The following is a 533686-nucleotide window of genomic DNA, read 5'->3' on the forward strand; positions in this document are numbered from 1 at the left end:
ATCATGACCCGAGCTGAAATAAAGAGTTGGAAGCTTACTGACTGAGCCACCCAGGGACCTCTAAAAATATGTATTTTTAAAAATCTAGCAATATAGGAAAAACCAAGTAAATATGAAATAATGCTTAGGTTTACAACAAAACTACTTTATGCCTATCAGAGGGGCAAAATTGAAAAATGTGACACATCAAGTGTTGGTGATAATACAGAGACATGGGAATTCAAATGTTGCTTGTGGTCTTTTGGTCTTTTGCAGGGTGACTTAGCAATAACTAGGAACCTCAAAGATGTATGTATCCTTTGACCAGTAACTGGAACTTAAAGGTCCATACTTTATACAAGCCATAGCACACATACACAAGAAGAAAAGTTTGGAAATAATTCCTGCAGCTATGTACAATAGCAAAAACATGTAAACAACATGAATGTTCAATAGGGAAAGAGAAGAAATTCTGGATAGGTGTTTCCTCTGGGAAGAAAAGGAGGAGAATAACATTAGGGAAATTATTTGTATTATTTCATTCAAGACAAACTATAATTAAGGGGCTTAATGACTTTGCCAAGTTATACCAATTAGCCAGACCTCTAATAGCATAAAACAGTAGAAATAGATGGTAAAATTGGGGCTCAAATATCAAAAAATAAAAATGTGTCTTTGGGAGGGATAAGGATCAAAACAAACTCAGTGCCTTATGTAATTGTGGGTGGGTACATAAACAACTTTCATTTTAGCCAATTCAGAAAGACCTGTCTTGACTCTATCAGAGAAGTGTTGAAAACATTGCCTACTCTGACTTTCTGGATATGCTCTACTTTAGTGGTGCCATGTAAACAACCTCACTGGCATTTTCAAGGGGGTTTGTAATATGAAGGCATCATGTGATGGAACGTCTGTTATGTTTCCTTGCTAGTCCATTCCTTTTCTACCTGACCTTTAAATGTTTTATTTTGTCATGACTCCATCCCTTAACGCTCTATGTTCTTTCTCTAAGTGATCACATCTATTTCTACATTTAAATGTCAAGTTCAGATAGCTCATCTAAGCTCTAGACCTCAAATAGCCAACTACTCCCTCAATATCCCACTGGGAGTCTTATAGACAACTCAAAGTCCAAATCTAAGACTGAATTCATTCTCTTCACCCACCTCCCCCAAACACATTCCTGCTGTGTTTCCTTCCCCAAATATGGTTTTGTCGTCTACCCAACTGCACCTGCCAGGAAACTAGGAGTCATTTTTGACATCTCCCTTTCTCTTATCCTTTATATCCAGTCCATCACAAAGTTCTGTAGATCCTATTTTATAAATATACCTCAAATACATTGACTTTTCTACAAATTCTTTACTACTCACAGTTTTTCCTGGCTTTTGCATTCTCACTGGTCCACTTACATGTGTCAGCATGCCCCCTCCCATATTTGATGAGCCTCCACCCCAAGAAGTCATTCTTCACACTGTATCCAGAGTGATCTCTTTAAAATGCAAATCTTAATGTATCATTCTTGCCTAAAATAGTTTCGCATTGTTTTGGGGGGGCCATCCTAGAATCCTTTACCAGCTCTACTGGACTGGGTCTCTCATGTTGGAAACTCATCTCGCTGTAGTTTTCTCTTCTCACTCTTTTCAAATATAGCTTCCACTCATACTGCCTCTCTTTTGATTCCTAAAGTGGTCAAGCTCCTTCCCAGTTAACAGCTTGGTCCCATTCTGCTCTCTCTGCTATAAAACTGACCCCAGCCACTACTTCCCAATTCCTCTACCTAAGAGATGCTCCTTCATTCTTCAGCTGTTAGTGCAAACATTACTTTCCCAGGAAGCCTTCCATGACCACCATAGAAGGGATTATTAGTTCTATAATTACCCAGCACTGTGCTTGTTAATAACATTTAACCAAAAAGTAATTCAACACTCAATTGCTTAGTTGTCTACCTGCCACACTAGATAGTAAGTTTCACAGGAGCAGTACAGTACTTACTGTTCTGTTGTGTTCCCAGTTTATAGCCCAGTACACCCCCAAGTAATGCCTGAGTGAAAGGCATGGCTTCTGGAATTCTACAGAGAGAAGGAACCACAGAGAACTACACAATATTTGGAAATCAGTTATTTTTATTAGTATAGAAAGCCAGTCCGGAATAATAGTTTTAAAGGTTTTTAAACTTATATGGAATTAAATATATAGCTATGTCTTCATCTGTATTTGAGTGTTTTCCTAAGCTCAAGTGCATTTCCTTGGAAAAAGTGATAAATCACTTTGCATATTAGATAGGCTGTAGTGTTTGTGCATTAGAACACTCTCTAGAGTGAACCCTCAAATAATCCTTAGCCATAGAGTATTAATTGTGGGCTAGTGAGTGAGGAGAAGAAGAAAGAATGAGGTTTCCCATGAATGGCATCTTATCTGGTATTGAAAGAGAATGGATTTTGGATTTAGATCTGAGTCAGAATCTCAATTCTTTCACTTAAAATATGGCTAAAATTTTTAACCGCCCCCAGCTTTAGTTTCTTAATTTATGTAATTGATTCTTTGTCACCTTCATGTGAACATTTATGTAAATACTATATAGCTTTATTGAGATAACATAAATCAAGCTCTTTGCACAGGGCTTGCTCCTGGTAGAGACTCACACAAACTAGTTCATCTGTCCTTGAATTGGCATCCAGGGCCTCAGTTAATTGAAATCAGAGTTTGAACACTTGAGATTCTCCCCTTCCTCAAGCTTATTCTAAGAACCCATTCTGATAGGCTGAATGAAAGATCGTATGATCATAGTAACATAACAGTCAAGATACTTTCATGCATTTGGACAAATAGGTAATGAAGCAAGGAAGAAAGATTTCTAGCAAGATGGTGCTTTATTGTAAGAAGGCAATGAAGCAAGTCTGCCTCACCAGGGCTGGATGTCATTTAGTTGTGACCTTCCTAGAATGTAGTAGTAGGTGTGTTGTGAAGAGTAGCTGGAAGGACTAACATGTATCTTCCTGCCCAGGAGAGTGATTCATCCAGCCCTCAGCCCACTTATCTCATAAATATCTGAGTGCTCAGGATACGGCAGGCCCTGTGCCTACAGCAGAACTCCAACAGTAAACAAGACACAGTTCTGCTCTAGGGTAGGGCAGAGAGAAGGAAAAGTAAAAGATAATAAGCAAATATATATGATATCAGGGGGTGACAAATGGAATAACACATACAAAAGGACAAAAGGGGTAAAGAGAGTGTGTGTGTGTGTGTGCGCATGCACAGTCTTTAATACAAGATGGTCTCCAAAAGCATCTAAAAGGCAGATTAGAACAGAGGCTTGAAGATACAGAGGGAAGGGGTCTTGTGGGCCCCTCAGGGGACAGATTTCCAAGCAGGGGTGACAGCAAGAATGAAGGTTGGAAGCAGTATGCCCGGTGGATCTAAAACATGACAAGGGAGCTAGGGCCAGAGTAAGCGGGAGTGAGTGGGAGGGGGTCTGAGGTGGTAGGGCTGAGCAATACCGCACTGAGCTTTGGGCTTTGAATCCTAGAGAGCTGAGAAGCGATGGAGGTGTGGGGTTTGAGCATGATCTTATTTACCTTTTAACAGGATTATTAGGGCTGTTGGGAGGCATAGGCAGAAGGAAGGCGACTGTTTAGGAGAGTGTTACCAACTCTAGATGAGAAGGATGTTCCCCTCCGTACTAGCTGTAAAGTTGTATTAATAAAATATGCGTCCATATGGCATTCTTTCATAAAAAATTCTTTCTACTGTCTACTGGCTACCACAATAAACTCAGCCTGATTTTCCTTTATTATTTCCTTCTATATACTATCCCTCAGATATTTAAACTAGAGCAATAATAAAAGGGCTGGTGAAGAATTGTTGGATTTTGGATATACATCAAGGTAGAGCTGATAGGATTTGTTGATGGATGAGCTGAAAGGAATACAAGAAAGAGGAATCGGGGATGGCACTTAAAACTTGAGTCTAAGTAACTAGAAAAGATGGGGATGACTAAGAGAGGAACAGATGCAGGGGATGCTTTAAGGTCTTTTTTATTGTCTAAGAATCTTCTATTCCAACACGGTTTCTGGAATCCCGTCATCTGCCTGTAGCTTTATTGACTGCTGAGGGCTGAATTCTGTGGGATACAAGAGACTTGTCTGGCATGAAGGGTATTCCATAAAGGAAGTTGGGAGGAGTGTAAAACAAGGATTGCACCTATTTGCTGCTTAGCCAAGGGCTAGCCCTGTTTATTAAAAAACATTCCAACTGTCTCCCCAGAGGGCCAAAGCTGGAGTAACAGCTGGAGGTGATTCCCAGCTTGGCAGAGGTTACAACAGCCATTAAGTCTCCAAACAATGAATCTTGAACTTTTCCAAGTTTTAGTCAGTGAAAGCCTAGAGCTAGAGGAGGGAAGACTCAAAGAAGGTTGCTGCTGGATGGGATGTCAGCTAGAGTCCAAGTCGAGACTCAGGGAGGCATGAGACTCTGTGAGGTTACACAACTTCTGAGGGGATGTGACAGTGGTGGAGGTAGGGCCAGAACCTGGGTGTCTGACTCCCAGGGCAGCACTTTTCTTGCTGTACTATGCCGGAGGGAACATGGCAGTCCCAGCTGTGTGCTGACGTGGAGCAAATCATCCTTTACTCTAGGGAAGCTGGAGCTCATGAAGCCTTCATCATGCTACTCCAAATCCCAAGGCTAAACCTGACATGGAAACTGGAGCTGGCTGGGTTTTCTGGCCTGGGCAAGTGAAGAATAGTCATAACAATCCTTGCTTTCTTCTGGGGATACTATAGTATAGACACAGCGGATTGTAAGAATAATGATGAGAAACATATAGCGGTGTGATGAATAATGTAGTAAACCATGTGTGTGGATAATTAAAATTTATTTACATATGACTACCATAAAAATAAGCGTAAAGTATTTCGATTTCCTTGCCTTATCACACTAGTAGGTGAAGGCAAAGTGGCTTGATTTGAATTTCAGCCATCTGTTTTAGAATATCAAAGAACTGATAAGGGGTTGGAAAGGTTCAAAGTAGACTATTTTGGCAAGAAAGAAGGGTGATCTGAGTAGTTAGCCCCTGAGGAACAGAGATTGATTTGTTTCTCTCTATTCAAATACTTTGAAAACTCAGGTGGAAGTTTGTGAGTATGTCCTCACTGGGGCCAGGATCATCTCTGATTACTATGAAGTAATTACACCCCCATGTCAACAGTGGTCAGTGTTCATACAAACTGCAGTCACATTCTCAGCTTCTGTGCGTGTGTGTGTGTGTGTGTGTGTGTGTGTATTTAGAAAATCAAGTAGAATGGGATAGTCCAGCCTTTTGGTAAAAGTTCGTCATTGTTTTAGTTATTATGCTTGTTATCTAAGCATAACATCCAACTTGATTTCCGAGTTCAATGAATCTAACCTTACGAGGATTTAGGGATCCACTCAGTTCTAAACCCATTGATTAATCTGATGTTTCTCATTTTTTTAAAGGGAAAAATCTTTCATAACTATATTTCTCTGCATAACTATATTTCTCTGGTGTGTTCTAAAATGGAATATTTCTTTTATTCCATCCTATGTCATTCCCCTGAGGTCTTCTGTCTCTGGTTTCTGAGACATTGATCCCCAAGGACTCGGGAAGAATATTCCTCTTTGGAAGCTAAATGCTGGATCTCCGATAATCAAAGACATGGAGCTATTTTCCTATGAAGTCACGTAACATTGTTATTTCCCTCCTTAGTCTGGTGGCATCTGTACGAAGGCTTCAGTTAGTTGCATAATTCAATCTACACGTTAAAATTAACGTGATTTTCTTCCCTGCTAAATCTAATTACACTTTATTCTTTCTCTTTTCATATATGTCTACTGTGCTAATTGATTAAGGTCCTGGGAGTACGCAAAACCCCCAATAAGTATGGCACATTTTCCTAATTCTTCAATTTTATTCTAAAATATGGAGGAGGTGGTGGGGTGGGAGGGTGTTGAATTTTTACATTCCTAAAGGTTTTATAAACTACACATAGAGGCAAAATCTGTGAATACCGCCTTTCTCCTTCCCTATGGATATATTACAGACCAAATAGAAAAAAAATATATTAGACTTTAAGATAAAATGCAAAACTAGAAAATTCTGAGTACGTCACAGAGTGCTTCTGGCTAAGGCCAGGCTTCCAGTTCATTATTCTAGGCCTTTAGGTTTTCTTCAGTGAAGTGCGAGGAAAGCTTTACAATGTTTTCTCAGTCTCAATAACCCTTTGTACTGCTCTAAAAATTTATACCCCACATTCTAGCTGCAGAATTTATTGCTTTTATATGCATCTGTTTGCTCATTTGGCCTTGCTCCTTCTCTCCCGTTCGCTACTCCTTTATATGCATTTAGTTGGGAATGAAACATACAGGTATCAATTTTTGGGGCAGTATAAAAGTCATTCCTTCAATTATCCAGGTGGGTGAACTGCCCTATTCACTCCATTCTAAAATAATTTCTTCCGGTGTACTTTTAAAACACTCTGTGTTCTAAAATCAACTGTTGGTAACCCCAATGATCTCCAGCAATATAATAAAAGCAAGTATCAGCATTTTATCCTATGCTGTTGTTCCATCTCTTGTTTATAATGCTCTTTTCAGCAGTGTTGACCAATGATCAACTTTCTAAAGTGAAGACTAGCTTTCTGAAATGAAAAGATAGGCCATACCAGGAACTCATCTTTGAGATCCATGGATTTGGTGGTTCAGTCCATAAATGAAATTGATCCTGTGCCAGCAGAGTGAGCATCCTAAGATAGGCCACAATGACGTTGGCTACAGCGTATAGGACGTGTTAAGAACTAGGCCGATCTTATAGCTGAGACCACCCCCTGCCTCCAGGTTATGGGTCTGTTTCCACGGGAAAGCAGAGAGGAGAAGGTGCCTAATCCAATAATTCGTTTGAAAGCAGACTCCATAGCAGCTAGAGAGAGCTCTTGTGTAGGAGGCAGTTGTTTAGAACCTTTTCCCTAGTCAGAGAGGCATTTGATGCCCCAACAGACTCCCTATTTGCAGTGAGTTTCAGGGAGACTTCAGAGAGGCATTGTCCTGGGTTGTCTGCAGCCCTTCAGTTGTGTTGTAGGTGTTGTTGCAAGCTTTTTTGGTATGGTCTCTTCAGCTTGGAGCAGAGGGGATGGTGTCCAGAGAGAGCTGACTCATGATGCCCAGACTCACACAGGACCGGCTTTTGCTACCAGCAAGTGTGCATGTGATTTAAACACACATGCAGATACACACATATGAAGAAAAAAGACTGAACTAGCCTCATAATTCTATCACTCACTTGACGGAACACAGGAGGAAAAACTACTGAGAATAGAAAATTTCAGTCCGAATGATTCTTGATGAACAGGGGATCCGAGTAAAGGATAAGCTTGGCATCATTGCACTGATGTGGTGACACACTTTCCCCAATCTGGAGACCCCTTCCCTGCAAAGGATTGAATCAACTTTCTGCTGTGAGGACAGGCATGTGGGTCCAACATATTTGTCCACATTCTCATTCACTCCTATTTTGACTATGAGAGACTAAAAAACGGCAACCCGGGTGGCTCAGCGGTTTAGCACTGCCTTCAGCCCAGGGCGTGATCCTGGGGACCCAGGATCGAGTCCCACGTCGGGCTCCCTGCATGGAGCCTGCTTCTTCTTCTGCTTGTGTCTCTGCCTCTCTCTCTCTCTCTGTGTCTCTCATGAATAAATGAATAAAATCTTAAAAAAAAAAAGAGAGAGACTAAAAAATATTTGGTCTTCACCACTTTTTTTTTCTTTCATTTCTACAGTTTTGTAACATGATACTAATTTGTTTCAGACACATTATCTCAGTGATTTGTGTACATATCTAAGGAAGCAACTTCATCTTACTGGCCCATAGTCTCTAGACCAGGAATTCCCTGATCAGAACCTTATGTAAGGGGGCTTGCTATTATTATTGATGGAAGCAATCTCACCCTTAATTGATTAATCTTGAGTTAACACATGTGTTTTCTGCTAGACCTAAGTTTCCAGACTTCACTTTCTGAAGTTTGTCTACATCAATGGTGTTTGCATTAAAATATTTATTATATTAGGCTTATACATACAAAACAATAGGTAACATACATAAATTCTGATGAATTATGAACATTCAAGAACTTACAGTGAAATTATGAATTGGAACATTATAGTATTTTCTCTTGCCTTCCATATATGGTGACTACTATCCTGAAGTTTATGTTTATCAATCTCATCCCTCCTTTTTGGGGGGCAATTTTTATATGTATATAACCCTTAAGAGGGACACCTGAGTGGCTCAGAGGTTGAGCGTCTGCCTTCGGCTCAGGGTGTGATCCCGGGGTCCCGGGATCAAGTCCCACATCAGGCTCCCTGCATGGAGCCTGCTTCTCCCTCTGCCTATGTCTCTTCCTCTCTCTCTCTCTCTCTGTGTCTCTCTTGAATAAATAACTAAAATCTTTAAAAAAGAAAAAAGAACATATTGTTGAGTTTTGTTGCTTGAGCTTTGTTAAAATGCTACCATTTTCAATATATTTTTCAACTTGCTTTTGTCGCTCAACTTTGCAATTCCTTGGTAGTGTTACACATAATTATAATTCACGCAGGTTCCCTGCTTGTATAATATGCCTTTATGAGCCTGTACTAAATGTACCTATTTCCTGTTGCAGAATTTTTTGATTGTTTCTTTTTTTTAAATTATGATTGTGCTACCATGAACATTCTTGCACTTGACTTTGGGGATGGATGCAGAATTGCTAAGTCACAGTGTATGCTAATATTCAACTTGAGAAGATAATGCTCAGTTTTTTTCCCACGTGACTGTTCAATTTCCACATCTCAGCACATATGTAAATTCTTTTTGATCCACATCCTTGCCAGTACTTTTATTTCCAGGCTTTGCAATTTTTGCTTATCTAACGAGTATAAAGTGACATTTTATTAGTAACCAAGACAATGCAAATTAAGATGCCAGAGAAGTTAGGCATTTGTGAGATGTATATTGGCCATTTCTCCTTTCTCTTTGTGAAATAACTGTTCAACACTGGTATCCCCTTTTCTAACGAGTTGTCTTTTCCTGACATATAAGAGTTTTTGTATATTTTAGAACTCGGCTTTTGTCAGTTCTATGTGTTGCTTTTAAAGCCCTTCTAGTATGTGACTTGTGCTATCTTTTGATGAATAGAAGTTCTTAATTTTTAGCATGGATGAATTTGTTAACTTTTTTCCATGCCTAGTGCTCTTTATGTCTTAGGATGACTCCCTTACCCTGAGGCTATATCCTCCCAAATTAAACGTCTTAAAGTTTTGCCATTTATTTGATGTCCTTAATTCATCTAGGATTTCATCTGATTTTGAAATGTGTATGGTCTGATGTGAGAGGTTTAGTTTCATTTTCTTTTCCTGAGGGAGAATCATGTCAGTCAGCACTATTCATTAAGTAGTTTCCTCCTTTCCCCAGTGATCTTCAAAGTGACAAAATATTTCAAGTTTCTACATTCCTATCTATCTACTTTGAGACTCTGTATTCTGTTTGAGAAAAAAATGTGCTTAAAAACAAATGCACAAAATCTTTTGTTATGAATTTGTATTAAATTTTATCAAGTACTTTTTTTTCCTGCTAAGTTGAGATCACATTGTTTTTCTCCAGTAATCTGCTAATGTAGTAAAGGACATCTATAGATTCTCTATTAAACCACCCTTGATTTCCTGGGATAATCTTAACTCAGTCATGATGTTATATGTATTTTTTTAAACTATTGGGTTTGGCTTGTTAAGATTTTGTTTATAATTTTTGCATTTTTGTTTCTGATATATTTGCCTGTAACTTTCATTTTACAAGCTATCCTTTACTAGTTTGGGCATTAAAATTATGTTTGCCTCAGAATGCATTGCCTCAGAATGCTTTTTCTCTTTTTTAGAAGAACTTGAGATGATTTGTACTTTGGAAGTTTCATAGAATTCACCTTAGAAAAATCTTATTTTTTTTTTTTAAACCGGTGAAGTTTTTCAGCTAATAATTGAATTTCTTTCATGGTCATAGTGTAGTTTTAAGTTTTCTTTCTTTTTTTTTTTTTTCCCTAGGAAAAGCTCTCTTTTATAATCTCAGGCTTAATAGGAATCTTAGGTTCAGTTTCCTAGTCTTGTTGCTGCTCCAAGACTTCATCTTATGTTTTCAGAGCTACATCCTCCATAGAAAGCACTTTTAAAAATAATTTTCACAAAGGTACTATCTGGTTTTATATTGTTTTTGTATATCATATTGTTGATATAGGCATTTGACCTTAGGACAATCTCTATGTTATTTTATAAGCCTTAACTCTTGAACTGCTTGCACACACTTTTTTTTTTTTCAGAGATATCTGGGAAGATTCTGTTTTTGGTTTGCCTGATTTGTGTATATCCCCATGGCAGGATTAGCACCCTTCCCAGGGAAAATGTGTCACTTGAGGAACTTTGAAAACTCCTCTCCCTCTCCTATAGTTCCTGGGAAGCTACCCTAACTATAAATACTTCATGAAGTAAGAAGCAGTGTGTGGCATTGTACGTGCATGTGGTTACACAGTGGTTATAAAGAATAAGTTTCCTTCACTATAAACACAATAAATTGATGTTTATTATAAAAAAAGAGCTTATACATTAAATTGGCATTTTATGCATCTGAAATATACCTGTGTTTTCAACTGTTACATGTGCCAACGATAACCATGTGGGGAAACCCTAGCAAACATTTCAAGTGTCACACATCTTTTATGGCTTTGGCCTGCTTCCCATTTTATTTGCAATCTGCTAAAGTTAAAAGGAAGATTTGACCACAAAGTGAGTTCTCACTTTTGAGAAGTTGGAGTAAGGCTGGCAATGATTGGTTTGATTAGCTATTTTCCTCAGAATAGCCACATGGATCTCTGCTCCCAACCATCTCTCCTTGTAAGTTTTAGCAAGTGCCTGAAGCTGAGAAGTGATAGGATCTGCTTGCCTCAAAAGGCATATTAGGCTGTGTTCAGATTATACTGAGTGGAGAGATCTCTAGGGAGGAAATGGTGAGATCTGATGACTAAGCTCTTCTTACCCCACTTCACCTCTCCCACCCCCACCTACTTCTTCCAAGCCCTGAACTTCTCTTTTTAATGATATCTTGCCAGAAAAGCTCATTATTAATTCACAGGAAATACTTTTCCCAGAAGACTAGTTGGACATCCAATTGTTATCCTATGCCTATATTTTCTGTTCTAAAACAGAAACAGTGTGCCAATTGGAAAAAAAAATTTTCTTTCCTATGTACAAGTCATAAGTTGTATACTACATTTTCTGCAATCTTAGGAGTGGAACAGTAGAGGTGTCTTAGAGCAGGAGTTGACAAATTTTTCTGTAAAGAGCCAGAGAGAAAATATTTTAGTTTGTGAGCCATATGGTCTCTGTCTCAACTACTCATCTCTGCTGCAAGGCACCAGGAACAAGACGGCAATGCATAAACAAATATGCATGGCTGTGTGCCAATACAATTTTACTTACAAAAACAGGCAGTGGACCAGATTTGGACCATGGGCCATAGTTTGCCAACCTTATTTTAGAGACACTGTTTTAAAGGGATTTCACTCAATGTTTGTTGCACATAATTTGCTATCATTCATTTATCTAAAGCAGAGTTTCTTAAGGAAGGTACCAGAGACATTTGGGCTGGTGAATTCTTTGATATGAGGGATTCCTCTTTGCATTATAGTATGTATAGCAGCATCTCTGGCCTCTAGCATCTCCTGAATTGATAGCCAAAAATGTCTCCAGACATTGTTAAGTGTCCCTTGAGGATAAAATTACTCCCTGTGGAGAATCACTGATCTGAAGTGATGAGAGTAACATGTCAAAATTGGAGACTAAATTGTTCAACTGTCTGAACCTAGAGCAAAGGAGGGAATATGAGGGATTGAAGCTAAGAGGTAGTCAAAGGGAAATCATTCAGGGCCATTTAGACTTCCCTTTGAAGGCAGTTGGATGCCATTAAAGGGTCTAATGGAGACTGGTGTAGTTTTATGTTTCGTTTTATATTAGAATGGTCATTATTGCACAAGAGAAGAAAATGGGTCAGGGGGAATAAGACTGGAGGCAGGGGGGTCTATAGGAAGACACAGTTCCCAACATTTTGACTGGTACATCTTGACAATGTTGGTCTGGTTGCTGGGCATTATTACATTCTCGTAAAATTCACGGAATGCTAACCAAAATCTACAAAAGACTAATAATTAGTGCCATCAGGTCAATCTATAATTTATTAAAGATGTGCCTGATCTTATAATAAAGCTAAGTTGTATTAGAATACTTGTTTCCTTCTACAAGGAAAATTATCTTAGAAAACTAAACCACCGGGACACTTGGGTAGCTCAGTGGTTGAGCGGCTGCCTTAGGCTCAAGGCGGGATCAAGTCCCTGCATGGAGCCTGTTTCTCCTTCTGCCTGTGTCTCTGCCTCTCTCTGTGTGTCTCTCATGAATAAATAAATAAATAAATCTGAAAGAAAGAAAGAAAGAAAGAAAGAAAGAAAGAAAGAAAGAAAGAAAGAAAGAGAGAAAGAAAGAAGAAAGAAAGAAAGAAAGAAAGAAAGAAAGAAAGAAAGAAAGAAAGAAAGAAAGACCACCTAAAAGCATGCTCAACTCTGACTATAGAGCCAGAACAAGAATGCTGACCGTGATTATGGGATGTACTTACCAAGTTATTGTGGCCAAATGAATAGGCCAACTCTGTTTTAGGAATCAAAATTTAACTCTTAATCTGGAAGGAGACCAAAAATCCGATGTTCACCGAATACATTTACAACATCTCCTCTAATTGTTTATGACACCTCTGTTAAACAATTCTGACGGTGATGTGGCTCCCAGAAAGCTCATGATATTTTGTAGGTTGTAATTATTAGGTAGCTCTTTTTTTTCTGTTTTAACTTCTACAAGATATTAGATGTTTAGTGTTTCTTACCAAAGACCTGGAATGGTTGCACTGATCAGTGTTCTCTTCCCTGGGCAGTCTTAGGAATGTAGACAAATGCTCCTCCTCAAACACTGCTTTGTCACATTTTGCCATTAATTTCAGTTATTCTCATAATTGTGATATCCAATTGTAGTTGTCAAAGGTCTCCAGTCTCCAGGCACTATGGTAGGTTGTGGGGATACAAAGATAAGGAGGCAGTTTCTGTTCACAAAAAGCTTCTAGTTCCATGGGCGATGGAAGATGGACTTCAGTCATTAAAATAATAAGTACAATTGATATAATTCATATAATGTGATATATTCTTCATTATTGAGGGAGGAATGTGAAAACCACTGTCACTCTTCAAAATTAAACTTTCCCCCCTTTTCCCTCAAAACTTGAAGTTTCAACTTTATCTTCAGGAAAACATGATTCCAACTTTACTTCCTTAATGACTATTTTGTTTGAATTAGTTTATCTCTTGCTGGCCAGACTCCAAATCTGACAAAAATGTATGAGGCACAGAGGTGCTTAAGATCTTCATACAGAACAGGGGGCCACTCCAACCATTAGCCACTACCAGAGAAACATCATTTTCCTAATAACTTAAAAGTATGAAGACCCCTAAGTGGGGGAAACCTCAGGAAATTAGGAGGTTTCCCCTAATAGCAAATTAGGAGATGAGCTTAAAGATTAAAGAAAAACCTTAGTTTCATATATAATAGTTTAATTCCTTTAGTGTGGGCTTGGCAGCCTGTCTACCAACCTCATTGCCCATATTTTGAAAATCCAATAAAGCACAAGTTTCTTGAGGTATGCATTAGTGAACATTGGTTTAAGCCCCACTGAGTATCTTCCACTAAAAACAGTAAGTAAAGTACTTTAAGCTGGAAGGTGGATAAGAGTTTTTAGGACATTTTTCTTCTTTTGCTTCTTTTCTCTCACCATCTGCCACATACTTTGCTGATAGTATAACACTTTGGATAAAATTCAGTAAATTTGGTAAACTTAAGGGAAACCAAGGTGAGAATTTCTTCTTTTAAACCGCTATATTTTTCAGCAGTATAGAACCATCATAACTAGTGTTTAATGGAAACATACCCTTGCCTCTAAAAGCACAGAAATGTTATAAGATTTAGTTGTGTAAACTTAAGTACTCTAGGTTTTTTAAGTCTAAAGATGTAGCAGTTCATCTCCTAGGAGGTGTGTTGTTTGACCTTAATGAAACAGAAGGAGAAGTGTGAATTGGAAAAAAAATCACTTAGTTTTGTACATATAAACATGTTCTTCAACTCTAAATTTAAAAAATAATATTTGTTGCATTAAGAAAGGAAAAGCTGCTCTGTTTTTCCTAGTAAGAATTCCAGAAAAAGCAAAAGCAAAAAAAAAAAAAAAAAAAAAAAAAAAACAACTCATTAAGACACTTAATCCTTCTTTTCTATGTGACTCACGGTTTCCTTTTTGCTCCTGACAACATAAGCATCTTTGTATCTGTGCATCGGCCTGCCTAAGGCTTCATCTCCTTCTGTCGCTCAAAGACAGAGCCATGGGGACATGTCTAAGAGTCAGCTAAGGGGAATGCACACACTTAAAACCCACACCTGTTAATCCTTCATCTTTTCCAAAAGAGTTCCTTATTCAGTATTAGACTGAGAGCCTTTGTGAAGGAGTCCAGAATATTTTAACATTTCCTGCTTCATCTACAACTTAGAGCCAAAAGTATAGCCCCAGTTTCTTCCAAGATGTTTTATGAGCAAAGAGTCATGTGCTCTGTAATCATTCTTAGTTTAAGATGCCTCAGGTTTCATGCTTTGGGGAAAGAGAAGGAAAGTACATTTTCTCCTGACACTTCCAGTCCATGGGATATATGTTTTGGAATTCTCTCTTTTTTTTTCCAGCTGGATTGTGATTTCCTGATCACCAGGTTGAGATGCTGCATTAAAATGCATAAGCCTTGGGGCACCTGGATGGCTCAGTCAGTTAATCTTATAGCTCTTGATTTCGGCTCAGATTGTGATCTCAGGTTGTGAGATAGAGCCCCACCCACATTAGGCTCTGCATTGAGCATGGAGCCTGCTTAAGATCCTCTCTCACCCTCTCCGCTCTTCTCCTCACCACTGCCCTCGACTCACACAGATACTTTCTCTAAAAACAAACAAACAAACAAACAAACAAAAGGTGTACATCTTGATTTGGCAAACCAAGATATGTTACTGTGTTTATGAGTATGTTTAAGGCCAGCTACAAGCAAAATAGTGTAATTATGTGACCTTCATTGCCTCTGTTTCCATTTCCCATGTCATTCCTTACCTGGATGCCGCCCTTTCTGTGACTTCCAAGATGTCATCCTTATATTTTCTTTTTGTTTTTCCTTCCTATCCAAATGGGTTGTGAAAAAAATAATGGTTCACTCATACTGAGTAAAAATAGCTTACCAATTCCCTCTCCCAAGTAAATTCACATTTAAATCCCTAAACTAAATAATTATGTTTTCCCAAAGATTGAGATGGAGGCCAGGGTTTCCAGACAGTGGTCTAACTCTGATTCTAATTACATATTTTATGGTCATCACTCGGCTGATTTCACACTGAACAAATTTTTCTTTTTTTATCCATCATTTCTCTCATGCATGAAGTAGAATGGGATGAAAATAATCTGAGGGAAGTCATTATTAGTCTAAAAGTCATAATTTGTTACTTAAGTATATTACATATCCATTATGCAAATGAACATGCAAAAACAAATGACAAATACTTAAACTGGAAAGATAAACTGGAAATACATAGCAGGCACTAAATATTAGTGGTCGGAACAGACAGCAAAACTAAATCAGGGGGAGGAAACAGCGGTCCAGGGCTGTGGGATTTAGGGAATTTTTGCTAGATTTGAGGTGGTAGAGCCAGAAAACTGGCAACAATTTAGAAAATAGCAACAGTGGTGCAAGACTGAAGGGAGGTTACACATACATACTCACACCCATACACCCACACATACCCACACACACACCCATACATACTCATACCCCCCACACCCATACAGACTCACATCCACACACTCACACCCACACGCACACTCATATACACTCATACCCATATCCACAGACACAGAGGTGAGTATAATAGAGAATAGTGCCTCTCCCTTCTCTTTGTTCCTTTCCATGTGACAGTTGGAAGTTGGGGACCACTGAATCCTGTTTCTCAGTAATTGTATTGTGGGCGATGCAACATGACAAAGATGATGATGAATATTGGCAGTGAACTTGGTGCTAGACTTTCCTAGAATGGCCACCATCAGCCCCTCTCTTCTGAATGAGGCCTTCTTAGGCACCACCCCTCAGTGCAGTGTCTGAAGCCCATCATTCTCACCTAAACCTAGGACAGTATAGCAGTTGTGCCTTGGCCTATGTGATTGATGTGGACAATGACTGGTTGGTATTTCCTTTCTTTCTTTTTTTAAAGATTTTATTTATTTACTTGAGAGTAGAGTGAAAGAGAGAGCACACAAGCAGGGGTGGGGAGGGGAAGTGGGAAAAGGAGAAGGAGAAGCAGACTCCCTGCTGAGCATGGAGCCCAGCACAGGGCTCAATCCCAGAACCCTGGGATCATAACCTGAGCCAAAGGCAGATGGGTAACCTACTGAGGCACCCAGGTGCCTCTGGTTGGTGATTTCTTTCATTTTGTTGTGTTGAGTATGTGAATCAACACGATATGTTGTGATGTGCCCTATGTGTTGTGCATAACACACTTGGGCAAGAACCATAGGGGACTGGATTATCTACTGGGTTCACATCTAACCCTCTTAGATCTACCTACTGCTATTGACTATTGGGATGGTTAGAAATAAAAAATTATTTCTAGAACATTTTGTCATTATCTTCGTTCATTCAGGCTGCTGTAACAAAACACCTACGATTGAGTAGCTTATAAACAATAGGAATTTATTTCTTAACAGTTCTGGAGGTTGGAAGTCCAAGATCAAGGTGGCAGTATGATTGGGTGAGGGTTCTCTTCTGGATCACAGACTTCTCATTGTGTCCTCACATGGTAGAAGGAGCTAGGGATCTTTCTGGAACTTCTTTTATAAGGCAGCAAGCCCATTCATAAGAGTTCCATCCTCAGAGCTTACGCACTTCCCAAAGGCTCCAGCTACCAATAACATGATCTTTGGAGGTTAGGATTTCAATATTTGAATTTGGGGGGATACATTCAGACCCTAACAGTAATTTCACAAGAGGTACTTGCTTGTCATGAATAAGTTTTTGAAATTACAAAAAAAAAAAAAATACAAGAAAAAGTATCTCCACAATTACTCCCAGAAGACCTGAATTTCTTAATAATAATTCAAATCCCTGTCAGTATCATCTCATGTGACTGGCATTCTTTGACACAATTAAATGTCTTGCTTGAGCACTGGTGTTGGGAATGAGGTATTTTACAAGTCTAAGGGCACCAGTTTTATGTTCAGGCAGTGACAGCTGATGATACATAGAGTAAGAAGTTGCCACATCTCATCTCATTGACTCTCTATCAGACCCTCCCTGTTGCTTTCTCTGTGTCTTTGTATTTCAAGCCCTTGTTCCTGGAATTAATATCAGATGTTTTTAGTGAATCATATAATTTCAAGGAAGGCTGTTTTCTTTCACTTTAGCAAAGAAAAGTTAAGAAAAAGATGTTCTCAGTATTGGCCTGGGCTTGTAATTGAAAAGAAATTCTTTGAGTGTTCCTGTTCTCTTCCTTCACTAGACCCGAGATCCTGCTTGGTGATGAATGAATAGCCTGTAGCCTAAGAACAACTGATTTCACTATATCATGTGGAACCTTGAAAAGCTGACTTCAGAAAGTTTGTGTTGGTGCACAGGTGTTCTTGAATTGAAGATAACTTAGGGATGCCTAGGTGGTTCCTCACTGCTATTCCTTGGTTCCTTAAGTTCTTGTGTTTGAGACTAGAAGAATATGGAACTAATAACAAGCTAGAAGGAATGGATGGTTCAATAAATGGATGGACTTAAAAGAGAAAGGGGTAGGAAAGCAAGGTCCTTTTTACATTTTAATGACCTTTGGTTCATGTAGGCCTGGATTCCACTCAAGTCCTTAGAATGATTCTGATTTTAACTTCCTGCATACCTTTCCAACTCCTTCTCATTCTTCTCAAGTATCCAGTTTCTCTTTCTCTATCCTCCAATCTGTCCTGAATGTCTACATGAGCTCTAAGATTTAAAGGCTGGTAATATACTATCTCACAAAGTTACCCCTCTAAGGATTCTCAATTTTTTTTCTATCAGCCAAAATAGATCTATAAAATATAATTTCAGATTTAAGATAGTGAATAAGAGAAGAAATTTTATGTTTTAAGCCCTCTGATTTCAACCCCCCTTGAGCTACACCATTGACTCACTCTGTTTCTTGAGCAAGTCTCAAGTCATTTGAGTTATGCCTTCTCCACCTCAAACTTTCACAGAGTTGTTAATGAGAATGAGACAGTGTAAAAAAATGTATGGATTGGGAAATAATTTTAAAATTGAGTACTCCCAGGGGAATGCTAGAGGAATAAGTAGATCATTCAGGGGTTTTGCTTTTGGTTTTTTTTGTTGTTGTTGTTTGTGAATGAATTTTGCAAATGATAATGAAAAAGAGACTAGCTTTTCTAGAAATAAAATAGGAAGAAAAATTTTAGAAAAAAAGCATTGAACATTCAATAAACAATAGCTCCTATTTATCAAAATCACCATCACTATCATCACCATCATTATAATTACACAGATGCTAAATTCTGCTTTCATGAATGAGACCAATACTTTCCTGTTAGCTTCCTACTTGAATTACAACAGATATCCTAGTTATAGGGTATTCCACTGAACAACATCAAAATATATTTTCTTTTCAAGGGCACAAAGATAGACCATATTCTAGACCATAAAACAATTCACAACAAATGCAAGAGAATTCAAGTCATTTAAAGTGTATTCTCAACCACAATAGAACTAAATTAGGATTAAAAACAGAAAGGTTCCTAGAAAAATCCCCCAAATATTGGAAACAAAATAACATATTTCTAAATAACCAATGGGCAAAGAAGAAACAAGTAAAATAGAAATATTTTTAACCGAATGAAAATAAAAATGCAATAGGTTTAAATTTTGTTTGAGTAGGACAGAGAAAACACAAATCAGTAACAGGAATGAGAGGCAAGATCATTGCAGATTCTATAGATATTAAAAGGATAATATGAGAGTATTATGAATAACTTTATGTCAACACATTTGACACTTATGTAAAAGTTCAAATTCTTTGAAAGACATAAACTAACAAACTTCACTCAAGAAAAAAGAGATAATCTGAAAATTTCTGTGTCTATTGAAGGAATTGTAGTTTTAGTAAAGCAAATAAAAAGAATTCCCCCCAAACCCAAAATCTTCCTAAAGGGAAAACTCAAGGTCCAGATGGCTTCACAGGTAAAATAATACTACCTGATTTTAAGACTTAAAAGCTGCAGTATTCAATAAAATGTTTTATTGGTATTAAATAGGACAAATAGAGCAAGGAAACAGAACAAAAACTTCATAATCAACCTCTGTATATATGGACAAATGATTTTGATGACGTAAGGTCAATTCAGTAGAAAAAATTGTCTTTTCAACAAGAGGTACTAGAATAATTGGCTTTCTGTTTTTAAAAATATGAATGTGAATCTATATCATTCATCATATGCAAAAAACTCAAATCGAAATGGATCCTAGATTTTTATTTTATTTTTAAATTTTTATTTGCATTTATTCCATGCAGAATTTACTCCTGGGCCATAAGTTTTTGTTTCTTCAGTTTCTTCTGGGATATCTTTTTCTTCTGTGCAACCTCCTCTTCTGGCTTAGGAACAATCTGCTCTTTTTCAGTAAGAATCATCTCAATGTGGCAGGGAGAACTCATGTATGGATTAATCTGGCCATGAGCCCTGTAGGTTGTACGTCACATCTTGGGGGCTTTGTTCACGTGGATGTGCTCAATGACCAGAGAATCTACATCTAAACCTTTAAGTTCAGTATTACTCTTCGCATTTTTAAGCATGTGCAGTAAAAATTCAACACTCTTCTTGGGCCACCGACCCTGTGTCCAGCCCCACTGTTCGGCCTGCGCACACCTACCAACTCCACCATTGTAGCGACAGAATGGCACACACTGCTTCTGCAAAGTGACATCTTTCAGATACTTGGTGGCTTTTCAAATATCATACCCTTGATGGCCTGGGCAGTTTCACATGTGTTCTTAACGTGAACATGAAGATTTGAACCTCTCAACTTGCATGATTTTGTAGGGTTTTCTGGGTCCAGCGAGTAGCGAACCATCACCTCAGGCCACTCGGGGGAAGAGTGGATCCTAGATTTAAATGTGAAACCTAAGACTATGAAATCTTTATGACCTTTGATTTGGCAAAGGATTTTTAGCAATGATACCAATAATACAATCCTTAACAGAAAATTGTACAAATCAAAAACTTTTGCACTACAAAAGACACCGTTGAAAGAATGAAAAGTCAAGTTACCATTAGGGAGAAAAAATTTGCAAAGCATGTATCTGATAAAGGACTTAAAAGAACTCTCAAAACTCTATAATAAGAAAACAATCCCCACTACTTTTTTAAAAAGATTTTATTTATTTATTCATGAGAGATAGAGAGAGGCAAAGACACAGGCAGAGGGAGAAGCAGGCTCCCTGCAGGGAGCCCGATGTGGGACTTGATCCCAGGACCCCAGGATCATGCCCTGGGCTGAAGGCCGACGTTCAACCACTGAACCACCCAGGTGTTCCTGGTTAAATCTTTCCTATACACTTCACATCTTCTGAATTGATGTCTTTGCTGAAGAGCAGGCCTACATGTGGAATACTCTTCATTAAATGTGTCCATATAATTTCAGCTGCAATAATTATAACAACAACAACCAAAGCACCAATAACCAAAAGTAACTGAAGGCTTGCCCTGGGCCAGGAACTGTTCTAAACATTTTACATATATTAAACCATATACTCCTCACAATAATCCTATGAGGTAGAGGCCTGCTATGCCTATTTATAGAATAAGCACAAAGAGGTGCAAATATCAAATTATCTGACCAGATGTGGCTTAAGTAAATACACTGTTGTTTATCTACTGTATAACTTCTCTATAACAAGTCCATAGATAGAACATTCCAGGTTTGGTCCTAAGGTCAACAGCAAATAGGCCCTAGGTGAATTTTTTCTGTGCCTTTTCAGGTCCTTCTCTTATGGCTACGAGTTGGCTGCCATACCTCTAAGTGTTCCTTTCTTATGTAATAATAATATTAATATTGACAATATTAATCAGGGAAAGGGAGTAGGAAGGAGCCATCTTCTTATAAGTTTCTTTTTATCAGAAAATAAATCTTTGCTACAAGTGCTTTGGCAAAATCCCTTTAAATTTATGGGTCAGAACTGGGGCATCTGGGTGGCTCTGTCAGTGAATATCTGACTTTTAGTTTCTGCTCAGGTCATAATCTCAGAGTTGTGGGATTGAGCCCCGAGTCAGGCTCCCCACTCAGTGGGGAGTGTGTTTGAGGACTCTCCTTCTGCCCTACCCCCTACTTGCACACATGTTCTCTCTCTCTCTCTCTAAAATAAATAAATGACTCTTTAAAAAATTTATGAGCCAGAACTTATTCACATGGGACTCCCAAGGTTTCTTTTATGAGGGAGGCAAGTGCTGTCGGAGAGAAAAAAGGACAAAGAATGGGTTTTGGGTTGGCAACCAACAATGGCTGGGTCACTTTAATATATCCTGCCAGAAACCCAAGATTATGTCCTCTCAGTGATGGTTCCCTGACACTTTAGGAGCTGGAAATTTGTAGATGAAATTCCTTTGTCCTTTGTTACTTTCTCAGTTTGAGAACTTCCTATATTAGTTGAAGTTTAATAACAAAGAATTATAAATGCATATTCTATTTATTTTGAAAAGAGAGACAAAAAAGCAAAAGAGAGTGATTCATTCATTGTATTTCATTCATCGATTAAATGACAATTCAAAATATGAATGTTAATCATTATCCATGAGTAGAAGTTTGATGCTAGCTGACATGCTCAGGATCAATGCCATACTACAGAACTGCAGTGATGGAAATCTTTCACATCTGGGCTATCTGACATGATAACCAGTAACCACATATGACAGCATTTGAAATGTGGCTAGAATGATTGAGGAACTGAGTTTTTACCTTTAATTAATTTAAACTTAAATGGCCACATGTGGCTAACAGCTACCCTACTGAACAGCATAAATGTAGAGCAAGGAAATATTTTTTCACTTTCTTATTTCTGTTTATTCTCTTATTAGGAGACAGTACTATGTGGTGTAATTCTCAACCTCAAATTTTCAATATCCTTAAAGTATTTAATAATCACATCAAATTATTAGTTTTTTCCTTAACCTCAAACACAATTATTTTAAAGCTGGAATAGAGATAGGGATTAGAAAATCAGAGTGTCACAAAGTCAAACACAGAATATCACAAATTAAAATGTTGTGCACTTTTGTCCTTATCAGTGTTTGTTACTTTATATACTCAAGTTCATTTAACTATTAAAAGCTGTCACTTTCTGGGAACAATTTATTATTCTCAGCCTCATTTACTACGTCTTTTCTTTTCGTCTCGGGATTTGTTTTCTAAAATTTTTTTTTAATTTTTATTTATTTATGATAGTCACAGAGAGAGAAAGAGAGAGAGGCAGAGACATAGGCAGAGGGGGAAGCAGGCTCCATGCAGGGAGCCCGATGTGGGATTCGATCCCAGGTCTCCAGGATCGCGCCCTGGGCCAAAGGCAGGCGCCAAACCGCTGCGCCACCCAGGGATCCCTCGGGATTTGTTTTCTAATTGGATTTGAAACATGTCCTTTCCTTCAGATTATTGTTCCGTACTTTATTTCAGTGGGTAGCTATAGGGTTCACAGATGTCTGTCCTGTCAAGGAGAAGTATCTGAAAATTTGCTTCAGAAAGGCCCTTTATAAAAAAATTTCTTTTTATTCTCTCACTAGAGACAGTATTACATAATGTAATTCTCAACCTCAGTTTTATATGACAAAGCATTGGGCGTCCTCTGCTTGCAGCTTGGTTGTCACACCTAAAAACAAGGCAAACAAAGCTGGACAGTGTCCAGAGAAGCTAAAAAGATCTGGAATCTATGGTTTAAGAGATTATGATCATGACTATTTCCTTCCAGCTTTGAAAACACATCAGGCCTTCAATATACCACATACAATAAAGTGTAAAAGTCAGCCTGCTGGCAAAATCTCCTATTGAGGGTATGTTCCCAGGACCAAAATCCTCTGACGTGTCCCATCTGCTGCCTCCTCTCCACATTCCCCATGCTCTCTTAGATTCTTGATACTGTACTCTAACTTTCAGGATCCGCTTTTGGCACATCCTTGGGTTTAAAATTCCTTCTCTGATTTTGGCCATTATCCAAAAGACAGGAGATCAAAAAATGTTGGTGAGAATGTGGAAAAAAGAGAACCCTTGTGTCTTGTTGATGGCAATGTAAATGGATGCAACTAATGAGGGAAACAGTATGGAGGTTCCTCAAAAAATTAAAAATAAAACTTTGATAGGATATGGTAATTCCACTTCTGAGTATTTGCTCCCCATCGCCAAATAAAAAACACTAATTAGAAAAGAATTATGAACCTCCACGTTTATTGCATCATTATTTATAATTGTTAAGACATGGAATCAACCCAAGTGTTCATCGATATTTGAATGGATAAAAAAAGATAGGTATCCATACAACAGAATATTATTCAACCATAAAAAAGAATAAGATCTTGCTATATGTGACATGTATAGACCTAGAGGGTATTATGCTAAGTGAAATAAGTCAAAGAAAGACAAAACCATATGATTTCTTTTATATGTGGAATCTAAAAAACAAATAAACAAACCCAGAGTCTTAAAAACAGAGAAGAGACTAAGGGTTGTCAAAGGGAAGGTGTGTGGGGGGGATGAGTGAAATAGGTGAAGCAGATTAAGAGATACAAACCTCCAGTTATAAAATAAATAAGTCATGGAGATCAAAGTATAGCAGAGGGAATATAGTCCATGATATTGTAATAACATTGTATGTGATAGATGGTGACCACACTTATGGTAGCCCTTGAATAATATACGGAAGAGTCAAATCCCTGTGTTGTGTATCTGAAACTAATATATATCATCTATACTTCAATAATAAAAAAAGGAAGAATTTAAACAAAACAAGAAAGGCAAATCTTACAGCTCAGTTTAATAGAAAGGATTCTTTATATCCTTTTATAAATACAATATAAGTTGCTTATTACCTCAAGGTTGTGAAGCCAAAAATCTAGAGGTCCAGATGCTTTTAGACAGACTGAAAAATGACCTACAAATTCTGGCATTTAAGGGGCAGTACTTCCCTGGGCCATAAAGAGCATCGTGGAAGAGAACTTCATGCTCTGGTCAAATGTACCCCCCAGTGGAGCAGGATATTTGTACAATTGAATCATGAATCTCATTCAGCACAGTAATGACAGAAACAACATTTGGGCTAAAAATATGGAACATTGGGGTACCTCTTTCAAATAAGAGTCCTAATAAAAAATTATTTTTATTAGCAGCCCATAGAAAAACCACAGCATATCTCTGCATAATGCTAATTGTAGATATATAAGCTTTTTAAAATGTCCTAGCATTGAACCTTAACTATGAGAGACTAAAACCCACGAATCGATAGGTAAAACGACTGCACAGAGTTTATGTCCAAGATTAGGAAGATTTATGAGTTTTGGTGGAAGGCTCATTTGAAACAATGGAATTAATATTGAATGCTTCAAAGTCCAAATGTGAAATGACTGAAAAATATGACATGTATTTAGAGTAGTGTTCTGGATTTCCTCCTGTCTTTTGTCTACTTTGCAAAGAGAAAACATATATAAAGAGGTGATGCTATATGATCATTGGGCCAGAATTCCATCGGGGCTTACTATAGTGCAGAAAAGGAAAGCAGAGAACAAGTTCCCAGATTCCCACATCACATATCTTGACACATATTTTTGACACAACTCCTGTGTATCGAGTTTGTGTATGTCTCACTTTGTTCCCAAAAAACAATGAAAGCAATTTATGAAACTACATAAATTAAGACTCCAAGTAAAATAAGTAATAAATAAGGGTGGGATGAAACACAAAGCTAGGAATGATGCCAAAAACATGCACACTCCAAAGACCTATACACTGAGTATGGGTGGGGGACACATTTGGCTCTGGTTTTCTATCAGTCAACACAGAAAGAGAAACCTGGTTACAATATCACAAAATAAATACAGTTGCTCAGGAAAAAAAGTTAGTCTTTTTTTTTTTTCACATAAAGACCAGAACTTTTTTCCATCCAATTTTTATAAAGAGGATACTATCTGACTTGATAAGCGATGACTAACAATGCTCATACTAGGCATGGCAAAGTTTCATTGATTCTTTTTTAAAAGGTTTTATTTATTTATTCATGGGAGACACAGAGAGAGAGAGAGAGAGGGGCAGAGACACAGGCAGAGGGAGAAGCAGGCTCCATACAAGGAGCCTGATGTGGGACTCGATCCCCAGTCTCCAGGATCACACCCTGGGCTGAAGGTGGTGCTAAACCGCTGAGCGCCCTGGGCTGCCCTCCTTGTTGATTCTTATGGTGGACTTGAATGTTGGTGATGGGGTTATACCAAGGTTTATCTAAAAAAATATTTTGGAGTGCGCCTATCCAAAAATTACAAAGGGTTGAGATTTTACCCTATGGGTAAGCTAATGTGCACAGTTCACTAAGGTCGGCAGGAGACACAAGACTCCAGGGTCAAAGACAAAGGACAGTTGATTTACTCACACAACAGCATTAGCCTGAATATCAGCATTTGTTCCCATCCGAAGAGCTCAGATTCCCACAGGGCCACACACACAAAGTGTGTGTGTGTGTGTGTGTGTGTGTGAATATACCTACATGTGCCGTGGAAACCCTGAGCTTAGGGAACTTGACTGTTGGATAATAGGATATGAGCATGTGTTCCCTTTGCCCCAGAGGGAGACATGGCTTTTTATTCTATGGGACAGTAAACAAGCTTCCATCTCCCAAGGCTGGTTCTTAGACAAACATCTTTGAAAAGAGAATCTGGGGCAAGGAAATCAGTACCTCTGCTTATAAGATACGTATTAACATGAGGGTCCCTTGGAGAACCGTCCCCCACCCACTGTGCATTCCAGGTCATAGTCTAGCTTTCTCTAGCTTGAGCCCTTTCGACCATGTGGAGGAATGGAGGGATTTTGGTTCATTTGAGCTTACTCATCATACTGCATCCTAATTATATTCTAGGCATTAGCTACAGCGATAGACAAAGAGGCGTGGTTCATCCCTTCACAGAACATAGAGAAAATACAAATATCTTTCATGTGTTTTTCCAGCCGTTCTTCCTAAATGTCCTCTCGACAGGGATTTTTTGTTTGTTTGTTTTTGGTAATAGATTTTATTTTTGTGGAGCAGTTTTAGGATCACAGCAACATCGAGGGGAATGTGCAGAGACTTCTTATGCCCTTACCCCCTACCCCCACCCATGCAGAGATACACCCCTTTGCCCTCCTCATTGCCAACACCCCCTGCCAGAGTTTGTTACAAATTGGTTATGTTTGTCACAACTGAGGAACTTACGCTGACAGGTCATTACCCTCCGGAGACTGTATTTTACACCAGTGTTTACTCTTGATGTTGTGTATTCTATGGGTTTGACCAAATGTATAAAAAAAGATTTTCCGTGAACACTGGTGACAATTAATTCAATATTATACCATCTCACAAGTAACACAGCTTCACATTTCATATTTTTAGATAAATAGAAACACAAGTGCCTGCAGAGGCAGTTGGACTAGGGCTTCACGTCAACCTTCTCCCATGAAGGAGAAGATATGGCACAGATTGCCCCACAGGTATCATCTCCAATGTACCTGTTGTCAGGGGGTAATTCTTCCTTGAAAATGGCCTTAACTCAAGGAGATGCACAGATTGCCCCACAGGTATCATCTCCAGTGTACCTGTTGTCAGGGGGTAATTCTTCCTTGAAAATGGCCTTAACTCTCCACCCGATGACATGACCATGGCCCTGAAGTCTTACCCTGAAGTCTTAGCAGGCCACTTAGGGTTCTTCTGGAGCATCTGGAATACCTCCTCTTTAGGTGGGAACATGACCAAAACCTTGATGTTGTCTGCGGGGGTGAATTACCTCCTAGGCAAGGCCCGTTTCTCTAGGCTGTTCCTCCTGCCTGGTCCGAGGAGACCTGGAATAGTCGAGCGTCTTCCCTGAATGCTCCCTGTCTTCCCAGCAAGGGTAGCATGGCCAGCTTTCTGTGCCAGAATAATTGCAGATCGCCCTTTATTGAATTAGCCCCCGGGCAGGTCGGAACTGCAAAGACCGATGGCTCACGTCGGGGGACCGGCCTGCGGGCCAAGCAGAGGCTGAGTCTGGAATTCCATTACCTAACCCTGGACGGGCCCCTCCCACTGCTGGAAGAACCAGCCCTCTTTTCAATATTTCTGCTGAGGTTCCCCCCCACCTCCTCTCAGAAAAACCTGTCGTTTCCTGCTAGCACAGTGGCCTCCCTGGCTTAACTTGATGGCACTGGCATCTAGAAGCCGGGACAGCGGTGCCAGCTGGATGAATGTCCAAACTTGGCCTTGCGAGAGCTGCCCATCCAAGTAAAAAATCACAGATGAAAAAGACCTGTTAAATAACCCAATCCCTTCCGTAGCCGGTGCCAGAGCATTCCTATGGGGAGAGCTTAGACCTGGCCGGCTCCAAATGACTTTAACAATGTGCCTTCTCACGCTTTTTTTGGAAGATGGGGCTGTCTCTTCGATTTTTCGTTTGGTACCTTTTTGGACTAGGATTCGATTTGAGCAGCATGATTCTGCTTCCCACTCGGTGTCTTGGTTCAGCTGCAGGGAACCCATGAAACGAGCTATTTTCAGAGTTGGTATAAATGTTTGGATGCCATCTCAAGAGCTTTTTAGCCCAGAGGGGGGTGAGGGAGCGAGGACACGGGGGGGGGTGGGTGGCTTTTTGGGGAGATGGGTGCAGCTCAGATCCTGGTTCTCCTTAACTGGGGGCTTTGTTATCTTCATAATTGGCGCTTCAGTGCCTGTCTTTTGTTAAGTGCTTTCTGTGCGCCAGGTGCTGTGCTGAGTACTGTCCCGAAGTCCAGCTAGCAAACTGATGAACTTGGTACCAGCACGTCTAGTTTAGAATGTAAAGTTCAGCCGTGGAGAGTGGAAGTTCTGGAGCCGGATTGCCAGGCTACGGAGCAGCGTGGTGGCCGACCAGCACGGTGACCTCAGGCCTGTCGCTTAACCTCTCTGTGCCCCATTCTCCCGTCTGGAAAACGGAGGTGATGACATGCCTGGCTGCCAGGTTACTTTGGGGACTACATGTGTTAGTCCATGTGGACTGCTCAGGTCAGTGCCTTGCAAGGGGCAAACCCTGAGGTTTACAAAATGTTGATGAGACAGGAGGTAGGAGATGGAGAGATTTGCTCAGAAGCCCATAGCATCCAAATTTAAACTGCAGACTGTTCTTTTCCAGAGCCCACCCAAGTGACTGGCCATTAGAATACCCCAGCATGGTCGGGAGACCTCACCCCGCCAGCCTCAGTTTTCCTCACTGGTTAAATGGGAATAACACCATATCTCCTAGAGAGCCACTGCGAAGGTTAAAATGCACTCAGATAGGTAAGGACACTATTCCAGAGCCTGGCCCACAGCTGACGGTCGAGGAGTAATAGTGATTTCTCCATTTCTGCGCCGACACCCCTAGAGTACATGCCTGTATCTGTGTGTATGCACACTTACACACACAAGTGTTATGTAGAATGAATTGCTATGTAGCCAATGACTTCCTCTTAAAAATTTCTCATGATATTGAAACTTCGGAATGGTTCAAAGTGTCCTTTTACGAGTTTACTCCCATTTAAAAGAAGAATTGGATTGTTTTACTAGATAATTAAAACCAGTTTCCTTCTTAATAAGGTTTCATTCTGTTCTAATGGTTTTGGGTATGTCTCTTCTGGATTTTTGAAAGTAGTTCATTAAATGGTTAAGAACTGCCTAACTGCTTTTTCTTTCCCCAATATAGATTGGCCAAAATTTCAGTTTTTATAATCACAGGGAAAAGAGACAGTTACAACCTAGCAGAGAGAAATGTGATGAGATGTTTTTGCTGTTGTGCCTTCTTTTTTTTTTTTTTTTTTTTTGGTGTGTGTGTGTGTGTGTGTGTGGGAAAGGGTGTGATGTCATTTTGTCTCCACCCCCTGTGAGTAAGCCCACAGCACAGCTAAGTGCAGCCGCCCGCCTCTGTCACTGGGAGACAGTTCACTTAAATGCAGCTCCAGGGTTGCAGGACACCCACCAGCATCACTCCCCGTGTGAGGTGGCAAATGCAACATGCTCTCCAGCTTGGGGTGTCTACTTCTCTGTGGAAGTATTGCACTATCCCTGGGAAATGCACAGAAATTGCCAAAAGGCAAGTAGCTCTGATGTTTTGTGTTTTCAGAATAATTTTTAAGAGTTTTTAAATGTTGCTATTCAGTGTGATCTACTTTACCAAACTGGGGGAGGTGGTGGTGGAGGGAATACAGTTATGCTGTGGAGAGTCAAAAAGTTCAGCTGTGTGAAGGAGTTGCTTAAACTTTTACTCCCCCCCTTCTGTTACTTACTTTTCAACTGGATCTCTTTAATGCAAAAATGAAGACCAACCTCTTCCATGGAAGAGATATTCATGGTAGCTTGACTCCTACAGATTCAAACTTACAGTATTTGTATTTTTTTGAATCATATGTAGGTGGGAACGAGAGCCTCTTAAAAAGAGTTGTTTGGTGTTTTTATTCCCCTTCCCAGAGACTAAACCAGGACTGGCTTTAGGTCTAAAAAAAAGGCTAATTCTGAAACTCTGCATGGTGTTACCTCACGCGTACTTGCTAACTTAGGGGTTGAGGGACTTGGCAGGGCATGCCAAAGTAGGGTCATGTGCTAATTTGTAGACACTTCTCTCCAGGGCAGTTTGGAAGAGGGTTTGATCTGCTGGACTGGGACACTCCCCCTTTTCCTGGCTAAATTGCTCTCATGTTAGTGTTGGTATTTTGTTTACAAATGGCATCAAAAGAAAATTAAACTTCCTAAATTTAGACCCTAAAAATCTTTTGCGCCTATCAGCACCACCACGAGAGCTAGCCTCTCTCTCTCCTGAACCTAGATGTTGCATGTACTTTTTTTTTTTTTGTTTCTCTGCAGAGGCATTTTCTAAGCCAACTCCAGGTCAGTGAAGGCTTTTTATGGCAGACTGTTGTAGTCAGCAGGATTATGAAAAACAGGCTGAACCTACTATACAGCTGTGATGGAAAATATTGGAGGTAATGCAGAGCCACAGGCTTGTCAAAAACCCGGTGTGTATAGAATCAGAAAGAAAGGTTGTTAGTGTCATAATATCCAGGAGACCCTTCCTAGTTCCTCCCTCTGGATAGTTTGTTCTAAAATCATCTCTTGTCCCAAGTGAAAACTGTTCTCTCCTCAGTGTGGTTAAGTGTAACTTGAATCCAGAATGTGAAGGCTGGAGGGGCTAGCTAGCTAACCTTTCGCTTGGTGAAGTAAAAAGCAAGAAAAAGGGCCAAGTAAACCTTCTTATCTCTGATCAGATCATTATGCAAAAATACATACATGCATACACTATTAGCTCTTTTTTCTTCTATCACGAATTTTGTTTCTTGATCAGAGTGAAAGTGTTTAAGTAAATCAGTCAGGAGGCACAGGCATTTCTAATGAATTGTTCCTCCTGAAATATTTAACAAGGACCCATCACTTGGGTTTTCTCAGGCTCAGTACCTACCAGATGGTTTTATTTTACCTCAGATTCACTGTGTAGGGATGATAGCTATCATTCTGTTCCTGCAGACTTCTGCAAATTCCAAATGCTTTAATTATCATGTTGCAATCACTGGATACAAATCTCTTGACACAGTTTTCCTTTATTTGTTGCGGTTAAAAAAAAAAGAAAAAAAAAAGAAAGAGAAAAGTTGCCCAAAATGGCCACAAAACTTTGTCTAGTTTATTGCACTTTAATTTGAAGAATTTTTATCCAGGTTTCCTTTGTAATCTTAAGAAAATCCATAGTTTTGGTAATTGTTAAAAAGCCCTGTCAAATTAAAATAATTGTATTATATAAAATAATTGGCAGTCCCCTTGTCTCTGGGGTATGTTTTATCTTTATTATGGAAGCTACTGAGGAACTTTCTGTTAGCTGAAGTCACCTTTCTCAAACTGTGTTCCAAGAATAGGTGTACTGCCCTCAAGGGGGGGGGGGTTGGGGTTGGGCATGCATCTGCTTTCCACCGATAACGTAAGGACTGTTCATGCTTTGTCGTCTTTTGGGGAGTCCCAACAGATGTAAGAATTTCACAAGTTCTGAAAATTACTCAGTAAAAAAAAAAAATCTGTCCAACATTTTTAACCTATTGTTGCTTAAACTCGTTTGACTAAGAATCCTTTTTCTAGTGAACAGCTGGAATATCTTGCCAGGGGCTTGCCTTTCACAGAACACACTTGGGGAAATGCTGAGCTAAACAAGAATAAAGGGGTGGGTGGGGAAGGATAAAAGGAAGGGTTTCTCTTCTTTTCCATTCCTCCTTCACAGTTAGTGATATATCATCTGTGATCTAAGAAGAGGATAGAATTTTGAAGCTAGACAGGACATTAGTCATTAATTGAGTGGTTGCTGGACCTTTCAATTTATGAACTGGTAAAAATACAGATACATTTTTACTATCAGGGTTCCATTACAGAGGACATACTTGAGTCGTGTGAGGATGTTCAAAGAGAAAACAAAATCCCCATTGTTCACAAGAGCAAGCCATTTTTAACATATTTATAAATAAATGACTTTGTACGGATAAGTCTATTGTTTTCATTTTTCTCTCTTCATCATAAACTAATGAAAATTTCATCATAGGCCAATATTTGGGAGCCACTGCCCTAGCTTAACTATTTATTTTACAAATGAAGACACCGAAAAGCAGGAGGGCTACTAACTTTTCCCCATCGATGGCAGAACCAGGACTGGATTCAAGTCAGAAATCCATGGTCTGCCTATTTCCTACCTGGTGATCTGGTTTCTCTACCCCAAACCTTAGGAGTTACACTGTGCAGTTGTATGTGTGAATCCTACCCTCCTGGTGAATCCAATGGGTCCTGCAAATATCAGAGCCATTATCTTAATCTTCACATTTTCCCAAGAACATATCCTATAACACAAATACCTATATGTTTTATATGTGTATAGTTGACATATATAGTTGGTCCATATTTATAGTTGGCAATTTGTAAGAAAAATTATTTTTTAACTAAGATATCATTTGTTCCTTGTCTTATGCCTATTTGCATACCTAGCCACACACTTTGTTATAGAAAATACGATATTGGAAGAGTCTTTCTTAGTTTTCAAAAGCTTAGAGTAAAGTTAGAGATTGCTTTGAATGGACCTCTTCTCCCCTCTACCACTCAATGAGTATGTGTTTTGGTAAATCATTTACCTTTGCTAAACCTTGTTTTTCTCATCTGTCAGGGGAATAGTGACAACTGTCTCATAGTGTTTTAGAATTAGATGAGATGAGATAAAATGTTAGTCGGGTCATAGAAAAGTGGATCAATATTTTAAAATATGTAGACTATAATTTGTGATCTTGTGTCCAAATTGTCAGACAAATCTCTTGAAGGGCAGGAAATTTAGGTGTCATGTTCTTGGCAGAAAGGTGGGGCGAGAGACTTAACTGTTGCTCTACAGACAATGAGAGATGACCTCTCCTGGACGCTAGCCTGACCATCATCAACCCAATGTTTGATTGTCAAGATCAAATGTTGCTCTTCTCCATGGAAAGCTGCACTTTTGCCTCAGGATCAACTTTCCCTGGGGATTGGTAAGGCCTCACAGAGCTTCCTGGAGAGATCTCCCTTGAACTTGTTTTTCAAGAAGAGATTTAAACCATAACGTACAGGCCCTGAGAAGAATCACTACATTGTTTTACACTTTTGAAAGCCCCTGTGCTCCAGCTACCTCTTGGAATCTTTATTCTTGGCACCACAGAACTTTTCTTCCCCCCGTTGCATACCAAGCTAAGATAAAAACCACAGGGAACAATAGGTAGTGAAGGCAGCCAACAAAAGCTTATAGTGGGACATGAGGGGCTTGACATACCTCTCTGCAGAAACTCCTGTGTGTGGAAGATTATAATCAGCCAGAAGGTGAAGGCTACTATTTCTAGCTAACTCTATCAGTCCTGAGGCACGTGTGAGGAAAATCACAGAGGAACATTCAAGATACAAGTGTAATCAGATAGCCTGAAGGCATAAGGCTGTTGGGTGCGACTTCTGGCATGTGGCAGAGCAAAGAGGCAGCTGGCTCTTTGCCTCGGGTTCTTACCTGACAGGATAGAAATCGTTGATTCCAAAGACACAAACAGGGGCAGATGGTAATAATAACAATAACTACCATGGCTATTAATAACGCTCATCAACATATTTTGAGCTCAGATTGCCTGTGGTAATTTAGGGCTAAGTATTTCTAATGTGGAAAAATCTAAATTCTCAAAGCTCCCTATTAAGCACCATTCTTTTACAGAGCATAAAATTGTGTCCAGAGTGTTTAAGTGATTTGCCCAAAGTCACACAGTCAGCAAATGGCAAAAGACTATACCCTTAATTTCTGTGTAATATCAGTTCCCTGCTTTACATGAAGATATGCTAATTTATTCAAGTAATAAGTTAGATCCCATGTATATGCCGAGCACTGAGGCCGGAAGACACAGCTCGGCTCCTGTCTTCAAGGAGCTGACAATAGAGTGAGATTATCCTCCAATTTAGGTGAAGCAGAAAGAGCTTTGAGAACAGCCAGAAGGACTCAATCCGGCTTGGAGGGATCAAGAATTAGGAGAGCATAAAGCCCTTAAGTAGTGGCCTGGAAGACAAATATAAGTTGGGGCAAGGAAGGGGATGGCTGAGAGGTGAGGGGGCTTTCCAAAAGAGGCAGCTGCAGGGCCTCTGAGCACTGGTAACCCCCAGGTGCCAGTGCTTGGCAGGTGTTACAAGTACTCAGAGAAGAAGCCAGGACTGGGGAGTCCATACAGGATGCAACTGTGTCTTCTTTGTCTCTATTTGCCCTAACTCCCCAAGATTGATTATAAAGAGGGAATAGAAGCTTGTCTTTAGAGAGGAAGACTCCTATGTCTTGCTCTGTAAACTTTCCTAGACACTTATCTGGGGCCTGGCTCTCACTCTCCATGGATAACTCCCAAGCCCACTTTGAGAAAATTTCATGTGTCCCTTCAATGGCCCAGTCCATTTCCCAAAAAAGGAAATTGATACTTGTGAGGGGCTGGAGAGGATCTCTTTAATTTTAGGGCAGGGATATTGAGGAGGGGTATAGTAGGAAGTGCAAAAGAAGCCTAGTGGGTAGGACTGTCCTTTTAATAAGTGGTATATATTTATGTACTGGCATCACCATCAGAGAACACATTGGAAAAAAATGACTCCCTGCTAAAAGGAAACAAAAAAGTTTGAAAACCATGGGAGAATTATTTTAGCATCTTTGAAAGCTCCAAAGTTTCTTGGCAGTTTTATTGATTTGTTTGTCTATTCGAGCAGTGTTTATTAAGCATCTACTAGGTAAAACTGAATGAGACTTCGCTCTTGCTTTAAAGAAACTTGTACTAGGAATGTAAAAATTGATTAAATTTAATTTGTTTTTACGCTAAGACTATCATGTTTAGGACCCAAGATTTAAAAATAAAGTTCCCCTGGGTTAATTATACATTCACTGGTTTTGTTTCATTTTGTGAGCTGCTATATAGGATTACAAGACACTGAACAGTAAGGAATTTTAGCCTTCCTCCTTCTTTCAAGTTAATGAGGCACAGTGGAACAATTGAGAATAGAAGAATTTATCTATACTGTATTACAGAAAAGACAGCTAAAATGTTTTTGTAGGCTAATATGCATTGACAGAAAATTTGTCTAAGACAAAAGTAAGGTGTTTAATAAAGAGGAGGTCATTCAGGAGATGTGACCCACTGTTCTATCTGGGTCACCATCTTCAGAAAGATTTTCCTTTTGCTTGTTTCCTGAATGTCTTTATAAAAGTAGATATAAAAGAAAGAATGTGGAAATATATGAACTTAATAAAAATAATCTAAGAATAAATGTAAAAGTAAAATATAAATAGGATAGAGTGAGAGATATTAGAATAGTAAAATAAAAATGTAAAAAAAGTATCAGCTAAAGAAAGAATGTGCTAAAAATAGAAAAACAATGGTTTGAATACATACATTCTGTTAAAATCACATTAAAGAATATGATAATGGGGGTACCTGGGTGGCTCACTTGGTTAAGCATCTGACTCTTGGTTTCAGCTCAGGTCATGAGCTCTGGGTCCTCAGAGTCCAATGTGGGGCTCCACGCTTGGTGGGGAGTCTGCTTCCCCACTCTCTCTCCCTCTGCCCCTCACCCCACTTATGCACTCTCTGTCTCTCAAATAAATCAATAAATCTTAAAAAAAACTGTTTAATAAAAAAAGAATAGGATAACAACCATATTACTCTAAAGCAGGCACAGTGTTTAATGCTAAGTGTTTAAATAAATTATCTCATTTTATCCTCATGCCTATGAAAGATATGTTATTATTTCTCCCATTCCACATATGAGAAACTAAGCTTAAAGAGTTTGTTAGTTATCTATTGATGCATAACAAATTACCATAAAATCATCGTCTTAAAACAACCCACATTTATTATCTCACAGTTGCTGTGAGTGAGGAGAGTGTGTCTGGCTTAGCTGAAGCCTCTCCTTGGATGTCTCTCACAGGCTGAACAGAGAGTTGGTCAGGGTTGGGGCTTGACTGGGGAAAGATTGACTTCCAAGTTCTTGAGTTTGTTGGTAGAATCCAGTTCCTTGAGGAACACTGGCTATTGGCCAGATGTCACTTCAGGTCTTTGCACATGGGCCTTTCTATTATGGCTGCTTGTTTCATCAGAGTGTACAAACCCAGACACATCTTCAGGCAAGATGGAAATTATAATCTTATGTAGCCTAATCCTGGAAATGAAAGCCTATCACCTTTTCCATATTCTATTGGTTAGAAGCAACTCATAGATTTTGTCATATAAGGTGATTACACAAGGGAGTGACTACCAGGAGACGGGCATTATTGGGACTAATCTCAGAGCCTACCCACCTCACAATGGTCAATGGTTGTTAGGGTCATCTAGCTAGTAAGTGACATAGTGGAAGTATGAATTTAGGAAATATAACTCCAGAGAATATTGGGGTTTGAGCATTAGCACCCATCCAATTCCCATAGAATTTGGCCTTTAGTGGCAGATGCCCATTAGGCACGCTGCCAATTTGTCTCCCTCCATGGTTGGGGTCAGTTCTAGGAAATCGCTGAGAATAGAGAGAAATATGGTGAGAGTGCAAAGCCTTAAGTCAAATATTGAGGACATAATTTTCTGTATGCAAGAATCCGGTCAATGCCTAGATTCCTCTGCTGATTTCCTCTGTGGCACATCAAATGTGGTTGATCCCATGTGGAGGGATATGCAAAGTAAATTCTCCCCAGATAGAAGCTCCACTTTTCATTGTAAGACTTAGATACCAACATCTCTCAAACAGAAAGAGAAAACACGAGACAAAAATTTTCTCTAAGAAAATAGATAAATATTAAGAAAGTAACCCCTAATGAGTGAATGGTACAGTCCCCATAAAATATGCTTCTGAAACATCAGTGGGTGGGGTCTCCAGTAAATGGAAGAATTGTTGTAAGGTCAAATTAAATTTGGATTTGGAGGAAGAAAGTATACTTCTATTCATGGATGTGATGGAGACAACTGGATGAACCAAAGGAGCTTCTTTTAGATCCTTTTTGCTATTAATAAAATTCTTCCATATGCTCTAGGAATCAAAACAGAATGTAGGTTGTACGCAGGATATATTCTTAACATGATATCCAGAAACTTGTAGAATGTTTAATACTAGAGAATCCTGTGTGTGTGTGTGTGTGTGTGTGTGTGTGTGTGTGTGTGTTTCTCTAGCCCACAGAGATTGGGATTGTTGGGCTTGTTAGGATTGTCCTGGAGGCCTATGAGGTACATTGTAAGAAGGGTAAACTTCATCGTCTCAGTTTACTTTGTTGAGGTCCTGTGGACAGGAAGACTGAATCAGGGCTTACTCTGCTGTACCTCTTAGCTTGGTGTGTCCCCACCAAGAAGCTTCCACAGTGAGAATTTTAGGGTGTGTTGTAGGTTTCCCTGAACTAACAAAACCCTGACTTGTATTCCCAGTGATTTTGGTGGACGTTTAGGGACCTTAAAGTTAGCCTGTGGTTTTTAGGCTTTCTTGGTACAGCAAGCCATGAAGTCAGCTAATCTTCCTCCCTGTGGAATTCTGAAAAGGAGGTAGGAGATGTGACAGCTTCATAGAAGGTTCGTTATTGGTCTCCAGTCACAGACTATATAACGAAAGTCTATTCATTAGAAAAGCAGACCAAGTCCACCCACTCCAAGCACCTACTGGTCAGATTAGAAATTAATTATAGATAAAGCTGAGGTCAAGTTCCAACTTCACTGATGATATAAAAATTCAATGTTTTCTTTTAGAGTAAGTTTAGTTCTTGGGGCACTTGGGTGGCTCAGTCGGTTAAGCGTCTGCCTTCGGCTCAGGTCATGATCCCAGGGCCCTGGGATGGAGCCCAACATAGGGGCTCCCTGCTCCGTGGGGAGCCTGCTGCTTCTTCTACTCTGCCTCTACCCCTGCTTGTGCTCTCTGTTTTGCTCTCTCTCAAAGAAATAAATAAAATATTTTTTAAAAAAGTATCAGCACTGTTGTGCTTCCCTACTTAGTTATGATTCGACTGGCCTGGGATGGGAGAATTTTAAAAATTTCTCTGGTGGTTCCAGTATGACCAGAGTTGAGAATCATCAATCTACAGTTTTGAAAATTTGAATATTCAAGTGCTTGATAAGTCTTTCTGGATGAGTGCAGTGTAAAATTTAAAAGTTAGAAGTGAAGTATTTTGCTATGTAAGTTTTAACATCAATTCACAGATAATTTTTAAAAAATTTTTGCTGCTTTGTTCTAGGACTTTAAAGCCTTATTTGAAAAAATTTTGAGACTCCCTTCTCAAACTACACAGAATAAGGAAATGTTTAAAATTGGGATAAACCTTTGTTTTTGGTGTTAGAACAGAAGTACTAATCTCTTCTTTTATAAAGTCTCAGAAGCTAGATCTGAGAAACTATGGTTGATTATGTTTTTCAGGACAGGACTTAAATTTATTCCTTCTGTCATTCAAGTAGCATTTAAAAAAATTGATATCAGGATTACAAAGATGGGTAAGACATTTCCTGCCTTCAAGGAGTTTGAGAAAGTTGTATCTAAAGCTATTTGGCCGCAGAAAACTAATTTTCTTCTAGATGAAACTGTGTCTCAATTCTTTATCCTTATTTACCAGACAAAATTTGCAAGAGTTATGCTGGTCCACTGTTGCCATGTACTAGCTTTAAGTCATGTATCTAAATAAAAGAAAAAAATAATATATTAAGAAAAACAAAGCACTCCACGATCCCAGTTAATGCAAAATACAGGAGTTAAGCAAATGCACAATTAATTTCCCTACTTAGAAGGCCCAGGTTGTATGAATCATCTTTGGCAATTGTCCCTTTAGTTGTGCACGTTTACCATATACATTCCAGCTCATCTTCTGTCTGTGTTATGTTACGGATAATTTGTGAGCACATAGGATGGCTTCTAATCTGAAACATCTTTGAAATGTATTCCACTGAATTTCGCATAAAATGAAAGGTCTCTCCTTTCTAAGTGGAGAATAAACTCTTGCTAGCAAAGTTTGGGGTATTTCGCTTCGGACAAGATGCCCGAATAGAGTTGCAGGTTTCCTTTCTCCTTAATGCCCTTCTTTGATTTTTCCATTCTGCTAACTGATAAGAAAACATTCTGGTTTTCTAAGGGCCCTGTTGAGAGCCCACTGTGCACACGTGTGCGTGGGCGTGCGAGACCTAACAGGCCTTCCTTTTCTGAGAGCAGCAGATTCTGTCGTTGAAGGAGGAGTTTGGGGCACCTGCCAAAGTCATGCTGGCAGAGAGCTCTGGAATTCAGTCCTGTTACAGATATGCCAGCAGGGGATACGAGACAGAGTTTTCTCCTCCTTTCACTTTCCCAGATGGAGTTAAAGCATCTCTAGGTAGTAAGCGGAGGACAAGGTGTCGGATGATCTGAAGAACAGCCGCTCCTTCCCTCTGCTGGTTCATCCTCTAACACCCCAATGATCCTGTTGTCACAGAATAATTCCCTAGTTACTCATATTTTTGCCAGAATTAGAAGGAAAATGATGCTGCCCATGTTCTTCCACTGCAGATTAGTCTGGAGTTTCATCATGAATTGAAATGGCAAATATTGGAAAATAGCAATAGGGACTAGTGGGCAAGTGACCTGACCTTGCTGAAATTCGATCTGCTTCCCTGAGAAAAGGGTATAATAAAAACAACAGTTCTTTTTTTACCTTCCACTAATGAATAATAGTAGGGTGATTATTTTTTTATTTTTTATTTTTATTTATTTATTTATTATTATTATTTTTCAGTAGGGTGATTTTAACTGGGGTTTTTGTTTTGTTTTGTTTTTTTGGTAGTCACTTTCTTAACCTAAATAAGAGAGGATGTGAAGACCAGACGCAGTTTTGGAAAATCTCTACCTGCCATGCTTTAGTCCCCTGGACCCTTCCTAAAAGGATGCTGAGCTATAAGAATATGCCATTGCTGGATGGCAGTTTCCCGGGCCTTGGCCCATAGTGGGTCAGACTCATGGGAACCCAGGGCCTGAGGAGAGGAACCATGACATTGTGGATTTTTTAAGCATAATTCTTTCCATCAGCATCCTACTCCTGTTTCTTTGTCCAACTCTCTGCAGGGGTTTGGAAGGCCCGACTTAGAGCAGATTTATGTTTTATTATGAGAGATTTGGAAGCGTGAGTTGTGGTTCTTGGTCAGTTCTATCTCCACATATCCTTGGGATGCACTTCTGTGGGACTTGAATTTCCCCTGGATGCCTGCTACCCTCTATCTAGTGACTCTCAGGTACTGTGTTGGTTTGATCAGCCACTGAATGAGAATTTTTTTCTTGCCTTCTCTTTTTGTTCCTAATCTTCCTCTCCTTTCATCCTCCTTCTCCCTCCCTTTTCCTCTTATTTCCCTCCTTTCCTCTTTCTCCCTCTATCAATGCCAAAGGAATCCTCAGAACATTCTCCTGGCTTCCACTCCCAGCCTTCTCTGCAGGCCACTTGGACCCTTTTTACACCTCACAGCTGACACTTTATCTGTTCAGATACAGCAGGAATCATCCCTTCAGAAAACAATGCACGCTTCATAATTTTTTCGAGACAGCACTGGGTGTTTCTATGTCATACTAAATGTTCCACTTGACTGAAAATATGGTTTCCCACTCATTTATCTTAGCATCAGCAAGCTTACAAAAAGCATAAATTTACATTCATCTGATAGGCTCTATGCCTATCAGATTGGACACACTATAACTGTATGTTAACACCACAGTTCATTCTTAAATGGGTTTGAAGATGGCATTAGCTATTATATCTCTTGAATTATGGCAACAACATATGCGCAATAAAAGCCAAACACAATAGTGTTATTTTGCAAGGTCGCTTTTCTATTTGTTCCATTGTAGTTGTTGGAATTTGATGTTTCGAAGAACTTGCAGAGAACTTTGCTGTTTTCCCGAGGCTCATTGAGTTAGGTCTTAAGTTCAAACACCATGTTTCTCTTCATTTCACGGGTAACCAACATTTCCTTGAAACTGAGTTTCTGTATCAAATGTCCCCATGAAATGTGATCCTCAAATTGGCAACTGGATCACAGTTGCAGGCATTTAATACCATTTCAATGTAAAAATCTCCCTCTGTGATCTCTGTTTCTCTAGCTCCGCCCTTGCTTTGCTATACTCAACAGATGACTTCTAAATCTTTTTCTCTTTCCAGCCTCTTCTCTGCTTTCATGTCTTTTTCAAATTCTAACCCTGTGCTTGGGTTAGAATTCTCTGCCACAGAAACTTTATATACTCTATTGGCTTCTAGACCTTTTCAGCTATGACCTACCATAATAATGACTGAAAAGAAAAAAATATATATATATAAAGCTAGGTTTCCAGATCCAGATGTGGGTACTTACACATGTGTGGGACATGCTGCATTATTGTGCTGGTTCCCTTTGAGATGCAAACCAAAAACCAATAAATATGAAATAGGTAAAAGATCTAGAAATGGATTAAACGTGGTGTGATGCACCACTGATTTTTGATTAATCAATTGTACTGATATTACTGTGGTTAAGGGGTTTGCTCTTATATGGAACAATCTAGTTGAAAAATCTTTATAAATAGCCTTTCACCTGGAGCAAGTGATTATTTTTAATATCCTGTTTTGGAAAACAGTAACTCAAATTTTAAATATTGATATTACAACTCAATCACTGGAAAGAGTAATTAAAAATATCCTTGAATCACTTAAAGAAGTAACAATACTTCACCCTCATGGTTAGTCAAAATTCCTTCTCCATATACATACTCTTGGCAAGAAATTTCACTTTAAAAATTTTTCACCAACACCAGCTTTTTCAAATACTTTCAGGTGCCTTTCTCAGCTCTTTACAAAGAACACAATTTAGTTTTATAATCCCCTAAATTTGTCAGCTGAATTGCATTATATAACACTTGTTCTTAATCGGCCATTCATTCCAAGCATCTGTTTTCACTTATGTCAGAAAATTAAGACAACAAGTATTTACTGTTGTAGTGTTTTCCAAAGTCGTCATAACCCATGCTCACATGTCATCTGTAAGGTTTTTGTGGTGTCCCAGAAACATCCATTTCAAACATTCCTTTTCACGGCCAGAGGTTCACAGGCCACAAAGGGACCACAAACGTTAACACTAAATAAACTTCCTGTAAATTATATTATCAAATAATTTAAAAGGCATTAAAGGATAAGCATTAGCAAAATCAAGATCTTTTTAGGTATATTTCTTTCTAGGTACTTTCCTATTTTATGAAAGTGTTTGTTTCTTCCTTATTATTCTTTTTTTAAGGGGAGGAACATGTATCTCCATTTTATCTGCTTTATCTCTCTCCCATCTATCTTTCCTCCTTTATGGCACTTGCATCCTACATCCCTCCACAAGCTCTGGTTGTGGAAGATGGGAATAGGAAAATAAATCTATGAATTTTGTTTTATGAGATACGACTGTTTAATAAACCTGGAGATAATAATTCTCAGACTATATTAGGAGCAAGGACTCACTAAGCACAGTGGTCTTCAAACTTGAGTGAGTATCAGGATCATCTGGAGGGCTTATTAAACCTCAGAGTGCTGGACACCATCCCCAGAGTTTCTGACTCAGTAGATCAGAGATGAGGCAGCCCAGAGAATCTGTATTTCTCACAAGTTTCCAGTTGCCACTGGTCCTGTTGGCCCTGGGACCACATTTTTGCAAGCCATTGACTAAGTATGCAGAGCCCTACCTTTCCCTTAGTACATGCATACCAGATTCTGACTTAGTAGGTCTGGTAATCTGCATGTTTAGCAACTATAACTGCTCATTCCCTACTGTATGTAGAGAAATAATACTGATCTTTTTATCTAATCAGCACCAAGCACTGAGACACTAATTCAAAAAACTGGTTAAGAGGAACTTAGCTAGCTTATTATAGCACTTGAAGAACCCATGGTTTCCATTGTTCAGTATGGCTACATTTCGGCAGAAAAAAATTTAGTTTGCGACAGTAAGTTCATCATTAGTTCTTTTTTTTAATATTTTTTATTTATTTATTTATTTATTTTTAAAGATTTTATTTATTTATTCATGAGAGACACGGGGCGGGGGGGCAGAGACACAGGCAGAGGGAGAAGCAGGCTCCACGCAGGAGCCCGACGTGGGACTCGATCCAGGGTCTTCAGGATCACACCCTGGGCTGCAGGTGGCACTAAACCGCTGTGCCACGGGGGCTGCCCTCATCATTAGTTCTTATGATGAACTTCCATCTGCCTTTATACCTAGAAACCACCTTTTTGCATACCTGGCTGGAGCCCTGAGCAGCATTCACCATTAATATAATCTTGTTTGGTAGTGAATAACGTTTAAAACTGGGGCAGCAAAGTTTTTGGTGATATTATGAGATATTAGTGAGAATCATTCATATATATATTAAAGTTAATGCTTAATATTAGCCTGAAGCATCTGTTAAGTGTAACCCAAACTCAAGAAATCTCACTATAAAATATAAACAGTTTACCAGGTCAGTCAAGAACAATTAATTGTGAAACTGAAGACGAATTTGATGCTTAGCTTAAAAGTTCTTTGTTATTTTGACTTACATAGACTGTGTCCAGTACTAGCCAAGGAGCTGGCTAGTACTGGATATAAACCTATTATTGAGCATTAGCTATGACGTTTGTATTTGGTGGCCAGCTGGAAACACTTGTATGTAGCTTGCAGGTTAGAGTTTCTTAGCTCTAAGAATCCATAAAATTCTTAAAGCCGTATGGAAAGTAGTGCACTTGTATGTACATTTTGGAGGGTATTGGCTCCTAGGTATTGAGATTCTCAAAGATGCCTAGAAACCAATAAAAGTTAAGAGTCGTATGTCTAAGCAGGTGCCTTTTACTGAGTTAGAATTAGGATGTATCAAGTAAGTGGCTAGAAGGATTACCACTATAAGCATGGAACACACAGAAAGGGCTTTGACATGGTTCATGAAAAATCCTCAAACTTCACAACTAAGATGTGAACACATTGTTTTATGCAGTTGATTTTGTCGTGGTGCAGAACATTTAAATGTGGAAGTATAGTATACAAATGACCCTCAATGATTCTCCCCTCCTCGTATTTATGCCTCTTGAATTCCCTCGCACACTGAAACATGCTGGCCTGTATTCCGTTAGCATACAAGGAAGTGAAATGAAGATGTGTGACTTCTGAGACGAGGTAATAAAAGACATTGCAGTTCACACTTTGCTCTTGAACTTGGATCACTCAATCTGGAGAAGTCTTGTGGAGAGGTCCATGTGGTGAGAAACTGTGACTTCCTCCTCCTCTATTCATAGCCATATGAATGCACCATTTTGCGAGTGCACCCTCCAGCCTCAGTCAAGCCTTCAGATAACTGCAGCTCTGGTCAGTTATCTTGACAATATCTCAGGAGAGATTCTGAATTGTTCCTTCCTGCCACAGCAACTGTGTGGATAATAAATGCTTTTTGTTGTTTAAGTCTCTAAGCTTTGGGTTAATTTACTATGTTACAATAGATAATACAGATAGTGCCTTTTTATTATAATTTAAAGGATGATTTAGGTGGAGTGAAAATAGAATGAGAAGCACAGATCGTTTTTTTTTTTTTTTTTTATTGGTATATGGCTTTGGAAATGTAACTTTGCCCATAGCCAAAAAATGAGAGGAAATAAATTCTGGAGGATAATTTTTGGATCCATTATCAAAAAAACTGGGTGTGAATATTGACCAAAGAGTGATTGGAAACAATTTATGAACAAATATCCTTCTAAAGTAATCACAGAAAATGTTTGATAGTTTAGAGCAGTTTAAAGACCAGGTCTTCAGGATGCCTGGGTGGCTTAGTGGTTGAGCATCTGCCTTTGGTTCAGGTTGTGATCCTGGGGTCCTGGGATCAAGTCGCATATCATGTTCCCCACAGGGAGCCTGCTTCTCCCTCTGCCTGTGTCTGCCTTTCTCTCTGTTTCTCTCATGAAAAAATAAATAAAATCTTTAAAAAAAAGAAAAAGGACCAGGTCTTCTGAGGACTTAATAGATATCCTTGACTTTCATTCCAGAGGCCAATTCAGGACTGGCCTAAGGCCAAGGGTGAGTCTGTATTGGTCCTGCTATCATTTAGGAAAGTCGACCTATGCCCAAGATAGCTTAAAGAGAACCATATCAAGATCCACCCCATAGCTGACCTATATCCCTGAATTCCCCTGAGGAACAAATGGGCCTCCTGGGACAAACTTGGATCAGGTCAGGCTGTTATCTCCTTAGCCTTTGGCCTTGGCTTTGACCTCAAGCTAAAGTTTATGTCATAGCATTCCTCGTGTAATTATATTTCCTGGGTAGGCATTTGTGAGATTTCTTATCTCTTACAGAAAAACATTTTATAAGCACCTAACATTATAATAGGAGGAATTAAGATATAAAGAAGAATAATGGTTACCGTTCCTGTGGAATTTATATCCTAGCAAAAGAAACAGATGTACTAAACAGGATGCTACAGTGTAATAAATGCTCTAGCTATAGTTTACCTCTGGAGTGCTTCGTTAATAAATGTGATTAGTGCTTTAAGCTGAACTCATTTGCTCCCTTCAAAAATACCATTGTTTATAAAATGATTACAAAGAAAAATCACAGACACTTATCATCAGTTGCTAAGACCTTATTAACAAAGCAAATAACAAAACATAAAATTGGGTAAGCAGCTTCCATCCAGTTGGCCTGTTCCCCGGCCAGTCAATATCTGGGTCTCTTGGATGATATAGGTCACAAGGGATAAGGAGTCTTTCTGCTCAGTCCCTCTTCCCAGACCAAATCCCAGTCTAGATTCCATGTCTTCTTTTACTAATGTGTATCATTCAAGGAATCACAAGGCTCCATGTGGTTTCTTGCTTTCATGTAGGTTCAAGGCACCATGGGCTTGGTCTTCCCAGAGCATCTTATCATAGTCGCCAAGGAAGGGCTGTTTCAGCAGTAAAAACAGCTCATTTCCTACCACGCCTTTATCCACTGTTGATGAGCACACCTAATTAAGCAAAACATTCAGGCTTTTAAAGCAGACTCTACTTGTGAGGGATGCTATGGCAAAGAAAAAAGTCAGGGAAGGCCAAAAAATTGAGTCAAATCTGGAACCATCATCCCAACAGGCAGCGTGCCACACTAAAAGAGTCACAACTATGACTAGAGATCAACTGTTTTAGAATCCTTTTTCCACTCTGTCCTGGGAAGTGAAGGACCCTTTATCCCCACTGGCTCTTCTCCTCCGAGGCAGTGGCACTCACTCCTAAGTGACTTTGCTCCTTGGACTCATTGTATTGCTTTTAGGTCCCATTTTTGTCATCTTGCTTTACCGTTTTATTACAGTATAACAAAACAGGGAAGCAACTTCCAATGATTAAAGGCTTTTATCTACATTCAAATGTAAACATTTTTACTTTCTCCACATCTTTCTCTTTTTTCTAAGATAACATGATCATAACCATATTTAAGAAATTCTCTATACCATTTTTAATACATCTAATTATTTATCTTCAGATCAATATATTAAAAATACTGACTTCTTATCAAACAGAAGAAATAGTTTGCCTAGGTTGTTTGCCAACAACTTGCCTACTGTATCTTAGAGAAAGAGAATCTCAAATAGCATCTTGGGCAAGTTTGACTTTTCACAGTGCCCCTCGCTTGGAATACCTGTTATTACATGCTGCACTCTAAACCTAAATGTGGCTTATTTTAGCATTACTTTGGCTAGTTAGAAAATATTCTTTGGGCACCTGGATGGCTCAGCTGGTTAAGCATTAGACTTCGGATTTTGGCTCGGGTCATGGTCTCAGGGTTGTGAGGTAGAGCCCTGTGTTGGGTTCTGTGTTCAGCAAGGTCTGCCTAGGATTCTTTCTCTCCCTCTCCCTCCCCCTGCTCACACATACTCATTTACTATCACTCTCTCAAAGAAATAAATAAAATCTTTTTTAAAAAAATAAAATATTATTTTTGGGGGCATTTGGATGGCTCAGTGGTTGAGCATCTGCCTTTGGCTTAGGTCATGATCCAGGGTTCCTGGGATCAAGTCCCACATCAGGCTCCCCACCGGGAGTCTGCTTCTCCCTCTGCCTATGTCTCTGCCTCGCTCTGTGTGTCTCTCATGAATAAAGCTAGTTATAGCTTAATGTAGAGGATAAGCAACTTTCCTCTTTCCTTCAAAATTTAAACACACTATGAAAGATGTCCCTGTTTCCTATTTGTCTACCTTTATTTTATCTAATCTGATAAGCTTTTATATTTTGTCAATTTCAGTCAAGATATAAAACATTTTTATCACCCCAGAAAATTCCATTGTGCCCCTTCGTAGTCAATCTTGTCCACCTATTCCCAGCCTCTGACAAATACTGATCTGAGTTCTGTCTCTATAGTTTTCCCTTTCAGAATGTCCTATAGTAGAAGCATATATTAGATAGACTTTTGTCTGGATTTTTTCCACTTAGCACAGTGCTTTTATGATACATCCATGTTGTTGCAGGTATTAGTAGTTCTTTTCATTGGTTGACTAGGATTCCCCTATGAGGCTATGCCACTATTTACTCACCAATTGATGGACTTCTGGGATGTTTCTAATTTGGGGGCAAGTATGAATAAAACTGGTATAAATGTTTGCTTACAGGTCTTTGTGTGAAGATATACTTTACATATACTTTCATTTCTCTTGGGTAAATATCTAGGAGTAGGATTGCTTTGTCACATATTCAGTATATGTTTAGCTTTATAAGAAATGCCAAACTGTCCTCAAAGTAGCTACATACTTTTTATAGCAAAATATGAAGATTTCAGTTGTTACATATCCTTGCTGTACCTTGGTATTACCAATTTTTGTTTTTGTTTTTTTCTTCTTTAACTTTAGGTATTTTAACAGGAATGAGTCAGATAAATTTTGAATTTATACCTCTCCTCCTTAGAGATTTGTTCATACTGTTAGGCATCTTTAAAAAAATATGAGGTCAATTTTCATAGAAACCACCATCTTTTTTAAAAGATAACAGGTACATATATTTGCTGAACCCACAGATTTCTTATTAGATAAGGTAAAATATGGGAACTGGCTCTATTTGCCTGGCACAGAAGGAACATTCAATAAAGTCAAATCTTATCTCCTTCCTTCCCTATATTTTCTGTTCATGAGTCATCATTACTGAAACATTAAAATTACACCACCTAAGTTGAACTATCGTGTAGTCTTTGCCCCTTTCAAGTTCAAAATTCAATTTCAGCTGTTTTTCATATTTTGTTTAAAGACTGTATGTATTAAAAAAAAAGACTGTATGTATTTATTTATTTTATAGAGAGAGAGAGAGAGAGAGAGAGAAAGAGTGAGTGGGGAGAGAGGCAGTGAGGGAGAGAGAAGAGGGGGGAAAGAATTTCAAGTAGACTCTGCACTGAGTACAGAGCCCAACACAGGGCTCAATCTCACGACCCTGAGATCATGACCAGAGCAGATGATAAGAATAATATGCTTAACCAACTGAGCCAACCAGGCATCCCTTTCATTTTAAAAGACACACTTTGGAAGACAGTGCTCTGGACAGGAAAATGCTGAATCAATCTGCGCATTACAATGTGTAAAGGAAAGCCTTCTCTTTACCCATAACTAATGTATAATTGGAGAAAGGGGGTATTAGGCAAAAAACTGATCACTGAACTTGGAAATAAAACACTTCAATTTTAGTCTTTAACCTGCTTCTAACTAAGTGGGTGACATTGAGGGAAATAATTTAGTCTCTCTGGGTCTTTTTTTTCTCTCCTTAAACCATGGACCACAACACAGTCTATTCTCATTACTCATAGTAGTTATGTTCTGTAAAGTGCTGCAAATGCTTATCAGCAAATACTGAGCTATTTTAGGGGAAATAGAGCATTAGGTCTCTGAGAGTCTCTGATCACATTTTTGTCAACCCATCAATATATAACCTTGTTTTTCATATGTTCCATTGAAAGATAACTTATTTAATATATGTTGTTGATTCATTAGCATTAAAATCAGGCCAAAGGCATTACAGCTCATGCCCAAATAGAACTTATCTAACATTTTATAATAAAATATAATAATAAAATAATATTTTACTCTGGAAGGCCGCAGGACAGCATTTCAGAGCTACACTTGGGGGCCATTTTAAACAGGGAAGTCATCAACAAAAAGTACAAACATGGGAAAAAACATAGCACTAAACAGACTGTGCAAAGGATGCTTGTTTACAGTCTGAGAGCTGACATGAGGCAGAGCATTGCCCTGTCCAGCCTCAGCTGGAAATAGCACATCAAGTAGCTCAAATTTTGGACTATATTCTCTACTCTTGTTCTACAGGGTGGATCAAGGATATTTTTTCAGTGAATGGATATGGTGATGCTGTTATTATGGTTGAGCAAGAGAATTCTCTCCAGCCAAGGCCTAGGAAATCTAACATTTATAAGGAAAAAAAAGGAAGTCTTAATACTTTGTTTCTCACTGGGCCTCAACCACTGTAAACAGATTAGGAAACCATAGAACCTAATGGAACTTAAAAATATGCATTAACATATAAAGATAACATCATGTTGAATAGCCTTGACTGGCAAAAATAATAAACCCATTGTTTGATTCCTTTAAGATGGGTGAAGGCTTGTTGGAACCTGATTGCTTTTGTGCACATTTGCAGGTGCCTTGTACAATAGTTTTTTAAACTATGTGGTCATCCATCATTGGCCCTCTTGGCCCAGAGAGTAGTTTTCACATCTCAGAGGTGCTTTATACATATTTTCAGTCACCAGTTTGTTTGTGGATTCTTCTCAGTACAGCTAGATTTTTTCACACAAAAATTTGATTTTGCTTATTTTAATTTCTATGGTGTTTCATTTTCTAAAATATAATATAGATGTGTTTTTAATGGCAATGCTAGCTCTATTAAATCAAGGAAACTAACTACATGGATGCATTGAGCTACTGAGGTGAAATGATCGGCTTGCAGAAGTGTTTTTGTGGGAATCTGGTGCTTAAGGGGACGACATTCCATTTCCAGTTGCCCTCCTTTCTACTCCTCTTTTGAAAGGCACACCCTTCTGAGCCCACATTTCTTTGATTCTTTTGCTGACAAAGTGCTAACTGATTTGACTGGCAAGAACCCTCACACCTCTTTTCTGTTTTAATTTCCATTTTAAAAAATCTGTTTTTAATGACCTTGCTCTTGATCCATTCATTTAAAAAAAACCTGTGGTTTTGAGAGAACAAAGACAGACAAACAAGTTGATAAATAGATGAATGAAATTCAATTTTTATCAACATGTACTAAACTTCTAACATATATTCAAGCTCTATTCTTGTCAGTTATTTCTATTTTTATTGTGTGATACAATTCTATGTAAGACAGTTTTAAAAACCGGGGTGGGGATCCCTGGGTGGTGCAGCGGTTTGGCGCCTGCCTTTGGCCCAGGGCGTGATCCTGGAGACCCGGGATCGAATCCCACATCGGGCTTCCGGTGCATGGAGCCTGCTTCTCCCTCTGCCTATGTCTCTGCCTCTCTCTCTTTCTCTCTCTGTGACTATCATAAATAAATAAAAATTAAAAAAAAAAAAACGGGGTGAAGGGACACCTGGGTGGCTTAGCGGTTGAGGGTCTGCCTTCAGCTCAGGGAGTGATCCTGGAGTCCTGCATCGGGCTCCCCGAAGAGCCTGCCTCTCCCTCTGCCTAGGTCTCTGCCTCTCTCTTTGTGTCTCTTATGAATAAATAAATAAAATCTTAAAAAACAACTGGGGGTAAAACTCCAGAATGGGTGGTAGGTATCAACATGCCTTTGGGGCCCACCCACATTCTTGGTGTTCTCCTCCCTGGAGCTTAATACCTAAAGACTTCTATTGCCCCACACCAGACTTACCTGCTCTTTACAAATCTTTACAATACTTTCAGCTCCAGACTATCCCATCTGTCAAAACTTCTCTAGCCACTGCCGCATTCCTGCTAGTCTACTCTTTAAAAATAATCTCATATTCTCATTCATAGTAAGGTATTAATGGCTGGTAACAGCTATAGGTCTTAGTTCTCTGAAACATTTTACTTTTATCTAAAGATGCTTGTATGAATAAAGCTTTAATGCAAGAGAATCTATCGTCTCCAACAGGAAGATTTCCACCAAGTAGGATTTGAGGGCAAGAACTTGTTAAAGCAGGAAAGCCCTTCTTACATTTCTCAAATCACGTCAGATAAGTGGCAGCCTATTCTGTTTATATGTCCCATGTGTCCTGGAAAAGGCACCAAGTAAGACCTTCCCTGTGAAAAGTCCTTGGAAACTTGCCAGGCATGTTGGGAAAGGCTGTATATTTCACCCACAAATAACGGTATCAGCAACCACCAAAATTTCTTGCAGTAGGTATAATTACCAAGAAAGCAGCTTTAAGGTCTCTTTGCTTGATGAACTCCTTGGAGTAGCTCACTTTTAAAATTAGGATTCAAAAGGAAAACTCTTGGCCTGGAGCATGTGACATAAAGACCTGTGAGGGGCCACCTCCCAGTGTTTTGTCTGGGTACTGAGATGGAGAATTTCTTAATAACAGGAGGGACTTCACAACCCTCCCAGTCTCTTCTGCCCACTTATATTTTTCCACCTCCCCAATCCCTATGGAGGGGGAGCAGTGCTACAGGTACAGAGGAAAGCTTTCAGCACAAATTGTTCTTGGAAGGTGGGACAACATGCTAAGTGCTCAAGAGCCCTCAGTCCTGAGGAGAGGGGGACAAGAGAGGCCATGTAGCGCCACCTGGATGGCACACATGAGAGAGGTGTAGTCCTGTGAAAGCCTGGGCACTCTCTCTAGAGTGAGCGAGAACAGGTAAATTTAATAAAAGTTGCTGGACTCTAAGTTCTTAGATTCTTCTAAACATTTCAGAGAGGCAATGTAAGACCTGAAATCCCAGCCTAGGTCCATATATCTCTAAATGTGACACTACTCTGCAAGTGGATACCTGAGTAGGGCTTCATGTGCTTGGTCACATTTTTTAGTGGGATCACTTTAGAAGAACTAGAACTACTTCCCCAGAGGTCCAATTGAACATTTCACTTTTGACCGAAGCAAAAACCAACATGTGTCAAAGCCTAACTGATGCTTCTGATTCTGCCACTGAGCATTGTTATGGAATATGAGGCCTAATTTCTGCTTCAGTAAGAATTCATTCAACAAATACTTATTAATAACCTTTTATAGCCTAAGCACTATCAGAGAATGAGTATGGTTAAGAGTGCCCTTTCCTTTTTTTATAACATAGACTACAGAGGCTATAGGCCATCCAGGCATGTGGTGTCAGAGAATTCAGCAAGCCTATAGAGAAATGGACAAGATTTGGATAGATCTGTACTTGACGGAATGCCCCTGCAGGAGGACTCTATTGAAAGAAACGCAGTAACTCCTTAATATGAAGGTTGTAAATAAAGACCAGTTAATAATAAGTTAATTTGAAGCATATTTGTAACACAGTTTTTTTTTTAATTTGAGGCTAACTTTACATGAGTGTGGGGTGTGGGGGTGTGGGAGTACATTTAAAAAAGATGCATTCAAAAAAAATCTTTAAAAAATACTTCCTTTGCTGAGATTATTGGGGATTTCCTCTGACTTTTGGCAAATGGTTTATAAAAATGAGTTAACACCCTCAGATGTTCCTACCCCACCCTGAGTCTATTCCAGCAAAATCCATTCTTCTTTTTCAAAAAAAAGCATGTTTTTTTTTTTCTTCTTGATGACATAGATCTGCTTTTCTGTTTTAAGCTATGCCTTGAGATTTGAAGATCCTAGAGTTTCTCTGCCTTTCTTTTCAAATGCACATTCTTGGAGCAAGTTGCTGTACTGAGTACAGCTTTATTGTTGGAGAATTTTTTAAGTTCAGAATAAAATCCAGCGTCAAGGACCTGCTGCTGGCCATGCTTGTTGAGTGTACCTGTCTCTTTGGTACTCGGCTCTTGTTCTCTCTGCATGGGGGCAGCATGGGGAGTGTGACATGGGGCTGATTAGTAATCAGGAGTGGTCTTGTTCTGGCAGTGCCACTTGAGCCCTACATTAGTCACCTAATCTCACTTGGCCTCGATTATCTCAGAAGAATATGTTCTACAATCTCAAAACTCCTTTCTATCTCTAAAATTCAGGGTGGTGCACTCTATAAGTAAGATTGGGAATTGCCTTTGTGGCTTGTTGTGGCTGAATGTGTGGGCGGTTTGGCCCTCACTTTGGTCTGTCACTTTCTTGCTTCAGGGTTTGCATCACTAAGGCTATGTCTGTCTCTCCCCACCCTTCGTGTCAAACACTGGATCTGCGTAACATGAGGCACGAGTGACTCTGCTGGTGAACTGAGAATAAATAGATTATTCCTCCTACGAGTTTTAAAAAGCTCAGCAAATCCCAAAGGGAATAATTTGCATGAAGCCCTTGTCCGAGAGAAAAATTCACAAAGGATAATCTATATTTCTTTTAGAGTAGCAGATTTAAGATCCTGAAATGGATCATTCAGGATTTGTTTATTTTTTTAATGGGATTCTGTGACTCAAAACTGTATGTTATACAAATAGAATAATAGGCTGGAAATATCTTCTATCATACGAAGAATCTGGGTCACATATGGCCAGACTGTCCTAGTAGAACTCCCTGAGCTTACTCTTGGCACTCTTTGCCCATATCCTCCACTCCAACATAGCCATTTTGATACTAGCCCTGATCATCTGCTATTTAGCCCTTTTCCAAACTCATTCATTTTAGTAGATTTCAAAATAAATTATATGGCTACTAACCTAGATAACTACAGTTTTTTTCTCATGTGTGAATGTACGTATTTTATGAATACTAGGCTACACTGAAAACTATTGGCTGATTTCAGATTAAAATTTTACCTTATTAAATGTTCTTTGAGACATTTATATTCCAAGACTAATATAAATATAATTTTTATTTTTATTTTTTTAATAAATTTATTTTTTATTGGTGTTCAATTTGCCAGCATATAGAATAACACCCAGTGTTCATCCCGTCAAGTGCCCCCCTCAGTGCCCGTCACCCACTCACCCCCACCCCCGCCCTCCTCCCCTTCCACCACCCCTAGTTCGTTTCCCAGAGTTAGCAGTCTTTATGTTCTGTCTCCCTTTCTGATATTTCCCACACATTTCTTCTCCCTTCCCTTCTATTCCCTTTCACTATTATTTATATTCCCCAAATGAATGAGACCATATAATGTTTGTCTTTTTCCGATTGACTTATTTCGCTCAGCATAATACCCTCCAGTTCCATCCACGTCGAAGCAAATGGTGGGTATTCGTCGTTTCTAATGGCTGAGGAATAGTAATATTCCATTGTATACATAGACCACATCTTCTTTATCCATCATCTTTTGTGGACCCCGAGGCTCCTTCCACAGTGTGGCTATTGTGGACACTGCTGCTGTGAACATCGGGGTGCTGGTGTCCCAGCGTTTCACTGCATCTGTATCTTTGGGGTAAATCCCCAGCAGTGCAATTGCTGGGTCGTAGGGCAGGTATATTTTTAACTCTTTGAGGAACCTCCACCCAGTTTTCCAGGTGGCTGCACCAGTTCACATTCCCACCAACAGTGCGGGGGCGGTTCCCCTTTCTCCACATCCTCTCCAACATTTGTTGTTTCCTGCCTATAAATATAATTTAAATGTCAAGCTACTTGTGATCATTCTACCTCACTGAACTGTTTTTGCAGTGATTGAAATCAGAAAATTGCATAGAGGGATCCCTGGGTGGCTCAGCGGTTTGGTGCCTGCCTTTGGCCCAGGGCGCGATCCTGGAGTCCCGAGATCAAGTCCCACCTCAGGCTCCTGGCATGGAGCCTGCTTCTCCTTCCTCCTGTGCCTCTCTCTCTCTCTTTCTCTCTCTCTCTCTATCATAAAATAAATAAATAAATCTTTAAAAAGAAAGAAAGAAAGAAAATCGCATAGAGAGTTGGGTACATCACCATAAAATTAGAATTGATTATTTTTATTGCATATTCACAGGATAAATTGTCCTTTGTCATGTTGGTGCTCCAAGAGGTTAAGAGGCAGTATTAATTTCAAATAATATTTGATTTAATAAAATTCCAATACAACAATAATTTACCCCATCTCTTAAAATTGATAGGAATCAAATGGAATTTACTCCTACTGGTCATAGAGTTTGGAGCCCAAAACCCCAGAAGGTATATGGTTCAAGCCTTTCCTTTCAGAGATGAGAAAATTGGGGTGTAGGAAGATGATTGCTAAGTTTAACTATGATAACACTGCTAGTCAAGAACAGAACTATGTCTGCTAAGGTAACTTTCCCATATCTGAGTAATATTTAGTATTATTTAGGGGAAAAAAAAGCCTTATAAATTCTAGAGCTGTAAAATTCACTGCATATGCAACAACATTTGAGTTCTGTAGTGTAAAGCCTTGTGCTCTTCATGGTAGGGGTAGCGGGACAAAGGCATAGCATATGGTTTTATAGGAAAGTAATTATGAATAAAAGGCATCAAACCTGATGTCCAAAATAATAGTTTATGTCTTGAGAGGAGAACAGCATTCTCAGACCACTCTATTCTACATGTGATAGGTTCAGGGGCTTTTATTTGAGCTTTTCCATTCATGAAATTCCTATAGTTTAATCTGTATTGTAGTTTCATACATTTAACTAAGAAACTGTATTAACAAATTACCAACCTTTCATTTGTAATGCAACTTTGTGATAATGAAGAATCTGCCTACATTGTTTTTGTTATTTGATTATTTCACTTTAGAGCTGGAATCGGCACACTTTTCAGGGAAAGGCCAGCTAGTAAACACTTTCAGCTTTGTGGGCCATATAGTATTTCTCATACTCAATTCTGCTGTTTTCACAAAAACAGGTGGCAAACTGGATTTGGTCCATGGGCCACAGTTTGCCCTTTAGAGCATGAAATTAAGAGATAATGTCGCCTTATTTGCTTCATTTCACCAGAAAGAAGTTGGCAAAGCTATGCTGTTGGATAAAAGTCTTGCCTGGTTTTCTAGATGAAGAAGTTTGAGATACTGGTCTTATTGATAGCAGATCTCTTGCCTGTACTCATAGTCCACACATGAAGTCATGGTTCTCCATTTGTGATAACAGCTGTGCATGATGGAAAAAATTAGTGTTGTGAGTCCAATGTGACCACTTAATGTTGGAGAACAGAAGCATTCTCAGGCTTATAAAGTTGATCCTGCTTTTTTGATGTAGCTCTTTTAGGATTAAATTAGAAGGAATACTAAGCTAGTCACAAAACTAGACTTAGTTCATGGACTTTTTTTGACCCATTTTTGGCCTTGGGTGAAGTCCTCCCTTTACCTAGAGACATGACAGATGCATGTATTCATGCATTTCAGACATCTCGGCAATGATGGTAGCATTTACCATTTGTAAAGATAATTTTGAATACAAAATTGAGCACAATGAGGACAGGGACTTTGTTTCCTACCTGTGGCGTTTGGGCAGTCATGTCACTGATCTAGGCTTCTGCTGGTTTCACCTGTTAGGTACCTAAGGCTCTTCCATCACTAACACATCATGAGTCCATTCTGAAGAGCACCTAGAATAATGCTTGGCACACAGAAATTACTCAATAGATCCCCCTTCCCTTTTAAACGAATAATGTAGAAACTCAGTTTTAAATTTAAAGAACGGCCTTATCATTCATTGTTCTGGTGGTAAATGAAACACTTTCTCTGCTCTTTTGCTTTATTTCATTTAGAGGAAAGGCTTTCTATGTTTTCATGTCATTACTATTGCAACTCTCCTAGAATGTACTCTGGTCCAGAAATAATTGCTTATTTTGAAAGATTTTTGCTAAAATTGTTTCATGAACCCTGCTATTTAAAGAAATTAGGGCATTTAATGGTTTGAACTGCCCAGAATCCTGTCACAATACCCATAAAGGTTTCTGAATACTCTTAGGCCTTGAGGTACAAGACTTCAAGGACTTGAAATGAGTGTTAAAAACCTAGGGTTCTTTGGTTTCACTGTGATAACGCTGCTAGTCAAGAACAGAACTAGCTCTGCTAAAATAATTTTGCCTTACCTGAGTAATCTTTAGTGTTCTTTTTAAACCCTTACAAATTCTAGAGTTTATCTGTTTATCATGGACCATTGTGGACATTTACCTTACACTCATAATTCTGCTAGTTCAGACATCTGAGGTTTGGCTTTATTTTCATACTGAAAAGGGCTGGCTATGTGTGGAAGAGGAGGTAGGTGGGGAAAAGACACTGCAAATGACCAGTAAAAAGCCTCCACTCTCAGATTATCTCTAATCACTTTACTTACACTGCTACAACTTTGACAATGCAGGCTAAATCATGCACTGGGGGGTCAACTACATGACAACTGTTGGTCATCACCTCAAGAGTTGGAAACTTTGAAGTGTTCTATGCACAAATGATATAAGCAGAATTATGTTCTAAGAAGGCATCTCTGTTTGGAGTGTGGAGTTTATTTTAGCAGCTAAAGTAGGAGCTGGTAATAGTTTGGATAGATGTAATAATTTAAGATTGAATAAAAAGGAATGACTTTGTGAAAAGGTGAAAATATACAGATTCGGTAAACAGATATTTGGAGAGAAAGGAAAGCATCAAAAAGAACCCCTAGGTTTCTAGGATATACCTATAGCAAACACAAAAAATGAAATTTGAGAATGTGTATCCTCACTCTGCCTCTCTTCAAATCTCAAGTCTGCCACTTACTAACTAATGGTATGATCTAAAATGACTCTTTATTCCTCTTTCTCATTGTTGAGATGGAGATAATATGGTAGCCACATCATAGAGTTGCAATGAGGGTTATGAGTTAGTGTATTTAAACAACACCTGATCACATCACTAAAAGGTGAGGGTCATTCTTTGGGAGAAGAAATACCAAAAAAGGGTCAGTTATAGGGCTAAAGAATCTGAGTTCAGTCTTAGGCTGAGTCTGAGGTGCCTTTGTGACTTCTTGGTGAACAGTACTGAGTAGGGAGTTTCATATAGAACTAGAATTCAGTGACAAGGTCTGGACTAGAGTTATAAGTCAGGAGACATCAGTGTGTAAGTGACAGCTGAAGTCATAGAATTAAACAAAATCACCATGAAAAGTCTTAAGAATGATCTTCAAGGTCCTCTGATATTTAATGGCCAGGTGGAGGATTATAGACACACAAGGGAGCAGAGAAGCAGGAGAATGTTTGGGGGGTGGTTAGTAGTGTCCAATGATGCCCCAAGGTCAAGTAGGGTGCAAAGTAAGTGTCTACAGAATCCAGTGATCTAGAAAATGCAGTTGCTGCTGACCTTGTGGGGAGCATTTTTATCTGTGTAATTGACACAGAAGCTACATCATATTGGGCTGAATAGTGAGGGAAATAGAGGAAGTAAAGACAAAGTTGAGAAGTTTGGCCATGAAGGAGAGAGAAGGGAGCAGGAACTGGGAGTAAGAGGTCAGCTGAGGACAATGTTTTGTTGCCATTGTCTATTTATAAGACTTAAAAAAAAAAAAAAAAGTAGTTCACAGCAAAACTGAGAGGGAAGTACAGAGATTCCCATATATTCCCTGTATCTACATGTGTTATCAACATCCCCCATCCGAGTGGTGCACTTGTCACAGTTGATGAACTGCACTGACACATCATCATAAGCACCCCAATTCCATAGTTTACTTTACAGTTCACTCTTTGTATTTACACACGATGGGTTCAGGCGAGTGTATAGTGACATGTGCCCATCATTACAGGATCACAAAGAGCATTTTCACTCCCGCACAAATCCCCTGTGCTCTACCTAGTGATCCCTCCAGCTACCCAAACTTTGGCGACTGTTGAACTTTTTACTCTCTCTGTAACCTTTCTGGACTGGCTTCCTTCACTTAGGAATATGCATCTAAAGTTTATCCCTACCTTTTCGATGCTTTATAGTTCATTTATTATTAGCACTGAGTATTATTCCATTGTCTCAATAAACCATAATTTATTCATTCACTTACTTAAGCACATCTTAGTCACTTCCAACCTGACAATTACAAATGAAGCTGCTATAAACATCCACATATGTATTGTATGGATAGAAGTTTTCAACTCCTTTGGGTAAATGCCAAGGAGCTGGATCAAATGAAGAGTATAATTAGTTTGTTAAGAAACCACCACACTGTCTTCAAAGGTGGCTCCACCATTGCACATCCCCACCAGCATTGCACGAGAGTTCCTGTTGTCTCACATTCTTGCCAGCATTTGGTGTCAGCGCTCTGGATGTTTGCCATGCTGATAGGTGTGTGATAATATCTCATTGTTGTTTTAATTTGCATTTTCCTGATAACTTATGATGCATAGCATCTTTCATATGCTTATTTACCATCTGTATATCTTCTTATTGGGTTGCAAATATTTTCTTCTAGTCTGTGACTTGTCATTTCACTCCATTGACATTGTCTTGCACTGAGCGGAGGTTCTTATTTTAATAAAGTGTAGCTTATCAATTGTTTTGGTGGATTGTGACTTTGGTGTTGTATCTAAAAAGCCATCGCTTACCCAAGGTCATCTAGGTTATCTCCTATGTTACCTTCTAGCAGTTTTATACCTTGGCATTTTACATTTCGATCTGTGATTCATTTTGAGTTTTTTTTTTTTTTTTGAGTTTGTTTTCTTTTTTAAGAGTGTAATGTCTACATTTGCTGAAAAGACCATCCTTGCTCTATTGTATTGCTTTTGCTTCTTTGCCAAAGATAAGTTGACACTATGTATGTGGATCTATTTCTGGGCCCCCTATTCTGTTAGGTTGGTCTATTTGTTTACTTGTTTGCCAATACTACACTGTATTGATTACTGTAGCTTTCCTGTAAGTCTTAAAGTCAGGTAGCATCAGTTGTCCAACCTTGTTCTTTTTGTTCAATCTTTTGTTGACTACTCTGGGTCATTAGCTTTTCCATATATCTTTACAGCCAATTTGTTCACATCCAGAAAATAACTTTCTGGGATTTTGATTGGAATTGCATTGAATCTATAAATCAGGTTAAGAACTAACATCTTGACAATATTGATTATTTGTGTGCGTGAGTGTAGACTATCTCTCCATTTATTTAGTTCTTTGATTTTGCTCATCAGAATTGTGTAATTTTCCTCAAATACATCTGATATGTATTTTGTAAAATTTACACCCAAGTATTTCATTTTTGTGGGGAGCTGATATAAATGGCTTTGTGTTTTTAACTTCAAATTTTCGTTTGTTCATTGCTGGTATATAAGAAACTTATTGATTTTTGTGTATTAAACTTGTATCCACCAACCTTGCTATAATTGCTTATTAGTTCTAGGAGTTTATTTGCTCATTCTTTTGGATTCATATCCTCTGTGAACAAAGACAGCTTTATCGCCCCCCCCACCCCTGCCAATCTGTACACCTTTTATTTCCTTTCTTTTTCATTGCATTAGCTAGGACTTCCAGTATCATATTGAAAAGGAGTGGTAAGGGAGACATTCTTGCCTTTTACCTGGTCTTAATGGAAAAGATTCAAGCTTCTCACCATTAATTATGATGTGAGCTCTAGGTTTTTTGGTAGATAGTCTTTATAAAGTTGAGGAAGTTCATTGCATTCTAGTTTTATTGAGGGTGTTTTTTAAAATCATGACTGGGTATTGGATTTTGTCAAATGCTTTTTCTGTATCTATTGATATAATCATGATTTTTCTTTTTCAGTCTGTTGAGTGATGAAATATATTAATTGACTTTCAAACATTGAGCTAGCCTTGCACAGTTGGGATAAATCCCACTTTGTCATGGTGTATGATTTTTTTTATACATTGTTAGATTTTATTTGCCAATAATTTTTGAGGATTTTTGCATCTATGTTCATTAAAGATAATGGTCTGAAACTTTCTTGTCTTTTATGCCTTGTTTTGGTATTAGGTTGAACTGGCCTCATAGAGTGAGTCAGAAAATATTTCCTCTGCTTCTATTCTCCAAAAGAGTTTGCAGAGAATTGGTATAATTTCTTCCTTAAATGTTTGTTAAATTCACTAGTGAGCCCGTTTGGGCCTGGTGCTTTCTGTTTTGAAAGGTTATTAATTACTGATTTAATAGGATTATTCAGATTACTTCTTTCTGTGTGATTTCTGACAAATTGTATCTTTCAGAGAATTGTTCCAATTCATTTATGCTATGAAATTTGTGGGCATAAAGATATTCAGTATTACTTGATTATCATTTTAATAATTCATAGGATCTGTAGTGATGTCCCCTCTTTCATTTCTGATATTATTTATGTATCCATTCTCTTTTTTCCTAATTAACCTGGCTACCAGTTTATCAATTTTATTGATCTTTCCAAAACCAGGTTTTAGTTTTATTGATTTTCACTATTGATTTCCTCTTCTCAATTTCATTGATTCGTGATATAATTCTTATTATTTTTCTTCTTTTTACTTTAGATTTAATAGTCTCTTTTTTCTCTTTTACTAAAGTGAAAATTTAGACTATTAATTTTAGATCTTTCTTCTCTTCTAATATATGCAGTCAATGCCATAGATTTTTCTATAAGCACCACGTTTGCAGCATACCACAAGCTTTGGTAAATTGTGTTTTCATTTCCATTTAGTTAAAAATAGTTTTCAATTTCTTACGAGATTTCTTCTTTGACTTATATTTTGTTTATCAAATAATCTTTCTGTTATTGATTTCAAGTTCAGTTCCGGTGTGGTCTGAGAGACATTGTATATTTCTATTCTTTTAAATTTGTTAATATGTCTTTATAATCTAGAATGTGGTCCATCTTGTTGAATGTTCAATTCAAGCTTGAGAATAATGTGTTTGGACTAGATTATATATGTCAATTATATCCAGTTGATTCATGGAGCTGTTTGACTACTGTCCTCATGGATTTTCTGCCTGCTGGATCTGTTCATTTCTGGTAAAGGGATGTTGAAGTCTCCAACTATGATATTGGATTTACCTGTTTCTCCTTGCCATTCTATCAGCTTTTGCCTTATGTAATCTGAGAAAGTATTTATTTTCCCTTCATTTTTGAAGAATAATTTTGCAGACTAGAGAATTCTAGGTTGGTGGGTTGTCTTTTTTCCCTCTCAATGCTTTAAATATTTTATCTGCTCTCTTCTTGGTGGCATGGTTTCTACAACGTCAGATGTGATTCTTCTCTTTTTTCTTCTATAGGTAAGTTTTATCCTTTGGGTTTTTTTTTCAGGGTTATCTTTATCTTTCATTTTCTATAATTTATAATGATATACTTAAATGTAGGTTTGTTTGTTTGTTGACAGTTATCCCGCATGGTGTTCTCTGAGGTTTCTGAATCTGTAGTTTGCTATCTGACATTAATTTGAGGAAATTCTAAGTCATTATTTTTTCGAATATTTCTTCTGTTCCCTTTTCACTTTCTTCCCATTATGTATATGTTATACCTTTTGTAATTGTTCCATCATCCTTGGATATTCTGTTCTGTTTATTTTTTCAGTCTTTAATCTCTGTTTTTCAGTTTTGGAGGTTTCCATTAGTACATTCTCTAGCTCAGAGATTCTTTCTTCAGCTGTGGCCAATCTATAAGTAAGCCCAATAATAAGTCAGAATTATTCTTCATTTATGTTATCATTTTTAAAAATCTGTTAATTTTTTTTTATCATTGGCATTTCTCTATGTTTCTCCCTCAGGATTTCCAAGTCTCTATATTGCCCATCTGTTCTTACATGCTGTCTGCTTTATGCATTAGATCCCTTGGCATATGAATTATAGTTGTTTTAAATTTCCATTCTGATAATTTCAACATCCCTCCCCTGTCTGGGTCTGATGCTTGTCTGTCTCTTCTGTCTTGTTTTTGTTTTCTTTTAGTATTCTATGTAATTTTTTCTTTATAGAATATGAAACACTAGATGAAAGAAACTGCTGTAAATAGGCCTGTAGTAATGTAGTGGTGAGGTGTGGAGGGAGGAGAAGCATTTTATAGTCTCATGATTAGGACTATAATTTTGTAGTGAGCGTATGGCTCTAGACTGTGAGCTGCAAAGGTGGTTCTCAGTATTTTTCCTCTCCCCTTATGAGGGACAGGATCACTAGTATAGGCTAGGGTTGGGTATTTTCCTTCTACATGTTTGTTAGAGTCTGATAATACCCCTAACTTGTTATGCTCTAGGTAATTAGTTTCCCCTGAGGGCAGGCCTTATTAAGAACAGAATGCTCTGGGGATCCCTGCGTGGTGCAGCAGTTTGGCGCCTGCCTTTGGCCCAGGGCGCGATCCTGGAGACCCGGGATCGAGTCCCACGTTGGGCTCCCGGTGCATGGAGCCTGCTTCTCCCTCTGCCTGTGTCTCTGCCTCTCTCTCTCTCTCTGTGACTATCATAAATTGAAAAAAAAAAAAAAAAAAAAAAGAACAGAATGCTCTGATTTATTTCAAAATGGTGCCTTTTCCCTCTGAAGGATGGGGGTATTTTGCTCTGACATTTTGTGTTAGAACCTGGTTGAGCTTCTAGAGGTAAATCTCATAAAATTTTTAGTGGTGGGGGGGACTGTGACTGGACTTTTTAACTCTCAGAGTTGTCTACACTGAGCCTTCAGCAATATGTCAATTATAACTTTGGTTACTGCAGCAGTTACTTATCATGAGACTCTGTTCAGGTAAGCCATGATTTTCTGTTTTCGCTTGTCTGTCTCTCCAATCTTGAGGACAGCTGTTTGTCTTGTGTCTTCCCCTCTCTGATGTATGCAAGAAGAGCTATTGATTTTTCAGTTTGACAAGATTGTTACTTATTGTTAGAATAAGTCCTGAGCTCCTTACATAGGGAATAGGAAACTATAATTTGCTGTAGTTTTTTTTTTTTTTTTTAAGATTCATTTATTTGAGAGGGAACAAGAGAGTACAAGCAGGAGGAAGTGCATAGGGACAAGCAGACAAGAGCCCATCAAGACACTTTTCCAATGATATCTAAGAAAGGCTGTAGTGGAAGTAGCTTAATAAGCAAAGAGAAACTTTGATATCTGCAATATCTAATTTAAAATTCACTGGATCCTAGAAATAAAGTACTAAAAGAAAAAATAAGGAAAAAAAGTTGTGGTTAGAATCTGGGATTCTTGAATTAGTAATTCTAGAGGTAGACTAGATTCATTGGTGGTAATTTTAAGGCTGATTTATTTGAGAATATTGTGAATAAAAAGCTCTGAGTTTGTAAACACCTTAAATTTTGCAAAAGTAGAGTTTGACCTTTTGCATTGTAACAGGGGCAATAATATTTGGATCTTGCCATACCACTAATTGTGAATTAGGCCAAGTTTTTTTCCCATATATCAATTTTATACTCACTCTGGTAGCTAGGCCTACTGTTGCATCCAAACATTCCTCTCAGACTACATTTCCCTTCTCCTCTGCATCCCTTGAAATAGTGCTTGCTCCTGCCAACCTCACCCATTCTATAGTAAACTATCACTTCATAATATGTGTGATTTATAGCTGAGCCCTGGGGGGGATCATGCCTTCTTTATATCTTATTTGTTAGTAACACAAGTATCTTCTATTGACTCTGTGATTCAAAATTGGAAATTCAAGTGTGATGATGGTCAGCTGGCATAAAGTATATTTCACTGGGTAGAACCTTTCAGTGTTTGAAACTGGGCCTTCATGATTATTTCTTTGCTCCTTATTGTATTGAATAATTGGCAGTTAGGGCTACCTTTGTTGATCTTTGCTTGCTGTTTATGAAGACTGCTTTTGAGTGGACTGATAGAAGGCACTGTATTTATTTTCTATCGCTGCCATAAGAAGTTAAACCACAAACACAGCAGTTTAAAATGACACAAATTTATTATCTTAAAGATCTGTATGTCAAAGTTCAGATGGGTGTGACATAAAGGCATTGGCTAATGTGGGCTGTTACCTGTAGGTTCTGAGAAAGAATCCACTTCAGCCTTATTCAAGTTTTTGGCAGAATTGAGTTCCATGTAGTTGTTGGTCTGAGACTCCTGTTTCCTTGCTGGTTGTTGGTTGAGGGTCATTAGCATCTAGAAGCCACTCATATTCCTTGTCCTGTGGCCTCCTTCCATCATCTTCAAAGCCAGCAATTGTGGGTTGAGTCCTTTGCATGCTTTGAATCCAACGGACTTTTCTTTGTCTCATAATTCCTGCTTCTAGCAAGAGAAAGTTCTCTGCTTTTAACGAGTCATGTGATTAGATTGAGCCCACCCAGATAATACATGACAAAGTCCCTACTTTAAGATCCACTACCTTAATTACATCTACAAATTTCCTTTACCATTTGCTTTATCTTTGCTCTTTTACTTGTAAGTGTCTTCCCTGCTCACCCTTCCCCCTCCCCCCGGGTTGTTTTCTGGTTTTTCTCTTTGGTTCTCAGCAATTTGAAAATGATATGTCTAGCTATTGTTGTTGTTTGTATTTATTCTATTTGGTAGTTTCTGAGCTTCTTGGAATTGTGGATTGGTATCCATCGTTGATTTATAAAAAAATTTCACCAGTTGTCTCTTCAAAAATTTCTTCTGTTCAATTCTTTCTTTAGGAATTCATTAAAATTTTTAATCAGGGGCACCTGGGTGGGTCAGTCAGTCAAACTTCTGACTTTTGATTTCAACTTAAGTCATGATCTCGGCGTCATGAGATTAAGCCCTGTACCAGGCTCTCCATTCAGTGGGGAGTCGGCTTGAGATTCTCTCTCCCCCTCTCTCTGCTCCACTTTCCTCAAATAAAAAAAATAAATACAAATTAAATTTTTTTTCAATCAAATTCTTCTTACTAGTTTCAATGCAATCCGGTGGTATCTCTCTTTGGATGTGCTTATTTTTCTTAGATTTCAGATTTTCCTGCAACTTCAAAGTTTTGATTAGTTTAAGAAAACCTGCAAATTTGAAGATGGTGTGGGGTTCTTTTTTGGTTATTATAGGGTAGGAATGAAGTTTTTTCTACTTTGCTACATTGTTAAGTGGAAATCAGAAGTTAAGTATGTTAGGGGCATCTGAGTAGCTCAGTCAGTTAAGTGTCCCACTCTTGATTTTAGCTCAGGTCATAATCTCAGGATTGTGAAATCAAGCCTGGTACAGGGCTCCAGGCAGGGCATCGAGCCTACTTAAGAGTCTCTCTCTCCCTATCCTTCTCCTCCCTCCCTCCTTCTTTCTCTCTCTTAAAAAAAAATTGCTTTGCAGTAACTGGGTGGCTCTGTCAGTTGAATGACTCTTGGTTTTGGCTCAGGTCATGAGCTCAGTGTCATGAGATCAAACTCTGCATCAGGCTCCCAACTCAATGGAGAGTCTGCTTGAGATTCTTTCCCTCTGCCCCTTCCCCTGCTAGCACTCTCTCTCTCTCTCAAAATAAATCTTTAAAAACTGCTCAATGTGTTAGAGAAATTTTGTAACACTTTTATACTATATTTTTGTTTTTAAAACTATAGGTATGCATACTCCTTTCATTAGTTTTCCAATATAGTACTTTAGGGGATATTGGTCATATAGCAGAATTATCCTGGATAAAAACACTGTATTGCTTATCCCTCTGGTGAAGTTTATCCTCAAATTACATTCTCTCTAATGGAGTGAGGCTGCAAAGAAAATGCTTATTCCAACAGTTGCTTTGTCTTTCCCACTCATATAATCTCTTCTTTGCTCTCTGTTTCATTTCTTAGGCAATTTATTGTTTATGCACCAATCACATGTTTCTCCATTTGGACATTTTTTTTCTTTGCAAGATATTCCATAAAAAAAATAATATGCAGTTACACTGAGTTCTAGCACAGTCTCCATGCGCTATGAGCTGAGCTGTGAACAGTGGAGCCCAAGATCACAGTGAAGGGTTGATTCTCCCTTGGCAAGTAACTTAACACTTCTTGGGGTTAGTTTCCTTTTGTGTCTGGTTTTCCTCTTTTCTCACTGGCTGCTCCTCAGTCTCCTTGGCTGGTTCCTCCTCATTTCACCAATCTCCTAAATTGGAGTGTCCCAGGAGTGAGTCCTTGGATAACTTAACTTCTCTCTTCTATCTCTTCTCCTTCCTTTGGTGATCTCATAGTCTAATGTCTTTAAATACCATCTATACACTAACAAGCTGAAAATTTATACCTCCAGCCCTGACCACAGCCCTCAACTTCAGACCTATTTATTTAAGTCACAACTCAGTAAATCTGCTTGACTTTCTGATAGACACCTAGGTTTTAGCCTATCCAAAATGAAGTTGCTGAGTGCCTTCTGCCTCAAACTTGCTTCTCCTAAAGTCTTTCTTTAGGACTCTGCCAAAGACAACTCCATCTTTTCATTTAGGTTAAAAACAAACAAAACTGGAGACATTTGTAACTCCTTTTCTTTTTTTTTCTTAAAAATCTCACATTTGGTTCATCAGCAAACATTTTCAACTCTACTTTCAAAATTTATGAAGAATTTTCAGGTCTCTATTTTTCTCTCTCACATGCTCTCTCATCCTGATTTAAGCTACTATCATGTCCATTTGAATTGTTGCTCTAGTGTCCTAACTGATCTTCCTTTCACCTCCTAGAATATTCTCAACAAAACACTGAGTCATCCTTTTAAAATAGAAATCAAGTCTTGTCATTCCTCTACTCAAAATCCTCCAATACTTGCTGTCTCAGAGTAAACATCCAAATTCTCCCTCAAAGAGCTTCACTTACCTCCGGCTTCACCTTTTGCTGCTTCCTGTCCGTTCATCTTTCTACAGCCACAATAGCCACAAATGTCCTTTTATCTGGGCCTTTACACTTAGAGTTCCTTAAACTAGTAATAGTCTTTTCTCCAGGTATCTGAACAACTTCCCACCTCCTTTTCTTCAGGTCTTTATCCTAATTGAAAACCTTCTCTGTCCTCTACCTAAGATTGTACCCCTTTCCCACCCTGAAACCTCCAAAGTGCTTCCCTGCTTTATTATCTTCCACAGCATGCATCATCATCTGTATTAGTCAGGGTAGGCTAGATTTTGCTTCACCAACAAACGTATTCCAAATATGAAGGGTTTTAAAATGACAAAAACATACCTCTTGGTCAAGTACATATCTACTGATTATGGCCAGGGCTCTCTGCTCTCTGTAGTTCTTGAGGACCCAGGCTCCATCTGGTTATTTGCTTCCCTGTGGTAGTGGGAGAATAGACTTAGAAGATATTGCACCAACAGTTTAATATGTTGGCCTGAAAGTGGCATATGTCCCTGTTACCCACAGCCTCCTCTGAGAATTAATTACATGATTATGACTAATTTCTATGAGCTGGAAACACACACTTTTTTCATGTGCCCAGAATAGGAAGGGAATTGGATCACCAAGAAACAGCAGCTGTATTTGCCCCATCATCTGATATATCATATATCTTCTTTATGATTTGTCTATCTCTTCTCACTAGAATGTAAGCTCAGTGAAAACCTAACTGTTTGTTTGTTTTGTTCATGGCCATATTTTCAGCTCATAGAAGAGAGCTTGGCATATTCTGGATGTTTAATAGATTTTTTAAATAAATAAATGAATGAGTGAGTTTATACAATGATGTTAAAAAATCTACCACCGCTATAGATATGTCAAAAGATGCAAAAAGATTCCATGTGTGAAATATTGTCAATATTATCAATTATTATTGTATAATTCTAATTAGAGGACATCTGTGAAAAGGAAAATATTGAAAAATGAGGATTCAAACACTAAAAAGTGTAATTTAAAATTATATGAAGAAGAGAAATAACAGATCAAGCATCTGACCAAATATAGCTCCCAATAAGTTGATAAATGTAGTGGAAATCTTCTAATATTATTTATAGGAAGGGTGCAGGTGAGGTCACACAGTGAACATGCTGCAGAGGAGAACGGGATTAGCACATTCATGATAGTAAAGTTTACTTCATTTTTTAAAAAGTCCACTCGTCATCTTCAAGGATGATGTCTCTAGGGCCAGTCCTGTGCCCCACCCTGCTCGGATGATGCCATTGTGACCACTCTGACATACAATGAGTATACTGCTTGGACATTTTCAGGGCTAGAACTTTGTTTCTTTCTTGGGCTGAATCTTGTTTTCCTGGGCAGACAGCAAGTTCTTTGAGCTAGAAATATGCATCAGGGATTCTCCACATCAAAACTGCCACCACTCTCTCCCCAATGACACATGTGTTGATTGCTCTGTGTGCTTATGGAGAACCTTTACTGAGTTTATAAGGGTGACATGTCCTGCTTTCCCTGCCCAGTCACTTGCCAGACAAGGTGAAAATTCTGTAAAAAATAAAACCAAAGTTTAAAAAAAAAATGGAAGGAATGACAAACACATTTTACTTTACCCTGGGCTTGGTGGAAATGTGCTCTTTCTGATTACATTGAGAGCTGCTGATAGGGATTTCCATGTGTGCTGTTGTGCCTCATGAGTTTTTATGGCAATTTGTCTGGTACTTTCATTGGGTCCCAAAAGAGGAAGAGCATTCAAGAGCACTTATGAAGATAAACTAATATTTTTTTGTCCCCTTAACAGATTAAAACTTTCATGCTAAAATGATCCAATGTAGATTATTTACTAAGACTAACTGTAATGTAGAAGCCTGTGGAACTGTGGATTTTGTGTTGTCTCATACGATGTATTTTTGAAGGGAGAGGCTAAAACTTCAATTGAAAAGTATCCGTAATTCCTTACCATGGTCAGTTTATTGACACTTCGTTTATTTCATTGCATAATTCATATTTATAACAGTGAGTGACAGAGGAAGGGAAAAAGAAATGGAGAGGCTCCTAAGCAATGGCCATTCTAAAAATAAATATAATGGAGGGAATTTAGGAAGAGCATGTAAGTGAAAATGATCCTTAAATTGATTAGAAGTGATTCTGTGACTAACAGCTAACCAGTGAAATTCTATCCAAAGGGTAATTCCAACATTTCATGATTCCCAGCTCTTTTCAGCCTTTTTATAATTTTGCCAAAAAATCAGAGTTGTTGCCTTTTTGGCCTGAAGTTAATGCTTCCTGTTTGTATTTGTGGTTCCAAAGTTTGGTTAAATATGTCACAATAGAAAATAACAATAAGTCTTTGAAATAACCACTGCACCATTTCTAAAAGGCAAATATTCCCTGCACATCTTAATACTGTGTTGGAGAGGAAAATATTCTGATGAAAACCAGAAATGCAGTGCCTTGGATCACTGACCCTGGGCCTTTATTACACAAATTAGTGTTTAGGAGCGAGAATGATTCTCGGTTCATATTAAGAGCTAATCTACAGTCTGGCTTTCCTGTATCTGTGTAGTGTCAGAGAGAGAGAGAGAGAAAGAGAGAGAGAGAGAACTGACACAGTTGCTTTTAAGCATTTTCCAACTCTAAGATTCCAAGTAACTATGAACATATCCTTCTCTTTCAACCAAACTGGCCTGTTTGCTTTTTGTAACCATACACAGAATTTGTAGTTTAACATGGGTTTCTGTTTCTATCATTTTCTGCCTGAAATGTTCTTCCAAATTCTGCTTTTCATTTGGCTCTTATTTTTGAGGCTCAGTTGAATCCTCACTTTCCTCATGTACCTTTCCCTAGAGGGTAATCTCTACTTCCTGTAAATTCAGTATGTGGCAAACATTGCTTAGTATAGCAATGGTCTCTCCAACTATCTGGTAATCTCCTCAAGGGCAAAAATAATATTACTTCCTTCAAGATGTGCTCCTAAGTGTCTTCCTCCAGGCCTCAGAAAAGTTTTTTTTTTTTTTTTCGCTTTGCAAATGTAACACTCTAGGCATAGCTTTTATCATGTTTTAGAGTTAGCACTTAGAGACTTGGAGATCAGTATCCCTCGTTACTGAGAATTCCTCATTTTTGAAGTGCAAGGTGTGAAATGTCTTACTCATCTTTGCATGCACGTCATTTGGCTTGTGCCTAGGATGTTACTTTGTTAACATCCTAGGCACATCTTTCCCATTTATTTTTTTAAAGATTTTATTTTATTTATTCATGATAGAGAGAGAGAGAGAGAGAGACAGAGACAGAGACACAAGCAGTCAGAGACACAGTCGGAGACACAGGAGAAGCAGGCTCCATGCCAGGAGCCTGATGTAGAACTCAATCCCAGGACCCCAGGATCACGCCCTGGGCCAAAGGCAGGTGCTGAACCGCTGAGCCACCCAGGGATGCCTCTCTTTCCCATTTATGATGGGAAACCTTTTATTCTGTGAGAATTCAGGAATCATCTACCATTTTGGTGCTAGCAGTAGAAGGGGCGTGGGGTAGCATAACAGAGCAGGATTGTATGATTATTAACCTGGAAATATTAGGAAGAATAGATTGGAGAGGTGATGAATTTGGCAATCACAAAAATGAGTAAGATTTGTGGTGTCTTTAGGCTAACTCTATGAATACAATGGTGAGGCCATCATATGTGTGGGTTTGGGAGAACTATATTTGAAGAGTGGAACAAAAGGTGATGCAGGTGCTTGAGACTATGGCAGAAGAAAGGGAGTAGGAAAGGCAGAGAAGTGAATTGGTTTTTGAAGATTGTGATGGTTGGATTTTGGTGTCATTAATGACATTATTAGTAATTCAGGAAGTCTGGAGGACTAGAGCTGAGTATTGAAGATTTCAGAATAAGCTAAGTTACATGGTAGTTAGTGGCTGTTAATATGGAAGACACTTGGGTGTAAAGGAGTTCTCTGAAGGACCAAAAGGTTAAATCTTAATGAATTGCCAAGTTATAAGGACTAGAAGAAGAAGAAAAGTAAAGGAGAGAGATGGAGAAATGTCTTAGAAAAATCAGATCCAGGATGCCACTATGTCACAGGGTGAAACCAAAGTGGGTGTTGGGTGGCTGGGTGTGCGTACGAGGAGATGCAAATGTGAAAGCACATGCATTGAGGTGCTCAGTGGTGTTAAATGTTACAGAAAAATGTACAGTGGTGTTTCATTAAGAATGGAAACTTAAGTGTCTTAAACCTGGAATTCTCCAATCTGTACCAGATTTGTCTCAGACACTTCTAGAATCTTTGGAACCATTGAAATGGTTCTAATACTACTGTGGGAAATAATAGACTTTTAGCTGCTCTTCTATGAAGAGTTGTTATCACAGGTAAATGTCAAGAGTTAGTCCACCATCGTTCCTTAGAACAGAAGTGCATCTTTTCATTCTTTGTGGATTGAATTTAGGATTTTTTTTTAAAAGGATGTTTTGTTTAGTGTCATGACACCTTGCCATGCTGTCCCAGCTTCATGAAACTGGGTATTACATTACCCTGAATGACTAGTAGTAGGTGCCTGGAATGGGATGGACATGAAAGAAATTAAGTGAATACAGTTTTTGATGTTTGGAACCCTTAAAAATAACTCCCCACTCAGAAGAAAGATATCCATGTGGAAATGATATGAAATGGTGTCAAAGGTTTATGATCTTATATGAATTTTAAATTGGAGGGTGGATGGAAAGACTTTTGAACAGGAGGTTTTGGTAGCACATGACCTACACAATGCCTTGTAGAATAGATTATCACAAACATCAGCACACAAACACATCTCTTTACTTTTTTCTCAGTCTGAAATTCTCTTCCTTCTGTTTTCTGGACAAGTCCTTCTTGACATTCAAGACCCAGTTCAGATGTCACTTGTTCTATGATGCCATTCCTGACCCATCCCTTTGTAATTAGCCAGCATTCCTCTGAATTACCTCAGCTTGAGGCTTATTCCTCTATGTAGAATTTATTGACTGTATTGAGTAATAACTCTTACAAGTTTATATCCTCTAATATAATACATTTTCTTTGAGGAACCTCTTTTGTGTATTGGCATTGATTCCTATCAAGCACGATATTACTCATTTGAGAAAAGTATGTATTTGTTCATTCAAAAAATATTTATTAAATACTCTCTGTGCCAGGGACTGAGTCCTCATATGGTTTACAATCATATGTAAGTTGTGTCTATATTTACAGAATGAATATTTTGTGAAAATGCAAAGAACTTTAAAAATCCAAAGTACAGCCAAATTGAAAGGACCCCTGAATAAGGTCACATCAGTAACAACTGTCACTGAGTTGTACAGTGGTACAAAGAATTTCACTTAATCGTAACAGCAACTCTGAGTGGATGGCTATGTAGGATTAATCCTACTTTATAGAGAAGAATGTGGCATTCAGCCATTAAGTTAACTATTTAAATAACTAGGCAATTTTGGATTTAACTTGGATTAAACCTGAACACAGGTTTTCTGGCTCCAAACCCCATGTCTTCCTACTATGGAGTCTTCTCTCCCTAAAATACCACTCCTTATAGGAATAGGCAAAGAATCTCAAAGACCTAGAAATATCATAACCCTCACAGCCCAAAAATGTTAGCAGTAATCTCATCAACAATACAATGAGTTTATCCAATTGTCAGTGGATTAAATATGACAGGTCCCAAATGTGATTTTAAAAAAACCAGGCTCAAACTAATTATACAAACTTATTACATCAAGTCCTCAGCTCTAAAATGAATACCAGGTTTTGCCAAAATAAAGTCAATTGTAGAATTATTGAAATGATAAACTCTACTCACTCATGGAGGTGAAATGGCATGTTTATTATCAGAGGAAGATTCGTTTGAATAATTAAAAGACCGTGCAGTCAGTAAAAATGAGTATTACAGAAGTATATTCCTGTCAAGGAAAGTTCAGGTTACAAAACAGCACTTAGGAACAAAGGCCTCCAAGGGGGAGGGGCCCCGCGAGGAGCCGGGCTGAGGCCGGGGCGAGGGTCCCCAGGACAGGAGAGCCCCGTCCCGGAGACGCAGGAGCTGCACCGACCTTCCCGGGCGGAAAGGGGCTCGCGGGGAGGTGGAGCAGGACCCAGGAGGGAGGGGATGCCCTCGGGCTCCCGGGGACAGTAACAGCAACTGCGCGCCCAGGAGAGTGCGCCGAGCTCCCTAAGGGCTGCAGCGCGCACGGCGGGACCCGGCGGGACCCGGAGCAGCTGAAGGGGCTCGGGCGGCGGCTCCGCGGAGGGGGCTGCGCGGCCCCGGGAGCAGCTCGGAGGGGCTCGGGCAGAGGAAGAGGCTCCGTGCAGAGGGGGCTGCGCGGTTCCAGGAGCAGCTCGGAGGGGCTCGGGGGCGGCTCCGCGGAGGTGGCTGCGAGGCCCGGGAGCGCGAATCCACCAGCGCAGGCTCCGGAGCACAGGGCGCCGGGACACAGCCCAGGATCCCGCCTCCCCCGGGACAGGCAGAGGCCGGGAGGGCCCAGGACAGCAAGGACGCTCCTGCCCCAGCTGAGCAGATCAGCGGCCCCGCCCGGAGCCTCCAGGCCCTGCAGACGGAGTTCCTGCCGGAGCTGAATCCAGGTTTCCAGAGCTGCCCCGACACTGGGGCTGTTCCTCCTGGGGCCTCACGGGGTAAACAACCCCCACCGAGCCCTGCACCAGGCAGGGGCACAGCAGCTCCCCCAACTGCTAACACCTGAAAATCAGCACAACAGGCCCCTCCCCCAGAACACCAGCTAGACGGACAACTTCCAGGAGAAGCCAAGGGACTTAAAGTACACAGAATCAGAAGATACTCCCCGGTGGTTCTTTTTTTGTTTGTTTGTTTTTGTTTTTGTTTTTGTTTTGTTTTGCTTTTTGATTTGTTTCCTTCCCCCACCCCCTTTTTTTTCTCCATCTTTTTCTTTCTCTTTTTCTTCTTCTTTTTTTTTTTTCGTTTTTTTTTTCTTTTTCTTCCCTTTTTTTTTCTCTTTCTCTTTTCTTTCCTTCTTTCTCTCCTCTCTTTTTCTCTTTTTCCCAATACAACTTGCTTTTGGCCACTCTGCACTGAGCAAAATGACTAGAAGGAAAACCTCACCTCAAAAGAAAGAATCAGAAACAGTCCTCTCTCCCACAGAGTTACAAAATCTGGATTACAATTCAATGTCAGAAAGCCAATTCAGAAGCACTATTATACAGCTACTGGTGGCTCTAGAAAAAAGTATAAAGGACTCAAGAGACTTCATGACTGCAGAATTTAGAGCTAATCAGGCAGAAATTAAAAATCAATTGAATGAGATGCAATCCAAACTAGAAGTCCTAACGACGAGGATTAACGAGGTGGAAGAACGAGTGAGTGACCTAGAAGACAAGTTGATAGCAAAGAGGGAAACTGAGGAAAAAAGAGACAAACAATTAAAAGACCATGAAGATAGATTAAGGGAAATAAACGACAGCCTGAGGAAGAAAAACCTACGTTTAATTGGGGTTCCCGAGGGCGCCGAAAGGGACAGAGGGCCAGAATATGTATTTGAACAAATTCTAGCTGAAAACTTTCCTAATCTGGGAAAGGAAACAGGCATTCAGATCCAGGAAATAGAGAGATCCCCCCCTAAAATCAATAAAAACCGTTCAACACCTCGACATTTAATTGTGAAGCTTGCAAATTCCAAAGATAAGGAGAAGATCCTTAAAGCAGCAAGAGACAAGAAATCCCTGACTTTTATGGGGAGGAGTATTAGGGTAACAGCAGACCTCTCCACAGAGACCTGGCAGGCCAGAAAGGGCTGGCAGGATATATTCAGGGTCCTAAATGAGAAGAACATGCAACCAAGAATACTTTATCCAGCAAGGCTCTCATTCAAAATGGAAGGAGAGATAAAGAGCTTCCAAGACAGGCAGCAACTAAAAGAATATGTGACCTCCAAACCAGCTCTGCAAGAAATTTTAAGGGGGCCTCTTAAAATTCCCCTTTAAGAAGAAGTTCAGTGGAACAGTCCACAAAAACAAAGACTGAATAGATATCATGATGACACTAAACTCATATCTCTCAATAGTAACTCTGAATGTGAACGGGCTTAATGACCCCATCAAAAGGCGCAGGGTTTCAGACTGGATAAAAAAGCAGGACCCATCTATTTGCTGTCTACAAGAGACTCATTTTAGACAGAAGAACACCTACAGCCTGAAAATAAAAGGTTGGAGAACCATTTACCATTCAAATGGTCCTCAAAAGAAAGCAGGGGTAGCCATCCTTATATCAGATAAACTAAAATTTACCCCAAAGACTGTAGTGAGAGATGAAGAGGGACACTATATCATACTTAAAGGATCTATTCAACAAGAGGACTTAACAATCCTCAATATATATGCTCCGAATGTGGGAGCTGCCAAATATATAAATCAATTATTAACCAAAGTGAAGAAATACTTAGATAATAATACACTTATACTTGGTGACTTCAATCTAGCTCTTTCTATACTCGATAGGTCTTCTAAGCACAACATCTCCAAAGAAACGAGAGCTTTAAATGATACACTGGACCAGATGGATTTCACAGATATCTACAGAACTTTACATCCAAACTCAACTGAATACACATTCTTCTCAAGCGCACATGGAACTTTCTCCAGAATAGACCACATATTGGGTCACAAATCGGGTCTGAACCGATACCAAAAGATTGGGATTGTCCCCTGCATATTCTCGGACCATAATGCCTTGAAATTAGAACTAAATCACAACAAGAAGTTTGGAAGGACCTCAAACACATGGAGGTTAAGGACCATCCTGCTAAAAGATAAAAGGGTCAACCAGGAAATTAAGGAAGAATTAAAAAGATTCATGGAAACTAATGAGAATGAAGATACAACCGTTCAAAATCTTTGGGATGCAGCAAAAGCAGTCCTGAGGGGGAAATACATCGCAATACAAGCATCCATTCAAAAACTGGAAAGAACTCAAATACAAAAGCTAACCTTACACATAAAGGAGCTAGAGAAAAAACAGCAAATAGATCCTACACCCAAGAGAAGAAGGGAGTTAATAAAGATCCGAGCAGAACTCAACGAAATCGAGACCAGAAGAACTGTGGAACAGATCAACAGAACCAGGAGTTGGTTCTTTGAAAGAATTAATAAGATAGATAAACCATTAGCCAGCCTTATTAAAAAGAAGAGAGAGAAGACTCAAATTAATAAAATCATGAATGAGAAAGGAGAGATCACTACCAACACCAAGGAAATACAAACGATTTTAAAAACATATTATGAACAGCTATACGCCAATAAATTAGGCAATCTAGAAGAAATGGACGCATTCCTGGAAAGCCACAAACTACCAAAACTGGAACAGGAAGAAATAGAAAACCTGAACAGGCCAATAACCAGGGAGGAAATTGAAGCAGTCATCAAAAACCTCCCAAGACACAAGAGTCCAGGGCCAGATGGCTTCCCAGGAGAATTTTATCAAACGTTTAAAGAAGAAATCATACCTATTCTCCTAAAGCTGTTTGGAAAGATAGAAAGAGATGGAGTACTTCCAAATTCGTTCTATGAAGCCAGCATCACCTTAATTCCAAAGCCAGACAAAGACCCCGCCAAAAAGGAGAATTACAGACCAATATCCCTGATGAACATGGATGCAAAAATTCTCAACAAGATACTGGCCAATAGGATCCAACAGTACATTAAGAAAATTATTCACCATGACCAAGTAGGATTTATCCCTGGGACACAAGGCTGGTTCAACACCCGTAAAACAATCAATGTGATTCATCATATCAGCAAGAGAAAAACCAAGAACCATATGATCCTCTCATTGGATGCAGAGAAAGCATTTGACAAAATACAGCATCCATTCCTGATTAAAACTCTTCAGAGTGTAGGGATAGAGGGAACATTCCTCGACATCTTAAAAGCCATCTATGAAAAGCCCACAGCAAATATCATTCTCAATGGGGAAGCACTGGGAGCCTTTCCCCTAAGATCAGGAACAAGACAGGGATGTCCACTCTCACCACTGCTATTCAACATAGTACTGGAAGTCCTAGCCTCAGCAATCAGACAACAAAAAGACATTAAAGGCATTCAAATTGGCAAAGAAGAAGTCAAACTCTCCCTCTTCGCCGATGACATGATACTCTACATAGAAAACCCAAAAGTCTCCACCCCAAGATTGCTAGAACTCATACAGCAATTCGGTAGCGTGGCAGGATACAAAATCAATGCCCAGAAGTCAGTGGCATTTCTATACACTAACAATGAGACTGAAGAAAGAGAAATTAAGGAGTCAATCCCATTTACAATTGCACCCAGAAGCATAAGATACCTAGGAATAAACCTCACCAAAGATGTAAAGGATCTATACCCTCAAAACTATAGAACACTTCTGAGGGAAATTGAGGAGGACACAAAGAGATGGAAGAATGTTCCATGCTCATGGATTGGCAGAATTAATATTGTGAAAATGTCAATGTTACCCAGGGCAATATACACGTTTAATGCAATCCCTATCAAAATACCATGGACTTTCTTCAGAGAGTTAGAACAAATTATTTTAAGATTTGTGTGGAATCAGAAAAGACCCCGAATAGCCAGGGGAATTTTAAAAAAGAAAACCATATCTGGGGGCATCACAATGCCAGATTTCAGGTTGTACTGCAAAGCTGTGGTCATCAAGACAGTGTGGTACTGGCACAAAAAGAGACACATAGATCAGTGGAACAGAATAGAGAATCCAGAAGTGGACCCTGAACTTTATGGGCAACTAATATTCGATAAAGGAGGAAAGACTATCCATTGGAAGAAAGACAGTCTCTTCAATAAATGGTGCTGGGAAAATTGGACATCCACATGCAGAAGAATGAAACTAGACCACTCTCTTTCACCATACACAAAGATAAACTCAAAATGGATGAAAGATCTAAATGTGAGACAAGATTCCATCAAAATCCTAGAGAAGAACACAGGCAACACCCTTTTTGAACTCGGCCATAGTAACTTCTTGCAAGATACATCCACAAAGGCAAAAGAAACAAAAGCAAAAATGAACTATTGGGACTTCATCAAGATAAGAAGCTTTTGCACAGCAAAGGATACAGTCAACAAAACTCAAAGACAACCTACAGAATGGGAGAAGATATTTGCAAATGACATATCAGATAAAGGGCTAGTTTCCAAGATCTATAAAGAACTTATCAAACTCAACACCAAAGAAACAAACAATCCAATCATGAAATGGGCAAAAGACATGAACAGAAATCTCACAGAGGAAGACATAGACATGGCCAACATGCATATGAGAAAATGCTCTGCATCACTTGCCATCAGGGAAATACAAATCAAAACTACAATGAGATACCACCTCACACCAGTGAGAATGGGGAAAATTAACAAGGCAGGAAACAACAAATGTTGGAGAGGATGCGGAGAAAAGGGAACCCTCTTACACTGTTGGTGGGAATGTGAACTGGTGCAGCCACTCTGGAAAACTGTGTGGAGGTTCCTCAAACAGTTAAAAATATACCTGCCCTACGACCCAGCAATTGCACTGTTGGGGATTTACCCCAAAGATACAAATGCAATGAAACGCCGGGACACCTGCACCCCGATGTTTCTAGCAGCAATGGCCACTATAGCCAAACTGTGGAAGGAGCCTCGGTGTCCAACGAAAGATGAATGGATAAAGAAGATGTGGTTTATGTATACAATGGAATATTACTCAGCTATTAGAAATGACAAATACCCACCATTTGCTTCAACGTGGATGGAACTGGAGGGTATTATGCTGAGTGAAGTAAGTCAGTCGGAGAAGGACAAACATTATATGTTCTCATTCATTTGGGGAATATAAATAATAGTGAAAGGGAAAATAAGGGAAGGGAGAAGAAATGTGTGGGAAATATCAGAAAGGGAGACAGAACGTAAAGACTGCTAACTCTGGGAAACGAACTAGGGGTGGTAGAAGGGGAGGAGGGCGGGGGGTGGGAGTGAATGGGTGACGGGCACTGGGTATTATTCTGTATGTTAGTAAATTGAACACCAATAAAAAAAAAACAAAAAAAAAAAAAAAAAAACAAAACAGCACTTAAGATCTAACTCTATCTTTGTAAACTGGCATACTTATCATACCCAGGAAAAATATCTGGGAAGAGACATTAAAAATCTTTACAGAAGTTGGCACTGTGTATTAGATAACAGGTAATTTTTAAAACAAGTTTTATCTCTTTTTGCAACTTTTAGTTTTGTTAACTAAAACAAATGTGTGTTATTTGTATACTTTTAATGTTAACAAGTCCATGCAGGGATTATTATTGGGGTAGGTGAGAAGGAGGTGAAAATATGCCAGGCAGCGGAATAGTAAATGTGCTAGCAGCCTGGGAGGAAGTGCAATAAAGGAATAATTTGGGAAACAGAACTACAGTAAGTGTAAGCGGCATACTTCTCAGGATGTTCCTGCCAATAGAGTCAATTAGAGCCACTTGCTTTGTTTTCATTTAGCTTTTGGCTAAAGAATAGAATTCATAACAATTGCCTTTTTTGTTTGCTTTTTTAAGAGAAGGAAGCTTTTATATCCTTGTCTCACAAATAAATCTGGCTGAGTTGGTCGCAATAACAATATATTTTAATAACACACCTGATGTTTGCGGGAGGGACCTGTATTAATTGCACTCCATTTAAGCTGTAATCTATTTGTAAAATACCTTCCATTTCTTTTTTTAAAAAACAGCATTTTTTTCCTACTCAAAACAAATTTTGCTCTGAGCATTTTACTTGAGTTGCTAGTCGCTAAGTGCATGTGAAACGAGATTTCTACCATGTGGATATATTTTAGAACCGTCCAAGATTTACATTTTTGCCTTATTCATTTCTCAAAAACTGTGTGTGTGTGTGTGTGTGTGTGTGTGTGTGTGTGTGTAGCTTAGTGGAGGAAAATATTTTAGATTTGCTTTTAAAACAATGATAGATATTTTAATGTGGCCTATAGGGACCCCTTCTGTCCTTCGAAGCATCACTATGCGCCCCTTGCCCCATTACACCCCAGCAGCACTGACCTTCTTTAGTGCCTCTAAATGCATCAATTACTGTTTCTCTGTCCTCACTCCAGATGTACACAGACACTTTGGCTGACTAATTCGTATCCACCCTTTTTATATTTGTCACTTCCTTGGTTCATAGGAGTTGTGGACCTCTGGAAGGGCTAGGCATCTTTGTACTGCCACGCTGGATTTTTATTCTAGTATCCCTTTTGTCTGTTTCTGGTACCAATAAGCTGCCTTGTCAGGTACTTTTTTTCTTTTTTCTCAGCTTCAGAGCTGCTGCTACCTAACAGTTTACTATCTCAACTTCAACTTACTTGGGTCCTTGATTCTGTTTCCTGGCCTCTTTCCTCTACCTCTCTTACAACCAAATGTATTTGTCCCACACTAGGGAATAGTGTGACCAGTGGGAATTGACGTATTCCCATTTTCAGTGTCTAGAGAATAATCTCCTGTGCATAGTACTTGGAATACTCAAAGGACAATCTCAGTTCTTCATCTCCCAATTTAGAATTTGGAATGGAGTGGGAGTAATTCAATACAGCTCTGAAGTTCTAAATACAAGAAAAGAAAAAAAAAGTCACATAAAAAAGAGTTATGAGGAAGACTTTTCTTTTTATTTCTATAATTTTAAGTCAAGAAGATTTTATCCTCAAATAGTTCACTTGGTTAGATTTTATTAACATTTTATAAATATTATAAAACTCTATTTTAAGTGCCTAGACTTAAACTTGAGTAACATCTACCATGCAGACTGGGATATTTTAATAATGTCAGACTGGAATTTTCAAGCCATGTTGTCTTTTTCTCACCTAGAAAATGCTACATGAATCACGAACTAACAGAAAGGTTAACAATGAGACATATTTTAATAGTACTGGAAAACATTTTAGAAATTCAAAATGTTTTAACTCTGAATTTGAATTTACTGAAAAAGAAACAATGACAAATATAAAAATAATGATACATCCAAGTCACTATAGTTTACCGGGTTCTTCTGATTACGTAGAGAAATAGCTGTCACTTGGTTCACAAGGCCAGAGTTTATATCTAATTTCACTTTGATTTTACGTGTAAATAATAATAAAGTCAATTTCTCCAGAACTGGTTTTCTGGTGAACAAATATTTGCAACTTGGTATAGGGTTAAAAAATTTTTTAAATGTAAATGACTAGGGACTGAGAAGACAACTCATTTTATCCTGTATCATAGTCATTGCTAAGAATGTCAATTGACCGTCTTATTATTTTGCAAAAAGCAAAATGCATTTGAGATAAATGGAGTTGCTATATCTTAAATAGTTATTGTAACAAGGTAAGTGGTGTTGTTTCATTAATGACTAAGGATAGAAATCTCAGCTTTATTAAAGTTATTGATTTTATTATATAACATATTTAGTGATAAAGCAATATAGCTCATTTTCTGGATGTTTACAACTTCATGTTGTCCTCAAGCAAGAGTAATAGTTATAATCTTGAAAATTCATAAACTGCTGAATTTATTTTCCATTTTTATATTAAAATTTTAAACATAGTTACCATACCACCCAGCCATTTTACACCTAGGTATTTATCCAAGAAAAATGAAAACATATGTCCACACAAATACTGTAGGATTATTGATAATCACAGTATCATTCATAATAACCCCAAAGTGGAAACAATCCAACTATTCCTCAGCTTAGGAAATAGATAAACGAAACGTGATACACAAAATGAAATGCCATCAGGCAATCAAAAGGAATGAATAAATGATATGCCATGGATGGATGGATAAATCTCATAAACATCATATCACATGAAGGAAGCCAGACACAAAGACCACATGCTGTATAAATCCATTTATATCAAATTACCAGAAAAGCAGAAAGCAGACCAATGGCTGCCTGGAGCTGAGGTGGGAGCTAAGGATATGCCTGTTGACTACAAATGGATACAGGAGAATATTTTAGAGTGATGGAAATGTTCTCAAACTGGATTGTGGTAGATTTAGTAAACTCAAAAAGTTTGCCAAAAATTACTGAATTTTAAAAACTCACCTACAGTAGGTGAATTTTATGGTGTGTGATTCTATATAACTCACAAAAGCTGTTGAAAAAATGTTAATGACAGTCACATACATTCTTTCCTCATGTCTATAAAGTATTTTTCATATTTGAGGTAAATTTTGGTAGTTCTGTAAAAAATATTATCTGGAAATTATTAAGATAGTGTTTCTATAAACAAATTCATTTTCTAATTTTTTTCCTGTATTTGAATAGGAAGATAATGATTCTGTCTGGATGATGTAATAGAGCTATCCTTGAATATGAGATTAAATATGGATTAGGGATTCTCCAATTCATTCTACGGAGGAGAAAAGAGCCTCAGAAAGGACAGGTGACTGAGGTCAAACACAATGAAAGGCTAGGTTGATGCCAGAACCCCTCTGTTTCTTCTAGGATATATTAAAAAGAGAAGAATTAATATGGGGTCATTTAGCAAGTGGCCCTTCCTAGAGCCTTGTAAGTCTCATGACCTACTCTGCCTTGTTCTGAGGACACTGATCAAACTGTCATGATGGTTTAGCCATTTTCATCTAGCTTACGGAAGGCTTTTGATGCATGAAATCTCAAGATAAGCAGCTGTATATCATCAGCACTGGGTATTTATTAACCGAACAAACTACAATTCTTGAAGATTTCAAATGTCTAAACAGTGATGGCGAATGAAACCATTTGTTCTAGCTATCTCTCTTGTTTTTATTTGTCAGACTGCAAAAATAAATGAGTAAAAGCTAGATTTATTTAAGAAAGTTTTGTTAGTGCTTGACAGTTTTTTATAATAAGGGCAAATTTTCATTTTTATCAAGGGTATTTCTGGGACAATGTTTTTACAAATGTAAATATGGAATCTTCTATGTGGAGGATTTCTTATAGTGCTGGTGGAAATTGTGCATTTTCTTCTTTGTCCTATAAAGTAGCACTTTGATAAACTTGATTTCTACTTGGTTAGTGGAATTTAATGTATGTTGAAATTGGAGTTATTGAGAGCAGGAAAAAAAGAGCATTGGTCCTTTTGGAAAATTGAATAATCTAAATGACTGTTTTTTGGTACCAGACCGTTTTGAGATTGTTAGGATGAGCTACTTTTAAATGACACGTTTAAACTTAACACTTTTGTATCAGTGAAAATCACTCTGACACAGGAAAGTCAATATTACACTTTATTGTCAAAGGAGGCTTGTTACTCCCACCTGGTGTTCCATTAGCTAGGAGTAAAAGGGAAAGATATCCAAGATCTTGAGTATCAGTGACCAGTATTTAGCATTCTGGTGAAGATGAAATCATTATATAGTTTTGTCTGCATTTACTATTAATCATTGATCTGAGTCTTAAAAGTTAAACATATATTATAAATGACAGAGTGTATAGTTTTATTTTCCTGGCAAGTGGTAGAAGGTAAATAAATATCTGGAAAGAAAAAATATATTTTCCCTTTGTTCTCAGAGAAAATTTTATTACAACTTAATCAACATTTTAAAATATACTAAATCAAGAGAGGTTGATACTCTGAAGACACAGGAATATGTAAAAATGTTGATTTTAATAATTATCTGAATAGCACTCAGTAAAAATAAGAGCAAAACTACTAATGCATCCAATAAAACTGATAAATCTCCAAAACATTATGGGTGTGCAAGAATCCTTACATAAGTGTGCGTATCATATGATTCAATTTCACTGAGGTCTAGAACAGATAAAAATAATCTATGGTTTAGTAAAAATCAGAACAGAAGTTGTTTCTGGGAGGATGGGGTGGAAATGGACATGAGGTAAAGATAATGTAAATCTTGTCTAGGTTTGGATTTCATACACATGGCATTTGGAAAAATCAGCCTTGTGGAGTTAAAGTTTAGATATTTTCTTATACACAATTTTATCTCAAAAGAAAAATGTACTGAATTCTAGTTAATGATATACTCACTGAAGTGTTGAGGAGTGAAGAATATGGAAATAGATTTTGAAATCCATTTACAAATAAGATGGGCTGATGGATGGGTAGAGAGGTAGATAAATATGATGAAAAAGATACAGTAAGATTTACATTATTGTCTCTGTGGTGGCTCTATGGCTGTGCACTGCACAATTCTTGCAACATTTCTGTTTGAAATTTTTTATAATGAAATGTTAGCTCATCGTAGTTCTAAGTCTTTAAATAGATTTGGGTAAAGGCTTATAACTGATGCTAGAAGTCAGAGAAACTTTCCAAATATTATTAAATATTTTACATTAGGAGTCTCCAGAATTTATGATTCTAGAAAACTCTAATTCACAGTTTGTTCACAGATCAAAATATATGTAAAATTCTCATGATGGGAAATTTAACAGTGTGATAGCTGAGGGTTTTTTTTCTCTGAAACTGTATCTGTAAATCTCTTTCAAAAGAAATTGGGCCCATGAATTATATTTTTTGATGCACTGAATTTTAAAGGGTCATAGTTCTCAAACCTGAGTAATGCGTTGGAATTACTGTTTGGGGTGGAGGCAGCAATCTGTATTTTAGCAAAGTTTCTGATTCAAGATGTAGAGAGTGAAGTCTGAGAATTTGTACTTCTAGCAAGTTCCCAGGTGAGGCTGATGCCGTTTTGGAGGGCCAATTCTTTGAAGCATCCTGGCATGGAGTCTATCCTACCTTTCATCAGAAGCACCAATTGCCATCACTCCTTACTTTACATAGCAAGAAGATGTAAGCAGATCAACTCCAGGCTTTTTGTGGAAAAATCAGAAAAAGAAGAAAAAGAAGAAAAAATGAGTTTTATTAAGTCTCTTAGCCTGTTTGATTTCTTTTTAATTTTATATATATTTAAAATAATAAGAATATATCAATTATCTAAAGTGGTAGGAAAAGTATTACAAAGTAGACTTTGAGATCTACTTCCCTACTTGCATTTGGCATATTTTCATGGAATAAAAACATTTTTTGTGACTAGTTTAGCAAAGCTAAGGGGACACTTTCTTTGTACAGCCTTTATCCCTCTTCCATCAGATTTAGAGTTTCTTTGTTGTAGCCACATTGTACTAACTGTACAAATTTGCTGCACTGAAATCATGGACTTACCCATTTGTTTAATTTACTAGACAGCATAATCTTTGTGATGTGATCATATTTGAATTGGTATCATTAATGCCTAGTATCTAGTAGTGAGTGAATAGATAAAATGAAAAGCAGATGCATGAATATACACATTTCCCGTGGCAGATACAGAATTTATTTAGATGTTGTTTGTCGTAAACCATGTCACTGCCCCCCTTTCCAAATAGCAAATATGTGGCTATTGGTTGCAGGTGGTTGGCCCCTTCAACATGCTTCAGACTTTAAAGGGTGATTTTAGGAGAATTAGATTGAGGGTGTGTATGCAAGTGACAACAGGATGAGATTTTGCCCTAAGAATGAAAGGCTGTTGACTTAAAGGTAGTCTATGAAAAGTAACTTCCCTGCTTGGCTGTTGGTTGGGTTACAAAGTAGGTAAGGATATTGCTCCTTTGGTAAAACTCTTAGTCCTGCCAAGTGGTGCTGAAATGTCAACATTGGCAGGTTTCAATCTGTCTCATTCAGTCATCCAAAGTCACCAGACGGTGAAGTATTGGCCTGAGGAATCAGGGCACTGGGAATTGTGACCAAGGTGGAAACTGTGGTTGTTTTTGCTGAAATGGAACTCACTTATACAAACAGCTGGGCAAACAGATATAAAGTGCTCCATTAAGGAAGAAAACAAGAAAACATTTTCCCTCTCAGATTTCTAGCAAGATGCCATTTCTTTCTAAATTCAGTAGCAAATATTCTCCAGGTATTTGGTGACCATAATAACCTAATAAAAAGTTTACTAGTTGACACCTGGGAGTTAAGGCTCAATGGGAATTGTTTGGGTGTGGCTCTATCAAGGGAGCTCTTCAGGTGAGCTGGGACTTTTTATTTCCTGCACTCTGAAAGTATGTGTTGCATGCAGGAACATGTCTTCCAGTAGCAAATTCCCCACAAGGCATTGGAGAGAGAACAGGCTGTTCTGCTTGCACTGGAGCAGAGATCACGAAATGTTGTAGGTTGAGCTTCCTGTTCACATTGATCATGTATGTGTAAAGTCAAGTTCTGAGTTTCTTTGAAAGTTCCCATTCCCACAGGCTGGCAGCTGTTCATGTAGCTCATGGGACTTTACCACAGCTTTTTTCTGTGCTTTTTAAAAAATGACATTTTTTTTCTGTAGATTTCTAAAAGTTTTGCTTTACCTTATCTAAACTATTTTCATCAGGATTTTCCCCTTACATATTTAGATTTGAGTTAATGAAACACAAGTAGGGATGCCTTCTGTTCATCTCTAAATCTGGGTGCTATTAATTGATTGCCTGAATGCCCTAGATCTCTTCATTTGTTCTTATTTAGATTTCTGATTCATCACCTGACTTGTGAATATTGAGCAAAGTAATTTCATTTGTATATTAGAGAGCAGAATGTCCAAGATGTTTGTGGCTGAGCCCCTGTCCTCCTTACACAAAGCATCCCAACACCCATATCCCTTATTACCAGTGTCAGCAGAATCAAGAGGCAGGGAAGATAGAAAATCTTCTATCTTTTGATAGAAATCAAAAGCATGAAGTAGGAAGAGTGGGAAGGAGCAGCTTGAGGCCTATGGGAAGAGTTTAGAGGCTTTCAAGTTAGTTACCCTTATCAAATCACCCATTTTTGTAAGCAGCAACTATTTCTGCATGGTCTTTGTGAGTGTGGGTAATGTATAGGGCCATAAATAAAAGTTGGTTTGAATAATGCCATTTAGAGATTTGCAATGCACAACACAACTGTCAGTGGCCTCCCTGTTTCTGGAAGACATGTTGTAAAGCTGCTATACGTTGATTGCACACTAGCTCTTTGCAAGCTCTCGTTAATTATCCACTGAGCCTTGGTAAAACTTCATTCCCAAAGAGTTGGGAAGAGAGTGATAGAGAATCTGTGGGTTTTTGAGAAGGAATTCCATTCTGGAAGCCAGAGATTCAGGATACCATGAGATATATGGGATTGATGATAGATGGAATACAATAAATTGAAATCGTAAAAGGATTTGTCTAGTAAGTACTTTGTGAGTGCTTTTAATTATAATTCTGCTTATCCACCACCACCACAAAGCCATTTCATTCCCTCTACCTGTCTTGTCTGGCATGCCATCATGTCACTGCAGAATGGGCGATGCCTTCCTTTATCTTCATAACCACCTTGCACAGATTCTCTTCTAATGGAATATTCTACAAGCATCTTGCTATTATAGCACTGCTGGAAGTAGTTTTTATAATGTCTAATTGTATTTAGTTGATGGAAACAATCTTTATTTTCCTTAAAATATTTAACTAAAACTGTCAAGCTTTTTCGGCTATGGAAAGTTTCCACTCATATCACTGGCTTTCAGTTTGTTGTTTTTGGTAAGAAAAGCCATGCTATAGACGACAGACAACACATTTCTATTTAAGGATCAGAAACAATTGAAGATTATTGTATAATTGACTTTGGCCACTCCCTTCACAGTGTGGCTGCCACAGGAAAATCAATGAAACTCCATATGGGTTTTTTTTTTTTTTCCCTTCTAACATATTTTCTTGGATCATGATACCAGGACAGGGAGTCATTTGAGTACCTTGCCTATTATAGGATCTCTTTTGGGCTCTCTAGGAATTAAAGCAAATGTTAAATTATTGCCAAGTCCTATGTTAAAATTATGGTTTGTATAACTTAGCATTACAGTTCAATTACATATAATCTCTGCCATCAAATATGGTTTTTGGAAGCTTTTGAACGTGTTGTCAGACAGTAATTGCCCTGTTTAATATGTAAACTGAAGATGTGATCATAAAAGCATTGGAATGTTTTCTACTTGCAGTGTATTGTGTAAGAAGAATATAGAATACATTTGAAACTTTGAACTGTCAGTTCTGGGAAGATAATGTCTAAAAAGGACTTGCTGATTTTATATATGAACCATCGGTTGAATGTGTAATAATCTTAGGCACTATTAAAACTCTTGCAAAGTGCTGTAATGGCAAGACAATTGAATGATCTTCCTTTAGAGGAATGTCTTCCATCTCTGAGAAAGGCCTACTACTCAGATGAGGAAAGTCATGCTCATGCTACAGAGGCATGATATCTTGCCAGACGAGAGTTTCAACCATGTTGAATTACATAAGTAATTTGTTTTGTTTTATTGCTGAGTCCTATCCCATTGTATGAATAAACCGTAATGTGTTTATCCATTTGACCATTGATGGCCATTCCGGCTGTTTCCAGTTTGGTGTTGCTTTGAATTATCTGCATACAAGTCTTAGTATAGTGTTATTTTTCCTTTTTTTGCTAAAAAAAAAAAAAAGAAAGAAAAAAAAACTATGAATAAAATTAATAGGTTATTTGGTAGTTGTCCAACAGTTTTCACAAGTGGTTATACCACTTAACATTCACATTCAAAATGTACGAGGGCTCCAGTTTTTCTAAATACTGCCTAACGGTTGTTATTGACTATCTTAATTTTATCCATTTTTGAGTGTGTAGTATCTGTGATTTTTAACTTGCCTTTCCCTAAAGACTAATTATGTTGACCAGGAGATGGTAAACTAGAACCTGGTGAACAAATCCAGCCAACTGACAATTTTTACAAGTAAAGTCGACCTTTGAGCAATATGGGTTTGAACCGCACTGGTCCACTTATAAACAGATCCTTTTGATAAATACAGTAAATGTATCTTATATGTGAATGTATCTTCTCTTCCTTATAATCTTAATGTTTTCTTTTCTCTGGCTAACTTTACTGTAAGAATACAAATACAGAATATACTGTAAGAATATAAATATAGAAAACAAAATATGAGTTAGTTGACTACTTATGTTATCAGTAAAGCTTCCAGTCAGCAGTAGACTTTTAGTGGTTAAGTTTTAGGGAGTCAAAAGTTATATGCATATTTTTTACTGTGTAGTGGGTCAATACCTCTAACCCCCATATTGTTCAAAGGTCAACTATATAGTTTTACTGAAACACAGACATGTCCCTTGGCTTATATAATGTTTGTAGCTACTTTTGTGCTCCAATGGCAGAGTTGAATAGTTGTGGTAGAGAACATCTGGTCTACAAAGCCTAAAATATTTAATATTTGACCCCTTATGGAGAACATCTGATGATACTGCTGTTGAGCATGTGCTTATGGTTATCACATATCTTTTTTAGTGAGGAATCTTTTTAAATCTTTTTCCCTTTTTTAAAAAATATTTTATCTCCTTATTTAGTAGAAAGAATTCTTTTAAACATTCTGAATATAAGTTTTTAAATAGATATATGTGTTGGGAATACTTTCTCCCAATCTGTAGTTTGGCTTTTATCTCTCTTGTTCTTTTCAAGTTCAAAACTTTAAAAAACTTGATCCAATGCGGAGAAAGGGGAACCTTCATGTACTGTTGGGAATGCAAACTGGTGGAGCCACTCTGGAAAACAGTACAAAAATTCCTCAAAAAGTTAAAAATAGAACTACCCTACAACTCAGCAATTGTACTACTAGGTATTTACCCAAAGGATACAAAAATGCAGATTTGAAGGGGTAGGTGTACCCTGAAGTTTATAGAAGCATTATCAACATTAGCCAAACTATGTAAAGAGCCCTAGTATCCATCAACTGATGAATGATAAAGAAGACGTAGTATTTATATATAATGGAATACTACTCAGCCATCAAAAAGAATTGCCATTTGCAGTGACATGGATGGAACTAGAGTATATTATGCTAAGTGAAATAAGTCAGAGAAAGACAAATGCCATATAACTTCACTCATGTAGAATTTAAGAAACAGAACAGATGAGCATAGGGGAAAGGAAAGAAAAATAAAATGAGATAAAAACAGAGAGAGAGGCAAACCATAAGAGACTCTTGACTACAGAGAACAAACTGAGGGTTTCTGAGGAGGAAGTGGGTGGGGGGATGAGCTAAGTGGGTGATGGGCATTAAGGAGGGCACTTACTGTGATGAGCACTGGATGTTAAAGGTAAGTGTTGGAGCATTAAATTCTCCTGAAACCAATATTATACTATATGTTAACTAACTTGAATTTAAATAAAAACTTAAAAATGAATTAGATCAAATTTTAAATTATTTTTTTACCAGTTTTTTTAAATCTATGCTTTATCAGTTTTTAAAATCTATGCTGTCATATCTGAACTGATGGGAATTAATTACTTTGATATCTTAGAAAATTTGACTTTGTATGAAAAAAGTGACTAAGTTTAGGGGATGGCAGTATAAATGGAATGGGTGTTTAAAAAGGGAAACATTACGGATAATAATAATAAGGTTTATTCTTTTAGTCCTGAAAGAATTAAGTCATTATTTTATTGACATCAGTATTATAGCTATTATTTTACTTAATATCTCGTAAATTAATGCTGATCTGGTTTATTCCTAAATTTGCTATTTAGAGTATTTCTGATGTCTTCTTTAGTGTTTTGTACTGAGAGCACATAAACCAATGATTGCTGCTACACAAATAGATACTTTTTACTTTTAAAAAAAGAGCTTTAGTATCAGTTTTCTCTTGAAGCGATTTTATCAACTTGACCAACTACATACCAAACTTTAGGCCACATTCTGAAATATTTTGGAAAGTATAAAAACCTTAGAAAGGTTTTTCACTGATTTTAATGCCACAGGTCATGTATTTACTTTTAAAAATTAAAAGAGAATTAATTCTAATTTGATTCTGAAAGATTTTTTTCTGTTAGTATTTTAGGACACCCTTTTGAACTATTTAGAGATACGCTAGGATATTACAAAAAGAGGATTAGAAACAACTGTCCTAGGTCCAGGGTTCTACTTTACCAATGTGCAATCTTCTTCTCAGCCATAATGGTGGTGTTTTCCTGGAATATTTACATTCTTTGTCTCACAATTGATTGGCATAGACTTTATTTCTCATACGAGATATACAATAAAACGCTTTTCCAATACTCTAATTACTCTGTACTTCTGGGCTATTCTGGGTAACATATCTGCCATTTTACTTATAAATGTTTTCCTAGCTAAGCTCATATCATGTTATATTGTCTTTCTATTAATTCTACCTTATATCATTCACCGGAGGCTTTCACATTAACATTGAAAGGTCACTGCCATCACATGACTAGTGTTCTAAACCATTAAACTAGAATTACTCAGGATGAAGAATAACTAACTTATCAAAAATTAAAAATTTTTATAAGATGCATAGAGATATACCCTACAATATTGGGGGAAATTGTCCAGTAGTATAAAATTGAATACTAGTCCAAACATTCATTTGAACAAATGATTGACAAACTTAATCAGATGAAAGAGCAAAAATTGCTTGAACTTTTTGCTGAGCACTGAAGACCAATGGTGTAATAACTGAGTGGCTGAAGTGGTGTAGAGAAGACAAACCAAAGATAGAGGGAATCCATCCTGAGTGACAATATAAGCATAGGTGAAAGTGCATTGCAGGATGTGAGAAGATTATACTGGCCCAAAAGAAATAAGATATGTTGAGAAGTAACAAAGGAAGTAATGTGTGCCAGGATAATGAAAGGGCTTGAATTTCTAGCTTCAAATAAGGAACTGGGATGAGAGTCTCAAAATAATTAAGTTTGTGATCCTGCTTTGAGTTAAGATTTGTCTGCGTGCATCTCTCTTTCTCAGAAATTTTAAAAGTTTAGCTCCAGAGGGGAGTATGATTTAGGAATTTTGGAGAAAATAGGTCAGCTAAATGCCAACTCATTCAAAAAGTTACAGGATATTGATGTATTTACTGACATAAATTATTAGTCAAAGGGAGAAAGACTGGAGTCATGAAAATTCCCATGCAGAGGAAATGAGAACACTTCCACCTTTGTTGGTCAGTAATTCTGTTTACAGCCTTCCTTTTCCTCACTCGGTACAGCCATCCTTTCCACTTTCCAAGTGGAAGAGTAATGTGGTACATTAGGCCAAAGTCTATGAGCAAAGGTCTAATTTGATGATGCTTAGTCAAATATGAGCACAACCTAAGTACATCAAGATTCCTTATTCTCTGCTTCCTAACAAGGGGTTGGAAACAGGCCAGCTGTGTTTTGATTTACTGTGGGACCTAATAACCATCTAAGGTAGTGGATTATGCCCTTGACCTAAATTTGTTCCATTCCACTGAGCAGGATAGAGTTATTCTAGGGTTAATCTAGGTACATAACTAAGATGGGAAAATTGGCTTGGACAAAAGCTATGTTATAGCTGAAGTATAAATCCCCTCCTCAAAATCTAGTGAAGGTAGGACAAAACATCACTGGTGAGCATCAATTTGAGCATTACTGTCTGGGGGTTAGCCACTCCTTTACTCCACTGGGAAATGATGATGTTCTCTATAAAAACAGAGCGGGAAGTGCAGCTTGGTGAGAAACTGAGATCCAGTTTTGACCTTGCACTTAACTTGCAGAGTGACAAGAAGACTGGGTGCCCTCAAATGCATTGTTTATGCTATGAGAGAATTACACTAGATGAATCTTCCTTGGACTTGGATAAGCCCCCCAGTATCTCTGGGCTTCAATGCTGCCACAAATGTGGGAATAGCAATTTGATAATCTAGAACTTTATAGAAATCTCATCAAATTCTTGAAGTACAAAGATCTATGTACATACCTGGAAATAGTAGTATGGGCTGCTGAGGTAAGAGAGTGCTTCCTACAACCTGGTATCCAAGAAGAGGCTATCTGTATTTCTCTATTTTTGCAAAGGCCTATTGGAATTCATTTATGTAGCTATTTTGAGTAAGTCCAGGATAATTTTAACTGGAATAGTACATTTTAATGTGATAACTTTGGAAGCCATACTGTTCAGAGGTGTTGACTGGTATTAATGCAATATAAGTCTTCATAAGAAATTGAATGTGGATTACTAAAGTAATAAATGCAATCTTTCCGATGGGCAAACTATTTTAAAATTATTAAATCTCTGTGGGATAAAGGAAGAAAATAATTGAGATCTACAATCTTGTATCTAAAGTCCTTGGGGTCAGACATGTTTTAGAATTCAGAAAATCTTTGAATTTTAGAAATGTACTAGGTTGCCTAGACTAGATATTAAGGCGCCTCTTCGGTGGGGCCTTAATTAAACATATTAATGTGTTAATTAATATTAATTATAATCAATTATTAATATGTTAATTAATATTAATATTAATTATGTTAATTAATATTCCTACAATTAAACATGTGAATAGTTACACAAAATAGTTACACTATTCAGTGGGAGTTGAGAAAGATTTAGTGGCCTCATTATGGTTCAGATTGGGTTTTATTACCAAATTAGTTTAATATGAATTTATACAAAATCTTACAAAGCCATTTTGGATTTCTGTATTGTGGCTAAAAGGTTATGAATGGGTTTTACTAAGTAACCAATTATTGAGCAATTACTATGTGCCTGCTTTAAGACCGTGCCATTTGCACTAATCTTTGTAAACAACCCATCAAAGTGGACATCGTTATCTAGTATTCATAACTTACAAATCAAGAAATTCAGGGTTGAATATGTTCAGGGACTCACCAGAGGCCCATTGATGATTAAGTTGCAGAGTTGGCTTTTGAAGTCTGCTCCTTCTGGTCCCAAAGACAAAAGACAATGTTGTTTACTCACTGCTTGCTCAAGACTTCTGGTTGGTGTGGTAATCTGCCGCTGTTGCCTACATAGTTAATTAAATTTTCAAGGCTTTTTTTTTTTTTTTTTTTTTTTTTTTTAAGTTTTCTCTTGTCACGCTGCACAATCTCTCTGGGAAAGTTCATCCAGTGATTATTTAGAAACTGATGACATCCAGATGGATCTGTGTTCTATTTCTGAGCATCACCCTTGATTATTCAACCTCCTGTGGGTCATCTCCATGTAGTTTTCTCACTGACCCTGCAGGACCCAAATAGACCTAAAGATCTTTCTCCTCCAACCATCAACTCTTTCAGAGTTCCCTATTCTCCCTAAAATGACCCCCCCACATCCATGTCCCTTTGTTTCCAGCTCTGTATATAAATTACTAAATCTTGTGGGGATACAGCTGGAGGGCAGCATTGATGAGGCTGGGGGGTTTCAAAGTACAGTAGTTAAATTTACTAATAAGAAATTTCAGATCCTTTGAACATTCACAAACTGTATAAAAGGAAGGTTCTGACTCTTGTGGATAAATAAAAGAGCCTTCAATCCCATCCACCTGCTCAATAATAAACTACCAAATACTAAGCCCTAAGATTTTACTTTTGTGTTCTAGACTGCTTTAGTCTATATTATTTAATTTAGATAGCTTTATTTGATCTATGTTACTTAGTTTGGATTTTTGGATCTCAAAATTACCCGTGTTTTAGCTGTTTGGGTGTATGTGCTGGAAAATCGAGTAGCCAAGTAGGTAGCATGCCTTCTAGTAACAATACCTCTAGCAACTAACCTTCACTTCCAATTTGCCCTGGGATGCTAAAGTGGCAGAATAACAGCCCTGCATTTTTTGTTTCCATCTTTAGGTAAAAGGCCAAGCCTGAAAGTCCACATCAATACCACGAGTGACTCCATCCTCTTGAAGTTCCTACGTCCAAATCCAAATGTAAAACTAGAAGGTTTTCTCCTAGGATATGGTAGCAACTTGTCACCAAATCAGTACTTCCCTCTTCCAGCAGAAGGCAAATTCACAGAGGCTGTGGTCGGTAAGAGGTTTGGGTTTCGGGCATGGGAAGAAAAGAGGTAATGGGTGCCACACGGACTGTAAATCATGAAGGCAAGCACCCTTTCTTCTACATCTTCTACATCTCAGCCAAACCAAATGCCAAAATTACAAACCATCTACATAATTGTTGTGGCCTATAGAGCATAGGTCCTTACATGAAAAAATACAGAATGTGAATTCTTTGTGTGCTGCAGAAATACTCACCTTCATTGCCACTATACCCACAATCCTTGACCATAGAACTTAAATTGCACAAGGGAATAAATAGGCCCAAATGCCTGGTTTAGATCTCTGTAACATTACCTGTTTATTCGGATTAATGTTTCTCCCTGTTTTGTCTTTACGCTCTTCTGGGGGAAAATAACAGCTATAGCTTTCTGGGCATCTCTTCATGAGAAGCTGCCTTTAAAAAAGGGAAGAAAGAGAAGAAAATTTAAATTTTTTTTAATTTAAAAAGATTAAAAAAGATTAAGAGCTTTTACAGGTATCATAAAATTTTACATTTTTTTTGAAAATGTTTTAGTCCCATTAGCAATGTAGTTTGAGGGTGTAAGCATCTTTAAGCCTCATTCAGAAAAATTATTTCCAAATAAAACCTTTTTTTTAAAGCATAACTTTTTTTTAAAAGGGGAATCATGTATTATGAATGCCTTCAAAACTTTCTGAACAGTCTCAGAGGAGATTTGTATTTTGCTCCATTGCTAGGATTATTGCTAAAGGGCCTTGCCATGAGGTTCCCATGTGTAACCCTGTCACATGAACTATCGTAGATCAGATCTGGCATTCATGCATATATGCAGGGAACATTGAAGATAAATATATTTTTCCCTGCAGCCCCTTGTTCCTCAAAGAGAGGTCTGTTATACTTTAAAATCAGACAGGGGAGTGACATTATTAATTATATATGTCTAGACTGGATTTTACCTAAGATAATTGTGTTAAAGCAAACACATAGTTTGTTGCCAAAAAATGTGATAATTAAGCACTTTTGACAAATGTTATAATACTAACCCTGACCATATAAACTGAAAAGAATTTAAAATTTTGCAAATATTCCCCCACCACATTCACTCTTGACTACAAAAAGTACTTGGACGCTGCATACTTGCCCCATGTACCAACAGGCCTATTGCTCCTTTATTGAGCATTAGAAGTAGTATTTTATTTACGATATTTTCTCCCCTTGGTTATTTAGATTATTTGGTCAATTGTAAACTTCCTTTCCCTAAGAGGTGAAAGATGAAATCAGATTGCTAGTAAAACACATGTACAAAAAAGTAAAGAAAATTTCTGATATAAATGGACCAAGCTTATCAGTAGCTGAATGATGAGGGATAATCAAATGGATTCAGTACATGTTTATTTATTTACTGTGGCTGTCCTTTAAACTTTTTTTTTTATTAAGGAAAGTTCAAACATTTAAGGAGAGAAAACATTACAATGACCCTCCTGTTTCATCATGCAACTTGAATATATATCACGGTTTTGCTGATCCTGTTCTATGTACTCTTCACATGTACAATTTTTTTATTAGGGGATTTTTAAAATTTATTTTTATTTTTTTTATTAGGGGATTTTTAAAGCATAACTGGTTATCATATTTTTAAATCTGTGAACCCTTCAGTATGATAAATATTTTGAGTAATGTCATGCCTTTATCATATTATAATAATAATTGTATGATATCATTGAGTACTAAGTCCATATTTAAATTCCTCTGCTGATCTTAAAAATGCCTTCTTGGAGTTCTTTTTTGAATCAGGATCCAAACAAAGTCTACATGTTACATTTGGTTGTTATGTCTCTTAAGTAACTTTTATCCTATAACAATCCTCTCTCTCCTCCCTTTTTAAATGTCACTGATTGTCTCAAGTTCTTGGCTTATACATCCTGGTCTACATTTGCATTTAACTAGTTGTTTGCATTCTGTAATTTTTGACTGGTCCGTCTGTCTTGTATTTTTTCCCATGGAAAAAAAAATAGATTTGGAAGCTGTGTTAAATTTGGATTCAGCTTCTTGGGAGAAAGAAGACTTTATAGGTGGCATTGTGTATTTCCTAACAACTCACAAAAAGAAGCACATAAATGGCTGGTGTCATACTTTGTGATGTTAAGGTTGTTCGGTGTGTTTAGGTGGTCTCACACTCATCCCTCCACTATAAAATTTGCCATCAAATTTTCACTTAATCAGCAATAAATGGGAAAAGTATTGCCCAGATCCATTATTATGGCAATTTTACTTCTAGATACATTCTGGATATAATCTGTCTGAAATTCTACAATAAAGAATTTATTTTTAAAAAATTTTCCTTACAGAGTTTTGGGAAGGACAGGATAGCTTCTCATTGTAATCTATTGGTGTTCTGATAATCTCCAGTGATAACCTATAATAATGTTTTATGATCAATAAGAGTGCATTGACTTTTATATATTTAATGAGGTTTAATCAATATATTATTTATCCAACCTTTATGAGTCTTCTCATTGTCTAGCGTGCATAGGGTTGGCTGTTCACCTTGGTTTACTATTAAACTGTGAATTTCTTGAAGTCAGGGTTTATGTTATTCTTTGGTTAATCATAGCAGAATGATTTACATTGAGTAGATAGGCAGTAAATAATTGTGGCACTGAATTGAATAAACTCAAATCTGTGTCAAATATTTGGGCTGGAGGAGGCCAGGAGAGATTGTCTGGTCTGAGCCCTTGTCATCAGGCAAGAATATATCTTAGCCATCCAGGGTAGGTAAAATATATCACTGTGTATCTTAAAGATCTCTAGGGACAAAGATTCCAAAACTTCTCCTGGAAGGCTATTCCAAGTAGCCTTTTAAAAATTCTTACCTCATCCTTTAGAAAAATGAGTTCTTTTATAATTTCCTTTCTCTTCTAGTATTCTACTGGAAGCGGAAAAAAAATTCCTTTCACATTTTTCCTTTCCATCTTTCTTTATGCCAAAGAATCTGTGTGCTTCTACTTTTATTACTTCAAAATGGACTTACGTTTCCAAATTAAATGTGATTCTTTGGTTGCTTCAGTTTATTATTTGCAGTCTTTCTTAATGACTGTTTTGTATTAAACAGTCCTAAACTCCTATCTGGTTAGTTTTTGGTTGCTGCTATAACAAATTACCACGGATTTGGTGGCTTAAGACATCACACATTTATTATCAAAAAAAAAAAAGACATCACACATTTATTATCTTACAGTTCTGTATGTCAGAAGCCCAGCCTGGCTCTCTCTGGGCTAAAATCAAAGTGTGGGTTCTCTCCTGGAGGCTCTGAGGGAAAAATCTGTTTCCTTGATTTCTGCAGCTTCTAGAGACTGCCACATTCCCCTTCCACCTTCAAGCCAACAACAGTGAGTCAAGTGTTTCTCATTCCACATGTCTTTGAATTCATCTTCTGCTTCCCTCTTCTACTTTGAAAGATCCTCGTGATTATATTGAGGCCAGCTGGATAATCCAGGTTGTTCTCCCTGTTTTAAGTCAACTAATTAGCAACCTTATTTATATCTGTAACCTTAATTCTCTTTGTCATGTACCAAACATATTTACGGGTCCTGGGAATTAGGATTTGGGCAGTCTTGGAGGGACCATTTTTCTGCCTGCTACAAACTATACACACTTGAAATTTGTGTCTCTATTCTTTCTGCCACCAGTTGACTGTATGATTATTCTCAACTCTGTTCATCTGTAACAGCAATAAAGTCTATTTTTCACAGATGTGCTGTGGGTGCATTGTGAATTCATGATTACCAAGTGATGAGTTGAAATCCCTTGAGTGCAAGCAGCTCTACAATAACAAAGAATCATTCCTTTGTGAAAAGAGCATCACTTACAGCCTCTCCTTTTACTCTTTTCTGTAATAAGAAGTTTTAGTAAACTAATAGTTTTCAGTTGCACTGAACTAGACCCAAATGGAGTAACTCATTTTCATCTTCCAGCCACTATTAAGTGCCACAATTGGACACACACTTCACTTGTTTGATGTGTTTCAAAGATTCTACTGTTGAGATGAGAAGCTGTGGATCATTCAGAAATAAGTTAGCATTTAGTGACCAGTGGACTAAAACTCTCATACAGAATAATCTGTTATAAATATTTCTATATTTCTTTTAATACTGGTTTATCTATTATTGAAAGAGGCATTTTCAAAACTTACATACTGGTCTTATATGTAAAACTAAATAATAAAATATTCCCTTTTGCTATTTTGAAAAATATAATTTGTATAGAACTGTAAAAAAATGTATTTCAGCAAAATCTTCTAAGATTTTAGATTAATTGGAACAGTAAAAAAAAAAAAGTATTATCCTAGGTGACTATGAATAGCCATTAACAACCATGAGAGCCTTGCAATGATGTGATAAAACATGATTCATATTTAGTAGATCTAGGATCCTGTATCCTCTTTTTAAAACCCATACCATGAATGTTCTCATTTCTGGTTTACTCATTCAGGCAATGCTTTGTCATTTATAAGTTCAGCTGCTAGTAATTTTGCAAATATTCAATAAAGTAAAACGTGAGATTTTTTTGACATTGAATCTTTATTGACTCCTACTTTATGATGTTCCCTTGACTGCTAAAGCTACTTTAATCGGTATCACCTGGGAGGGAAAGAGTTGTCCACCAATTATGTCGTGCAAGGTAAGGAGTTATTTTAGTATCCTTACTGCAAGAAAAGCTTGAATTCAAAATAAATCATATAGTCATCACTTCCATGGATTCTGACTAAAGAATTAGTCTTCTAACAAGGTGTTAGCACTCAAAGGGATTTAAGAGGACAAATTTCTTGTCCTGTTAGTCACAACTGCTAACCCTTATACTCACTGCGCTTATAGGGCAGACTTCTCACCTGTAGCCAGGGGCTCCTCAGCTGCTCTCCCCAGTTGCCATCTTGCTGCTAGCCCTGGAGAGTGATTTCTGAGCTTGCTAGGAAAGTACTAACAGTACTAACTGCTAGGAAAGTACTAACAGTACTAACTGCTCGGTATATGGTCTACACTGGATGGAGCCTGGCCTAGAATGTTGTTGTGCATTCTAGGACAGATCCACCTCCACCCAGAGAAGCAGTATGATGTGGGGAAACAGCATGTATGTACTTTTGAGCCAAACGGATCTGGGTTCAAATTCCATACAACAATCTATGGTGGAGTAGTTCTAGGTAAGTCCTATAACTTCTCTGTTTCATTTTTTTAATATAAAATACAGAATAATCTTTCATTGGTGTTGTGGAGATTATGCATAAATTATATAAGGCAGCTAATATAAACCCTAGTACAGAACAGTGGGCTTTATAAATTTTGTCAGTTACTTTCTTAACATGCCAAATGGTCTTGGATAATTTTAACCTTCCTGAGCTTTGTCTCAATTGCTAATAGTAACTGGGCTCAATCACCACTAAAGTTCTGGTCTGCTCAGACTTAGTGCAAGGTTGAAAACCTTGGTCTAAGTGGTAGTCCTGTGGTTTTGTTTTCTGTTTTGTTTTATTGGTGGGGTGGGGGGCAGTCAGGAAAATTATAGAAGTATATTGCTTTAGCAAAGCTGTCAGTAACTAAAAGAAGTAACCAAACTCCTCGCTTTGTCGTACCTTACAAATGTTGTCTTAGAAGGGACAACTCCCAAAATAGATTAAGAAACTAAAGAAGCCAGAAACTTTTAAGACTATGACACAGCACCTTTGGTGCACTCACTTCTTGCCTGTAGTTGTGATCACCTTTTAATAATTAAGGGGAATTTCCTGTTTGGTGCCCTCTGCTGAATAGAGCCTTCACGTGACTCCTGGAATTCCATAGCTGTGGCCTTGAAAGCAGAATGGGATGATCCTGAAAAGATACAACTGAAAGGATTTGTCATCACTAAATTTTACTTTTCCACTCTCTTACTCTAGTGAAGCAATTTTTAGCAAGAGCATAGTAAACATTTTGACATATTCTACTCAATATAGGTCAAAATAAAAGCATGACACTCAAGCAGTTACTAGACTGAGGGTAATTTTATCTCAGCAAGTTCAGATCAAAACTTTTAAGATTTCATTTATTCATGAGAGACACAGAAAGAGGCAGAGGCACAGGCAGAGGGAGAAGCAGGCTCCATGCAGGGAGCCCAACATGGGACTCGATCCCAGGTCTCCAGGATCAGGCCCTGGGCTGCAGGCGGCACTAAATCGCTGAGCCACCTGGCTGCCCTCAGATCAAAATTTAATCATCAGTTTTTTATTCTGAAATTTCTCACTGTCTTTTATTTAACAGGGGAAAATCGATTATAAAAATTTGAATAAAGTTAGTTATAATGATCCAGAGCAATATATATAGCATGGTTAAGATACTACTTATATTCCTGTAGATTATGAATACTCCCCTATACGTTTGTGACTTTTTTTAATTTAGGTATAATTAATGTATTAGGTTCAGGTGTAAAACAGTGATTTGGTGTTTTATATAGTGAGAAATTATCACAATAAGTCTAGTTAATATCTGTCATACAGTTACAAAAATATTCTTTTCCTTAGAATTTTTAAGGTCTCTCTCAACAACTTTGAAATATGCAGTACATTGTTAACTATAGTCACCATGCTGTACGGTATATTCCCATGACTTGTTACAACTGGAAGTTTATTGTATCTTTTGATCCCTTTTACTCATTTGGTCTCCCTTGGTCCCCCCAGCAGCCACCAATCCATTCTCTAAATCTATGAGCTTGGTTTTGTTTTTGTTTGCTTTAGATATATCTAAACATATAAATGATACCATTTAGTATTTGTTTTTCCTGTGTTACTTACTTCACTTTGCATAATGCCTTCAAGGTCCATCCAGGTTGCTGCAAATGGCAAAATTTCACTCCTTTTTTTATGGCTGAATAATATTCTTATGAGAGAAGGTGTGTTTCCATTCACTGATGCACATTTAGATTGTTGCCGTGTTTTGGCTATTGTAAATAATGCTGCAGTGAGCATGGGGATGCATATATCTTTTTGAGTTAGTGTTTTCATTTTCTTCAGATAAATATCGAGAAGTGGAATTGTTGGATTACATGGTAGCTCTATTTTTAATGTTTGAGGAATCTCCATCCTATTTTGCATAGCAACTGCATCGATTACATTCTTGCCAACTGTGCATGAGGGTTCTTTTTTCTCCGCATCCTCACCAACACTTATTTCTTGCCCTTTTGATGCCAGCCATCCTGACTGTTGTGAGGTGATTTCTCATTATAGTATGGAATTTCATTCCCCTGATGATTGGTGATACTTAACGTCTATTCATATGTCTCTTGGCCTTCTGTATGTCTTTTTTTGAAAAATATCTATTCAAGTCTTCTATCCATTTTTAAATGGATTGTCTGTTTTTGCTGCTGAGTTATTTATATATTTTGGTTATTAACCCCTTATCAGATACATGACTTACAAATATTTCTCTCATTTAGTAGCTTGTCCTTTCATTTTGTTGACGGTTTCCTCCGCTGTACAGAAGCTTTTTAGTTTGAGGTAGTCCATCTGTTTATTTTTGTTTTTGTTGTCTTTGCTTTTGACATCAAATCCAAAAAATTGTTGCCAAGACAAATGTCAGAGTTTACTGCCTATCTTTACTGCTAGTTGTATGGTTTCAGGGCTCATGTTCAAGTCTTTAATCCATTTGAGTTAATTTTTGTGAGATAGTGATCAAATTTCATCCTTTTGGATGTGGCTATCCCATATCCAAAAACCCAGTTTTCCCAACACCACTTGTTGAAGAAACTGTCCCTTCCCTACTGTGTATTCTTGACTCCCTTGTCATAAATTGTGTATGTGTGGGTTTATTTTGGGGCTGTGATTCTGTTCCACTGATCTTATGTCTGTGTGTTTATGCAAATACCATACCGTTTTGCTTACTATAACTTTGTAATGCAACAAGGGTACATGAAACAAGGGTACATGATACTTCCAGCTTTGTTTTTCTTAAGATTGCTTTAGCTATTTGAGGTCTTCTGTGGTTCTACACAAATTTTACAATTGTTCAACCCCCTCTACACGTTCTACCCTTAATTTTTACATTTGTATAGAAAGAAGAAAGATGCTTTTCTTTTTTCTTTCATCATTGCAAACTTTAGAATTTCAAAGGTTTTTTTTTGTATCTTTTTCATAAAAATGTTTAAGTATGCTCTACTCATTTTTATGGAAGTGGGATGAAATGTAATAGAGAATGCCATTTATTACACTGAAAATAAATATATCACCTTAATGACAAAAACAAGTGAACTTTTATTCTAAGTGTCACAAGGAAAGTGGTGGTGGATTCACTGAAGAAAAATACCTGAAAAGAAAGGTTGAAAATAACGGAAGGAATTATAGAGGGAATTAATTAAGTTGACAAATAGTGAAAAAGGAGCAGGATGAGCTAATGGCAGGAAAAGATAAAGAGCCAGCTATTACAGCCAGCTCAGTCCCTCTCTTTCTTGGCAGGTACTTAAGGATTAGTGACTTTAAACAAGAGGGTATGAGGGGAGACAGCAAAGTAGCAGCCAGCAATGATTTCAAGGTAGTCCTCAAATGCACATTGGGATGCTGATTATGCAGGGGTGGTCAGTCTTATTAGTTCACTTTTACACATAAGGAAGTGAATCTCCGAGTTTTAAGCAAACTTTCTAAACTTACTTACTCAGCTAGTAAATGACAGGTCCAAGATTTGAACCCAGGGAGTCTGGCTCTAGAAACTGAGCTCTGAAACACTCTACTTCCTCTACAACTTTGAGAACTTTATCTGTTCTTCTATAGTAGATCGTCCATAGCCCCTCATACGTTGCTTCTATAATGACTTTCAAACAAATAGGGGGAAAAAAAGCCATATGTTCTAGAAGGAGCCATTGGCTACCTAATGAATTAAGTTAAATGATTTAAATGAGTTAAAGTACATAAAGCACCTGCTGTGCCCTTAAAACTTGTTCTCCCCAACCTATTGGGAGAAAACTTGTTCTCTTCCACCTATTTGTTATGAGCTCCCCATCTGTTAAGTCCTACCTTCTCTGTTCCCTGCTAAGCCATTTCTGGCCATGGCAGTCAACATTTATGTCCCTTTCTATGTATATCCTAGAGGCTAAGTATTTTCTTTTACCATCATTCTTAATAAATGGCTATTTTTATTTTTGGGTATCTTGTCTGCTCCCATGTTCCATCCAGATAGAAAACCCCTAGGAGTTAAGAACCCTAGAGGCTTTCCCTTTTTACCTCCAGTGTCATCACTGGCAGGTAAAAAGGGAATGAATGAATGAATGAATGAATGAATGGCAGAAAGGCAAGGGAAAGGCCCAAAAAGTCTAAAACTGGTGGGTCATATTTAAGATGGATTTTCCTCTTTTGTTTAGAACTATTTTCAGAATGTCATCTAATTCCTACTTAGTTGTTTCTCTGGAAATGGTTTTCCCACTTGGGAAGTATTTGGCTTTGAATCTTCAAGATTAATCCAAAATTTTCATTAAAAAAAAAAAAAAAAGGAATCTCTCAATCACAATCACTTGATTTTCTTCCGAGGTACAAAATTTAGCCGGACTTAAGTAAGCTTCAATTTTAAAGAAATTGAAAAAAAAAAAATTTTAAAGAAATTGGCCTAGCGGGTATCAATTTCTTAATAAATATGAAGCCATCATTTAAGCAATTTGCCATGAGTTGACACCAGAAGTTTCATAATAGATGACCATCTCACCATGTTTTGATACAGATAAAATCTTTTCAAAGTTCTATTTTTCTGTTGGATTCAACTATAATGTTCTCATGGTCTTCCTGACCTCACCAAACAACAGATAAACCGTCTCCAAGTTTCTTTTCTTGGAAATATAATAAGAAGAACTTATAATATTTCAATATAAAGCATGACAATTTTTTTTCAGATGTATCGCACAATTCACTGGGATTGAAATCTAACTTAAAAAAATTAATTCCTGGGACTCCTGGGTGGCTCCGTGGTTTAGCGCCTGCCTTCGGCCCTGGGCATGATCCTGAATTCCCGGGATTGAATCCCATATCAGGCTTCCTGCATGCAGTCTGCTTCTCCCTCTGCCTGTGTCACTACCTCGCTGTGTCTCTCATGAATAAATAAAATCTTTAAAAAAAAAAAAATGAAACCTAATAAAATAAAAAATAAAAAAATAAAAATAAAAAAATTCATTCCTAATTATACCTAAAAGAGTTTCCCCAACCCAAGGTTTATGACCCTTTGGCCACGGACAAAACAAAAGCACGCCCTATCCCAGATTTGTTGCAAGAGACTTGCTGTGAAGATATCTTAAATGGAAAGACAGCTGCTAGTAGAAGGATAAATTGGGAAGTTATGTGGAACAGATATACAAGATCATATGTAGACTTAGAAATCTCCTTTACTTTTAGGAATACATCTCACAATTAAGGAATATAATCAAATCTCGGTCTCCTAATGGCCCACTTATTTCCTTATACATTTTCCTTTCCCTGAGCACAGGATACCTGGTACTTAAGGATCATACTTGAAGTGCTATGTCGTGAAGGCCAACATTTGGTTATATTCTGTTTTGGATTGTTCTGTTTTTTGTTATTTTTGTTTCGTTCTGTTTTCATTTGTGCCCTATCTGACTTGCTAAATAGTGAATTCCTTGTGATCAGAGCTGAGCCTCCCCTTCCCTCATGTACTCCACAATCAGGGTCAATAGATCTTTGGATATAGGAGCTGACTACCCAGAGTTTGATTGGTGGTTTGCTGGAGAGTCTCCCAGTCAACAAGATAAAACCTCTCTCTTTGTTCAAGGTGGTAATCTCTGGGAGGAAAAAAAAAACTATTCAATTAGGTTAATGCCTTGTGACCCTACCCTACTTCTTAGGCACAGTTAGAGCTTATACCTCTTTTCTTGCCACAATTAATACTGCTTCCTTTTGTTTCAAGTGTCCCAATTTAGTTAAAAATTATATGCTTAATATATACTTGAGAGAAAGCCTTGAATTCTTGGCATGGACCCCAAGTCTTTCACCATCTGACTCCAAGCTGGTAGCTTAGCCTCTCCCCCCTGCAACTCGGAACACTCCTCAATGAGAAAAGAGGAACAAAATCAAGAGATTTGCTACAGGTTTGACTTTGATGAATTCCATTCAGAAGCCTGGGCATGTAGAGATTGCTCAAATGCAGGAGTAGAAGTTCTCACCACCCTGTTTACTGATGATGTAATGTTGTTGAGCACCTGTAATGTGCTGGGCCAAGGGATTCACGGAAGTAAAATCCTCTCTCTCCCCTCTACATGGTAACATCGATTAAAGCATTTAGGGCAGCCCGGGTGGCTCAGTGGTTTAGCGCTGCCTTCAGCCCAGGGCGTGATCCTAGAGCCCGGGGTTGAGTCCCACGTGGGGCTCCCTGCATAGAGCCTGCTTCTCCCTCTCCCTGTGTCTTTACCCCTCTCTCTGTGTTTCTCATGAATAAGTAAAATCTTTTTTAAAAAATTAAAAAAAAAAAAAAAAACTGTTGATTTGAAAGCTTTGGCTTTTTACCTGATAGTTAATGTGACCTAGCTTTTATTATTTGAAAGAAAACTACCCAAATGAAGTCCTGATTTTTTTTTTTTATACTACTTCCTATAGAGATAATAATGAAGTGATGAACTCACCGGAAAATGTGTGCGCGCGCATTAAGCCTCCCCTTCAAAAGCAAGCCCTTGCCAAACCTTAGACCAGTTCTAAGACAACAGAGACAACACCCTACACTACAGTTCTCTGTGGGGTGCACATACAAAACACAGGCAAGAAAAAAACCACAGGCAATAAAGTCAACGATTTTAATGTCTACCAGGTCTCCTAAACTAGAAAAGGATGTGGACTGGATGTGGAGGCAAGTGGGTAAGAGAAATAGTTCGTTAAATATTTGTTTCCAGTGTCTGGGAGAGAATTGGTCAGAGCTGGAAAGTAAGGCAGGGTTATCTTGGGACAGTGGCTGAGATGCTCCAGACTGGTGGATGCCAGGACCACAGGAAACTAGAAGCAACCTGGTACATCACGGCTGGGGTGGGTATGCGGGGACTGGGGACGTAGGGTCAGGGCAAGGCGGATTTTGTGGGCACGTGTGACCAGTGCATTCCGGAGGGCCCTGCGTTAGAAGTTTGCTGCTTTGCTGTCGCTGCTGCTTTCTCAATGAGGTCAGATGAGACCAGGTGTCCGTACTGAGGGCTTGTTCCTGGGCTCCTGGGCCCGACCTCCCAGCTCCTCCTCTGGTTTGATTGGATGCCTGGTCCCCTACCGCCCCTCCTGCAAGGCCTTCCACTCCACATGCAGACTTGGTGACTACCACTGACTTTGCCATCAGGAGGGCCTTGGTGACCTCTGGCAGGACGTGGCTCCAGCAGTTGTTGCAGGGGCTAGCGTGGCCGCATGCAACCACCTGTGGGGTTGTGGGGCAGGTGCAGGCCCTCTCCTCCCCCCCCATTCACCTATACAGTCTGTCTCAGTTCAGAGACTGCAATCCTGTGGAGTCGGTGGGTTGGGATGGCAGGCCCACGGGAAGGGGAGATTGACTTTTCAGCCCTGAGGGGGGTGAGGTCAGAGGTAATGGGTTTTGTTCCTGCTGCTGGTGGGAAAAGGTTCCACGCAGTCAGGCAGGGGAAAGGAGAGTCTGCAGGTGCAGACTTGCAGGTGCAGTGTTAAATAACTGCTACGTGCCCTGACAGGTCGAGGCAGAGACTGTGGGAGAAGGGAAGTGTTTTATGCTTTGTCCTTCATGTCACTTCACTCTCTGCTTATAAAAATAGGGGTTTCATCTTTTGATGATGATGATGATTTGCATTGACTAGGCCTGCAGAGAACATAGCTGGCACTGGCTGACGTGTATTACCCACACATTGACTCTCCACTTCTCACTGAAATTAAAATAAAACTCAGAAAAAGTTTCCAGCAATGTCTTCTTCCATGGAATGTATCTTTGAAATGTCCTTCTGGAAAAGATTCATTTTTCCTGTATACAAGACTGTTTCAGGAAAGCTGTGAGGAGCGCAGGGCTGTCGCGGAGCCTCTGGGAGTACCCTGGATTGTGCTGAGGAGGAGCCCTCTTCCCCCTCCCCCTCATTCCGTGCACCCCTCCTTCCCTGGATCCTCTCTTATAACCTCAGCTGCAGGGTCCTTCCCACCATGCTCTGTCCACTGCAGCGTGGGGGTGAGGGGTGCTTCTCCTCACTGCCATCAACTTCCAACAAGTCTGAACAACACATCCCACAGCAAACACACATGCCCGAGAGTTCCCTTCAGAACAAGTCTTCCACTGAACATTCTAGAATCCCCCCAGTGGAGGCTGCTCCTCGTCCCGTTTGCAGTAGCAGTTGCTCTGGGGTACCATTCGGCCCTTTCCAGCATCGCCCCAGGCTGCTTGGCAGGCAGGGCCTGTGGCTGCTCTCAAGGGCTCAGAGCAGCCAGGCCTCTGGGCCTGGGGCAGAGCGGGACATCCGTCAGGGTGAGGATGGGTTCGGTGTTCAACTGAGTTTTGTAATGGTTAGTGGAAATAATTCCTGAACCGTGTAGGATTTGCTTTCAGTTTTGCTTGAAAATTTTCAGGTGAAAGGATAAGTCTTATATGCAAACCACACATTATAAACAAAAACTTCAAAGAAAGGTGTTCTACAGATAGGCTTGTCAAAGAAGAATTCAGCGATTATAGTTTACTACCTTTAAAAAAAAAAAAAAAGATGATTTGCTTTTGCTATATCCCAAACCTCTAATTATTTTTTCCTTTATTCTTGAAAAGATGGAATTTCTTCCATCTTTACTCTCACCCCAGGCAATGAAGGCATGGGGGGGGGGGGGACAGATTCATTCATTCTTTCAGAAAACGTTTGTTGTGCAATTACTGTTTTCAGGTTTTAAGGTCCAGAAATGAACAAAACTTGAGCTGAGTCTGGGCTAGGTTTGACGTCATGCTTAGCCCACCAGGTCACCCTATAGGGCTTAGAGACCTCTAAGGCAGAGGACTTTTATTAGTTTGTGATTCATGATTCTCTAGACTTTCATTTTTTTTGTGCAGCTAAGGGCAAAGTGCTAATAATCTAAGTGATTTATGAAAAATTACTAAACTTTTATGTTCATAGTTAAACCAGTAAATTTTGTGTACTCCTGACACAACTTGCGACTACTCTGCCTTCTGTTTAGATTTCTGGCTGCTACGAAACTTTGCAAAACTACAAGCTTGCACATGCCTAAGCAGACATTGCTCTTTGCCCAATTTTCTAGAAAAATGCCCCATTTTTTTTCCAGAAGGGACACTGAACTTCCCGAAAGGGTATCAGTGATGTTCCTGAGTTGGTTGAGTCTATCAATTGCTGCTGTTCTAGTTTTTATTTTTTTTAAGACTTATTTATTTATTTATGATAGACATAGAGAGGGGCAGAGACACAGGAGGAGGGAGAAGCAGGCCCATGCGGGGAGCCCGACGTGGGTCTCGATCCTGGGTCTCCAGGATCATGCCCTGGGCTGAAGGCAGGTGCTAAACTGAGCCACCCAGGGATCCCCTGTTCTAGCTTTTAAACACCTAATTACTTTAGGGTCACTTCCTGATGGTATCTTGCGGTGAGTTTTTGGATTGCTACTCCCCCCTGGAGGGATGCCTCAATAATATTGGAGTTTTTCCTTTTGTAGTAACTTGGCTTCAGAATGGATACGGACTGCAGTTCAAATATTAATCCTTTATACCTCATTGCTGAAACTGATTTGGTGGAGGGGTATCAATGTGTTATTATTTTATTACTGCAACGTGAGAATGGGTGGAGCAGGTGGGGAGTAAGGTTGGTTACCCCACTGAAATTTAGAAGTAATCCTGTGTGGCCTTTCAAGAAATGAGCAGAGAAGCAGCATTTACTGTCGTCTTATGTTCTAACTCCCCGCCAGCTTGCACACCTCTCTTTCTCAGTGAGGCTCCCCTCTTCCCTTCGTGGGCCATCAGGCCACGGACAGTGTCTGCAAGTCTAGGCAAAGGCACGTGAGGTGGAACTGTGGAGCCCAGGGCCTCAGCTGGATCTCGGTTGGCTTATCCCCTCCATGGCCACACTACGGAGATGCCTTTTTTTTTTTTTTTCTCTTCCAGAACTGACTAGTGGGTAAGTGGAACTCTGTGCCTGGGCTTCAAACACAAGGAGGCTTTTCAAGGGGATTATTTAAACAGACATGACTCAGTGTTCGTGTTGATGAAATAAGGCACAGGATCTGTCTGCCAAACACTAAAAGCTAAAGGGAATACTAAATTTGGAGTGTGCCCCTTTAGGACCGATCACAGCCAAGTGTGGCATGTGGATACTTGGGGATGCAAAGGAGGATTGATGATATTCGTGTGTGGATACTTTCCTGGCCATGATTTTGTTTTATTGGTGACTTTATTCTTAATTTGTTAGTAGTCTTATGATGTAGCACATTGACATGCAGTAAAAGTAGTTCCCTTATTTTATCAAATTCTAAAACCCCTGTAACTATAAATCACACCACTCTTTCATATAAAACTAAAAAACGATAAAGCTGTTGGTTAACAAAACTGCTTTTGCCTCCCCAGGGGCTTTTATTTAATACTTAGTGAAACAACTTCCTTTGCCCTATTGCTACATAAATTTCATATTATCTATTTTTTTTTTTTTGGTAAAGAGATATGATTTTATTTTTTTAAATAAACTGTTAGAATAGCTTTAGATTTACAGGGAAGTTGTTCATACAGTACAGACAATTCTAAACACTTCAACTTCTCCTATTCCTAACATATTAGGCTGATATTATACCCTTGTCACAACTAATGAACCAATATCGGTATGTTATTAACTAAACTCTGTCCTTCATTTGATTTCCTTAGTTTTTATTTAAGGTCCTTTTTTCCTCCTGGATTCTATGCTGGATACTGTGTTATATTTTGTCATGTGTCTTTTGGCTCTGGTGGACAGTGACAGGTTTCTCGACCTGCTCTGTTTTTGGTGAAAGGTTCTGGCTAGATATTTTGTAGAATGTCATTCAATTTAGTTTGATCTGAGGTTTTCCTCATGGTTAGACTGTGATTGGGAGCTTGAGCAAGGAACATAATAATTTAAAAAAATTTTAAAGTAAATACTGAAAAAAAAATTCAGTAACTGCTAAATATTTTTCACCTTGAGATTCTGAACCTTCTGTTTCACCTTTTGACCCTGAGTTCTCAGTAGCCTTGTTTTCTCACGGCACAACACTCACTGTGCCTGCAAGAACACTGGTGATGCAGTAGATGTGAAACCCGTCTCTACTGGGTTTTCTTCCAAATTACTGATGTTCTTCAGCCAGTTTTGAAACTGTCAGTTTCTTGACCTTACTGGGCAAGGTGTCAGGTCACAACTGCTCCTGAACGGTGTAAGAGACCATCAGTTGTAGGCTGCATTTGAGAAATGTCAAAAGCTGGAGGACCGTATGCCCTAGAGCCATTGAACTATGGTATTCTGAATTTTTAATATGCCATTCTTCATAAAATAGCCTTATTTTCAATATTGTTAAATAATCATTTGGAATTCAGGTAAGACTATGTTGCCTTTATGTCTCCAAATCGAATCAAGTAAATTCTCACATGCTAGATTAGAAGGAAGTCAGGTTTCTTCTCTGTAGGACTCCTTCCCCCATCCCCCTCCCCCAGTCTTGCAAACTCTGAAGGGCTGGTAGAGTTCATTTGGAAGCTCATCCAACTTCTGCACAAGAGCCTGGGGCTCAATATTCCATTTACAGCCCCGCCCCTCCCTGCCCCAAGACCCTAGTTCTGAGAGATACTCAACAGGAATGTATGTGTAGGGTGCTTTACAGAAAGTTGGGACAGATGTCTTAAGATCTATTTTGTTAATTAAGAATTAGTGTTGAATTTGGTCAAATGACTTCTAATATCTGTTGAAATAGGCTTCTATTTTTTAATCCATTTCTGGAATAAACTACACTTGGCCATTATATGTTATTGTATTATGTGTCGCCACATTCTGTGTACCAATATGTTTCCTAGGATGTTTTGCATTGATGTGAGTAGTGAGAAGGAAAAGCTCAGTGGCATTTGTTAAAGATGTTGGGAAGATTTTATTTAAGGGCGGCGGGGGGGGCATAGCCTGGGTGGTTCAGCGGTTTAGTGCCAGCTTCAGCCCAGGGCATGATCCTGGAGACCCGGGATCAAGTCCCACATCAGGCTCCCTGCATGAAGCTTGCTTTTCCCTCTGCCTGTGTCTCTGCCTCTCCCCCCCACCCTCTGTTTCTCTCATGAATAAATAAATAAAATATTAAAAAAAAAAGGAGGGAGGGTTATTGTAATAGGTGTAGGGACGACGACAATGGGATATTGCAGTGTGGGAGACAGATTGAGCTTCACTCTGAACATAACAAGGAGATGTGGGAATTTATAGCCAAGGAGCATGGTGGGAATGTGTGGATGGGTAATTACTAAGAAGAAACATGAGGGTAAGGGCCAGGGGAATCTGGTTAAACTAACCTGACAGGATTCTTGCTGAAGCCAGGCCAAGGGTGATGAGGGGATGGTGGAGGATGAGGATCCTCATTTGAGGTCAAGTGTGATCAAATATGGAGGAGAGGGGGGGTTCTAGCTAACCCACTTTAGCAAAACATTTGATAGAATTGGAGGACACGGACATGAACACAAAGGAAGCCCCCATATCAAGACCTTATTGAAAAGGAGCTCAGAAGAGCGGGATTTTAGTTTGGGCAGGACAGAGAATCTTGGTATGGTGTATAATTTTATTTTTATGAAATTTTTGCATTTTGGAGTCTGTGGTGATTGCCTTTAAAAAGGGGGCAGCTTTGAACACTTTCCTTTTTTTCTAAGTCCTTAGGGCCTCTTACGACACAAATATCTGCTTTCAAGAAACCGTCATTATTGTCCTTGTGATAGCTCTCATTAAATTAGCACCTTCTATGTGTTAGGCACTACTACTAAGACCCCTGTGCAGCCAGGTACACCCCATTTTGCAAGTGAGGAAACAGGTGCACATATATTAAGCACTCACTCACCTTGTATAAGCAACTGGCAAGCAGGCTCTAGAGTCCACGCCTTTATGTCTAGAGATTTGGAGTGACGTGAACCCAAATTCTTAAAAAGATGGCAGGGCAAGTTATTTTTGTTCAAGCCCCTTAGATAATTTCCTGTAGGATCATCCTGGCTTATTAAATGTTTACTTTATGGAAGCTTGCATGGCAGAAATGAACCTCATCATGACTTCATTTTTAAGCAGTGTGGCTTGCAATGTGGATGTCCTCTAATAAGAATGTGAGAATTGGGATTTATAGAACATAGCAAATAGGGGAGGATTATTTGCATTTGCAAAAAATCTAGTACGTTATAAAGGATTTCAACAGTAGGTTTCCTTAAACAGCTGTCTGGATCCTTCACCTCAGGGCTTTTAAACTCTTAAGCAAACTCCGTGTAATTAGTCTAGAACATGGTATAGGCTTATTGACTAGCAATGGAAAGTTGGTTAAAGTAACTACATTCCACGCAAATTTGCTTAAGTTGACAATTATATACATTTTCTGAATAAAAAAGTAGTCTATTTTGGCTTGTGTTGGCAAAATTGCTGATCAAACTACAATTGTACATATTTCCAGGCTGCTGCAAATCCGCAAAGAATAGCATAGTACAGAACTGAAGTAGAAATTATGTTTTTTAGTTGTTTTATTTTTCCATGTCTGTGTTCCAAATCGAGTGCAAAGACTGCTGAAATACATGAATGTTGGAAGTTTTTAATGAGTGGTGAGAGGCAGCGTATCTGCACCCAGTTTCTGAAATCTGTTCCAATTTGTAATTGGTTGTTACAGCCTAGGCTTTATGCAAAATGACTGGTCATAACAAAAATTACTTTTAAATTGCTCATATAACCATATGTCTTGGATCATGGCACTGTCATTGGCTTCTGCATATGTTATTTTTCTAGTATTTTAGGCCTTTATTTTTTTTAAACCACTGTGGCATAATTGAATTAATGTGCATCAAGGAAGAAAATGAAAAGCTAGGCCTAAGACACGCTGCCACAGTGAGAATAACTTAAAAATAGAGATGTAGCTTTGTTTTCTACAGGTGCATCCCAGAGATGTATTAAGATGGCATTTTGGGGATGAGATTAAGATAACGCATAATTTGCACGGCCAAGTTCAAAATAAATGCAAGGCCCTTGTTTCAAAAAGCAGGAGAAAATTGTCATTTAAGCTCCTAAAGTATAAAATTTTTCCTTTCTTCCCAGTTTCTCAACTTGTGGTAGCATTATTTTATTATTTAATGTCATTAAACAAATTTTAAATTAACATGAATTTTGCTGTTTATGTTTAGATTGTGCAATGCTAGTTTTAAATGTAAATATGGGCCTTTAACTCTTCAGCAAAATCACAAATCACACCATTTGTACTTTGTAGTTGATGTGTGTATTTCATCCTTAGCAGAAGAGTGGAAATGCCCCAAACTAACCCATCTTTTTTTCCTTCACTTTCTGATATGTGGACATTCTATAACTCTGCCTTTGGCTCACTTACAAGTGATATAGAAATGAGAAGTACGGGCACTAGGGATCGTTCCAGTTTCCCCTTTTCTTCTAGGTCATTCTTTCCCGTATCAGTGGTTGCAAATATGGAGAACTAACAAGAGTAAGAAAGGACCAAGATTGCTTGGTCATTTGCTAGAATGCCATTGCCTTCTGCCTCGAAGCAAGTTTTGGTTTGGTTGAATAGCATGTCCTCACGAGTCCCCTCCATGCCCTCTTAGCCAGAGATGCAATATGCTTGCCTTGTTTGATCTTTGAGTCTTGCTGAACTCCCATGTGTTGTGGGTCCCTTGGAATGCTGTGCTGATAGGGCATTTCAATCGGTGTGTGAATGGAAGAAACTGCAGGTGCGCATATTGTTCCCGTCTCCTCTGCTCGCACACATGGCATACATGCTATATTGTCCCTCCAGACTGCCCTTACAAAACACAGATTCAGAGATAAAACTATTATGGATTTCAAGATGGTGACAGCAGGGCATATTAAACCAAGCCTGACCCCCTTCTGGACATGGGGCCCTGTGCATGTTGCACGCCCATATAGCTGACCCTGCCTCAGGGACCTCCTCTACAAATTGTAGTGATAATAGTATGTGTCGAGTAGGATTGCCAGGAGGAGTAATTAAGTCACAAATGTAAAGTGCTTAATAAGTACTCTACACATAGAAAATACTGAATATAGGTAGTTTCCTAATACTTCCATTGCTTTATATCCCAAATAAATATCAAGAAATGTATTATACTCCCACTAGGGACCGTGATTTAGGTGAAGCATTCCTCGTATAAGCTCCACTAAGCAAGACAGGGTTTCAAACACGAGACTCTGAAATACAGTGAATGCTCCTTTATCTGTGTTGTGGTCATGAGGCAATTGTTATCAGTAAGCAGGTAAAGCTCTGAGGTCAGTTCAAGAGGTTACCTGGTTTACCTTATGCAGTATAATCACTGAAGCAGGTTATAGCAAAGAAGGCTGTGTGAGGTGTCCAGAAAAAGACAAAGACTCACGTCCTTAAAAGTGACTAAATTGCCAGGTTGTCTCTGAGATTGAGGTCAGTTCTGTAAAGCCCCAGGCAGAGAAGCCCTCTCCTTCAAACTCAGAGGGGAGACCTTTAAACTCAGAATGAAAATAAAACAAAGCTATCAGTTCTGTCTGAGACGACTGGGAAGACCTCTTGTTGACGGCAGCATCCAGATGGAATTTGGGTGTAGAGTGAATTTCAGGATCCAGAGTTACTGAAGAACTATTTTAGATAGTATTCATCTATCAGTCCAGTAGAAATGCTTATGAAAAGCTATTTATTACGCCCAATGTGTGTTTGGCTTATTTATGTATATTTAAGTCAACCATCTTGGAAATATCAATTCAGAAAAAGGTTATTTGATAACTTACTAGCTCCTGATTTAGTGCATACTGATTGTTTAAACATCATTTTATTTAGAACCTAAATTTTTTAAAAGATTTTAATTATTTTTAGAGAGAGTATGCACATGTGCACAAGTGGGAGGGGGAGGGAGAGAGAATCTCAAGCAGACGCCACACTGAGCACAGAGCCTGACCCAGGACTGCAGGGCTTGATCTCACGATTCCTGAGTTCTGAAACCAGGAGTTGGATGCTTACCCAACTGTACCACCCACACATCCCTAAAGCCTAAATATTTTTAAAAGCAATTCTCTTTTAATTTATTTTCCATTGATATACTGTAGGTGAAAAGTATCCCAACATAAAATTGTGACTTTGTTGAAACATTGCTCACAAAATGATTGGTTGAATATGATACCAGGCTGAGAAATTATGCAAATAGGATAAAATAAATAGAACATTACAAATACTCACATGACCTTGGAAGTGAGCAGTTTCCGATCCTACAGCAGATGAGATCCTGTTGTGTCTCAAATGTCATATTTTCCTTCCCTGACCCCCTGTGAAGAGAAGGATAACAAAACAGAATAATCTGATTTTTAAAAAATCTCTTTGCAGAGAGAATTGATGAAAATGTGATACAGTATCTGTGTCTAGCAAGTTTCAAGACCTCTCCCCCAACTCCTGTCCATTTGGTCTTGAAAATCTGGCTTTAAATTTCATTTTAAAAGCTTAGTGGACTGGAACCTTCTCAGGAAGTATATAACTTTCCCAGTTCCTGGATCCTCTTATCCACTGGTGCTGTGGTTGCAATGACTAAAGCTGGAGAACGTGGAGTTGGGACGTGCATGTGCTGTTGAGAATGTTGCTCCTTCTCAGAGAATTTTACTGATAAATAATGTTATTATTTCCAGATGCGGAGCCTAAATATCTGATTGTCGTGCGGCCCGCTCCTCCTCCAAGTCAAAAGAAGTCCTGCTCAGGTATATTTTGTTCATTTCTCAGATTTTATTAACTTTCAATCATGCCTTTTTATTTCTATCCTTGGAGACCAAGTACCTTGGGGATAACTTAGGAACGTGGATTAGAATATGTACCATAGCTGGCCCCATGTCAACAAATAACCCCACTTGCAACTTTTATGATCTGGTTGTAGAGACTGCTTGAGAGGGTCATTGTGAGGTTTCAAGGAGTTCATGCATGTGTGGCCTTAGGACGGGGCCTGGCCCATAATAAATGCTCGCTTAGAGTTAGCGCCTGGTAGCCTAGCTCTTCTTTATAGGGTGTGAACTCAGGCCTGCTCTTAGGCTTTCCAGACCTTAAGGGCAAAATCTGATATCTAACCTTGGTTGAAGGAGACTATTTACATTTCAAAAGCATAACTCCTTTATATGCATGATAAATGGGTTGGAACTTGGGTTCCACTTTCCTCCTCATCTCTCCCTTTGGACTCTTGTATGTAGCCCAACAGTAGAGCAAGGACTGCTTTCCTAAAACAGCAGTGCAAGGCTGAAACTCCCAGGGAGAGGAAGACTTGAAACAGGAGAGTAAAGAACATGCGAATAAATGAGTAGAAACACTTTCTGCATGACTAAAAAAAGATTAAAATCTTACGTTGTTCCAATTTCACTATGAAAATTTCTTCTCAGATCAAATAACCAGCCCATGGCTGTAAGAACCCATAGAAGCTAGGAATATGCTTTTACTGTCCAATGTCACATCTCCCTAACCATAATTAGTCGATAAAAATGTTTTGTTTTTCTTTTTCTAATACAAGCTGTTCTTAATATTTCCTAATCATGTTTATCCTCTGTAGTACACTAGATGTCAACCAAAAAAGGATCTCTTTTGTTTGTTCTATCTTTCTAAAGGGATGAAATGGGTTGAGGGAGCATACAGATCTTTAAATACACTGAGCAAACAGGCCCTTTGCAGCTGTGTATTGACTTCTGGATGCATCAGCCAAGCCAGTTACCAGAAATGTGTTGCCATGGTCCCCTCCCCCTCCTTCTGTTGGTTTTCACTTCTTTTAGAGAAGCAGTGAACAGTCAAGCATTTTGAAAAATAAAAATTCCTTTCCCTGGCCTCTTAAGTTATCCCAAAGCATGAGGGAAATTTCAGTGACTCCTTATAACTTATAATGATAATCGTCATTTTCAAGACTTTATTTCAAAATATCTGATAAAGTTAAGAGGCATTAGTAGGATCCATGTGATTCTGGCTTCATATTTATCAAACTATTTCTTAATACAAACGTATAAAAATGTGTAAAGGATGTTAAAAGAGTGATTACACTTTAGTTACACTTTATAACTTCATTTGGTACTTCTATGATACTGGTCTTGAAATTATTTTTCCCTTTGTGATGACCAGCTCAGGAAATTGTTTCATCATGCTCAGGATATAATACCCCACCTTTCCTTTCAGGCAACGGATATAATTTTTTTGTAATCTGCATTTGAGAATGACTCAATGACTACTGCATTAACTTCAATTCATTTTATATTTGCACCCACCACATAACTTTTAATCATTTTTATATTAAGGTCCAAACTTAGTGAAATAATTATTTTATGGTCATGTAGGCCTTAGGTTCCCTTAGAGAAAGGAAAGTGTATCTTTTGTCTCCAAATGGCATAACCTTTACACATTGTGAGCCATGCCAATGATATAGTAGAAAGAAAGAAGGAAAGAAAGAAAAGAAAACTAAATTACAATTCAGAAGATGAAAATCTGATTCTTGTTCTTGCCCTTGGTATGACCCTGGATACCCTTGAAACTTCTCTGGGCCTTGTTCTGCATTTGTAAAATGAGATAGGAGTATTACACTAGTGAAAACCAACTTGGGGGTAAAGAAAGAAATATTAGAATCCCTTCAGGGAATTTTCAAACTACATAAACCCCTTACCCTCACGAGATTCTAATCTACCCTCTTTGGGAGTCAGACTTGGGCTCTTGGAATCACAATCCTACAAGACGGTATTACAGGTAGGGTTGGAAAATTTTATGAAGGAGCATAAAAGCATGTTTACCACCAAAAAAATAACTATCCTTGAGAATTGTTTCAAATATCTTTTTAAAAATTCAGCTATGTTACCATGAAACAGTTAGCCACCACTAGGCTATATAAATCCTTGGCTGAGAAGGTTTTTCACCAGAATAACAACTTCCAGAACTTAAATCTAATAGAAGCAGCAAGGATGGCACAATTTTAAAGGGCATTTGGTTCAGATAACTTTCACTAACCTGTTAGTTCCTACTGCATTAGATCAAAATAGCACAAGTTCTTCCTATAGAAAATATAACAGGCAGGGTCTCATGAAGTGAAAGAGGAAATCCAATGGAAATAAAAAGAATTTTTCTGTCCTGATATCTATCCTTATTAGATATCTTCTCGCATTTTTATGTCATCTACACATTTTTAAATGAACCAATGTTGGTTTCTGTGGAAAAAGGTCTTCATTGCTCTTTATCACCGTCTGCCATTCCTGAAGTTTTGAATATCTTTGAAAATGCAAATACCTGCCCCCCCATATAGTAGAAAAGAATCTAGAGTGGTTTATTTATTTATTTATTTATTTATTTATTTATTTATTTTTATCACCATCACTTGGCATTACCCAAATCCAGTTAGTCCCATCAGAACAACTGTGCTTCTTATATCATCCCTACTGTTCCAGCATTATTAAGAATGTGAAAAAAAGTGTATACATTTTTCATGTAGACACTCATTGCAAAACAGAAAAACCTTATGTTAATAGTATGACAAGGGGTTTTATGCTTCTAAATTGGTTTTAAAAAAATAATACAACTCACAAGCCAGATGTTAAGCCTTCTTTTCTCATCTTTGACGCTCTTTCACACTAATTCAGTCCTAGGAGAAGGGAAACCAACATGCTTTTATTGTATTCATAAAAGAAATGAAGTGAGCAAAGGCATTTGCATTATTTATTTCACTGGTTATAGCCACAATTTTCATATTCATCCCTAACCCATAAGAAAACAAAACCTAGGTATGATTGCATATAGTTTATATGCATACATTACCCACATAATGTATGCATATGTATACACATATACACAAGCAAATAAATCTCAAATGATATTTTGGTTTATGCTTAAATTCATGGGCAAAAAATTGGTTATATTTGTGTACTCTACGAGAAGAAAAGGAATTTTATGCTTTCACGCTCTTAGTCATCTTCTCGTCATTTTTACACACTTTCCCCCAATCATAAAAGTATACTGTTACCAGAATTAACCTGGATGTTACCTCCGTAGGTAAAGCACGCTCTCGCAAACCTCTCCAGCTGGTGGTTGGCACTCTGACACCAAGCTCTGTATTCCTGTCCTGGGGTTTCCTCATTAACCCGCACCATGACTGGACATTGCCGAGTCACTGTCCCAATGACAGGTAATTCACCCTAACAGAAGATATTTTTCTACCTGAAAATTTACTCTTGCTTTAATAGTATCTGTACATGCTTTGGAAGAATGTCTAAATAGGGGCATCAGCACAAAGCAGTCACCCATTAGCCATACAGCCTGTTCTGGGTGTGGGAGGAATGAAGATATGAAGTGAGGGTCCCTACCCTAGAGAGGTATTCTATCTACCTGAATAGAAAACACCTATAAGTGTTTTGTTTTGTTTTGTTTTTCCTTCCCAAAGAATAAAGTACAAGAGAGAATGAGCCAAATGGCAACCTGGGAGTATCCGTGAAAAATAATAATAAAAGCTCAGAGGATGTATGCTTGCTTCGGTAGCACATATGCTAAAAAGCTCAGAGGATGAGGCCCAAGGCAGTTAGGAAAGATGGTTAAAAGTAGGAAATGTTGGTTGGTTGAAAAGGGATGGATCTTTGATTTAACAGTTGAAGTGCTAGAAGCAGTAGTTCTCAAAGTGTGGCCCCAAACCAAGTGACATCGAAATCAGTGGGGTTCGTTTCTTAAGGCCCCCTCCAGATCTACTGAATCAGAAAACTCTGAAGTGGGGCCCAGTAATCTGTATTTTAAAAGCTCTCTGGAAGATTCTGATGCCCACTTAAGTTTGTGAATCACTGGTTTAGAAAACCGTAGGAATACACTCAGGGTGAAGATGTAGATAGAGTAAAAGCACAGGTTTGGAGATGAAGCTCTTATCTTTGTTAGCAGGACAAAATATGAAAATATATTTTTTTAAATGATTGCCATTCATCCACCCAGCAAATATATCTGGCATGGTCTATATGCAGGGCACTGTGCTACATGCTGAAGCTGGGAAATGACATGGTTGTTTATTGTAAATATTTACTGCATAATCTTTAAAATTCAAAACTTTGCATCTGACAAGCATTCCAAAGTCTCAAGCTTCACCCAAGCATTTAATTTTGTTTTTAATTTTTAAAAGACTCAAAGTGATTTTTAAATTATAAAAGTTTGATTTCCTTTCTAAATAAAAAAAAATGTGTTGTTGGAGTATAATTTAAATCCAGTACAAAGCACAGCTTGATCAGTTATGAGAAATGCACATGATCATGTATCCTATGCCCCATTGGGAAATAGGACATTGTCATCCCTCCAGACATTACCTTCAAGAAGCAATCACTGATTTGATTTCTATATTTCCATCATTATAGAATAATTACACATAAATGGAATCCTACAACATGTTTTTTGTGCCCATTTGTTTGCATTCAGCATGTTTTTGAGTTTCATTCATGACCTTGCAAGTATTAACAGTTCATTCCTTTTTTTTTTTTTTTTTTTTTTTTTTTTAAATTTCTGACTGGTATTCCATTATGAGAATATTCCAGCATTTATTATCTACTCGCTTGCTGGTGGGTACCTAATTGTGTCTTGTTTTGGGTTATTTCTGTGTAAGACTTTGTGGCCATATCTTTTAATTTCCCTTAGATAAATACCTAGGAGTGGAATTGCTGGGTCACAGGGAAAGTGTATATTTAACTTTTTTTTTTTTTTGGCTTGACTTTTCAATTCACATTCCAAGCAATATGAGACTTCTGATTGTTGCACATCCTCACCAGCATTTCATGCAGTGAGCATTTTGCATTTTCGCTATTCTAGCATAGCAACATCTTGTTAGAGTTTTAATACACACTTCTCTTGTACTAACAATACTGAGCACTTTTTCATATGCTTTTTGGCTAGATCTCTCTTGTGTGGTGTTTTATTCTTATTTATCTAAATTGAGTTAAAAAGAAGGACCTTTAAAAAGGTTTATAAGTTCTCAAGAGTACCTGTCATATGACTTTGATTAGGAAATCTAGACTAAAAAAAATATATATTAGATTTTCCTTCACATGTTCATAGTTCTGAAGGAAGAAATTATTGGAAAAAGCCATGTGGATGATAGTGCCAAAACCAATTTTTTTGAAAAATAAGCTTGAGATGTTTCAAAGAATCTGAAGTGTTCCTTTATCACCCACCACTAAGTCCATAACTTATTTTGTTTGGAAAATGGACTCTTGAAAGAACCTGCTTTCTTGTGATAATTCCAGCTTTTACTGGATTGGTCCAGGGTGCCAGTGCTGAGAAAATTAACATTTATGGATTGCTTTCTTATTCCTTTTCATTTTCTTTCTTTAGTCTCTAATTTAAAAAGACAGAAGGGGGAAAGAAAGTAAGAAAGGAAATTTGGTGCTCTTGTAGCAAAATGGAGCTGATTTTAATAGTTCCTTAACTTACTTGATAAATTCATGAAATTCAGTGACCTGCAAATTCATAGAGCAAGCTTTATATAAGATTTCTTCCCTGTCCTCAAATTTTTCCTTCAATTTCACTTGGACTTATCCCTCCATGAAAGCATTTATCTGATGCTGACTCTAATTGTAGATACTGTCATAGTTTGATAACACCAGGAAATAATAGGGAGAAGGAGAGGAACAGATGATCTGGTGAAACTAGGGTATTAACCAAGGCAATTGATCAGAAGCCCCAAGCTACTCAGACCACGGGTGCTACTCTCACCCTTTTGCTCACACACCCTGGCTTTGCTCCCCCCATCAAATAGATGGTCTATCACAGGCAGAATCAATACTTAGAAAAAAGTTTTTTAAAAGACTCCATAATAGCATATCAAGATGCTTGTAAACTTTCAAACTTGAATGAGTGGCACAAGCAAGGTATCCTTGACAGAAATAAGGGACTCCTAGGACATGACTAAAAGGGAAGAATTCAATGGTAATGCGTGGAAAAAAAAAAAAAAAAAACAAAACAAAAAAAAACAAACAAACAAAAAAAACAGTTGGAGTACTTGTAGATTTCATTTACATGTGCTTCCTTTCTTCCTACTTAGTTGTGTTAATAAAGAGCTGGCATTTAAAATCTTGGTAGAATCTGAGAAAGTAGTAGTCCTTGTTTGTAACATGCACAGTAGTTCTAGAGCTTCTAAACACCCAAATAAATCCACCAGGATTCTAAGTCAATGTAACAAGAAGCAGACTTGGAGAAATCTACCCCTACATGATGGTGGGTTGAGTGTTGTGTGTTTGTGTGCATGTGTGTGTGTGTGTGCTTTTTTATTTTGTTTTTAGAATTTCAACAAAGGCAGTTAGAATAACAAATATTAGCTACAGGGAATGCTTACTTCTCAAAAACTGGAAGATTAATATCGGGAGTTTTTCTTTCATGACTACCTTCTTAAAAAAAATCCTTAGAATCTTGGGGCACCTGGGTGGCTCAGTGGTTGAGCATCTGCCTTCAGCTCAGGGTGTGATCCTGGAGTCCCCGGATCAAGTCCTGCGTGGGGCTCCCTGCCTGGAGCCTGCTTCTCCCTCTGCCTATGTCTCTGCCTCTCTGTGTGTCTCTCATGAATAAATAAATAAAATCTTAAAAAAAAAATCCTTGGAATCTGAATGCCCTTGGCTTGCTACAGGAACACCTGTAGCAATGGTAGTCATTGTAATCTATCAAATTCTGATACTGGCACCCTGTGTAAAGTCTCTGATTCTTAAAAAAAAAAAAAAAGAAAATCACTTCTCATTGATTCATGTAGCCCCATTTATCCTATGCAAAGCAAATAATTTACTGGAAATTTTTTTTCTTTATGGAAAATTTTTTTCTTTATACTCTGAAATTGGACTTTCTGTATCCAAGTTCTGTGTAGTAAGTTTCCAGGGAGCAAACCTCAATGTTTCATCTTGTTTTAAGTTTGGAAGTATTAATGGAATATCACTTTATCCTTCATGACATGTGGCTCTATTCTTATTGCACAGAGTCCATATGGGTGTCCATGTTTTTAAATCCTTTTCTGATTTCACATTGGAAGATAGATGTGCATAATTTATAGTTTTTATTCTTAATAGGCTCTGAATGGAAGGATGTACACATTTGTCCTCAATATAGCCAAGATCCAAAGAGAGCTTTCCAAATTGGCCCAAATGAAGAATAAAACATGTTTTTAACCAAAATTTATTTCCTCATTAATAGCTTATTTTTTCCTTCCCATGTTTCCAGCTTGTTAAAGTGTTCAAGATTGCCTTAGTTCTCACTCCTTAGCCAACTTATTAAAGCTTTGATTTGTTTAGAAATCCTTTTCACATTTCCTAACTTTTTCATATTATATTTATTTACTGTTAATGTAGAGTGAGGCCCCTCCTTTCTGGCCAATCCAGAGCAGGCCCTCATCTTTCATTTTGTTCCCTCCAAGTTTTTAAGAAGCAAGTATTTTTGATGTCTGTGCATTTTCACTTGATCGAGCCCATTACCTTGTTACCCATTTGTCTTTCCAAGTAAATTTTAAGCTCTATAAGGACAGGGACCATGTGTATCTTAACCAGCTTAATCTTCCCAGTCCCTGAGTCAGTGTCTGGCACATAGTAGTCCTTCGGTAAATCTTGATGCTGAATGAATAAAGAGTAAAATGCCAGCATCTTCTCTTTGATGTCTCACCATTGCTTCAAACTTAACACAAAGTCAAACTCCTACTTTTTCTCTTGATATATCTGCTCCATTTCTCAGTACTTTCTGAAGTTCACTCTAACTTAAAGCTTGATTCATTTATTTTTTTCCTCTCCTCCAGCTAATGAGGCCCCAGGTTTTATTGGTTCTGCCTTTGGGAAGTACTCACATCAGCGTCTTCTATTTCCCCACGTCCATGCCAATAATTCTAATTCAGACACTTGTCACCTTACCCTGGTTCCTGGGAATCGCATCCAGGCTACTTTATCTGGCTTCTTACCTACTCCAATTCATCCTGACTTCTGCAATTTGGAGGAAATTTTAGATTATCCATCATCAGCTCACTTTCTTCACTCCAGGTTTATCTTTCTTCTCTTGTTTCCAAGGAACACATTTCTGACTTCATACAGTGCTCCCCATCTCATCCCTTCCAGGCCCTGTAAGCCTGCACCCTCACATTTGCATCTTTGCTGACACTGGGGCCCTGCCTCCTGCTTGCAAACATGTTGGAGATTTCCCTATCCCAAAACAACATCTTCAATTGATCCTGAAAGCTCTTCCAAGGGATTTTTCAATCTCTTAATTCCACAACTTCTCAAAGTGGTCCTGGTTTCTGTACCCCCCTATACTCTTTATTCCCTTTCAGTGGCTTCCCTTCCCTTTCTATCACTCCACGGAAATATCTCTTTGTGGTTACCAATGATCAATGAATTGCTAAATCCAAAAGAATTTTTGCAGTTCTTAACCCTTTTTAACCTCTCTGTGGAATTGTTGGCCGTCTTCCTTTTTTGATACATAAAAGTATTTTTAAGTAGGCCCCATGCTCACCTTGGAGCCCAATGCGGGGCTCAAATTCACAGCCTTGAGATTAAGACCTGAGCTGAAATTAAGAGTTGGATGCTTAACTGACTGAGCCACCCAGGTGCCCCCTTTTTGACATTTTTACTTAGATTTTCCTCTTAGCCTTTTCTTCTTGTGCCAGTTGTTATCCTACCTCCCCAGAATGGAATAGTTTTAACCTTGGATCTCTCATCTTTGTTTTCCCCTTTAACCCATGGTGCTGTCTTCACTGAGTAGAACAGTGCTTCCCAAATTTTGCATGCAAATACAATGCAGATTGATTGTGTAGGCCTAAGGAAGAGACTGAGATTCTGCATTTCTTTCTTTCTTTCTTTCTTTCTTTCTTTCTTTCTTTCTTTCTTTCTTTCTTTCTTTCTTTCTTTCTTTTTTTTAAGATTTCATTTATTTATTCATGATAGACGTAGAGGGGCAGAGACACAGGCAGAGGAGAAGCAGGCTCCATGCCCAGAGCCCCATCACTGGACCGATCCAGGGACTCCAGGATCACGCCTGGGGTAAAGGCAGGTGCTGAAACGCTGAGCCACCCAGGGATCCCCAGATTCTGCATTTCTAAAAGATCACAGGAAGTGCTGATGTTGCTGTTGCACTGAGAGCAGTGGGAGTGACAAGGATGTAGATGTCGGGTGATGACATCTGACCTTGACTCACTTCCAAAGTTTCTAAGACTATATTTTTAGTTCACGGAATTCTCTCCATTAGAGGGGCCAAATAATGGTGGTTAGTACCTCAAACTCCAACTAAATTCGTATCTTCTACACTACCCAAAGACTTCCTTTCCATTCCCTTAGTTTCCTTCAAGTTTGGAAATTCAGTTTTGATTTGTATTTATTTTTCTTAGCACCCATATCCCATAATGAATTTAGCCTCATCAATTCTTTTGTGGAAATAACTTTGATCTATTTTCTTCATTTTGCTTCTTCTATGGTTCATTCCTTTGTTCTCTCATATCTGGACTACGGTGCATTAATTGAGATTTTTCCCTCCCACTTCTCTCTAATTCTTCCCCTGCTGGTAAGTCTCGCCTCCATCACTGCTCACCAGCTGGAGAATCTCTACCAGCTCCCCACTCCCTGGTCAAAGAAATCCTAGAATCTCCTATACAATCTATCTCCAAGAATGTATGAGTCGTGTTCCTGCCATGAGTTTTAAATCTAGATTACTTTGTTTTCTTGGACCTACGTAGGATGTCCTGCTTTAAATCACACTCTGAGATGGGATCTGTCCATTTCAACAGTTCAGGCTGCCAAGTGCCATACCCAGCCACCTTCAGGACCCTGTGCTTTTCATCCTGACTTCTTTCGTTCTATCCATTTGTACACCTACCCCCTTTCATTCTATCCATTTGTACACCTACCCCTCACTATACTATACTTAACTCATTTTTGAAGTTTTTACAATGTCCTGCTCATTTTCCATTGTATGTGGATCCTAGCATCATGCTTTATGCTATCATTTGGTCAGGCCATCTAGCTCTTGAACCTCTTCTGCAACATCTCCCATCCAGAGTCCACAGTGAGTATCTCCAGCAATGGTAACCACATAGACATTGAGGGTACAAATTCTGGTCAGACTGACCTAAGTTCAAAATCCTGCTCTATTAGCAGAATGGCCTTAGATAAGTTACTTAAATGCTCTAAGCCTTGATTTTTTTTTTAATCTGTAAAATGGAGTAATAATAATACTATCTAATAGAGTTGTCAGAATTTAATGAGATACATGTAAAATGGTTAAGTGGCACATAGCACTCAATAAATGGTACTGTGTTTGCTATTCTTGTTGGTTTGGGTTTTATTTGCTTTATTTTATAACTACCATTTCAGGCAAGCTATTCCATTTTAGATAGTACTAAAATCAATTATTCCTTTTTGCTGGTTTTTAAGCCAGCTACTAGTAAATGATAAAGAAGGATCTTGGAAATTTTTGACCAGCTTGAAAATTATTTTAAGAGTCCAAAGATAATAAAGACCTAATCTGATCCCTTAAGTGCCACATAGAAATAGAGAAGAGACAAGTAAAAGAGGGATCATGCAGGGAAACCTAATTGGGCTTGAGAATGGACTGCACATGAAGGGAGAGGGCACCTGAAGTCAACAGGAATAGGTGCAGATTTGGAGAAGAATATGAGTAGATTTTAAGGTAGTTGGGAAATTCATGGAGGATTAAATCATTAGATTTGATCAAAAGATTTTATTAACAAATCCGATACCAGATTACAAGGATTACAAGGGTTTAGGCGTCATGAGTGGTGAGAAAGTGGGATAAAGTAGATTACTTTGAACAAATTTTTGTGTTGGCAGCATGTGGGTGGCTCAGGCGGTTAAGTGTCTGCCTTCCACTCAGAGCATGATCCCAGGGTCCTGAGTTCAAGCTCCCTGTTGGGCTTCCTGCTCAGCCAAAAGTCTGCTTGTCCCTCTCCCTCTGCCCCTCCTCCTGCTTGTGTGTTTGCATGTGTGCATGTGCTCTCTCTCAAATAAATAGAACCTTTTAGAAAAATGTTTGTGTTAAAAGATAGCAGGGATAAAAGGGAATATTCATTTTATCTTTGTTAGAATGAAAAATATTTAAACAGTTTTTCAGCTCAGTAAGTGAGTGAATGGAATAAGGAAAGGGTATAACATTACCTAGATGCTTATGTGTTAGCTGAAGAGTGAACCCTAGAGTCAGAAGGGGGACAGGAGGGAATGATTGGGAAAGACACTTTGAGAAGAATGGAGTGAGGACCGAATTTATACCAGTAGCACAGTCTCCACAAGGCAAGAAACAAGGGAGTATCAAGGAAGTGTCCTTTGATGGGAAGAGAGCAAAAAATGTGCAGAATAGATGTTTACGAAATATAATAGTTGTTAATTACAAGGAAACAAAAATATTGCTGGAAAAACAGCGCAAATGATGGCCAACCACATGCCTCAAGTCAGGCTCGTTTGTGAAAGGACTAAATGTATCTTGACTAAATTTATCTTGTCAAAAATTACCAATTTCTCCTCTTGATAATTCACTGCCAGTTATTCCATAAATTTCATTTATGGGATTTCTACCTTGTGTTCTGCCTCTGTGTTTTATTGGAATAAAATGTCTAATTTGCAGCTACAGTCATCTTTTGGTTTAGAAAGGACCTCCAAGATTGTCTAGTCCTCCCCCATTCTCTTTTGAGGGAGAGAAGTGATGAATAAGTGGGCGAACACTCCCCTGAAATCAGGCTATTAGTTTGCAGCTGACAAATATCCAAGCCAAGCCACTACCTGCCCACTCCATTACATTTTGAGGGGTTTCTAAAGCTACAATAACCATTATTGCCAATATTCATACTATTAGGGAGATGCAAGCAGAGATAATGTTATTTGAACCAAACACTACCCTCAACAGTTTCTTACCCCATAGGACACAAGATGTTCTTGTTCTTAAGGTCCAAGTTGCTAGAGGCAGGGCTTCCAGAGGTCTGATCTGATGACCTTCACTGACTGCTAGCTATATTTTTAATAGACTTGTTGCATTTGTGTTCAAATTTTTTTTGACTTACTGTTCCTTTTATTCCCTGAGTCTGTAGGAAAGCTAGAGGTACAGTTAGAGAGCTTTGAGGGTCATGATTAACAAGCTTTTACTGAGCCCCACTGTTTGCCTGGTACCGTCATAGCTGAGCTAAAAGAAATAAAGTACATAACCTATATTCTTACTCTCTAGCATGCAACCTTGATGCATGATGATGCAAGATAAGGAGCAAAATTAGAGAACAATGTAAGACTATGTACAGCAAAGTACTAAGTTGAATATAATCATACTTTCCATTAATAATTACAAACTACAAGAAGTCGGGGCAGGGTGGGGGGTGGAGAGGTTGGCTTCCATGTAATGAAATATGCCAAAATTAATTGAAGATGGAATACACAGTATTTCAAGTGGTGCTATGGGGAATTTCATGGTGATATTTTCCCAAAAGATTTTTGAGCTCAAACTTTGCCATATTTTAATTTATTTTTACATTTTTTTTAAATTTAAATTCAATTTGCCTACATATAGTTTAACACTCAGTGCTCATCCCATCTAGGGCCCTCCTCAGTGCCTGTCACCCATCCCCCGCCTCCCACCTCCCCTTCTGCAACCCTTTGTTTCCCAGGGTTAGGAGTCTCTCATGGTTTGTCTCTCTAATTTTTCCCCGCTCAGTCAGTTCCCTTCCTTTCCCTTATAACCCCTTTCACTATTTCTTATATTCCATGTATGAGTGAAACCATATGATGATTGTCCTTAATCATCCACAGAGAAGGGTACAATCAACCTTTGATCCTGAATATCCTCAGACAATAATGGGAAGTTTATGACTCTATGTTATGGTAAATATACAATGAAATAATAAACCTTAAGTAATGTTAAAAGGAATTGGGATTGTCCTCTTCCTTTCTGAGTGATTTTCCCTGTTTTTTTTTTGTTTTGTTTTGTTTTGTTTTTTTAAATCTCCTTTTGCCACTCAAGTAGTTTTACTAGAAAGAAAGCCCAGGGCAGTACTAAGGGAGTCAGAAAACAGTCATTTGCCTGGCTTGGTCACTGATTGTCAGAACTTAAACATTATCATCTCTTTTTTTCTTCTATAATTCTTCAGAGTTTATTGTATGAATAAACTGAAACACACCTTAAAATCTTAAGCCCTCTGTAGATGTTCTGTGTAGACGTTTATCGTATTTTCCTTCAGTTTGCATGGATTCTATAGGAATGTTGCGTTTGGTAAGTGAAATGTTGTGTGATGACATGCTGAAAAGATCATTGTAATCTTGATTGCTTAGATCAGTGTTTCTAGGTGATGGAATTACTGGCCATTTAGAGTAATTATATTCTAATTTTAGAATGACCCCATGAGCACCCAAGTGTCCGTTCTATTCATTCCACAAATATTTATGGAGTACTTTCTGTGTGCTAGATTTGTACAGCACAATTTATTATCATGAGGCCTCGATCTAGCTTTAAAATCAAGGAAATGTGATTTATTACTTTACAACTAAATAGTCTTGTTGACTCTTAACACTTAGAACTTGCCTATATTATATAATTATCAAGCCACTGTTGACAAGGATAACATCCCTGAAGCAGAAACATCGGCTTGCCTGTACATTTATTTTTCCTGATAAACTTGGTATCAGAGAGGGTATTTAGAATGCTTTGTGATCAATATAAAGAAAATTTGCAGGATGGATTTTTTTTTTTAACATGTAAGTTTGTAGAACGTTTTTTATACCATTTCATTCCTAGGAAGATGATGTAAAATCGAGCTTATTGGTAACCATGGAATCTGGCCTTTGATCATTGTGTTAGCAGCACTCCTTACTGACACCCTCCCCCAACCACTATGAGATCACATGAGCAATTGAAGAATTGAGAAATGTATCCAAAGTAGAGCTGCTGCATAATCCTGGCAGCCCATCTGGTCTGATTGTAGCTTCTCTGCACTTCTCTGGCATCTTGTAGTATCCAAGGCAGGGAAAAAACAATAAAAATTCCCATGCAGCATACTTGTCAGTAAATGTTTCATAAATTTCTATTGATGTTTCAACCCACAGGACACAGAGGATTAGTATTCTATAATGTTTGTGCCCAGTAGCAGTTAGTATTTTTGGCTGAACAGCCTCCTTCACTCATTCTGTCTTTTGCTCCTTTGAAATTGGGGACTGGAGCCCTGACAGTAGTTTTACTAGAAAGCAGCAAGCTAATGAATGACTTCAAACATTTCAGTAGCTTGTAACTAGTAGGAAAGTGGGCTGAATATACAAATATGTTCAAAATACGACTGTACAGAAAAGCACACAAATTCATCCCCCTTCTCTGTACACCCCCTGCGGACTTCGCCGGCGTGGAACGTGTGCATTTGCACAGGGTCCCCTCCTGAGAAGGGCCCATGCTTGGTTTAGTGCTCTATTGTCTTTGTCTTGAAATTCTTCATCATTTTTGAACAAGGGGTCCCATGTTTTCATCTCGGAATGAGCCTCACAAATTATGAGGCCAGTCCTGACCCCCTTGTTTCCAGAGCTTCTGGGTAATTGTTTTTGTGTATCAACAACTTGTGTCTGACACTGAGAGGTGGCACGTCCATGTAATTTAGCACAAGTATATGTGTGACTCTGTAAGGCTTTAAATAAAAGCCACTAGCCTGAAGCTTAGCCCATTAAAATATGTGAGGGTGGGGAATGGGGATGAGGTACTAAATATTTGAGAGAAAATTTAAAATAGAAGAACCTAAAATAGTACAGTGAACATCTTTCCAACATCATACTGACCAGGTATTTCATTTACTGTTTATTTACAAATAAAAAGCAGGTAAGATTTACCTGTTGGCCTCACCTCTAATCTCATCTTCCTGAACTAAAGCACTAACATAAATTAACATTGGAGTCTATGTTGTCCCTTCACACTGCCAGGAATAATATATGGTAATGCATTTTTTTCTGTGAGCATTTCATTTATGTAAATCATATGAGACTGTATTATCATCTTGAAATTTGCTATTTTCATTCAATGTTTTGTTTGTAGAATTGTTCATATTGGTGCACATAGCTCTAGCTCATTCATTCTTATTACTATATACAGTACTAACGAAACCCCTCATCCTGTCTGCTGCCCCACTTTGTGAGACTATTTAGAGCAGAGTCAAGGGGAGTCTTTGTCTTCTGGTTCTGCCACTGGTTTAAAGTCACTTAGTGGGTGACAATGGGCAAATTGAGCCATCTTTCTGCATCTCTACTTTCACATTGGTAAAATGGGATTAGTAACTTCTACTTAAGATGATTTTATGACAATTGAATGAAGTGATATACATAAAACCTCGCATGTGATAAAAGTGCCAAAAAACAGTGGTGAGGATTATCATTGCTTTACCAAAAATAGAGCTGAATGTTGCAAAGCCCTAAGCATAAACGTAACTGTGATCTTAAATTTGCATTGTTTCACTTTTTTCATTGTACCCTTACCTTGGCTGTGGTCTTGATTCTATTATAATGATAGGAAAATTTTACCCTTAAAATGCAGTCCTCGGTGCATCTTAGAGCTTCAGGTTTCTCTTGTACACAATTGAATGATACTTCCTTAGTGGACATTCTGTGGCAAAAATCCATACAGTTCCAGGCTTCAACCCATCCAGCTGTGAAACTACGATACCACGCACTTAAAATTATATCTTTGCTCTGCTCTATGCATAATTGGAGAAAAATGACCCATCTAGCACTTTCCAACTTGCATTTTGCAAAGCAGCAAATGATAGAACTGAGAGGTCTGAGTTCTATCAGACTGTAACTGCGCCGCTGCGTGGTTTCCAACTTGGAATTCGAAATTAAAAACTTATGTGCTCGCTAAGCTATTTTTTTTCATGTTTTCTGTAATTCCTAAAAAATAAAAACAGAAGCCAGCGTGAAATATAGTCTGAAGTAGATGAGAGTCTGTGATATTTTAAAAACCTTGAAATAGCATTCTGAACCTCCCTGTGAATTTAAAGCATCGTACTCTGGTTATTCAACAGATATTATACAATTCGCTATAGAGAAAAAGATAAGGAAAAGAAATGGGTCTTTCAAATCTGTCCAGCCACTGAAACAATTGTGGAAAATCTAAAACCCAACACAGTTTATGAGTTCGGAGTGAAGGACAATGGAGAAGGTGGGATTTGGAGTAAGATTTTCAATCACAAGACTGTTGTTGGCAGTAAGTACCCCAGCGGCTTTGGTGAGCTTTCTGTAATTCTTACCTCCTTCTGCAAAATACCAAATGTTTAATCTTTTTATTCTTAAGTATGAGATGAGTTAACTCTCACCCTCTGGCATTTAAAAAAAAACATACAAATGTGAACAGAAGTTGAGTATTGGTATTTCAGAATCTTGTATATTAATGAGTGGGTTTTTTAAACGATAAGCTGATGTTTGAGGCCTCTGTTGATAACAGTGGATAACAGTTCTTTGGCCATTGCAGTGTTGTAAATCAGCCTCAGATTGATTTCACTCAGGGCATCAACTGAAGGAAAACAGCAGTAATGGGTACAGGTGTTTGGAGTTGAAAGCCAGGCCAGGAGAAGAGAATGTTAAGATGTTAGGGGGCCCTGGGCTTTCTTCCTGTGATCCCTTCATTGGAATCAGTGGTTGAAATGATAGTAAACAAGTAACATGATTAACATGCCTGAGTTAGAGCAGGAGGTAGAGTTCTTCATAATGAAGATGAAGAATTAATTTAGGAAGACCAAAGAATGAAAATAATGTTATTTCCCCTCCCCCCCCTGTTTTTGTCAGGTAAAAACAAAGTAAACGGGAAGATCCAAAGCACCTATGACCAAATCCACACAGTGGTAGGTACCAGGTTATTCTCAGAGAACTTTTTGGTTTTTTTAAGAGATTGTGTCTGCATTGTGTTTTTGTTGTTTTGTTTTTATAAGGAAATCAGTCTAGTAGGATTAACTGGTTACAGGACTTCGTGTAAAGTACTTAATGCTTTAGGTTTTTGTTTCTTTTTCAGAAAACAGAGGTGGAAGTAGGAGACCAGATTATCTAACAGGTTTAAAGCTCTAAAATACTGATATTCAACATAGTTACTCTACGATTTCCATATTCTAGGTATTTTAAGGTTATGCTTGTTATCTTCTGTGCAGTGGATTGTTTTTTAAAATAACACATTTCCACAGTGAATTTGCACATGCTCTGTTTACACTGGTATTATTCACTTTCATCCTCACTCTTCTTACCTCTATTTTCTCACTTTCTACTTGAAAAGCCAACCTTTTCAAAACCATGAAGCAACTGGCTGGGCTTTCTACTGTGCCTGGCCCCCACCCAGACCCCCCGCTTCTGTCTCACTACAGAAACTCAGTCTCTCGCTCTCTTTCCCTCTGCTTTTCAAAATCTCTCCTCAGGAAGCACCGCACCATTTACGCAATTACCTGTTAAAATGCAAGCCCTTGCTATAACCCTCACAGAGATGTCTGCTTTTAAGTCATATGCCCACTTATGAAGTGAAGGCAGTTATGTCCTGAACAGGTGGAGGAAGCACTGACATTTGGAAAACTTCCTAATGTAGATGATCAAATGTCTTGCTAGAAAGGCTGGGCCACTTTACAATCTTGCCATCAAAGTATCCGAGTTACCTTGCTTTAGTGCCCTGATGATCAACAATTCTGTATTTCCATCAGAGTTTTCAGCTAATATAATAGCGTGAAATGGGTTTTTAAATTTGTTTCTCTGATTTCTAAAATAGTACTTTCTTCACTGGGTTATCAGCCAGTTGTATTTTCCATTTAATGACCTGGAGTTTTAGTGCCTAGTTTATTGGGAGTCTCTTGGGTTTTATTGAATAGTTTAAAGACTATAGATTAAAGAACATCAACTCTGTGATATCATCTAGGAACATTATTCTCACATTTGTTACCAATTTTCTTCATGGGAATTTTTTGAAAAAGGCAAGCCTTAAAATGTGTTTAATCAAATTGTCTTTTCCGTTGTCATATTTTCAATTGCATTATATTTTAGAAAGCCCTTCCCTATCCAGAGAGCAAATATTTCCCTATTTTGCTTTTAGTTTTACAAGTGGTTTGATTTTTGTGATAATTAAACTCTATATGAGTTTTACTTTGCTATATTGCAGGTAGTAAGTTTATATATTGATTAGGTTACGTGAGTGGGGTTTTTGGTTTTGTTTGTTCCTTTGCAAACAATCTTTTGGCCTTGTACTAAGTATTGAGTTGCGCCATTCCTTATTAAGGTCTCTCTGGCTTTTTCTCTCTTCGATCACAGAGAATAGAGTTGCTCTTTGTTCCTCTTCTAGAACAATCCTCACTCATGTTATGAACGGTTACCTAGGAGGCATATCTTATCTCCCACCCTCTTGGCTGTCTTACTTTGTCTTACATGTGACTTAATGATGTCATTTCTTTCATTCCTTTTTCCAGCAATCGTATCCCAGTAACATCTTGTGGCAAAATATTTCATCTAGTGAGAGTTACTCAGCAAAATTGAGAAGGATGATTGATGTTTACTCCGAAGGAGTTTAATTTCTTTTTCATATCATAAATAGCCATGATGAGAAGGTTCAGGAAGAAACTTCCTGCATCTATGACCCCAAGCCAGACATTTTATCACTTCGAGCTGTGAGGCAGAGTACCCCCAACTCCAGCCAGCTGTGATGAGCTGCGGTTTGAAACTCTTGGTTATTTCCAAAGGAAAACCCAGATTAATTGAACGGCTATTTTAAGATTTCTCCATGAGACTTTCTCCATTGTCACCTTCTGGAAAGCCATCTGTGCTCTTGGGTAGCTCTGGAACACAGAAAAGTTGAAAATGAATCATTTGGGATAGCCTCTGACCATCTTACGTGGCCACTTAGAATTGATCCTGAAAATCGATTTGATATTTTAGAGGTATATTTTATCCAAATAAAGTCAGTATCAATCCGAATATTCGGACATCTCAGAGACTGCTTTCAGAGAGCAATATTTTAAAAGATAGGAAATAAATTTAGAGTTTTAAGCAAAAGATGCATTGAAAAATGTTTTCATTCACCTATACATGTTTACACCTAAAACTTAAAGGCAGCAAAAACTCAGCATCTTCTAAACAGAGATATTTGAAAAGAGAAAAACAATTTGAACTTTCCCCGTTAAAAAAAAAAATAAATATGTATGTTAAAAATTTGGATGTTAAATAAGCACCTTCCTTAAGCATTCTGGTTACATTATATATGTAATTCATATATCTAAGCATGTGCCCTGCAGGCAAGCCCCGGTGCACTTGTGCCAGGGACATGTATCAGAGGTCTCTTCCGGTTATTTGGTGCCTTTGTTCTACCACTTGTTAAATACTTTGAGATATCACCTCTACCTACCTATGCCTCCAAAAAGATGAGAGAAAAGGTACATAAACAAAACCAATTCTTTCTATATAAATTATATTACTTGAGATCTATGATATTGTGAAAGAAAAAACAAAATTTATCCTTTTCTTGTTTTGTTCTTGAGAATCTAGAAACACTTTTTATGGAGATGAAACCTAACTTTTACTACCAGGTGTTATTATATATTATACACACACACACAACATTACTCAATAATGAACAATGGCTGAAAGGACCGAATTTTAATACATTATGTCTGTATTTAAAAATAAAAAACTTAATCATCTTACTACTTTACTAGCAAACAATCAATTTTTGAAGTACACATTTAATATTTTAAAATATGTTTAGTTATTTAATCCAAATCTCCTTAGAGAAAGTGTTCCGCTAATATATGACCTCTGTTTTCACCCTTCCATTTTTTTTTCCCCATCAGAGATCCACCCATCTTTTTAAAAAGCATGTCTGTTATTGGTGAAAAAAGAAGTGGTGCCAATTTTTAAAGTGTAACAGCTATCAGATGAGTGAGTTGAGTAAGGAGCAATACCATGGGGTTCCCACCCATACCTCAAGATTGTGTACAATGAATATATCAGATATCCCTCTGTTGTTAGTAATGGTTGTCTTAAGCAGAAACTTAAAAAAATGTATATCTAGACCAATAATATTATCAAAAGTATATGTCTGATTCCTCTCTAAATGACCAGAAATATGAAGACTTTTGCAAGCAGGACATTAGATTAAATCAATATGTTTTGTAACTTTCATTAGAACATCCTAAAAATGAATTAAAACCGCAATGTAACAGGCCTAAGTTCTTCTCATGTGGTTTGGCTCTTAAACTATTGAAGTTTGATTTTGAGCAACCCTTGCCACTGCCCAAAAGGACAGCTTTTTTTTTTTTTTTTTTTTTTTTTAAATCTCAGGGCCTGAAAATAAAGTTGAATTTATAGTGAATATTCTGATACCACAAAAATATCAAATAGACAAACCTACAAAAAAGAGCCTGCAAAGGACAGCATTAGCACTACGTGTATTAAAGCTAATTTTCAAAATAATATCAGGAGGAAGTTAGTACAATGCAGAATGAATAGAAAGTCCCTCATCCTATATGATTACTACTGCCATGGATATTTCTGGATAAGCATAGGCTTTTCTTAACCAGGACTAAAATCAGCCCTAATTGGTCATCAGTTCATTGTTGTTTACAACAGCAGCTGCCTCTTCCCATATCTCCCCAAAGAATCTACCCACTGAGACTCAGCCACAACATTAAAATACCACACTTCTTATAGGGCAGGAGGGAAATATGTTTACTTTCTGGTAGTAAACACAAAGAAAACAGTTACTAAATGAAGGGAGGATGAAGGCTGTAGAAGGAAGCAGTGATGAAGGCTTGCAACAGGAATGGGAGTCCACAAACGATCGACAGAAGAGAGAGCCAGCAAGAGCCAAAAGACAGCCAAAGCTGGGACAGCAAGGAAGGGTTACTGGTACCTTTTTTAAAAATACTGTACATAGAACAGTTCAATTAAAATTGAGTTGTAATGGGTTAAATGCTATTAACTTGGAAATTTGATAGTATTTCATTTCTCAATGAATCCCCATAACAGACACTTCCCTACATTTGTATAATAAGACACCAGGGAAAGGATTCACAGTGTCAACTTCTTCCTGGGAATTTAGAGCCTTCAGCATAAACATTTTAGGTAAGAGTATTTTTCCTGATGATCCTAAAAACCCTATTTACAAAGAGGCAGCTACTTGCTCATAAAGCCAATCTTGATGCATCTTTGGATTGCAGATTAAGCAAGAGAGTAATTATAGGTCTTAGAAAGAATTGGATTCTGCAGCTAAATTATTTCCTTGTTTTTGGCAGCACATACTGTACATATAGTCTTGTCATCATCTTAATAGAACATTGGTAGATAATCAAGAGCTCAAAGAGAAGCTTCGTGCTGTTCATGTGGAGAATGGAATATTTTCCATTTGTCCCTGTCAGAAGTTGTTTAAAACAAATGATCAGAGCAAAGGAACTAAAACTTGAAATAATGAAATTCCAAAGCAACTAACACAGCAACACTTAGGTGTTTCTACTAAATTGTAATGTGTATGAAGAGCTCCACATTCTGCAAAATGTGCACTAAATGGCAGGACTCCTAGAGATAGAGAACAAGCCATTCAAAAAATCTTTGGAACTGTAGCAACAGCTCTAACCAAAATGGTTATTAGTACCTGGAAAGACAATGTGGCTCCTCCAGTAAGTAGCTGCCATGTGGCTGGAGGTTGGCAAAGCTGGCATTTAAAATTCTCAAACGATAAAGACTGTGTGTTGGCAACCCTTTCACTAAAGCAGGATAGGTGGAAGTAGTGTAGACATGTGAGGCAGAGCCTTTCTGGAAAATGGTCCTGCAAGTGCTCCTATTTAATTTTCTTATGATAAAGCTGAAAGAAATCCTGCTGACAGGGTGACATCAAAGCTAAGAATTTTTTTCTCTCCCACTGAAAGTTATACTTCTATTTCTACTATTCCCTTCCCATTTCCTGAGAAAAATTGTATATAAATCACACTTCGGTCATTCTCTTGTTTATCAATAGTACGTAAGCTACACAGTACAGGAGCTACATATGTAGTAACTGAACAGACTGTTGATAAAAAATAAGTTTTCTTAATTAAAATGTAATTCACAGTTGTAAGGAATTTGGAAATATAGAAAAGCATAAAAATCATTTTATAAAAATAACCACTGTTAAAAAAACTATGATCTATTTCTGATAATTTGTGTATACATACTTGTTATAAAATTATAGTAATTTTATATAGTGGATATAATTGTGATCTTTGCATTTATTTATATTATGCATATTTTCCACTTTCTTAGATCTCAAAATTTTGAAACCATTTATTTAATAAAAGCTCTGCTTTTGGATGATGTAGTTTCGCATAGTGGTGATAATTTATATATAAGGGTGTTCATCTTGATGAATTCCTTAGTTTAGGATTAGATTAGATTGGGGTACATTGTTATGGGTGTGTTAGTCCATGAGGGCCGCTGTAACAAAATACCACAGACTTGGGTGGCTTAAACAACAAACATTTATTTGTCATGGTTCTGGAGCCTGGGAAGTTTGAGATTAAGGTAAGGTGCTGGTAGGTTTGATGTCTAGTGAGAGCTTGCTCTTGTGTCCTCACAGAGCAGAAAGGTGCAGGGACCTCTCTGGGGTCTCTTTTATAAGAGCACTAATATCATTCAGAGGGTGGACCTCTCATGACCTAATCATTTCTCCAAAGCCCTACCTTGAATACCATCACGCTTGGGAGTTAAGTTTTAACATCTACATTTTGGGGGAGATATAAGCATTCAGTCTATAGTACAGAGTCTATAAGTACAAACAGTTTTAAAAACCCGATTGGAGAGTAAACTTCTATTTTTTTGTGATTTTTAAACATAAGGACTTTAAGACAAGAAAAATAGCCAACAGTAAGCTTGGCATTGTGGACCTTCTTTATTATGGGCACATTACTCGCTAAAATGGTAGCATGTAACAAGTCTCTGTTGCTTACAGTTGAAACACCAAGGTGGTATTTCATTCAGCACTTCCTGGATTATTCACAGATCTGGTATATAGAGTCTCTTTATCATGTATAATATTAATCACGTATAAAACTTAAATCAAGCTTCAAAAAAATCAATGCCATGCTCCCCTCTTTGACTCAGTCTAATTCTTTTGTATATTTTTGCTTCCCTTATTTTGTTCCTATATCTCTCCCTTAGCTGTCTTATCCTTGGCTCACAATGTTGTCCAGGGATGACTCCACTTTAAAGTTAACACTAAACCTGTTCCTTGTTCAAGCCACTCCATGACCTCAAAACTCCTTGTGGGATGTCTGAGGCAATTTGGGAGAGCGGAGAGGGAGTACCCTGGGAACTGCCTTCCTAGTTTGAGGTCCTTTGTGTATAAATATGTGCAGAATGGCTAAGAGTACAGGATTTGGAGGTCGGAATGTCTGGATCTGAGTCCCAGCTCTGCCTTCTTGGACAAAGAGATGCTTGGTCTTGGGAGCTCATGGTGGTCAGATTGTAGTAGTAGCAGCAGCAGCAGCAGCACTTGAGTACACTCAAACAATGGATGTTGATCAGTTTTAAAAGATAATAGATGGCTTAGCATCTTTTGGAGAGAAAATGTAGACAGTATTTTGTTGGGTCACATCTCAAGTGATAGATGAACTAGTAGTCCACATGGTTTAGTTCCTTTCATTATAGTTTCAAGGTAAAGTAAATTAATGGGAGCTCAGCAGAAACTGCTTTCAAGCCTTTGGACATTTATGGGGAAAACCAAATTCAATAAAATAGAGGTAGATATATGCGCTAAAGGTCTTTCCAGAAACTGTAGATAAGACAGGGCTACACTCAGTTTTTTGTGCTAGGTTTTTTTTTTTTTTTTTTTTAAGTTAACTAAAAGCTAACTCTCCTTTTTTTCAGCCAGCATATGTCCCAAGGAAGCTAATCCCAATAACGGTCATCAAACAAGGTAATTTGTATGAGTCTGCTCTGGATGTATGTTTAGAATCTTTTTAAAAAAATTTTAATTCCGGTATAGTTAACAGTTTAGAACTATTTGTCATATGCTTTTTTACTGAGATGATTAAATATAGTACTGTTCCCCCCCCCAATCTTTCTGATTATTATTTTAAAGCAAAAGTGTAAAGAAATCAATATGGTCTAGCAAATTAGAAGTTAATAGATCATTTTGCATCTTGTACTAATAAGCCAAGTCTTGGCAGTCACATTGGTTGGCAAGTCACTTTGGTAAAAGTAAAACTTTTGATACAAAACAACCATAATAAATAAATTTAAAAGCCAACTGAGTATGTGCGGCTTTGTTCAGGGTTAAGTTAGCATACATGAAGAAAATCATTGATAGAGTATTTGGATTAGTGAAATAAAAACTGATTTAATGGTCCCTTTAGGGAGATTAAAGACATAGAGTTTTCGAGAATTATAATGTCTTATCTCACTTCAGTATCCCGTTGCTTTTGTTTTGCATTTCAGTTTTTCAAATTATTGAAGTGATTCCATTATTTCCAGAAAGTTTCTTGGTAGAAGAGATTGGATACTTAAAATAATTATTCATTTTAAGAAAACCCAGTGTCTCAAGTGTATTCTCAAAACAGTGTCAGTATTGGAATAATTGAGAGTCTTAGCTTTGAGAATATATATTTTCACTTTTAAAAATTTACTGTATTAATTGCCTCATCTTGTGCTATTTCTTTAATTTGGGAAGGCTGTGGGGAGTGGTAATGGGGAAGGAAATTTTCAGCTCATTTGAGTGGAACACTATGATTCGGAAATAACCTTTTGTTATTTAAAGACATAGGTGTGAAGGTGAGATGTGCCTTCCAGCCCTTTCGTTGGCCATGTACTAGCCCAAAGAGTTACTTTATTAATTTAAAAAGTATATTAGAGCTTCCCCAGTGCAATGGCTTCACATTATTAACTATTTACTCCTTCCTGTCTTTTCCCATCACGTTGTTACTTTTGTATTTCCACAGTGATTCAGAATGTTACTCACAGGGCTTCCACTAAATCCCCAGATAAGACTCCCTTTGGAGGAACGATATTAGGTGAGTGTGAGTGTATCTTGGTATCTATACCTCCAGTAAACAAGTCAGGCTCTTTTTTGATAAGAGAGCACTTATGGAATTTTACACTGTTAGCAGGTCTATTAAATTGATATTGGTTCATTTCCTTTCAGTACTAAGCATTCTGGCTTGTGTCCATGCCAGGCTAGGAGCCAAGAGATGCTACCTGTTTTAGTGTGTGTTAGAGAAACAACTCTAGCCCATGTCTGGGAGAACGATGGCACCCATCCTACTTGCCCCATGGTGTTGCATTTAGGAGGGAATCCTTGGTGTATTGAACTGTTCTTTAAAATATTATTATTAATAATTGTGTTTTGTTCACTTAATATGTTAAACAGCCATTTTATAATTTTCTATTCTAAGGACTAAAAGCCAGAGGATTTTTTAGTTCAGTTCTGAACATTTAAAAAAAAAAATCTGTTTAAAGTTTGAGTTAGGTTTAGGTTTAAAAAAAAAATCTGTTTAGGTTTGGGTTAAAATTGATTAAGCCAAATAAGTGCTAAATGTCATAGTTTCTATTATCTGATAGTATCTGATACTGTGAGTTTTATTTTATGTCATAACCCATTTTCTTTCTCTTACCCTATTCTTTTTCCTTGCAGTCCATCTTATTATTCCAGGCCTTAATGAAACCACTGTAAAACTTCCTACATCCATAATGCTTGAAATTTCAGATGCAATCAAGACACAGTTAGGTAAGCAGCAATGTTCCATATTTGAACATTGGGATGACTGAGTATTAGTACTGATAATCCTAGGATACCCAAGGAATCTAGCAAATGAGCTGTTTGGACATCTCAAAGTAAAAAGTAAGGGACAGGCATGTGCACTATTGATGGGAATGAAAATGGTACAGCTCCTATTGAAAACTGAAAACGCTATGACCAATTCTCAAAAAATTAAGCATAGAATTACCATCCAGCAATGGTTCCATTCTACCATCCAGTGGAATGGTCCAGTAATTCTACTTCTGGGTATATAAAGAAAATAGTTGGAAAAGACTTATCAAAGAGGTATTTGGACATCTCTGTTCACACTAGCATTATTCACAATAGCTAAAACATGGAAGCAACTCATGTGTCCATCAACAAATGAATGGATATGCATCTCGATATTTATAGCAGCATTATCTACAATCACCAAGTTATGAAAACAGACCAAATGTCCATCGATTGATGAATGGATAAGATGTGTACACACACACACAGGAATATTACTTGGCCGTAAGAAAAGAATGAAATCTTGCCATTTGCAATAACATGTATGGAGCTACAGAGTATTATGCTAAGTAAACTAAGTCAGAGAAAGACAAATACCATATAATTTCACTCATATGTGGAATTTAAGGGGAAAAAAATGAAAGTGTGGGGAGGAGAGAGAGGCAAACCAAGAAACAGCCTCTTAACTATAAAGAACAAACCAGTGGTTACTAGAGTGGAAGTGGGTGGGGACGTGTTACACGGGTAATAGGCATTAAAGAGGGCATTGTGATGAGCACCAGTTGATATATGGAAGTTTTAAAAATCACTACACTGTACACTGAAACAATATCATACTGTATATTAACTAGAATTTAAGTTAAAACTTTAAAAAAATTAAAAAGAATGCATAAGGAAAATGTGGGATGTATATATAATGGAAAATCATTCAACCTTAAGAAGGAAGGAAATTCTGATACATGCTACGGGATGGATGAACCTTGAGGACCTTACGCTAAGTGAAATAAGCCAGTCACAAAAAGATAAATAACGTATGATTCCACTTACCTGAGGTACCTAGAGTAGTCAAATTTATAGACCATATAATGGTGGTGGCAAGGGATTGAGGGAGGAGGAGACAGGGGAGTTAGTGTTTAATGATACAGTTACACTTTTATAAAACGGCTTTTGGAGATGGATGGTGGTGATAGTTGCACAACATTATGAATGTATTCAATATTATTGAAGTGTAGACTTAAAAATGGTTAAGATCATATATTTTATGTTATGTATATTTTACCGTGATAAAAAAAATTTAGAAAAAAAACGGCAAGGGGCAGAAGGCTTGGTGTGTTGAAAGTATTTATGTAGATCACATTCTATCGGCAAATAGTTATTATATGTTATATAAAATATATTTAAGGGGATCCCTGGGTGACTCAGCAGTTCAGCGCCTGCCTTTGGCCCAAGGCGTGATCCTGGAGTCCTGGGATCAAGTCCAGCATCAGGCTTCCTGCATGGAGCCTGCTTCTCCCTCTGCCTGTGTCTCTGCCTCTCTCTCTCTCTCTGTGTCTCTCATGAATAAATAAATATATTTTTTAAAAAGTTAACATTTGTCAAATTATCCTAAATACACACGTTTATTTAGGTAACATTTGAAAATAGTCCCATACTCTAAAGGGGCCAGTAGGTATTTTCAATGAGAACTGATGTAGAGGTCAGGAGTGTTAGAATTATTTACTTGAAATTGATACTGCCTCCTACCTCTAGAAAGAACTCGATATAATTTCAGTGTTTTAAACACATACAACTTAACAATTTGGAGGGAAACAAAGCCAGCAAAACCCTTTAGACGGAGCCCAGGGAATTCCTGTCGTGCTCAACTGGGGTAAAGTAGTTGCTCCAGTTGAGTATCAACTCAGTCAGGACTCAGGACCCTGTATATAGACAGCATCTCGAACTTGGAGCAGGAGAAGCCCTGGCAGGCTGGTGAGCACAGACTGCTGGACCCACCCCCCACAATTCCATGGATGGGCGATGGGACCTGAAAATGTGCCTTTCTAGCTAGCACCTAGGACATCCTGAAGCCACTTGCCTAGAGTCCTACTTTGAAACCCCCGCCCCCATAGTCTCTGGAGAAAGTCTTGAGCTGTTGATAAATAGGGAAGGAGGTGGCATGATGGGGTAGAGACTGAGCAAAACTAAAAAATGCAGATATTTTCTCTGAATTAGGCACTAGCCAAGAACCTCAATATTTGTGTAAATGACTGTTCACCTTGTGTGGGTGCAGAAAGAGATGCCGGAGGAGCCCCTGTTTGGCAACATTTATTCAACACATAATTATTATTACTCTGTGGCAGGGTTGCAAGCCCTTTAATGCTTTAGAACTTAGGACTGCTGGCCCCTATAGTGGTGAGGACCTGCCCGTATCAGGACACGAGACTTCATTTCTCCTGACCCATTTGCTTGTTTGATGCTAGGCAAGCAGATTGGAACAGTTTCCAAGAAATGGACTCTTTGGTTCTCCTTAGCTGTTTTTTTTTTTTTTTCCTTAGCTGTTAATTTGAGAATTTACTGGAAGGAGGAGGAACAAAACCTTAACTGAGTAGAAGAGCGCTTAGTCAGTAGACTTAACAGTCCTACCAATTTTAGAAAAATTTTCAGAACTTACACATCACCACTTTATTAAGATGTGGAAATACTCGCCAATATTTGTGATTTTGTGCATCCTTACATTTTTATTATGAAATATTCATTCTGAGAATGGAGACGAGTGACCTTAGACATCATTTCTTAAATTTGTACATTGGACTTGGTCACTTCCTTTTGAGCAATAAAACTCTGTGACTAACCTCTGTATCATCTAAATGCTGGGATAAAATGCAGGACCCTTCCAAATTAACTTTCCTTCTGAGCCTGTGTTTGGAATCCAGTGCTCTGTATTCTAGTGCTCACCTGTTCTCTGCCCAGAGCCTATACACCTTGCCCTGTCCCAAGGAAAGTCTTATTTGGAAGGCAGGGGGAGGGGGGGAATGACGACTGGCCAATCTCTTACTGATGTGCTCCCTAAGCCATGCAGCAAAACTGCCAAATGCAGAATTTGTGAAGGAGGTTAAAGGTGAGCAGATTTCCCCAGACCACTATTGTCACTTTTGAACTGGAGGATATTTCCTTCTTTAGTCTCGAGTGACACATCCTAAACTTTGTGGTTTTTGCAAAGTTCTACATGCTGCCTTAATACCCATTCAGGCTTTAGAGAACAGGCTTTCTGTTTTCCTTAGAGAATAAAACAGTGGGTTTGTTTTATTTTGTTTTTGCTTTTATTTTTCTGATATGATTCACTAAAGCTTCCGAATTTTTGAGTGTGATTTCGATAAAGAAAAATGGCATATAAACAGTACATCTTTTTTAGCTTGTTTTTCTGTGGAAACACCATCTTAACACACAGCAAATTTCTTATGCATTGAAGAGTTTGATACTATCTTTGGAAATGTCCAGTAAATCCATCAAATGTACCACCTTAACAAACTGTATTTAAAAATTACATTTTAGGGCACCTGGGTGGCTCAGTGATTGAACATCTGCCTTTGGCTCAGGGCATGATTCGGGGTCTGGGATCGAGTCCTGCATTGGGCTCCCTGCAGGGAGCTTGCTTCTCCCTCTGCCTGTGTCTCTCATAAATAAATAAATCTTAAAAAAATTACATTTTAAGTTTACCACCTTCAATGAAAAGAGATACTGTTTAACTAGTTCTTTATACTACCAAAGGAGAAATAAACTTTCCTTCAACACTGCAATTCAGAAAAGTACTGGTTTTTTGAGGGGGGTAAATCCTAAAAACAATATCCTCATTCCAATAGGGTCCATCATGGAACATCAGGAAATTAATAGTGTTTGTTCTAAGAACACATGGTGTGAATAATGAGAGAAATAAACAAGAGAGCTAGTATTACACACACCCCTCCCTGGGGGCATACAAAGGGTTTGCCAAAGCCAAGACTTAGCCTGCCAAAAATGAAAGGAAACAACTGTGTTGAAAAAAGGTACAGGAAAATCAGTGGAAAGGGAATTTCCTGGGTTTTAGGCCATTTTCTGGTGGCATTTTACTCTGCTTTTGGCAAGACTGCAGTTGTACAGAGACAGTGTAGGTGAGAGCTCATGGGTTGAGAAGAGACAGAAAGGTGCTCTTGTGCAAGCACCTTCCCCGTCTACCAATTTCTCTGACATCTGAAATGCCATATTGAGCAATACAGCACGCCTTTAAGAGGAATTAGTGATGTGTAAAGAATACAAATGTCCCTTGGGAAGGTAGTTTACCTTTTTTTTTTTTTTTTTTCCTTTTCATTAACAGCCTAATTATAGGTTAATGTGATTGCCAGCCGAGGGCATGTTTTTGATATAAGGAGCTAAAGCAAAGGAATTCCAAGCATTGTTTGAGAGTATAGGATCTATAAGTAAAAATAAATAAATAGTCCTAGTCAGCCAGGGAAACCACTAAGAGTGTAGGATGATACTACACAGGAAGGAGAGGACTAGCAAAGGTGCTTGGAGGGAGAAGAGGACCTGAAAAACTAAAGAGCACTAAAGAAAAACCTTACAATCTCACATTAAAAAAAAAAAAAAAAAAAAAACCAACCTCCCCATGGTTCATCTTGAAAATAACAGGACCAGAGTTCATAAAGATCTGTAATCTGAATGTTTTTTCCTCTGCTAACCATCTCCATGCTGTGACAGCAACAGAAAAAAAAAAAAAAAAGTTGATTAAATTTAGAAATTTTAAGACTGGAATCTATTATAAATTCTACTGGATCTGCTTTTTTAGTTATTTCAGAGAGTCCCTTCTCTTTGTGTCCTGCTCAATTAATTTGAACAACGGGAGTTAACTTTTCTGTTGTGCAGAAATGCTGTGCAACTTTATGTACTTGTGAACCTAAAACACACACCTGACTACTAGATACAGCAGGCACAGAAGCGCTTGTGACACCTGTGTCTGACATTTTAAAACACTCCTGAAAATACAGAGCTCTATGGAAAAATCTAGTGTCGACTTCCATAATACAGACTTGAAGACTGATTTGCTTCCATTATCATTGTGAAAGGGACGACTTCATTATTGTCTTCAAGTCCTTCAGAAGTAAATAAAGACTTCATAGCCCATGTTAACCAATAAGCAAATGGTCTTCACAGCAGGGAGGTGAACTACAGAAGGAAGTTAAAAGATTTTCATCCTTAAAGAAATGTGAGAGAATTGATTAGATAATAGTTCTCAGCAGAGGGCAACTTTGTCCCCTAAGGGATATGTGGCAGTATCTGGAGACATTTTTGCTCATCAAAATTGTGGAAGTGCTCATGAAATCCAGTGCGTAAAGACCAGAAATGCTTCTAAACATTCTGTAGTACGCGGGAAAGCCCTCCAGCCAACAAGAAAGAATTATCCAGCCCAAAATGTTGCTAGTGCCAAAGTTGAGAAACCCAAGAAATCCTGTCTAGTTTAGGACTCTAATCATCATCATCATCATCATCATCATCATCATTATCATCCCGTCTGATTATGAACATTTCAAGTTGACATGATTGGGGTATCTTGAGGATGAATGAATTCTTTCCTACTTCTAGACTTTGAAAATATTACAAGTAGGTCATTGATTCAGTGTGCTAAATAGCTGGATAAAAATCATCTTAAGTGCATTCTTAAAATGGGAAATATCAGGGCATCTGGGTGGCTCAGTAGTTGAGTGTTTGCCTTCAGCTCAGGTCATGATGCTAGCTAGGGTCCTGGGATCGAGTCCCACGTCCGGCTCCCTGCATGGAGCCTGCTTCTCCCTCTGCCTGTGTCTCTGCCTCTCTCTCTCTCTCTCTCTCTGCATCTCTCATGAATAAATAAATAAAACCTATAAATAAATAAAATGGGAAGTACCTTAATAAGTGGAGATCTCTGGCATAGGAATGTGCTTTCTTTGAAAAAGAACACCTATGTTTTAGAAAAAAGGTTCCTAAATACTGAAGAGGTTAAAAACATGGGGGAAAATTTTTCATTCTTTATGCTGAATTCCCATAGAGACCAAAAGGAAAGATCGGTGTTAACGTGTGGCTCAAATAATAGCTGTTGGTATTTTTTGGCCACAAATATCTTTAAATATCTTAGTTTCCTGTGTGAGTTATTTGCTTTTCTAAAATTTCAGTGTCATAACCTATTGGTTTTTTTTTTTTACTATATACAATAATGGGGAATCTCTGCATTGTTTTGTTTTTTAAATTAGTGCTCAAATATAAAATTCTAGGGAGTATTTGCAAAATAACCTATGCTTTCCAGAAACTCTTATTTATTAATGAGAATGACTTGAGAGTTGCCCAAGTATTGGATTGTGATTTTTGTTTTCTTCATTCCAATGCCAATTTAAATCTTAAAAGAGTTACCTAGAGTTCATGGGATTTAATTCTGAAGAATCCCGGTGCAAGTGCACAATAAATCTGTGCATCCCACCACTGCCTGCCTCGTGGAAAGAATTAAGAGCAAAATAGACTTCTCGAAATAATCTGTTACTTGATTATGTTTTGAATGAATTATATTTGGACACTGTGTTAGGAAGAAGTGAAGTGAATTGTTTGTTCTCTGACTTTTTAGCTAAGAATGAAACCTTGGCATTACCTGCTGAATCGAAAACACCAGAGGTAGAAAAAATCCCAGCACAGCCCATAACAGGTAAGGATATCCCTATGCTGTTAACTTTGAGAGAAGAAATATTTCTTGAAATGGTAAATGATTGACAAGCTTGTACTTTTTTTAGTGAAGGGCCATTAGGAAATTAATTTTCACCAAAGCACAAACAATAAAAGATTGTAGATCCTTAATTTTTAACATTTGGAAAAATAACTGCTGCAGAAGGAACAATGGGATCATACAACCCAATATGTAATATGGAAGTTATATTTTTCACCGTAACTGAAAGTTGTCACCTCAACATTTTGAGATATTTTTATGGTAAAATCTAAAAGTAGGGTTTACGTGTCCTTGTATATGAAGACATGAGCTCATTTTTCATTTCTTTCACAAGTGATCGGTTTAGCAAAAATGCCATAATCCCTCCTAAATCCACAGCCTGGTAACTAGGAAAGTACCCTAGAATCATTTAGAACATTGCAATTAATAATAGTTTGGTGAAAATCCCTTCAAGAATAAATGTGGGATACATTTTCCCCATAGTTTATCTATCAGCTGTTACTAACATTCAGCATTTTTTCTCTGAATGAACTGCCCAAGTCCAGCCCACTGGGGACACATTTTTGTCTGAACCACAGAGTTTTTGTCAGAGCAATACCACCTCATCCACAACCCAATAAAACAAACATCTGGCAAGAATTTCCCCAATACTGCATTTAGTAAAATCTCTCCAATCTAAAGTGGGTTTTTTAATCCATAAAATTGCCATAAATTGAATGATCAGTGGATAGTTACCTTGCACTAAACTATTGGATTCACAACCGGCCCAGAAAAGATAGATTATAGATTGGCAGGGAAACAAAACAACTTGATTTCAAGAAACCTATTCAAATAGGAATATTTCTGACAGAGTAAGAAGTAAAGGCTCCTACCGGCATGGGAGATGGACCTTTCATCCCCCACCTTCATGGGTGTTGGGACAAAGGTACAAACTATCTAAGATGCTGGCATAATCAATTCAAATAAAATTCCTAAGTAATTTTTCTAATTTCAATATGATTTGTGGTTACCAAGAAAAGCACAGGCATGACCCAGTAGATGACTCCAAGTTCTTTTCTGCCCCAGAGATCCAACCCATTTTTCCCATTTATACTTTCCTCTCTTGGCACGGTATCTGACGGGAGAGTCTACAGATTTCTTAGTTCTCTGCCAAACCTTCTTCAGAATTTCCCTCTTCAGAAACACTTAGGCAAACACCATATCTTATTATTCATTGTTGTGTTTATTTTGTGTCTTGTGGCCGAGCATTTGAGTCCTTACCATAATTATAATCCAAGCTTTGGGGTGTTGACTGCAGTTTGGAAGAGAGAAATCTTTAATGTAATAGTTCTAAATAAGCCTTTTTCTTTTATTTGCCCATTTAATATTTGTCATATGCCTGCTTACTTATACCCCAGACATGGTGCTGAGCCCTGGAGATAATAAGAAGGCAGGCAAGGAAAAAATTATGATGAATAAGTACTTTCACCAAGGTCCATTCACTGTGGTTTTTGGAACACTTGGAAAGTGGACGGAGCTCAGCAAGGCGGGGGTGGACAAAGTGTCAGCTCGAGCCAGGGAGTCCTTCATTAACTTGAAAAAGAATTGGTCATTTGAAGTGTCAGTTATGGATTCGAAAGGGCAACAAAATCACCTTATGATCTTTGGTCACTTCATTATTTTATCTTAATGTGTAAAGTTGTCTTTTTTACCTTCTAGTGACTCCTGAGTCAATGCCAAGAACCACGAAACCCACTGTGTCTAGCGCGTTAGACTTTTCAGAAAAAACACTGGGTAATTCTAAGAATTTTTTTTTTTAAATAACTCCCAACACTCATAGGAAAAAAAAAAAATAACCCCAATGCCTTAGTTCCCTCCTTCCTTTTATCCCCCACCTCACCCCCCATTTACTGGCAGTCATGAGCCATCCTATTTCTTGGACCAATTCCATTCCAGAGTTAACAACATGCCTTGATCCTGGTGACTGGTTTTCTAGGCAGCTCTGGATGCTAGATGCTGACTACACATACCTTTTACCAGTCCCTTGGGATGTATAGAAAAAAACTCCCAATGCCAGCCTTTCCACCCACACATCTTGGAGGGGGAAACCTGGAAGTCTTGTCTGTGTCTGTGCTTCCTTTCAACTGGCTTCCCAAGTCTTATGTGCACTAAGCTTGAGGAGAGTCTCTGAAAGTGTCATGCTTTTTAATAAGAACTTCATGTCCTGCAAGTTAGCTGCTTCTTGGCCCAAGACAGTCTTGCTTTGTTCTCTTCTGCTGGAGAAAGAGAGCATCAGCGTGTGTTTTGCTGTGCCCTTGGGATGTTGGTCATCCATGCCCCATCACACCCTTTGAAACTACACCTTCACATTTTAACAGCGATGCGAAGCTTTTCCTGGGGAGCCAGCTATTTCCCTGAGAAGCATCAGCTGCCCTGTGCACGCTGTGTTATGAGCAGGCTTCACATGGTTAAGCGTAACCTTGCAATGTCAAATCCTGACTCAGGGAGTTGCTGACCGAATTCTTCTTCGTTTTAGTTCTCAGCGAAAGGACTCCGGAAGCCCTGCAAACTATCCTAATACCTAGGTTTGAATTGCCACTGAGCACTCTAGGTAAAAATTATTCAACATTGCAGCTTGTTATTACCTTGGAAATTTTATGCATGCCTTCAATCATTAGGCTAATTCAATCAGACTTTATCGCATAGGAAAGACAGGACACATGGTTTATAGAGCAATAAGCTCCCCAACATCAAGCCCTTAAATGTTACAAACTATTTTATAGTTTAGGATCCTAAAGGGTCTTTATGACTAATCCTTTGGTGGTTTTTCCTTTTGGTCGCCGTATTTTGAGACCATATTTGATTCTTTTTATCCAAAATCATTGTGTCACCGAATTAACTATTCTTCATACTTTTCCTAAATATCTTTTTACTTAATTGTTTCTCCAGACAGAGAGGATATGTATGTTATTTTGGCAGACTGTTTCTGAGAATCTGAGTTTATCGAATTTATTTTTGATGTTGGAGTGGGAGCTTAGATATAAAGCCACATAGTTACTGAAATTCTATTTTCCATTAGATGGATCTTTTTTAGTTCAGACGTATTTGGTGCTTGATTTGAGTTAAAGTGTAAAGGCACACATACACATAGCTAAAGAAATTAGGAGAGTAGTAAGGGTGAAAAGAAGAACCCAAATTCCTCAAATTTAGCAGCTTGACTATAAAAAATAGAAAAAAAGAAGCTTTGTTATAGTATCCGGCTTCAAGACCACGAGTAAGAAAGGCTACTAACAATACCTTACTTGACATAAGTATTTACCCTTTTATGTTTGTTTTTTGTTTCTGCAAGCTTGAGATTTTGAAAACTGTTTTCTCTGTTACATGTACCGCAGGTTATAACGTTTCTTATGTGTTTTGTTGCAGCTCCAAAAAGGCTTCCAGAATTTCCTCAGGCAAACACACCCTTCCCCTTTGAGAAGCCTGAGGGCACCTTGGGTAATAGCAGCAGCTTCACGCTGGCATTAAGATAGGGGTGGCCATCACTTAATTCTATAGGACATGCTTACTGAATCCAATCTTAGCAAATCTCGATGACCTGATGAATTCCATTAACTCAGGCAGACAAGGGGTTGATTTAAAAACAAACAGAAAAAAAAAAAAAAAACTCATTTGTTGATTACATTTTCTACAAATTCAGTAATAGTCATCAGTATGTTAATTTTATACAGGTTTGGGTTTTGTCCTGAAAATTGCTGAAAGTATGACACTGAATTCTGGTGTCTGTCTGTCTCTCTTAAATTTGTTTATTTCAGTGAAAGAGAGCACATGCAGAGTGGGGAGGGGAGAGCGAGAGAAACTCAAGCAGACACAGCACTGAGTGGCGAGCCTGACACAGGGCTTGATCTCACAACCGTGAGATCAGGCCTGAGCCAAAACCAAGAGTTGGACGCTTAACCAATTGAGCCACCCAGGCACCTCCAAATTCTGGTCTCTCTCTGATCTCTAGTCAAATGCTCTCTGAGTAGACACATACTGATTTCTTGATGTAAAATGACTTCTGATTGGATTGGTGTGGCTTTTATTGCAAGCTTTGGGCAGCCACTTAACCAGACCAGCAACCTATTTCTGTCCCTTTCTCTTCTCAAAAACAAGACCAAAGAACTTCAATGAATTCCATTTCTTTCTGCTGTAGCCTCAAGTGAAAAGCCATGGATTGGGCCTACAAGTAAAACATCTGAAGATTCCAAACTTCTCCCACCTCAAACTGGTAATTTCATTCTTTTTTAAAAATAGATTGGACCAACAGTATTGAATAACTTCTCTCTCTTTCTTTTTTATTTTTATAGGTTCCCTAGTTGATTATCAAAATACTTGTAGTACATGGTAAAGCTATCATCCATTCTTGATACTTAGAGGAATGCCATGTTTTTCTCAATGCGGCAACAAAATGGTTTTGTATTTGCTTTAAAAAATCTGTGTTTTAATGTTTGGATAGACAATTGGAAGTGTGGCTAGAAGACGGACTGCGAATTGGCTCATGGATTTTGTAGAGACATCTCATGACGTTGAGAACAGTAACAAAGTAATTAATGTATCAGATATTTGCTTTTTTCCAACAAAAATATTCAGTGAACATTTGAGAACTCACTATATGCAAGTTAGTGCTAAATCCTAAAATCTGTAAGCATATTGTGACATGAAGGAAAGACCACAGGTCGTGGCGTTAATAATGGACCTTGATTCTAGTTCTGGCTTTCCCATTAACGATATACTTGAGCTTTTTCTCTACTGTCCTGGGTCTTAATTTGTTCTTTTGTCAACTGAGGCAATTGGCTTTTTTCTCCTGAGAATTCTGTGTTCCACAGCTAAAACTGATGAGGGAGACAGCTTCCTCTTAAACAGATTTCCTTACGTAAAAAGTGATCGTTTATACATCTTTCCTTTGCTGTCTAGCAGTCAACTAAAGAGAACGGTCAGCATGTGAGAATTATAAGAAAATCTTGGAAACCGCTTTGTGTGATACTTCCGTGATTTTTGTTTTTCTTTTTTTTTTCTTTTTTTTTTTTTGGATTTTTGTTTTTCTTTTGTAATTTGGCTTGTATTTTAATTTTTGTGAACTTTGTCATTATGATGGTTTTGAGTAAGCATGATGCAGTATATGATGTAGTTAGAAGTTCATGTAATGAAGTTAAGTACACTGACACTCTGTGGTATTCTCCAGAAAGGATTCCAGCAGAGGGCTGGTTTGAGAAAGACTGAGAATGTGTCTTTAGAGGCATAGATTTTAGTCAAGTTATTCTCCCTCTGTTACATGTGATGGGTTCAGATCTCAGCAAAAGATAAAAAGATGGCACCACATGAAGTACGCATGTCTATTCCAGTCTCCCCTGGGTGTTCTCCAGTGGGAAAACACTTGAAAGTTGGCTATGGTTGTCATCCAATCCAGAGAAATCTCAAATTGGGTCTTTCTAAGGCTTCACTCCCCTAGTTGCTGACCCTGAAACTCTAATGCAATTACTTGATTTGGGTGCAAACATGTCTTCAGCATTTCAGGTCACCTGAATCTAAATCTGGGTTATGTGTAGGGTTTCATACTGAGCCATCTCATAGGCACTGCACTGTGATCATGGAGCAACAACTGGTCTGTGGGCCTGTGTGTGGTCTCTCTGCTCACTGTGGCATGCCTCGCCTGACTCCCATACCATTCGTGAGGATTATAGCTCTCAAACCAAACTGGACTAGATGAACTCTTAGGTCCCTTTCATCTCTTAGCTTTTGGGTTATTAACCTTGGGGGCACAGGGTCACTAGGTTTTCCTTGAGCAGTCTATAGTTTTCGGGTGTCTGTGACTATTGAAGAGTGAACTGACCAAAACCTCAGGGAAACCATTTATGAAATTATCCTGACTATGAAACCGAAATTGAACCAGGCTTTGGGGAGTGAGGAGAATATGTTGGGGAGTGAGGATTGTAGGGTTGCAAAGAGACAAAGATAGATGAGATTAAAGATCTTAATAAAGGAAAGTTTCCTTCTGCCTTTAATTCCAGAAAGGAATATTCTGGTCTTGCTCTGATGGAGTATGAATAGTGACTAATACAGCAGGAAGCACTTGCATTATTCAGTTACCTCACTACTGCCAGAGCAACGCTAGGCTGCCAGAGAACTTCCAACTACTGACTGCCAACCCCCTCTGGATGAAGTGTTGGGGCTTGTCACAGGCTGTAAAGGTTCAGTAGGTAATGATTTCAGGCATGAGCATTGGCCCTAGAAACTTCCTAGCCTTTCTCCACAACATTTAAGTGTTATATTTCTGCTACTTAGTATGATCCTCAGATGCATTGGCATCACTGGGGAACTTGTTAAAAAAGTAGAAACTTGAGCTCCACTCCAAATCTACTGCATGCTTTTTAAACAAGATCTCCAGGTAATTGGTATGGACAGTAAAGTTAGAGAAGCACTACCTTATCACTAGTCTAAAATATTTCACATGATGTAGGTAAGAATCATCAAATATGGTCAATTATAGGATGAGAGGCCTCAAGTCAATATAAGATTAGTTTCTCAAAGTGGGTGATTAAATATCTTTTGTTTGTACTAATGCACACAATGCTTCTTTCTCTTATATAAGTTCTGTGGCATCTTTTTAACATGTTAAATTTCAAATTAAACCTTGTCCTATATATTGTGATTTGAAGAGTTGATATACTCAGGCCATCTTTTCATTCACTTCAGCCTTTCATGTTTCTTGCGTGTGAATTTATACCTGTAGTACATTTCTATTTCCTATTTAGTTTCAATGTGTGTGATTATTTTACTTTCCACTTACCGTGGTTTCCTAATGCAATTGTTTTAGAAATTAAGAGAGAGGTAGAGAAAGTACTGGAATGCTGGTCCATAAAACCATTGGTCCTATTTTTAGTCGTTATATCCTTTGAAGAAATGATATATCTTAGCTGGTATGAATGAACAAAATGAACACATTTTGTTTTCTCTGTTGGGATACAGCATTTTTTTTAATTTTTATTTATTTATGATAGTCACAGAGAGAGAGAGACAGAGACAGAGACACAGGCAGAGGGAGAAGCAGGCTCCATGCACCGGGAGCCCGATGTGGGATTTGATCCCGGGTCTCCAGGATCACGCCCTGGGCCAAAGGCAGGCGCTAAACCGCTGCGCCACCCAGGGATCCCGGGATACAGCATATTTGTACTTACTATATCTATTCCCTTCAATCAAAGACCACTAGAACTACACCTGTATTTGAACAAAGTTAGATGTATTTACTCATGAATGACGACAATAGAGAACGTAGAGTGTAAGGAACTATGGGATCTCTTGGTAAGAGGGTGCTGGAAAGAACTTACTGTAGGATGTGCCCTTGTTTTAGGTGATTCTGGGAGGGTCCAAGGAAGTGATGCCTTGTTCTGGATTGGCTGCTGCCAGGAAGTGGGAGTAATTCTGTAACTGACAATCTTAATTCCTAACTAGAAGGCAAGAAGAACAGAGTGAAGCAAAGTTGTGATTGGTAAATTCATTAGCCAGAAGGTGGGGACAGTAATTTTTGTGTTTATACATTTGTGTTTCAAAACCACAATTACAGAATGGTTTTGTTTTTGTCTTGATCCATCTTGGTCATGGAATGGTCTTGTCTGATGTTGGTGTTGTTTCAAATTGTTGATGTTCAGCAGGAACACACCACAATCTAGCTGTAGGTACCAGGCCAGCTCCTGGATGTCAGGGGCTGCTTTTCTCTTAATCAGCCATGAAGTGTGATTTATCAACACCTTTTGTAAAACTCCTTTTGCTTCGGCTTTTGCTGGATTTGTTTTCCACATCTACTTCATATTTTATATCAAATCATCAGAATTCATGCTCTCAAAAAGGTATTTGTATTACTTTCGGATATAAAAAGCTGTATGGAAATTCTAACTTGCATGCTATTTAAATCCCGAGGTCATTTCAATAGTTGTTGAAAGAGTAGGACAGGATATTTGGAACTTGGAATATCCCCCAAGATCTGAGAACTGTAATTATAAAACATATTCTTCCCCACTTTTAGCCTATTTGCCCTAATCTTTCATTAGTACTGTATTTTGTGATCTCATTATTTGGAATTGTATTTTGTTTTAAGCCTTCTCTAAAGTCTGTTTAAGTAAGATTGATTTTTTTTTTTTTATTCCCTTGGCAAAACCATTTTTTTCTTAAAGTATAGAAAGGAGATGATAAAGATATGCTCTATAGTTATACACCAGAATATATACTTCTTTAAAGATTTTTGTTTTAAAGATTTTTGAGTGAGAGAGGGAGATTGAGCACGAGTTTGGGGAGAAGCAGAGGAAGAGGGATAAGCAGACTCTACTCTGAGTGTGGATCCCACAACCCTGAGATCATAACCTGAACCAAAATCAAGAGTCTGACCCTTGGGATCCCTGGGTGGCGCAGCGGTTTGGCGCCTGCCTTTGGCCCAGGGCGCGATCCTGGAGACCCGGGATCGAATCCCACGTCGGGCTCCCGGTGCATGGAGCCTGCTTCTCCCTCTGCCTGTGTCTCTGCCTCTCCGTCTCTCTCTGTGTGACTATCATGAATAAATAAATAAAATCTTTAAAAAAAAAAAAAAAAAGAGTCTGACCCTTAACCAGCTGAACCACCTAGGAACCCTTAGAATATATATACTTCTTAAAATCTATTTTAAAGGAAAGTTGGCCACATTTTAGAAATATGTATGTGCTTGTAACAATCATTCAGAAAAGTATATTTTTCTGAAGATGCAATAGAACTGGTCCTAAATCCTACTGGTAAGTGGCCAGTTGTCTATGATTTCTGTGTTACTATACAGTGAGTTCTAGAAGAGCCCCCAGTACCTTCCACTCTCTGAAGAATCATGCATTTGCGTTCACACACATGTACTTGTTGGATTACCTCTTCATTGGAAATATATAATTTTGTATTTGGACGGCAGTTTTTTATTAAGAGATTCAAAGGGTTGTACATATATAGCATCATATTGATCCTCCTGAAGTCCCTGGAAGTAAAGAGAGCTATCATTTTCTTTCAAGGAGGTAAGTGAGAGGCTTACCCCTTAATGGATAGAGGAGCAAAAACTAGATCCTCATTCGTTTCTTTCTTAAGCTTTTCTCTAACAAAGCACTCCAAGTTAAGACTGAAACGATGTCATACAGCTTGCTTTGAAATGTATCATTGAACAGTTTCCCAAGAGTTAATTAAATGTTATTAGGGCCAGGTGCCTTATAGATTTTTGAGAAACATTAAGTGGTCTGTGAGAAAGGCTGGCCAGTTTCTGAAGTTCATTCTTAATTTGAATGCGATCACTAATCTGTGTACTATAGAGTGAGACAAAGCGGGATTAATAACCAACTCAACTATTTGACAGTGTTGTGATTGTAGACAAGTTTACCTCTTAGTGCCTCAGTTTCCCCATTATGAAATGGAAATAATATATCAATTTTTCCACTGGGTTGTTATGTCTTAGAATTTAAGTGTAAAAAAAAAAATGTAAGTCACTATATCTAATTCACAGATTCATAGTACATATGAGGTGCCCTGTAATCCTTTCCTGAATGCAAGGGACTCTTGCACTGAATGCATTCTCTTCCCACCACACTGCCCATCCCAGACTTCCTGAATTGCTCCAGGCACTCAAATAGTAATAATAATACAATAATAACAAATTACTAAAACGAAGGAAGGAAGAGAGAAAATTAAAAGACTCTAAACTGGTATATAAGCCAACTAAATGATTCTTGGGTCTTCATTTCACTTGTTCAAACATTTTTACAAAGAACAGAAAAGGTATGTGTATTGTTATTTAAAGAGGCCCTGCTCTCCATGAAGTGGTCTGATGTCCTATTAACCCCATGGCAAGAATGTATCACACAGCTATGCTGTCAAGAGTGGCAGCCTGAATCATTCTATAAACTCTGACCCTTTCTAGGTTCGGGGAATAAAGAACCTAAATGGCTGTGTTTTTCCATGGGCATCAGAGGCTGGGAGAAGCAGCATAAATGCTATGTGTGTATCATCCCAAGCTAAGGCACGTGCATGATTTCTAATTCCCTTGTATCATTGGAGGGGTAGGATGGACATCAGCCTTTCGTTTCTGGCTTCATAATGTCATCTGTGTTAAGCCTCCTTAACTTACCTCCTCCATCCCCTTAGAAAAACCATCATTTAATACCAGGAAAGATTTAAAGCCTAATTCAAACAAAGTAAATGGTTTATTTTTATAACCCGAGATGATTCGACATGATTACTTTCATCCTTAGAAAACCCTCCTGCCTATTCTTTCCCCAGCATGTCCAGACAAAATTGATTTTTCCCTCCAAATGTACTGTGACATATTATTAAGATGACTCCTCCTTTTGGCATAATTCCTTCCCCTTGAACAATAAGCAGTTCTCTTCAGAGGATTTCCCTTTGCAAGAGAGTCAGAACTGAGAATAGTCAGCTTCATCTCTTCATTAGAATCCACTTTGGGAGCTGCCTTAGGAGTTCATCACTAATTACACTCACTACTTTGTAGAACTTCAGTAAATTACAATATGATTTTAAGCTCTATGAATCATTTAAAGACCTGAAAACTGAATGACTAGCACACCCGAGGAGTGGTATACTGGTTGGAAAGTTGTGGCCACAGGTGGTTTGCTTAGGGTGGTTGAAAAGAGATTGAACTCTATCTACATTTGGATCTTAGTGCCTCCCTGTGAGGTGTTGATGAGCGAGGATCTGGCCCACCCAACTGGATTAAGCCCTAGAGAGGAGAAAAAGTAGGAATGAGTGGTGGTGTTGATGCTTAGAGAGTAGGAAAAATAGGGTTCAAGTGCAGCAGATGGTCTACAGATTCACTTTGAGATTTACAGCCTCAGCCTTTGGTTTCGCTTCATGAACATTTTCTCGTAGGCACTATTTTCACAAATTTCAAGGCCAACCAGAAAGGTATGTTATTTTTCCATGAACTGAGAATAGCATTTATTTATTTATTTAAATGGTACTGAGAACTCTGTGTGTGGTGTTCATAATCTTTTTTCTCGTCTAGCTATTTATTGATAGTCCTATTGTATTTTCCCATTGCTCCTTCATCTATATTTTTAGGATTCTATTTCCATGGCAGAGTATGGCCACATAAGCCTATGGCAGGTAATTAATTGTGTAGTAGAGGAAGAGATCTGTGTGCACAAGTATGTGTATCATAAAACAATTAAAGGGGCCTATTCATTCATTTTCATTTGTCCTTCCTGAGAGCATAAACTACCCAATTGTCAAACCCACTGTTACTTCTTCATTGTAATGGCCACCTTGCAGATTAACACTATTAATTCCATTGATTAATAGAATAATTATTTCTAATTTATCAAGCCTCCACCACGTACCAGGCTCTGGAGTAAAATAAACCTAGGGGTGCCTAAGAGCATGACTGATGCAATTTTTGTCCTAATAAGGTCTTTCATGTAACACTTTGTTTAAAAAAGAAAGTCTTTCACGTAGTTACTAATACCCATGGAATTTGAATAAAATAAATTGATAAATTCTTGGTAATTGGAAATACTTTATCTGTGCACCATCGTAGTTTCCCAAGCAATACCGAGCATTTTGATGATGGAATTTGCATCTAACCAGGTTTTAAAAACTAAAAATGTACAACCAACAAAACAATTTAACAAAGGTCGTTTTAGGGAGTTGTGAGCAAATGGCAGTGTAGCTTATTTCATACTAATATCTTCTCTAAAAAATACAAAAGCAAAATTTGATTATGCTAAGTCATTACTTTTTTTTGAGAGAAAGTTAATAATTGCTTTTTCTAACCTTTGAATTGAACTACCTATTTTACTTGCATTAGATTGGTCCTGCAACCGTAATTGGTCCCATTTATGTTCTGTGAATGCAAGATTAGAGAATGTGCTTACTGTCAAATAGGAGCATTTCACCCACTAAAGTAAACATTGGTGATAGAAGATGTTTTCCTCTAAATATCTAATAGTGCACCATTAGAGTACTATTTCTAGATACTGAGTAAGAAATAGAAGGGTTTGCTCTTAACTCTCAGCTGTCTATCTCTTTTATAGCTGGAGTAGCCTTTTAAAAAGCCAGGGATGTCTAACCACTTCACACATTTCACTCTGGTATAGAAATACATAGGAATTTTGTAAAGCAATTAAGGGCTGTTGATTTTTAGAGAACTCCATTTTTGACACTGTTCTGTCCTCTGACATCTAGTACTTCAAGTCAAAAAAGCATGTCTAATCCGTGAGTCAAGTGAGATGGTGGTGGTGTGTCTCTCAAAGCTGCCCAAACAACAGAAAACTTCCAGAAGTTGTGTCTATGAGTTGTTAGCCCTCTTGTTCTTAACTTACTCAACTCTCAGAGACTCCAGAAATAGAAATAGCAGGGACCAAGCCTCTTAGCAGATGTGTTATTTTAATCTTAAATGTATTTGAGAAAATATTTGGAAATAAGAGGTCCCTGACATTTGGGAACTTCCCAACATGAGCCACAAAGGCCAGAGGATGATAGAAGGGAGGCTTCTCTCTCCAGTATTGTACCTTCTAAGGACAACATGAGGGAAAATGCCAGCCTGGCTTGGAACCTGCAGAATAAAGGGGAATTGTAAATATAGAGAAGAAGTAGAATGAGGGTAAAAAAAAAAAAAATCTCTTGGGACAAAAAGCTGTTTCTTAACAGAAGAAGGGAATAGATAGGGATAGAAGGGGAATGTGGGACTTAGGGTAAAGGTTGTGGCATTTTCCAAAAGCAAGCAACAATATAAAAATATTTAAAAATATTAAAAATCAAGCTATTTATTCATAATCTCTGGTATGAGAAATTTAAATAGAAGTCGGTAACGTTTTCCTAACTTGTGTAGAATCAGATAGAGCTGACTTTGCTAGATCCATAACTTAAAATTGGCTTAAAGGGAGTCTCAGATCAGCAACTGCCAGCAGTTTTGTCCTTTAAAAGGTTAACCATTCTTGGGGTGCCTGGAGGGCTCAGTCAGATAAAAATCCCCCTTTGGCTTAAGTCTTGATCTTGGAGTCCTGGGGAGCCTGCTTCTCCCTCTCCCCTCCCTCTGTGCTCATGTGCTCTCTCTCAACTAAATAAAATATTAAAAAAAAAAAAGGACAGGTTAATCATTAAAAACTGTAGCTAGGTGCAAGAGAACTTTGCATGACTATGTCATAGATTTACCCTTAGAACATTTTCATGACTCATAATGTTCTGTTTTTGAAGATTTTGCAAAGCAGTGGATCGTCCTTCACAAATTGAAATCTCTTTCCCTCTTCTTTCATGTGTGATGCAAAGCAAGCCGCCCTCTCTGTGTCTCAGAGTGTGTCACACGGTGGGATATTACCTTTCGTAGGCCTTCAGCTAGCACTGGTTCAAAATCACTACCGTGTCAGGGAAGTACAAGTAACCCTGCTGAGTAAATTTTCCTGTGAATTCCTGCCTTTCTAGTTTATTTCTACGCAGCCGTTTTGAATGGGTAAGGAAAGTAGCATCTACCTCATAACAATTCATGCTTCCTCTACACCTCTCCTTACCATGGTGACAGCTCTTTGTGCAGAAAAGAAGAACATCTTTATTTTGGTGCTGTTATTGCCTGCAGTCAACTCTTAAGTGGACATGAAATTTATCCCTGTGTTAAAACAAACTGTTTTTTTTTTTTTTAAGGTTGCCCTGCTTTCTTTATCCCACATAGACTATGAAATTGGTCCTAAAATCCACCTAGACTGTCGAAGGGCTACAAGGAATGTAGAAAGAAAGCTGCTTCTAGCTAAAGTGGCAGGAGGCGTGGTGCAAGAGGAGAGGACTGGTCTTAACTCACTCACTCTCCCTGGCCCTGTTAATGGGATGGAAAATCTGCCAAACTCAACAATCCCAGTGTGGGACCACTGGCAAATGTCTTGGCCACCATGAAATCTCAACTTTGTTTCTGGAAAACAAGAGATAACACCCCATTATCTGGAAAATGGGGATGATTTCTACCTCACCTGTTTCTCAGGGATGTTGAGAGGGTTAAGCAAGCCGATTTGTGAGACAGTGTTGTGCCAACTGAAAAGTCTTGTCCAAACGTAAGGTTCCATGATGGTACTTTTACTAGGTAGGAAGACTAAGCAGTAGCCTCGATGCAAAGAGCTTCAATGTGACTGCTCTTTCCTTCTTTGGAAATCTCTGCTTAAATTGCTTCTGACTCATATATGTTTATACTCTTTGAAGCTCTTTGATTTAGAGCTGGCACTACTTCATGGTAAATATACAGCACTACGTGCACATCACCCTTGAGGCCAGTGTTGGGACTCACTGTTGAAAAGCCTTTAGATCAGGGAAAGACTGGAGGGAAGTCTTAGTGATGGCTTGCGTGGTAGTGACAAGACCAGTAGCCCAGAGCCAAAACTCACTAGCACCTATGTAACACTCTCTTGTAACCAGCATTAAATTATGTCATGAAATCTTTTAAAATTAATCAAAATTAACATCTTCTCTTTTGTTTTACCTTTTCTCTTAAAAGCAACTTACGATGTTTTCTCAAGCCCTACGCCATCAGATGAGCCTGAAATGTCAGAGCCCCATACAGGTATATCCAGCTTCTCAAGTCTTTCTTTGGATGCCAGATACTCTGAGAGCACTGCACCTAGTTCTTTCTCTAATTTTTGCAGCGTGAGAAAGCACGCTCCTTAGAACTCCGCAGGGGAGAAATGGCAGTCTGTGTCAGGGAGATGAGCTCTACCCATTTCTCAGTTGAGCATCAATAACAAGCTCTGACACATGTGAGAGGGACAGATAGATTTGGATACCACTGAGCCAAGGTCATGGAATGGCCTATTGTGCTATTATCAATATCATTCTAAAAAGGTTTAGATTCTTGGGGAGGTTTCTGTAGAACAGTGGTTCTCAAATGGGGATTACTTTTCTCTCCCCCCTCCCCCCCCCCCCCAGAGGCATTTGGCAAAGGCTAGAAACATTTTTGATTGTCACACTGGGGAAGGTGGTACTGACCCCTAGTGGGTAGAGACCAGGGATACTGTCAACCCCTGCAATGTACAGGTCAGCTCCCCACCCAACAAGGAGTTAGTTATCCAGCCCTAAATGACAGTGGTGCTGAGGTGAGAAATCCTGCCCTAGAGCAATTATGTCATTTGTTGGTCTATAGAAGTTCAGTTGGGTCTAATCTTTGACTTACACTTACTAATCCTTCTACAAAGAAGTTTAACCGAATCTGATTATTCCTTTTAGCAAGTGTTTTATAAGCACCTACTAAATTAGGTACTCTGAGAGATGTGGAGTAAATATGACTGGTCTCTGCTAGACATAGATATATATATCTGATATTTTTTGCATGTTTTGCCTTGTCTGTGCATTATTTGTGCCATGATAAAGGCAAACATTTCTAAATAGAAGCAGAAAATAAGGAAAGAAATGGAATAGAATGCTAAGGGTAGGTTCAGCTAGTAGTTAAGAAACAAAGGTGAGAAACCGGAAAAACTAGTTGAAAACAAGTTGAATATATGCAATGTTGTTTTTTTCATGGCTTTTAATGTTTAAAGTATGTATGTTTTTCAAAATGAGTTAATCTTCAGCTCCTAATGAATCACTAGTTTAAAAATGTTGGTCGGCACTCTTTTACGTGTTCTTAATACTTTTCCCCATGTGAGGCATAATTTATTACTCATGAATTTGTATTTTATTCTTGGGGCCTTCTGCTTTTATAAATGTTGACATTTATTCCAACAGCAACAAGTGATCCATTTCTGGATTCTGTCCCACCTAAAACTTCTAGAACTCTTGAACAGCCAAGGGCAACACTGGGTAATGTTTTTAACAGAAAAATCCTACTTTGTTTTCCATCAAAAGAAAATCCATGTGAATGCCATTCTTCCAAATGACCATTTCATTCCATCACATCTAATCATTTATTTCATTCTTACTTCTGAATATATTTTTTTTCCTGTAATGCAGGCATCTTATGTTCATTTTGGGCATTCTCTTTCTTTCTCTCTCTCTCGAGCTATAACAGATCATCATTTTTTTCATCCTTAAAGGAATGAAAAGCTTTGAAAACTGCATGGACCTCTTCATCATCCATATCATCCCATCTCATGTGTCTGTGGCCTGTATCACCTCCTTCCATGCATTGAGCCTTCCCGGAGTCAGCCACTGAACAATTATCATTCTGACCTTTTCTCTTCTTTAAATCATTATTTTATCCACCAGCTTTCAAGACTACATGCATTTTTCATTCTTAATCATGTACTTGTAGCATGTGCTTTGTAATACCATCTAAAAGCATGTTAAAACTTCTAAAATACCTCATTATAACCGGAATTACTTGATGGGTGGGGTGTTTGTGTTTTCAGCTCCGAGTGAAACACCATTTGTTCCTCAAAAACTGGAAATCTTTACCAGTCCTGAAATGCCACCTACAACACCTGGTAAATAATGACATTTTTGTGGTTGTGTACTTCGAAAGAGCAGATAAAGTGACAAGAAAATGATCCGTTTTATTGGACCTCCAGAATATTTTCAGTATTAAATATTTCCCTTCATTCTCTACCATGAAATTCTTCCAAGAATTGGGTTATCGATCATACTTTGCCTTGTGATAATTCTCAAAGACTTTTCATAATCTTGGTGTCCATATATTTAAAGAATTATTTTCTTTCTGCAATCCTTTCAACTCTGCCAACCAGAAAATAGCAATAGAATTGAGATGATAATTATTTTGGAATAGATTCCCTCCTATTTAGCACAATTAGATACCACCTGGTCAGAGTATTTTTCTCAAAGTAGTCTAAATACAAAGAGCCCAAAATAAAAAGAGCACAAAGAAAGATGGGTACGAGAAGTAACACAGCCTACATTCTATAATAGAAAATTATTAAAATAATGAAGTCCATTAACTATTAACTCCTAGTGACGTTAGTCATGAGCTACAGAATTAAAGAAGTTCTGAACTTCCATTCTCTAAATCCCAAATATTTGTGCTTCTCCCCTATTGTTCAATAAATTGTCTTTTGAGTTCTTAACTATACCCTGTGGCCTAAATCCCTCGAGAGTGCCCATTTCCCAGTACATTTAAAAACTCAACAGTATACCTTCAATTTTCGTATAGACAATTTATCAAACGAAGAAATAAAAAGTAATTCTTGGACTCAAGAAGTTTACAAATTTACAGTTATCACCTGATTGGCCCCTGCAAAATATTATTTATCAAAGCTATATTAAATCTTCTTTCAGCTGCCCAGCAAACTACATCTATCCCTTCTACACCTAAACGACGCATCAGGCCTAAAACACCAAGAACCAAACCTGGTAAATAACTGCCTCCTTAATCTCTTAGGATATTTAATTCCAAATAGAGAATGTCTATCTCATTATCACAAAAAGAGGTTATATGATTCTATAGGTCAAAATGTCTTCATAAAATTTGAAATTAACTGAAGATGAATAATTCAAAATAAAGAAATCAACTTTTCAATACGACTTTATTGAAAATTATGTCAGTGATTTCTTGCCTGGGAATTTTGGTATAAACCAAGAAATAAGTCCTAATGTCACATGGTTAAAGAGTAAGATATATTGGGTAATTCATTTCCTTGATATGCATGTATATTTAGGTGTTTATTAGGCTGACAGTTCTTGTTTCAGCTTTGAACTGGGGCAGTGGCTGAGAGGAGAGACCATGACTCCGACTTTCCAATTGCTTATAATCTTAGAATGATCATACAGCAAGAAGGAGAGATCAACATAAAACTATGCAATCTGCTTATAAGACTATACAATACTTATGTGGAACCTCAGAGTTGAGGATGTAAGTCTCAAAATATGTATAGGTGTAGACAAATTAGAAGAAGGAGGGAACAACATACATTATGGCACGAATTTGCATGGTACAGGTAGCTTATCTGGAAGTAATTTTTTCATTGCCAAATAATACACTCAGAATTGTGCTCAACAAATCAAGTTTTGCTTATTCTATGATAGAATAAATATAGTATTTTTTTTGCCTTACTATTATGACTGAACTTAGAAACTATCCCAAAACTTTTACTCACTGAGTAAAATACTGTCAGTAAAATACTGACAGCTAAATATGGCAGGATTTCAAAAGGGTCATCCAGTTCTTCTTGAGACTATCTTTTTAATGTCTCTAGGATATCTTACTTTTTTTTTTTTTTTCCTTTCCATCACCAGAAAGAACCACAAGTCCTGGAACAATTACATCTAAAATTCCTAAAAGCCCTGAACCTACATGGACAACACTGGGTAATGATATGTCCTTGGTAGATGTGTTACTTCATTTTACCATTAAAATCCAGTGCCTTAGCTTTTATGAAATGTCTCCGTTCCTGTTCTTATTGGATCATTTTGACAATATTGAGAATCTCATAGAGTATGACAGCTCTGTGGCTTTCATGGTTTTGGATCGTTGCCCATAGTCCGTGCTTCTGAACTGAGCATCAGATATTATCCTGTACCTTGGAACGCTGGCAGACCACTGCTGATTCCTCCTCTTCCTTCAGTCATTTTATTTGAGTCTCAAACACAGTCCTACATTTTTTTTTTTGAAGGAGACCCTCAAGTTCAACTCTGAACTTCATTTGGAAGAACAGTATTCTATTAGGATGTTAGTAGAATTTCTTTATAATGTAGATCATAGCATACCTATCAGTGATTATTAATTTTAAACCATGCCTGTTTTCTAGTGCTTAAAGACTTGGATGTGGCTGAGAAATGTGAAATAAGGGTGCAAAATGAGTATACTGATTTTTTTAAAATAATAGATTAATTTTCTTTGTGTAGTTGTGGCTTTGTAGCAATGCTATTTCTGTTCAAATATACTCTTAAAGTGTTTTTTTCAAACCAAATGAAAATTTGTCACTGTATTTCCACTAAATGCTGGCCTGTGAAATATTCTTTCAAAGGAATATTTCCAAAAACCTTCCAATATGATGGGTTCATTCTAGTTATAGATTTTCCTTTTGTGGTTTTAGACACTGAAATGCCTAAATATTGATTGTTGATTATTTTCTTTACTTTTCCAGCTCCCAGTAAAACACAATTTATTTCTTTGAAACCTAAAATTCCTCTCATCCCAGAAGTGACATACACCAAACCTGGTAATTACCCTGAACTTTTTTTTTTTTTTAATTCCAAAAGTAGGGTTGAAAAATTGTTTCATGCCAGTCATTGAAGCAAGGACTTGTCATTTGTCTTTTGTTATTTGATACAGATTTTCCGTGGAAAGTGCAAAAATGCAATGAAATGATGTCATTATAACCAACCCCTTTGATATTATCACAGCGTTGCTCTCAGCTGTTGGGTGGATCATTATGTTCATGACCATCACAGAGAAAATACAGAAATAGAGGGATGGGAGTGATTGAGGACTCCCTTGTCTAGGACTATGAAATAGTTTCCAATACCAAAGTTGACTGGAATTCTGATCACACTAAACAATAGCCTTTCAGCCTGAAAAGGGAGAAGTGTTTCCATCCCCTAAAAACTCTGCCCTTGTTTTAGGGTTTCTCAGTTCTCCAGCTGCAGGATTAGAAAGGATCGTATTTTCCTAATGCTCCATGACTTCTCCCTGAAATGAAGCTGATTTCTGAACACTGACTTTTGTTTACTTCTCAGGAGATCATAATGATTTTTTGCTAAAGAAAATCAGGCTCTTTCACAGAGAGCTTATTCTACTTAAGTAACTAAAAACAGAGACAATCCCCTGCATATAGATTGCAGGACATATTGAATGACCAAACTTTCGTTTTTTTCTATCTATCCAGAATCTATATAGCACTTTAAATGTTGACTTCTAAGTATCCCCTTACACACAGGAACTCTGTCACTACAAATCATTTTTATCCAAATTTTAAGCCCTGAGCTCCAGGATTTTTCTCCCTATCATGTCCAATGGATTTTTCATTAATGGGTGTTTACAAAGTAGGATTATCAAAACAAAAGATTTTCTACTTCAGTGTACATGATTTTTTTTTTTTTTTACAGCGAAATGGGTAAGGAAGAAAATTGTAACTGCTCAGAAAAAGAATTCTCATGACTTCCTTTAAAGAGGCAGTGAGGGGCACCTGGGTGGCTCAGTGGTTGAGCGGCTCAGGTCATGACCTCAGGGTCCTGGGATCGAGTGCCGCATCAGGCTACCCAGAGGGAGCCTTCTTCTCCTTCTGCCTATGTCTCTGCCTCTCTCTGTGTGTCTCATGAATAAATAAATAAAATATTTAAGAAAGAAAAGAAAAAGGAAGTGTGAGAGTTCCAGGTGTAGGTGTTAAACCGAAGGAAATTAGGGATTAGGCGAAGGGAGTGTAGTTGAAGCAGAGAACATCAGTGAGGTCTCCAAGTGAGAGAAATGAAATGAAGTACTCTTACTCAGAGGGGTTATTTGGAGAAAGAAGTATAGTTAATCAAACTCAAGAACCCTAAAAGTTTAAATCAAAGAACTCTGACAGCTATATGAGAGAGGGTTTAATGTACATTTATTTAACAATCATGCTTTAGAGGGCTTTGGAATAAGATAATAACCATTATACTTAAGTTATACTTTGAATAGAGGGCTACTACCAGGCAGATTGAGAAATATTACCATATATTTAGACCACCAAACTTAAATAAATGTCTTTCCAATCTAAGTATTTCTGTTATTACAAGATAAAATATGAAAATAGCAAAAAAGGGATCCCTGGGTGGCGCAGCGGTTTAGCGCCTGCCTTTGACCCAGGGCGCGATCCTGGAGACCCGGGATCGAATCCCACATCGGGCTCCCGGTGCATGGAGCCTGTTTCTCCCTCTGCCTGTGTCTCTGCCTCTCTCTCTCTCTCTCTCTGTGACTATCATAAATAAATTTAAAAAAAAAATAAAAAAAAAAAAAAAAAAAAAAATAGCAAAAAAAAATCTTCAGATGATCTTAATGGTTTAAAAATCATTAGTTATATTAGTAATTTCAGTGGTTTCTAAAGGAAGGTTTAAAAGAAATTCATTAATACAAATAACGGGAGAGGATGTGTTCTTATCATTCTAGGGTGTTTGACATTTCCTTTTAACATGTGACAAATTATTTGGAAGCTAATGATTTTATATTCCTCTGGTTTCTGCCTTCTGCTCACCTAAGAATAGCCATGCTTTTCCCTCTGGCATCAAGTATTACTGCTTCAGAATCTGTGCCTAACTTGACACCAACTGGAGTTAACGTTGAATGGTCTGAGCAACACAGAGTAACAGATCTCTGCAAACCAGGGCTTGGGTTCTAGCTTTTAAAAATGTATTTATTTTTACTCTGGGGCAGGCCACCAAGATAGCTCTGCAGAAGATTTCTGTTGCTAGCCAAGGTTCAGGAGAGCAAATAAACCACTAAAAGCTTTTTTTATTTCAGTGATTCATTGCCTTCCCCAGCCCTGTCCTCACACTCTGCTATTTTTCCATTTCACTTTCCATGCAGATTGCTTTTCCTTTGGTTTTCCTTTGAGGTTAAACTAACGAATAAAAACCCACATTGGGTTTGGCTTGTTTTATAAGCATAATCCACTGCTTTCTTGAAAATCCCACCATCCAGCATGTCCCAACTTGTCTGCCTCATACCATGAGAATTGCTTCCTTCATACTGAGTCGTTAACTTTGTTGTGACACTTTTTACATAGTTCTCTGACATGGTGGCTAGAATGATAAATTTTTCTCATGGTTAGTCACAAATCTGTGAGCCAGGTATATTTTTCTTTTGGGCTGAGGTGAATGGTATAGTTGTTTGCCTGCCACTTAACATTTTTATTCCTTTATCGGTAACACCTTAAAATTATAAAATAGAGGAGATCTTGTCAGAAGATGTATTTGCTTTTAATAAACCCTGACTTCGATATTTCTATGTGCAGGTGAATTAGAAGCTTAACTGATGAGGCTTCAAAACTCTTTGGTCTCACTGTCAGTCAGGAACTCAAAAATACAGATTTTTTACTTTATAAAATTCTTTATAAAATTCTTGAGACCACCAAATTTAATCTTTATAAATCCTGTAAGATGCTACAAATGACAAATCTTACTTACTTTTTCAGTTTCAGATGGCAACTTTGTAGAAATTAAAGCATGAATTACAACCTCAAAATTTCAAAAAGAATCTTTGTTTACTATTTTCAGATAAAGATTTTTTTGGTAGTTATATTTAAGGTATTGACACTTACTATTTATCCTTTTCTCCTGTAGAATCTGAGACATCCAGGCTCCTCCCATGCTCTATTTTCTCTCTCTTACACACACACACACACACACACACACACACACAGAATTTTTTGCGTTGTTATGTGTACTTCAATCAGATACATCACTTCAGCCTTTGCCATTCATCTGTTTTAATCTTTTTCTGGATAAGTTCTTGAGAAATAAAAAAAAAAATGTTTTGGCTACAGACATACTAAAGAATGACACCATTTTTCAGAACACCTTGTGCCTATTATACGCTGCTTTTAGAAAAAATGAAAATTCTCTCCCTGCACTATTCATTGCAATCTTCTCTTTCCTTAGATACTAAAGAGTCTCTGCTTACTTTCTCAAATCTTTCCATAGCTGGTAGTCCAGAAATGTCATACTGGTAAATGTAGTATAAGAAATATAAGAAACAAAATGATTTAAGTTTTGTTAAGCTTGTTGGTGGCTGCCATATTAGTTAATTTCTGTAAGAAAAAAAATGGCAAAGAATCTTCACTTTTTCTTTTTCAAAAATTTAGTTCCTTTTTAATTTTCTTCTTGAAATAATTCTTTTTGTTCCATAGAATAAGAAATCTACTAGATGGTCTTTTTAAAAGCATAAACAGATATTGTAACCAAACTATATTTAGTTTGAAATATCATTTACTTATTGCCGATTTGAAAAACATAGGAGGGATTGTTGTCTTTCAGAATATTTAAATAATATTTAATTTGTTAAGTGATGAAATCTGAAATTACTTTTTGACTTCTTTGATTTGCTAACCAGAATGGACTAAATTTCATATACAAACCAGTTTGTTCACCAGCAATAAATGCTAGTAAATAGGAGGAACACCATATAAACACTCGTGGCAATTTTTACCTTTATAGACCATATGTCCTACTCCTTTTTGTGTGTGTATGTGTGAAAGAGTATCATATCCAACCAGGCAAAAATCATCCAAAACTAACAGATCTCAGACCTGGCTAAAGGTCTGATGGGTCTGTTACCTCTTCCCACTTCCTTGGGTGAACCTGACCTGACCGTTCTACATGAAAACAAAATGGCAGGTGATGCTTTGGATGACCTTGGAGAGGTTAAAACAGTATCTCCTCAGGCACTAGGAGAAATCTTCAGACTCTTTGGTAGAGGGAAAAATAATTAAAAATCAACAAGAAAAATCCGAATTCTCAATTCTTACTTTTATTATGGTTTGTGGAAAGGATGTGAGATGATTGATCTTTAATGTAATAAACCACAGAACCTGATTGTTCACCAGTGAGAGAACAGCTTTTCTAGTAAAGGACTTTAATTTGTCTTAAATGGTGATCTTCAGCATGGCCTATGATACTACTTGTTTCATTATAGCCCCAGAACCTCTGACTCTATTACCATCATAGTCAACGATGGGTAGTGAAATTTCCTTTACTGAGTGGAAAAAAAAAAAAACAAAAAAAAAACTTAGTACTCATTATGTGCAATTTCGTCCTTAGCTTGGGCTTTTAAAAATTTCTTAAGTTCTTCAGATCTTTATTTCAGCCATTTTGGTCAGAAGAATATACTCTTTGCTTGTGCTAACTAAACAGAGGCTCTGGAACAGCCCTGAAAGCCATACTGATTTTGATTGGACACATTCTGTATTGTCCCTCCTCCTATTTGAGTACTGTGTCCTGAGCTCATTTTAACATAGTTGTTTCCAGTGGAGGACCTTGGCTTTCCTCTATTTGTAGACATTTTTGTCTTTTCACTTTCAGAGGTGTTTATCTTTTAAAACTCTAACATTTGCAGGTTTTCTTGAAAAGTAGTATGATCTTTCCAGATCTAAGTACCCTGATGGGTTACTAGGCAATTCATTAAGAGAAACAGAAAAATGAACCCCAATATTTATAGCTTCTTTTTCTTCAAGAGAGCAAAAAAACTGTTCTGCTGGTGCCATCTCAGCCAATTACCCATATTTTCCTTCACAACCCAAACTGTTGGTCACTTTATTGCATTCATGTCTTCCAAATGAGAATCATGCCTTCGTTTGTTTGTTTTTTCCGTTTCTCCTTCCAAACTTAACTGACGAGACTGCATTTTGTTCATTTTGTCTAAAAGCATGTGAATCTATTTAAGAAAGGACTGTCTTACATGGATAAAAAGTCTCACCATTTATATATAATCTCACAACTTTGTAATTAGAAAATAAGGATTTTTCATACTAGAATAGATTTTATCATTTTTCCTTTGATTTTTGATTCCTTCTTGATGGTTTTCATGCCCTCTAAGGACCTGGAACTCTGGAAACCAAACTTTCAGCAACATTAGGTAATGCAGTTAGTGAGTGAGTGACCTTTGTTCCCTCTTTTCCTAACTGCTAGTATTTTGAGGAACAGGCTCACATTAATGGATTCATCCACTGATATCCATCAGTGTGTGTGTGTGTGTGTGTGTGTGTTCTTTGTTCTTACTTGCAGAGAGAAAAAATTCGAATTCTTTAGTTTTATAAACTGTATCTCATTTTTTAAAAGTTGCCTTGCCTGAAGTAATATCTGAACTCAAAGCCTTTTTATACATGCTGCTGACTTGTGAACTTTTTAATGCTAAATGGAAAACTCCTTTTCAATGTTAGGCCAAATAAATTTTAATTTGTGTCCCTAGTGGCTCCTTAAAGGTGGCTTTCTTCATGTTCCTGTTAAACATACACCTTCAAAACTTCCAGGAGACTGCCTTCTCTCAGCTCTACAAAGGAAAGAATAGGGAGGTCTTTAACATATATATACATATATTATTCAAGACCTCATTTAACTGATTAAATGATTGAAAGAAAGTTGCAAAACAGAAGGATATATGCCCACAATAAGCCAGAGGACTTACATGTGCTTCTATGATATATGTACTGACTGTCAGTTTGTAGAGCTAGTGCTCTTGTATTAATGAGCTAATTTTCTTTCTTCAGCTCCACCAAAGACCAAACGACCAGGTCGTCGCCCCCGTCCTAAAACCACACCTAGTCCAGATGTGCCCAAGTCCAAACCTGGTAAATGTGACATTGAGGGTTCCAATTAACATAGAAAATGGAATATGGAGGCTTCTGATACAGTAGCTACCTACTACCTAAATAGTTGGGCTTTAAGAACCAATATAGTTGACTTTTATATTTACTCATCAATCCTATGTTGATAATACATTGTTATTTTTCATTTGTATCTATTAGGCACAGAGCAGTAGGCTGCCCCACCCCGGACTGGATTATTAAAGTCGGGCACCCTAAAAGTCTCACATAGGATGCATATTTATGGCAGCTGGGGTGTGGGAGAGGAAGAGGGATAAATGGGGAAAGTGGAAGGGAAAATCACATTCACAAAATAGGGTTGAGGAATGAAGAGTACTGTCTCCTTCCTCAAGATGCTGCTTCTTGATATAATTAGTGTTCTTACTTTTTGCTTCCATAGTTCTGGAACCCACTACGGTACAACCGGAGCTCTTGATGCCCACAGTCGGTAATTCCACTCTCCTCCAGTTGCTTTCACGGAATGCCACTTTTGCTTTTCCTACTCTCCACCCAGGCATGACTGCAGTTCCATCACATCATCACAATTTTATTCCATACTTTTTCTCGTGTTTCCTATCTGGGTCTGAAGAGCCTGAAGATAGGAGACTTATAGAAGAATCCTTCCTGTGTGCTTCTTTAAGGAAGTTCTGTGGTCTTAGACGGAACTTCCTGGTTCTCCACAAACCCTTTGTCCTTCCATGTCCTTCTGTTGATAAAACCTTCTGCTCTTTCTCAGACCAGGGACTTCTGTGCTCGTCCTGGACTTGGCAAATGGCAAAATTTTATTCCAGTGCCGTGATTATCATTTCATTGCTTTACTCATTCAACTTGTAAGATCTTTTCCCTCTTAAAAAGCTGCATGATAATGGCTTCTTCAGCTTTCTGTTTCTTTGAAGAATGTTTTTGAGTATATTTTGATAACTAGAGTGATAAACACTGTTCTTGTTCTAGAGTTCAATGTTAAAATAGCGTGGTCTTTATAACTTGAGAACAATAGAAGTGCCAAATTTGTTTTATTGTTTTGAGTACTAATGTTATTTGACTATTACTATTTCATTATAATTTCTTAGCATTCACAGTAAATTTGCTTTACTTTGGAAAATTCCTGAAATCTATAGCCATGTAACCTCTGTATAATTTAAAGTGTTTATGGATTATTTTCCAGGTCTCCTAAGCAAGTTTCAAATTTCTACTTTACTATTTTTATGTTGAAAAACCTAACAACTAATCAATAGAAGTATTGTACTTGTCATCTTTGAATTTACTTATATAGAAAGAAATTTTATTATAGTTCTCATTACTTTGCTCAAAGGCACATTTTGAGCATTTCCTGAAGACTTTTCACTTTGGAAAAATCAGGAGAAATGGACACATTTCCCATCCTTCTCATACCCCAGGAATTAATTTTGTTGTATATTCAGTGAAGTTTTATAGTATCTTTACTCAAGCATATGTGTCTTTATTCTGACAGTTACAGCCATGATCATTATGCTAATTTCTAATACCTTTCTCTTTAGCATCAAAACCATCCAAAAGACCTAAAACCACACATAGACCAGATGCACCTCAAATCCAGCCTGGTAATCACTACTTTCACTGCCTTGATCTATAACTAGGAAAATAGAGTGTAAGTAACATTACTCTTGACATTCACAGCTCTGCTATGACACTAATTATAGCACCTTTTCTTCTTCAGATTCAAAACCACCAAAGCAATTACTTCCTAAACCCCAAACCCCAGCACAACCAGATATGCCACCAACTAAATCCGGTAAACATAATTGCCAATGCTTTAGTTTAAGAAGTTTTTCCTTTGGAAATGTTGTTGAAAATTTTTATGATTTGTCATACTGTATAAAGCATAGAAACACAAATACCATGATTTTGTTCGTTATCTTTACAAAGTAAAAACACCAATTGTGAAATGAACAAGCCAATGTGTAGGAAGTTAGTGAGGTTTATATCTGATGGTCTGATAGATTCCATTTTGTTAACATTGTTAGGCTTTGTGTATTGAGTTTGGATGTGTAATGAGTAGAAGTCTGATTTTTCTGTATTTGGAACATACCTGAAAGTGATTTCAGCATTCACCACTAGATAAGACTGGGAAGGCTGACACTGTGTTCATGCTTTTTAGGCACATAATCAGAAATTGGCTTCCTCTAAAATACTTTAATGGCATTTTAAACAGTAACTATTACCTAAGTGATTTCCTATGAAGAAAGGTATTTATATAAGAGTTCTAAAATTTCAACTGTTTTGCAATTGACATTTTCTCCTAAGATTCCAGTAAATACAAAATTCTTGTTTAGTAAGAAAATATCTCTCATATGAGATATTATGAAGAAGATATTATAAAGAACTTATGAAGAAGACAATATATATCAACTTAGAATAAACCAGATTCTATATCTTATGAATTTAAGCATCAATGACCACTTAAAAGTTTAAACTTCTTTTACTTTATGATGCAGTCTTTGAGCCTGTTACATTTGAGACCGAAGCTCCCTCCCCAACTGTAGGTAATGATCTCTTCCTTCTTGATCAATGTTTCTCTGAGCTCACCTCTCTCATCTCTGTCCTGAGTTGTGTTCTTTTATGTAAAAAACAGTCGTTCATCATCTTTTCATTCATTTCCAGAAATTGCTTATTATTTTCAACAGGGAAATTTTCAATATCAAGAGGCATTCTTACTTCTGCTGCTCAGTTTATAACCCCTGAATGTCATTCTTCCTTTGATCACCTTCAAAGGCATTCAGATTGCTTGTAGCACTTGATGTTGAGGAAAGTCACAGGGACTGAGAGCACAACCATCAGCAATCCAGGAAGTCTTTGAGATTTTTGCTATTATGTGTGTATAATTAATGGTTATGGGAGAGGAGCAGTTAAAAATCTGGTTGGGGCTTGAGGTAATACCCAATTATCCCTTTCTTGCAAAAGTCCTTTCCTCTTGAATTTTGTACTATTCAAATGCACGTGCATGTTTCTGTTGAAAAATTCATCTTGCAACGCTGATTTCCAAGCAAAACAGGGATTCCCTATTTTGTTTGAAGGCAATCAGTTTTCGATATTGTTTCATCCTATTGTGTTCACTTTCCTCATCTCTTCTGTAGGCCATATTTTCCATTAATTCAGAAGATGTCCGATGTGGCTTAAACCAACTCTGCTGTTATCTTAGTGAAAGGCAATCTTCATACAAAAGCTCACAGTGTTTTCATGATGAGATGTTTAATGTTACATTTAGTCTTCTGAACTTAATGACAAATGGAGATGCTAATTTGAATCCAAGGAGTTACAAATCACAATTTCATAGATATGTATAAATTCAATCATTTCAGAATATTATAGAATTACAGGAATCCTGTTTATATAGATAAAAGTTGAATTATTATTCTTCAGACCTTTCTCTTAATGATCTGTTGCCCACTTGAATGATTATCTCCTAATTATTCATTTGAGATAAATGAATTAAGAGAAAGAGTATGAAAGAGTTCCCCATTTATTATGGAGAAAAGGCACACGTTTACCTTTTGCATGACTGTCACACATGTCCAATAAACAGACAAATTGAGAACATTTTAAAAAATTCTCACCGCCACAATTCCTCAAAACAAATAGCAATGGTGGTGAAAGCCTTCCAAATACTGACAGAAGCTTTTGCAGTTTTTCAGATTAAATTAAAATACAGATTAGGCAACTGAGATGTTTTTGGAACCAAGTTTCCAATGTAGCTGGTATCAGATAATGAAATACAGAGAAAAGCTTTTCACTGGCCTCATAAGAATGCAAAATACACAGGTATATCTATTTTGTGAGATAAATGGATACCAGAGTATGGTCAATTAGAGACCAAATACTACTTTTACAGCATTCAGAAATGCTTTTTAAACATTACAGGGTAAACAAGATTTGTTTTAAAGATAATTTTCCTTCTTTTGCTATATTTCTTAAATCTCCATTGTTTATTGCTTTTGGTCAGTTCCTGCCACAGACCTTGAACCTGTAACTCTGAGAACTGAGGCTCCCACAACAACATTGGGTAATGACTTTTTATGTCTTTAAGCAAGTGCATTTTCTGCCCATTGTCTAGTCTATTCTGTTATTATCTTGGTCAAGGGGTTTTCTTTTTCTAAGATTTTCTCATCGCCCTCCCTTGTCACTCAACTATAGTCTTCATTTTGAATATTGAAGATGTTTAAAATAAGTTACTTGATTAGTTGCTTGGTTAAGCTTGCATGCACCTCGGATAGAGCATATATCTTGCGTATTATCCAGCTCTATTAGTGCTTTACAGAGCCTGTGATTCTGCTCAGTGTTCTGTAGCAAAGCTGAATTTCAAATACAATTAGGAGTGGCTGCTTCATACACATCAATTTTACTTCTGTGGACATTGACAGAAGGTTGTATTAAGATAGGGCATTTTTATTGTCTACCAATGATTTTAAGAAATGAAATGTGCTTTTTCTAATGTTTAATGGGATGTATGTGTAAACCAAATAATTTCTAAGTACAATCTCCTAAAAGCAGGTAAGCCTGGGGCCTGGGTTCTCCCCTGTATAGACATGCTACGTTTCTGGGGTCAGGATCCTTTTTGAAAATCTGACATCAATAATAATGAGATTTTTAGATTATTAGAATAATTTTATATATTCTTTCTCGAACTGTCAGTGGACAGCACCCCCCTCCAACCACCAAATCTTCTTACATATAGATGACAAAATTCTAAAACCAAAGAGACTAATTTATTAAGACTTAGAAAGCCTAGCAAAATTTTAGAAACCCTCGAGCCATGTATCATCCTTTCTTGAGTTTCTGGAATTATACACAACATTAACCAGTTTCCTTCCTTCAGCTCCCAAAACATCACAACGACCAAGAACACGTCGTCCACGTCCCAAACATAAAACCACACCGAGCCCAACAGGATCTGAGAGCAAACTAGGTAAATATGTGGTTCCTGGTACCCGTGGAACCCCCTGGATGTGACTTTTGCGTGGCGGTTTAACTTGCCACCAAATAGCTCACAATTCGGTGAGGCCTTCAGTGTGAAGGCCAAGGTAACAAGAGCTCTAGTAAATAACTGTAACTTCCTTATGCTGCTTGATATCTTCTTGTACTTTTGTATTTTGTTTATTTCTCTGAAAATTGTGTTTTCCTCTTTCTGGTTTATCAAAAACCTACCTAGTTAAATATCCGACTAGCATATTTAGTTCAATTAGCCACACATTTTATTAAGCGCTACACTAGCATCTGTGAAAAATAGTTGAGAAATAACAAATGACTTCACTTGGTTGAGGAAGCAAGTTTCTTATAAATAGATAAAAAGGAATACAGACAGAAGCAACATATTTATTAAGTTTTACCAACTGTCAGGCACACAGTTAATTCTTAGAAAAGTAAAAAATTCATGAGCTGTTAAGTATAATATGGACCTCAAAGTTTCTACAGCATGTAGATAGGTTGCAGAGATAGGCGGGACTAGCATAGACTGTGGCGGAGAGGTACCATACGTGTGGGGAACAGCAGAAGGATAGGAATTAGAAGAGCATCCTGATTGAGAGAAAGGGGAAAGACAATGTTCATTTAGCTGATGCTCAGAAATTGTGGTCAGTGATGCTACTTTTAGATGGTCCATGAAGAGGACCTTGAATGCCTGATTTCAGTGATTGGATTTAAGTCACTTGGCTATACCATACTCTCCTATCCTCCTGGGGTCAGGCCTTTTCTGTCCTGATAACAGAGAAATGCACTGACAAGTTTTGCAGACTGAATGACCCTCTGTATCTTGTTCTTTTCTATGATTCTGTTCGGACAGAAGTCTTGGTCTTCTTCCAAAGTGAGCTCTTAACAACAACAACAACAAAAAAACATCATCTATTTTGGCTCGTCATTATATATCTACTTAAATATATCAACTATTTCATCTATCATGATCTAGGGCCTTGTTTTCCAATAAATAATACTTTTACATTCTTTTCTCATCATTTTTAATCCTAATATTACTAGAAAGATGCCTAAAGATCTCTCTAAGCAGGGTTTTCTTGTTGTTTTTGTGTTATCAGATAATATAAAAAGCGAAACTTGGAGCTATGTGGAGATACTAAGAATATAACCATTTCGTAAGAACAAATATCTTTGTACCCTGACCTCAAAATTTTAAAAATGTTTGCTTTTTGGTTGCAGAACCAATGCCACACTAGTGAAGTTCATTTTTTCAGGAGAGTTTGATGACTTTTCTCATGGGTTTAACTTTTTTTTCAATCACTTTTTTTTTCTTTTTCCTTTTTTCCAATCACTTTTGATCTTTACTTGCCACAGATTCTGAACCTATTACTTCTGGGACATCTTTAGGTAATGATCCTTTATGTCCTTTAGCAAGTGCTTTTTCTTATTCATTGTCAGAGTTATCTGTGGTGCTATTTAGATGATGTCATAACCTAGCATCATCCTACAACATAAAAGACTTTCTTTCTAACAGAGATGTGTATGGCTTTAATTGAACAACACTCTCTACCCCACATCCCAGCTTCAGATTGCGTCATGTCAATCTGAGTCTGTTTGAACAATACTACTGTTTGTTAGAGCTAAGGTCTGAATGTGATTCTCCACTAGGCCCTCTATAGACCACTGATAAAGTATCGATTAGGATACCATGAATTTTCTTACTTTCTTTTTGTATCTCAGGTTCTATCTTTCTTTCACTTAATGGATATTCCATCAAATTCTGTATGCCTGTTCTAGTAAGTTAGCAGATGGAAATTTTTCCGAAGCCTACTTGTTTTGAATTATATTTACAAGTGAATAGGATATGAACTTCTCTCACATCATCATATTTTAGGAGCAATTTGTAACCAGTTTTGGATTATGGACACTTTCAAAGAAATGATGGTTCCTCATCTTCATTTCTTAAACATAATTGTATTGTACTTTTTAACCTCTGGCGAACTCTCAATTATAAAAGGAAACCTATTGATATACTAAGGGAGAAAATATTAAACCAAAGTAACAAAGTTTTCTCCCTTCAAAGAAACTCTGACAAATTTTAGAAAGCTTAGCTTATCATTTTATTCAGAGTTCATGGAGCCATCAACACAGTATTAATCCTAAATTTTCTTCCTTCAGCAACAACAAAGAAACCTCGTCGTCTACGCCCCAAAGCTAAAACCACACCCCATCCAGAAGTACCTCAGACCAAACTGGGTAAATATGTGGTTTCTGGTTTAAGGAATTCAAGCAGTCTACCCCAGTTGGGACCTTAAATTCTATGCGCATGATTGGCACTTGCCCAATAGATCTTTTAAGCGTAAAAACTGCTGGTTAATGAGCAGAACTTGAGATAATTATCTTGTGCTTCTGTGTGGGAATCTCCATCAATGATTATCTTAATTACTTTTCATGCTATTTGATTCCATTCTTTTTAAAAAAATATATACTACTTTTTTTTTTTGAGAGAGAGAGAGAGAGAGACAGGGAGACAGTGCATGCTCAAATGAGAGAGGGAGAGGCAGAGGAAAAGAAATCTCAAGCAGACTCCTCGCAGAGTGCTGAGCCAGTCCTGGGCTTGACCTCATGACCCTGAGATATAATGACCTGAGCCAAAACTCAGAGTTGGGTGCTCAACTGTCTGAGCCACCCAGGCTACCCAGATTCCATTCCTGCCTTAAAGATAAAGCTTGCTTAGTAAAGAGGATAATCAATTCAAGTCTACTACTTTAATTATCCCCACATAACCCCTATAACCATATTAGCAGTAGGAAGCATGTTTTATTTCTTAATGTGTGCTATAGTTGTAAACAAAAGCCATTCCAGCATAAACAGAGAAAATCACACAAGGCAGCAATGTTTATACAAGAGTGTGTGTGCATCTGTGTGTGTGTGTCTGTCTATATATGTAATTTCCCAAATGGTACAATGCTATGTGCTAGGAGCCTGGTTAATATCTGGAGCAGGAAAAGGCTCAGGATGTTAGGAAGAAACCATTACAGAGTTTGGATGAATATATGGGTAAGGGATCAAAGACTGACAAGCAGAGAGTGTCTGAAGCTGGCCTCCTAGACAGAGGATGACTTGATGCTCTCCAGTCAAATGGGCCCGTAGGATGGATTTAAGGGGGCTGAGGTGGCTACTTACGAGTTTAAATTGGACCCACTGGGCTTCAGTGATTCCTCTGCACAGGACCATGCTTTTTCTGTTCTTAAAACTGAGGTGCCTGGGTGGCTCAGTCAGGTAAGTGTCCAGTGCTGGGAATGAGCCCTGAGTTGGGCTCCCTGCTCCGTGGGGAGCCCACTTCTCCTCCTCCCTCTGCCCTCCCCCCCCGCCACTTGTGCTTGCCCTCCCTCTCTCAAAGAAATAAAATCTTTTTTAAAAAGCCCTGAGGATACCTAGTTTAATATAATATCACAAACAGAGGTTCTTCTTCACTCTGTTGTATCAAATGCCACCCTTTTCACTAAGAGCCTAATCTCTTAGCGAGTGCAGTATCAGCTTCCTTTTGGCTCTCTACAGTGTGTGTGGTAAACAGACCCCAATGTGACCCAGTACCCCCACCCCTGCTTCCTCCCACACCCCTAGTTCCTAACTCTTGGTATTAAATCTTGGAATGTGTAATCCACCTTTTTCCCGCTCTTTCCCCCTTAAAAGGCTTAGAAACATTATTTTTATCAGTAAGATGAATTTTCTGACATTTCGTGCGTTCACAAAAATCTCTTTGGTTTCTCTTATTGGTTTTGATCAGTTCCTACCACAGTCTTTGAACCAGTTATTCTTAGAACCGAGGCTCCAGTGACCACACTAGGTAATGACCCATTATGTCCATCAGCATCTGCTTTTCCTGCTCATTTGAAACCCATTTCATCACCTTCATACGCACAGCTGCTTCTGCTTCACAAGACTTGTGTGTCCTTCTCTGTTGTCATTCAGCTGCTTCTTCACATATTGAAGACTTTTAAGACCACTTACTTGTTTTTGTAAGAGCGAAGTACGAACTTAGTCTGGTACACGCATTTGCAATGTAATGCACTAGAATTGATGGCATCTCACCTCCATGTAACCTATTAGTCACATTTTTGGTTCCTGAGTTTCGAACCTATGAGGGTTGGGGTGAGGGTGTCTATCCTTGATCTAAGCAGAGTATTGTCATAACTGTTAAAGTACGACGTGATTCCTGTACAGCTCTAGATTCCCACATTTTTATTATGTGCATGATCTTGTTTTGCCATTTTAGGTAACGATGTCTTCTTTCAGTAAAATGTGAAATAGAAAATGTGTTCAGTGCTAAGAAACTTAAATTATAAGTGGCATCATTATTAGTTCAAATTCACCTTATACCTTCACCACCACCACCATAACTCAGTAAAGTTTTGGAACTTTTTTCATTTAGAGATCCTTATGAGAATATCCTCAATATATAAACTCATATTTCTGTGTGACCTTTGTTTTTCAGAGCAGTGTAAATGATATAAAGAGGGAGTTATTGAAATGGAGACAAATACTTTAAGCTCAAAGGAAAAATTTTCTATAGCTCAAAAAATTAGAACAAATGTAATCCTATCAACAGCTCCTGGCACTAAAAACACTCTGTTAACCTGAGGTTTTCTTCCTTTAGTTCCCAAGGTGCCTCAACAAACTCTTCATCCACATCCCAAACCTAAAACCACAGGGAGTCCTGAAGCACTTCAGACTGAACTGGGTAAATGTGTAGATCCTGGTTAAACCCATCCTGTGGGGTCCAGAAAAAGTGAAGGAGCAGGTCAGGGGTAGCAGCTGCTTCTACTCCAGAGTGAGCAGGAGAACATGGTTGGAAGGGTTTAGGTGGTCGCTGAATTTCTTAAACTTCTGAGTTGGAATTTACTGTTTATTTGATTTCTCATTCAATTCTATTCATCCTTTAAATATTGGCCATGTGTGGTGGAATGAAATAGCTACAGAATGTATGTTTGGGGAAATGGGAAATTATTTCTTGTTAACTACAAAGTTAAGTCATGATAAATATCTGGGGTAGGACTCGGCAAATATTTTCTATAAAGGGCTAGATAGTAAATATTTGGAGCTTTGTGAGCCATGAAGTCTCTGTTGCGTTTTCTTCTTATTTTCCTTTTTAATTGTACAACCACTTAAAAAATGGGAAAAAATCATTTTAGCTCTCATAGGCTGCATACAAATAAGCCATGGGTGAGATTTGACCCCCACCCCTTGGTTTAAAGAAACAGAGTGGGCCAGAATAGTTAGGAAGGATCGAGTGTTGAAATCACTGTAGATTTGGATGACTGGGGCGAAGGAGGATGGAGAAGCAGAAGGGAAGGACGTGGGTGGAGGACAAGTGAGGGGAGGCAGAGGCTTCTTGGAGCATTTGGGGCTGTCAGTCTTCTGTGTGTCAATTAGAACATTTCATTGAGGCTGCTGCAGCTAAATGGGCCCAAAGGACCAGTTGAAAAGGTATTTTGAATATTCAACTTAGGAGTTCGAATTTCATGTAAGAATCATCAGTATCTGTATATGGTCACACTTTCCCTGGGCGTTGGGCAGAAAGCTACCTCTATAGCTCAGATTCAGTGCCTGTCCCTTATCCTGCTCTCTTATGAGCCTACTGCTACCAGCCTAATCCTATTAGGCAGAGTTCACTATCTCTTTCCAAAGATGAGTTTTCAGCAAGATTGGTAGGGTCTATTTTGGTACATTATTCTAGGATTGTGAAAGAGTGAGACTCTTCAGGGGCACTTCACGGGGACAATTGTCTGCTACAAAGACAACCCCAACTAAGTGATACATTGGTACCTGAATGAGAGACTGACTCCATATCCCTCAGTTCAGAAAGCGAATAGTTTTTGCTGTGTGCTCTAGATGCATTATTACTTAGGCACAATTATTTTGCAGTTCTGAGATTGTATAAATGTTTAACATTTCATTTTTGTTTTTTATTATTTTTGGTCAGTTCCTGCTATAGTTCTTGAACCAGTCACTCCCATGAAAGAGGCTCCAGGGACTACATTTGGTAATGCCACTTTCTGACTTTCAGCAAGAGCTTTTCCTGCTCATTGTCAAACCCATTCCACTCATTGCCTTTCATTTATATTCTTTATCTTTTGAGTTGAACGTGCATAAAACAAATTACCTTTTGTTCTTGAGAGAGTCATGCCTGAATCTAGTTTGGGATCCCTTCCTACCATGTAACTGACTTTAAAATTTTTTCATGCCACCTTCTGTTTTTGGCTTAATCTGAGTTCTCCGTTAAGACAAATTTCATATATTCATGTGAGCACCTGATCCAGATCTCTCTAACTGAGCTGTGACAGGGAAGTTTCTTAATTCATCCTTTGTTCCTTTGTACATGTACCTTTTTTATCTGCCTGTCTTTTGTTAACTTTTGAGTAATCTGTTTTTAGCAAATTGTCTAACAGATAATGTGGTCAAGGATAATAAGTTTAAAAAGTAAGCCCCACCCTTGGGGTGAATCTGACTACCTCTTACTCTCCACCATAGTTTATAAATGACTCTTAACCTTTTTAATGCAGTCAGGGACTCTAAGAGAATATGATAAAGGGGCGCCTGCCTGGCGCAGTTGGTGGAGCATGGGACTGGATCTTGGGATTGCAGGTTTGAGCCCCATGCTGGCTGTAGGGATTACTTTAAAAAATAAAATCTTTTAAAAAATGTGATCAAAAATACCAATCTTGACCCTCAGAATTAAAAGCTTCATTTTTGTGTCAGTTTTGCCCCCAAAGTATCAATAAGAGGAGAAGATACAGTAGCATAGTAGGGCCAAATTTTTTCACACTAGAACCATATTTTACTAAACTCTAGAAAAATCTGTCAAGCTGTAGAAAACAAAGAATTTTTTAAACTTCATAATTTGCAGAACCATAAACTTTAAAGTGACAAAAGGTTATCTTTTTACACTTCCATGAACATCCCAATGAACATGTCAGTTACAAACCAACCTTAAAACCACTCCAAGTCCAGATGAATTTGATGAATTTGGGACTACACCAGATGAAAGCTCAGTCCTTGGTTTCAGGAGCCTGAGAGCCTGTGACTGGTTGAAAGTGTAAATCCACATCCCCTCTAGTGAAGGAATCATGAAGAGTCCTTTCCCCTTCAGAGTTGGTGAGAAGTACATGTTTGGAAGGTACATAATTTTTCCTCTAACGCAGGGTAGTAGGAAACATGTTTTACTTAGTCTTCAGGCTAGCTATACACAAAGCCTTTTCCTGCATAAAAGGCATAGAGAAGGAAAATAAGGCAGGGTGTTTTTGCAAATTGAAGATATTTCTTGGGTACTCATCATATAAGGTCTTAAACAAGTAAAGCATCATTTTGAGCCTCAGTAAATCAGGGAAGGAATTTGGATCTTGACATCACATCAGAATTTGCACGAGTGGACAGGTGAGAGTAAACAAAGACCAAAAAAAAAAAAAAAAAGGATATGTATGGAGACAACCAGAGGGCAGAGGTTCTGCTTCTTTGAAGTGTCAGTCAAAACATATCGTGGGTGATTCTGTATTTGAATAATACCACAAGAAGTTGAAGGAGGGCTTGAATGTTCCACTCAGGAGTCTGATGTTGTTCTCATGAGCATCAGAAATCTCTTCTTTCCACCCTGCTTGAGGCTTTCCCGGTACTACAAGTGGATGGGTGCTTTACTGGATGCCATAGACTGAATGGGTGCCCATTACTCAGTCCTCTTGAGTACGTTTCTTTAGATACAAGTCACAAGATCTTTCCAAAGTTGAGTTCTCAGCAAGGTCATCATAGCCCTTTCTGGTCATTTATGTAATGACTGCGTGGATATTTAGGGACTTTTTCTGCAATCATAAGTTGATAAACATAGTAGATGTCTTCTTCATTCAGCACCCAATAAAGTGCAAGTTAGACTCTTATGTGTTTTTCAAGATAGTTAGAAATGTATTTAAGTAAAAGCCTAAAAACGTCCTAGAGTCTACCGTGTTGGATTCAAATAATCAAGGACTAACTAGTGCAACTGTTTCCCCCTTGTGGTGCTAAACAGAGACCACGGGTAATGACTATCTCAGAGATGAACAAGTCCTTAACTACAGTTTAGCCAAGTCTGGACAAACAATTGATTTCCTATTGCAAGGAAGCTTGTAAGGCTGCCATAACAAGATAGACTGGGTGTCTTAAACAATAGAAATCTACTTCTCACAGCTCTGGAGGCTGGAAATTGAAGATGAAGGTATCAGCAGTTTTAACGTCTCCTGAGGCCATTCTCCTTGGCTTGTAGATGGCCTCGTCTTTCTGTGTCCTCCCATGGCCTTTCCTCTGTGTGTGACCATCCTTTGTGTGTCACCCTATTCTTATGTCATCAGTCATATTGGATTAGGGACCTACCCTTACAACTCCATTTAACCTGAATTGCCTCTTCAAAGCCCCTATGTCCAGATACAATCACATTTGGGAGTTGATGCTTCAACATAGGAATTTGTGGGAGACACAGTTCACCCCACAGTTCATGTCATCTAGAAATAAAGTAGTAATTCTAGATGCAATGTTACACTGGCTAAATACATTTTGAAGTGAATATTGTAGCTCCTTATACATTTTTTAAAAACCTCTTTTGCTTATTTTATTACTTCAGTTCCTGTTACAGACCTTGAACCTGTTACTGAGACATCTGGGACAACATTAGGTAATGATGCTATGCAATTCGCCACATGCTTTTGCTGCTCATTGTACATTCCATTCGGTCTCCACCTCCCAGCCTTTCCTCCTTCATGGGACAGCCACCATCATCCTCTGTTGCCTTTCAGTCACTTCATCTGAAGCTTCTCGTTGTTTTTATGAGAGCAGACATTAGCTTAATTCAAAACATTGCTGCCATTTGATATGTTTGACATTGTCTTATCTCATGCTTCATTGAACAGTGTTCTGTGTTAAAGCTAAGTTTAAAACAAAATGGGATGTGTTTCTTATCTAGGCTGATCAGCAATAATAGCCATTCTTATGCTCCTTTGCACGTCTAAGTTCCTAAGGTTTTAAAAAGCTATTTGCATGGTATGTTTCTTTGTTGGTGCTTTAAATAATGACATGCTCTATTACTAACTTGACAAATAGGAAATAACCTAAATTTTAAATTATAAGCCTTTTCCTTAGTGTGACCTCCCCTCCCCTTGCACCAGAGTTGAACCCTCCTTCTCATTTCTTCCCCAATGAGGAAGTTCGAGTGTTTAATTCTCAGTTCTAATCTTCATGCCTTGAATGAACAGTTCAACCATATACATGAGTTTGCCCCCAAAGTATCACCAATGATAAAAATAAGACACATTGGTATTAAGTCTTCAAAAATATTAAATTACAGAAAATTTCCTAGAACTTTTGAAATCTAATAGCTCTTTAAAAAAAAAAAAAAAAACCTCCCCTCAGAATCCACACAAAGTAAAGTAACACAAAGTTTTTCTTTCTTCAGCTACTAAAACATCACAAAGACCCCGTCGTCCACGTCCCAGACCTAAAACCACACCAAGCCCTCAAGTACCTCAGACAGAATCTGGTAAACATGTGATTCCTTGCTTTAAGAGTGAACCCAAGTAGTCTATCCTGGCGGGGACACAAAACGGTGCCAAACTATTAGTGGCTTCTAAGTGTGAGGTCATGAGGCATGGTCAGTAGTGTCTGTTCACCCAGGTGTTGGAGAATGTGGCTTCGTGTGATATATTTGGTGCTAAAATATCTTACTCTTTCTATGTGAAAGTCTTCTTTGATATGCATTTGGTATTTTTCTTGCTACCAACTTCCATCCAAATTTTAATGATAAAGCTTCTTTAGCAGAGCCAATATATCCAGTTCAAGTAAACAAAAAATTTTAAGTCCCTTGTGTATTTTTGGGCCAATATTGGCAATTGTGGGTGATATGCCATCTGTGGGAGACTTTCTAAAACAGTAGAATTGGGTATAGATCAGATTTTTTTAAAAGATAATTCCTTTTCCAACTGTAGTTAGGTAAATGAATAAGAATATTTTCCAGTGCAGAGTTTTCCATATGAGGACCCATTAGCTAAAACCTAGGAGAATTTCATGTTGACTAAGACAATTACGATAGTTCAAAGGCTGAGCCTAAGACCATGACTATAATTTGCCAAATCTTCAAAGAATAATCATCTTCTCTTTCCTTCAGTTAGGAGGTTAATTTTTTTTCTTTGTTATTATAGACAGATTGATACACAAGTAGATTTGTTTAGATGTGAATATTCAGACTTTTCATGCGTTTTAAAATTTATTTGATTTACTGTATTTTTTGGGCAGTTCCTGCTACAGTTCTTGAACCTGTCACTCTTAGACCTGAGGCCCCAGGAACATTAGGTAATAATAGATATACTATCTTTTCAAGAAGACTTTGCTTTTGTCAAACCCAGAGTTTCATCTTGTATTATGTGATCATATGTCATTCTTTTTGGCCATTCCATTTACATTCTTAAAATTATGAAAACTCTTAAAACTGTCATTTTTAAGAGAACCTACTTCACAACATTTATTTGCCATGTAACCATTTTTGAAATTGTTTAACATTATTTTGTTTTTTATTTAAGCAGTGTTGGTGGTAAAAACAAAAAACAATGAATAACAAACAAAAAACTGGTTTTCAAACATATGATGGGTTTCTACCTCTTATATAGGTAGATGAAGCCTAATAACAGCTATCATGAAGCCAAGAGGATCCATTTATTTCACATCTTTTTTTTCCCCTATTTTTGTGGTATTTTTTTTGTTTCTATTTAGGTAATGATGTGTTCTTGTTTTTAGTAGTTACATAGAAAGTGCAGAAAGGTTGAAAAGTTGAATTATAAATCTCAGATTTAATATGACCATCCTTCATAATCCATTAAAATTTAGCAATGGTTCTTAACCTTTCTGTTGCCCAATCAATTGGCTCTATGACACTTTGATTATAATTACTAATCTTTATTTCTTGAATTAAAAATGGATTTTTTTCTTCAAAGAATCTTTTGTGATAAAAGAAATTATATAAGGGGTATACATGACAAAAGTCTCAAACTAGAAAAGCAGATGTCTAACAAGTTGTAGAAAATCTAGAATCATGTTTTCACCTCTCATTGCTTCCAGAACAGAGGTAATGTCATTGTGTAGTAACCTTAGGATTTCTTCCTTCAGCTTCCAAAACATCACCACAGACACATCGTCCACGTCCCAGACCAAAACCCACACCAAGTCTTGAAGCATCTGAGCTCAAACCAGGTAAAAATTACTCCTGGTTTAGAGTCTCAGCAGCCTAACCCAACAGGGTCTCAAGAGTAATTCCAATGGTTGGAAGTAGCCGATAGGCCCCATAAAAATGAAGATATAACTTGTGTTAAATAGAAGTTCCCACTGTAGGGATGGCAAGAGGAACATAGTAGAGGGGAATCTGTGGGGCAACTGAATGCCTCATGCTTCTGGAGTGAAATCTCTATCACTGTGCCTTTTATTAATTTCTGTTTATGTCTTGAAAATAAAACTGATTTAGAAAAATTAGGCATATTCAGTTCAAATTAACAAATAGTAAGCTCTTCTTTGCGCATGAAGGCATGTTCCTTCTTTGCCTAGAATGGAGGAATAATCTGCTCGATTCATCATGCTGCAGCCTCACTCTCCAGATTTTGAGTTGTTAGTAATACCCACACATCCTGCTTTGACTTATTAGTTAGAATCAGATCATCAAAGGAGAAGTAAGGAAATAGTTACCTCACTTAGATTTGGCCAAATTTTAGGAAATCAACAGTCTGCTTTTCTAATTTAACTGTTTCAAAGTTGCCACATAGTTCTAGAAAGCATATGAGTAAGATTCATTTTGAAGTAAATGTTTTGAGGGTTTTTAAAATTTTAACCAATCATTTTGTTCATTTTGTTCATTTTTAATATTTTTGGTCAGTTCCTACTGCAGACCTTGAACCTGTTATGCTCAGAACTGAGACATGGGTAACAACACAAGGTAATAACACATACTCCTCAGTAAGTGCTTTCCCTTCTGATTGTCAGGCTCATTCTGTCGACATCATAGCTACAGATTCTTATCCTTCTTCTTCATAAGGGCTATGTCATCATCTGTTCTCACTCCATTAAATTCTTCATCCTACAAGTATTTGAGAACTCTGACTCTTAAAACAAATTATTGTTTTTAAGAGAGCCACACATAAACTTAACTCAGGTCATCTGTTGTACAAGTAACCATCTGAAATTGTTTTGTCATCTCCTGTGCTTTTTAACCCTGTCTTGTTAAAGCTGGGTTTAAGAAGCAGTTCTTTTGACACTAATGACTATTAGGGTATCAGGAAGTTTCTCTGTGGATCTGAAGTTCTAGTTTTTTTTTTTTAAGTCTCTGTGTAATACCCGTCCTTTGATAAATATTTTAGTTAATTATATGGCCTTATCTTAGTAAATTGTCACAGAGTTTGTATCTGACTATGGCTACTCCATACTGTTTCTGCAGCAGGACTTACCCCTTTTGTTTGATACAACTATAAACACTATTTTGCTTCTTGAATTAATAACTTGATTCTATATGACTCATTCACAATGAACTTGCATTTATAAAAGAATATATACTACTAAGGTTGAAAGTTTCAAATTAAAAGGCTGATAAGGCAAATTTACTACATGTAGTAAGTTTTAGAAAATCTAGAGTCATGTGTCATGCTACCCTTCACTTCTGAACTATGCACTCTAGTAACCAAAGGTTTTCTTTCTTTAGCTCCTAAAATATCGAAAAGGACCCGTCGTCCCCGTCCCAAACATAAAACTACACCAACTACTGAAGCACCTCAAACAAAACCGGGTAATTGTGGGTTTCTGGTTAAAGGAGTGAGTCTTGGCAGCTCTTGGGAGTCTGGGATTGATGCCAGTGGCTGAAGTGATAGCCCATATGACCCCAGTATAGGTGAAGGCAGAAGATGATCTGTACTGAATCCCACCATTGAGTTAGCAAAGGAAAACATGACTTGAGACATGTGTGGCAACTGGATTCCTTGTGCTTTATACATAGGATCTTCTACTTTAATATGTATTATATTTATTCTTGATTATTTCATTCCATACTTCTCTAAAAGATAAAATGTCTTAAGTAGAACTAATCACTTTTATTTCAAGAAACATTAAGTGCCTTTAATTTCCCCACAGCTACATCAACAGCTGTGAAGATATCCCAGATGTAGGCAGCTTGTTTTTATTTCTGTAGTCAAAGTCAAAACCTGCCCCAATAGGAAACATTCAAAGATTGAACCAAGGCAATGTGTCTATGCAATTCCAGATTATTTTTTGCAGGTGTTATAAACATCTATGAGCTTAGTGAGAAGTTTGTGAAGGACAGGAATAAGGAGTTAGGAGGAAGGTGGGTCTTAAATTCATAGATTTGAACAGAGGCAAGAAGGAAGCAGGTATGGAGGCCAGCCAGAGAGCACAGGCCTCCTGGAATGAGGGAGGTCATGCTTCTAAGTGGTAATTGATAGTGTAGTGTTTGGAAGAGTCCAGAGAGCAGTTGAACAAAGTTCTTGAAGGTACGACTCAAAAGTTTGGATGTGACCCTAGAAGCATTAGTGGCCTTCCCTGCAATCTCTTCCACACATATAGGGTACCAGTTTTGTGATTAAAGCAGAGAGCTGCTCCCCTGGGCACCACACACTGAGTGGTAGTTACTCATCCTGATTAGTGGAATGCCTTTGCATCATGTGAGGGTCTAGCCTATTTCCACTTAGGAGTTCACAACAAGATGAGCATGGTTCACTTTGCTTTGTTCTTTTCTATGCCTCCTTTCAAACATAAAAGTCATTTACTGTATCCATCTTATTTAGCCATGCTATCTTCTTAAAGCTTCCATAGAAAAGCCAACAATTGCCTGAACGCTTTTATTAGTATATATTTGGTAAAACGTTTAAACAAGTTTCCTAGGGCAATAGTTGGAATTAGGTATTAAAACACCCAAGAGAAGATTGTGTTGACTTTGAGATGCTCACTAGATTATGTAAGCTATCACTATTTCTTGAGAGAATGTTTACCTGGTTATAGGGTGACCAAATCTTTAAGTATTTAATTTCAGAAAGAAAATGTAATTGCTATACATTTATTGAAGCAATGTTGTACTGGTTAGATTTAATTTGCTGATTTTTCACAAGTGTTTATTTCATTGCTTTTCATAGTTCCTACTACAGATCTTGAACCTGGCACTCTTAAAACTAAAGCTCCAGAAATCGTGGGTAATGAGAATGTGTGTCCTTAAAATAGTGCTTTTCCTGGTCACTGTCATACCATTGTGGCTAAAGATTCTTTTGCATCGCAAAACCATTCCAACATCCTCTGTTGTCTTCCATTGTGGTCTTTATCTTGAAATTATGCTAAGTTCTGTTATTTGTTGAACTTAAGAAAACTGAATATGCTCATTTCAGGACATCAAACTGCCCTGTAACTAATTCATTGTTTCATGTGAAAACGTGCATGTGCTGAAACAGCATTGACTACTTTAAGCTTCGTTTCAAACATGAATTTCCATCCACCCCTTTACACTGCTTATACTTCATCAATTACAGAAATTCCATGTTCTTTAATTACATTATTTTTTATTGTGTTAGGGTCCGTGTGATTATATTGATAGATGTATTGTTTCAAAAAACGATGTTTTTAGTTAATTGTCAAAATTTTAAATGTGCCTAAGTCTTGAAAGTTTAAATGATAGGCTTTCATGATAAGAGTAGGCTCCTTGTTCTTCGCTAAGAGGGCTTAACAATGTTTAACTTTTCTTGAGTCAAAGACTACTTCGAAACTACTTTGATGAGCACACTGCATAATGTATTGATCCTCATGCTTTCAAGTAAATAAGCTCATTATTGCACCCATGATTACTTAAATAATAGGCATTTGTCTCAACTTGTACAGAAGTACAACTAGACTGATAAATGCTTTTTCCAATATAGCTGGAAACATATAAATATATATAAATTTATAAAAAGTTTGTCTAGCAGAAGTTTGCATATTAGCAATAATCAGATAACCAAACATCTAGGAGAACTTTTGTTGACCACAGTGATATTTAGCAGAGAATAATGCTATACCTATCTTATGAGATTAATGGGTATTTTGCAAAATGTGAACAAATCTGCAGAGTGTCTCTTTTCTGTCAGTCCTAAAGCTTTAAAATTGACTTTTGCAGTTAGTATTCAAGTGAATCCTTAAATTCTCTCTGGTTTATTTTATTATTTTGGGCCAGTTCTTCCTACAGCCTTTGAACCCGTCACTCTTAGAACCAAGGCCCCAGAAACAACATTAGGTAATGATATTCTGTGTTCCTTCAACAGTTTTTTCCTGCTCATCATCAACTCACTCTATCATAATCATAATGACATTGTCACCAGGTTTATAAGACTGTCTTGTCATCTTCTGTCTTTCAACTTTATTTTTCTCCTTAAGGGCATTGAGAACTCTTAAAAGAAGTTATCTGTTGTTTTTAAAAGCTATGCATGGACCTAGGAATATCTGTCAACCATGTAATCTTGAACTTGCATCATGTACTTTTGTCTAAACAGGGCTCAAATTTAAAGCTGAGTTTCAAAGTCGGTAATGTCTGTATTTTCTTTTGACCAACCAAACCATAACAATTCTCATGATATCATAGATTCTTTAGAAAAGTTTCATTTCTTGGTGTGAACCTAAAATCCTACCACCTACAGCTTGGCTATAGTCCTTACCTGTTTTGGAAGCTACAGATTTATGAGATTGCTCACTCCTTGATGTAGTTTTATGTGTGAGTTTTATCTCTCAAGAATCTTCAGTGGTTAAAAAAAAAAAGTCATTAACAGAAAAAAGAAAATACATCAGTCTTGAAATACATATACCTGGAATTTCAAGACAATATGATGTATTTTAGAAGATCTAGAGCCTAATTTCCAAAACTGCCTTCACTGGAGTAATCTGAAGTTTTGTCCTTCAGCTTCTAAAACAGCACAACGAACCCGTCGTCCACGTCCCAGACCTAAAACCACATCAAGCCCTGAAGCACCTCAGACCAAACAGGGTAAATATATTATCCGTGGCTTGAGGGGTGAACCCTAGCAGTCTGTCCCAGTGGGATCTCAAGGAAATGCCTCTGATGGGAAGTAAGAGTCTCCATGTCTCTAAAGGTCAAGGCATGAGGTATGGTTAGCAGCTCATACTTGAGTGAAATATTTGGTCTCTTTAAAGATGTATTGTATCATAAGACTGGAATAGTGACTCGTAGTTATTTAATGCTATATCTGCATTTAAACACATGATCTATTTATTGTGGTCATGATCATAGAAGCATAAGTATTTTTCTCGGCTTCCAAAAACTTCAACAAGTTACTTTCACATATATTTTCATTTTTTGCCTTAACGGAATTTCCAAAGCAAGCTTTCATATTGATTAGAGTCACAAAATCAAATACCTAGGAAAACCTCATGTTGACCATAATAACATCGAGTCGAACTGAAAGGTTGTGACTACCTTCTGCAATGAATACTTCCAATTAGTTTGACCAAATCCTCAAAAAGAAACTACTTCCTGCCAATTCAAAAGTTTAAAAAAATTGTTATTCATTTGAAACTAGTGTTTTGAAAGAAAAATTAAGATTTTTTCATGTGTGGTTAAAGTTTCTCATGTTCATATTGTTGCTTTTGGTTAGTTCCTGCTACAAGCTTTGAACCTGTTATTCGTAGTTCTGAGGCTCCAGAAACAACATTAGGTAATGACTTTTGTGACCTCATTATATGCTTTTATATTTATTAAAAACCTACTCCATCACTGTCATGGCCAGAGTTGCTCCTGCTTCCTTACACTGCTGTTGTTCTGTTTCATACTTTATCTTAGGGGTAGTCAGGATTCTTAATTCAAGTGCAACCTATTGTTTTTAACAGGTGTCCCTGGACCTAGATAAGGAAATCTATCTGCCATGAAACCCTGTTTGAAATTTCATTATCTGATCGAAGGAAATGTCTGAAGTCCAAATTACAACCCATCTATTTGGTATTTAGATTTATAAAATGATGATAATGAAATACCATGCACTCTTTCTGAGCAACTTACTTTCTATAAGATTTTTGAAACATTCTCATTATTCTTTTCTTATATTAGGATGATTTCTCCCTGTTACATTAAATTATCCAAAAAAAAAAAAAAAAAGTTGCTTCCTAGAAGTGCCAATCCTAGCAAATGTAAGTTATAGGCTTTCCCTGCCATGGATGAATTTGGTTATTCTTTTTGTTCCACCACAGTTTGGATTGGTTCTTAATCTTTACTAAGTAGGAATCTCTGAGTGTCTAATCATATTAATATCTATTCCTTTAACAAATTTTGTTATTATTTTGGTTTTCAAAACACCATCAGTAGTGATAAGCAAATTAGATAAGAAAAGTAAAAATTTTCTTTTTTTTTTTTTTTAAGATTCTATTTATTTATTCATGTGAGAGACACACACACACAGAGAGGCAGAGACACAGGCAGAGGGAGAAGCAGGCTCCATGCCGGGAGCCTGAGTGGGACTCGATCCCAGGACTCCAGGATCAGGCCCTGGGCTGAAGGCAGTGCTAAACCGCTGAGCCACCCAGGCTGCCCAAAAGTAAAAATTTTCAAACTTGATAGTAAACTCAAGAAAATATAATATGTTTTAGGAAACATAAGTCTATGTAATTGCTTTTGATGGTTTTTCCACCTATAAAAACAATAGCAACCCAAGATTTTCTTCCTTTAGTTTCAAAAACATAGGGGAAAAATCAATATTCCTCCCACACTTTAAACTTAGCAAAATTTCACAGTTGAAACTAAGAAAGTCCATGATTTCTATTTTGAGTCCTTCTAGCTTATTGCAGTTGGATCCCAGGAGTGACAATGATATGGCTTGTCGACTTTCACTTCCCCTTCCCACCTCTATGCCCTCTAAAAGAAAGGACACAAACAGTAGTTAGCATCCTTACAATTGCATGTTGACCAGAAGGTTCATGGTTGGGAGACCTCTATGGTGGCCAAATTCATCATATGCCCTGCATAAGGATTATCTCCAACAAAAGATGCATCTTATTCAATTCTCTTACCATTCCATTCCATTCTTTTTTAATTAGCAATATTTCTCTGGCTTAGTAAACAAAAATCTCCTTGCCCTTTGTGTTTCCAGCATCATAATACCAGTTCAGCGGAGTGGGGTGAGGTGAGGAACAGAAGTAGAGATCAAAAATAAGAATATGTTTCACTTCTTGAGAGGAGTACGATATAATTGTGAGGAAACCCTGTTCTCAGGGGCTTTTTGTTGTTGTTGTTGTTTTAGATATAAGGCAATTTTCTTATACAAAAGCAACTTGCTTAACTGAGTGGTAAAAATAAAGAAAATATTTAAATGCGTGAAAGACCTATGTGTACTTATAGAGAACACTGGGCTTTGAAATAACTTCAGTATTTTGTATTAGTACATAGAAGGATAGGAATAGCAAAAATAAAACAAAAATTCTCAATACCTAATGAGGTTGCCCAAGGGGGAGGTCAAACTAGAACACAGAACAACATGCTCCTAAATGGTACTACATATTTTGGTAATGATAATACCATAAAATCAGTGGTAGGAAGCTCTTAGAAAGAAAGCCCTTGTGGGAATTCAGATTCAGATACAATAGTCAGTGAGAACCTATTTTTTTTCCAAATATTTTTTGTAAGGATATTAAGTGGTAAATATACTTTGTGGGCCATTCAGTTTCTGTCACAACTACTTGATTCTGCTGTAGTATCTCAGTTGAAGGCAACCAAAACCAATATGTTAAATGATATGTAAAATATGCTTTGAATCATCTTAGTTTGTGATCATGTCCCAATAAAGCTTTATTTGGAATTTATACCACTTTCACATGTCAAAATATTACTCTAAAATTTTTTTTCTCATTGAAAAATACAAAAGCCATTCAAAAATTCAAAAGCTCACATGTCAGACAAGGGGCTGGATTGGGAGGGCCACAGTTTGTCAATGGCTGCTTTAAATAATGTATACTCTGCATGGCTCTCCATAACCCTGTGATTTTGAAGATCTATGCATTTCAATTCATTGCTCCCATTATCTAAAATCTGTGACATATCCAAAATTACTTTGACAACTTAGATGCTCTTCTTTCAGCTCCCACTGAACTGCAAACTCTTATTTTGAAACCGGTGACATCACCAAGCCTAGAAATGACACAGAGTCAACCTGGTAATTAGACTTTTTTTTTCTGTCTGGGTTCACTGTTGTGAGCTTCAGGGGACGTACTCCAAGTGTTGATTTCCAAATACAAAAAAAAAGCAAATATACACATTTAGTAACTCTATATATTTGTATAGACTCTTTCCATGATGTTCTATTGGTATTTCATTAGTAATATATTCATAGCAATTGCTATTCAACTGATAAACACACTTATCTTCATTTTATTTTGTGCTTACTCTATCACATAGAGAACAATCAAGTATGTGATGAAATAGTCAATAAAAACACTTAGAAAAATTGATTTTATCTTTATTCTTATTTCTTACTAAAGGTTACAAACTCGTAGTTCTCTTTAGTAGTAAGTGAAATTTGTGCTCTACTATGTGAGAAACAATGCTAGCTCATTGTGACCATCAAGGAAGGAGAAAGTTCCCACTCAAGTAAAGATAACAAAACCACTCTATACAATATTGCCCTTCAAAATTGAAAACAAATACTTTAAGTCAACAATGTGGTTGCTACACCTGACATATATTTTGAAACGCAAGCTCTTAAATTTTCTAGCATAGGATTATAATTCCTTTTCACCTCTTTACGTATCTTTAATTAGTTAAATGGCATTTTGGATTTTTTTTGGGGGGGAGGATTTCTTTTGTTTGTTTTTTGTAATGGTTCATTATGATTTATTTACTATAATACAAAAGATCAATTCCAAATGACCCACTTAAAATTTATGACCCAAGTATATTAACTCGAATTTTTTTTTACGTTTGTTTTAAGTTCAATTTGCCAACATATAGTATAAATGTCATTTTAGTGCTCATGATGGAAGAAGGTATGGTTGTTAACAGTTACCTACAACACTCACAAAACTGCTAATTCAATTAAATTATTGGAGCCTCCCTTAGTGTTATTAATGATATTGTTATTATCACAATAGCCAACATTGAACATCTATAGGTAGGAGACACTTTTCTAAATGTTCAGTTTGTATGCATCCATTCAATGGGGCAACAACCCATCCTTGATGAATTGTATCATCTTGTGTTCTTTGCTAGTTTCTGAAGTCTTGGAATCGGTTACATTAAGCACTGAGTCATCAAAAGAAGCTATAGGTAAACATGTTTCCCAATGAGAAGTAAGATATATGTGCTTTTCCATCTCATTGCAGAAGTCATCCTCACGCTTTGTGACATTTCACAGCTCCTCACATCTTGTGTGTGCTCATCCAGTGACTCTTAAATGTTACCTACAGCGCATTGTGCTGATGCCTGCTGTATTGCTATGCAAGTTTCGCAATTTCCTTGGTTCCCTTTCACTCTGAATGCAAGATTTAATTTTTTAACAATCTGATCACTCCTTAAATATGAATATGCACATCCTATTTTTCATTTTTATGTTTTCAAGGACTCGCTCTTTGTCTTTTTCTTACTAGAATCCTTAATCAAAATCTGTAAGGAAGTGAAATTATCCGCTTTGCTCCAGGTAGAAATTGCTAAAGACACTGCCAGTTATTGTGTGTGTGTGTGCACATGCCCACACTGAACACTGCCTTGATTTTCTGCCTTCATCTCTGTCCTCTTAAATTGTAGTCATTCCTAGTCTACCTGAATGTTATGTAATCTCATGAATGTATCTACTTGGGATAACCTCTGTTTTCAAGTTAAATACAGTGTTCTGTGACAGTGTGTTACGCCCTGCCCACCACTAACCAGCCATTCCCTGTTTATTCCGTAGCACCAACTGTAACAGATTATCTGTATCCCTCTGCCAAAGCACCACCCAGTCCAGAGGAACCAAAGACTGAAGGTGGTAAAGGTTTTCATGCTTTGATTCAATGACTCAACAGTTTTTAAATTAGCATCTCTTATGTCCATGGAACATGAAAGTTCAAGCTGCGATACTTGTTCTACAACTGAATTCAACTGAAGAGCGATAGTTTCCAAAATCCTTGGATTCTTAAAACTGCAATGATAACTAACCTCTGAATATAGAAATCCTGGTTTCTCTATGGTATCAAAATATTGAGGCATCATAGTGCCTGACGGCCAGATAAGGACAGTTAAAACATTAATATTAGTGGAAGAATGAGTGTGATAGAATAGGATTTCCCCCCTTGGTCCTCTCTTTTTTCTAAATCCATTGTCCTATCTGTTAAAATAGGATGCAAACTCCGAAGAGAATGAGGCGTGTTTATATTCAAGTTCAAGAGAGAAATACTTGGCTGTAGCTTAGCATCTGAAAGTTTTCTAAACTTGTTCTCCTTTTTTTTGCTACAGTTGTGGAATCTATTACAAATGTGTCTGAGCTACCCGAGAGCACACTAGGTAATGACATGCCTCTGCAGCTTTTGTCCTCGTCGCCACCATCACCTGAGAACCTCAGGTTCTCTCTCATTGTGAATTCATGTTGCAGCATCATTCTTTGTCATGGCAGTTAATTTTCTTTCTAGGTGCTTCTATTCATAACCATCGTCCAAAAAGTCTCTTCTGCTCAGTTTTGTATCTAGACGTTGGCCTCTTTCTCCATTTAAGTCAGTGAAACTGTTACACCTAAAGCATCTTTTTCCTAACATTGAACATTCTGCTAGCTTGTATCGTGTTGAATATTTCAGTTTTCCTTTTGTATGGTGATCCATTTTATATTTCTGCCCTAGCAACATACTTTCCATTAACACTCATTCCATCATAGTCATTACCTGTTTGATTTTTTTTTTTTTTTTTGCTATAATTTTAAGTGAAATCCAATGCTTTTTCCCTGGCTCATGCTTTAACATTTTTTATTGTTTGGGTTTTCCCTTTAAGGTTACTAGTAAATATATTATTCTGGGGTTGTTGAAGGAGGTATTAGTTTGAAGTGAAGATTTAAAAAGTAAGGATATTGCTTACTTTGAAAGTATTTTGGAATCTGGCATCTCAGCATTTTTAAAATTGCATACATTATGAAGGAGTAGGAATGTTATTTTGCTACAGAGCTGCAATTTTCTCCTTTTTTTTTTTTTAATTGTTACCGTCCTTTCTGTCATCTGTACTTAAAGTTTGTGAAGCACTATCATAACCCCAGGTACTTTCCTTCAATTACCATAGAGACATCTCCTCTGCCTTCCCAAACTATAATCCTACCCAGCCCAGATGAGCCTCCGACCGAGCCTGGTAAATATTATTTTGTATTTTACGTAGAAGGTGAGTGTTCACAGAACCTAAAGAGTGGAAAGACAATATGGGACATCAAAACACCTAACTTAATCACTTTGCTCGCATTCTCTGATAGACGATCCTACTTTTCTGATGCCTCACTTCTCTTATGTATAAACTATAGCCATTCACATGACGGTGTTGTGATATTCTTCAGGATATGGCTGAAAAACCTTTCTCAGCTACTCTGCAGGTGTTTCAAACAGGACATAGTAATGTTTCTGGAGAAGGACATTTATATTCGAATTTTAAATATAAATATATTTTCTAATTTTAAGTACTTTATCACCTTGAGTAGTGCAAGTTCTTTGGTCACATACAAAATCTTTTAAGTTATCTAATTTGTGTTTGAGATTAACAGAAACCTCCAGAAACAAATTTCACTGTGCAATCCACATAAAGGATGGGCCACAACTGGCCCGTCATCTTATCCTTATTCTATTCCTCTTCCTGCCGCAGTTTTGCCATTTCACTGCACATAAATAAAAAAAAAAAAAAATGAAGTCAAACTAGCTAGTTGGCAAGTCATAAAGGTTTACTTGATGGTGGAATTTGAAATATAGGGAAACAAATCACTGACATGAATAACTAAGTGATGTGCTGCTTCTTACAAGGAAAAAAACCTCTCAATCTGTAGGCTTTCTTGGACTGATGGTTTATCAAAAATAAGCCCAAACTTGTGTTTTGATTGTCATTAAACTATTTCATATGGGTCTATTTCCAAAGGTGATATGAATATTAATTTTCTACATTGTCCTCTAAAATAACTTATTAAATTTTACCTGTTCAACTTTACAGTTTTTTTTTTACCAAAGTTTCACACTAACTGCATTAACTGGGTCAGTGCTAATTATCTCTAACTTTTCCCAAGTGTTTTTAAATAACTGTATTAATGGATATGATTGAAATGTTTAATTGTGAGTACTTCTAGTGGTGCCTACTTCATATCCTGGGAGAAGCAAATAGCTTATCAGGAACCTCCATAAGCAAGGAGAAAGTCACAAGACTGAAAGGAACTCTTAGAATGAGAATTTCAGGATTGGAAGGGCTCTTAAAACTCTTGTTACTTTTGGTGGAGAACGTGAGGCTATAGACTGAGCGATTAAGAAAGGAAGCTCTAAATCTTCACACTCCTATACCAGTACAATTTCTTGCATATCTTGGTGTTCATTTCTCTACAGGCAATTCCACTGAAGATTCCACTGCAACCACTGTATGCAGACTTGTTAGAAACTTCTGGTATCTAAAAACTCTTATTTTCAGCAAGCCTTCCTTAAGGTGCCGGAAACTCCCATGATCCTGAAAAACGTTTTGTTTCTCTTAAGCTGTTTATACCAAATGAGGTGTTTCCACAGGCTGCAACCTCCCATTTAATCATTCCTTTTCTCCAGCAGAATATACTTCTAATTTTCTTGGTAAAGAAATCATTGGTTTTTACAGTGAATGTCCTAGAACTACTTTAAGAATTGCCCAAGAAAGGAATAAATTTCTCAGGAATGTATCCTTTCCATTTTTGCTCAGTTTTTCTTCCCCAGTATGACCAAGGAAAACTGTGCTTTGCTTAATAAGATTTTTCCATTATCACTTTATTAAAATGCATTTATTTTCTAGGTATATTTGGAGTGTAACATGCTAACTTTGTTTTTAGAGGAAATTGTATTTATCTGCACCTAAAAATATTGTACTGGGATATCCTGGTAAAATGGTATAAACTTGTAATTAGGATGAGTTCTTACTATCATGAAATTTACTTTTAATCTATTGAAAAGGTATTTGATTAGATATTTCTGAAATTCCAACACTTTCATTTGCCAAGTGAATATCTTGGACATCATTTAATGTAGTAATGTAGTTTCTTGTTTTGCTTTCCATTATAATAATATAAGAAATTTATCTTCCTGTATTTTGTGGTTCTTTGGAAGCTTTAATTGCATTAATTGCTGTGTATTTAGGTCTTCATTTTTGAGATCCTAGAAGCTTAGATACTGTGATTCTTGAAGCGCTCAAGAGCTCCAAACCTATATTCTTTCTTTTAGCTCCCAAGCAGACACCGCGTGCTTCTCCCAAACCAAAAACATCTCCACATCCAAGAATCCCACAAACACAGCCAGGTAAATACATATTTTATATTCTGGCCTGAAGAGTTTGATATTAGTGAAATTATTCTATTGAATTACAGCGAGTTGGGTTTTTTAACTCTTGTATAACAGATCTTCCTTTGAAATCTAAACAATATTTACATTTATTTTTGAACTTCATCAAAAAGTATGCTATCGGAATAGCTTATTCCAGGAGACTTCCTTATAGTTACGTTATTTGAAAAAGGAGCTGGAGAAGAATGGGATTTTTTTAAAGAGTAGATTACCTATTCCCATTGCCTCTCTGAGCTTGGGAATACCTGTCCTTTCCACAGTCCTTGAATGTGCCTCTCCCTGCCATTCCCATATAATTTTTTTAACTTTCAATAGATTTTACTTAACAGTATGTCATGAAGTTTATATATTTCTTCTCTCCTAAAACATAATGATCATATAACTTTGCTTTAGTGGTTTTGCTTGTAAAATTTTGGTAAGGGCCCAGAGAAAAAAAACATATAAACTATTTTTGATTCTTTTCAAGAGGCTCTTATCTCAATGTAACCCTAACTTCTCAACCAAGATCTTGTCCAGTTTCTCCAGCTGCCTCAGAGGATCTCTATTTGGGGCTACCATATAAACTTGACATGCCTCAAAAAAAGTTCATCTTTTCCTCCTTGCAGTTTCTCATTTACATCTCTGGTAGGTTCTCCGTATTTGACATCTAATTTTTATTCCTCAACCAGCCTCTGTAATCCATCTGTTAATAATTAGGATGCATTTCGTTCTTCCAAACATTTCTAGCATTGGCGCCTATGCCAAGCATGTACTTGGTCATGCTTTGTCTGTTCCCATTGATCTCCTATCTCTTTTCTCTAATTTCAAATTATATCACCCCTTAATGCTTAAATGATTAATTCATTTCATCAGTCACTCAACAAATATTTATTGCATGCTGACTATGTGCCAGACACTGGGGATATGAGACAAAATTGCATCTTTCCATGGTCAAGGAATTTACAGTCTAGGCCTATCACATACATTTAATTATATCATTTGTGACATGGTCTGCTTCCAAAAAGTATGAGGGTGTACCTCTCCAATTTCCTAGAAAAGGAACCTTCACTACCACTTACAGTCTGGGGAAAGGAAAATGTTAGCAGCATCAAAATTGTGCCTAATTGAGGTAGTAGCTCGGAATTCCACCCATAATAGGATAGAAAGTAACTGCAACCCAGATACTTCTGGCTTTGCCAGTGTTCCTTAATGCAAGATAAAGATTTGGGAAATCTATCGTGAAAAAGAAAATGCATTCTAATTATTCCACATAAAAGTAGGTGAAATTAGGAATTCCCTTACCCAAGGGAATGATCTTACTAAATAGATCCTAGCAATACAGGAGGTTTTTAGAGACTTTTAAAGATGTTGCACATATGAACTAAATCTTGTAAAGATAAATATTCAAATCCCAGTACTTTCTCCCTTACCTTGTCTAGCTCTTAGAAATTTCAAAAGGCCATTTAGATGAACAATATTTTGTGTATAACAATAGTGAATGCAAATTATTATTGTTAGACTTGTTGGGTATCCCCACAGTAGTGTGTACAACTTCAAGTACAACATAGTGTGTTCCTCCATTACTTTTTTCAGAATGAAATTCCATTAATTGGGCATATAACCTTTCTTCCTCTGTATACTTAGATGCCAATATTTTAAAGGCAAAGTGGAATAAAAAGCTTATAACAAATCATCAAGAATATTTTGTCATTGAATAAAGCTTTGATTTTTAGATTCCAGTGTTCATAGGTAATAGTAAACAACCTCATTATTAATTTTATACCTAGAAATCCTATAACCATCAAAACGATGGGTGCTTCTGGGTTATGTAAGGGCAAAGAACATGAGAATCAAAATATACTCAGACCCTTCAATGTCAAGTTGGCAAAAATCTTTTAGAAATGGAAAAAAAATTTATAGTCATAATTTTCACATTTTGACATTGCACATTTACTTTTCACAACCATCCTTTGGGTTAAGGCAGGTTTATTATTTCCGCCTAAAAAAAAAAAAGAAGGTAAAATGTGACCTCAGCACTGATCTCTAGAGAACCCAAGTGTTTGGACCTGTGCTCATGTCTGGACCTCAGCATTCAGCTTAAGTCTCATCTCTGGTACTTAATTACTGTGTAACCTCAGACAGAAAGGCACTAACCCAAGCCATTAAAGTGAAGCTCATTATTCCTTCCATCATCATGGTAAGAATCAAAGAGCATAATCCTTATAAAACCATTTTTAAAATTGTAAAATGAGCCATAAATAAATGAGACCTTTTTTCTGGTATCTGTTACATTAACACCTCATTACTCCAAAGGAACAGTTGGGGGAAGACAATTTTAGTTCGTGAATTTGCTTAAAGATTTATTTGGGGCCTAAGCACTGCAGGCCATCGTGGAATGTGAGCCTGCTCACTCTAGGCCCTCCTGCTTCCCTTTCTGCTGTTGCCTGAGCTGAGCTTAAGCTTGTCTTGTCCGTGCTTCAGTGACTTCTGCTCTGACTTCACTGAATTCATCTTCACAGAAAGACATGAGGCTGGATTTGAGGAGTCAAGCAAACATCCAGAAAAGAGGAACAGTCCTCCTTTAATGTAACTGTTACCTATCTCTTCTGAAAAGAAGATCTAAAAAAAAAAAAAACAAAACTACATCCTACCTTTCATGCTTAATCATATTTTGTGATATCTCAGACATCGTTTTTCTAAAAGTGTCTGGAATTCTAGATAAATGTTTAGAGCTTAAGGTTTATTTTTCTATCTAATTCTCATTTTAAAATGCCTGGTCAGGCTTATAGCTTGTCATATCTCCCATGTTTAGCAAGACTGGGAGATGCTGAAACAAAATGACTCATGATCTGAGTTCTCTCTTTCAGCTCGAAAGGTGTCCCAGAGTGTCACTTCAAAGCCAAAAACATCACCAAGTCCAGAAGTATCACATACTCCACCTGGTAAATGATTTATTTCTTGTTTAAGCCAAATGCATTCTCCGGTCACACTCGGCTGCAATGACACCTGAGAGCTGATAGATGTGAGGTCAATATTTCACTCATGTTCCCACACCACGTTGAATCATCCATGGTATGATCTCAGAATTTCTGCTAGTTATGTGGTTTCTCCTATAGCAAGCCATTGAGACAATCAAATGATAGGGAATTATGCCAAGGGTAGATTTTTCCTTTAGAACTAAAGTTCTCATACTTTCTGACCTATAAAAAAAATAATAAACCTACCAGTGCTAATTATACTATGTTCAAATGGTTCACTGAAATAAGATAAAATAATTTGAAGTTTTTTCCATAAAAAAATAAAATGTTTTTGCAAACAGAGGAAATGATGTTCACCCATTATCTTTGGTTGAGTAATTTTACACTATCCAGCACTGAAGATTTTTTTTTTTTTTTTGGTCAAATTCTACTTTGTCAGGGCATCTGGGTGGCTCGGTGGTTGAGTGTCTGCCTTTATTTAGCTCAGGTCATGATCCCAGGGTTCTGGGATCGAGTCCCATATCAGGCCCCTCATAGGGAGCCTACTTACTTCTCCCTCTGCCTGTCTCTCTGCCTGTCTCTCTCTGTGTCTCTCATGAATCAATCAATAAATAATCTTTTAAAAATATTAGACTTTATCGATTCATGGAACAATAGCTTAGGTTGAGAAATAAGAAATTTTGCATACACAAGGGATTTCTTTAGCTATAAATCTATTTCTTGCTTATTATCTGAGAAGTTCTTTTGTCCATTTATGGGGGGGGGAAATAATTTTATATTCGTGGAAGTAGTTGATGTGGGAACCACAAGGGCCCAGACATTTCCTGAGTCTTGCCACCAATGCTCTAGATCCTCAAGTGACCTTAGGAAGCCACTGTAAGAGGAACAGTTCTCTAAAACCCAAATGAAGCTAATTTTTAATGAGAAAGAGTATCTGGAAAATGCTCTAATTTTTTCTTTCTTTTTAAAGGTCCAATTATTATAAATTTCTAGATGCTCCTAGAAGCCTATGGAACATTCCCAGAACTAAAGGATTTCTAAGCCATAGCATGAAATGATGGCATTTTGGAAGCAAGGTGGAATTCACTTGCTATAAATGTTTTCCAGATTTGTATTATTGCTGCTGTGGGATAGTCTGGTTGTTGCAGGTGGCCGTAAGCCAGAGAGAGGCCCCTGTGCTCTGAAGTCTAGAATTTCAATTTACATCACTAAACACAACAGCCAATATAATAAATACCCATAAGAAAAAAAGCTGATTTTTCCCACTTGCAAAAGATCAATTTATTTTGAGTTGCAGGAAAAAAGTGTAATAGCAATTGAGTCATTAATGATAACAAGAGGAGGTTTGAGTGATTTTGTTTTTTTTCTTTTTTTTTTTTTTTAATTTTTATTTATTTATGATAGAGAGAGAGAGAGAGAGGGGCAGAGACACAGGCAGAGGGAGAAGCAGGCTCCATGCACCGGGAGCCTGATGTGGGATTCGATCCGGGGTCTCCAGGATCGCGCCCTGGGCCAAAGGCAGGCGCCAAACTGCTGCGCCACCCAGGGATCCCTGTTTGCTTTTCCTTTTTGTTAGAGAAAGTAATACTGTTGGTCCTGGTATGACTTAATCTCGTTAAACCATATCTAATAGTAAATTATGCCTTATAGTTAAATTGTTTTTTTCTTTTTAGATATCTAATATTTGCCTTAATTCTACATTATTTTTCACAGAAACTCTAACCTGTAAGTTTGAGCACTGGAACAACAGCAAAACTTCCCCCTGGAGCCTCCATTGGGCTTATCCCATTGACTTTCCAGTTTCACGTGTTCAGTTAGAATCCTATCTCTAAACCTGGTGCTGGTCCCACCATATGTTGATTAGGGACTCCCCTGTTGCTGGAGGGGTGTGGTGCCTACAGGAATAATCTTCAGTTTTCTCACAAGTGCTTGAACAGAATAGGCTCTGTTATGTTCAGTTTCCGGGTCATATCTAGGTGCAAGTTTGCATCCTAATGAGCCCAGGATCTTGTTTAGAAGCTCCTCTAGGTTATAGCTCAGAAAGCGGAGGGGAAACAACACGTATATTTAATACGTACTGAAATAATACATTAAGAAATAGACGCTCAGCAAAAATCTAAGAATGTAAAATGTAGTGCTGAAATCAAGACAAGAGTTATGTTTTATCACAGTTTATCTCAAAATTTATTCTGAGTGATATCAGAGTAACAAACTTGAATTTTTAGATCTGTATCCAGTAAGTCAGCCTAGGATTTGCCACACAGTCCTTCTATTCTGTAGATTCCTAGGTTCGACACCAGTTTCATCCGCTTAGGCTTTTAAAAAACCACCTTCCAGCCACTCAGTTGAATTCTTGCTATAGCATTTAATGAGGAATCTAGAAAAATTGAGTCCATACACCACATCCAGAACCAAAACAGAACTGTCCTTGCTTCAGATCTGCCTCAGAGGAATTATTTCAAATTCAGAGCAAAGGGCTTGCCCTAACACCTGGCTCAACAGGTGCTTTCTTTGTAGATCTGTTTCTAAACAAATAGCTGGGCAGCCCGGGTAGCTCAGAGGTTTAGCGCCACCTTCAGCCCAGGGCGTGATCCGGGAGACCTGGGATCGAGCCTTCTTCTCCCTCTGCAGGTGTCTCTGCCTCTCTCTCTCTCTCTCTCTCTCTCTCTCTCTGTTTCTCTCATGAATAAATAAAATCTTAAAAATTAAAATTAAAATTAAAAATTAAAGAGATTTGTGGTGACTCTTCTGGTCCATAGGTATCTGGATAGGCCTCAGTCATTGGAAGTGAATCAGAAAGAAAATCAAGATTTTGGCAAGTTATGCAGTCCTCACAGGTGTTCTGTGGAACTATTTGCTTTGGTAAATTCCAATTTGCAGCCACACTTATGCATTTTTGCAGTTAGGAAACGGGAGAAGAATGCTGAAATGCCTTTGGAGATAGAATCACTAGGTAGGATGTAGGCCATGACTGTGGCTATGGAGAGGAAGAGGATACTGTTGCTTCTACTTGGGCAAGTGGTGAGATGATGATGCTACTAAGGCAAGGAACACAGGGGAATAAGCACTTGTGTCTGTGCATGCTGGGTGTGGAGGGCCAATAGGACTTTCAAACGGGAATGTCTAACTGGTAGTCAACATGTATTTGGGGATTTCTGAACTGAAAATATAGGATATAGATTTTGGAGTCACCTGTCTACAGATTGCAGGTTATTAAATCTTGTGTGTGAATGATGTCATCCAAAAAGAAAGTATAGACCAAGAAAAATAAGAGTTCACAGATCAAAGGCTTGGGGGACACAGTTACACTTAAGAAATGGATAAGGATTGAGTAGCCAGCAGAAGTTGCTGCTGAAAATATAGGAGAGTACCAGGAAGGAGGGCCTCAGGAGGTAAGGCAGGGAGGGGTGCTCAGAAATGACACTGAGGTATGGAGGGATCAGAGGAGATGCTGGACTTTTAGTGCAGATCCAGAAACCCGTAACTGAAACCCATGGGCCATGCTTCAGAATCCAGCAGTTTCCAGATCTTAGAAAGGTAAAACAGAACATATGCCAGATATATTAATATGTCTGCAGCAAAAAGTGTGAGTGTGCCACACCAGATGAATAAAAAATGTAATTAGCCTTAGGTCAGGTCTAGTCAGGTTTTGCTGTCGAATTAGTTAAAAAAAAAAAAAAAAAAAAAAAACAAAAAAAACTAAGTTTATGGAGCATTTGGACCTCAGAGCTGTGGATAAATCATTGGAGATCCATGGTTGCAAGGGTTCAGGGAAGTAGAAGCCAGACCACAGCAGATGAAGATACAATTGAGAGACCAGGTAGCAAAGCAGATAGTCTTTTGATTATAGGAATGAGTATAAGGGAAGGATGGTTTGAAGGGGAGGCCTTCTCAAGGGAATAGGATTATCAGTTTTAGAATGTTGGAGCCTTTGAACTGTTTCATAGGTGAAGAGGGAGGAAATCATGGATAAATGGAAATATGGACTAATGGCGAGACATGAAAGATCATGGAAATAATGGAAGATAAAAGGCTCTAGAAGAGAGGGTGGCCTGATGGCAGAAGAAATGCTCTGAAAGTTGCCTCTAAACAGGCATGAGACATGCTTCCTCCCAGACTGGACCTAAAGGTACAAGGTTAGAATAAAGGAACAGAGAGTCTGGAGGTGGAAATGCCGTATAGCCCACGTGTATTACTTTTCCAAGATAAGTCACTTGGTAGCTATGGCAAACCTCAATGAGTAAACCTCATTGAAAACTTTGTATTTTCATCATCTTTATCAGAGACTAAGAGATTAATTTCTCTCCTTTATTCTAGCAAAACATTCTTGTGTATTCATTTGCATTTGTCCCTCTTAGACCTTAGTTGTGATCATCTTAGTTGAATCTTTCTTTGGATTGGTGCACTTTATCCAAAAAGACAGTTAATATCATTGGTTAGTCAATATAAATGGTAAGTTAGCTAATATAATTGAGTCTAAAATAGAATTCCAGTATTATATATTAGTATATTTATTATAAAAATATTCTTATAAGGAAATTAAAACCGCCTTCTTATATACATTTCTTTATTAATACACTAAGTTTCTCCCCACGTGGAAGATTTAGATTTTAGGAATCATGCTTTTGTTCAATGTAATATGGAGGAATGCCACACAGGGGAAAAAGAAAAAAAAAAAAAAAGGTTTCATTTCTTGGAGCTGCAGTTGACCAAGTAAGAATGATTCATATCCCTTTCCTGTGAATATTTCTATTTCTTTCCTTTCCACTGATTTCACCTGCTTTAGAAAGTCTGTAGTGACAGTTTATTAAATCATCACTTCATGGTTAAAAAGTGCCAACTGCAGCAGCAGGAATTCACATTACCCTGGCCTACATTCCACAGTCAACGAAAGCAGGCAGCGAGTAATGTATTTACAGTACGGTGGATTTATTGGTAGCACATTTTTTTCTCAGCCTCTCCTTAATCCCAGCTCCTCTCTGTATCGTCGAGAACTGTAGCCTTTTAGGGTATTTAGAAACTACAGGCCTCTTTGTATGGCCATGATCTTCACAGAGCCAAAGCAAAGTCTTTCGCCCTCTAGATAAACATTTAGTTTGATTTACAACTGGAAATTTCTCATATTTTACCCTTTGAATCTCAAAAACACTACATAGCAAAGGTCAAATGTTCACTATTGTAGTAAGTTTTCTCTAGTTTTTGTGGACCAACCACTGATCTTCTTAAAGCTTTTTTTTTTCCTCTTTAAAAAAAAATCAAATTTTTTTTTTTTTTTTTTTTTTATTTATGATAGTCACAGAGAGAGAGAGAGAGAGAGGCAGAGACACAGGCAGAGGGAGAAGCAGGCTCCATGCACCGGGAGCCCGACGTGGGATTCGATCCTGGGTCTCCAGGATCGCGCCCTAGGCCAAAGGCAGGCGCCAAACCGCTGCGCCACCTAGGGATCCCAAAATCAAATTTTCAAGTTCCTTTTAGCTCATAAATGTTCTGAGTCAAGATTCTACTCACTGTACCAAATTCCACAACTATAACTGCATTGGGACTTAGCGGCCTAGACTGAGAACACAAGTGATATGCAAGTTAAATATGATCTCCAAAAGCAGTACAAAGAGAGTGTCAGTTCTATATAAACTATTTCTACACTAATGGGGAAGTGGTGCTTGGGCACCTCATGGTGCAAAAGATTTCTTTTTCTGAGATAGAATTCTACCCTGGATCCTAAATTTTTTCCCCAGCATCATTTAGGATGCAAGGAAATTAAGATGACTACCAAAGGGATTCTGGTACTTACCAGATCTTCATTGTGGTAGGAAAACCTTTCAGCAAGACAGTAGGACTGAGAAGAACCTCTTTATGGTGAAACTGAGCCAAAGAATCACTTTACCTTTCTCTTGGAAGGAGACTTTGTCATAAAAATCTGGTACTAATAGTAGGTAAATTACCCTGGTATTTTCCTCAGTGAGAGATAAGGTGTCAGATTCCCAGTCTACTGTTTTATTTTGCCAAAATAAATTCTAAAAATGTACTGGATATCAAGGACTGACTGTAAGTGTGTCTCTTCTACCTGACATTTGGTCCCTAGTTGTCACACTCTCAACTGTCAAAGAGGCCCTGAAACCTAATCTACTAGAAGGCACATCACCAAGAATGACAAAAATGACAACATGTACCTAGCATTAACTACGTAACAAGCACTTTCATAGACTTTACATGTGGTCTCTTCTAATGATGGATAGGCACCTCTTGTTCCATTTTCTGAGTGCTTTTTAGAATAAAATTTTGTTCTCCTCTCAGATATTCAAGAATTTGCCTTTCTTGCTGTCTCCCTTAATTTATGGGCCATTTATGCCTATATTACTAGGATAATGTATTTTTCTGTTGCTCTCTGTGGACTTTGAGTCTGAATATCAAATGGCAGCGAGCCACCTCAGGCAAGAGTCAACTTTCTGGTTTTCTTGGGGTTTCTTTGTTTGTTTTTAAGATATTATTTTTAAGTAATCTCTACACCCAATATGGGGCTTGAAACTACAACCCTGAGGATCAAGAGTAGCATGCTCTACTGACTAAGCCACCCTCTTGTGTTTAATGACATTAGTTATTTCCTCTTTTGTTATTTCCTCTTCCCCTCAAGGAAGGCTTCATGAAGAACGGTGACCAATATTGTTTAACTACCATCAGAGCTTTCCTTACACAGTGACTTTTTCCATTTTGAAAAAAAAACAACCATTTTCATGGCTTTTTAGCAATTGTGAAAATGCCTTTGTTTTATTCATGTTTTCCAGGATATTTTATCTGTAGGTTAGGTTTCACTCCAGATGTGGCATTTATAGTACAGTGTTTTATAATCTTTTTCTTTCAGTTCCAAGAGATGTGCTCCTTCCCCCTAAACCAGACCCTGAAGTCTCTCAGAGTGAACCTGGTAAACAAATTGTTTTATTTTGCCAGTTAGGTGTGTTTTTTCAAAAAACGTTCTTGAGATAAATATATTTTTAAATCATTGTGATATGGAAGAAGTTTGGAGAGTATTATGGATATAAAATGTGTATTTCTTTTTTGTGAAGATTTCATCTTATAATTTGCTTGAATTTTTTTCTCTGGTTAATGTGAGGGAATAGTATATAATTAGCTTATTTTCCTCTGGAAATGTTTCCATCGAAAAGGAGATTGTGCTAAAATTATAAGACATGCTTGTTAACCGACCATTTTTACCTTCTTTCAAAATGTAAATAGAACTACGTTCCAACTGTGGGTGTACTTTGAGTCAAAAATGTGCGTGCCTACTCAAAAATTTTCCTCAAAGTCGCAGTGAATGAGATTCAAGTTTTAGCTAAACCAAATTTCCTTAGTGGCATCTAATATATAGAATTTTATCATATTTATTATGATTCTTTGAGATGTTTAAGTGTTCAAATGGAAGCATCTGAAATGCAGAAATGCTGTTTACTTTACCAGGTAGTAATTCTCATAAATATATTTCCGTGGTTTGCTTTTGACCTAGTTCTGCAACCTGTTACCTTTAGAATTGATGCACCAGAGACAACAATAGGTAATGTGTCTCCCCTACCAACCAACTCTAATTGTTTTCTTTGCTACAGTCCAATTGCAGGTCTTTCTCAACTTATCAGCTCGAAACATCATCTCTTCTCGATCCACTTCATCATCTCATTCTCATTACTCTTACTCTTTCCAAAATAGAAAAGCAATGGCTTCACTGTTGTAAAGACTTTGCCCTGAAGACCAGCTTAAGACTACTTACTCATTACTGAGTTCATCTCCACCTACCTCATTTATTTCCACATTCGAAATGGTTCCACGTGCTCATGCCCATCTAGTTAACATTTTCTGCATGTTTAGTGGTTCTCGGCTGTCGTGTTAAAACACACTAGCATGTGACAAGTTATGAAAGGTTCTGGCATGTAATTATTATTAATATTGGCCAAAATACTGAACTTTGCTAATGGTTTATTTTTAAAAATAAACTTGAGGAGACTCCAGGTGACTGTGACAATAACGAATATTTTCACTCAGTTTATAATCCTGTATGTTCTCTTGATGGGAGAGACAGACAGCTACAGCTGACCACATCTGTTTCTCATTCATACCCCATCCTTACCAGGGATGGTCATGGAGTATGTCAAGCCCTGAGTGTTACTTCTTATCTGTCCTGGTACACAAATAACAAAAAAACAAAACAAAAACCAACTGTTGAGAACCATTATTCTTATATTCCACGGTCATTTTCCTGAAGGTTCTGTATTACACTTAACTTTCTTCTTCATGACCCACCTAATGTTTTCCTTTTTTTCTGTTTCAAATGAAGGAATCTCATGTAATATTATTCTGGCCTGGTGCTGGCTTTTGCATCTAAAGATTAAAAATGCCGGTACTTTTCTTTTGCAGCTCCTTTAGAGACACGAGGCAGCCCTTCTATACCCATGATTTCACCAAGTACTGGTCAAGCGGAACTGCCAACCACTCTGGGTAAATTTTGTTTTCATATTTCAGTCCAACGAAGACCTACCTTTTAGGCATTGCCCTTGAAGTTGCCATACGTACTTTGTGTTCATGGGATGTTTCTAAACAATAAAGGGTCTCTTCTTACCATTATATAAGAAAAAAAATCCTTTCCACTTCATTCTTTTACATTAACCATATATTTGTCCTTCTAGTATTTATGCTGGTTTTCAATATAAAATGAGAATATTTTAAAACACCTTTTCAAAATTTTAACTGCTCTAAAAAAAGAAATGTTCCCAGTGTGTATCAGTGCTATACTTCTTGGTTGATTTTTCCATATTTGAAATTGCTTTTGGGAAGAAAATTTCATCTCGTAATTATTATTTTATGGGTGGTAAGTGAAATGCTAAGCAATGAGAGTTCCAAAAAAGAAATTGTTTTAAGGTTGAGCCCTTACTCCGGAGAGCTCAGCATCTAATATGAAGAAACAGGATTTAGTGAGAGTAGGGCTTCCTCAGTACCTCCCAGCACTGTGTGTAACATTTTTCTTTAAACCACATAACAATCGCACAGCAAGTTCTATTACTTGCCTCATTTTACAGCTTAGAAAATTGAGGCATAGAGAGACTTAAAAAATTGGGCCAAGTCACACAGTTAATGTCAAAGCTGGATTGAAACCCACCTCTTCAGTCACCAGAGCTCCTGGGATTCACCCCCGTGTTATACATACGAGTGTGATAGAGAAATGAGCAACATGCTAAGCAAGCAAACTACTAGGTGCATTAGGGGAGGTGACAGAGGAGGTGACATTTACCCTGGATTTTCAAGTTGGAGTGAGAGTTAAAGATGTGAAGGGTTCTTTCAGGTTAAAGACAGATGGGAGAGAGGCAATTCAGAGAATGGTTGTCAGGCTAATCTGATGAGCATGCGACTTGGGCTAGGTGTGTCAGGAAGGTTGGTGAGGATGAGTGGGCCATGCTTTTCCAAAAGTTCACCGACATCTTCACTTCACGGGAGACCCCAGTTTGCCTCGCCCTCAATTGAAATTGAATCAGAAAACAAGAGTTCCCTGCTTGTTATTGTTAATTCCCCTGCCCTGTCCGCACACATCCCACATGACTATGTTTAAAATCAGTGGCCTTATTTTTCTTTCCTTTATCCCTTTTCAAATAAATCTGTCCTCTGTGTGTGTGTGTGTGTGTGTGTGTGTGTGTGTGTGTGTGTGTGAGAGAGAGAGAGAGAGAGAGAGATCACATTTCAAAATGAAATCCTTTTTAAAGGACAAAATTTAAAACTGACCAAATGTATCCTAATTTCCAAATATTCGTCTATCCTAGCCAGGGCCCACAAAGTGAACATCACCCAGCGCAGCAAAGGCAAACATACTTTTCTAGAACCACTGCTGGATATACCAATTATCTACTTTCTACTCCCTATTGTTTTTAATGTACTTCAGTCTATTGAAGCAAGAACCCTCACCTGCCAACTGTCCCAAGTATGTCTGTTATGAGAAGAATCCAGATTATAAAGCAGGGCAGAAAAAAGATGCCAGTGTGTTCTATGCACCAAGTATTTTCTTGAGTACAGTGTGTGGCAAAGTAATTTGCTACATCTATGTGATGCTGTGATGACTTCGAGATAACATGGGAGTAAAAGTAGAGCCACACTTATTTTTTTACTTTGGCCAGGAGAAGTGTATCTATGTCAATAAACTGACTCTCACAGGACATAAATAGAAGAATATTTATTCTTACATAGTGTAAATTCACCTCTTTTCATATGATATATTTCTTTTCCAGCTCACATAAATAACTTTTGTGGAGTTTATGGAATAGAGAGGAGGCGTGAGGATAATAATATCTAAAAACAGTTAAGAGGCACAATTTAAGAACAGCCGTGTCCAGGATCATGAAATGTAATCGTGAACAAAAAGCTTTTGGAAATCCTTAAAATAACCATTAAAATAATAGAACCAGAAGATAAAAAACTTAATAAATGAGCTATTAAAATGTACCTTTAACCTTGAGATTTTGTGATGATGAGGCATACTTATACATGCAGTTTCCCTTTCATCAATGCACGGGGTGGAAAATGTGGGGTGATTTTTTTGACATGTTCAGGGTGATAATTATTGAAAGCCAGCCGCCTTACTGTGTTCTTCCCCAGCAGAAACACACCAATCCACCCAAGGAGTCTTCACAACTAAGATTCCACTAACAACTGAATTGGCAAAGACAACTCCGGGTAATGCTATTTCGTTTCCGTATAGTAAAGTGCTTTTCTTTCATTTTTAAGCAGGAAAGAAGTTTTCTTTTCAGAGTGTCAGTTTTCATCATAGTGGAATTCGTTTTCATCATTTCGTAGGTGCAGGACATCAGCCAAATAGGAATGTCACTCGAATGTAGGGAAGACCATTTCTTCAGTTAGAACTTGGCTTTTGAATATAGGGTTGACCACATGATGCTGAGAACTAAGAAGGAAAGCCTCCCCCATCTGGCCTTTTTTCTTTGTTTAACCTTCATTTGCCTCATTTTCCACATCTAAATAAGAATAGTCTGTTTTAGCTTTTTTCTCTTCCCCATTCACCTCTCCCTCCCCCTTGCTCGCTCTCTCCCTGCCTCTCTCTATCCCATCTCCTCCTCTCCATGAGCATATTGATATTGTGGCCTGAGGAAGGAAACTCATAACAAGAAGAATCATTTTTTTTTAAGAAGAATCATTTTTTAAAGATGACTTAATATTTAAATATCGAGGGGAGGGTTTGGGAGAGATTTCCTTTTATTTCTTCCTTTCTACTTCTTGGGAAGTGAACTCACCTACACAAAGTTCTATCACCCTGTTCTTAGAAGTCTATCTTTTTTGTATTTTTCTATCTTACTTAGGTGAGAATCAGTTGTGGATTTCTGATATTTTTGTGTTTTTTTTCTTTTTGTTCTAAATTATTGCTTTTGTTCATCTCTACATCTATCATGTGGTAGGAAGCCCAAAACCCAAAAGTAAACTTTTTTTAAGTAGTTGGAAGACCCATCTATTTTACTTCTTGTCAGTCATAATTTGTGGCAAAAATTTGGTGCAAGAAATTTGAAATAGTAAAAAAAAATTATTTAAACATCTAATGTTAAGGTATATTATAGAAAGCAGAGCAGTACTTATGCTAAATAAACATAACTGGAACACTTTATGGCATAGGACACTTCTTGTAAATTTTCTCAATCTTTTTTTACTTGTTTGGTTTCATTTTTTATTAGGTTTTAAACGTTTGTTATTTTTCCTTATTACCTTTCTATTTATTAACTTTGTATTTATTTATAAATCCACACAGAAGAAACCTAACATGACAGCTCTCCCACGTCCTCCTGACCAGCTTCAACCATTACCAACAGATGGTCAATCACGTTGCATCCATAACACGCCCTCGTTTTTGTATGCTTATTTTTTTGTATTTTTGCTTAATAGAAACAATTAGTGTCTTAATAGAAGATAGTTGGATTCTCAAAATGAAAAACATTGTTTCTGCAGCAAAATATATAAATATTTATAAATAGCATAAAAAAAGACTATTCAGGTTGTATAGCCAAGTGAAAAAGATTCCAGCTTTTTAGAGCTTTATAGATTTCAGAATTAAGAATAAAAGAGGTTTGATTTTCCTTGCTTTGCTTTTTCTTATTTTAATGGGAATATCAGTATTGTGTCACCATTACTAGTGTATGTGGAATTTTTATCATTCTTTCTAGAACATGGTTTTACTAGATAGGAATTTCATGATTGATGTATATCCAGGATCTGATATCATTATATGAAATGTCTTAACATATTTATACAATGTACTGTATGTTCTGAGGATAATTAGCTTGGCCTAAACTGTGCTGCCCTAGGATTCATCACTTCTCTAGGCTTGGACCAAGGATCTTTAGAGTGAGCTCACCAGGGATTCACTAGTATGAGGTGACAAAGAACACCCTAGGAATGAACCCATCTTAAGGGAGTAGCATTCACAATCTGGGCCAGCCCAATACACTGCATTTCCCAAGAAGGTCCACTTTCACAAAGCCATGCTATGTGTCACCCTCATAAAACCCTCATAAATGTGTACCTGAGCTCTGCTGAAGAGGACGTCAGTCATCTGTTTTGGTTTTTGTATTGTGTTTTTAACATCAGGCATTAAAGGCATAAGACAGCACACCGCAATTTGAGAGAGCTGCCAGAGGGGTGAAATGATTCCTCTTGATCTTTGCTCTCTCCCAATGCATGTACCATGGCCTGTGTGGCTTTTTGATCTCCAAACCTTCCTTGATGGGGGACCCAAGTGCTCCAAAGAAACTTTGTGCCTAAAACCTGCAGCGTGAGCCCACTAGGAGAATCTCTAGTTCCTTTTCTCTGTGACACCCTTGCCCCTTTGTCTGACAATTCCCTGCAGCACACCAGAACCAAAGCCCTGAAATGTTCAAGCTTTTCTTTGCCTTTCTCAAACCATAATAGAAATCCACTTGACTAGAGATACTTTAAGGTCACTGTTTATTTGACTCATTTCCACTCCCTTAGTCTTGCCCCACCCAGGAAAATTATATCTTCCTTACCCTCTCCCTGTGCTGGGCAGAGCATGAGATCTTCAAGGTGTTTCTCCTATAATCCTTTTTTTTTTTTTTTCTGATAGTATCTTCATATAGTATTTCTTAATGCTCTTCTTAAATAGATTTTTATAAAAATAGGTACAAAAGCATCTTTTAAAATTATTTTGTCATTAAAAACTATGCGGACATATGTTCACAAAGCTCCTTTGTCTTTTTTTTTTTTTTAGTTTAAAATTAAAACCCTAGAGCAATTTTCTCAAGGCCATGTGTTTTTCAGTGATGAACTATATGAATTACTCACAGTCTAAACTGAAGTAATCCTCCAACTCTCATATGAAAAATTGTCTAGATTTAAGTAAAGATTATGGGGGGAAAGTAAAGTAAAAATTCTGATCCTGTGACTTTGAAATACTGAGTATAGGCCTGATTATTTGTGTTCTGCTTTACATCCCTTTCCTGTCTAAAGTTTTCAAATTCATATTTGTTCTAGAATGAGACTAATAAGAACCATGATCTTTATATTACTTTAAAATAATCTAACACTGAGGAAATTAACATGAAAAACAGAAATAGCTGAAATTCACAGGGAATCCTACCACTCCCAAAGGGAATTTTGAAGACAAGCATTTGCAAATCATCATTACACATTTTAGGGTGTAATGAGAATTAATTTTGTATAACCTCTGTGCTCTGTTCACTCCAGCTGCTACAGTTTGAAAGGCCCACACTAACCCTACAGAGAATTTCAGCATGTGTCTGCTGTTTTTGGCCTGAAGTATGGCAAAATTCTGCTCATCAGTCTCCACGTTGGAAGCTTATAAATGAGCTACATTATAATCTGTTTCACAGGTGTATTTTTTTTAACATGGTAGGCAAAGCATTGCTGATTTATGATTATATAAATACCCACTCAAGATGTGAACAGAATCATCAAAACGATGTAATCTACTCACACAGTTTGCAAGAAAAATTTTTTCCAGTCTTAAAGCATTAAATTACCAAGAGAGTTGGTGGTAAGGAGGCAGTGCGGTATGTCAAAGAGGAGAGTAGGGAAGGGAAAGATGAAGGAATTCCAGGATGAAACCACACTTTAAAACCTTAGGAAGCAAAAGTATTTCAGCGGAGTTTGTTATGATTTTGCCTGCTTACATTGGTCGCTCATTTTTTAAAATTTATTCGGCAAGTCTTCGTTAGGAGTCATCACTATGCCAGGCCCTAAGGACCAAGGAGCAGGAAATGACAGGCAGTGTTTTGCTCTCTAGGGCTTGTCCCAGTTCTTGTTCCTTACTAGCCCTCTCTTGATAGGCAGGGGCAACAGAGGTCATTGTCTCCTATTCCTAAAGCTTTAACAGATAGGACTAAATGAGTATTCATTTCAGGGCTCATGAGTTAGGACCACATGCTCCTATTCTTTTAACCTACCTAAATACAGGTATTTACTTTGAGATTACCTGTCTTCTTTGGCAAAATAATGTTCCACTATGACTTCCTAATTGAGAGATATGGATGGATGGATGGACGGACGGACAGACAGACAGGAGGCTAGATGGATGGCTAGTTGGCTTATATTTACCATGTTAAGCAACCGTTGGGTAAAATAAATACCCTTGAGAAACATGGACTAAATGCAGACTAATCCTTACCACATATTGCAAATGACCTACCTCAGTCTGTGTGTGCCTTTATTTCCAGTCATGAAGATGATTACTTGTTTTATTTTCTTTAGCAGCAGTGCTGTAATGCATGATTGCAGGTTTCAGGATATCCTTTCTACTTCCATGCAAAATGTATGAGTTTTGGTCCCTAGGATGCTAAATCCCCATTTGATGAAATATTAGTTACTAACTATGAAGCTTTGCCTCTGTTTCAGCACCACACAGGTTGTATACTACTTCTGTGAGGCCCAGAACACCAGACAAAGTACACATCAGACCCGGTAAGTTGTTCCTCTTTCCAGTGACCTAAATAATTAGCATACCTGGGAAGGTATAAAATGTATTGAAACAGCAACATACACCAAAGGAGGGATATATATCCTTAAATGGCAATAAACGATGTGCAGAAATTCCGGTCCTTGTAGATAAGTAGAGAGGTAACGATGAATACATGGTAGTGATAAAACGTGACTAAGGCTTTTAAGGATGAGCAGATATAAAGATTCCATGGAACTTTATCAACATAGAAGCATTTTTAGAATAGCATTTGTATGTAAATCTCATACATACTCCTCCAATTTTCTATGGCAATTATAGGAAAAGCATTAGAGTTAGCTATTTGGATACTACTAGCTCTCAAATGTTCTTTAAGAAGAGATGGTCACTTCTAATAGAAAAGATTCTTGTTCTGGGAGAACATTTGTACTTGATTCCTTCAGGTGATAAAACACACATAGACACATTTACAGGTTGTACACAGTAAAAATGATAACTAAACATTGGGAAATACTTTACATTTATTGAATTCTCCAAAAGTTTTAGGATCTCCCTCACTGGAGCTTGTTAAGGGAAAGTTAACTTGGAGAGGTTGGTCTGGTTCATGTAAATTGCCCTTGTGCTAAAGCAAAATTTGGACCAAAGACACTGAGCTTTTCTGCCCCTTTGTTGCTGCAATTCTTTCTTCTTAAAGTTCTGAATCATGAAGCTGGCTTATAAATTAATGTTCTTGGTCAACCTCTCTCCAGGGATGTGGGAAAAGAAACAATTATTTCTATCCTTTGGTTTATGGATATTCCATGTGTTTTTTTTTTTTTGCAGTAATTTTCCAATATCTAAAGGTAATTAGGCACAGACATCTTTTATCAACAAATATATCTCCATGTGCCCTCTGTACTATGATAGCTGGTTGAGAGCTTAATGTGTGGCTGGTTATATTAAGTATTTCTACAAAATAATGAAACTGTAACAACAGTGGTTAACATTGACTAAAGGCTTGCTATGCATCTTGTGGGGCACAGTTGAGGAAGCCAAGGCATGAGAATAGCTAGGAAGTAGACTAGAAGGCAAGCAATCTGCCTCTGGAACTTGCTCTCTCAACCACAACACCCTTGGTGCTTTTCCTTGAAGAGTCTTCCAGAGGATAAGACAGGTGACCTCTTAAAGTATTGGTATGCTCTGTCTCTCCATAGAGCAGGAGACAAATTAAAATGATTTCATCATACTCTGTGTTCAACAATGGACTTGTACCAGGTTGAGGGAACGGCTGTACCTAAAGACCCCGGCAAGAGACCCACCAACTTATGAGTTATGAATTAAGGCCTTGGCACATAAAGATGCTTCAAGTTTTGGTTTCTAATTGGGTTTATATGTAGTCCTGATTTTTCTTCAGTTCTGTTTTGAAATGTATCTAGTGCTTATAAATGAGGTGAGGGATTTCCCATTTAGTTGTATATACTCCCTTGCCAGTTAGTTCTTTGAGCCCAGTGATCACCTCAGAGTAAAAACATCAGGTCTCTATGCCCAAATTCAAGTCTGTGATTTAAAAACCAGAATTGTGGTTTCCATATTATAAAGCAATAGTTTTTGGTAAGCAAGCATTAGCAAGTTGCCTAAATGACTTCCAATTCTCTGAGAACTTCTGTTTGCCTTGGCTGCAAAGTTTTAATAGGAAAATTTCTAACCTATTTATTTCCCACTTTATTATAGTTCTGAACAAGACAACTACAAGACCTAGTAGACTCAAACCCAGTAGGATGCCAAAAGGGAATGGAATGGGAACAGGTAATGATCACAAATTTATTTCCTTTTTGATCCTCTCTAAACTTAAATGTTTTTATTCAAAATATGTACTTTTGTTGAATTCACACTTCAATTTATTTTTTTTTACCAGTTTTGGAAGTTCTTAATATATCTGTAATTGGAAATTGTAACATTCCAACATCAAAAATTGGTGTGTCTCTGAAAACACTGAAAAAGAATTTTTCTTTTCTAAACTCAGACCACTCAATCAGCTACCATATATAGTCTTGATTCTTGAAAAGTTCCTGATTAAATATGTATAATATGTATTATTGAAAGATAATATCAAAATAGTTGTTTTCTCTAATTCCAAAACCACTTTCCATATACAGGTTCAGTCTTCAAGACTATAATCACTTGGTTTTTAAGTTGGCAATTTCACAAGTACCATTATCTTTTTTTTATAAGATCTACATTTTGGGGGGCACCTGGGTGGCTCAGTTGGTTAAGTATCTGCCTTCAGCTTAGGTCACAATCTTAGGGTCTTGGGATGAAGGCCCACATTGGGCCCTCTGCTTGGTGGGGGAGTCTGCTTCTCCCTCTCACTCTCCCTCCCTGTGTTCTCTCTCTCTCTCTCAGATAAATTTTATCTCTCAAATAAAATCCCCCCCCCCAAAAAAAAGACCTGCTTTTGTTGGCAGTGTGAAAAATGAATTTCCTTGTATTCATTCATTCATTTAAAAGATTGGGAGAGATGGGAGGGAGAGAGAGAGATTTTTTTTTATTTTTTTTTTAATTTTTATTTATTTATGATAGTCACACAGAGAGAGAGAGAGGCAGAGACACAGGCAGAGGGAGAAGCAGGCTCCATGCACCGGGAGCCTGACGTGTGATTTGATCCCGGGTCTCCAGGATCGCGCCCTGGGCCAAAGGCAGGCGCCAAACCACTGCGCCACCCAGGGATCCCCAAGAGAGAGAATTTTAAGCAGGTTCCATGCCCAGTGCAGAGGCACATATGGGTCTCTATCTCATGACCCTGAAATCTTGTCTTGAGCCAAAATCAAGAGTTGGACCCATAACCAATGGAGCCACCCCAGTGCCCCACAATATTTTTTGGAATAGTACAAATCATGTGCTTGCTTATGGAAAAAAGCCTAGAAATTAGAATGTCTTTAATGTGTATATATTTAATCCATGATGGTTCCCTAATGAGAAAGAGATGTGTATAATACCTAAAGATATTTGGTCTAAAAATAATTTAGATTTGTTTTAAAATGTTTTTTTTTTTTTACTAGTTTATTACAGTGTGTGAAGTTCTAGGAATCCACTTTCCTTCAAGTCATTTAATGAGGCAATAACTATAAACCCCTGACTCATGAAAAGCAAGAAAGCTTTCCAACATCTATTTGTGCTCAGCTGTTCCTTTTACTATTCCCAACTGTGGGATTAGGCAATGCATAGTTTCTCAGATTGACATAAACAATCTGGCTCTAAACAGAACCACCTTGTTAATAGTCAAAGTGCTTCCCTGGAGTTTGTCTAAGTAAAAATAAAAGAAAGCATTTGTGTCAACGAAGCAAATGAAAGAACAGGTAGCTATGATCAAACTTGGAAGTCATTAACCTTCAGTGTTACCAAGTATTGATTCTCACTAGGAAAATGCCAGTTGTCTTCCAGAAGGAAAACAGTATTATTAAAAGTCTATCTACAATATAAACATTTTTTTCAGAGCCCCTTGTAACACAAATTGACATCTATTACTCATTTGTGTAGATGAAATTAGCTTTGTAGTATTAACTCATCTGATTAAACTGTGGAAGGATGACCTCTTTGCAGAGCTTCTTCATTTTAATTAGTTGGTTGCTAATAGAAATGGGCTGGTGAGCACAGGTAGAGAAAGCTGAGCTCACTGTCTGCTTCCTTTGCTCTTCCTCCCTTCCTAACCAAAATGCATTGCACATGTTCTATGTTCTATTGTCTGTTGGGATTCCCCTTCATGAAATGCTGCCCATCTGTGGGGAATGAAGTCAGCAGATGGCATTCTCTTTCACCTCCTTCAGGATCAGCCTCAGCTGAGAGTGCTTTGATTGGAGGTCTGGGTTTCTGGGTTATGTATCTCCGTGTCTACTACAATATCACATAACAACCAAATGATATTTGCCTCAGGAATGCAAGGTTGGCTCAGCATTCAAACAAATTCATATAATTCTCATTACCAGAGAAAGGGAGAATAGTCATACGGTCACCTCAATAAATACAAAAAACAACCATTAGATGAAATTCAAAATCCAGGGATGCCTGGGTCACTCAGTGGTTGAGCATCTGCCCTTGACTTAGGCTGTGATCCCAAAGTCCCCCAATCAAGTCCCACATCAGGCTCCCCACAGAGAGCCTGCTTCTCCCTCTGCCTATGTCTCTGTCTCTCCATCTCTTGTGAATGGATAAATAAAAATCTTTAAAAAAAATTCAAAATCCATTAGTGATGAAATTCTCAGAAAATTAAGAATAGAAGGAATTTTCCTTACTCTGATAAAGGACATCTGAAAAACCTGCACCTAACATCATACTTAATAGTGAATATTTTTCTCCTAACATCAAGAACACAAGGGTTCCTACTTTTACCACTTATGCTGAAAATAGTAGTGAAGTATTCAGCCAATGCGATAAGGCAAAAAAGACATAAATGGTATAAACATTGAAAATTACAAATGACATGTAGGATATTATGAAAGAAAATTTAATATCTCTCCGACTATTTGCTTCGAAATAAGGTTTTTAAAAATTTGTGAGAAAAAGAATGTTTTAAAATCTCTTCTCTCAATGGGTGGCTGGGGGGCTTGGTTGGTTAAGCATCTGCCTTCAGCTCAGCTCATGATCTCAGGGTCCTGGGATGGAGCCCCTGCATCAGGCTCCCTGCTCAGTGGGGAGTCTGCTTCTCTCTCCGCTCCTCCCCTGCCTTGTGCTCTCTCTCTCTCTCTCTCTCTCTCTCTTTCAAATGAATAAATAAAAATCTTTTAAAAAATAAAATAAAATATCTTCTCTCTAGAATATTGATTTACATGTGTCCACATTAATTTGATTCTGCATAATTTGGTTCTGGCTTGTTTACCAGAAATGTAGTTATTTACATTGTTAATTTTCTTCTCTGACCCAGTCCCACTATGCTTCTATTGAGTCTTAATGAGACTTAATTTCTGCATCATCTGATTCCTAATCAACTTTGACATCTTGCCCAGATTACTTATCTTTATTATTCATCCATCTCTCCTACATTTTCCTGTAGTTTTTCATACTGAAATTTTCAGCCTGGATATTTTACATTAAAAAGAAAAATCAGGGCGGCCTGGATGGCTCAGTGGTTTAGTGCCACCTTCAGCCCAGGGCCTGATCCTGGAGACCCGGGATCGAGTCCCCATCGGGCTCCCTGCCTGGAGCCTGCTTTTCCCTCTGCCTGTGTCTCTGCCTCCCTCTGTCTCTCGTGTCTCTCATTAATAAATAAATAAAATCTTAAAAAAAACAGAAACAGTTGATAAAGAAAGTGTTTAGGATTATTTATAAGACATATTCTTCATGGTCTTATGCCACTTAAAATCATGCTTGTGGAAGACTAAAAAAGAGATTGAGGCCTCAAAACTATGGACTTTTGATTATTCAGGCCTCTACAAAAATCTTGCAATGATTCCATAAACCCCAGGAATCTTTAAACCATCTTGAGCCAAGTTTCTTATTTCATAACATCATTACAGATATTTGCCCAGGGTTATATACATTTCTTAGCTATATTTGTAAATATGCCTCCACTTCAAAGTCTGCAAGTAGCCTACAAACACTGAGGTTATAGGTAGGTTATTTTTCCAGTACTCTGCGTCTATAGTTTTTCCAGAGATGTGTTTTAGCTCCACTGATGTGTTCTAAAAATGACAGCCCATCTCAGATCTACACCGTGGAGATGCAACAAGCATGCACTAGACCAGGAGATAACAAAGACTGTAGCCCCACAGGCTAAAGCTGGCCTGTTTTCATAAATAAAGTTATGTTGAAGCATAGCCTGTTTTCATAATTGAATGGTAGGAACAATTGTGACAAGACAGTACGGTTCACAAAGCTGAAAATGTTTACTGTCTGCCCAGCACAGAGTAGGCTAGCTTCTCTTATCAAGGGTTAATCTCCAACTTTCTCCCTGTAGAAGGAAGTTCCTGAGCTGTACCAGGTACTCTTTTATCCAACCACTATTTATTGAAGGCCCATTATGTTTCAGGCACCGTGTAGTCTGGAAACCAACTTGACACATGTGGTTTAGCAGATATGTTAAATACTTGAACCTGAGACTTCTCTCTCTGCCTCCTAATGAGGAATCCACACTTGATTGCCCCCACAGAGCGTGCTTGACAACCAAAAACCAGACTCCTCTGAGATGAGGAATGTGTTTTTCTGGGCTGTGGCTAACCCTTCCAGTCTGCTGGCTCATCACTCCTGGCTTTTTAGCAAGGTGCTAAGATTTGGAGACAAAGGCACAGAGACCAATCATGCATAAATGCCACCCCTTTTTGGTCACAGGGAATAGTGTCTAATACATTTGGAAATGGATTTTCAGTTTACTGTGTTTGTTTGCAACATTTTTTGTTACCATGGTTAAAAATACCCAAATCATTACTTCATTTTTGACAATAAATTGCTAAAGGGTAAACTATGTAAATCCAGAGATTTTTGGAGAACTCCCATACGGCAATTGGGGGCTTGCTAATGCTCCACTTGGTGCTTCCAGAGCCAACTCTGCCCTTTAGAAAATATGTTGATTAATCCTGCCTGAGGGAAAAAGAATTCAGGTCACAGCCTGGGCCAGACTGGCTGATTAAGTGCCAATTCCTGAGAATTCTTTCTCCATATTATCTCTCTTCCTGGCTTTCTCCTTTGCCTTCCCGTTGCCTCTCTGCTACCTCTGGCCTTCACTTGCTCTCTGATTCAGAGCAAAAGAAGTTCACTGATGTCTGGGCTCTGGTGCTCACATTGCTGCCTGGCTGACATGCAGACCACAGCAAGGTGTAGGCATGGCCAGAGCTGGAGTTCATCCTCCTGTCCCCAGGTCGATACCCTTTCCCTGAGCCCCATGGCTGCCTTTGGCAGGGCTCTTACCAAGATTTATAGACCCTGCCAACATTTATGTTTCTGAAGGCTGAAGAAAGTCCAAGTTAGCCACTGATCAAATTGGGTACTTATGTTTAAGGATCCTAACAGTAAGATGCTTCTGTCTCTGTACAGAAAGTGACACAATAGCTGGTTTCTGCTGATTTTTCTCATTAGAAAAAAAGCCAGGGAAATTGTATCTTTGGTCTTACTCATAATCTTGTAGAATTTTGGATTCTCTCCTGTATCTCCAATTCACTAGTCCCTGTGGCTTAGAGAACTTGTCCGCTGCCGAGATCTGCTGTCCTCCGAGTCCCACACACTAGTGACGAGGTTGGATGACACATGCTTGCCAGCCAGAGACACCTGACCACAATGTTGATGCCTCATGATGCCTGAAACCACCCGAAAGACAGAGGATAGGACTTTAAAGCTAAAGTTTCTTAGCATCTCTGTGAGGACCGATAGAAGCAAGAACCTGACAAGAAGACAGGACGCTGTGCTATGCCACTTAGTGGTTAACAGCAAGGTTTAGAGCTGGGTCTGAGTCCCATCTTCCTAGCCGTGAGCTGCTTAATCTTCCCTTGCCTTGGGTCTCTTCACCTCGGGGACCTGAGCGGTATCTCCCACATTGTAAGGATCAAATAAGATAGTGAATATGGAAGGTGCTTTGAGCCAAAATACTTCGTGTTTTTCAATCTTTCAATTAGAAAGATTTGGGAAAATGCTGTGAAGAAGAATCAGTAAAGGCATGCATAATCTGCTAGCCTTCTAGAATACGCAATGCATTTTTTACTCTGAAAAAGTAGTGGTAAATCCGTCTCACCAAGCCAGGTTATCCCAGGGACATAAAGGGAAATATTTTCCATTCCTCTATGCCAAGAACAAATGAGTTCTTTTCCAACCAAACCACTCAACCAAGTCCTTTCTCTGACCACATTACACTGAGAGTGGGCACAGGAAAAAAAAACTAATGAGCCATTTGTTTTTGCCATGCCTGTGGGATTAGCCACAAAATAGTCATTGACCCCCAAAACATATTCTTCCTACTACAAATAAGCAACATTTAACTCATGACTCCATACATTCTCCATGATTTTATATATCATCCCTTATTCAAGGAGCAGAGAGTATGGGATTGCAATACTAGGATTTGTAGATTCATGTTAATTATAATTATAATGATTATGCTAATAATTATGTTATTACTATGTAAATAAAATATTGATTTATAATTATCAATGTGCTAATATTTGATTTTTGGCAAGCAAACCTTCTCCTGTATTTTAATCAATATTATTTTAATTCATCTGCCTGCACATTAAATGAGATCGAGTGTGTAATGTCACTACATAGTCCCTAGAACGTGAATACTCAAAACAAGGTTGTGGTTTTGGTTGTCCTTGTTAATGTACAGACTAGTACATTAAACATTCTAATTTTTTAAATATGTTTATAGTCAGGTCCTCAGAGTATGGATTCTTGACTGTTTGTATGGATAATGTCTGTTTCTGTCCTCTCATAAGGATGACTTTCAGCCACATCGAGAAGGATTATTTTATGATATAAAAGCATAATATGTCAAAAAAAAAAAAAAAGACAAAATTTAAATCGGCTCCCCCTCTCCTTAGGATAGGGATCTCCTTAGGATCCAAACTCCAAGCATGGGTATTTATGTGAATGACTAAGTAATAACCACCAGATTGCATTTGAGAGACTTAGAAGATAAAATATCACACAAAACAATTTTCAGATCAATTTCTTCCAAATCACAATTTGGAGCTCTGGCCCTGCCCAGGACTAATTCACAAATCCCAAAGGAACAGATCCAGTTTGTGGCCTACGCAGCGTAACAGCCAAGGCTTCTCCCGGAATATTTTTAAAGTCAATTTACCAAGTATAAATCCAAACACGTTGGAATTTTAAGAGGTTTTGGGGGCGAGCATTGGAGGGGTTGAAGGAAAACTTTTTTGAAACCACAGGATGTACTCATGAATATTGGCAAAAAATGCCCAGTCACTGAAGATGAAGTCTGTTTGGTGAGACCATACCACCCAGGAAGGTGGTGCAGAGTGGACATCATGGAAAATTAAGACAAAACCATGATCCCCAATCAAACACTTAACTCTTCAGAAAAACCATTACAGTTCATGAATATAGGACTGAATATTTTCTATATGCAGACAGGAGAAGCCAATTAAAATGTCTGGGCATAAAGACACCAATGACACTGCTCCGCATTGAGTGCATATTATCACTCATTACCAAGTTTGTATGAAAAAAACATTTAACACATTTTTGCTATGTACTTACTCCCTTTCCTTATCTCTACTCATAGGGATCAAGCAAGCACCAAAACCATCAGGTGCTGGTAAAAATGTATCAGTGGACTCTCCCCACTCCACAAAAAAACCAGGTAAGAAGCAAGATAATGACTCCCTTACTTTGCTCTACTCTGCTACTTGGGCAGTAATCACATGTCAAATGTTGTAGCAAAAACAGCATCCTCCTCACAGCCCATGCCAACAGTCCATGGGTGCCGCTAGAGGGACATTCTAAACTGTTACCTTAGGGGCATCTGGGTGGCTCAGTCAGTTAAGCATCCAACTCTTGATTTCGGCTCAGGTCATGATCTCAGTCATGAGATCAAGCCTTGCGCCAGCTGTCAGGTGTGGAGTCTGCTTAAGATTCTCTCTCCCTCTGCCCCTCCCCAGCCCTGCACGTGCTTGCGCTCTTTCTTGCGCGCACGCTCTCTCCTTCCTGCCCTCCCCCAAAAATTAAAAATTAAAAAAATATTATCTTTGGGGTAATGAATAGTGCTCTATGCACACATCAAATATTAATAAGTACCTCTAACGGGATACTAATTTAAGAATCACTTTGTATAATGATCTGAGGGGTCACGATGGACAAATGCTGAAGTGTCTCTGTGGATTCTAGTGTTCATCATGTTCAAGTTTTGTTCTTGTGCAATTTACTGTGATATCCTTTTGCCTGATAGGATTTATATTCCTAATTTAAGACTGTGCTCTTCGTAATGGGCCAAAATTATGAAGCTGGTAATTTGGAAAGGTTTTCACTGAGTGAGAATTCTATGCCATTTAAAAGGTTGTTATGAAACTTCCTCTGGTGTACTAATGTCCGGGCTACAGATCTACTCTGTTACCAAACTCTGTATGGACACAAGTGCACACTTGATGGTCTCCCAAGGAGTACTTAATGTCACAGGGCATTTTCCTAGATTGTCAGTTTTACTTGAAGATTTTTTTTTTTAACCAACGTGCATTATATAAAGAAAGAGGTGCACTTTTAAGCTATAATACAAGACTGAAAATTTGGGTTAAGATGCAAAGTATAAAAAGATAATTTGTACATATCACAAAAAGATCTCTCTTCCCCCTGCCCTGTAGGCAGATGGTCCAGTAGAATATGCCCTTCCTCTGGGCTGGCAAGCTTGCACCAGGGCTCATCGACAAATGAGCAGGGTGTGTGTTAAACTTCAGCTCCCACTCACACATCCCTAGCTGGGTGCCCTTGTACAATGCACAACTGTTCGTAGGGCCCCTGCTGTCCACGGCCACAGGCTGACTGCTTCTGCCATCAAGGCTGCTCTGTTGTAATCTCTTGAGAAGTTCTGAAAGTGTTTATTCAACTATAATTCTACAATAGATTTGGGTGTGGTGGGGGGAAAGCATCCACTGAAGGCGAAATTATATCCTGTAACACTGTAAAACTAAAAGGACATAAGAAATTGTCTGAAAATCAAAGGCGATGAGGGACAATGAAACTCAGAAATACTGTTGAGCCTGTGTGAGAAACTTAAGATGTTGAATTGTCTTTATCTGTACAATTTCAGAAGGCAAATAGATCTATAATTAGAGGATATTTTGTTCCATATGTTAATGGGCTTCGTTACTCCTGGGTATATTACCAACATTAATTTAGAGGAATATCGGAATGTTACCCATGGACACTTTTCTGTGGAATCTCTGTCGTCCAATTGCTGCTTATCAGATGTTATATTTTTTAAAGCCTGACATGTTTGTGGAGTGAATCCTTACAAGGGCTTTATTTGTACTATAATCTCTTAGCCGCAATCCCAGGCACGCGCCGCCCACCCTTGCCACCTAGACCTGTGCCCCCACGAAGAAAACCTTTACCACCAAATAATGTCACTGGGAAGCCAGGAAGTGCAGGTATGTCAGTCATATACCTTCTCCCTCCGTGATGTTAGTTTTACTGGACAATCACAAGTCCTTCGTGGTGCTGGCCCAGCAACAGACAAGTCCTCGGTGTGTGTGACATGTGCCTACATTGGCCTCCAAATCTGGAGCTGTAACTTCCCTGGACCTTGGGCTTCTATCCTGATTCTGCATGGGGGGAGGTCCCAGAAACCATCCCTAGGCATCTAGGCCAGTTTGCTTTTTAAATGTTGTGAGACAGAAGCTCATTCAGGCCTTTCAACAAGTGGATTATTTTAGACGAGGTACTGTACGTTGCCAACCCACTGGGGTAATGGAAAATGTGATGTCCTGTCCTCTCTCTATCATCATCTCTTGAAATGAAATCCCATACACCTCATGGAAAGCTCCCCTGCTCACCAGCAGTCGTGCTGGCCCTGGTATTATGGTACTAAGGGGAGACTGAGGCCTGAAACACTGGCAGCTCTAGCCTGTGCAACAGGACAGGAATATATCGTAGAAGTGGACCTAACAGATGCTATGTTGAGCATCTTTTTCCTGCTTCTCCAGCCATGATCCATGGCTGCCAGTTACTCTCCAGGTGGAGACTTTGCATCTCCTTCCTATCTTTCATGTGAAACCCTTCCCGTCCCATCTCACTGCTCCATAGGTAGTTCACCTGCTGTGCCTTTGCCTACTACAACTACTTTAGTCTCTTGACTTCCCTCTTGGCCACCAGACTTGAAGCCTGAATGATCAGTTCATCCCCTTCCCATCTCATTGTTTTATTTTCGTAGTGAAAATTTTTCAGTGGGTCCTTGTCACCTAAAAACAATATCCAAATCCTATGCTATGGAAGACCTTCATGATCTGGCCTTCCCTGTCCTTGCACAGTTAGCTCTCGCTGCGTGCCAAAGTACTCTTGGCTCTCACCCCTTCAGATTCAACACTTCGAGTAGTTTCATGCTTCCCTGACTTGGTTCTTCCTGCAACCTCTGCCTAGAATATAGCTCCCATACCTACCTGCTAAGTACTTCACGTCTTTATTGGCACAACTTCTGTGAAGACATTCCTACCCTCCCCTCACCCACCTCTTACCTTTTCCCATAGACATTACTGCTCTCGCTGCTTACTTTCTCAGTGGCCTTATCCAGTTCTTCCACAGTATCTATAATGCTTCAATATGTTTGGCTCACACATCTATTTCGATCAAAGACACAGGTTTTGTTTTCTCTCCAAGCCTGGCATATAGTGTAAGTGCTGAATAAATATTTATGGGACAGATAAATGGGGAACTTGGCAGTGTTCCTATAAAGCCTGACTACTTTGGCTCTACATCACAGGAGTCATTTCATCAGGCCAAGTAACTTCTCCACCGCCGAGGGCCACACTCAGGCCTACCGAAGCTCCTTCAGAGAGAACAGAGACATTTGAAAAGCAACCAACAGCTCCTGCCTCAGGAGAAGATCTTGGTTAGTATGTCAGCCCCTTCACACTGGATGCTTAACTATGAAGTACTAAAAAATTTCAAATTAGAGGGAAAGGGTCTCAGTTCTGGATTATCTATTTTATTCAACTTTGTGATTAATAGGAGTCTTTTTAAATTTTGAAATTATACTTGGGTTTAATGCTTTGAGATAGAACATGGTCCTTCCCTTCCTAGACATAGGAGAAAGTACCGGGTTTTTTTAGAGTAGTCTTTCTGAAAAGATCTAGAGTACCCATTGCTTTTTATTAAATCAGAGGTTATTATTAATCATACATATCTTGAGGTGCTTGCCGGGCTCAGTCAGTAGAGCATGCTACTCTTAGGGTCATGAGTTCAAGTCCCACGTTGGGTGTGGAAACTAATTAAAAAATAAATCCTATATATATTAATCTATTAGTGAGTATTACCTACTTTAATCTTAAATCATTGTTTAGTATACTCAGAACACCTGCAGCAGGACACAATTAAAGGCCTCTTATTGTGACTAGCATGTATAATAAGGGAAATCAAGATTGCAAGCAATTGACCAGAAGGCATATTAAATATTTATAGTTTTTGATACTTTTTATTTTATTGAGGAGCTCTTTTATATATTGCTAAAATCATTTATTATCTTCTATTCTCAGGCAATATAACTGACTTTAGCTCAAGTCCAACAAGAGAGACTGATCCTCTTGGGAAGCCCAGATTCAAAGGTATGTATGATTGGCTCCAAACCTCAATTTCAACAATGCTGTGTTTGGTGGAACTATCAGTTCACTTTTGCTGTGTAATAACTGCAAAGTCTTAGTAGACTATAGATGAGTAGACTTATTTCTCATATGTCTCCACATCATCTGAGGGTCAGCTGATCTACGCTGTGCTTCACTGAGTGATTCTGCTTCCAGCAGCTGGTACAGCTGGGCTTCCTAAGGCTTGAGCTCAGCTCTGTTCCATATTTTTTCATTCCGGTGCTCAAGATGAGGAACCAACAGTGACTCAGGAGAAACCATTTTAATGACAATACAAAGTCAAGAGTGGGAAGATCAAAAACACAAAAGTATTTCAAGTTCCTCCTTGTTTTATACCTGCCAGGATCTATTGGCCAAAGAAAGTCACATAGCCAACCTTAAATCAAAGATTGGAGAAGCATATTCCTTCCATGGATATAGAGAATATTTTTGAACACTATCAAAATCTACCGTAGTAAGAGAGCTTTGATATCAAGCCCAGTATTTCCTTTTGTAATATTTTTTCTGAAGAATATGATAAATCTTAACATATGTATATACCCATGAAACAATCATCACTGTCAATTTAATTAAATACATGCACCACCTCCAAAAGTTTCATCATGTGCTTTTATAATTCCTCCATCTCATTCCTCCCACCAAATCTCTAATTCCTAGATAGTCACAGATCTGCTTTACTATAAATATGTATGATTTTGTGGATTTTTATGGTCTGGTTTCTTTTTTTATTTTTTTTTAAGATTTTATTTTTTTATTCATGAGAGACACAGAGAGAGAGAGAGAGAGGGGGGGGGGGGAGAGGCAGAGACACAGGCAGAGGGAGAAGCAGGCAGGGAGCCTGAAGTGGGACTCGATCCCAGGATCATGCCCTGAGCCGAAGGCAGATGCTCAACCGCTGAGCCACCCCATGTGTCCCTAGTCTGGTTTCCTTCATTCAGCACAATTATTTTAAGATTCATCCATGTTGCAACATGTAGCAATAGTTCATTTCTTGTACTGCTGACTGGTATTCTATTATATAGATATATAATTATTAAACCTGTTTATGATATTTGGGTTTTTTCTAATTATTTTTTTACATTACCTATAAAGCTGCTACAACCATTCAAGTACAAGTGTTTGTATAAACATATGCCTTCATTCCTTCTTGACAACTGCCTACAAAAGCAGTGGCTAGATCATATAAGTGTATATTTAACATTTTAAGAAACCACAAACTGTTTTTCCACAGTAGTTGTACTATTAACCTTTCTGCCAGCAGTGTATCAGAGTCCTAATTCCTCCACATTGTTGACAACACTTAGTATGGTTAGTATTTTCAATTTCAGTCATTTTAATAGGTGTGTATAGTGTCTGATTGTTATCTTACTTTGTGTATCTCTAATGATTAAGGATGCTGAGCATCTTTTCATGTCATTTGCCACCTGTTCTGGTGTATCCAAATTTTTTGTCCATTTTTTATGGTATTGCTTATTACTGTTGAGTTTGAGTCGTTAAAAGTTTATTTATTTATTTTTTATTTTAAAGAGAGAGCATGAGCAGGGGGAAGGGCAGAGGGAGAAGGAAAGAATCCTCAATCAGGCTGCCCACTGAGTGCAGAGCCGCAAGCAGGGCTTGATCCCAGGACCCTGAGATCATGACCTGAGTATAAATCAACAGTTGGACAATTAACTGACGAGCCACTCAGGCTACCTGAGATTTTTTGTATTTTTTTGGTAGAAGACCTCTTTTTCAGATACACATTCACAAATATTTTCTCCTAGTGTATGGCTTTTTTAAATTTTAATAAATCTCAGTTTATTAATTTGGATTTTTATATACTGTATTTTTGGTCTTGTATTTAAGAAATCATTGACCAATCAGAGGTCATTGAGACTTCCTCTGTTTCCTTCTAGGAGTTTCTCTGCTGTTTCTTTCTAGAAATTTTCTACTTTTACATTTAGGTCTATGATTCATATTGTGTCAATATGAAACAAATCAGTTTCCTTGCAAATGGATATAAAATTATTCCAGCATCATTTGTTGAAAAACTATTCTTTCCATTGAATTTCATTTGTACCTTTGTCAAAAATGAATTGTCCATATGTATATGGAACTGTTTTAGCTCTCTAGTCTGTGATCTGTTTATCTGCCTTTACATGAATACCACCATGTTTGTGTTACTGTGGTATTGATATTGTATTGATGATTCTGGGTTCCCTGTATCTACATCAGCTTATCCCTATCTAAAAAATGGCCTGGTTATATTTTTTATTAGAATTGCATTGAATCTATAGGTCCATTGGGAAAAATAGACAGCTATACAACAGTTAAGTAAGTCTTCCTACCTATGAACAGTGGCATATTTCACCACTTATTTGGGTCTTCAATTTCTCTGACCAATGTTTTTTAGTTTTCAGTGTACAGAAAACCATAGAAAAAGCATTTTTATTTCAATTTCCAATTACTCATTGCTAATATATAGAAAAAATTTATTTTTGTGCAATGATCTTATGTCCTGCAACCTTGCAAAACCCAGTAACGTAGATCTTTTGGATCTTCTACATATAGAATCATGTCATTTGGGAGTAGGGTTTTATTTCTCCCTTTCTAACTTGGGTGCCTCTTTTCTTGCTTTATTGTATTAGCAAGAACCTCCAGTAAAATACTGAATAGATATAGTGAGAATGGACTGTACCCTTTTCTTATTCCTGATCTCAAGGAAAAAGCATTTAGCCTCTCACTTGAATTTATTAAATATGTTACCTTGTAGGTTTGTCATAGATGCCCTTTATACGGTTGAGAAAAAAAATAAAAATTAAAAAAAAATAAGGTTGAGAAAATTATCTTCTGTGTCTACTTTGGTGGTAACTTATTATCAGAAAGGAGTGCTAGAGGGACGCCTGGGTGGCTAAGTGGTTGAGCTTCTGCCTTCAGCTCAGGTTATGATCCCCAGTGTCCTGGGATCGAGTTCCACATCAGACTCCCTGCATGGAGCCTGCTTCTCCCTCTGCCTATGTCTCTGCCTCTCTCCATGTGTCTCATGAATAAATAAATAAAATCTAGAAAGAAAAGAAAGAAAAAAATGGAGGGAGGAAGGAAGGAAGGAAAAGAAAAGTGCTAGATTATGCCTAATGAAAAAAAAAAAAAAAGATTATGCCTAATGACTTTTCTGCCTTTATGAAGATGATTCTTCATATATATACACAGAAATATGATAGAGTAATTGTTTTTTAATTTTTTTAATATAACGAAGTAATTGTTTTTGAATTTTTAACTTTTAATTCCAGGGACAAATTCCACTAGGTCAAAATGTATTCTTATTTTAATATATTGTTGGATTTAATATGGTAAAATTTTGTTGAGAATTGTATTCAGTGAATCATATTGGTCTGTAGTTTTCTTTTTTGTGATGTCAAAGTCAAGTTTTAGTGTCAGAATAATGCTGAACTCTCTGTTTCCTGAAAGAGTTTAGAATTGGTATTGCTTCTTCCTAAATGTTTAGGGAAGAGGATTTTTTTTCTTCCCTAATGAATTTTGGTAATTTTTGTCTTTCAATTTGTTAGTCCATTTCATCCAAGTTGTCAAATTTATTGACATAAAGTTCTTAATATTCTCTTATTATTTCATTATCTGTATAATCTGTAGTGATTTCACATCTCTCATTCCTGTTATTGAAAATGTGTGTCTTTTTCTTTTTTGCCTAATCAGACTGGTTGTAGGCTTATTCATGTTTTTGATCTTCTGAAAAAGTCAACTTTTTGTTTCATTGATTTTGTCTATTTACCCTGATCTTTATTATTTTTTTCTTCTTAATGTGGTTTATTTGCTCTTCTAATTCCTTAAGGTAAAATATGTGCTCATTGATTCCTCTCTTCTTGAATATATAGCATTTAGGGCTACAAATTTTCCACTAGATATTATTTAAGCAGCATCCAAAAATGTTGATGTTGTATATTTATTTTTACTCTATTTGAATACTTTTTAATTTCCATTTTGATTGCTCTTTGACTCATTATTTGGATATATATAAGTTAATTTCTAAATATCTTGAGATTTTTCTAGAGATGATTCTGTTACTTATTTTCAATGTAACTCCATTGTTATCACATGCTCTATCAGATACTTAAATCATTCTAAATTTACTGAAACTTTTTTATGGCCCAGAATATGATCTATCTTGGTGTATTTTCTGTGTGTGCTTGAAAAGAATGTTATTCTGCTCTTCTTAAGAGGAGTGTTGTATTTGTTTGCTAGGGCTGCTGTAACAAAATGCCATAGATGTAGTGGTTTAAAAAAATAGAAATTTACTTTCTCACAGTTCTGGAACCCAGAAGGCTGAAATCAAGGTATCACCAGACTTGAGTCTTTTGAGGCCTCTTTCTTTGCATTGCAGATGGCCACTATGTCCTCATATAGCCTTTCCCCTGGGTGTACATATCCTTGGGGTCTTTTCCTGTTAGTAAGGACACCAGTCACAAAGGATTAGGATCCCACCCTTATGACCTCATTTAACTTCATTTACCTCTCTAAAGACCCTAGCTCCAGATAGAGTCAGAGTGGGAGTTAGGACTTTAGCACAGGAATTTTAGGGGAGCAATTTACCTAACAAATGTTCTATAGATGTCCACTGAGTCAAATTGTTTTGTTGTATTATGCAATTCTTTTATATCCTTAGTGATTTTCTGTCTACTTTTTCTATCACTTAAAAAGCAGAAGAAATTGAAATCTCTGGCTACAATTATGGATTTATTTCTACTCACATTTCTATCAGTTTTGCTACATGTATATTAAAAGTCTGTATTTAGAGACAGACAAATTGCTTAGGATTCTTCTAATAAACTGATGAATTGATCCTTTTTCATTATAAAATTCTGTTTATGGGAATACTATTTGCTCTGAAATCCAATTTGCTGATGTTGCATATCCACTCATGCTTTCTTTTGAGAAATGTTACTATGCATCTCTTCTTTCCATCCTTTTAATATTAATCTATTAGTCTCTGAATATCTTTTTTTTTTTTTTTTTTTTTTTTTAGTCTCTGAATATCTAAAGTGGTTCTTGCTTTGTTATCCTATCTAATAATCTCTGCATTTTATTTTGGGTATTTAGAATCTTATATTTAACATGACCGATGATATAGTTAGGTTTGAATTTATCTCATCTTGCTATTTGTTTTCTATCTGTCCCCTTTAACCTTTGTTCCTTTTTTTCTGTTTTTCAGCCGCCTTTTAGATTTTTTGTTTGTTTGTTTGTTTTGTTTTTTTTTTAGTTGAAGTATAGTTCACACACATTACGTTAGTTTCGGGTGTGCCAACATAGTGATTCAACTTTTCTATACATTATGCCATGTATAATTGTAGGTATCATCTGTTACCATACAATACTATGACCATTTGTCACAAGTGTAGTTCACAAGTATGGTTACCATCTGTCACCATACAACACTGTTACACAAGTGTAGTTAGTTACCATCTGTCACCACAAGTGTAGTTACCAGTTTCATTCTTTTGCATGTAGCCGTCTAGGTTGCCCAGCACCATTTATTGAAGAGACTATCTTCCTTCTTGTGTACTCCTGATTCCTTTGTCATAGATTAATTGAAATGTAGGCATGGGTTTATTTCTGAAGATTGAGTCTTTTTTATGATTCTATTTTCTCTCTTTAGTTGTCTTACTAGCTGTAACTCTTTATTTTGTTATTTTAGTGGTTGCTTTGGGATTTATAGTATGTATCTTAAACTTACCACAATCTACCTTCCAGTGATATTCTACAACTTCACAAATAGTGCAAGATTCTTTTATTAGTATAGCAACTTTTCTCTCTTCCTTGCCTATCATTGTTAAACATTTCACTTTTACATGTTAATACATCACACTAAATAGTTATTTTTATGATTATATAGTAAATAATCCATTTGAAAGAATTAAATCTAAAAATATTATGCATATTTATGCATAGCGTTACTATTTCCACTGTTCTTTGTCCCTTTGTGTGGATCCATATTTCCATCTGCCATCATTTTCTTTCTACCTGAACATCCTTTCATCTTTATTGTCAAACTTTCATATGTCTAAAAGGTATTACACTTAAAAACAAAAAAGAGTATTTCTACTAGTTATAGAATTCTAGATGATAAGGTTTGGTTTTTTTTTGTTGTTTTTTGTTTTTTCCCAGTAAAGATGTTGCTCCAGTGCTTTCTCATTTGGATTCTTTTCGATGAGAGACCTGCCGTGATTCTTACTTTTTTGTTCCATATATGATGTGCCTCCTTTAAAAGGTTTTTTTCTTTATCATTGGTTTTGAGAAACTTGATTATATTGGTGTAGCTTCTTCATGTTGGCTGTGCTTAGGTTTCTTTGAGCTTTTTGGATCTGTGCGTTTTATTTTTTATTTTTTTATTTTTTTATTTTTTTGGATCTGTGGGTTTTAAAGGCTTTATCAAATTTGGAAATTTTTGTACCATTATTTCTTCAAAAATTTTTTCTGCCCCCTCTTCTCTACTCATAAACTGAAATTACATGTACATTATACTGCCTGAAATCATCCCACAACTTCCTGATCCTCTGTTCATTATTTTTAATTCTTTTTTTCTCTCCACTTTTATTTTGGGCACTTTTTATTGCTATGTCTTCAAATTCACTAATCTTTTTCTGCAATATTATATCTGTACTACTATCATCCAGTCTGTTTTATATCTTACACATTTTAGTTTTCACCACTAGAAATTTGATTTGGGTCTTTCTTTATATATTTCATGTCTTAATTTTTTTGACCATGTGGCTTATAATGATAATAATGGTGTTATTGTCCTAGTCTGATAACTAACATCCATGCAAGCTCTAGACTGATTTCAAATGATTTATTTTTCTCATTATGTATAATATTTTCCTGTTATCTTATATATTTTTATTCCTAAAATATACTTGAGTTTTGTTCTAGGTATAGTTAAATTACTTGAAACCACTAAGATTTAAAAAAAAAAAAAAAAAAAAAGAAACCACTAAGATTTAAGTCTGCTTATTTTAAAAGATTTATTAGGTGGGACCAGAACTGTGTTTAGTATAGGCTAATTACTCCTCACTACTAAGGCAACACACTTTTGAGTACTCTGTCCAATGCCCCATAAACTATGCAGTTTAAAACATGCTCAGGGGGGACCAAATTACTTTTTGAATATTAGCATAAGTTAAACTTATTTATAAAAGTAAATTAGTTACAACATCCGTATCAGGTATCCCAGAGACAGGAATTCTGGATTTTCACTAGTTTGAACAACCCACACTGCTGCTTTCATCTATCTGCTTATAATGTGAAACCAAATATCCTGAAACAGATAAATATATTTGAGTTTATCTCCACCTTCTGTACAAGCTCAAACAATGCTAACTGTCAGAGTTCTCTCTCTCTTAGGTCCTCATGTACGATACATCCAAAAACCTGACAATAGGCCCTGCTCCATCACGGATTCTGTCAAACGGTTCCCCAAAGAGGATGCCACCGAGGGGAATGCCACCAGCCCACCACAGAACCCACCTACCAACCTCACTGTGGTCACTGTGGAAGGGTGTCCCTCATTTGTCATCCTGGACTGGGATAAGCCACTAAATGATACTGTCACTGGTAAGATTATGGCATGAGGACTGGTAACTCTGGTCAGAAGCATTGATATGTGAATGTGGTACCTGGGTCAAACTATGTCCAATGAGGTATATCTCAGGGGTAGCAAATCCTAGCAAATCTGTATTGCCAAAAGTGTCATATGATGGGAAAAGATCATCTATGTACCAATGATGGGCTTCCTGTTAATTTAACTGATCTCTTTAGGTTGCATCCCTTCCGTCTCCTCTCAGAACTCTTCTTCACAGAATAAAGATAGATCTGATCTTTCCATTATCAAAAAAATTTACAGATAACATAGAAGTTAGCAGTGCTAATGATACTTAAACTAGTTTTTGTTTCACCAACCCAGTTTCTAGATTGGCCTAGAACTTTCCATCAGGCTAAAAGTTACTCAATTATTTTAAAAGAAATATTTTTAGAATTTTAATACTGGTCAATTTTCTACTCACCTCAGGAAATTATAATTCTGCTATCACTCACCTAATCCCTCTAAAAATGACTCTGAAAAATAAGAAATCATGAGTCATTCTTTGAATTTAGTATATGGGAATTTATTTCTTCATAGTGAACAGGTCAGTCAAACTAGAGTGGAAGGAGAAAAGACTAAGAGGCTGAATCAGCTCAAGGAACACAGCAAATGGGAGTACCCAAAGCCCCTGCTGTCCATGTCCTACCATGCCTGGGACAGGTAGACAGGGTCCAGTAGGACCTACTGAGAGGCTGTCAGGATGGATAAAGCAAAGTGCACAAGGGAAATGGGAAGGGAGAGCTTCAGCAGCTGCAAAAAGTTTTCTGTGAATAAAGAAGAAAACAGCAGTTATTTCTCCTCAGACAAAAATGTTTGGTCTGACCAAATTCTGCTATAAGCAGCCTGTTTTTTGCTTAGCTGGCTTTTTTAAAAACATATTTGTGTATTTCATTTTTCATGCAGACCTTGCCTTTGTTTTGAGAAAGAACCAGCCATTACTCATGTTTCCTAGGAATTTGTCTAGTTCTGCTTCTTTACTTGGGACTATGTCAGTGGGTGCTAACATCCCAATATCTAAAAAAAAAAAAAAAAAAAAAAAAATCAATCTCTAAGCATTGATTATGTAAATAGATTAAAAGGTCCAAAACTCCCAATACATATACTGTGCTGATAAGGAGGAGTTCTCGTGATCGGCTGAGGCTTAGTTATCATAAAACCAAATTATATATTTCATTTGCCTTTAAAATGTGGGACGACATCAAGTTGGAATTGGTTAATATATCTAATAATCTAATACATCCAATACATATTCCCTTTGGTGTTTCAATATCTGATTAAACTATTTAGAAGGGAAAGATTTCTCCTTTCTAGTTTGTCATGTGACTATTTTTTTTAGTTCTAGAGACTTGTAATCTCTAAAAATAATGAATAGGGCATACTTTATCCATCTAGCCAATTACTTTTGTAATATTATACTAAATGTTAGTGGGCTGCTTAAGATCTTTCACAACATACTGGACTTATAATAACAATTTTCATGGATAAGAACCATATCTCTTTAGCTACAATATTTTCTAGGTAGAAATAAGTCCATTTTTAATCATTACTCACCTAGTCTGTATTTAAATATTGGACCATATATCTTGAAGGTCTGTTCTATTTTTTGCACTGTTTCTTTTTAGTGTTTTATTAAATATCACTGATTTCAAATGTAATCTTTTATAAACCAGCAGCTCAGATAAAACAGAGGTTAATTCTCAAATCACTGGAAATGGTTTTATAAGAAAGGATTGAGAAAGATAACAAAAAGAGTGATACATATTTTTTAGTCCTCCAGTTGGTTTCTGTCAGGAATCTGTCTTTTAATTGACAGACACATAGTCCCTCTAATACATCCATATATGGCTGTTTCTACATGTCCCTTCCACACTAAAGTAGAAATAGATACACCTGAGAAATTGGCCATAGCCTGGGTCCTTGGACAACTTTAAGTTAGTTACAAGATGGTGCTTTGTGATATGCCAAGAACATGGCAACATAGATTTAAATCCCAGATTGGCTCTGTGCAACTTGGGTATGCAATTAACCTCTTTGCTTTAGTTTCCTTATTGGTAATAAGAATAACTCCTCCCATTGTTATTAACTTATGAGGATAATTTTTTTTTTTTAGAGAGGGAAAGAGGAGAAAGTCTTTTTTTTTTTTAATTTTTTTTAAATTTTTATTTATTTATGATAGTCACACAGAGAGAAAGAGAGAGAGGCAGAGACACAGACAGAGGGAGAAGCAGGCTCCACGCACCAGGAGCCCGATGTGGGATTCGATCCCGGGTCTCCAGGATCGCGCCCTGGGCCAAAGGCAGGCGCCAAACCGCTGCGCCACCCAGGGATCCCTTTAAAAAAGATTTTGTTTGATTATTTTAGGGAGAGCTTGAGCTGGGGGAGGAACAAAGGGGAAGGGAGAGAGGGAGGAAGAGAATCTCAGCAGATTCCCTGCTGAGTCTGGAGCCCAACATTTTCAGGGCTTGATTTCACAACCCTGAGATTATGACCTGAGCCAAAACCAAGAATTGGATGCCTAACCAACTGAGTTGCCCAGGTGCCCCTCATGAGGATAAAATTAAACAGAATTTGAATGTGCCACATGAGTTAGAAACTGTTAATGTTTTTCAGTAATAGCAATAATAGAATTGGTAGAAATAATATCACCGTTACTATTTTCATGCTGTTTTCATGACCAGACTCTGATTTTCCAATCTTTACAATAAACAGTTTTTTTCTGTTAAGTCAATTATCTCATAAGAGGGCAATAATGCCCTCTGAGGGGGAAAAAAGACCAATATTTCAGTGTTAGTTCTTTATAGATTCCTTATATCTTTACTATTATGGAACTTATAAATCCCATATTTTAAAACAAGAAATATGGACACATATTAAGTGTCTTTACCTTCTGAAATATACTCAGAATGTGTCTATAGATGTTCATTCCAAACATTAATATTCCATTTTTATGGCATTGGTGGATTTATGGCAAAGCTATGATTGCTTTAAAGCATTACAAATGAAAGATATATTTACAAAGCTAGAATTCTGAGAGGAATTCTAAATATTTTTTATTTATGAAGGTAACTTCTATATCCATTTTGAAAACTTGATCTTTCAGGATAAAAATAGTATTAAATTAGTATTTAAAAATAAGTCAAAGGAAAGTTAGAGAAGACATGCAGTAAGAGTTTGTAGTACTTAAGAGCCCAGAGCAATATTTAAAAAGAATATTACACAGTTGGTGAGAAGCATCCTAAGCCAAAGATGTTTTTTGAAGGAGGTTAATTTCATGCATAATCAACTGGAGTGTGATAAAAATTTTTCTTTGGATGACTAAGCAGCACTGGAATCTTTCCAATTGAAATCTTTCCAATTTTTTGACCCTAGTTTCAAAACACAACTCAGGGATAATAAGGAATAATAAAATTAACAGCAATAATGGGTACTACCTATTGAAAAAAAATATGCAGAATACTATTAAGTGCTTTCCATACATTCCTAATTTAATCTCCACAAACAATACTATGAAGAGAGCTTATTGACATTTTACTGATGGGAAAACTGACTGAGATGGAAGCCACATGACTTGGTCTGTCATGTAGCCATGCAGTTTCCTGTTTTTTTTTTTGTTGTTGTTGTTGTTTGTTTTGTTTTGTTTTTTAAAGAGGGAACTAACTAGCACCCCCACACACACACCATACCTTTACTTTAATAGAAAAGTCTTGAGTGTTTTGGGTCCCTCGTATCAGCAGCATATCAAATGCCATAACCAACAAGCAATTTCCATTTCTAAAAAATCAGTTTTACTTACATTTTAATTACTCCCATATTTTTCTAAGTAAATATTGTTTCACAGCTGAGAAATATATATAAAATGGAATATATTTGAATTCAGGGTCTTCCCTTTCCCTCCCTTTCCACCATCTGTGAGAAATAAAGCCAACTGAGAGGTTGGGAATAGAAAGATCTGGAAAACGCATACTAAATACTAGCCATTAGCCCTTTGGTAACTGTGCTAATGTGTCCAGATACAATAGCCATTGCCTTCTGGTTTAATTTTGAATTTTTGGAAGGATGATCATATAAAATAATTGAGAAAGAGCTATCCTCCTTTTTTAATTTCTAAAATATGCCATTAAAAACCCTTCCCAAATTAAAATTGACAATTATATCTCCCTGAGTCTTTCATAGTTTCAGTTTTATTTCCAGTCTTCATCTCCCATCTTTCGTTTCAATACTAATAACAGAAATCCCTAGTAACTTGCCACCTCCTTTGTGGCCTTCCCACATTTCCCTGATGACTACTACTTTGTATTTTGAGTAGGATTTGTTGTTTGTTGTTGAGTTTTTAATCGTCAGCATGATCTTGTCACATATGTTAAATTAAACCCCAACTGAAAGCAAGGAAAAGCAGCTAACAAATGTATAAGTTATGTTCTTAATCTGAAAGTCTTTCTTTCTCAGTCAAAGCCCTCCAAGTTCATAGAAACATACATTTAAGTGAAATTTATGTAGATCTCTATGTATACTTTCTAGTCATAATTTAAAAAAAAAACAGTAAAGGATGCATATGTAAGCCAATACATACAGAACTTTATAACTTACGTAAGTAGTAGATCCAAAAATCTCCTAATTCTGTAGTTTGAAACGCAAAAGTTTTTTTGTAGCAGAAGCATGAATGCAGGAGCCTTTCCCCAGCTATATAATATGGCTCCGTAGACCAGGAAACGTGGCTTCTACTCAAGTACCATTCCTCATACAGTGCTTTCCCCACACTGAGCTTTCTGACAATGGCACACTCTGACTTGCCTAGCAAAATCATTGGTTACCAATTTCCAAAGCTACCACAGGCACTTCATCGGTCTTCACAATTACAGGCCTCTGTGTTCCAGTAAAGGAAAAGTAGATATGGTCAATGAGCAACTCTCAAAATGCTTTGGGACCTTTGTCATCCACTGACCATCCTCATCTGAAAATTGCGCCTCAAGAACTACCATCTAAATCGCTCACTTTTATGAGAGCGACTTTATGATTCTGTTAGCCTTAAGAACAATTAAATCAGCCAGGACATAAAGACAAGTATTTGTTGGCTTTTTCGATTTTCAGAATATGAAGTCATATCCAGAGAAAATGGGTCATTCAGTGGGAAGAACAAGTCCATCCAAATTACAAATCAAACCTTCTCCACAGTAGAAAATCTGAAACCAGACACAAGGTAAGCTGCCTGTGCTGTTACAGGTTTGTTCTGAGAGTGCAAAAGTCATAACAAAGGAATGAAATAACATCATCCATCTCTATCTTAAAGGGCAGTCTAGTTTGCATTTCATTCTTCGGCTTACTGTGCATAGCAGGAGATCCCTCTAGAGTCATGTTTTGCAAATATGCAAGTTATTGGTGGGGCCACAAGAGCTGACAAGATGGTCTTGTGAGTTAACACTCCATGTAAGAACATTGAAAAATGGAAGGTCATTAACACCAAATGTTGATATTAAATACAAAAATTTAGAGAAGGAAAGGTCTGTGGACCAGACATAACTGGAGTGTGAATGATGTAAACTAAATCTGAAAACAGAAGCATTTTGGCTTGGCATGCTGGGAAAAGGAAGGCAAGGAAATCCAAGCTATGTCACAAATGTAGATGAACGTTTGTGATAATGAATGCTTCAAATAGCTACAGACCATTCCCAGGTATAGCAGTCCTTTGAGTTTGGGTCTTTTTATTGCAGACAAATGAGAATCAATTTTTGAAAATAGAAATATATAATATTAGCAATGTTGTACAATAAGCAACTTTTCTTGGCATCTCTTATTATACATTGATGCCAGGTTGTTTGTTTTACAGTATGGTCTTGTTTGTTTTTTTGTTTGTTTTTGTTTGGTTTTTTTTTAGTTTAAATTCAGTTAGCCAACATATAGTACATCATTAGTTTCAGATGTAGTTTTCTTTTTTTAAAAAAGATTTTATTTATTCATCAGAGACACAGAGGCAGAGACACAGGCAGAAGGAGAAGCAGGGGTGGAGGAAGGGGAGGAGGGCAGGGGGTGGGGGTGAATGGGTGACGGGCACTGAGGGGGACACTTGACGGGATGAGCACTGGGTGTTATTCTGTATGTTGGTAAATTGAACACCAATAAAAAATTTATTTATAAAAAAAAATAAACAGTAAAAAAAAAAAAAAAAAAAAGGAGGAGGAGAAGCAGGCTCCCTGCGGGGAGCTCAACCCGAGCTCAACCACTGAGCCACCCAGGTGCTCCTAGATGTAGTTTTCAATAATTCATCAGTTGCATATAACACCCAGTCCTCATCACATCACATGCCCTCCTTAATGCCCATCACCTAGTCATTTCTTTTTAAATCTAAAATGAGAGACATGTAACTGGGAAACGAACAAGAGGAAATGGAAAAGGAGGTGAGCAGGGGGATGGGGTGACTGGGTTATGGGCACTCTGAGGGGGACACTTAATGGGATGAGCACTGGGTGTTATGCTATATGTTGGCAAATAGAACTCCAAGAAAAAATATACAAAAATAAATAAATAAAAAATAAAATATCCAATTTTATCAGCTCATTGTATTGCACAAAAAGGGCCTTACACACTTCTAGAAATGTAATAGAAAAGACTTTTTTGTTTTGCTTTGTTTTACATGGCTAAATCATCAAATTTATTGCTCAAAGAGATTCTCAAATGGATACAGCCAAGCATTTCCTTAACAAAGCCAATGTACTGAATTCATTTGGGGACTAAATATCACTCTCTGTGGAAAATCAATTTCTTTCCTCAAACTCCAGACCACTGTTTGATAAGCTGTCCACGCAGTCAGTTAAAATGAAAACATCCTCACATTGTAAGTTATAGTATGCCAAGCAACATGGATCAGTTTTCAGAGAGACCTAATCAGGAATTTTTCCAGACTGAATACTTCATAGCTTGATAAGGTTTCCTGGTATTTAAAAAGATCAGCAGAGGCAAAGACCGGAACTCCAGCATTAGAAATGTTTTTCATAAGTTTTACTTATATCTTTCATTGTCCTCAGTTGATGGAATTGAGTCAGGTATTGACTGTGACACTTGAAAGAGTCTATTACAGTTCTGATACCAAGGAAACTCTTCTCTTTTCAGGAAAGAAAGGAAGCATCTAGTTCATTCTAGATGGTTTGCTGTGTATAAACTGTAGTTCTATGCTGCAAATATAACATTTTCCACAGCATCTTTTTTCTTTAAAGTTCTCTGTTTTCAACTGTAATATGGAAAATATTACAACCACTAATTTTTTTAAAGGATTTAAGTTAGCCAAAATAAGCATGTATTTCAGTAAAAGCCCATTCGATGATCTTGGTTCTATTTCCTTAGTGAGATTAACAGGGAGAGGGAGAGAGAGAGAGACTATTTTTAACATAATATATCTTAAGGAAAGAATAAAAAAGAAAAAGTTATTTAATTTGGACTTTTTAATAGGTGGACTTGGGCTTACAGAACGTGGATGGTTTTTCTTTACAGATTCTTGCTTTTATTCCACTTAATACATTGGAAAGCATATTGAAAAACATCTAATTTCTAAATGTTCATTGTGTTCCTTTTCTGAATTAGGCTATTCTCAAATCTTCTCCGAGTTCACCTATTAGTCATGATCAGAAGTAAAAAATAATTATTTCAGTGACATTTTTAAGCCTCCTTTGTTTGTAAAAGGTTTGTGTTTCCATTCAGCGAACATTTATTAAGTGCCAACAGTGTGATTGGTGTTGTAACTGCAAACGTGAATAAACGTGGTGCCCGCCCTTGAGGAGGGTGAGCAGTTGGTAATCAATTATTCTACACAAAGTGGTGAGAGCTCCCGTAAAAGATACATACAGCTTGCAAGGGGAGCCCAGAGTGGGTGGCATTTTTCAAAGTCTGGGGACACTGAGAAAACGTCCTGGAGGAGGTGACAGCTGGGCTGCAGCTTGAAGAATGCATAGGAAGGAGCTAGCTAGGTACCTGTGGGAGGGGAAAGAATAGTGCAGGTCGGTGCAGAGGACCAAAAGGCATGGTGTGTGCAGTGAAAAGTGGACAGAGGCAGTGGAAGCCACAAGCAGTGGAGGCCAGGATGTAGAGGACAGTCTGTGTCAGATCAGGGAATCTGGTCAATAGATAAGACCCAGAAAGATGGTAACTGGGAGTGTGCTCCAAGTTTCATTTTAGTTTGGTTTTTTTCCTGACTTTGATTTAGTTGGAATAATCACTCTTGATACTGGAGCTATGTATCATGGGTATCTGTGGGTAGAATAAATGTAACAAAAAGTTTTTTTAGTGTCTTGCAAGAATGCCATTTGGCACCTTGCCTAATTGGCCAAATAGTTTGCATAAGAGAAATAGGTGCAGAAGAAGTGCGAAGCTGCATTTCATTTTGGAATCACAGGACTAATTAGTCACGGGATCCACATCTAGCTTCCAGGTGTAATTGTTGTAGGACTTATGCTAATTGTTTCTGGAGTTTAGAGCCTTGTCCCTTTTATCCTGCCCTAAGGCATATGTCTTGCTTGTCCTTCATTGGTGGGTCTTCTGAGGAGGAACCCATTCTACTATCCCAATAAGCAGAGCCCAAAAGAGGCTCTTTCTGGATTTGTCTTTGGGAAAAAGTAATATTAAATTTAGGAATCCCTGAAATCAGAATCCCATGCTGAGTTTTGCCAGTTGGCAGAAATCTGGGTCCATTCGGTGTTTCTATTTGGCTTATTTTGTGTTATTTTTAGAGTTTGGTATAATTGAATGAAGCCCATTCAGATATAAATACTGTTTTGTTTTGTTTTGTTTTGTTTTGTTTTAAAAAGGGACTTAAAATTCCTATCTATGAATGACCAGGACTATACTGATAGTCCCTACTGGGTCATGATTTAAAAGTTGTATATCATAAAAAATTTTTTAAAAAATAAAATTAAATTAAAATAAATAAATAAATAATAAATAAAAATAAAAAAATAAAAAGTAAATAAAATAAAAGTTGTATATCAGCAGTTTGAAAACATTTCCCCATTGGGCACAGATATGACACACATGGATATAAAGGTTCATGAAAATTGTTTAGTCTACAATTTGTGGAATTTTGTGGTGGTCGAGTAGTTCAGGAGATCCCAGTCCCCAGTGAACAGGAACGCATCTGTGCTCTCTTAAATATATGCTAGAGATTCATTTGTTTACTTAATGGGAAAAAAAAAAAGCTTTCAGCTGAAATATTATGTGTTGAAACACAATATTTTGATCTATTAATCAAAATAGCTTAATAAGTTAAGGAAGAATAAACTGAAGTTGAATTATTTCATTTAATTTGGGATTTCTGAAGCCTAGAATCACCTGTAGAAACAAAACTAACACCCATGAAACAACCAGAAAGCACCGTTAGACAGCATAAAAGATGGCAAAGGGCTTACACTGAAGTTCTGCAATTTAAAAGAGGAGAGAAAGCCTCACAGGATACTTGAGACTAGACCTTTATGGTAAAGGATATCACTGAATGGGACAGATTGGCAAGAAAAGAAAGAGCAAGAACACTATTGTTTTTTCGGATCAAGGCCATGTGCACGACTTGAGTGAATTACAAGTAGTCCTCAGACTTACTACCCACAGCAGGGCTACAGTCGGAATAACAAAATTATAAGCGCCAAATATAGGTTTGTTGGCCTTTTTTTCTTTCTTTTTTCTTTTCTTTTTTTTTTTTTTTTTTTTTTTTTTTTTGATGCAAGCTTTTTCCATACTATCTTATGTTGTTAAGGCAAGATTTCTTTCCATTGTATCTTTCCTGCCCCAACCATGATCCAAGATTAATACTAATAAAAGACATGCTGTAAAATTAAGAGGAAGTATGTATAGGGTGCAGCCACCAGGTGGTTTTTATTACCCATAAAGAATGACTTCAGTCACATTTCAGTGCTTGGGGAAAATTGTATTCCCAGTAGGCAAACTTTGAATTATCGTTGTTAAAATCCACCACCACCACCACCACCCTTCCATGAGGTTCTGGAATTCCCTACTTGAAAAGCTAGAAGATAATAACTTTTGAAAGAATTACTGTAGCTGGGTTCCTATACATGTGTGTCCAGGAGACGCATGTATATAATTTTAGGTAGCATTTTCCATCATTTGTCTGGACTGAAAAACATGAGATCTAAAAATATCCCTGGCTGATCCTTTGTTACACACTGGAGGGGGAGGGATAGAGCTTGGTGAGAGAACGTTTAACCCCCAAAATAATCAATGCAGAGAATATAGATCACCAGAGCCTTTTAGGTTAAAAATTCCAAAGAGTCTAGAACCAAAAGCATGGAGGACTGTGTTACCTTCTTCTTCTCGCCATGCATGCCATGCCTCTCCCTGCCTGTTTTTACAACTTAGCCAGGTTTTTATTGCCTGTGTAGAAGCTCAAAAAAAAAAAAAAAAAAATGCCCACTGGGAGGGGCCATCCAGCAGCTGTCTGGCTGCAGGAGAGTTTGGCTGCACACCTGGTATGAGACGTTTCTATCTACAGAGGGTGGAGCCCATGGCTGCATTCCCAGGGTCACAGTGGGGACTACCCCAGCCTTGCCCACAGACGCTTGCAGCTATGGTGAGCTTTGGTCATAGACGTGCACAGGGAAGAAGGGCTGCAGGTGTGGAGTTGGAACCGTCTTAGGTGAAGCAGGAGAGCTACGAGAGGCACGCTGCTATGTCACAACTCCATCTCTTTCTTTCCAGAACCCCTCTCTCACCCCTACCCCCCAGATAACAAAGAAAATATAGATATGTTGGCGTCCAGCTGGACCAGTACCCAACCAACCCATTCCCCAGTATTTATTGTCCATTTATTTCCCCCATGAAACCGCATGTGTGGCTCTTGTTGAGGCCAAAGAAAAACACTAGGCCTCTCCTGTCCGCAGCCAACCCTTTGTGGTTATGTGAACAGAAGAACTGAGAAAGCATAGGACTAAAACAGTAAGCCTTGCACCACTGCCTAAGGGGACAGGAAGGACGAAGTAACTTATTGATCCCAAAGCCTCCCCAACTTCGAAAATGGTACATTTGTAGGATATCCAAAGACGTCACAGAGTCAGTGGGAAACTGGAACTGGAAACAAACCCTGAATCTAAGTCTTACAGCGAGTAGAATCGTTCGGATAAACCATATTTCTCTGAAGCTAGGCCTGTGGTCTGCCGTTTGTTTTCAGACAGGTTGTTTCTAGCACACGTTGGGATAATCCAACAGATGGGGCTCTTCTGCTAAATAGGTTGGACACTATAGATGGATGCACACGTGCTCCACGGTAAAAATAAAAAGCACTATCATGTCTTCACATGAGCCCTCCTCTCCTAACTTGACTTAAAAACCCCTGAAGAATCAACCCCTTGTGTGCCAGATTTCCATGTGGCCCCGCAACTTCCTATGGAAAATGTCTTCTGTCTGGTAATTAAGATAAATCAAGTTCACTTAAGGCATTCAAGGACTTCTGCTCTCCTCTGTAGCCTGGGAGGATCCTGGAGAACAGTCCTGCCTCTAAAACGAAAACCTACTGAAATTTCCTGTACCTGACAGCAAGGACAGTTTGGGACTATTGTTTATGTTGTTTGATTTAATAAAATCTTGGCTCCAAAAGTAAACTGGAATAGAGACAGCAGCTTCTCATAACTATAAATCTGGCTGAACAAAGAAGGCATGTGGAATAGCCATTATATCCTCGTTCATGGTGGGGTTTTTGTGTGTGTGTGTGTGTGTGTGTGTGTGTGTGTGTGTGTGTGTATATTCTGGTCTCTGCAGATTCTGTTACGAACTTTTCCACATCTTATGGGCTTTGTGGAAAGGAGCAAAATAAGCTACCAGAGCATTAGGTACTTTATTGAGTTTTATTGTAGGTGTGGGCCGCAGAACAATGGCTGCATCATTCAAGAAAAAAGAAATGTAGAGGAGTGCTCAGTTTTGCAACTTTTCTTCTGGCAAAAGTATAGCTAAGAGCATGGAACTCCACTAGTCTATAAAGAGAGCAATTATTCTTTCACATGAATATATTCTTTTCATTGCTTTTCACTTAGAATTGCTTAGTATGGGGGTGTGGGGGGGGGAGGGCGGTGCCAGAAACGCATAGCAACTATATAGACTTGGAGTGTAGCCCAGACCGGGAATTGCTTGTACCCGTAGAAATGGGAGCTACAAGAATGTTCCTGAGGACGTCCGAGGCACCGGGTTGATGACACTTGATGCCTGCTGGTGCTCTGCTCCTCTGCCCTCTGCCCCTGATTAGGACTTATTTTATTCTCTAATAAATGTCCCTGCAGCTCTGCCCTTGCGCTCCTTATCTGTATTCCCAGGTCAGTACAATGTCTACATGTGGCAGGCATCCAGAAATGCCTGGAGAACGGATTGATCGGATTTCTCCTTCCTCATTTGAGCGCCTGTTACTCACTTTTTCATATTCTACTTTTCCATTTCTCTTCCCCTGACTGAAGCCTACCTGAATAGGGCTCAAATATTTCAAAACTTCATAGGGGTAAAATTAGGTAGCCAAACCACTCAAACCAACAAGCAGCTGCAGGGTGGCCTTTCTATATAAAAGGCAGGTTGCTTGAAGTTTGAGACCTTTGTTAGAGTGAAAACCAACTTTTAAATCCTTGGGAGTCAATAAGTAAAAAGTTCATCAAATAATAAAAACTAAAACTCCTTTATAGGCAAAAAAAAAAAAATAGAGGGAAATGGTTATAGAGAGAAATAAAGGAAGGGAAAGTAGGAAATGATCGAAATAAGTGTCTACGCTAACCAAACCTGAAGATTGGTTCAGGTCAGATCCTACAGGTTGGAGTGTCCCTGTCTCTCTACAGATCCCGCTCATTGAAATCCTAGTTTTTTTTTTCACTTTTCAGTGAATTGGTATTTAAATCTTATGCTGATTTTCAACAGTTGTTTTCAAATTCTACCCTTTATTACCCCACTTCTATGGAATAATGGTTTAGCACTTTCTAGACTCCTTATTGAAATCTTAGAACTTTTTATTTTCTTAACCTATGTAGAAAGATTCACCTGAATTTTTATTCTTCTCAATAACCCACTGGCTGTACCCTTATTATAAACTTTATGAACCCAAAAGCAAGAATGTGGACATAGAAGAGTTCTGTCTCTAGAATTCTATGGCAGTGTTTGTCAAGTTCCCCAATAATATAACTACTTTTTTAAAAATTTTCTAGAGATAGAAATTTAATACTAGAGAATATTTATAATTACTTACTATGTGCCAGGCACCTTCCTTTTAAATGTGTTATCTAATTTCTTCCTCACAAAAAGATTCAAAAGGTATTTTTATACCCTTATATAAAAATGAGGATAATGTTATTTATTTTTAAATATGAAAAAATCAAGGCTCACAGCATTTACGGGACTTACCTTAAAGTCAAGTATTACTGAGTTGTGAACCTGTTTTTGTGGCTCCGGAGCCCATGACCTTAGCCACAGCACCTTGCTACCTCCTGAGAGGGAGGGTCAGGAAGACTGTTTTTGCTTGGACCCATTTCCACCCAGGGAGAACCTGGCATGGCATTGTGCCAGTGGTGTTACTCACTTGGTTTGTCTTTGGTGACATCTGGCTGTCATCTGGACTATACTCCATTTAGATAGATACTAGTGGTAATGACATAGGTCTTATAAGTGGCTTTTTAAATTTTAATCTTTTTTTTTTTTAAGAGAGTGAGTATGAGAGGAGGGAGGGGAAGAGAAAAAGAGGTAGGGGGAGAGAGAATCTTAAGCAGACTCCACACTTAGTGCAGAACCTGACCTCACAACCCTGAGATTACGACCTGAGCCAAAATCAAGAGTCAGGCACTTAACTGATGGAGACACCCATGTGCCCTGAATTTAATTTTCGTTTTTGTCTGAAATATTTGTATATGGTTTTAAGTCAAATGGTGTAAAGCTGTTCACTCCTCTTCCCAAATTCTGCCTCACAGAAGCAACCATTTTCAATTTTTTTCATCTTTATTGTATAATCGACAAAACTAATATATTTAAAGGATATACAACATGATGATCTGATACACATACACGTTGTGAAATGATTCCCACCTTAATCAGGTTACTTAGCACAACCAGCACCTCGTATATTTACCTATTTGGGGGTTGGGGTAAGAATATTTAAAGTCTACTCTTAGCACATTGCAATCATATAATACAATGTTATCAACTACAGTTACGATATTATACATTAGATCCTCAGATCTTATTCATCTTATAACTGAAAGTTTGTACCCTTTGACCAAGATCTATTTCCCGCAACCCCTAGCAACCACTTTTCTACTCTATTTCTGTGAGTTTGACTTTTTTTGAGTTTTAACATAAGTGATACCATGCAGTATGTCACCAGGTTGATCCATGTCACTGCAAATGGCAAGATTTCCTTCATTTTTAAGACTGAATAGAAAATATTACATTTTCTATATCCATTTACGTATCAATGGGTATTTAAGTTGTTTCCATATCTTTGCTAATGTAAATAATGCTGCTTATGAATGTGGAGTACAAATATCTCTTTGAGACAATGATTTCACTGTCTCTGGATAAATACTCAGAGGTGAGATTGCCTGATTATATGACAGTTCTTGAGGAACTGTCCACAGTCCCTTTTTAATTTGAGGAACCTCCACACATGTTTCTAGGGTGACTATGCCAGTTGCATCCCACCAAGAGTGTACAAAGGATTCCTTACTCCACATCCTCACAGGCATTTGTTACCTCTTGTCTCAGGTGTGAGGTGATACCTCATTATGCTCTCCTGGACAACTAGTGATGTTGAGTGCCTTTTCACATACCTATGGGCCATCTGTATATCTTCTTAAAAAAAAATTGTCTATTTCGGTTCTTTGCCCCCTTTTTTTTTTAATACAGTTACTTTTTTGCTGTTGAGTTGCATATGTTCCCTATATATTTGTATATTAGCCCCTTATCATATACATGTTTTACAAATACTTTCTCCTATTCTATAGGTTGCCTTTCTTTTTTTTTTTTTTTTTTTTTTTTTTTTTTTAGGTTGCCTTTCTTTTTGTTGGTTTCCTTTGCTGTGCAGAGCTTTTTAGTTTTAGGTAGTCCCACTTATTTTAGCTTCTGTTGTCTTTACTTTGGGTATTCAATCCAAAAAATCATTGCCAAGACTGATGTCAAGGAGATTACCCTCTGTGTTTTCTTCCATTAGTTTTTTGTGGTTGCAGATCTTCTATTCAAGCATTTAATCCATTTTGAGCTAATTTTGTGTATGGCGTAAGATAGTGGTCCAGTTTTGTTCTCTTGTATGTAGCTGTCCAGTTCTCCCAAGACCATTTATTGAAGAGTCTGTCCTTTTCCCAACTGTATATTCTTGTCTCCTTTGTCATAAACTGACCATATAGGGGTGAGTTTATTTCTTTGCTGTTATGTTCCCTTAATCTATGTATCTGTTTTCTGCCAATACCAAACTATTTTTGATTGGTAAAGCTTTGTAATAGAGCTGGAAATCCAGGACCATGAAGCCTTCACCTTTGCTCTTTCTCACGATTGCTTGGGCCATTCTGGTTCTTCTATGGCTCCATACAAATTAGAGGATCCATTGTTGTTTTTGTGAAAAATGCCATTGAAATTTTTATAGCAATTACATCAAATCTATCAATTGCTTTGGATAGTAGAGAGATTTTAACAATATTAATTCTTCTAATCCATTAACAGGGAATGTCTTTCCATGTATTTGTGTTTTCCTCACTGTGGTTTCCTTCTTTCATATTTTTTACAGCTTTCAGTATACAGATCTTTTATTTCTCTGAATAAATTTATTCCTAAGTACTTTATTCTTCTTGATGATATTATAAATGGGATTGTTTTCTTGAGTTCTCTTTCTGAAAGTTCACTGTTGGTATATAACACAATTGATTTCTATATACTGACTTTGTATCCTGCAACTTGACTGAATTTGTTTATTCTAATGGTGGTTTTGTGGAGTCTGTAGGGTTTTCTATATAATACCATGTCATCCATAAATAGAAATAGTTGTACTTTGTTTTAGATGACAGTATTTGGTTTTTTCCCTGATTTCTCTGGCTAGGATTTCCAGGATTATGTCAAATAAAAGTGGCAGGAGTGGGCATCCTTGTCTTGCTCCTGATTGAGAAGGAAAGGTTTCAGCATTTCACTGTTGAGTGTGATGTTAGCTGTGGGCTTGTCATTTATAGCCTTTATCATGTTGAGACACATTCCTTCCATAACACTTTCTTGAGAGTCTTTGTCATGAAAGTATGTTGAATTTTGTCTAATGCTTTTCTGCATCTATTGAGGCCATACAGATTATCACTCATTTTGTTGAGGTGGTATATCACATTGATTGATTTGTGGATGTTGAGCATCTTACTATCCCTGGATTGAATCCCACTTGATCATGTTCTGTTCCGATTACCTATTTCTTTATCATTCAGTCTTGGTAGGTTTTATGTTTCTAGGAACATATCCATTTTTTTCTGCAATATGCAAATTATTAGAGTATAATTGGTTATATTAGTCTCTTATTTGGGGGGGATCAGTTGTAATCTCTTTCATTTCTGTTCTGAGCTTTGTTACTTCCTTTCTTCTACCAACTTTGGGCTTAGTTTACTCTTGTAGATCCTTGAGCTGTTTATTTCATATCTTTTTTTTTAATGTAGGCATTCATCATTATATATTTCCCTCTTCAAATTGCTTTTACTGTATCTCATAAGCTTTTATATGTTGTATTTCCATTTTCATTTGTCTCAAGGAATTTTGTTGTTGTTACACTGGATTTCTTCATGAACCCATTGGTTGTTCAGAAGCATGTTGTTTAATCTCCACATATTTGTGAATTCTCTAGTTTTCTTCATGTAATTAATTTCTAGCTTCTTACCATTAGGGTAAGAAAAAAAATACTTGATATGATTTCAGCATTTTTTAGTTTTTCAAGACTTGTTTTGTGGCCTAAAATATCCATTCTGAAGAATGTTACATGTGTGCTTGAGAATATGTATTCAGATGGATGTTCTGTAAATGTCTCTTAGACCTTTCCAGTCCAATGTGTAGTTTAAGTCCAATGTCTCATAATGATTTTCTGTCCAGATGGTACCTCTGCTTCCTTTGTTTTCCATCTGAATGGTATATCTTTTTCCTCTTCTTTCCTTTTAGTCTGTGTGTGTCCTTAAAGCTGAAGTAAGTCTCTTATAAGCAGCATTTCCTTGGTTCCTGTTTTTTGTCCATTAAGCTACTACTCTCTGTCCTTGGATTGGAGAATTTGGTCTATTTACATTTAAAGTAATTATTGGGAGGTATAGACTTACTACGGCTGTTTTGTTCATGGTTTCCCAATTGTTTTGTAATTCTTTTGTTCCTTTATTTTCTCTTTGCACTCTTCCCTTGTGATCTGATGATTTTCTGTAGAGGTATGCTTTGATTGCTTTCTCTTTATCTTTAATATATCTCCTGTAAGTTATTGTTTTTGTTACCACAAGACTTACATAAACCATTTATGACAGTTTATTTTATGCTAATAGCAACTTCAAACACATACAGAAGCTCTGCATTTTTACACTCTCTCCTCCACATTGTTTTGATACCATAATTTACTTTGTTTGCATCATTATAATCGATAACAAATTGTTGCAGCATTGCTATTTTTAATATTTTCCTCTTTTAACCTTTTTTCACATTAGTTATAAATGATTTGCCCCACCATGATTACATTAGAATATTCTGAATTTAACTATTAATTTATCTTTACCAGTGAGTTTTATACTTTTGTATGTTTTCTTGTAACTAATTAGCAGCCTTTAGTTTCAGCTAGAACTCTCTAACATTTCTTACAAGGCCACTGTAGTGGTGATGAATCCTCAGCTTTTGTTTGAGAAACTCTACCTCTCCTTCAATTCTGAAGGACAGTTTTGCTGGGTAATTTTGTTTGTTGTTTTGTTTTTTTTTTTTTACTTTTTATTTATTTATGATAGTCACAGAGAGAGAGAGCGAGGCAGAGACATAGGCAGAGGGAGAAGCAGGCTCCATGCACCGGGAGCCCAACGTGGGATTCGATCCCGGGTCTCCAGGATCGTGCCCTGGGCCAAAGGCAGGCGCTAAACCACTGCGCCACCCAGGGATCCCTGTTTGTTGTTTTAATTTTAGCATGTTGAATATGTCAGGTCTGCTCTCTTTTGGCCTGAATGTTTCTGCTGAAAAAATCTGCTGATAGTATTATGGAAATTTCCTTGTATGAAACAAGGTGCTCTTCCCTTGCTTCTTTTAGATTCTCTCGCTGTATTAACTTTTGACAGTTTAATTATAATGTGTCCCAGTGTGGGTATCTTTAGATTCTCCTATATGAAACTCCTTGGACTTCCTGAATTTGGATGTCTCTTTCCCCAGGATAAAGTTTTTAGTCAGTATTTCTTCACATAAACTTTCAGCTCCTTTCTCTCTCCTTCTTCTGGGACTCCTATAATACATATCTGCTTGATGGTGTCCCATATGTCTCTTAGCTATTTTCACTCCTTTTCATTCTTTTATCTTTTGACTCCTCTGATTAGTTGAATTCCTCTGCCCTGTTTTCAAGTTTGCTGATCCTTTCTTGCACTTTATCTAGTCTATTGTTTAACTCCTCTAATGAATTTTTCAGTTCGGTTAGTGTATTCTTCGGCTAAGTGATTTCTGTTTGGTACATTTTTTTAGTCTCTCCTTGTTGAAATTCTTGCTTTGTTCATGCATTTTTCTCTTGACCTTGGTAAGCATCTTTATGACTATTATTTTGAACTCTGAGGTAAATCACTATTTCATTGAGATCTGTTTTTGTAAACTTTCTTGTTTTGTTTGGAACATATTCTTCTGTTTCTTCAGTTTCCTTGATTCTTTGTTCATTTCTGCTCATTAGGTAGAACAGCCATCCCTCCCAGTCTTGATAGAATGGTCTTGTGTAGGAAATAAATCTCTTCGGTCAGCCCAGCCCAAGTTCCTGGTTATTCCTCAAACCTCCGAGGTTGTCCAAGCCACCTTCTCTGTTGTTAGTGGCTTGCCATAGCTGAGGGTATTCCAAAACCCATCAGTGTCCCAAAGGTGAGAACTGCAATCAGCACCTGGATGCAAGCTAATTATAAACTGGACCCTCAGATAGCAGCTAGGATACTATGTATTTAATCCTCCTCCAGAAAACCTGGAGGATGGGCATTTTTGCAAGCTCTCTCTGTGTTCAGCCCATGCTGATATACCCATGAGGGAGGAGTGCTCCTGTATCTGTTAAAAACTGCTTTGTGTGCTACAGTAGTATGGGACTCAAGAATGCAAGCCCCGTTGGCTCTCAGAGCCAGGTAAGCCGACATCCTTTGAACAGCAGCCACAAAAACTAGGGTGCCAAATATTTGTAAACTCCTTCCAGAGAGATAGTGGTGACTTAGTTTTACTGTTGGAGCAGGCTGGGGGGAGGGGCAAGGAAGGTGTCCACCATTTTTCCAGTCTCTGACGATTGCAGCCAGCCAATACATATGTGCTATAGTTAGAAGTCTCACCTTCAGATACCAGCTTTAAAAAAAAATTTTTTTTAATTCAATTTAGTTAACATAAGGTGTATTATTAGCTTCAGGAATAGAATTTAATGATTCACCAGTTGCATATTACACCCAGTGCTTATGACATCAAGTGCCCTCCTTAATGCCTGTCACTCAATTACCCCATCCCCCTACCCACCTCTCCAACAACAACCTTCAGTTTGTTCTGGTCAAGAGTCTCTCATGATTTGCCTCCCTGTTTTTTATCTTTTCCTTCCCTTCCCCTATGTTCATCAGATAGCCACTTTTAAGGTATGCAAATAAACCTTTTTCAGGGAAGACTGGTATATGGGTGGCTTTGCCGGTTCTCTCTGTGCTAAGCCCTGGGGGTCTGGCTGGTTAAGAACTGCTTCTTGACTACAGTCATTGGTAATTGTGAATGCAAGCCCTATTGCCTTTTAGGGCTGGGTGTTTATGGGCCTCATTCCTCAGGTGGGAGTCTTAAAAGTTGGGGTACTAGATGGGAGGTCCAAACCCTTTGCTCCTCAGGGAGGTGCTGTGAGTTGGGGATTTGCCCCCAATTACAGGACGCTGTGCCAGAAGCAGGGTTTTTGCCAAGAGTGTGTCCTAGCCTTTCCTACCCATTTCAATGTGGGTGTTCTTTCATTTGCCTGATGTGTATGAGTCACTTGGCTAGTTTCTGGATCTTTCAGAGAGAACTGCTCCATGTGCAGCTAGCTGTATATATGATGTGCCTGTGGGAGAAGAGCAGCTCAGGAGCTTCCTATTTCACCATCTTGGTCAACTATACTCTTTTTCAATTATTTTAGCTATTTCTTTTGCTAATTAATTATTTCTTCTGCCATATTTCTAGACTATTTCTCAAAAAAGCAAAGTACATCATCTCTTTATTCGATGCGTTTATGGTAATATCTCCTAGAATCCCTCAACATCATCTTTTGCTTCTGTGTTGCTCCCCTAACTCCTATATCCTTTGTCCTCTTTTCCTGCCTCCCTTTGTGGCATTCCTTGAGAAATGTATTTTTAGATCATGGAAGATAATATATTTGAGTTTTTACATGTCTGGAAATATCTTTGTTTTACTGATACTATTGTTTGGGCAGACACAGATTTTAGAATAAAATGAAGACTGCTGAAGGCATTCCATTGTTTTGGAGTTTTTTAGGGACTTTAGGATTTATTTTAGAGATAGATAGTGAGAGGGGGAGTGACCCAGGGAGGAGTAGAGAGAGAAGGCACAAGCAGTTTCCACACTTAGTGCAGAGCCTGACTCAGGACTTTATCCCACAACCCTGAGATCATGACCTGAGCTGAAATCAAGAGTTGAACACTTAACCAACTGAGCCAACCAGGCGCCCCTTCCATTGTTTTCGAACTTTCAGTGCTTCTAAGAAGTCAAATATCATTCTGAGTCTGGGTCCTTTGAATGAAACCTATTTTTTTTTTCTCAGAAACTTCTAAGATCTTTATATTCCAATACTCTTGAAATTTTTCAACTGGTATGCTTGGTTAGTCTTTTTTCTTTTTTTATTTTGCTGAGCATTCATTAGACCTTTTAAATCTAGAAAGCCTAGTTGTTCCTACTAGTTAGCGGTCTTTTAAACTCCAAATCTTTTTTATTAACTCCTTTCCTTATACAAAACATTAGACAACGTGTTTGGAAAGTAAAGAGTTTATTTCGTCATAGTGGTTGTCAAATATTTGTGTGCTCACTGTCCTCATGATTTCAAAATAGAATCAGGAAGGACTTCAGTATAACAAAGGAATGTTGTTTCCTACCCCTGAAGAATATACTATGATTTTTTAAAAAAAAATTTTTCTCCTACACAGCTATGAATTCCAGGTGAAACCCAAAAACCCACTTGGAGAAGGCCCAGCCAGCAACACAGTGGCATTCAGTACTGAATCAGGTAATCACATCACAATCACAGTGGCGTTCAGTACTGAATCAAGTAATCACATCAATCAGGTAATTCCCAATAAGGATGTAAAGGGCCACAATGTTTTGCATAAGGAGCTTCTGTGAAACCCAGCTAAATAAACACGTGTATAAAGTGTTTCTCGAACTTTGAAAAAGCAATCTGATAAAGGTAGCCTTAAGGAAACACTAACATTTTTTTTCTAATTTATTTTGATGTTAGAGAAAAAAAAAGGCCTATCAGTTTAAAAGATGAAAAGTGTTATCAGTGTCTACTCTAAAAACCAGTGAATGAATGAATGCTCCTCTGTATGCTTAGAATCAATGCCTAGAATTAAAATATCAGACACACTCGAGTCATAGGACATCCAGAAAGGGCATTCATTTGACGGTTTTTTTTGATAAGGAGCTGTGAAATTTTCTGACTGTGTACACTCCCAATTCCTTTAAAAGATACATCTGAACTCACAGCATTATCTGTGTAATTTTTATACCAACGGCACTTCCTGGCATTTTGGTGATTTTACCATCAATATTTCCTGTCTGAATCTAAAAAGAGGAAGCTTTAAAATGGAGTGAGAGTTTGAAGAGCAACAAAGATTCCAAAAGATACAGCTGAGTCCCGTGCAGAGACTGTCTAATGGAAAATAACTCTACAACCAAAACCCACTTTCAAATTCAGTCTTTAGCAAGAGTGTACCACTTTGCAAGTCAGACTTAACTGTCAGCATTCACCTTCCTCACTATACCACTGACACACCAGTGCTTACTGACCTACTGTAACACCTGACTCTGCTTTTTCTCTTCAGCGGATCCAAGAGTGAGCGAGCCAGTTTCTGGTAAGTACCTGGCTCTGTGTGAACCCAACTACATGCTTCTCTAAACTGATTCAGCTTCCAGGCACAGCAGAATGGTCATGATTTTATTTTAGTCCATTTAGAGTATCAGCCAGGTGGCTGATAAACATTCACGGACACTGAGAATCTGTGTTTGGGGAACAAGCTGGATATTCTGAAGGTCGTTTTCATTCAGGTGCAGGACAGCTCAAAATTTGTTAGATAAGATATAACCACCTGATTTCCACTTTTAATAACAAGTCACATTAAAGCATCTGTTTAAATTCTATACTATGCTGCAAACAAAACCAAACCCAAAAACCTAAATTTGCTCCTAAGGGGATGGGATCTACATCTAGCCCTGCATGGACTATGTGAAACCTAAACACACTGCCTATCTCACCAGTCACAGGAATTTAATTTTGGGAGTTTCTATGTTTAAACTCCTATATTTTGGGTCCAGCATTCAGCATTGGAGAAAACCGGGGATCAGCAGGTGGTTGACAATGAACTGTGCAAACAGCTTTATTATAAAGCATTGAGGATGGCTCTTTGATCCCCAAAGGCAGATGCTACACTCAAACCATGTTTTCCTTATGCAGCAGGAAGAGATGCCATCTGGACTGAAAGACCCTTTAACTCAGATTCTTACTCAGAATGTAAGGGCAAACAGTATGTGAAACGGACGTGGTATAAAAAGTTTGTAGGGGTGCAGCTGTGCAACTCTCTCCGATACAAGATCTACCTGAGTGACTCCCTCACAGGTAAGCAAGGCTACTTCAGTATAACTTCAGGCTCTGTTTCGAGCCTCCAGACAGCGTCCTGTAACTTGGCCTTTTCTAGGGGATGGCTCCAGGCACTAAGGTGTGATGTAAACACAGTTCTTCCTTTTGAGCGAGATGTTCCTGGAGTACCAGGCCTGGGATTTGAGGCATGCCACCAGAACGTAAATAATGAAAATGCAATTTGAAACAAAATCAAGGCAAATCTGAATGTAAAGGCACTTGCCACATGGAAGCTCAATTTTGCTACAGCCACCAAGGACAGAGTCTACTGACAATGAGTGTATGTAACAGTAATCATGGAAGGAATCTTATATTTAAGATTTTGAGTTTCTCTAAGACCAGATCAAAACACAGTACCGAAAGGGTGCTAACTCCTTGCTGTAGACTCAGTGGCACTGTTATTTTTCTCCTCTGTATTCATACAGAAAAAAATTTTAAACAAGGCTAGCCCCAACATGAAAAGGTAGACATGTGATCATTCAACAAATAGCTGCTTTGTCCAGAGGTTTTCTAGGTGCTGAGGACAAAGCAATACACAAAACCTCTTCCTGCTTGGGAGCTGCTTTCTTGCAGCTCCTAACTTAGCAGGGACAGTCAACAAATATGTAAATAAAGATTCCATGTAGTGCTTTGAAGAAAAATTAGAAAGGGTGAGAGAAAATGGCTGAGCGGAAGCTTCTTTAGTTAGAATGGCCTCTCTGAAATGCTAAGATTTGTGCTGAGAACTGTGAGAAGGAACCACCCCTGCAAAAATCTAGGGATGAAGCACTAGAGGTAGAGGGAAGAGAGAGGCAAAGGCATTGGCCAGAACATGCCTAGTTAGCAAGGGGAAAGGCGGGCAGGCAGGCACAAAATCATGTGGAGCTTTGTAACCAGGTAAGGATTTGGGGTTTTCCTTTGAATATAATAGGAGACTGCAGGAGAGATTTTTGAAGAGGAGCAACATTTTTTTGAACTGCATTTTTAAAAGATGACTGATCTCTGGGAAGAGGAGGGGGAGAGAGAGAGAGGCAAGAGTAAAATCCGAGATAGTAACACTTCATGATCCTTTTAATTTCTGGTTCCCTAGGAAAATTTTATAACATAGGCGATCAGAGAGGCCACGGAGAAGATCACTGCCAGTTTGTGGACTCGTTTTTAGATGGTCGCACAGGACAGCAACTCAGCTCTGACCAGTTACCCACCAAAGAAGGTATGTTTTCTGAGCCTCCTTCTCAGCCAAGAGGATTTTACAAATTAACAAAAAGAGAATTCAAGCTGAGGAAAGCAGTTGCTTTAAAAATCATTCTAGAGTACTACCGCTCTTTTTATCTGACTAGAAAAAGACTTTCACATTAGGATCTTAACAGAAGTCTCTCAACTTTCCTCCCAGTCCCTTAAGACTCTGTTCCTTAGAACTAAAGGAAATTACCCCCAGACATCTATAAAGACATTCTACTTCAAGAACAGTTTGCAGAAAACAGCTGTAGAGGAGGAGTCTTTCCCAACCATAAATCATTCCTGTATTACCTTATAGAGCACACTGGCATTTTTTTCTATACCCTTATTATTTGCCATATAAATATAATTAAAATCGAACGATTCTGGTGAGTAATGAATAACCACTGTACCTTGCTAAAGACGTATTAGCACTAAGCGAGGATTTAAAAGACTGAAAGTTTAATCCTTATCCAGGCAGGGCAAGAGGGAGAGTAAATTAAATGTCCGTAATTACTCAGCAATCACTAAGAAGTTTCTAAATTATTTGACTCATTGATTCAGCCATACATTTCGTTCAATGGCATTTAAGTCCTCTTTTACCATGGCTGGTGTTTTTACCGGTGAACCCATTAACAGGAAACTGAAACTGCTGCCCCTCAGGAATCGGATAAAAAACACGCTATGAAGTGTGATACCGCCATGACATTTTATACTCGCAGCAACATTTGTAGAGTCCTCGAAGGAAGATTTCACCTAAGTGTAATTTTTAGCAACTTATCGTTCGTTGAACTACCCCCTTCTTTTTACTGAACATGGTCACTGACACTCAAAACATGAAAGCCCTCTGGCTCCTGCCCCTTTTCAGCCCTGTCTCTCAGACACTACCAACCAGCTCATCCCACCTTGTTAAGGCAGAGGTCAGAGGAGTTTCAGGTGCAGCCTCAGGTCTGGCCAGCTATTCCCACCTCAGGGAAGACACCAGGCTCTCTGTTGCTATCCCTTTTCTAAAATACCACCATGTCACCTAGAGTAACATTCAACCCTTCGAGGACACCCTTCAATCTGTGAATGGTGAGGGCAAAAATATAGCAGCTATTAAAATGAAATTATTTTCCTCCTTAGGCTATTTCAGAGCAGTTCGTCAGGAACCTGTCCAATTTGGAGAAATAGGTGGTCACACCCAAATCAATTACGTCCAGTGGTATGAGTGTGGGACCACAATTCCTGGAAAATGGTAGATGCTGCAATCGTGATCAAAAGTGCCTTCTGTTTTACCGTGGCAAAGAAGTAATTGGAAACACTATAGTATTGGTCACATTCATTTAAAGCTGTTATGTTTACTATGTATTAAAGTTTAATAGCAATAGTAGATGTTTATTAGAAATATTGCTGAGAATATTTATCAGGTTTTACAAAATCATTTTAAGAAAACAAGATATTGACATTAACAATAACATTTTTAGGGAAGCTGGCTCCCTAATTCATGGTATTTTAAGAGATCATTTGTATATTATTTATCGCACTGTTGTAATGATGTTTTGAGATACTTTTATAACAAATTTAACATCAAAAACTAATATACTTAAAAAAATACTTTTATTAAAGTGTATGCTTCTTACTGGTGAGTTAATTCCACAAATCTCAACTTGGTTTAACTTATTAGATCAAATCATCTTCAGCATTTGTATCTGGGGGGGGGGGGAAAGGTCCTAATATTCACACTTATTTAAACTTCAAATTTTTAGCAATAGCCAAATAGCTTTCCTGAAGCATTTCAATAGTTAAGCACTCGTGCTGACATACATGTCCTTAAATCTTTGCAAAGTACTGAAAAGATTGTTTGAATCATTCAAATTGATTTCAGCTGCATACCGAATACCTGATCTCTTCAAAACATTTTCGTTCTTTCTTTACCCATGTTACCATGTCTGAATGTACTCTGTCAAGCTATCCCTTTAAGCAGCTGTCTTCCTACTGTTGTTAATGTAATTCTGATGAAGCTGAACGTAGACTGAATGTGAAGTCTGAGCACAAAAATACCACATGACATCCCTACCATTTTAGAGTACGTACTTTTTTTAATACCTAAGACCTCTAGAAATGAATGTATCAGAGAATGTAATGAAAATCTCTTACTTTAAAAAAGTCCTTCATTTGGGGAGGGACATGGGAATGCTGCATTTGTTGGCCTCTTTCTTTCTGAAAGGACCTTTCCTCTGCTTACCCTTCAACATGCTTCAATTTTATCAACGCTATGTTTTGTATTTTTCAAGCAAGTATCAACTCTGCAATAAAGAGATGTAGTTTTTTTAAGACGGAGTTCTTCATTTCTGAATGATTCAAGTCTAAAAAGAAACATCATAGATTTTTCAGGATCTACCCAACCCCCCTGGTATCTGTTGTGTTTATATATAATGTTATCTTCCTCTGAAACCTATTTTAAAGAAGTTTCATTGTTTTAAAACCAAGGACTATTAAATCCATTTCTTTCAAAGTCAGGACAAAACTCAAACGGCACCGGGTTTCTTGAAATAGAAAACTATGTTTTTCCTTATGTAATCTAATTTAGTCATTAACATATACAAGACCACTAATGGGTTCAATTATCTTTATTAACCTATCAATGTTACATTTTGTACATAATACCTAGTTGTCTTCTCAAAGGGATCTATTTATTTTAGTACATCATGTTAATAAAAAGCCAAGTTAGATGGCTAAACTTCAACCTAGCGTTTTAATATCCTCTGGACAAGGCAAGCTAGAAAGTCAATCACTTTACACACATCAGAGTAGTGTTCCAAAATAACTAGGCAGCTGCTACACTTTTAAGCAAGGGAAGAAAAAAAAAACTTTCATTTTGGTCTTTTTGTATTCCAGCAAATTATACTTTCAATTAACAGCAACAATGATATCATAAAAAAATGCCTGCTTTTTAAATTTCTCAATTTCAATACAAATTAAAATAGTAGTATTGGAGTCTTTTGGGAGGCTAAGAGTTATCAGCTACCGTTCATCAGTGTAGCTGAGCCTCTTTATCGATAACCAGGTCCAGGTTTGGTATAGCCCTGACCAAAGGGAGGGCGGGTACGTGCATAAGGGTTAGGCCCACTAGGAGGTGGAGTCATGGTACTTCCAGGAGGTGGAGTAAAACCTGGTCTTGGTTGATAGGCCCCGGGTTGGCTTGGAGCCATTCCAGGTTGTGAGGCAGGGGGCACAGTGTAATTGGTAGGCTGAGAAGTTTGGGTAGTGTAAGTTTGTGGAGGGTAACTGCTCGCCTGGTACTGCTGTGGTGGTTGAGCAGACAGCTGTTGAGGCTGGCCAGCAAAGGCAGGAGCTGGTGCCTGGGAAGCTGGTTGCTGGCCATATCCCTGGAACTGCTGAGGTTGTTGGGGTCCAGTCTGCTGACTATAGCCTGCTGAAAAGGCAAAATAAAGTACATATATAGCTTACTTTCCTTTCAGTGAAAAGTTTTCCAGAGAATTAGTCTTACTGCTTTGGACAAAAAGAAATTTAAACGCTTATTCCTAAGTATTTATATAACAAGTAGAGTAGTATATTCCATCATATCATGTTACTTCAAAACCAAGGAGTATCAAAAAAGGGTATTTTCTACACAAGTTTTGAAACCATCTTATCTAAATTGAAACCACTACCTATTTCTTCATTATAAACGTTTCTATACTACATAATCCCTAAGAGCAAACACCTGTTCTAGTATAATTCCTAGTATAGAACAGATGCTCAAATGATCAATGCAGGAATTAACGTAAAGCTAGTCATTAACCTGGAGTGGAGGGAAGGCTTATTTAACAAGTGTACCAAGTAAAAACACATTGAGACAATGAATATTTTTAAACAAAGCAATGGTGCTACAAATACATCTTACTGTGCTAATAAGAGGCTTTGAAGTTCACTCTATAAAAAATAAGCCATTTAAGAATAAGCATTACCCATTTTCACAATCCTTAAAATCTTTTAGATTTGGTATCTGACGTTTTGCCTTTATAACTCAGAATTTTGACTTAGGAGTAACAGCATAACACATAAAAAGCATACCATATTGCCCCACAATATCAATAGCTATATTCATTATTTACTAGGATGTAAATTTTTTTAAAATAACAAGTCTGCTTCACTAAAAACTTTTATCTCTACCATGAAACACACCTGCAGCTACTTGCAATGAAACCTCTCCAATGACTGGAATCCTGTCAGCATTAAATACCAGATACATAAGAAAATTATTAAAATATGTACAACCCTGCATTTAAAAAAAAAGGATTGAATGAATTGGAGTATATTCTGAACTCACCTTGAACCTGGGTTCAAAATTTACTCATGAAAGAAACCTTTTTGACATAGTCCATGAGTAAAACTGGAAAAGGTCAGAGGGAAACTGCCAAACCAACAGTGTCAAAAATGGTCCAATGTTACCACCACCATTTACAGTCTCCAAGCAGAGTGTTTAGTTGACTATTTCCACATCTCCCAATCAAATTCAAGTTAATAGGACTAGTGGGATCAGAAATACAAAAATGATGATTTGAAAACTAAACTTTACTCGAATGAAGACCCTGACTAATAAAATCATTAAGAACATGCTTAACTTTTAGTAGGTAAATCAAGTATCTAAGGCATTTTACTTATGGTAGCATCCAAATACTGAAGTCAGTTCATGATAAAATCTTGAATGTCATATAGCGTCTATCCCCTACATAAAATTTGCTTAATTTTTTTTACTGTAAGTTTTTGGAGAAACAGAAGGACTCAGCATTCATACTGAAACAATGTCTACATACAAGGTAAGACTATGAGCAAAAAAATGCTGCCTTTTCATCCTGGCAACTGAAATTTTAACTGGCTTTTTAACTGAGTCTGGGAACAACCAGATCTTTATTTCTCAACAGAGGGAGTAATAACTGCTATGGGCCTAAAATGCCATTTCATTTAGCAACCCGTTAGTCTTTGATTATAATGTGGCAATGCTTCTATTATGTGTCTGGTTTCTCTCCAAGCCCCACCCTCTCCCTTGAAAAACTACTTTGGTGAAGAACAACAAAATCTCAAGAAATGGAAATTACATGATTTTTAAGAAAATTAATGAGTAGTGTAGGACAAGGGATCATATGATCCACGAAGCCTAAAAAAATTTTATCTAGCCTTTTGTGGCAGCTAAGCCTGCTACCATTGGCCCAGGTGGGAGAACAAAGAATGACAGAAGCGATTAGCAGCAAAGTCAAGTGTATACTGGCTCTGACAGGGCTCCCCCACCAGAGGAGCTGCGTGTTCATGTGTCAAAACCTCTTTAAGCCCTAACTGCTTCATTTATAATGTAAGTGGGTAACACAAGGACAAATCGTTTCCAACCTTGTCTGCACTTTAGAATGACCTGCAATGCTTTTAAAAGTATCCAAGCCTGAGTCCCACTACTAACCAAGTGAAACAAAATATCTTGGTGTAGGGCTTAGGCACCTTAACTTTCAAAAAAAGGCTCTCCAGGTGATTCTGAAGCACAGAGGAGTAAATCCCCTGGATTACAATGATGACTATGTCTTTTCAGCTCTGGTATCTATTATTTCTACAAATTATATAATTTCTAACACTCTGACTTTAAAGAACTTCAAACCTAAAATAACCCTAATATTATCATAATCCAGGCTTAAATTCATCTACCTGCTTTACATAATTAAAAACTACCAACTACACATTCAATCACACTATAGCAAATACAATCCAAATAGAACTCACTATATGCATTAAAGTATGTCAAAATTCCAATTAAAGATAGAATTTTATGGTCTAGTTCAGGGGTCATGACATACTTCTGTGAACAGCTTCTGCATAAATATCCTAAGTTTTGTGGGCCACGCTGTCTCTGTTGCAACTACTCAGCTCTGCCATTACAAAGCAACAGCACAGCAGTGAATGGGTGTAGGTGTATTCCAGTAACACTTAATTCACAAAAACAGGTGACATGCCATATTTGGCCCATGGTAACAGCATGCTAATTCCTGCTCTAGTTGAACTATATATATAAACTCCATAAAATAGAATTCTGGCAAGATTCAACTTAGAAGTTATTTTTAATTATATGACCTTTTGATACTTAAATCTTTGGATGGGAAACAAGAGTTAAGCATAAACTCTTTGACATAACAAATGTAAAATTACCTGATTTACAATCATCACGGTCAAAGCTGCACTACAGAGATTTCATATTTAAATATGGGTAATCTTCAGTGGACAGAAGGTCAAAGAAAATACCCAGGATGCCTATTTAAAACAACCATATTCAACCTTCTTAAGCTGCCTGGATTACATTTGACACAAGTCGATTTTTTTTTTGGCCTATTTTCGGTATTCCTACATACTCAGGGATATTTAAAAACCTAAGTAGCTTATTTTGGTTCCTATTTAACCAAGACTCTTTTCATGTATGAGGAAAATGTTAATATTTTTACAGTACACTGGAATTATGTGTGGCATAGAATGGGAAAAATAAGTCTTGCATTTTTGCAGTTCTAAGTCACCTAAGAGAAAAGCAGATCCTAACAGTATGAAATAGCTTGTGTTAAAAATGTTTTCATACAAGTTATACAAAATTATCTACTATGACTCTTGACTGAAATGCTGATTTACAATAAAAGGTTTATGCAAAATATTTAAATGTTATCTCCTCCAACAAATCAATACTTAACACCTCCTATAGCAATGTGTATTATAAACCAAACCTTAACAGAGGAAAGGATTAAAGTTTAATGGGTACAGAAATAGCTCAAAATCCATGAGTCCTCTCCCTCTGCACACATGCTCACCTGAATACTGAATACCATACTGCTGTGGCGGCTGAGGCGGCGCCTGGGGCTGCTGAGCACCATAGCCGGCCTGTTGCGGGTACTGCTGGTACATCTGGCCTAAAAAACAACAAACCAAGGAAAAGAGGCAGGTTTAATTTGGCAGAGAGAAATATTTTTAAGGCACATCTCATTCTCTCCCCATCCAAACACATAAGTACACTTGGTAACAAGACACAGGAATGGGTCTGTTCCCCTTTAAATGCTACGAAGTACAAGAGTATCTACGGACAAACATAGCTGCTCTGCTGTGAACTGACTGCAGAGAACTCTCAGCAGCAGCAAATAACACTAGTGTGGTCACTTCATAAATTCCAGAAAAACAAATGCTTTCAAACCCAACTGCCAACAGATATGTACTGCTAATGTTCAGTAAAAATCAACCAAGTCAAAAATCACGAAGTAAAAATCTGAGAAAAGGAACAAATATAACTGATAGCTCCTAAATCTCTCCCCAACACCATATTTATTCTAAAGGCTTGAACCTTTGTTACCTTGGAAGATACCACCTTAATCCTATATTGTATTTCCTAACTAAATTTCAGGACAGAAGTGACCAGAAATATAATCAAAAGGAAAAAATATGTACAGCATTATGATAATAGATTCTGAGAAATTAGGATGATTAACTCTACAATACAAAAATGAGCAAAGAACAGAATAAATACATAGAAGGGAAAAAGTAAACCCTTACTAGCAATCCCTATACAGATACAGAAAAATGAAGCAGTTTACCTCAAGTCAATACAGCTAGTATGAACCATTACTGGGATGCAAACAAAACTCTACAGCTTTAGTTTAAAAGAAGTTATGTACACATTATTTCATTTAAGATAAATATTAGCTTAGGTATCATTAAAAAGGCTGAGATTAAGGCTCCACATAATAGGCTGTTGCCATCAATGATTCTAAAGTGTAATTGTTTTCCTCAATAAAAACTGACAGGCACAACTATTTTTTTTAACTTTTTAAAAACTTTTTTTCTTTAAGATTTTATTTATTTATTCATGAGAGACAGAGAGAGAGGCAGAGACACAGAAAGAGGGAGAAGCAGGCTCCTTGCAGAAAACCCGATGCGGAACTCGATCTCTGGACCTGGGATCATGCCTTGAGCTCAACCACTAAGCCACCCAGGCGTCCCTCTATTCAAATTCTAACCAGCAACTGATCTAACTGGTGTTGTCAGGGACTCATTATACATCATATGTGAAAAAGTATTCATTAAAAGCCTATAATTCATCCTATAAATAACTGGTATCTTAACCTAGACTATGCTATCCAATACGATAGGCACTAGCCACATACAACTACTAAGCACCAGAAATATAGCTGAACTATAACATATTGGGTTGTTGAAGTGTTTCAAATTGGTGTCATACCCCAGATTTCTAATGTGCAGTACAAAAAATAGAATGCAAACATTAATAACGATAACTACATGTTGATATGCCAGATACAGGATTAAGCAAAATGTCTAATTAACATTAGTTTTACTTTAAAAACTTTCTTAAATGTGATGAATTAAAAAATTACTTATGTCTTCTACTGTATTTCTTCTGGAGAGAATTGATCTAGAGATTCACCTCCAAAATGCTACTGACTGAGGTCACATATTAATAACTATGCCATTTTTCTAGCGTAAAGTTAAAAAAAGAGTTTCAGCAAGGCACACAAAGCCATCCTAAAGAATTCAACAAATATCAGATAGTATTAACTGGATGCCTCTGGAAAAAGGAACCTGGTTGCTAGGGGTCAGAGGTAGGAGAGACAGTATTTGATTTTTCACTATTTATCCTTTTATATTTTCAAATTTTTACCTACTTGAAAATAATTTTTCAATTAAAATAAACCCAATAGAATAATGTGAGACATTAAGAAAGCATTAAATCCCATTCCTTTATAAGTGAACAGTAAACATTATTTGGTACAATTGTCCTTCCAACTGCCATTCTACAACAGTATACACTGCTTAAGATGGAATTTTTTTCTAAAAAAAAAAAACACCAATGTCAGTTCACCTGAAGAACATATTAAGAATAAAATTCTTAGGAAAAATATTTACAATTCCAAGGCCCGTTTTACAGAATTTAAGTAGCCACTAAACTCCCATCCCATCAAAACTCTGCTTTTACTCCTTGTTTCAGCCCACATCTGCTTCAGTTCTAGTTTGCTCGAGTTAGGGCAGCTGTATCTTGGTACAAAGTAAAGACTGTAACTAAAGTTAGCTGAGAAGAGGCTGAAGCAGAAAGAAATTCTTCCCAAACTACCCACTCATCAGACAACTATCACATGCTAGATCCTATGTTGTCTAGCATTCATTCAACAAGAAGACTAAATATAGAGCCACAAGATGACTACGATTCTATTATATAAGTGCTGCATTCATTTTAGGCTGTGAATTTTTTTTTTTTAAATATGATTGATAAAACTCAGTCACTTGCTTCTGGTGCTGAAAATACAGCATACACCTACTTGGCCCCTTTATACAAATAGTTAGAGCACCACCTGGTGTTTGTTTTAAAGTGGAATGTGTTCAGTTTGTAAACTTCAGGTGTCTGCTCTCCTGAGCTTGCTGTGGTCTCTCAATCCCCTTCAACCATGGAAATAACCCCTTTATCTGTTTAAATACAGAGCCTTCAAGTTATATTTCTAGAGATATTCTTTTAATACCAATAGTTTTGTCCAATTTTCATAATTTAAATGAGAGAATAGTAAAACCCAGAGAGATTAAATTGCTCATCCAAGGACATCTCACCTAGAGAAGACAAGTTTGATTTAAAATACACTGCTTTTTTCCACAAAAGACATATTGCTAACTGCACAAATATTTAAAGGGCTATTTATCTTTCAAAAAACTACACTTAAGTTATGCTTTACCTCTATTTTAAAAATCTTTTCAATTACAAAAATAATACACAGAAACAAGAAGAGAAGGGAAAAGGAAATAAAACAGCACCTAAATATTATGCAAAATGAAGTGTCACCTCAGGGAGTCACCATGGACCCTCTGGTTACCACTGACTGGTAACTGGTATGAATCCTTCCTGACCTTTTGTCATGTATTTATATTCACATAAGCACTTTTTCAGGTTTGGTTTTGTTTTTTTCAATAATCAGAAGCATATATGACTTCTAACCCAAAAGCATACCATATCAGTAAATCAGAAATTTCTACAACTGTATTCATAAAACGAATGCTTATGTAAGCTCTTTACCATGCATCACCAACAATGCTGCAATAAACATCTCTGCACATTTACCTCCCCAAATAAGTGCTCTTATTTCTATTTTACCTTCACTCTGACCTGCTTGTGTCTGAGCTCCTGTATATGGTGGCTGCTGTGGCTGAACTCCTGGTGGATGAGCTGCAGAGGAGGAGGAAGCAATGCTGTCGGGTGTCCCTGAACGGTCTTCTGCAGGAGCACTGGGTGGCCCTAAATGATCATGAAAAATCAGTTTAGTTCCCAATATAAGACCCTTCCCCAGCAAGCTCAATTAATAAGTTTGTTTAAAAGATACCCAAACCAAAAGTACTATAGAACAAGCAATAACCACAAATGCAACCTTTTACAGTGAATGTATATACTTCATTTCTTCCTTTGCTCCACACTTCTTAAGAATCCAAAGCTATGACTAGAAATCCTTCCCTATACAGTGTAGAGTGTTATATTCCTAAGTACTAACCTCTCTCTGCAAAAATCAAAACCCATCTCTGCAATACCACTATCCTCCACTTCGTGTTACCGAATTCATTTTGTAGGTCAAGCATAAGTATTCCCTTCTACAATGGGCCTCCATTGCCCATAAATCAAGTTCAACCCTCTGGTTTGGTAGTCAAGGATCCAAACAGTACTTCTCACAATTCCTCCTCTTGCATGCCATGCCCCCTGTTAGCTGAAACTAACCTTCCATTTCTTTTATCACTGTTCCCTCCTGTCCCATTTTCATGTATTAAATATAATGTTCTTTACATCCAGTTATTACCCCACACTTCCAGTAAACCTTCTTCACTCATACTTTTTCTGAAGTATACTTTTATTATGACCCTTACCAACTTCAACTTTTCATTTCTGAACAGCTCTCATCTTCCTCTTAGATTACACAAGCTATTTGGGCCAGGCTCCTTTCTGATTCTTTTTGTCTGCCTCACAAAGACTACCTCTCAAAGTCTTCTAAAATAATGAACAAAGAAGTAAATGGTGAGAATCTACTACAGTTCTGATCCTGTGACAGTCAAAAAAGACACTGTGAGGACAACTGTAGATGTTTATTTACTCTTTTAAGTTCTTTCTGTTGGGCAATATAGAGGAGTGGTTAAAGGCATGGACTATGGAGCCAAACTGCTTAGTTTCAAATGCCAGTGTTGCCACTTAGTAGCTCTGGACATACTACCTCATCTCTTTCTGTGCCTCAGTTTCCTCATCTGTACAAGAAAAATACTAATTTCTACTTCATTAAGGTTACTGTAGGGATCAGGAGCTAACAAGAGCTTACAGCAAATATTTATAAGAGTGATTATATCACAAGAGCTTATGTGAGTGATAGCCATTTAGAAAATTCCACATAGGGACTTGCTATTACTTAGCTAAGTTCCCCGAGGGCAAACCTCTACCCTCTGTACTGCTGCATCCCAGAACTCAGCACTTTATTAGGCAACTGTGTGGCTGGCCAATAGAGTCCAGGCACTGACAAGAACCTAGGCTAGGATTCAGAGTGGCAATGCAGAGAAATTGATGGTTACCAGAGTAAAACAGGTTAAGTGCTCATGTTACTGATATTTACATATGTGTACGTAAATACATACATTTTCCTACAAAAAACACCATTACTGACCTAAGAAAGTACATTACTTTGATCCTTCTTTCCTCTCTTGTATGTAACCTATTAGTCAACGTTGCCAACCTATCTTTGTAATACTTTATTCCTCCTTCCAATGTCCACAATTCACTATTACAGTCAAGCTTTTCCCAACAGCAGACATGAATAACTACAAAGTATCCTGGCATTTTCAATGGGCAGTTTTTCTTACTTCAAATAATGTGAATTATATTAATCATGTTATTCTGGTGTGGCATAGACTATGTTCTAATCCAAATTTTAAGCCTGACCTTATATATAACTATTTATTCCTCTATCTGCCATTGCTTAACAAGAAGACATATTCACTCATATTTCAGTTGCTCTAAGTTCAGATGTATCACTTGTGTGATGTCTTCTTTCACCAAGAACATACATCATATACTAATATTTGTCTTTCCAGAATTTCACACAATTCTCTTTAGTGAATAATCCCAGAGAAGTCTCAAAGAAAAAGAAAATAGACTGAATCCTGTATTTCCAGTTACTGATAATGGCAAAGTAAGTGGTCAAGGGGTAACCACTAAAAACCTGGACAAAATAGCAGAAAACAACTATTTGAAATCACTGGAAGTCAACCAAATGTTAAGCAGAAACCAGAAACGTTTACCCCCAATTGAATTACAGTGGCTAAGAATTACAAGCCCTGACCTCTGCAACCCCAACAGCAGAAAGCCATAATGTGAACTTCATGGCTAGCCAACTGGCTGGAAATTTGGAAAAAAAAAAAAAAAATCCCTGGATTAAGAGAGCCACCAAAAGAGGGAGACCTAAAAACCAAGTATAAGCTCTGCCCAAAATCCTCAGCTGGTCATAAAATTAAGAGGTAGACACATAAGAGAGCTCAGGAAAAAAAGCCGCACCAAGAACTGAAAGGGCTGAGCAGAGAGATTAGTTGGTATGCTCCACCGGGACAAAGAATAAGTAGTTTGAATCCATACAAAATAACTCACTGCCAGAGCAACAATAACAAAAAGCCCTCAAAGGAACCTAAAAGAATCCCAAGTCACCACTTTAACCATAATGTCCCGTTTTCAATAAAAAATTATCAGATATGCAAAGAAACAGGAAAATGTGACCCACAATCAAAGAAAAAGGCAAGAAAAAGAAAGTGGACTCCAAATAGGCTCAGATGTTGAAGCAGCAAACATTAAGAGCTCCTATAAATATTTTATTTTTAAAAAATTGTATTTTTAAAGAATTAAAAATGCATCAATGAGTTATAGGGAAATACAGTCTTAATGCAAAGGAACCTCAAAAGAAAAATACTATACAATCAAATGAAAATTCTAGAGCTGTATGTGTAATTAGAATCCAAAGAGAAAGAAAGCAGAAAAAATTCTGAAGTAACAGTCAAAAAATAAAAAGAAATCCTAGTATAGGTGCTGTTTTAAGATTAAAACCATTTCCATAAGAGCACTTTCTACACAAAAGCAAGTTAACCAGAAAGCTACATTTAAATTTAAATTTCTCCAATTTAACATCCAAAGAAAGAAGACATCAAGTGTACTTTAAATCCTACAACAAATCCTTAATAAGATTATAAAATGGTTCAGATTTTAAAAAAATAAACTCTCTGAATTCTACTTTTGAAAGAATTTACCTAAACCAAACTGGTTATTCTTACAGCAGGTTCTATGACAGGGAGAATGCCTAAGAAAGTTTTCCAGGTGCTAGAAATCATCTAGATCTTGATCTTGCTTGGTGTTTTATATAGATATACACAAAAGTAAAAATTTACTGAACTGACCCCCTAAGATTTGTGCACATCACTGTATCTGTTAGCCTTCTATTAAAGAAGGAAAGAAGGAGAAGGAAGGAGAAAGGGAATGAAGGATAAGAGGAAGGAACTAACTTACCTGAAACCTGATCATCTGTTAAGCCAAACGCTGACATGACATTTTTATTGATTTCATCTTGGTTTTTTAAAGGATCAAAAGCTGACATACTTGCTGCCATAACCTGAGTAGATTGTTTTCCAGAAGAATCGGAAGCAGCAGGCTTTTCATCCCTACCATCCACAGTATCTATGAGAGGAATAAACAAAAACTTGTTTCCATTTTATCTATACTCAATAAAGCCTAAAAAATACAAAATAGGGAAAAATATATGTGTATATAGCTTGAAATGTTCAGAGTATCTCTGAATATAATTGTTAATTTTACTTTCCTCTTTACACTTGAATTTTTAAAATCAGAATAAAAAATAATGAAAAATTTTAAAAAGCAGCTTTAAAAAAAAAATTATCTACCTCCTTTCCTAAGAATTTTAGATGAGGAAAAGAAATATAAGCTCCTTAACACAGAAAAACACTTGCCCCTTTTTTTGGAGCCCCATGGCCTATATATATCCTACTACCAGATACATTGAGGACTAATGCTTCATTTTGCAAAAGAATAAAGAAGTTTAACTGAAGTTATGATATCAACATTGATGGTCTACGTCTACTTGTCTATTTGTTCATCATTAATTACATGGAAATCTCAAGCCAACCAATACATTAAACACATCCTTTTAATTTGTTACGTCACCGTTTAAAATACTTTACAGTTGGAATGATGTGTGTGAGATTTGCTCAAAATAAGAGGGGTGGAAATGTACGAGAGTCTAGATAACATGATACTATGAGCTGACAATTACTTTAGTTGGGGGGGGGTTTCACAAGATTGAGAGTATTATGTCTACTTTTGTACATTTTTCCATAAAGAATTTTTTTAATAGAAAAATAAAATTTTAAACATGAGCATGATCAATTTAAAACTATGCTTTTCTTCTAAGGATACTAAGGTATTCAACAGGCATTTGTACCACTATGTTGTAAAAGAAAAGGGATTCAAGAATAACCCACATTTTACAAATAGGAACCTGAAACCAAAACGATATTAAAAACAAAACAAATAAATAAAAAGAATATTGCTAACCATCTACTCAATTAATAATTTTCGATTTTTTTCCTGTTACCAAGCAAATAAATGAACATCAGTTATTAGGTTATCTCTGATCGGTTTGTGAAAAACTCTAAGTATAATATAAGCACACATGGGCTTGCAACTCTTATTCATTCCTATGATTCCACTGGTTACACTAATATTTCCTCCGTTTCTGGAAGAAAACTACCATAAGTACTCCTTTAAAATAAGTCTACCAGTTATTCATCTTCCTCACCAATTTCCTTCCTAATCCTAATTCCAAGGCTATATAGCCCAAAAGTGTATCACACCAATCTTGTAAGTTATTCCCCCTCATGCTACTCCCCTTCACGGTCTGTGCATCCTTCCTCTTACCACAAACTAAATCCATCAGGAAACACAATACTTTATGCCTACCAGCCTTCTAGCTGCTCCTACTAGCTGCTCCGGCTACCACAACAGATCAATCCAGTGCCCGCAGTAGCCTACACATCATGTTCCTCAGAAAGGAAAGCAAGTACCTAAGAACCACTGTGGAGGCAGACCACTGACGAACGTAGGTAGCCACATGTTTTGGGGTGAGGCCAAACCACATTGTTCTAAGGAGTACTCACAGCTGACAACACCATTTCGTGGTCTAGACTGTTTCTGGTGTAGCATTTTGGGGGGGTTATTTTATGTTATTTTCTTGAGAAGATTATTAAGTCAGGATATATTCTAAAAGTTTAGAAGCTTTAAATTTCATAGAAGGCAGGTGGTCAAGAGCTAGTGATCTTGTTAAGGACAAGAAAGGAAACAAAAAATGAATTACAACCATCTACAAAGCCAAAGCACAGCATGCATTATTCTACTCATTAGATAACTGGGATAGGACACTCTGACAAGAAGGGAGGCCACACAAAGGAACAATGCGTGATGTAATTTCCAAGATGAAGAGAAGAAACCAGTTTTAACATCTTTTACATTAACATCGGTGAGAATAATAAAACATGAAAAATGAAAATAAAGGGTTAATAAAGTGAGGTAATAAAAACAGTGGCAAGAAATACATAAGAACAGAAAGGTTGTTTCACCAAACATAAAAGTTTATAATTCTATTCCTTACAGCAGAATATAAGCTACAATAGGTAATTTTTACACAGTACCAGCTACACTTGTTGAATTTTCATCTAAGTTACATAATATTCTACAGATGCTCAAACCCTCTGAAATTATAAGCAAATGTTGTTGTGTCAGCCATCTATGAATTACTCTGGCAAAATGGCCAAAAGTTTTCTTCAGATTCTGGACCTAAAGTTGGAGCTTTTTGTCTGGAGAGAGAGGGTTCAGAAAAGGCCATTTGCCTTGACGTGAAATATTAAAAGTTTATCAAGAAAAGGTCAGGAAGATCTTATTATAGTATTTCAGCAAATCTCTAATATGCTTTGAAATACAGAAGTAGGGACACCTGGGTGGCTCAGTGGTTGAGCGTCTGCCTTGGGCCCAGGGCATGATCCCGGAGTCCCAGGATCGAGTTCCACATCAGGCTCCTTACATGGAGCCTGCTTCTCCCTCTGCCTGTGTCTGCCTCTCTCTGTGTATCTCTCATGAATAAATAAAATCTTTAAAAAAAAAAAAAAATGAAATACAGAAGTGGAACTAGAAATAACTAATCACCAAGTATTTATTAAGAATCTACCATTAGGGATCCCTGGGTGGCGCAGCAGTTTGGCGCCTGCCTTTGGCCCAGAGCGCGATCCTGGAGACCCGGGATCGAGTCCCATGTCGGGCTCCCAGTGCATGGAGCCTGCTTCTCCCTCTGCCTGCGTCTCTGCCTCTCTCTCTCTCTCTGTGTGACTATCATAAATAAATAAAAATTAAAAAAAAAAAAAAAGAATCTACCATTAATACAATTCCACATAGCTGGAGGAAGAGAGGAAGAGGAAAATTACAGAAAATGCAGTTTTATTTACACTGTATTTAAACTAAAGAAAGAAAACAACTCCAAAACTTAAATGGAGCCAAAAAAATATAATCTAGGAGGAGAATCTAATGGCTGCAAGGATTATACAATGCCACTTTCCCACAAAATCATCTTCTATTAAGTCCCTTATATACAGTCATCCAGACTTTATAAAACTTACTATTTCATAATGCAACTTTAAGCATATAATTTATATGCAAACAAAAATTGTAAAAAAAAACCCACAAGTTTGTTTTTTAAGTGCAACATCTAAGAATACTAAAAGTTGAGGAAAGCAGTTTTTCAAAATCTATTTTCAAGCCCTAATACACAAACTTCAGTCTACATTTTTAAATATATTTGGTCCAAAAACTTTGTCAGTTCCAAATTTGTCAATAAATCTTACTTTATCTTAATATAAACACACTACATATCATCTGTAAAGTGGAAAAAATAAGCTTTTCTTTACATATGATTAAAAACTATGTTTAAGTAAACTTTACAATTTTCCATTTGAACATACAAATCTCAAGTTATTTATTTAAAATTACTTCATATGCCACATAAAACACATGAAATTATTGCAATTCCTAATTATTGTAATTACACTGTAATTATTACAATGGAAAGGGTTCAAAAGAGTCAAAGGGGTTTGAAAACTGACCTATTCATAAACCCAGGGGTTTAAGACTAGTTGTAAGGAATTAACCCAAGAGCACTTTAAAAATGGGATTCTTCGGCCCTGCTCTTTAGTAGATTTACAATGAGATCCAGGAATTAGTAAAATAAAACCTCCTGGTAATCCTAAAGGACAGAGGCAAAAATAAGAAAGGGTAACAAGGATGCCAACGTGCTCCTACATAAACAGTTTTTTAAAAAATCTGCAAAAAGATACGAATATATAGAGTATAATGCTAGGCAAAAAGTCAAAGACAAATATCATTTCACTCATATGTGGAATTTAAGAAAGAAATATGAACAAAGGGGAAAAAAAAAAAGAAACTAAAAAGATTCTTAACTACAGAGAACTGACGGTTACCAGAGGGGAGGTGAGCTAAACAGATGATGGGGATTTGCTTGTCATAATGAGCACTGGCTGATGTATGGAATTGCTGAATCACTATATTATACACCCGAAATTAATATAATACTGTAAACTATATTGGAATTAAAATAATAATAAATTTTTTTAGAAAGACAAAGGAAGAATAAAGCAGAATAAAATGGATTCACAGTCTACCATTTTCAGGAATACTGCCGGAAGGTCCTGGCTCTCCAGGTGGTTCCAAGCTATCCAATAAGCGGTTCACTTTATTTCTCAGTTCTATCAGCTCTCGACGGAGATATTTCACCTGACTGGATTCAAGGGGTCTTGGCTGGCCATTAACTGGAATAAAAACATTAATTTGCTTAAAATTAGGCAATGTTCTTAACATATCAACACAATAACAGCAATAAGAAAAAACAAATGTAATTTCTTTAAAAAGAGAAACAAAAACAAGATACCAAATGATGTCATTTAAATGAGAACTCTTTTTAAGGAAAGAATTATTACTAATAATTATTACTATTATTACTATTATTACTATTACTAATAGTTTACTTTTTGAAAAAACAAATATTAATCTGTCTTTGTTGATGCACATCTATGGCCTATGATAATGTTGGTTAAAAAAAGTTTTATTAGGAGAAACTACAATAAACTAAAATTTTAATATATATTTTAATAGAAATTATGTACCTTCAAAAGCTCACTTTTTTTCTCCACACTGTTCTTTTTATATTTTTGAAGTAATATAATAAACACCTTATTCTATACATATATGTTAAAAGCTACAACGTGACTGACAGGTCTGTTATCCCCCTTGCCTATTTTTGACCTAAAAAAATAGCCACCTAAAATAACTGACCTAAAAAGTATTAAAAAAAAAAAAAAAAAAAAGCAGAATTCTTGAATCCAAATCACTACTGTTCTTCAAAGTAGTTACTTCCAAAAGCAGTATACTAACTATAAAAAGTCAGAGATATTTAATAATCATTGGAGGTTTTTTTTTAATGAAGACAATTACCTCAGTTAGTCGAAATAACCTAAAAAAGGAAAAAAATAAAAGAAATCCTTCAACTAGCAAAAAAAAAAAAAAAAAAGTAAAGCAAGGCTCTGAGTGCAAGCTTCAAGATAAGAGTTCAAAAATTAAACTAAGCGAAAATAGTTTATGCACTGCTGGTACACATATTACAAATTCCCAAGTCAACAAATTAAAAAGGAAATCCATTTGAAAATAGAGGTTCAGGGATTCTTTGTTAAGTTGCAAACATCAAATCTAAGTTTTTTGAAGACAACCCTATTTTTACACACTCCCTATATATAGTTATGAGGAAGTTCAATACAATTTTCTATTACATCCATTTATTACTCATTCTTAGGGTATTACTGGGTTTTCTCTAATATCTAGAAAGAAGAAAAGCAGCTCCTGACAACCAGGAACTGGCCTAGTCCAATAAGACAGGCCTTGGTACTGCCAGAAGCTGGGCTGGCTGGCACTCACAAGTAAGCTGCGGTGTTCTCCTGATGAACATGAACAATTTCAAAGAACATCAACAATCACAGAAGATACTCTGGGACTGTGACAGATGAAGACAAAAATAGAGCCACTGCATACTCATGGGAGAACTCGGACAAAACAAGAACAATAACCAAACCACAAAAATGGCCAACATCGCTGGCTAAAATGATTGCTGCTTGTTTTACCAACTGAAGCTTTAGCCTCAATTAATTCCTCCAGCTTCTGCATAAGACTTATTAGTAAGATACCCAATCACATGACCATCCAATCTAAGGGCAGGGCCCATTTCTTGGAACCTTATCCAAAATCATCTAACATAAACCCAAGCCTATGAAAAATCCTAATACTTTTACTGAGACACCCCACTGTTCATAGTATTCATCCTCCCTCACCGCAATGTATCTGTAGTATTCTCCTTTTCCATCCCTCACATTGCTTATTTGAGCCTTTTTTCTTAACTTTAATCTTAATAGAGGTTTGCTAATTTGTATCTTCTCAAAATTGTTGATCCTATCAATTCCCTAACTTCTAGCTCACTTCTACTCTGTATTATTTTTTCCTAAGTTACTTGTCCTTCTTGTATTGAATACTACAAAATATCCCTTCAAGTTTAGCTTTAGCACACTCTATAAAAACTTCATTATGTAGAAACCATTACTAATTATTTCTAATTCCCATTAAAATTTCTTGACTTGTTTCTTAAAAGCGTATTTTTTTCTTCAAAAGTCCCATAGTCTGTGCTACCTTTTTTGTCCAGTGGTTTCTAATGAGGCCAGAGAGTATAATCTCTAAGATATCTCTTCTCTGATATCTATTGATATTTGTTGGAAAAACCACTATATGGTCAATTTTTATAAATACCCACATGTACTAAAAAAAGCTATACTCCTTCCTGATTGCTAGATGCATAAGACCAAGCCTGTATCTGATTTGTTCAAATTTTCTCTATCCCTACTAATTTGGAGCCTGCTTGATCTACTAGTTTCTAAGGAAAGAGTATTAAAATCTCTTTCAAGATTGTAAATTATTTTTCCTTACGGAAAAATCTAAGAAAAATCTAATGCTATGATGCATTACTGTTTAGAATGATTATATAGTCTCAGTGAATCGTATTTTTATTATGAAGTGACTATTACTAATGAATATTTTCACTTAGAGTCCATTCTATAAGTATTGACAACTAGCTTTGAGTTTATCTAGTATGTTTTTAGCCCTCTACTTTCAAACTTTGCAAAGTAATTATTTTAGTATGTCTCTTATAATCAGTGTGTAACAAGACTTTGCTTAACTCCAGTTAAAATCGATCTTTTAACATGTACTTTGGTCCATTTATGTGTATTATTTTGTGCTATTTATCAAGCTTTCTCTTGGCTTCTTTTCCTCATCATCTAGTCAACCACGTAGGTACTCTTGTTTCCTTCTTTCCTTTCCCTCAACTGGTTATTTCTAGTCTCTCCCTAATCACTTAACATTTTAGACATATATACTTCAATTTTTAAAAATCTAAAGTTAATGAGTATCCTCTTCCCAAATACAAGTTTTTAAAATATTTAAATTTCTATCATCCTCTCCTGTCTTACATATAATTATTAATCAGTATTTTGTCCCATCTTGTTTCTATATTCCTAAAACTTTTTTTTTTTTATAATCAGTGCTCATTTAAATTTACACGTTAACCAGTTTATTTGCTCACAACTTCTTGCATGTTTCATCCTTCTTCTGGACTCAAATTTCCTTCTTGCCTAAGTATTATTTTAAAAAACTCTTTCAACAAGGCCCATGAGTGATGTAATTCTCAGTCTTTACTTGAATTTTATTTTCATTTTTATTTTTTTGAGAAAGAGCACACAAGGTGAGAGAGAACCTTAAGCAGGCTCCATTGCCAGCACAGAGCCCAATGTGGGGCTTGATCCCATGACCCCAAGATTATGATGTGAGCCAAAATCAAGAGTCAGATGCTTAACTGGCTGAGCTACCCAGGCACCCAGAAATTGTTATCTCCCCTTATTCCTCAAGCCTAGCAGACTACAGAAAACTACTTTTCCAGTTACTTTTCTGATCAGTTTGAAAATGGTACTCTATCTCTAGCTTCTACTAGTATTATGAAGAAGTCTACCAACACAGTCTAATTGCTTTGTAGGTGATGAGTCTTAAGTCTCTCAGGCTACTTTTTAAGATCTCTTCACCTTACATATTTCCCAGTTTCGTGACAGCATGTCCAGTGGAGTTTTATTCATATCCTGTTCACAACTCACTGTGCCTCCTGAATCTGTATCTTTTATATAATTCTGAAAATTTCTTTACCATTATCTCCTCAAATATTTCCACTCCTTCTTTATCTCTTTCTTTAAAGTCTTAATGGAAATAGGCTGGACTTTCTCATTCTCCAATTCTATCTCATATTTTTCATCTCTGTTTTTATGCTTGATTCTAGAATTTCTTTAGACTACCTTCCAGTTCACTAATTCTCTCTTCAACTCTCAACAACTAATCAGTTGTTCTCCCTCTCCACCCTGTATTTAATTTTAATGATATTTTTCTTTTCCAAAAGTTACCTTGATTTGTTTTTAAAATCTGTTTATTCTTTTTCCATAGTGCCTTGTTCTAACATTCTTATTTCTTTTGTATCTAATAACCTTTAACACGTATCTCATAGATGATCACTTCTATTAACTGAAGTTCTCAGAAGTCTACTCCTATTACTAGTTGTGGCCATTGTTTCTTGCTTATATAGACTGTTTCACGTGTGTCTTACAATTCTGAACTCTAAGTTCATCAACAGGATCCCATCTAGGAGAAGCCTATGACCTGGATTGAGAATATATTCCTTCTAAGAGATTTCTGCCTATCCTTAACATTTTTTTATGTTTTTTTCTGGGCTTGAAAGTTCCCAAACTATGTAGACCGTTTAAATTTAAACCCAACTCATCTAAGGCCCACAGTTATAAATCCTTAAGGGAGCTTTCACAAACCCAACAGCCCAGGGTACAAGAGCTTCCTGTATCAATTCCATGACTCGTTCTGTATCAATAGAGAGGTATTTTTCCTTTTTCCTATCTAGGGCCTATGACCCTAGATACACTGAGGGCCTATGACCCAAGGTCTCTAAACACCAAGTGATTAGTCCTTAGATTATGTAGAATAAAACCTTGACCATCACCACCAAAAGTATACCAAGTCTCAGCCTTTGGTACTTTTGGTCCTGGTTTTTAATTCCAGGTATCTTTTGGTCCCTGAACATTTCTCTATACTTCAAAAAACACATTTGTAGTAGTTGATCTAGGATGTCCTCAGTATTTCTAGAAGGAAGGCTTTCAGTTTATCCTGATAGCAGGCTAACAGTGGTTAAGCATTCAATACTGTAACAAGATACCTTCTATCTAAAAAATTTTTAAGCAGTTTTTGTTATTAGCATTTTAAAATCTGATTCACATTCATCCTTCCTAGGTGGAAATGAAATAAATACAAATTAAATCAACTGGCCAACATCATGTTTCATGGAACTGTAAGGTTCAATGCCAAGTACTTTTTAAAAATGCTAAATAAAACATTCCGAAAAAAGGTCCAGATTTTATTTTTCACATAATCATACTACCACTTTAACTCTAATCACTTCTATCTTATCCCTGAGGAGTCCTGCCTTACAAATTTGTTAATGTCTATTAAGAAAACAAATCTAAAATATTAAAATTAATCTATTTGTTTTATCAAACTACTTCTAATTTAATCTTTAAGTACTCCTTGAAAAATAATGTCTACAGTATTGAGTCCTATATGTTAAGCCTTGAGAAGCAAAAACACGTTATAGAAGATAATTATATACACTAAGAACTTAATAAAATAAACTTAATAAAACTAAAACTTAATAAAGGTAGTTTTAAACCTGCATTTTCAATCCTGGAAATTCTTCTATAAGTGGCATCCATTATAATGTAGGGAACTGAGCAAATAGGAGAATTTAAACATGCCTACTTTCTATTTATCTCCGAAGGAAAAAAGAATACTTATACCTAATAATTCAAAAATTCAGATATAACTGAAAAAGTTATCACTTAATTCTGAATGTTTAAAAGGAGTAAAGCTGGGGTGCCTGGGTGGCTCAGTCAGTTAAGCGTCTGCCTTCAGCTCAGGTAATGACCCCAGAGTCCTAGGATCCAGCCATGAGTGGAGCAGGGCTCCCTCAGTGAGGAGTCTGCTTCTCCCTCTCCCTTTGCCCCTCCCCACCACTCATACTCTCTTCTCTCTTGCTTGTTCTCTCTCTCTCTCTCAGATAAAAATTTTAAAAAATAAAAATAAAAGGAAAAAGCTAAAAAAAACTTCAACAATACAATATAGTAAATTTATTAGAAAGTTTACCACTTACCAAATAATGTCAGTTTCAGTATTCTACTACACTGAATTGCAAAAGAAAGGTCAGAACTATCAAAAATGGTTATAAGATCTCCATCTGGAATTTAAAAAAAAAAAAAAAAGTAAGTTTCAGATTTATGTGTCAGTAGTAAACCAGGATATACATTTTAATTAAAATCTAACTGTAGATCACAGAACATAATTAGAATCTCCCATAAGAACTTTAAACAATAAAGGATCTGGGAAAGATCTATTCAAAAGGATACTATATCCATTTTGCTTATTACTTTTACAGCAAGGTTATTTACCATATCCTCATAAGAAAACCCAAAACAGCTAAGCTTAATGTACTGAATGATCTTTTACAAATTACTAGGACATTGAAGGTAGCAATATAACAAATTACTGGTTTAGACTAAAATCTTCCCGTACCAAAAAATTTAAATATATTTATCAAAAGTTAAAAAAAATATAGATTCCCAAGGTTCAAATTTTAATCCTAAGTACAGTAAAATACCACTGATACCAATGGAGGGGCAGCTTTATAAGAGTAAGTAAAAGGATCACGGATCATTTTGATACGAAGATGAAAACTATTAACTCTCCTTAGGAAAAAATACTCATATATACAAGATTCTGTAATCTCCTAGATCTCAAGGTTAAAGAATATTATAATCAGCTTCTTGATTCAAAAGCTTTCAAAGGACTAGGGGAAAAAATGTTCTCTAGAGAGAACAAGAACAGAAAAGCAGACACGGGCAAGGAGATGACCAGGAGCCTCTGCCAAGTATCTTCACACACACAGGTGGGTTGGGGCATGAGGATGATAGTTCTGTCCTGGGGAGGCTGCTGCAAGGATGCTCCACTACACCAATTTTAACACTGATTAAACAGATTTATTTTGAACAAAGGTGGCAACAAAAGCCATAACTGAGAATTTTATCATTGTTTTTAGATCTTTAAAACCAGACCCACTTCTTATAACATTTCTAATGCTCATCTTCAGGGATTCTACTCATATACATATTTTTAATGAAGTATATATGTAAAAGAAGGAAACTTCTAGCTACCATTTTTATTTTCTGAATTTCACAACAGAAACAATACATATGATAGCAGGAACTTTACCCTACACCACCGCCCTAATACCCAACAGTCTATGGAACACAAATCTGTACAATTCAAAACATGTAGAAACACCATGAAAAAGAAATTCAATGTGATAACCGGATGTGGAGGACAAAGTTTCAACAATAAGGATACCCTAAGCTAAGGCCCACAAACTGATCCCAATGGTCAAAATCTCACATTTATAGGACTGTGAGCCAAGAACACTTTTTACACTTTTTAAAAGCTTTTAAAGAAAAGTGGATGAAATAGATGCCTATATGACCTACGATGCTAAGATATTATCTGATCTTTTAAAGAAATGATTGCTAAGCCTTGTCCTAAACGAAAATAAGGCAGTTAAGAAAAAGCCAGATAAATAGGTCAGTTTAAGTTAACCAAGTTTGAGGTAAATTAAGGCACATACCTGGAAGTCAAAGAGGTGAAAGTCAATGTATTATATATAAATAGATGAGATTTATAGCTGTTCCAAATCATCAAAACTCCAAGAAATTGCTCTTCTTTACTGTCCTTTACTTGTAACTCCTTTACTGTCCTACTGACTCTCAAAATTAGTTTTGGGTACGATTAGATCATATTTTATTTAAAAAAAATTACACCTGTAGCTAAATGGCCAGCTTAGCTAATCATCAGTTTCACAGTGTAGGTTGTTGGAAAGTGGGCCAACTAGGGAGATACTCCAAGCCACTGACATCTCAGCAGAGCCATGTGATTTGGGTTTGGCCAATGTGATGTGAGCAGAAATGATATACATTACCTCAAGGCCTAGAGACTATAACTGCCCCATGTAACCCTCTACACTGTGTCTGCGTCCATCTGCCTGCTGATGTTAATGCTTCAGGTGAGCTTGTAAGCCATGTTTGAACACAATAGAGCTTCTGTCACTGTGGATCTCTAAATAAGTGTTAAACCACTGAAATTTTAAGATTTCTATTACCAAGAGCTGACACTACTTCAAGCCAGCACACAGAGACACAGAGAAGCAGCTGTTAGTGATAAGAAAACCAGGGCAGCAGAGTCAAAGATGTTAAGGGATAAGAGTATTTTTTAAAAGACAGTATGGGTACAAGATGAAACAGACTAAAAATAAATTCAGCAGTAAGAAAGACTGGTAACCGGGCAGCCCCGGTGGCGCAACGGTTTGGCACCGCCTGCAGCCCGGGGTGTGATCCTGGGGACCCGGGATCGAGTCCCGCATCGGGCTCCCTGCATGGAGCCTGCTTCTCCCTCTGCCTGTGTCTCTGCCTCTCTCTCTCTCTCTGTCTCTATGAATAAATAAAATCTTTAAAAAAAAAAAAAAAGAAAGACTGGTAACCACTTAAAGCACAATTTGCAGTAGAGATGTTTACAAAGAAGACAGGTTTAAAGTAAATGAAATAAGGATAATCTACTATTAAAATTCCACTGTATGTTTGATGCAACATTTGTCATGTAAAATCCACTGCCATAAAAATGGTTTTGTGGTCAAATGAATCTAGGGACACTGCATTCTATAAACTGACAATGTACATCAGCATATTACATGTTCTGAAAATTTCTGCACTAAAGAAACACATTTCTGTTTCAACCAGCTTTCCCACACTTAGTTGACCGTGAAAATCTTTATCATTCAATTATCTACTGATACCTCTTTCACTTTGGGAAATATGAGTGAAAGTTCGGTTTTAAAAGCAAAAAGGAAACCAGAATTGCTTGAGCAGGAAGAGAAACAAAAATGCTTATAAAAATATATATGATAGTTCTATCACTTAAAACCCCATTTCTAATAATAAATCACTTAGCTATTTTTAACTTATAAAAGACTTATAATTAACTACATGAACATCTAATTAAAGTGGGTACTCAATTATAACAGAAGGGAATAAGATTTTTGAGCTAGTTCAATAAAAGATAGGCAAAAAAAAAAAAAAAACACCCACATATAATACTTAGACTTTTAATGACTAACTTTAGAAACAATCTTACCTTCATCTTTGTATTTTATCGTAACTTCATCATTACTCAGGAGTTTTCCTCTGAAAACTCGCTGCATCATTAGCACTAATTCATCATAAGTAATATCTTCATTATGAATGGGAATTCGTCGAATATCCTCCCCAAGTTGAGCTTTGATGATTAGCTTCCCACTTAGGTCCAACTGTCCATTCATGGTGGACTCCAGGATGTTGTGTATATATATAACTCTACGGAAAGACTGATAAAATAGTTTTGATGATTAACAGCTCTAAAAACATCTCTTAAAAGTTGAAAAGCAAAAATACTATTAGAATCTAAGAAATTCTGGCTTTCAAAAGAGATTCACTGTTCCAATATTACCACATTCATCATGTTAAAATGGTCCACAGATAACTTTATTACGTGCTTAAGAAAACAAGTTTTATTTTATGTTTATTATTATTTTACCCACATACCTACTGCTTATGACATTACCATTTCTAACTTTACTTGTCTAAAAACAAACTCCTGATCTTCCCCGCAAATTTTGCTTCTCCTGTAGTTGTCTTTATGTTAGTTTCTTCCCTCTAGCTGTTTATGAGAAAAAAAAAAAAAAGTCCACCAAATAGCCAAAAACCTGCCACTACTTTAAAAATAGCTCTATATTCCAATCATTTCAGTACCTTTACCTCTGCCAACTTATCGAAGCCAGATCAACTCTTGCTTGCATTACTGCAAAAGACTCCTAACTGGCCTGCCTTTTAATCTATTCTCAACATCAGTTGATCAGTTATTACATCAGTTTTAATAGATTAAAAGCTATTCTCAACATCAGTTATCCTGTTAAATAAAATCTAATGTCACTCTGCTTAAAATCTCCCCAATACAGTCACATCTCACTTTTAGTAAAAGACCAATAAGGTCATGATCTGGCCTCTGGCCCCTAGCCAAGTATTTAACCTCATTTCCTACTTTTCTCCCTGGTTACATCACTGCACCCATACTTTAAGTTCTCCTTCTCAACTCAAGGCTTTTGCACTTGCTGTTCACTTTGTCATGAGCCCTTGTCAGAACTCTCAAGATTCAGATCTCTGATAAAATGTTCACTTCTCAGAGATCTGTCCTGACGACCTAAACTAAGATGGATCCTCTTTCACTTTCTTATCCTGCTTCAATTTTCTTCAAAGCACTTATCACTATCAGACATTAAAAATGCATTAATTTTGTATGGTCTTTTCCACTAAAAATTAAAGAAGTAATTGGTTTTGTGCATGGTATTCCTAAGTCTAGAACAGTGCCTCACACCTGGTACTTACTCAATTTTGTTACCTGGAGGACAAATAATACTGACTTCCACACTCTATTTAGCCTGTAACTAAATGATAATCCTGAAGAGAAAAGCATTTGTGAACATTAAAAGAGAGGTCTCAAATTTTTCTCTTTAAATAAGAAAGACTTCAATGGGACCCTGGGTGGCTCAGCGGTTGAGCATCTGCCTTCCATTCAGGGCATGATCCCGGGGTCCTGGGATCGAGTCCCATGTCGGGCTTCCTGCATGGAGCCTGCTTTTCCCCCTTCCTGAGTCTCCGCCCTCTCTTTCTCTGTGTCTCATAAATAAATAAAATCTTTTAAAAATAAATAAGACTTCACTAACATTTTCTCTAATTTTCCAATTTTAGGGTCTTAAGGAGAAGAGACAAATGAGTGACATTCTTCTGAGCTTTCTAGTAAGACTGTACACTATTGCCTCTTAATACCTAAGTCAGCCCTCCGCAGGCCTTAGTGGATGTGTATGATCAGGTTGCATTATTTTCAAAAAGAAGATAACATCAGAGAACTAGGCACTAGATACTAATTTACTACAGAATATTCCCTTCTTGGGTTTTACTTTAATCCTAATTTCAGGTTATTATTTCAGGGTGATTATCCTGTAACAACACTGTAATTCTAAACTCAAAATACAGTCTGAGGTCTCTAGCAATTTACCATGGTTGCTATAGTTATAGAAAACCCACTTACAATTAAATAATGTGTTAGTATTCCTTCTCCTCAAGGCCTAGCCCTTGTTTTCAAGACCATGTCCCTGAATACATCATCCACAACCACTGAGCATTTCCTGCTTCAACTCCCGTCTCCTCCCGCCCCAAGGAAATGCTCTCTCAAACTGCTGACGGTGCCCTACAATCTCCTACTGGCCACATTCTGGTTTCAACCTCATACTTTACTACTGGCAGGTTTCTGTTTTCTCCTCTTAACTTTTTAACATTATAGTGGGTTTTCGTGCTTCTGTACAATTATTTCTGTTGTGTGTGAAACCACCCCAACTACCCTTCAAATACTTGAAGTTTTCATGAATCCTAATTCATTTCGTGAATATTACATACGCCCTAATATTCTTACTATAAATGCCCTATGTCCTTCCAACTACTCAATTGAATGTCTCTAGTCCTCCTTGTCATATTCTGAAGAGATTACATTTATTAATAACATCCTTTCTTTTTAATCTTAGAAATACTTTTTCCCATGATGCGCTGACCAACAAATCATATAGTGATAGCTTGGAAATAAATTTCCCAGTTATTGTAACAGATTCTTTAAAATTTTGCCATTTAGTGTGGACTCAAAGTCGTCAGACTTGAAGGCCTATATCCTTAGATTTTTCCCTTTATCAGCAGGATGAAACTTAAGCTCCCTTTAGCCTAATATTAAATACCCTCCATGATTTGTCCTTCCCTTGATTCTTTCTACCCTTCTCCCTTTTTATTTCTGTACTCGTATTATCTGTATTTTAGAGCTTGTGTTAATAACTTCAAGATGAGGCATTAGATACTGAATCTAACATTCTAAAGTCAGTTCAGAACAGAGCGGATTGTTTCTAGATCTGGATGCTTAGCTGGTCTTAATGTAAAACAGAATAGTTTTTTATCTGCCAGTTCTCACAATGGGCTTCTCACCAACACTGTGATTAACGGAAACCTCCATATAACCTCTTCCACCTGTTAGCCAAACTGCCATCTTCATTCAGGAAACATCTACTTAATACCTACTATGTGCCAAGCTCTGAAGTGTAACTAACTACTTCAACAAAATGGTAAAGACTCCACCTTGTTGACCTTACAGTCTGAAAGAAACAAAGAACTTCAGTAAAGTCAATGTATGTTACTTCCGCCTGTGGCGTAAACCAGCAATAAACAATTAAGGGTCAGGGCTTAGCTTCAGCGAGATGTTACTACCTACTCTGAGCAGCACCTCTTAGGAGTGCCTGACATATAACAGGTATGTAAAGACTTGTCCTGTTCCCTCAGCAAAAGATGAATGGGAAATAATAAAGTTCTGATAAGGGGGACTGGGAGAAGCTGTACTGTTTAGGGTCAGCCCCTAAGACGGACCTTCACACTCTACCTTCTTTATGAAGCCGGAAGTGATTCCCCCCAAGTCCTAAGTAAATTTCCAATACTGGGCAGCCCCAGGGGCTCAGCAGTTTAGCACCTGCCTTCAGCCCAGGGCATGATCCTGGGGTCCCGGGATCGAGTCCCACGCCGGGCTCCCTGAATGGAGCCTGCTTCTCCCTCTGCCTGTGTGTCTGCCTCTCTCTCTCTCTGAATAAATAAATAAAATCTTAAAAAAAAAAATTTCCAATACTGAATGTAATGAACAGTACGTCTTTTTAATTTCAGGGGGACTGTTCAAGGCACATTTCCAATGGATCCGAAAACATTATTCTATTTTACTTTGTTTCCACCATGTTTGCCTGCAAATTCCCTTACTCCTGGGTGTTTCCCATGCGCTGTAAACTCCCTGCGTCCAGGAACCAGGGCTTCTTTCATAAAGCTGTCCCCAGTCTGTGCAGCCATCTCAAGACACGCACACAATCATCACAAAGCTAAGGACGCCACAAAATTTTCCCTTTCTGGGGAAATCCCATTCCCACATTTCCTTGTGGAACAGTCTTCAAGTCTGTTTTTTCTCAAACTCCAGCTCGCCAGGTAGAAACAGGTATGAACTCCCAGCTGCCAGGTGAGGTCCTGACAGCACGGTCTTCTCCCATCCGGTCCGGACCCCACTCCGAGGTGCACCAACGACACAGCCACCGACCCACGAGGCCCTCCAACGGCATCAGCGCTTCTAAGCCCTGAAGAATAAAGCGACCTGCCCAGAGGCGCACGAGGCCCGCGCCCTGAACCCGCGTCTAGGCTCAGCTTCCCTCTCCCCGGGGGCAGAGCCCGCTCGAATTCGGAGGGGCCTGCTTGGGCACCTCCACGCGGAGCCGTTTCAAGAAATTCTAAGCAAAACCAATCGTTGAGGAGTCCGAGGAATCCGAGGAGCCACAAACCCTGCCGGACCAGGAAGATGGTAAAAACTCCCACCCGTGACCTTAGGCAGGTACCTCCCCAAGCCTCACTTTCATCGTGTGCAAAATGAGAACGTCTAATTTAAAGGATCTTCGTGATGATGACACGGTACCGTGCATCTACAATAACTCGGCGCGGCTCACGGTAAAGTAAACTTACAAGTTCGCTATCAGAGCAGCAGCATCGCTGCAAAACTGGGCTGGGCCTCCGGACCGCGCTGGCTAAGCCGCGACCCGGCTGAGGGGCCAGGTCCTCCCGGGTGACCCCCGGGTGACCCCCGGGCGCCCCCCGCCAGGGCCCCGCGGGGGAGGCGCTCGCCGCCGGCCGCCCGGGCCGCTCCGGGGTCCACCGGCTGCCGGACCCCGACCCCGACGGCGACCCCGACCGCGACCGCGACCCCGCGACCCCGCGGAGCGCAGCACCCGCCGCCCCGCCCCGGACCCCCGCCCCGGGCCGCCGCCGGCTCCAGCGAGGCCCTCCCGGCGCTGCGCCGTCTCCCGCCCGCCTCGCCCAGAGCGGCCGCGCCCCCGGCCCCGGCCCCGGCCCCGGCCCCCCCGGCGGCCATACCGGTTGCCGAGGCCGCTGCGGCCGCCTGTCCGCGGGTGTCCGCCGGCCGGGCCGGGGCGCTGGGCCGTCGCGCGGAGGCTGCGGTCGCGGCCCACTCGGCTGCCCTCCGCTCGCGCCGCCGCACCCCACCAGCCGGCTCGCGCGGGCCCCGGCCAATCGCACCGACCCACCGAGCCTAGCGCGATGTCGGCCCAGTACGTGGCAGGTGGGGGAAGAAGAGGGGCGGGCGCTACAAGAGCGGAGGGGGGGAACTGCCCTTTCGCTCCGCCTCCCGGCCGACGGCCAACCCAGCACGCATGCGCAGCGGCGGTGGCGCGGCGCTGACGGCGCTCGCGCATGCGCCGGCCGGAGTCTCCGCCTTCTCACTGGACGGCGGAGCCGGCCGGGGGCGCGCATGCGCAAGGCGTGACCAGGCACTTCCGGTGTTCCTGAAAGCTCGGCTTTCGTGTCTCTCGCCCGTGGGTGGGGCGTGCGTTGCGCTTGTGGGCGCGGACCCGGGTCAAAGTGGGGCGTTTGTCCAGATTTGGGTGGGGTGGGGTTTTTTTTGTTTTGGGGGGGTTTTGTGATCATTGTCATTCTCTTAGTCGTGTCCTGAAAAAAACGAATGCGTTTCTCCGTCCTTCCTTCCTTGCTGGGCACCGCGACGCTGCTTCGAGCACCGGGATGGGGATGGGGATGGGGATGATGGGGAAGGGGATGGGGATGATGAGGAAGGGGATGGAGATGATGATGGGGAAGGGAATGGGGATGATGGGGAAGGGGACGGGGATGATGAGGATGGGGATGATGGGAATGGGGATGATGGAGATGATGATGGGGATGGGGATGATGAAGAAGGGGATGGAGATGATGATGGGGAAGGGAATGGGGATGATGGGGAAGGGGACGGGGATGAGGATGGGGATGATGGGAATGGGGATGATGGAGATGATGATGGGGATGGGGATGATGAAGAAGGGGATGGAGATGATGATGGGGAAGGGAATGGGGATGATGGGGAAGGGGACGGGGATGAGGATGGGGATGATGGGAATGGGGATGATGGAGATGATGATGGGGATGGGGAAGGGAATGGGGATGATGGGGATGATGGGGAAGGGGACGGGGATGATGGGGAAGGGAATGGGGATGATGGGGAAGGGGACGGGGATGAGGAGGATGGGGATGATGGGAATGGGGATGATGATGATGGGGATGGGGAAGGGAATGGGGATGATGGGGAAGGGGACGGGGATGATGGGGAAGATGATGGGGAAGGGGATGGGGATGATGGGGATGGGGATGATGGGGAAGGGGACGGGGATGATGGGGATGGGGATGATGGAGATGATGATGGGGAAGGGAATGGGGATGATGGGGAAGGGAATGGGGATGATGGGGATGATGGGGATGGGGATGATGGAGATAATGATGGGGATGGGGAAGGGAATGGGGATGATGGGGAAGATGATGGGGATGGGGATGATGGGGATGATGGGTTTGAGAGCAAGGAGTTTCCTGGAGCGTTGGCGGGACCGGGCGGACCTGGGCGTGTGCGAAAGGGAAAGTGCAAAACTAAGGCCGCTAAGAATTGCGGAGGCCTTTTTGGAGAATAAGGCAGCGTTGCCCAATGGGCTCTCCTCTCTTCTTATCTAAGGCGTTCGTTTTATTTATCTTTTTTTTTAATTTTATTTTTTTAAATTATTTATTCATGAGAGACAGCGAGAGAGAGGCAGAGGGAGAAGCAGGCTCCATGCAGGGAGCCCGACGCGGGACTCGATCCCGGGTCTCCGGGATCACGCCCTGGGCCGAAGGCGGCGCCACCCGGAGACCCCCTAAAGCGCTCGTTTTCGGTGGGCGTTTTGCTGCGGAGCGCCCTGGCTCAGCCCAGGCTGGGTCGCGGAGGGGGTTGGGAGTCGCTGGGGAGGCTCTGCGGGCCTCAGGGTGGCCGGGAACCCTTGGCTCGCGCCAGGCGCTGAGCGGAAGGCAGGACGAGCTCGAGGCCTCCGGTGCTCCAGGTCCTGCCTGGCGGACTTGGGGTAAAATGAAATGAATCCAGGGAGACGACTTAGGTTCTTTCAGTACTATGAATAGACTGGTGCCTTTTTTTTCTTCTTCTTCTTTTTTTTTTTTTTTTTTTTTTCAGTTAAAAGTGAAAAATTCCGTTTGAGAGTGAAATATATATGACTTCGGAATGCTCTCTGCCTCTGAATTATATTTTCCAACGCTGCGTGTGTTGCCCTCTGAGCAATTGCTTTGCAGGGGTTGAAGAGCAGAGGAATGAAGGAGTGAAAAAAAAAAAAAATTTCCTGACTTTCTCCAAAGGCTGTTTTTTGTTCTTCACGACTTGTTATTTAGAACTGAATAATCCAGACTTACGGGATTGTGCAATTGTCCAGTAATAATATTCTAATGTCTTTGAGATGGTTTGAGATTGGATAAAAGCACACAGATACGGAGGGAGGTAAAATATCCCCTGAAGGAAGTGAGTTATGATGCAGGAAAAGATGTTAGGGTTTGAAGCCAAGGGAATTCTTATGAAAGCAGGGGAAGAGGACCCGAGGGCAGAAAGCTGCCCTCGGGTTATGAGTGGCCCCTTACATACTTTGAGGTTGGGAAGGTGTTAGAGATCATGTAAGTCTCAAATTTTGGAAGCAATTTTTCCAGGACCTTGAGGAGGGTAGCTACTGTTGGGGAAAGGTCATTTATTACCATCTAATAAAACTTTAGCCATGAGACCCTTCAGATGTATATCAGTGGGCCATGTGCTTGGGCAGTGATCGCCAAGATGTGTCTTGGGGGGGGTAGAAATAAAGGGAATTTCCAAAGGAATGTTTATGTGCTAAAGTAGGCTTACAGGGCCCTGGGGATCCGGCTAAGCTTGCCTTCTGCCCTTAGCAAAGTATGAGCATCAAGGCGGTTGAGTCCCTGCAGGAATGTCACTCTGCCTGTTTCAAGGACTTGTCGATGGGCTGTAGGTAGTAAGGAAATTTAATAATTTTTCTTCTGCCTTTGTTCCCCACATCAAATTATACCACTGTCAGTCTTTCTAAAAAGAGGATAGATCCTGGGGCAGGAGACAAGGAGAGGAACCTTAGCCTGAAATAAGGGGAAACAATTTCTTCTCTTTAGGTTCCCAGGAAAGGGGCACTCCCTCAAGTCCCGCCGAAGTACCCTGCTCCTTCTTACACTGCGACTGGCTAGAAACTAGGAAAGAGGCACCCATAGTATGGTCTTGTGGAGGGGCTGGTGCATTTGGACTCTGAAAGCAGCTTGAGGTTCTTTATGTTGAAATCCCTTCATGCTTCATCTCCAAATGCCTTAAGTCCTGTTCAATGTTAAAACCTGTTCCCAGCTACCACTGTGGAAATTGAGAGATGGGGCGGTCGGTAATCCTCTTCAGGTCAAAGGATCAGTAGTTGCTGCACAAGGCAAGAAGTGAGAAATGGGTGAGTAAAACGTCATTTGGAAGCCAGATCAGAGGTTCAGGTGACATGAGGCAAGAAGGATGTCTAAGTAACTTTAAAGTATTTCCCCAGGATTCTCCAGAAAAAATACATTTTAAAAATTTTAATGAACAATTTTTTAAAAGATTTTATTTATTTGTTCATGAGAGACATAGAGGCAGAGGGAGAAGCAGGCTCCCCGCTGGGAGCCCAATGCAGGACTTGATCCCGGTACCTCAGGATCACACGCTGAGCTGAGCCACCCAGGTGTCCCTAATGAAGAACTTTATAAAAGATCTCACCTCCCACTATCGCAGATACAGGCTTACAATGTGATTAAGCTTGAAATCAAGGACACTTGGGTTTATTTATAGGTCATAGAGCAGGTTTAGAGAAGCAGCTGAATGTGTCAAATTGCCCCTCCAGATTATAAACAACTTTAATAACCAAAACCATATCCAGTTCATTTCCTTGTTTCAGCTTAATACTAAATTGCCCCCAAAAACTTCAGTAATCTTTCCTCATCCTTGATCCTACAAAACAATCACATTTTAAAAATTAAGAGCATAATGAACAGCAGGAACTCATTACCTAACCCAAGTATTAGAACATTCCCAATAAATCATGTCTTCCTGTGTGCCTCTCCCCAAGGTGGTCCCCAGGCCTCTCTCCTGAACTTTATGTTTAATATTGCATGGGTTTTTTTTTTTGTTTTTAAAGCTTCTATAGAGTTTAATCATATATATGGGCCTATAGGATATGTTGTCAGTTTTGTTGATAGGCATTATGTAGAGTATCATCTCTGCGGTTTTCTGGAACAATTTTTGCACTCAGTATTATGTTACTGAGATATCCATATTGCTACAAGTAGCTGGAATTCATTTGTTTTCATTGCTGAATAATATTCCTTTGGGAGAGTATACCACAAAATTTTTTTTAATATTTTATTTATTTATTCATGATAGGCAGAGACTCAGGCAGAGGGAGAACCAGGCTCCACGCAGGGAGCCCGATACGGGACTCGATCCCAGGACTCCAGGACCACGTCCTGGGCCAAAGGCAGGCGCTGAACCACTGAACCACCCAGGGATCCACCCACAAATTTTTAAAATCTGTTCTATCAAAGTATATTTTTTTTAAATGTTTTTATTTATGATAGTCACAGAGAGAGAGAGAGAGGCAGAGACACAGGCAGAGGGAGAAGCAGGCTCCATGCACTGGGAGCCCGATGTGGGACTCGATCCTGGGTCTCCAGGATCGCGCCCTGGGCCAAAGGCAGGTGCCAAACCGCTGAGCCACCCAGGGATACCCTATCAAAGTATATTTAAATAGTTTCCAGTTCCTGCTGTGTGCCTCCATAAACATCCTTTAGTGTGTCTTGTGTACAAGAGTATCTCTTGGGACGCCTGGGTGGTTCAGGTGGTTAAGCATCTGCCTTTAGCTCAAGTCATGATCCTGGACTCCAGGGATTGAGTCCCACGTCTGACTCCCTGCTCCTCTGCCCCTCCCCTGCTCATGCTCCTGCTCTCTCTCTCAAATAAATAAAATCTTTTTTCAAAAAAATGAGTATCAATTGTTAGATGCTAATACATGGATTACTGAATGGTAGATTATGCAAACATTTAGCTGTATAAGATAATGCCAACTCTTGGTATCACTAGGACTTTTTTGTGGGGGAGGAAGGGATAAATGGTAACGTTCCGTGGTCTTATTGACCATAAAGATTACATTATAACTCTGACTTTTTGTACCAGACATTTGACATCTAGACTTTTGGTCCCTTATGAAATCTCATGTGATTGTTCTGTGTCCTTACGTATGATTCTGTCTTTGAGTATCTTGTTCACCACTGTGCTCTCCTCCACCCAACTTGAAGGCTGTGATTGTATTCTTTCTCTCTCCTTCATCAATGCATCTGGCATTGATTACCTCAGTGAACAATAGGCACTCAATGAGTTAACTGTTGAGTCAATGAAATACTTATTACCATTTCTGTAATGTGCCACAGGTCTCTGTACTTAGGCTTCCAATAAATTCAGGTGATAACTGGCCAGGGAGTGATAACCTGATTGAACGAGTTACCACGTCTGTGGAGAACATGGTTTCTCCCACTGCACATGTAGACGCTGATTTTACGTACTGCTGCCTTTCATTAGCGAAGCCAAAAAGGCTAAGTTATATAATTATCACTTTTTAAATACTTATGGTCACATTTATTGGGATAAGCATCAATCAAACCATTAAGAAGATTGTTCTAAGGAGTCTCTAATTTCACCTTTAAAATGCTATTGGACTAAAATAAAATAAAATAAAATGCTATTGGAAAACATCTTACCCTCTTTTTTTTGTGTAGAGTTTAGAAAGCTACTGAGTCAGAAAACTGAACTTTGTGCTTACCTGGCCAGCTGTCCTATGTGCAGGTGAATCTGGTTTGCGAAGAATACCAAGAATAGTCTTGAATCAGAAATATTGGAAACATGTGAAGAGGGGCAAAACAGTGTAAGGAAGTACCTTTGACCCACCCGTAGCAAGGAGAGAACTGACGCACTAGTTCAAAGGTTACCTTCCTTGTTTATGGGCTTCTGAAGAAGGGGTAGATTCGAACTGTGGTTTTGAGAAAGACAGTCAACTCACTTACGTACCATTTCTTTCTCCCTGAAAGTTTGTGTGGCTAGAACTCTTCAAATAGAAGGGGAAGATTCTAAGAATGAAAAAGGTAGATTCTCAGACTGGATGGAAAGCGGGATAAAGACTATGAGCCTTGTAGCAAGTTGGATAAAACCTGTTCCATCATGCTGTCAGTAGTTAGTCTAAATCATTTTGAAAGTTTTTCGATCATCTCTACAACCCCCTGGGGAACAAGAGAAAGGACATGAGTTCCTCCTGGGGTGAGGATTTTTTTTTTTGGGGGGGGGGGATTTTTATTTATTCATGAGACCCACAGAGAGAAAGAGGCAGAGACACAGGCAGAGGGAGAAGCAGGCTCCATGCAGGGAGCCCAACGTGGGACTCGATCCTGGGTCTCCAGGATCACTCCCTGGGCTGAAGGCAGCGCTAAACTGCTGAGCCACCGGGGCTGCCCTGGGGTGAGGATTTTAAGTTATGTCCCTCCCGGAAAATCAGCTGTGTTGTGGCAGCAGTTGCTAAATAAAGAGAACTCCAAACAGAAGGGGACACTCCCACTAGGAGCCAGCTGGTCAAGTCACCCTCCCTTCCATTGGCCAAACGTGAAGATCTGTTTGTGTAAACAAATGAAGCTGCCACTCCATGCAAAGATAATGACGGGGGTTGGGGGGGTGGGGGATGATATTTTTACTCTGTAACTTTAAGGGAGTCATTCTCAGCACAAGCTAAGCAAAATACTTCAGTTTGTCACACCAGCTGTGTATCCACTGAGACCCTAAAATGTTTGGGGCTTACCATGGGGCTCTGTATCCAACCCCTATTTAGAGAAATTGCTCCTTGTAGGCACTTCTTTCTAGATTTTATGTACCTAGAGGCTGGCACCACCTAGGTATTTGATATATATTTCTTGAATAAAAGAATACTAAGTTCCCTACCATTCTTTAGGGTAAGCTTCCAGAAATACGAAGCAGCCATCCCTGGTGAGTTCCTAGCAGTATAGAATTTTATCTCTGAGAAATTTGAAATTGTTCACTTTTCTTTATTTGTATCTCCTGGAGACAGTGCCAAATTACACCTGTGCCTCTGTCAGAGCTTTGGTTGAAAGACTAATGGCACAAGACGTACAAGGAGATCTCACAACTTTTCATTTGACTAAGAGCAGGTTTTTTCCCAGTTCTTTTAAGAAACCCAGATGTCAGGTTCTAGAAATCATGCATGTCAAATCATAGTCCGGATACTAAGAGGCTCTCACATCTCTACCATTTATGCCAATGATCTTGCTTTTAGTCCCTCCACATAAATGACAAATTAAAGGGCATTTTTTAAAAAGCCATTTCAATGAAGGAAAAACTCACTTATTACAAAAGGTGCAAAGTAAAGCAATGAGATGCCAATTTGCACAAATTAGTTTGATTAAAAGAAGTTTCAAAACATTTTCTAGAAAAGGGTGTGGCAATACAGAAATTCACGCCTTGTTGTGGGGGCAGAAATTGATGCAAACTATCTAAAGAGTCGTATGGTAATATTCATTAACATCTAAAAGAGCCAAAACTCTATGACCCAGCAATTCTATTTCTAAGGTACCAGAGAAACCCTGGCACATGAGAACACAGATATTCCCTACTGTGTTATTTTCAGGAAAAAAAAATTATACAGCAATTAAAAGAAACATACACAGACTTCAAAAACACTCTGTTAAATGAAAAAAAAGCAAGTTTCAGAAAGTTATGTTACTACACAGGAAAGAGTTAACATACAAACCGAAACTGCTATCCCTGGACAGGACTGCTTGCATGATTGGCCTATGGCTAGGGTCTAGGGACTTGGCTTTCAGGAGCATTCCCACTATTCTTTGATATGAATGGTGCATTGAACCCAAATTGTACAACCAATGCAGTTTATGCCGAACACCTGCTTGCTTTCTGGGAGTCTGGAATTTGGGGATATACCAGTCAGAGGGTGCCTTTGTGACCAGCTCCGAATAAAAGCCCTGGGCACTGAGTCTCTAATGGGTCATAGTAGACAACGTTTCATAAGTGTTGTCCCAATTCACTGTGGAGGAATTAAGCGCATCCATGTGATTGCCCTGGAAGAGATTTTTTGGAAACTTGTGCCTGGTGTCCTCCTGACTTCAGCCCATGGGACTTTTTTTCTTCTCTAAGTTTGCTATATCATGTTCTGCTATAATAAATCATAGCCATGAATACAATTCTATGCTGAGTCGTATGAGTGCTCCTAGTGAATCACTGTACCTAGAGGGTGGTCTTGGGGACTACTGAATTAGTTCCCTAAACCATTTATAGAAAAAAAGGGGTGGGGGGGAGCACAAGAGTATGAATTTCTGTGAGTACATAAGCTTATGTATGCATAGTTCTCAAAATCTGGAAGGTCCACACCAAACTTACTAGAGTGATTAAATGTGAGGAGACAGGGAGGGAAGGGAAGAAAAGCCTGGATTTGGTAAAAATTGGTCAAAGGGCACTTGGGCTCCATCTGTGGTATGCTTTACTTTATTTCTTTTTTTTTTTAAGTAAAATATACCATGTCATACCTAGATGGGAAAATATTTTATGCTAATTTAAAAAACATTTCATCCTGCATTAAAAGTCACAAAATTTTAGAGCTGGGGTGGTGGTGGGGGGGATTTAGAGTTCACCTAATTCTGCCCATACCTTTAAAAAGGTAGAGGCAGGCTTCTGCCCAGAGAGGCGAGTATGGCCTTTAGTCATATAACTTGTAGTTGGGACCATAACTCCCGGTCCAGAATGCTTCCCTAATCTGAACTGCTTGGTAAGTACTGTGGCCAGAAGAACCAACCTTTTTTTTCTTTTTTTGTCATTGCAAAGGTCCAGAAGGTCTCAATTGTTACAACATGGTTGCATAGCAGCTTCTATCAAAGTTCAGCAAATTATCAATGTCATACTTCCACGTGTAACAAAGCTGTACTGGAAGAAGATAAGAATTGGACTACAGTTGTCTGGGAAATGTAGTTTGTAAGTGATAACAGCATCAAATCATACCACTCTGCTTTTCTTTTCTTTTTTTCTTCTTCTTCATTAAAATAAAGGGTTACCATATTAAGCAATGGGACTTTTCAGACACATGATCAGTAGCAAGAAAGATGTACATCCTATTTCCAGTTTTGAAATAATTCACAAATAAGAACTTTAAAACTAATTTCCAAGTTCATATATTGCTATTGGGAGTACACAATGGTACAACCACCTTGGAAAACCATTTATCAGTTTCTTATAATGTGAAATATACACTTAGTCTATGACTCAGCAATTCCACTACTAGGTGTTTTCAAGAGAAAAGAAAACACTGAGACTTATACAAGAATATTTATATATGTACCCAAAGACACTTGGGTGGCACAGTCAGTTAAGTGACCAACTCTTAGTTTTGGCTCCAGTCATGATCTCGGAGTCGTGGATTTGGGCCCCCTTCAGGCTCCACACTCAGCACAGTCTGCTGGAGATGCTCTCACCCTCTCCTTCTGCCCCTACTTCTCTTTCCCACTCTCTCTCTCTCAAATAAATCTTTAAAAAAAATATTTATATCAGCTTTATTCCCTGTTTTCAAAACTTATGACCAAATGCCCGTCAATTGGTGAAAATGTCAACAAAATGTGATTTATCAAAAAAACCTGAATACTACTACAATAAAAAGAAGCAAACCACTGATACAGCATGAATGAATGAATCTCAGAAATACTATGGTGACTGAAAGAAGCCAGGCTCAAAAGACGACATGATTCCATTTATGGCCTTCTGGAACATGCAAGACTAAATGCCTGGTAATAGAATGCAGACCAGTAGTTATTTGGGACTGGGGATGGCAGAGGATTTAACTGGGGAGGAGCATGAGGGAATGTTATAGGCTGATGAAAAAGTGCTTAATCTTTCAAGGGTAGTGGTTTCACAGGTGTATACATTTGTTAAAACATCTAATTAACACTTAAAATGGGTTCATTTTAGTTCATGTAAATTATCAATGAAATGAATATATAAATATTTTTTTAAATACAAAAAAGCAAGCCCCCTACCAAAACAAACAAATAAAACAGAAAAATAATCCCAACAGCCAAAATTAAGGAAAACCACGTTAATATTTTTTAAAACAAACAAAACAGCACCATCTTCAGCGGCCCACTTGTAATATTGAAATTTTCTGTGGTACCAGGGCCTGTCTTTGTATATACATAGTGTTGTAGAACTGTGGAGCAGTACTGAACATAACACATGACTGTTTAGGGTGTGCACTCGGCAAACTGGCATGGATGTGAACATGCTGCACTTCCAAGTGCAATAGCCTTTTTGTTCATTCAAAATAGTGGGCCCTCTCATTACCAAATGATATACCCAGGGGGACGCTTTGAAGGAAATGTAATGCCAATCTCAAGTAGTGTTGGAATAACTGTGTTTTTGTCAAGGTAGGTTTATTGATTTCTTTAATTGTTAAGACATATGTGACTTGTGTGATGTTTCCCTATTTATCTTGGGTATAAGTTTATGGTTAATCTGAGGCCCACTCCTAGCAAAAATACAAGACCATATGACATGTTTCTTGGGTACTACTCTCTTTGCTCCTATGATTATTTTCCCTTCCTTCTTACTTCATAATTTTCAGCAGCTTTTATATATTTTTTTTCAAATACACATTTAACAGGTTACATGTATGTAAAATAAAGTAATAGATGATGCAAATGTAACACTACTTTGAATCTGAGTTTTGTATGTGTGTTTTAATAAATAATTGCTAATAAAATTTCTCTCCTCTCCCAAGATTTAGTGTTTTATTTTTTTTTTTTAATTTTATTTATGATAGGCACACAGTGAGAGAGAGAGAGAGAGGCAGAGACAGAAGCAGGCTCCATGCACCGGGAACCCGATGTGGGATTCGATCCCGGGTCTCCAGGATCGCGCCCTGGGCCAAAGGCAGGCGCCAAACCGCTGCGCCACCCAGGGATCCCTGTTTTATTTTTAAGAAAAGGTGGATGGACACAGAGAAAATGCACTCGAGAGGAAAACTTAACATTGTCATGGAAGGCCACCTGTCTGCTGTACAATATAATGAAGAGTTAAAGATGTCATGTGTCTGTCTGTCATACATGATTTATTTGTCCTTGGTTGGCAAATTTATGCTTCTGTTCTTCATTTTAGAAGTTTCTGCATTGTCCTGAACATATTCCTTAACACAAAATGAAAAATACTCTGCCTCTATGAGGACATATAAACTCAAAAAAATGCTGAATGCTCCATCAATCTTTTGCAGATTTTGAATCAAATGCAGAGTGAGTGTTTCATTATGTTAAAAAGAGAGGAAAATGGTAAACTATGGGAAAATATTTTCACCAAATGTAATCATTAAAGAGCTAATAACTATAATAAAAGGAATTCATATAAGTTTATGAGAAAAAACAATAGCTCAATTGATGAATGGTCAACACAAATAACTAAAAAATAAAATGCCAAAGTAAATGAGTATATAAAAAATGTTTATGGCACTCCAGATGTTGGCGACATTATAAATTACTGCAATGTTTTAAAGGCATTATAATAATACATACAAGGAATGTAAACAAATGTCCATAACTTCTGACACATTTATCCTAATCCTTAGAGTTTACCTTAAGGAAATAATTTAAAAGAAAGGAAAAAACATGTATATAAATATGCCAGTTTATTAATCATGCATGACTACAATATTAAAAATTTAAAGAAGCTGGAAATCCAATAGAACTTAGTAACTTATGCTATATTATGCAATCGATTATTGTAAGGACTGCATTATTGGGTAACAAATGAAAATCATGATGAAATTTCATTTACTATAATTATAGTTATTTAAATTCTTAAAGAGCATAAGAAAACATGAGAAAACAGACATCTTTGATTGGTTAGGGAATTATGAATTTTGCTTTTTTGAAAAAAATATACTTTGTAAATATCTTCCAAAATTGTCATAACTTCACATTGTTTTAAAAATGCAGCTAGGAAGCTATTTCTTCTCTTACTAACTGTCCCCCTTCACCCCATCTTCGCTCCAGGAATGGAACCTAATCCTGGCATCTCTGTCTTGGACCTCATCCGAGGAGCCAGGTGCTAGAGGTGCTGGGCAGATGAATTAAAGTGGTTCCACAGAACCAGAGAGCTCCAGTGGCTGCCAGGCTGGTATGATGCAATTAATACTTTGGGTCCAGATTTCCCAAACATTTGCAAAGAATGCCAAGTTCTTTTGAATGAGGCAATGAGTTTGAGAATAATCTTCCTTGGTCGGTAACAGAAAACAAGAGGTCAGGTAAACTTCAAAGTGGGAAGGGTAAGAGAAAAAGCAACCCAAACCTCCAACAATTAAACAATGAGCTCTGAACTGTCAGTTCAGACCCAGGAAGGAAAATCTAAAGGTCAGGATAGTTGGTTCCCCAAAGAAACTACATGAGATGCCACAAGCAAAAAAGGCTATGGGGCACTGTTATCACACAAAATAAATAAGAAACATGGAAAATTGGCTCCATGGAATATCATGAGAACAAGTACTCTGAGTCTCCCCTTCCTGAAATTATCTTTTTATGTTAAGTCACTGTTTGGCTCCTACAGTCCCTGTACTTGCTCCCAAACTTCCAAAGCACCGAATAATTAATTTTTGCTTTTCCTTACCCACCCCATTCAAACTCTTCTCAAAGACCTAACAGGCTTATCAGAGTAAGGGAAATGATTGATGAGCCTGTCCTCAATGTAACTGTCCACTCTTCACCCCAGGATAGCCTGTCAACTAGGTCATCCCCCATTCCTCCACTTCACAGTGGGCATGGGACTCAGGCTGGCCCAATTATCCCCAAACACAATGCCTGTGGGCACATGACCAATAAAGGTGTGCCAGTTCTTTGGTCCTTTCCTCTTCCTGCCCTTGCTTTACTCTGTGTCACAGGGAACCGAGCCGCACAGGTTCTGGGCTCAGCGGGCCTTCAATGAAAGGAGGTTGCAGGGCAGGTGAGAGGGGATGCCAATGTTCAGCCATGTAATCCAATTTGAGGATGGTGCCAAACACAGAACAAAGACCCAGGAAACATGGAGAGAAAAATAATCCTAACATATTCTTTGAACTCCTTGCTTTTGAACTCTAGGCCTAAAGTTAGTATATCATATATTTTATGTCCTAAACCAGGACACTTGAGAGTAATAGGGACTGCTAGTAATACATAAGTCAGGAAAATAGGCACAAATTAGAACCAATTCAGGCAAACTAAAACATATAGTTACCCCACCCAAAACCAACTCAGCCTTTGGACTTTATAATTAATTGAGCCACTGAATTATCTTTGACCCTTAACCTACTTTGAGTTGATCTCTATCACTAAACTTCCTGACCTATGCATGAGGTTAAGGTCTAAATCAATAAATGGTAGGATTTTAGGGTAGGCAGACAAACATCAATATCTGCCTGTCTTATCCTCATAATTTGTAAAGTTTGCACATTCTTGGTATAGCCATTCCAGGAAAATTATAGGGAATTTTGGTTGCTATATTCCCAAGAAGATTGAAAAAGTACAAAGAAAACTAAAATCGAAAAAAAGATTAAAAAAAAAAAAAGAAAGAAAACTAAAATCACTGAGGAAACCACATATACTCCACTCAGGCTAAATGAGGTTCTTTAGTTATCTTTTTTTTTTTTTTTTCCAATTTAAAGTGGCCCTTATTTGAAGTTTACTTTCATCTGAATATAAATTTTGGGATATAGAATAGGTCAACCAGATCTTATAATTTTTCCGTGTCCAACCTCTATCTAGGGATATTACTATACCACTACTAAAAACACTGTCCTCTGAGAACTGCTTTTCTTCTGTATCTTCTTCGCTTTACTTTTTCCCATTAGCCTATAAGGTCTCAATTATACTATAGATGAAATAGGCTCTCAGCTTGTCTAGGAATCCAACAGTCATTTACAACCATTTCTATATATATATATATTTTTTTAATTTTTTTTTATTTATTTATGATAGTCACAGAGAGACAGAGAGAGAGAGGCAGAGACATAGGCAGAGGGAGAAGCAGGCTCCATGCGCCGGGAGCCTGATGTGGGATTCGATCCCGGGTCTCCAGGATCGCGCCCTGGGCCAAAGGCAGGCGCCAAACCGCTGCGCCACCCAGGGATCCCCTATATATATATATATATATATATATATATATAAACCCTCACGTGTTCTTTAGGGTAGGATAAGAAGGGTATGTCACAGGTCACATGACATTTGATAGTCCCTTAGTTCAGTGCACTCATAGCACTTGCCTAGTTTATGACAAAACAGAATACAACAATTCAAAGACTATATCTCCTACGTTTAGTGGGAGTGCTTCCCACTCTAGTAGAGGTCATTTTTTATTCAGGAAGCCATTCATAATTCAAGTGTTTGAAATTCCATGAGCAGTTAGATTTTTCAAAAGCCATAAGTGGTGTTTGTGACTAACTTCCCATTTTTTGAGTCTCAAAGTCGCTTCATCAATAAAAGGACAGATGTATCAAGATCCAGAAAGAAATACACAGAGGCTCTAGTAACCAGCTCATCTTTTTTGTGTCTCACTGTCCATTTCTTAGAGTGCTAAATCCTCTGGTCACAAAACATGCTCTTTTTTGAACAGAAAAAAAGTATCCCTTTCCAGAGGTTAAACTGGCACAAAATCCTTAAGTAGAAATAAAAATATAAGCAAATACAAATTAAAATATTCACAGATCAAAAGTATTATATATATATAAGCAACTCACTGCAGGGTTCATTAGGAGTCATTTTGTTCCAGAAGGTAAATATTTTCTCCCCATGCCCTCTTTGGTAAATTGTAAAAGAATTTCTTTTACCAAAGTTTGTCACATTTATGATATAAGTAACAATGATAATCTTGAATTATCCTGAATGCTGGGTGGAATTCTTTACCTCATTCAGGTAAGAATCTACTGAATGACAGAAAAAAATACCGAATCCATTATCCCTGATGATAATAAACAAGTTTTACCTGAGTCTTAGCCTTGAACAAAATATATTGAAGGAGACTCTCTGGGAGGACCAAGTATTAAAGGAAAGAAACAGAATAAGCAACACTTAACATGAATTGTATAAAAAGAGGATCACAAAGGCAGTAGTTTCACTGTCTAGATGCTTGGGTTTGCTTGGTCACTTTCAGAGAGTGTCGTTTCCTCCATGATGACAGATGGCTCCAGCAGCCTAAAGCGTTCACTTAAGGTTGGAAGTGACCTGAGCATGTTATACATCCTTACACGCAGCCTCATTGTGGTCACTGATGGCTTCAGCTTCACTCTCCCAGTGGATAGCGACAGTGACTTCAACACTTCGGAAGCTTTGTTCTGGAAGATTTTTGTTCTGACAGTGTACAGGATAAAAATTTGCAATCCCTGGCAGATAGAATAAAAGTTTTATGCTAGATCAGTGTTAAGATACAGAATCAGGGAAGAGATTTGTTTTGCTTTGCCACCCGCCCATCTCATCATGGACAACAACTCCCCAACCTGAGTTTACGTCTGCAGCTGCTGTGCACTTTGTCATCTCAGAGGGTTCAGGTGACGTTCCTCTCACATATAAAGTGCTACATGGAAACAGTAGATTTAGAAGACCCGAATTTAGGTCCCAGTTCACCACATGTTGGCTGTATGATTGAGAGGCTCTTTCTCTTCCTGATACCAACTGGGTGATACCAATTGATTTGTGACGCTAACAAACAAGAGTTAGTTTCAGATTCCACAGGTTAACAGTCCTGTGATTTGCCTTCACTTCAGGTGCTAGTGAAGTTTGGGGACAAACATTGGGTCCCCACATTACCCATACTTCTGTCTGACTTGACTACAAAGTCAAGGGTTTCAAACCCACCTCCCTGCTTCAGGTTTGATCATTTAATAGACCTACTAACAGAATTTAGGAAGTATCTTTACTTACCATTACCTGTTTATTACAAAGGACACAACTCAGGAAGAGCCAAATGGAGGAGATCATAGAACAAGGTATAGGGGAAGGGGCATGGAACTTCCATGCCTTATCCAGGTGTACCACCCTCCCAGCTCTTTAATATGTTCACCAACCTGGAAGTTCTCCAAACCCCTTCATGTAGGGGGTTTTATGGAGGTTCCATTATACAGGATTCGCAACTCTAGGACCCAATAGCATTAGCCATTTGTGATTGACACAGTCTCGTGCCCCTTTCCCCTTCCTGGAGGTAAGGCTGAAAGTTCCAAACTTCTAAACCAGGTCTAGTCTTTCTGGCAACAAGCCTCCAGCCTGAAGCTATCTAGGGACCCCAGCCTCCAGTCATTCATTAACATACAAAAGATACTCATCACTTCCAAGACAATCAATTCCAAAGACTTTAGGAACTGTGTACTGAGGACAAAGACCAAATATTTATGTTTTAGTAGACTGCAGTTACTTCACTTCAATTCCTGAAGGAGACAGATTGCCTATGGGTCACTTAATTCTCCTTCCAGTTCTAACATTCTATGATTGTACATTTCTTGGCATTTTAGTAACACAACAAGTTACTACACAACAAGTAAAAGTCTGCAGTGTTTAAGAACAAAACCAATTTTAAGCACTACTATTCATTGCTTTTCTGTCCTTTATGTACAAAAATCAGATGTGCATGAGAAATTAATCTACAAAAGACTGAATACTATTTTCTGTACACTTTTTAATTATTTTTATGGGAGTTCAATTTGCCAACATATAGCATAACACCCAGTGCTCATCCCGCCAAGTGCCCCCCTCAGTGCCCATCACCCAGTCACCCCAACCCCCTGCCCACCTCCCCTTCCGATACCCCTTGTTCATTTCCCAGAGTTAGGTGTCCCTCATGTTTTGTCACCCTCACTGATATTTTCACTCATTTTCTCTCCTTTCCCTTTATTCCCTTTCACTAATTTTTATATTCCCCAAATGAATGAGACCATATAATGTTTGTCCTTTTCCGATTGATTTATTTCACTCAGCATAATACCCTCCAGGTCCATCCACGTGGAAGCAAATGGTGGCTATTTGTCGTTTCTAATGGCTGAGTAATATTCCATTGTATACATATACACTTTTAAAATGAAAACCACCACATAATGAAGTCCTATTGGTATCAGACAGTGCTTTTCATGTAATCCTCATCATTTAATGTTTCTCATTTAATCCTAACACCAACCCTATAAAATAAGCCTTAGCAGCCCATGTAACAGGTGGGAAAACTATAGCTCAGATAATTTAAGTAACCTGCCTAAGATTACTCAACTGGTAATAAGTGGAGTCTGGAGTTGAACTCAACTCCATTTGATTCCAAAGCTCTTCTAGCCAATATACTACTCTGTCTCTTGCTTGTAACTGCAATAGAAGGATATTATGAAGTATATGACAGCATCTAAGAGTCCCCCTGTAAATTTCTCATTTATCTCCTTTGTGGAAATAACATCACTAGTTGAGTAATAGTATTGTGCCAATGTTCACTTCTTGATTTTGATGATGGACTATGGTTATAATATATTAGCATTGGAGAAAACTGGGAAAAGAGTGCCTGGGAAACTCTACTATTTTTGCAACTTCATGTTTTAAACTCTTTAGAAATAAAGTTACTTAAAAAAAATTTCTCCAGATTAGAATCTCTAGGGCCCAAGCCTTATAAGGATCTATTTCTAGAAGCATATCTTATGAATACTGTTGTAGGAGACTTCTGATGCTCTGGTAAGATAACCCAAAGACCCTGAGAATTTAACTAATAAAACTCTCCTTTGGCCAGTTCTCTGACCAAAAACAGGAAGATTAACTTGATCATTATCCAAGAGGCAGTATTTACCCATCTGATGATGACACAAGGAAGGATGCATAGGGACTTAGGTCTTGGAAGGGCAGAAGTGGTTACTGGCCATCCTGATTGTTCAAGAGAGATTTATTTTGAAGATATAAGAAATCTGGTCCTCTTTGTGGAGTACACTATTCTATACTTAAAAGACTGGATAAATTTCTAGTTGTACAAGAATTAGGAAAACACCTAGACCATGGAGAACTCATGAAGACAACATCCTGTGAAGCTGTGTGAGTGGAATCCCAATATTTCTATACTCCTTAAAATCCCAGAGATGTTATTGAAAAAGATAAAATGTATGGATCAAACAATTCTCACTACCATAAAGATCAAATTGTGCTATTAAAATAATATCTATAGCACTTAGTAAATGTCTATCAGAATTACAGCATTCTAAATCTAGAAGGATGGGACACCCGCGTGGCTCAGTGGTTGAGTGTCTGCCTTTGACTCAGGGCATAATCCCAGGGTCCTGGGATCGAGTCCCACATTGGGCTCCCTGCAGGGAGTTTGCTCCTCCCTCTGCCTCTCTCTGTATCTCTCTCTGTGTCTCTCATGAATAAATAAATAAGATCTTTGTAAAAATCAATCTATCACTCAATCTAGAAGGAGCCTTACATATAGGCACTTTAGTGTACATAAAAATAAAATCCCTATTTAAAGTGAAGATTTCTAGCTCTTACCCCATAGATTCCAATTGACCAGGTAAGGGGTGAGGCTGAGGAATAAGCATTTTAACATACTATATAAATCTCACGTAGGCAATATTCAGACTTGCTTTGGAAAACACAGCACCAATTTTAACATCCCCCCTCCATTTTAGATTTTACATACCTCCCTCAGGTTGTACGACTTTCCTAAAATCACATGATAATTAATGGTAAAGCTGGATGACAGCCTAACTCTCCTTTTAGCCCAGTGCTCTTGTCATATGGTCACCCTCAATTTTACTAGAGAGTATTAACATTTTGTAATGAGCCTCTATTTTATAATGTGCCTGCCGTAGGAGGAGAGAATATTCCCTGACTATCTCTCCTTTCAGGTACTTTTTTAAATCCTCATCACTCTAGGCAACAAGCCCATGGGTCAGTTGGCAATCCAATGGCTGCTGTCAATACCCTATTTATTTCTCTTCTGGGGAGTTTCCATTGGGTGTTGACGGCAGTGAAAAACTGCCTTATACTCATTTCAATTTAGTCAATTTAGTGGCAGGCATATATCCCTCACTTGAGGCACTGGAGAGGGTCACCAAAGGGCTTACAAACATTAACTGTGGTGGTAACAATTTAAACAGCCAAGCAACTTCCACACTGCGTTATACAGACTCTTCAACCTTTGTGGTCCAGTCAAATTTATCTAGTGCTGTTCCCGATGGTTTCCATTTTGTATCAAAGACTAGTTTCTTCAGTGATATTTGACCAGGGCCCGAAACAACCAACATGATACCAACTTCCCACAGTAGTGGGAACTACTCCCAACTACTCTCAGTAGTTGAAGATGTGAGACAAGCTTTCTTTCCTCTTCTTTCAAAATGTATTGAAAATAGTCTCCTAAAAGTAACAGAGCAATGACCTTCAAGGTCACCTTTAGCTTGGTCCAGGGTACTCTCACCACTACTGCATGATCTGCTACTTTCAGACTAATCCACACCATACCTGGGTGGTGTTGAGAAGGCAAAACATGTAGTTGAAGACAATCCTGACGTCCTCATTACCGATTAGCATAAAGTATGCCAGAATCCAGGTAATTCCAAAAACAACCGAAATAGATAATGTACTAAGAACCTTCTTTAGGGATGAAACCTTTTTTGTGCTAGGTAAGAGAAAGCAAGAAAGAAAATACAGTTTTATTATTAAGATCATTTTATTTTTTAGTATCATTGCTACCCTCTAATTGAGAATACATATGCAACTGCCCATATATCCTCTTTAACAATATTATGCATCAAGTGGAAAACCATGTTAGACCTACATCTGGTTAAAATCTGATTTAGCAAGCTTTATTAAGGAATACAGTGATATTTGCTTAAAGGCTCAGGTATAAACAGTCCCTTATATACTACTGCAGGCAAGTACCCCACACACGTAAAAATCAATGTTTTCTTTAGAAAGGAGTTTTATCTTGGTGATTATTTTGCGGATCAGTCAGTGAGAAATTCCTTCTCTGGGCATCTGGGATCTTCCTATGATGTAGGTTGATATGGGAATGAAAGGTCATCAAAATGTAGAAATGTAGGAATCTGGACTTAGCCCTATGCCTTCCCAAGGGGATGTCAGCAATTGTTCCACAAACAGAACCTAGAAAGCATTTTGTTTGGTAGAGCTGGCCTTTTTTAATTGTTCTTTGGAACCCTGACATCACTCTTTGAGAAGCCTGGACTGGACTAATTGATGATGACAGACCACATGGAACAGAGATTAGCTTTCCCAACTGAGCAGCTCCCACTCAAAACCACCACCCACTCACCACCAGGCACAAAAATAAGTCATCTTAGACCATCCATCCATATTCAAGTCAGTGAAGACCAGAACAAGTTTACCTGACCAACACTCAAACTTATGACAAATAATTAATAATTGTCACTCTAAGCCAGTAAGTTTTGGGGTGGTTTCTTATGCAGCAAAGAAAACTGCATAAGAATCTGATACATGAATGATAATTTGTTAAACAATCAAATTGTAACCTACTTTTCACTGTGATTAAGCCAATTTAAGAACCATGAGCTATCAGCCAAAACCTAGAAATACAAATTATTGTTGTCTGTGGCCAAAATAATACTGTTTTGTATAAAGGAAATATAACCTATTCTGCAATTAGGCTAAGATTTTACTGAGATTTTTCTGCATTGCTAATAAAACAAAGGTTTGAGGGATTATCAATGATAGTCTTTCCCCTCACATTTCTCCTCAATATGGATTATCATTCATTAGGAAAGATGACATTTAGTTTTGATCAGTAAAAGCACATATTAAGATCATATTCCCACTAATGATGGTTGTTCACACCCATCTATTCATACTAAACAGATCCATTTGATGACCAACAAAGCTCACAGATAAACTTCTAATAAATGTACTGGAGGTATAAATAAATAAATAAATAAATAAATAAATAAATAAATAAATAAATAAATAAATAAATAAATAAATTAAAAAAAAATGTGCTGGAGGTAAACACAGTCTTGTAAAATGAAACCTGGATTCATGACCTTATTAGCATTGTGTTCTAAACAATTGTGATGTTGGAGTTGTGGATAAGGAGGGTGTATCTGTTTAATAGTTTCTGTTCTTTTTTTTTTTTTTTAATAGTTTCTGTTCTTTACCTGTCCAACTGAAAGCTTTTTTGTTTACCAGGGATGACAATGAATATGCTTAGGGGATACAGAAAGGTTATGGAAAGGAGAGAAGCAGTACACATGCTAACTTATAAACCAGAGAGCACTTGTCCTGCCTGCAGAAAATGTGGATGAAATGTTGCCAGATGTCCCAACTTTTTCAAGAGAAAATATAATTTTTAAGTGAAATCTCCCAATTTTTATGTTTCAAACTAATTTAAAAAACTTAAAGCCATTATCAGGTTCAAGAAACATGTAAAATATAGCCTGCAGCTTCTAGTTTGTAAAATGAAATACAGTTATCAGCATCTCCTTACAATCTTCTAATTACTTTAATTATTCAAATCTGATTTCTTGAAATTTCTTCTTTTGAAGTCTTTGGGTTTAGTTTAGTTGGGCTCATACAGCACAAAAGCATGTTATGTAATGCAGTTCGATATTGTTGGGAGAAGAGGAGATTTACTTTCTTAGACAAAGGTTAAAAGAAAATCTGCCCTGCAAACCACATATCCTTGCCATTGTCCCAAAAGTCTGAAAACTCTTTTAGGATCTGTAGATATATTACGGTGCTGTATTATGTACTGAATGAGTCATGCTTGGAAGTGTCCCACTAATTGGTAAGCTTACCTTGTCAGATTCAGGTTAGTCTTCCATATTACTTTGACTATAATGATAATAAATATAACAATATTGTTGATGAGGATAATGGTGATAGGTATGATGAATGACCACAACAATGGACTTGTTATAAGACCATTGTTTCCTGAAACTGCCAGCCAGCAGCTATGGGGAGAAAAACAAAATGATTTTAGTAGATTAAGAAAGTTATACATATTGGTTCTCTGCTATTAACATTATTGACATTCACTTTACTGAAAGAACTGCTAAAAGCCAATATCCCTTTGCATTCTATATATTTGAAATGACTTTCAAGAATTTAGCCACTAGAAAAACAAAGAAATATAGTAGTTCTGGATATTTCTTGATGAATGGGCTAATGAAAAGAAAATAGCTTTTAAATCAGGCAATCCCGAATTTAAATGTCACTCCATCACTTACTAGGGGGTCTGACTTTAGGCAAGTTGTTGTCTTAGTTCATTTTTTAACATGTAGCACATCAAGGTGGTTTAAAATTTTAAAGGCACAAGTCATCAAGTTATGCTTATACTGGCAAACATATTTTTCTTATCTTTAAACAAATAGTAACATATTTATATAACTTACTTAGCAGCATATCTTGGAGATCACTCCAGATGAGATTATAGACAGTCATTATTTTTATAGCTGTATAGTACTCCATTGATTTGTTATAGTTATTTACATAGTCTCTTATTAATGGGCATTTTTAAAAGTTAAATGTTTAAAAATATTTTAATAGTTATTTAACCTCACTGCATCTGTCTTAAGTTTTTTGTTGTTGCTATTGCTGCAAATGGCTTTGGTGGTTTTTCGGGTTTTTTTCCCTCATCTGTGAGGTATAGTAATCACTTCCTGGCATTGTTGTAAGAATGTGTTCATTTATTTAATAGGTATTTACAGGACACATGCTATGTGTCAGACAGTTCTAGATATCTGATATTAGCAGCGAACAAAAAAAATTTCTTCTTTGTGACATATACTATATATAGAATACCCTACAGATTCCACCAAAGAATGACCAGAACTGAAAAATGAACTCAATAATATTAATTGCAGGCTATGAAATCAAGGTACAGAAATCTATTGCATTCCTATAGAATGAATAATAATGAAGCAGCAGAAAATGAAATTAAGAAAACAAATGCCATTCACAATTGTATCAAAAGTAATAAAATAACCATGATTAAACTTAATCAAGGAGGTGAAAGACTGTACTCTGTTTATGTGCTGCTGAAGCAAGCACAGAAAGACCTGTACTCTGAAAACTATAAAGCACTGATGAAAGAAATTTAAGATGATGGAAAGAAATGGGAAGACATTCCATGATCATGGGTTAGAAGAACAAATATTGTTAAAATGTCTATGCTACTTAAAGCAATTTACAAATTTAATGTAATCCCTATCAAAATACCAACAACATTTTTCGCAGAACTGAAACAATCCTAAAATTTGTATACAACCACAAAAGACTTTGAATAGCCAAAGCAATCTTGAAAAAGGAAAAACAAAACTGGAGGTATCACAATCCCTGACTTCATGTTATATTACAAAATGGTAGTAACTGAAACAGTACAGTACTGGCATAAAAACAGACACATAGAGCAGTGGAATAGAAGAGAAAGCCCAGTAATAAACCCATAATTATATGGCTAATTAATTTTCAACAAAGGAGGAATGACATCCAATGGGAAAAAGACAATATCTTTAACAAATGGTACAGGGAAAACTGGATAGCTACCTGCAAAAGAATGAAACTGAACCACTTTCTTTCACCATACACAAAAATAAATTCAAAATGGATTAAAGACCTGAAACCTCTTATTTAAACCTCTTATTTAAAGGTCTGAAACCGTAAAAATTCTTGAAGAGAGGCCATAGCCATATTTCCCTAAATATGTCTCCTGAAGAAAGGAAAATAAAAGAAAAAATTGACTATTGGGACTACACCAAAATTAAAAGTATCTTCACAGTGAAGGAAACAATCAACAAAACTAAAAGGCAACCTAGGAAAAAAATAAAAAAATAAAAAAAAAAAATAAAAGGCAACCTAGGGATCCCTGGGTGGCGCAGCGGTTTAGCTCCTGCCTTCAGCCCAGGGCGTGATCCTGGAGACCTGGGATCGGGTCCCGCATTGGGCTCCCTGCATGGGGCCTGCTTCTCCCTCTGCCTGTGTCTCTGCCTCTCTTTAGCTCTCTCTATGTCTCTCATGAATAAATAACTAAAATAAAACTAAAAGGCAACCTACTGAGTAGGAGAAGATATTTGCAAATGACATCCAATAAAGGGTTAGTTTCCAAAATATATGAACTGATACAACTCGAAACCCAAAAACCAAATAATCCAATTTAAAAATGGGCAGAAGACATGAATAGACATTTCTCCAAAGAAGACATCCAGATGGCCAACAGACACATGAAAAGATACTCAACATTGCTCATCATCAGGGAAATGCAAAGCAAAAACTACAATGAGATGTCAGTTTAGACCTATCAGAACAATGAAAACCAAAAACACAAGAAACAAGTGTTGGCAAGGATGCAGAGAAAAAGGAACCCTTCTGCATTATGGTGGGAATACAAATTAGAGCAGCTACTGTGGAAAACAGTATGGAGGTCCCTCAAAAAAATAGAACTACCCTACAATCCAGTAATCATACTACTGGGTATTTACCCCAAAAGTACAAAAACACTAATTCAAAGGGATACATGCACTCTTATGTTTATTGCAGCATTATTTACAATAGCAAACTATGGAAGCCGGCCAAGTATCCATTGACACTTGGATAAATAATAGATAAAGAAGATGTGATAGATACATATAATGGAATGTTATTATTATATTATTATTATATATATAATGGAATATTATTCAGCCATAAAAAGAATAAATCTTGCCATTTGCAACAACATGGATGGAGTTAGAGAGGATAATGCTAAGTGAAGTAGGTCAGAAAAAGACAAATACCATATGATTTCACTCATATGTGGAATTTAAGAAATGAGACAAATGAATAAAGGAAAAATAGAGAGAGAGACAAACCAAGAAACAGACTTTTCACTATGGAGAACAAATTGATGGTTACCAGAGAGAAGGTGGGTGAGGGGCCAGTGAAATAGGTGATGGGGATTAAAGAGCACAGTTATCATGATGAAAAAATAAAAATAAAAATTCCTTCTTTAGTGAATTTATTTTAATGCACATAAATAAATAAAAGTAACAAATAAATAAAATATATATTATGTCAGATGGTGACAATTGCTTAGAGAAATACAAAGCACGTAAAGAGGGTAGGTATTACTATGCATATGTGTATATATATGTGTGGAGGGGGCGATGAATGTTTTAATTTAAATAGAGTAGTCAGGAAAAACCTTATGGGAAAAAGTGATATTTGAGTAAAGATCTGAAGTAGATAAGGGGAAGGGCGTTCTAGGCAGAGGGAACAGCAAATGCAAAGGCCCTGATTTGAGAGCTGAAGGAAGAGCAAAGCAGCTAATGTGGCTTAGACAGAGTAAGCACAGGCCATTAGTGAAAAGATGCAAATTATGTCACTGCTTTATAGGTTATTGCATATACTCTTGATGCAAAGGAGAAACTTAACATGATCTGTCTTGAGTTTGGAAAGTGCTACTCTTGCTAGATACAGGGAAAATAGAAGAACATGCACAAAAGTAGGAAATTGGCTAGGAGTGTTACAATAATCTGGTGGCTTGGACCAGAAGAGGAGATGTTAGGAAATAGTCTGATTCTAGACATATTTAAAAGTAAAGCTAAGGATTTATTTCTAGGTTGGATGTGAGATGTAGGAGGATTAAGGCTGATTCCAAATTCTTTGACTTGAGTACCTGAAAGGATGGAATTGCCATTAACTGAGATGGGGAAGATGACATGGAGAACAGATTTGGTAGGGAAGACCACTAGATATCCCATTAGACACCCAAGTGAGGTATCAGGAGGCATTTGGATATCAACAAAATAATGTGAGAAGCCCTGGCACATATTTGCATTCAATTAATATACGTGCTCTTTTCCCTGCAGGCAAAAGACCATTATTGTATATGTCAAAGGATTTTTAAATTGTTTTGCATTGGAAAGCTGTTATAATTTAAATTACTAGTAATCATATTTCTAATCTAAATGACCTAGAAAGAAACTGGGATAATGTTCAAGTTTCTGTAATAAAATAAAAAATAAAAGAGTGCCTATAATTCATTAACAGAATAGGTCTATCCTTAAATAAAATGGTGAGAGCAAGTGAGTTTTTCTTCAGGACTTCTGGCTTTCCTTTCTGCAACTGGAGGACGACCCTCCTGTCATTCTCTATTGTGTCATCTCTTTTACAGAAGAAATAGGAAGGCACTCGGCTGAGAATTTAATGATATCCTCCTGAGAAGTACTTTCAAATCTCTAGAAGCTTATTTGGTGACTAAGCAAGTGGCCATCAAAACTTTTATTTTATTTTATTTTATTTTATTTTATTTTATTTTATTTTGTTTTGTTTTTCATCAAAACTTTTAAATGAAAAAGATGAACACATTTCTTATTCATGGAGCCTAGAGTGTAATGTAAAGGGGGAAGAAAAGAGAGAGGAAGAAGATGAATAATACAACTCTATTGGATAAAGGCAGACTTGTTAATTATGAAACAATTAGATATGTAGCCTTCTCTGTATGAGTTTTGAAACAATTTCTGAGGATTACTATTTGTACTATACACAGATGTGTGTGTGTGTGAGAGAGAGAGAGCCCACAAATGTATGCAGATTCCGCGGCCATCTCATACCAATGGATGGGGGAAGTAGGCTTGCTACCCATGGTCGTCAGGAAGTGTGTGCTAGGAGGAACTCCTTCTCACCCTCTCTATCCTTTGTACTACTTGGAGAGATGGTCAGTCATGCTCGATTTGTTCTCATGACACCCAGATTTGAGAAACAGTCTGTCTTGGAGATGGGTAGACCCTATGGTCAGACTAACCCTTGCAAGTACGGAGTGGGATTTCTAGAATTAAGACTGGAGAGCACACAGTGGAGGCTAATCTGACAAACAGCTATGGACCTGATGTCTAGAGAGCATCACAAGTGGACCTCAGATGAAATGTTTAACTTCAATGGTGATTTTGTCATGAGACATACCATGAAGACAGATTTATCATATATAGCAGACATTAACAAGAATTTCTCCCTCAGGCACTATAATTTCCTATGTTATCTCGATCCTTCAGAAAAGTCTGAAACAGGCTATGTGATGGTGGTACTGACAATCAGGGGATGGGGTGTTAAAGAAGAGTGTGTCCTGCCCTGCAGTCACCCCTCAGGTGGGTCCTTGCAGAGATAGCAGTACAGCAAGGGAAGGGGGTTACTGGAGTAACATGGGGGAGAGCATGGGGTATGGTGGTGCAATTGCTGGGAGGATAACTCCAGAAAACCAAAAATAATCCCTCTTCTTTCTACGTACATCCCAAAGAAATGTGACCCCTGATGCACATGTATAGGATCAAAGGTAGGGGATATGGGTCCAAGATGAGCCATCTTCCCAACTCCTCTTTTTATCATTGCCTAGTGTCCTCCCTAACATCTACCAGTATACTCGGGAAAGAATCTGCTCTCAATTATTTATAGCTCAGCGTGAATGTATTTAAAATGGTAGGCTTCTTTCTCTAGACGGCATTTATGAGTAGATCTAGTCCTGTCCCGGGGTTAGAGTAGGAAATTGGTGATGTAATTTGAAGCGAATTGCCTCTCCTGTGAGAATGTTGCATCTTACCCCCGATCTGTAATTAAGGAATTACCTTTTTTTAATTCACTAAGAGATTTTTAACACTAATTAAACCCAAAGAAATGGTACCTGGAGTATTTGCTTCTAAAATCAAGCCAGGCAGATAGTCTCCTATTCTACACTTGGGCACAGTCAGCCCTGGAAGCAGGTATGCACCCTAACACCACAGCCTTCCCTTGGCTGCACTAGCACATTTCCAATAGTTCTGTTTTCTTTTGTTTTAGTTGCTTTGACGTAAAGGGGTGAGAATGGTTAGATTATAAAAGGAGAAGGGAGGATAAATTAAAGAGTAGTTGCTGTTTAGTAGCAGAAATACATGTAAAGAGTTCAGCTCAGATTTCTTCTCTCCCATCTCATAGAAAAAGCAATCAGCACACAGTCGGGTATTTCCATTAGTAACAACTAATCACACTATAATCTCAGGGAGCATTTTTTATGTGTGATAAACCATCACAAAATACTCATTTTAATCCTATCAACTTAAAACTGGTCATAAGCATGGATAGTGCTGTTCAAGTTATGAAACGTCTTCACACTTTCTTGACTCCTCACCATGACCTCAGAGTGGGTATTATGATCATTGTTATTCCCATTTCCTAGTTAAGAAAATTAAGATAAAGGGTTACTAAGGATCACACACATTATGTCCTATGATTTTCAGGCCTAATAAAAGAAGACAAATCTAACACAGTATAATTATAAATTTAGAAAGTAATTACTTGCCTTACAAAAGGATTTATCACAGGAAGCTTTCAAATCACTGTATTTAAAATATAATGCATTCTTTGAGAATTTGAAATACCCACTTATAATGATACTTATAAAGTGAGATGCATATGTACAGTGACACTTGGACACAATATCACTGAACAACTACATTCTTCTATCAAATAAATGGACATTTTTGAAAAATATTAACTCACATTTCCTCTTGTCTGTAGTTTAATTCCCACTGTGAACCATTCTGAGAAAAAATAATTCCCAGTGTCATAGCCACCACTACAGCCGGGACTCCTATGTGGTAAAAGAGAGGCATTGAATGAATAATTTACCCAAGACTGGAATTAATTATAAAAGAACATGAATGAATTCTACTTCTAACCTTTTTCAAGACTGTATTGTTCTTTCCACTGTAGACAATGTCCTAAATGATCTACAGATATAGGTCAATGGATGACATAATTTTTTGGTAACGGTTTGCCTCTCTCGTATTGTTGGTTCTGCATACTAATCTTCTACATTTCTGATTTCTTTGTAACTCTTATCACAATTTCCATTCTTGTGATGAGCACTGGGTGTTATATGCACCTGATGAATTATTGGAAACTACATCTGAAACTAATGATGTACTTACTATATGTTGGCAAATTGAATTTAAATTTAAAAAAAGAGGGCAGCCCCGGTGGCTCAGCGGTTTAGCGACAACTTCTGTCCAGGGCCTGATCCTGGAGACCCGGGATCGAGTCCCCCATTGGGCTCCCTGCATGGAGCCTATTTCTCCCTCTGCCTGTGTCTCTGCCTCTCTCTCTCTCTCTCTGTGTCTCTCATGAATAAATAAATAAAATTTAAAAAAATTTTTTAAAAAGAGGGGGAAAACAACCTAAATCCTCCTTCACTTGAATAAATTTTAAATTAGGTATCACTCATGTAATTCTTTGCTGGAACCTGATAAATTTTTCAAATTATTTTTCTTAGTCACTCTGATTTTCTCAAAACATTTCTTTTAAGGTAGTGAGGAAGTTAGTCACACGTGGTCTAAATTTCAAATTAAACTAGTAGAGATGTTAAAGAAAATTAACATCTTGAGCTTGGCTCAGGACGTGACTTGTGACTGATCATGTCTGTCTCCTTCCCAGGAGTGTGAGCAACCAGACAGAAGGTACATTCCAGTGACTGCTGGATTTCCATTTCCCTGCAAGGCCTTGCACCCTCAGGTCTTCAATAGGTATTTGTTGAAATTAAGTTACTTCAACAAAATTAAATTTCTAAGTGAAAAGGCAAACACTTACCCCATCCGATTAAAGAGATGAACAGAATGAAATATTGAGGAAGAGGCTTCATGGTCCTAATGAGAAGGAAATAGAGCTGTGCAGCACTCAGTCCAGTCCAGGTAAACGTCACCAAAAGGAAATAGTGCAGCAAGGCAGCAACCACAGTGCACGTGGGATTCCGGACGTCATAAATATCTTGCGTGAGCATTTCATTAGCATCAGGGTCCATCTGAATGGTGTTATTACCATCTTTTTTTAAGTTCTTATTGGAGTTTTCGATTCCAAACACAAAGAGGAGGTTAAAAATCAACATTGAGATGCAAAGACTGACCAACACCCAGGTTACTGAAGTTTTTCTGATGTTCCTGAAAACAAATTAAATATAATTAAACAAAATAAACTCTAGTGAAATTGTAAGTGAACAAAGAAACATTATTATCCAATGTAAATCCAGCTCATAGCCCAGTGGGCCAGCTAGTAAATCTCCCTTCCCAAGTATACCAGAAGAAAGTAAGTTAGAGAAAACAGTTTGATATGTCCCCTCTTAAAATTGTGTTGTAATAATAATAAAAAAATTGTGTTGTAATCAAAGGTGACAACTATTCTTCAGAGAGGACCCCTGCCTTGAATGCAACTTTCTGGTACCTATACCCTGTGTAGTGTCCTCCCAGGGCCAGCCTGTGACTTGATCTATCTAATGAAATGCACCAGAAGGCCTGACAGCTAGGGCCAACTTACTCAGCAGATAAAGTAGTCCTTTTGCCAATGATACTTTTACAGTCCCCAGCAAAGTTTTAACTCCTTTTAAAACCAGAAGGGACAAGAATGAACTTTCAGAGGTCAAAAAACAAATATGAGCATATAAGATTAATACATTCACCTTAATACCAATACAGTTGGAAAACAGTTTTCAAATCTTTTTTTATGGAGAAGGATCCCATAAAGACACTCTGCTTATGAAAATCATAATAAGCTTTCCCCTTGGTCTAGCTAACCTGCTGAAGAAACCACATTGGAATGCTCTGGGATTATATGGAGAGGGAGAAAGACCCAGCTATCCCAGCATCCCAGATGAGCCCCGATGAGTCCAACTCCACCCACCATCTGACAGCAGCCTCACAGGAGACCCTAAGAGAGACCAATAGGAGACTCATACAGCAAGCCTCAGTCAAGACACAGGATTGTTAGAGATAATAAAGTAATGTTTTAAGCCACCAACTTGTAGGGTAGTTTCTTCTACCACAGTAGATAAAAGGTTCTACTCTAGATCTGCAAGGATATACAAAGGCTATCTATAGAAAGGCTCTAAATGGATTTTTAAAAATTTCAAAATAGGAAATTATTGCACGTTCTTAGATGAATCCATGTTCAAAGGTAGAGAAAAAGTTGCTTGCATTTTAAAAAGTATTTTATACTTAAAAAATCAAGTATGGATTTTAAAACAATAAGGCCAAATATAATTTTAAACTGCTATTGTGCATTTAAAACAAAATGGTATAATATTTAGTTTACATTACATTTAAAGAGTAAGGTTCCCATAAACAATTTTAAATTAAGTAAAAATATTTAAAATTTATTTCATGGCCTATTGCTGCTACTAAAGATATTTTAAGCAGACTGCTGATTACTATCTCTTTGAAAGGCTTACGCTCAACAAAACCTCACATGTGTCTTTTCTGTAAGACATTTCATAACCCTTTTTCCATCAAGGACTAGTGTCCCAAGGAGCATACGTTAGGAAATACTTGATGACAGTCAAATGGTCAAGATGTTCTGATTAAGCCTTTTAATATAAAACATGCTTTAACACTGTTCCTTCATTTGAAGATGTAATTTCTGGATGTAGAACCAAGTACTCTTTAAAACTTTTGAGTTTTTTTTTCTTTTCATTTCTACCTAAGATCTTTGCTAGAAAAGAAGAGCATCCTCTCACTTTGTCTTCAAGCTGGCACTGTTTACCAGTAGTCTTTAGAAGTCAGTGCAAGAAAGAGAGAGAAAGTGTGTGTGTGTGTGTGTGTGTGTGTGTGTGTGTGTGCATTGATATTCACGTCTGTGTTCTCTGGTGGCCCACCTGTGTATTTTCAGATTGGCAGAAAATTCAAGGTTGCCCTAACTAAGGTTGATATCACATGGGAGGTTTCATATCTCTTTACTGTGCCTGTATTGTTTTCCTTAGTGGGTAGAGGTAGATAGATCCTTAAGTCCCCTCTAATGACATGTTACAATTCTCAGTATACCACATCATGTAGTCTTATATTAATTAAAGTTATAGAATCTCTATTCAGCACCATCTAAGCCTTTACAGCATTTTCAGACTATGAGGCTCCTTGGAATAATTATTTCCCTAAATGTATTACTGTGCTTAAAATTCTAATGTCTTTAAGTACCCATTTTTAATGTCCTAGAATCTGATGAATAACTCTGTTTGCCAATTACATATCCTTTATGATTTTATAACATTCTATCATGAATCTTCTCAGTCTTTGGGAAGGTGCACAAAAAGCATGTATTTAATGTATAAAAACCATATATTTATACAGAACTCTGTTCATTCTCTTGATGTTTTTTTTGAGATTTTCTGGATAATTCAAAATTTCAATCAGTCTTTGAAAGTTTTAATGAACAGAACTGCAAAAAGTACTCAAAGGAATCCTTTTATATAAAAATAAAGTTAGTTTCTGATTATTTTCCAATTTCAAACATAACTTATACAGGGAGAATGGGCTATTTTCAAGTAGTCTGGCTCTTCTACTACCTTCTGTGCATTGATATTATTTTATTTTACATATAATATACTTTATAATTTATATATTATATAACATATTTTATACTTAAATTATATATAATTTGTTGTAACTTCTACACTTTATATATAAATTATATATAATTATGTGGAATCCTGTCCATGAACAAAGAAAACTATTTGATACCCAATTTAAAAATCAATGCCATTTTTTAAATTTTGGTTTTTGCTTCCTGATGAGTTTTTAGTGACATTTATGGCAGTGAAACTGTGCTAAGAAACATATTGATAGAAAATGGAAAAAAAGAAGTCCAACTGGAAGGAGTGAAATTTTAGGCAAAGAAACTAGTTATGCAGCTACTGCAACTTATTCACATCGGATCAAATAATTGTTGAAGAGTGACTATGATAGAAATATAAACGAAAGGACATGGGGCAGCCTGGGTGGCTCAGCCGCTTAGCACTGCCTTCAGCCCAAGGTGTGATCCTTGAGACCCACATCGAGTCCCACATCAGTCTCCCTGCATGGAGCCTGCTTCTCCCTCTGCCTGTGTCTCTGCCTCTCTCTCTCCGTCTGTCTCTCGTGAATAAATAGATAAAATATTTTTTAAAAATTAAAAAATAAAAAATAAATTATTTTTAAATAATAAAGGACAAATATAAGAGTCATTTCCTCTCCTATGACAGACATATAATTACATGGCATGGAATTCTCCTTCAAGGCACTTATCACTATTTGTAATTATATACTTAATCCCGTATATATCTGTATAACATCTCTCTTCCTCCAAGAATGTAAATACCATGAGAGATGGAGCTTACTTGTCTCGTTCATAGTTTTATATTCAGTCTGCACATGGTGCACTCAGTATAAAAACTCAGTATAAAAGTATTAGTTTTTAAGCACTCAGTATAAAAACTTTAAGTGAATGGCAAGAGACTCATGAAGAGTGATAAGTAAAGAAGAATCAAAAGGAATTCTGGCTCTTTGAAAAAAATGGCTCATTCTAAGTATGAGGCAGAGAAAGTAAAAAATTTGCCTGGGTCATCTTGCTGTACCTAAAATAAGAAAGTGCTGATGGGGATATACCAAAACAACATGAAGCGATTCCCTTTGGTTTCAGTGTAGAGTACACTTCTTTACAAAGGAATACAGTAACTAAATGTAAAAATAATAACAGGTAAGAAAATCATCATTTTCAACCACCAATGTAGTAATATATTCCAGTAAGGATCATCGGTGGACACCAAAACCACTGAGTAAAACTTGGGGAACATAATAGCATCCTATAGATCACCTGTTACTTACAAAGGGAAAGAACATGAGCCCTTAGGGTGTAGAAATCCAGTAGACACCACTGTAACCAAGGGATCAATAATGAGACAAACTGACACTACATGCTTCATGCTCTACCACACTGAGAAAGACTTAATCATTTAGTATTCTCATCAAAAATAGTTAATCTGTATCTAATCCTATGGAATATGACAGACAAATCCTAAGCTGTAGAATATTCTATCTTCTACAACATAACTGACCTGAACATCTCAAAAGATTTAATGTCCTAAAAGACCAAAACAAACAAAAAAGCAGAGGAATTATTTTAGGCTAAATGAGACTCAAGAGACATGACAACTGAATGAATTGGAGAAAAAAACCACCCAGCTATAATGAACATTACTGGGACAATTAGAGAAATTTTAATATGGGTTATATATTAACACAGTAATAGTATATTAATAGTAAACTGCTTGAGTTGAATTTCCTGAGTGAGGATGATGGTATTACACCACAGAGGAGAATGTCCCTGTTCTCAGGGAATACTTGAAGAACTGAGACATGACAGTCATGACGCCTACAACTTTGAAAATTTCAGAGCAAAAAATAGAAAAAATATATAAAGCAAAATATTAATAATTAATGAATCTAGGTAAAGGGTATATGATTGTTCAGTGTTCTCTCAACTATTCTGTGGCTTTTCATTTTTTAAATATTTTTTTATTTTAAAAATTTTTAAAACTCCAGGAAGGATTTTTAAACAGCAATGCTTTTAAAATAAAAAATTCTGAATTTGTACATCTGAAAAAAACATTTATGAGGGAATTTAGTAGGCAGGAACAATTCTGAAGAAAAGATGAGTTCATCTTGAGACATCTTGAGTTTAAGAGGAGAACCAGGTAGGAATGTACAATAAACTCACTTACTCCACAGGTATCCTTCTACTATGGGCCAGGTACTGTGCTCAGTCCTGGGGATACAGTGATCAAAACAAACAATAACAACAACAACAAAAAAATCAGAGAAGGTCACTGTCCTCATCAATTTTCATGGTGATGGGGAAAACAGCACACAAGTGAACTAACGAATAACAAGCTTATATTTACAGATTATTAAAAATATAGCATATAAAAAAACACAAGTGCTATACAAAATTGGACCTTTAGTGAGGAGGTCAAGGTGGAAAGAAATGTATGTTTATACGTAATTTTTTAAATTAGATTTTTTTAACTATAGAATTCAAAAACTTTTAGGAACTTTTACCACTTGAAAACTAAATATATATTGTAAACTAGTTTAATTTTCAAAAACTCGCTGTTTAGCAATGTTTTGTTCTTTTACCAACGCAAATTGGTAGATATGGTTCTGTTCAACACAAGGGAAACTATAGCATTAATGAGCAATGGGACCATACTAGTTTTACATGACAAGCTTGTAATTACACGGTATACAATTTTTCTGCAAGGCACTTACCACAATTTTAATTATATAGTTATTTGTATGTATTTCCTAGCTTCTCCAGAACTGAGTATCCTCTTCTATAAAATGAATTTGTTGAACTAACTCTGATTTCCCTTTTAGTTCCAAGAACTGTATTCTGATGAGAATATGTGCAGAGGAAATAATATCAGGAGAGCAATTTCTCTCATAAGAAGAGCTTACTTCCCTTCTTACCTGGTGACAATCTGAAATACAATTGTGAGAGCCAGACCAGTAATGGACAGCGCACATCCAACGCTGGATAATATGTTTAGTGATTCAGGATATTTGTATTTCTTTTCAAAACTCTGGAAAATAAATTAAGATTTATATTTTTAAATAACCATTCCTGAAATGTCTATGAAAGTCAACATCATAAGAAGTTACATGTGTCAAAATAATCAGAAAATTTCTAGATATATCTTCTTATAAAACTGTTATGTTTTAAAAGGAAATAAATTCCTTATCTCTGAGTAGTTTATATGAAGTATAATGTTGAGAACAATGATTTTCCTCGATGTTTAAAATCAAAGTTGTTTGGATTAGATTAGATCCAAATTTTTTTTTACATTTTTAAATTTATTTATTTTTTTTGCATGCAATAAAACTTTTATTTTTTAATAAAAAATTTATTTTTTATTCGTGTTCAATTTGCCAACATACAGAAAAACACCCAGTGCTCATCCCGTCAAGTGCCCCCCTCAGTGCCCATCACCCAGTCACCCCCACCCCCGCCCTCCTCCCCTTCCACCACCGCTAGTTTGTTTCCCAGAGTTAGGAGTCTTCATGTTCTGTCTCCATTTCTGATATTTCCCACCCATCTCTTCTCCCTTCCCTTATATTCCCTTTCACTATTATTTATATTCCCCAAATGAATGAGAACATATAATGTTTGTCCTTCTGCGATTGACTCATTTCACTCAGCATAATACCCTCCAGTTCCATCCACGTTGAAGCAAATGGTGGGTATTTGTCGTTTCTAATGGCTGAGGAATATTCCATTGTATACATAGACCACAGCTTCTTTATCCATACATTTTTTAATTTATTTTTTTTAATTTTTATTTATTTATTTATGATAGTCACAGAGAGAGAGAGGCAGAGACATAGGCAGAGGGAGAAGCAGGCTCCATGCACTGGGAGCCCGATGTGGGATTCGATCCTGGGTCTCCAGGATCGCGCCCTGGGCCAAAGGCAGGCACCAAACCGCTGCGCCACCCAGGGATCCCTTTTTTTTTTAATTTTTATTTATTTATCATTTTTAATTTAAATTCAATTTGCCAACATATAACACCCAGTGCTCATCCCATCAAGTGCCCTCCTCAGTAGATCTAAATTGACTAAAGTTACTTCATTTATCCCTTATATTATTTTTATGTGTAATTATAATCTAAGAAGAAATCTGCATACCTAAGCTAGTACACTAAAAATAAAGTTGCAGAAATATTTTTTGGACTTGGAAAGATGTTCATATGATCCTGTAAACTTTTTTTAAAAAAGAGGTCTAGTCTTTGTCTAACATATCTATATCAATGCCAGTATTTTAGTATATATTCCTAGTATATTCCATGCGAGTATGTGCTCTTAGAAATCTGGAGAGGTAGGAATGGTGGTCCCTGGGTGAGTAGGATACGTACAATTTTTGCCTGTCTTTATTTTAATAATTTAAAAAATTAGAAAGTAATATTTATATAGCATGAAAGTAATATGGAAGTATTAAAAGAAAAAACCTATAGGGCATCCTGGGTGGCTCAGCGGTTTAGCACCTGCCTTCGGCCCAGGGCGTGATCCTGGAGACCTGAGTCCCACATCGGGCTCCCTGCATGGAGCCTGCTTCTCCCTCTGCCTGTGCCTCTGCATCTCTCTCTCTCTCTCTCTCAAGAATAAATAAAATCTTTAAAAATAAATAAATAAATAAATATTTAAAAATTTAAAAACCTATAGATTTCTTTTAACTACCAGCTACACATACTATCCTATCTCTTGAAATCCTACCTCTTCTCCAAAGATGATCTTTTTTTAAATGCCTACAAATATTATCTATGTCTCTTGTACAAATATATAGCAGTTTGTTAACATATTTTAATTTGAATTGCTATTTTAATTCAAGATGTCATAAATATTTTTCCATATTAGTGTATTTCTGTTCAACAGATAAACATTCATACCTTATGCAATAAGTATGTATTTGCTTATAGGAAGAAAACAAAAATAAAAACAAATTCCATTTTTAAAAACAAAGATTTCACATTATTTCCTGTGTACAGTATACTGAGGAAATACCAAAGAATCATAGAACATACATAGATTGTCAGATTAGAAATCATCTATTCACTTAGAGCCTATCTGCCCCTACTTTACATACAATCCTAATCAGACTTTTAAAAAATTTGGCAACCCCAAACTAATTACAGGTGTGAGTGGTAGGCACTGAGGCAGACTCAGACATTAATGAGAAGAAAGAAGAAAAGAAAGAAAAGAAGGAAAGAAGGAAGAAGAAAAATAACTATGACAATGTAGTCTGTATCATTTAATATATATATAACATATATAATATATATAACATATATGTATACATATATAACAACTAGGCTTTACATAGCTAGTGAATAATACTAATGATCTTTTTTTTTTTATGATAGGCACACAGTGAGAGAGGCAGAGACATAGGCAGAGGGAGAAGCAGGCTCCATGCACCGGGAGCCCGACGTGGGATTCAATCCCGGGTCTCCAGGATCGCGCCCTGGGCCAAAGGCAGGCGCTAAACCGCTGCGCCACCCAGGGATCCCTGATACTAATGATCTTAAAGATACTCAAAAAAGTTAAAACTTTATCTTTACAGTTTTCTAATTAAGAAAGTAAATCTCTCGGAGCAGCTGCTGGCTCCGTCAGTTAAACATTTGCCTTTGCCTCAGGTCATGATCCCAGGGTTCTAGGATTGAGCCCCACGTTGGGATCCCCACTTAGCAGGGTGTCTGCTTCTCCCTCTGCCCTGCCCCCAGCTCGTGCTCACTCTCTCTGTCAAATTAATAAATAAAATATTAAAAAAGAAAGCAGATCTCTCTGTAATATGCTAGAAGATAAAATCAATTAAAATAAGAAAGGTTTGATTCTTAAAATAAGAAAACTGTAACCTGGTAGTTGTCAGGATGGCTAAAATTAACAACACAAGAAAGGAGGTGTTGGTGAGGAAGTAGAGAAAGAGGAACCCTCTTGCACTGTTGGTGAGAATACAAACTGGTGCAGCCACTCTGGAGAACAGTATAGAGGTTTCTCAGAAAGTTAAAAATAGAGCTACCCGACCATCTAGCAATTGCACTACTGGGTATTCACTCAAAGGATACAAACTTACTGACTCAAATGGGTACACTAATCCTGATATCTGTAGCAGCATTATCAACAATAGCCAAATTATGGAAAGAGCCCAAATGTCCATAAAGAAGAAATGGGACACACACACACACACACACACACACAAACACACACACACTGGAATATTACTCAGCCATCAAAAAGAATTAGATCTTGCCATTTGTAATGACATGGATAGAGCGAGAGTGTATTATGCTAAGCAACAGAACTCAGTCACAGAAACACAAATACCATATGATTTCACTCATTAGTGGATTTAAGAAACAAAACAGATGAAAACAGGGGACGTGAAAAAGAGAGGGAGGCAAACCATAAGAGACTCTTAACTACAGAGAACAAACTGAGGGTTGATGGAGGGGAGCTGGCAGCTTTGGGCTCAATGGGTGATGGGTATTAAGGAGGACACTTGTTGTGATGAGCACTGGCTATTATACGTAAGTGATGAGTCACTAAATTCTACTCCTGAAACCAATATCTCACTGTTAACTAAGTAGAATGTAAACAAAAAAAGTGATACTAAAAGAAAGTTAAATCTAGTGCATTAAAGAAAAGGAAGTAGATGACATAAAATCATTCAATCATTCAATTAATAAAAAAACTATAGTCATCTCAAAAAAAGTTTATAAAACGTGGTTCTATATTGGGGCACCTGGGTGGCTCAGTCGGTTAAGTGTCCAACTTTTGATTTTGGCTCAACTCATGACCTCAGGGTTGTGAGATCAAGCCCTGTGTCAGGCTCCACACTGGGAATGGAGCCTGTTCCTGCTTAAGATTCTCTCTGTCCCTCTCCTTCTGCCCTTCCCTACCCCGTCTCCCTCTCAAAACAAAACAAAATCAAACCAAACAAAACAAGGTTCTATAATTCGATATTCTATGCGGTACCAGTATGTTCGGATCTCCACTGGCTTCCCAAACATGGCTCCATCACACTGGGAAATGAAAACACCTGCTTTTCTCAGGAAGCTTCATGATATTAATAAGTGTAAGGTATTACACCCCTCCATTCCACTGCATATGAAAACATTCCATCAAGCCTAAAAAGTAACACTTTTGGTTTTACCAGGATAATAGGTTTCTGGAAATAGAATAAGCAGAAGTCCCTCTCCTAGAAGAGTCAGCCCAAGAACTTTCAGAGGTACACTTATAACTGCACACCAGAGCTAAGTATTACCAGTTGTTTGTGCAGGGTAGCTTTGAAGTTAAAAGATATAAGGAGGGACACCTGGGTGGCTTTGTCAGTTAGGCATCCGACTCTTGATTTCGGCTCAGGTCATGATCTCAGGGTGGTGAGATCCACACTGGGGGTGGAGCCTACTTAAGATCCTCTCTCTCACTGTCCCTTTGCCCCTCCCCATCTAAAAAAAGATATAAGGACTACATCGACAGACGAATGCATAACGAAGTTGTGGTGTACACGTAGGACAGATTATGAAGCTATTAAAAAGATGAGCTTGTGCCATTTGCAGCAACATGGATGGACTCAGAGGGCATTATGCTAAGGGAAATAAGTCACACAGAGAAAGACAGATACCATATGATCTAACTCATGTGAAATCTAACAAAAAAAACACAAATGAGTAAACAAAATCATAATCAGATGTAGAAATACAGAGAACAAACTGATGGTTGCCAGATGCAAGAGGTGTGGGCGATGGGCAAAATGTGTGAAGGGGGATGGGAAATATAGGCTTCCAGGAATAATAAGTCACAGAATTAAAAGGCACAGCATAAGCAATACAGTCAGTGATACTGTAATAGCAGTAGGGTGACAGATGGCAGCTACACTGTGGTGAACACAGCACAATCTAGAAACTTGCCAAATCACTATGTTGTACCCTTGAAACTAATGTAACATTGGGTGTCAACTATGCTCATAGAAAACATTTTTAAGATACAAGGAATACATAAAGGAACTATGGGACAAACTGGATGAATTCGAGAGCTTTTCCTCTTTTATCTTCTAGCACAAACTTAGCAACTTAGATTATCCCAATGGAAAAAGCTTTGGGTAAATGATTTATACTGTCCATCCAGGGCCACCTGGGTGGCTCAATAGTTGAGCATCTGCCTTTGGCTCAGGTTGTGATCCCCGTGTCCTGGGATTGAGTCTCACATCAGGCTCCCTACAGGGAGCCTGCATCGCCCTCTTCATGTGTGTCTTCATGTGTGTCTCTCATGAATAAGTAAAGAAAATATTTTTAAAAAATAATAAAAAAAAATCTGCCCACCCATAGTTAAGTATGTACTGCACCCATCCCCAGCACACAGCCATACAGCCTTACCTCTGGCTATAACAACTTCAAGTTTCACAACATGTGAGTTAGTTGGATAGTCTGTGAGCTCTTCTTTTGCACACGGGCTCCCTTCTCATTATTCAATATGCAGTGCCGACCTCATCCACCCTGAGACCATACTGCAAAAAGCTCTATTTACTTGCTTTTCTCAGGACCTCCTTTTTATAGTCTTATCACTCCATTCCTTGTTTATCCATTTAGTCTAGGTTGAGTATCCACACACACTAAGCCCCAAAGTTATCTCCAATTACCACAATTCCAGAATTATGTATAAGGAAAATTCTCATCTGGAAAGAGATTACTATGTACATCCTTACCATTAATACAGCAAAATTAGTAGTATGGTTGCAGTGGCAGTACAATAATCCATCAGTGGCCCTAATTTTGTGACATCCATTCGTGTCCCAATCCTTTTTTGAAAAACTCCAGTAGACACAGGCATAGGAATAGAGCTGGAATTCTTTTGAGTCATACTATAAATAGAAAAGACAATTGCAGCCAATTATTTAAAAATGCCTACTCAGGTAGAAAAAAATCAAATAAGATAAGCATATGAGAAATCTATTAGGTATGTACCAAGTACAACATCTTTGTTATAGATTAGAGAGGGAGAAAAAGAATATAAAATTCAAATTAGCTCATTTTGCATTTAGCTAGTCTGACAAAAAAAGTGGAATGTTTAAATGAATATCTTCAAAGATTCTTTTAAAGAGTTTTTCTGTGAAATTAATATATTGTACACCTAAAACTAATATTACACTGTATGTTAACTAACTGGAACTAAATAAAAACTTTTTAAAAATAAAGAGTTTTCCTGTGGATTTCTTTTCCCAACCAACCCTGCTTTGTAATCAAAAGTGGCCTGAATTTTATTTGTTGGTGGAAAAACTCACCCTTGGATTAAAGACGATGTTAACAGAAGTTCCCTGATCTCCATTTTTATCGGTTTTGCTTGAAATAATTTTTTGACTAAAATCTGATTTAGTTTTAAAAGTTTTTGATTGGAAAAGTTTGTTCTTTTGATACACTACAAAGCCACATGACTTTGTGTCACCTGAGAAAAAAGAAGAAAAAAACACTAAAATCAACAAAAGAATCCTAGGGCAAAGAACAAAGAAAGTCCCATGTCATCGTTTAACTGCATGGCTGCTTAATATTTGAGTACAGTACAGTAAAAATGGTTTGCTAGCTGAATCTTTACTTAATTGCAATATGTAATTAACATATGTAACCTGTGCCTGGCCATTCCGTTTACATTACTTTTTTTTTCCTGAGGTCCAGATTCCTTACCTTCTAAATGGGAACAAAAATTTGGGGTATTATAAGGATCTCATGTATAAAATAAACATCTTGCTTCCTATGCAGGGAAACAGAGTGAAGACATTCAGGTAGCCCAGGGCTGCTTCATCCACTGATAAGACATCAGACAAGAAACAGCAATGAGTGGATATCAAGACAGCAGTGCCTAGGAAAGTGCTCTGTGAGACCTGTTTCCTCTTAAAAGGGACGGAGCAGAAACCAGTCTATTCAGTCACAGAGTTAGGAGTTCACATCATGTCAGGGATTGCTTCCGTGGAGCCAGATACTCTCCATCGTCTCTTGAATTGTTGGTCTCTGCTACTTCATGATGATCACAGGGTTTTCCCAAGACTGGAAGGCTATTGTGACATATTTCTTCAGGACATTGGAAAAAAGTGGTCAGTTGCTCCTCAGATTTCCTAGAAAAGCATGGCCATAGTAGAGGGTTTTGCATGGAGGCTGGCCATTGCAATTGTCAAACAGAACGACCTGAGGAATGCCCCTAACACTTTATACAACTGATGGCCATATTTAAGGCAGAAGCAATTATAATAATTATATATTTTAACTGAATTAATTTTCTAAACTCTACATATGATACCAAGAAAACTAAAACAGTAGCAGTGAGGCAAGCCTATTTAGTGTGATTGGAGAGATAGGCAGACAAGAGCCTGACAGGCCCTAAAACATCCTCCACAGCCAACCATGTTCTATCCTCTACCTAGACATAAAGACATTGCTTTAGGGAGCTTTTTCATGACACATTGGCCTTGCCAAGTTGTTCCTTCTGAATGTTGGATGACAAAGTTAACCCTAAAATTGCAGTAAGACTTCTTTTCATTATTGTTTTATATATATATATATATATATATATATATATATATATATATATATATATGTTTTATATGTTTATATATATATAAAAGAATGACATGCTTGATGGAAAAGCCAAATCCAGGGGTGCCCAGGTAGCTCAGTTGGTTAAGAATCAGACTCTTGACTTTGGCTCAGGTCATGGTCTCAGGGTCATGAAACAGAACCCCATGTCAGATTCTGTGCTCAGTGGAGAGTCTGCTTGAGATTCTCTCTCTCCCTCTCCCTCTGTCCCTCCCCCTGCTTATGCATGTGTGAGAGCACGCCCTCTCAAATAAATACATAAATCTTTTAAATAAATAAATAAATAAATAAATAAATAAATAAATAAATATAAATAAATAAATAAATAAAGTCAAATCCATAGAAATATATAAGTTAAAAAATGAAAGTCCCTGCTTATCCCTCTTCTCATTCTTAAAGTATTTTGGTCACTTACTAGAAAACAATCACTTTTATCTAGATATTCAGATTTATTAGAATGAAATTCTATTCACCATTATAAATTTTTTAATCTCCATATTTATAGATATACCTTCTTGATGCTTATTTATATTCTTTCTCTCTTTCCCTTTTCTTGATAAAATTTGTTAGAATCTTGCCTATTTTATAAGTCTTTTCATGGAGTCGATGTTCATTTTGTTGATCAAGTCTAGCATTTGTTAACTTCTATTTTTTTATATTTTATTTATTCATAAGAGACAGAGAGAGAGAGAGAGAGAGAGAGGCAGAGACACAGGCAGAGGGAGAAGCAGGCTACATGCAGGGAGCCTGACGTGGGACTCGACCCTGGGTCTCCAGGATCACGCCCTGGGCTGAAGGCGGTGCTAAACTGCTGAGCCACCTGGGCTGCCCTGTTAACTTCTATTTTTATTAAGTTTCCCCATTACATTTATTAATTCCTTCTCTTTTTAAAAAGATTTTATTTATTTATTTGAGAGAGAGTGAGAACAAGAGATATCACAGAGAGAGAGGGAGAAGGAGAAGCAACTGATGGCTGAGCAGAAAGCCCAACATGGGGCTTGATCCCAGGACCTGAGATCATGACCCAAACTGAAGGCAGATGTTTAACCAACTGAACCACTCAGGCACTCCTATTAATTCCTTCTTTTTAGTTTCTTTACATTTATTTTATTTTTATGCTTCTTTAGTTGAATGCTCAGTTCATTTTTGACAATATCATTTATTTTCTAATAAATTTATTAAAGCACGTACATTTTACTTTAAATCATTTAAATAATTTACTCTAAACACTAAAAGCAGGCAGAACAAAATACAGGAGACTATCATTGTGACTTTAATGTAAGAAAGAATTTAAATAATTTTTTGTGCACATCCCATAGATGTTGACATGTGGTATTCTCATTCTCATTAATTTCTAAATACTTTGTAATGTACACTTTAATTTCCTTTCTAACAATTTTTTAAAAATTTCTAATTGGATAAAATCTTGGCCATTCTTTTGTGGTACATTTATTTTTTTTTAAGATTTTATTTATTTATTCATGATAGTCACAGAGAGAGAGAGAGAGAGGCAGAGGGAGAAGCAGGCTCCATGCAGGGAGCCCGACGCCTGATTCCAGGATCGCGCCCTGGGCCAAAGGCAGGCGCTAAACCGCTGCGCCACCCAGGGATCCCTTGCGGTACATTTCTAGTTTTATTGTATCATGGTCAGGAACTATGTCTTACATAACTTTTATTTTATAAATGCATAAGCTTTTCTATGTGATCAATAGAAAATGACCATGTGGTCAGCAACAAATGGTCAGTTGGTGAAGCACTTGATGGGTATGTGAAAAGAATTTTTATTATCTCTTTTCTGTCTATAAGCAGATTTATTATCACACACACACTCAAATGTATATAAATGTCAAGCTTATTAATTATTTTTGTCTACATGATCTTTAATTTCTGGTATAGTTGCATTAAAATCTTTCCCTATCAGAATGGTGTGTCAATATGTCCCTATATTTCCAACAATTTTTGTTTATATATGTCAATTATGTCTTTTTAGGGGAAAAGGGAATTAAAATACAGATAATTCTGGGGTTTGGTTTCTAAAAATCATATAAAATTTGTCCCTTTCAGTCCTATGTCCTTGTCTTTTAACAGTGTGTTTTAGCCCATTTGAAAAGACTGATAATTTATATGGAATAAGAAGTTAGATCCCTATCTTTCACCAAACATATAAATTCTACATTCACTGAAGACCTAAATGCATACACAAACACTAAAAACATGCAGGAGAAAAATAAGAACTATTGTAGTGAATTTAACACAGAGAAGTATTTCTTTTAAAAAGTACCAATTATAAAGGAAAATACTGATATATTGGATTACCCTATAAATTAAAAATTTGGTATGACAAAAGACCTCAAAAGCCAAGCAAAATAAAGCTACAGACTGGAGGAAAGATATTTGCAACTTTATAACCAACAAATAATTAGTGTCCAGAGTACATAGTGTGGAGAGTACATGGCCAATAAGGAAAAGACTTACAATCCAATAGAGAAATGATCATAGTATTTGAATAGGCAAGTCGCAGAGTACAAAATCAGAATGTTTAATAAAGACATGAAAAGGAAGAAGAAATTCTAACGTATCATTGAATATCCAAGCTGCAAAAGGAATACTTGCCATTTATATCAACATGGATGGAACTGGAGGGTATTTTGCTGAGTGAAATAACTCGATCAGAGAAAGACAAATTATCATATAGCTTCATTCATATATGGAATATAGGAAACAGCACAGAGGATCATAGGTGAAGGGAGGGAATGCTGAATAGGAAGTCATCAGAGAGGGAAAAAACCATGAGACTCTTAACTATAGGAAACAAACTGAGGGTTACTGAAGGGGAAGTGGATGTGGGGATGGGGTAACTGGGTGATGGGCATTAAGGAGGGCATGTGATGTGATGAGCACTGGGTGTCATAGACAACTGATAAATTATTGAACACTGCATCTGAAACTAAGTATGTACTATATGTTGGATAATTAAATTTAAATTTTAAAAAAGGAGTATGTGGGATGCCTGGATGGCTCAGAGGCTGAGCTTCTGCCTTCAGCCCAGGGCGTGATCCTGGAGACCCGGGATTGAGTCCCACATTGGGCTCCCTGCATGGAGCCTGCTTCTCTCTCTGCCTATGTCTCTGCCTCTCTCTGTGTCTCTCATGAATAAATAAATAAAATGTTAAAAAAATTTTAAATAATAAAAGGAACATAACAGTATTTTTAACATATTTATCACATAGACAAAAGTTCATAAGCTTGATAACATCTAAATAAATCTCCCAAAAGAGATGTTTAGTTTAAAAAAAAGTGAGTTCCATACAACAAAATACCACCTGGGTAAATATTTAAAACCCACAAAATAGAATATTTTATTATGGATATATAAATATGTAGCAAAAGTTTAAAGACAACCATAAAAATGAAACACACCAACTAAAGAAAGATATAAGTTCTGGGGGGAGGGATGGGAAAAGATAGGGCACAGGACTTCAGGTACAGCAACATCTTCCTTTTTAAAGAGGTCTGAGGCAAACATAGCAAAATTTGACATCAGTTGACCTTGCTGGTGGGTACATGGGTGCTGCATGCATTATTTTCCATACTTTTCTATATGCATGAGATATTTTTAAATTAAAAGGAAAGCACAGAAAAGAGCATAAAAGACTTAGATTTAATCTCCAGTTTCACAAAGCATGTAGCCAAAGCAAATGGAAGCAAAATTCCACAACATGCCAGATCATGACCTCCTTCCTTATCAGTGCTATTATGAACTCTAAAATATGTACTTTCTGGCATTGGGTTGCTTTTTAAGTTTTAGGCTTTTTTAGGTGAGGGAAGGGCTGAGGAAGAGGAAGAGAATCTTAAGCAGGCTCCAGCCAGCACAGAGATGATGTGGGGCTTGCTCTCACAACCCTGAGATCATGACCTGAGTTGGTGACATCAAGCTTCTGAAGTTTAACCAACTGAGCCACCCAGGCACCCCACATTGGATTTTTTATTTGGGGATAGAATAAATATGTGTGCTTGCTTTGCTTACTATTATTGTCAAAATAACCATTTTTTAGGCTTTGAAAAGTACAAAGATTTCATGTTAGACATAAAATTTTCTGAAGGACCATATGCAAGATGATAGGAAGCCCAAGGTGAGCACTATATTAGTGGAGATAACTAAAATCTGTTGCTACAAGATGATGACTGTGCCAATTACATAAAATATCCCAAGGCAGGTCCATAGGATGAATCTGAGTCTACGAGTGCCATGCCATCAGTAAATATGGGCAAAGTTTATGACTGAGTATTTTTAATATATTTTAAGTGTAAAACTGACCTGCATTAGCTAGATTTTTCTTAGAAAACCTACTCGTGTCCATGACCAGAGCATTTCAATTCTGCTCCAAAGATTTTTGAAAAGGAAAAAAAGGAAAGAAATCCTCTCCGTCATCTAGAATAGCAGAGTTGAGATTACCATAATTTGTCAGAGCTCAAATGTACTCAAATGCAAATTATGCAGTATGAAACAAAGTAAATATTATTCTTTGCTCAGTGGATTTTAAAATACTAATTCCATAAATTTGAGTGTACTTTAAAAAAGATTTTATTGATTTATTTGAGAGAGAGAAAAAGCCTGTGTGTGTGCATGAGTGGACAGAGGGACAAGCAGACTCCCTGCTGAGTAGGGACCTGGATGCTGGAGCTCAATCCCAGGACCCTGAGATCATGACCTGAGCTGAAGTCAGATACTTACAAACTGAGGCACCCAGGAACCCCCAATTTGAATGTATTTTTTAATGTCACAAAGTTTGAGACCTACTTTTTGAGGTTTGGAGCAAGATTTGAAGCTCAGTCTCTATGTCTGGATTAAGTGCGTCCACGTTTGTCTCCACAACTGTGGAACCAGAAGTGAGAGAATCACTAGTTCCTGTGAGAAGGAAAAAAGAAGAATTTTTAAAATCTACATTTTTCATAGACAGGGCATTATTCATGGTTGATAGCAGAATGCTGTCTGCTATTTTAAGTACATGAGACACACCGCTCACCTTTCTTCACAGAGAAGCGAACATTTTTAGACTGCTCAGTGCCTTCTGAAGAGAAAGCCACAGACTGTACTGCCACATTAGGTTCCACCACTGACTCGTTACCCAAAGACGTGGAGTAAATTTCCATTTGCTCAATAAGCCTGTGTAGAATAAAACATAACAATGTAATTTTCTAGAGATTTGTCATAAAACCAAAGGTGTGTGTTCTCTCCCACATTCCAATAGAAAGGCTCAACCATAAAATTCGTGATCACAACAACATTGGCATAATCAACTTAAAATAATTTATTTTCTTCACCAGAGTCTTGCTTTATTATACATACTTTTTCTAAAGTTCTAATGGACTGACTCCCCTGAAGGATACTCTGTATACAGATGCCAGCAAACTGGAACTCAAGAATGACCAATTTCCCCACAGAAATAGTCTTTATTGTGTTGTTCTTCATATAAAGGATCCTGTTACTACCCATCATTGGCCAGACATGCTCTTCATGTTTCTCCAATTATGAGAACCAATTTCCACTTATTCAACTCCTTCCTCTCACCCAAACTCCTTGGAGTCTAAAGCATCTCCTGATAGCTGTTGGTTCCAGAGGCAACAGTTCATTTGGAACCATGCAAGAGTAGAGCTCTGAGCTCACTGCCTCATTTATTAACTAAACATTGCAGGTTTCCACGATGTTCTTTTCTACTTTGGATAATTTCAGAGATAAGATTAGATGGAAAATGGGAGCGAGTTAGAGAATCTGTCAGTTTGGTGATCTCCATAGAAAAGTCTTAAGACCTTTTTATTTGCCTTGTTTCCTAGAAGAAATATTTGCACTATTTCTGTACTGGACCAAACAAAATCTCGAGAGCTTAGATAACTGATTCAATCTAGTTTTACCAGAAATGAAGTGATTTAATTAAAATGTATTTGTTCCATATTCTAAATCCTTTATTTTGGCCACTAAAGTATTTTTCCCTTTCCCCAACTAACGTATTAAAGAGACAAATTTTAAAATAATTAAAGATTGCTTTTATAAAGAGAATAGATAATCATTTATATGGAAACATTTGAGTTGGCTTGTTTTGAATGTTTTCCTTTCATAACGCCATTTTCTGAATTTTTAGCAATCCACATTGTATATTTCCCACTTAATAACAATCATACTCTAGGGCTGCTTTCCACAGGAGGAATACATAACAAAATTCTCATCTTCTAAGAACATATTTCATATATTTGTCAACCAAATAATATCTGTTGAGTGCCTACTAAGAGGTCATACCCCCATGAAACACTGGTGATAGCAAGAGGCACTCCCTCAGGCATTTGAGGCTAAAGGGAAGGAAGTACCAGATATCTGGGAATGACTGCAGAGTTCACAACCACTTTGAAAGGGTTGCTCTAGGGGCACCTGGTTGGCTCAGGGGTTGAGCGTCTGCCTTTGACTGAGGTTGTGATCCCAGGGTCCTGGGGTCAAGTTCTGCATAGGGCTCCCTCCAGGGAGCCTGCTTCTCCCTCTGCCTATGACTCTGCCTCTGTGTGTCTCTCATGAATAAATAAATTTGAGGGAAAGAAGAGGAAGGAAAGAAAAGAAGAAAGAAGGAAAGAAAGAAAGAAAGAAAGAAAGAAAGAAAGAAAGAAAGAAAGAAAGGAGAGGGAGGGAGGAAGGAAGGAAGGAAGAAAGAAAGAGGGAAAGAAAAGAGGAAAGAAAGGAAAGGAAAGGAAAGGAAAGGAAAGGAAAGGAAAGGAAAGGAAAGGAAAGGAAAGGAAAGGAAAGGAAAGGAAGAAAGGAGAAAGAAAGAAAGAAAGAAAGAAAGAAAGAAAGAAAGAAAGAAAGAAAGAAAAGAAAAGAAAAGAAAAGAAAAGAAAAGAAAAGAAAAGAAAAGAAAAGAAAAGAAAAGAAAAGAAAAGAAAAGAAAAGAAAAGAAAGCATTGCTGGAGCCACAGCCACTTTGAAGGCCATTTTTTTCTACCATATGATTCTTCCCTGCTCTTGCCCTAACGGATTAGATTAGAGATGGGTGTCTGCCTCAGAGTACCCAATGCAGAGGCTGGCCATTGACCAGTACAAATAACTGGAAGAAGCAATCAGATTCTTTTCACTGAAGAATTTTCAGGTTAGTGCCATAGTTATTTCAGGAAAGTCCTGGGTAAGAGGGGACCAGAGAGGTCATTCTGTCATTGTAAGGACAAATACAAATTTAAAATAAGAGGCTTAATTTTTTGAAAATAAAAGAAGCAATTTCTTTCTCCTCCTTTTCCTTTGAGCATCTACTTTAGAAAAAACTTTAGAAGGTCTTTCTCTTCTCTTTGAAATATAATTTTTTTTTGAAAACTAGATTGGCATTTTGTCTACCTAATGACTCAGGAATGGCTTTCTCAAGGATATGAAAGCCATCTCTTTGGAATATAAACATCAAGGGAGTTAGTGCCCCTATTTCCCAGTTCCTGTGGAGGGTGGGAGCTTAATTTTAGTGTGTGGGAACCTTGCTCCAAGTTGCAAAGCTGCCTCCTGTCACAAAGGTATGAGAGGTTTGTTCTTCCTTTGGATAAAGTCAGTTAGCTAACACAGATGGTCACCTCAGTTACCAGGTTAACTTAACATGAACTATGTGTGACAGCGTTGTCAGGTTCTCTTAATTGAGGGCTAGTTATTGATTACCTGAAAACATGTATGTAATGGGTTATATCTGCTTGGCTGTATAAAGAGGTGAGATTCTTCTCTGTCTGCGATCTCTTGGTGTTTACCTGTGATTGATACACATCACATTCTGGTTTAACACTTATGCAATGAAAAGCGTTTTCCTTCTCTATTGTCTTTGTGGAGAGCACTTCTGGGTTGAGAAAAGATTGTGTTTTTAATTATATTTCTCCAACATTGCGAAAATGGTTAATTTATGAGAGAGCAGAAACTAGAAGATGAAATATACAAGTTTATTAAGTCATGTTAATTATAAAGACCAACTGTTAACCTTTTTTTTTTTTCAAGACCAAATATATAAAAGTCAGGTATCGTGCAAATGATTCACATATATTATCTCAGTGAAGCCTCACAAGAATCCTACTAAAGTGAGCCCCAAAAGTTACTCCTATATTATACTGAAGAATCTGAGTCTCTTCCAAGAGAAATGAATTTGGCCAAAATCATATACCTACTAAATAGCAATGCTAGGATTTGAACCTAGGGCTGTCTGACTCCAATATAACCATCATATTATCCCAGAAGGAAGGCCTACATAGTCCTCTACGGGGACTTTCAGAGCTGCCTGGGATTCCCTGCCATCTCCCTACTCCAGGATCCATAAAGCCCACCATATTATAATACTGTTCTTAAGTTCCCATGAGATTCTATAAGCCTCTTTAGGATAAATCGCTGGTCAAGATAATTTAAGTGAGCATTTTTTAACTAAAGGAGGCTGACTAGAACAAAAATACCAATAGAAATGTGAAATGCAAACATACAAGGTGGTCAGTATTAGAGAAGCCGTTTTACATCCCAAGGACAGGTAAATAGACAATTATGAACCTGAATTTGACAGCAAAGTTTCAGGGTGATAGATCAGTCTTTGCAACAAGTGGTCAAATGGAGAAATGAGGTCTTAGATTCACTGATCATAGTAGGATGCCCTTAACAGCAGAGACTTTGCCCATGATGCCTCTCAACTTAGACCAGGAGAATGGATGCACGGATGCTAGAAAACTTCACTATGACAAACTGAGCCAGCTGGAGCTGGGCAGGTTTTTTCCCTCCCTGTCACTCTCCTGTTTTACTCTCACACTGTCCACTTCTCCCCATGAGTGGAGAAGGGGAGTCCAGTAGTTTGGAGATGCAAACAGAAAATCGTAAATGAAAGAAGGGAACAGCCAAAGTAAGATGGGCAACTAAGGCCCAGTGTCTCTCAGGAGACCTTGCATCTAGGCCTAGTTTCAGGAGACAGAGTTTGGAAAGGAAGAGTTCCCCAGAGAAGCAATTCCCTTCCCCAGGGAGAGAGAAACATTAGAATCGCCTCTGCTGGCAGTTCCTGAGAAGTACTAAGGGCTTGGTGAGCTGATGTAGGGGTTGGAGCTTGAAGTGACAGCCTTATCTAAATGAATGAAGGCCTGAGTCCACAAGGGCTTATGCATAAGATCACATGGGAGAGACAACTGACAGACCAGGATTAGAAAAGTAAGCAGACCAGAAATCCAGAGTGGGAGGAATTACTAGGAGTGCAATTGTAACATTTCATGTTTCAGTGTGTCCCATATTTAAATTTTTTACTCATCCTCTAATCACCTCCTTTGAAGCCTTTGGAGATTGCACATAAATCATACAGAATCAATTTTTTCTCCATGTTGTAAGCCAGTAAAATTCATAATTTCTTATTGTCAGGATAGTATTTTCATCTGTATCATAATGTGTGACTTTCTCAGCTGAATCTCATAGTTGCTCTCTCCTCAGCTTTCTCACCAGAAAGAAACATCCACCCTTCTCCTTTCTCCCTAGCAAGACTGCAAACATAGTCTCCAGCTCCGAAGGGAGCCCACTCTGGCTCTCAAGCTCCATGTTCACTGAACAGAGACTCTGAATTCCATGGCCACTTCCTTCTCCAACTTCAAGAAAAATGGGAGTCTTTATACTCCCAGTGAGAAGGGCCCAGACACCTACTGAAATCTGAAGTCATAAAATACACCAGCAAAACTGTTGAAACAACCACCTCTACCACCGTCTTTCAGAATTATAATCTTTTGAATGTTCCATCCATTTCATGATTTTGTGCTTTTTCTACATTGAGGGCTCACTGTAAAAATTAGAATACTAAGAGTTACTTCTAGGAATTTCTCCTAAAAATTATGGGCCATACAAACAGAGATTATGTATAAGAATGTTGGTTGCTCAAAATAGTAAAAGACTTGAAGCAATCTAAATGTCCCTCAGGAGGAATTGCTTAAATAAAAGTTCACTCATACAGTATCTAAAATTTATGATGTATATGTGTGGATATTTATACTGAAAAGATGTTCATAAGGTATTAAGTGACAAAAAACAGCTATAAATCAGTAATATGTAATATGATACAAACACAAAAACACATACAGAGAAAAACACCTGGAACAATATATACCAACAGGTTAAAAAAGGTGGGACAATTTTTTAAGTTTTGCTCATATATATATTTTCTTATTTTTCTATGGTGAGTATGTATATTTACTTAATTTTAAAAATTTTTAAAAACTATATATAAGATAAAAACATAATGAATCCTAGTAAGGGATCTCTATAATAAAGCACATGAGTTTTATTACAAATATACAACTAAAAGATGCCCAAACATAGGAATCAAAAAGAGAGAAGGCAGGTAGAGTTGGATTCTTTTTTTTTTTTTTTTTTTCCAATGTAGCCTTGGGAAAGCTAAAGAAAGCTAAACCAAGACACACCAGGATGTTGGGGCTAGCTGAGTCATGTACAGGCAGCTGGCAATGTGTCCTGCAAAGTCATGCTATTATTTTTAGCTCTGTACATTGAGAAAACAGTTGGAAGAGCTCCTACTGTGCCTGCAGGTTGACCTTTGGCCACACCCAAGGGAAAGCTAGGAACAGAGGTTCTAATCTGAATCAGCCCAGTTGTTCTCTACCTCCTGAGCCGTGGCCTCCCCAGGAAACAGGAGTTCACATGTACCACTCTGTCTAAGCAATGAAGATCAGATCAGGTGATCTGGGAAAGGTGGAAAGCCAAGACTTCGGTCTGCATTCCCAGGAATCAGCCAGTTAGTGCATCCATGAGAGAAATCAAGACATCTTTCTCAATGCTGTAACCCAGGAAACTAACTAGCACTTTGTGACGTCTTCTTTACCAACTGGAATTGTGCTTACGTTGCAAAGGTATCATCATAGTCAGTAGCAGCAGCAGCACTTTGAAAAACATCTTCTTTGGCTTCTAGAAGTTGACTCACTGTGGCTACAGCAACAGCTTTCGCCTGCCAGGAAGAAGGCAGCAAACAATCATCGTAGAAGACATGTGTCATATACAATCCTCACCACCATTATCAAGCATTATTATGGGGTCAAGTGGCACCATTAGAACGGTAATCTAGAGGCAGATATTTTTCAAAATTCAAGGTGTCATTTTAGATAGCAGAGAGAATAAAGGTAACACATGGTGAAATTTTAAATTGAGTCCTTCAGGAAGCTTAGGTTTCTGAATTCGGCCTCAAAGCGAGGTCCTTCACAGAACCTCTACCCCAACCCTAGGAACACCAAAGCAGACACACACAGAAGCAGAAACTAAGTAAGACTGCAGGGCTCTGATAGTGGAAACATAGCCCACAACACGTAGTATAACTCTCATACTTACTATTGAACCAAGTAAAGTGATTTCTAGTTTTGTCTTTCTTTCCATGTCTTTTTTTTCCCTCCCCCTCCCCCTTTTTAAAAAGCTTATGAGTTTTACCTCAGAGGAAGCATTTCTGGATGTGTTGAAGATCTGCCCAACCACTCTAGTAGCAGAAGTGACATTGTCAGGAGTTAGTCTCTTGGCATCAGATGTTAAAATCTGAGCTTCATTGGAAATATTCAGAGACTGTGACGAGATGTTGTCTATCTGTTTAAGAAAAAAACAAAAACCCTAACTTCATACAGCTATGTCTAAACACTTTGCAAGCAATTGCAGGTGGGAATAAGCTGGAATTTAGCTGATAATCTCATGAACATCCACTTGGTTCTTCATGTTTGCTTCTCTCCTTGAGTAAAAGACACAGTACATGCAGGCTGGTGGGTTTTCCAGCTCTTACTATGGGCCAGGATTAATGAACTGCCATAGGTAGATCAATGCTCCTCAAGGTGGGATCCATGACCCAATGTTGATTCACTGTTTGTTACAGGCTTCATAGGAAGGCAAGCACAGAAACTGAGGGTAACTGGTCAGAAACTTACACAATTGTATGCTGGTGAACCCAATGATTCGTTTCAATGATTTATATTTAGATGGTAGCTACACTTGGGTGAGCATAGCACAACATATAGACTTGTTCTAATCACTGTTTTGTACACCCAAAATTAATGTAACACTGTGTGTCAATGATACTTCAGTAATAAATAAATAAATCTTTTTTAAAAGAGGAAAAAAAAGATTTATATTTTATCTGTCTTTTTTCATCCCATTTTCCTAATAATTAATTTTTACTACATTTTACAAAATTATTGGTCTGCAGGGGGTTGGAAATTGTTAAAACAGCTTTTCAGCGCAGATTGGGAAACACTAAACCCTATCTCCAGGTACCAGCTGGCCCCCTGGCTCTGGTGTTGTGAGGCTAACACCAGGTGTTAATGTGCACGTGTTTTTCACTAGATGGCAGCATTATTTCAAAAATCAAGCCAAGATTACAGGCCATTCACAGAGGAGAGTTGAAAACAATATTCAATCAATGTACAGAAATGAAGAAAGCTCTCATTCAATAGCTAGGTCTCTGCTCTGGGCCAGGCACTTCCCTGGATGTTTTGTAGGTATTATCACATTTAATACACAAAACAACACTATGAATGGAGCATCCTCATCCCTGTTTAAAGGTTTAGAGAGGTAAAAGAGTTCAGATTAAAAGTGTCAGAGCTGCAGAGCATCTGGGTGGCTCAGTGGTTGAGCATCTGCCATTGGCTCAGGTCGTGATCCCAGGGTCCTGGGATGGAGTCCCACATCGAGCTCCCTGCAAGGAGCCTTCTCCCTCTGCCTATGTCTCTGCCTCTCTCTGTGTGTCTCTCATGAATAAATAAATAAAATCTTAAAAAAAAAAAGTGTCAGAGCTGAGAGCCAAAAACTGGTTAGTGAGACTCCAGAACATGAGGTCTTTCCCCCAGTTTGTGAAGTTGGCACAAACTATGGCATTAGCATCCACCTCTACTCTCCACTCCCAACCCCATTTCTACCCCTAACCCTGTCTATCTGCAATTAGGGAGCCAGCATGATACAGTGTGTACTTTAAAATAAAAATCCTTTTTGGCTATGGTTCACTGCACCTCTCAGAGATAGCTTCCTCATCTATAAAATAGGTACATTAATAACTATATAGTTGTTGTAAGAATTAAATATGATAAAATAACATGTAAAGTGTCACACAGTATTTGGCACACAGTAATTGCTCAATAATTAGTATAATCACTATAATTATCTATGAGAATAACTGAGGTTCTAGAAGAACTAAATGAGATAATGTATTTGACATGCCCTACACTTAGAAGGACCAAAGTTTCCTTCTCCTCCCCTTTCTTGGCCCCAGATATTAGCCATTCCATGCATTTGCATTTAGGTATACACTAGGTTAAAATAATTTAATGAAAAAATTGAAAAAATATCTAATCATATGTATTACCTACTTCACTGGCTCACAGATAAGCCCTGAGATGAGCATTAGGGTCTCAAAAGGTCTTTTTTGGTTGTTGTTTTTCTCCCCCTTTATTTTTAATCTGATTCAGTTGACCATCAAAATACATTCCCTTTGGTCTCAAATGTCAGTGATCTATTTTCAGTCAACACTTCATTGGTCTAAAAAGATGAGGCTATTTAAAATCTGTTATAGATCATCATTTGCTAAAATTTGCTGAACCAACAGGTCCAGTAGTCCCTTTTCACAAACAGATATCAACTTCAAAAAAAAAAGAGTGGTTTTAGTTACCAGTTTTTGTTATTTCTAATATGAGAGTTTTAAACGCATTGGCCATTAGGTATTTAAAGAACAGACTTACATAGTCCGAACTTTCTCCAGTTGCCCAGCCCATGGCCTCTGTGGCATACCTGTTTTGCCAGGGTTTCCAGATTTTCATTGCAATTTCCTATGGTCACGTTTTGTAATACTATCACTCCATACTTAGTAATATTGCACAGCCGCGTTGTCATTGGATTGCCCGCTTTAATAAAAAGAAAAAAAAAAAGACTGTTTGCAAAGATGGCAAGATGCACTAGCAATTTTCTGCTCCTGTACACATCCCCTTCTGTGTGATTTTGCGACTCCCACTTCTCCATTTTCTGAATCTGGACTGGACTTATCACTTGCATTGACCAAGAGAATGTTCTGTGAGAGTTCCAGAACCTGGGCCTCAAGACTTGAAGTTGCAGCCTTTCTGTCTTGGGACACTGTCCGGAGACTCTTGTGTGGGGAAGCAGCTCTAATCTACTAGAGGGTGAGAGGCTATGTGGAAGACAATTGAGGCCATACAACCAGCAACAAAGCACCATGTGAGTGAGGTCATCTTGCACATTCCACCAGTCCATCAACTCAGAGATCTATGAAAAATCTAAATCATTATTCTTTGAAGCCATGGAATTTGGGATGATGTAATACACAGCAATGGAAAAGTGAATCGGGTAGTCACTACAGGAAACTTTTAGGCAGATGTCACTTATCTTGATTTTTAAATCCGAAAATCAAAAGACCAGCCAACTATTTCCTCCTTTTGAAGTCTGCAAGGAAGATGTGCCTTCCAACAACTAGGGACATAGGGCTTTGAATCGGATATGATGAAGGTTGAGAGATCAGAAACAGTATGAAAAATTCCTACTAAGTATTGAATCAATCAATCGATCTTTCCTTCTTTATCCAAATCTGAGGAACACCTGAAAGGCAAAGAGTTCCACTGTATTGTAGCACCTATTTGATACCTGGTTGGCTCTCAATAAATACTTTTTGAATCATTGGGTCTATTTCCTGTAATTATCGCTGAGCCTCCCTACCTCAGTGTCCTCCTGTGGCTAATGCTTAAGAGGCTATTAATAGATAAAATCACCTCCAGCTCTCATTAGAGACAGCTATCAGAAGGTGAAATTTTCTCAGGAGTAGCTTCTAGCAGCTGCTTCTTGAGGTAACACCTAGAAACACTGAAATTAGAGATACAAAGTAGAAGGTTAAAGCCACTCTTAACTTACATAATGGCTCCACCTCTACTTTATGACATAATGAAAATTTCAAATATATATGTAGAATTTTATTCGTTTAATACATTTTTTCCTATATATTACCTATATGAATGAATATACCCACTCAAAATCAGTGAAAATATTTTGGTCATTTACTATATCAACTTAAATAATTTAGAAGTAATTCTTAATATGAAACTAAAAGCAAATTTGCCAATAGCTGGAATCTATATCTCTAAAATTATTTTATAGGCTCAATTTGAAATTCAAAGGTGTAAAAAATAAACCTGTTCATAAGTGTTGCTCAGAAAAAAACATATAACCAAATAAAAGAGCCAAATGAAAGATGGTGATTCTCTTGTCCCAAAAACATAATATATATCAAACAAATGTGATGTCCTTTGATGAGCACATTACTGACTTTTTTACACTGCTCCTCATTCAGTAGCCCACAGCTATTTTTTGTAGTTGTATCTCTTTTATAAATTATAATGAAATATTTAAGATATACAAAACATGAAAAATTAAGACAATAGGTATTCCTGGATACCATACAGTATAAGAAGTAAGTACCAATACATGAAACCCCTTCCGCTTATCTTTTACTTTCTGAGCTTTCAATCAAGAGGCTAGAAGGACCTATGTAAATAGGATCATGAATATTTGAGTAGGCATGATATATGTGAGCAGAGGCTATTTGAATTCTGCAAATGGAATACTGGTCTACATAATCTCTTAGAATAAAGAAGATAAAGAAACAAAGAAGAAAGACCAGTACCTGTAAGTACTGCAGTGTTTCAAAGAGCCCTTGACATACATAATAAGAAGTATCTAAATAAAATGTGAAATTCTCCGCAGGGTTATTACTGACAGAATTTCTATCAAGCATCTTCATAAATGATCTAGAATTGGCTGTGTTACTGAGATATCTTATTCTGTAGGAAATGATATCCTGCAGGAAGGTGTGAGAAATAGGGGACTGGTCAAATGGAAGTCAATGCAAACAAAGTTCAGATAAAACATTAAGGGAAAATCATATGGCATAATGGGCTCTGAGCTGTCAGGAAAGGAATTTTTGAATTTTTAAGGGCTATTCTTGGAAGATATAACCCAATACAGCAATAAAACGGCTTGTCAAAATCCTACATATCAACAGGGAGCATATAAGAAATTAGAAAATGTTATTTGCTCCTTTATTCTTGGAATGTCTCTATGCAAGCAAGGTTGTCGTGCTTCAAGAAAAGTGTGATGAAGCTGGAGAATGTTCCAAAATGGATAACTAAAATGACCAAGGAGATGAAGAACTACCAAGTGTGGACAGACTTAACTGACCATTTCTACCTAGAAAGATAGAAGTTTGAAAGTAGATATGAAAAAAAAAAAGAAAGTAGATATGGTACAAATCTATAACTAATGTTTAAAATTCAGACAAATTATATAACTCAATGAATAGATATTAATATGTTCAAATTCCAGGACATGGATGAAACTGGGAAAATAAACCAATGGAAAATGATGGATTAAAAGGAATTTATAACTGATCCATATTACAGTTTTTAGGAGAATTAGAATTATGTGAAGTTGTATCCTAAATTTTGAACATTGGCATCATAAAACAGAGCCAAACCCTTTCACAAGGCCTTCTTTGATGCCTCTTCCAGGGGCTTAATACTAGTTGGAGGGATGATAGCTCTGACCCAGCATAGTGATTCGTATACTTACACAGGAGATGTTTGGAAAAACACATACCATTTAATGTGTCCTTATCACACCTTTGATGAGAAGATCCATATTTTCCCACTGGAATTCTGTCAAAAGTAAAACTTTCATAGGTACTGTTTTCACAGAAATTAGCTGTAATGAAAATGAAACATTTTTTTCATCATAAATAATAATTTTCTTCTTAAATTTTCAAACCAGATAAAAGTCAAAGTTCAAAACCTATTCAGTATAATTTGAAGGAAAATAGAAGACTTTAGGACCCACTGACCCACCAGACACTTCATACTCTTTTATCTGGTTCAGCTAATACCATTAGAAAAACTAGTATGTTAGATAATGGGTTCTAGTTAAAATGTGCACAATATGTAACTTGGTAGAGGTAAGTAGAATGTGATCACTGACACATCAGAAGGATCATGAAATCAAATTAGTTGAAATCTTAAAAATTAAAGATATAGAACCTGTAGTACCAAAGGGTACCATGAGGATGTGGGTCAAAGAAAAAAGACCAAAGTCATGGAGCATGTGAGATATACTGACTCGTAGGAATGTAGCAAATTATAGGAGTGTATTTCTAGGGCTCTGGCTCCTAGGCAGTCAGCATAAAGTGTACCGAGTATTGGGAAGCATACTGCAGATGAAGATGCAGCTTTGAAGCATCATTATTTACAATATCCAAGACATGAAAGCAGCCTAAGAGTGTGTGTGTGTGTGTGTATGTGTGTGTGCATGTATGACTCAGTTGTGAAAAAGAATGAGACCTTGCCATTTGCAACAACATAGATGGACCTAGAGGGTATTATGCTAGGTGAAATAGACAGAAAAAGAAAAATACATATTATTTCACTTATATGTGGAATCTAAAAGACAAAATAAATGAAAAACAAAAAGCAGAACCAGACCTATAAACACAGAGAATAAAAGAATGGTTGCCAGAGGTAAAAGGTGGGGGAGGATGGGCAAAATAGGAAAAGGCAAGTGGGAGATACAGGCTTCCAGTTATGGAATGAATAGGTCACAGGAATAAAAACTGCGGCATAAGTGATACAGTTCAATGGTATCATAATAGCATTGTATGGTGACAGATGGGAGCTACACTTGTGGTGAGCAAGCATAATGGATAGAATTGTTAAATCACTATGTTGTACATAAAAGCTATGTTGTACACTAAAACTAATGTAACACTGTGTGTCAACTGTACTTTAATTTAAAAAAGAAGTGGTGGGGCACCTGGGTGGCTCAGTGGTTGAGCATTTGCCTTTGACTCAGGTCATGATCCTGGGGTCCTGAGATTGAGTCCTGCATTGGGCTCCCTCCAGGGAGCTGCTTCTCCCTCTGCCTATGTCTCTGTCTCTGTCTCTGTCTTTGTCTCTGTCTCTCTGTGTGTCTTTCACGAATAAATAAATAAATCTTTAAAACAATTTTAAAAATTAAAAAAAAAATAAAAGTGGCTTTGAACTTTGATTCTGAGAACACTGCCTGAAGTCAAACTAATTTAATAACATCTTATCAAGAGAAAGGATAAAAAGGCAAAAGCTTCATCTAAATATAGCCTTGGATAGGAAGATGTGCCTTGATTTCAGAAAAGTTAAATATGTTAGAACTGTGATATTTGAAATGGGATAATATAGCGTATCACTAACTGAAAGGACCTGAGGAAACCATACCACCCCTTGCCCTGAATAGGCACTGCAACAAGAAGGAAAAGCATCTGTCAGGTTACACACAAACTGGAAAGTTGGGAAATACACTAGGTAAATTGAACATACAGGTAAGTAGCCCAAAAAGAATACTCCACTTTTACTATTAAGCTAACAAACACATCTTAAAGCCACCATCATTATTTTTATTTATTTATTCATGATAGACACAGAGAGAGAGAGAGGCAGAGACACAGGCAGAGGGAGAAGCAGGCTCCATGCAGGGAGCCCCATGTGGGACTCGATCCCGGGTCTCCAGGATCAGGCCCTGGGCCAGAGGCAGGTGCCAAACCGCTGCGCCACCCAGGGATCCCAAAGCCACCATAATTATAGCCATTGTTACTAAATTATTAACAGAAGCTTCAGGAAGCTTTGCTGCTGTCCTTATTAACACAAGTCACCTAAACCTCATACCCTAGTACCATTCCAAATAACTTACCAATGGTACACCTCCGTCCTTTCCACAAGTCTGGACAAACACATCTGCCATTTTCCCAGGTTCCACCATTCCTGCAGAAGTCTATAGGGATGGTTGATGAGGAGGCTAATGATCCTTAAAAAAACAAACAAAAAAAAAAAACAATAAATAATAGAATAGTACACCAACTGGCTGATCAGTTTCTCCTTTTGGATCTGTGGCCTTTGATTTCTATATGTAAAACAATTACTTTGAGTACCAGTGGAGAAGTAATTTTTTTGTAATATTATCATCAACAAAAATACACATTGAGAATTTAAACAGTACATACAATGATTACAAAAGATTATAAAGACCAAAAAACTACATTTGAAAGAACAATACCTTGATCAAGGAGATTAGTATCTACTGGGGGAAACGGGAGATTATATAGATGAGATGGATGGATGGATAGATAGATAGACCAGCCAACTAAGCCAACATGCAGATTTGTAAGTACTTCAAGAACAAAGAAGAGAGATGTTGAGGACAGAAGTAATTTATTCAGGGAGAACTTTCCAGAAGAAGTGGTATTTGAATCAGTTTTTTGTTTTTTTTTTTTTTTATTTATGATAGTCACACACACACACACCCAGAGAGAGAGAGAGAGAGAGAGAGAGAGAGAGAGAGGCAGAGACATAGGCAGAGGGAGAAGCAGGCTCCATGCACCGGAGCCCGATGTGGGATTCGATCCTGGATCTCCAGGATCGCGCCCTGGGCCAAAGGCAGGCGCCAAACCGCTGCGCCACCCAGGGATCCCTGAATCAGATTTTAAGGCTGAATCTAGAAAAGCCAAATAAAAAGAATAGCCCCAAATAGGCAGGATACAAAGTGCAAAACCACAAAAATATGGAAAGTTCTGATGTGTTCAAGGAACATAGCAACGCTTAACAAATCAGGAATATTGGTTCTATGTGGAGCAACAGCAGGACGCAAACTGGATTGTGAGAGGGTTTATAGACCAAGCCAATGAGATTTAATCCTGCAAGAGTCTAGAGAGATCTTAAAACAAAGTAGTAACATAATAAAAAATGTGGTTTTAGAAAGATATCTCAAGTAATATAGGAAGTGACTGAGGTGGGGGGGCAAGGAAAGCCAGTTGAATGGGGATCAGATCTAGGGCAGTGGCTCTAAGGAATTTAAGTCTCAACAGATTCAGGAAGCATGTCTGAGACAGGATTGTAAGGATCTGGTGACTAGTTATTTTGAGTTGGGCACACTGGTATCTCTACATTGAAGGTAGGGTGGGTGGTGAATGTATTAACTAAGCTTAAGAATACAGAAAGCAGAGTTCCAGCTCCAATAATGATGGAATAGATTGTATAATTTAAGCCTCCCACAGATAACACTTTTAAATTCTGGACAAAAGTTGTCAAGAAAGAGGAGGAGGTGGGAAAGGGGGGGGTAGGAGAAGGAGGAGGAAAGGAGAAGGAGAGGAGAAGGAGGGGGAAGAGGAAGAGGAAAGAGAAAGGAAACTACTTGGGGACTTTGGACAGCAATGAAAAGCAGACAGAAACTGAAGGCTATTCCAAGTTTACACAGTATTTCCACCAAGGGCACTACTTCGTGGCTCAAAGTCTATATGTAAACTCCCCTCAAATCTGGGAAGAAAAATAAGATAGAAAAAAAAAAACAGAGTTCCAGGGACATGTGAGACAATATAAAGCAGTCTAATATGTATACAACTGGAGTTCCAGAAAGAAAGAAGGAATAGGACATTTAATATACCAAAAGAAATTACGGTCAAAATTTCTTAAATCTGGCTAAGAACTTTAACCTATAGATCCAAGAAGCTCAACACAACCCAAGCAAAATAAATACAAGGAAAACCACACTTACACATACCATGGTCAAACTTCTGAATCTCAAAGATAAGGAAAAAATCTTGAAAGCAACCAACTACTAGCCCACACAGTTTTACCAGTGAATTAGGGAAGAAATAATACCAGCCTCATGTAAATTCTTTCAGAAAATAGAGAAAGAGAGAAGCTTCCCGTATATTCCACAATGCCAAGATAATTCTGATACCAAATCTGACAAAAATATTACAAAAGCAGAAAAGTACAGACCAATAAATCTCAGTTACACAGATGCAAAAATTCTTTAAAGGTAGCAAACCAAATCCAGCAATACATAGAACTGATAATAAATCATGGCCAAGTGAGGTTTATACCAGGAGTGCAAAGTTGGTCTAACAATAGAAAATCAAATAATTTAATTCACCATATGACAGAAAAAAGTGGGAAGACCATATGATTATTTCAACAAGTGTAGGGGCCTAAAAGCATCTGACATTCTTTTAACTCTCAGCAAACAAGAAATAAAAGGAAATTTCCTCAAGCTAATAAAAATCATCTATGAGGAACCTATCAATAACATCAAACTTAATAGTGTAATATTGAATGCTTTCTCCCTTAGGATTGACAGAAGAGTTGCTGTAGCCACTTTCATTCAACATTGTACTGAACCCAGGGCTAAAGGTAAAACAAAACAAAATAAAAGCATAAAGTTAAGAAAGGAGGAAATAGAATGTTCATTTTTTAAAAGATTTTATTTATTTATTCACAAGAGACACACACAGAGAGAAGCAGAGACCCAGGCAGAGGGAGAAGCAGGCTCCATTCAGGGAGCTCGATGTGGGACTCGATCCCAGACTCGGGGATCACGCCCTGAGCCAAAGGCAGGTGCTTCACTACTGAGCCACCTGAGAATGTTCATTCTTTGTTGCAAGTGACATCACCAAATGCTTTCAACAATCTTAATGTCCACCAAAAAGTGAATTTAGCAAGACTAAATGATACAAAATAGATACACAAATGAAATTCATTTCCACATATTGACAGCAAAGGTGGTCCTAAGAGGGGAGTATATACAGCAATACAAGCCTTTCTCAAAAAACAAGAAAGACCTCAAATACACAACCTAATCTTACACCTAAGGGAGTTGGAAAAAGAACAGCAAATAAAGCCTACACCAAGTAGGATAAGAGAAATAATAAAGATTAGAGCAGAAATCAATGAAATAGAAACCAAAAGAACAGTAGGACAGATAAATGAAACTAAGAGCTGATTCTTTGAAAGAATTAATAAGATTGGTAAACACAGGAGAAAGGACCCAAATAAATTAAATCACGAATGAAAGAGGAGAGATCACAGCCAACGCCGAAGAAATACAATTATAAGAACATGTTATGAGCAATTATGTCAACAAATTAGGCAATCTGGAAGAAATGGATGCATTCCTAGAAATGTCTGAACTACCAAAACTGAATCAGGAAGAAATAGAAAATCTGAACAGACCCATAACCAGCAAGGAGATTGAAGCGGTCATTAAAAACCTCCCAACAAACAAGAGTCCAGGGATGGATGGCCCCCCAGGGGAATTCTACCAAACATTTAAAGATTAGTACCTGTTCTTCTAAAGCTGTTTCAAAAAATAGAAATGGAAGGAAACCTTCCAAACTCTTTCTATGAGGCCAGCATTACCTTGATCCCAAACCAGACAAAGACCCCACCAGAAAGGAGAATTACAGACCAATATCACAGATATTACAGACCAACATGGAATGCTAAAATTCTCACCAAAATACTAGCCAATAGGATCCAAAGGTATATTAAAAGACTTATTCACCATGACCAAGTGGGATTTATTCCGGGACTGCAAGGGTGGTTCAACATCTGCAAATCAATCAATATGATACCCTACATTAATATAAGAAAGGACAAGAACCATATTATCCTCTCAATAGATGCAGAAAAAGCATTTGACAAAATATAGCATCCATTCTTAAAACCTTTCACAGTGTAGGGATAGAGGGAACATACCTCGATGTCATAAAAGCCATCTATGAAAAGCCCACAGCAAATATCATTCTTAATGGGGAAACACTGGGAGCCTTTCCCCTAAGATCAGGAACAAGACAGGGATGTCCACTCTGACCACTGCTATTCAATATAGTACTAGAAGTCCTAGCCTATATCAGGCAACAACAAAAACAAAAAATAAATAAAAGGCATCCAAATTAGCAAAGAAGAAGTCAAATTCTCACTCTTTGTAGATGACATGATACTCTATGTGGAAAACCCAAAAGACAAGCCCAAAATTGCTAGAACTCTTACAAGAATTCAGCAAAGCGGCAGGCTGTAAAATCAATGCACGGAAATCAGCGGCATTTCTGTACACCAACAATGAAACAGAAGAAAGAGAAATTAAAGAGCCAGTCCCACTTACAATTACATCAAAACCATAAGATACCTAGAAATAAACCTAACCAAATAGGTAAAAGATCTAAACTCAGAAAACTATAGAACATTCATGAAAGAAATTGAAGAACACAAAGAAATGGAAAAATATTCCATGCTCATGAATTCGAAGAACAAATATTGCTAAAATGTCTATGTTACCTAGAGGAATCTATACATTCATTGTAATCCCTATCAAAATACCATCAACTTATTTCACAGAGTTAGAACGAATTATCCTAAAATTTGTATGGAATTAGAAAAGATTTTGAATAACCATAGGAATGTTGAAAAAGAAAACAGAACTGGTGGCATCAGAATTCCAGACTTCAAGCTATATTACAAAGCTGTAATCATCAAAATAGTGTGACACTGGCACAAAAACAGACACATAGATCAATGGAACAGATTAGAGAACCCAGAAATGGACCCTCAACTCTGTAGTCAACTAATCTTCAACAAAGTAAGAAAGAATATCCAATAGAAAAAAAAGACAGTCTCTTCAAAAAATGGTTGTGAAAACTGAAAACTGGACATGTAGTAGAATGAAACTAGACCATTTCCTCACACCATACAGAAAAACAGACTCAAAATGGATGACCTAAATGTGAAACAAGGATCCATCAAAATCCTAGAGGAGAACTCTGCAGTATCCTCTGTGACCTTGGCCACAGCAATTTCTTGCTAGACCCGTCTCCAAAAGCAAGGGAAACAAAAGCAAAAATGAACTATTGGGACTTCATCAAGATAAAAAGCTTTTGTACAACAAAGGAAACTGTCAACAAAACTAAAAGACAACCTACAGGATGGTAGAAGATATTTGCAAATGGCACATCAGATACAGGGCTAGTATACAAAATCTATAAAGAACTTCTCAAGGGGATCCCTGGGTGGCTCAGTGGTTTAGCACCTGCCTTCAGCCCGGGGCATGATCCTGGAGTCCAGGGATTGAGTCCCACGTCAGGATCCCTACATGGAGCCTGCTTCTCTCTCTGCTTCTCTCTCTGCCTCTCTCTGTCTCTCTGTCTCTCTGTCTCTCTCTCTCTCTCTCTCTCTCATAAATAAATAAAATATTTTTTTTAAAAAAAGAACCTCTCAAACTCAACACCCAAAGAACAAATAATCCAAAACAGAAATGGACAGAAGACATGAACAGACATTTCTCCAAAGAAGACATACAGATGACCAATAGACACATGAAAAAATGTTCCACATCGTTTGGCAACAGAGAAATACAAATCAAAATCACAATGAGGCATCATCTCACACCAGTCAGAATGGCTAAAATGAACAAGTCAGGAAATGACAGATTTTGGGGAGGATGTGGAGAAAGGGGAACCCTTATCCACTGTTGCTAGGAATGCAAGCTGGTGCGGCCACTTTGGAAAACAGTACGGAGGTTCCACAAAACGTTGAAAAGACAGCTACACTACACTACTGGGTATTTACCCCAAAGATACAAATGCAGTGATCTGAAGGGGCACCTGCACCCCAATGCTTACAGCAGCAATGCCCGCAATAGTTAAACAATGGAAAGAGCACAGATGTTCATTGACAGATGAATGGAAAAAGAAAATGTGATCTATATATATAAAACCATCAAGAAAAATGAAATCTTGCCATTTGCAACATCATGGATGGAACTAAAGGATATGCTAAGTGAAATAAGTCAATCAGAGAAAGACAATTATCATATGATCTCACTCATATGTGGAGTTTAAGAAACAAAACAGCGGATCATAGGGGAAGAGAGGGAAAAATAAAATAAGTGAAATCAGAAAGAGAGACAAACCATAAGGGACTCTTATTCGTAGGAAACAAACTGAGTGATGCCTGGATGGCTAAGCGGTTGAGTGCCCACCTTTGGTTCAGGTCCTCAATCCCGGAATTGGGGATCGAGTCCCACATCGGGCTCCTTGTGAGGAGCCTGCTTCTCCTTCTGCCTGTGTCTCTGACTCTCTCTCTCTCTCTCTCTCTCTCTCTGTGACTCTCATAAATAAATAAATAAAATCTTAAAAAAAAAAAAAGAAAAGAAACAAACTGAGGGCCCTTGGAGGGGAGGAGGTGGGAGGAAGAGGTAACTGAATGATGGACATTAAGGAGGGCATGTGATGTAACAAGCACTGGGTATTATATAAGACTGATGAATCACTGACCTCTACCTCTGAAACTAATAATACATTATATGTTAATTAATTTAATTTAAATAATTTTTAATTAAAAAATAAAATCAATTAATGTAATTCATCATAACAACAGGCTAAAAAAAGAAAAATCAAATGATCATATCAATATATATATATATATATAGAAAAAGCATTCAACAGAATCCAATTTCCAGTCATGTTAAAAACTCTTAGCAAACTGAAAATACAGAACTACATATACCTGATACAGAACAACCACAAAAAAACATAAACCCCATCTCATACTTAATGGTGAAAAATTAGATGCTTTCCCCTAGGAGGAGAATATGGCAAGGATTTCCCTTCTCACCACTCTTATTCAACAATATACTGGAAGTCATAACTAATGCAGTAAGACAAGAAAAGGAAATAAAAGGTATTTCAAGTTGAGAGAAAGAAATAAAAGTCTGTATTCAGAGATGACATGATTATCTATGTCAGAAATCCCAGTAATTCATCAAAAAAACTTCTGGAACTAATAAACAATTATGGTAAAATTTTGAGATACAAGATTAATGTGCAAAAGTAAATTGGATTTGGATTTAAAAGAAAGAAATACATGAATATAAAGAAAATACATGAAATAAAATAAAATTTTGGAATAAAATTTCCAAAAAAGAAATACATGAAGGGATCCCTGGGTGGCGCAGCGGTTTGGCGCCTGCCTTTGGCCCAGGGCGTGATCCCGGAGACCCGGGATCGAATCCCACATCGGGCTCCCGGTGCATGGAGCCTGCTTCTCCCTCTGCCTGTGTCTCTGCCTCCCTCTCTCTCTCTCTGTAACTATCATAAATAAATAAAAATTTAAAAAAAAAAAAAAAAAGAAATACATGAATATAAATATACCAAAATACATACAAAACCTATATGAGGAAAATGACAAACTTCTGATAAAAGAAATTCTAAATAAGTAGAGAGATATTTCATGCACATGGATAAGAAGATTCATTATGTTTAGATTAGCAATTCTTCACAGCTTGATTTATAGATTTAATGCAATTCCAATCAAAATCCCAGAAAATTGTTTTGTGTATATCAAGAAAACTAAAGTTTATATGCAAATGTAAAAGTCCTAGAATAGCCAACACAATTAAAGGAGAACAGAGTTGAAGCACTGAGAATATGTGACTTCAAGACATTGTGAAACCTACAATAATCAAGACATTGTGGTATTGGCAAAGAAGAGACGAATAGATCATTAGAACAAAATAGAGAACCCATAAACAGGCCCATAAACAGCCCAAACAGACATAGTCAACTGATCTCTGACAAAGGAGTAAGAGCAACTCAATGGAGAAAGAATAGTCATTTTATTTTATTTTATTTTATTTTATTTTACTTTATTTTATTTTTTATCTATTTATTTATGATAGTCAGAGAGAGAGAGAGAGAGAGAGAGGCAGAGACACAGGCAGAGGGAGAAGCAGGCTCCACGCACCGGGAGCCCGACGTGGGATTCGATCCCGGGTCTCCAGGATCGTGCCCTGGGCCAAAGGCAGGCGCCAAACCACTGCACCACCCAGGGATCCCCAAGGATAGTCCTTTTAATAAATGTTGCTGGGAAAATTAGACAGAAACATGCAAAAAAATAAATCCAGACTCAGACTTAACAATTTTCACAAAAAATAACTATGCCATAAATCTAAATATAAACTGCAAAACCAAAAAAAAAAAAAAATATATATATATATATAGGGGGATCCCTGGGTGGCTCAGCAGTTTAGCGCCTGTCTTTGGCCCAGGGTGTGATCCTGGAGTCCCGGGATCGAGTCCCACATTGGGCTCCCTGCATGGTGCCTGCTTCTCCCTCTGCCTGTGTCTCTGCCTCTCTCTCTCTGTGTCTCTCATGAATAAATAAATAAAGTCTTTTTTAAAAAAAAAAAAATTTCAGCAGCTGTTCTTTAAAAAAGTTAAATTAAATTAAATTTAAAAAAAACGAAAACAAAATAAATAAAATGCAAAATTATAAAACTTCCAGAAGATAATACAGAAGAAAATCTAAGTGACCTTCAGTTGATGATGACTTTTTAGATATAACAGCAAAAGTACAATCCATGAAGGAAAAAGGATAGGTAAACACATCAGATAAGTGGAACTTCCAAAAAAAATTTAAAATGTCTGCTCCACAAAAAAACATTGTTAAGAGAAGGAAAAACCAAGACACAGAATGGGAAAAAATATTTCTAAATCACATGTCTGATAAAGGACTGGTAACCAAAATACACCCAGAACTCTTAAAACTCATTAATAAGCAAGCAAATAATTAAAAGTATGCAAAAGATCTGAACAGACATCTCACCAAAGAAGATATACAGATGGCAAACAAGCATATGAAAATACGCTCAACATCACACGTCATTAGGGAAGTGCAAAGTGAACGGCAGTGCAATGACACCACACACCTATTAGAACGACTAAAATCCAAAACTCTCAACACCGAATGCCAGCCAGGCTGTGGAGCAACAGAAGCTTCATCCAGTGCTTGTGGGAATGAAAATGGTACAGCCAGTTTGGAAGACAGTTTAGCAGTTTCTTATAAAGCTACACGGAGTTTTACCACACAATCCAGCAGCCGTGCTTCGAAGTGTTTACTCACATGAGTGGACACTTCATGCCCACATAAAAAGCTACACATAAATGTTTGCAGCAGCTGAATATGTAACCACCAAAAACTGGAAGCAAACAAGATGCCCTTCAACAGATAAATGGATTTTTTAAAAAGCTGTGGTATATCCATACAATGGAATATTATTTAGCCATAAAAAGAAATGAGCTATGAAGCCCCTAAAAGATATGAAGGAATCTTAAATATATTTAACCAAGTGAAAGAAGCCAGGCTAAAAAGCCTACATATTTAATTCCAAATATGACATTCTGGAAAAGGAAAAACTACAGAGACAGTAAAAAGATCAGGGGTTTGGGAAAGGGAGAGGAATGAATCGGTGAAGCACAGGGGACTTTTAGGGCAGTGAGCTATTCTGTATGACATTGCCATAGTGGATTTGTCATGGGGTGTTGGTCAAAATCCACAGAACCGTACAACACAAAGAATGAACTCTAATGCAAAATGCATTTTAATTAATAGTGCACTGATATTGGTTCATTAATTATAACAAAACAATCCACCAGTGTAGATATTAATAATAAGGGATGATATGGAGGGGAATGGGTGATGAGAGAGGGAATAAATGGGAACTCTATACTTTTTCTGTTTAATTTTACCATAGCCTGAAACTTCGCTAAAAATAAAGTCTATTGGTATAAAAGAAAAATAAGAGACAACCCAGACCTCAAAAAGCTTAAGATCTACCGAGACAGATTTAATCATCATTGTTATATGACAAACTTCTCTGTGTAACCAAGGGAATACGTGAATCTCTAAGTTGTAGAATGCTTCAAACACACAACGTACAGAGTATAAAACATCCCTCACTAACCCAAAGCCAGTTTTAAGAGATAGTGACTTTCTCTCAGCTTTGCTTTGGACTTTTTAAGAAATACATAATAAAACTTTACAGAAAGAGTTGAAGCCCTTTGTACTCCTTTTTATCAACATTCCTTTCCCTCTACACCCAGAGATCACACCATACTGAAATTGTCGTTTATCTTTTATATCGTATTTTATACTATTATTATATCTAAGGTAATCAATACATACCATTTGTAGTCAGTTTTTGCTTTTTGGAGGGGGGTGCGGAGGGTTGCTATTAAGTCAACTATTTTAATGGTTACAATGTTGGTTAGGTTTTTTTTTCCTTCCTTTGGGGGTAAATTTGATTATCTATATTTCTTTTTTTAGAAAATTGCCACCTGGCCAAAGTTTTTTATATTAGCTAGGATAAGGTTTTCAATGGTGTTGGCTTGTGATTTGATTAGTTTTTCTAAATCACTGCTTTATTTTATTCTATATTTTAATAGGTTTTATATTCACAGAGCCAGAAAATAAAAACAACAAAGGTATATATAATCTTGATGTCATCCCTAAATATATACAAGTAATTTCTACAATTTTTCCAATCTTTCTACGAGCGATGTGAATCTATCATCTTACTTTCTTCTTCTCCTTTCTGTAGCTTTTGCTCTTATACTTTTGACGATGAATGTTGAAAATCTTTCCACAGCGGTTCATAGAGAACTTTCATCTCCCCTTTTACAGCTGTATTATAGTCCATTGTATGGCTATACCCTAATTTATTTAACTGACCCCTTACTGTTGGACACTTGTGTTGTTCTCGATCATTGTTTCAAAATTCCCCTGTACATATTCTACTTTGCAACTGTACAAATTCATCTAGAGAATAATTCCCAGAATTGGAATTCTGAGCCTAAGAGTACACATTTGTCACTTTGACAGTTATATCCAGCTTGCCCCATAGGAGTTGTACTAATCCGAATTTTCACTGGCACAGAATAACACCCAGTGCTCATCCTGTCAAGTGCCCCTATCAGTGCCCGTCACCCATTCACCCTCACCCCCGGCCCTCCTCCCCTTCCACCACCCCTAGTTCATTTCCCAGAGTTAGGAGTCTTTATGTTCTGTCTCCCTTTCTGATATTTCCTACTCATTTCTTCTCCCTTCCCTTCTATTCCCTTTCACATATGCCTTTTTGTCTTGACAAATCTCACTGGAGATTTATCTGTTTAAATTCATGTTTTCGAAAAACTAAGCTTTTGGTTTTGTTGATCTCTGCTCTTGTTTTGTTTTTAATTTTCATTCCATTTGTTCTTTTCATTATTGCCAAACAGCCTTCCTTAGAATTTACTTTCTTTTATATTTATTGTTTTAATGTCTCTTATCTCCAGGTCCAATGAAATGACAGATGCATAGATGGTACTCAACAAACATTTGCTGACTGACCTCTTTGGCATTTGCATTTTGGTTGAGGATATTAAGCCAAACTAAGCTACCACTCTTCTGTCATAATCACAATCTTAACACCTTTTGCTCCTCAGTTCAAGACCCTGTCCCCTGAAATACCTAAATTACCTACAAAGGTAGTATAGGTATTCTTAAGCCTCTGCATTTTAAGTAAAGAAAGTGAGACCCAGAAAGATTAAGTGCTTTGCTTCTTTTGTTTAACTAGTTTTTAAACCTACGGACTCATTTGAGTAATATAAAAAATAGTGAAAGGGAATAAAGGGGAAAGGAGAGAAAATGAGTGGAAAATATCAGAAAGCGAGACAGAACATGAGAGACTCCTAACTCTGGGAAACGAACAAGGGGTAGTGAAAGGGAGGGAGGTGGGGGGGATGGGGTGACTGGGTGACAGGCACTGAGGGGGGCACTTGACAGGATGAGCACCGGGTGATATGCTATATGTTGAAAATTGAACTCCAATTAAAAAATAAAGCATTAAAAAATTAATTTAAAAATAATTAAATTATTTATTAAAATAAAATAAAATTATTTATTATTAAATAATATTAATATTAATAATTATTAAAATAAATAAAATATAAATAGATAAATAATTTAAAATTTAATTGAAAAAATAAATAAAATATAGATAATTAATTAAAATAAATAATTAAAAAATAATTAAATAAATAATTAAAAGTAAATAAACCTACTGACTCATAAAAATGACATTAGCTATTCATTAATCCAACATCCCCATTCTACATAAAGAGTAACTTGTTCGGGATCCCTGGGTGGCGCAGCGGTTTGGCGCCTGCCTTTGGCCCAGGGCACGATCCTGGAGACCCGGGATCGAATCCCACGTCGGGCTCCCGGTGCATGGAGCCTGCTTCTCCCTCTGCCTGCTTCTCTGCGCCTCTCTCTCTCTCTGTGACTATCATAAATAAATAAAAAAATTAAAAAAAAAAAGAGTAACTTGTTCTAGATCAGTAATTAATTGATGGCCAAGTGGAGTTAACTCAGATCTCTTGGCTACTAATCAAGTGCTACCGGCCTCTCCTCACAGTGCTGCCTTCACACAGGGAAAACAGGGAGGGTAAGCGTCAGCTTCAAGTTACTTGAGGATTCAAACACTGGAATGTGTTTAATAGAAGTATTTTCTTTTATAACATCAGTATAATATTAATATTTCCCTATATTTTCTTAAATTATAAGTAATATTTCCAGAAATATTAGCCTTATTTTCAATATCTTTACCACACAACATGGAAAACCAGATGTAAAACACTTCATGCTGCCTGAGAAAGTAGCATAAAATATTAAAACTTCCAAATGGAAAACATGAATCACATTTCTTCTAAACTAGACAAAATTAAAATCTGTTTTGAAAAATCTAGTTTAATTAAGTGCAGGAATAAAATTATCTTTCCTTAGAGAAAATCCATAAGAAGGCTCTAGTGTCTGGCTCCAATTCTTTAAGGGTTGTAACATCCTGGCATCTGTCATTTGTTGCAGACCAGGAATTCAAAATATTTGGATGAGGATAAAGATTCCTCCTCTTAAATGAGAAGACAATATTTAGGAAAGCTTATTCCATTGTGAAAAGAAACTCAACAATTTAAACAAATAAAATATGTAAAGTAGAGCTTTTCCTTAAGGTAAAAGTTATTCAACATGAACTACCCAGTTACATATTTCAATAACCTGGTTAAGTGTTGTAATAAAATTTCCCTGATGGTGTAGCACAGTATAAATACTTTTTTAATGCAGGAAGATATAGCAATTCTTAGAACTGTTTCTGTTTCTGTTTTAAATTAATCAGTTGAGGGGCACTTGGGTGGATTAGTAGGTGGAGCATCTGACTTTTGGTTTCGGCTCAGGTCACGATCTCATGGTGAGAGATCCAGCTCCGCCTCAGACTTCACACTGAGTGTGCTGAGAGTCTGCTTCCTCTCTCCTTCTCCCTCTCCCCACCCCCTCCTTTGTGTACACAAGCTCTCTCACTCTCTCTCTCAAAATAAATAAATAAATAAATCCTTTTAAAAAAATGTTTTAAACAATCAGTCAAACTTAATGATTATACCTACTGTAGACCTTCAGTTTGATAAGTTGAATTTCAATCCAAAGGCCCAATCTAGGTCAATTCAAGGCATCTATTCAGGGAGTGGAGAAATCTGTGCACTAAATTATCTAAAAATTTATAAATTAAAAACAGTATTTAACATCTGTTGAGGGCTTATAGTGTCCTAGATGTCATCTTAAACCTGGAAGTGTATTAACTCATTTAATCATTTAATAACAGCTCTATAAGGTAGGCTTATTATTACCCCCATATTAAGAAAACTGAAGCACAGAAATGTTGAGTAACTTGCTCAAGTTTAGTCAGTAAGTGGTGACACTGGCATTTCAACAAGGCAGCCAGACTCCAGAGCGTTTTCTTTTTTCCTATTCATGTACTTTTTTCCCCCAATTCTCATGTGCACACTCCTAAGCACCATATTCTATACTAGATGTTCTCCAATAACATATGTTATCAAAAGATCAAAAATTGGCATTTGTATTCAGAATTTTAAGTAAAAATATCCAATACCTGGAAATCAAAGAGAAATCCACTAACTAAGCCAAGGTTCTAGCCTCTTAATTTAATAAAGTGACTTTGAAAATGGTATCAGCAATTTAAACATCACTGATGTTAAAATAATTCATGCCCTTCAGCCAATTACAAACAAAATTTATTCCTCCCAAAACAAATCCCTTCCCTTTCATAGTAATTGTTTTCTTGACTGAGAGAGTGGTTATTTGAGAAAGCAATAGGGAGACTGGTAAAGGAGCAGAATAGTGATTTACGACAGCAGGATTGAGACTAAATAAAACTACAGCTGTCTAAAACCCAAACTTTTCCATCTGGACCTTTTTTTTTTTTTTTTTTTTTTTTGAGCCTCCAAATACAACCTGTACTCCAGGAGCAGTCCCATGAGTTTGATTTATTATCAAGCTTGCCTCTTGAGGAAGTACTGAAATGGAGTAAAATGAAAGTTAAACATCTGTGTACAAATTATTTTCTGAGAATCAATAAACTCTCCTTGACCTTTCCTCACAACCCACATTTCCTACTGTGCAAGAATTTCAATGCTATGAAGTTTGACCTTGGGTTTCTACTTAAGTCTCTTGTTGACCTGAGGCATGCATGAAGCCTGTGATAGGAAATGAAGGTCAGAGCAACCGGAGAGGGGTGGAAAAGGCACTCATGATGGCAGAAAGGAGGAAGTTTTATAATCCAGAAGAGACATAGGATATGGTTCAACAAAGGCATAATCATCAATGCTACTATGTTATGAGGTTAAGATAGTCTCCCTAAGAGTTATGGAAAACCCCTACTACCAGGTTTATGGACATATATCTACATTTACATCAGGCCTAGCTCAAGTTGGAAAATGTCAAGGGAAAGATGTACATAAAAATTTAATGATGTTTCATTTTACTTTCATCAAATGTGATTGGACCAAAAAACCACACTGCTTCTTGTATTACAAGGTTCATTGCTATTGGGAGCACAAATCCAATGGAGATAGAGCACCTTACTGTTGTCCATTCTGAAAACACATCAGATAGGGTGCATTTTATTTGATATTCTATGAAGAATGCCTAATGTGAAAAAGGTTAGAGGTCTGGTAAAACTTTGATTTGCTCCAACATAAAAGCATCGTACAAGATTACTGATCACACAGCCAAACTAAAGAGGCCATACACAACTGGAGAGATCTTACTGAAGCCAAAGTTCTGGAAATGGTTAGGGTGTTACATGGCTTGGAACAGAGGATGAAAACTAAAATGATGTCTTGCTTAACTGCTGAAAACAAATCCATAATAACATTTACTTTAATATTTGGAGGCAAATTACAAGAAATTGGTCGCTATATTCTTTCACTTCTGAATACAAATATTTGACAACTTTTAGTCCAGTTTCTGGTTTTTACATGATTCTTTCGTTTACTCATCAGCTATGTACTGGCAACTATATTCCAAGTACTCTTCTAGGTGCGGGGAATGCAGATTAATAAGCCAGGTGCCTGCTTTCTTGGGACTTTCATTCTAGGAGAATGAGGAAACAGCAAACAAATATATAAGAGATCATCAGGTGATAAAAGCCATGAACAAAATACATGTGAAAGAGAGCAAATAGAATGATAACCTTAGACTGAGTGGATAGAAAAGGTCTCTCTGAGGAGGTGGCATTTAACCTAAGACCTAAATCTTCAAAAGCAACAACCATGTGAAACTCTGGATGAAGAGTGTTCCAATAAACTGACATCATCATAGAAGAACTTCAAGTCTTGAGCTCCTTTTGGAAATTGCAAGAGTCATCAATAGTTTTGAAAAATATCTTTACCAAACGAAACTATCTTATTCCTGAAAGCCTAGGTGGAGAAGTGTGACTTGACAACATATCTCATTGTGATGCTTTGGTGAAAAAAAAATCATTGTCATCAGTGACATAAAAATGCCAAAGTCTATTCCACCAATTCTGAGAGAAGTTGTGTCCACTTGCATGAAATGCTATCAACTTCATCTGGACTAAAGCTTTGATCCATGCCCCTTTGCAAGAGGCCTTATTCAGCAGCAGGAACAGAGTAAGAAGTTTTTCTATACTACACAGAAGATCATTGCCATTCTAGAGGCCATGTCCTGAAGCACTCGTTTGATGTTTAAACCAATGATTCTTTTTTCTTGTTAATGAATAATTACATTTGGAATAATTAGGCAGAGAGAAGATCATTCATGGTTTGTTTGATGGTCAGTAGATGTTGGAGCTTCTATGAATGTGAGAAATCCTTCCCTTAAGGGTAGTCACCTGGAGCAAGACTGACTGCTAGACCATGAGTGCTCCAGATGGAATGCAGGCTCTCCTGCTGTCCTAGACGAGATCAACGGCAGCCCATCATGTAGCCTTGCAAAGCTGAAAGAACACTTTGGCAAAACGTGGAAGGATGTGGCAAAGCTATAGCAGTTACTCCGAAAGTCTATAGACACCATTTGAAGACTCAGAAAACCTTAAAAGTGAACACACTAACCTATACTCTCTGAGCCATGTTAATAATGTAGACCTCATCGACGTGAAGACAAACATGCGACTTCCCAAAGTGCCTACGTTTGCCTAGCAAGGGTTTCTACTGGTTACTGCATATCTTTGTGAAGTGGCATTTTCAGGCAGAGTTGCCTCAGAGAGAGAGGAGAGATGAATTAATTCATGGAGTTACTCTTATCTTCCCTCTAGGAAGGCAGGATAGGTGGGAGGGAAGAGCAAGATACTGAAGCCAGAAAATTCTAGATTCGAATCCAGACCCAACACTCTAGCTATGTAAGCTTGACGACACTGTCTGAGCCTGAGTTTCCCCATCTGATCCTGGATATAGTAATAACTGCCTCAAAGGTAGTTGTTGGGATTAAATGAAATTAGCAGAGATCATAAACTTGTCAAATCAGTCGTACACCTGACACTAATGTAAGAATATAACATTGTGTGCAAACTGCAAGCAAATAAAGCAATTTTTAGGAAAGATTCAGAGCAAGGACACATTTGTCTTTTTTTTTTTCTTTCTCTTTCTTTCTTTCTTTCTTTCTTTCTTTCTTTCTTTCTTTCTTTTTCTTTTAAGGAGCTGGTATGCTTTTACCATTAAATAAGGGGTTTTGGTTGCTTATCATGCTTCATTTGGGGTCTTAGCCCTCAGGAAGTTTAGAGATATGTCTCAGGGATTATGTTTTGTATTTACTTTCAGCAACTCCCTCTGTTTCCTTCCTTATAATGTTTTATACTTCGGTCCTTGTTTTTATGGTTCTACTGTACCTGTATCCTTTCTTAGTCACCACAAAATTCCCTTTTAAAGTAGATGTCATATAAAAAAGGAAAGGAGGGAGAAGGGAAGAAAAGAAAGATTTCTTAGAAGTATACTATTTAAATAAGGTCTCATGGGGCACCTGGGTGGCGCAGTGGGGGAAGCGTCTGCCTTTGGCTGAGGTCATGATCCCAGAGTCCTGGGATCAAGCCCGGTATCAGGGTCCCTGCTCGGCGGAAAGCCTGCTTCTCCTCCCTTTTTTCCCTGCTCATGCTCTCTCTTGCTATCTCTGTCATGATCTCTGTCTCTCTGTCTCTCTCTCTCAAATAAATAAATAATTTTTAAAAAGATAAACTCAGCAGCCTTAATAGGGTAAAATCTGTCGTTCATAATTTTTTTAATTGTTTATTTTTATTTATTTTTATTTTTTTTATTTTTTTTAATTTTTTAAATTGTAAACAAAACTTAAATGGACAAATAAAATAAATGAAAACACATTTTTCTCAAGTTTAAATTTTATCATTTTGTTCTGGGATATTGTCCCATGCTATTTATCCAAATCCTATTAGTACAATATTCTCTAAATAATGTTCTCGGGGGTGAGAGGGACGGAAGGATGATTAGATCCCTTCTCAGCTACCACTCTTTCCATAGCTAATATATTTGACTTCTTTTGTCCCCAGCAGTGGAACTTTGCCGACATGTAGGTGCTTGTGCTGACTCCTCCAACCTTCTATCCTCCTCAGTTACCTTCTTGAGGGTAGACCGCTGCGCCTTCTGCTCTCTCAACTGGTATTATTTACCCTTATTTACTCAGTTTTATTAGAATTTTTCTGTTTATTACAAAAGGGAATACTCAGCACCTCCAGCTTTGAAACCTCTGCTGCCTAAGGGAACCAGCACTGGGATTATAGAAACTCCTTGTTGGGGGTTTTCCTCACACATCATTGTTTTACACATCACTGCCCTCCGTCCGTCCCACCTTCCAGTGTCAGCTCTAGCACACAGCAGTTTACTAACAAATACTTGGTTATTCAAAACCAGAAAAAAAAACATTTTCTAAGGAATCTTAATTTTTTAGTAGTTTTTAACACTTGGAAGGTGAGAACTTTGTGCACAAACCATCAGGTTTTAGTTACAATCCTAGTGAGAACATTCCTAAACTCTCTCCTTGAGATGAAATTCCATTCTGCATGTGTTTGGTTATGTGCATATGTCTGTGTGGGTCCATCATCATTTATCTTTCTTGGATTTAGCTAAACAAACCCAAACATGTGTTATGAGTGATTTTAATCATGCCATTATCCAATCAGGAGTTAAAAGAGCAAGAAGAGGCTAATTAAACTATGTAATTAGTTCATCACCCTGCCCACTCATACACACATATTCATATTCATGTGTGTACAACCATATGCAAGGCATCAGCTGCCCCTTACCTGTTGTATTTCATATATGAAATACATACATGGTGGGCAGCCTCAGCCCAGACATGGCCATTTGCAGTCCCTGGTGTGTCAGGTGTGAGGAACGAGGGCTCAAAACCTTCTCTTGATTTGAGTTAAACATAGCAACTAAAAGATAAACACAACATAATTAAACATAAATGATATTACCTTTCTGGACCGTAATCACAGTCATCCAGATGCCCAGGGCCAAAATGATGATCGTCACCAGTCCACATGCAATGACCACCAGCACCCTGAGGTCACACGCACGGCAGGAAGCCATGGGAAAGCCAAACCACAAATCCACTACTGGCGGAAAAACAACTAGCTTCTTTCTTCTCGAGCCAAGTGTAATCAGAAGCTATCCTTAAAAAATAAAAATAATTCCTCCTTTCAGTGATCTATGAGGCAGGAGTCCTCATTTCTTAGGACTTTTCAGGTTAATCAAGGCAGGCTGCAGTTTGAATCATCTAATAAAAGGTACATGCTCTCATTGCAATTTCCTCATCCTTCGCTGAATGGGAACATGAAAAAAAGAAGTTGGAATTATGGGAAGAGAAGATAACTCAGGGTAATAAAGGAGAAAGGGGAGGGAATAGTTAATAGGGTCAAAGTATAAATGTCCAGATAAGCAAGAAGCTGGGGAAGGGAGCAAAATAATAATAATAATAATAATAATAATAATAATAATAATAATAGAGACCAAGTCATCTTCTTACACTTTGGTTGTAGGGGGACCTCACAGAGGTAAACTAGCAGGTGCTTCAAGCCACACAGATTCCCTCTTATCAACAAGAGGTTTAAGCAGTTGACATACACATGATTCCAGAATTTGCACTCTTTTAAAGGAGCCCACATTTTGAAAGCTGCAGTTGGTATATGGGCTTTACTAGCACAGGGTGAATTTTGGTAAAGCAACAAATCCCAGTATTATGAGCCAGCTATTATGAGCTGAATTGTGTCCCCCTAAAAATTCCTGTGTTGAAGTCCTAAACCCTCATACCTAGAATATGACCTTATTTGGAAATAGGGTCATTCTAGAGGTAAGCAAGTTAAAATGAGGTCGTTAAAGTGGGCTCTAAACCAATGAAACTATTGTCCTTAATAAGAAGAGGAAATTTGTGGGCAGCCGAGTGGCTCAGCGGTTTAGCGACCCCTTCAGCCCTGGGTGTGATCCTGGAGACCGAGACCCACATCGGGCTCCCTGCAGGGAGCCTGCTTCTCCCTCTGCCTGTGTCTCTGTGCCTCTCATGAATAAATAAAATCTTAAAAAAAAAAAAAAAAAAAAGAGGAAATTTGCACAGAGATACGCAAAGGCAAGAATTTAGGAAGAAACACAGGGAGAGGATGGCTAACCTCACGCCGAGGAAAGAGGCCTGGAACAGAGCCTTCCCTCTGAACCCTCAGAAGGAACCAACACTGCTAAGACCTTGATTTGGGGCTTCTAGCCTCCAGAACTGTAAGACAATAAATTTGTGGTGCTTAGGTCACTCAATTGTAGTACTTTGTTACAGCAGCTCTAACAGACTAATTTTTTTTTTTTTTAATCTAGCAGACTAATTCACATCCTGGTCAGTGTAAACTGGTATCCCTGAAGCTTCAGCTCTCTTGCCCAGGCTCTCATGTTCTTTTCCCCTATACCCTCTCCACTCTTAACTGAGTATTTGAATGAATGATTATTAACCTCAGTCAAAGTCCTGTTCCCGGTGGGTTAAGAAAGATTTTATAAAAGAGGACACATTTAGGGACGCCTGGGTGGCTCAGTGGTTGAGCATCTGCCTTCGGCTCAGGTCCTGATCCCAGAGTCCTGGGATCGAGTCCTGCCTGCATCGAGCTCCCCACAGAGGACTTCTCCCTGTCTCTGCCTGTCTTTCTGTATCTCTCATGAATAAATACATAAAATATTTTCAAAAAATAAAAAAATAAAAGAGGACACATGTAAGCTGACTTTTTTCAACCCCCCAAACAACTATATATTTCCCCTGTTATCCATAATATTCTATCAAAATACAGCTTCAGCGGATATGAACACGGCCTCTAACTTTTGCCCCATCCAAGGATTTCAGAAAAACAAATCGATGTACCCCAAAATGGAAGAACTTAGAGGTAATGCTGCAGCAGCACAAAATAAACAAATGTGAATTCGTTGTTTCATTTGCTGTGAATAGATTTTTAAAAATCCATTTCTCAGATGTCTGCCTGTATATGCACAGAAAGTGTCTGGAAGGGTACATAAAAAAACTCTTCTTGCTAATCTCAGAGATCTAAGAAATGCATTTTTCATTTACATTCCTTTTGTGATTTGATGTTTTTACCTTATGCATTTAATATTTTTCCATTATAATAATAATACATCTATTATTCTTTCAAAAGTAAAAGGAACCATTTAAAATTCATAATGTATAAGAAAAGGAAGTAGCTCTTATGAAGTGCCTAGAAGCACTGTGCTATTCATTTTCTGTATCTTTGTCTCATTTATTCTGTACAATTACTCACACATAACAGGTATTTTTGCCCATTGTATGAATGAGGAAATGAGACTTGGGCGGATATTACTCTAAACAAGAGCTCTGTGGTTAAGGAAATTTGAGTGATATTAGTTTACACAATGGTAATAGTTTTCTTCAACTCTAGAGTTTCTTAGAGCCTTTAATATGCTCACATACATTGTGAATTGTCAAGTTTCCATTGTTGACCACAGAATCCTCTTCTCCAGAAGAATTTCTCAGAGATAGCGATCTTTCAGAACATGCTTTGAAGCCACTGCCTTCCATGATCACGATCAACCTTACTAGGTTGAGCAGAGTGACTGAAGAAACTGATCATGGGTCCCACGTCTGCCATATGGTGATGGTATTTTTCCCTGGTAGTATTTCAAATATTTTAAAGGGGCTGTAGTCTGGTGACTGAAAAACTGATTTTGGTGGTGCTCAGACATTTTCTTTTCCACACTCAATGGAAATGCAGGAATCCTGGGATGTCACAATGGCTGTAGCTTCTTAGTACTTTTATATTTTCACTAACATGCCAACTATCCAGCTAGGAACTCTAGAAATTTATGGAATAGAAGAAATCCTAGGCACAGATACTTAGATATTGACATTTATATAAGAGCATGAATTTCTATTGGTTATAGACAAGTATATCGGCATCAATTTTATACACACACACACACACACATCTATCAAGATAATAAAAAGGAAAAAGAAAAGAACTCAACAGAGTATAATTCATTTATTTATTTGTTCTACTCAATGCAGACATTGTGCTAAGTACTGAGGATGATAGAGTGGACGAGAGAGGCAAGGTCCCCGCCCTCACACAGCTTACACTCAGGAATGCCTGAATTTGTACTGACGTTGTACGTTGTCTCAAATTTGCTCTGTGACCCTGGACAAGCCACATAAACATCTGAACTTCTATTTCCTCATATTTTTAACAACTTAGTTGAAGCCTTCCCTTCTTGAAAATTTCAGTCCTAAAGTCCATTGAAGAAGAACAAGGCAGGTGTCTTTAGTAGGGGTAGAGAGGAACAATAGACCAGAGCAGATGTGAAAGCCCAATAGGGGAGGGCAAAGAGTACAAGAGAACCTCGAATGAGATGTCAATTCCAAGCAGAGTGACTAAGGCACCCATATGATAGGGAGGGACGGCCTCACAACCAAGGGGTGAGGAAGACCTTCAGGCAAGAGACAGCCTGATGTGGGAAATCAAAGCCAGGGCAGGGAGAGGAGGGCATTCCTTTACAGACCAAGAAGGGTCACAGGGGCATCTGCATGTGTGGGCTGGTCGGTGTGGGAATTCAGAGGCAGAGTTGAGTGAGGAGGGTGTCCAAGTGGAGCCTAGAATAGGGAGTCAGACCCCAAACAAAGAGAAGAGTATCCACACATTGGCAGGGTGGGGCTGAAGATCAAAAATTAGTTCTACACAGGCTGATATAAGAATATCAGATAAGGATATATCTGATAAGGATATAAGGATAAGGATATAAGAATATGAGAACCAAGTTCTTTACTGTAGGAGAAGGGAATTACATATTTGGTAAGGGATAAAATTTGAATTCTATAAGAATTTCAAAACAGGTCATCAGAAACATGGAAAAAGAAAAGCTACAGAGGGCTAATTCTGACGGAAGCAAAATCCAAGGGAAATGGCTATCAGATAAATGCATGAATACAGTCATGACCTTCTTTTTTTAAAAGATTATTTATTTATTCATGAGAGATGGGGTGGGGGGGCAGAAGCAGGCTCCATGCAGGGAACCCAATGTGGGACTCGATCCCGAGTCTCCAGGATCACGACCTGAGCTGAAGGCAGCGCTAAACCACTGAGCCCCCCAGTCAAGACCTTCTGATCTCAGAAAGGAAAACTGTTGTCTGCAACAGTCAAGTATTTCAAAGAAAGGGGTGTGATATTACTTCTTAAAGCTAATATTTGAACTAAATAACTTCCATTGTGCCTTAAAAAAAAAAAAAAACAGAAACTTTTTTTTAAGATTTTATTTGAGATAGAGAGCAAGCAAGAGAGAGCAGGAGCAGGGGAGCAGAGGGAGGAGAAGCAGGCTCCTCACTGAGCAGGGAGCCGGATGTGGGGCTCCATCCCAGGACCTCAGGACCACGACCTGAGCCGAAGGCAGATGCTTAACCAACTTCACCACCCAGGCATCCCCCCCAAAATAGAAACTTAACAGCTTTGGATTAGACAAACATTAGATGGTCTCATTCATTTGGGGAATATAAAAAACAGTGAAAGGGAATAAAGGGGAAAGGAAAAAAAAATGAGTGGGAAATATCAGAAAGGGAGACAGAACATGAGAGACTAACAACAAAGGCCAAACTCAACTTCCCCACCTGTTATTCCTTAGAGATGAGCCTCTGAGTTTGTTTCTCCATATTGGAAAACCTCCCAACGACGTTGGCCGCCCCTTCACTAGTGAAAACTCAGAACTGCTAACAGAGAAGCAGCAGTGATTCAGGTGTAGCTGGTACGTGCTCAGGGCTGATGATCAATGGTTTGAACAGGGCTGTGGTGCAGTGATCTTTGGGTGGAGGATACAGGTGCTTTTTGGGGTAACCAAGTCCTGGAGCACACTGCACATGTGCAAGCCGTCTGCTCTTTGGAATGCAGGCATCTCAAGAGGCCAAGGAGGGAGGAGGCTGGCCAGCCGTGGCCGTGCTTACCCCACTGAGCCCTCGGTGGCAGGGCCGCAGTCTTTCCTTTGGTAAATCAGAACCTATTGGTTCTAGGATAACACAGGACCATCCTGAGGGCTCCCCACCTATCCCTGGGTACTCTCTGTGTGAATGGTAGCCCCATCTCCCCTTTCAGGGACTCTGGAAATCATTAGAACCACAGCAAGGGGATGGGAATGCCGACGTGGAGGCCACAGGTTTTCACTCCGCATGAGAATTGGGCAAAACTGAGAATGAAGTGTCTAGTTCTGCTTTCTCTTGCCCCAAAAGTGAGGACAGATTTCTCCCAATACCTCTGGCAGTTTGAGCATCAAAATAAACAATGGTCTCACGTTATAACCCATGAAATAAAATAGGAAATCACTGAATCTGAAACTCGGGGGGGTGGGCCCAGCAACCAGTCCTCCAACTTGATGTCTGCTGAAGTTTAGTAACCGCTGTTCAAGAGGAGCTCTCCCAGAGCAAGTGAATCAAGTTTGCAGTAAACCAGCAAATGGCGAGAGACTAAATGACATTTTTGTGTACTAGAACATTCCTTTGTTAGTGTTTATGGAAGTCTCATGGGTTTAAAGATTGCCAGATTTTCAGATGACCCTGCTCAAATTCACAAGCAGCCTATATTTCTGTCACCTGTGAAACCACTAATCTTCATTGTACCTTATTCATTTATTTAACCAGATTCATAATGAGCTTAAACCCCAAAACATCAAGACCTTCTGAAATCTCTTTTATTTCCCTACCTTCTGGACTATGACCCCAATAGAGAGCTAATTACACAGAAACCTGCTTACCTTACCTCCCATGACACTAATAACAAAGGCCAATCTCAACTTCCCCACCTGCTATTCCTTAGAGATGAGCCTCTGAGTTTGTTTCTCCATTGGAAAACCTCCCAACGACATTGGCCGCCCCTTCACTAGTGAAAACTCAGAACTGCTAACAGAGAAACCTTTGAATTCACCTGCTTATTGATCTAAACAACCCTACCCACCTCTGTTTCTACCTGGTCGCCAAAGGACAGCAGGGAGAAAGATACTGAAAAACCTTTCCTGGGCCAAAAGGAAGTCACCAGGTGTCTGACCTTTCTTTGTTACTGACCTGACATTTGCCATATTATATTCAGCATACATTTTCCAGTTCAAATACATGCCTTATTTTGAAGTCTAAAACATTAAGCTTAAAACTGATTTTAAGCCTAAGTGTAAGTAAGTTAAGGTCATGTAGGTATTAATTTTTAAATTTTTTAAAAAGTTTTTAAAAATTAAGATTTAAAAAAAATAACCCAAACTCTACCTCAAACAATGTTTGTGGTCTAACTCGTTTTAGGACGTCAACCTGGTTGTGTCTTAGGAGTTGTGTTGCCTCGCTCTGCCGCTAGAGGGTAGCACTATTGCTATTGTTTTTTCTGTGGTTTATTATTTAGTATATTCGGTACTTGGCCATTCATCCAATCCAATGTGATCGTATTTGGAAGTGAGGCCTTTGGAAGGTAATCAGATAATCAGAGAGGGGCCCTCATGCTGAGATTAGCTTCCTCTAGATGCCTTAGTTCTCCAGGTGCCTCCAATGCTCTCCAGAGCCAGGTGTTCTAGATCTTGAGGGTCTTGAGGGTCTTGAGGGCTTCTTGAGGGCTGATTGCTCCATAGAGGAAAACCCAGCATCATTTTGTGAAAGTAATTCACTTATTACTTGCAGATGTTTGGTGCCTATGAAACTACAATGTGTGTCCATAGTAGATTCTGGACTCTGATTAATGTAACCCTGAATTAATTTCTCTGTGTTCCAGAAGATGAAAGAAAAGGAACTCTCAAATTCTTTTTTTAGTTTGAAATTTACTTCTGCATCTTGCTCCAGAGAATCTCAATTCCTCTCTTTGTCTCTTCTGACTTGTTCCTTCATCTTTCTTTTCCCACTTTCTCCTCTTTTATATCTTTCCCTTTTATATCCCCCAAATATGAGCTGACAGCCACAGGTGTGTGGTTAAGATTAAAAGAGGAAAGAATCAGTCAATTATGGGTAGGTTGAGAGGCATAGTGTAGGAAAAGGTTTAATTTTCTTCTTTACCTTCTAAAAAGGCTCCCTCAGGTGAAATGCAGACCCAGAATTTACAGGGAAAAATAGAGTCTCAGCCAAGAAGCACTAGTCCCATGTGAACACTAGACCTTCTGAAAATAGTAGTATGAAATCATAAGCTTATCTGAGGTGAGATAACTTGGCATTTTTGATGTCCTACATAAAATTCCACTATTTTTATCTTGACAAGATAGTTTTCTGAATCCTAATTATCTCCATCTAGTATAATTATTTAATTATTAATTAATAAGTATTCATTAATTGTTAAATTAATTGGCATATATATATATTGTTTCTGGAGAACCTGAAAAATACAGGGGGCATTTTGCAACAGACACCACGCATTTTCCAGATTAGATCCATAATCTCCAGAAAGTTTAATAATAGTGTATGATACTCAAGGAGTTTGTGATCTAGTTAGAGAGCAGGGATATAATGCGTTAAAGCACAGCAAAGATAATAATGCAGAAGTCACTAGTTGGTAAATGATTTACTCCGTGAGTGTTTACCCTACATTCCTCCTTGAGGAATATTGGAATGACAAAATGTTATGGAAGCTTGCCAACCTATGTGGGGCCATAAAACAGCATAAATGTATCAACCAAGACAAGTTATCAGCAGGTTTCTCAATAAGGTGAATACATTTTATAGCTGGTAATACAACAGTCGGGAGAGATAATATTTTCATGCCTGACATTTGTAATATTATCTTCAGCATACATTTTCCAGTTCAAATACATGCCTTATTTTGAAGTCTAAAACATTAAGCTAAGCCTAAGTGTAACTTAAGGTCATGTATGTATTCATTTTTTAAATTTTTTTAAAGTTTTTAAAAATTAAGGTTTTAAAAAAATAACCCAAACTCTACCTCTAACAATGTTTGTGGTCTGACTCGTTTTAGGATGTGAACCTGGTTGTGTCTTAGGAGTTGTGTTGCCACGCTCTGCCACTAGAGGGTAGCACTGTTGCTATTGTTTTTTTCCTGCGGTTCATTATCCAGGATATTCAGTACTTGGCCATTCATCCAATCCAATCCCCAATGTGATTGTATTTGGAAGTGAGGCCTTTGGAAGGTAATCAGATAGAGAGGGGCCCTCATGCTGAGATTAGTTTCCTTATAAAGAAGATAGTTGGGGGGAGACAATCTGTCTTGGCACCCATGAGGATACAAGCCAGTCTGCAAACCAAGGCCTTCACCGAACACCAGGTCTACTGGTGCCTTGATCTTGGACTTCCCACCCTCCAGAACTGTAGGAAATAAATGTCTGTTGCTCCAAACACCCAGTCTATGGTGCTCTGTTGTAGCAGCCCAACCCAAGACAATGTCTGACCAGATATTTGAACAGAAACTTTGTGGCCAGCAGGGATGGGGGAGAGATGGTCTTTAAAATGAGGCAGGTCTATCTAAGAAGGAACTGAACTATTCACTATGCAGTAGTGTCACCTCTAAAGTGGAAAGAGCCCCAACTTTTGGTGTCAGAGGACTTAAATTCCAACATGGGCTCAGCCACTGATTGACTGCATGACCTTGGACAAATCACTAACTCTCTGGTATCTGTGTCCTCACCTCTAGATAACCATTTGAGACCTACTTTCTCTTAATAATATCTTCCTTTGATTTTTCTCTCTTTATTCTGTTCCTGTAGCTACAGGTTGAGAAGGGTTCCTTAGGAGTAACAGTAGAGAAAAAAGAAGTATGGTTGCTGCTGGTGGGTGGCCCAGGCTGGGAGTATGAAAGCAAGTGTGGGCTCGCCAGTGCCCTGATCTCACCGCACCACAGTGTGGTCGATGGTCGTACAGGTAGGCCAGCCAGTGTGGAAACCAGATGGGCCGCCACTTCTGGGATCCAGTGCTTAGGGAGCATCCCACGGCCAACCAGAAGGGAATTTATGACAAGGCAATAAGCAGCTTCTTTAGAAATGTGGATACCAGAATGGTTGGTGATGCTGGCAGTATTTTCAAGGGGAAAATTTGTTCTTTGAAAGCACGAGCTTTCTTGATGGACATGGAGGAAGCAGTAGTATGTGAAATTCTGCAGGGACCATTGAGAGGTGTGTTTGATAGCAAGCAACTCATCACCAATATTTCTGGCTCAGGGAACAATTGGATTGTGGATCACAAAGTTGTTGGCAGCCTTTATGAAGAACAGATTTTAGAGAAACTCAAAGATAGCAGAGCCCTGTGATTGTTCGTAGTCTTGTTTTTTGTTTTTTGGGTTTTTTTTTTTTTTAATATAATACATTCCATGGGAGGAGGAGCAGGATCTGGACTTGCCACACTTCTTTTAAAGGTGCTTGAAGGTGAATTCCCAATACTATATAGATTCATGGCCTCAATTTATCCTTCTGGTGAGCATGATGTCATAACCTTGCCTTATAATAGCATCTTGGCAATGAAGGGATTTAATGAGCATGCAGACTGTGTGTTGCCCACTGACAACTAATCTTTATTTGACATCATTAGGAAAATTGACCTCATGGTGAGTTCTAGAGAGTTGGGTACAACTATAAGGCCAAAGAGTCTGGTTACTTCAAGTTCAGGGGCTTTTTGGAAAACAGCACCAGAAGCCCTTTGATGCAATGAACATCATTGTGGCAAATTTGCTGCTGAACCTAACAAGCTCTGCAAGGTTTGAAGGGCCCCTTAATATGGACCTTAATGAAATCAGCATGAATTTAGTTCCTTTTCCTTAACTAGCATTGTCTAGGGTCAAGCCTAACACCTCTACGTACACTGGCAGATGTTAACATTCCTACCCAAAGGTTCAATCACATGTGTTAAGATGCTTTTAGTAAAGATCACCAGCTAATTCAGGCTGACCCTAAACATAGTCTCGACTTTGCCTGTGCCCTTATGGTTAGAAGAAATGTACAGGTTTCAGAATTTTGCAGAAATATGGAAAGGGATCCCTGGGTGGCGCAGCGGTTTGGCGCCTGCCTTTGGCGCGATCCTGGAGACACGGGATCGAATCCCACGTCGGGCTCCCGGTGCATGGAGCCTGCTTCTCCCTCTGCCTATATCTCTGCCTCTCTTTCTCTCTCTGTGTGACTATCATAAAAAAAATTATATTTAAAAAAAAAGAAATACGGAAAGATTAAGAACCTCTGAGGCTTGTCTCCTGGAATCAAGAAGGCTGGAAAACCAGCTTGTGTTTGGTCCCTCTGGTAGGCCATTCCCATTATTAGCTCTAGCACATAACACATACATGAAGCCTACCTTCATGGAACTGAGAGATTGATGAGCTTCTACAAGAAAAAAAGCTCATCTTCATCACTATGTACAAATGGAAGGGATGGAGGAAAGCCATTTCGTGGAACTGTGTCATCTTTATTAGGGCTCACAGAGGAATATAACCAACTGGATGCCACGAAAAGCATGCCTGTGGAAGATTTACTTAGACTAAGCATAGCTGTGTAAAAAAGAAATCACAAAAATACGATTTTTCTTCATTTCACCTTGTTTTTTGTCATCTTACCTGTTTCAGAATTTTTGTGATTCCGAAAGCCCAGTTTGTGCTTTTCATATTAGAAAGTATGTTTGCCTTAAAAAGAGTGGTTTTCATTTCATCACAATTTGTTTATAGCAGTGTGTGAAATTAGTGGAGTCCTTGCACTTTAACTTTGAACACTTGTCTTCAGAAAATTCCCCTTTTCTAAAATTGAGAAAACAGAGTCCTTCAACATTTTACTTTATTTGTAGTCTCACATTCAGGCATTTATACAGTGCTAATCATGTCTTCAATAAAAATCTTATACAGGTATATTTGATTATAATTTATTTTTTCATATTCTGTTTAAATTCTGATTCTTTAAAAGCAAGTATGAGATGTAGTAGAAGAACAATATAAATACTTCTGTGTAATACTCTCTGACTTCTCAGGGATAGGCTTTATTATAACCATTAAGGAGATCTTGTTTCTTCTTTGGGTAACCACTTGTTTGCAGTCAAAAAGAATCACAATTTACATTCATTTTAACATGCATTTGTATTAAATTATCTTTAACTATAATGCTTTTTATTAAACCAGTTGATTTTATAATAATAAATGTCCACGTCTGTAAAACACACACATGCAAAGTATCGCTGTCTTTAGGGGATTATAAAATAGTAAGAAGGAAGAATTGGCTGGAACATGATCCAATGCCACTCTGGACTTAGCGCTGTATGAGCTTGCAGGCAGGGAAGAGTAGGATGAAGCAGTAGAAAAGAAAAAGCTTTGAACTGAGCCTCAAAGAATCTCCAGAAGATAAGCTTCAAGGAGCCAGGGAGGCAGGGTAGTTAATACAACATAGATACAGAAATTAAACATATTTAGGGGACCAGAAAAGAAGTCAGTCTGACTGGTCCAAGGGTTTTGTTGGACAGTATGACAGCATCCTGCATGGTGAATTATGCTCAAGTGAAGTGATTTTATTGGAGCATAATGCTAGTTACCTCGGACCTGATCTGAGAGGCAAAGGAACCCGGGTCAGTTTCTCCTCGGAGAAGAGAGTTCCATTCTAATTGCCAAGCCTCTTGTTTACTTGGGTGAGCTTCTGTCTATATATTTTAGAACCTGTATGTATTTTAGCTTCAGACACAAATCATCAAGGAGGGATTATTTTGGATTCCACCCAAGCTTCTTACTTAAACTCCTTAATCCTCCCTTAGGACATTTGAAAACCGCCAGAATTGCCCAAGTTCATGAGAGGTAAGAGGTGTTTTTCTCACCTCTATTTTAACATTTTGCATTAGTCATAGGAATTCCTCCTACAACGCACGCACACAACTGAACAATAGTCTCCCTGCCTTACAGCAGCAGCAAGCTAAGAAACACTGACATCTAATCTCACGGCTGTTAGCTGAATTACTGACTTCAAAGAAAAGTGACCTAGAATTCATTAGGCTATCGCTTTAATATCTGTAAAAATTGAATAGTCTTACCCAATAAGAAATATATTTTTCAAAGTGTAGGATAACATCAAGTTCAGAAGTCTTTATACTTAGAAGGAAATATATTTAAATATCTTTAGAGTTAAAGAATAATGAAATTCCATCAAGTGACATGACAGCCTGGGCGAGGGTGGCGGATTTTCATGAGTAGGTGGAAAAGACAGGTAATTTGAAGTATGACTCCCCCTCAGGATGGTGCCTTTCCTGTGCTTTAAAAGGCTGGGAGACAGCCCGAGTGGAGAGTCTGATGTAGTGACCATAAATAACAGGATTCAGCATGTGCGGTTAGGATCACTGCCAAGAATCCTATTCCATTCAGTATCTGGATCCAAGAGCTCAAGGGGCAGACTAGATATTTCCCACAATGCCTGTCATACACAAATCACCTCCTTAACAGTAAGCCTGTGTTATCATGGAAAGACTTAGAAGTAAGTGATGTACAAGGGGTAGTGGAAAGGGAGGTGGGCAGGGGGTTGGGGTGACTGGGTGACGGGCACTGAGGGGAGCACTTGATGGGATGAGCCCTGGGTGATATATGTTGGCAAATTGAACTCCAATAAAAAAAAAATAACAATTAAAAAAAAAAAGAATGAAGATTCTGAAGTCAGACTTCCTGGATACAAATCCTGACACACCACTCCCTACCTAAATGACCTTGGACTGCTTTATTTAATCTCTTTGTGTCGCAGTTTTCTCACCTGTAAAATGGACAAATAAAATCTTCAAATGATTGAAAAAAATAAATAAAAATAAAAAGGCAAGTTTTAAGTTAAAAAAAAAGAAGTAATGTTGAAGAGATTCAAACTCATAATGATATTTTTGTGTTAAGAAAGAAATTATACACGTTTAGCACTATAGGCATTCATAATTTTGAAAATAATTGTGTCTCTGATGATTGGTTTTGCAAGTCTAACTTACAAACGTTTAATTGAGTAACAGATTTAGGCTTGTGATTTTAAATTGAAATCTCAGTAAGTTTACTCACTGTAGCAGAACATTTAAGAGCACTTACGCACTGGGGCACCTGGGTGGCTCCGTCAGTTGGGCCTCCAACTCTTGATTTCAGCTCAGGTTATGTTCTCAGGGTGGTGAGACTGAACCCTGTGTCGGGCTCTGTGCTGGGCATGAAGCCTGCTTAGGATTCTCTCCCTCTCCCTTTGCCTCTCCCCTCCCCACTCAAAGAAACAAAAACAAAAACAAAACAAAACACTTAGTTTCTCCATATTTTAAGGTTAATACATTAGATTTGCAAGAATAGCAACAACTTGGAAAGATTTGTCAGTTAACTGAAGTGTCCTTCTGGAAGAATTTCAAAAATACTTAATTCATAAATAGAGTTTAAGATGTTTAAAGGGAAATCTAATTATCTGAATGTAAAATTGTGCTCTAACATCAAAGTCTCCTTAAAATCGAGTGTTTATATTTGCAAGACTCAATATTTATAAATTGAACTTAAAATATAAAAAGGATTAACCTTTCCCATTTTTACTAGTTTAGTCCAGAAACCCAGTCACCCTCATCACTGCCCATCTCTTGAAGTACCTTCTTAAGCTTAGAGCAAAAATCTCCCCTCACTGCCATTTACATGGGGGAAATTCCCATCTTCTCTCTCTGGAATTCACATTAGACAGAATATAGGATTTCTGGATCTATTCTCCATGTGTATGAACTTTTCTTTCATGTTTTTATCTATTGAGTTTGGGGAGAATTCTTCACTTCTCAGTTTTATTTTCATGGTTCCTTAGTCCCCAGCTACTTCTGCACCACCCTATGAATCCACATCCCAAAGACAACCAGTAGAGCCTCAATTAATGAGCCCAATAGTGACAAAATGATGAGGAGTACACTACAGTGGTCATGACCCAACTTCTCATTTCAACAATAAGATGCAAGTTAACGCAATCAGAGGCTGCACTGCGCATTTCCAAGCAAAGGAGACTGGAGGTTACAGAAATTATTGAGGTGTTGGAGTCACATCAACAGCCAATGTTGATATTGGACTGAATTATATACAAGAGTTTCTTCACTTTGTGACAAATGAAGCACTAGATAGCCACAAAGGAAGTTTGACAAAGGCTTAGGAATCGAGACCCCAGGGTTTCAGAAGAGTTGAGATAAAATACGAATAAAAATGAGGGCACCTTTTCCCACTCCTTCTTTGGTAAAGGCTTCATAAAGTTACAATAGTGGTGTTAAAATTTATTGTTCATGTCAGGGACTACAAGCAGAGAGCCTCAGGCTGTGGACTAGACCTGAACTCAATGTTCTCCCACTGAGAACTCACAGAGTTGCATCTCACTTGCATTCTTTCTGTCCAGAGACTAGAGGAACGGACATCTCTGCTCTCTCATAAAGACTGCTAAAATATTTGTATCAGGTTTCAAAATTCCAGCCTTCACCTGGTTTAGGCTAATTATGCCCAGAGTCCCTGCTCAGGCCTATGTACCAGCAAAGCCATTTTCATGAAATGCAGCTGACAGCTCACGCTTTTGAAACACAAACTTGCTAAAGTTTTTTTTTTTAATTTTTTTTTTTATGATAGTCACACAGAGAGAGAGAGAGGCAGAGACACAGGCAGAGGGAGAAGCAGGCTCCATGCACCGGGAGCCCGACGTGGGATTCGATCCCAGGTCTCCAGGATTGCGCCCTGGGCCAAAGGCAGGCGCCAAACCGCTGTTTTAATTTTTTTTTTTTTTATGATAGTCACACAGAGAGAGAGAGAGGCAGAGACACAGGCAAAGGGAGAAGCAGGCTCCATGCACCGGGAGCCCAACGTGGGATTCGATCCCGGGTCTCCAGGATCACACCCTGGGCCAAAGGCAGGCGCCAAACCGCTGCGCCACCCAGGGATCCCACAAACTTGCTAAAGTTATAGAAACTTGCTGGACTAGAAAAGATAGAGGACACGCATGGGGCAGAATGCCATGATTACATGATGACATCACACACATATGGGCATTTCATATGCCAGAAGTGCATTCAGGTTTGTTGTATTATTCAAAATAAGCCTATAGGCACCCACATCAGTTCTTTCTAATCCTTACATTAAAAGGAAAGAAGAAGAAGAAGAAGAAGAAGAAGAAGAAGAAGAAGAAGAAGAAGAAGAAAGGGGAGGGGGAGGGGGAGAAGGAGAAGAAGGAGGAGAAGGAGAAGAAGGAGAAGAAGGAGAAGAAGAAGAAGAAGAATGAATGTGTCCAGTTCTTTGGCCTAAAGAATCTACTCACCTCCCTCTCCTGCATCACTGTGATAAAACCAGCCTGGGGCAGGTTTCTGGACTTGTCAGTGCTTCCAGAATGCCATGGAGCTTCAGGATTTAATTGCCCACATTTCACCTCCTGCTGCCTAGGAGGCTGCTTCCTTTCTTCCATATTCAAGTTGGTCCTCAAGGATTCCTGAAGCCCTCCTTACCTGTTCCATCACGGCAGACCAGCCTTTCTAACATTGTACCAGTTAGCTGTCTCTGCCTTCACTTTGTCTCAGAGACTCTAGAGTCATAAAATATGACAGCCAGAGAGCGCCTCATCCAGTTCAATTCCCTCACTTTAGAGAGGACATGGTGATCGCTAAAGTCCTAGAAGTTGGTTGGTTATAGATCCAGAATTAGAAAAAAAATTTCTTGACTCTCCACTAAAGGCTAATTAGTTCAAGACTAGGTGAGAGCCCTGACTTTTTACCCAAGTATTCCATAAAATACTTTACCTTATTTTAACCCCTCCTATTTCAGGAGACAGTATGGTGACCATGCTATGCTCTGGTGATTACCTTTTACTCTATAGATAATATCATAACTCCCCCTTCCTAATCTTTCATGGCTTTGCATCCAAGATCCTAGGGATCATTTTTCTTGTCTTCTCTAAAAAACTGCACAACTCAGGACACTTGCTGGCTACTTTCCTCAGGTGACATCTCGGCTACTACAGAAGGAGAAGTCTCACAAAAAGGAATTTGTCACACTGCTCCTTCATGGTGCAAGGGTGATGTACAGTTGAAGTGAAAAAACAAAGACTTAAAGTGTCTGTATCAAGGTTCCTGCATTCATTTATTTCTCATTGCAGCAACAAGATAAACAAGTGTAATTCCATGTCAATGAGTTACAAATTGTAGTAAGCCCAGGAACCTTGAAGATATCTATAAGGCAAATAAAACACTTTTCCTTAGTGTGGACATTAACTTCAGATGATCACTCCAGGCCCCAAATACCATGACCAATGTGCAAAATGCATTTATCATCCAAAGTACTTTCAAATCTAAAAATAAAATATTCGAATTCAAATGCTTTAACCAAACTAGAAATACAAACAATATACCAAGAATCATCCTTAGCCTCTTGTTCTCCAAGCAAAAGATCAAGAAACAAGATCATGAGCAAAAAAATCCCCAAAAAAGAAGTTCACCCAGAAAGACTAGATGCCCATCAAAATCACATCTCTTCTTCTGATTCTTGTTCTCGCTCAGCATTTTTCAGGAGTCCAACCTCCGAGGGGCAGAACCTCGTAAGTCGAGATTTAACCAACCTGAGGAGAATAAAAGGCATCTCATGTTATGTTGTTTAATAAAATTCCAGAACAATGTGTATCTATACTACAACAAACTCCAAATTATCTATGCAAATGGGAGAAGTAACTCATAAAAGAAAATCACTTTTATTTGGCTTTGGAGCTACCTGAAAACTTTTCATGGATTAAAGCCGGGTATAAGTAAACAGATACAGTATAGCTTTTAAATGTATAACATGATTGTTTGATTAGGCATCAGAAAATGCCTCATTATTCATAGCTTTGATCGTTTCTAAAACAAACAAGAGAATCTCTGGGCTGCAGCAAGCCCAGATGAAATTGAGCTCAGTGGAGAGAGAACTTTTCCAAGTCCACACCTAGCTATATATTGCAAAAAGAAGCCCTCTCTCATGGAAGTGCATGAAGGCAACCCCCTCCCCACGGCAAGCCCCATGTCAAGTCTGGTCCGACTTGTGCCTTCAGAGGGGTGCTTTTGTGCAGGCCATGGACAGCTCAAGTGCATGTGATGGTCCATGTAGTGATCCAGGACGAACTAAGGAATCGGAAGAAGTGTCCTCCACCATTGTGATTGTTTCATAGATTAAGAGATCTGTAGGTCTAGGAGAAGCAGTGACATAATTTTTGACACTAGAAGATATGAAGGTTCTTAGTAGCAGAAACTCAGCACTTCCACTCTCCACTTCTCTGATGGAACAAAAACTAAGCAAAGCTTTTCCTGTGCATAGTTATTTGTAAAGACATTGTATCACGACCATATAAATAAAACATAAATTCCAAAAATACATAGGAATACACAAACAAGTTCGATACGCCAAATCATCAAAATCATTCTCATTTTGTGAAACACTTCACCTGCCTATCTGCATCCCTTATTTTCTGCCTCTCTTCTTCTTCCAGTGAAGGTCTGGCTTGCCCCTATGAATATCCAATGACTTCACTTGTGCTCTAGATCCTACTAGAATATAAATTTCATAAGAGCAAAGACCTTATCTTATTCAGTGCCCTAATGCTAGCCAGAGCCTAGAACAGCGTCTGGTGCATAACAGTGGCTCAAAACACATTTGGCTAATCAATGGTCTTTGGAGCAATCTGCAAGAGTCCATATAACTCACGTATTCATAGAGGTTAATTCTTCAGTCACTTTCAGCTCAGCATTAACTCCTCCAATATACAACCGAGTGGTACCAATAATGACTATTGACTCATCAAGATCAAGGAAACCAATCAAAATAATTTGCCTTGATTATTAATTGACTATTGATGTTGCTCCCAATGTCCTCAGTTTTCCAAAGCACTGTTCTTGTGAAAGACCAATAGCCTTAAATAAGTTAAAGGATGGGACAGTGTTTACATCATTTTTTAGATCCACACATTTATCTCTACATTGCACAACCTCAATACATGCTAAATGAAATGGGTTAACTGTTAATTCATTAATTAGATGCATTCCTGATGGCTCTTGTGGAAAATAAAACAAACACATGGCAACTTATTACAAATTAATTGTTAACCCAGACCCTAGTGACTCCTCCTGTTTCCCACTCCTCCTTTCTGGGTTGTGTCTGTTGTTGCTATACGCCGCCAGCCAAGCTGAGGCATGTTCAGACTCTATCTGAAGCCTGTAGCCCTGGGTATTGGCACATGCATAAATGGCTGCTGGAGACAGATGAAAGGCTAGAATGATAAACAGGAAGTACAAATAATTGCTAGGTCCTGGAATGATGTTAGTCCAGGATACTAAGGTTAGGATATATCTGAGCTTCTGCTCCTATATGTTTTCTTCAGTCAATAAGAGAAAGAGCAGAGCCAAGACTCTGAGTGAACTTCTAGAGTCTATTTAGAAATCACTTTCAGAAGCCTAACCATCATATGCCTGGAATTTGGTCATCTCTATTTTATTCTTTGAAATGGCTCACCTGAATTCTTGCTTGGGAAACCAGCCTGAAAGTGGGAAATATTTCTCTACCCACAGAGAGGAGCTTTTGAAATAGTCCTATGAACAGTGATGTTTCAACATGAAATACAGTAGAACGTCTAATAAAATTTCCAAACAGATAAGTCTCTCCTATGAGTTATTTCAGAACTGCAGGTATGGGGCTGAAAGGGGCAACCTTTGAACCATTGTTCTGGAAAGCTGGGAAGTAAAACTTTATTTCTCTGAGATTTGGGGAATTGTGGTTCCACAATCCAGTTTTGTTTCCATGGCGATCTTTGCATTTTGTCAAATTCTGATATAATGCCCTGAAAAATCCATCACCCTTGACTGAATTACAAACTACTCTACAGTCAAACCCTGAAAGATAGATTGTCAAAATTCCTTATGATTATAGAGCTGAATTAGCCTGCCATGTGACCTCACCAAAAGTCAGTACTGAATCTTTATAATTTTTAAGTTATTGCTTAAGTTTCTATCAACATACCTCACAACATGAGCTCTTGTTCTTATATTTCCAAGAGCAATATGAGAGCAAAACTGAAAAGCATCTGAAACATATTTCATAAAGGAGATGGGTATTTGATTTGGATATGCCAGGTAGAAGGCACTAATGGATCAAAAAGGTAAAGGTGGAAAAAATAAACATGGAGTTTCTGGTTTCTAGAAAACTGTAAGTGGATAAGAGAGGTCTGAAGCCTTTTGAAACAGGAAGAGACAGTAGTCTTCTTTTGGCTCTGGAAGGGAGCTGACGTGAGCTAGAGAGGCTCCTTGAATGTTGCCATTATTCTTGGAGGTTGCCCAGCCCCTAAGGAGATGAGGCCCAGATGTCAGCCTAGAACAACAGAGGAAGAAGCCAAGTTTCACTCAATGGCAGAGCCAGTCTTAACAGCCATGAGCATGCTTTGGGGGAATGAAATAGAACTAAGAGAAATCTAATGAGAAGCTATAATCTCCCAGCACCCAAAGCACTTAGATCTCTAGAGGAGGTGAGTACAGATCAAAGTAAACTGACTCGAAGCTTAGCAGAGACATCTGGGAGCTAGACAAGAAAATAGTTCTCTTATTTAGAGACCCAGCACCAAAGCTGCTTCAGCAGTGGAGCTCAAAGAAGCACAAAGCAAGAGAGGTGACCTGAGAGAGAAGAGTAGAAAGCTAGTTTTTGAAGAGGCTGAGACCCCACTGGACCTAGAAGCAGCTACCACATTTTAGGAATCTAGAGAACCTACTAGATGTATACTGCCCAATATGGTAGTCACTATGCATATACAGATATGCACTGTATGCGGCACTAGGCACATGTCAAGTGCTCCATAACCACATAGTCAGGTAGCTCATGACCACCAAAATGAAGACTGCAGATATAGAAGATTTAAGTCGGTGCTGCAGTCTGAAAAATTAAGTGTGGAGCCTGCAGGCCTAGTAGTTGGAATCAGCCAGGCCTGTTGCAGTTTGGTATTAGCAGCCTTACAGACAGGAACGGTGTTCAATTCTTTCTATTTCTTCTCATCCTTCAAGCTAAAGATTAATTCTCAACTGAGAGGAAGCCTCCTCTGGGTTCCAATAGTGCTTTGTTCTTCTACTATTTCCACCTATTGCACTGTATCTAAATTGTCTGTCTCTCCCCATAGGGCCTGTACCTTATGCATTTTGTGATACAGAAGGAAAAGGAGGAGAACGTGGAAAATAATAAAAAGAACAAGAATAACAAGAAGAATAACCTCTGCTGTGCCCTTATTATCTCCCAAGCAGTTTAAATACATATCTCATTTAGGTACTATTATTATTCCCATTTTGTAAACAACAAAACTGAGACTTTATGTGTTCACGTAATTTGCCCAAAGCCATACTGATGAGAGGTAGTAGAGCTAGGAATATGTGTTTTGTCAATCTGTTATATTGCTCTTCATCCATTGTGAAACATTTCATAAGGGTCTAAAAACATGATTTTTCAACTGAATCTTACTGTTAGAAATATTAGAGTAAATGTGAAATTAATCATGGATTCAAATTTGATGGGATACATGAATGTTGTTTAAAAAATGACACCAAGCTTATGAATTGCTATGATTGATGTACATGTGGGCAAATGGAGGGCTCCCTGCTGGGATGGAGAAGACCATTTGGAAAAGGAAACAGCCTATGCAAAGACAGGAAGGCCCAGAAAAGTGTGCTGAGGGGTGGCACATAGGTCAGAGACACAGCTGAGACACTTCTGAGTGAGTCTAACTTTAAACCAGCATTTCTTCTTTCAAGGGGGAATTGCTAGGTTTGCAGATAATTCTCTGGTACATTACCCTGTCTTATGGAATACTAAAGAATGAAGTTCCCTTTTAAGTCTCAATGATCATATACCAAGGAACAGAATTTATATGAACAAAAAAATCACTAACTTACCAAGTGACAAAGGCATAAATCATTCCAACGACGACTATGTTTAATGCATAATGCCAACAAAAGCATATGGTAAGAAACATAACATTGTTATGATCCATTGTATCCCATGCAGGACCTCCACTGGGGGGATAAAGGACAAAACCAATCTGTAATTTAAAACAAAAAGCACATATTAAAATAATCAGCCACATTCCCAAAGATAGTACATTTCAAAATGGTTGGTTCCAAGATTAATCTTAACTAAGGTAACTCCAATTATCTGAGATGCCACAGATAAGACATCAGGCCTTACTGCCTGCTTTAGTTACAGATAGCATCTACCAGGTAATATTTTTGGAAAAAATGTTAAGGATATTTGAAGATCAATTTTCAAAATATGAATAGGAATCATCTCTATGGATTAGCAGACTTTCAGAGAATGTGCCAGGTTTCTTAGTTGTGCAGTTTCACTCCATTATTTCAACACTAGGGTACAAAAAAGGTTTCAAAATAAATAAATGCTCACAGCTAACATCATATTCAACAATAAAAGACTGAAAGCTTTTCCCCTACAATCAACAAGAAGATGAACAAATATTCATCTTACCTGGAATAGGTAAATTCATGGAAACAAAAAGCAAATTAGGGGTTTTCAGGGACTGGGAGGAGAATGAAAGACAATGATTGCTTCAGGGTCCTGGGCTTTCCTTCTAAGGCAATGAACTGAATAGAGGTAGGAGTTGCTCAATATTATGAATGTACTTAAGTGGCACTGAATTATATATTCTAAAACAGTTAATTCTGTTATGTAAATTTTATCCCAACAAAAAATAAGATGATAGATACATAGAGAAAGAGAGAGAGAGAGAGAGAGAGAGAGAGATGGATGGATGATGGACAGATGGGAGGATGGACATATGTCAGATCTCTAGAACAAAATGAAATACAATACCAAGATAATTACATGAATAATTATATGAATGTCCACCATATTGGCTAACTACATGTCAGTTACAGTGCTTGGGAGTTTTCCTTAAAATGGCCTTTAAATGAGATATTAGTAATCCCATTTTAATGTATTATTGTCTTTATCCTCCAGATGAGAAAATTGGGTGGCTTCATAATTTTCCCAGGATCACATATCTAATAAATGAAATGTTATAGGAACAAAAAAAAAAGCATTTAATCCATAAGGTTGAGTGAAACTTTAATTCCATTTCTGTTTGAAATTTCAAATAACATGAGTAAAAGGAAAAAACAAGACTTAGGCTTTAATCACTTGTCATTTCCCATTTTAAAGGATTCCCTTTAGTTGGAAAGAGAATTACCATTTGTACCACCTGCTAGATGTACTGCTGTGTGTGGGGCATCTTAACCTCATTCATACATAAACTTCACAATATTTCTGTCCTCATAATAACTTCAAGAATAAGATACCTTTATCCCATGCTTCTCATGCCTTCCTCTTGCAGCAACTCATGAAAGGTGGCAGAGAAATTATGTCACGTAAGTATCTATTAGGGAGAGTTGAGTGTAATGTACTATGCACCAGCTCCCCAGTTCCTACCTATTGGTCCTCCCAATGTCCTCCCAATGCCATCCACCCAACCACTCCGGCTTGGGGAGTGATTTGCTACAGCTCCCAGAGGTAAGGGTTAGCAGTTGTTGTGGGTCATATTGTGTGTCTCCAAAAGGACATGCTGATGTCCTAACACTTGGTGCCTGTGAATGTGACCTTATTTGGAAATAAGATCTTTGCAGATATCATCAACTTGAGATGAGGTCATACTGGATTAGAACTGGCCCTCAATCCAATAACTGGTGTCCTTTTTATGGAAGGCCATGTGAAGACACAGGGACACAGAAACACACAGGTGTGACTATGGAGGCAGAGGTTGAGGTTACACTGCCATACACCAAGGGATGTTAAGGATGGCTGGCCACTCTCTGGGAGCTGGGCCCCCAGGAAGGAACCAACATGCTGACCCCTTGATTTCTGGACTTCTGGCCTCCAGAACAGTGATAGAGATAGATAGATTGGATAGATTGGATAGATAGACTGGATACATAGATCAGATAAGTCATCCAATTTGCAGGACTTTGTTATTGTAGCCCTAGGATACTAATATAGGAGCTAAGACCAAAAGAGGCAAAGGAGTATCACTCATCCTAAACCTCAAGCCCAACACATTGGTGGTTCTCATCCATCTTTCAAATACCAATTCAACTTTACCTGCCCCTGGTAAAGCATAGAATATATAGTGTACACTCATGTGATTAACAGGGCAGAACCAGACTCCAGATCCATGGCTGCCTGACTACATTCCCAGGGACTTCTTCTTCCACACACTAAGCACAATTGTGTTTTGGAGCTTCTAAAATAAATATCTTAAGTCACCTTCATTGGTCATCACCAATTCTACCAGTCAAGGGTTTACTGTTATATAGCAAAAAGAAAGAAAAAGAGAAAGAAAGAAAGAAAGAAAGAAAGAAAGAAAGAAAGAAAGAAAGAAAGAAAGAAAGAAAGAAAGAAAGAAAGAAAGAAAGAAAGAGAAAGAAAGAAAGAAAGAAAGAAAGAAAGAAAGAAAGAAAGAAAGAAAGAAAGAAAGAAAGAGTTGAATACCTCTCATTGCTAATCTCCTTGAGACCCTCAGAGCCTGACACCGAAAGCTAAATTCTTAACCAAAGACCACTGTGAAGCCTATGAACTGAGTTAATTGATGTGATTATTTTGAAAACATTCCAAAGTCATTTCAGGCTAAAAGCAAGTGAATTAGGAAAGCTGAAAAACAATGGCCAGAATACGCCACAGCTCATTAAATCGTCCTCTAAATACAGAATCAGCCACTACTCTTACATTGGCTGTTCTAATTTGCTTCCTAATGTAAAATTCCAACCAAAAAAAGGTCTGAAAAAGAATTTTTTCTTGCTGTATCTTCTAGGTCATTCCTGAACATCTGTTTCTGACTAGTTTAAGCTTCCTTAATATTACGTTTAAAATGTAAATAACTATCTTCTCTACTATACAAGCAAGCCAGGGCCCCATTTCCTATAGGGAGTTTGAATTTCCTAACATTCTAGGTCTTATTCTCTAATCACTTATTTCAACACTATTAGACTTTTTTTTTTTAAGATTTTATTTATTTACTCATGAGAGACACAGAGAGAGAGAGAGAGGCAGAGACACAGGCAGAGGGAGAAGCAGACCCCATGCAGGGAGCCCAGCATGGGACTGGATCCCAGGTCTCCAGGATCAGGCCCTGGGCTGAAGGCGGCACTAAACCACTAGGCCACCCAGGGTGCCCTCAACACTATTAGCCTTAAACGAGAGTTTGATCTACCATTTCAGACCTCAGACCACTACCACTTAGATCTTTTGGACATCTTTGAGTAAACTTTTATCTTTCTTAAAAGCAAAACAAGGCTGAATTTTTCCTTGGGCTCAGCCATCTGGGAAGTCGTGGGACGAGTCCCCTGAGCAGTTAGCGGGGGTGGGTGGGTGATGCCCCAGAAGTGACTGTTCCAAGTAATGGGAAGCAAAGACAAAAGTCTTCCTCCTCCCCTGATCATCTCTGGGCCTTGACTCTGACAATGATGGGAGGCAACTTGGAAATGACAAAGTGCAAAAGTGAGCTTCAGAAATCTTCTCCCACGGGGCGCCTGGGTGGCTCAGTCAATTGAGCACCTGACTCTTGATTTTGGCTCAGGTCATGACCTTAGGGTCATGGTATGGAGCGGCCCCCCCCCCCAACTTTCCCACTCCCTGACCAGGGCTCTAAGCTCAGTGGGGAACCTGCTTGAGATTCTCTCTCTCCCTCTCCATCTGCCCCTCACCCCCAGCTGACGTGCATGCACGCTCTCTCCCCCTCCCTTTTTCTCTCAAATAGATAAGTCTTAAAAAAAGAAAGAAAGAAAGAAATATCCTCCCACAAAGAGTCTCAGAGAAACCATGATTCATGGAATGAATGGGCCTGAAGAGTATCTTTTTTTTTTAATCTTTTTCTTTTTTTAAATTGCATAATATGCATAGGTTTTTGTGGAGAGCAAAATGGAGTCTCTCATGTCAAGCAAGGGGCTGCGTCAAGCAATGACACAAGCAGCTAAGGTACGGAAGCAAGGAGATATCGCCAGGACCAATGTCAGCTGACCCCCCAGAGCTGAGAACAAGCTGAACCAGAGAGGGCTGCAGGGACCCAAAACCAATGAAATCCCTTTCAAAAGGGAAGGATTTTGGCAGCAAACTATCAGACTCTTCAGACCTGCCCTTCTATGTCTGACCCCTTAAAAAAGGCAACTGCCACTGAAGGCTCTGCCCGAGTGATCTCGGGGGCAGAACCGAGAACCTTCACTGCTTGAACATTAAAAGCATCAAGTGCCCCAAGCTGACCCGGCCTAACTGGAGGCCTTATCTCAACCGAGCGCCCACAGACTGACTTCACCTGTGCTTCCTCAACTCCTCCCCCTTCTGTGGTCTCGTTTGTCGTGGGGCTTGTCTTCTGTCCTGCTCTGTGCACTGTGTAAGAAGGCAAATTTAATCACATGGTGAAATGTCCTTGAGTTTGGAATCCTGAACCTGCTTTATAATTGTGATTTAACTTTGCTTTATGATCGAGTAAAGCTGACATTGTAGACAGACACAACTCGTGTGTGCTCATGACAGCTTTTGAGAAAACATATGTGACTGTAATAAGGGTCGGGAAGGAAAATGTTTTTATAGGTTGGGAGTGTAATTCCCTCTAGGTTGACCTATTAGTCCCTCATTTATGTATGACAGGAAAAAATGGCCAAGCTGAACATTTGCTTCATTCATTTCGCATCTCCTTATTTAGAATTGCATCTCCTTATTTAGAAAAGAGCCTAGGTGTGCTAATCTGTCGTGTATGTTGTGCATGCACTAGGATTCACCATCTGTGGACAAGTAGAGAGAAAATACAGTGAAAGGCAAGGCACAATGTCATATTATCAGCTTAAGGCAGAGTTTTGGCCATAAAATTCATATAACACACATAGCATCAAAATAAAAGCAGAATGAATTCACCTTCGTCTCTAGACATTTTTGTTTCAGAGGAATCTGAGGGGAGAGGGAGGTTCTACAGCTAAACCTTCATTTCCTGCCAGTGTGTGTGTTTGTATTGGTATTAAATGTTCATTTTCCTTTAGGCCTCCAAACGTTATTTAGTCTAGCCTCCAGGTAAAAAAAGAAACTAGTCTAGACATACTGATAGATGGAAAAGATTTTTAAATAGTCACAGATTTACACCCAAAGATTTTAACCTCATAGCTCTTTCCTAGAAAAGCTTTTGGTAAAATATGAAAACATTATTTCTCTGCCAAAAGGGACAACATTAGGTCAGCCTGTTCTCAGTTGTGATAGCCCATGCTTCTTTCCTCAGATTCTTAATCATTAATTATTAATGGAACACTAATTCACTTCATTAATTCTGCTCTTTATTATTCCTTTTTTTCTTTTTTCTCTCCTTGGGTTTCCCCTTTTGTTCTTACTTTCTACCTTCTTTATTTAAATATTTAGCTCTTTGGGATGCCTGGGTGGCTCAGTGGTTGAGCATCTGCCTTCAGCTCAGGGCATGACCCTGGGGTCCTGTGATCGAGTCCTGCATCAGGCTTCCTGCAGGGAGCCTGCTTCTCCCTCTGCCTGTGTCTCTGCCTCTGTGTCTCTCATGAATAAATAAATAATATCTTTAAAAAGAATAAATAAATATTTAGCTCTTTAACCATACTTGATCTAGTAAATATATGTAGAATCCTGAACTCAACAAAGACAACATATACCCTCTTTCAAATACATGCAACATTTACTACCACTGACATTGGGCTATGTCCCCAAAGGAAGTCTCAGCACAACACATTTCAAAGAGAACGTATTCTCTGACTATGAAGCATAAGCTGAAAATGAATAATAAAAATAAAAACAACATCTTTGGAAACTTAAAAGTGCACCCCTAGTTAACTCACAAATTAAAGATAAAAGCACAATGGAAAATGCAACATTCAAAATTTCCCAAGAGTGAAAAGTACCGCACATCAAATCTTACAGAAGGCAGTTATAATGTGTAGACGGCCAGAGATGTATTTCTTTAGCAGCAAGAAAGACTGAAAGAAAATGAGCACTAAACTAAAAAAAAAAAAAAAAAAAAAAAAGGCAGAATACAGCCTCATAACATTAAAGCAAAAACTGAAAATAAGGAGAAATGGACAAATCCATAACTATAATATAAAACTCTCCATGAGAAAGTGAGAGATCAGTAAGATGAAAAGCAAATAGGAAGATGGAATATATAAATGGCACAAGGAGAGTTCCAAGAGCCTGCCTTCCCTTCCCACCTTGAGAGGAATGCTAGGACTTGCTCTTGAATCACACCAGAGCCCACAGGCCTGCAGTTCAGCTCTCCTCCCACTACCCAGTGCTGTTCTGGTCTGGCCCACGAGGTGGCTTGCCTTGTTTCTGTCTGTGTTATTTCAGTGCAGCTAGGTCATTTTCTTATTTTTTATTTAACATTTTTCTTCTTTTAATTTCCTTTTTTTGTTTTCTAGGTATTTTTCAAATTTCATCTGTCATTGTAATGTGTTTAGAGCAGAGGAGATACACCAAAGTATAAACTCACTGTGTGATAGTGACCACAAGTTAGTTCTTTTGAAATTTTTTCAATCCATCTTTATTTTTGATTAGGGAACGAGTGCACATGGCAAAACATTCCAATTAGAAGATACAGAATGCATGACAGTGTTTTACATTCCATTTATTTAAGTTTTCAGCAGATTATAATCTAACAAAACAACTTTTGTTTACAAACTGATCAAATTAATCAATAATCGATTTTATCACATTATGGATATTTGTTACTTTTTTCGATGTCCTTATCCCTTCAAAATAACCCTTGAAAATAATGCTTCTTTACTATCCCCCACTCCCCACAATCTTTCCACTCTCTCCTATGCTTAACTATCACATCTTTCCTATCTCATTATGACCATGATGTCTTTCTTCCCATCACTGACTAATGCTTTTTTATCACTCCTCCTGAGAAATGCAAATCCCTGCAATCACCTCATCCCAAGTTCCTGCTTTCTGGTGACTAAACATCTCCTCTATCAGACCACATTCATCTTTCACCCCAGACTTACCAGTCTCTATAAAATAGAAGTTCACTAATTGGAACACACGTTTTTGACAACACAACAAGGGTAGGTAGTCAACAGAGTAAAATGAAAAAAGCCTGGGGACTAGGACCCACATTTATTAGATCCTAGTTCCATTACTGTGTGAGTCTGGGATAATAACTTGGTCTCGCTGAGTCATATTAGTAAATTTGGTATAATACCTAGGTCACTGTGAGGACAAAATGAAACAACATGTATGTAAATGTCCTGTAGAATGACTGGCACATACTTGCTTCTCAATAATTAATAATTTCCCCTCCTTCCTGCCTTTCATATATTTCTCGAGCTTATTACCCATTAGGCTGTAAGCTGCTTTGGTATTAGCAACTGCTGCCAACCAAAAGCTCAGAATTCCTACATTATGGGTATTCAAGTGTGTGATTAAAATGGGCATACCCCACTTCCTTCCCCTGACAGCTGCTCTGTCAGCACTCCCACCAGGGCCTCTGGGCTACTCAAAGAAACACCATCTCTCAAAAACCCACATTCTGGCAAGAGGCAGCACATCAGAAAGAAGTCTCCAGTTCTAGATCAAAATACCCCACCAAAGAGAAAAGACTACAGATGGAGACACCAGCTACATTAACTAAAGGCCCCAACTCACCTGCCAGAACCAGCTCCCCTGAAGAAAGATAAAGCTTGTCCGAAGAAGTTCCACAGTGATACTGGTCCGTATGAAGAGCTCCAAGAAGGCAATCAGGCCTGTCACAAAGATGGCCAAGACCAGCAGCTGGTGCACAAAGATGTCCAGCATATCCCGGCCATGAGTGTGATTATACATGATAAAAGCTGATAGAGAGGGAGAAAATTATTTCTCTTTTTAAGTGAAACCAAAGGTCATCCACCATTTTTCTCCTTTCTCTCTCTCCCCTGCTCCATAGAATTTCACACATATACACATGCACACACATGTACAGATGCAAAATTTGTCCAAAATATCAAATGCTCTCTGCTTACCATAATAATGGAAACTTCTAGCATTTTTAGCATCATCACTACCTCTTAAGAATAGAGATATAACACTTCTTTTCCCTTTCCCAGACTTTATTTCCTTGTCTAACGTATCACAACATTTTCAACTAACTATATTTCAAAGTATCTTCTATGCAGGAGGATGAATAATAAGTGTGATGGGGGCAGGGGAACAAGAGTTAAGGTGAATACACAGGTGAATGAGACAAATCCTTGCCTTAAGGAATTTGGTCCATTGGAGTAAGCAAATATATATATACACACACACAAATCTTTGATGGGTATGACAAGATGCTCTGGAAGCTCGCAAGAAGTAGTAACTACCTATATTTTTTAATCCCATGAGCAGATTCCAGCTTTATCTTCAACCTTTTCATTTAGATGAGAAAGAAAAGATGTTCATTCAAAATATGGTGATACCGTGAGATAATGAGAATCATGCTGTTGGTTGTCGATGCCTATCTTTGAGTTAGCCTTTGTTCTCAGGGAGGGGTTGGAAAAATTCCTTATCTTCATATGTGGGAAGGAAGGTAGACAGTTAGGAAATGACTGCCTCCTGATAATTTGGGGCTTTTTTAGTTCCATAAGCAATGTATTCCTTACAAATACAATATGAGAAAACAAATTACTAAACATCTGTTTTCCCTCCATAGTAACAGGGACATCAACTGAACAAAAAGTGTTATTAACCTCTCAAAAATAGGACCTCTTCTTTTTATGTGACTGATTTTTTTAACCCTACTTATCATGTGATGGTGGAGTTTCATTATACTAATATGAAAGACTGGTTAGTAGGTTAGGAGGTCACTGTGAGTGGTCTCCTTGTTTCAGGATATTCATGCTTCACTACCGTGAGCCCACTTGTTCAAAATGGAAATAATGATATTTTCCAGAAAAAACTTAAATAACCATGGTAGGTGGTTCTTTGAGAATGATGCAAAATGTGAATAAAGCACATCAAATGATAGTGCTTGTCCTGTTGCACTATATGAATACATGCCAAGGATTTTTACTCCCTGGCATCCTATGTAGGACATCTGACTGTTTCATCATGATGGCTCAACAGATGATCCAACTGACCAAGGTGGCAGCAAGACACGAAAAGAATGTTAGTGTACAGGGCTAGACAAGTGTCCAAGGATAGTGTAAGGTACAGGAAAATACTCACTTATACTTACCCTCCACAAATAAGGCATTCGACAACATTAACTTGGTTAAGGAGGTGGGAAGTGAACTGATGATAAAACATAAGATGTTCGCCACACCCAGCAGCCCAAAGAAGAAATACATGGTGAAATGATGCCAGTTTAGGAGTTCGACCCACTGGCCCTCTTTATAGTTGTATAAGGCCAAGTGGGGCCCTCCAGGAATAAACTGCTCCCCAATCATGCCTGCAAAGGAATGTATCACAGTTTTAGTACCTTTCTCCATAACTTCACAAAGAAAGTGGGTAGATGCACGATTAACCACAGCTTATTCAAATCTAGTGTCCCATGATCCTGATTCTTCTTTCTGGGCTGTCCCCTAACAGCTAAGCACTGGTGCTTAGGCTGGTTTTAGAGGTTCAAACACCAGTTTGGATGATCAACTTTTAGTCAAAGATAGCCACGTTAGTCAAACAAATAGTTATTTCAGATCTTCAAAGCTGAGCATTTCAGGTCTTCTTAGCTCCCTGATCAGTCAGGTCCACTGATGGTCTTAGGTCCCGTTTTCATCCAATGACTAGATAAATCCTACAAAGGCTGATTACTGCCTTCTGACACCTCCTTCGTTGTTGGATAGCTGCCAGGAAGTGAGGAGTTGTGCTTGATTTAGAATAAAAACACCAGAGTTCAATTTTTCCCCAATTAAGGATAACTGAGAAAACACAGATTACAGCACATGGTCTAGTCAGTTACACAAACAGCAAAACTTTCTTTAAAATGCTGTCATTCGATGGAATTTGGCAAGCCCATTTCTCTCTTTGGAAATGGCTGCTCGGTAATCTCATGTCCATAGTAAAGACCTATTGCCATGAATAAAGCATGAAGAAATCCAAAGGGAAATGAGGAAATGCTGTCTTTCACAAAGGAAAGACTACAGTGGAATTCTAAAAACACAGAAAAATTTCACAGAATCTTAGAAGTCATCTGGCCTAACTTCCCTTTCCAATTTAGGATTCACACAAAAAGGACGAATGTACAAAGCAAGGTCTTCCTCAGTCTGACCCATCTGCAACAACTTATGATTGAAGCTTTCCCACAATTACATGATTATTTTGGTATCGTTTTGAAACATGGTTTCTGATAGAGTTAACTCTTTCAGGCATCAGAATAAATGATATAAAATTATTTCAGAGCTTCCAACTAATTCTATAAAGGAAATTCACCTTGAGTGGGCAGACAAGTCAATATCTTTGACTCATTAAGGAATAGACCTTTGTGTAAACTTGAAGTGTCACCTTCTAACAAATTATAGCAGATAGAAATTACAATTAGAATATATGTTCAGAGATATTTTTTAATAAAAATTCATTTTAGCAATTTCTTGATTTGATACATAGTTTTCTCATTGTATGTAGAAATACCCAAAAGGAGAAAACAGAATACAGAAATTGTCCACTCACCAGTGATTGCCATGCCAATTATTATGAGTCCCTCAAAAACTTCTATTCGCTGGAATAATGCTTTGGAACCAAGGTAGGAAGTCCGTTTGTGCTTTTTGCAGGCATATTTCAGAATACACTTTACGGTCCACCAAATACCCATGATAATGAAGAAGGTTCCAGGGAGGGCATGACCTTTGAAGCTCCCCATGTCTACCAAGATAAGAACATATAGAAAATGAAGATATTTTGTTTCCAGAACTTAGCCAGAACATGGCTCGTTAGCATAAAATACACTGTTTTCTGATGAGTATGGATACACCATTGATTTAAGAGGATTCAATATCACCGTCAACAGTGGTAGGTTCACTGCGATATCAACAATACCAACAAGAAGAAAACTTCGTATTTGTTGAACACTTACCTTGTGCTAGGTACTATGTCAAGCATTTCACACACAATCTCTACCCATATTTTTACAACATATCCATTTTCAATTGGGATTAACTAGTTTAGACAGTTAAGTGACTTGCCCAAATCTCACAACTATTTTTTTAATTTATTTTGTATTGGTGTTCAATTTACCAACATACAGAATAACCCCCAGTGCCCATCACCCATTCACTCCCACCCCCCGACCTCCTCCCCTTCTACCACCCCTAGTTCGTTTCCCAGAGTTAGCAGTCTTTACGTTCTGTCTCCCTTTCTGGTATTTCCCACACATTTCTTCTCCCTTCCCTTATATTCCCTTTCACTATTATTTATATTCCCCAAATGAATGAGAACATATAATGTTTGTCCTCTGACTGACTTACTTCACTCAGCATAATACCCTCCAGTTCCATCCACGTTGAAGCAAATGGTGGGTATTTGTCATTTCTAATAGCTGAGTAATATTCCATTGTATGCAAATCTCACAACTATTAAGCAAGAGTTCTGTTGTTTTTAATAGAGAGCTTAAGAATTTCATAAAATGATAGCATGCGCTATACCATATAGTTACACTTTAAGCATATTTGGAGGAAACTAATATGAAAGTTTTACCTATGTTTAACACTTGAAATGACATTAAGTTGCCTATAATTTTTTAAGTGATTTCAAAGTATCAAGTATATAAGAGAGAACAGTAGTGCTCATCAAATATTCAAGTGTTCCTCCATACACTTTTCACAGCCTCTTCTTTAGGTGAATCAAAACCATGTTTTTAAAAAGTATGGAGGTGCCTCAAAAAGTTAAAAATATAATTACCCTATAACCCAGCAATTGCACTAGTAGGTATTCACCTAAAGGATACAAAAATACAGATTCAAAGGGGTACATGCACCCCGATGTTTATAGCAGCACTATGAACATTAGCCAAACTATGGAAAAAAGTCTAAGTGTCCATTGACTGATGAATGGATAAAGAAGAGGTGGTATGTATACACAATGGACTGTTACACGGCCATAAAAAGAATAAAATCTTGCCATTTGCAACGATGTGCATAGAACTAGAGTGCGAAGCAAAGTAAGTCTGTTAAAGAAAAACAAAGACCACATGATTTTACTCATATGTGTAACTTAAGAAACAAAACATGAAAATAGGAGAAGTAAAAGAGAGAGAGAGCGCACCAAACCATAAAAGACTCTTAACTATAGAGAATAAACTGAGGGTTGATGGCGGGGAGGTCGGGGAGGAGGATGGGCTAAATGGTTGATGGGTATTAAGAAGGACACTTGTGATGAGTACAGGGTGCTGTATGTAAGTGATGAATCACTAAATTCTACTCTTGAAATCAACCTACACTATATGTTAACTAACTTCCACTTAAATAGAAACTTGTGAAAAAAATATTTTATCCTACCTAAACAAACAAACAAAAAACGTGTTTCTAGTTCTGGTCAATGGACTTTGGCATTTGTCATTTCCAGGCTGAGTGAGTTAAGAGCCTACATGACTCCTTTAACTCTCCTCTCCCTTGCCTTGGCAACCTTGGCATGGCTTATCCCCAACATAATGGATGGCCAACCAGTCTGCTTCAGATTAACTGTGCTAAATTATTGAAGCTTTAAGGTTTAAGAGCTTAACCCAGCCTATCTAGATGAGTATCAAGCCAAATCAAATTGTAAATTCCATTTACCCAATTGTTACGTAAATGGTACGGCAAATAATAAAAAGAAATATCCTCCATTTTTTATCAATGCTATAGAGAACCAGTCTTGAATTATGTGAGCAGCCCTTTGCTCAAAGGTACTGTACCATCAACAGAAAAATGAAGAGAGAATCCAGAATCAGCTTTATGAATCTCAGTAGGCCAAATGTAAGAGAACGGATGAAAGGAGATTTCAGGCTCCCCTTGGCCCACCAGAGTGCTTTATATCCTTGAGCCGGTACTGGGCATTTCAGTTCAGGGAAGACCCCTTTGGGTTACTTATGCATCCTGCACAACTGTAAATTTCAGAGGGGGAATCGTGAAGTTAACTCAAACAGTAAGAGACTCTTAAATTTCCAGTCGAGCCCTCAGGTGGACATTTTGGCACACCCTTGAGTCATCCAAACCTTCTAAGTGACCCTGAATCAATACATTTGACTCTTGAACAACACAGGGTGGAAATGCTTGGGCCCACTTTTATGCAGATTTTTCACAGTACAGTATTATAAATGTATATCCTCTTCCTTATGAATGTCTTAATAGCATTTTCTTTCCTCTAGCTTACTTTATTGTAATTATACAGTATATAATATATGTAGCATACAAAATATGCATTAATTGATTATGTTATCAATAAGGTCTCCAGTCAACAATAGGCAACTAGCAGTTCAGTTTTGGGAGAGTCAAGGGTAATATATGGATTTTTGACTGTGTAGGGGGTTGGCACGCCTAACTCCCATGTTGCTCAAGGGTCAACTGTGTATCACATAGTACTGAGTGCCCATTCTTGTCCTAACTCTGCCTCTAATTAGTGCTGTGGTTTGGGGCATGTCCCTTAACCTCTCTGAGCCTTAGTTATTAACAAAAGAAGGGGGTGGCCTAGATCTGAATCCTAACTTGACTATTTACTAGCTACATGACTTCGGTAAATTATTTAACTTCTCAGTGACTCTGTTTCTTCTTCTGTAAAATGGGACAAAGAATAATACCTACCTTCTAAAATTAAAATATATTCCTCCTAAAGCAAATAAGTCACAAATAAGTATTAAGCAAGCTCATGTTATCCTAACCCACCTCAAACTACCAAAGTAGAGCAAAAGTAAAATCAAATGAGAAATTCTACTTGGACACTAACTGCTGAAAAGTAACATGCATCTATATAATTCTTTTGGCAATCATTCATGTACTGTTTATAATACTTCTGCTGTTGTCTTAGAGGGTTATTGGAATCTTTTGTAGTTGTTTAATTCTTTGACTGCATTTAAAGAATAAGCTTCTTGAAAGTGGGGACCACAAATCTATTCTTTCTCCCCTCCACCACTGAACCTGGATAGCATCTTATACACTATGAAGTTCTAAATTAACAAGAGTAACTAAGCCCTTTTTATAATATAATATCATATATTTATAAAAATCTCTACTCTGATGTCTCAAAGCTCACTCATACTCAGCATACCTACAAATTGAACTAATCATCTTATCTACCCACCCACTACCAGAAAATAATTTTCTCCTAGTCACTTATTTTGTTAACATCACTACCAATAACTTACTTGCCCAAACTCAAAATATGAAAACATCCTAGTGTCCACCTAAGTCTCTGAAAACTAATTGATTATTAAGACCTATTGTTTCTACTGCCTTACATCAACTCTCCCCTGCCCCAAATTTGGCTAATTCCCCTTGCTTTTTCAATTTTATCTGCTTAGAGAAATCTTCCCTGATGGCCCAAAGAGGCGAAGGCCCCCTTATACCTTCTCAAGGTACCTAGTTCTTATTTTAATGAATTCTTTGTGTGATTAGTTATTGAAGGTCTGTCCTCTTCATTAGCTTCTATGTCCATCACTCTTGAGAGCCTGTGTAGAGGGCAATTGGGGCCTCAGAGTTAGGAGGCTAGGCTGTCTTCCATTTTTTATGCCCTGACAAATTTTAAAAAGGAAGAAAATGCCAAAACAGAGTCACAGAAACCATGGTTGCTTTGCAATGTTTAGATTTACCCGACAAACACCTTCAATACACATGTAAAACATATCACCTATGTTGGAGATTAATATGAAAATTTAAATCTGGGGCCCTTCCTAAATGTGTAGCTCTGACCAAATCATTTTCCTGATCCACCTCTATGACCAACATTATAATAGGTTCCTGCTCCCCTAAAAGGTGAGTGAACCAATATATATTTCAGCACAGCCACTGCGATGTGATACGGAGGCAATGGGGAGTAGATGGTTTTTTAAATCGGGATATGAGGTAATCAGGGTAGGGAAAGAAATGAAGCATTGCTCCTACCTCGGTTATAGAATCTCTACATCTTTAGCCTTCTAATCTGAAGCAATGTGATGGTTCTATTATTCTCTGTTTAAAAAAAAAAAAAAATGAAGTCAAAGCAGGTTTGCTACATTCACCTGGCTAAGGGCCACAACAGACCCAGTTGCTCCTGGTAATAAAAATGATATTTATTTTATTTCATTTTTCATTGTGAAGAGAAAAAACTGTTCAAATCCTCAAATATCACTTCGCTGTGATCTCCTAGAACACCATTATCCATAAATCTATCTTTTGCTCCCTGCTTTACTATTGCCTGAAGTTGCAATTTACTGCTCAAAAAAGCCAAGTAGTCCAGAGTTTGATTCAATCTAAATCCAAAGAGCAGATGCATTCTCCTTGGAAAGAGAATACAAGGAGGGCTTTTCTTCTCCACATAGCAAATCATACTTGCCAGACAACCAGCAGAAACCTCAGGAAAATCACCAGAATAAGAAACAAAAAGGTCCTTCTTCAATATCCTCCTTGCCTGATATTGCCACTTAAAATAATCTCTTGGGGAAAGGGGTTCATCCAGGCCTGAAATGGTAGGCTTCAAGATTCAATCACCGGCTTCCAGCTGCAATTTATCCCAAAAATTCATACCCTTCCCACATCCAAAAAGAAAGTGTCTGCTTCTAATGACACCGAACATCATCCTCTGGGCTAATGACTAGCAATGACTCCTGATGCCTTCATTGGCCTCTTTTCTTCTCACTGTTCTCCAAACTTACACACTCATTCACCACCCTAAAGGGAAATAGTTTTATTTTATTTTATTTTATTTTGGGAAATAGTTTTAAACTCCAGTACTTAGAGATAATATTGGGCAAATCCCAAGATCTAACTTAGTTGTCAAGTTTTAATTCCCAGTATTACAGTCACATAAACAACAGACAAGGTTTTTGCACAGAAAGAGGAGAGAACTCAAAATAGCTCACAGAAAAATTCTACAGTTTTTTGGTGGAATCTCAACCAAATACTAACTTCAATATAAAATGAATACCATGGGGGGAAAACAAATTAAAATTTTATCTTGAGCCACCACCAAAATGAAGTATTCCTAAATCTTAGTTAGTGATTCGTTTCAAGGCACATTTACAAATCCCAATACACTAAAAAATTTGAACTATATCTTGAACTTCACTTTACCATTTTCTTTAACAGTCAAAACAAAGTTATACAAGCATTTGTAGATCTAAGCTCTCCACCACATTCCATACATTCTCTCTCAAATTTCAACTATTTCAAAAGACTTCTCTTAGTTAGATTATCCTTACCTTCACACTTTCCTCAATGTCAAGTCCAACCCAATTCTCTTCTCCCAAGAATTTTTATCGGTTCCGGCTTCAAGAAGGAAAACGTGATACTGACTAGTCTAACTAATTACTCTTCCTTCTTAGAGACTAAACCAAAGTGTTTACGTTTTTCCAGCATGAAGGCAGCAGTTAAACCTTCAGAATATGTCACAATGCCTTCATAAATGTAAATCTTGGGGCCACACCCTTTTAAAATCCCACTTCCTGTCCAAACATTGTGCCATAGACTACTTCTCAAGAAGACTCACCTTGCCACCCACCCACATGATCACTAGCCTCAGACACGTGTTCCCTGCTGTGAGAACCAAAGTACAATAGACCATGTGTAATCTTTGCTATCTCTTCCAGGTCATCAAGATGGACAGAAGACAAGGAGAATGGTATGGCAGCAGTAACATAACAGAGGAGGTCTGATAAGTTCGATAAAGACAAACCATTTCCTAATAATATGCAGTGCCTCAAGCGAAGAGATTATCACAGGGGCTAGGGGTGGAATCATAGCCAAAACCAAAGTTAGAAGAATAAGAAAAGATGAAGGAACAAAATTGCTGTAGGTCATCAATGAAGGTTACTTTCCCTCAAGGAACACACAAACTGGTTGAGACACAAGTGCATAAAGTATTCTAACCAATGTGAGGTTTACACAGAGGGAAATGGAAACAAAGAAGCAGCAGCAGTTTAACTCTAACCTGGAGAGCTAGCAGCTGTTATCCTATCTGTATACAAGTCATATTTCCCCTCTCGATGATAAACCCATGGTGACCAAGGGCCATACCCTCTATCATGCTTTGCAACTAATTAATACTCAATAAATAGCCAGTTAATGATGGCTTCTGCCTGGAACCCCATCACCCTGAAACACTGACCTGGGTGGCAACCAGTATCAGAAACAGCTGATGTGCAGATTTTTGGGACCCACTTCAGATCTACTGAGTCAATCATCAGGGGGAGGCCCATAAGTCTGCATTTTTAATAGGCACTCATCAGTTAATTTTTTTATCTTCTTAAATTTTGAGAACCAAAGGCTTAGACTATGTGAAGAAAGCAGAATGACACCAAGATACTAAAATGTGACTTTCCTATCACCATACTTCAGAGGCCATTTGTCTCCCACCAGTGTCATTGTCATAAACTCTGATGGGTTTGTTCACATCAGGCTTCATACAGGCAGAAGTATGTGGCTCAACAGTTGCTCCAGAGGCCAGAATGATAATATGGCTCCAAGAGAAAATAAGACCCATTCTGGATTGCTGTCATTCTTCTCTATTTTATTTTACCATATATTATTGGGGTATTTTATTTTATTTTGATCTCTTTTATACCCCAGCCTCTTTCACCCAAACCCCTGTCAATCTTTAAATACTAAAACTACCCGTGTCACATGGGCTATTCTTAACCAAACATCCCGGAGGACAAACAGAACTCTACATTAAAAAAAAGACTACAGGAGGAGCCAATCCAAAGGCATATGTATTAAAAAATAAAATCAATAAACAGAAAGTAAGAACAAATGTCATGTTGAATCACCTGCCTGTAACGAACTCTTCAAAGTAAATAGAAGCCTGGACTGTTTCTGTTAGTAGTGGTGCATCTGTAGTGGGAAGGAAGTTAGCATTTGTGGAACATCCACTTCATGCTACTAACTTCTCATGTACCCATTTATTCTATTTTTGAGACAACTCAGCAAGTATTATTTCCACCATTGATATGAGGAAACCGAGACTACAAGAGATTTACTAACCTACTTTAAGTCACAGAGTCAGTTAAGATCAGAGTCAGAATCTCAAGGTCTTATATATTTGATTCCAAATCTCAGACTATTCCTCTAGATAAGGGCAAAGATCAGAAAAGTTTTGTGAATGAACCCAACAACATTCATCAGGTTCCTTTGACTAGGTTAAACACCATAAGGAAAGAGCTTGTTCTTTTAGGACTTCCCACCATTAAGCTGTCAGTACATGTAAAGGAAGTGAAACTCTGCACGTAGCCTAAATACTTATTTACCACTATTATAGTCAGACTCAGAGTCCACAGGGATGCTAACCAAAAGGAAAGCTGGTCTGAGTTGTCTGCAATGTGACTTCACTTGACAAAATGAAGATGCTAGAGATAAGTATTAGTGATGTGGTAAGAACCTAAAGAAATCATCCTATGGTTCTGCTTCATACTGGTTCACAATTCAAGTCAATAAACAATGATTGAGTAATACATACACATCTAACAATCTGCTTCAGGTTATAAAGACTCCATGGTGACCAAGTATATCTATTTTTCATTGTTGCAGCTGGCAATTGTTCTCCAATTTTAAAGACCCAGATGATTAGACTGGGCTTGCCAGAATAATCTCTTCTTCTGAAGGTCATTAAGTTTATCACCTCTGCAGAATCCTTTTTTGCCATATAAAGTAATATATTCACACGTTCCAGGAATCAGAATGTGGTGAGGTGAGGACATCATTCTGTCTACAACACATGTTTACAACATACATGTTTACAGTTTGACAGAACAAAGGAGACAAACACATATGACTATGATACCAAGGAGATGAGCCAAGATTTATGGTAAAGGAATAAAATACTAAAGGTTTGCTGAGCCCCTTCATTTGATTTAGAAGAGTAAGAAAGGCATATAGGATCCTATAAGACCATAAGGACCATTTAAGCTGGACTTTGAAGAATGAGTAGGATTTTGAAAGATTGAGCTGAAAGGGAAGAGCATTCTAGACATAAGAACAGAATGAATAAACTCATGCTGGCAGAAACTTACAGAGAATATTGAAGCTACTTCTACCACAGGAGTAGAAGACAATAGAAAATGCACCTGGAACCCTTACATATATGGGAAGTGGGTAAATGGCAAAAATGATTATACAAATTACCAATCAGTAAAAAAATAGTGTTTTTACAATTGAGTCTCTAGTTCTGAATAAAAATCAGACGAGATCCCTACCTCACATCAGATTAAAAAATAAATTCCAGGTGGAATTTATTGTGAAATTAATTGTGAAAATAATTTTTTTAAAAGATTTATTTATTTATTTATTCATGAGAGACAGAGAGAGAGAGGCAGAGACCCAGGCAGAGGGAGAAGCAGACTCCCTGCTGGGAGCCCGACGTGGGACTCGATCCCGGGTCTCCAGGATCACACCCTGGGCTGAAGGCAGGCGCTAAACCGCTGAGCCCCCCGGGCTGCCCTAAAAATAAAATTTTAAAAATTTTAGTAGAAAATATTTGAAAATCCCTATGACCTTGGGATAGGAAAGGATTTTTTTTTTTTTTAAGATTTTATTGGCTTATTCATGAGAGACACAGAGAGACAGAGAGAGGCAGAGGGAGAAGCAGGCTCCATGCAGGGAGCCTGATGTGGGACTCGATCCCAGGACCCCTGGATCACGCCCTGGGCCGAAGGCGGCTCCAAACTGCTGAGCAACCAGGGCTGCCCGGAAAGGATTTTTTAAACAAAATACAAAAAAATAAAGTAAGGAAGGACAGGACTGATAAATTTGACCTCTTCAAAAAGTAAAGCTTTTATGTGTGAGTGGCAATGAAACACAGGAAAAGATGCTCAATATCGTTGGTCATTTGGAAAACATTAATTAAAATAACAAATACCAATACTCACCAGAAAGACTAAATTTAAAAAGACTGACAATACTGATGATATTGGCATGGATGTGAACCAACTGGATCTCTTATGCACTCTAAGTAGGAACACAAAATTGTACAGCCCAATTCAAAAGCAGTTTGTCACTTTTTATTTTTTTATTTTTATTTTTATTTTTTAGTTTGTCACTTTTTATAAAGTTAAACATGCACTTACCATTTGACTCAGCCCCTCCACTCTAAGGTGTTTATCCAAGAGAAATTAAAATTATGTCCACACAAAGATTTGTACATGGATACTCACAGTAGCTTTATTCATAATAACCAAAACCCCAGAAATAGTCCAAATGCCAAATCAATTAGTGAATGTATGAACAAACTGAAACATCTCTAAACAAATTTCATCTGTAAAATCAGAGTGATAAAGGTATCTATTTCAGAGGTTTCTTGTGAAGATTAAGTTAAAATGCAAAGTACTGGGAATCCCTGGGTGGCTCAGCGGTTCAGCGCCTGCCTTTGGCCCAGGGCGGGATCCTGGAGACCAGGGATCAAGTCCCACTTGGGCTCCCTGTGTGGGGCCTGCTTCTCCCTCTGCCTGTGTCTCTGCCTCTCTCTCTCTCTCTCTCTCTCTCTCATGAATAAATAAATAAAATCTTTTTTAAAAATGCAAATGCAAAGTACTTACTTGAATGGAAACTGGTAAACATAAAAAAATTTAAAATAAAAAAAGGAAACTGGTAAACAGAAAGCAATAAATAAATGTTAGCTATTATTTTGACTTCTAGAAGTTTTAAGATTTTTCTGTTGTTACACAAAATAAATTTAAATTGTTTTTTGCTGAGAACTTTGTGGATCTACCATTCCATCCCGAACACTCTATTTTCATAACTATTTTACGTGATATGGAAATGAAATTCTATCATCTATAAAAGCCTCTTTCAGTTTCCCTGCTCCTCCCCTTCAATACGAGCCTTCTCTTCATAATCTAAGATAACTGCCAAAGTTCCAACCATCACAATCATGTTCCAGGGTACAGGAGAGAAGAAAGGGCAGGAGTCTCTGTGTCTACTTTTCAATGAGTTTTATTGAAGTATAATTTACATGCAGTAAAATTCACCCCTAAATTTTACAGAGGAAAAAACCGAGACAAAGTTAGAGATGAGCCAAAATGTCCAAGGTCATGGAAGTGATAAGTAATGGAACTTGGATTGATATACAGCCCTGGGTCTATGCCTCTACCACAATGATACCACAAATAAAGTTAAAAGACACATGGCAGACATAGAAGATACATGTAATAAATACACCGCTGATAGTCACAACTCATTTGAGTAGATACCTATAAGCACAATTCTGGATTACATGGTAAAACTATGTTTAGCTTTGTAAGAAATTGCCAAATTGCCTTTTTTTTTTTCTTTTAAAGAGGGAGAAAGGGGTGGGAAGGTGCAGAGGGAGAAAGAGAATCTTAAGTAGGCTTCAAACCAAGTGCAGAGCCCTATGCAGGACTCGATCCCACAACCCTGAGATCATGACCTGAGCCGAAATCAAGAGTCAGATACTTAACTGACTGAGTCACCTAGGCACCCCTGCCAAAGTGTCCGCACCATTTTGCATTCCCACCAGGAGTGAATAAGAGGGTTCTTATTTTTCCATATTGTCTCTAGTATTTGCTATTGTCAGTGCTCTGGATTTGGGGCATTCTAATAGGTGTGTAGTGTTATTGCTGTTTTAATTTGCAGTTCCCTAAAGACATACGATGTTGAGGAGCTTTTCATTTGATAATTTGCCATCTGGGTATCTTCTTTTTTTAAGATTTTTAAAGATTTTGTTTATTTATTCATGAGAGACGCACAGAGAGAGGCAGAGACATGGGCAGAGGGAGAAGCAGGTTTCCTGAGAGGGAGCCCAATGTGGGACTTGATCCCAGGACCCGGGACCACAACCCTAGCCAAAGGCAGATGCTCAACAACCGAGCCACCCAGGTGCCCCTTTTGCTCACTTTTTAATTGAGTTATTTATTTCCTCGTTGTTGACCTTTAAGAGTTTTTTGTATATTTCAGATATTAGTTCTCCATCAGAGGTATGGTTTGCAAGTATTTTCTCCCAGACTTGTCTTTTCCTACTCTTAAAAATGCTTCTCAAGGGTGGCTGGGTGGCTCAGTCAGTTTCGCATCTGACTCTTGATCTCAGCTCAGATCTAGGTCTCAGAATCATGACATTAAGCTCTGAGTTGGGCTCTGCACTCGAGATTCTCTCTCCTTCTACCTCTGCCCCTCATGCTTGCACCTCTCCCTCCCTCCCTCCCTCTCAAATAAATAAATAAGTAAGTAAATAAATAAATAAATCTTTTTAAAAGAGTGTTTTTACAGAGAGGAAATTTTTTTAAGATTTTATTTCTTTATTCATGAGAGACACAGAGAGAGAGGCAGAGACACAGGCAGAGGGAGAAGCAGGCTCCATGCAGGGAGCCCGACGTGGGACTCGATCCCGGGTCTCCAGGATCACGCCCTGGGCTGAAGTCAGCGCTCAACCACTGAGCCACCCAGGTTCCCTGGAGTGGAAATTTTTAATTTTCATATGGCCAAACTCACACATATTTCCTTCCATGAATTGTGTACTTGATATTGCATCTAAAAATTCAGCATCCTCCCCAAGCTCTCACACTTAAGCATGATGTTAACTATGGGTTTTGTGTAGCTATTCTATATCAAATTGAGGATGTCCCCCTCTATTCCTATTTTGCTGCTTTTCAGATTTTAAATTGTTTTTCTTAAAAAGAAAACAATAACAACAAAAACCTGAAAAGGTGGTTTAGAGTCAGATAATAGAAAGCTTTAAATGCCAGGTTAAAAAATTTAAACTTTCTTCTATGGGCAAGAACAAGCAACTGAATGTTTTGAGCATCAGAACTTTAAACTCTTCCATAATATGAGAACCTGGTTTTATTTAAAGCTGTCCAGGAGAGGTGACTTCTCCAACTCCTTCAGAAACCCATTCTGCTGAAATCCAAATCTCACCCTCCATTAACCCTGCTTCATAACAAACTTGGATCTCTTGGAGTCCCAAGGAACGTGCTGAACATTTACAATCTTGATGAACTCTTTCAGCAAAGCCATGACTCCTAACCCCAGTATTCAGCTCCCCACCCCCCACCTACAAAAGAAAGCCATGTCACTGTGGTTCAGGGCAGAGACCCAGGCACCCAGTGGCCCAGGCTCAGTATTAAACACATACGGACAAAATGCAATGACCACATCTGAGTCAACAATGTTGACATATTCGTTTGCATCACACCTTCTACCAGGGGAGTTGCTGTTGTCAGGAGCTCTACTGATGAGGACATCTGGAAGAATTCTTGGCCTATCTACAGAGAACACCTCGTAGCCCAATTCTCATGGCCGTGGCTGCCTCACTTCTTCCCCCACCTTCCTGCATCCTGCTCCCTTCTGCCTACCACAACCCATTCTCAGAAAGGCAGCAGAGATGTGTCTGGATTCTAAGCAAATTGCCTCCAACAGCACAGGAACCATCTCGGGAAGGAGAGGTACTTTGGGATCAGATTTCAAATTTCGGCTTCCTTTTGGATTTCTGTGTGTGGACAGGCAGCAGACAGAAGCTAATCCATAGGAGCCCAGAGAGCCAAGAACGTGTAAAAAAGGAAATGATGTGCCAGCGAGGGCTAATGAATCTCTGAGCTCTTGAAATTCACAGGTTTGCAAACCACACCATCATCCCTTCCCACAGCTCATCCACCAGTTGCCCACTGGTGGATGTCCATGCCTTACCAGGCAATTCTGTGAAATATATTCTAACCTGATTTTCCTCTAAAAACCTATTCTAGTCATCCACTTGCTCCTTCCTCCCTGCTGCCAACACACACATAAATACGATTTGATCTGGATCCTTTTCCCTGAGAGCAGGTTCAGGTGTGAGGCCAGGGCTTGGGCCTCCAGTTTTTTCCACGGCATCCAACACACATCCAGCCTTGGCGAGCACCCAGATAACTAACTTTCACCCTGTGTCTGAAGGGACAGTGTGAGACATCAGAGAAAAGAAGTTGTTTTTAATCTGAGGAAATATGTCCTGCCCTGGGAAAGGCTTTTGGTAATTGCTGGCTTTGTGGAAAAGAAATTCAGCTTTCTTTGGAATAAGTGCCTCTAAGTTTGCACAGACATATATCTGGGGATGATAACTAGTGCTCTTGGCTGCCTGCTTACCCATTCATTCTCTTATTTCTCCATCTATGCTTTAAACAAATATTTATTAAACAACGACAGTGGGACGCCTGGGTGGCTCAGTGTTTGAGTATCTGCCTTCGGTTCAGGATGTGATTTGGGACCCGGGATGAGTCCCACATTGGGCTCCTGCGTGGATCCTGCTTCTCCTCCCTCTGCCTATGCCTCTGCCTCTCTCTGTATCTCTCATGAATAAATAAATAAAATCTTTAAAATATATATATATATATATAATATAAACAACGACAGTATTTCAAGTCCAGCTCTATCCATTGGGGACATGTGAGGTAGGATGAGAATCCTCATGGTAATTGGATCCCCAGGTGACTCACATGTACACTAAAGTTTGAGAAACACTGGTCTAGCAATATTTCTCAACAGCAGCACAATTGACATTCCAGGCCAGGGAACCCTTTGTTGTGTGGAGCCGTCTTGTGCTGTGTAGGATGTTTGCTAAGCAACATTCCTGGCCTCTGCCTACTAGATCCTGCAGTACTTTTCCCGCAGCTACGATGTCAAAACCATCTACGGATATTGATAAAGGTCCCCTGAGGGGCAAAATCATATCCCCTTCCCCAGTTCACGAAGTACTGGTTTAGAAGTCTCTGGATCAAATCCTCTTAACATAAAAAAGGATTGTTTTTCTTTTCTCTTGGGGAAAGAGAGAAATGTAACAAATTTAACTGTTAACTTTAACTATTGTATCAAAATAAATCCAACTGAGATTATGTGCATCTTTTTCAGAAAGATAAAGTACACATTATTGTAACTAATAAAACAGAACTATGATTTGGAAAAACACCATCTGTAAGATTCCCATGACTTTTTAGACAAAAATCTTTTGAGTTTGTTGTTTGATATTACTATTAAGGAAAAAAAGGAGCCACATTAAATATGTCATACATCGCATTGGACATGATCACTGCCAATTACTTGTGGACCAGGTACAAACAAATAAAGTTCTATATAGAACACCTTCCCATTTTGAAAAAAAACATGGTTAATGTGGGCCTAATGCTCTGTGCCCACCCTCAAATAACGGAAGTGGTGGCAAGGGAGAAGTCATGTTCAAATCCAGTTTATGAAAAAATTAAATAAAATAAGCAGAGGTTGAAACCAGTATGGCAATATCTGAACATTGTACAATGTTGGTTGGCGTAAGGGAGGAAATGTCAGCAGAATCACTCTTCGGTCTTTCCGTCTCTTGGTGTCAGGAAATGTATGTCTCACTGTTTATTTTCACTTTTTTTTTTTTTTTTTTTTAACTAGGCCCAATCTAGGAAATAATGACACCTGATTTTGGTAAGTGCCTCTGACAAATAAAGAAACAGAATCATTTCAGCTAGTGATAAAATAACACAGAGCAACGTGAGAACACTCAGGCTCAGCTTGGGATGGTGGGGATAGTGGTTCCACTTCTGAGTTCGGAGGTAGGCTGGGCTGAGCTGAGCTGAAAGATCAAAGCTACCGCAGAGAATGCATGTGACGTGGATGAGGCCATTGGCCCAGTTCTACTCATTTTTACTGGTTCCATTTCACAGAAGAGGCATTAGATATTTGACAGCTTGACTGAATGTCTACGACCAGTAAGTGGTAGAGGGCAGAAAAGGAACCCAGATCTCTGGGGTACAGGTTAGCAATTTTCTTTCTAAAAATACCCCTGTACTCATTTCCTGTTGTTGCTTTAACAAAGTAGTGCAAGTTATAATCAAATTTCACATCTTAAAGGTTCTAGAGGTCAGAAGTCTGAAACGGGTCCCACTTAGATCTCATTCTCTCTTGCTGATGCTGACTCCATTCTTCTCTTGCCACTCATCCTTCTGATTGGGATCCCCCTGCCTCACTGTCATAAGGACCCTTGTGATTACATTGGGCTGGCCTGGATAATCCCCCATCATCTCATCTCCAAATCTTTAACTTAATCAAATTTTCCAAATGTCTTACCATGTGAAGGAAACCAGAATATGTGACCTCAAAATATGTCTCTTTAACATAAAAATTGTTTTGAGGTGAAGGCAATTAGGAATGCAGGAAAAGCTCTCTTTATCTTCCCCTTTACTGACTAAATACAGATATAAATTCCCTTTTCACTGGAGGCAGATGCTTATCAGCCCAGAGATGGCACCAGAGAAATCTGCAAACAAAGCTTACTCCATTTGTTCCTTCCCATATATTTATCTTCCCACAGTTTGGTGTCCTTGAAAGTGCAAAATGGCTTGATCTTGTCCTATCCTTTCTCTACAAATTTCTTCTTCTTTGTTAAAAATACTATATAAGCCAGAATTCTAAGCTGCTGGTTGGACTTACTTTCCGTTAAGGTTTCCCCAAATGATGTGCTCTGCACACGTTAAAAGATTTGCTTTTCTCTTGTTGTCTTTTTGTTAAAGAGTCCCAGCTGAAAACCTAACATGGAGAGAGGCCAACTTTTGCCACCCCGACAATGTATGGTAACATCTGGGTTTCAGGAGATTAGGGTGTGGACGTCTTTGGGAGGCCAAAGCTTACCACACCCCCTTAGGAATGCCAGTCACAAGAAGGGCCTCTGACAGTCATAAAATAAAAGTTTTTTAAAATCGCTGACAGTGGGGGAGAACAGAACAGGAATAGGAGTCTTCAACAGACTCTGAGGTTCTGCGTCACTGAGGGAGGCTCAAGAGCACACTGTTACCTACTTCTGATTCTGGGTGTACGTAGGATCCCTTGAGAAAACCAATGCCTGGGCCGCAACTCCTCGAGATTCTGCTTCTATTAGTCTGGGTAAACCCAGGCATCAGCATCTTAAAATTCTTTCTGTAGAACAGAAGGCCAGGGTAGCACAGTTGGTTGAGCATCTGACTCCTGGTTTCATCTAATCTTGGGGTCATGAGATTGAGCCCCAAGTCAGGCTCCATGCTCAGGGCAGAGTCTGCTTGGGTTTCTCTCTCCCTCTCCCTTTGCCCCTCCCCGTTACCTCTAAAATAAATAAATAAGTCTTTAAAAAAATACATAAATAAAAACAAAATTCCCTGTAAAGGTTTAAGAACCCAAATACTGGAATCAGACTACCTGCATTCAAAGGCCAGATCTACCCCTGTGTGCTTGACCTGAAGCACATTATTTAACTTTGCCTCAGTTTCTTCTATAAAATGGGAATGAGGCTATTAATAAAACCACTTTATAAAGCTGAGGACAAACTGTCATTATACTAGTAAAGTTCCTGCCACATAGGAGGTACTGCATAAATGTCCCAAAGCTCGTTCCTCCTCGGGCTGGAACCCGGTGTGATTTCCGTGTGTGTCTAGGATGTGAAGAGCGGGGTTGGAGGATACTGCAGGCAGAATCTCCCCTGCCCTGCCTGATTGTAATGGGCTCCAGAAGAGCTAACCCCAGTGTGCCAAGGGAGGGGCAGCAGTGGGAGCAGAGTTGCAGGGAGTTGCAGGAATGCATACAAATTACACAAGTGAATAAGAAGAAACAACCAGAAAGGCTGGAGCAGGGATGGAGAAGGTGTGGCGGGCCATGCAAAATAGGAGAAACGCTAAGGGCTGTGTGATAGTGATCAATGTTTCACTGTCTACTAGAGTGGTGGTTCTCCACGTGGCTACCACTGCAACACATCTGGGAGCCATAAAATCACTTAGAGCGTCTGGTTCCCACCCTGACCAATTAAATCAGAATTTCTGGGAGTGAGGCCTGAGAATCTTACTTTGGTTTTTTTTTTTCTTTTGTAAACTCTCCAGATGATTCTACTTAGCCAGAGTTGAAAGCCCTGCCCCCTTCTCTTATGCCACTGTCATAGGTTAGTCAGCCTCACCAACTGCAACGTGAAGGGAGGGGAGAGAAAGGCTCACAGTGACTGGGTTCCTATTACCGGCCAACACACCTGACATGCACCAATTAATTTAACCCTCATAATTATTATCCCCATGTTCGAGATAATAATAAAGAGGTGCATTTCATAGGGATTGTAATGCCACTCACCAGACCCAAGACTCATGTGTCATGACTGGACCCCAAGATCCAACCCCAAGTCTATGTCCAAAAGGAGTAAGGGAAGAAAATTACCTTTTAGAGCATCCATCACCCTGAGAGCCATTTAGAGTCCTCTCCATTTCATGAAATAACATTTTCCTCCCCACTTTAAGTTTAACAGAACGGAAACTTGAAAAGCTAACTCACCTGCCCAAGGCAAAAAGCTTGTAAATGGAAAAACTGGAATCTTGACTCAAACCTGTCCACCTCTAATCCCCATCCTCTTCCCCAGCATCTCTGCCCTTCATGTCTCCAAAGCTAATTGTAACAACCGTAACAAAAATCATTTACTGAATGCTGACTCTGTCGCCAACACTGTGCTGAGAATTTCATACGCATTCCCCACGGAAAAGTCAAGTAAAATGACCATGACATAGAAAGAAAATAGTTAACGTACAGGGTAAAGGCCAGCAGCACCACTGGGAGGGTTAGAAATGTAGCTCCTCAGGCCCCACCCCACCTGCTGAGTCAGAATCTGCATGTCAATAAAATCCCCAGGTAAACTTGGAGAAAAGACTTCTTTACATGGTTTTTGTTCTGCTTTTCATCTTTCCAAAGAGTTGTTTTGGTCACGCATAGGTTCAGCCTGATTCTCCATTTACCAGACCACATACGACTCCAGGGAACAATATACAAGGAAGCTGCTGCCTGCTGTTTTGTGGTTTAAAATGCTGTCAGGGAAGGCAGCAGGCCCCAAAACACCCTTTCCCCAGTACAACTCTTTTTCTTTGAGTGTTCCGGGGTGTTGGTCTCTAGATACACACCGTTGGACTCCAAACACCCTCAGCAGGAGGGTCACTCCTTAACAAGACAAATTACATGAACGTGAGATTTTCTAATAGCCTATGAAAGCCAGAATGGGATAAAGCAGTGTTTCTTAAACTTGACTATATACAGATATTTTAAAAGAAAAAAATATTTCAGAGCCATTATATAGACTTAAATTGTTTTGTTTGTTTGTTTGAGAGAGAGAGAGAGTGCGTGTTGGGGGGGCAAGAAGGGGTAGGGGGCAAGGGAGAGTATCTCAAGCAGACTCCACACTGAGTGCAGAGCCCAACATGGGGCTCAATCTCAGGACCCTGAGGTCATGACCTGAGCTGAAATCAAGATCCCATGCTCAACTTACCAAGTGACCACGGCACCTTGACTTAAGTTGTTTTTACCGTAAACCTTCTTAAGTAGTAAAAATATATATTTGGACAACCATAAAAATGAAACAAATTTAGAAATTAAATATGAGCAAAACTACAAAACCAACACAAATCAAGTAAACTAATGCAAATCAAATATAACAATTATTTCTGCTAAAACAAATGGCCTTTCATAGCATGACTATTGCATTGACAGCTACAGTGCATATTATTTTTGGTCCAGAATATGTATATTATTTTATTCCCAAAATGGCTCATTTTTCTATTCAAATTAAATTCCACCAAAAGGTTGTTCAGCTTATTAAGTCCATACTCTTTATGCATCAACCTTTGATAACTAAAGCAGTGTTTCTTGTCCATCACAATCCTGAATAGAAATGTAAGTTCCAGCACTGATATCATGGGTTGAACTATGATACAAGATGTTCATCCAGGTGATCTAGAATATGCTTGTATTTCTCAGTTCTTGTTGAGATGAAAGTGCAGAGTTAGATTATTAGGATACAAAGTTTACAGACTTCTTTTCCTGCTCACAATAACATGTCAGCAGATGCCTAGGAATTATCAACTTCAATTTGGGAAATGCTAGGATAAAGAATTAGTAAGAACTACACCTCAATTGATAATGAGAGGAAATCCCTCTTTGTATAAATATTTTAGCTAGTAAATACAGAAGAAATTACAGAATTTAGAATTTCACAAGCCCTAATGAATTGATAAATTCAGCCAATAATAAAGATGGCTGATATCCAAGAGAGATAACCCAACAAGATGAAATACTCTTGCAAAAAAAAATTAACTTAGGTGTGATTCAGGCTCTATATAATTACCAACTGACAGAAAGTTCAGAGGCAGAAGAGCATGTTAAACGACATCATGCGGATACAACAAGTAAAATCCAAACGATGCAAAATTCTACAGGACAAACTAGTTTCTTTAATAGATAAATTTAAGAAAAATAGAAATAAAGGGAGAACCTGTATACCAATAGAGACTTCTGAGTAGTATCTACAATTGCAATGTATGGATTTTATTCGCATCCTAATTTGAATAATAATAATAATTCAGGATTTTAAATTCTATAGGGGTGATACTGTGTCTAAGTTTTTTTTTTTAATTTTTATTTATTTATGATAGTCGCACACACACACACACACACAGAGAGAGAGAGAGAGAGAGAGAGAGAGGCAGAGACATAGGCAGAGGGAGAAGCAGGCTCCATGCACCGGGAGCCCGACGTGGGATTTGATCCTGGGTCTCCAGGATCGCGCCCTGGGCCAAAGGCAGGCACCGAACCGCTGCGCCACCCAGGGATCCCTAAGTTTTTTTTTTTTAAAGAATCTTTGGTTTTTAGAGATACATACTGAAATATTATGGACCAAATAATACATCTTGGATTTGTTTCAAAATCGTGATTGATTTTATGTCAAGCTGGCATGGTACCTTGTTTCTGGTCAAACACCACCCAGATATTGCTGAGAAGGCATTTTTTAGATACATTCAAGATTCAACATTTAAATTTGGAGATACTGAGTAAAGTAGATTACCCTCCATCCTGGTGGGTGGGGAGAGAGAGCTCATCTACTCATTTGAAGGCCTTACGAGAAAAGAAGTAATTCTGTGTCCAGATTGGCTTCCCAGTAGAAACTGCAACATCAACTCTTCCCTGCTGTCTTGCCTTACAGATTTCAGACTAGCCGGCCCCCTGATTGCAAGAGTCAATTCCTTAAATTTCTTTCCCTCTCTCTCTCCCTCTCCACTCCCTCCATATATTTATATAGACATACACACACACATCCTTCTAGTTCTGTTTCTCTGGACAATTCTGACACACACAAAAAATGATCTGGGGGAAGAAAATGTAGATGAGGAAATAGATAAAAGAAAATTGGCCATGAGTTAGTAATTGTCGAACCTGGCTAACGAGTACATTATACTTTCCTCTCTACTTTTGGATCTTCTTGAAATTTTCCATTTAAAAACTTGGGAAGAATGAAAATACATGGGAGAGTCAAACAGAGACCCAGTTTTTCTGTCACTGGATCTGACAACAGAATGGCATATTAGAAACCAAGGCCATCCTGAGAAATTCAAGCTTTGACTCCACTGCTCACAAGGGAGAAATTAAAGCTGGAATGGCCTGGCCTTGAAGATGACTCTTGATCTTGAACTTCCAGTTTAATTTACACTGCACCCTCTGCTCCTGCACATCCCTTTACCACAGCACTTTCTCACACGTTCACTCTCAGACTCTTCTCACTACCCAGGAGCTTCTTACTCATCCAAGCATCAAACTTGCACTCAATAGTGCTGGATGAATGAGTCTAAGCAACGCCTACGCTTAAGCTAACTCATGCTACCCCTTTCTAGTTTTAATTTTCTTCTAATTGTTAGGGCCTACCATAAGTGCTCCATTTTTAATTCCTGAATATGCTCTGATTCTAAATATTTCTCCCTCACAATCAAACATTTGAGATGTCACTTTGAGGTGGTGATGGTGGGGGTGGGGGTGGTGTGGAGAATGGACTTTGGCATTCACCATCAGAGAATTCTGTAAAACTTCAAAATCCCAGTGCCTGGGAAGGAAACAAAATCCCATGCAACAACAATTAATTTGTAATGCTTTCTTTCTAACTTCTTAAAAAGCAAAAACTCTGACTCTTAGTACCTGTTATGAAACTCATTCTTTTTCACAAGTCTGCTATGAGGTAGCAGAATTTCAATGTGAATATTCATTCAAATAGGCTGTTTCTTTGACTTTGTCATTGTATTCTGCATGATTCTGAAATAAAATAATGGGTTTTACATTTGGAATGAAGATAAATCCTAGGATACCCAATTTTACAAATTAAGTAAGTGAAAACAGTTGGTCCCGGTTTTATTTTGAATGTAATGTATAGGAGAGAGAAAAACTAAGAGAGAGAGAGAGAGACAGAAATAGGCATTTCTGATAGTTAAACTCCAGCCTTCTCTTAATTCACATTCAAACAGCAAAAAGTGGAGAGTTTTATAGTTCGCTAGGCTCCATGGACAAAGCTCTGATTCCTGTACAGGAACATGAGGGGTCAGAGTGAGTTGAAGTCTCCTACCCTCCACCCCTTCCCCCTTCCCTTGATTTGATGCTGAAAGTCATTACTTTAACCCAAAGAAATATCCACCTTTGCTTTTGCCCCTACCTTACAGAGGAATGTCACCCACATCTTCAGTTCCTGCCCTTCAATACTTCGTACCACTTTGGACATGTGTAGGTAGACTTGCCACATTCAGCAGCAACAACAAAAGTACAAGATACCCAGTGACATTTATATCCCAGATAAGCAACAAATAATTTTTTGGCATAAATATGTCCCATAGATTTCATGTGTTATTTGACATTCAAATTTCACTGCACACCCTATGCTTTATCTGGCAACCCATGAAATGAGTTGCATGAAATTCCATTGGGTTGCAACAGCTTGAGGTAGAGATTTCTCAAGCAATACCCATGAAGCTGGGGAAGAAATTGACAGCAAAGTGCCACATGAAAATAAGAGAAAAGAATCCAAGAATATTTGTTTCCCCTTTCTAATGAAATCCATTAAAAGAGGCGAGCATGTTTCTCTGAGTAACAAATCTCGAGTTGATTTGGCTGTGACTTCTAGAGTCAGATGCACTACCATCGCACTACAAGGTCACATTTCCAAATCTATAGTTAAACATTCTGTATTATTTTCTGAATAATACACTGGCTATTTCTTAACCAAAATGGCCCCTATGCTTCATTTATCAATGAGAAATTTGTTCTGAAACTGGTCTCATCAGATAAGCTGAGAACCCCTGGGCCAAGGTTCCATTGTATGAGGCCACCTGAAGTGGTATGAAATGTCTTTTTTTCTCAATCAATAGATAGTAAAAGTATAGCCATAATCACATTGTTGGATGGGGTAGGGAGGGGTCCTAAAAGTCCTCTGATGTTAAAAATGGGTCAATCTCATATTTGATAAGGTTGGAAGCATTGGTCAATGATGATTTTCAGTGTTTCTTCCAACCTCTTCGTGATTCCTAGCATCAGAGCCACCATCATTGGTTCTTTGCTGGTTCTTCTGAAAATCAGTTCTGAACAAGTAGAGTAAGAGTCTTGGGGCTCAGAGTTGGAAGGACTGGTCATAAAAGTGGTCAAGTATCATGGTCACTATATTAACCTTATCGTTCGCTTCAATGAGTTTAACAAGTATAAGACATCTTCTGAATTCCTGTTGGGATTTTATTTATTTTCCTATAGGTTCATACCACAGTAATTTAGACGGGGTAATTTATAGATATTTTGGTGTCCATAAAGGAATTGTTAAAAACTTACTTTTTTATTAACTTTCATTTATTCTCACTTCACGAGTGTTTACGATGCACTAATTCCAGGTATTACATTCTGCTCTTGATGACAAACTACTGCATACTGTATTTTCCAAAGAGATAAATGCAAAGAAAGATGAAGTCTCTTATTCAGTGATTCCCGATGTAGATGATACTCTCAAAATCACAGATATCATAAATTATATTTACGTATTTTAAATACTTATATTAAAGTACTTACTAATAGATGATGTGAGATTTTTGACTTGGTTTAAAAATATTGAGAAACATTATTGGAGCCGTATTTACTCACTTTCTGCCTTTGACTGCAAATATAAAAGTCAGTCCTGAACCAAAGATGTCCTTCCACTTAAAGCATCCTACTTTAAAAAAGAGTCTTTAATTACTTAGGAGACTCTGAAGTACAATGTGTTCTTTGTTACCTGATTTGTTTGAATTGTGACCTATCCTGTTGTAATCCAGAACTAATGGAGTGGGGGGGGGGGGGAGTCAGAATTGTTTTCGTGATTTTTAAAAATTATTTATTTAAAGTGAGAAGAATTCTCAATGGCTGGTTTCCCTGAAGTCTACCTGTAGCACTATCTAAATGTTTCCTACGAGAAGACTTCGCATTGCTTCCTCATTTTAACAATGAGTCTTATACCAAGTCCAGGAACAACAAAGCAAGTGAGGAAAGACTGGCGAATAATAGCACCTTAAGTTTGCGTAACACTTTTAAGTCCATGATCTGGCTAATTCCATGAAGGACCTCATGAAGCATGATCAGGAACACAAGAAGAGGAGAGGCTTGCCTGCAGGGTCACAGCTGAGGTGTAACTGAACCACCAGTCTCCTATATTCGCAGCTTCAAGCCCTTTTGGTTTTTGTTTTTGTTTTTCCTGTTGCTCATTGACAGAAGTCAAAAAAGATATCTATTTAAAAGTGGCCAAAAGCAGTGATAAACCAGCAATAACAGGACTTTGGGGAGGGAAAGGCTGCTAACAGGCATCAGAGATGCAGAAAGATAGCAAGGCCAGAGATTTCTGGAGGCATCACTGTAAATCAGCACGTATGTGGCTTACATTCATTTAAACAATGTGATGGATGAAGAGCTTAGTGTGGAGTGGGTACCTGCAAAACATTCTACCTACAGTGTCTTGTCTTTTCTGCCCACCTACCCCCAAGGGGTACAAATTACTATTAGCCTCCTGGTATTAACAGAGGAGGAAACCAAGGTTTAAAAAAAGATAAATGACTTGTTGGAAATGTTCTCACAGATGTTTAAATGGCAGAGTTGGGATTGGAACCCGGTGTGACTGATTCTAGAACCCAGGCTCTTACCTATATGCCCTTACCCCTCCCTGGGCACAGAGCAACTGAGCCTCCCAAGACACTGAGGGCTCCAGCATGCCTGGCCCAGAAAGCAATCGAGGGCAGAAGTGGAGACACAGGAAGATGCCTAGAGGTGAGGCTTCAAAGGCTGCTCAGGGTCACTGAAGAGGCGGCCCTGCCTGCTGTAAGCTGTGCTTCTATGGGAACTATCATTATCAATGGAAGGAAAAGGTTAAGGGGGCAAAGTCAGGAAAGTGAAGAGTACCTGGCATACGGCTCCTCTACCAGGATCAGAAAACTAGTAAAAGCTTTGAAGAAAAGAAGTTACGTGGTGTAAATGATATTTCAGGGAGATTAATCTGCCAGCCATGCATAGAAGACATTAAAGGGAGCAAGAGGCTGGAGGCAAGGCAACTGGTTAAGAGGCTATTGCCACTACTCATGACTAAGATGATGAGCCTGAGTTGCAACAGGGCAGTGGGAAGAGGGGCAATGGGACAAATGTGAGAGGTACCCACAGTGAAAGAAGGGCTTCAGGGCAGCTGCATAGCCAAGACTATGGTCCATGATGGTCTGAGGCAGCCTGAAGAGAGGAGGAAAGACACTACCAGGGCTGGCAGTGGCCTCCACCCTGCACACTCAGGAACCTGCCTCTTCCGTCTCCTCACCAGACCACAAGCTCCAAGGACACAGGGGGCCTTTTTGTGCCTGGAAGCCCCACGACTTTTTCCTGTTGCCAACCGTAGGCCAGGTGTTTGGTAGACTTCATAAATATTGACTGGCAGTCTGTTTCCTCTTCCTGGAACTCTGTTCCCCCTTCTGCCTGGAAACTTCATGTGGGAAGGCCTCCCTGAAGGCCCAGCAAAAACGTTTCCCCCTCAGAGAGGCCTCCATGACCAGTTAATCTCAATTAGGCCCTCCAATTCTCCTTCCCACAGAAACTTTTCTTCACGGTACTTATTACAATATGGAATTTTATACTTGTTGTTTTAAAATTTCTTTTGTGTTTCCTTTTGTGGTTTTCATTAGTGGAGGTTTTCCACCTCCTCCAACACACACACACACACACACACACTACAAACTCTACAATATGGGTATTTCTTTTTACCATTGAGTCCCCCACAGCCAGCATAGTAGTGTCCCAAAGAGATAAAATGCATGCAAGCCACATATGTAATTATGAATTTCTAGTAGTCACATTTTTTAAAAAAGAAATAGGTGAAATTAATTTTAAGAATATATTTGATTTTACTTAACAAAATATATCCAAAATGTTATCATTTAAATGTGTGATCTACTGAAAAAAAATGACAAGATAGTTCATATTCATTTTTTTCCTGTACTAAGTCTTTATCTTTTGTATTTTCCACTCCTAGCACGTCTCAATTGGGACTAGCCACACAACAAGTGTTCCATGACCATACGTGGCTAGTGGCTACCACAATGGATCACACAGATCTTTGCATGATGCTTGACAGGTGTTACTTAATAAAAAGTTGATTCATGAGAAAGGGAAGGTGGGAAGGGAGGCAAGAATCAAAAAATGGAGAGCGAAAAAAAAAGAGAAATTAACATTTGTTGGGTGTTTTAGGTTAGGTTCTTTCATATTTCAGTAAGTTGCGTGATTTGATTCTAACTTCAACCCTAGTGATGTGGGCATAATGAGAACCATATTTATAAATGAGACACTCGTTTGGCGATGCCATGTAACTTGCCCAGGATCACATTGTGTTATAAGTGAAAGAACCCAGATTCAGAATGCAATCTCCCTGACCCAATTGTGCTGCCTGCACTCACAGAAGCCATACATAACAAGTCTAGTCAGGCCCATACTGCTATCTAAATCTCTCTCTCATCCAGATAAAACAGCCTACATCCTCCTATAATATATTGTTTTGAATCCCACAGACACTCATTTCAAAAGTATGATCTGATTATTGCAGGCCAACGTGGGAGTCTCCCCTTGCTCCTCCACAAATGCTTTAAGAGGGATCCTTATCACATTTGCTGCTGCCCATTAGGACACTATGACCAAACAAAATGGTGGCACTTGAAGTATGTCAAGTTCTCTACCACACTTCCTCGCTCGATTTAGTTCTCCTGCTACCTAGAACCCTTCCCTCCTTCACCTGATTGACATGCATCCTACATGACTCAGCTCAAGAAAAAAAGAAAGAACAAAGAAATGGAAAAAAACTCAATTCATCAGTCATCCCATTCCAGCCAAGAAATCTCCCTGATCTGTTCTCCAAGTGTGAAGGCCACCTTTATTGTGTTCACAAGATGCTCATGTGGAATTTTTCATGCAAACCATCATTATATACCTAGGGTCTCCCTCACTAGGCTGTGAGCATCTGGAAAGCAAGAATTGTGTCTTTTATCTTTATATCTCCATTGACCAGCATTTGTTGAAGGGCTGTTAAACAAATTGAAAAAAAAATGGATAGATTGATAAGCATGCTCATAACCCTGTTTATTTTTTTTAAGATTTATTCATTCATGAAAGAGAGAGAGAGAGAGGGAGGCAGAGATACAGGCAGAGGGAGAAGCAGGCTCCATGCAGGGAGTCTGATGTGGGACTCGATCCCGGGACTCCAGGATTATGCCCTGGGCCAAAGGCAGGCACCAAATCATTGAGCCACCCAGGGATTCCCATAACCCTGTTTAAAAAGGAATACCTGGTGCCACACAGTCCAAAGAATTAAAAAAAGACTAGAGGACTCTTACAATATCTGCATAGCACTCAGGCCAGTTATCAAGGCATGGGTATCAGTGACATGAGCAGATAGCTTCAGCATTGCACTCTGTGATGCCTCCAACCATGTCATAAGTAGCAATGTTTTAAGCTCTGCAGAAGATGTAGCAAAATTGAGACTTATCCCACTGTCAGCTCCTGGGAGGTTAGGGATATGTGGAATAGTTAGGAATGTGGTAGGTAGGAAGAAGCATGCTAAGCATCAGAATGTGGCAACACAGTCAAAGAGCCTAAGCATGCTAACCTGGAAGGGACAGGGGACATGCAGTGTTGGTATCCATATACTCATCAGAAGGGCGATGGTGGAAGACTGCACTGAGCAAAGGGTCAAACCACAATAATTTAGTTGTCCCTAATTCACAATACCCTGGGCACCCTCTGGGGATATCTTAAAAGATATTTATAGATGGATATCTTGGCTACACCTGCGATTGTGATTGTACTAGTGTTGGGCCAGAGCTTCTAACCTTCGATGTAGCACACTGATGTGCCCCTGGTGGGTACAGTTGTGCCAGAGGAAAATACAAATTCCCTCAGTCCTAGAAACAGCCAGGTGACTGTAAGGGAGGGCAATGCTTATGGAAGCCAGAATCGACTCCCCAACCCTGGCCTACTGCTTAGGAATGATCCCTCTCAGCTCTACATAAATTCTGGCATGAAAAATGTTAAGAAGTATTGAGATAGACTATATGAGGTGAATGAGCAAGCATCAGAGACTTCAGATTTTTAAAAAGTATTTAATTTTGACAGGGCCAGGTGGGTAGAAGGTGATAGATATGATAGAAGCCAGGATTGGGCCCAACAGCCTTGCAGGATTGTGAATTCTCAAATATTAGTACAGACCAAGACCAGCCTACTTCTGTGGGTGTTTCTGAAAATTCAGATGGAAGATGGGACACTAGTACACGGCACCACTAAAAGTAAGTTAATAATAGTAACCCATAAGAATAAATTCCAGGTCCTCAACAATGGCACACTCCTGAAAAACAAACATATCAAGGTAAGTGACACTTCATCCCCCAATAGCCTAAATTTCTTAATTGAGAGAGGCAGGTCAGGGGCCAGAGTCAGCCCTACAACCACTGCCTGGCACCTCCCCACTTCTCCTTCTGGCAGTGTATGGCCCAGGGAAAAATTAGTCTTTAAAAATTAGAAACGCTCGCTCATGGAATTTCCCATGCATACTATCATTACGGCCTCATAAACAAGCTGGAAAATGAGGGGGAAGAGGATATGATTGTCAGTAGAGCTGGACTCATTACCCCATGCCCCACATTTATTCTCCTGACACTGTTTGCTTGTCTTTTCAAGCATAGGTCTGAATTCAGGGTTGGATAGAGCTGAGAAGGCACATAACCAGAGAACCACAATAATACCTAAAATACAATTAAAGGTATTAGGAAATAATGGCTTCTATTGAACTCTTACTTAACCAGAAATGACAAAAAAGTAAAAACAAACACCTCTCCCCATGTTACTAAGCTGATCAGAAATATACTTCACAGTCACTGCAAATGGGGCTCAAACTGTAATAGGATCAGGGTACTGGAGGAAGGTAAGAGCTGAATGTGGCAAAGGGGCACTTCTCACTCGGAACAGGTAGCAAACCAGTCCTACTTCTTAGCGAGGCTCTGGCTGGCATCACACACCTATGGCTCTAAGTAGGTAGGAGAAGGCCAGACCCATTTGACACAAAGTAATATAGAGTAAATGGCCCGAAGGGTGTGTGTGTGTACGTGCTGAAGCTAGCGTGGCATCTCAACAGCCCTCACCAAGCAGAAGCTAACATCTGAGATCTGAATAAGCCCTGTCAAGGTAGGGCAGACAACAAAAAGGGGAAACTAAAATTAATCCCCACCACACCCAACCTCCTTCAGAGATGCAAAAATCACCTGAATTCCATCTATTCAATACTATCACTGGGGAACTGAGCACATGCCAGAGGAATTTAAGCTCTACTGAATACCAAATTAAAAGACATCCAAGGCATTTACAGAGCTCCACTCTAAATTTTGCTTCTAGCTTCTAAAGGGGTTCTTCAGTAATTGGAAATAACTAGGAAGCAAATATCTTCCTTCTTGAAGGCTAATAAAATGTTCATTCAGTTAACATCTACCATGGGCCAAAGAAGAATGAGGGAGTCTCCTTCATGTGAATCCCCACTTGCCACTTCAAAGTAGCATCCAGGCCCCAGCCTAGTTGTAACACCATGATAATCTCAACTTTTATACTTCCCCTTACTCTCCCACTTCCTAGACCAAGACAGGAAAAATGACAGGTCTGTCTTAGTGATGAGATACTCTTGATCCCATTGTCTCAGGTACAGAGAATGATGAAAGCAGAGGCTGCTATTGTCCAGAGAGTTGAAGCCAGGTTGGCAGTCTGTGTCTTCTTGCTTCTCCAAGGGATATAAGAAGAAATACTAGAACCAGAAGCCCAGCCCCACCATGGTTCACTTCAAGCTGCACAGAGTGGGAGTTTCCTGTGGAGTGTCTGTGTCTTGGGGGCAGGGTAGGGGAGGAACAAAATTATATAAAAAGGCATTGTAGGTAAAATCTCTCACACAACACACACACACACAGAAAAGAGCAGAAGACAAAACTAGGAACAAGGAACAAGGACAATGACTAGAAACCAATAACAAATATGGTAGATGTTAAACTATACCAATAATTACTTTAAACTTCAATGGTCTAAGTGCACCAATTAAAAGACAAGATTGTCATAGTGGATTTATAAAAAAGACCCAAGACTTTGCTGTCTATAAAAAACTCACTTTATATATCAAGACACATATAGATTAAAAGTAAAGGGATGGAGAAAGTTATATTATGCCAACAGAGCAGGCTTCAGAGCAAGTAAAGTTATGAGGAATAAGGGGGGATTGCATAATGATAAAGGGGTCAATTCCCCCAAGAAGACAAAAAAAATTGTTACCATGTATGGGCCTAATAACAGAGCTTCAAAATACCCAAGACAAAAACCAATAGAATAGGGAAAAATAGATGAATCCACTATTCTAGTTGGAGGCTTTAACACTCTTGATTAGAAATGGACACATCCAACAGGCAGAAAATCAGTAAGGATATAACTGGCTCAAAAGCACCATTAATCAAATGGATATAATTGACATCAATAAACTAGTTCATCCAACAACAGTAGAATACACATTCTTCTCAAGTTCAAATGAAACAGTCACTAGTGTCAGATCACATTCTGAGCCATAAAACACACCTTAACTTTAAGTTTCATTTAACTTAGATGAAATGGACCAATTCCTTGAAAGATACAATTTACCAAACTCACACAAGAGAAGATATAGACAATCTGAATAGGCCTATATCTATTAACGAAATTGAATAAGTAATTAATGACCTTCAGAAAAAAAGAACCAGGCCCGGATGGGTACACTGGTGAATTCTACCAAATAGTTAAGGAAAAAATTGTAACAATTTTGTATAATCTCATTCAGAAAACAGAAGTAAATGGAATACTTCTTCATTTATCCTCTGAGGCCAGCATTACCATAACACTAAAATCGGACAAAGACATTACAGGAAAACAAAACTACAGACCAAGATATCTCATGAGCATAGATGCAAAACTCTTCAGCAAAACATTATCAAATCAAATCACAACAATGTGTAAAAATAATTATACATTACAACCAAGTGAAATTTATCCCAGTGTGCAAAGCTGGTTCAACATTCAAAAATTAACTAAATCAATATATCACAACAATAGGCTAAGAAGAAAAATCACATAATCATATCAATAGATGCAGAAAAAGCATTTGGTAAAACGCAACACCTATTAACAGTTAATTAATTAATTTTAAAAACCTCTCAGCATACTAGGAGTAAAAGAGACCTTCTTTAACTTAATAAATAATATCTACAGAAATCTACAGTTGACATCATACCTGATGGTGAGAAATTAAAAGTTTTCTTGCTAAAATCAGGAATAGACACCACTGTACTAGAAATCTTGGTTAATACAATAAGAGAAGGGAAATAAGAAGTAGAATAAAACTGTCTTTGTTCACAGATGGTCTGATTGTCCACATAGAAAATCCAAAAGAATTGACAAGAAACTAGAACTCATATGCAACTGTATTGAAAGTTTTGAGATATAGGTTAATATGCAAAAGTCAGTGGGACTGCCTCCCTGAGGCAAAGGAAACCAACAGCAGGATGAAAAGGCAATCTATAGAATGGGAGAACATATTGGAAAATCACATATCTAATAAGGAGTTAATATCCAAAATATATAAAGAACTCCTACAACTCAACAAAAAATGAACAGTTCAATTTAAAAAAGGGCAGAGAAAATGAATAGATATTTTTTTCAAGAAAGATATACAAGTGGTCAAAGGACACGTGAAAAGATGCTCAACATCACTAATCATCAGGGAAGTGCAACTCAAAACCACAATGCGAGATCACCTCACAACTATTAGAATAACTATTATCAAAAAGACAAGTATTGTGAAGGATGTAGAGAAGCAAATATTGTTTCTTGATAATAACAAGTATTGTGAAGGATGAGGAGAAAAGGGAACCCTCATACACTGTTGGTGGGAATGGAGATTGGTGCAGCCACTATGAAAAAAAGTATGAAGTTTCCTCAGGAAATTGAAAATAGAAATACTGCATGATTCAACAATTACACTCCTTGGCATTTATCTAAAGAAAACAAAATCACTATCTCAAAACGATATCTGCATCCCCAGGTTTATTGTAGCATTGTTCACAAGCCAAGACAGGGAAACAACCCAAATGCCCATCAGCAGATGAATGGATAAAGAAAATCTAGTGTGTGTATGTGCATGTGGGTTATATATAGATGTGTGTGTGTGTATTCTTTTATATATATATATTTGTATTATATATATATATGAAATATTTTGAAATCCTGCCACTAGGGACAACATGGATGCAACATGAGAGCATTATGCTAAGCAAACTAAGTCAGACAGGGACAAGTAGTATATGATCTCACTTATATGTGGAATCTAAAATAAAACAAAACAAAATAAAAAACAATAAAACTTATAAATATAGAGAACAGATTGGTGGTTGCCAGAGGTGGGAGAGGCAGGGGGGATCAAATGGGGACAAGTGGTCAAAAGGTACAAACTTCCAGTTACAAGATAAATAAGACCTGAGGATATAATACTCAACATGGTAACTATAATTAGTAACACTGTAGTGCATGTTTGAAAGTTGCTAAGAAAGTAGATCTTTTTTTTTTTTAAGATTTTTTACTTATTTATTTATTCATAGAGACACACAGAGAGAGAGAGAGAGAGAGAGAAGAGGCAGAGACACAGGCAGAGGGAGAAGCAGGCTCCATGCGGGGATCCCGACACGGGACTCAAGGATCTCTCCAGGATCACACCCCAGGCCACAGGCGACACTAAACCACTGAGCCACTGGGGCTGCCCAAGAAAGTAGATCTTAAAAGTTCTCACCACACACACAAAATTTTAACTGTGTGTCATGAGGGATGTTAAGTGGACTTATGCGGTAATCATTATGCAGTCTGTACACACATCAAGTCATCATGTTATATACCTAAAATTAATACAACGTTATCTGGCAATTATATCTCTATAGAAAAGGAAACAACCAATGGCCTAATTAAAAAGTGGGTCAAAGACCGTTCAGGCACCTCATCAAAGAAGACATACAGATTGTAAATAAGCACATTAAAACACGGTATCATGTGTCATTAGGGAATCATAATTAAAACAACAGAGAGACAGTAGGAGGCACATACTAGGATGGCTGCAACCCAGAGCGCTGGCAGTACCAGATGCTGCTGAGAAGGTGGAGTGATCGGAACCCTCCTTCGTTGCTGACGGGAATGCGATGTTGCACAGCAACGTTGGAAGACAGTTTGGCAGCTTCTCACAAAATCAAACTTGAATATTTACCCAGAGCTGAAAAGGTATATGCACGCAGAGGCCCGCACACAGATGTTCATACCAGCTTTGCTTACCACGGCCGCAACTCGGAGGCAACCAAGACGTCCTTCAGTAGTGAATGGACAAATAGAATGGAATAGTCCATAAAATGGAATATTATTCAGTGATAAAAGGAAATGAGCTCTCAAGCTACAAAAAGACATGGAAGAAACTTCAAGGCACATGACGAAGTGAAGGAAGTGCCAACCTGAAAAGGCTACAACACTGTGTGATTCCAGTTACCTGATGTTCTAGAAAGGCGTTACTGTGGAGACAGTAAAAAGGTCAGTGGTGGCCAGGGTGGCCACCTGGGTGGCTCATATCCAACTACCCACTCAGCTGTCCAACAACACACATCTTAGGATGGGAAGGGACGAATGAGCAAAGCACCAACAATTTTTAAGGCAAGTAAAAAATAAAAATAAAAATAAATAAGGCAAGTAAAGCTATTCAAGGGCAGCCTGGGTGGCTCAGCAGTCTAGCGCCGCCTTCAGCCCAGGGCCTGACCCTGGAGACCCAGGATGGAGTCCCATGTGGGGCTCCCTGCATGGAGCCTGCTTCTCCCTCTGCCTGTGTCTCTGCCTCTTTCTCTCTCTCTCTCTCTCTCTCTCTCTCTGTCTCTCATGAATAAATAAATAAAATCTTTAAAAAAAATAATAAAGCTATTCGATATGATATTATAATGGTGGATACAAGTCATTATACATTTGTCAACCTACAGAACGCACAACCCTAAAAGTAAACCATAATGAAAACTATGAGCTTTGAGTGAAAATAACGTGTCAGTGAAGGTTCATCAAAATGTATCTCTCACTTTCCAGAAACCAGCAGGGACAGCAAAAAAAAGGGGGGGTTGGAGAACCCACAGATTTCCTCTGTATCTGGCATCCACCCAGCATCTTAACATTGCCCCGGAGGAAAAGCCAAACATCATATTCTGTGCTCCCAAACAACTTTTGTTTTCATGACCCGAAGCTGGTGAGGTGTCCTTGAACCAACAGGAGGGAGTGGGGGAGTCAGCAGGCCCTCCGACTGACGGAAGGTGTGCCTGCTACAGGGGAGCTCTCCTGGTACCCCAACAAAAGCCAGCTATGTCCCATCCAGCCAAGTCATCCTCTGGCCTCGGCCCAGGAAAGATCCTCCCCCCACCCCAAAATAAGTTGTCAAATTCCACAGTCACTCGCAGCTCCTGCAGTCCTACAGGTCTGCTCAGAGCCCTAAGGAGCCACAGCCCCAGCTGGAGAAGCTTCTTTATGTGTCCTCAGTTCTTTTCCACTTTCACCATCATGTTGCTCGCTTTGTCGCCTCCCTCTGAAATCCCTCTAGTTTATGCCAATTTTGAAAGTTCTATTTTCTCTCCACCTCTAACAGGACAAGTGCTAAGACAGTACTGCCAGGGCCTCACCGAGAGGCGGCAAGAACAAGCCTCGGCCAGCTCCCCGTGATCATACCCCAAACGCACCCTCCTAGAAGGGCCTGTGTTTTGCACGCGAAGGCACCGTGCACAGCTGTGCTGGGACCCGGGATGGGCGGTGCGGCCACATGCCTACACCAGATGTGAAGGGAGTCCTCATGGGCCCTGTTGCAATAATGGAACCCCAACCCAAGCAGACCTACCCAGGGGCCGAGTCCCATTGTGCTATTTGCCGGCCCATTCCATAAGAATTCAAGTTTGCTTACAAAGACCGGTGACATAAAATAAAGATAAATGAGAAAAATGGGAAGTCGAGAGACTTGAAATCTCTGGATGAGTGGGAAAATTCTGGCTCCAGTGGCATGATCTCTAACTTCACAGTTCCCCACCTCGTTCTCTCCCCTCCTTGCCGGTCCTACATGATTCTAGCTTTCTTGTCAAGGTCACCAAAGACGCCCACGTTGCTAAATTCAATGGTCAAGTCTGTCTCAGCTTACCTGAGCCACTAGCAGAATTTCACAGAGCTGATCACTGCCTACTTCCTGGAAAATATTCATCCCATATTTTTCCTCTTCACGGGCCCCTCCTTCTTTCCTGGCTTCTCCTAATCCCTAGCTTCTCAAAATTATAATGTCCTAGGGCTCAGGTTTTAGAACTCTTTTCTATCTCCTCAGGACTGGGGAATCTCATCCCTTTTCACAGCACTCAGCAGTATGCTGTGTGCCCATGATTCCCAGATTTTTATCTATAGCCAGACTTCTCCCCGGAAACCCTCCACTCCTCATATCCAACTACCCACTCAGCTGTCCAACAACACACATCTTAAACTCAAAACTGTCCAAAGCAGATCTCCTGGCACCTTGACCAGATCTCCTACCTCCCATTTTCCCCACTCAATGACAACTTCATCCTCCCAGTTTTACCAAAAATTTTACGGTCATCCTTGACTCCTCTCTTTCTCTGACTTTCCACATCCAATCTGTTGGAAAATCCTGTTGGCTCTATCTCCAAAATATGTGTAGGATCTGACCACCTCTCACCACCTCCCCTGAGACCGCTCTGGGATAGACCTGGGTTATAAAAATGGTCTCCTAACTGGATTCTGCTTCTTCCTTTGCCCCTTTCAGACTATTCTTAACACAGAAGTCAGGATAATCCTGTTGAAATGTAGGTTAGGCTCAAGTCCTCATGATGGCCTACATTGCTCCACATGATTTAGCCCCCGTCACTTCTCTAATCTCCTCTCCTCCCTACCAACCGCACTGACCTCCCTGATTCTCCTTGAACACATCAGGCTCTCCTCTGCCTCCAAGTTGTACTTGCTTGAAATATTCTTCCTTCTTATCTCCTCTAAGACTTTGATCAAATACCTCAGGGAGGTCTTCCCTTATCTATTTAAAACTTCAAACTGTCTCAAGACCCCATCCCCTTTTCTTGCTTTATTTTCCCCATAATTCATCTCTTTCTAACATACAGCATAATTTACTGACTTATTCTGTGTATTGCAATTAGAATGAAAGCTCCATGAATGTAGGAAGTTTTTCTATTTTTCTTTACTGCTTCATTTCTGGCTCTTAGAACTATTCCTGGCATATAGTAAGTTGTTCAGTACATAAGTGTTGGATGGATGAACAGATGCATAAATGGATGAATAAATGAATGAATGGATGGATGGACAATGGATGGATGGAAAGAGTAGATGGCAGGATTTGTGCTTCCACTGCCAGATTCTAAAGATCCCAGAGGTGGGAAATGTCACAAATCAAGGAGAATTCAGCATGTAAAACACAGGTCTCCCCATATCTGCTCTGCCATGCTAGATCCTAACTTAAAATGAAGTGAAATGTCCATGGAATCATTAGAATTAGGCTAAGCTTAGTTTTGTCTCAATCAGCCATAGCCCATAAAAAGTTGGCTGGGAAAATATTCATGAATATGGGAGTTGAGAATGGCAAGCCATGACTATCCCCTCAAGAGGGATGGTGGAGTTGACACACTTAAAAGTACCAGTTTCTATTGAGTTTCTACCACGTGACAGATAGGACACCAGGCTCTTGGCCAACATTATGTCATTAACTTCTGGCCACACTGGGAAGGGGGTATTATTACTCCCATTTTACAAATCAGGAAACTGAAGTCCAGAGAGGTTATTTTCACAATATCCCAAACACATGGTAAGAATCAGTATTCAAACTAGATCTATATGAATCAAAATGTCTTATTCTCTACATACTAAAGATTACTCTAGAAATGGTGAACTAACCTTTGACTGTTTTGGATCAATTCTCCCTAGTCTCTCAGTACAGCAAACATCTTAGAATTGGAGCCGAAAGAATAAGAAAGAAGAAGTTAAAACTGAGTCTTTGCTTCTTAATTAATGCTGAAAATTTTCCAACAGAATAAAAAAAAATTGGTAGGCTAAAACTGGACACCTTTCAGTCACATTCACACACCAATGAAAAGTAGTAGGAAAACACGAGATTAAAACTTACCACACTACTACCTTCACCCAAATTTCTCATGGATCGTAAGTACCGAAGATGTGCTGCTCAGGAGCTAACAAATCCTGGCTGTTTAATACTCAAGAAAGACAAGCATATTTCACCAACATCAGCCTCTCAGCAGCCCCAGAGAAATCTCTTTTCTTCCTCCCACTCACATTTCTCCCTCAGCATTGTACACTGCCAGTGGCCTCCATCTCCACCCAACCTACAGAAACCTGGCCCATAACACCCTGCAATTAATATCATCAGACATGCAAGTCTGATTGTCAACCTAGTAGGCATGTTCTCACTTACCAAAGACACTGTCCTTTGCAGTCAGGGAGGCACTACTGACTCACTCCAAAACTTTCATTTATTCCTGCTCTCACCAAGTCTGTCTCCTGATTAATCATTTGTGTGAAACTGTCCAACCAGCCAGCTTAGAAGTTCAGTGTGTAAGCACAGCAAAAGTCGGTTCCCACAGGAATTAGGCCCACCCATGACTTTGTTTCCCTTACTTGGGCCAACCTTCCAAGCCAACTAGCTCATACCCACTCCTACCCAAGGGCATCTATGAAAACTAAGAAAACTCCAGAATGAATATTCACAATCATTGCTGCTGGCTTCAGCATTTGGACCCACCAACCAATCAGAATATTTCTTGGTTCTTGCTTTAAAAATAAGACCTGCTGGAGTGTGTGTACAATGCACCTATGAAGTTGAGGTTGTACTATCAAAATCCCATAAAACACTCTGCCCCTCTGTGTGTGTGTGTGTGTCTCTCATGAATAAATAAATAAAATCTTTTTTAAAAATCCCATAAAACAAAGTAAAACAAGGAGATTTAGAAAACATGTCTTTTCAAAGCATGGAAGTACCACATGTTGCCAAGACCTGACTCATCCTTTTAACTATAGGCTCTAAATTAGTACAGAGATTATTCTAGAAGGGAAAAGATCCTCTAAAAACAGAAAAGAGATTAAACATTAAATCAACGAAGACAAGAGAACGAGCCACAGTTTCCTGAGATGCCCACCTGGATACATAAACGGAGGAAAGTGATGAAACAGGCTCTTGATTTTACTTTCTCACTCTTACTACACTCGAGTGACCCTGAAAGCAGAGGTAGAACCAGCTATATGATTTGTAGGGCCCAGAGCAAAATGAAAATGTGGAGTTCTTTGTTTATAAATTGCTGAGATTTTCAGAACAGTGACAGCAGACCATCAAAACAAGCATGGGGCCCTCCTAAAACTGGAACCCTGCACAACTATACAGGTTGCACACCTGCAAAGTGGGCCCTGCAGACAAAGGATTTGTCCCCTGAGTGATTTAAAGAGACCTGAGAGAAACTGTGGATGAATTACATGCTCTCAGATGTCATGTCTCCTGGGTGGAGGGCCCTAGAGAGGAAAAGAACAATTTCTCTATAAGATGTAATACTGAACTGGACTTCCACACACGTGTCTGTTTCCCTGGGAGATTCACAAGCCTTCTACCTCTGTAACTGGTTTTTCCTTTTTTAAATTTAAGATTGACTGGGCCTAATTAACCTCACCAACTAGATTGATCTGGAAAGACAAATCTTGTAGCAGACCCAGTAAGAAATCTGAGTGCTTACTGGCAGAAAATTTCCTATAATTTTGGTTACAGAAGAGATTTCTCTACTCTATCAAATTGGAAGAGTCCTTGAGGGTGCCTGGGTGGCTCAGCGACGGAGCATCTGCCTTTGGCTGAGGTCGAGATCCCAGGGTCCTGGGATCGAGTCCCACATCAGGCTCCCCTGCAGGGAGCCTGCTTCTCACTCTGCCTGTGTCTCTGCCTCTCTCTCTCTCTCTGTCTCTCAAGAATAAATAAATAAAATATTTTTTTAATTGGAAAAGTCACTAAATTAATTAATTAATTAATTAATTAATTAATAAAATAGGAAGAGTCCACTTTGGTCATCAGTTTAGCAGCAGTCGAACTCTACAAGAACTAATTACAAAAATATAAGACTCAGCTCTATGGCTAAGGGAGGAAATTAGTCTTCAAGCAAACTTCCAAGAAAATTCTTGAGAAGATTGGTTCAGTCACTTCCTTTTTCCTCTTTCTGCTGCTTCTTCACTGGCTTTAAGTTCACCTTCATTCTTGCTTTTTTTTTTAGTCAACATGGATTCAGAACTGCCCTTGATGAGTTCCTTCTCAGATCATACCCACAGGAAAAGGACAAAAAGACAAACTTGGTTTGGGGATAATGGAGGAGAGGATATTTCTAAACATTATTTGTTAAATGAAACATGGAAAAATAAAGTGATGATGTGCCAAACAGTGTAGGAAAGCAAATAGCCATTGAGCCCACAGTCCTTCCTGAATTTTTTTTTCAGGCCTTACCAAGTGCCTCATTAACAATAATCCACTTCCACATCTGGCAATATGCTTTATGACTCAGCACAAGCAGTGATTGATAATGTACCAAAAGGAAAATTCAGAAGCTTAAGTGGGCCGAGTAAGAGTCAAAACTGTTTTCCATAAAATGTAGGACTGTCCTTTCCGAAGGTAGGAGCAGGTACTTTTTCACTGATAGCCCTAATCTTTTTTTAATTATTTTTATTTGAGTGTAGTTGACACAATGTTACATTAGCTTCAGGTGTACAACACAGTATCTGACAAGTTGATACGTTATGCTAGGCTCACCACAAGTGTACCTGCCACCTGTCACCATATAGCACAATTACAATTCCTGATGCTGGGCCTTTTATTCCCATGACTTATTCATTCCATAACTGGAAGCTTGTACCACCCACAACCTTTCACCCATTTTTCCCATCCCTCCCACCCCCTCCCCTTTGGCAACCATCAGTTTGTTCTCTGTATTTATAGGTCGGACTATGCTTTTTGTTTATTCTCTTGTGGAAAACTCAACTCCCATCCAAGAAGCAATCAGAATGTCACCACCTATCAAGGTGCAGAATCGGTTTCATCCACTCACTACCCCACCCTCTCTTACTCATTACCATCGTGAAACACAAATAATTAAAAATAATGCCAAAAGCAAAACCAACAACACTTATCACAATTAATAAGATAACAATTACATATTATCAAGTTTTTGCACATTTCTCTCCAGAAACCATAATCTTTGTTCTGAATGGCATCTTTCTGGTAGGCTCATGGCCCCTCATATGCACAGGAGTATGGAAGGCAGCCCTGAGTTCATCAGATAGAGGCAGAAGAAATCACCTCTCACCCATGCTCTCCTAGTCTGTCTTGCATCTACCTCTCTCTCAGTGGAAAACATGAAAGGAACAGAACCTCCTCCAAACAATGCTGATTTGGAAGAAATTAAAGTGATAAATAGACTCCATCTATCATCTAGTGTGGCTGTTCTTACTGCTGCTATTATTATCAAATACTGCAAATGATTCATTTCTGCTATGAGAACCATCACAGTGACATAAGAATACTGACCAGCATCCATCCCTGCATCCCAATCCATAGTATGGTCATGGCTGGAAGAAAAGTAGTTTTCCAAGACATCTGACTGAAAGCTTCCTTTCTAGATAAAAAAAAAAATGTGACTTTAGCTCTCCTTTAAAAGACAAACTGGGGCACCTGGATGGCTCAGTCGGTTAAGCACCTGCCTTCAGCTCAGGTCGTGATCCCAGGTCCTGGGATCCAACCCGGTGTTGGCTCTCTGTTTAGTGAATTGCCTGCTTCTTCTTTTCCCCTCTACCGCTCCCCCTGCTTGTGCTCTCTCTCTTTCCCTCTGTAAAATAAAATAAAATAAAATAAAATAAAATAAAATAAAATAAAATACAAACTGACTTCCAGTTTTCCCAAAGAGTGAGATTTAGTCCCTATCCTCCAAAGAAAGTAAAATCTCTATCAAATGATAGCAATAATATATTGTTGTCATCTTAAGAGCTTTTGTAATAATCGATCTGGGTTACATGTTAATAAATGTAACCGAGAAATGAATCATAGGCCTTATACAGAGCATCCGAGGAACGTGTAAGTTGTATGAAGAACAGCAATATAACTGCACAAAGCAGGTAAGAATGACAAGGTGCTCAGCAGCCAAACAGGAGAAAACTCATTTATTCTATAAACTTGTCAAGTTACTAAATTGTACACCTGAAACTAATGTAACATTGTGTGTGAAGTATATTCAAATGTTTTTAAAAAATAAAAAAAACTTGTTTGTTCCAGCAGCAAAGCATTTATGCAGAGATATCCAGAAGATAGGGTGTCAGACTGGACTTCAAGGAAGAGTAGAGCAGCGAAACAGAAAAACTGTCCAATTCGCAGGAGAATAGACAGCCCAGGCTCAAAGTCTGGGACTCAGCTATGAACCTCCAGAGCTTTAAGCCCAAGCCTGACTCCTGGCATCCTTCTCTGACCTAGCCTCATACCTCTAGTAATGAAATTAAGTCCTGCCTCTTCAATTTCAGTCACAGTCCCAACTGGACTTTGCTGAATTCACCCCTCATGTGCTTCTGTTGTGTTTCAAAGGCTTCTGGTTCTAGACTCCAGCTTAGCCAGGCCCCTTAGATCTGTCAGCAGATCTTGGCAGCCCTGCTTGGGCCCTTGTTGCTCTATAAGGCCTATGATTCTGAGTCATCCATTAGCCTCAATAAATTATCCTCACCTCACTCCCCACCCATTACCTCCTACTCCTAGTTCCAATCCTTAGGATGCATAATGCATTTGACCAGTATTACTCTTAGCTGACTTTACCTCACCATAATTCAATGGGGAGGTTGGAGTTATCAAACACAGAAAAAGAATTTTTTAAAAAACAATAATATTCATTGTTCTTCTGAGACAGAAGTTCTTCTGAGAACTGAGCCAAGGTAAAATCAACACAGATCATGGTTTGGCAAACTTTGGCCTATTATGTACAAAATGTTACTATACTGAAGACCTCAACTGTTTGACTTTTTAATAGTACAAATATGTGCATGTAAGTACACCTCCAGGACAGTCAGGGATAGTGTCTATATTTCCATTTTAAATACAACTGCTTCATTATTTTGGAGTGCCAGACATTGTGAATTTTACCTTATTGGGCCCTGGGCATTTTTTTTATTCCTATAAGAAGTACTTTATGATCCTATAATTCCACTTTTAGGTATATATCCAAAAGAACCAAAAGCAGGAACTCCAACAGATAATTGTACACCAACATTCATAGCAGTATTATTCACAATAATTAAAAGATGGTGTATTAGATAAGGTTCTCCAAAGAAATAAAGCTAATAGGATGTCTATGTATATTTACACATCTGTATGTCTATATCTATTGTCTACATATAGCTAAATCTATAACTGTATGTGTATATAGAGAGATTTATTTTAGGGATTGGCTAACATGATTATGGAGGCTGGCAAGTCCAAAATCTTCAAGATAAGTCATCAGGTTAGAAACTCAGGGAAGAGATGATGCTGCAGTTTAAGTCCAAAGGCAATCTTCTGGCAGAATTTTCTCTTGTTCAAGGGACGTCAGTCTTTCTCTATAAAGACCCTCAAATGATTGGACAAGGCCACATAATGGAGACCTATCTGCTTTACTCAAGTCTACTGATTTAAATGTTCACCTCATCTAAAAAAATACCTTCACAGAAACATCTAGAATAGCTTTATTTGGTTAGTGTAGCCTAGCCAAGTTGACATAAAAACTTAGCCATCACAGATGGAAACAACCCAAATGTCCTTCAACAGATAAATGGATAAACAAAATATGGCATACACATACAATGGAATATTATTCAACCTTAAAAACACATGCTATAACATGGATGAAACTCGAAAACATTATGCCAAGTGAAATAAGCCAGTCATAAAAGGACAAGTATTAAAAAAAAAAAGACAAGTATTGTATAATTCCACTTATATGAGGTACACAGAGTAGTCAACTTCCAGAGACAGTATAGTAGTGGTTGCCAGTCAGAGAGGGTAACAGAGAGTTATTGTTTAATGACTGTGGAGTTTCAGTTTGGTGAAAAAGTTCTGGAGATGGATCGTTGTGATTGTTGCTGTGAATGTACTTAATGCCATTGAACTACACACTTACAAATGGCTAAAATTTTGTCATGCTTCTTACCACAATAAACAATGAATTGCTTATATGTATAGGCTTTACTGTGAGTAAAGACATTATACTAAATTCTTTATATAGATTTTTCTCATTTAATGCCTATTGATACCCCCCACTTTATAAATATAATAAAGCCTCCTAGAGAAAGTGACTTATTCAAGGTATACTACTATGAAGCAGATCTGCAATTGAAGCCCTCAAAGTCTGACTCCAAAGTCTCTGTGCTCAGTCAGAGTGTTATACTGAAAAGAGTGACTACACTAGTATATTGAAGTAAAAAGCAAATTAAAATATTTTTCAAATACTATTTTAAAGTTGATTTGAGAGTTAAAGAATATAAAATACTTAAATAATGAAGTGCCAAAAAGATATCAAATCCAGACTGGGTATAACTAATAATGGGACACCTAAAATAACCATACATTGACCTTCATAATGAGAAGTTCTTATCCCCAAACCACAACATCTCCAGAAATAAGACAATAAACTTTGAGGTCCAAGAAATAGAAATAGAATATTTACCTGACACCTGCCTCATTTTTCCACAAGCCTTGGAGCATCTTAGTTTCTCTATTTTTTTAAATAAATATGTTGTGGTTCCAAACATCAATATTTTCAATGATGAAAAATAGCTTTCCACCATTTCACAATGATGAAAAATAGCTTTCCACCATTTTCCACTAGTGCTGGAAGTCCTAGCCACAGCAATCAGACAAGAAAAAGAAATAAAGGCATCCAAATTGGTAAGAAAGAAGTAAGACTTTCACTATTTACAGATGACATGATACTATATAGAGAAAACCCTAAAGACTCTACTAAAAAAACTACTAGAATTTATAAATGAATTCAGTAAAGTTTCAAGATACAAAATTAATATACACAAATCTGTTGCATTTTTATTTATTAATAATGAAGTAGCAGAAAGGGATATTAAGAACACAATCTCATTTACAATTGCACCAAAAAGAATAAAATACCTAGGAATAAACATAATCAAAGAGGTAAAATATCTGTACTCCAAAATATAAAACACTGGTGAAGGAAATTGAAGAAGTCACAAACAAATAGAAAGATATTCCAAGCTCATGGATTGAAAGGACCAATATTATTAAATGTCCATTCTATCCAAAACAATCTACGTATTTAATACAATCTCTATCAGAATACCAACAGTGTTTTTCACAGAACTAGAACAAATAATCCTAAAATTTGTATGGGACTTCAAATAGCCAAAGAAGGGCAGCCCGGGTGGCTTAACAGTTTAGTGCCACCTTCAGCCCAGGGTGTGATCCTGGAGACCTGGGATCGAGTCCCACATCAGGCTTCCTGCATGGAGCCTGCTTCTCCCTCTGCCTGTGTCTCTGCCTCTCTCTCTCTCTCTCTCTCTCTCTTTCTGTGTCTCTAATAAATAAATAAATAAATAAATAAATAAATAAACAAATAGCCAAAGAAATCTTGAAAGAGAAGAATAAAGCTGGAGGTATCGCAATCCCAGTTTTCAATTTGTATTACAAAACTATAGTAATCAAAACAGTAGGGTACTTACATAAAAACATATACAGATCAACAGAACAGAATAGAGAGCCCCAATAAATCCACACTTGTATAGTCAATTAATCTATGACAAAGGAGGCAAGAATATACAATGGGGAAAAGACATGCTGGGAAAACTGGACAGCTACATGCAAAAGAATGAAACTGGATGACTTTCTTACATTATACATAAAATTAAACTAAAAACAGATTAAAGACCTACATGTGTGACCTGAAACCATAAAACTCATAGAAGAAAACATAGACAGCAATTTCTTTGACATTGGCCATTGAAACATTTTTCTGGATCTGTCTCCTAAGGCAAGGGAAACAAATGCAAAATTAAACTATTGGGACTACACCAAAATAGGAAGCTTTTGCACAGTGAAGGAAACTATGAACAAAACTAAAAGGCAACCTACTGCATAGGAGAAGATATTCGCAAATGATATATCCAATAGGGGGTTAATATCCAAAATAGATGAAAAATTTAAACAACTCAACCTTCCAAAAAACAAATAATCCAACTAAAAAATGAGAAGAGGAGCTGAATAGACATCTTTTTTCCAAAGACGACATATAGATGGCCAGCAGACACATAAAAAGATGCTCAACATCACTAATTGTCAGGGAAACAACAATTGAAACCACAAGATATCACCTCCACCTGTCAGAAAGGCTAGAATCAAAAAGACAAGAAGCAAGTGTTGGCAGAGATGTGGAGAAAAAAGGAACGCTCTGCAGTATTGCTGGGAATGCTAATTGGCAAACAGTATGGAGGTTTCTCGAAAGGTTAAAAATAGAACTACCATATGATCCAGTAACCTCACTATTGGGTATGTGCACAAAACAAATGAAAATACTAACTCAAATATATAAATATACCCCTGTGTTATGACAGCATTATTTACAATAGCCAAATTATGGAAGCAACCCAAGTGTTCTTTGATGAATAAATAAAGATGTGGTACATACACACAATGGAAGGCTACTCAGTCATAAAAGAAAAGAGAATGAAATCTTGCCATTTGCACCAACATGGATGGACCCAAAGGAGGTAACGCTAAGTGAAATAAGTCAGACTAAGAAAGACAAATACCATATCATTTCACTCATACATGGAGTTTAAGAAACAAAACAAATGAACAAAATTAGAAGAGTCAAACAAAAGAAGAGACTCTTTTTTTTTAAGATTTTATTTATTAACTCATGAGAGACACAGAGAGAGACAGGGAGAGAGAGGCAGAGACACAGGCAGAGGGAGAAGCAGGCTCCATGCGGGGAGCCCGATGTGGGACTCGATTCCAGGACCCCGGGGTCACGACCTGAGCCAAAGGCAGGTGCTCAACCACTGAGCCACGCAGGTGCCCCAAGAATAGACTCTTAAATACAGAAAACAAATTGGGGGTTGCCTGAAGGGAAGTGATGGGGGAGGGGTGAAATAGATAAAGAGGGCCAAGAGTACACTGATTGTGTTGAGCACTAGTAATGTGTAGAATTGTTGAATTATTTTACACCTGAAATTAATATAACACTGTGAATTATATTTCAATTTTAAAAATTGTGGTCCCATTTATATTTTTTCTTTTTCTAAGATTTTATTTAAAATAAAAAAAATAAAATAAAATAAAAAAGATTTTATTCATTTATTTGAGAAAGAGAGAGAGAGCACCAGCGTGGGGAGGAGCAGAGGGAGAGAACCCAACCCTTGGGATCTGAGGACCCAAGGATCTCAGGTCCCTGAGATCATGACCTGAGCTGGAGCCAGACACTTAACCGACTGAGCCACCCAGGTGCCCCTTATTTATATTTTCAAATTATGTTTAGATCTGTTCCTGCGAGTAGCTCCTCACAGAAGGACTGAAAAGGATATAAGGAACCAGCGACGAAAGCTCCCGGTGGGGAGCGTAGCAAAAGGAGAAGAAAGCAGGTAAACAAAGGGGAAACAATTGCTTCTGATTCTTAGACACTTCCAGCTTTTCAAAAAGGATCATCATCCAGCTGGTATTTCTAGAGCGTCTGCTATACATCGGGGCATTGTGGCAGGTTTGGTTCAGACAAATGAAAAGACAGAGTGCTGGCCTGCGCTGAGCCCCAGACGTGAAATGCCTTCTGTCTCCACGCACAGCACATCCCATACACAGGACACCTGTTGATATTCTGGCCCCTCCAGGGAAATTTTACCAAATGTGCCCTCCCCCTCCAACGATCCTACTCCCGTGGACTTCTGGACTCCATCAGGACAAGCAAGAGTGGCCCAACCACATATAGATAGATGAGAGAGAGACAGAGAGAGAGAGAGAGAGAGAGGTGTAGCCTAGTCGTTAGGGTTTGGCCTCCAGAGCTAGACGGGGTGTGCATGTGCCACTTGTTCACCGTGTGACCTTGAGCAAGCCTCTCACTATGACTGTGCCTCTGTCCCCTCAGTCAATAGTACCCATCGTCCCGGGGCTGGTAAAAGGATCGCATGAGCTAAAACCCAGTCAGCCCTCAGAGTCAGGTTTGCCTTGTGTTCAGTGGTCAGGAAACGCTGGCTGCGCACGTCCCAGCGAGCCACCTGCAAGCCAGGACTGGCCCAGCAATGGGAGAGGAAGGGAAGAACGGTCATCCAAGGGAGCAGGGACCTTAGAGATAATTGCACGGATGACAGCACGAGGAGGGGCGTAAGGACCCCATGTGCTGCCCGAGGTCACACGGGTGGTGGGCAGCAGTGCCAGGGCCAGGACTCGGTCCTCTCTGCCCCAGCAGAACGCCTCAGGGAGAAGGCAGGAGCGCTCCCAACTGCCCCTCCGCTTGGGGACACTTTGCAGGTTTTATCCACAGCCACCCTGCACACTACACAGTTACAAGGACTGGGAATAGACGATTCTCGCAGCAGGGGTAGACACAGTGTGTGGGGGGCGGTGGGGGGTGGGGGGTGCAATCACATCCACAGCAAAGACTGGGCAAGACCTGTTTCTAAGACATATGCTGGGGAAGAGCCCAGAAGGTCAGACCACTTCAGCAGAGCTCCCAGACAGGTGCCACAGAGTCTAGAAGGTTTGGCCCAGGCTCACTGCTCAGTCCTACCCACACGGCCTGCAGGCCCTCAAGGGAGTCACGGAAGTAGTGCAGTGGATTGGCGAGAGGTGGAGACAGGACCCCGGAGACAGATGGTTCCAGAAACACTATATAACGGCTGCCATTTCCGCCCCGCCCACCTATGTCCCAAGCCTCCTCTCCCCCCACCTCCCCCCGGCTCTCCACACCATCCTCTCCTACCTCTCCCACCTCCCCAACCCTTCCACCCACGAACCGCTCACAGATGATCCTGCATCACAACCCACCGGCCCCGGGACAGATGGACACCTCCCAGCCTCGGTGTTCTCCCCGGGCTTTCCCTTCCTGCGAAACGCCTGCCACCTGCTCCTCCATGATCCCTTTCCTCTCAACCCAAACTGCTTGGCAAAATCCTCCCCGAGAAAACCAACCAAACCCCATCCTACAATAACAAGTCCCCTTTTCACCGTCTTTACTCCCAGAACCTTCCAGCTACTTCTCTGACACCTGATCAATTCCACTCTCCTCCCGAGACCTCTCTCCTTCCCAGCCTCATGCAGTGCATCGTGACCAAGAGGTCAGCCCTCGGCAAATGCTAGCTGCTAGGCCAGAGCTCAGAATGGTGGCGGGGACCCCGGCAGGCGGCAGAGGAAGCCGAGAAGGAAGGAAATGGAGAGGGAGTCCAACAGCAAAGACTCACTGGGTGCCAGAACTATGGCTTAGCCCAGGTTAACTCACTTCGTCCTCGAGACAGCCCATGAGGCAGGTGCTATGAATATCTCCACATTACGGAGGGGGGAACTGAGGCACAGATGGGCTGAGTAACTTACCCGAAGTTTAAACGCTGGGGTCGTGGGTTGAACCAGGCCAACGGGCTCTTGCCGTTGTTGCTCGGCGACACTGTTCCCTCTAACCCTGCCCATCGCTGAAAACCACTTCAAACTGTTCCACCCACTGTTTGCACTACCATCCTGATGCAAAAACACTCTGCAACTTGCAATTATGGCACCAAATCCCCACCTATTGCTCTCTGAGCCAGAAATTACACGTCAATTCGGGCCAGATCTGCCGTGACAGTAAATATAACATATGACAAAGTCTCAAATCCAAAGCATTGCTCAAACAAAATTACAGATATTTTGAATGGAATGGGCCTCGGGCCACTCACCTAGCTCAATATTTGCTATCACGTCCCTTCTAAATCCTGAAATATGTGCCACAATGATCTGCAAGTATCCACATCTATGACCCTAAGTAATAGTTTGATAGGATTATGGGATCAACATACAAGTATAAGGTCATCAATGCATATAATCATCTGTCACATATTCAATGTGGTTTTTTTTTTAACAACCATAAAGGAATTTGGCCTCCCCCTATGAACAGCAGAACACAGAAAAGACATATTTGGGTTACAACTACATTCACAGCAGTTACCTATGGAATTCAGAATGTTAGTTACTTAATATTAAACATCCTATTAACAGAAGCAGAAGTTTCCTTAACTCGGAATAAATCTGGTAACTTTCCCAATCTTCTGTCAAAACAGTCAGGGAAGGGCGACTGGATAAAGATTTCAGCTTTAACAAATGTGCACTCTGTCCCCGCAGAAGGAAAACCGGAAAAGAAATTCACCAGTGGATTCCGCTCCGAGGTCTGGGGAGGGTCACGACAGGATACCCGCTAAATCTCGGTTCCCAGGAAACTTTTAAAACAACACACACGTAACCGCCCCCCTCCCCAAATTAAAGTGTTAGCAAAGCAGAAGAAAAGGAAGCTGGGGGGGGGGGGGGTCTGCGCGGGGCGCGCCGTTTGCATCCCTGCGGGGAGCAGATCGAAGGAGCGAAGCCGCGCAGGAGAGAGGCCCCGCGGGGGCAGTGAGCTCCCCGGCCCGTCTCCCCAACTTACCCAACTTGGTGTGTTTACCCCACACTATTTTTCTCACTTTGCCAGTGTTAAATCAGACAGCAGCTGGGCTTTTGTTGTTGCTGATGCCAGAGCCCCATGAAAATTAAACTGTGCGCTGGACGGGCTCTGGCCGCGTCTCAATTAGCGGGGGTGGGGGGGTGGGGGTGGGGGTGGGGGGCGCTGGAAGCTGGGATCCTCGGTGGCTTCTCTGGGAATATGAATAATAGTAAGTGGCCGGCCGCCGAGGACGTGGGGGACGTGCCCAGCTGACGTGGGGCCCGCCAAGGGGCCGCACAGCCCCTCGGCGCAGCTGTCCAGATGTGCCTCATCTGGGCCCCCCCGCGGGGCACGGAGCTCGGCGGGCCGGCGGCCCGGAGCCGCAGCTCATTGGCGGCCGCGCCCCCTTGCTGGCCGCCCATTGGCCCGGCCGCCCGCCACTCCCGCCGCCGCCCCGCCCCGGCCCCGCCCCCGCCCCGCCCCCGGCCGCCGGGCGGGCTCGCTGCATCCCCGCCGGGGACCTGGGGGCGCGGCGCGGGCGCTGATGTGGCAGTCGGCGGGGCAGCGGGCCGGGGGGCCGGGCGGGGGACCGGGCGGGGGGCCGGGCGGGGGGCCGGGACCCGCACAGCCGGGCCTCCGGGCCGCTAGGCTGCTTGGCTTCAGCCGCACGACGATCGCAGCCTGTTCTTGCGCTGAAACCCAGGCGCGCCCGAGCTGGCGCGAAGCCCCTGCATTTCCGAGGGAAGAGCCCGGCCCGGGACGCCCCCCCCTCCCCCGCCCCCCCCCCCCCCCCCCAGCAGTGCAGGCCGCGCCCGACCATTGCGCTCGCCCGGCTTCTCTGGGAGCAAATAGCAAAATGCCAGAGCCTGTTTCTGGGGACAGTACACTTCTGTGGGTGGGGGCGGGGGGGACTTTGAATGAATCCTTCATTGAAGACCTTAGTAACCAGAAAGGTGGCTGTTTCTGCCGGAGAAGCCCGGTGCCGGTTACAGGAGGGCCTTGGGAGGCCAAAGTGGCTGGCTTGGAGGCTTCCGTTGTTGTTGAGTGTCGGTAGTCGTAGAAACATGGCAAATATTGCTTTATTCTGTGAGAATTTAGACAGAACGGCACCGAACGATTCTTTGTTTCTGGGGAAATCGTCAAGGGGTTGACTGGCTGGTAGATTAGTGGGGGCGGGAAGGGTTGGGCTGCAAATCAATCACAATTATAAGGATATGATAGAAATGTGACCTCACTGAAACATGAAGAGGCCAAGAGCAACACGCCATGAAATGTTCCAGGCCTTGTTCTAAACAATTTTGCCCACATTATCATATGTAATTCTCACAACCATCGTATGAAGTAGATACTATAATTATCTCCATTTTCAGGGAAGGCTACTACCATATAGAGAAGCCTAGTCTAGCCTGCCACCAGGGTCTCCAAATTATGCTTGTGGTACCGCATCATAAGTATTTACCATTTGACCTTACCTGCCATTTGCCAGGAGGGGTAGGTCAGAATTTATTGAGTGCCTGCCTCCACCTTCTAAAGCTTTCACTACACAGATGATGTCCTTGTGGTTGTTATATTTGTTACCTATTCCCCTGCAACAGATTATCACAAATTTATTATTGCACAGTTTCTAAGGGTCAGAAGCCCATCCATGACTTAACTGGATCTTCTGCTTAGAGTCTCATAAGGTTGCAATCAAGATGTCTGACAGGCTGCGTCCTCATCTGAAAGTTCAACTGGAAAAGAATCCGCCTCTGTGCTGCCTTCGGCTGTTAGTGGCATTCGTTTCTTTGCAGTTATAGGGCTGAGTTCCCAGTTTCTTTCTGGATGTCAGCTAGCAGCTGCCCTCACTTCCTAGAGTCTAGCTCTGCGATTCCTAAAAGCCATGAGGTGAAGATCATGGGGGGGCCCTTAGAGTCTGCCTGACACCGTGGGCTAATCAGACACGTTGGTCTAGCTAGCTCTGATCACAATGTGATCACATCTTCACAAGCCCTCCAAAAAAGTTAGGATACTGCTCAGCCAGTTAAAAAAATGTATATGTGAGTGGATTAACAGTATTCAATCCCTCTAGCAGTCATGGAAGCCCACAAAGGAGAGCTGGCTGGCCGTTGAAATTAATCATGAGTTTGGCTTTCTGGAACATTTGTAATCTAATGATGGATGCAGCTTTTATTTAAAAAGCTACTCAACAATGAGCTGATTGTCAAGGTATATGATTAACCCTCCACACTCATTACCACTGACAAGCATCTGATATCATTAACTATCGGAACAGTTATCTACTAAAAAAGATTCCTGGGGAATTCTACTTGCAAGAAAATGGAGTAGATATTTTCCCCATTTCCTCTGCTAGTACAAGTAAAACTCCTGATTTATTATCAGGCATACCCTATTTTACGGTGTTTTGCTTTGTTGTGCTTCTCAGATATTGGTTTGTTTGTTTGTTTGTTTGTTTGTTTTTTAATTAAAGTTGTGGCAACCCTGTGTTGAGCAAGTCTAGTGGTGCCATTGTTTTGAACAGCATTTGTTTACTTTGTCTCTCCATGTCACATTTTGGTAATTCTCATAATATTTCAAATTTTTTCATTGCTATTATTTTGTTACAGTGATCTGTGAGCAGTGATTATGACTAACTAAAAGCTCAGATGATAGCATTATTTAGCAACAAAGAACTTTTTAATTAATGTATGTATATAATTTTTTTAGACATAATGTTATTGCACACTTAACAGACTATACTTGTAAGTATAACTTTTATATGCACTGGGAAACCAAAAAGTTCATTTGACTCACTTTATTGCAGTATTCACTTCAGTGCAGTGGTCTGGAACCAAACCAGCACTATCTCCAAGGTATCCTTGTTTAAATAAGCAGAGGAAGACTTTGAAAGGCTGCAAGTAGAAGGGAGAAAGACTAGTAACCTAGGGACCCAAGGAATGAATGATGGCAAGTTCCCTAGGTGTTCTTTTTGTCTCATTGGCCCAGACTTGGAAAACTACAGACAAATTTCCTCCATAAACATATATTTTAAAAAACCCTTAATAAAATATTAGCAAATAGAATTCAGCAATATATAAAACTATTTAATTGTATACCATGACCAAGTGGATTTTTTCCAAGGATGGAAGGCTTGTTTAATATTCAGTTGGGGTAATCCATGATATCAACAGCCTAAAGGAGAAAAATCACACAGACCTATCAATCAATACAGAATGGACATGTCACAAAATTCAGTACCATAAAAATGTTCAGAAAGAAGGGAATGTCCACAATTTGTCCTACAAAAAAACCTATATCTAGTAATGTAAAAGACTAGATGTTTCTCATATATATGTTGTGACTTTATTTCTATAACATCCTTTGCAACGACAGAGATGCCCAAGTTCCCCCTTCCCATCCTAACTCATCCTCTGACTCGAGTGGCCACTCCATCTCTAGCGATGCTCAGTGGCTTCCAGGTGTGAGTTGTTCAGGGGCAGCCACAGCCTTGAGTCTGGCCAAGGAGATGATTAAAGAGCTCAGCTTCTCTTAAAAAAGAGAGAGAGAGAGAGAAAAGAGAAAGGGAGAACAGCTTCATGATTGTCAGGGGTTAAGGAGGTGGGAGTGGGGGCCAGGAGAGAAAGGAGTATGGCATTAAAAAGGTAACATGAGGGATCCTGTAGTGATGGGCATGTTCTGTAGCTTGACTGTATCCATGGCATATTGTTGGCATATTGTGCTATAATTTTCCAAAATGTTACCACTGAGGAAAACTAAATGGTACATGAGCTGTCTCTGTATTATTTCGTACAGCTGTATGTGCATCTGCAATTATCACAAAATAAGAAAGCTTAATTAAAAAAAAATATTTTTGTGCTTTATCTCCCTTACCCCCTCCTGGTAGATCTAGTAAAGCAGTTTGGTCACTACACAAAAATGCAGCTCTCTCCAGAAAGAGATAATATCTTCCCAGACACTTCCTGGGTAATGTTCTAGATGGAGGGGGTGGAGGGTTATAGAGAAGTATTTTTGAAAATTCAGAATCCTGTCCTGACTATTCTTGGGCATAAAGTTTCATAATTTCCCCTAATGGCACCACTAAGCCATCTGGGTTGGTACACCTTCCAGGTGGAGGCTGGCCCAAAGAGGGCCTAGAGGATTCAAATTTTATTTTTGGTTCAGCCACCTGCATTCTCTTCTTGGATTGACATGGTCCTGGATCATAAGGATAATGAGCATTTGGTTGAGTACATTGCCCACTGAGCCTCCCAAGCAGGCCCAGCTGGAGGACAGAAGGGATCTCTCCATAAGTTTTGTTAAAATGTGTTTGTCTTTCTTGCACCTGACCCTCTATACGAAAGATGTGGGAGGGAAGAGGGTATGATTAGGAAAGAAGTGAGGTTGTAGTCACTGATATGGATTTTATAGAAATAAAGGGAGAGCAACAAGAAGAGGACACCATTAACCCCTAGGACATAGGGAGGGGTGGATGGGAACATCCATGGGAACATTGTCTTTCAGAACTGCCCTTGGGGGCTTTCTCCCTCAAGGAAAATGCCATGATGCAACTCTCCAAAGCTGTCGCAAGCATCTTAAATGACACAGTGGGTATGTCATTCCCAGTCAGACAGCTCTGACCACAATTTAATAGCTGTTCCCTTTAACCTTACCATGAAGTATGTTGGAAACAAGAGGTGACTCCAGCTCCTACATCTTACCTGACAGGACACTTGTCAACACCTCTGAATATTTTTTTCTTCACTCCCATTCTCAGTCATCCCATGAGCTAGTGACATAGATAAACAGGACACGTTGGACTACCTTTGGGTAGTCTTTTCAAAAACAGGGACTAGCTGCAGTTATTTGAACTTAACTGGGAATCTTTAAAAAAAAAAAAGATTTTATTTATTTATTCTTAAGAGACACACAGAGAGAGGCAGAGAGAGAAGCAGACTCCTCATAGGGAGCCCGATATGGGACTTGATCCCAGGACCCTGGGATCATGACCAGAGCCAAAGGCAGATGCTCAACTACTGAGCCACTCAGGTGCCCCTTAACTGGGAATCCTAAGGCTTACCAACTACGCTGGAGGCCACGCTAGAGGCATTGTCAGTCTATACCCCCTATCCCACACTGATGCAGACCTCCCCGAGTAGAGACTTTCCAACAGTTTTAACAACCTGGTCTTTCCAGGGACACCATGTGCATTCCCAAGAGTGTATTTCTTGAAGTGAAGGCCAGACACTAACTTGCCTCCCTCCCCAAAACACAGAGACTTACACAAGAGACTTACAAGTGTGTAAACAAAAACCAGTGGATCATGTAACTCTCAGGCCAAGGAGGTCTCTCCAAACTGAGACTATCCTTAGTTACTTGAAGATGCTTCTTAGAGAGATAAATGACTCATTACTTATGTGGAACTTCCTGGAATCTTCTCCCACAATGAGAGTCATCTAGAAAAAAAAATGGCATAGGGACAGCTGGGTGGCTCAGTTAAGCATCTGCCTTCAGCTCAGATCATGATCCCAGGGTCCTGGGATGGAGCCCTGCATCAGGCTCCCTGCTCAGCAGGTTGCCTGCTTCTCCCTCTCCCTCAGCCACTCCTCCTGCTTGTTCTTTCTTTCTCTCTCTCTCTCTCTCTCTCTCAAATGACTAAATATTTTAAAAAGGAAAAAATGGCACAAAATTTACCCTTTACTCTAGCTGAAATGATCCTGTTCCTCAAAGACATTCAGATCAGGATTATGAAGGATGACAGACTGTCTCCTTATGGGCCAAGGCAGAGTCTGTACAATTATAAATATGTCCTCAAAGTCTCACTTCTCGTTCAGGGCTCTGGTTTTAGCACAGGAGACATAGCAAGGCTGCCTTTTCAGTTTCCTTTGTAGGTCTGCTAGGTTTTCTACTAAATCTTGGGCTTGATTTTCATCACCATATATTGATCTTTGCAAGTGATGAAGATCTCTTCAAACATTGCCTTTGAGATCTCCTTGCTTTTGTAGCCGAGGTCAAGCTTATGGTTGGTGGAACTCAGCCTGTCATTCTCTTCTTTGAGGCAACTAACAAAAACCTGTCAACCCTATAATTCATATAACCTAACCCAATACTATTCAAGTACTGACCCTGTGTTATAATCTAGTATTTTCTCTTCCACCTATAAGAAGTAAGAAGCTGAGTAACTGTGATGCTAGACCATGCCAGAGATTACTCTGCCCCTCCTCCACAGCAATGGGATCCTTGCTGTCATCTCATCAGCCAGTAATCCAATTCTAGAGACCCATTCTAATTTTCAGGGTTCCAGTACTATTTCCAGTAACATGTCTTAGTTTGGGTTCCCCTTCCCCAAAAATCAGAAAAATCAGAATCTCTCTTCTTGGGGTAAGAATTTGAATGCAGGTAGTTTACTTGCTAGTTGACCTCAGGAAGCAGGAGCAAGGGAGAAGAGAGAACAAGGCAAAGAAAGAGGAAGAGCCATTAATATGGTGTGTTATCAAGGTCATTCCTGTGGCTAATGGAGACTAGCACCTGAGAATCCTACAGAATGCTTCTCATAATTGTCCTCATGAAGGATGGGAGCCTGGAGCATTTATTCACCAGTTCCTGTCCTCCACTGGTTGAAAGTTAGCCCTGAAGGTATTAACTCTTCTGCTTTTCCAGACTGTATTTGCTCTCTTTTGTCCTCAGAGAAGTGTGAGGCCAAAGGTGAAAAGATCCACATTCAGTGTTTGATGTGAGAAGCTGTTCCCCTGAAGTAAGGCTGTGCTCATAAGGAATTCCCTGCTACAGCTGCATGAGAAATCTGAAGTGGCTTCAAGGGATGCGACATGAGGCACCAGGGCCATTGGCTATAACTTAGCTAATAGAAGACAGAAATGAAATAGTAGAAAATACTAAATTCTTTAAAAGTCAATGAAAGGGAGAAAAGAGGACATAGGACAGGTGGGATAAATAGAAAGCATGTAGTAATATGGTAGATTTCCATTAAGTATGGAATATATCAGAAATTACATTACATGTAAATAAACCAAACAAAAGAGGTGTTGTCAGGGTAGACAAAACACACATACACACACAACTATATGCTATTTAAAAAAAAAAAGCACCTAAAATAAAACGAAGACTAATCAAAAGAAAGCTAATACAATTATATTAATAACCAAACAAGATAGACTTTACTGCCAAAAATATTTAAAATGACAGAGATATTTCATAATGATAAAATATTCAATGCACCAGGAAGATATAACCATACTATCACATATGCCCAATAACACAGCTTCAAACTATACAAAGCAAATATTGGCAGAACTATAGCATAGAGGGACAAATCCACAATCATACAGGATATTTTAATCACCTCTCCATGCGACTTATAAAACAAATAGACAAAACAAAATTTTAAAGATGTAGAAAATCAAACATCTGCATTATACATATTCTTTTCAAATACACATGACTCATTTACAAACAGTGATTTCAAACTAACCCATGACATAAGAATCAACAAGTTATAAAGATTTTGAAATCATACAAGTTATGCTTTCTGACCACAATGAAATAAATCTAGATATCAATAGCTAAAAGTAAATATAGTATGTCCATGATTTGAAACATTTGAAAAATATACTTTGGTCAAAAATGCAGTCACAATGGTAACAAGAAAATGTTTCAGCTGAATGCTAGTGTATGAAAAGTTTTGGGATGTAGGGAAGTTGAAAATGGATAGTATTATTAAAAATGGCTGGAAAATCGATAATGGAAGCATCTACCTCAAGAATATAGCCAAAGATGAGCAAATTTAACCCAAAGAAGGTAGTAAAAGGGAAATAATAAAAGCAGAAATATATAGTTTTAAAAATGAACAGGGAGTCTACTTGAAGATTCTCTCCCTCTGCCCCTCCCCTCCTCTAAAATAAATAAATAAATCCTTAAAAGGAAAAATGAAGTAAATGCCAAAAGTTCAGAAACAGGGACGCCTGGGTGGCTCAGCGGTTTAGCATCTGCCTTCAGCCCAGGGCGTAATCCCGGAGTCCCCGGATCGAGTCCCACGTCGGGCTCCCTGCATGGAGCCTGTGTCTCTGCCTCTCTCTGTGTCTCTCATGAATAAATAAATAAAATATTTTTTTAAAAAAAGTTCAGAAACAGCCGAAGCAAAACCAGTAAGTCACTGAAGTAGAAATTAGTAAAAACTTACTGTACACATACCAAAAAGATAGTTTGCCAAACAGGACACTCAAACCAAAACATGGAATGAGGCTCAGGGATGTATTGTTATAAAACAGTTTTTGTAGTGAGAAAGCAGTGAGTGTTTACGCTTCACGGGACGGGCTGCATTTGGGTTTTCCTATCTTATAGGGAATTGGTCAATGGTTGCCTCATACCAACCTTGGGAAACAGTTTAAGTTTTGCTTATGGTCTTCAGAGGCATAAGCAAGAAATGACTCAGGTCAAGGTAGTCTTGCAAAATAGGCTAAATTAATTTTTGTATGACTAAACTGGTTTTGTCTGCTCAGGGAATTTCAAGGCTGGTCTCGGTTTGTTTTTTATTTTAACAATGTGTATGTACTGATATGAAAAGATGTTCACAATATACTCTTAAAGGACACCTGGGTGGTTCGGCTGTTGAGCATCTGCCTTCAGCTCATGGCATGATCCCGGGGTCCTGGGATCGAGTCTTGCATTGGGCTCCCCACCGGGAGTCTGCTTCTCCCTCTGCCTGTGTCTCTGCCTCTCTCTGTGTCTCTCATGAATAAATAAATAAAATCTTTTTTAGAAACCCAATATACTCTTAAATAGGAAAAAAAGTAGAACATCAGTTATTTTAAGTGTGTTTATAAATGTATAAAAATGTTATGTCAGGAGATTGGTATGAGGCATGACTTTTACTCTACTATATATACTAGAATGCTGTTTAGATTTATTTTTACAATAAGTATTCTTACGTTATATATTTTCAACTTTTAATTTTTAAATAATTTAAAAATTACAGAAAGATATCAAGATCAGTACAAAGAACTACAGTACAACTTTTGTGCAGATTCTCCAAATCGTTAACAGTATACTACCAACTTTGAGCTGTCTCTATCTCATATATATATTAACATAAATATATATACGTGTTTTTCCTGAACCATTTAAGTAATCTGATGTAATGTTCCATTTCCCATTGATACTTTAATGTATATTTCCTTTAAAAAGTCACTCTCCTGCATAATCTCAGTACAACCATCAAAATCAAAAAATTAATACAAATACAATGTTACCAGCCAATTCAAACATTCAAGTTTCAACAGCTCTTCCAATAATGTACTTTATAGGTCAAGATCCAATGTAAGATTTTGTGTGCATTTGTCACAGTTCTTTGCTCTCCTTCAATCTTAAACAGTCCTTCAGTGTTTCCTTGTCTTTTATTATCCAGACTTTGTTTTTTTGAAGAGTATAGGTCAGCTACTTTGTAGGACCTCTTTCATTTGGAATTTGTCTGATGTCTCCTTATGACTTTTGCATTTTCAGCAGCAATACCGCAAAAATATTATGCTTTTCCTCAGTGCATTGGATCAGAAGGCCCACGATGTTGATTTGTCTTATTACTACTGGTGATGTTAATTTTACCCCTTGGTAAGATGATGTCTGCCAGGTTTTCTACTATAAAGTTAATTTTATATATACATATATTTAAGTATATATATAATACTTCTTACATAAGTAATTAATAATTGTTTTGTGGGAAAATACTTTGAAGCTATATATACATTTATTAGTCAGCATTCTACTATAAAATAAACTTTTCCTTCTTTCCCATTTATTTGCTTATTTATTTAATCTGTATGGATTAATGCATTCCTATTCATAATGGGTGACACTGTGACTTTTAAAATTTTGAATCATTGTTTGTATATTTCTTCACTTTCTGGTACATGATGTTCCCAGATCAACTGGCATTTTTATCTGCTTTAATACTGGAGTCAGGGACCCCCAGGTGGCTCAGCAGCTGAGCATCTGCCTTTGGCTCAGGGCATGATCCCGAGATTGGGGATCAAGTCCCGCATCGGGCTTCTTGCAGGGAGCCTGCTTCTCCCTCTGCCTGTGTCTCTGCCTCTCTCTCTCTCCCTCTCTCTCTCATGAATAAATAAATAAAATCTTTTTTTAAAAAATCCTGGCGTCAACTATTTCTTCAAGTATCCCTGGTTCACTGTGGTGGAAAATAGTATTTAGAAACCAAGAAAGGAGCCAGATGTGCTCACTGCTATTGCGTCATTACTTCTAGGCCCTTTAGTGGAGTACATATGTGCATGTGTACATTTCGGTAAAATATCATCATTATATATGGTAACATTTTCTATTATCATACTTATTATGGTAACACTTAATTTCCTGATTTTAATGGTTGTGCTATGACTATGTAGGGGAATGTTCTCCTTTTTTAAAAATACACATTGAATTATCTAGAGGTAGTAGGGCATTATGCCTGCCATTTGCTCTCAAATGGTTCTAAAAATAATAGCAATATATGAATTATATATAGAGAAAAATTTATGTGTATATATATGCACCTATATGCATTTATACATATATGTATGCACATATATATATACACAGAGAGACATACATATCTATTTGTTTCAGTTTCAGTCCAACACCACAGGGCTTATTCAATAGCCTCTCCCACTTTCCATGTTTGTTTGTTTGTTTGTTATAATAAATTTATTTTTATTGGTGTTCAATTTGCCAACATACAGAATAACACCCAGTGCTCATCCTGTCAAGTGCCCCCCTCAGTGCCCGTCACCCATTCACTCCCACCCACCCCCCCGCCCTCCTCCCCTTCCCACTTTCCATGTTTGAATCTCCTTCCTCGACCATGAGACAGCTGGCTCTCATGAACCTCGGTATATTTACTTATTGACTCAATCCCCATGAATGTAACTAAGTCTCCAGCTGCACTAGCAGATTCCTTATCCTAAGACATGCCAAGTGGTACACATACACACCCCTACACATACCTACGCATGCATGTGAACCAACTACCACAGGTCTAACCCTTATCCCTGAGAAAGGGAGAAAGAAAAGGAGGAGGAGAAGAGCAAAGAGAAGAGAGGAGAAACGGGAGAGGAGGAAGAAAGACTACCAAATGGCCTTTTGACTAAATTATTTCCCCATTATGGAAATAGAAGAAAAAAGAAGAGAAGAAGGAAAAGAGGAAGGGAGGGAGGGAAGAAAGGAAATATGACCACTTCTTCTATAATTTCATAAAAGATTTAAGGCTTCTTCCAAATATAAATATGAAAAAATGCCTAGAAAAGACTCAAAAACGTTGCTAAAATATTCATCACACTTAAGTCTAGGTAGTTGGGTTTTGAGCCATTTTTATCTGCTTGTTTGTCTTCCAGTTTTTCAATATGTAGTATATTATACTTTTAAAATTGGCATTTTAAGGGATGCCTGGGTGGTTCAGTGGTTGAGCGTCTGCCTTCGGCTCAGGGTGTTATCCTGGAGTCCTGAGATCGAGTCCCACATTGGACTCCTTGCAGGGAGCCTGCTTCTCCCTCTGCCTATGTCTCTACCTTTCTACCTCTCTGTGTCTCTCATGAATAAATAAAATCTTTTAAGATAAATAAAATTGGCATTTTAAAATAAAATAATGGAATAGATCAATGGAGCAGAATAGAAAGTCAGGAAATATATTCACATGTGATATGCTTAATTGATGTTTGACAAAGATGCAATGAAAATTCAATGGAGAAAGGATAGAGTTTTCAACAAGTTGCTGGAACAACTGGGTATTCATGTGAAAAAAAAAAAAAAGTTTTTTCCAAAACCTGTCTCTGTTCATACTTTGCAATACATAAAAAAATTAACTCGAAATTGATCATAGAATTAAATGGAAAACCTAAAACTGTATAACTTCTAGAATACATAGGAGAAAATCTTTCGTGACCTTGAGTTAGGTAAAAGTTTCTTAACTATACCAAAAGCACAACCCATAAAAAAAAATTGAGAATTTGGACTTCGTTAAAATTAAGAACTTCTGGGGCACCTGGGTGGCTCCATTGGTTAAGCATCTGACTCTTGGTTTCAGCTCAAGTCATGATCTCAAGTTCATGAGATCGAGCCCCACATCAGGCTCTGTGCTCAATGCGGAGTCAGCTTGAGATTCTTTCTCATCCTCTCCTTCTCTGCTCCCCTCCCTGCTCTCACTCATTCATGCTCTCTCTCTCACACACACACACAAATAAATAAATAAAATCTTTAAAAATTAAGAACTTCTGCTCTTTGAAAAACACTATGTTTTTAAAAGAATGAAAAGACAAGCCATCTATTGAGAAAAGATATTTGCAAATCACATACCTGATAAGGATTTGTATCCAGAATATATAAGAAACCCTTAAGAATCAAAACAAGTTTTTAAACTACCTAGATTTTTTAATGGGCAAAATATTTAAACAGAATTTATTTTAAAAAATTACTGATGTCAAAAAAGCACCCCAAAAAATGTTTAATATCATCCATTAGTCATTTGAGAAATGGAAAATGAGCACCACAGTGACATACCATGACATACCTGCTAGTGTAAGAGCACTCCAATTGGTTTTGAGGGTCAACCTGCTTTAAGCTTATGCACTCTTTGCTTGCTGACCCAAACCCCAGGCTTTCTAACAGAACTAAACTACTTCCCCTGACGTCTTGCCGACTGCTGGCCTTAAAAACAAAGGACCAAATTTTCTGGAAGGTAAGGCCTGACCACATTCAAAAACAGCCACCACTGACCACGGCATCCTCAATAAGAGATTCTGGAGGTGGAGTCTGACTGCCTTGCCAGGACGTGGTTCATTGAACCACAGTGGTAGCCTTTACCGAGAGACACTTGGGAGTTTTAATTACTGGCAGAAGGGAAGAACCTGAAAGGACAAATGATCAACAGCTCAGTACCAGCTTCTCCTGAACATAGCCCTGTCACCATTTCCCACGCTTCCCTCCTTGAAAGGCCTCTTGTTACACCAGGACTGGGGAGATGGTCTTTGGGATGTTAGTCTACCACCTTCCTCGGTTCCCAGCTTCCTGAATAAAGCAACCTTCCCTTTCCCACCAACATTCATCTTGCCAGTGTTGCCTTTCAGGCAGCGAGCCACAGAATCTGAGTTTAGAACCTGAGTTCAGAAACAGTCCTCTTTCTGGGAACATTAGAATGGCTAAAATTAAAAAGTTTGGTCCCACCAAGTGCTGATAAGGATGTGGAGCAACTAGAATTCCCAAGTACAGCTAGTAGGGATGTAGACTAGTACAGTCACTTTGGAAAACAGTTTGACAGTTACTTAAAAAGTTAAACAATACTTATCCCGGGGCCCAGCAATCCCGCCCCTAAAAAAATGATGGCATGATGTCTACAGAAAGACTGTTACACAGATATATAACAATTTTATTTGTAATAGTCAAAAATTTTATACAACCCAAATGTCCATCAACAAGTAAATGGGTAAGGGGCGCCTAGGTGGCTCAGTTGGTAAAGCACCCAACTCTTGGTATTGGCTCAAGTCATAATCTCAGGGTTGTGAGATTGAGCCCCACATTGGGCTCATGCTCAGCATGGAGTCCACTTGGGATTCTCTCTCCCCCTCTCCCTCTGCCCCTCCTCTCTCTCTCAAATGAAATAGATAAATCTTTTTTTAAGCAGTTGGATAAACAAATTATGGCACCTCCATATAATGGATTCCTATTCAGCAATAATCAACTTGGATGAATCTCAAAATAATTACTCAGAGTGGAAGAAGTCAGACAAAAAATTCATTCTGTATAATTCCATTCATATAAGTTTATAGAAAATGCAATTAATCTTTAGTGACAGAAAGTAAACAGATACGGGGTGGGGTGGGAGGGTCATGGGAAAAAGGAAGGGAGAACTTACAAAAGGACACAAATGTGTACAAGTGTCAATATTTATCGAATTGGGAAATTTTACGTTTAACAATGAAAAAAAGGATTAAATTATACAGTTTAAATATGTGCATTTTATTGTATGCCAATTATACCTTTATAAGGCTCTTTTAAAATGGCATTTTCAAATAAACTAATGCTGTACAAAATATCATTATGTAAAAATATTTTATCCCAAAGGACCAGAGAGGCAAAGAAAAGCATGAGCTCTCCCCTCTTGGAAATGTGGTAGTAGCTTTCAGGAAGAAAACTTGAGATTTTATTTATTTATTTACTCATGAAAGACAGAGAGAGGCGGAGACACAGGCAGAGGGAGAAGCAGGCTCCCTATGGGGAGCCCAATGTGGGACTCTATCCGGGGACCCCAGGATCACACCCTGAGCCAAAAGCAGATGCAAAACTAGATCTATGATGTAGGGTACTAGGGGGGAAAAGATCAAGTTCTGTGTGACTGGGGCTCTTCCTAAAGGGAGATTGCAGGTTGGGATGAGAAAGGGGTTTTTCTTTTTTTTTCCTTTCTTTCTTCGTTGTTATTTATTTATTTGTTTATTTATTTATTGGTGAGGAGAAGACAGGTGGCTGATAACAACAATGTCAACTACGTGAACTTTTACCCAAGGGAAGCCTGGGTGGCTCAGTGGTTGAGGTTCTGCCTTGGCTCAGGGCATGATCCTAGGGTCCTAGGATCGAGTCCCGAATGAGGCTCCCCACAGGGAGCCTGCCTATGTCTCTGCCTCTCTCTGTGTGTCTCTCATGAATAAATAAATAAAATATTTAAACACACACACACACACAAGGGAATGGGCGTCCTTCCCAGCCCTGGCAATCACCAAGAAAAGCCTGGAACACACCTGGCAGGCCCATCACAAGGGAAGTTCTTGATTCAAGTAAGAACTTGGATGAGACCATCAGATCAAATGATCTTTCTTTTTCCCCCACTGTTCTTGAGATGTAAGCAGCATACATCCCTGGATGAGTTTCAGATGTACAGCATAAAGATTTGGCTTATGTATATTGTAAAGTGATTCCCACAAAAAGTTTAGCTAATATCCACCATCACATGTAGATACAATAGAAAGAAATGGGAGGGGATCCCTGGGTGGCGCAGGGGTTTAGCGCCTGCCTTTGGCCCAGGGCGTGATCCTGGAGACCCGGGATCGAGTCCCACATCGGGCTCCTGGTGCATGGAGCCTGCTTCTCCCTCTGCCTGTCTCTCTCTCTCTCTCTCTCTCTCTGACTATCATAAATAAAAATTAAAAAAAAAAGAAATGGGAAAAAATTGTTTTCTCCTTGTAATGAGGACTTTTAGGATTTACTCAGCAGCTTTCACATATGTCATACAGCAAGGGTAACTATAACTATCACGTTGTGCATTATATCCCTACTACTTATTTATCATATGATGTTTAAAAGTCCTCTGATTTTCTTTCTCTGACTTCTCCCCCATTTTTTTTCCCTATTTGCTTCCGCAGTTTCCTGGAAATGGTGGCTTGTCATTATCTTACTCATTATCTTACTATGTTTGCAAATGGAGGGGAAAATAAAGCCACTTGTTTATAAGGACATAGTGAGAAGGCTTGAAACACATATTAACTAATGACAGGTGATGGATGTATTTCAGAGATAAGAAGAGAGATTCCTGAGAAAGCACTTGGCTGACTCTGTAATCGTATTAAAATGGCTCAGGACCAGCACATTATTATTACCCCTTAATGAATGGCTAACCAGTGCCCATCCCAAACGGAAAATCCAAACAAATAGACACAATAGTCATTATGAACACTTCATTAGTTTGCACTTAGCCCTCCACCAAAACACTTGAAGGCAATTTACATAATAGCAATGAAAATATGTGCAGTGAGGAAAGATGTGGAGGGAGGAAGTGGGAGGGAAGGAGGAAAGAAGAGTTTGAGACAATGTCCTCTTCATTAAAGTCTGAAAGCAGCTGGATGGGGCGTTTGATGCTGTGCTAAAAGGTTTTGATTAAATTCTCTAAACAGTGAGGAGCCTGGCAAGGTCTTCAAGCTAGAGACTGACACAATCATGTGTTTTTAAGAGTTATCTCTGAGGAAGTGATGTGTTGATTTTTGTTGACTACCTGCCTTCCTCACTGGAATGTGAGCTTCTGGAAGACTGGGTGCTTTTATGTTTTGCTCACTGGTGTATCCCCAGCACAGCACTGGCAGTCAAAAGTTTTTCATTGAATGAGCAAATGAATCCAATGAGTAGGCTGGGAAGAGACTCAGAGATCACGAGCCAAGGCAAGGTGTGACTAGGCTTTGGGTTTAAGCCACTCAAGACCTGCGGGGCACACATGCATGCATATAAGCTGGGGGAAAGAGGCTGGGTAAAATGGAGGGGTTTCACAGTTCACTACTGCTTTTTGTTCAGATGGCTGTTTATTGAGAGATAATTGGCTTAGAACATGATGTTTAATTCAAATATGCAACATAATGATTCAGTATCTGTATATATTGGGAAATGATCACCATAATAAGTCTCCTTCACATTCATCACCATACATAGTTATAATTCTTTTTCTTGTGATGAGAACTTTTAAGATCTATTCTTTAGCCACTTTCAACTATGCAATATAATATTGCTGACTAGAGTCACCATGCTGTACATTATATCCCCGTGACTTATTTTATAATTGGAGGTTTGCACCTTTTGACTACCCTCACCCCCACCTCTAGCAACTACCAATCTGGTCTCTGTATGTATGAGTTCAGGGGCTTTGGGGTTTTTTTGTTTGTTTCTTAAGATTCCACATGTAAATGAGATCATATGGCTTTTGACTTTCTTTGTCTGACTTATTTTACTTAGCATAACCCCTCAAGACCCACTCATGTTGTCAAAAATGGAAAGATTTCCTTCTTTTGATGGCTAAATAATACTCCAGTGTGTGTGTGTGTGTGTGTGTGTGTGTGTGTGTGTGCATCTTTTTTACCCATTCATCCATTGATGGACGCAGGTAGCTTCTATGTCTTGGCTATTGGAAATAATATTTCAATAAACATGGGAATGCAGACATCTTTTCAAGTTAGTGTTTTCATTTCCTTTAGATAAATACCCAGAAGTGGATCTGTTTTAATTTTTTGTTTGTTTGTTTTAATTTTTTGAGTCATCTCCATACTGCTTTCCATAGTGGCTTCACCAATTTGCATTCCTATCGACAATGCACAAGGGTTCCCATTCACTATTGTTTTTTTGCCTCACACCCCATATGTGTAGATGGGTCACAACTGTGCTCAGCCAATTAACGTGGTAACTGGCTGCAAAGCTACAGCAGAAATTTAGCTGAAATAGAAATATATAATCCAAAGTTAGAGTAGTATATTTAAAACTCCAAAGACAGAGAAAATTAGAATTTACAGTCCCTCCTCACCAGTTTAAAAATTCCGATTGTACCAAATGCAAATCATCTGCGCAGTATATTAAGCCCTCTTTTTCCTTTCGTGCCCCATAGTGTGTCACCTTCCTTCATGAACATGTACCTTTAGATATATTATGTCATAAAAATTACCCACTATTTATTTTGTTTAATTCAACCTCCAAGGGTTTTGATAAGAAATGCTATAGTTCTCTCTATTTGAAAGTAAAGGTAGTGGTTTTGTCATCAAATACACACTTCTCGGCGTCCAGCATTATCTGTCCCAACGTCAGTTCAAGCCTGCCCCCTAGAGTAGAGTAAGCCAGTGACGCTGAACTGTATTAAGTTCATAGTTCTGACCCTGGGCTTTCCCAGAGGAGTGCCATGTTCTTTTTGTTCATTTTCTGTTTTATATGCTTCTGCATTATTTGAAAGTTGTCATGTATTACTTTTATAAGTAAAAAACAGTTTCCATTTCAAAGAAGAAATATTGGCTCTGAGAGAGTAATGTATAACAGTGTCTTACCTAAAATAGGCAGAAGGAACTCAAGTTTTAGGGCCTTGTTTAGAATCATACCCTCAAACCATGTATATGTATGGGTGCTACTATGCACGGTGCTGGACTCTGGGAATGCAAAGAAGATTAAGACATGGCTCCTGTTACTAAGAGACTAAGAGTTCACAGTATAATGGAAAAACAGACATGTAATGAAATCATTACATCATATGATAAAAACTACCTGAATTATATTATAACACGGAGGAGAATATGAGTGGACAGAGTCGTTTTTATTTGTAAAGGGAGGAAGGAAGGAAGGAAGGAAGGAAGGAAGGAAGGAAGGAAGGAAAGAGAGAGATATAATGTTTTAACTAGTATTAGGCCAACTAACTCAAAACCACACTGCGAATTAATTGAATGTTGATACTCTCTAAACTGAGTAGAACTTAAAAGTAAAGTTCAAGTAAAAAGAAGCTTGAGAGTTAGTCTGAGTGTATATAGGTCAATATTGTCCAGTAGAAATATGAGACATATATATAAGTTTAAATTTCCTGGCAGCCGCATTGAGAACAGGGAAAACCAGACAAAGCTAATTTTAATAATATATTTTATTTAACCAAAATATATACAAAATATCCTCATTTTTGTCGGAATAAATATGTTATAACGGGTCTGATATAGGGTAGTGGCAACGAGAATGAAGAGAATTGGGTGAATCCAAGTGATATTTAGAGGCAAAGTAGGCAGAAGCTGATGATTATTTGGATGGAGAAGGAGAGGAGTGCAAGATGGCTTCAAACCTAACCAGGTTCTCATGTGACAACTGGCAAATGATGCTACCATTCACTGAGATAGGGAATACGGGAGGAGTGGCAGACTGGGGACAGACAGTGCAAGAAAGCTTAGCTTACTTTTAAAATATGAGTTTGAGATGCCTGCGAAATCTGCAACCAATTCTATGTCCACGGGCCAGCTGTGTATGTGAGTGTGGTGCTTTGGAGAGAGGTCTGCACCACAGGATAGATTTGGGGATCTTACTCATGTAGGTACATAGCTGATGCCACGGGAATGTATGAAATTCCCCAGAGGGAATAAGGAGTGAGAGAAGTGCCCAGGCAGAGTACAGAGGAAAACCAGCATTCACAGGATAAGGATCCATCACCAAAGACCAACCAGGAGAGATCACGGCACCAGGAAACCCAAAAGGATATAGGTCACAAGAACCAAAGCAAAAGCTTCAAAAGGGACAGAGTGGACAGCAGTGTCAGATGCTGCCAGAAAGTAAGGAAGGGACGGAGGGCTATTTTCACAGAATTTGGCACTAAGGAGATCGTGGGTGACTTTCATGAAAACATTTCCTATAGCAGGTGGACTGCCTCTATCTATCCTACGCTACAGACTGAAAATTGCCACAGACTGAACACTGAGAAGCAAATGTAGATAAATCCAAGTTTTCTATGAAAGAGAAGATAGTTACCAGCTAAAATGGTAACTATGGGATATCAAGGATGATACCTATTGGTATATCATGAGAGAAGATCGAAGGATCTCAAGCATGTTTAAAAGCTGTAGGAAAGGAATCATTAAAATTATGCACTAGACCTACTGATTGGAAAGGATGTTAATGTTTGATTGTTAACTGAAATGACCTCATGTCTGAAAAAAGTTTGTGTGTGTGTGTGTGTGTGTGTATACAGATAATACTCTGGATGGACAAATACCAAAGTATTAACCATGTATATCCCTGAGTAGGTAGATTAAAAGGTTTTAATTTCTACTCTTTTCCTTTATCTGTATTTTTATTCTAGGAAGTGTCATTTTATGATATTAGCAAAAAGCAATCAGCTGACAACTTCCCTTTCAGAGTGCCCCCTCCTCCACATGCTATGATCCTGATAATATGTTGAAAATAGACTTCCTTCCAGTTTGAGGAAATATATTACAAAATTCCTAACCATGATTTTTACAGGTATTGCTATTCTTGAGTCTAGGGAGGGGAACCTGTGTCAGCCAGCCAGCCACTCCATCCAGGGGTCTCCTTTTCCCATGGATGGGCCACCTCTCCCCAGACTTTTCTATATTCTATCAGCAGACCATCCCCAAATCTGAAACTTCATTGACAAGACTGAAAAATATATGAAGCAAGGGTAGGGAAACAACTATTTTCTTCACAACTACAGCAGAATACAGATCTTGATGTCAGGTCAGGCCCTATTCTCCCTCTCAGTGATGACAAATAACAGTCAAACAGCACCAGGTAATGGCTGAACAATCATCTTTTACATGTGTGAAAAAGCATCATACTGCATTAAAAACCTACATGAAGGTGCCAATCCAAAATGGATGGAGGTACAAGTTGCATTAAAATTGAAAATTTTCACTCAACATCACTCACGATCAGAGAAATGCCGTCAAAGCCACAATAAAAGTGGTCCACTTTCTTAGACCATAAAAAAATAAATTCAAAATAGATGAAAGACCTAAATGTGAGACAAAAATCCATCAAAATCCTGGAGGAGAACACAGGAAGCAACTTCTTTGACCTCAGCCGTAGCAACTTCTTGCTAGACACATCTCTGGAGGCAAGGGAAACAAGAGCAAAACTGAACTATTGGGACTTCATCAAGGTAAAATCTTCTGTACGGAGAAGGAAGCACTCAACAAAACTAAAAGGCAACCTTCAGAATGGAGAAGATATTTGCAAATGACTTATCCAATAAAGGATTAGTATCCAAAATCTATAAGGAACTTATCAAACTCAACACCCAAAAAACTAATCCAGTTAAGAAATGGGCAGAAGACACAAATAGACATTTCTCCTAAGAAGACATCCAGAGGGCCAACAGACGCATGAAAAGATGCTCAACATCACTCATCATCAGGGAAAGACTAATCAAAACTACAATGAGATATCACCTCACATCTGTCAGAATGGCTAAAATTAACAAGACAGGAAACAACGGGTATTTGCAAGGATGCAGAGAAAAGAGAGCCTCTCATACTGTTAGTGGGAATGCAAACTGGGGTAGCCACTCTGAAAAAGAGGACGGGGGTTCCTCATAAAGTTAAAAATAGAACTACCCTATGACCCAGCAATTGCTATAAATACTAGATATTTACCCAAAGGATACAAAAGTACTGATTTGAGGGACACATGCACCCTGATGTTTACAGCAGCATTATCAATAATAGCTAAATTATGGGAAGAACCCAAATATCCATCGACTGATGAATAGATACAGAACATGTGGCATATATATAAAGGAATATTATTCAACCATCAAAAAAATGAAATCTTGTCATTTGCAATAACAGAGATGGAGCCAGAGTGTATTATGCTGAGTGAATTAAGTCAAAGACAAATATCATATGCTTTCACTCACGTGTAGAATTTAAGAAATGAAACAAAATAGGGGGGATAAAAAAAGGAGAAAGGCAAATCATAAAACAGATTCTTAACTGTAGAGAACAAACTGGGGGTTGCTGGATGGGAGGTGGGCAGGGCTGTGGGTTAAATGGGTGATAGGTATTAATGAGGGCACATGTGATGAGTACTGGGTGCTATATATAAGTGATGAATCACTAAATTCTACTCCTGAAACTAATATTATACCATACGTTAATTGGAATTTAAATTAAAACTTGAAACAAAAGGGGGCCTGGGTGGCTAAGTGGTTGAGCATCTGCCTTGGGCTCAGGGTGTAATCCCGGGGTCCTGGGATGGAGTCTTGAATCAGGCTCCCTGCCTGCTTCTCCCTCTGCCTATTTCTCTGCCTCAGTGTGTCTCTCATAAATTAAATAAATAAATAAATAAATAAATAAATAAATAAATAAAATCTTTAAAAAATAAATAAAAACTTGAAATAAAAAATAAAACCACAATGAGATGTTACCTCATACCTGTCAGAATGGCTAATATCAAAAACACAAAAAACAAGCATTGGCGGGATCCCTGGGTGGCGCAGCGGTTTGGCGCCTGCCTTTGGCCCAGGGAGCGATCCTGGAGACCCGGGATCGAATCCCACATCAGGCTCCCGGTGCATGGAGCCTGCTTCTCCCTCTGCCTGTGTCTCTGCCTCTCTCTCTCTCTCTCTCTGTATGACTATCATAAATAAATAAAAAAATTTAAAAAAATGCAATCGATTTCTGCACATTGATTTAAAAAAAAAAAAACAAGCGTTGGCAAGGATGTGGAGGAAAAAGGAACCCTCATGCACTGTTGGTGGGAATACATACTCATGCAGCTACTGTGGAAAACAGTCTGAATGTTCCTCAAAAAATTAAAAATAGAACTACCATATGCTCCAGTAATTGCACTACTGGGTTTTTACAAAAGAATATGAAAAGTCTAATTCAAAACCCCTATGTTTATTGCAGCATTACTTACAATAGCCAAAGTGTGGAAACAGCCCAAGTGTCCATTGATAGATGAATGGATACTTATTCAGCTGCAAAACAATGAAATCTTGCCATTTGCAACAATATGAATGGACCTTGAGGGCCTTATGCTAAACGAATAATAGGTGAGACAGAGAAAGACAAATACCATATGATTTTACTTACATGTAAAAACAAACAAATGAGCAAATAAAACAAAACTCCTAGATACAGGGAACTGACTGGTTGTTGCCTGAGAGGAGCGGGGGCTAAAGGAGTGAGTGGAATGGGTGAAGGACATTAAGAGGTGCAAACTCCCAGTTATAAAACAGTCATAGGGATGTAATGTACAGCATGATGACTACAGTCAATAGTATTGTGTTTCATATTTGAAAGTTGCTAAGAGAGTAGATCTTAAAAGCTCTCATCATACCTGACTATGAGGAAAACTCTCTCAAACATACTAATTTTGCCTCAAGTAATTTCAAAAAGGGATCCATACTGGGGTGCCTGAGTGGTTCAGTCAGTTAAGTATCCAACTCTTGATCTCAACTCAGGTCTTGATCTCAGGGTAGTAAGTTCAAGCCCCAGCTCTATGCTGGCCGTAGAGCCTACTTGGGGGAAAAAAGGGATCCATATTAAGAAGAGAGGACTTGGGATCCCTGGGTGACGCAGCGGTTTGGCACCTGCCTTTGGCCCAGGGCGCGATCCTGGAGACCCGGGATCGAATCCCACGTCAGGCTCCCGGTGCATGGAGCCTGCTTCTCCCTCTGCCTGTGTCTCTGCCTCTCTCTCTCTCTATCCCTCTCTGTGTGACTATCATAGATAAATAAAAATTTAAAAAAGAGAGGACTTGTATGAATTGTAAAAGTAATTAAGATATGCCATGCTTCTGAGCATTCCTGAGGAGTAAAGAAGAGGAACTGAGGATTGGTGGTGATGGTTCCATGGGCGCATATGTATGCCCAAACTCATCAAATTGTGTACATTAAATTTGTGCAGTTTTAGGATATCAATGATACCATAATAAAACTGGGGTTTTTTTAAGGGGAAAATTTTTTCTCATCATAAGAAAAAGAAGATTTTATGACTATGTGTCGTGATGGATGTTAATGAGACTTTGGTGATCATTTCACAAAGTATACAAAAATAAAATCATTATGTTGTACACCTGAAACTAATATAATGTTAAATGTCAGTTATACTTCAGTATAAAAATAGGATAAATAGGGAAAGTTATAGTATCTTTTCTTCTAGGGAAGAAAAATAGTGATAGCACATGGCCTCAATGTGTTATTTAACCCAATTACAGTAACCATTTCACAAAGCATACATATGTCAAATCATCATGTTTGTACAACTTAAAATATATCAGTTTATTTGTCAATTATACCTCAATAAAGCTGAAAATTAAGGGGGAAAAAGGAAACATTCACTTTAGCAACGCATATACTAAAATTGGAATGATACAGAGATGAGCATGGCCCCTGTGCAAGGATGACACACAAATTCATGAAGCATTCTCTATATTTTAAATAAGTCGTGGGATATAAGGTAAACATGGTGACTATAATTAGTAACAATCTATTGTATGTTTGCAGGTTGCTAAGATAGTAAATCTTAAATGTTCGTATTACGAGAAAAAAATCGTGTAACTATGCACATTCGTGGATGTTAACCAGACGTATTGTGGTGATAATTTCACCACATATTAAAAATATCAAATTATTATGCTGTACACCTGAAGCTAATATAATGCTCTATGTCAGTTATGTCTCAATATAAAACAAAATAAATAAATAAGAATATGGTCTCATAAAGTTAAAGCCCAGAGCATAAAGGTGACCTCAGAAAATCAGTCTCCACCCGTGTAATCAAAATCATAAGCTGCTCCCAGCTCCTGATTTTCTCACTCACATCCACTCATTCCATGCACATCACACACACGCACCAAGTCAGGAGCCAGTGCTAAAAGGAAATGAAGATCCTGCCTCAGGTTAGGAACATGAGCCAGAATGAACTGGGCTCCGGCCCTAACTCTTGACACCTCACTGATGGGCTCCGGGACGTGTCTAAATTCCCATTTCCTCAACTAGCAAGGGGGAGGAATAGGTCCCACTTCAGAGTAGGGAGGATTCTTTTAGGTAAGGCATTAAAGAACTCAGCATAGTGCTTGGCATGCTAATTATCAGGTCTCATTAAATGATGGCGTTAGACATACTTACATAATTACATCTGATAAAGAAGTAAACTTAGAGTGACACCAATGACTTTTATTTTAAATTATTTGCAAGGTTAATGTGGAAGAAGAGTTACTGAAGATGGGTGGGTGGTTCTTTCAATATCTTTCTTTACATTTTTAAGAATCACTTATTCTGTTAAAATACCTTTTCTTCTCCTTATTCCCATAAAAAGACAACACAGCAGATCACACTCCCCACCCCCCACCCAGTGGTCACTCAGCATCTGAGGACACTCGTTCACAGCTACCACCCCCTGGCCTGGTGTTCTGAAACCCAAAAAACACAGTAGAATCTGTAGAAATGATGTGGAAACAAAATATTATTTGGACTCTTTTTCAAACAAGGGGGGCATGCATGCTTCTCCGTGTTCGTCCTTCCTAGAGCTGCTTTTTTCCTCTACTTTCTTTTGAGATCTTATCTCCATCCTCAGGCATTCCCTTTCATTTCTCTCCCTTCTGCTCTCCGGTCCCTGAAAGACAAAGGTCAGAAAAGGGTAGAAATGTGCCAACAACTGACGTGCCACATTTATCCTATCAGAAATGAAAAAATCCCTGGTCACTTAGTAGACTTCCACATCGTAGTTTCTCATAATAAATTAGCAGAAGGCCAAGGGTGTTGCTAAAAGCTTTAGTTATAAATAAAAGGGATGGGGCCTTGGGGTGTCAGCAACAGTCTATGGGGGAAACTCCACCCATACACAACTCTGACATATAGAGGGATGTGATTTCACAATGTGATATAATTAATAGTGTCTTGGTGCTTTCTGAAAAGGAACATGGCAAGCGAATCATACTTGGAATGATTCTAACCCCCCAGTGTCTACTTCTTTAAATTACATTAACAGTAGAGTTTGCACTAAGTTTTAATGTGAGGACTATGTGAAGAATGAAGTGTTGAGGAATGACATCCAACCACATTCCCCAGCTGGTACAGCACAAACTAAAGAAACTCTACTTTTCGATATTTCACCTTGGTGGACACTGACAGACCATCACTAAGCCTAAGAGGAAATAAGAACATCACAGATAGTGATTAGTGCACTGATAATGAGCAAACAGGGTGAGGTGATAGGGATGTATGGTGGGAACGGGGAAGCCTTCTTTAGTTTCCATGGTCAAAGAGTGTCTCTCAAAGGAATTACCAACCAAAGAATGGCATTGATAAATATGTAAGTAGGCACCTACTTACACTCCTATAACAAATAACACCATCACTCTCCCCCTCCTCTGTTGGAACTGGAAACGCTGGGCAATGCCTGAGTGTCTATCAAGTGAACATACACTGTGATGAGTGGCAATGAGATGAGCAAGATCACGACTCAACCCTGCAGGCCGAGTTATGAGGGTGTCTGTTTACTACGGTGGTGTCAGCTACTCCTCAGTGCTAAATTTTTTTATACCTAAATGGCTTCATTTCTATCTATAGGGGCCAGAGTCACAAAGCAAAACAAATGATGTTGCTGAGATGAAAGTTAAGAGAAACTTAAAGATTGTGCTCATTCTGTAAATGTGTTTCCAGATTATTTTCATTAGACCTAGCAGTTGTATTAGATCCAGCGGTCTGATCAAAGTTCATATGTAGCAGGCATGAATATCTCTAATGCTTATAAGAATGGTATAAAAGAGAGAAAAAATAGTGATGATCCTTCTCAAAACAAAGTAATGGCTTTTCCCTTATTGGGAATAAAGACTATTTGAAAAATGATTGTAAATAGTGAACTGAAATCTTTTTTTTTATTATTTCATTATTTAGAAACAAAATGTAGGGGCATCTGGGTGGTTTAGTGGTTGAGCATCTGCCTTTGGCTCGGGTCGTGATCCTGGAGTCCTGGGATCAAGTCCCATATTGGGCTCCCCATGGGGATCCTGCTTGTCCCTCTGCCTATGTCTCTGCGTCTCTCTGTGTCTCTCATGAATAAATAAATAAAATCTTCAAAAAGAAAAAAAGAAATAAAACATAAAAATTCTCAAAATAAGACAATTGAGGTTTTCAATACCAAAATGAAAGAATTTAATGTTGTTGGTCATGATCAGATCACAAAATTAGCTTCTGGATCCTTTTGATGCTAAAAGATATGAAATTTTAATCTACATATTACTTAACATTTGGTCCCCAACCAAAATATAAATCAGTTTTAGATTTGCTGATAAAAATATACTTTTCAGTGTAGTTAGCTTTAGAAAACTATGTCAGTCTCTAAGTAAGAACAAGTTTTAAAGTGTATGTATGTTCTAAATTTTTAATTTTACATTAGGATAAGCTTTATAAAAAGCTCTTTAAAATTGATATAAAATAAAATATTTAATAAAATTATTTATCCTATAGTTTATATATGAATAAGAAAAAAATTAATGATTTTATAAATTCCTAGCAGGTTTCTAGCTACTATATGGAACTGTGAAAAGAATTCTTGAGTCAAAAAATTGAAAATGCTATCTTGATTGCCTCGGCACTCAAAAGGAAGAGCTTGAGAAAGGAAGTATTAGGGTAGCCCGGGTGGCTCAATGGTTTAGTGCCGCCTTCAGCCCAGGGCCTGATCCTGGAGATCTGGGATTGAGTCCCACCCCTGCATGGAGCCTGATTCTCCCTCTGCTTGTGTCTCTGCCTCTCTCTCTCGCTGTATCTCATGAATAAATAAATAAAATCTTAAAAAAAAGAAAGGAAATATTAGCAAACATATTTGATATTTTAGGGATGAGGTGGTGAGTATCTCTTTAAATAAGAGAAATGATTTCATGTTTACACACTGTTAGGGTTTACAATATTAGCAAATGGCATCATATAAGCTGTTCCATAAGATGTGTTGTTATGTGAAATTTTTTCTGAGAACCTCAGAAAAAGAACAGTTCAGATTAAAATTTTTTTCAAAATACATTTATCCCATAACTTGCTCCAGAAAAAACTTAAGGCAGCTATGTCTCCCAAATTAATATAATTAATGACTTGAACATGTAATTTTTTAAATTTTTTTTTTTATGATGGTCACACAGTGAGAGAGAGAGAGGCAGAGACACAGGCAGAGGGAGAAGCAGGCTCCATGCACCGGGAGCCCGACATGGGATTCGATCCCCGGTCTCCAGGATCACGCCCTGGGCCAAAGGCAGGCGCCAAACCGCTGCGCCACCCAGGGATCCCTGAACATGTAATTTTAAAACAAGAATTCTTGCACTCCTGCTATATTCCTGCTGAAAGTTCATAATCTAAATCTAGTCATGAGGAAATACCAGATAAACCCAAGCTAGGCATCATTCTAAAAGATAACTGGCCTGTATTCTTCAGAGGTCAGTATCATGAAAGACATGGAAAGACTGAGGAACTGTTTACAGAATAAATATCAATTAGAGGGATGTGAAAATGAGCTGCATTACATAATCTGGAAGTTCACTATAGAAAATATTATTGGAACAACTGGCAAAATATGAATGAGGTCAATACTTAGTTATAAAAGTATTGTATTGGTGTTAATTTCCTGAGTTTAATTACTATACCATGTTTCTGTAACAGAATGTTTTCCTGCCCTTGTCTCGGGGCTTGGAAGGGGAGAGAGGATATAAGTAAATATACCATATTAACTTGGAGGAAATCTAAATGAAGTGTATTTTTTATACTATTCTCGCTACCATTCTAAGTCTGAAACCATACTTTTTAAGATGTCATTTATTTATTCATGAGAGACACACAGAGAGAGGCACACAGAGGCAGAGGAAGAAGCAGGCTCTCTGTGGGAAGCCTGATGTGGAACTCGATCCCAGGTCATGGATCACATCCTAAGCCAAAGGCAGAGGTCAACTGCTGAGCCTCCCAGGCATCCCCTGAAACCATATTTTTAAAAAAACGATATAAGGAAAAAGATAAAACAGTAACTTTTAATAAGATTTAGAAATGATAAGTGACAGCTGCTTTCTATTCTTCCTTCTTTATTCCTCTACTGAAGGGGAATCATACGCAGAGTCACTCTCTGATAAAAGTGACGTGCCACCTATGAGGCAAAGATGCATGGTGACAGTCCCAACAGCAGTCACTGCTAAGCAGAAAGTGTTGTGTTCAGATGTGCAATGAGGCAGGAAGCAGCCACATGTCCTCCTCTGTACATTCACAGAGCACAGCTCAAGAATCAGGTGGCAATACACCTGGTCAGTTATTGTTCTGCCCACTACATGGCAGAGCCGCATGATTATTCCTGTTTTGCAAAATAGAACAAAAAAACAAAAACCCAGAACAAAGAAGTTATTTTGTTCAAGGCCACTCAGTGAACATGTTGTAGAGTTGAAAACTATCCCCCAATTAATCCGTCTCTAGTTTATTACTTTATGTATTGAGTTTGGCATCATCAGTGGAGTTTCTATTCTTCCCCCGTTCCATGCCTGTCCTCTCCTTTGCTCTCCTTTGTGCTTTACTTAGACTCCCACAGGCCATTCTAAATGCCTGGACAGCTCCTACTCCTCAATACTTACTAGACAGTTGGATAATTCCTTTTGCATGTTTTTTAGAAGTACAAGGGAACATGCTACCATCATACACTATTTGCTGCTGGATTAAATGCGAAAGGATAGGAACAGTTGGGTAGTTTTCCCCCTTCTTCAAATAGTGAAAGAAAAACAAGTCACAATTATTTCTAATTGTCTCAAAAAAAAAAAAAAAAACAGAGGACTTCGGTAACAAAAATATCCTGCCTCTGGCCCTCCAGGAATTCTTCCTACACCTGGGGTCTCCAATAAAAATAATTTAAAAATGTATACACACCTGGGCTATCTAAAACTGTCATTTGTCAAAGACCTTATCACTAAGCTGTAAATGAAGAAGTTAGATTTGTTCTCCTCAAAGTTGGGGAGGAAGAATCCATTGGGTTTCCCTTTTTAAAGTGGTTAAATATTCAACAATTCTGTTACATACCAAAGATGCAGAGCGTTTGGTTCTAAAGCACAATTGCTGCTCAAAAGACTCTGGAAATGCTTGAATTTTGGAATGGGATCTTCTTTTTGATTCCAGCGGCTCGTTGCGTGACTCGTCTGCTGAGAATTTTCTGTAATCCGGGATGTGGGAATGGCATTGAAATCCCTGGGCCTCATGAGAATGCCTTCTGGGATGGCTGTTGGATGATGGGATTCTGGGAAACACAGGAAACTGGGAATATAGAATTAAAAAAAAATGCAATATAAAGAGACTGCACAGGGACTGAATATACATACATTACCAACTAAACAATCTCATGTTGAACTGAAATCTTACCTTTTTGATCAATAGGACCTTCCTCTACAATGAAATAGAGCCAATTATTTAAAACATTAAGTAGAACATCCCAAGACTAGCTTGGTTCATCCTCTACCATTAGGGTAGAATAATGAAATGAAACATTCCACGCCTTAAATTGATATGTAAAAATAAATTCCAAGATTATATTTTAAAAAAACTTTAATGAAGCCATAAATGTTTAAGAAATAATGCAAAGGTGGATATTTATGTGATTCCTATATGAAGAAAGAATTTCTAAGCAAAAGAGCAATGGGAAAAGTCATAAGGAAAAAATTAATTTACGTAAAAATAAAGCTAACTTGCATCACAAGCCATATAAACAAAATTAATGGTAAGCTGAAAAAACTTTAAAAATATTTGCTACACATTAGTAATGCTTACTAGATGTCCTGAAAATAAATAAGTATATGTTACACTCCTACTGGCAACTGCTGAGGTCATATAATACAATAACGGCAATGTTAAGATCACAATTGGAAAATAATCAAAGGAGGGACAGCTCAGAGAAACCAGTCTTGAAAGAAACATTCTCTTAATTCTTCTCACTTCCCAACCCACTCCAATTTAGCTTTTGCTCCCAAGATCAATTTTGGTCAGAATATTGAACTCAGTGTTGCCGAATTCTGTGCACTTTTGGCCTTTAATAATTCTGGAGAATTCAGTGCAGGAGCCCATGTGGCCCCCCTGGAAACAATCTTCCCTTGCCATCTACCACTGCAGCCTCAAGGGCCATCTTCCTGCCACTGTGTTTTAGACATTTTTGCTCACTTCTCCCTCCTTCTAGCTGCTCATATCTACCGGACTTCCTCCAAGTTCTAAACCAGTCTTCCTTCCCTTCCTTTCCTTTCTCACATTACACTGTCTCCCAAAGTATCTCATCCTCAGGCTTCAATTTGTAGCTCTAATCTGATTTCCTACTTTATATTGTTAGCCTAGACATCGCCTGTGAGTTTCTGCCCCTTGAGTTCCCTCTTCATAGTATCCCTCGTAGAGATTACATAAAAATAAAATCTTAATTAAAAAAATATGATGAATAAATACATAATGAATGAAAGAAAAAGAAATACTAATGGGTAAAAATTCTTTATGCTTATTAGCAGTCAAAAACTATGGAAAATGAAATAATATGGGGATCCCCGGGTGGCTCAGCGGTTTGGCAACTGCCTTCGACCCAGGGCGTGATCCTGGAGTCCTGGGATCGAGTCCCACGTCAGGCTCCCTGCATGGAGCCTGCTTCTCCTCCTGCCTGTGTCTCTGCCTCTCTCTGTGTGTGTCTCTCATGAATAAATAAATAAAATTATTTAAAAAAAGAAAATGAAATAATATACAATTTTTGCCTTTCAGGTAAAAAAAAAAATGTTACTTAATGGTACCAACACTGGCAAAAGTGCAAGGAGATAAGCACAGTCTTCCTTGCTGGTAGGACTTCAAATGTACATCCTTCCTAGAAAATTGTTGGTAATATGTGTCAGAAGGCTTAAAATATTCCCCTCCTTGGATCCATCCATTGTATGTTGTTTTTTGCTGAATTATGTCCTCCTGCCCGAAATTCATAGGTTGAACCCTTATGTGAGTACATCAGAAGATGACTATATTTGGAGTCAGGGCCTCTAAAGATTAAGTTAAAATTAGACCATTATAGTGGGTCCTACTCCAGTCTGACTTGTGCCCTTATAAGAAAAAGAAATTTGGATACATAAAGAGATGCCAGGGACATGCCCCCACAGAGGACATACCATGTGAGGACACAGCAAGAAGGTAGCAATCTGTAAGCCAAGGAGAGAGCCTTGGAAGAAATCAAGCCTGTTGACACCTTTATCTCAGACTTTTAACTTCCAGAACTGTGAGAAAATAAATTTCTGCTGTTTATGTCATCCAGTCTGTGGTATTTTGTTATGGTAGCCCCAGGAAACTAACACATATGTATTGAAACTTTCTCTCAAACAATCATCAAAAATATGCTTAAAGATTTGTAAAGCTACTAAAAGACATGAGGTAAATTTGTATATATTATTCCATTTATTATAGGTAAGACATGGTACTTTGTGCTTTGGATAAATTGGAGCGCCCAAAAAGCACAGTGTACCCCTCTTGGAGATTATGTTGGGAGATGAACATTGAACAAATAAGGCATATGCCTACAAACTTGGCCAAATGCTATAAAGGAAAAAAAATTCAAGGTGCATAAAGAGGATATAACAAGGTAAAATTATGTATGTTCAGATGAGTGTTGGAGTGGCTAGGGGGATCAGGGGAGGATTGTAAAGGTGTGATGATTAAGATACAATCTGAAGGGTGAGAGGGGTTAATTAGGGAACAGGGAACACTCTTCTGCCTCAGGATGAGCCCCATATGTTCAGAGGCCCTGCCACAGAAGAGCTTGCCGATGTGGAAGGAAAAGAAGCCCATTGACCGTGAACATCTGGGAGGAGGGAGAGGAGGAGAGGGCTTGAAGTAGGGTAATTTCATAAGGTGGGCAACCTTAAACCATACCCAAATGTTTTTAAAGGTTTTCTTTGAGCTGTGGGATTTTTTGTTTTGTTTTGTTTTGTTTTTTTTATCCAAGTTTTCTGCAATGATGGTGTATTATATTATCAGGAAAAAAATGGTACTTTAAAAAAATTGAGACTTAGACACAGAAGGACAAATACTGAATGACTGCACTTATGTGAGTTAGCTATAATAGTCAAACCTGTAAAAGTAAGAAATAGAATGGTGGTTGCCAGGGCCTGAGAGAAGGGGGAAACGGGAAGTGGCTAATCAATGGGTTTAAAAGTCCAGTTATGCAAGATGAGGGAGTTCTAGGGATCTACTCTACAGCACTACACTTGTAGTTTACCAGATTGCACACTTAAAAATCTGCCCAGAGGGTAGATCTCATGTTAAGTGTTCTTACCACAATAAAATTTTAAACATAAAATTTAAAAATTTAAGGTTGGGAATGGAAATGAGAATGTTTGTACAAAATGTTCTCTTCCATTGAGAGGCCTAAAAAGAATAGCAAGAGTTTTTATCACAATATAAATACAGTGTATACTTAGTGATCTATCAGATATGTCTTTCAGTCGGTTGGTTGTGGTGTGTGACTTTGTGGGGAACAGCCTTAAGGGAGCTCTCTGATTACAGGGAAGAAGCTCCCACTTTTAATTGCGTTTACTTACCACGCAAGCTCTACTTTTGGAACTTTATATCCCCGTCCAATGTAATTTTCCTGGCAAAGACAGGAAATAGTACCCTACATGGCTTTTTTTTTTTTTTTTTTTTACCAAGTATGCACTTGTCACCCCACAGCCACTGGCCTTATAGCTCTCTCTCCCACACTGTGAGGCAGGCTCTGGCCTGTGGAACTGGATCCCTTCACTCTGAGCTCACCAGCTGGGGTCCCAGACAACAAAGCACCAAAGACAAAGTGTGCTGCAGGCACTGCCTTCGGAGCAGTGACTACCCAGTTCCCTGACGTGCATCACAGAAGAGTGTGCTCAGCACCAAAGCTGTTTCCACTGTGACCAAAGAAAACAATTCCTGTTGGAAGAAAAAACCCTGTGCATTCTGTGACCCAAGGCATAGGTTCTCATTTAAGAAAAAATTAGTGGGGCGCCTAGCTGGCTCAGTAGTGGACCGTGTGACTCTTGGATCTCAGGGTTGTGAGGCCGAGCCCCATGTTGGATGCAGACCACTTAAAAACAAAATATTTTAAAAAACATTTTTAAAAAAGATTTTATTCATTTATTCATGAGAGACACAGAGAGAATGGCAGAGACACAGGCAGAGGGAGAAGCAGGCTCCATGCGGGGATCCCGACACGGGACTCAAGGATCTCTCCAGGATCACACCCCAGGCCACAGGCGACACTAAACCACTGAGCCACTGGGGCTGCCCAAGAAAGTAGATCTTAAAAGTTCTCACCACACACACAAAATTTTAACTGTGTGTCATGAGGGATGTTAAGTGGACTTATGCGGTAATCATTATGCAGTCTGTACACACATCAAGTCATCATGTTATATACCTAAAATTAATACAACGTTATCTGGCAATTATATCTCTATAGAAAAGGAAACAACCAATGGCCTAATTAAAAAGTGGGTCAAAGACCGTTCAGGCACCTCATCAAAGAAGACATACAGATTGTAAATAAGCACATTAAAACACGGTATCATGTGTCATTAGGGAATCATAATTAAAACAACAGAGAGACAGTAGGAGGCACATACTAGGATGGCTGCAACCCAGAGCGCTGGCAGTACCAGATGCTGCTGAGAAGGTGGAGTGATCGGAACCCTCCTTCGTTGCTGACGGGAATGCGATGTTGCACAGCAACGTTGGAAGACAGTTTGGCAGCTTCTCACAAAATCAAACTTGAATATTTACCCAGAGCTGAAAAGGTATATGCACGCAGAGGCCCGCACACAGATGTTCATACCAGCTTTGCTTACCACGGCCGCAACTCGGAGGCAACCAAGACGTCCTTCAGTAGTGAATGGACAAATAGAATGGAATAGTCCATAAAATGGAATATTATTCAGTGATAAAAGGAAATGAGCTCTCAAGCTACAAAAAGACATGGAAGAAACTTCAAGGCACATGACGAAGTGAAGGAAGTGCCAACCTGAAAAGGCTACAACACTGTGTGATTCCAGTTACCTGATGTTCTAGAAAGGCGTTACTGTGGAGACAGTAAAAAGGTCAGTGGTGGCCAGGGTGGCCACCTGGGTGGCTCATATCCAACTACCCACTCAGCTGTCCAACAACACACATCTTAGGATGGGAAGGGACGAATGAGCAAAGCACCAACAATTTTTAAGGCAAGTAAAAAATAAAAATAAAAATAAATAAGGCAAGTAAAGCTATTCAAGGGCAGCCTGGGTGGCTCAGCAGTCTAGCGCCGCCTTCAGCCCAGGGCCTGACCCTGGAGACCCAGGATGGAGTCCCATGTGGGGCTCCCTGCATGGAGCCTGCTTCTCCCTCTGCCTGTGTCTCTGCCTCTTTCTCTCTCTCTCTCTCTCTCTCTCTCTCTGTCTCTCATGAATAAATAAATAAAATCTTTAAAAAAAATAATAAAGCTATTCGATATGATATTATAATGGTGGATACAAGTCATTATACATTTGTCAACCTACAGAACGCACAACCCTAAAAGTAAACCATAATGAAAACTATGAGCTTTGAGTGAAAATAACGTGTCAGTGAAGGTTCATCAAAATGTATCTCTCACTTTCCAGAAACCAGCAGGGACAGCAAAAAAAAGGGGGGGTTGGAGAACCCACAGATTTCCTCTGTATCTGGCATCCACCCAGCATCTTAACATTGCCCCGGAGGAAAAGCCAAACATCATATTCTGTGCTCCCAAACAACTTTTGTTTTCATGACCCGAAGCTGGTGAGGTGTCCTTGAACCAACAGGAGGGAGTGGGGGAGTCAGCAGGCCCTCCGACTGACGGAAGGTGTGCCTGCTACAGGGGAGCTCTCCTGGTACCCCAACAAAAGCCAGCTATGTCCCATCCAGCCAAGTCATCCTCTGGCCTCGGCCCAGGAAAGATCCTCCCCCCACCCCAAAATAAGTTGTCAAATTCCACAGTCACTCGCAGCTCCTGCAGTCCTACAGGTCTGCTCAGAGCCCTAAGGAGCCACAGCCCCAGCTGGAGAAGCTTCTTTATGTGTCCTCAGTTCTTTTCCACTTTCACCATCATGTTGCTCGCTTTGTCGCCTCCCTCTGAAATCCCTCTAGTTTATGCCAATTTTGAAAGTTCTATTTTCTCTCCACCTCTAACAGGACAAGTGCTAAGACAGTACTGCCAGGGCCTCACCGAGAGGCGGCAAGAACAAGCCTCGGCCAGCTCCCCGTGATCATACCCCAAACGCACCCTCCTAGAAGGGCCTGTGTTTTGCACGCGAAGGCACCGTGCACAGCTGTGCTGGGACCCGGGATGGGCGGTGCGGCCACATGCCTACACCAGATGTGAAGGGAGTCCTCATGGGCCCTGTTGCAATAATGGAACCCCAACCCAAGCAGACCTACCCAGGGGCCGAGTCCCATTGTGCTATTTGCCGGCCCATTCCATAAGAATTCAAGTTTGCTTACAAAGACCGGTGACATAAAATAAAGATAAATGAGAAAAATGGGAAGTCGAGAGACTTGAAATCTCTGGATGAGTGGGAAAATTCTGGCTCCAGTGGCATGATCTCTAACTTCACAGTTCCCCACCTCGTTCTCTCCCCTCCTTGCCGGTCCTACATGATTCTAGCTTTCTTGTCAAGGTCACCAAAGACGCCCACGTTGCTAAATTCAATGGTCAAGTCTGTCTCAGCTTACCTGAGCCACTAGCAGAATTTCACAGAGCTGATCACTGCCTACTTCCTGGAAAATATTCATCCCATATTTTTCCTCTTCACGGGCCCCTCCTTCTTTCCTGGCTTCTCCTAATCCCTAGCTTCTCAAAATTATAATGTCCTAGGGCTCAGGTTTTAGAACTCTTTTCTATCTCCTCAGGACTGGGGAATCTCATCCCTTTTCACAGCACTCAGCAGTATGCTGTGTGCCCATGATTCCCAGATTTTTATCTATAGCCAGACTTCTCCCCGGAAACCCTCCACTCCTCATATCCAACTACCCACTCAGCTGTCCAACAACACACATCTTAAACTCAAAACTGTCCAAAGCAGATCTCCTGGCACCTTGACCAGATCTCCTACCTCCCATTTTCCCCACTCAATGACAACTTCATCCTCCCAGTTTTACCAAAAATTTTACGGTCATCCTTGACTCCTCTCTTTCTCTGACTTTCCACATCCAATCTGTTGGAAAATCCTGTTGGCTCTATCTCCAAAATATGTGTAGGATCTGACCACCTCTCACCACCTCCCCTGAGACCGCTCTGGGATAGACCTGGGTTATAAAAATGGTCTCCTAACTGGATTCTGCTTCTTCCTTTGCCCCTTTCAGACTATTCTTAACACAGAAGTCAGGATAATCCTGTTGAAATGTAGGTTAGGCTCAAGTCCTCATGATGGCCTACATTGCTCCACATGATTTAGCCCCCGTCACTTCTCTAATCTCCTCTCCTCCCTACCAACCGCACTGACCTCCCTGATTCTCCTTGAACACATCAGGCTCTCCTCTGCCTCCAAGTTGTACTTGCTTGAAATATTCTTCCTTCTTATCTCCTCTAAGACTTTGATCAAATACCTCAGGGAGGTCTTCCCTTATCTATTTAAAACTTCAAACTGTCTCAAGACCCCATCCCCTTTTCTTGCTTTATTTTCCCCATAATTCATCTCTTTCTAACATACAGCATAATTTACTGACTTATTCTGTGTATTGCAATTAGAATGAAAGCTCCATGAATGTAGGAAGTTTTTCTATTTTTCTTTACTGCTTCATTTCTGGCTCTTAGAACTATTCCTGGCATATAGTAAGTTGTTCAGTACATAAGTGTTGGATGGATGAACAGATGCATAAATGGATGAATAAATGAATGAATGGATGGATGGACAATGGATGGATGGAAAGAGTAGATGGCAGGATTTGTGCTTCCACTGCCAGATTCTAAAGATCCCAGAGGTGGGAAATGTCACAAATCAAGGAGAATTCAGCATGTAAAACACAGGTCTCCCCATATCTGCTCTGCCATGCTAGATCCTAACTTAAAATGAAGTGAAATGTCCATGGAATCATTAGAATTAGGCTAAGCTTAGTTTTGTCTCAATCAGCCATAGCCCATAAAAAGTTGGCTGGGAAAATATTCATGAATATGGGAGTTGAGAATGGCAAGCCATGACTATCCCCTCAAGAGGGATGGTGGAGTTGACACACTTAAAAGTACCAGTTTCTATTGAGTTTCTACCACGTGACAGATAGGACACCAGGCTCTTGGCCAACATTATGTCATTAACTTCTGGCCACACTGGGAAGGGGGTATTATTACTCCCATTTTACAAATCAGGAAACTGAAGTCCAGAGAGGTTATTTTCACAATATCCCAAACACATGGTAAGAATCAGTATTCAAACTAGATCTATATGAATCAAAATGTCTTATTCTCTACATACTAAAGATTACTCTAGAAATGGTGAACTAACCTTTGACTGTTTTGGATCAATTCTCCCTAGTCTCTCAGTACAGCAAACATCTTAGAATTGGAGCCGAAAGAATAAGAAAGAAGAAGTTAAAACTGAGTCTTTGCTTCTTAATTAATGCTGAAAATTTTCCAACAGAATAAAAAAAAATTGGTAGGCTAAAACTGGACACCTTTCAGTCACATTCACACACCAATGAAAAGTAGTAGGAAAACACGAGATTAAAACTTACCACACTACTACCTTCACCCAAATTTCTCATGGATCGTAAGTACCGAAGATGTGCTGCTCAGGAGCTAACAAATCCTGGCTGTTTAATACTCAAGAAAGACAAGCATATTTCACCAACATCAGCCTCTCAGCAGCCCCAGAGAAATCTCTTTTCTTCCTCCCACTCACATTTCTCCCTCAGCATTGTACACTGCCAGTGGCCTCCATCTCCACCCAACCTACAGAAACCTGGCCCATAACACCCTGCAATTAATATCATCAGACATGCAAGTCTGATTGTCAACCTAGTAGGCATGTTCTCACTTACCAAAGACACTGTCCTTTGCAGTCAGGGAGGCACTACTGACTCACTCCAAAACTTTCATTTATTCCTGCTCTCACCAAGTCTGTCTCCTGATTAATCATTTGTGTGAAACTGTCCAACCAGCCAGCTTAGAAGTTCAGTGTGTAAGCACAGCAAAAGTCGGTTCCCACAGGAATTAGGCCCACCCATGACTTTGTTTCCCTTACTTGGGCCAACCTTCCAAGCCAACTAGCTCATACCCACTCCTACCCAAGGGCATCTATGAAAACTAAGAAAACTCCAGAATGAATATTCACAATCATTGCTGCTGGCTTCAGCATTTGGACCCACCAACCAATCAGAATATTTCTTGGTTCTTGCTTTAAAAATAAGACCTGCTGGAGTGTGTGTACAATGCACCTATGAAGTTGAGGTTGTACTATCAAAATCCCATAAAACACTCTGCCCCTCTGTGTGTGTGTGTGTGTCTCTCATGAATAAATAAATAAAATCTTTTTTAAAAATCCCATAAAACAAAGTAAAACAAGGAGATTTAGAAAACATGTCTTTTCAAAGCATGGAAGTACCACATGTTGCCAAGACCTGACTCATCCTTTTAACTATAGGCTCTAAATTAGTACAGAGATTATTCTAGAAGGGAAAAGATCCTCTAAAAACAGAAAAGAGATTAAACATTAAATCAACGAAGACAAGAGAACGAGCCACAGTTTCCTGAGATGCCCACCTGGATACATAAACGGAGGAAAGTGATGAAACAGGCTCTTGATTTTACTTTCTCACTCTTACTACACTCGAGTGACCCTGAAAGCAGAGGTAGAACCAGCTATATGATTTGTAGGGCCCAGAGCAAAATGAAAATGTGGAGTTCTTTGTTTATAAATTGCTGAGATTTTCAGAACAGTGACAGCAGACCATCAAAACAAGCATGGGGCCCTCCTAAAACTGGAACCCTGCACAACTATACAGGTTGCACACCTGCAAAGTGGGCCCTGCAGACAAAGGATTTGTCCCCTGAGTGATTTAAAGAGACCTGAGAGAAACTGTGGATGAATTACATGCTCTCAGATGTCATGTCTCCTGGGTGGAGGGCCCTAGAGAGGAAAAGAACAATTTCTCTATAAGATGTAATACTGAACTGGACTTCCACACACGTGTCTGTTTCCCTGGGAGATTCACAAGCCTTCTACCTCTGTAACTGGTTTTTCCTTTTTTAAATTTAAGATTGACTGGGCCTAATTAACCTCACCAACTAGATTGATCTGGAAAGACAAATCTTGTAGCAGACCCAGTAAGAAATCTGAGTGCTTACTGGCAGAAAATTTCCTATAATTTTGGTTACAGAAGAGATTTCTCTACTCTATCAAATTGGAAGAGTCCTTGAGGGTGCCTGGGTGGCTCAGCGACGGAGCATCTGCCTTTGGCTGAGGTCGAGATCCCAGGGTCCTGGGATCGAGTCCCACATCAGGCTCCCCTGCAGGGAGCCTGCTTCTCACTCTGCCTGTGTCTCTGCCTCTCTCTCTCTCTCTGTCTCTCAAGAATAAATAAATAAAATATTTTTTTAATTGGAAAAGTCACTAAATTAATTAATTAATTAATTAATTAATTAATAAAAATAGGAAGAGTCCACTTTGGTCATCAGTTTAGCAGCAGTCGAACTCTACAAGAACTAATTACAAAAATATAAGACTCAGCTCTATGGCTAAGGGAGGAAATTAGTCTTCAAGCAAACTTCCAAGAAAATTCTTGAGAAGATTGGTTCAGTCACTTCCTTTTTCCTCTTTCTGCTGCTTCTTCACTGGCTTTAAGTTCACCTTCATTCTTGCTTTTTTTTTTAGTCAACATGGATTCAGAACTGCCCTTGATGAGTTCCTTCTCAGATCATACCCACAGGAAAAGGACAAAAAGACAAACTTGGTTTGGGGATAATGGAGGAGAGGATATTTCTAAACATTATTTGTTAAATGAAACATGGAAAAATAAAGTGATGATGTGCCAAACAGTGTAGGAAAGCAAATAGCCATTGAGCCCACAGTCCTTCCTGAATTTTTTTTTCAGGCCTTACCAAGTGCCTCATTAACAATAATCCACTTCCACATCTGGCAATATGCTTTATGACTCAGCACAAGCAGTGATTGATAATGTACCAAAAGGAAAATTCAGAAGCTTAAGTGGGCCGAGTAAGAGTCAAAACTGTTTTCCATAAAATGTAGGACTGTCCTTTCCGAAGGTAGGAGCAGGTACTTTTTCACTGATAGCCCTAATCTTTTTTTAATTATTTTTATTTGAGTGTAGTTGACACAATGTTACATTAGCTTCAGGTGTACAACACAGTATCTGACAAGTTGATACGTTATGCTAGGCTCACCACAAGTGTACCTGCCACCTGTCACCATATAGCACAATTACAATTCCTGATGCTGGGCCTTTTATTCCCATGACTTATTCATTCCATAACTGGAAGCTTGTACCACCCACAACCTTTCACCCATTTTTCCCATCCCTCCCACCCCCTCCCCTTTGGCAACCATCAGTTTGTTCTCTGTATTTATAGGTCGGACTATGCTTTTTGTTTATTCTCTTGTGGAAAACTCAACTCCCATCCAAGAAGCAATCAGAATGTCACCACCTATCAAGGTGCAGAATCGGTTTCATCCACTCACTACCCCACCCTCTCTTACTCATTACCATCGTGAAACACAAATAATTAAAAATAATGCCAAAAGCAAAACCAACAACACTTATCACAATTAATAAGATAACAATTACATATTATCAAGTTTTTGCACATTTCTCTCCAGAAACCATAATCTTTGTTCTGAATGGCATCTTTCTGGTAGGCTCATGGCCCCTCATATGCACAGGAGTATGGAAGGCAGCCCTGAGTTCATCAGATAGAGGCAGAAGAAATCACCTCTCACCCATGCTCTCCTAGTCTGTCTTGCATCTACCTCTCTCTCAGTGGAAAACATGAAAGGAACAGAACCTCCTCCAAACAATGCTGATTTGGAAGAAATTAAAGTGATAAATAGACTCCATCTATCATCTAGTGTGGCTGTTCTTACTGCTGCTATTATTATCAAATACTGCAAATGATTCATTTCTGCTATGAGAACCATCACAGTGACATAAGAATACTGACCAGCATCCATCCCTGCATCCCAATCCATAGTATGGTCATGGCTGGAAGAAAAGTAGTTTTCCAAGACATCTGACTGAAAGCTTCCTTTCTAGATAAAAAAAAAAATGTGACTTTAGTACCTCTCCTTTAAAAGACAAACTGGGGCACCTGGATGGCTCAGTCGGTTAAGCACCTGCCTTCAGCTCAGGTCGTGATCCCAGGTCCTGGGATCCAACCCGGTGTTGGCTCTCTGTTTAGTGAATTGCCTGCTTCTTCTTTTCCCCTCTACCGCTCCCCCTGCTTGTGCTCTCTCTCTTTCCCTCTGTAAAATAAAATAAAATAAAATAAAATAAAATAAAATAAAATAAAATACAAACTGACTTCCAGTTTTCCCAAAGAGTGAGATTTAGTCCCTATCCTCCAAAGAAAGTAAAATCTCTATCAAATGATAGCAATAATATATTGTTGTCATCTTAAGAGCTTTTGTAATAATCGATCTGGGTTACATGTTAATAAATGTAACCGAGAAATGAATCATAGGCCTTATACAGAGCATCCGAGGAACGTGTAAGTTGTATGAAGAACAGCAATATAACTGCACAAAGCAGGTAAGAATGACAAGGTGCTCAGCAGCCAAACAGGAGAAAACTCATTTATTCTATAAACTTGTCAAGTTACTAAATTGTACACCTGAAACTAATGTAACATTGTGTGTGAAGTATATTCAAATGTTTTTAAAAAATAAAAAAAACTTGTTTGTTCCAGCAGCAAAGCATTTATGCAGAGATATCCAGAAGATAGGGTGTCAGACTGGACTTCAAGGAAGAGTAGAGCAGCGAAACAGAAAAACTGTCCAATTCGCAGGAGAATAGACAGCCCAGGCTCAAAGTCTGGGACTCAGCTATGAACCTCCAGAGCTTTAAGCCCAAGCCTGACTCCTGGCATCCTTCTCTGACCTAGCCTCATACCTCTAGTAATGAAATTAAGTCCTGCCTCTTCAATTTCAGTCACAGTCCCAACTGGACTTTGCTGAATTCACCCCTCATGTGCTTCTGTTGTGTTTCAAAGGCTTCTGGTTCTAGACTCCAGCTTAGCCAGGCCCCTTAGATCTGTCAGCAGATCTTGGCAGCCCTGCTTGGGCCCTTGTTGCTCTATAAGGCCTATGATTCTGAGTCATCCATTAGCCTCAATAAATTATCCTCACCTCACTCCCCACCCATTACCTCCTACTCCTAGTTCCAATCCTTAGGATGCATAATGCATTTGACCAGTATTACTCTTAGCTGACTTTACCTCACCATAATTCAATGGGGAGGTTGGAGTTATCAAACACAGAAAAAGAATTTTTTAAAAAACAATAATATTCATTGTTCTTCTGAGACAGAAGTTCTTCTGAGAACTGAGCCAAGGTAAAATCAACACAGATCATGGTTTGGCAAACTTTGGCCTATTATGTACAAAATGTTACTATACTGAAGACCTCAACTGTTTGACTTTTTAATAGTACAAATATGTGCATGTAAGTACACCTCCAGGACAGTCAGGGATAGTGTCTATATTTCCATTTTAAATACAACTGCTTCATTATTTTGGAGTGCCAGACATTGTGAATTTTACCTTATTGGGCCCTGGGCATTTTTTTTATTCCTATAAGAAGTACTTTATGATCCTATAATTCCACTTTTAGGTATATATCCAAAAGAACCAAAAGCAGGAACTCCAACAGATAATTGTACACCAACATTCATAGCAGTATTATTCACAATAATTAAAAGATGGTGTATTAGATAAGGTTCTCCAAAGAAATAAAGCTAATAGGATGTCTATGTATATTTACACATCTGTATGTCTATATCTATTGTCTACATATAGCTAAATCTATAACTGTATGTGTATATAGAGAGATTTATTTTAGGGATTGGCTAACATGATTATGGAGGCTGGCAAGTCCAAAATCTTCAAGATAAGTCATCAGGTTAGAAACTCAGGGAAGAGATGATGCTGCAGTTTAAGTCCAAAGGCAATCTTCTGGCAGAATTTTCTCTTGTTCAAGGGACGTCAGTCTTTCTCTATAAAGACCCTCAAATGATTGGACAAGGCCACATAATGGAGACCTATCTGCTTTACTCAAGTCTACTGATTTAAATGTTCACCTCATCTAAAAAAATACCTTCACAGAAACATCTAGAATAGCTTTATTTGGTTAGTGTAGCCTAGCCAAGTTGACATAAAAACTTAGCCATCACAGATGGAAACAACCCAAATGTCCTTCAACAGATAAATGGATAAACAAAATATGGCATACACATACAATGGAATATTATTCAACCTTAAAAACACATGCTATAACATGGATGAAACTCGAAAACATTATGCCAAGTGAAATAAGCCAGTCATAAAAGGACAAGTATTAAAAAAAAAAAGACAAGTATTGTATAATTCCACTTATATGAGGTACACAGAGTAGTCAACTTCCAGAGACAGTATAGTAGTGGTTGCCAGTCAGAGAGGGTAACAGAGAGTTATTGTTTAATGACTGTGGAGTTTCAGTTTGGTGAAAAAGTTCTGGAGATGGATCGTTGTGATTGTTGCTGTGAATGTACTTAATGCCATTGAACTACACACTTACAAATGGCTAAAATTTTGTCATGCTTCTTACCACAATAAACAATGAATTGCTTATATGTATAGGCTTTACTGTGAGTAAAGACATTATACTAAATTCTTTATATAGATTTTTCTCATTTAATGCCTATTGATACCCCCCACTTTATAAATATAATAAAGCCTCCTAGAGAAAGTGACTTATTCAAGGTATACTACTATGAAGCAGATCTGCAATTGAAGCCCTCAAAGTCTGACTCCAAAGTCTCTGTGCTCAGTCAGAGTGTTATACTGAAAAGAGTGACTACACTAGTATATTGAAGTAAAAAGCAAATTAAAATATTTTTCAAATACTATTTTAAAGTTGATTTGAGAGTTAAAGAATATAAAATACTTAAATAATGAAGTGCCAAAAAGATATCAAATCCAGACTGGGTATAACTAATAATGGGACACCTAAAATAACCATACATTGACCTTCATAATGAGAAGTTCTTATCCCCAAACCACAACATCTCCAGAAATAAGACAATAAACTTTGAGGTCCAAGAAATAGAAATAGAATATTTACCTGACACCTGCCTCATTTTTCCACAAGCCTTGGAGCATCTTAGTTTCTCTATTTTTTTAAATAAATATGTTGTGGTTCCAAACATCAATATTTTCAATGATGAAAAATAGCTTTCCACCATTTCACAATGATGAAAAATAGCTTTCCACCATTTTCCACTAGTGCTGGAAGTCCTAGCCACAGCAATCAGACAAGAAAAAGAAATAAAGGCATCCAAATTGGTAAGAAAGAAGTAAGACTTTCACTATTTACAGATGACATGATACTATATAGAGAAAACCCTAAAGACTCTACTAAAAAAACTACTAGAATTTATAAATGAATTCAGTAAAGTTTCAAGATACAAAATTAATATACACAAATCTGTTGCATTTTTATTTATTAATAATGAAGTAGCAGAAAGGGATATTAAGAACACAATCTCATTTACAATTGCACCAAAAAGAATAAAATACCTAGGAATAAACATAATCAAAGAGGTAAAATATCTGTACTCCAAAATATAAAACACTGGTGAAGGAAATTGAAGAAGTCACAAACAAATAGAAAGATATTCCAAGCTCATGGATTGAAAGGACCAATATTATTAAATGTCCATTCTATCCAAAACAATCTACGTATTTAATACAATCTCTATCAGAATACCAACAGTGTTTTTCACAGAACTAGAACAAATAATCCTAAAATTTGTATGGGACTTCAAATAGCCAAAGAAGGGCAGCCCGGGTGGCTTAACAGTTTAGTGCCACCTTCAGCCCAGGGTGTGATCCTGGAGACCTGGGATCGAGTCCCACATCAGGCTTCCTGCATGGAGCCTGCTTCTCCCTCTGCCTGTGTCTCTGCCTCTCTCTCTCTCTCTCTCTCTCTCTTTCTGTGTCTCTAATAAATAAATAAATAAATAAATAAATAAATAAACAAATAGCCAAAGAAATCTTGAAAGAGAAGAATAAAGCTGGAGGTATCGCAATCCCAGTTTTCAATTTGTATTACAAAACTATAGTAATCAAAACAGTAGGGTACTTACATAAAAACATATACAGATCAACAGAACAGAATAGAGAGCCCCAATAAATCCACACTTGTATAGTCAATTAATCTATGACAAAGGAGGCAAGAATATACAATGGGGAAAAGACATGCTGGGAAAACTGGACAGCTACATGCAAAAGAATGAAACTGGATGACTTTCTTACATTATACATAAAATTAAACTAAAAACAGATTAAAGACCTACATGTGTGACCTGAAACCATAAAACTCATAGAAGAAAACATAGACAGCAATTTCTTTGACATTGGCCATTGAAACATTTTTCTGGATCTGTCTCCTAAGGCAAGGGAAACAAATGCAAAATTAAACTATTGGGACTACACCAAAATAGGAAGCTTTTGCACAGTGAAGGAAACTATGAACAAAACTAAAAGGCAACCTACTGCATAGGAGAAGATATTCGCAAATGATATATCCAATAGGGGGTTAATATCCAAAATAGATGAAAAATTTAAACAACTCAACCTTCCAAAAAACAAATAATCCAACTAAAAAATGAGAAGAGGAGCTGAATAGACATCTTTTTTCCAAAGACGACATATAGATGGCCAGCAGACACATAAAAAGATGCTCAACATCACTAATTGTCAGGGAAACAACAATTGAAACCACAAGATATCACCTCCACCTGTCAGAAAGGCTAGAATCAAAAAGACAAGAAGCAAGTGTTGGCAGAGATGTGGAGAAAAAAGGAACGCTCTGCAGTATTGCTGGGAATGCTAATTGGCAAACAGTATGGAGGTTTCTCGAAAGGTTAAAAATAGAACTACCATATGATCCAGTAACCTCACTATTGGGTATGTGCACAAAACAAATGAAAATACTAACTCAAATATATAAATATACCCCTGTGTTATGACAGCATTATTTACAATAGCCAAATTATGGAAGCAACCCAAGTGTTCTTTGATGAATAAATAAAGATGTGGTACATACACACAATGGAAGGCTACTCAGTCATAAAAGAAAAGAGAATGAAATCTTGCCATTTGCACCAACATGGATGGACCCAAAGGAGGTAACGCTAAGTGAAATAAGTCAGACTAAGAAAGACAAATACCATATCATTTCACTCATACATGGAGTTTAAGAAACAAAACAAATGAACAAAATTAGAAGAGTCAAACAAAAGAAGAGACTCTTTTTTTTTAAGATTTTATTTATTAACTCATGAGAGACACAGAGAGAGACAGGGAGAGAGAGGCAGAGACACAGGCAGAGGGAGAAGCAGGCTCCATGCGGGGAGCCCGATGTGGGACTCGATTCCAGGACCCCGGGGTCACGACCTGAGCCAAAGGCAGGTGCTCAACCACTGAGCCACGCAGGTGCCCCAAGAATAGACTCTTAAATACAGAAAACAAATTGGGGGTTGCCTGAAGGGAAGTGATGGGGGAGGGGTGAAATAGATAAAGAGGGCCAAGAGTACACTGATTGTGTTGAGCACTAGTAATGTGTAGAATTGTTGAATTATTTTACACCTGAAATTAATATAACACTGTGAATTATATTTCAATTTTAAAAATTGTGGTCCCATTTATATTTTTTCTTTTTCTAAGATTTTATTTAAAATAAAAAAAATAAAATAAAATAAAAAAGATTTTATTCATTTATTTGAGAAAGAGAGAGAGAGCACCAGCGTGGGGAGGAGCAGAGGGAGAGAACCCAACCCTTGGGATCTGAGGACCCAAGGATCTCAGGTCCCTGAGATCATGACCTGAGCTGGAGCCAGACACTTAACCGACTGAGCCACCCAGGTGCCCCTTATTTATATTTTCAAATTATGTTTAGATCTGTTCCTGCGAGTAGCTCCTCACAGAAGGACTGAAAAGGATATAAGGAACCAGCGACGAAAGCTCCCGGTGGGGAGCGTAGCAAAAGGAGAAGAAAGCAGGTAAACAAAGGGGAAACAATTGCTTCTGATTCTTAGACACTTCCAGCTTTTCAAAAAGGATCATCATCCAGCTGGTATTTCTAGAGCGTCTGCTATACATCGGGGCATTGTGGCAGGTTTGGTTCAGACAAATGAAAAGACAGAGTGCTGGCCTGCGCTGAGCCCCAGACGTGAAATGCCTTCTGTCTCCACGCACAGCACATCCCATACACAGGACACCTGTTGATATTCTGGCCCCTCCAGGGAAATTTTACCAAATGTGCCCTCCCCCTCCAACGATCCTACTCCCGTGGACTTCTGGACTCCATCAGGACAAGCAAGAGTGGCCCAACCACATATAGATAGATGAGAGAGAGACAGAGAGAGAGAGAGAGAGAGAGGTGTAGCCTAGTCGTTAGGGTTTGGCCTCCAGAGCTAGACGGGGTGTGCATGTGCCACTTGTTCACCGTGTGACCTTGAGCAAGCCTCTCACTATGACTGTGCCTCTGTCCCCTCAGTCAATAGTACCCATCGTCCCGGGGCTGGTAAAAGGATCGCATGAGCTAAAACCCAGTCAGCCCTCAGAGTCAGGTTTGCCTTGTGTTCAGTGGTCAGGAAACGCTGGCTGCGCACGTCCCAGCGAGCCACCTGCAAGCCAGGACTGGCCCAGCAATGGGAGAGGAAGGGAAGAACGGTCATCCAAGGGAGCAGGGACCTTAGAGATAATTGCACGGATGACAGCACGAGGAGGGGCGTAAGGACCCCATGTGCTGCCCGAGGTCACACGGGTGGTGGGCAGCAGTGCCAGGGCCAGGACTCGGTCCTCTCTGCCCCAGCAGAACGCCTCAGGGAGAAGGCAGGAGCGCTCCCAACTGCCCCTCCGCTTGGGGACACTTTGCAGGTTTTATCCACAGCCACCCTGCACACTACACAGTTACAAGGACTGGGAATAGACGATTCTCGCAGCAGGGGTAGACACAGTGTGTGGGGGGCGGTGGGGGGTGGGGGGTGCAATCACATCCACAGCAAAGACTGGGCAAGACCTGTTTCTAAGACATATGCTGGGGAAGAGCCCAGAAGGTCAGACCACTTCAGCAGAGCTCCCAGACAGGTGCCACAGAGTCTAGAAGGTTTGGCCCAGGCTCACTGCTCAGTCCTACCCACACGGCCTGCAGGCCCTCAAGGGAGTCACGGAAGTAGTGCAGTGGATTGGCGAGAGGTGGAGACAGGACCCCGGAGACAGATGGTTCCAGAAACACTATATAACGGCTGCCATTTCCGCCCCGCCCACCTATGTCCCAAGCCTCCTCTCCCCCCACCTCCCCCCGGCTCTCCACACCATCCTCTCCTACCTCTCCCACCTCCCCAACCCTTCCACCCACGAACCGCTCACAGATGATCCTGCATCACAACCCACCGGCCCCGGGACAGATGGACACCTCCCAGCCTCGGTGTTCTCCCCGGGCTTTCCCTTCCTGCGAAACGCCTGCCACCTGCTCCTCCATGATCCCTTTCCTCTCAACCCAAACTGCTTGGCAAAATCCTCCCCGAGAAAACCAACCAAACCCCATCCTACAATAACAAGTCCCCTTTTCACCGTCTTTACTCCCAGAACCTTCCAGCTACTTCTCTGACACCTGATCAATTCCACTCTCCTCCCGAGACCTCTCTCCTTCCCAGCCTCATGCAGTGCATCGTGACCAAGAGGTCAGCCCTCGGCAAATGCTAGCTGCTAGGCCAGAGCTCAGAATGGTGGCGGGGACCCCGGCAGGCGGCAGAGGAAGCCGAGAAGGAAGGAAATGGAGAGGGAGTCCAACAGCAAAGACTCACTGGGTGCCAGAACTATGGCTTAGCCCAGGTTAACTCACTTCGTCCTCGAGACAGCCCGTGAGGCAGGTGCTATGAATATCTCCACATTACGGAGGGGGGAACTGAGGCACAGATGGGCTGAGTAACTTACCCGAAGTTTAAACGCTGGGGTCGTGGGTTGAACCAGGCCAACGGGCTCTTGCCGTTGTTGCTCGGCGACACTGTTCCCTCTAACCCTGCCCATCGCTGAAAACCACTTCAAACTGTTCCACCCACTGTTTGCACTACCATCCTGATGCAAAAACACTCTGCAACTTGCAATTATGGCACCAAATCCCCACCTATTGCTCTCTGAGCCAGAAATTACACGTCAATTCGGGCCAGATCTGCCGTGACAGTAAATATAACATATGACAAAGTCTCAAATCCAAAGCATTGCTCAAACAAAATTACAGATATTTTGAATGGAATGGGCCTCGGGCCACTCACCTAGCTCAATATTTGCTATCACGTCCCTTCTAAATCCTGAAATATGTGCCACAATGATCTGCAAGTATCCACATCTATGACCCTAAGTAATAGTTTGATAGGATTATGGGATCAACATACAAGTATAAGGTCATCAATGCATATAATCATCTGTCACATATTCAATGTGTTTTTTTTTTTAACAACCATAAAGGAATTTGGCCTCCCCCTATGAACAGCAGAACACAGAAAAGACATATTTGGGTTACAACTACATTCACAGCAGTTACCTATGGAATTCAGAATGTTAGTTACTTAATATTAAACATCCTATTAACAGAAGCAGAAGTTTCCTTAACTCGGAATAAATCTGGTAACTTTCCCAATCTTCTGTCAAAACAGTCAGGGAAGGGCGACTGGATAAAGATTTCAGCTTTAACAAATGTGCACTCTGTCCCCGCAGAAGGAAAACCGGAAAAGAAATTCACCAGTGGATTCCGCTCCGAGGTCTGGGGAGGGTCACGACAGGATACCCGCTAAATCTCGGTTCCCAGGAAACTTTTAAAACAACACACACGTAACCGCCCCCCTCCCCAAATTAAAGTGTTAGCAAAGCAGAAGAAAAGGAAGCTGGGGGGGGGGGGGGGGTCTGCGCGGGGCGCGCCGTTTGCATCCCTGCGGGGAGCAGATCGGAGGAGCGAAGCCGCGCAGGAGAGAGGCCCCGCGGGGGCAGTGAGCTCCCCGGCCCGTCTCCCCAACTTACCCAACTTGGTGTGTTTACCCCACACTATTTTTCTCACTTTGCCAGTGTTAAATCAGACAGCAGCTGGGCTTTTGTTGTTGCTGATGCCAGAGCCCCATGAAAATTAAACTGTGCGCTGGACGGGCTCTGGCCGCGTCTCAATTAGCGGGGGTGGGGGGGTGGGGGTGGGGGTGGGGGGCGCTGGAAGCTGGGATCCTCGGTGGCTTCTCTGGGAATATGAATAATAGTAAGTGGCCGGCCGCCGAGGACGTGGGGGACGTGCCCAGCTGACGTGGGGCCCGCCAAGGGGCCGCACAGCCCCTCGGCGCAGCTGTCCAGATGTGCCTCATCTGGGCCCCCCCGCGGGGCACGGAGCTCGGCGGGCCGGCGGCCCGGAGCCGCAGCTCATTGGCGGCCGCGCCCCCTTGCTGGCCGCCCATTGGCCCGGCCGCCCGCCACTCCCGCCGCCGCCCCGCCCCGGCCCCGCCCCCGCCCCGCCCCCGGCCGCCGGGCGGGCTCGCTGCATCCCCGCCGGGGACCTGGGGGCGCGGCGCGGGCGCTGATGTGGCAGTCGGCGGGGCAGCGGGCCGGGGGGCCGGGCGGGGGGCCGGGCGGGGGGCCGGGCGGGGGGCCGGGACCCGCACAGCCGGGCCTCCGGGCCGCTAGGCTGCTTGGCTTCAGCCGCACGACGATCGCAGCCTGTTCTTGCGCTGAAACCCAGGCGCGCCCGAGCTGGCGCGAAGCCCCTGCATTTCCGAGGGAAGAGCCCGGCCCGGGACGCCCCCCCCTCCCCCGCCCCCCCCCCCCCCCCAGCAGTGCAGGCCGCGCCCGACCATTGCGCTCGCCCGGCTTCTCTGGGAGCAAATAGCAAAATGCCAGAGCCTGTTTCTGGGGACAGTACACTTCTGTGGGTGGGGGCGGGGGGGACTTTGAATGAATCCTTCATTGAAGACCTTAGTAACCAGAAAGGTGGCTGTTTCTGCCGGAGAAGCCCGGTGCCGGTTACAGGAGGGCCTTGGGAGGCCAAAGTGGCTGGCTTGGAGGCTTCCGTTGTTGTTGAGTGTCGGTAGTCGTAGAAACATGGCAAATATTGCTTTATTCTGTGAGAATTTAGACAGAACGGCACCGAACGATTCTTTGATTCTGGGGAAATCGTCAAGGGGTTGACTGGCTGGTAGATTAGTGGGGGCGGGAAGGGTTGGGCTGCAAATCAATCACAATTATAAGGATATGATAGAAATGTGACCTCACTGAAACATGAAGAGGCCAAGAGCAACACGCCATGAAATGTTCCAGGCCTTGTTCTAAACAATTTTGCCCACATTATCATATGTAATTCTCACAACCATCGTATGAAGTAGATACTATAATTATCTCCATTTTCAGGGAAGGCTACTACCATATAGAGAAGCCTAGTCTAGCCTGCCACCAGGGTCTCCAAATTATGCTTGTGGTACCATCATAAGTATTTACCATTTGACCTTACCTGCCATGTGCCAGGAGGGGTAGGTCAGAATTTATTGAGTGCCTGCCTCCACCTTCTAAAGCTTTCACTACACAGATGATGTCCTTGTGGTTGTTATATTTGTTACCTATTCCCCTGCAACAGATTATCACAAATTTATTATTGCACAGTTTCTAAGGGTCAGAAGCCCATCCATGACTTAACTGGATCTCCTGCTTAGAGTCTCATAAGGTTGCAATCAAGATGTCTGACAGGCTGCGTCCTCATCTGAAAGTTCAACTGGAAAAGAATCCGCCTCTGTGCTGCCTTCGGCTGTTAGTGGCATTCGTTTCTTTGCAGTTATAGGGCTGAGTTCCCAGTTTCTTTCTGGATGTCAGCTAGCAGCTGCCCTCACTTCCTAGAGTCTAGCTCTGCGGTTCCTAAAAGCCATGAGGTGAAGATCATGGGGGGGGCCCTTAGAGTCTGCCTGACACCGTGGGCTAATCAGACACGTTGGTCTAGCTAGCTCTGATCACAATGTGATCACATCTTCACAAGCCCTCCAAAAAAGTTAGGATACTGCTCAGCCAGTTAAAAAAATGTATATGTGAGTGGATTAACAGTATTCAATCCCTCTAGCAGTCATGGAAGCCCACAAAGGAGAGCTGGCTGGCCGTTGAAATTAATCATGAGTTTGGCTTTCTGGAACATTTGTAATCTAATGATGGATGCAGCTTTTATTTAAAAAGCTACTCAACAATGAGCTGATTGTCAAGGTATATGATTAACCCTCCACACTCATTACCACTGACAAGCATCTGATATCATTAACTATCGGAACAGTTATCTACTAAAAAAGATTCCTGGGGAATTCTACTTGCAAGAAAATGGAGTAGATATTTTCCCCATTTCCTCTGCTAGTACAAGTAAAACTCCTGATTTATTATCAGGCATACCCTATTTTACGGTGTTTTGCTTTGTTGTGCTTCTCAGATATTGGTTTGTTTGTTTGTTTGTTTTTTAATTAAAGTTGTGGCAACCCTGTGTTGAGCAAGTCTAGTGGTGCCATTGTTTTGAACAGCATTTGTTTACTTTGTGTCTCCATGTCACATTTTGGTAATTCTCATAATATTTCAAATTTTTTCATTGCTATTATTTTGTTACAGTGATCTGTGAGCAGTGATTATGACTAACTAAAAGCTCAGATGATAGCATTATTTAGCAACAAAGAACTTTTTAATTAATGTATGTATATAATTTTTTTAGACATAATGTTATTGCACACTTAACAGACTATACTTGTAAGTATAACTTTTATATGCACTGGGAAACCAAAAAGTTCATTTGACTCACTTTATTGCAGTATTCACTTCAGTGCAGTGGTCTGGAACCAAACCAGCACTATCTCCAAGGTATCCTTGTTTAAATAAGCAGAGGAAGACTTTGAAAGGCTGCAAGTAGAAGGGAGAAAGACTAGTAACCTAGGGACCCAAGGAATGAATGATGGCAAGTTCCCTAGGTGTTCTTTTTGTCTCATTGGCCCAGACTTGGAAAACTACAGACAAGTTTCCTCCATAAACATATATTTAAAAAAACCCTTAATAAAATATTAGCAAATAGAATTCAGCAATATATAAAACTATTTAATTGTATACCATGACCAAGTAGATTTTTTCCAAGGATGGAAGGCTTGTTTAATATTCAGTTGGGGTAATCCATGATATCAACAGCCTAAAGGAGAAAAATCACACAGACCTATCAATCAATACAGAATGGACATGTCACAAAATTCAGTACCATAAAAATGTTCAGAAAGAAGGGAATGTCCACAATTTGTCCTACAAAAAAACCTATATCTAGTAATGTAAAAGACTAGATGTTTCTCATATATATGTTGTGACTTTATTTCTATAACATCCTTTGCAACGACAGAGATGCCCAAGTTCCCCCTTCCCATCCTAACTCATCCTCTGACTCGAGTGGCCACTCCATCTCTAGCGATGCTCAGTGGCTTCCAGGTGTGAGTTGTTCAGGGGCAGCCACAGCCTTGAGTCTGGCCAAGGAGATGATTAAAGAGCTCAGCTTCTCTTAAAAAAGAGAGAGAGAGAGAGAAAAGAGAAAGGGAGAACAGCTTCATGATTGTCAGGGGTTAAGGAGGTGGGAGTGGGGGCCAGGAGAGAAAGGAGTATGGCATTAAAAAGGTAACATGAGGGATCCTGTAGAGATGGGCATGTTCTGTAGCTTGACTGTATCCATGGCATATTGTTGGCATATTGTGCTATAATTTTCCAAAATGTTACCACTGAGGAAAACTAAATGGTACATGAGCTGTCTCTGTATTATTTCGTACAGCTGTATGTGCATCTGCAATTATCACAAAATAAGAAAGCTTAATTTAAAAAAAATATTTTTGTGCTTTATCTCCCTTACCCCCTCCTGGTCGATCTAGTAAAGCAGTTTGGTCACTACACAAAAATGCAGCTCTCTCCAGAAAGAGATAATATCTTCCCAGCCACTTCCTGGGTAATGTTCTAGATGGAGGGGGTGGAGGGTTATAGAGAAGTATTTTTGAAAATTCAGAATCCTGTCCTGACTATTCTTGGGCATAAAGTTTCATAATTTCCCCTAATGGCACCACTAAGCCATCTGGGTTGGTACACCTTCCAGGTGGAGGCTGGCCCAAAGAGGGCCTAGAGGATTCAAATTTTATTTTTGGTTCAGGCACCTGCATTCTCTTCTTGGATTGACATGGTCCTGGATCATAAGGATAATGAGCATTTGGTTGAGTACATTGCCCACTGAGCCTCCCAAGCAGGCCCAGCTGGAGGACAGAAGGGATCTCTCCATAAGTTTTGTTAAAATGTGTTTGTCTTTCTTGCACCTGACCCTCTATATGAAAGATGTGGGAGGGAAGAGGGTATGATTAGGAAAGAAGTGAGGTTGTAGTCACTGATATGGATTTTATAGAAATAAAGGGAGAGCAACAAGAAGAGGACACCATTAACCCCTAGGACATAGGGAGGGGTGGATGGGAACATCCATGGGAACATTGTCTTTCAGAACTGCCCTTGGGGGCTTTCTCCCTCAAGGAAAATGCCATGATGCAACTCTCCAAAGCTGTCGCAAGCATCTTAAATGACACAGTGGGTATGTCATTCCCAGTCAGACAGCTCTGACCACAATTTAATAGCTGTTCCCTTTAACCTTACCATGAAGTATGTTGGAAACAAGAGGTGACTCCAGCTCCTACATCTTACCTGACAGGACACTTGTCAACACCTCTGAATATTTTTTTCTTCACTCCCATTCTCAGTCATCCCATGAGCTAGTGACATAGATAAACAGGACACGTTGGACTACCTTTGGGTAGTCTTTTCAAAAACAGGGACTAGCTGCAGTTATTTGAACTTAACTGGGAATCTTTTAAAAAAAAAAAAAGATTTTATTTATTTATTCTTAAGAGACACACAGAGAGAGGCAGAGAGAGAAGCAGACTCCTCATAGGGAGCCCGATATGGGACTTGATCCCAGGACCCTGGGATCATGACCAGAGCCAAAGGCAGATGCTCAACTACTGAGCCACTCAGGTGCCCCTTAACTGGGAATCCTAAGGCTTACCAACTACGCTGGAGGCCACGCTAGAGGCATTGTCAGTCTATACCCCCTATCCCACACTGATGCAGACCTCCCCGAGTAGAGACTTTCCAACAGTTTTAACAACCTGGTCTTTCCAGGGACACCATGTGCATTCCCAAGAGTGTATTTCTTGAAGTGAAGGCCAGACACTAACTTGCCTCCCTCCCCAAAACACAGAGACTTACACAAGAGACTTACAAGTGTGTAAACAAAAACCAGTGGATCATGTAACTCTCAGGCCAAGGAGGTCTCTCCAAACTGAGACTATCCTTAGTTACTTGAAGATGCTTCTTAGAGAGATAAATGACTCATTACTTATGTGGAACTTCCTGGAATCTTCTCCCACAATGAGAGTCATCTAGAAAAAAAAATGGCATAGGGACAGCTGGGTGGCTCAGTTAAGCATCTGCCTTCAGCTCAGATCATGATCCCAGGGTCCTGGGATGGAGCCCTGCATCAGGCTCCCTGCTCAGCAGGTTGCCTGCTTCTCCCTCTCCCTCAGCCACTCCTCCTGCTTGTTCTTTCTTTCTCTCTCTCTCTCTCTCTCTCAAATGACTAAATATTTTAAAAAGGAAAAAATGGCACAAAATTTACCCTTTACTCTAGCTGAAATGATCCTGTTCCTCAAAGACATTCAGATCAGGATTATGAAGGATGACAGACTGTCTCCTTATGGGCCAAGGCAGAGTCTGTACAATTATAAATATGTCCTCAAAGTCTCACTTCTCGTTCAGGGCTCTGGTTTTAGCACAGGAGACATATCAAGGCTGCCTTTTCAGTTTCCTTTGTAGGTCTGCTAGGTTTTCTACTAAATCTTGGGCTTGATTTTCATCACCATATATTGATCTTTGCAAGTGATGAAGATCTCTTCAAACATTGCCTTTGAGATCTCCTTGCTTTTGTAGCCGAGGTCAAGCTTATGGTTGGTGGAACTCAGCCTGTCATTCTCTTCTTTGAGGCAACTAACAAAAACCTGTCAACCCTATAATTCATATAACCTAACCCAATACTATTCAAGTACTGACCCTGTGTTATAATCTAGTATTTTCTCTTCCACCTATAAGAAGTAAGAAGCTGAGTAACTGTGATGCTAGACCATGCCAGAGATTACTCTGCCCCTCCTCCACAGCAATGGGATCCTTGCTGTCATCTCATCAGCCAGTAATCCAATTCTAGAGACCCATTCTAATTTTCAGGGTTCCAGTACTATTTCCAGTAACATGTCTTAGTTTGGGTTCCCCTTCCCCAAAAATCAGAAAAATCAGAATCTCTCTTCTTGGGGTAAGAATTTGAATGCAGGTAGTTTACTTGCTAGTTGACCTCAGGAAGCAGGAGCAAGGGAGAAGAGAGAACAAGGCAAAGAAAGAGGAAGAGCCATTAATATGGTGTGTTATCAAGGTCATTCCTGTGGCTAATGGAGACTAGCACCTGAGAATCCTACAGAATGCTTCTCATAATTGTCCTCATGAAGGATGGGAGCCTGGAGCATTTATTCACCAGTTCCTGTCCTCCACTGGTTGAAAGTTAGCCCTGAAGGTATTAACTCTTCTGCTTTTCCAGACTGTATTTGCTCTCTTTTGTCCTCAGAGAAGTGTGAGGCCAAAGGTGAAAAGATCCACATTCAGTGTTTGATGTGAGAAGCTGTTCCCCTGAAGTAAGGCTGTGCTCATAAGGAATTCCCTGCTACAGCTGCATGAGAAATCTGAAGTGACTTCAAGGGATGCGACATGAGGCACCAGGGCCATTGGCTATAACTTAGCTAATAGAAGACAGAAATGAAATAGTAGAAAATACTAAATTCTTTAAAAGTCAATGAAAGGGAGAAAAGAGGACATAGGACAGGTGGGATAAATAGAAAGCATGTAGTAATATGGTAGATTTCCATTAAGTATGGAATATATCAGAAATTACATTACATGTAAATAAACCAAACAAAAGAGGTGTTGTCAGGGTAGACAAAACACACATACACACACAACTATATGCTATTTAAAAAAAAAAGCACCTAAAATAAAACGAAGACTAATCAAAAGAAAGCTAATACAATTATATTAATAACCAAACAAGATAGACTTTACTGCCAAAAATATTTAAAATGACAGAGATATTTCATAATGATAAAATATTCAATGCACCAGGAAGATATAACCATTCTATCACATATGCCCAATAACACAGCTTCAAACTATACAAAGCAAATATTGGCAGAACTATAGCATATAGGGACAAATCCACAATCATACGGGATATTTTAATCACCTCTCCATGCGACTTATAAAACAAATAGACAAAACAAAATTTTAAAGATGTAGAAAATCAAACATCTGCATTATACATATTCTTTTCAAATACACATGACTCATTTACAAACAGTGATTTCAAACTAACCCATGACATAAGAATCAACAAGTTATAAAGATTTTGAAATCATACAAGTTATGCTTTCTGACCACAATGAAATAAATCTAGATATCAATAGCTAAAAGTAAATATAGTATGTCCATGATTTGAAACATTTGAAAAATATACTTTGGTCAAAAATGCAGTCACAATGGTAACAAGAAAATGTTTCAGCTGAATGCTAGTGTATGAAAAGTTTTGGGATGTAGGGAAGTTGAAAATTGATAGTATTATTAAAAATGGCTGGAAAATCGATAATGGAAGCATCTACCTCAAGAATATAGCCAAAGATGAGCAAATTTAACCCAAAGAAGGTAGTAAAAGGGAAATAATAAAAGCAGAAATATATAGTTTTAAAAATGAACAGGGAGTCTACTTGAAGATTCTCTCCCTCTGCCCCTCCCCTCCTCTAAAATAAATAAATAAATCCTTAAAAGGAAAAATGAAGTAAATGCCAAAAGTTCAGAAACAGGGACGCCTGGGTGGCTCAGCGGTTTAGCATCTGCCTTCAGCCCAGGGCGTAATCCCGGAGTCCCCGGATCGAGTCCCACGTCGGGCTCCCTGCATGGAGCCTGTGTCTCTGCCTCTTCTCTGTGTCTCTCATGAATAAATAAATAAAATATTTTTTTTAAAAAAAGTTCAGAAACAGCCGAAGCAAAACCAGTAAGTCACTGAAGTAGAAATTAGTAAAAACTTACTGTACACATACCAAAAAGATAGTTTGCCAAACAGGACACTCAAACCAAAACATGGAATGAGGCTCAGGGATGTATTGTTATAAAACATCTTTTGTAGTGAGAAAGCAGTGAGTGTTTACGCTTCACGGGACGGGCTGCATTTGGGTTTTCCTATCTTATAGGGAATTGGTCAATGGTTGCCTCATACCAACCTTGGGAAACAGTTTAAGTTTTGCTTATGGTCTTCAGAGGCATAAGCAAGAAATGACTCAGGTCAAGGTAGTCTTGCAAAATAGGCTAAATTAATTTTTGTATGACTAAACTGGTTTTGTCTGCTCAGGGAATTTCAAGGCTGGTCTCGGTTTGTTTTTTATTTTAACAATGTGTATGTACTGATATGAAAAGATGTTCACAATATACTCTTAAAGGACACCTGGGTGGTTCGGCTGTTGAGCATCTGCCTTCAGCTCATGGCATGATCCCGGGGTCCTGGGATCGAGTCTTGCATTGGGCTCCCCACAGGGAGTCTGCTTCTCCCTCTGCCTGCGTCTCTGCCTCTCTCTGTGTCTCTCATGAATAAATAAATAAAATCTTTTTTAGAAACCCAATATACTCTTAAATAGGAAAAAAAGTAGAACATCAGTTATTTTAAGTGTGTTTATAAATGTATAAAAATGTTATGTCAGGAGATTGGTATGAGGCATGACTTTTACTCTACTATATATACTAGAATGCTGTTTAGATTTATTTTTACAATAAGTATTCTTACGTTATATATTTTCAACTTTTAATTTTTAAATAATTTAAAAATTACAGAAAGATATCAAGATCAGTACAAAGAACTACAGTACAACTTTTGTGCAGATTCTCCAAATCGTTAACAGTATACTACCAACTTTGAGCTGTCTCTATCTCATATATATATTAACATAAATATATATACATGTTTTTCCTGAACCATTTAAGTAATCTGATGTAATGTTCCATTTCCCATTGATACTTTAATGTATATTTCCTTTAAAAAGTCACTCTCCTGCATAATCTCAGTACAACCATCAAAATCAAAAAATTAATACAAATACAATGTTACCAGCCAATTCAAACATTCAAGTTTCAACAGCTCTTCCAATAATGTACTTTATAGGTCAAGATCCAATGTAAGATTTTGTGTGCATTTGTCACAGTTCTTTGCTCTCCTTCAATCTTAAACAATCCTTCAGTGTTTCCTTGTCTTTTATTATCCAGACTTTGTTTTTTTGAAGAGTATAGGTCAGCTACTTTGTAGGACCTCTTTCATTTGGAATTTGTCTGATGTCTCCTTATGACTTTTGCATTTTCAGCAGCAATACCGCAAAAATATTATGCTTTTCCTCAGTGCATTGGATCAGAAGGCCCACGATGTTGATTTGTCTTATTACTACTGGTGATGTTAATTTTACCCCTTGGTAAGATGATGTCTGCCAGGTTTTCTACTATAAAGTTAATTTTATATATACATATATTTAAGTATATATATAATACTTCTTACATAAGTAATTAATAATTGTTTTGTGGGAAAATACTTTGAAGCTATATATATATTTATTAGTCAGCATTCTACTATAAAATAAACTTTTCCTTCTTTCCCATTTATTTGCTTATTTATTTAATCTGTATGGATTAATGCATTCCTATTCATAATGGGTGACACTGTGACTTTTAAAATTTTGAATCATTGTTTGTATATTTCTTCACTTTCTGGTACATGATGTTCCCAGATCAACTGGCATTTTTATCTGCTTTAATACTGGAGTCAGGGACCCTAGGTGGCTCAGCAGCTGAGCATCTGCCTTTGGCTCAGGGCATGATCCCGAGATTGGGGATCAAGTCCCGCATCGGGCTTCTTGCAGGGAGCCTGCTTCTCCCTCTGCCTGTGTCTCTGCCTCTCTCTCTCTCCCTCTCTCTCTCATGAATAAATAAATAAAATCTTTTTTTAAAAAATCCTGGCGTCAACTATTTCTTCAAGTATCCCTGGTTCACTGTGGTGGAAAATAGTATTTAGAAACCAAGAAAGGAGCCAGATGTGCTCACTGCTATTGCGTCATTACTTCTAGGCCCTTTAGTGGAGTACATATGTGCATGTGTACATTTCGGTAAAATATCATCATTATATATGGTAACATTTTCTATTATCATACTTATTATGGTAACACTTAATTTCCTGATTTTAATGGTTGTGCTATGACTATGTAGGGGAATGTTCTCCTTTTTTAAAAATACACATTGAATTATCTAGAGGTAGTAGGGCATTATGCCTGCCATTTGCTCTCAAATGGTTCTAAAAATAATAGCAGTATATGAATTTATATAGAGAAAAATTTATGTGTATATATATGCACCTATATGCATTTATCCATATATGTATGCACATATATATATACACAGAGAGACATACATATCTATTTGTTTCAGTTTCAGTCCAACACCACAGGGCTTATTCAATAGCCTCTCCCACTTTCCATGTTTGTTTGTTTGTTTGTTTGTTATAATAAATTTATTTTTATTGGTGTTCAATTTGCCAACATACAGAATAACACCCAGTGCTCATCCTGTCAAGTGCCCCCCTCAGTGCCCGTCACCCATTCACTCCCACCCACCCCCCCGCCCTCCTCCCCTTCCCACTTTCCATGTTTGAATCTCCTTCCTCGACCATGAGACAGCTGGCTCTCATGAACCTCGGTATATTTACTTATTGACTCAATCCCCATGAATGTAACTAAGTCTCCAGCTGCACTAGCAGATTCCTTATCCTAAGACATGCCAAGTGGTACACATACACACCCCTACACATACCTACGCATGCATGTGAACCAACTACCACAGGTCTAACCCTTATCCCTGAGAAAGGGAGAAAGAGAAGGAGGAGGAGAAGAGCAAAGAGAAGAGAGGAGAAACGGGAGAGGAGGAAGAAAGACTACGAAATGGCCTTTTGACTAAATTATTTCCCCATTATGGAAATAGAAGAAAAAAGAAGAGAAGAAGGAAAAGAGGAAGGGAGGGAGGGAAGAAAGGAAATATGACCACTTCTTCTATAATTTCATAAAAGATTTAAGGCTTCTTCCAAATATAAATATGAAAAAATGCCTAGAAAAGACTCAAAAACGTTGCTAAAATATTCATCACACTTAAGTCTAGGTAGTTGGGTTTTGAGTCATTTTTATCTGCTTGTTTGTCTTCCAGTTTTTCAATATGTAGTATATTATACTTTTAAAATTGGCATTTTAAGGGATGCCTGGGTGGTTCAGTGGTTGAGCGTCTGCCTTCGGCTCAGGGTGTTATCCTGGAGTCCTGAGATCGAGTCCCACATTGGACTCCTTGCAGGGAGCCTGCTTCTCCCTCTGCCTATGTCTCTACCTTTCTACCTCTCTGTGTCTCTCATGAATAAATAAAATCTTTTAAGATAAATAAAATTGGCATTTTAAAATAAAATAATGGAATAGATCAATGGAGCAGAATAGAAAGTCAGGAAATATATTCACATGTGATATGCTTAATTGATGTTTGACAAAGATGCAATGAAAATTCAATGGAGAAAGGATAGAGTTTTCAACAAGTTGCTGGAACAACTGGGTATTCATGTGAAAAAAAAAAGTTTTTTCCAAAACCTGTCTCTGTTCATACTTTGCAATACATAAAAAAATTAACTCGAAATTGATCATAGAATTAAATGTAAAACCTAAAACTGTATAACTTCTAGAATACATAGGAGAAAATCTTTCGTGACCTTGGGTTAGGTAAAAGTTTCTTAACTATACCAAAAGCACAACCCATAAAAAAAAATTGAGAATTTGGACTTCGTTAAAATTAAGAACTTCTGGGGCACCTGGGTGGCTCCATTGGTTAAGCATCTGACTCTTGGTTTCAGCTCAAGTCATGATCTCAAGTTCATGAGATCGAGCTCCACATCAGGCTCTGTGCTCAATGCGGAGTCAGCTTGAGATTTTTTCTCATCCTCTCCTTCTCTGCTCCCCTCCCTGCTCGCACTCATTCATGCTCTCTCTCTCTCACACACACACAAATAAATAAATAAAATCTTTAAAAATTAAGAACTTCTGCTCTTTGAAAAACACTATGTTTTTAAAAGAATGAAAAGACAAGCCATCTATTGAGAAAAGATATTTGCAAATCACATACCTGATAAGGATTTGTATCCAGAATATATAAGAAACCCTTAAGAATCAAAACAAGTTTTTAAACTACCTAGATTTTTTAATGGGCAAAATATTTAAACAGAATTTATTTTAAAAAATTACTGATGTCAAAAAAGCACCCCAAAAAATGTTTAATATCATCCATTAGTCATTTGAGAAATGGAAAATGAGCACCACAGTGACATACCATGACATACCTGCTAGTGTAAGAGCACTCCAATTGGTTTTGAGGGTCAACCTGCTTTAAGCTTATGCACTCTTTGCTTGCTGACCCAAACCCCAGGCTTTCTAACAGAACTAAACTACTTCCCCTGACGTCTTGCCGACTGCTGGCCTTAAAAACAAAGGACCAAATTTTCTGGAAGGTAAGGCCTGACCACATTCAAAAACAGCCACCACTGACCACGGCATCCTCAATAAGAGATTCTGGAGGTGGAGTCTGACTGCCTTGCCAGGACGTGGTTCATTGAACCACAGTGGTAGCCTTTACCGAGAGACACTTGGGAGTTTTAATTACTGGCAGAAGGGAAGAACCTGAAAGGACAAATGATCAACAGCTCAGTACCAGCTTCTCCTGAACATAGCCCTGTCACCATTTCCCACGCTTCCCTCCTTGAAAGGCCTCTTGTTACACCAGGACTGGGGAGATGGTCTTTGGGATGTTAGTCTACCACCTTCCTCGGTTCCCAGCTTCCTGAATAAAGCAACCTTCCCTTTCCCACCAACATTCATCTTGCCAGTGTTGCCTTTCAGGCAGCGAGCCACAGAATCCGAGTTTAGAACCTGAGTTCAGAAACAGTCCTCTTTCTGGGAACATTAGAATGGCTAAAATTAAAAAGTTTGGCCCCACCAAGTGCTGATAAGGATGTGGAGCAACTAGAATTCCCAAGTACAGCTAGTAGGGATGTAGACTAGTACAGTCACTTTGGAAAACAGTTTGACAGTTACTTAAAAAGTTAAACAATACTTATCCCGGGGCCCAGCAATCCCGCCCCTAAAAAAATGATAGCATGATGTCTACAGAAAGACTGTTACACAGATATATAACAATTTTATTTGTAATAGTCAAAAATTTTATACAACCCAAATGTCCATCAACAAGTAAATGGGTAAGGGGCGCCTAGGTGGCTCAGTTGGTAAAGCACCCAACTCTTGGTATTGGCTCAAGTCATAATCTCAGGGTTGTGAGATTGAGCCCCACATTGGGCTCATGCTCAGCATGGAGTCCACTTGGGATTCTCTCTCCCCCTCTCCCTCTGCCCCTCCTCTCTCTCTCAAATGAAATAGATAAATCTTTTTTTAAGCAGTTGGATAAACAAATTATGGCACCTCCATATAATGGATTCCTATTCAGCAATAATCAACTTGGATGAATCTCAAAATAATTACTCAGAGTGGAAGAAGTCAGACAAAAAAATTCATTCTGTATAATTCCATTCATATAAGTTTATAGAAAATGCAATTAATCTTTAGTGACAGAAAGTAAACAGATATGGGGTGGGGTGGGAGGGTCATGGGAAAAAGGAAGGGAGAACTTACAAAAGGACACAAATGTGTACAAGTGTCAATATTTATCGAATTGGGAAATTTTACGTTTAACAATGAAAAAAAGGATTAAATTATACAGTTTAAATATGTGCATTTTATTGTATGCCAATTATACCTTTATAAGGCTCTTTTTAAAATGGCATTTTCAAATAAACTAATGCTGTACAAAATATCATTATGTAAAAATATTTTATCCCAAAGGACCAGAGAGGCAAAGAAAAGCATGAGCTCTCCCCTCTTGGAAATGTGGTAGTAGCTTTCAGGAAGAAAACTTGAGATTTTATTTATTTATTTACTCATGAAAGACAGAGAGAGGCGGAGACACAGGCAGAGGGAGAAGCAGGCTCCCTATGGGGAGCCCAATGTGGGACTCTATCCGGGGACCCCAGGATCACACCCTGAGCCAAAAGCAGATGCAAAACTAGATCTATGATGTAGGGTACTAGGGGGGAAAAGATCAAGTTCTGTGTGACTGGGGCTCTTCCTAAAGGGAGATTGCAGGTTGGGATGAGAAAGGGGTTTTTCTTTTTTTTTCCTTTCTTTCTTCGTTGTTATTTATTTATTTGTTTATTTATTTATTGGTGAGGAGAAGACAGGTGGCTGATAACAACAATGTCAACTACGTGAACTTTTACCCAAGGGAAGCCTGGGTGGCTCAGTGGTTGAGGTTCTGCCTTGGCTCAGGGCATGATCCTAGGGTCCTAGGATCGAGTCCCGAATCAGGCTCCCCACAGGGAGCCTGCCTATGTCTCTGCCTCTCTCTGTGTGTCTCTCATGAATAAATAAATAAAATATTTAAACACACACACACACACACAAGGGAATGGGCGTCCTTCCCAGCCCTGGCAATCACCAAGAAAAGCCTGGAACACACCTGGCAGGCCCATCGCAAGGGAAGTTCTTGATTCAAGTAAGAACTTGGATGAGACCATCAGATCAAATGATCTTTCTTTTTCCCCCACTGTTCTTGAGATGTAAGCAGCATACATCCCTGGATGAGTTTCAGATGTACAGCATAAAGATTTGGCTTATGTATATTGTAAAGTGATTCCCACAAAAAGTTTAGCTAATATCCACCATCACATGTAGATACAATAGAAAGAAATGGGAGGGGATCCCTGGGTGGCGCAGGGGTTTAGCGCCTGCCTTTGGCCCAGGGCGTGATCCTGGAGACCCGGGATCGAGTCCCACATCGGGCTCCTGGTGCATGGAGCCTGCTTCTCCCTCTGCCTGTCTCTCTCTCTCTCTCTCTCTGACTATCATAAATAAAAATTAAAAAAAAAGAAATGGGAAAAATTGTTTTCTCCTTGTAATGAGGACTTTTAGGATTTACTCAGCAGCTTTCACATATGTCATACAGCAAGGGTAACTATAACCATCACGTTGTGCATTATATCCCTACTACTTATTTATCATATGATGTTTAAAAGTCCTCTGATTTTCTTTCTCTGACTTCTCCCCCATTTTTTTTCCCTATTTGCTTCCGCAGTTTCCTGGAAATGGTGGCTTGTCATTATCTTACTCATTATCTTACTATGTTTGCAAATGGAGGGGAAAATAAAGCCACTTGTTTATAAGGACATAGTGAGAAGGCTTGAAACACATATTAACTAATGACAGGTGATGGATGTATTTCAGAGATAAGAAGAGAGATTCCTGAGAAAGCACTTGGCTGACTCTGTAATCGTATTAAAATGGCTCAGGACCAGCACAACATTATTATTACCCCTTAATGAATGGCTAACCAGTGCCCATCCCAAACGGAAAATCCAAACAAATAGACACAATAGTCATTATGAACACTTCATTAGTTTGCACTTAGCCCTCCACCAAAACACTTGAAGGCAATTTACATAATAGCAATGAAAATATGTGCAGTGAGGAAAGATGTGGAGGGAGGAAGTGGGAGGGAAGGAGGAAAGAAGAGTTTGAGACAATGTCCTCTTCATTAAAGTCTGAAAGCAGCTGGATGGGGCGTTTGATGCTGTGCTAAAAGGTTTTGATTAAATTCTCTAAACAGTGAGGAGCCTGGCAAGGTCTTCAAGCTAGAGACTGACACAATCATGTGTTTTTAAGAGTTATCTCTGAGGAAGTGATGTGTTGATTTTTGTTGACTACCTGCCTTCCTCGCTGGAATGTGAGCTTCTGGAAGACTGGGTGCTTTTATGTTTTGCTCACTGGTGTATCCCCAGCACAGCACTGGCAGTCAAAAGTTTTTCATTGAATGAGCAAATGAATCCAATGAGTAGGCTGGGAAGAGACTCAGAGATCACGAGCCAAGGCAAGGTGTGACTAGGCTTTGGGTTTAAGCCACTCAAGACCTGCGGGGCACACATGCATGCATATAAGCTGGGGGAAAGAGGCTGGGTAAAATGGAGGGGTTTCACAGTTCACTACTGCTTTTTGTTCAGATGGCTGTTTATTGAGAGATAATTGGCTTAGAACATGATGTTTAATTCAAATATGCAACATAATGATTCAGTATCTGTATATATTGGGAAATGATCACCATAATAAGTCTCCTTCACATTCATCACCATACATAGTTATAATTCTTTTTCTTGTGATGAGAACTTTTAAGATCTATTCTTTAGCCACTTTCAACTATGCAATATAATATTGCTGACTAGAGTCACCATGCTGTACATTATATCCCCGTGACTTATTTTATAATTGGAGGTTTGCACCTTTTGACTACCCTCACCCCCACCTCTAGCAACTACCAATCTGGTCTCTGTATGTATGAGTTCAGGGGCTTTGGGGTTTTTTTGTTTGTTTCTTAAGATTCCACATGTAAATGAGATCATATGGCTTTTGACTTTCTTTGTCTGACTTATTTTACTTAGCATAACCCCTCAAGACCCACTCATGTTGTCAAAAATGGAAAGATTTCCTTCTTTTGATGGCTAAATAATACTCCAGTGTGTGTGTGTGTGTGTGTGTGTGTGTGTGTGTGTGTGCATCTTTTTTACCCATTCATCCATTGATGGACGCAGGTAGCTTCTATGTCTTGGCTATTGGAAATAATATTTCAATAAACATGGGAATGCAGACATCTTTTCAAGTTAGTGTTTTCATTTCCTTTAGATAAATACCCAGAAGTGGATCTGTTTTAATTTTTTGTTTGTTTGTTTTAATTTTTTGAGTCATCTCCATACTGCTTTCCATAGTGGCTTCACCAATTTGCATTCCTATCGACAATGCACAAGGGTTCCCATTCACTATTGTTTTTTTGCCTCACACCCCATATGTGTAGATGGGTCACAACTGTGCTCAGCCAATTAACGTGGTAACTGGCTGCAAAGCTACAGCAGAAATTTAGCTGAAATAGAAATATATAATCCAAAGTTAGAGTAGTATATTTAAAACTCCAAAGACAGGGGATCCCTGGGTGGCGCAGCGGTTTGGCGCCTGCCTTTGGCCCAGGGCGCGATCCTGGAGACCCGGGATCGAATCCCACATCGGGCTCCCGGTGCATGGAGCCTGCTTCTCCCTCTGCCTATGTCTCTGCCTCTCTCTCTCTCTCTCTCTCTCTCTATCATAAATAAATAAAAATTTAAAAAAAAATAAAAATAAAAAAAAAAAAAAATAAAACTCCAAAGACAGAGAAAATTAGAATTTACAGTCCCTCCTCACCAGTTTAAAAATTCCGATTGTACCAAATGCAAATCATCTGCGCAGTATATTAAGCCCTCTTTTTCCTTTCGTGCCCCATAGTGTGTCACCTTCCTTCATGAACATGTACCTTTAGATATATTATGTCATAAAAATTACCCACTATTTATTTTGTTTAATTCAACCTCCAAGGGTTTTGATAAGAAATGCTATAGTTCTCTCTATTTGAAAGTAAAGGTAGTGGTTTTGTCATCAAATACACACTTCTCGGCGTCCAGCATTATCTGTCCCAACGTCAGTTCAAGCCTGCCCCCTAGAGTAGAGTAAGCCAGTGACGCTGAACTGTATTAAGTTCATAGTTCTGACCCTGGGCTTTCCCAGAGGAGTGCCATGTTCTTTTTGTTCATTTTCTGTTTTATATGCTTCTGCATTATTTGAAAGTTGTCATGTATTACTTTTATAAGTAAAAAACAGTTTCCATTTCAAAGAAGAAATATTGGCTCTGAGAGAGTAATGTATAACAGTGTCTTACCTAAAATAGGCAGAAGGAACTCAAGTTTTAGGGCCTTGTTTAGAATCATACCCTCAAACCATGTATATGTATGGGTGCTACTATGCACGGTGCTGGACTCTGGGAATGCAAAGAAGATTAAGACATGGCTCCTGTTACTAAGAGACTAAGAGTTCACAGTATAATGGAAAAACAGACATGTAATGAAATCATTACATCATATGATAAAAACTACCTGAATTATATTATAACACGGAGGAGAATATGAGTGGACAGAGTCGTTTTTATTTGTAAAGGGAGGAAGGAAGGAAGGAAGGAAGGAAGGAAGGAAGGAAGGAAGGAAGGAAGGAAAGAGAGAGATATAATGTTTTAACTAGTATTAGGCCAACTAACTCAAAACCACACTGCGAATTAATTGAATGTTGATACTCTCTAAACTGAGTAGAACTTAAAAGTAAAGTTCAAGTAAAAAGAAGCTTGAGAGTTAGTCTGAGTGTATATAGGTCAATATTGTCCAGTAGAAATATGAGACATATATATAAGTTTAAATTTCCTGGCAGCCGCATTGAGAACAGGGAAAACCAGACAAAGCTAATTTTAATAATATATTTTATTTAACCAAAATATATACAAAATATCCTCATTTTTGTCGGAATAAATATGTTATAACGGGTCTGATATAGGGTAGTGGCAACGAGAATGAAGAGAATTGGGTGAATCCAAGTGATATTTAGAGGCAAAGTAGGCAGAAGCTGATGATTATTTGGATGGAGAAGGAGAGGAGTGCAAGATGGCTTCAAACCTAACCAGGTTCTCATGTGACAACTGGCAAATGATGCTACCATTCACTGAGATAGGGAATACGGGAGGAGTGGCAGACTGGGGACAGACAGTGCAAGAAAGCTTAGCTTACTTTTAAAATATGAGTTTGAGATGCCTGCGAAATCTGCAACCAATTCTATGTCCACGGGCCAGCTGTGTATGTGAGTGTGGTGCTTTGGAGAGAGGTCTGCACCACAGGATAGATTTGGGGATCTTACTCATGTAGGTACATAGCTGATGCCACGGGAATGTATGAAATTCCCCAGAGGGAATAAGGAGTGAGAGAAGTGCCCAGGCAGAGTACAGAGGAAAACCAGCATTCACAGGATAAGGATCCATCACCAAAGACCAACCAGGAGAGATCACGGCACCAGGAAACCCAAAAGGATATAGGTCACAAGAACCAAAGCAAAAGCTTCAAAAGGGACAGAGTGGACAGCAGTGTCAGATGCTGCCAGAAAGTAAGGAAGGGACGGAGGGCTATTTTCACAGAATTTGGCACTAAGGAGATCGTGGGTGACTTTCATGAAAACATTTCCTATAGCAGGTGGACTGCCTCTATCTATCCTACGCTACAGACTGAAAATTGCCACAGACTGAACACTGAGAAGCAAATGTAGATAAATCCAAGTTTTCTATGAAAGAGAAGATAGTTACCAGCTAAAATGGTAACTATGGGATATCAAGGATGATACCTATTGGTATATCATGAGAGAAGATCGAAGGATCTCAAGCATGTTTAAAAGCTGTAGGAAAGGAATCATTAAAATTATGCACTAGACCTACTGATTGGAAAGGATGTTAATGTTTGATTGTTAACTGAAATGACCTCATGTCTGAAAAAAGTTTGTGTGTGTGTGTGTGTGTGTGTGTGTGTATACAGATAATACTCTGGATGGACAAACACCAAAGTATTAACCATGTATATCCCTGAGTAGGTAGATTAAAAGGTTTTAATTTCTACTCTTTTCCTTTATCTGTATTTTTATTCTAGGAAGTGTCATTTTATGATATTAGCAAAAAGCAATCAGCTGACAACTTCCCTTTCAGAGTGCCCCCTCCTCCACATGCTATGATCCTGATAATATGTTGAAAATAGACTTCCTTCCAGTTTGAGGAAATATATTACAAAATTCCTAACCATGATTTTTACAGGTATTGCTATTCTTGAGTCTAGGGAGGGGAACCTGTGTCAGCCAGCCAGCCACTCCATCCAGGGGTCTCCTTTTCCCATGGATGGGCCACCTCTCCCCAGACTTTTCTATATTCTATCAGCAGACCATCCCCAAATCTGAAACTTCATTGACAAGACTGAAAAATATATGAAGCAAGGGTAGGGAAACAACTATTTTCTTCACAACTACAGCAGAATACAGATCTTGATGTCAGGTCAGGCCCTATTCTCCCCCTCAGTGATGACAAATAACAGTCAAACAGCACCAGGTAATGGCTGAACAATCATCTTTTACATGTGTGAAAAAGCATCATACTGCATTAAAAACCTACATGAAGGTGCCAATCCAAAATGGATGGAGGTACAAGTTGCATTAAAATTGAAAATTTTCACTCAACATCACTCACGATCAGAGAAATGCCGTCAAAGCCACAATAAAAGTGGTCCACTTTCTTAGACCATAAAAAAATAAATTCAAAATAGATGAAAGACCTAAATGTGAGACAAAAATCCATCAAAATCCTGGAGGAGAACACAGGAAGCAACTTCTTTGACCTCAGCCGTAGCAACTTCTTGCTAGACACATCTCTGGAGGCAAGGGAAACAAGAGCAAAACTGAACTATTGGGACTTCATCAAGATAAAATCTTCTGTACGGAGAAGGAAGCACTCAACAAAACAAAAAGGCAACCTTCAGAATGGAGAAGATATTTGCAAATGACTTATCCAATAAAGGATTAGTATCCAAAATCTATAAGGAACTTATCAAACTCAACACCCAAAAAACTAATCCAGTTAAGAAATGGGCAGAAGACACAAATAGACATTTCTCCTAAGAAGACATCCAGAGGGCCAACAGACGCATGAAAAGATGCTCAACATCACTCATCATCAGGGAAAGACTAATCAAAACTACAATGAGATATCACCTCACATCTGTCAGAATGGCTAAAATTAACAAGACAGGAAACAACGGGTATTTGCAAGGATGCAGAGAAAAGAGAGCCTCTCATACTGTTAGTGGGAATGCAAACTGGGGTAGCCACTCTGAGAAAGAGGACGGGGGTTCCTCATAAAGTTAAAAATAGAACTACCCTATGACCCAGCAATTGCTATAAATACTAGATATTTACCCAAAGGATACAAAAGTACTGATTTGAGGGACACATGCACCCTGATGTTTACAGCAGCATTATCAATAATAGCTAAATTATGGGAAGAACCCAAATATCCATCGACTGATGAATAGATACAGAACATGTGGCATATATATAAAGGAATATTATTCAACCATCAAAAAAATGAAATCTTGTCATTTGCAATAACAGAGATGGAGCCAGAGTGTATTATGCTGAGTGAATTAAGTCAAAGACAAATATCATATGCTTTCACTCACGTGTAGAATTTAAGAAATGAAACAAAATAGGGGGGATAAAAAAAGGCAAATCATAAAACAGATTCTTAACTGTAGAGAACAAACTGGGGGTTGCTGGATGGGAGGTGGGCAGGGCTGTGGGTTAAATGGGTGATAGGTATTAATGAGGGCACATGTGATGAGTACTGGGTGCTGTATATAAGTGATGAATCACTAAATTCTACTCCTGAAACTAATATTATACCATACGTTAATTGGAATTTAAATTAAAACTTGAAATAAAAGGGGGCCTGGGTGGCTAAGTGGTTGAGCATCTGCCTTGGGCTCAGGGTGTAATCCCGGGGTCCTGGGATGGAGTCTTGAATCAGGCTCCCTGCCTGCTTCTCCCTCTGCCTATTTCTCTGCCTCAGTGTGTCTCTCATAAATAAATAAATAAATAAATAAATAAATAAATAAATAAATAAATAAATAAATAAATAAAATCTTTAAAAAATAAATAAAAACTTGAAATAAAAAATAAAACCACAATGAGATGTTACCTCATACCTGTCAGAATGGCTAATATCAAAAACACAAAAAACAAGCGTTGGCGGGATCCCTGGGTGGCGCAGCGGTTTGGCGCCTGCCTTTGGCCCAGGGCGCGATCCTGGAAACCCGGGATCGAATCCCACATCAGGCTCCCGGTGCATGGAGCCTGCTTCTCCCTCTGCCTGTGTCTCTGCCTCTCTCTCTCTCTCTCTCTGTATGACTATCATAAATAAATAAAAAAAATTTAAAAAATGCAATCGATTTCTGCACATTGATTTAAAAAAAAAAAAAACAAGCGTTGGCAAGGATGTGGAGGAAAAAGGAACCCTCATGCACTGTTGGTGGGAATACATACTCATGCAGCTACTGTGGAAAACAGTCTGAATGTTCCTCAAAAAATTAAAAATAGAAAAAAAAATTAAAAATAGAACTACCATATGCTCCAGTAATTGCACTACTGGGTTTTTACAAAAGAATATGAAAAGTCTAATTCAAAACCCCTATGTTTATTGCAGCATTACTTACAATAGCCAAAGTGTGGAAACAGCCCAAGTGTCCATTG

At 38.5% G+C, this 533686-nt stretch overlaps 4 protein-coding genes, 1 long non-coding RNA gene, 1 other non-coding gene and 1 pseudogene across 67 annotated transcripts; 3 read left to right on the forward strand and 4 right to left on the reverse strand.

Annotated features, from left to right (window-relative positions):
- Positions 1–29311: 29311 nt before the first annotated feature.
- On the forward strand, positions 29312–269883 carry ABI3BP (ABI family member 3 binding protein). 47 transcript variants are annotated; one of them, XM_072811858.1, is made up of 65 exons: positions 29312–29494; positions 95099–95278; positions 117056–117124; positions 120423–120555; positions 133393–133574; positions 134153–134208; positions 141227–141275; positions 142297–142368; positions 142989–143081; positions 149710–149787; positions 151504–151578; positions 152321–152395; positions 153208–153279; positions 153977–154051; positions 164306–164371; positions 165529–165603; positions 166152–166226; positions 167032–167106; positions 167989–168060; positions 168840–168914; positions 174921–175001; positions 175417–175464; positions 176534–176596; positions 176713–176787; positions 177491–177538; positions 178996–179055; positions 179869–179958; positions 182139–182216; positions 183751–183810; positions 184621–184704; positions 185947–186006; positions 188608–188658; positions 189436–189519; positions 190272–190328; positions 191139–191222; positions 191896–191955; positions 192715–192798; positions 194156–194212; positions 195220–195279; positions 195940–196023; positions 196652–196711; positions 199121–199195; positions 200248–200304; positions 200927–200998; positions 201469–201516; positions 202276–202371; positions 204420–204494; positions 207383–207457; positions 214353–214412; positions 214992–215039; positions 215894–215974; positions 218117–218194; positions 222392–222457; positions 224163–224237; positions 231658–231735; positions 233411–233515; positions 234844–234972; positions 235616–235684; positions 243113–243322; positions 248439–248547; positions 264662–264741; positions 265559–265588; positions 266188–266349; positions 267440–267562; positions 268693–269883. In XM_072811858.1, exons 1-65 carry the CDS (start codon positions 29416–29418, stop codon positions 268806–268808), a joined length of 5271 nt encoding a protein of 1756 aa, XP_072667959.1. In that variant the 5' UTR covers positions 29312–29415; the 3' UTR covers positions 268809–269883. The 47 variants fall into 47 exon arrangements, with proteins under 47 accessions (XP_072667959.1, XP_072667960.1, XP_072667961.1 ...); XM_072811859.1 differs by having other exon boundaries at positions 218120–218194; XM_072811860.1 differs by having other exon boundaries at positions 202276–202341.
- Positions 269884–270164: 281 nt separating this feature from the next.
- Positions 270165–299300, reverse strand: TFG (trafficking from ER to golgi regulator). 6 transcript variants are annotated; one of them, XM_072811913.1, is made up of 8 exons: positions 299199–299300; positions 294140–294368; positions 291060–291143; positions 285373–285519; positions 281141–281308; positions 277730–277858; positions 274386–274484; positions 270165–270985 (listed from the first exon to the last, which is right to left on the reverse strand). In XM_072811913.1, exons 2-8 carry the CDS (start codon positions 294321–294323, stop codon positions 270603–270605), a joined length of 1194 nt encoding a protein of 397 aa, XP_072668014.1. In that variant the 5' UTR covers positions 294324–294368; positions 299199–299300; the 3' UTR covers positions 270165–270602. The 6 variants fall into 6 exon arrangements, with proteins under 6 accessions (XP_072668014.1, XP_072668013.1, XP_072668012.1 ...); XM_072811912.1 differs by having other exon boundaries at positions 277718–277858; positions 299199–299299; XM_072811911.1 differs by lacking the exon at positions 299199–299300 and adding an exon at positions 299029–299185 and having other exon boundaries at positions 277718–277858.
- Positions 299301–313409: 14109 nt separating this feature from the next.
- On the reverse strand, positions 313410–379871 carry ADGRG7 (adhesion G protein-coupled receptor G7). 2 transcript variants are annotated; one of them, XM_072811906.1, is made up of 16 exons: positions 379527–379871; positions 360777–360890; positions 358665–358769; positions 355797–355909; positions 353463–353612; positions 352886–352989; positions 347047–347186; positions 346821–346928; positions 340717–340877; positions 340141–340296; positions 334353–334465; positions 328675–329021; positions 327589–327679; positions 320880–321035; positions 318574–318730; positions 313410–314483 (listed from the first exon to the last, which is right to left on the reverse strand). In XM_072811906.1, exons 1-16 carry the CDS (start codon positions 379639–379641, stop codon positions 314223–314225), a joined length of 2391 nt encoding a protein of 796 aa, XP_072668007.1. In that variant the 5' UTR covers positions 379642–379871; the 3' UTR covers positions 313410–314222. The 2 variants fall into 2 exon arrangements, with proteins under 2 accessions (XP_072668007.1, XP_072668008.1); XM_072811907.1 differs by lacking the exons at positions 352886–352989; positions 353463–353612; positions 355797–355909; ... (1 more) ...; positions 360777–360890; positions 379527–379871 and adding an exon at positions 352648–352858.
- A 1511-nt stretch (positions 379872–381382) lies between these two features.
- LOC140624787 (tubulin epsilon chain-like) lies at positions 381383–390040 on the forward strand (annotated as a pseudogene).
- A 5527-nt stretch (positions 390041–395567) lies between these two features.
- Positions 395568–461058, reverse strand: TMEM45A (transmembrane protein 45A). Of its 9 annotated transcripts, none has more exons than XM_072812534.1 (7): positions 460714–461055; positions 415538–415603; positions 411138–411329; positions 409711–409923; positions 408165–408349; positions 400403–400548; positions 395568–396069 (listed from the first exon to the last, which is right to left on the reverse strand). In XM_072812534.1, exons 3-7 carry the CDS (start codon positions 411325–411327, stop codon positions 395976–395978), a joined length of 828 nt encoding a protein of 275 aa, XP_072668635.1. In that variant the 5' UTR covers positions 411328–411329; positions 415538–415603; positions 460714–461055; the 3' UTR covers positions 395568–395975. The 9 variants fall into 9 exon arrangements, with proteins under 9 accessions (XP_072668635.1, XP_072668633.1, XP_072668632.1 ...); XM_072812532.1 differs by lacking the exon at positions 460714–461055 and adding an exon at positions 448164–448338; XM_072812531.1 differs by lacking the exon at positions 460714–461055 and adding an exon at positions 416833–417000.
- Positions 461059–484295: 23237 nt separating this feature from the next.
- LOC140625259 (U6 spliceosomal RNA) lies at positions 484296–484399 on the forward strand. The gene has a single exon (XR_012024618.1). It is a non-coding gene; the product is annotated as a U6 spliceosomal RNA (small nuclear RNA).
- A 720-nt stretch (positions 484400–485119) lies between these two features.
- LOC140625193 (uncharacterized) lies at positions 485120–511577 on the reverse strand. 2 transcript variants are annotated; one of them, XR_012024567.1, is made up of 4 exons: positions 511227–511577; positions 502113–502200; positions 490004–490234; positions 485120–485579 (listed from the first exon to the last, which is right to left on the reverse strand). It is a non-coding gene; the product is annotated as an uncharacterized lncRNA (long non-coding RNA). The 2 variants fall into 2 exon arrangements; XR_012024566.1 differs by lacking the exon at positions 502113–502200.
- Positions 511578–533686: the final 22109 nt, after the last annotated feature.

This window comes from Canis lupus, chromosome 35, assembly GCF_048164855.1.
Source record: "Canis lupus baileyi chromosome 35, mCanLup2.hap1, whole genome shotgun sequence".
Classification (NCBI taxonomy): domain Eukaryota; kingdom Metazoa; phylum Chordata; class Mammalia; order Carnivora; family Canidae; genus Canis; species Canis lupus.

Coding starts and splice junctions, on each gene's coding strand:
- ABI3BP (XM_072811858.1), top strand. CDS start 29,416: ATGCTCTCCAGCTTGGGGTGTCTACTTCTCTGTGGAAGTATTGCACTA. Junction 194,213..195,219: donor TAAAGCTCCAGAAATCGTGG/GTAATGAGAATG, acceptor ATTTTGGGCCAG/TTCTTCCTACAGCCTTTGAA. Junction 234,973..235,615: donor TGCCTCAGGAGAAGATCTTG/GTTAGTATGTCA, acceptor TTCTATTCTCAG/GCAATATAACTGACTTTAGC.
- TFG (XM_072811912.1), bottom strand. CDS start 294,323: ATGAATGGACAGTTGGACCTAAGTGGGAAGCTAATCATCAAAGCTCAA. Junction 281,309..285,372: donor CGGCAGTATTCCTGAAAATG/GTAGACTGTGAA, acceptor TTCCTCTCATAG/ATACTGTGGATGGTAGGGAT. Junction 274,485..277,717: donor ACAAGCAGGTCAGAGTGAAG/GTAAAATAGAAA, acceptor GTTGTTTTTTAG/GCCAGATGTACCAGCAGTAC.
- ADGRG7 (XM_072811906.1), bottom strand. CDS start 379,641: ATGGCTTCCTGCCGTGCGTGTGACCTCAGGGTGCTGGTGGTCATTGCA. Junction 321,036..327,588: donor AACTACAGACAAGAGGAAAT/GTGAGTTAATAT, acceptor TTCTCCCCATAG/CTGCTGGCTGGCAGTTTCAG. Junction 318,731..320,879: donor ACTAACCTGAATCTGACAAG/GTAAGCTTACCA, acceptor TCTCTTACCTAG/CACAAAAAAGGTTTCATCCC.
- TMEM45A (XM_072812529.1), bottom strand. CDS start 411,327: ATGGGGAGCTTCAAAGGTCATGCCCTCCCTGGAACCTTCTTCATTATC. Junction 408,350..409,710: donor GAATGCCTTATTTGTGGAGG/GTAAGTATAAGT, acceptor CCTCTCTATCAG/CTTTTATCATGTATAATCAC. Junction 400,549..408,164: donor AGGGGAGCTGGTTCTGGCAG/GTGAGTTGGGGC, acceptor TTTAAATTACAG/ATTGGTTTTGTCCTTTATCC.